This window comes from Schistocerca gregaria, chromosome X (assembly GCF_023897955.1).
Source record: "Schistocerca gregaria isolate iqSchGreg1 chromosome X, iqSchGreg1.2, whole genome shotgun sequence".
Classification (NCBI taxonomy): domain Eukaryota; kingdom Metazoa; phylum Arthropoda; class Insecta; order Orthoptera; family Acrididae; genus Schistocerca; species Schistocerca gregaria.
This window is the reverse complement of record NC_064931.1, coordinates 178,054,026-178,630,741: the sequence shown is the minus strand read 5'-3', so window position 1 is coordinate 178,630,741 and position 576,716 is coordinate 178,054,026. Positions and strand designations below refer to the sequence as shown.

General features: G+C 41.9%; 2 protein-coding genes, 1 long non-coding RNA gene and 1 other non-coding gene across 5 annotated transcripts; 2 read left to right on the top strand and 2 right to left on the bottom strand.

Moving 5' to 3' along the window:
- The first annotated feature begins 54,043 nt into the window (after positions 1-54,043).
- LOC126298362 (aquaporin AQPAe.a) lies at positions 54,044-78,266 on the top strand. 2 transcript variants are annotated; one of them, XM_049989662.1, is made up of 7 exons: positions 54,044-54,099; positions 72,821-73,046; positions 73,296-73,439; positions 74,600-74,809; positions 75,452-75,532; positions 76,252-76,374; positions 77,747-78,266. In XM_049989662.1, the coding sequence occupies exons 2-7, from the start codon at positions 72,834-72,836 to the stop codon at positions 77,789-77,791; spliced, it is 816 nt and encodes a 271-aa protein (XP_049845619.1). In that variant the 5' UTR covers positions 54,044-54,099; positions 72,821-72,833; the 3' UTR covers positions 77,792-78,266. The 2 variants fall into 2 exon arrangements, with proteins under 2 accessions (XP_049845619.1, XP_049845620.1); XM_049989663.1 differs by having other exon boundaries at positions 76,252-76,359; positions 77,747-78,220.
- A 27,804-nt stretch (positions 78,267-106,070) lies between these two features.
- Positions 106,071-262,172, bottom strand: LOC126298578 (glycine receptor subunit alpha-2). Its single transcript, XM_049989949.1, has 8 exons — positions 262,095-262,172; positions 207,513-207,714; positions 150,964-151,190; positions 139,230-139,312; positions 138,969-139,103; positions 132,962-133,138; positions 122,163-122,368; positions 106,071-106,824 (listed from the first exon to the last, which is right to left on the bottom strand). Exons 1-8 carry the CDS (start codon positions 262,127-262,129, stop codon positions 106,651-106,653), a joined length of 1,239 nt encoding a protein of 412 aa, XP_049845906.1. The 5' UTR covers positions 262,130-262,172; the 3' UTR covers positions 106,071-106,650.
- Positions 262,173-275,812: 13,640 nt separating this feature from the next.
- On the bottom strand, positions 275,813-498,572 carry LOC126298852 (uncharacterized). The gene is made up of 3 exons (XR_007552688.1): positions 498,223-498,572; positions 332,274-332,353; positions 275,813-275,866 (listed from the first exon to the last, which is right to left on the bottom strand). It is a non-coding gene; the product is annotated as an uncharacterized LOC126298852 (long non-coding RNA).
- A 12,036-nt stretch (positions 498,573-510,608) lies between these two features.
- Trnas-cga (transfer RNA serine (anticodon CGA)) lies at positions 510,609-510,683 on the top strand. The gene has a single exon. It is a non-coding gene; the product is annotated as a tRNA-Ser (tRNA).
- The last annotated feature ends 66,033 nt before the right edge of the window (positions 510,684-576,716 follow it).

The following is a 576,716-nucleotide window of genomic DNA, read 5'->3' as shown; positions in this document are numbered from 1 at the left end:
GGGAATAGGAGCCTGAGAAATGGTAACATACGACCTTATCTACAGAAAGCTTATAAACGATCGCTAAAATAAGTCACATTTTATCGCCTTCAGATCCAGGAAACCATATGTAGTTACAATGATCTTGCTCCAGTAGGTTTTATTTCTTGCTTTCTGACACACATCGTCCTGTATGATGATCCGCAGCAGATCTTTATCGAGAAGATTCCCTTGTCTGTTTCTTGGCTTATCTCGCGCTGTTTCCCACCGGAAACAAAATCTGGAATTTTCAAGGGGATCGGGAGACGTCCTTCCAAACCACCGTAACCTGCGCACAGAGGACGACTGCTTCCATTTTTTATTTGATTTTCGGTAGCTAATGGTCATTTTGCCAAAGAGAAGATAAATTATTGGTGTACAGTACAAAACATAAATTCATCACATAATATGAGAGCATACAGATACAAGTTTAACAAAGGGACTGAAAAGGCTGCAATTTACTCACATGCACGTGTAATATTGAACATTAGGTTTTGGAAATTAAAAACAAATGGAGGAACAATTTAACAGTATTAATGATTAACGATGCTGTTCTGGCAAAAATATAAATAATGATACAAGTGCGCCTTTAACAAAAGTGATTGGCGTACTGTGTAAAATTTTACAGTGTAGTTTAATAGAGTTACTTGTTCTGCCAATACAGATTTCAGAAAGAAAACGACAAGAACAGTAAAAGTAGAGATAAAAATGTTCTGTGCTTAAAGTAAAATAATTACATATATAAAATACGTGTTAACATGAAACGTCGGTTATTGCTACATTATTACTACAAAGATATCTTGGAAGCTTGAAAAAATTTGAAAAGTTCTGTACTGTATGCGCTATTATTCAAAATAAGTAGAATGTTGACACTCGTAGGAAACTCTGCTTTCAGACTACCTAACTGTTGCAAAAACGATTGTCTGTGCCTCTTACATTTTGCACGTGCAAAGAAAGTGTGATTGGCGTCACCTTCTGTAGTGTTAGTGCAGTCGCAGAACAAAGTTGGAGTAATTCTAGTGCTGAGAACATGCATCGGAAAACTTCCGTAGTTGATTTTCATGCAGCAGACAGTGGATATCAGCCATCTGGGGTACACTAAAATCACGAAATGTGGGTCTGTGTGGAATAACAGACTGAACACAAGATGAATACCTTCCCCTGAAGAACTGAGACATGTTCCAGTCCTGTCGTCATTGTTGAGAGGCGTTGTGTGCCCAGAGGGTACAGTTCTGAAGGTGTAAGTTTGAGGTTGTTTAAGGTTCCAGATTTTGTGACTTCTTTACTGAGAATGCCGATTTCTTCATTGTGAATGAACCCGCACTGAAAGTTAACCAAAAGAAATTCTACGGTCTGCCTATAAATTTCACACTTGATACACTGTCAAATGAGTGTCAAGATGAGATTGCTGGTTTTGTATTCCACTTCTTACGCCTTAGAGATTGTAGACGCGACAAAGAATAGGACAGAATGAGTATCTTGGAAACCTGGACGGAGCTGATATATTTTAAGGCTTCTAATACAGCTACAGTTTCGGCGGAAAAATTGAGGGTTCTTTCAGCATTTGTGAGACTTATGTTTGTAGCAGAGAAAGACACATCTCACATTTTCCCTGTCTTTCGAGCTATCACTATATACACGCTGAAGGTCCAACCATTTTTGGTATACTTCCCACATTCTATCAAGATAGAAGAGTGGGTTGTCCGTTAGATATATGCGCACTTGATTGATGAGGACTGAGTAAGTGTGTCTATACAGTGATTCCGTGATGATACTAACTTTCAGGGATAACTGAAAAGGCTGTGTGCATCAGTTTCAGAAAGGACCCTGGTCCGGAAACGACCGAGTCGAAGTTTATAAGCGAAAATTGTTCTGATACCTATGACAGAGGAATACATGTACCGATATTATTGTTGCTAAGATTGTATCGTAGGTAACTTTCAGAGGTGGTAGTATGTGGCAAGACAAGAAAAAATGTCCAGTAAACATTGCCTTTAAAATGCATACTTTAAGAGCTGTGAGCACTTGTTCATCAACGATACAGTGTAACACATCTCTTCTACTGCACACTCTTTGGTTTCCATTTGGTTAGAGGAAGTAGTACGGATCAAAACAAGAAGAAATGTCCAGTATATATGGGCTCTAAAACATATACTTTAAGAACAATGGGCAGTTGTTCAGTAATAGAGATGTGATCATTTTACACTGGGACTTGATGTAAGCTTTTCTTTCCGAAATCACACAACCCTCCGACAACTCTCAGTTTTTGGAGCTGAAGATCTCTGCTTACACTGACATATCCTCCTGTGACATCCAGGAATATAGTTGTGGTCATTTCGTTCTTCGAAAAAAGTGTCACGATATCTGTTGACGAAAGAGTAATATTGTCAGTTGTGCCTTTTCCCCTTCTAAAAGGCAAGTTGGAAAGAAGGTAAGAGACTGCGTTATTCCAATCACCACTCCAGTTGTTGTTTAACTAACCGTTCCAGTGTTTTCCATATAAAAAAGAAAGCGCAATGGGCAGTGCGTATTTGGCTGGCTACTATATTTGCCTCTTTTCACGACTGGGTCAGTTATGTGTGTTCTCCATCTTCAAGGAAGTCTATAGATACACGCAGAAGGGCAGTAGCGGATTGGACAGCTTGTTACGTATCATTATCGATTCCTGGAGAGCTGCCTGTGGCCGAGTGGACTGCCCTCGTCAATTCTGCTCATGTAAACGAAGAAACCAGGCAGTCATCAACGTGGAGGTGACCTGGTGGATCTGTGATTGGTCGAGGATGCAATGAAGGAGAAGAGATTCGATTAGCGAGTTTCTTCAAGCAAGTTGTTTCCATCGCAGGAGCGTGGTCCAAGGGCGCCCATACTACAACTTAAGGGTATGGAGAATTTTTAATATTTTGGAAGACAAATGACAACTTGTAAGTAGCCATAAGAAGTTCCTTTTCCTACCCTGTTAAAAATCTACGTAAGGGGGACTTTTAAACCATTTTCTTGAAAGAAAAACACCTGACTACACTACATTTTTTCCTATCCCTGAGATCTAGGGGTAGACACCTCCCTTTCCCCCGAGTAAAGGGGGCGTGGCCAAAGCGCTTCTTACTAAATTTATTGATTTTGTGCCATAATTTTTTGCTACTAGTTCGTTTAGCTAATGAAGGACCAAAATTTATCGCCCTTAAGGACTTTCTTAACTTGTGCTTTTATTCTCGTGTAGTACAGGAAATTATCGAGCGTTTGTTGCATGCGATGAACACTTAACGCAAGACGGCGCCGTTCCAATGCCTGAGAGCAGGTAGGGTTCTGCCAAACAGGCGGGGGATTCCTGACAACAAGAAAGTGTTTCTTCCGAGGAATAAAAGCACGTGCTGCATCGTCAGTGGGCTGTTTGCGGAGGTAATACGTAGATGGTGCAATGGATAGATTGTTCTAGTATGGTCGTGTAATGTGGCCAGGACGCCTGTTCAATTTTCCATGGATTAGAGGGGAAAAATATTCTAGTACTGTTCAGATGTTTTGTGATCGTTATCTCAGCCTAGAAGTGATCGGACCCTTGCGAGTCCGTTTTGATTCACCATTTGTCGAAGCAAATTAAATCATCAAAATAAAGCCTGTTAGCAGCTGATCTATTACGATTTGGTGCTGATACGACTGTAGGCCATCCAGCATTTAGGGAAATTGGAGTGCAACAAATCTGCGCAATTCAGATTTGCAGCGATACATAATCAAGCTTGGTGCTGAACGTTATCATCCCGTTCAGACAAGATACCTGGATGGAAGTTATCTAAATAAACTGTCTCAGCCACTTGTTTGGACTCTACAGCCGGGAGGCTTGTGCACCGAAGCGATGCAGAGTTCAGTTGTATGAATCTTTACCCTAACTGCTATTGCCTGAATGTGCGTCGAAGTTACATTTATAGGTATTCACTGGAAAGGACTCTCACAGTTTAATAAAAGAGCGACTCCGCTTTTGCATCTTGTCGATCCTTCCGTAGCAGCTCGTAACCTGGGCAGTGGATATTAATATTGGGTTTCAGTCACGTTCTACTCAAAGATGCTACAAAATCACTATTCCGGCATAGTTATCTCTAGAAAGGTTCCCGATAAGGTAGTAAAGAACTAGTCATTGTAGTTGTTTAGAAAATAACCTGTTACGTTTCATTATTTTCAGAAATGGTTCAAATGGCTCTCAGCACTATGGGACTCAACTGCTGTGGTCATCAGTCCCCTAGAACTTAGAACTACTTAAACCTAACTGACCTAAGGACATCACACACATGCATGCCCGAAGCAGGATTCGAACCTGCGACCGTAGCAGTCGCACGGTTCCGGACTGCGCGCCTAGAACCGCGAGACCACCGCGGCCGGCTTTCATTATTTTCAAATGGTTCAAAAGGCTCTGAGCACTATGGGACTTAACTTCTGAGGTCATCATTCCCCTAGAACTTAGAACTGCTTAAACCTAACTAACCTAAGGACATCACACACATCCATGCCCGAGGCAGGATTCGAACCTGCGACCGCAGCGGTTGCGCAGTTCCAGACTGTAGCGCCTAGAACCGCTCGGCCGCCCCGGCCGCCATTATTTTCAAACTTCCCTTCTGTGACTCATTGATTTAGCGGCCTGCGAATTAATCTAATAAAGAATGTGAATATTTATTATGTTTCCTAGTATATGCCGGAAATCTGACAGGTCGATTGGTGCTTCTACCGAAATTTGTTCGACGATTCCTATAATGATATTGAGAAATTTCTCAAAACTCGAACTGTCGTCGTGACGTGATGTATTGTTGTTACCGAGCGAGGTGGCTTAATGGTTAGCACACTGGACTAGCATTCAGGAGAACGACGGTTCAAACCCACATTTAGCCATCGAGACTCTTGTTTTCTGCTATTTCCTTAAATCGCTGAGGGCAAACACCGAGATGGTTCCCTTCAAAGCGAAAGGCTGACTTCCATCCCCATCCTTAACACAACCCGAGCTTGTGTTCCGTCTCTAATGACCTCTATGTCAACGGGACGTTATACAAACAATCATCCCTTCTTCCTTCCTCGAATTAGTGTTGAGAGAGACGTCAACGATGTCATCCATGAGAATGGGTTGTCCGTGTACTATTAGAAAAACTAGGAGCCTGGAAATAGACACAGGAGTTGAAGTGGTGTGGATTGGAAGAAATCGGTTGGCTTGGGCCATAGTGGCTTTGCGGATATTGCTGCAGGTTAGGAAGAATAGCTTTGACGTGTATATGTCCGATTGTAGTACACGTCTGGCCGTGGCATAGTAATTACTGGGAATTTAGTTGTGGCGCGCCTGTTCTGATCCTCACTTTGACCAATGTCAGCAAGAAGTGCTCGTCTCGAAGGCGGATTCTGCGGTGCCGTCGCGCTGGCTGGTGACGACATCGACAACACTCTAGCATAAGAGCGGTCTGACGTACGAGGCAGCTGGGGCACAAGGCCATGGTAAACACGCTCTCGTCTGAGTGCAGCGAGACAGTTATGCTCGGGGCACTGTCTGCCCACTGACAAATGTTTTCCTTGACGGATTGGGTAACACGGTTAGTTCTGTGACGTACACTTGTAAGGCAACCCATCTATTCAGACAACGTTTTGTTTCCCTATTTTCCAGTTTTATGATTTTGTAACGCGTCTACAGATATCATGTAGCATTCAGTGAGAAAAGCGGTACTGCAGAACGCACGGAGTCATTTCAGTTTCCACGCTGGCTCACGGAACCGGCGGGCAGTGTGGTGTCGTCAGTGGACTGTGGTGCGAGGCGCTGTGGCTGTAACGAAAAAGCCCTTTACGTCAGCAGCGAGATACGTACGGAAAGCAGTGTTATCATGGAGCGAAACAAGTAACCTGCTTAATAAATAATTCCTAATCAATTTCGCTTTTTTTCAGTATAGATGTTAGTATAACCCTACAGGTCATAAGTACTTTCTTGGAACAATATCACAACGCCAGAAATCAGTAATTGTAATAAATAAATGAACAAAGTTTAAGCTAGCGAAAATGTACGAACGGCTACCAAATATCACGAGTGTATGTAGGAGGTACAGACTGCGCGCCAAAGTCGTCAATCGCCTACATGGATGCGTTCCAATCTGTTTCTGTCGTAAGACCATGCTCTCATTAGATTGTTAATTTTCAGTTCATCATTATTAAATGTCTAGACATTATCAGTTTATTGTTTTAAGTTAATAAATACATCATAATGATATCCCCTTCGAACGTTATTCCGAGTAATATAGCTTCCTGCCTTATCACTTAGAAGCACAGGAAATAGAACTGCACTTCACAGAGAACCCGACGGTGCTGATACCGCTTCTGCCAGGGACATACGAGGTGCGACAATAAAGTAATGAGGATGTGAAAAAATGTTGCTTACCGTTTTAGTCAAGTTTAGTGTTGTCTCCTTCAAAGTAGTTCCCTTCTAAATGCACCCACTTTTTCCAGCGCTTCTGTCACTGATGGTAACATTTCTGGAACTCATCTTCTGTAATATCCTCCAAGACCCTCGTCATAGCTTTTTGAACATCTTGTGTTGTTTGAAAATGGTGTCCCTTGACCACCGTTTTGACTCTTGAAAATAGAAAAAAGTCGGACGGAGCGATATCTGGTGAATAAGGTGGCTGTGGTAGTACTGAAATTTGTTTTGAGTTTAAAAATTGCTGTACTGACAGAGCAGTATGGGATGGCGTATTATCTCATACCAAGATCTTCAGTTATTATTAGACGTACCGTTTCTCGATTGATGTTCAGTTCTTCTGCAATAATTTTCACGGATAATCTTCGATCAGATCGTACGAGTTCACGCACCATGGCCAAGTTCATATCCGTCCGTGAGGTTGATGGTCGTCCACTGCGATCTTCATCTTCAACATTTGTTCTGCCTTCACTAAAAATTTTATGCCAACGAAAAACTTGAGCTCTTGACATAATCTCCTTTCCAAAAGCCTTCTGAAGCTTACCGTAAGTTGTCGTCTCGTTTTCAACCAATTTAAACCAAAAGGAAATGGCATACCTTGCGCAATATTATGCGGTTCCATTTCCGTGACGAGAGACACAAATACGTGTTAGCTTAATCCAGCACAACTCACCACTGAGCAGTTGCATCGATGTGCCGCTTGGACTAGAAGCAGCTTATATACCAAGGCCAAATATATTGATCCTACACAAGCCTGCAGGGTTTCCAAATTTTGCAAAGAAAATCAGTCTCATTACTTTATTATCGCACCTCGTAAACTTCGATAGCTTCTCGCAAAAGAGGCAGAAGGAATCCTAGACGACTCACTAAGATAGTCCAGCGACAAATTGTCTTCGTCTCCGCAAAACTCAGATGGAAAAGTACGGCCAGTCATACTGTACGCCTCTCATACCATCGTTTATGGAATCACTGAGTAAACTGACACATTTCTGGAGGTTTGGTATAAGTGGGCAGGGGTCCTACCACGCTGGCTGTAGTGGTGGTGACAACGCGCAGACATTTGGTCTGGCGGCGACATTCTACATCTACATCTACATGACTACTCTGCAATTCACATTTAAGTGCTTGGCAGAGGGTTCATCGAACCACAATCATACTATCTCTCTACTATTCCACTCCTGAACAGCGAGCGGGAAAAACGAACACCTAAACCTTTCTGTTCGAGCTCTGATTTCTCTTATTTTATTTTGATGATCATTCCTACCTATGTAGGTTGGGCTCAACAAAATATTTTCGCATTCGGAAGAGAAAGTTGGTGACTGAAATTTCGTAAAAAGGTCTCGCCGCGACGAAAAACGTCTATGCTGTAATGACTTCCATCCCAACTCGTGTATCATATCTGCCACACTCTCTCCCCTATAACGTGATAATACAAAACGAGCTGCCCTTTTTTGCACCCTTTCGATGTCCTCCGTCAATCCCACCTGGTAAGGATCCCACACCGCGCAGCAATATTCTAACAGAGGACGAACGAGTGTAGTGTAAGCTGTCTCTTTAGTGGACTTGTTGCATCTTCTAAGTGTCCTGCCAATGAAACGCAACCTTTGGCTCGCCTTCCCCACAATATTATCTCTATGGTCCTCCCAACTGAAGTTGTTCGTAATTTTAACGCCCAGGTACTTAGTTGAATTGACAGCCTTGAGAATTGTACTATTTATCGAGTAATTGAATTCCAACGGATTTCTTTTGGAACTCATGTGTATCATCTCACACTTTTCGTTATTTAACGTAAACTGCCACCTGACACACCATACAGCAATCTTTTCTAAATCGCTTTGCAACTGATACTGGTCTTCGGATGACCTTACTAGACGGTAAATTACAGCATAATCTGCGAACAATCTAAGAGAACTGCTCAGATTGTCACCCAGGTCATTTATATAGATCAGGAACAGCAGAGGTCCCAGGACGCTTCCCTGGGGAACACCTGATATCACTTGAGTTTTACTCGATGATTTGCCGTCTATTACTACGAACTGCGACCTTCCTGACAGGAAATCACGAATCCAGTCGCACAACTGAGACGATACCCCATAGCTCCGCAGCTTGATTAGAAGTCGCTTGTGAGGAACGGTGTCAAAAGCTTTCCGGAAATCTAGAAATACGGAATCAACTTGAGATCCCCTGTCGATAGCGGCCATTACTTCGTGCGAATAAAGAGCTAGCTGCGTTGCACAAGAGTGATGTTTTCTGAAGCCATGCTGATTACGTGTCAATAGATCGTTCCCTTCGAGCTGATTCATAATGTTTGAATACAGTATATGCTCCAAAACCCTACTGCAAACCGACGTCAATGATATAGGTCTGTAGTTAAATGGATTACTCCTACTACCCTTCTTGAACACTGGTGCGACGTGCGCAATTTTCCAATCTGTAGGTACAGATCTATCGGTGAGCGAGCGGTTGTATATGAGTGCTAAGTAGGGAGCTATAGTATCAGCGTAATCTGAAAGGAACCTAATCGGTATACAATCTGGACCTGAAGACTTGCCCGTATCAAGCGATTTGAGTTGCTTCGCAACCCCTAAGGTATCTACTTCTAGGAAACTCATGCTAGCAGATGTTCGTGTTTCAAATTCTGGAATATTCCATTCGTCTTCCCTGGTGAAGGAATTTCGGAAAACTGCGTTCAAAAACTCCGCTTTAGCGGCACAGTCGTCGGTAACAGTACCATCGGCACTGCGAACTTCTATGACAATGTTAAGCAACTGAAACACTGAATCTGAAGGGGAATGCACAGTTCCACTTGGCATCGGATTCCTTATAAATAGACATATTCTGGAAGTGTGCGATCTGAAAGCCAGAATACCAGCTGGTTGTTGAGGAATCTGTTCTGACCCATTAATGTTAACTTTCCTTGAGTAGCACGTAACATGCAAGATCTCTTTTTCACAGATAGTTTCCTGCCTAATTTCTTCATTTATTAGTGAGACGTCAACATCGTTAATAACTCCTTGCTTTGCAGTCTAATCAGGGTTATAAGCCTCCATGTGATTTTCAGAAAAAAGCTGTAGATCCACTGAAATATTTGCAGCGGACTCCGAACGAATTTTCACCTTAATCCTATTTCTTCCTGCGTTACCTACACTGAATATACCTTTTTCCCGAGAACACTTTTAAGGTACAGCAGCACGTAAAGGGCCATAGGGTGAAGTCTACCAAAGATGTTGTAGAATTATAACTTTCGACAAACACGTAGTCGTGTCCTTCATCTGTCTCTGAATATTTATTCCACTTTCTCTGGTTGTCATTGCACTTTGGAACATTTATCCCCGAAGCTGGATGGAGACTGAGCTAACTTCAACGGCGACAATACTAGTTTGTTAAGGTGTTCCCTCTAAGTCCATGTTAGTGTAGTATCTGAGCTTGAGCTGAGCCACAGTTTATAGCCCCCCTATCAGCACTATTTACTGATTGACTTAGGCACTGAAACTCGAAAGATGCAGGTTACATGAAGTTGTTATTTAGATACTCGTAGACTATCGCGGCGCACACAATGAAGTAGGTCTGCAATCGACAACCGCCCGAGTGGACTGTAGATTGCTTACATTAAGTCTACGATTTTTGAGCTGTTGCGCATTTCATCCAACTGGAAATTGTACCGCATGTACTATAATGCAGTCCGAAGGTTTTTATTAATATTACTCACTCAAAACAGAAAAATTATAAAAACATTATTTCCAACAGATTCAGAAGGCTGTAGGCTGCAGTACGTATTGGGAGATGAAGAAGCTTGCACAGGATAGAGTAGCATGGAGAGCTGCATCAAACCAGTCTCAGAACTGAAGACCACAACAACAACAATTTCGAAATACTATAGATCTCACATCCATACTGTGCCATTGGCTGGATTAATGTCCCATACATCTGGAATTACAACTTTCTTTGCAGGTTGTAATTCCCGACTTCGATTCTAGTTGACCATCTGACATGGAGCACTCTCTGTAAAAACCGCCCCAAAGCACAAAAATTTTTGACACTTATATTACCGCCCTTCAGGTAGTAATCTACTGAGCTGGCCTCTTGTATCGTGTTGATTTCCTTTTATGAGCAGATATTCTGCCTTCGATGCATCCACATAGCCTACCTTGGTCACTGCTGTCACCATGATGCGGCACATAATTGCCCCTACCAGCTTTTCCGAGAATTTAAAACAATGGCTCTGAGCACTATAGGACTTAACTTCTAAGGTCATCAGTCCCCTAGAACTTAGAACTACTTAAACCTAACTAATCTAAGGATATCACACATATCCACGCCCGAGGCAGGATTCGAACCTGCGACCGTAGCGGTCGCGCGGTTCCAGACTGTAGCGCCTAGAACCGCTCGGCCACTCCGGCCGGCCCGAGAATTTAGGTACAAATCATAGCTCACATAATTATACACTGAAGCGCCAAAGAAGCTCACATAGGCATGCGTATTCAAATACAGAGATTCGCAAATAGTCAGAATACGGCGTTGCTATTGGAAACTCCTATATAAGACAAGTGTCTGGCGCAGTTGTTAGATCAGTTACTGCTGCTACAATGGCAGGTTATCAAGATTTAAGTAAGTTTGAATTTGGTGTTATAGTTGGCGCACGAGCAGTGGGACACAGCATCTCAGAGGTAGCGATGAAGTGGGGATTTTCCCGTACAACCATTTCACGAGCGTAGCGTGAATATCAGGAATCCGGTTAAACATCAAATCTCTGACATCACTGCGGTCGGAAGATGATCCTGCAAGAACGGGACTAACGAAAACTAAAGAGAATCGTTCAACGTGAGAGAAGCGCAACCCTTCCGAAAACTGCTGCACTTTTCAGTGCTGGACCATCAACAAGTGTCAGGGTTCGATCCATTCAACGAAGCATCATCCATATGGGCTTTCGGAGCCGAAGGCCCTCTCGTGTACCCTTAATGACTGCACGACACAAAGCTTTACGCCTCGCCTGGGCCCGCCAACACCGACATTGGGTTGTTGATGATTGGAAACGTATTGCCTGGTCGGACGATTCTCGTTTCAAATTGTATCAAGCGGATGGACGAGTACGGGTATGTAGACAACCTCGTGAATCCATGGATCCTGCATATCACCAGGGGACTGTTCAAGCTGGTGGAGGGTCTGTAATGGTGTGGTGCGTGTGCAGTTGGAGTAATATGGGACCGCTGATACGTTTAGATACGACTCTAACAGGTGACATGTATATGAGCATCCTGTCTGATCACCTGTATCCACTTATGTCCATTGTGCATTCCAACAGACTTGAGCAATTCCAGCAGGACAATGCGACACCCCACACGTCCAGAATTTCTATAGAGGGGCTCCAGAAACACTCTTCTGTGTTTAAACACTTCTGCTGGCCACCAAACTCATCAGATATAAACATTATTCAACATGAGATTTTCACTCTGCAGCCGAGTGTGCGCTGATATGAAACTTCCTGGCAGATTAAAACTGTGTGCCCGACCGAGACTCGAACTCGGGACCTTTGCCTTTCGCGGGCAAGTGCTCTACCATCTGAGCTATCGAAGCACGACTCACGCCCCGTACTCACAGCTTTACTTCTGCCAGTATCTGTAGAGATAGAGTAGAAGTAGAGCACTTGCCCGCGAAAGGCAAAGGTCCCGAGTTCGAGTCTCGGTCGGGCGCACAGTTTTAATCTGCCAGGAAGTTTTATTATTCAACATATCTGGCATACCTTACAACATGCTGTTCAGAAGAGATCTCAACCCCTCGTACTCTTACGGCCTTATGGACAGCCCTGCACGGTCCATGGTGTAATTTCCTCCAGCACTACTTCAGACGTTAGTCGAGTCCATGCCACGTCGTGTTGCGGCACTTCTGCGTGCTCGCGGGGGCCCTACACGATATTAGACAAGTGTACCAGTTTCTTTGGCTCTTCAGAGTATTTTCTATCAATAGGCGGTCTTGTAAAATTCCTCGTTGCAAACGCAGAATACAAAAAGATAAAAGGGCACCAAACTAATGAATCTGTGCTGGACGTCAACAACGTATGCCTGTTAGGGTTGTATACATATGATGAAATGAGACCTGTGATATTTCTGTTATTGTCTTTCACAGACAAAAATGCCAGGGACTGCTGGCATATCGTAAATATCAGTTCGTTCGCCAACGCAGCTCTTCTAGAGACTTATGCTATCTGAACTATCACCGACGCACAGTAATTCCTATATTGTACTAACGTGTTTTCGTGAACACCTCACAGACCAGAAGGTTCTGCCTGGACCCCAACGTCACTTGAGCGTTATCTTGTCAATGCTGCAGATCAGAGAATGCGGAGTTTGACTCCTGATTCAGTTAATCCCCAAGAACTTCTAGTAATTCAAGCCCGCAGCCTCTATAAATTCTTTAAATTTGTGTAACTTTCTGCTTTTTGCTATAATTGTTTTTACTGTGCTTCTGCAATTTAGCCTATGTGCCATGGTCAGGTATTCAATGATGTCACTTTAAGGCGTAGAAACACAATAAAAATAATAATGGCTTGTAGGGCTGTGTCTTGCTTGACTTTATTAGTATCAAGTAGGACTCACCACTACAAGGACGTTGTTATTTTTAACCCTGTTTCTACGTCGTAACATATCACCACTTACGCTTCTCAATGTCACATAGTCAGATATTGTATAGAACAATATAGAAGTTACAACAAAAAGCCGAAAATTAACACATTTAAATAATCCCCGGAGTTGTGGACGATAACCGAAGACTTTTGGTTCATCATCACCCCCTAGTGCTTTGCATACTTCATGAAATTCATTCTATGAGTCGCTGGCATCATTAGGGCCAAGGAGAGAAAAAAGCTTCATGTTTAACTTTAGGACAACATCAAGGGCATTAAAGACTTGAACAAGGTAAGGACGGGGCAAGCTATCAGTTTTGCCCTTTTCAGAGAAAATCATAAAGGGCAAATAGCGTGGTACGCATCGTTAGTATTTTCAGTCATTCACTGAAACTCAGGTGTGGTTCAGAGAAAAGCGACCTCCACAGTTTTAACCGTTCAGTGGCGCTCCGCCGGCTGTACGGGCATCAACAACTATATCTCACTTCCGTCATAAATTCGCCGGATGTGTTATCGGCCTTGGCGTTTCAATGGACGTTTCGCTTGTTGTTCTACGTAGGAGACCTCAGATCACGAGAATGCTCAGATTGTGAGTGTACTTCATTCGAAAGGGTACATAATTGCACACTAATCTTGGTTTTCAATATATGAGTCCACCTAGGTGCAGGAAATACAGTAAGAAACTAGAGCAGACAATGTTTAGAACACATTTCTTTCCAGAAGCCAATTAAATGGGTCCTTTTGCTCCAACGTCGGTAGGTACGCTGCGACTTGGCGCAGTGGCTACGTGTCTGGGCCCAAATTCCTGGGTGAGGAGGATTCAAATTCCAGCCACCCTGATGTAGATCTTCCATCGCTTCTCTAAATCAATTCAGGCAGATTCCAATATGATTCGAAGCCCAAAAGCGGTTTCCTTCCACTATGCAAGCTAATGCTTCGTTAATTCATAAACTACTTTCGTTCACAATCTACGTGTAACGAAGACATTCAGTTCATTACTATAAATACATTGTACAGGGCTAAAAAGTGGTTTCTGGGAACTATGAAAAGGAAAACCAGAATACCTGGATATATCTCGCTAATGATTTCTGGGACGGTGTAATTAAAGGAACCATTGAAATAAAAATCACTGACAACCCTCTTAATACAGATGGCGGCCTAAACACCGAACGTGTAGTGGCTGTGTACTGTTTGGTGACGCCGTGGTTACTAACGACGTCACAGCCAGAAGCTAAAGTATTTAAGGGCGTTTCATCAGTCGTGCCACTTGACAATGTCCAAGGACGGTCAAAAGGTGCATTTTAACCACTTGACGCTGCTGGAAGCCCAAGAACGTTTTATTCATCAGAATACGTGACTGAAATGCAAGATTTCTGTGTTCGCGTCGCACGTCGAAAGCATAAAATCGAGGTTTCGTCCTGTTACTAGACTTGACTTTAAATAACGGTACTTTGAGAACTAAACTATTAGAGATCTGAGTTTTTAATCTCTGCCTTTTGCAAAACGCAATGCGTTTGTTTATCCTTTTATCCAAACATGTTTAGATCTCTCTGTGCCATCTTCCGTGGGTTTCAGCCGGCTGGAGTGGCCGTGCAGTTCTAGGCGCTATAGTCTGGAGCCGAGCGACCGCTACGGTCGCAGGTTCGAATCCTGCCTCGGGCATGGATGTGTGTGATGTCCTTAGGTTAGTTAGGGTTACTTAGTTCGAAGTTCTAGGCGACTGATGACCTCAGGAGTTAAGTCGCATTGTGCTCAGAGCCATTTGAACCATTTTTTCTGTTGGTTTCGATTTATTTCTTTAGAAATATAAATCAGAGTTGATAGTTGTTTTTCTGCTTTACTTCTAAAAACTATAACATGTGCATTTTTTGCTTTGTATTTCTCATATGAGACTACATTAGTTATGAAAGTGCATTTGTAAAAGTCGGTTTGTTTTTATGCTTTTCTGTTGTTTAATAGCATGTCATCTGCAAAGTAGTCGAAAGAATTTCCTTAAAGAGTTATTAATTTTGAAACACTTTTCGGAGAGAAGTAGTTTTTTATGACCAATACTTAAGTTTTTAATCCTGTTGCGCGTCTATGGTGCGCTTTATGTTTTTCTTGTAAACAGCTACACGCTGTTTTCCACACCATTTTGTACTTCATTCTCATCTCTTTTGACACAATTTTGACACAACAACAACATCTGAGTAAAGAATTACGTCCCCATTCCCATCGAGTGACGCTATGTTATTGTCGCCGATCACCTAGTCATAGTTTTTCCTTTCTGTCGTGTGTGGCACTAATTTTGAATGTTTGTTTAAACGTCTCCTGGTTTGTCTCTTGGGTGAGAACTTATTTGATAGTGTGTGTGTGTATGTGTGTGTGTGTGTGTGTGTGTGTGTGTGTGTGTGTGCGTGATTTAGAGAGAGGGAGAGAGAGTAAGCTAGAGAGGGGGTTCTAGGAGTTGAAAACTAGGTGTTTTTGGATAATCGACAATGTTTGATATACAGTACTTTGTTTTCTTTCAGAAAGTGACTTTGTATAATTCACCAAGTGTTAGAAGTAATGTTTTGTTGCATAGTGTTGTGTATGCATTTAAACATTTCTTCACTTGTGTCACTGTTTTTTGTGTGTTGTAATTCTCCCATGTTGAAAGTTTGAAGTGGAGACATCATTTTCTCTTAAGGTTTTCAGATTGGTTTCAATATTATTTCGGTGGCGGTTTCCCTCTATGAAAAGATCTGCAAAAATGAAGTATGTACTGTCAGTTTTTAAGACTTTGAGGTTCTCAGAATGCCTAGTTTTAAAATTCCTGCTTGTTTAACCTATTTAGACAGACTGGCACAAACTACAAGTTCACTGCTAGATTCCAACTTCGGTAAATTTGTCTGTAGAGATGTTGTTAGTCTTGAATGATATTTGTGGTCCTTGACCCATCAGTAGGTCCATCCTCCCCCCCCCCCCCCCCCGTCCCACCGTGGACGTGTTTGTTTTATATATATATATATATATATATATATATATATATATATATATATATATAACTGCCATGCGGTGTTCATTGTAACGTGTTCCTATTACCCCTTGATCTCGGTGTTTGTCATCTATTGGTGCTCCTGACTCTCTGTTGTGTCTGGTAATTTATCCTTGATTGGTTCTTCCACAATTTTATTTTTTATTTTGTTGTTTATTAATTGTTTGGGTGTTGTATCCATTCTCTCTGGCTGTCTGGTGTTTTGTTTAATTCCTGTGTACAACTGAGTGTGTCCAGCGGAGCTGTGTTAAGTCTGTGTAGCATGTATCTGGAACTTGAATGTTTGTATGTCAGTGGATTATTAGACTGGTTGTGAATGGTTGTACCTGTGGTTGTGGATTTCCTTCATATTCCAGAAATCATATTTATTATTGATTCTATGTATGGTGACAACTAGGGAGATTAATTTCACATCTGCTTCTGTCCCAATGGTGAATTTTACTTTAAGGTGGACTATGTTTATGTCCCTGTGTAATTGTTTAATTCAAATGTCTGTTTCATCTACCAAAAAAATGATGTCTGTATAGCATCCCCATTATACAGGGTGGTCAGATACAGCCTGAAAAGCTTGTAAGGATGTTGCAGGGGAAGTTGTGGTTAAGAAGTAATTGTTAAGAAAACATTCGTTAAAATGCGCCGTATGCCAGTTATTTAGCATTGAAATTAGCTAGCCAGGTCACTGTGCGGGCAAATTCAATCACTTGCATGCGCTGAAATATGGTAATGCACAGACGTCTGCTGGTCCCCGTGTTACCAGTTGTCGAAATACTCACTACCAGTTAAAATATGCTTTTTTCTGAAGTGGTAAATTTAAGCTAGGTGAGCAAAGTCTGCGTTTCTTCGGTTTGAGGAAGAACACGCTTGGCGGCCTCTGCAGGTTGCGTGAATGTACTCAAGCGACGACCTGACTGGCTAACTGCAGTGCTAAATAACTCGGAAACGGCGCAACATATCGAATTGTTTTCTTAACACTCATTTCTCAGCACAACCTCCCCTGAAACATTCTTACAAGCTATTCAGTCTGTTTCTGACAACTCTGTATAACACTGAATTGTTTTGGATGTATAATTTCACCGAATATTTTGTTTTCAGTGTGGTTCCGAAATATATTGGCAAGTAGATGATGCCATTGATAGACTTTCTTTTTGTAAGTAGTATTCCTTGTTGAAAGCAATGTACAAAACAGAACTACTTCACTTTCAAGCTACTTCGTTAGGCTACTGTGAAACCGTCTGCAGCCGGCAGCGGTGGCCGAGCGGCTCTAGGCGCTGCAGTCCGGAACCGCGAGACTGCTACGGTCGCAGGTTCGAATCCTGTCTGGGGCATGGATGTGTGTGACATCCTTAGGTTAGTTAGGTTTAAGTAGTTCTAAGTTCTAGGGGCCTGATGACCTCAGATGTTAAGTCCCATAGTGCTCAGAGCCATTTGAACCATTTGAAACCGTCTTCTCATTTCATTATATACAATAATGCAGTGATTTCTTGCGATAATTCTGCGCAACATTCATTGGAGAAACTAACGTCTGTGTACCGTCTTCTCCACGTTGTTAAAAGTATCAGGTGCAACGGCATTTCTTCTTAAGCTATAAACAGTGACGTTTTTAAATTTGGTAAACCGTGAGATACCATCTGCGCATATTCTGACTTCTGAATAGAGTGACTAAAGAAGATTTAATACTTATCAGACATTGTTAAAGTAGTAATTTTATTATGCTTCTTCTTCGGTAGTCTAATATTAAATTTTTTTATTTAACAGAGATTGTGTACGTGTATGTGTGTGTTTGTGTTAAACTTCAGTTATTCCGAAAAATCTTTGATAAAACGGCCCTTTTATATTCATGCATCTCTTTTTACAGAAAGGAAATAGCTAATATTCCCCAGGTATATATTCAGCTTCCTCGTTTTCATCTTTAATTTCAGCTTTGCTGAATAGTCTGTCCTTTCTTATGATTCCTTGGTTTATTAACATCTTTTGGCCCTATAGATCTGAGTTATTGAATTATTCTCTGTCTATTTCTTTAATTAATTTTAAAACGATGGGTCCTAATTGATGAAGTACTTACACCCTAGCCGGCCGCTGTGACCGAGCGGTTTTAGGTGCTACAGTCCGGAACCTCGCTACTGCTACGATCTCAGATGTGAGTGATGTCCTTAGGTTATTTAGGTTTAAGTAATTCTAAGTCTAGGGGACTGATGACCTGAGATGTTAAGTCCCACAGTGCTTAGAGTCATTTGAATTTGCGCTTGCGCTCTTCCCAAATAATCTTGACTCGAATTTACAGCCACTGCACAGACACCTGTGCATGTAGCATCATAGGCAATAAATACTGATTTAAAAGTACCTCTTCGTATCGTTTGAAGACTTGTTGATAGTTATGTATTCTGCTGTGTAAATACTTTTTTCCGATCAGGGTAAGCCGGTCTTCTGTAATATTACTTGATTACATTTATAACAGCAGAAAGAAAGCTATGTCTCCAGGCTTCTTTTCAGTCTCTAGAGATCTGCTGAAGTATTACCGCGTCTCAGTAGACTTCAGGCAGATTTCATAACGTGATTCCTCATGTGTCGAGATTTTACGGAAAAGTGTTATCAAAATTTTCCTGTCCGTAAAATACTGTTTCAGTACTGCAGAAGTGATCTGTGGCCTGTGATTTCAAATACATCGTATAGATTCTTTCGTTTCCACTGTTGACGATAATTCTCAAAATAGCCTCAACACCTTTTCGCAACACATCTCATGCATTCCAGTTTTTCTGCCCACGGTTGTGTATAGGAAGGAGTCGATGTCAGTCAATTTTTAGAATGCCTTCCCATCACGGTCACTCAGATAAGAAGTGTGTTTTACACTGTAACGCTCCAATAAAGTGTAAAAGCAGAGAGGGACAGGGTGGAGAACTTAATGCAGATTTCAGGTAAGTGGCATTTAAAATGATCGACAAATAAACTTGTACAATGAAAAGTAAACATCACAGATTGCATGAACAGCAAATTTGAAAACAAAATTTGGCACCCTTCCAGGTGTTCAATGTCCTTCAGATACTCAGAATTGCGTTAAACATGAACAAAACCTATTTGTTTGCCATTCTTCCTGAAACAGGCAAAAATACGAGAACTGCGACCTTGAGATACGAAGAAAGTCGTAACCACGCCTTCAGCCGTATGATAACCATCAAATATTCCAACAAATCAACAGGAAAGAGTTATAAGCGTAGTTAGCATTCCCTGTCTTAATGTGTTAAGTACTACAAATTTCCATTTCTGTTTCCTCTTTACAGCAGATAAAGTATTCTCCCTTCTGGCTGGGCTCAATTATTCTCACAACAAACCTGTTTAATCAGATGAAACGCCGTACACCAGTGACTGCCTACACTGAGGAGAGAACAATTCCTCCGTTTCCAGCTGCAGCAGCTACAACAACAACAAGAAGGCGAATCAGCTGTCTGGTAGCATTCCGGGAACGTCGCATCGCTATCGTGTTCACACACGCATTCCCGTTCCGCCACAGAGCTCCAGGCATTTTCCCCCCATCTGGCGCTTCAGGCCGCAAGCTACGAATACCACACTTGCTGATTGTCTTCTGAACACTGTGTAAGGAACAGACAAGGACTTCACTGACTATTAGCGCTACAATCTCAATCAGTGCCTTTGCTAAATGCTGAAACTGAAAGAACGGACGTTTTCGACATACCGATTGGCGTAGTGATAGTTTGCAAACCCAGAGTGGAAATGAGCAACAATATTTTCCATTACTTCACACAAGGACAATCGAGCAACAAAAATTTTGCTAGACTGCAGCTAAAGGCACTACTTTTTCTTCACGTGTATACAAGGCCTCCATCTTTAGCAGTCTCCTCAATACACGTTCGCTTTTTCGAAAGAAAGTAGAAACTGACCATTATTAAAATCTTCTAACCGTCTAAATTTGCTAAGCAGTAAACACAAACATTTTGGCATTATTAGCTGGGAGACCTCAAGGATTTGTCCAGCAACCCAGTTAAGTGCTGCACCCTAAGGTGGGTTGGAACTTTTTTTTAATTTTTGGAACACAACTTACGACCAGCTTAGAGACAGAAGTGATGACACTTTCTGCAGGACCTGGCCATCATTTTCCAGGACAATGCTCAAGCACGTACAGTGCAAGCTGTTACTGATTTGTTTGACTGATGGGGCTGCTAAGTACTGTACCACCTACTGCACTCCCCTGACTTATGCCCTCGTGAGTTCAACTCGATTTCTAAACTGCAGGAAACACTTTACGGCATTCGCTTCAGAACTGCTACAAATTCATCGAGCAACAGACTGCGCCGCTCGAACTGTCAACACAACTAGCGCTGTTAAGAGTATCCTACGACTTCCACATCGCTGGCAACGAGTTATACACAATGCTGGTGACTACTCTGTAGGCCAGTAAAACTTTGAAAGACTTATATATTTTGTACGAGCTGTAAATAAATAGTTGCCACTATTAAAGTTCCAATCCTCGTATGTTAAAAAAAAAATGGTTCAAATGGCTCTGAGCACTATGCGACTTAACTTCTGAGGTCATCAGTCCCCTAGAACTTAGAACTAATTAAACCTAACTAACCTAAGGACACCACGCACATCCATGCCCGAAGCAGGATTCGAACCTGCGACCGTAGCGGTCGCTCGGCTCCAGACTGTAGCGCATAGAACCGCATGGCCACCCTGGCCGGCTCGTATGTTCAGCTTAGATAAAAGTGGTAAGTGTTAAATTGGTAAGTCTGATCAGAGAAAGGAGATGATATAACCTGGCACTTATATATAACATTAGAATTAAAGCCAGCACATTGCAGTGATGGGATATGTACGATATCGTCTCCCTTCCCCTTGCTAGTTGCCAGCTGCTGATCCCTTCCGCCAACGCGTTCCGAACGAACTACCGTAAGGTCGACAAGAATCTCAATAACGTGGATTACTTCCTTCACACGATTTTTTCTAAATAGCTTAGGGGCCGTTCTTATGAAATGTACGCAACGTATTTTCTTCCCTTTGCTCGTACAATCCTTTGTTCTTCGTCATCATTAACGTAATCGTCGACTGCATATTAAACACTAACTTAATTCTCTCTCTTTCCCTTTCTTTCTCTCTTTTTATTTTTGAAAGGAGTTGTAGCCGGCCGGGTTGGTCGGCGGTTCTAGGCGCTACAATCTGGAACCGCGCGACCGCTACGGTCGCAGGTTCGAATCCTGCCTCGGGCATGGATGTGTGTGATGTCCTTAGGTTAGTTAGGTTTAAGTAGTTCTAAGTTCTAGGGGACTGATGACCTCAGAAGTTAAGTCCCATAGTACTCAGAGCCATTTGAACCAAAGGATTTGTCAACTCTTTTCCTGTGCATTTCATGCATCGCTTCAGGTAAAGTTTGCATCTCTTTCTTCAAGAAAGCTGTGGCCAAATTCCTCTGTATTTCTTTGTTCAAGTACATTGGTGCACCGTTTTAAATATTAATAAACAGACGAAAGAATGCTACCTAGTAAGCAGACAATGGAGAATTAATGACATGTTACTGAAGTCCAACGAGGTGAAAGATTTGCTAGTGCCTTGCTGAATACACCGGTTCTAGTGAGGCCTCAGAAGTTAAGCAATGCTGGGCGTGGACAGTACTTGAATAGGTAGCCACCTAGGTGCGCCAAGTGTTTTTGATTGCTTTTCTTTTGCATTTACTGTTTTCTTTTCTTTGCATCTACGGCAAAAGGGAAAAGGAGTGGTGGCGCAGAGATCCTGACCAGCAGTCTTTGCCCCAATGTCCTGCATTAAATTCCAGACCTCTCCGGAGTGTCTCACGAGTGATGGCACGTGACACTTAATGGTGATCCGTCCGTCAGATGAGGACCTTAAGCTCGGCAGTCCCCTGGGTGCTGTTTGAGGGGGATAGACTAAGTGCCAGCACTGGACTTCACCCTCTCTCTTCTCCCATCATCATCCAACATAAAGTGAACATCATATTACATATACCCATCACAGTCGCCTATACTTATCAGATATACTTAAACTCACATCTCCCACGCTTCGTGGAGGCAAGGTGCCATTGTGCGCGAGGGACAGAGAACCTTCCCAAGTAGGCGGCTGAAGCTGCCCTTCGAGGTCTCCCAGTCAACAACGCCACACAGCTTAACTTTGACTCAACAGGTTTCTTCAGTCAAAGAAAATCTGATTTCCCAATTTAGATACTTCCAGGTATCTCAGTGTCTGATAACACTGACTTCTCCTGTCGTCAGCAGTAATTTTTAGCGTTCTTACCGAATTCTTGCACAATATTTGGAGAGGAATAGGCGGTGAATGCTCTATAAACCTTCCATACTGTCTGGACTCTCTTCTTAGTCTGCCCGATTAATCTCTGCATATGACTATCGTTAATGCAAAACAATTGCCATTACCTACAAGCTGTCTTGTTTTATGAATACTGGTACCCTTGTAAAATTGCTTCATTTTAATATTTTATCGTCTCTTACAGTTGTCAGCTATTCTCGACTCGTGTAATTCCTAACAGAACTTCTAATTATCTACCTAGTATCAGTGTCGTCAACAATATAAATCCAACAGCGAAGCACTCAAGTATTCATTACAGTACAGTCATTCACACAATATACACTCATACTCATAAATTAAGGATAATTGCAGAATATGGTGCCACACTACGTGGCACTACATAAAACTGGCGCTAATAGCATAGGCACATAGGGAACACACCCGACACAGATCTGTAAGTCCACGGTATTGGTGATAAGTTGAGAAAACCGTCCCGAAATACATATCCTACAAAACGCCACTGTTTCCAGCGCATGTACCCCAACATCAATTTGAGATATGATCAGCATGCACACGTACACAGGCCGCACAACATGTTGGCATACTCTGGATCAGGTGGTCGAGCAACTGCTGGGGTATAGCCTCCCTTTTCTTGCACCAGTGCGTGTCGGAGCTTCTGAAGTGTCGTAGGGGTTTGAAGACGTACAGCGATACGTCGACCGAGAGCATCCCAGACGTGCTCGATGGGGTTTAGGTCTGGAGAACAGACAGGCCACTCCATTCGCCTGATATCTTCTGATTCAAGGTACTCTTCCACGATGGCAGCTCGGTGGAGCCGTGCGTTATCATCCATCAGGAGGAAGGTGGTACCCACTGCACCGCTGAAAAAGCAGACATACTGGCGCAAAATGTCGTCCCGATACACCTGACCTGTTACAGTTCCTCTGTCAAAGACACGCAGGGGTGTACGTGCACCAATCATACTCTCACCCCACGCCATCAAACCACGACCTCCATACAGGTCCCCTTCAAGGACATTACGGGATTGGTATCTGGTTCCTGGTTCACGCCAGATGAAAACCCGGAGAGAATCACTGTTCAGACTATACCTGGACTCTTCCGTGAACAAAACCTGGGACCACTGTTCCAATGACCATGTACTGTGTTCTTGACACCGGGCTTTACGGGCTGTCCTGTGACCAGGGGTCAGTGGAATGCATCTTGCAGGTCTCCGGGTGAATAAACCATGTCTGTTCAGCCGTCTGTAGACTGTGTGTCTGGAGACAACTGTTCCAGTCGCTGCGGTAAGGTCCCGCGCAAGGCTACCTGCAGTACTCCGTGGCCGTCTGCGGACACTGATGGTGATATATCGTTCTTCTTGTGGTGTTGTACACTGTAGAGGTCCCGTACTGCAGCGTCTGGACACGTTTCCTGCCTGCTGGAATCGTTGCCATAATCTTAAGATCACACTTTGTGGCACACGGAGGGCCCGTGGTACGACCTGCTGTGTTTGACCAGCCTCCAGTCGGCCTGGTATTCTACCCCTCATAACGTCATCATAATATGTTCTTTGAGCCAGTTTCAACACACAGTCACCATTAGCACTTCTGAAAACGTCTGCACACTTACTCGCTGCACCGTACTCTAACATGCACCAACACACCTCTTTGTATGTGGACTGCTGCCAGCGCCACCGCGCGTTGACCGCAGCTCAAATGCACTGCATGCTCAAACTCCGAGGTGATTTAAACCCGCAAAACGCCCACCAGAGCGTTGTTTCACCATGTATCAGCATTATGCTTAATTTATGAACATGAGTGTAGTTGCAAGAGGAGGGCATACAGTTCTCGAGTCCCAGAAAAAGCGATATCAAGGGTATGTCGAGCAACAGGCATGGAGGATCGCTGTCCTCCTCCCAAACCCCCTCCCCGAGAAAAAAAATCTTGGTAAGCCGAATCCGGATGCTCCCCCTGACAGGTTTAACAGTCTGTAGAAAGCCGAAGCTTGTAATGTGTACTTATTGATAGCAAGTAACACAGAAACCATTCGTCGTGAAATCTCAAAACTGTTTTGTCATAAAGCAGAGTTTATTTCTAGAGTGTATATCCGATGCTTATCATTTCCGTTTCTAGCAACATCATTAGGGTAAAACGATTTTCCCACTTCTCTGCATGACATATCAGATTTATGCTACGTGATTCACAATATTCTATTTTAAGAGTAAACAGTAGATTTAGCTCTAATCATCTTTTTATCGTGGCTCGTTGGCTAAGTAACTGAATATCAGAGTACAAATCCAAAGGTTTGCATCTGCATTTACATGTATATGATTACTCTGCAACAAACACTTAAGTGTTTGGCAATCTTCAGACTGTTTGGAAACTGGAAATTTGTGGTAAGTTCCTATGGGACCAAACTGCTGAGGTCATCGGTCCCTAGGCTGGACTGGAAATTTGTGGTAAGTTCATATGGGACCAAACTGCTGAAGTCATCGGTCCCTAGGCTTACACACTACTTAATCTAACTTAAAGTAACTTACGCTAAGGACAACATACACATCTATGCCCGAGGAGATTGTTTATCGACCATTCCACTCTCGAATAGCACTTGGAAAAAATTCATACCTAAATTTTTGCAAGTGAGTTCTGATTCCTATTATTTCATCATCAGTATCATTTGCCCCTACGTAGGTGGGAATCAACAAAACGTTTTTGCATTCAGAGAAGAAAGTTGGTAATCGTAATTTCGTGAAAAGTCCTCGCTGAAACGAAAAACGCCTTTGTTTTAATTATTGCCACCCCAACTCATTTATAATACCTGCGACACTTTCTTCCCTATTTAGTTGTTTCCAGATGTTTAGCTGTCCTTCTTTGAGCTTTTTCCGTCAATCCTATCTAGTAAGGATCCCATACCGCAGTACTCGAGAAGAGGACGGACAAGCGGTGTGTAAACAGTCTATTTAGTAGGCTTGTTGCATTTTCTAAGGGAAACGGAGTCCTTACCTTCGTTTTCCCACAAAATTTTCAAAATGAGATGTTTCAAATTTAAGTTTTTCTTAGTTGCAATCGCCAGGTATACAGTTTGTGTAATTTACCGTGTATCCATAATTTATTGATATACTTTTGGTACTCATGTGAAGGACCTCACATGTCTCGATATTTAGAGTCAATATCTCGTCTAAATCACTTTGTAACTCGTTTTGATCTTCTGATGACCTAACTGCACGATAAATGGCAGAACCGTCTGCAACCATCCTAAGAGGTCCGGGGTTCAATCAACAGTAGGGTCTAGAAATTTTTCGGTCACTTTTCCTGTAATGATTTGCATATGCTAAACATACCACTTGCACCTTGATTCGGAATCCAAGTTTAACCATAGGTTCCCTTATAATTCTCTAGTTTGTTAGTTCAAAGATCTATGGAAGACGAGGGCACACCATCTCCTGCAGCACAACGACTAGTAAAGCGCTGCCGTGTTCAATCCATGAAGTTACGCGAAACTTTATCTTCACTTTTTTATGTGTTACACTATGCTTACTCCTCTACATATTGATAAAAGTTTCTACCTTGAAGAATCTGCCTAGACTGCAAGTTAATAAGATATGCAAGGTTCCTGAACAGGATTCGAACAAAGAAAGAATATTCAAGAGAGATTTCCGCACGTCGTTGGACGATGAAAGAGAAGCCGCTTACTCTGTTCGCAGCGGGCGACAATCCTCTTTCTGGCGGACCGTATTGATAATCCAGAACTAATGTCCAACGTATTAATCTATCCATGTTTCTGTTTCTTCCAAAATGATCTCACAATGAAATCTGCACTGTCCAAATTATAGTTAACTTCATTCTCGGTTTTTCAGTAAAAGATAATATAGTCTGTCTCAGCAACTGTCAGTTTCAACAGTGTTTTTTAAATACTCAGTGCAGGAAACGCAGAAATTAAGTAAACTATCCGAAAACAATTGCCAAATCTGATAGAGGTATTTGGCACATCCATACTGCACAAACTGAAATCGACATAAAATTGTAAATGTATGTAACTGGTAACCCGAAATGTAGATCCAGACACAAATCTGGACAAATAATAGTACTAAATATCTTAAAAGTGTGTAAAGTGGCGAAACCGAATACAAAGAAAACATTAAAATCGAACTTCTGAACCATATACGAGGAAACAAGAAAAGATGAAAAGAAAGGGTTTAAGGTCCTACCGACGACGAGGTCACTAGATACGAAACACAAATTCGGAATATGAAACTATGGGAAGGAAAATCGGTCGCGTCATTGTAAAGGGAACCATCCCGGTGTTCATTTTCAATGCATAAGTAGCCAGTATTTAAGACACTCGCCTTAGTTTTTATTCCAAAACTTCGGGCGTTATGGTATTTCCCATAGCACCCATAGGTAATACACCTTTTTCTATCAACTCCTTCAGTGCTGTTAAAAGCCAAATCATATTTAACCCCAGGCAAAGCATTGGGTCTTCCCCGACGTCACGAATTTTGCTGTAGTAGAAGCACGGCGTGGATACTAGAAACATAGCCAAAGAAACTGGTACACCTGCCTAATATCGTGTAGGGCCCCGATAGCACGCAGAAGTGCCGCAACATGACGTGGCATGGGCTCAACTAATGTCTGAAGCAGTGCTGGAGGGAATTGACACCATGAATCCTGCAGGACTGTCCATAAATCCGTAAAAGTACGAGGGGTGGAGATCTCTTCTGAACAGCACGTTGCAAGGCATTCCAGATATGATCAAGCGGAAGTGTTTAAACTCAGTTAAGAGAGTTCCTGGAGTCACTCTATAACAATTCTGGACATGTGGGGTGTCGCATTGTCCTGCTGGAATTGCCCAAGTCCGTCGGAATGCACAATGCACATGAATGGATGCAGGTGATCAGACAGAGTCATCTCTAGACCTATTAGGGGTCCCATACCACTCCAATTGACACTCCCCACACCATTGCAGGGCCTTCACCAGCTTGAAGAGTCCCCTGCTGACATGCAGGATCCATGGATTCATGAGGTTGTCTCCATACTCGCACACGTCCATCCGCTAGATTCAATTTGAAACGAGACTCGTCCGACCAGGCACCATGTTTCCAGACATCAACAGTCCAATTTCAGTGTTGACGGGCCCAGGCGAGGCGTAAAGCTTCGTGTCGTGCGGTCATCAAGGTTACACGAGTGGGCATTCGGCTCCGAAAGCCCATATGGATGATGTTTCGGTGAATGGTTCGCACGCTGATACTTGTTGATAGCCCAGTACTGAAATCTAAAAAAAATGGTTCAAATGGCTCTGAGCACTATGGGACTTAACATCTGAGGCCATCAGTCCCCTAGAACGTAGAACTACGTAAACCTAACTAACCTAGGAACATCACACACATCCATGCCCGAGGCAGGATTCGAACCTGCGACCGTTGCAGTCGCGCGGTTCCGGACTGACGTGGCTAGAACCGCTTGGCCACCGCGGCCGGCTACTGAAATCTGCAGCAGTTTGTAGAAGGGTCGCACTTCTGTCACGTTGAACGATTCTCTTCAGTCATCGTTGGTCTGGTTCTTGCATGATCTTTTTTCCGGCCGCAGCGATGTCGGAGATTTGATGTTTTACCGGATTTCTGATATCCACGGTACACTAATGAAATGGTGGCACGGGAAAATCCCCACTTCATCGCCACCGCGAAGATGCTGTGACCCATCTCTCGTACGCCGACTGTAACACCACGTTCAAACTCACTTCAATCTTGATAACCTGCTGTTGTAAACAACAGTACTCGATCTAATAAGTGCGCCAGACACTTGTTCTCTTGTGTAGGCGTTGTCGACCGCAGCGCCGTATTCTGCCTGTTTACATATCTCTGTGTTTGAATACTCATGCCTATACCAGTATCTTCGGCCCTTCAGTGTATATCTGCTTATGTATCGACAGAGGTCGCGTATACATGCGATGCATCTGACATAATGCCGTAGCTATAGTAACAACAGTACAAAAGGAGTTTCCAACTACACAAGCTCCAACGGCCCCGGTCTTCATATATGTACTGTCAAAGAAACTATAATAGTTCGGAATGCATTGTAGCCTGAACGGTCTGTATTCGTGTACTAGATTGGCAAGGCTGCTGCCAACAGTCAAACGAAATGGGCCACGACCGCAACCGTACAATACTTTCACCAGTTCAAACGTCGCTCGGAATTATTGTTATGGTCCGTATTAAAACATTTGCTTGACTCTAAACCGCCAGCAGTAAAGCTGTAAAACCAAGTATATTCAGATAGTCTCTACAAGGCAAGTGGGACACTCACAGCGGTCGTTATTCTCTCTCCGTTGCAGTTTTATGCATCTCGTATGAGTCGCCTTCGCAATACCCCATCGTTCGCAAAGCGTTGAAATCTTTAATAATACACCTGATATAATCGTTCATGTGTTTCTTTAATTTCTCCTACTAGCTTCACGAAAGCATGACATACTGTCCTTTACCTTCTTCTTTTTCGTACTAGCGTTGACCCACTTCTGCTACAGCGTTACCTAGTCGTGGATCTGTACTCAACGTGAATCTAACACTTCTTTCTTACGTCACAAGCTTCCATAATCGCTATATCATCATCAGAACACCAGTGAGAGTAACCAGCGAGGTGTATCACTGGTAAAAGATTCTTATTCCAGAGAGTTTATTCGTTTCAAATCCACCCTCTTACCATGCAGATTCGGTTTTTTTCCGTTATTTCCCTAAAGCGTTCAAGGAAAATGCACGTTTGAATTCCCTTCGCGTCCTTCCCTGATTCGAGCTTGTGCGACACCTCAAATGACCACGTCGTCGATGGAAAATTAGACCTAACCTTCCCTTTTTTTCGAAGTGAGTGTACGTTGAATACACGAATCACGGAAACTCTGTAATGCGTTTTCTTTCCTACGTCTCTGTTGTGACCGTATGATCTGAAAATCTGAATTCATTCTGGAAGCCACATCATTAGGAGTGGAAAATGACCCGAAAATCAGACCCCTGGATTGATTTGTGTATCAGATCAAGAGCCATTAATTTGGCATCATCATTCAAATTTGATCGTGACTTGCACTATGCACTTCTCATGAAGTGTATAGAAATTTTGTAACAGCACAATAAATAGTAAAACTTACTTGATGACTTTCTAAAGATGGGAACGCAAGTACTTATACCGAACTCACGTGACTGCCTATAAATAATCAGAGTATATACAAACATTGAAAAAAGTTTTGCATCACTCAGGTTCCCAGAACTCCTGAAGACAGACGTTGACTGTGGATATTGTATTACAGACACAGTCCCTTTGACTTATCAGAGATGTCAGTAAAACCGACCGAAGATTTAAAAAACCACGCATGAGCAGACCTTATTAGACAGAGGGGGTCCGACAGCCGCTCCGTTCCAATCAGTCCACTAGGAAGGAGGTACACGGCTCGTGTTGTCTGTAGTTCAACCATGCCTAGAGGGTCAGCATTGTTACTTTGTGCCAGAAAGGGCTCTCAATAAGGGAAGTGTCCAGGCGTCTCGGAGTGAACCAAAGCGATGTTATTCGAACATGGAGGAGACACAGAGACTGTCGATGAGATGCCTCGCTCAGGCCGCCCAAGGGCTACTACTGTAGTGGATGACCGCTACCTATGGATTATGGAAGGAGGAATCTTGACAGCAACGCCGCGTGTTGAATAATTCTTTTCGTGCAGCCATAGGACGTCGTGTTTCAGCTCAAACTGTGCGCAGATTCTATGATGCGCAACTTCACTCCCGACGTCATGGTGAGGTCCATCATTGCAAACATGACACAATGCAGCACTGTACAGATGGGCCGAACAACATGCCGAATATACCGCTCAGGATTGACATCACGATCTCTTCACCGATGGCCGGTCAGGCTGAACGACTTAGACACACTGTCCAGCAAGTGCAGCAAGTTGAAGGTTCTGTGCTGTTTTGGGGTCGACGTACGCCGCTGGTGGTCATGGAAGACGCCGTAACGCCTGTACGATACGGGAATGCCATCCTTCGACCGATAGAGCAACCATATCGGCCGCATATTGGCGAGGCATTCGTCTTCATGGACGACAATTCGCGCCCCCATCGTGCACATCCTGTGAATGACTTCTTTTAGGATAACGACACCACTCTACTAGAGTGGCCAGCATGTTCTCCAGACATGAACCCTATCGAACTTGCCTGGCATAGATTGAAAAGGGCTGTTTATGAACGATGTGACCCACCAACCACTCTGAGAGATCTACTCCGAATCACCGTTGAGGAGTGAGACAATCTGGACCAACAGTGTCTTGATGAACTTGTGGATAGTATGCCACGGCGAATACAAGCATGCACCTCTGAAGGTTTCACTGTATGGTGGTACAACATGCAATGTGTGGCTTTCATGATCAATAAAAAGGGCGGAAATGATGTTTATGTTGACTCTATTCCAATTTTCTGTACAGGTTCCGGAACTCTCGGATCTGAGGTGATGCAAAACTTTTTTGATGTGTGTGTTTAGTTTATTTAACTAGCTGCCATGGCTAAAAAATCACAAAGTTTCCAAGATGAGACTAGTAATTATATGCTAAATAGATTGTTTCCCTTTCTTGCAGATGCACTGAGGTGCGCAACTGCACTGAGATGGTTTCTTTGGCCACATCTAAAGGATATTCATCGTTAATGGAAACCCTTGAAGTTGTTAGCGCTCAGCAATGGTACTACAGATTCACATTTCATCTTTACCATCACTATGGGACTAAACATCGGAGGTCTTCAGTTCCCTAGACTTAGAAAAACTTGAAATCTAAAAACCTAAGGATATCACATACATCCATGACCGAGGCAGGATATGAACCTGCGACCGTAGCAGTCGCGTGGGTCCGGACTGAAGCGCCTGGAACCGTTCGGCCACCGCGGCCGGTAATGCTTGATCAGATACTGCTGTGTTATCAGCAGTTAATTTGTCCTGCACTTGTGCTTCCTAGTTTACATTCAAAAAATGATAGCACCACGATTCCACAGTAGGCGCACTGCTCCTTCGTTAATTCACCACAAGTAGTTTCGAGGCTCGCCCAAGCTCACTTGGCGCAGGCACAAATTATGTAGACGTCATAAGACTACTAATGACATGTATGTCGTTCATGTAAAAGAAACACTGTGAGACTGGTTTGAGAGCTGAATCTGTATGGAAAACCACCTAGTTCAAAAAAATGGTTCAAATGCCTCTGAGCACTATGGGACTTAACATCGGAGGTCCTGAGTCCCCTAGAACTTGGAACTACTTAAACCTAACTAACCTAAGGACATCACACACATCCATGCCCGAGGCAGGATTCGAATTTGCGACCGTAGCGGTAGCGCGGTTCCAGATGTAGCGCCTAGAACCGCTCGGCCACTCTGGCCGGCCGCAAATAGAGCAAGGGAAAAACGACTATCTATATGCTTCGATACGAGCCATAATTCCTCAAATCTTATTATAGTGGTCTTTATACGAAATGTGCATTAGTACCAGTAAAATCATTCTGCACTCGCCTCAAATGCCGGTTCTCCAAACTTTCTCAATAGTGCGCCTCGAACAGAACTTCGCCTCCCATTTGGGTTCTGGAAGCATCTCCGTAATACTTGCGTGTTGTTCGAACCCATCCGTAACAAACCTAGCAGCCCCCCTTTAAATTTCTTCGATGTCTTCCTTTAAACCGTCCTGGTGCGGATCCCAACCACTCAAGCAGTACTCAGCAATTGGTCTCACTAGTGTCCTACATGCGGTCTCCTTCACAGATGAACGACACTTTCCTAAGTCTCTCCCCATAAGCCGAAGTAGACTATTCGGCTTCCCTACTACAATCTGCTCGTTCTGCTGCATATTGCTTTGCAGCGTCACGCCTAGATATTTAATCGACGTGACTGTATCGAGCAGCACACTACTAACGCTCTATTTTAGGGTTCGAAACCAGTCACCTACATGTTGGATCACATCGGTTCCTTGACTTGAGTCGGCCGTTGTGGCCGAGCGGTTCTAGGCGCTTCAGTCTGGAACCACGCTACTGCTGCAGTCGCAGGTTCGAATCCTGCCTCGAGCATGGATGTGTGTGCTATTCTGAGGATAGTTAGGTTTAGGTAGTTCTATGTCTAGGGGCTGATAACCTCAGATGTTAAGTCCGATAGTGCTTAGAGCCCTTTGAACCATTTCAACCTTGACTTGTACAATAGTGCTCGCCTTAATTATAAGCGAAGTTGAATTTCTGCTACAGAATATAGTGGTAAATTATATGAAACCGATGCGAATAAAGGAATCTGGATCAGCAGCGCATGTCCGCTGGAGATATGACTACTTTAAAGTAAAAATTAATTTTGAATTGGACGAGTCGTTCGAATAATTACCTGGGCAACGAGGATAACGTTGTAAGTAAGGACAATAAAAAATTATTATTTAACCTCGTAAATTTTTAACAAATTAGCGATATAAGCGCAGTGATCAAACAACGAGTACTGAATTCTGCGTTCCGCTTTATGTAACACCGAACAAAGATTTGCAGTGGTTACTGCAATGGAGTCATATTCTGAAGAAAGCAGGCTCAAAATACCGTCTAAATCCGTGATTACGTTAATCAAAATTTTCCTAATTAATGACAGGACAGCATCAGAATGGTTTCGTTTGGAAAGCCACAGTGGATTTTGTAAACACCCCATAGTTCGTGAATTATCTGTCGACAGGAAGCTCAACATAAATAATATATTTTTAGAAGTTTTCGTAAATAAAATACACTCACTTGGATTATATGATTTTATTACGCCCAAATGTGACTTCTGCAAGAGAAAATATGCTCACACTGCAATGATTTTACTAAACAATTAAACAGTAAAAACGGAAAGTTACTGCTATAACATAATCTCTATGTTTCAAGTCCGTACCTTATGACTGATCATTACACGACGTTTGGAAAATGGTTCACAGTGGTAAGTATTTCTAACTGGAAAGGAATAGGTTACTCATGTTTGATGTAAATGTACATTGGTGTCCAAAACTTAAGGTCAAAATTAACTTTCGCATGATGAGTCTCTGCCAAGTAACATAGCATAGAGAGAAGTGCTACAGCACAGTAAAGAAATAAGCTGAAAGAAATACGTAATGAGACGAACATAAATGACAGTTTTATTCAAAAGGCAATAATTATACTGAAGTCACCGCGATTTATAGTGGTATCCAGTATGTATTCTCATACGGTGAGAGGTCGGAACACGATAAGCATCTAAAAACATTACCGAGCATAATCATTTCGATGGTCCAGGTGTAATGATGTGAGGAGGCATTATGCTGCGTGCACGTTCTGACCACAAAATCTTTGATCACTGTACATTCACCGGTCAACGTTATCATGATACTGTGCTCCTTCCCCACGTGCGTCATTTCAGGGGTGCATTTGGCCCTCACTTCATTTTTATGGATGACAATGGGCGACCGTGTAGAACTGCGCAGGTTGAGCACAGAGCAATCATTGCCATCCGTGTTGCGTACACAACTTGTTAAGAATTATGCTCCACATTTTGTAATGTCCGAGAGACCATCATGAACCGCGGTAACGTCAGTGTAATTATTATCTTTAAATAAAAGTGTCATTTCTGTTCGTCTCATTGTGAATTTCTTTCATTTATCTTCTGTATTATACTGTAGAAGTTATTTCTATGTATTGTACAAGTTTCATCGAACTCAGTTACTTGGCGGTCATGCATTCTGCGGAAAGTTACTTTCGTCCTTAAGTTTTGTACACCACTGTATTACACACACTCATCAGTTCACTCTTCACGTTGCGCGATTGTACTACGAAACTAGAATTTTATCAGTTTTTTCCTACACCATTGCAGCCCATCACCTTCAATCGGTAGGTGTGCACATATCAATTCAGTTATTGACGGTTTTGTGTATCTAGTGTTACGTATTCCTTTTTAGAAATAATTGAAAAACCAAGATCGCTTAAATACTGTTTACTGGATAACCGATTTCAACACACTAAAGGTGTCATCACACATTTAGCGAGCCGGCCGGTGTGGCCGTGTGGTTCTAGGCGCTTCGGTCTGGAACGGAGCGACCGCTACGGTCGCAGGTTCGAATCCTGCCTCGGGCATAGATGTGTGTGATGTCCTTAGGTTAGGTAGGTTTAAACAGTTCTAAGTTCTAGGGGACTGATGACCACAGATGTTAAGTCCCATAGTGCTCAGAGCCATTTGAACCATTTGTAAAAAAGTATGTATTCCCTTAGCTGTGAATTTTAGATGTTAATCAGAGCTTTGTGAGATTGAGAAGCGAGAAACGGCTGTAGGTGTAAACATTTCACATGTTGTGTGTATGTCGCCATTGTCGCTGTTTTGTGTTGTTACCTCCCGTCCCTGCAGCGACAGTGTCACGTTTTCTGTGTATATGTCTATCATTAACATCAGTGTAAAGAGCTTTGGATTTAATTCAAATGTCTGCTCTTGCAAGAAAAAGCTAATTTTATTGTTATAATTTGCGACTTAATTCCAATCAATTCCAATGTCTTGTTCACATGTCTCAGAGGTGAAATCGCTTTCACATTTTTAATACTGTTGTTGTAGCAACGTTCAATTCTTTATCGTTTGTAAAGATGTCATCCGGACGAAAGATTTTGGAAACAGTTGTTACATAAGAGTGGCAACGTAGGTTGTAATAAGGCCCTAAAGTAAAACCAATCGCAATAGAAAGTACTTTCCGCATTTTTTCATTCTTAATCTTTACTTATTTCTTAAAACTGGAGAGTTTCCGCAGGACGACTCGTTGTGTGATACGTATTTTTGATAACAAAAGTTAGTAAGTTTTGGTAGTACGTGTTTAAACCGGAACTTTTTAATGAAGAACAGTCGATATGTCAAATAACGTAAGAGCTATTTTGAGTACCAGGGTTATTTTCAACAACGGGATACTGATATGCAGCTGTGTGTAGCTCCAGGGCAGCACTACGTGGGGGTAAACAACGATCGGCGTAAATATTTTCGAAGCTAAATGCCCTGTGTACGCAAGATACGACCACATACAGTCACTTCACATATTCTTCAACACACTACAGTTATATACTGACGCTGGTTGCGAGCATTGATAATAATCACTTTCATGAATAAATTTAGAAATGTAAAGAGACTGGGTGAGAGACTTTGCTGTTCTGACAGTTCTCATCGAAAACTCATTAGGATCGAGCTCACGTCCGTCCTCATCTTCCTTAGCAGTGATTATCATCATTGTCCTTGAAATCTCATCAGCATCTCGCTCACCACCCCTTTGTTTATTGCCTTCCTATATCAAATGTCGCTTCTTTCGACATTATGGCCGTTGTGCTCCATCATGTGCCCTCACTCCTTTTTATACATTTTTCTTTGGGATCTGTGTGAGTGAGTATTTGTGTATGTGTCTGCATACTACACCAGAGTATTTGCTGAATACTATACGCTATAGTGTTCGTCTTTCGAAGAAATTCGTGTTCTTAGGTTTTCGATCCTCTTCTTACGCTAAGGTGAAGTCTTTTGGATTCTACGTTCGCCATTCAAAGTTACTGGCTTAAGGTTACTTTTGGTATCAGTCTCATTGCTTACGTTTGCATTTATTATATGCCTACAGGATGTCTGGCGATATTTTTCACTCGTGTCGTACTTCCCATTTCTTTCAGATGAAAAAGTCTTATAGGAGAATGTGGCATTTGAAATCATGTGTACTGGAATACAGGCTCTCTCCAAACAACTATTTCGACTTTACGGATATTTCACTTCATTTTTCGTGTTTTTATACCACGTTTTATCACTAAACACTATCTTTAAATTTGATGTTCCATTATCCAACTAACCAGTTGGAACTCATAGTGAAGGTTAATAATGTATCCGCCAACAAAGCACACCGGAAAAAATGTCCCAACGCTACCACTTATGAAGTGACATTACTACTTAACTCCTCGCAGGCAAACTTTGTATTTTGCTGACTATTTGTAAGAGAAGGTCCATTCCTTTATAGAAACTCCCAGATTATTTGGTGGTAGCAATCTTTCTTGACAGTGGGTCGACAACTTGCTATTAACAAACAAAATATTTGCGTCCAGAGAGGACACAGCCTAAAGATAACGTTCTTGTCACAAAGGAGTACACGGAGTTCAACAGTTATGAAAGATTCCACAGCCTCTTCTTCCCTGAATTATGAAATTGGTGATCTAATAAATATTCTTAGATATTTAAAACGAGCATGACGTATCTTTGGGCCTAAAATTTTGCATAAGTATTGCAATTGCAAGCGTATTTCTTATGTTTTTGCTTTCAGTGACCAGAGCAATGTACGTAAAACAAATGGTGGTCAGAAATTTTGCTTCACACCACTACAGGTATTCATTGAGAACCACACAAACTTGAAAACGTTTCATTGTCGATAATCTGAGAAAGAAACCTTTCACGTTTTCTCCCAAGAATGAAGAGTCAGACTTTACTACAAAGAAAATGAGAGATTCAAGCCAATCAGTCTATCCAGTGAAATGCAGTCCGTTCTTAATTGTTCATCGCGTCAAATCTACACTTTTCTACCAATAAAAATTAGTCGCAAATATTTGAACTCAATATGATGTTTCTTCCTTGATTTAATATTTTTATACTGTGCTTCTGACAAAGTATGTTTAAAATTCACCCGTGCAGTCTTGGAACTGGGGACAGGATTGTTTGAAACTGCAAACAAATCATGACAAATGGCAGAAACTCTTATTAATCAACTGCAAGAAAATATATTAAAATGAACTTCCTGAAAAATTGTGGTTTTCGAATTACAATACAGTATTGTGATTTTGACATGACCGCTTAAAAACAGAGTCGAAAACTGCAAAATTTATGATAGTGAAGATCGAATTCTGTAGACAGAGACAGACGAGTAATATATAGAAGGAATGGCATATAATAGCAGGGCTTCGACATAACAGCGATTTCAGGAAGAAGTGAAACCATGAAAATTTGAAAGCGGTTACTTTTAAATGCAGTGCATAATTACGACGCATCCTTAGATATACTATTCTTCAATCTTATTATCGGAAAGTTATGACGGAAGTTATGACGAATTAATTGTTACACAGAGCATTATTTAAGACACACAAACCATTTATGTTAAAACACTTCATTTCAATAAAGAACGTCTTGTTTCGTGCATCGGTAGTTTCATTCCCACTGAGCGTTGAAACTGAACAGACAAGACAATGAATGCACTATCTTTATTTACATGTGAGTATACTTTAAGAATGATGACAAATGTACTGACAGAGCATTAGACGCCTAAATCTGGGAATTCTTCGGAATGCGTTAATGTACTCTGTAATACGATGTATCTTCGTTAAATATGCGAGCACTACCTTTGAAGGGATAATGGATGTGAGCAATATTAAGACATTCACATATGTTGTAATTTTCTATTGTTTTTTTGCTTATGATTTAATTTCCTTGCAGTAGTGATGTAATTCAATTATCTCAGCCTAAGAACAGAAGAAATTTAACATACTCTATGCCTGACGTAAGAGATGTGCTTCATGTGTCATTTATAACAACTATCTGAACCACCGTACGGTTCAAATTTATTACGTTATTGAAGAACCTTGAGAAAAATGTTTTTGTAGACCAATAAATAACATAGTATATAGTAAATTTGAAAAGGCGAATGAAGAAAGAGAACAAAGAAAATTAATGCTCAACGAGCCCTTGACGATGAGATCATTGTAGATGGCGCACAAGCTCGGTTGGGGGAAGCATTGCGAAGGAAATCGTCCGTAGCCTTCATAAAGACGAAATTTTCAGATTTGCGTTAATCGATTTTGGGGAAACTTCAAGCTGGATAGTGGAATGGTAACTTGAAACGCCGTCCTCCCGAATGCGGATCCATTATTTTATCATGGCACCTTCTCGCTTGGTAAACGACAATTTTTTTAAAGAAAGGAAAGTGTCACTTGCGAATATTTTTTTTCAGCCCAGGAGTGGATGTTACAGTGACACAAACATGGAATCTCTGAAATTTTCTGACTTTCAGTCAGCATCATAATGTCAGCGTGTTTAACAGAGTTCATTACGTACACATTTCACTGTTATAGCGTATATGTACCATATGCTAGATCGCGTGTACAGATCGGAGGACACATGAAAACCATTTTCCACGCAAGCACTTATCTTAGGACCGGAAACACTTATTATGTTATAAGCATATACAGTTGTGTTGATAAGAAGACCACGTCTTGAGGGATAAATTCGCTTACATATTTTGGTCCCTCGCACTGCAGTTTCGACAAAAATAGCATACTTGTCTTGCAGTAAATCATAAAACGTTTCTACGATCTATTCTTCAGTACTATTAGAGATGCTCAAATTGGTTTTCCAAACTCTAGTAATCTGCCGCACCTCTGTCAGATTATGTGTGAAAGAAATTGGCTGGCACGTACCATCATTTTAATTGTGACATTTTCATAATTGATGTGTCGTTCGGAATATACTCGAAAATGCAGAGTGTCAGATAGTAGACGTTTATAACTGAGGCCTGCAATAGAACAAGTGAAGTTCAGCGAGGACGCATTATCATCAAACCTTATACACAAATTTGAGATAGACCGATAACTGTTTCCATCACTTAAACGAAATTTTTATCGGTGGATGCTTTCGTGTTACATTGGATGAATTTCACTCATCATTTTGCTTTCTGATGCGAGGTATCACAATGCGACATAAACGTTAACAACTAATACGCACAACGGAACTTCCACACCGACATTACTCCGATGCTTTAGGCACTGACTCACCCTCAGATCTCATGAGTCGAATATCACAAAGGAATTTCATCATTCAAAGACGATTCGAGAGGTATGCTAATGGAGCCATAGACATAGTTTTCCACTGTGAAAGATGATAGAGGTGTTCGTTGCCGAAGGAGTGGAACTGATTGTCAGAAGGATGGAAGTATATGTTAAATGTTGCGAGAGAATTGATCAAATGATAATTATAGGACGAAAAGCTACAATGAACTTGCAGCATGCGAATGAAACAAGAAGAGACGATAAGCTGTAATCAGCGTCGTATAGCTCATCAAATGGTGATTTTTCTATGCTACAGACTTGCATTACGCCACGCCACTCCTACAAATGTCCGCTCCTGCCGGGTGTCTATCTCTGGGATTAAGGATGTTGTGCAAGGAGAGTTCGCCATCACTTATTTCAGATATCACAAGAGGTGATACACAGGATGTTCAAAAATGGTTCAAAAGGCTCTGAGCACTATGGGACTTAACATCTGAGGTCATCAGTCCCCTAGAACTTAGAACTACTTAAACCTAACTAACCTAAGGACATCACACACATCTATGCACGAGGCAGGATTCGTACCTGCGACCGCAGCGGTCGCGCGATTCCAAACTGTAACGTCTAGAACCGCTAGGCCACTCCGCCCGGCACACAGGATGTCCAAAGCCTTAGAAGCCATATTGATATCTCTGGTTGAAGGTCCTAAACTAGTATGTTGAGATTAGGACCATGATTGATAAATGGAATATTCCATGCGAAGGGGGTTCTTGAATAAGGAATCTGTGTGAGGCACATGTTTATAAACTGCACTGGCGTTGGTTGTGTTGCCTTGATAAACAATAATCAATACTCTGATGAGCCCATGGTGGACTCTTTCCGATGACGTTAAATGCAGTTGTTGAGTAATTAAACCCCCGTAGAAACTGAAGAGAAACTGGTTAGCAGGATCGTAGCTGCGTAGTTTCAAGTACCAGCATTAAGAGTGGAATCTATGATTACACTACAGCCCCCTACGTACAGCTTCCGGAGGGAAGTTAGACTAATTACGTGAGCACAGGGGCCATTAAGTAATCATCCTTACGGCGCTCCACATGCAAATGGAAGGGGAAAAATCTCTAATAAGTGGTACAATAAGAAGTAATGTCTGCAATTCATTTCACAGTGGTTTTCAGAGTAAAAATGTTGATGCTGATGTAGATCTTATTGAAAACAAGAATTTATGAAAGAACGTGGAAGAAATTTTTGCGTCGTTGTAATGCTTTTAATGAGACACGGTCACCACTCAACAGTTTCTACGCTATTGGCCATTAAAATTGCTACACCAAGAAGAAATGCAGATGATAAACGGATATTCATTGGACAAATATATCATACTAGAACTGACATGTGATTACATTTTCACGGAATTTGGGTGCATAGATGCTGAGAAATCAGTACAACCACCTCTCGCCGTAATAACGACCTTGATACGCCTGGGCATTGAGTCAAACAGAGCTTGGATGGCGTGTACAGGTACAGCTGCCCATGCAGCTTCAACGCAATACCACAGTTCATCAGGAGTAGTGACTAGCGTATTGTGACGAGCCAGTAGGGCACTAATAACCAGACGTTTTCAGTTGGTGAGAAATGTGGAGACTGTGCTGGCCAGGGAAGCAGTCGAACATTTTCTGTATCCAGAAACGCCTGTACAGGACCAGCAACATGCGGTCGTGCATTGTCCTGTTGAAATGTAGGGTTTCGCAGTAATCGAATGAAGGGTAGAGCCACGTGTCGTAACACATCTGAAATGTAACGTCCACTGTTCAAAGTGCCGTCAATGCGAACAAGAGGTGACAGAGACGTGTAACCAATGGCACCCGATACCATCACGCCGGGTGATACGCCAGTATGGCGATGACGGATACACGCTTCCAATGTGCGTTCACCGCGATGACGCCAAACACGGATGCGACCATCATGATGTTGTAAACAGAACCTAGATTCGTCGTCGAACTGTTCGTGCAGATGGTTGTCTTGCAAACGTGCCCATCTGTTGACTCAGGAATCGAGACGTGGGTGCACGATTCGTTACAGCCAAGCGGATAAGATGCCTGTCATATCGACTGCTAGTGATACGAGGCCGTTAGGATCCAGCACGGCGTTCCGTATTACCCTCCTGAACCCACCGAATCCATACTCCTCTAACAGTCACTGGATCTCGACCAACGCGACCAGCAATGTCGCGATACGATAAACCGCAATCGCGATAGGCTACAATCCGACCGTTATCAAAGTCGGAAACGTGATGGTACGCATTTCTCCTCCTTACACGACGCATCACAACAACGTTTCACCAAGCAACGCCGGTCAACTGCTGTTTGCGTATGAGCAAACGGTTGGAAGCTTTCCTGGTGGCAGCAGGTTGTAGGTGTCGCCACCAGCGCCAACCTTGTGTGAATGCTTCGAAAAGCTAATAATTTGCATATCACAGCATCTTCTTCCTTTCGGTTAAATTTCACGTCTGTAGCACGTCATCTTCGTGGTGTAGCAATTTTAATGGCCAGTAGTGTATGTTGTTGCTGTAAGTTGCACCTTGTTTGTGTCAATAAGCGACTAGATATTTATTTAGTAGCATTAGTTCCTTATTATAGAGTACTCAGCTACGGATCTTCTGTATCTACATAAAGTTGTCCCTGTATGTTAGAGACAACGTGTATAGCGAATGAGGACATCATCTCTCTAGTCTGCGCTGCGGAAAAGAGTACGTGGCGTGACTTACATAATCCGGCACGTTTCAGTGGAACTAATTAGTCGTTACAGAGCCCTTATTCAATCTACTTCGACCAAAACAACTTATCTCCTCTGATATGTGCCTGACGACTGCGAGAAACAATTCGGAAGGACGCACATGAAGTTGGTCTGCTTTACTGTCTGGCCGAAATAAACTGATTGGTGTAGCTCCGTCATAAGCTGCACTGAGAAGTATCCTATGTTTAATTTTTTGATGGTGACTAGTTTTGTACACCTCTGTCCATTTTCAAACTATCCGTATCGCAAGTTTGACAATACAGGCGATAGCCTATGTACAAACACTGCCTCTGCAGTGATGATCAGAGCGGCATCATCAAGAAATTAAAAGAAAGATACTTCTGAATGCAACTTATAACAAAGCTACAATAATTTATTTCAATTATAAAAGAAGCTGCGAACCTATTTTTCACCTGCAGCATGTTGTAAGTCCGCAAATTACTGTCTGGTCCACTGAATCTGAGCAATAGATGCCTTCTATCAAGAACAGCAGCGACAGCAAATGTTCAAATGTGTGAATTCCTAAGGGACCAAACTGCTTAGGTCATCGGTCCCTAGACTTCCACATTACTTAAACTAACTTAAGCTAACCTATGGTAATAACAACACACACACCCATGCCCGAGGGAGGACTCGAACCTCCGACGGGAAGAAGCAGCAGCATCAAGACTACTAGCAACAACAACAACAACAACAACAACTTCTGCTACTACTACTGCTACTACGACAACAGAAATAGTGCAGTAGTAACAATGGAAAGAAACTGTTATCTTAAAAGTTACTCTTGATGCAGACTTTTTCACGACTGCCCTGACAAAGCTAACATTGTTGTAACGAACCGTTCACTTTTGGCAACATATCTGCGAAAAACTTATATATGGTGACCATACCATAAGTTAAAAAATAAAAAACACCCAGCGTCGACCAGATATCGTGTGCCTTAATTAACGTGTTAAACCGGTCTGGGGCAACATCTTTCACAAAACTACTGAAAACAAAATAACATAGAACAATTTAAGCCTAACGCCAACAAGATGTGACAAACAAAATCTGAAGCTGCTCGCATCGATTCTGGTATCATGGAGTCCTTTTATCGAAATCTGAGATGTAGCAAAGACAAGAGGTCGAACTGAAACTGACTACATTCTGCGAGTGGTGTTAGGAGTCCATCTGCACGATCTAATTTGTTCTCAAGTTATTAAAGTAATGGTAATACCTACGTTCAGGAATACAGTACAGTAGTGATATGAGAACACCTATCAGTTTTCCTCTGAAACTGTGGTTTGTTCCGGTAGTGAATTAATTTTTATCTCCGAGTTGTCTATTTGTCCTTGTAATTGTCCTCTCGATCGTTGATAATTTGAGGCGCATCAGCTTCTCAAGAGGAGGAGATTTTTGGAGAGCGGTTAGTTCGAGCAGGTGTGTACTGAAAACAATGTTATCCAGTGTGATGGCCACAAGGACGTCTCTTGGCAACACTTGATTAATTGAGGGTAGAAGAGGATGAAAATCAGTCTTCGGTTATATTTAAGAGGTTTCTGAGAAACTAGCGAACCGGTAAAGTGGTGCAAGTGGATTTAAAACTCAATACGAATCTTAAACAATCTTTTTCTGTGACTAAAAGTTCTTACAGAGCTACGTAGCTGAACATCCAAAGGCCGATGCTTTCCTGAAAACCTCTGACTACTACATAGAACGTGTGAGAACGTCGCAAATGCTATAGACGCCATGAAACATGGGCCAACGATCACTCTGTGAGAGTAATTCCATACGACGCTCTATACTTTACCTTTTTTTCAACATGAAATAGACTTTATATGTTTCGGACACCCCAAAAATTATATTTGCAGGATGCCTACTTCGCACTTTTAAATATGAAGCTTGCTCTCTGGTGGAATGGAGTGCAGTTTTGTGACAACCCGATCGTCTTACTATTGGTTTTGCACAAACGAATTGCGGCCAGCATAATATAAAAGTTCTGTAAAAAGAATGCTTTTCTCAGTATTGAAACGTCCCAATTCCCACTGTTAGCCCGGCTTGGACGTGACTTGAAAAACTATTGACTGAATTTCTTGACATTTCCTGGCCAGCCCTTGGCATCAACCTGAGATTCTGAGATTTGAAATAGAGGATCTGGTACAATCTCCTCCACCATTCCAGGTGGAATACGAATCCTCATTTCTTCAGAAGCAAATGATCTTACCTTTAACATGTTTTTCGAGAATATATCACCCACCCCATCATTCATAACAGAGATGCAATTACTAGTGAGATAGATTTCATCCGTCTGTGGAGGCGTGTTTTTCCGTGCTACCTAAACACCAAAATATTTCAATCTGACAGCCTAGCTTCACAACATTACCTACTTGTAACAGACTTCAAGATGAAAGCCCGAAAACAGTGTAGTAGTGCTACAAACGAAGATGAAATCAAACTGAGGAAAGTCAATGACCATGCAATATGTTACTATCTCAGTTTACTGTATTACCGATTGAATGCAATAAAAACTGAGTACTTGAAAACTGCTACCAGTCTTAAAACTTTTCGAATCAAAAAAACTAAATTTAAAGAAGGTAGACATATTGTGGAACCTTGGATGAAACCTACAAAGCTGTGGTAGCATCGATAGTGATGGACGAAATTGATGAAAAAATTTCGGATGCGATATTGAGGAACTCGCTTGCGTATTGTGCGAAGAAATGGATAGCGTTTCAATCGACAAAGCAATCTGTGACATAGTCTTGACGAATACTAGTTTGGCCATGTAACTAAGTATGGCCTTCTTCTATTTCAGCCTAGTGCAAGCATGGAAAAGATGGTGAGAAATGAATTCGTGTGAGGATGCGACGACTTGATGCAAAATTCAATGACATTAAAAAGTAGGAAGGACACAGTGCCGACACAGAAGGCAAGGATACACGCTTATGAAATGTTGAGCTATCTGATGGTTTGCAAATTACGGTAGGTGGGACCCGATGTCAAGAAGAATAGAATTTGGGTCTACATCTAAAAGGCGACTAAAGGAAGTGTTCGTAACAAATATTACATTTCCGTTATACATTAATACACTATTAGGCAGCAATTTCTGCGATACTCTCATCATATCTGGTAAGTATTCCTCTTTCCACAATCCGGGGAGGCGTTCAGTGGTAGACTGGCAACACCACATGCGTGTTTACTGTATCAGATAGTTTTTACGAGAATATGGACAATCGGAATTCAAACGCCCAACGTTTTATTCACAATAGACTTGCGTTCATGCAGACAATGCGCTTAAAGTATCGGTGAGCAAGGAGTATTGTTGAACAAAATGGTCTATCAAGGTTCTATTGTTATACCTGTCACTGTGACAGAGCTCCATTTTTCAACATATCAGAGTGAACTTTGTTGCTTGCTGTTTCTATCACTGTCATCGCTGAAGAGTATCCAGAAATGCCCTTTACGCACATCCGACTTCTCATTTAAAACGTCGACGCACTCCTCTTTCAAGGCACAATAATTATCTACCTCCTCTAAATTTGATAGCAACCACCCATTTTCTTTAATGAGAAACGCCCTCAAGCTTCCCGTTATATCCCCCAACGAATGTTGCTTGTTCTTCAGATGCTTAGCTCTAACTGACGAGCCGTTCTTGGTATTATTATGCTCTTAAATCTAACCTTAAAATTCCGTCCCGTCTACCACACATATCTCGCTTCACAATTCTGACATTTTACGTCATACATTTCCGATTTCCTCATTTAGTTCTCATCTGTGTCGACCTTATGCCTCAGCCTCTGTTCTAATTAGTTGTCCGTCTCGTAAGCAATACTAACCTCTTTGTCATAAATGAACCTCGCTCATTTATGTGATATTGTCCCCCCATACGGTATGACTCTGTATTTGTCTGGATTTTTATCATTTTGCTAGTTATTTTGCCTAACTGCTACATCCAACCAATCTATCAAAACCGCACCCAAATCATTTCCTAGCGCTACTTTAACTCAGGACGCCTGTAATCCTTATACATACATTAAAAAAAGTTTTGCATCACCTCGGTTCCGAGAGTTTCGGAATCTGTACAGAAAATTGGAAGAGATCAACATAAACATCATTCCCACTTTTTTATTACACATGAAAACCACTCATTGCATGTTGTACCATCATACAGCGAGAACTTCAGAGGTGATGGTCCAGATTGCTGTACACACTGGTACCTCTAATACCCAGTAGCACTGATGAATGCCTGTATTCGTCGTGGCATACTATCCACAAGTTCATCAAGGTACTGTTGGTCCAGATTGTCCCACTCCTTGACGGCGAATCAGCGTAGATCCCTCAGAGTGGTTGGTGGGTCACGTCGTCCATAAACAGCCCTTTTCAATCTATGCAAGGCATTTTCAATAGGGTTCATGTCTGGAGAACATGCTGGCCACTCTAGTTGAGCGATGTCGTTATTCTAAAGGAAGTCATTCAAAAGATGTGCACGATGGGGGCGCGAATTGTCGTCCATGAGGACGAAAACCTCACCAATATGCTGCCGATATGGTTGCACTATCGGTCGGAGGATGGCATTCACGCATCGTACAGCCGTTATGGCTACTTCCATGACCACCAGCGGCGTACGTCAGCTCCACATAATACCACCCCAAAGCAGCAGGGAACCTCCTCCTTGCTGCACTCTCTGGACAGTGTGTCTAAGGTGTTCAGCCTGACAGGGTTGCCTCCAAACACGTCTCCAACGATTGTCTAGTTGAAGGCATATGCGACACTCATCAATGAAGGGAACGTGATGCCAATCGTGAGCGTATATTCGGCATGTTTTTTCGCCCATCTGTACCGCGCTGCATGGTGTCGTGGTTGCAAAGATGGTCCTCGCCGTGGACGTCGGGAGTGCAGTTGCGCATCTCGTAGCCTATTGCGCACAGTTTGAGTCATAACACGACACTTGTGGTTGCACGGTAAGCATTATTCAACATGGTGGTGTTGCTGTCAGGGTTCCTCCGAGCCATAATACATAGGTAGCGGTCATCCACTGCAGTAGTAGTCCTTGGGCGGCCTGAGCGAGGCATGTCATCGACAGTTCCTGTCTCTCTGTGTCTCCTCCATGTTTGAACAACATCGCTTTGGTTCACTTCGAGACACCTGGACACTTCTCCTGTTGAGAGCCCTTCCTGGCGGAAAGTAACAATGCGGAAACCGCGGTATTGACCGTCTAGGAATGGTTGTACTGCAGACAACACGAGCCGTGTACCTCCTTCCTGGTGGAATGAGTGGAACTGATCGGCTGTCGGACCCCCTCCGTCTAATAGGCGTTGCTCATGCATGGTTGTTTACATCTTTGTGCGGATTTAGTGACATCTCTGAACAGTCAAAGGGCCTGTGTCTGCGATACAATATCCACAGTCAATGTCTATCTTCAGGAGTTCTGGGAACCGGGGTGATGCAAAACTTTTTTTGATGTGTGTATGTCTGTCGGTATAAGGAGGATTACTTTATTTTGTTTCCTTGCTTTTAGCGTTTGTAAATGGTATAATGTTGTCCCGAAACACGTTGTGGCAGTAATTACACGATTGACAATTGGACTGAATGTCCTCGATATTGCCTGAATAACAGTTCTATGGTTGCTTTACATAAGTTATATATATATGATGTTTCTGCCGTGGGAGAGAAAGGGTGGTTTTTGTGTCTGCAGATACAAAAATACATCCCGAGTTTTCGCAACATGGCCAGCTGAGTCCATGGCCTCTCCAACAGCACTCGCCGCCTGCCGGGCTGTAGCAGGCAGCGCGTTGCCGGAAGAGTCGCATTCGCATTGCATGAGGTACGGTCGCGGGGGAGGGGAAGCTTGTCAGACCTGTTTGGCCGATCCTGCCAGCAACGTGATACAGCGCGCTGCAGGGCTCCGCGTACACGTATCACACAACACGCTCCGCCACGTGCGCGCCCGCTAGTCACAACCTGGGATTCGTGAGCACTCCTAAGTCTTTTTGGGACAACTTAGTGGCTTATCTGTAAACCGAATTTCGCGGAAAAAGCCCATCCGTTAACCGCGTGACGTACCAAATGCAGCGAACTACAATGTCTTCCAGCTTCCGACTGAGAAACCTGTTCTACCGGGAGGCGATCTTTTTACGGGTCGGAAGAACAAGTTCACGGTGACTCATCGATCCATCTCCCACCCTTCCCCAGTGTTTCCAATCTCAGACTCTCGCATGTCAGCACCTGGTCGGAGACAAACAAAACACGATTAAAATATGTAGATGCCTCTCGCATCTCTTCGTAAGACGTATATCGCAGAGGATTAAAAAAATCTATTTATAAGCCATGTAGCAATGATAAGCAATTTTAAGCTATTTTTCCTTTAAAGATGGCAAAATAAGACCATGATGACCGGCAGAGCAGTTATTAGCACACGTACCTCACAGAATATAGTGATTTACTTGTTGTTTTGTCAACCAACAGACAAACAAAATGTCAGTAATCAGACATAAATACGTCTTTACATTTCACTCGTTCATGAAAAGACCCAATACCTTTCCATTTTCCTTTAACTCGTCGTTTAGCGGATTGAATGAATTTCAGCTGGTCTTATTCATCGAAATGAATACGGTATGCTTAGATGTACTTGTTATTTTTTTCTAACTACTGTTCAGTTTTCCTCCTTTTCACTAATCTACAACAAATTTTTGGTAAAGATTTTGATGTAACTCCGTTTAAAATGTGAATTACTCCGAATGGTTCAAATGGCTCTGAGCACTATGGGACTTAACATCTGTGGTCATCAGTCCCCTAGAACTTAGAACTACTTAAACCTAACTAACCTAAGGACATCACACATATCCATGCCCGAGGCAGGATTCCAACCCGCGACCGTAGCGGTCACGCGGTTCCAGACTGAAGCGCCTAGACCCGCACGGTCACATCGGCTAGCAGTTACTCCGAAAGCATATTTTTACAGGTTTGTACAACCTTATTGCTACAGGCAATGTTGATATGCCACTGTTGTTGTTGCTGTGGTCTTCAGTCTGAAGGCTAGTCTCGTGCAGTTGTCCACGCTACTCTGTCCTTTGCAAATCTGTTCATCTCCTAATAACTATTACAACTTACACCCATTTGAACGTGCTTACTGTATTCACCCCTTGATCTCCCCTCGCCCCCTCACCTCCTTTCTCTCTCTCTCTCTCTCTCTCTCTCTCTCTCTCTCTCTCTCTCATACACACACACACACACACACACACACACACACACACACACACACACACACTTTCCACCATTACCAAACTGACGATTCCTCCATGTTTCAGGATGTGTGCTGTCAATTGATACCTCCATTTCTTTTCGATGTTGGATTCAGTACTTCCCCATTAGCTACTGGATCTACCCATCTAATCTTCAGCACTCTTCTGTAGTTCAAACGTTTCTATTCTCGTCTTATCTGGACTGCTTATCGTCCGCGCTTCACTGCCGAACAAGGTTACACTCCTGACACATGTCTCAAGAAAATACTTAAATTTACATTATAATCGTATGTACTGTGTCAAATTCTATTCTTAAGAGTACCAAACTGTGTGGTAACACAGCTAGCTATAAATATACCAAGAAACGGCATACATGCTACGAATATCCAAAGAAACGTAATCCGTTTTTGAGACTTTTGTCCCAGAAGAAAGCCCTCCATAATTTCTTCAGTTTTTCCCCATGCACTGACATTGTACTCAAGTCAATAAATGTAAATTTATGCGTGACCCTGCATATCATCGATCGATATAAACTTTTTAATTACATTTATTGAAGTAATAAGTAATCACGACACTGGAAATCATATATTTATTCCACTGCAAGCTCCTCTCAATGCCCCTTTTGCTTCTCAAATCATCAGCGAACTGAAATCATACTGATAGTTAATATTCGGCAGTTTGATATTGTAGTAAACACAAAATTCTCCAGTGAGATTAACCGTTTAATGCTGAAATGAATCACGGACTATAATTTACGATGATGTCTCAGAAAGTATGGGCTCGTAAATCATGTGCGAACTTTCTAGGACGACAGACGTCAACATTTCACTTGCGAGTACTGGCTTATAAGTTCCTATGTAGGCTAGATACTGTAAAATTACAAGTGTTGACTTCTGTTCAAAAATGGTTCAAATGGCTCTAAGCACTATGGGACTTAACATCTCAGGTCATCAGTCCCCTAGAACGTAGAACTACTTAAACCTCAATAACCTAAGAACATCATACACATCCATGCCCGAGGCAGGATTCGAACCTGCGACCGTAGCAGCAGCGCGGTTCCGGACCGAAGCGCCTAGAATCGATCGGCCACAGCGGCCGGCTGACTTCTGTTATCAAACATTTCACCCGTCTAGATCATGCATCTTTGATTTAGTTACGCAGTGTAGTTGCATCTTAAAATGACAGGCCAAGATGAGCGTGTATTTTAACAGGAAAATTGTTATTAATTTTACAACACTTAATAACTTCCTTTCGTCACATATGCCCGTAGCCGCTAAATTACTGAAACATTGCGGGCTATAATACCCTTGAATAAACCAACCAGTGGAATTGATTCAAGGGGTTATGTAAAAGGTCATTTCCCGTAACCAGTGTGCAAAATTGTCAAAATGTACACTCAGTCAGGTCACCGCCAACGTAACTAGCTACAACGCAACATTGTACAAACTATTTGAAGCAATCCACTCCACGTCTATTAGGAGCCTAGTATTTAACATTCATTTGCCAAATTCTATACATAAAATGTTGCGTAAACGTCGAACACTCGCAACTAGAATACATAACTCGACAGTGAACTCTTTATTCCCTGAATTACATTTTCGATATATCTAGTAATGAACGTTAGGTGGCCTATACCAACGATTGTGCAGAAAATATTACGCGTAAATTTGATTGTCGAATAAAACAATTACTACAAGAATGAGTGCAATTTCTTTAGGATCTAGGTGAAAGAATCTAAGTAAGAAGGTCCAAAGAAGGAATGTACAGTTGTCATGGGCTTTATTTGAGCCAGCTGAGGCAATGGTTTGTCTCCGTTAGATACTCATTGAACAGTAATGGGAAACACTCCACGAAAGCCTGCCGTTCTTCGCGTAGAAAGTATACTCAACACTCAAGGAGTATATAAACGACAAGCAGTCTTAGAACTTGCAATGGCTCGCTAATTATGTACTACACATCTACCATATTTCGTTTTTATTTTCACTTCTTCGGATGCCATAGAAGTCTTTTAGACAGCAAAATCATTAGAAACAGAACACTAACGCAGTTGGAGGAGGAACTGAAACGAATCAGCAATGGCCTTGTTGAGTGAACAATAACAACAGTCATCTAGATGGTTGTTAAGAACACATGGTGGTGGGATCAGTATACGAATCTTGGTCTGATATGGAGTCTTAATAATGCTAGCAACTTCTTCAGTAAGTATCTTTAGTAAGTAAGTATCACCAAAGTAAACACCATACAAAACTTCTCCCCTGCCTATGACTGAAGTACGGAGGAAAACAAATTATATCGAAAAAAGATACTTTTAACCATGTGGCTCGTGAGAATAATTATAGAAGTAGTAGAAGCAAAGAGGGAACGTGTACTGTTACCTTTTCCAACTTCCAGGTGGAGCCATACGAACGTGAGAAAATAGGTTACTCTCATGATTATTATCTGGGTTTAAGTTTATTTGAGTACTCTGTGATTTGGTCACGTTCTTACTCGCTTAATGTTTGTATTAGCGACTGTATTTATGTCTGTGAATCTATGAACTGTACACTTAGATTTCTATCTGAAGATGAGCAATACTCGAAACTGTAACGGCAATAGAGAAAAAAATTAAACATTCTAACAGCAGTACCCGGAGACGACCATGCGTAATGATTACCATATTGTCGGCAGGGTGCGGCTGGTCCCGGAGGAGGTTCGAGTCCTCCCTCGGGCATGGGTGTGTAAGCTTAGGGACTTATAACCTTAGCTGTTCAGTCCCATAAGATTTCTACATCTACATCTACATCCATACTCCGCAAGCCACCTGACGGTGTGTGGCGGAGGGTACCCTGAGTACCTCTATCGGTTCTCCCTTCTATTCCAGTCTCGTATTGTACGTGGAAAGAAGAATTGTCGGTATGCTTCTGTGTGGGCTCCAATCTCTCTGATTTTATCCTCATGGTCTCTTCGCGAGATATACGTAGGAGGGAGCAATATACTGCTTGACTCTCCGGTGAAGGTATGTTCTCGAAACTTTAACAAAAGCCCGTACCGAGCTACTGAGCGTCTCTCGTGCAGAGTCTTCCACTGGAGTTTATCTATCATCTCCGTAACGCTTTCGCAATTACTAAATGATCCTGTAACGAAGCGCGCTGCTCTCCGTTGGATCTTCTCTATCTCTTCTATCAACCCTACCTGGTGCGGATCCCACACTGCTGAGCAGTATTCAAGCATTGGGCGAACAAGCGTACTGTAACCTACTTCCTTTGTTGTCGGATTGCATTTTCTTAGGATTCTTCCACACACACTTTATCCTTTTTTTTTCGACAGTGAGATTATTACAAGGAAGGAAAGAAGGACGGAAGATTACGGTATAGTGTGCAGTTGGCGGTGAGATTATTAGGGGCGGATTTCAAGCTCGGATTGGGGAAAGATAGGGAAGGAGAAGCGACCGTGTCCTTTTCAAAGTAACTTTGCCTTGGATGATTAAAACAACCGACGGGAAACCTAAAACTGGATAGGCGGACGGTAATTTGAACTACCGCTATTCCATTTTTACAGCAGTGAGACCGTAGGAGACGATGTGCTGAGACACTTTTAAAAGGATGCAGCAAGGAATCATTTAAGGTGTAAGGAACCCTTCAAAGGAAACATCCTAGAATGAAAACAAACACTCCAAACCGACGTTTCACGTAAGTCACATGCAACGAAAAAAATGGTTCAAATGGCTCTGAGCACTATGCGACTTAACTTCTGAGGTCATCAGTCGCCTAGAACTTAGAACTAATTAAACCTAACTAACCTAAGGACATCACACACATCCATGCAAGAGGCAGGATTCGAACCTGCCACCGTAGCGGTGGCTCGGCTCCAGACTGTAGCGCCTAGAACCGCACGGCCACAACGGCCGCCCATGCAACGAAAATCTGTAACGTAACCATCTGTGTGTGGCGTGTTTATAATTACGTTATTTATATTTTAGGACAATTAATCTGTACAAAACATACCACATGTCATAAAGAAAGCGTGCAAATCGTCTGAGGATGAATCACAACGATTCGAAACCGGTAACGGTACCCTTTGAATAAAGGAACTGAAAGTAAATTTGTAGCTCGTTGCTGTGCTAACACCATCAACATTTGTCTTCAAACAACAGCCACGGTCTCCATCATGTCATCATACGACAAAATTACATCCTAGACTTCTCCTTAAGTATCTCAGAGAATCGATATACGTAGAAAAGTAATATTTTTACTACTTAAGTAGAAAACGCATCAAAAATAACAAGAATGGAGGTAAAACTACCCCTATTAAAACATTCAAAGTAAAAATGCCGTAAGTTTTCAAGAGGAGTATGACGCGTGGTAAAATACTACGCTTATTTGGTGTAACTTTTTTTCTTTACTTTCCCAACAAAGTCGCTCTGACTTCAGTGCACTCAACACTTTGCAACAAATGACGTAGCTGCGCAAGAGAGGTCACATTCTGTTTCGTCAGGTTCGATCTGAAGCGAGTGGAAAAGAACCACTTTTCGGCGTAAGGGAACACAAAATCTGAGAACAGGTCACCGCCAACAATACACGAGCCACCAGGTCGGACCTCTCATTGGCCACTCTCGGAATGACAACCTGTAGCTTCGCTGACTCACGGCGAGTTTTCCTGGCATCGTGCGAGGCAATCCCGGCGTCGAGCCGGCGGCGTGTCCACCAGGAAATAAAGGGCGCTCTCCCTGGGTTTTCACAAAAATCTGTCGGCGGTTTTGCGTCAATTCCCGAAACACGTGGTGGAACAATGGACGCAGCGCGCGGCCGGCCGCGGTGCAGCCAATAGGACTGTGGCGGCGGTCACGTGGGCTGTGACGTCCCGGCGGCGTGCGTCGCTCAAATACTGCGGACGCCCAGCGCGCCGCACCAGTCGTTCGCCAGACGGACTTAGAAAGTTCTGCCAGCAGCCGCCGCTCCTGCAACCGGTAAATACGCCTCACGCACCTCTTCTCTTGCATTTTTGTACGCAGCCACAATGCTCAGACGACTGCCACAGTCTTCAATCGCGCTTTAATTTCGGACGCTTGAATTCAACACGGATTTAGACAAGCGCAAGAAGACAATATCTGTCGTAGGCCAACTACGTGATTTACTATCGTGAATGTGTGAACAAAGAATTCTTTAGCCTATATAAGTACTGACGAAATCTTAATCCACTTGTAAGATACTGTATCGTTCTGACAAAATAATCCCTCCTTGTCTCTGGGCGATGTCTGATAGTGGTATCTTACTGCATTCCTCTACTATGATTTCGGGTGATCACTTCTTGATAACAGTTCTGTTGTGTGTTCTCACAGACACTCGGAAAGATATTAGCTTAGCCTCAAAATTTGATACAAGTAATCGGTAGAGCATTTGGCGGATTATTCGCGTCGTATCCGGATGGGTAATTGAAATCTCTGTATTCTCAAAGCCTATTTACATGCGTAGTTTTGTTTCTCTTTGGGGATGAGAAGGAAGGAAGAAAGGTGAGGGCTTAACATCTCCTTCGCGTTCATCTCATTTACACGCGGATCAGTAGCTCAAGTAGAGGAGGATGAGGAAACGAATTTTAGGGAGCCAAGCCACCATTTGTCGTAAGGCAAATCGCGGAACACTTAAATTTGGACAGCTGGATGTGGATGTGAATCCCACTCTTTCCTGAATACCAGTCCTGTATGTAAATCATTGCACAAACTCGTTCTTTTTCTTCTTAGCAAAGCACAGGTTGTACCTTCAGATACAGATTCCCCTTACGATAGTACGTCTTTCACATAAAACTGGTGACAAATATTGTTGCATTAGAGCTCCGTTCAGAAAATACCGTATTGTGTATTATGTGACAGTTCACGCACACGCGAAAGGGTACTATTTCTGAAAATCGGAAAGATACTGAATCAGAGGCTATGATATAATTGTTTATGGAAATACAAGAAACTTATCATTGTGGCCGCAGATCTGTTAATGGGCGATGTCTGCTTAAGGCATTTATTGAAAATTGTTTGAACAATGTTTTAATAAACGGTGTTTTGGTGTCCAGGTACTAACAGGCACCTTTCCGCGCTACATATCAGTGTTTAACGCCTCATCCCCACACTCGATAGTTGTTATAACGCGGTGCGGCTCTCCTCAGACTTCATTACTCCAGTAATTTAGTTATTTCACTATATAAGTGCAAACACAAATGATATGTTTAGTTTTACGTGAGATGGTTAGGCATATAACAATACTGTCTAGTTTCTCACTACAGAAACATCACACAGTGTTTCTCGGTAACTTCGTGGACGTTATGAAAGCAGTGCTTCAGATGGTTGACAGTTTAATTTCAAAATGTCGATATTTTCTTGGCAGCAGAAAGCTGCTCAGCCATAGAGAAATCTTGCACGCTGTTTACTAATTGCGTCGTGTTTTCGTCTTCTAGATTATACAATAACAAATTAGTCCGTTAATGATTATTCCTTTGAGTGTACGTTTTCTGTATTCGTCATTTTATTTTGTAGTTCAGGAACGGCAATGTGCTTCCGAGTGAATTGTAGTTTATGAACAGGAACCGAGATCTGCTGAACGTTATGCAATTCTCGTCAGCGAGCAAGGTCATCTTTCAGGTTTGACATGTGTGTGCGAAGCAATGACGACTAACAGAATTACCGTAACCGCCAGTGTCGTAACCACTCTTCCTTTGGCCACCACGTGCGAAAGGGATCGCCAAACCTAACTGTTAACAGCTAAATATAGCACTGTCTCAGTAACAATAAGCTGGTGCTCGCGCCAACAAGATAAGTATTTCTCTTGGCCGACGACTTTATCATACCACCCTTTTCACTGTTCAAGACACGAATGATACTTAAGATTACAGTACACAAAATACGTATCTTTGTCGCCACAGTGTTGTATGAATGTTGTTTGCACATTTTCATACAGCTGCAATTCTAGATATTTACTGTTTATCCCAAGAAACATGGCGGGTGAATTACCCGTCTGTACTCTGCATCCGAAACGGGACATTTCAGGTATTTCTCGCTTGCGGAAGATGAACTACAAAATACATATTGTAGCAATTATGATCATATTGGGAAATAGGTGGTATAAATTTCAGTTTTCAGTTGGACTTTAACTATTTTACTTATCCCAGTTACTGTATGTTAAATGTCTGAGTTACATTGTATTCAATGAAGTAAATAAACCTATGTTTAAAGCTCTAGAATTGCAGCAATGTTTGCGTCAAATAGTATCTTGTAAAAACTCGCTGATCTTCCGAAAATCCGTAATATGCGTATACATCATCTCTTGTACAATATTCCAGGATGATGACCACAGGTAAGAAGATATTCGAACTTGGATGAAAAAATTGGGCAACTTTCTGTGAGGATTAGCTCTCTATAAATGAAAATAACTTGGCAGAATCGAGTTCAACGATGTTGGGCGTTATCTACAGCAGAAATGCTTAAATCTCAGTGGAAAAAGTAACACTGTTGCGGTCGGTAAGCCCAGGACCTAGAAATAGCCTAGAATTCATTCTGGTAAAATCCAAAAGCCGTCTACAATTTACGCTAGCACGGCCGGGCAAATTAATGTTTTCCGTATCCTTCAAGTGGCGTTTACGAACTGATAAAACTAAGTATCTAAATGAAACTGCACGACACGAATAAGAGAAACAATCAAACTGACGGGTGCTGCGTTCGTCGCGTTGGAAATCATCGGGGTCGCATTTTTTCTCATAAAACCATAAGTAGAGTTCTAGTACTTCATTACGTCACAGTCTGTTTTAGATTTTGTTGAAGAGGTACTAAAGTGCCATATTTCAAAAGCATGTCTGATATTACTTTAGGTGTGATATCATGCTATTCGATCATAAACCTCATCAATAATAAAGTTTTTAAATATATTTTGTACAACGTGTTACACTTACTCATATCGGTCTTGCGCAAACTTGTTTACAAAGAAAAGCAGAAAAAAGAAAAGTACTAGATTCTTCACATCAGAAAACGCTACGTTGTTTACCCAAAAGTCGTTCAAAAAGAGACAATATCATTGTAGCTTTTTACATGGTCGTTTTGCAGGATATGAGATAGTGGACCACATTTTGTAAGGACGTATATCCTCCGACTCCACCACTTCCTCTTCCCTTGGGTTTTTGGGGGAAGGGCAGTCTGCCAACACTATCCTCTAACCGCCGAATTATAGTAAAATATCGCTCAGTTTAATGAGCGTGTGAATAGATTTTGCAGGTGTAAGCTGTGCAACCGTCTGCTTCCTTAGAATAGAAATAATCGATGCCTTGAATTCAGGAACACAAGACTTCCCTGTTGTTGTGGGATTGTTTTGTTAATGCTGCCCTGCTGTTGCAGGTTTCTTATCGCAAGGCGATAAAAGGTGCGGCAAAGCAGTCAGCGATACGTATAACCTTGCATGTTTTGTCTTTTCCTAGGCAACTGCTAAACCAACTGAAAAAACTAGACCAGAAAAATACTAGAAATAGGATGAAATACTTCGAACGTGATCTGCTAAAATGTTGCTTATACAACAGTGTGGCGTACCTGGTAATGCAACTTGAATTTGACATCAGTGTAGACGTATATCATTTATAACGCTGATCTTGGCGGTTCGCTGCCGCACCCATTCTCTAGTTAAAGAAAACCAGATGTCTCGTTGTGGGCTGAGTGCTGTCCTTGGATCTGGTAACTTGGCATTCTAATGGCTGCGCCACAGTCGAGGCAAGGAAGCCAAGCTCAGCGAAGTATGAAGCGCTTCCAGGGATTTCCTACTCTGATACAACACTGACGCCGCACACCTGAGCGGTGAAACATTCAGCCTACTTAACAAAGAATAAGCTCACCCCGTCCCGATACAAGTATCTGTAAACAGGGCAGATTAGGTGAACCCTAAATGTGCAGCCCAGTCTATATGAAAGAATAGGCGTCTCAAAGCTAGTTGCTTAGTATGGTAACACAGCGTCATGGGGTACTCTTGTCTCCGGACAACGGCTACAAGTAGTGAATCTGAGTCAGGTAGTAAAAACCCGACTCGTATTTTGGAGGAGCGAGGTTCAAATCTGCAGCTGGCCATCCGTTTCTAGTTATCTGTGGTTTCCCTCAAAGTAAGTTGGGAAAATTCTGAGATCGTTCCTCAAACAAGGCTACTTACTACATCCCCATCACAGTCTAATCGTGCTTTGAACTCCTGCCTTTCCTCATTCAAGAGGAGGAACGCTGTAGTCATAGTACATAGTAGCGAGATGTTTCTTAAAGTTTGTTCCGGACCGCTTGATTTGGATTTCAGTAGTTCAGTTTGTTCATTAAAAGAGTATTTAAGTGTGTTTCTTAACCAATACTAAAGTTGACTTCTTTCCCCGCCCTTCAGTAATTTGAGCACTATTGTTGCTACAGCGACATTGCTCACTGTAAACCCTTAAAACCCTATCAGTAAAAAATTGTCTGCACAAGTAGGCTGGTATCAACCGGGCCACCGGACTCGTAATACAATCCTCTAAATCTAAAATGTTTAGTGTTTACTTTTTCTATAATTCTCTACTATAAGCGTAGGCATCATTTCCTGTCTTCACTGCTTAGCAACCACTATCGGTATCGCAGTTGCATACATGGCTGTCAGTGCTCTCTGCTACCTGTCGGGACACAGGACCATTGCACGTCCCGACTACAGGCGTGAAAAGCTGTAAACGTTAACACGTGGGAAACATCAGTAAGGCTGCGTAACTGTAGCAGATGTAGGCTAGTACTCTATAAACGACACGGATTGCTGATGATGAACACTTTACATACCGCTGGATTTCGCAATCGTTCTTTTCTTTTGCAACTGAAAATTTGCAGCGGCTACTTAGAAATTTTGAATATTTATGTCACCAACCCTTTACTAGCTGATCTGGGCATTTAGTTATCACATGAATATGAATAATAATATATAATGAATCACCGAATAAAAATATGGAAGCACTCTTATGTACATCATCGACGTAACGTTTTCGATTATCCTTATCTAATAAATATCTTGACAAACGGTCTACAGTCTACTGAAAGCAGTACTAAAGAAATTTATTTATACAACGAATTTTTTTATTTGTCTTCTAATTATGAAAAAGCTACTGCGAGATTAGTGAAATTTTTCTACAGTATGCAGAAAAGGTTTGGAGAGCAAAAGCAGCTACGCCAGTGGAAGGTAATGCCCAGGCGCTCACGCCTTGCTCGTGTCTCTGGGCCGCCACGCTGTAACACGGTGCCGGGAGAGACACGCACAGGAAGGAAGCACGACAGATAATTCGCACATTTTATCGCACGCGTTTGTAGCACATGGCCACACTTCAACTAGAAACGGTTATTCCGATCCTCGCTGAGGCCTTCACAATGGAACTACCGCTGCCATTTCTGAGACGATTGTTTTCCTAAGTTACAACTCAGGGTATTCTCGAGTGGTATTTTAAAGTCACTAGAGCTATCAGACCCAGTAACATTGCCTACTGTTAAATAAATACGGCTCAATTAATTCCATAATTTAACGAACAACTGACTGTTTCCCCCTTACAACACATCGGGAGAAGTAACAGTCGCTTTGCCCACAAAAAGCTAAAATATTAATGATGCCTATAAGTCAAATGATATTTTCACTGCTCCAACATTGAGACATTGAAGATTCCTGCCCTCACAGCGGCGAGTTCATGTCGAACGCTCTGCTTCATCATTTTTCGTGGCACACTGTTTACTTCTTGGATAAAAGCTGTTCGCTTAAACACTTTAGGTAATTCTCTCAGTCCCCTTCTGCTACGTTAGAAGTTAGCATATAGTTTCATTTACAATAATCGTAACTAACCATATATCTACGTTGTATTGGTTAGGGACCAAGAGGAAACCAGTTTTCTCTTAATACCGTTGGGCCGGGCGTTGTGACCGAACGGTTCTAGGCGCTTCAGTCTGGAACCGCTCGACGCTGCGGTCGCAAGTTCGAATCCTGCCTTGGGCATGGATGTGTGTGATATCCTTAGGTTAGTAGGGTTGAGTAGTTCTAAGTACTAGGGGACTGATGACCTCAGATGTTAGGTCCCATAGTGCTCAGAGCCATTTGAACCATTTGAATACCGTAGGCCTTCCTTCTTGCTGCATATAACGACAGAGCCTGCCACGAGAGCCCTCTCGACGCTGTTTACATGGCGGTAGCCGATTCCGCCGGTTCGACGTCAATACTAACAAAAAATGGCTCAAATGGCTCTCAGCACTATGGGACTTAACTGCTGAGGTCATCAGTCCCCTAGAACTTAGAACTACTTAAACCTAACTAACCTAAGGACATCACACACATCCACGCCCGAGGCAGGATTCGAACCTGCGACCGTAGCGGTCTCGCGGTTCCAGACTGCAGCGCCTAGAACCGCACGGCCACTTCGGCCGGCGAAGGATCATAACCACTTCTTCATCTCTGATAATGTGAATCAAAATCCCTTCTATTGCAATCTCTTTACTTAACGTATTTTGAGAGGCGGTAGTATGGACCGAAACAAGAAAAAAATTCCAGTAAACATGGCTCTGAAGACCAAACCTTACGAGCTATGAGCACTCGTTCATCTTCGCTACTGTGAAACACGTCTCTTCTACCGAACAAATGCTCATAGCTCTTAAGATATGCATTTTAGAGCCCATGTTTACTGCATAATTGTTATTTTTTTAGTCCACACTAGCCCTTCGCAAAATATGGAAAGCAAAGAGCTTGTAGTAGAAGAGATTTGTTTCACTGTAACAATTACGAAGAAGTGGTCACATCTCTTAAGATATGTATTTTAGAGCCCAAGTTTACTATATTTTTTTGCTTCGAATGATCGTTCCTGTCATATCCCTAAATACTGACCGTTCCGCCTGGGCCTTTCTGGATACGAGGGAGAGCAGAGATGATATGCGCCTTTCGTCATGTGATTGCTAAAGTCGCAAAGGGTACGTATAAGTTACACGGAATGTATTTAATCGCCTATGGTGACGACATTGTGAACATTTTATTACTGTCAATTGCTCCCAATGAGAATAAAAGCGGGCTCTAAATATTTTGAACCTCGGAGCGCCTCGTCTTCACCTTTCATGTCGAGGAGCGGAAAAGGAATAATCAATAACGGTTCGGCACGTCCTCGTCTGCGGAGCGTTAATGTGGGTGTAGATGTCAGCCCCGGGGCCGACCTTCCGTGTGAGTTAGACCTGTCGGCTGTCGCAAGCCGCGTGACCAGACTCCGGCAAGTGGAACGCGCTAACAGCCACGCCGCTCTCATTGATCAGCAGCTCGGACCTACAGCTGTTAAGCCGTCATCTGACACAGCCGTGGGGCGGCTACGCGGCTCAGTTCTGTGAGCGGCAGTCGCGGGTGCGTCTCGTACGCCTTTGCACCAGTGGACTTGGCAGGTTAGTGCTGAAAGCATCAAAACGTTCCAGATGTAAGACAATGCAATCAAATCATTCTTACGCCTAGGCTGAATTTGTGTTTTGAATATCAAGAGGTCCTATAGTTTTCCCATATTGGTTGGTGAAGGCAGCAGACTGCAGGAATGACGCTACGTTTTTGTGCGAAATGTAAGCTGTTCAAGACACAGAGCGAAAGTTAACACCGAATACAGATCTCCAGGGTACATAAAACAAGACGAAATGAATAAGTTTCTTTTTTGTTTCCAATACCGATAAACACTATTCTGCTACAGTTGTCTAAAGTGGACATCATTGAATTCAGAGAGTTATACAGTTATTTTCAAATACTCCTGATGTCTATGAGATTTTCGCTCCATTTCAAAACTGTCCATAGTCAGTTTCATTCCATGACCTATGCATGGGTTTCGGATAACTAGGAGTGAAGTATACATCACGTTTCAGATTGCCTGCAGCGACCTTATAAATCATGTTTCAGATCACTTGCAGTGAGCTTCAAGACCACGAAATGGAAATGGTTCAAATGGCTCTAAGCACTATGGCCGACCAGAGTGGCCGAGAGGTTCTAGGCGCTACATTCTGGCACCGCGCAACCGCTACTGACGCAGGGTCGCATCCTACCTCGGGCATGAATATGTGTGATGTCCTTAGGTCAGTTAGGTTTAAGTAGTTCTAAGTTATAGGGGACTGATGACCACTGCAGTTAAGTCCCATAGTGCTCAGAGCCATTTGAAGCATTTTAAGAATTATGGGATTTAACATCTGAGGCCATCAGTCCCCTAGACTTACAACTGCTTAAACCAAACTAACCTAAGGATATCACACACATCCATGCCCGAGGCAGGATTCGAACCTGCGACCGTAGCAGCAGGGCGGTTGAAATGGGAATGGTAGGGATGCTTTCAGAAGGAATGATGTATCACTGTTCGCACGAAGTCAAATTGTACGATTTAATGCTGCAATCGCTTTTGTTGGCAAACAATGTCACGTTCTATAACAACGGAAATGACACACGTTCCAAGAAATTGAGGCTGTTTGCTATAGCCCAAACATGGGACTGGAAATACCTGCCTAAATGTTGATCCTAATTGTCTGGATTCTGGAGAACTGTTCTTCCTGGTAGGCACAACAATCTAATTCTGTGGACAAAGAGTATCGGAAAAAGAGGGAAGGAAGGTTACAGCTTAACTAATGTTGATGTCGAGGTAATTACAGACCTACGACAAGCTTGCATGGGACGAGGATAGGGAAAGTATCGTTCGTAACTTTTCTGAATGAACATTTTAGTACTCATCCTAAGTGACTTTCAAAAGATACAGTAAATTCAAATCAGGTTGTTTGGACAGGAAACAAGACATACCTGGGGCACCTTCATCTTGTGAACTACAAAGACGTACCATTCAGCTCTGGAATGGAACGAACTTTTTACCATTCATGCATGATAAGTCTATAGTAGATACCTTAGAAATGAATTAGTTTTCAGTTTCTATTAATTCTTTAATAGACATACTGAATGATATGAAATAAAAGTTGAACTATGGAAATGAAAGTATGGCTCTGAGCACTATGGAACTTAACTTCTGAGGTCATCAGTCGCCTAGAACTTAGAACTACTTAAACCTAACTATGCTAAGGACATCACACACATCCATGCCCGAGGCAGGATTTCAACCTGCGACCGTAGCGGTGGTGCGGTACCAGACTGTAGCGCCTAGAACCGCTCGGCCACTCCGGCCGGCCAAACGTCTCATAGCGTAAAATACTTTACCGAAGGGAAATAAGAAAATGCGGGACATTTGAACGTCCCCAAAACAACTTTCGGGGCAACAGGTCTTTTTAGAAAAAAAAAAAAAAGAAACTGTCCCGGGAAAAACGGGACGAATGGACACCCTAATCTAGATGATTGGGGAGAAACGGCCAGACGTCATTCTTAGAATGGCCAACGGAATATCTTTCTGGAACAAGATATCGTGGCGAGCCACTTAATGCTTGCGATGAAAGCAGATGCTGTTTGTATAACGACCCCAGGCATGGGCACGTCAACAGGAGTACATTGGCACGGCTGCTGTAACGTGCAGCGCTCTGCGAAGCACGCCAGCTGGCGTCCACAGCTGCCCGCCGCGCTAGTGGCCTCTCAAATACGCAGCATTACAAGCGCCAGGGAAGACACACTCACAGGGGAACTTGTTGCCAAGCGCCAATCCCACTGCTTGGCTCCCGACATATCAACACACTGGCCACTGCGAAGCTGTGTGGCGTCTCCTACGAGAACTTCAGCTGTGTAATTATTCATTTGTCGCATGATGATACAGAGCTTGGATCAAATACATAATTTTCAGAGTATAAAGTGTAAGAAATGACAAGCAAAATACAGGTACAGAATCAAATGTCCAAAGAATTATGCTAAATTATGTACACACGACACAAGTTCTTAGATTTCTAAGTCCAATCTGTTGATCCAGTTGAGCCCTTCATGTGATGCGTGGTGGATGTCATTTATTCGGCCATTCACCAACAGTGTGATTTATTGTTTGCAGGGCAGCTCCATAGTCACAATTGACACTACGTAATGGCGTACTAACCTGCCTAATTTGGTATGGATTTTCAGCGATTTTCCATAGTCAGCTAAACGAATATTACTGTGTTCGACTTCATTGCTTCAATTATGAAGCTCAATAGCACGATGAGCGACCAATTCCATAACATATACATTTTCATACAGACCAGCACAATGCACAGTCAACCAAACAGCCCAGATTACTTTAACACTGCAAACAGCGAACAGAGTTCGTGTTGAAGTAAATCAGTGAAAGAGATGGAAACGGAAACAAATAATGGACCGTTATTGTTTCACACTGCCTTATATTTACACAGTGTGTGTATCATAAACACATTAAACATTTGCATGTTCTGTAAGGTACTTCAGAGCCGTAAATAATAGAAATGAGGTATGGCTCTAAATGAAACGACATGGTGTTGGCGATATAATTCTTGTGGATCATACATGATTTTATGGGACTATTTCTTACTAGGTAATGATACGCAAAGACAGATTAATTCCAAAGCCGAAAGCTCAGGATTTCACTGAATCAATCATTTGAAACGTCAAAGATTTTTGTAGTAGTCTTCACTACTATTGAGTCACATCAGATTGGGAATGATGTAATTCTGGTAAATACAAAATTTCCACACACACACCAATGATAAACTACGAATTAGAGTGTGGAAACTGCGCTTGAAACTATCTACAGAAGTTGAACTTTCTCTCCACCAACGAACGACTGCCAACCGAGTGTTAGTTGCATTTCTGTTCTGCTGAAGAAGCTAAACACAAGTGTCTGATGAAGTATTCTTGATTCGAGTACGATGGCACACCAATTCTTTCTTATATTCTGTTTACACTTAACTGCGATTTTACTCGATTCATAAAACGATGATTAGTTTATTTTCGTGTTGGTATTAAATACAAGTTATCAGCACGATAATATAAAAATGTGAACTTGATTCTTATCGACATGAAAGAAGATGTACGTCTTAGAATAGGTGGTTTAAAGATGGTTACTGAAACGTAGAAAGGAGTGGTTTTAAGCCGTCGGAGATATGTGAGTATGAATACCTGCGTGTATTTAATATAAGAGCATTCAGGATAGCTAATCTGAATAGCTTACCTAAACTGTCCGCATAGGTACTTCAAGAATGAATTCGTTTGTTACTTCATTTCATTGTATCACCTAACGTTGGTATCTCCTAACATATTGTCTGTGGCTCGATGGATAATGGGACGGTTTTCCCTGATAAAGCTTACATTTGGTTCGAAATAAATAAATAAATTTTAGACGTACTAAATTTGCCGTACGTCCCCGAAAAAAGTGATCAGTTTTCGTGGATACTGGTGGATCGTATTGAAGTAATAGCTTAGCGTTCCTCTCCGTGCTAAAATGGAGTTGTTAAGTGTGAAGGCGCGGTGGTTAAGGCACTGTCTAGCATTGGGAGGAACAGAGTTAAAATCCCCGTTCAGCCATCCATATTTACGTTTTCTGTGGTTTCCATAAATAGCTTCACGAGACTACCAGGTGCTCTGACACGAGACATCGCACTGCTTTTCCCGATATTGCGCTCCATTTATAATTACCTTGTTATCGAAGGGTTGTAAAATTTTAGTTTTCCTTCTCCAACATTGTGAGTCAAATATATATTTCGGCATCGTGTGGATGATGAGTGCTTGGGCAATGTAGCGTTTATTTATTTATTATGGGTAGGAAATTAAAGGAAAGGATGCCCCCAGTGCCGGAACAGTTTATTTTTCTCGAATAGCACCAAGGCGGCTGCCATACTTCAGAGTTTCTAACCGTTAGAAACGTTGCCAACAGCAATGTAGCACTACATGAAATATTGCGAAGTAAATTCGTTTTTCCATCAGTCGTTTGCTCACAGTCTGCTGCTCATGAGCTGCTTTCCATAGCAGACAAAACTCTGTTGATGTAGAATTATGCACCACCAACAAGCGAGAGGTGTCTACTTCATGATAGAATGCCGAAGCCTTAGTCTTTTAGGTATCACATATGTGCTGCGCATCTAACCTAGCAGGAAACACTTCAGACAGTGGGGCGTAGCTCCAAGCGCGCATTCGAAAAGTCCGATTTCTGGACAAAAATAAGGTTTCATAGATCTAATGCGTCTGTAGTACGTAGCAGAGGCCTTGACTCATTCCATATAGCGTACTGCATTTGAGAGGGATTTCGAACATCTTACATTACCTTGTTATATGTTTCATCAAATGTTCGGTATTTTCTACAAGTATCACCGCGGAATTTCCTGATGTGTGTATACAAAGGAAAGAAATGATTCTACCAGTCACCGACCAAACGTGATGTGTGATGATGTGCAGTATTCCAAAGGCGATATTTTTCCATATTCTTCTTATTCATTCCTCTAAAGTCTGAAGTATAGTAATACCGATGTTAAAAGGCTAAACAGAAAATCCAGTTCGTCTGCAGTGAGTAAACGAAGAGTTCCATTTTCCCCTCCTCCCAGCGCTGCCCTCACCACCAGACACTTAATTCTGTTGGCTGGCTGGAGGTGGAGAGGACGTTACATGTATTTGGTCACAATTTCGCTGATTGATATTTAAATATTTTTCGATATTACTTGGAACTCTGAAGCAGTCGCGATTTGGATGAATAACACTAGTTGGGTTGTGTGCAAAGCGAAACGTCTTCTCCCAGATGGCGCGCTGCAGAATGGATGCAACGTGAAAGCAACGCCCGCACGGCCATACTTATTCGTATAATGAGGTTAGCCGGTTGAGGTGAACGGCCGCTTTCTCATTTATAGCTTGGCGAGCGACCGCCAATAAAGATCAGTCAGGGAAACGGCCAAACGAGCTGCCTGAAGGGTCTGCCGCCCGTGCCACTGACCTCAAACAGTGGAATGGAGGTTGCTCATGACCGCGCCTGCTTCCGGAAACAAACACCCGCAGTAGCACCCAGTGTATGTAATTTCGGGGACAACGTTACCGCACAGCAGCTCGCTTTCCTCGAGTGCCTAGCTTCTCATTATTTGTATCCTAACTGACAACATTGGATTATTTCCGTGTCGAAAACGTAGGCGAAGTAAAGCTCTACTTTTTACGCTGTTACAGAGCACGTTGCAAATCCTTTTTATGGCTTCATTCACGAAATTACGGGAGCGATCGCCTGTTGCCCTGTAACGTTAGACTTTACGTCTAGAAAGAAGACTTTACGTCGAGAAAGAAACAGCAAATATTGCTCTTGAAGTACTCACAGAGATTACAGCTGAGTATCTTGCCAACCTAGACCTTCAACTTTCGCGGGCTCAGGTCGTAGCAACTGGAGCATTCAAGTCAGTGACAGGGGCAAACTCGAAGTTTCTGTCCGTCTTTATCTATAGCGTCCAGAGCATAGCTGTCCTCAGTCCGCAGGTTCCTTTAAACGCTGTAGTGCTTTGCTGGCCATGGTCAAATTGGAGGTGGTTTGCCTTCACCTTCCTTCGACCTTTCAACTTCTTAACCCGTCTGTCATAGGGAGACGTACAGATTCACCTAGACTCCAGACCACGGCGCAATCTGGCATTTTCCACGTACACAAATCATTGTCAGAGGCTAAGAGATGATGAGAAGTAGAAGAAGTCCCAAGACGGACTGAAAACAGAATCTCAACCTCCCCCGCCACACCTAGCCACCCCCACCCCACCCCCCACCCCTCCCCCGATCATCGGATTTGTAATTTGAGGCTCCCCTATTTTGACACATAGCCATATTATACATTTCTCTTACTCTTTCCAATCTCACAGAAGTTCTCTTGTTAGACCAGCAAGGCTTGCTGGAGAACTACTGTGTAGTACATACGGGCAATCATCAGCTTTGGAAGGAAGATTAGAGTTTATTGTCCCGTCGGCAACGTGGTTATTAGACACCGAGCATAAGCTCGTATTACGAAAGCATAGGGACGAAATCTGCCAAATGAACCATCCCAGCATTTGCGTGGAGTGCTCTAGGGAAATCATGTGAAATCTAAATGTGGACGGAGATTTGAACTGTCGTTCTCCCGACTGCGAGTTCTGTGTTAACCACACCAGCTTTGGATACGGCTGTAGTGTTCGCTTAGTTCGTAAGAGCGTCGCTTGCAAAAACCTAAGCCCCAGGCTCCAGTTCCGATTCGGCACGCCATTTCCATTTCTCTTTGTAGCGTACGCTCCACTTCCCTGTGCAATGTTCATTCTAAATTCTATTATGTTTTGTTACTGACGCGTTCAACCTGAACATCTATAAAAGAAACGAAGTATCTGGGACGAGTGATTTCTTTTCTTGTACCTATAACTTGCCGTACAAGGACGGGCAGCTCTGTGATGCATTTCGTATACACAGAAGCGATCTATTTGTTTCAAACTGCAGTTGCTTGCACAGTTTCTTGAGTCGTCACAGGTCTATACTGCGATGGTGCTTATGAGATTCCGCAGATGATTCTTGCTTCTAACTTGCTCCAAATAGTTCATTTAGAGGAGTAACGTCAGGTTTCTGTTGGCTAGAATATAGAAAGGCCTGTGAATAACAGATTTAAGACACTATCAGTGACAAAAAATCCTCCTTCATCAAATTATTGGTGCAATATGTTTTCTACCTCTTTGGACATTTAATTTTTACACCTGTCTACTGCTTTGCCGTTCACGTTTAAAGATACATTTACTATGAACGAGGCTACCATAGTGAATGAACATAATATACAAAAGGAACAAAAGCGAAGGAATACGTTACAGCTCCTGCTGGAAGTTATAAAGTGAAAACTGACTAGATATTTTGTTTAATTCAAGACACTAGTTAAAATAATAAAACAACCAAGAACCACGGTTATTTCTAAGCTGAATTGCAACTACATACACTTGTATCCCTAGTGAATAATAATTTTACAGCAACTGAAGTAAGGTGCTTTCGTTATGTCAAACTTTCCTCTCCATTTTTTTATGTGAGTTGCAAAGAATAGAGCTATCTGATCTGTAACAATTAGTACTATTTTCAGAATTCTTAATAATTATATTACTGTTCCACAGATTTTCTTCCTGCCACATTTTAGAAAACCATGTCTCCAGTGAGAGGATGAGCTGAAGATTAATTTCCGCAATTAACCTGCCTACAACCGACCCTTTGCTGGTAGTTAAGTACTTCTAAATACACTTGTCGGTCAATGAAGTTCATTACAGCCATAATGTCAGCTATAGACAGTTTCACAAGTCTATGGAATGACTCCAGTGAATGGCATATGTTTTACTTTCCACTACACTACGAACAACAACAACAACTATATCATCGGTCCAAAATATCAAGAGAATGGATTAACAAAAAACAGAGGACAGATAAGATGATGATTTTAATGCTAGCGGCGTTCTACATAGCCTCCCTCAGCTACAGTACAACGCACAGAAGGTTCAAACAACCAAGCGAAACTGTCAAAAAAAGTCCATTTCAACTTGAGCATCTCATTTGTATCTTCTTTGGTGTTGGCGAATCATCAAAAGCCCATTCTACAGTTCGTTATTTTGTTGTAGAGTCGTATTGATAACAGCTGGTCTCGTCAATCGCGACGATTTTTCCCAGAAAGGAATGTCCGAATTTTCCATTTAAATCAAGTTACATTGTTGCTTTTATTCGGGAGTCAAGGTGTGTGGGGCAAACGCTGCACACACTTTTATCTTCTTCAGAACATTCTGGAGAATATCTTGAACTCATGATTTAGAGATGTTCATTTCGTTGCTCCATTGCCATTTTTGACACAATAACGTATACGGCCGCACGTCCATTGGGTAACAACATTGCCTACCCACAACCGACTGGTCGAACGCACAGCTGTTATTTACAGTTCTCGAAACTTTTTGAACAGACAGTGTAAATTCATTATTAATGGTATTTGTAAACGACAGCTTAGCAGACTGATCTCACAGAGCGCATCAGACTTTTATCACATATGCCCTCAGGCAGTTTCGTAAGCAACACTCACTATGCATACAAAGAACCGATACGCCGCTAAGCGTTCCGGGATGATCACGGACACCGGCTTCAGGAAAACATGATTTGTGGGTCCACAAATAGTACAGCACCCACAAATATATTTCACCTCAAAGCTTTCAGCCTCATAATGACTCCACTCATCCTTTCGGGCCCTTTCCTCAGAAACACTTGTACCTTTCTAAGTGCGAAAAACGCGTCCAAAATAAAATTAAACCGTTAACTCATTTATAACAGAATCAGAATAACAAAGTGGTAAACAGTTGAGACGGAAATATGGGGATGTTGTTGGTTCGCCGTTATGCGAAAGTGCAATACGACTCTGGCAACTGCAGCTGTACAATTTGGTACTGATTACGTTCATACGTTCCCTATTAATGTGCAGTACTGAGTTCGCTTTGCAGGATCATGAAAGCCTTTTCACTTTCCTGAGAAATTTCTCAGTTAGTTTCACACATTCCATAAAAGGCGAAAATAATACAGAGAAATAAAGGAAGGAACAAATCACAGGCCGTGGTGGTCTAGCGGTTTTAGGCGCTCAGTCCGGAACCGCGCGACTGCTACGTTGCAGGTTCGAATCCTGCCTCGGGCATGGATGTGTGTGATGTCCTTAGGTTAGTTAGGTTTAAGTAGTTCTAAGTTCTAGGGGACTGATGACCACAGATGATAAGTCCCATAGTGCTGAGAGCCATTTGAACAAATCACAACAAGGTAGTATCGTCCAAGACAGCAGATATTTCGAAAGGTAAACCTCATCCTTCATGCACAAACAGTCAATCCGCCGGGAAAAATTCACAGTCCACATTATCAGTTTCCACTTGAGCTCGGGAAAAATTCACATTCGACATTATCAGTTTCCACTTGAGCTGTTAGAAGATGTTGGTTCCCTAAAAGAGAATTTTTTCCAATTTGTGAACTACCACTTTTATTTTTTTAATGATTTCTTGATACCTTCAGCTGCCATTCTCTTTATTTCTTGTAAGGTTGTAAAATTTCGGCCTTAGGCCATTTTCAAGTATTTATGGACGATTCTTTAGTGGTATTTTATGCCGTGTACGTCCTGCTCCTATGAGTACCAGCCAGATTAATTTTGATGTTGTAATTATGCCATTACCTGGCATATTACGGATATTTGTTGTGAAACGCGGTCACATATGAACTCAATGGTCGTATAAAAGTATGAAAAATTTACGGTTTTTCCAGAAGTTACGAAAGAATAATTAAATTCTTCACTGTGATGTGTCACGACCGCATTGAGAATCAAGAAGGAACATTTGGTCTCATTATTGCTTCATTGTGGCTTGCACGCTGAAGACGAACCTGAAAGCCCTCTCCTTTCCAGCAGAAAAATGTACTCTTTGTCCGGTGTTTTGCGTATGCGAGACCGGAACCGCCACGCAAGTGCAGCTGCGCTTGACAGCAGTTTCTGACTTGTTTATGCTCCGCTCAACTAGCTACCAGCGAGGCCCGTACCCCACACAATATCCGTTACAAAGATAGGGGCTAGTGGCATACGGGTGTTCAGCTGCGGTCACCCGTGAAAGTAACATTCAAAAAGAAACCACTTTTCAAACGACCTTTATATTGCATTATGTTTTGAAACGAATCATTTCTAAAAACAACACACACGATTATAGATGTGTAACTACACACAAGTGTGCAAGGGTAGATTGGCACTTCTCTGAAAAATGTTATGTTACGTATAGTATCGTAATATGGGTACCTGTACCGCAAAACAAATTTCATAGGGTCACTGTTCTCTAATATGACAAAGCTGCCTTGAGAGCGAGTAGCGGCATAATCAAAGTTGACTGGAGTGTCAATAAATCTATCAACCCAATATGAATAATTACATTGTTATCCGAAATGTAACTTAATCTTGTGATAGCAATAAACATTACATAATCGTTTAATAATGAAGCTTATAAAAATGATAAGAGTTTAAGCAGTTTCCTGGAGCAACTTCAAAGGGCTTCAATATTTTACACAGACTTTTTTTTTCTTTTTTAGCGAGACAAATAGCGATGTGGCCACTTCGAAACATAAACATTACCAATAGGCCTGTATAGACACTGCATGCGATTGTGCCACTGAAATAAACTTTTTTAGCTGTCGAAAAATATGAAGATCTTCCTAGTCTAAGCTTACCTTAGACTACCGGGCACATATTAACAGAGTGTTGCACTTCACTGGCAACATACTGTATGTAAAACAGAAAAGCTTTTAATGAAGGGAGTTAAATGTAGTGTTTATAGTTGGATTGTTGAAGGAGTCACATTGGGACCCTAACAAAGAAAAAACTGAATAAGGATGACTAAACTGGAATCTGACTATGGTCCTTCCCAAATGCTAGTTCAAATTTCTACTGATGTAATCCCGCATGATGTTGAATGAAGGTGAAAAATCATACTGAAAATAGAATTATACCTAAGATTTTTGGTATTGCACCCAATAACACTGATTAACACTTTCCATGTTACTCATACACTGCTACCCTTGCACTTAAAATTTCTTAATAATTGAAAGCCATGCTAATTTTCCATTATATCTTACATATTTACAAAGAACAGGCCTGTTTTTATAATAGTGTAAGTGTAATTGCAATGAATGATAGCCGAATTACAGTTGTCAGTTTTCATGAAATAACAGTTTTAAATTACAAATGTTTTGATACAAAGCCTGTATATGCAAGTTATAGATCCCAAGTGCTTTAAAGCTAATATTTAAGTTATGCTGTTTCAGATTACTGCTGAAAATGGCTGGAGGATTCAAGGAAAGGCTTGGAATTGCTGACATAACTGATAAAAATGGAATCTGGAAATGTCTGCTAGCAGAATTTATTGGTACCTTGCTGCTGAACTTCTTTGGTTGTGGAAGTTGTGTATATGCTGGTAATGCACCAGGTGCTAAATCCAGCCAGGTTCTCATTGCACTTACATTTGGTCTGGTCATCATGGCAATTGTGCAGGTAATATTATGGATGTGTTACAGATATTACACACGTCACTGTATGTTGTAATTATACTTTGTTGCAGCAAGATACAATACAGTATCAGTTATTCATACCTAGTTATTTGATAATTTTTGTGTGATCCTAGAGCACTGACAGAAACTTGCATCCATTTGTTTCATACTGTCCAAGAAACATTTTCTTAATGTGAAGGAAGGACGTACATTTTTGGAATTAATCTGAGTTTTGCAATACCTTATTTTACAGATTGTGGGGCATGTGAGTGGAGCACATGTAAACCCGGCAGTTACTGCTGGCATGCTTGTAACAGGAAATATCACAATACTTAAAGGGCTGTTGTATATAATAGCTCAGTGTGTAGGATCCATCACAGGAAGTGCAATCTTGAAGGTAAGTTTTGATAACACACATGTAAAATATCCAGTGTAATTTTTTTATGTTACTCCACAAATTAGAAATAATTCACTCCTGAATTTTATGGATATTATGGTTTATATATTATGAAACACTCTGCATCCTCTTAGTTCTGTTCATTCACCTGCCAGTTAAAAATTTTAAAATTATTCATAAGGATGCTTAATTTCAAAATATTTATTTATCTCTTATATTTAACACTTTAGTGCCCTTTCTCTCCATAATTCATGCCATTTAGGTAACATAGATTAATTATGGTTCCATCGATGTGGCACTCTGTAATGATTAATGAAAAGGTGCTCCGTTTAGTGTGTAGAACATTATTTAGTTCAATACTAGTTTCAGCCTTTGTATTAGGCAATTTTCAAGTGGTTATGAAAACTTTACTGTAAAGAAGCACTTGAAAATGACTTAATATAGAGGCAGAAACTAGTAGTGGACTAAAAAATGTTCTATACAGCAGCTGGAGTGGTTTTTAATTAATCAAACAAGCAATTGTGGCAGCACATAGGAAATGTGATACTCTGTATTGACCAAGTAGAGCAGAGTTCAACATGTGGTAGTAAACTTTCACCCCTCACATATTCAATCTGTTACAAATATCAGTGAACAGTAACAAACACTTTGTACTTCATCCTTCTTATAGTATTATTAATTTTAATTAAGTCCATATACTCTATATTTGCAGACTTTAGATAACAATTCAACTGATTTATAAATAAAAATCCCATTTTTCATCTTATTTATCACTTTCCATAAAGAGTTTCAATCCATGTGCACAGGGATTTAGTTCTATTTGCAGTTTACAAATAGTCCATTTTCATAATGATTTAACCTGGACTTATTTATTGAGTTTTTTAAGTTTTAACTAACGACTTCAATCGAGCTACAGTGAGACATAGGAAGTTTCTGTTAGTTAGCTATAATAACAGTCCTCATTTTGAATCTTAATTCCATGTGTAAGGAAAATGAGTGAAACATATGCATATTTGACTTTAAATATGTTTATAGGCTGTGTCTCAGTTTCATTCACGAATGAAAGATGGTTCATGTATTTTAATGTACTCTTTGATTGTTTCCGAACTGTATGTAAATCTTTCAATAAATCTAACCATCCTAATCAACTTTTGTTTAAGGCTCTTACTCCTCCAGAAAAGGCTGGTTCACTTGGTCTGACAAATGTGGCAGAAAGTGTGACACCTGTGCAAGGCTTTGGTGTTGAATTTTTCTTGGGCTTTGTCCTGGTCCTGGTTGTATTTGGTGTCTGTGATGTCAACAAACCAGAAAGTAAGGGTTTTGCTCCACTCGTTATTGGATTGACAATTGCAATGGGACATCTGGCTGCAGTAAGTATTCTTCTGCACTAATATGTCAATTTATGAATAACACTTGAATACACATTAACATTTTTCTTTAACAATTTAATTATGGTACCTTTGGCTACTGCATTGTGTAGTTTTTTGAAGTAGTACCAGTAATACAAAGACTGAACATATAACATGAAGGTTAGTGAAGTTTTCGTAAAAACTGCAGGTTCTCAATTAAAAGCAGAAACTGTTTTGGATGTTACTGCCTATACGCAACATTTTCTCGGGAGTATGTTTCACTGCTGTGGACATACATTTCTATGGTTTAGAAACTGATGTAATACAAAAAGACTTACAGGTGTTCAAAGCATGCTTTTTGTACTTAATTTGCTCATATTAAATCAAAAATTATCAATAAAACCTGAATAGCAGTAGATAAAATGTACACATTTATGGAAGCTGTTACTATAATTTCATCTGCTGAACTTTTGAAAGAATTTGTTGCAATTCTTAATAAAGGTTGCAAGCTAATAAAAATACCATTTATATTTTTATAAAGTATTCTTTTGAGATATGCGCAATACATAAATTGACATGTATGATACAAGTAAATTGTGTAGAAATAATTTCATTATTTTAAGACTATGTGTAGCATGTTCTGAACAATTTTCATTTTTCTAGGTTGATTATACTGGATCAAGTATGAACCCTGCAAGGACACTTGGATCGGCTGTCATTGCCAATGAATGGGAGAATCACTGGGTTAGTTATCTTCTAATATAGTATTTTCTGCAATTTATCTGTCAACCATCAGCATAACTAGTGAAATAAGCTAACAAATGGAGAATGTAGACCACTTCACTTCAAGTTTAAAATATGCAATAACATACAACAGCACTCAGTATGTTCTGCTTGTAATATTGACTGTTACATACTTGCACATATAACGTATGGACCATCATCTTATCTATTCTTTATTTCATTCATGAGAATCCTTAATATATTACTTGTTCCCAACTTTAGAGTCTCCCTGCAATTTTGAGAAAGTTTCTTGTTAGTTTACATCAGGTTGCTCTTCTTCATGATCTCCTATCTTCAAAATAGAATTACTAACTTTTTATGTTATTACCTTTTCCTTTCTTGTGAGATGATTCAATAAAGAGAGAAAGACAATAGAAGAAGCCTGTGACAAGAAGGAATTATAATTTATATATTCAGTTGATATTAAAAAGAAACATAAATAGATACTCTCTTAATTCTTCACTACATTATCATACTTCATCTGTTGACAGGCCAGTCTTTCTGACTTAACCAAGTTAACCTCTGTGTGATCTCTGTGAGTGTCTATACCCTAAATAGTCATTGAAATAATGTTTTACTGTGTGCAGTATCACTTCAGTTATAAGACCTGTTCCCACAGTTAGTATTCTGATATGTCCCACAATGTAACACATGCTAATGATGAATCACTAATTGCACAGGTATACTGGCTAGGACCAATCCTAGGTGGTATTGCTGCTGCTCTGTTATACAAGAATGCTTTTGCTGCACCATCAGCTGATGTCAACATGGAATACAGTCCAGTTCAGGTACAGGATAAAGAGGTATTATAATACCTGTCTTCATAGATACTTCTACCTGTTAGTAAAGTAAGATGTATTAATTAATGTTGTAGATTTCTTTGATGTTTTCATAATGACAAGTTACTCATCTTGTACTGAACAATTCAGTATGGATGAGTTTATGAAAATATATATTTAAGGTTCTTACACCTTGTTAAACACCTTTGAAGTTTTAAATGAATGTAGCCAAGAAATTATAAGCATCCCTAACGCTAAAAAAATACCATGCATCTCATTTACACACACACATATGTACTTACATGATAGTGGACATAAAACATAATGTGCCTAGTGGTGACACCAGACAGTATGAACAAGTATTGTGTGTTTCAGGTCACTGAATTGTTTCCAACACTGAATCCACTAGGAACATTGTACTCATCACAGATTTTCTAATGATACAGTTGTTGAATAATGTGGTGAGATGGGTGAGAGTGGTTAGAGGCTAAAGGTCACTGACATCAATGCAATTTTAGCTCAGTTGCTGTAATTATATGTGAAAAAATTAATCATACAATATTCAGAGGATCATCACAATGTTTAGAAGATGTAGAAAAAAGCAAAGAAATAGGTTTTCTTTGGATAGTGAATGGCTCCCTGAGCCCTATTACTCCCAAATACAACCTCAGTATCTTAACTACTTTGACGCTTCACTGAACACTGACAGTGTTATATAGTTTGACATCAGGCCATATATAAGCATAGCAATATACACATTAGGAGGAGAGAAAAAAAGAAAAAAAAATATTGCAGTGAAAGCTGCACACTGGCATCAAGGTAGTGTGATAACACTAGGTTCAGTAACCTACATTAAATTTGCAGATATTCACATTGTAAAGGCTGAAGTCATTCCATTTTATCAGCACATTTCTGATGCTGAACACTAACTAAGCAAATTAGAATCACCAAACACTGGAGGGACTGTATATGAAATATTCAATAACTGCTGACATCTAATGTGTCAGAACTTTCAGTAGTTCCTACAAAACTTCATAATGACTAAAAGATTGTGTTGGTACCAAACATAAATCAGTTACTTATGTTTATACAAATCAAGTGTCACATTAGTTTCCAAAGACCTGTATGCTATGACAATAACAGCAACAGTTTCTGCCTTTTAGCCTATACCCTAGATACTCATTGAAATAATGTTATAAGTAGAGATCATATCACAGATAGAGTTAAAGTGGAGGAGAAATGCACAGACAGAGATACATTTCAGTGGAATCATACCAAATTCAACACATTTCAATACATTTCAATTCTACATTCTACAATACATGCTTCAGCCTCTGATTTCAATATGTATATTTATAATGACACAGACTTATTTCTATTTTTCTCTTTTTTTCAGCTTAAACGGCTAGATAACCGGAAAGATGAAGATGGAATGGCTTGATCACCATAGTGGTGAACAGAAGAGAACTGTTTAGCTCATATAATGAGCTCATTGTGTGAGAACACATGTATTCAGATTTATATCTTCATTGCCATTGTGTGTGATAATCTCCTTGGAGGAAATGGATAGTGGTGAAAGTGATTAATTCCTGGAAAGTGTTACAGGAAATGTGGAAGAACAGTTTTCAAAGAAGTATCTTCCTTGTTAATATAAGATTGCTGTTTGTTGTAATGCATTTAGTATTTATGCTATGCCCAGAACTGTGAAGAATTTTGTACACGATAATAACAAATTACTAGTAGGAGAAAGAAGTCTGTCATTGCACAAAGAATTTGTGAAACTCATTTATTTATATTTATTGCCTTTGTAATTGTGAAGCAGCACTTTGCTGTGTGGCTATGCTGTAAATAAACTTTTGTGAGTTTTTTATTGTACTATTTTTATAGTTGTACAAAATAAAAACAACAATCACCCACTTTTGAAGCTAACTTCATAGAATATAATTCCAGCTACACGGCATTTTCAAAAAGAACAGAGACAGATTTTTCCAGTATAATGGGAAGGGTTGTGTGACAGTCTCTGTGGATGGGTTCGGTGATGAGGGTGTCATATGAGTTAACAGAAATGAGATTGCCATTACTACGCTGCTTTATCTTGGCAACATGCTCAATAACATATCACTAATTGTGAGAGCTTATGCTGACCCAATTAACCTACAGTCCAGATTTAGCTTCAACTATGTTCTTTCTGCACCCTTGGAACAAAGCAATCTGTAAGGACACAATTTCGGGTTATCTGTGACAATGTAAGTAGGTTTGACATGAAATGTAAACAGCTCTCTGGTTGCAAACTTCCCAGGGGTGCATAAAGAATGGAAAAAGCACTGAAAGTGATGTACTGAAGCAATAAAGTCTTTTTTGATAAATTTTAACACACTTTGCATGTTAGTAAATGTAATTTTATGGCTTCAGTCCTGATATTTATTGGAAAAAAATCTATAGCAGGTGCATATCACTTTAAAAAAAGTACTAATCTGTATTCTGTGTATGTAAAGCTCACTGAGACTAATGAATACACACATATTATATGGTAATTAAATGGCAAATTAACTCAACTTCTGCTAGTCACACATAAAAAACAGGCCTACAAGAAAATAATGTATATATCTGTGATGATGGTGTTACTGTCAGCAAGCTGTGAATGTCAATGAAATGTTTAAATATTAGGATACATCATTTGTTTTATGAGAAACCAAAGTCTATCATGAAATGCAATAAACCCTCTAGTAAACAAATTGCAGGAACTATTATAGCTCACTTAAATACCATAGTACTGATATATTACAATTTATAACACAAGATTTGCATTCAAATACTCTATATCAGTAGTACTAAATGAAGAAGTCAGCAAGGTTGCAGTCTGCCACCAATACTTTTCTCTTTTTATATTGATTATATGATCCAAGAATGAAAAATCTAAGAATCTTTTCTAATTCAGCTGAGTCAGGAGAACACAATAAATACTGTACCTTCCTATTTACTGACAGTAAGACAATATTATCAGTTCTGCAGGGTGCCTACAGAAATTTGTTGAAGTTTTTTTACCTTCCTGTTTACTGATAGTAAGGCAATATTAACAGTTCCAGAATGTGGCCTACAGAAATTTATTACCTTGATACATAAAGCTGTTTGAAGATATCATTTAGTAATATCTAAATTTGTAGAATTTCAAGGGAGGAACTGTATATTCTGACAGTTAGATGAGCTCAAACACTTGAAATATCTTCACTGTACACTTACCTGTAATTATGATCAAGACACTGAAGTTAAAGCAGCTACTTTCCCATGAAAGGGTGGAAACATATACAGGGTGTTGTAAAGTGATTGCTGAACAGAAATATGAAGTTAATTTTACAAAATTATGAATGTTCCAGCTTTATTTCTTAGTTGTAAAATGGAAGTACTTAAATACAGAGAAAAGTCTCTGACCCACACAGCAGAAATGAGGTTCCTGCATGCAATAAACGTCTGCTCCAAAAGAGGGCATGTAAGAAATGATGAGATCTTCATCTACATATAGATTCTGCAAGCATGAGAGAGCGTCCTTCACACTATTGTTTGCAGTTGTCTGTCCTACTTCATTAGCATAAATAGCAAGGCAGAAATGACTGTTTGTGTATCTTGGTAAACAGTCTATTGTCTCTTACCTTATTCTTGTGATCACTAAGCAGGATATTTAATGGGGCAGTTGAATTGTTTTAGTCTTTCTTAAACACTGGTTCTCCAACTTTACCCATCGGTGTTTTATGAGAACAATTTTACCATTTTTCCAGAGATTGCCATTTAAGTTCCATGAGAATCTTAGCTGTGTTTTATTTAAATAAAACAAGAATTATAGGAAATGGAAAAAAAGTGGAAACACCGTGAGAAATGTATGCTTGAACATGAATGTAGATGTTAGCCAAGCAGGAATGTTGCACCACCTGTTCAATGTCCTCAATATTTTCCAAGTGTCAATCACAGTCAGAACAGTGTTCTGTATAACTGTGAGTGCACTATGTCAGAGCGAAGTGAGTCCAAATGTGGACAGATCATGGTTGCTCATATGATGGGTGCTTCTGTAACCAAGGTAGCCAAACTGTACCATGTTTCAAGAGAAACTATTGAAGATTTATTCTGCATACAGGGAAAGTGGATAAGTGTCATCAGCTAAGTCCCAACATGCATCTAAGTGTGTGTTGAGTGACTGTGATGGATTGTCACTGAAGAGGACTGTGGCATATCCTGACAAATCTGTTAGCACCAAAACAACATAAAGGAATATCCAGAAACAGGGAGCTGTAGAGTAATATGGAACTCTAAAACCACTCATCAGTCATGCAACTGCATGTAACAACAGAATGTGGTGCCAAAGGCATAAAACCTCAATAATGGAGCAATGGAAGGAAGTAATTTGGTCAAATAAGTCTTGTTTCCCATTGTTTCCAACTTCTAGCTGGGAATATGTCCCAAGAGTGAAACATAGCATGGATTTCTTGAGGATTTGGGCAGGCACATTGTGGCATTCCATGGGACCCATTGTTACTCTGCAAGGCTGCATTACTGCCAAGGATTATGCGACCATTTTTGCTGATCAGTCTCATCCCATGACACAGTATTTGTTCCCCAATGGTGATACTGTGTTTCAAAATGACAAGACCCCTATTCACACAGCTTGCATAATCCAGGAGTGCTTTTCTAAGCACAACAATGAATTGTCACATCTCCGCTGACCACCTCAGTCACAATAACTCAATATTATTGATCCTTTGTGGCCTACTTGCATGAGTGCTATCCACTTTCATCATCATTACCCAAACTTGCCACTATTTTGTAGGAGTAACGCTGTAAGATTCTCTTAAAAGCTACACAGGACTTGTATTTATCCATTCTGAGATGACTGGAAGCTTTTTTTAAATATCAATGGTTTTCTTACATTAGTCTTGATAATGTATTGTGTTTTTGGTGTTTCCGTATTACTGTCCACCGACTGTTGCCACAGATTAATAAATAGGAATACCAAGACAAATAGATCAAACATAGAAGAAAATCCAAAAAAAGCTGTGTGCAAAACTTAGATACATAGCATGCAACACAATGCTGATATAAATGGATGTGGCAGCAGATCAGAGGACCTAATTCAGGATGCTGATGATGTTAGTGATGATAATAAGAAACTTTGAATAACACAGTTTTCTCATAGGACAGGAATAATTTCATAGTTAGTATTCTTAGCCAAGAAAAGGAATATAAATTACTAAAACAATGGCATAGGTCCATGAATTTATGTATTCAGTATATTTACAATATCTGCTCTTCTGTTTTTTATGACATTACCAGAATCAGAAAACACATGTGAAACAGTAGAGAACAAAAACAGTTCAGTTTTCAAAAGATTTCACACCATAGAAAGAGAAGGGAATCCAGCACTCATTATAAACATGAATAACGAAAGTTAAAGAGAATCATTTGGAAAATTTCCTTCTGGAGAATTTCCTGGCAGAAGGGGGCCCATCCAAACCTCTCAGAACATTCATCTTACATTTTTATCTTAGATATTTCTGAGCAAAAAATTCTAAATTTTTATTTAATCTAATAAGGTTTTGATATTTTCATATGATAAATGATACAGGTTTCCCCACAGGCATTCTGGCTCTATTGAATTCTATTATACAACTTGCCCTGACCAGCAAGATCAACAGTTCTTTCACTTATTGCACATTTATCAGGCATGATGAAGTGGAAACTTAATCATTCTCAAGGGCCTGTGAGAACCATTGCCAAATTGCAACAAAAGATGCAAGACTCTTGGGCAATACAGGGTGGTTGGAAATTCCTGTTACAAACTTCTAGGACATGTAGAGGGTAGTGAGTACAGAACATTTTGAATAGGAACCCATGTCTAGAAATGTATCATTTCCATTCTATGACAGTTTCAATACAGATGATTGTTTCATCGCCACCCATGTGAGGAATGCTCTTAGGTGTGCACAGTACAATTGTTGCAATCCATTTGAAAAGAACACTGACTCATTCTGTTATTACTTACGCGTTTGCATTACAACTTACACCTTATTGTTTTCATTAGTCGACAACAACAAGAACCCAGCCTCTATGGCAACAGCCACAACATACCGATGCATTACAACAGTGGCTCGATGTGGCAACCACCAGCATTGTTATACACATTGCTACTCCGAATCATGTTCTGGTACACTCTCTCCATCCCACCTGGTGTCTCTTCGAAGTCTTGTGCAGTGGCCAGAACTCGTGCCAGCAGATCTTCCTCTGTCTATACAGGTGCATCATAAATTAGGCTCTTCATATGACCCCACAAGAAATAGTCCATAGGGGTTAAATCCAGAGATCATGGTGGCCATGCAGTTGAACCACTATGGTCTATCAACCATTCACCATACTGTCTGTTGAGACGTCTCTGGACAGCCAGTGAAAAGTGAGGTGTGGTCCATCATGCTGAAACCACATTTCTTGATTGGCATGCAATGGCACAGCTTCCAAGAACAGGTCCATTACGTGTCGTAGGAAGACTAAGTATGCGGGAGCTGTGAGCTTGGATGGAAGGAGGTATGGTCCAATCACATGACTGTCAAAAATACCTGCCCACACTTTAATTCCAAACCTGTCTTGAAAACCCTGAAAATGTGTGGCATGGCTATTTTGAGCATTCAGAACACAGTCCCTTGTGAACCTACAATCATCTGTGAAGAGAACGCAATCGATGTGGAAACAGGAGCAATGGTGCAACGATGCAATGGTGCAGGAACCATGTGCAGAAGGCGACGCATTGTGGAAAGTCTGCTGGACCCTTAGTGTGTACCCTTTGTAAGTGGTGCAGATGTAATTGCTACTCATGCAGGATGTCCAAGACAGTACTGTGACTAACAGCCATTGCATGCGCAATTGTTCAGGAACTCGTTGACAGGCTATCTTCAATGCGACGCAGTACACCTTCTTCAAATTAGGGAGTGCGGCATCACCGTGGAGCACCACAGTCCCGTCTCCTCATGGTGAAGGTACCTGTTTCTCATAGGTGTTGTATAACTTGGAGAAACAGCTTGTGTGATGGAGTGTGACGGCGTGGAAAACGTTCGTGATATAGCTGACCAGCAGCTCTTCTGTTACCTCCAGCTTCACCTTACGCACGGAGCATGTCTGTGTATTCCACAAACATGTACTGCACCATGTTTCCTCTATCGGTGATGCACAGGTATTGACTCAGTCTCACAGCAAAGCAGACAATAAGTAACATCTGGGGACCATTTGACATAGTACGCATCATCGTGTCTACCCTGTTGCATACCAGGACAGGTTACGATGAGACATTTCTCTTGCCCTAAGCAGACATTGACAAGGTACACATCTGAATTAAAACTGTTGTAGAATGAAAACGGTAAAATTCAGGACATGGGTTCCTATTCAGAATGTTCTGTATTCACTACCCTCTACAGGTCCTAGAAGTTTGTAATGGAAATTTCCAACCACCCTGTATATTGCATCATGCCATTTGGCATCTTTATGATCGTTTGCATGTGAGAATACATGCCTGCATTGCTGCCACAGGGGGAATGAAGGGGAAAGGTATGGACACTATGTACTGAAGCAGCTGTCTGACTGTCTGGGCTCCCTTTACTCTGATGTGTGTTTAGAGTCTTAGAACACAAATTAGTATTGAGCACAACAATCATCATGTAGAAAAGAAAGAAATAATTAGGAAAAGAATAAGAACATTACCTCTTATTCTATATGTCTGGGAACAAAGCTTGCACAATTATATTATCAGTTTCTTAACCTTAGTTAGAGATAGTAGTTATTACTGATACTGTTGTAGGACATATTTTTGCACCTTCAATGAACTGAAATTCTCAATAAACTATATCATTTGAAACCTTTCTTTCAGTTGATAAAATGGCTACTCATTCTGGATTCATTGTAGAGGGAAGATAAATGTCTACAAGATTCAACAGTGCTACAGCCAGAGTGTCATGGGAAACTTCAAGCATAAATTTTATTTCAGAAAATTACAATTTAGAAAAACTTCTCTTGCATGTTTTGACTGAGACACAGTGGCCAATAAGTATTGGATTATAAATGATGTGCAGGGTAATGATTCTCTGAAGTCCCATTTAATTATAAATTACCATCTAGTAACTATGTCCACCCTAGTATTAGTTGGACACAGATGCCTACAATACCTTTTTATTTCTTGAAACATCTGTTCCTTATCAAACTCATCATAAATGTCTACAGGATTCAACAGTGCTACAGCCAGAGTGTCATGGGAAACTTCAAGCATAGATTTTGTTTCAGCAATTACAAGACTTTGGTGACTTCTTTCATGGCTATGTATTGTTGACACAATTATTGCATAAATAGGTGTAGGCATTCAAAAACTGATAGACAAATTTCTTCTTGAACTGATAATCCAGCATCATGAAGTAGTTCACCCTGTGTTGTGTTATTTACTTCACTCCTGTCTCATTTGTCAATGCAATCACTGCCAAAAGTAACAGCAATGTATATAATTGTAGTTTGATCCATTACTAAAATCTAATGCAGGGCCTTGAATTTGGCATGTTTTTTACATCCAAAATCATTTTTGGAGACTGTAGATATTGTTGAAATTACATTTACTTCCTCCAGTATTGTGTGCCAAGAACTGATGTAGTCCTAAAAGGTAAAATCACATGTAGCTGGAAGGAGAAAGTTTTTCTGTAGATCTAGCATTAAGGTTTGCCTCTTATAGATCTTCCATATCTTCCAAAGTGGTCACAATTGTTTCCACGTTTTATTTTATTACTTTAGCTAAATTATAATGACCATTCCAGTGAGTATCAGACATTTATGTCAAATTTTTTTCCTGCTAATAACCCCCATTTGTTTCAAGAAGACAAGAATGAATAAATATAACTTCTCTAGAGTTCCAAAACAGATGATGCTAGAGGGAAGGCATCAGACTGCATGAACTCCACAAAGTTTGAACCTTGGAACTACAATGCATTTTCCATTATGTGCATTACTAGCTGGGAGGGGGAGGGGACTACTTTATGCCCATCCCAAAAACTGTTAAAAAAAAAAAAAATTCATTATTATTATTATTGACTTACATTAACAACATACTTTTTAAAGAGGTGCTGATATGTAGGGCACTCCTAGCAACAGAAATGCATTTTCAGTAACGTGTACTATCATTCTTGGGATGCTTTAGGACCAGCACAAAAATAATTTAAAAATCTAAATTTCTTGAATTTTTGTTGACTTTTAGTCACAACATACTTTTTAAAGAGATATTCATGTATAAGTAAGGTCCTGAACCTAAAAATAATGGATAAGATATCTCCTAACTTACTAAGACTTAAATTTCTGGATTAAGTTGTACTAAAAACTTAAATCATTTGTAGAATCTGGTAGAATTCTTTAAAAACAAAAAACTTTTCTTTAAATTTTAAAATATGATGTGACTGACATGCCACACCCATGAAAATCATCTCATTTTTGGAATTAGGAAATGAAAACTGAATCTAATTTGATCTAATTTGTCTAGATATAAATATTTTCAAAAAGTGGCATTAAGTAACTCTCTTGGTATTGTGAGGTTTGAGCAATGATTAGCTCAGGGACTCAACAGAGTTTTTGGCTTGACTTCTCAAGCTTTTTTCATATGCCTCCAGCTACACCTGAAACTGATGCGGCAGTGTCATAGTCTTGAGCAGTGCACAACATAATATCCAGGCCATCTTTTTTCCAGATACTGGTAATATCTTTCGATGTATCCTCTGCAGTCTCTGTTGACATTTATTTTGCATACATATGGGACTTCCAATTACAAACTGCTTCTTATTTACTGAACGTATTTTGGACTTGTTTGGGATTTGATTAACAATTGTTTGGTCCTGAGGGGCCTCCAAACCTCAACCCCAGTTGTTGGGCCACCCCCTCTGCAACCCCTCTTAGTCAGCCACTGATCAGTGGTAAACTACCTATGTGCTTTCTACAAATTTTGACAGTAGCACCCTCTTCCAGACATTGATATCGCCAAATTTTATTGTATATCTATGTTCTTATACTTCTGCGACTTTTGAGAAGCTTGCAAGTGTTGTATATAACACATTGTGTAGTAAAATGATGCCTGTGAGCTGCTTTTATGTATTCTATAAATTTTGGCAGCAATAATGTAAATATTTACATGATTAATTAAATGTTTTCAACTTTTCAGCTCAGTGGCCAGTTTATTCAAAGGAAGTGTTCAAAAGTTTAGGATCACAGTGCAGTCATAGCTCTTACAAAGTCAATAGCAGCAGCTTAATATCAGTTTATCTACATATTAGAATTGTCAAATCATGTTCCAGTTAGTTTCCCCTTTAAACTGCAGTGATTATTTCCTATGCTTGTCATAAACTTAAGTATTTTTGCATTTGTTAAGCAAAACTCAGCAAACCAAAACTTTCAGACACAAATTTCTGAGTAGCTCCAGGGGCTCAGTAAATTTTATGTCAGGTTTTTCTCTTGTTATAACACAAACCACTTCCTTGTAGTTTCAGGTCATGAAGGGGAATCACAAACTTCATAACAGGTTCTCAAATTAAAGGAGACTCAATAAGATTAATTTAATATTAACTGTTCACAGAACCATTCCATCAGGCACAATCCACCACTATTATGAGTTTTGTTCTTGAGCCTGCGAGGAGTTAGTTGTTGTTCATAAGTAGCTGTAAATCCTCCTGATTGCCGATGAATGGATGGAAGCTGAGGCAAATAGATTTGTTTGGGAAACTACTGTGAGTCTTGTTACCAGAGATACCAAAGGCACCTCAAGTAGTATCCTCTGTCATAAATACTGTCTCCTCTCCAGAAAACACAGGACCTACCATTACTCTTGGACTTGACTTTGAGTCACAGGCCAGCTGTAGGTCTCAAAGCCTTGCACAGGGGAGACTGGAATGAGGGAGAAGTCAGGGTACTACACCTTCCCCCCCCCTCCCCCCCCCCCCCTCGCATACCCACCTCTTATCAGCTAGTCTGAAGTGTTCTCTTCCATTAAAATTGCAACTCAGCCAGTGTTACTCACTTCACCTAATAGGAAGCCTGTTCTGTCAGCAGAAAGTAAGTCTTCAAGAGTAAGGGTCTGTTAATCATCAGCAGTTCAAATACACAGTGAATACGGAAATTAGTAAAATAGTGGCAAGAAACTAGAAAGACCACCTTTCACTTCAGTTTGTATGCCTGTCAGCCTCATAATTTAAGTTTAAGTATGTATCAAAAACATAGGATAATGGAAAATGGAGATGATGTATCTGTCACAGTATACAATAACTCAAATTCACCAAGATATAGACTGAAGATGTATGTGATATCATTTCACAAAGACTTTTCTAGAGGGAATTTCAATGACACTCACTATCTACAGCATTGTTCAAGGAGCCCATCATGGGCCCCTGGTTCTGAGTTGAGTGGAATGCTGAACTGAAGACTTCAGTGGTTCCACAGGATTGAGAACTGTAGGGCCCCCTAAATGTCTCAAGAATCCACTACACATCAGAGGCTTCTGTACTGGTAGGTGCCTGTGTATGAGGTACATTAAGGCAAACACTATGTTGTTTTACAACATTTTTATTCACAACCAGTTTCAATCACTGAACGTCTTCACAGTGGGAAAATACTGTGGCAACTTCACATGTCATGAATGCTATTTAACCAGAAAAGATGCCATAGCTTACTTGAAAACTGTGAAGATGATCAATGATCGAAACTGTTTGTGTACAATTTTTTGTAAGACAGTGCAGTGTTTATATGTATTTCTCCAAGTATATCAATGCTGTTGACAGTAGCCTGAAAAAAAAATGCCTGAAATTAGATTTGGGGACTCTCCATCCAGTACAGGTAATGAATACCTGAAGTATTGTAGTGAGACCCAAAGTAATGTCGACTCTCCAGATGGGAGTATTAAAATCCTAATGATCAGGTGCTGAAGAGTCTGCAACAAAGCACCAGAGTTTGAAGCACTCATAAATATCAGATGAGCTCACATAATAGTAGAGACAGAAAGCAGGATAAAGCTCAAAATTAATAACAGTGAATTTTTTAGGGTGAGTTTACATGTGTACCCAAAAGATAGGCTATGGGAAATAGAGGTGATGTATTTGTCACAGGAGACAAATAATTCAAATCCTCCAAGAAATAAATTGAACCTACATAAGAAATCATTTGTCAAAGACTCAATGATATATGGACAGAACTGACAGGCGACAATTGATAATCTCTGACAAAGATTATTTCTTCTCATCGCATGTAATTTTGACCATGCCAATTTTACACAGTATTTATGCTGCTCTCTGACATCTAATGCATCAGTCAATAAGACTTAGCCTCAGAAGAAGCTCCTCTGAAGATATACAGCCAAAAAGTTTCAGTTCTGAAGCCCACTCATGATGGAAATGTATTAGATTTTAAGTCAAAAAAATAGACTTTACCACTTTGAGGAAATCCAAACTGAAACGGGTACCAGTGATTATGATGTAATAGTAATAGGAATGATTAATGAAACGCAAACAGCAGCTAAAACAAGTAGAGCTATATACATGTTCAGTAAGGAAGATAAAGAGGTTATAGTGTGTTATTTCAAGCAGTAATTCAAAACATTTAGTTCTTGGTAGAAATATATAGAGGAACTGAGGGTCAAGTTTAGAAGAACAGTTGACCAAGAACTGCATAGAAACATACCTAGTGGAACAGTTCATGATGGGAGGGATCCTCCATCCCATAAAGTATCTATAAAGAGACTTCTAAAGAAACAAACCACTGCAAAAAATGTGTGAAATAAAGCAGAGGGCTACAGATAAAGAAATACTGAATAACATATGTTTGGCTATCAAAGGAGCAATGTCTGATGCCTTCAACAACTAACTACCTGAGTGTCATCATATTTGAAACATCTCTCACAAAACTCAAAGACATTCTGGTCTTAATTTTAGGCTGTTCATGGCACTAATGTTAGTGCCCAGACACTCATGGATCACACAGGTCTGGAAATTGGAGGTAGTAAATCAAAAGCAGTACTGCTGAACTTTGTTTTCAAATGTTTCTATAGAAAGAAAAATTTAAGAGAACTGCTCAAATGTAATTCTCACACCACTACTAAGGTGAGTAATATAGATGTTAGGGTTACTGTTGATAAAGAACAAGACCCTAGGACTCAAATGACTTCCTGTCAGATTCTAAACAGAATTTGCAGAAAAGTTAGCCTCCATGTAAATCATAATATACCGTAGATTTCTCAAACAAAGATTTGTGTGCAGTGGATGGAAGAAAGCAGACATCACACACATCTACAAGAAGGATAGCACACATGCAACCTATCCTAGAATATTGCTCCTAGGTGTGGAACACATATCATATAGCACTGAAAGGGGTTATTGAAGGGATACATGGAAGGGAAGCATGAATGATCAAAGGTTTCTGTGACTTGTAGGAGGGCATCACTGAAATGTTGAAAACCTGAACTGACAAAGTCTTGGAGATCAATGGCAACTATCACACAAAAGCCTACCTACAAAGTTTCAAGAACTTGTAGTTAATGGGGAATCTAGGAATATGCATTATCCTCATAGTGGCCAAGAATGCGTTTAAATACTCATTCTACCTGCACTCCTTATGTAAAAGGGAAAAAAAAATAAACTCTTGTGCATGGGGCAATGCGAAATGCCCTCTGCCACAGACTTTACATGAGTTTTCAGAGTACATATCTAGATGCAGATCTCAACAGAATATATTGTACAGTCATTAGGTAAAACAATGGTATCTACAATGTTTATTGTCATTTCTAAACCATTCAACACCATGAAAAGAGAGTTTGAATTTTCAGTGAAAAAACTTAATTATAGGCCACTACAGATACTGCAGGTCATACTCCAGAGCTTTCCTCTCTAGACTTGATGCTGTGCTTGGTCCTTGAGAAAGACATGATGATCATTGTGGGTTCTTAATGCTACATTGTATGTTGTATAAACTAAACTAAACACTTTATTGCCTTGTTTGTTTGTGAAATGAAGACATAAATGTGTTTTACTTAGTCTACACAAGATTATGTTAATTTTGAATGGAGATTTCAATATAATTTTTCTGACTTTTTCTCCAGGGAAAACAATGTTAAGGGATGTATCTGAATCTTCCAATCTGGTACATACAGTGTACTTTCCAAGTAAAGCTCAAACAGACAGCTTCACAATCCCTTCTTGTTTGAGTCATCAGTCTTCTGACTGATTTGATGTGGTCAACCATACAGTCCCTTTCTTCTTCTATAGTTTTTACCCTCTACAGCTCTCTCTAGTACCATAGAAGTTGTTTCCTGATGTCTTAACACACACACCCTTCCTATCAGTGTTTTCCATGTGTTCCTGTTTTACCAGTTCTGCAGAGAACCTCCCCATTTCTTACCTTATTAGTCCACCTAATTTTCAGCATTCTTCAGCAGCACCACATCTCAAATGCTTCAATTGTCCTCTACTCCAGTTTTCCCACAGTCCTTGAAACGAAATGTCATGTGGCGAGGGCCTCCCATAGTGTATACTGGCTGTCTGGTGCAAGCCTTCTTAGATGATGACACTTTGGGGACTTGTCTGTCAATGGGGATGGGATGATGATGAAGACAACACAACACCCAGTCCCTGAGCAGAGGAAATCTCCATTCCAGCTGAGAATCAATCCGGGACCCCTTTGCATGGCATTCTGCCACACTGACCACTCAGCTATCGAAGCAGACCCCACAGTCCATGATTCACTATGATACATTGCTGTGGTGGTGGTGGTTAGTGTTTAACGTCCCGTCGACAACGAGGTCATTAGAGACAGAGCGCAAGCTCGGTTTAGGGAAGGATTGGGAAGGAAATCGGCCGTGCCCTTTCAAAGGAACCATCCCGGCATTTGCCTGAAGCGATTTAGGGAAATCACGGAAAACCTAAATCAGGATGGCCGGAGACGGAATTGAACCGTCGTCCTCCCAAAGGCGAGTCCAGTGTGCTAACCATTGAGGCCACCTCGCTCGGTACATTGCTGTGCTACAAACATATATTCCCAGAAATGTCTTCCTCAAATTAAGACCTATGTCTGATACAAATAGACTTGTTTTGGCCAGGAAAGTCCACTTTGCCCATGCTAGTCTGCTTTTTATGTCCTCCTTGCTTTGTTCGTCATGAGTTATTTTGCTTTCAAGGTAGCAGAATTCCTCAACTTCATCTACTTTGTGACCATCAATATTGACGTTAAGCTTCTCGTTATTATCATTTCTGTTACTTCTTATGACTTTTGTCTTTCTTTTTACTCTCAATCCATATTCTGTACTCAAATTTTTGGTCCAGTCAGTGTTGAGGGGTCTGGATGAGACAGCAACTTAATTATTTATATCAAAATTTAGAGCAATCTCAGACACTTTCAGGAGCAAAAGATTAACCTTTTATGGGCACATACTCAGAATGGACAACAAAAGACAGACCAAAAGGATTCTCTACCTTATACTCTCAATGAATGTTAAAAAGGAATGGATATTTGAAATTGAAAAAGATCCTCAGGAAATAGGAATTAAGAATAAAATTCTACAGAACAGAGCTACATTCAAAAGTTTAACTGACAACCATCAGTTTAAACCTATGCCAACTGTGTCATATAAGAGAACATGGCCAGAAGAACATAAGAAAACCACAGTAAGAAGATGAAGAGATTTTGGGAGAAGAAGAAGGCAAGCACATCAGTGAGGAAGTTCAATCATGCTCCAGGGTTTGGCATAATTCTGTAAAATAATAATAATAATAATAATAATAATAATAATAATAATAATAATAATAATAATAATAAAATAAATAAAATACAACATCAGAAGGTATAGATGAGGTTCCATTCTCTGTTCTGAAGCTGTGCACAGACAGCATGCTAGCCCTATTAACAAATGTAATAAATGAGTCCTTCAGGTCAGATATTTTTCTCGAGTACCTAACACAAGCACGAGTTGTGCCCTTACTAAAGGAACAGAATACTGTGAGTACTGAAAAGTACACTCCCATTTCACCAGTGGCAGCATTACAAAAAATAAATGAATCTATTTTGAAATACACACTAAAAGTTACATGAATAACTGAATAAACACAACAATATAAAGAAGAAAGAGAAGAAGAAGAAGAAGAAGAAGAAGAAGAAGAAGAAATCATAAGGAAGAAATATAATATCTGCCATTACAGAATTTGCAAAAGTGGTACTTGAAGCTCTTGACAACCATGACTTTTGCAAACATATTCTTAGACTTATGAAAGGTTATTATGAAAAGTTATTGATACTGTTGTTGATAACAAACAACTAAACAAGCTAGAAGCACTAGATGTAAGAAGAACAGCACAAAAAAGGGAATTATTTTTTAAAAGTTATATATTTTCAAATTGTTTACAAAACAATCTCATTCCCTTCAAAATACTCTCCATTACAACTAATACATTTGTCCAACTGGTGCTTCCACTGCTCAAAATATTTATTTTAGTCATGTTTAGAAATGTCTGACAGCTCCTCCCTCATTTTTTTTCTTGAATTCTACAGTGTTGTCAAATTGGTGTACTTTTGTGCCCCTTTTCATCAGTGGAAATGAGAAGAAGTAGTCAGAGCCAGATCACATGAGTAAGGTGCATAGTCAGAGAAACCATGCCACTTGTAGTCAAACCCTGTGTAAGAGAGTTGTCTGTGTGTGCAGGGGCATTGCTGTTGTGGAAGAACCATTCTCTGTTCTGCTACAAATTGGGTCTTTTTCAATTAACACTGTTGTGCAATCTTCTTAAAACTTCCAAATAAAGGTCTGATTGAAGGTCTGACGTGGGGGAAACAAACTCTGAATGAACTACACCATCGGCATCAAAAAAGAAAATCAGTATTGTTTTAGTATTTGATTTGACTTGATGATATTTTTTTGGCTGGGGTTACGATGACATCTTCCATTGGCTTTGACTGTTGCGTTGTTTCTGGATCATAACCATAGCACCATGACTCATCACCCGTAATGACCTTTGACAGAAAATCTGAATTAGTTTCATGTTGTTGTTTTAAAGCACAATTGGTTTCAACTTGATGTTCCTTGTGATTGTCAGTCAGAACCTGAGCAACACACTTGGTAGCAATCCTTTTCAGTCTCAAATCTTCCATTAAAATTTGCTGAACCGAGCTCCAAGATAACCCACTAATCTCTGACAGTTGAACAACTGTCTGTTGACAGTCTGTGAGCACAAGCTCCTGATTTTTTTCAATATTTTCATCAATTTGGGCAGTTTATGGATGTCAAGAATGAGGTTTGTCATCAATTGAGATAACCACTTGTACACCTGAGGTTTTCCCACAGCATCATCTTCGTATGTGGCTTTTAACATTAAAACAGTTTCAGCAACATTTTTACTGAATAGAAAACAAAATTTCACAGCTGCGCATTGTTCACTTAAACTTGCCATAATAAAAAATAAAACAAGGACAAAACAGCACTAGTGAAAACGCTCACAGCAGATGGACAGAACAAGCAAGGGCAACAACAGAGACAGTACTGAACTGGCAATGAGTTGCATTATACATGCCTAGTGGAAGAAATGCATACTGTACAAGCTCTTACAATGCCAATGCCTTTTTTTCCTTTTTTTCTTTTTTTTTCTTGGTACCCTTCATACTTAGAAAAGCTACTTCAGAAACTTGCTAATGATGGAAATATGTTAGAGCTAATCACATCAAATATATCTGACCTCTATGAGGACAGACACATCAAAAGTGGTATTAGAAACCATGTGGTGGTTGTGACAACAATGATTATCGAAGCACAAAGGACAACTAAACTAAGTAGAAAGATTTCTGTGTTCGGTAAATTAGATAAAAAAGCACTAGTGTCATATATTGAATTAGGCAAAAGAAACATTTAGCACAGGACAGGAACATGTAGAGGAACTACTGTTCAACTCTTAAACAATACTTGAGCATGCTCTGAATAGATATACACAGAGCAGAACAGTTCATGATGGGAGGTACCCTCCATGGTATACAGTCAGTATAAAGAAACTCCTAAATAAACAGAGACTCCAGTATAATATGTGTAAAACAAAGCATAGGATAGAGAGGTGCTGAATGAAGCACATTTGACTGTCAAAATGATTATGTGTGAAGCCTTCAATGGGTACTGTGGCAGAATATTGTGAAACGATCTTTCATAAAACCCAAGGGAATTATGATCACATGTAAAGGCTTTTAGTGGCAGCAAACTTAGTGTCCAGTCACTTGTTGATGAGAAATGAATTGAAGTTGAGTGTAGCAAAGCAAAAGAAGAAATGCTTAACTCCAATCTCCAATGTTCCTTTAAAAAAGAAAACTCAGGAGTATTGCTTTCAGTTTAATTCTCAGACCACTGAAAAGATGAGTGCAATAGGTATTAGTATCAATGGCATTGAGAAACAGCTGAAAGTGTTAAAACTGAACAAAGGTCCAAGGCTTGATGCAATCCTTATCAGATTCTACACTGAATTTGCAGCTGAGTAAGCCCCTCCTTCAACTACAATGCATCATAGATTTCCTAAAACAAACGACTGCATTTAGTAGCTGGAAGAATTCACAGGTCACATCTGTCTGATCCACAAAACTACCATTCAATATCTATGACATCTATTTGTTGAAAAATTTTAAAAATTGTTCTCAGCTCAAACATAAAGAGATATCTCAAACAAAATGACCTACTCCATGCCATCAAATACGGATTCTCAAAACATCAACCATGTGTAATCCAATACACACTATTCTCACATTCCTTGAATCAAGCCAGTAAGGTAAATGCAGTATTTCTCAATTTCTAAAAAGTGTTTGTATCACTATCACATTTATGCTTATTATCAAAAGTACAAGTGCATGGGGTATCAAGCAATAATTGTGACTGGATTGGGGATTTTTTGGTAGTAGGGAGGCAGAAAGTTATCTTGAATGGAGAGTAACTGACAGATGTAGAAGTTACTTTGAGTGGGTCTACATCTACATCCATACTCCTCAAGCCAATTGATGGTGTGTGGTGGAGGGTACCTTGAGTACCTCAATCGGTTCTCCCTTCTATTCCGGTTTCATGTTGTTCATGGAAAGAAAGACTGTCAGTATGCCTCTATGTGGGCTCTAATCTCTCTGATTTTATCCTTATGGTCTCTTCGCAAGATATACGTAGGAGCACAAGCTCCTGAATTTTTCCAATATTTTCTCTCTGATTTTATCCTTATGGTCTCTCCGCAAGATATATGTAGAAGGCAGCAATATACTGTTTGACTCCTCAGTGAAGGTATGTTCTTGAAACTTTAACAAAAGCCTGTACCGAGCTACTGAGCGTCTCTCTTGCAGAGTCTTCCACTGGAGTTTATCTATCATCTCCGTAATACTTTTGAGATTACTAAATGATCCTGTAATGAAGTTCACTGCTCTCCATTGGATCTTCTCTATCCCTTCTATCAACCCTATCTGGTGCAGATCCCACACCAGTGAGCAGTATTCAAGCAGTGGGTGAACAAGTGTACTGTAACCTACTTCCTTTGTTTTCAGACTGCATTTCCTTAGGATTCTCCCAATGATTCTCAGTCTGGCATCTGCTTTACATATGATTAATTTTATATGGTCATTCCATTTTAAATCATTCCTAATGCCTACTCCCAGATAATTTATGGAATTAACTGCTTCCAGCTGCTGCCCTGCTATATTGAAGCTAAATGATAAAGGATCTTTCTTTCTATGTATTCACAGCATATTACACTTGTCTACATTGAGATTCAATTGCCATTCCCTGCAGCATGCGTCACTTTGTTGCAGATCCTCCTGCATTTCAGTACAATTTTCCATAGTTACAACCTCTCGATATACTACAGCATCATCTGTAAAAAGCCTCAATGAACTTCCGATGTTATGCACAAGGTCATTTATATACAGGGTGTCCCAGCTATCTTGTCCACCCAAAATATCTCCGGAACAATAACAGCTATTGGAAAACGACTTTCACCAGTATCAATGTAGGGCTGGGGCCCATGAATGTACATATTTGGAAACATTCTAAGTGTGTTGTGCTTTTTAACACAAACTTGTGTTTCTTTTTTTTTTTAATGGACCTCCTATATTTTTTCTTCAGCAATCCATAGCATGACAACGCACATACACAATGGCGTTGATTGCATCGCAATATTCCCATTACATCCCAAGATATTGAGACGCGAAGTTGATGATTGAAACATCCAACATGCGCTGCTAGCCCATGTCCTGAGGCTCAGGTGTGAACCCCATGCTGCCCGTAATCGCGATGTGATTGACATGTGTAATCACACCTCCATACTTATCAAGAGGGACACTTACTTGTCAATCACATCGTGATTACAGGCAGCATGGGGTTCACGCCTGAGCCTCAGGACGTGGGCTAGCAGCGCATGTCGGGTGTTTCAAGCATCAACTTTGTATCTTAATATCTCGGGATTTAATGGGAATATTGCTATGCAATCAACGCCATTGTGTATGTGCGTTGTCATGCTATGGATTGCTGAAGAAAAAATATAGGAGGTCCATTTAAAAAACATAAGTTTGTGTTAAAAAACACATATGCTTTCGATTTAGAATGTTTCCAAATACGTACATTCATGGGCCCCAGCCCTACATTGATACTGGTGAAAGTCGTTTTCCAATAGCTGTTATTGTTCCAGAGATATTTTGGGTGGACAAGATAGCTGGGACACCCTGTATATTGTGAATAGCAACGGTCCTACGACACTCCCCTGCGGCACACCTGTAATCACTCTTACTTCATAAGACTTCTCTCCATTGAGAATGACATGCTGCATTCTGTTATCTAGGAACTCTTCAATCCATTCACACAATTGGTCTGATAGTCCATAGGCTCTTACTTTGTTCATTAAAAGACTGTGGGGAGCTGTATCAAATGCCTTGTGGAAGTCAAGAAACATGGTATCTACCTGGGAACCCGTGTCTATGGCCCTCTGAGTCTCGTGGACAAATAGCGTGAGCTGGCTTTCACATGATCATCTTTTTCGGAACCCATGCTGGTTCCTACAGAGTAGATTTCTAGTCTCCAGAAAAGTCAACTATACTCTAACATAATATGTTTTCCAAAATTCTACAACTCATCGACATTAGAGATATAGGTCTATAGTTCTGCACATCTGTTTGACGTCCCTTCTTGAAAACAGGGATGACCTGTGCCGTTATCCAATCTTTTGCAATGCTACTCTCTTCTAGAGACCTTCAGTACACCGATGCAAGAAGGGGAGCAAGTTCTTTCATGTACTCTGTGTAAAATTGGACTGGTATCCCATCAGGTCCGGCAGCCTTGCCTCTTTTAAGTGATTTTAATTGTTTTTCTATCCCTCTGTCTTATATTTTGAAATCTACCATTTCGTCATCTGTGCAACAATCTAGAGAAGGAATTACAGTGCAGTCTTCCTCTGTGAAACAGCTCTGGGAAAAGACATTTAGTTTTTTGGCCTTTAGTCTGTCATCCTCTGTTTCAGTACCATTTTGGTCACAGAGTGTCTGGACATTTTGTTTTCTATCACTTTGACATAAGACTAAATTTCTTAGGACTTTCTACCAAGTCAGTATATAGAACTTTACTTTTGAATTCATTGAACGCCTCTCGCATAGCCTTTCTCACACTATATTTCGCTTTTTTGTTTGTCTGCAAGGCTTTGGCTATGTTTATGTTTGCTGTGAAGTTCCTTTTGCTTCCATAGCAGTTTTCTAACTTGGTTGTTGTAACATGGTGGCTCTTGCCCATCTCTTACGATCTTGCTTGCCACATACTCATCTGATGCATATTGTACGATGGTTTTGAACTTTGTCCACTGACCTTCAACACTATTTGTACTTGAGATAAAACTTTTGTGTTGAGCCACCAAGTACTCTGACATCTGCTTTTTGTCACTTTTGCTAAACAGAAAAATCTTCCTACCTTTCTTAATATTTCTGTTTACGGCTGAAATCACCAATGCTGTAACCGCTTTATGATCACTGATTCTTTGTTCTGCATTAACTGTTTCAAATAGTTCAGGTCTGTTTGTCACCAGAAGGTCTAATATGTTATTGCCGTGAGTTGGATCTCTGTTTAACTGCTCAAGGTAGTTTTCAGATAATGCACTTCAATAAATTTCACTGGATTCTTTGTCCCTGCCACCTGTTATAAATGATTGAGTCTCCCAGTCTATATCTGGTAAATTAAAATCTCTACCCAAAACTATAACATGGTCGGGAAATCTACTCGAAATATTTTACAAATTTTCCTTCAGGTGTTCTGCCACAACAGCTGCTGAGCCAGGGGGCCTATAGAGACATCCAATTACCATGTTTGAGCCTGCTTTAACTGTGACTTCATCCAAATTATTTCATATTTCGGATCTCCATCAATTTCCTTCAATACTATTGCACTTTTTATGGCTATAAACATGCCTCCCCCTTCACTGTCCAGTCTGTCTCTGCGGTATACATTCCCATCTGAGTTTAGAATTTCTTTTTACATCTGGTTTCAGCCAACTTTCCGTCCCTAATACCGTGTGGGCATTGTAACTGTTTATTAATGAGAGCAGTTCTGGGAGCTATCTATAGACACTCCTGCAGTTTACTATTACAACATTAATATTGTCATTCCCTGTTGTGTTTTGCCTACTGCTACCTTTTCGCATCTCAGGAGGTGTTTTGTCAGGCTTAGGGAGGGAATTCTCTAACCTAAAAAATCCACATGTGCACTCCCCATCTACTCCACTACCCTTCTAGCCACTTCCTGCATGTAGTGCATGCGTGACCTATTCAGGGGGACCCTACATTCCTCCACCTGATAGTCGAGGTCGAGAAATTTGCACCCCGGATCTCCGCAGAATTGTCTGAGCCTATCGTTTAAGCCTTCCACTTGGCTCCAAACCAGAGGACTGAGATCAGTTCTGGGAACGACACTACAAATAGTTTGCTCAGCTCCCAAAAAAATGTGTTGGGACCCTTGCTGTTCATGTTGTATATTAATGACCTTGCATACAATGTTACTTTTTGTAGTTGATGCAGTTACATATACTGAAGTACTGTCTGAAAGAATCTGCAAAATTATTCAGTCAGACCCCGATAAGATTAATAAGTGGTGCAAGGACTGTTAAACATGCTTTAAATGTGTAGAAATGTAAAAGAAAAAAGAACAGTATTGTGTGAACATAAAATCAGTGAATCACAATTGTAATCAGCCAACTTACACAAATACCTGGATGTAACACTTTGTAGTGATTGAAATGGAATGATTACATTGGCTCAGTTGTGTGTAAAGCACGTGGCACACTTGGGTTTATTGGTGGAATTCTTGGGAAATGCAATCAGAGACTGCTTACAAATCACTCTTGTGACCATCCTAGAATGTTGCTCAAGTGTATGGGGCCCAGACCAGATAGGAATTCTAAGCAGGAGTTCTTGAGGTAGGGCATTCCATTCCTACACTAGTATGCCTGACAAATGTTGAATAGTGCTTGTTGCATGTGGACGTACTGCAACACATTTCCCCAACACATCCCACATGTGCTCAGTGGGATTTAAGTCAGGAATGGGCCGATTAGTCCATTCGCTGAATACTCTCTTGTTCCCAGAGCACTCTAAAGTGGTTGCACATTGTCATCAATAAAAATTAAATCAGGACTAAATGAACCCCTGAAAAGACACACATGGGGAATGAGTACAGTGTAAGAATAACACTGACTGGTGATTGTACCATGTTCAAAGATTCTGATTTCAGTACACCCATGCAACATTATGTTTCACCACACTGTACCAGCTGTACTGCCAAAACAATCATGTTTGACAATGTTCCTGGGCACTTTCTGTGTTTCCACCTCTTGCCATATTAGGATATATCCAGAATCACTACTCAGAATATATCTGTTCTCATCTGAGATAGGATCTAGATCTGCACTAGAAGAGGCAAGGCTTCTAATAGAAGAGGCCATACCTGTGCAGTTTGAAACAACTGTATTTCCACCAACCTCTCCCTCTGAAATCAGTAAAATAATAAACTCACTGAAAAGTAAAAGCTCTTGTGGAATTGATGGCATTTCCAGCAAGATACTTAAAGCTTGTTCCCCACAGATTAGTAGGATTCTCAGCCACGTAAGTAATAGCTCTTTGGAGCAGGGTGTTTTCCCCGATAGACTGAAATATGCCATTGTAAAACCATTGCATAAAAAGGGGGATATGACGGATGTCAACAACTATCACCCAATCTCTCTTCTGACAGCTCTATCAAAAATTTTTGAGAAAGTAATGTATTCAATAGTAGCCTCCCATACTTGTAAAAATAAAGTACTTACAAAATGTCAGTTTGGTTTTCAGAAAGACTTTTCAACAGAAAATGCTATATACGCTTTCAATGATCAAATATTAAATGCTCTGAATGACCGGCCTTCACCCATTGGTATTTTTTGTGATCTCTCAAAGGCCTTTGATTGTGTAAATCAAGGAATTCTTTTAGATAAGCTAAATCATTATGGTTTGAGGGGGCAGTGCACAAATGGTTTAATTCATACTTAACTGGAAGAATGCAGAAAGTTGAAATAAGTGGTTAATGTAATGTTAAAGCAACAGCTGATTCCTCAAACTGGGGGGCTATCAAGTACGGGGTCCCACAGGGTTCAGTCTTACTCCTTTACTGTTCTTGATATACATTAATGACTTACCACTACATATTGATGAAGATGCAAAGTTAGTTCTTTTTGCTGATGATACAAGTATAGTAATAACATCCAAAAACCAAGAACTAAGTGATGTAATTGTAAATGATGTTTTTCACAAAACTATTAAGTGGTTCTCAGCAAACGGACTCTCATTAAATTTTGATAAAACACAGTATATACAGTTCCGTACAGTAAATGGCACAACTCCAGTAAAAAATATAGACTTTGAGCAGAAGTCTGAAGCTAAGGTATAATTTTCAAAATTTTTAGGTGTGTCCATCAATGAGAGGTTAAACTGGAAGCAACACATTGATGGTCTGCTGAAACGTCTGAGTTCAGCTACGTATGCTATTAGGGTTATTGCAAATTTTGGTGATAAGAATCTCAGTAAATTAGTTTACTATGCCTACTTTCATTCACTGCTTTCGTATGGCATCATATTCTGGGGTAGTTCATCATTGAGTAGAAAAGTATTCATTGCTCAAAAACGTGTAATCAGAATAATTGCTGGAGCCCACCCACGGTCATCCTGCAGACATCTATTTAAGGATCTAGGGATCCTCACAGTAACCCCACAGTATATATATTCACTTATGAAATTTGTTTTTAATAATCCAACCCAGTTCAAAAGTAATAGCAGTGTGCATAGCTATAACACCAGGAGAAAGGATTATCTTCACTATGCAGGGTTAAATCTGACTTTGGCACAGAAAGGGGTAAATTATGCTGCCACAAAAGTCTTTGGTCACCTACCAAACAGCATCAAAAGCCTGACAGATAGTCAACCAACATTTAAAAATAAATTAAAAGAATTTATAGATGACAACTCCTTGGCGGCTGTGGTGGTCTCGCGGTTCTAGGTGCGTAGTCCGGAACCGTGCGACTCCTATGGTCGCAGGTTCGAATCCTGCCTTGGGCATGGATGTGTGTGATGTCCTTAAGTTAGGTAGGTTTAAGTAGTTCTAAGTTCTAGGGGACTGATGACCACAGCAGTTGAGTCCCATAGTGCTCAGAGCCATTTGAACCTTTTTTTTTTTTTTTTTTTTTGAAAACTCCTTCTACTCATTGGCTGAATTTTTAGATATAAATTAAGAGAGGGAAAAAAAACTAACTTAAACATTAGTGTCATGCAATATTTTGTGTAATTTAATAGCGTGTACAGACATCTTTCATTAACCTGACACGTTCCCCATCATTACGAAGTGTCGTATTCATGATCTATGGAACAAGTGTTAATCTAATCTAATCTGAGAAGAGCACATGATCTCACTCCTTGTTTTTCCAGTCTCTAGGCTCTTAGCACCATAGCAAATAGTGCCGCCAATGTGTTGGTGTCAATGGAGCACAACATACTGGTCATTGGGCAAAGAGACTACCCCCATACAGTGACCATGCCACTGGGGTGTATGAGATTGTGTGTCTTACAGTCCTCTTAAGTGTGGTTTCAATTGCATTCACTGTTTGATTTGGGTCCATTCTTGCCTGTTGCATAAAGTAGTAGCCATCTGCTCCTGTGGATGACCATGGTCAACCACCTGCTTTCCTTTGGGTAACAGTGTTTTGGATCATTCTCTACCCATGTGAAACAATGCCGTGAGCAATACCAAACTCCTGGGCTACAATCATTGCACATCACCATTTTCCTGCATTCTCAATGATTCTTACCTGTATGAAGTCACAAAATGTTGTCTCCAGGCCATGCTACAATGAAAAACATCATCACAGTGCACTGTAACTGCTCACTGATTGACACACATTGTCTCTTCCCTTTCGTTTAGCTGTCTCTTGTTGGAATTATAGCTCCATCTGGCACTGTAGTCATGTTGATCTCATGCCATGTGACATCCAACTTCCTGTGCATGACTGGGAGATCTCTAGCAACATGTTTGCACACTTCTATTCATTTCCACTAAGTAGATAATATGTTTTCTTACTTTATCCATCTCATCCTTAAGTTCTGCAGTATTCCATTATTTTATTATGATATATCCTATATCATGTCAGGTAATCCCTGGACGAGTACAAAAATCTAATTAAGTAATATGAGGTGACACTTGCTGCATTTGGTATCTTGACAGCAACAGCCAAGAGTAAGGGGACAATAGAATGGCTATAACTCAAGTTCACCTTTAACAATATTTTTCCATAACATACACTGTCTTCTGTCTGTTGTAAATGTTTTCCTGCACTTCTGATATACATTAATGTAAACACTAGTTACAAATGTTAAATGAACACTATGAAGCAATAGTTACACTGGAATTAATCCTTAGTCAGATATTACACAGATTTACACTGTATATGAACATACTCACAATGTCAAACAATGGAACTACAATGTGGAAAGAATAGACTGCTATTCACCATACAGATGAGGCATCAAGTCATGGACAGCTGCAATGAAAAAGATTGCTAATATATTAAAGTTTTCAGACAAAGTCCTTCTTCTGCAGTATAAAACATGCACCAACATTCATACAAGTACATCTTACACACACATAGCCACTGTCTCAGTGTGCTAGAGCCCAACTTTGCCTGAAAGTTTTAATATTTTTACAGTCTTTTCAATGTGCCTGTCTGTGACTCAACACCGCCTCATCAAAGTCACAGTGTCACATACTTATGGACATATGATCTTGGACATCAATTTCAGTTTCTTTTATTGCATCTTCTAGCTGAAATGCACATCTAAAGTAGCACTTGAAGACTATTAAAAAGATTTTGGATACCATCTTAACAGTGTTCCATAATACTTCTACTGTTATAACAAGTTGCCATGGGATGTTGCCAGTAACGCACACTAGACTAGTCACTGGCACATTGTGTTTCATATACAGTCATTGAGGAAGAGCTCTACAGATTTTGTTGGCCAGGGTAGTAGTCAGATATTTTGCAAAGCATACTGTTAACAGCAATTATCCTAATTTGTGCTAGTCACCATGTGATCAGGAATTGGTGCTCATCCGATATGAAGGTCTCAGTATGAATTTGTAGGCTGCTGCCATGCAGAACCCAGACAATGGATGCATGTACCTTACTTGGTCCACTGTCACCAATACTGATAGGCAGCCAACACATAAAACAGAATGTGCTGGGGAATTCTTTGGAAGGGCCATACAACCTTATGTAGGCCCACAATGTGGCCGCACTGAAATTTACAAATCATTCTTGTCAACACTATTGTGGAATGTCTGAATTTTTTACTAACCCAGTATGATGTTTAAAGTAACAGACCTCTCTTTCTTTTTTGTTGCAGGTTTTTATGTTCAGTACATGCTGTCTTTACTGACCACAGCACAGTTGTTTTAATAATCATCTTCACTGCCCTGAGAGATAAGCTGATGAAAATGTGTTGTTTATAGATCAAGTTTTTAGAGCTGTTCATTCTTCTTTATCCCTACTATGGAGAAACATGAAATGTTTCTGTGACAAGAGCTGCAGAATGTTTCCAGTCTGATTATTAATGTGCTTAGTAATGTTTACACATTTTGTAACCATAGCCTTATACAATTGTGAACTCCAGAAATAGAGTTGGATTGTTTTCATGTGACAGATAACCTATGAACTTATAGTCATGGAAAAAAGTAAACTTCAGAGTCACATGACAGATTATTTGTGAGCCATAATTAAACAACGAACATGTAGCGTAGCACAAAAACACAAAATATATACCTCCAGAGATTTGCAAAGGAGATCATGCCAAAGTAAATATTTGAGATCGTCTCTCTCTATCCTGACAATGTCAGGAATTAATCTGAAAATTTTTAACTTCACTGGCACAAGGTTTCCTTCGGTAATGAGAGCTACAACTGGTTATTTCTTATCCTTTTGATCTTAAGAAATATCATACTGTCTCTCTACTTCAACAAAAATATTTCAGTTTGGCGGTTCCTATTGGGTACTTTTATAAGTTGTGAAACACTAGTTTATTTTCTGGATTATTGTGATGCATGTCTGCATCTGTAATCTTCCATCATTGACTGTGATATTTATGGGGTAACGTATTTGTTGTTGGGTGAGCACTGCTATGTGACCTTTTTGTCTATTTATGGATAGAACTGGTAGAAAGTATTCTCTTGTCTTTTTTTGTATAGGATAATTAATCAAATCTGCTTTTATCACTTCCTATATGTGATCTTCTTAAACACTTTCACGTGACTTTTAGTGTTCAACATTTTTTGGAACATTGTTAGAGGAAGAACAGTAATCATTACAATATTATACTTATATCAATACACAGTTGTGATCACTTTTAAGTAGTTTATTTTTATCTTCAGATGACCAGCTTCAATCTTCTAAGATCTTACATTCCTTGAGGCCATAGGAACCACTGCCACGGTGCAGAGCCATATGTGCAAGCACGGAGAGCACTGGAGCAGTATTCTACACCAATTTTTCCTATGGTAATAGAGAAATGTAAGATCTAGCGAATGTAAGATCTAAATGCAAGATCTGCAAATGAAAATAAACTATTTAAATGATCCTGACTATGTGTACTGAAATTAATTACACTTTTATAGTTCCTTCCAAATAATATATGGCAATATTGTTAAAGGGTTTTTCAATCCTTCAAAATTTTACTAACAGTAAAAGTTTATGTAAAGTCCCAGAAAACTACAAAACTACTAATTTCTGTACCTATTCAACAGTTGGCATTAGATTTCCTCACAAACATCGTGCACACTAGAACAGGTAATTACTATAGGATAAGACATGTGAATCTTCCAGTGGCAGCCCCATTTGTGAATAAACTACAGATCTTCAGTATTCTCAGAATGACATGAAATTTTCTGCCCCCCATTAATTCTCATACAGTTTGTTAGACAATGGTCTTACAAAAGTCCATTGCCACCTTTCTTCTCCACTTAATCTGTTAGACCTTGCTCCACTTCTTCTCTATTAGACATTCCATTCCATACCATGATATTAGGTTTTCAAAAATATTTGCAACAATATACATTGGAACAAAACATTTTAACAAATACAAATAAAAGCATGGAGGAAAAAGAAATAATAACATTTATTAGTGCAGCAAATGCCTCAAATTGCATTGCATATGTGTTCTCATAACACATTTATAACGTTTATATCAGAAGTCATTAACCAATACTGACATGACATATAGCATAGTACAAAAATGGTAGTTTATCTTAACCTAACACAACACTTCGTTGAAGCCACTGTTTAATTTGAACTCAGAGACAGTATTTGAGGAAGTAATAGCATATTTATATATTTGTCACTCACATTCCACTCTCACATATAAAAAATGAACAAGTAAACAGTTCTCATACTATGTTACTTCACAAATTCATTTAAGAAATCTTCTTGTTGTACATAACAGTACAATTTGTCATACATTATGAGAAGTAAAACACTTTGCACTTTCTAGATAATGTGTTAACAGTTGTACCACTTCAGTGCATCATTTATCTCAAGTTTTGACAATAAGAGTCTATGCACAAGCAGCCCCCAGAATGTATTTGAGTGAAAGCACACAGCTTAATCCCATGACATTAGTTATGGAATTTGACTTTCATAAAAATATTAAGTTCTTGTAAAAAAAAGTAACTCCCTGAATTCACAAAAATGTTGACCAGTATACAACATTAAGAATAAAAAAGGAGAATGGGAAGAAAAATCGTGAAACTTTATCGATGTATAAAGCTGTTTCTCGACCATGGCAGAAAGTTGAATACTGTGGCATTTGAGCAGTAATTGGACGCATCGGACTTCGACCACAAGGTTCCAATTCCTGTAATTTAGAATTGAAATAAGTACAGAAATTAGAAATTTATTTTGCATAAAACATAGCATAGGAAAAATTCATTACATCTGATGCAGGACTCTATGTTACAATTTTCTACTTTCAGCCCTAATGACTACTTGGAAGAGTCTCCCTTAAAACAATATTGTCTGAAGTTTTCTTTTATGACAAAAACTAAAACTACTGTTAAATAACATTCTGGAATTTTAATATGTATCAGATGTGCACGAACAAGAATGGGATGCAGTATTTGCACACCCTTGGCAATCTTTCATGATCTTTAACATAATAAAGTTTCTTCTTGTTTCATAAAAGCTGTGTAGCATCAAATCTACTTTATGGTACTATGGCTGTCTCCTGTTCATTTCATCCACTATTCTACCCTCATATATAAATTGTGGGTGTAAAGTGTTCCACGGATTGTTTGTTTACTAGATCATAATGACATGGAAGAAATGAGTTTTCAGACTGTTTGCCATAATTCTAATTTAAATGTTTGGAAATGAGTATATGAAACATTAAAATTGGGCACATATTGGAAGAAAGTAAGCAGTTCTCTTTTTCTATGCAAGCTACAAGATTCCAAATAAAAATCTTGATGCAGAACTGGAGATTGCAAGAAAAGCATTTCATGGCAAAATTTTGATTTTATCTTTCCCCACTGCTGGCATTTTATATCATTAGGTAAGTGAAAAAATGTTTGACAGGAGTACTATTCATCCTATATTGAGCTAAACTTGCCGGCCGGAGTGGCCGTGTGGTTCTAGGCGCTACAGTCTGGAATCAAGCGACCGCTACGGTCGCAGGTTTGAATCCTGCCTCAGGCATGGATGTGTGTGATGTCCTTAGGTTAGTTAAGTTTAATTAGCTCTAAGTTCTGGGCGACTGATGACCTCAGAAGTCGCATAGTGCTCGGAGCCATTTGAGCTAAACTTGAATTTAATGAAGGGTGATTAAGTTCATTTTTTCTTCTAGTATTATAAGTGTGGGCACCGTTATTTCATCTGAAATATTGTGTGAAAATATGTTTATGGTGATGCAATAGTAGAAATGGCTATTATGAACAAGTTATACATTACAGAGAAAAGACAAAAGCAGAAAGATGAAAGGTAAGTAATCACTGTAAACCAGGAAATCACCAAAAAATTGGAATATGAGAAAATTGTATTTCTAGCAGAAAATACGGATAATGCAAGGGTAATAAAAATAGCACATTAGAACCATAATGTCTCATTTTTGTTTGTACTGTTTTATGGGGACATTGTAGTCTCTTGGTGAAGTTTAAAGCAAAATTCCACACAGATGGGCATTGGACCTTGTCATTTAGGGTAAAACACATTTTCTTGAAACAGGTTTTCTGAAATGACCCTATATATTTGAACTGATGTGAAGAGAAATTTAGGAATAATTTTTTTCTCAGCTGAAAATGTAGTGATAGGTAGTACACAAGGAAATTATTACAAAATCTTCATATCTGATATATTACACTAAGGACCTAATTACTGTATAAATGCAGTAAAAATGTTTTCAAAGTGGAGATAACACTAAACACAATGAAAAACTCTTCAGTTTCCAGTATGATGGCAGCAGTATCCTAATGCTGCCACCCAGCTAGAAATCCAAGAGCTTTTCATCAGTAATATACATCAAGAAAGTCTACATTAACACTGTATGGATTCATATGTTTTTAAACTTCCAATATATGTAAAATTAAATGCCTTGAATACAACAGAATGAGACTAGACATAGATCATGCTTACAGTACCATTGAAAGAGCTACAAAGAGATATAGCAAGGCTTTGGTGACTGCTCCACATCAAAGAAAATGTTTGTTGTAGAACACAGGATAACAACACCAATGTGCTGTCTTAAATGCATGACATAATCCACCATGTCGTCAGCAATCACTGCTGTCTCAGAAGTAAGGTTACCGGTATGTGATAAAGTGTATACAGTATCAGAAACTCAAAGCAGCTGGTCTGTATTTGAGATATCTGGCAGTGTGTTTCCTTCTCATATAAGTGCAGAAAAAGGTCCATTAATTGTGGAGGTAGCGAGGTCAAGACCTAGCTGTGAAGAATGGGAAACTTCAATTTAAATGGCTCACAGTTCAGTTATAACAATTAATTTTACTGTGGATTTAGTTTTATCTATTTCTTACAGGATGAGAGGTCACAGCTGTAGCAAGTTTTTGAAACTTATGTGTAGACTTCAGTCAAAATGTTCAGTAAGGGTTCTTGTAATCACATTATTATACACATGATGCATTTTGAGAAACAGTGCTCCCATCATCAGGAAAAACTGATACATGGATATTCCAACTTTATACAAGATAAATAAAAGGGAATAAAATTAGTCCTATCACACCATAATATGTCAGACTAATTCTTTTTCCCTTACTTGGTATCAGCAGTCCTGTACTTTCTGAACCAGTTCTGTTGTTCCTCCAACTCAGCATATTCATTGCTGGTAGAGTATGTTGTATCTGGCTAGATGTGGGCCCCAGCAACTTGTTTCTATGTGTTAGCCATGTTATGCATCTGTTACATTCTTCACTGTTCATTTGCTAGTTGGTAACTCAGCCATACACAATTTATACAATAAAAAAAAAGTAGCCTCATGATGGGGGGCATGCTCTCTCAAAATGTGTCACATGTGTAAAAATCTAATTAATATTACTGAACATTGTTATTGTTTGGATCTGAATCCTATAGATCATCTACATACATACTTTACAAGGCACTGTATGGTCCATGGGGGAGGGTACCCTGTACCACTACTATTTGTGTCCCTTCCTGTTCCACTTGCAGATAGAGCAAGTGAAAAACGACAATCTATATGCCTCCATATAAGCCATAATTTCTCATATTTTATCTTCATGGTCCTTACACAAAATGTATGTTGGTGGCAGAAGGATAATTCTGCAGTCAACTTCAAATGCTGGTTCTCTACATTTTCTCAATAGTGTTCCTCAAAGGAAACATCACCTTCCCTCGGGGGATTCCCATTTGAGTTTACAAAGCATCTCTGTAACACTTACATGTTGTTTGAACCTACCAGTAATAAATACAGCATCCCACCTCTGAATTGCTTTGATGTCTTCCTTTACTCTGGCCTGGTGTGCTCAAGTGTCCTACATGGAGTCTACTTTACAGATGAACCACACTTTCTTAAAATTATCCCAATAAACCAAAGTAGACCATTCACCTTTCCTAACATTATCTTCAAATGTTCATTCCATTTCATATCAATTTGTAATGTTATGCCCAGATATTCAAATGATGTGACTGTGTCAGCAGGACACTACTAGTGCCGTACCTCAACATTATGGGTTTGTATTTCCTATTCATCCACACTGACTTACATTTTTCTACAGTTAGAACCAGCTGCTATTCATCACACCAATTAGAAATTTTGTTTAAGTCATCTTGTATCATCCTACAGTCATCAAATTTGGGATGAGTTTTTGATATGAACAGCAGGCCATGAGCTGCCCTCAATGATTTCTCCTGATCTTACTGGTATTCCTCAGAAATGGCATCAACTGTCAGCATAGCTCTTTAACAATATAATAGATTATGTGCCAATTCCTGCCAAGTATGTGGAATGGTTATGGTAACCATGTTCTATATTGACCCTTTTTTACCATGCTTTGAAAAATTTTATCTTCAGTTTCAAAAAATTTTCTATTTAAAATTTTCTATTAATGTTATTTCCAAATATCTTCAGGTAAAGTTGTAGGCCCACATAGTTGTGGGGCTCTTACAATATGCTCTCATTTATTCACTGTACTCAACTTTTGATATTAGCATACCTAACTCCTTAAGCAGTATACATATTGTTGTAACCCTGCTGCACATACCAGAAGGTCAGTTTATATAATTATGCATACATCAGGTAAGTTCACTTGGTACAATCCAGAAGGATACATCCATCAGAGCCATGTCATATGGCAAAACACCTACACCCAATTGAAAGACTGCTATGGAATGCTGCGGTATCTCTTGTCACAGCCAGTGGATGTTCACAGCAATCTCTCTGGTGTATCTATTGACAATGACATTGCAATATGTGGTTTTCTCCTGGACTGTGATTTGGACTTCATTATTACCCACTGATAGCACTGGCTAGCACACATATTTGCCTGTCTGTCTAATGCAGTACTTTCTTCAGACACCATTCGACAAACAGCTGTGTTTTCAGTGAACAAACCAATGGCATATGGATGCAACAAGAGTGTGGATCATGTTTAGTTCATCCCAGTTGAACCTAAAAATACTGTTCCCCAGCACTGATTTGTGAATTTTTCAACAAACTTCCAGAGTACTATATTGGCCCTAAGGTCTCCATCTCCAGAAGTTTTCCATTTTACATATTTCTAAATGAGACATTTAATTTTCACATAATTTGCACTTAATAAAATCTGTAGTGTTGAAGAAGCAGACTTACAACAGTGGTAATGGGGACCTTTATGAATTCTGTGCCAGAATAACACTTGTCAGGCCATTTTACTGGGTGTTTCAACCAAGGTGAACAAGTAGTTTTTTGAACTATGGAAGCAACAGCTCAAGCAGCCCAAGCACATGCAGAAGCTGATGGATCTGACACACCTACAATCGCTTCCAGCAATCCCAGCTTTCCAGACATTCACTGTAAATCAAAAGGACTGGGAAGTGTAGTACACGCAGTTAACACTTCAATTCTTTAAGTGCTGTGTGTGACAGTGAACCTTTATAGTATTTACAAACCCACAGATCTATCACCCTGCACAAAAACTGGCCCCTTTTTGTGACCCATCACTGCTGCCCTCACCTAAATTTACTTGCTTTTAATTGAATATCATGCACAAAAAATGCACATGGTTGCCATTTTGTTTACAGTTCCTTCAACACTGTAAAGCCACATCAGACAGTTATGCATTTTGGATCACAGACCTATAAGACCTGGGCAGAAAATGCAAGTTTATGTTCTCTTGTGGACTATGACAGCAGAATCATTAATACACAGTGGTATTTATATTAACACTTGAAAGTGAATTGTGTGCTCAATTGTTATGGCAATCAGGTCCTTCTTTAGGTGAAGTTTTGTATATTGCTATGACTTTCAAGATTTCACATTCAGCTCACTCACCCTTCAATTTCCACTGAGTATGAAATACAAGAACTGTCATAAATGTTGTGCAGACCATATGGCAATGTAGAGGCTCCTGCTTAACTGAGCTCAAATCAAATAAAAAACCATAACAGTTATTTCACTTGCCCTTGATGAAATTTTTGTAACCTGTTAAGTTGCCCTGACTGTTTTCCTCTACATGCTGTCTGTCAACAGTGTTTATGCCAGAGTCATATTACAGATGTTTCTCAGAGCATGCTGTTCCAACAACAGTTTATTACACCCATGCAAATAAATTACATCCCAGAGTTAATGGTAGCACCATACCATCTTAGATTATGAGCAATGGTTCATAACATTCTCAACTTATTCCATTTTGATACAGAAGCCTCAGTCATGATTATTAATCAGCCTAATATTTTGGACTGAGGTCTCGAAAGTTGAAATGAGTAGAACATAAGATGTGAACTTACACTCATCATAAAGTTCTGATAAAATAGTTTAGTCAGTGTAAGTTGATCCCTGACAGTTACAGTGGCCCACATGATGTAAGCTTTGCATGCTTACCTTGACCAGTCATGTAATGGGATTTTGTAAATGACTCTATGGCAGCACCACAGGGTTGTCATAGCTCTATAGACAGCTATTGTTTTCACCTGCAACCCTTTGTGCTTCACAGCTCAAGTTGGCAACAGTGCTGCAAGCTGTCAGAGATTTTCTTATGCTGTCTCAATTATAGGCCAGTTAGTTATGGAATTAACATATAAGCAAGTAACCAGAACCTTTTCTTTCTCTCTAGTAGCAGAACCCTCAGTGGAACATATTTTTGACTTGGATGCATATACAGCCTTTGGGTTTTCTATTTAACACTTGCTCTAAAGAATTCAAGATACTGTTCCTTGTACAGAAATATAATCTTTGTGTCTCCAGTATGCTCCCTTGTTTTCTCCATCCATTTCAAAATCATATGAATAATAATTAGACCAATGTGTGCTGGATGCTATGTGTTTTGTGAAACAAGGTTTTTTTCCATCAAGAATATGAATTTGGCACCTCTGAATTTGCCAGCCAGGCCTGATACCCCAGTTTGCCACCCCTCCCTCACCCCTCCCACCAGATTCGGGCCGGTAAATGTATGCAGGAAAGTCAGGATTTGGTAGCCATTTCTCATATTTATATCCAAAGAATCTCCAGATTTGTGCAAGATTACATATTACATCCAATTTATCTCCCAAATTACAACAGTAACCCATCACTTAAACTGGTTATGGAGAAAATGCAGTCTACAAACTGTCACCAAACATATCTTAAGTTGAAGGAGTGTCCCCCAACCACTCATTACCTAACCTTGTGTTAGCCTCATCTATCTCTCATGCTGGTCACAGACATGGTGTTGAGGTCCTTGTGTCATACAAGTATGGTATCTTAATTGTTTGGAATGGCCTGTCATATTTGCCTCTTATGTGCTCACCATGACAAAATAAAATTATTAACAGATAGAAAAGGTGGTTTTGACAAGTTCCACATTTTCCTGTATGGTGACAAGTTTCATCTGATCACTGATCATAAGTCACTAGTGTTGATATTTGGTCCGAAGTTAAAGTTACTGTAACAGACATTTCAGAGGACAGACTCTTTCCTAATCAAAATAACCACTATAGCATATGTTATTATATCAGCCCAGCACCCCAATGCAACTGCACTGTCACAGTTACCAAAGAACAATTTCATAAACGGGATTCGTAAACAAGAGACTGTTTGCAGTTACACTGATTACACTGATTCACAACTGGAAGAGTTTGCCATCAATTCCAGAGATGTCACAGCAGCCACACACAAGTATCCAAATTTGAGACAGATTTGACAGTTCCTATAAACCAGATGGTAACAAGCCCTTTTTTCAGTGCCTCTTCAAACTACCATTGTTTCTTTTCATGAAACCATGCTCTTCATCTTTCAAAGATGTCCAGTTATTGAAAGATGCTGATGGTTAGTGTTTACTGGTGATTCCAGAGTTTTGGCATTCCTGTATATTGTGGCTCATGCATCAGTCCCACTGCAGCAATTCCAGAATGAATAATCTGGCCTGATGACATGTGTATTAGTCATTAGTTGATGAGGATGTCATGCACATGGCTCAACACTGCTAAACTTGTTAAATGCTGAAACCAGCACAGCCTCAAGCCTACCAACCACAGCTCATGCCTACCCAGCTGTGGGACATGTTGATTTTTCTGATCCATTTCAAGGTGCAGTATGGTTGATTTTAAGAGATATGCATTCTCACTTTCCATGCATTAAATGCTAGGCAACATGACACAAAGAAGCACTAAGGTCTGGTCTCTGCTTTTTCTGCTTAAGGAGTACCATGAACTCTTGTCAATGATAACAGACAGCAGTTTTCATTCACTGGATTTCAACAGATTAGCACCAGGAATGGAATCAACCATATTATCACACCTCCACCTCCCACAGCCTCTAATGGCATGGATGACCATTTTCTGTGAATTTTGAAAATGCAGATTGAGCAACGACTTACATCTATGCCCTTTGATTCATCATTGCATTATTTTTTATCCTCTTACTAAGCAACACCAGTCCATAATCAGAGCTTGGTCGAACTCTTGCACAGACACCACTATCACTCAATGATTCAGTGTTAGATCTGTTGCAGACTCCATCAGTACAACAAGAAGAACAGTTACAACTTTGAAGATTGGTGTCCCCATCTGGATGTACACATTTGAACATATGCCTGGTTGGGTACACGGCTCCATCATCACCAAGCAATACCACCAGCTGATCCTGGTAGTCACGCCATGAGACATCCTCCCCTGACACCGAAACTGGCACTGTTTGTTCCATCTGGGGCAAACTCTGCCTGCAGATCTGTCACACCAGCATGGTCAACCCATTTTGTTCACCCCGAGGACCAACAACAGCAGACATTCAGTCCAGTTCCAGGATATCACCCCAGGTGTTGAGTGCAACTGGTATTATTATTCTCTTGCCATCTCTCAGCCCACTCTGTATCAGCACCCAGACAATATGCAGGAGGGCTTTCAGTGCGTGCCAGGTCTCATACTGGGCCCACAGATTTCTCTGGAACCAGCAGCTAATCATGAGTCCAACCCAGCCTCTATGGCATCAGACAATGCAGTAACTCTTCTACCACCAGCCACATCCCAGTTTTCACAGCAGGCCACATAACACCCACCTCATCCTCCATTGCACCAACAACTCTGTTGTGGCCCTGTGGACCAATTCAAGGGGAGAGGCATCTAGTAATCCTATCACATATGACAATGGATCGTTTGATATACATACAACCAGTGAGATTGCAAGGCATGGCATGACAGGATACAGCCATCAGTGCCAGGTCACATGGCAAAACACCTGCAGCCATCCATTTCAAAGACTGCAGTAGTGCCATGGACCAGCATGGCCTCACTTGTCAACCTGCCAATGTTTACAACAAGCCCTGAGGACTACCTGTTGACAGTGACCCTGCACTACTTAATTTTTTCCTGGGCTGTAATTTGGATTTTGTTATTACTTACCACTGAAACTGGCTACCACACAGACTTGCCTGTTTGCTGAATATGGTATAGTGTTCACTCACCATTCAACCAACAGTTCTCATTCAATGAACAAACCAATGGCATATGGGTAGACTAAGAACGTTGATCACGTACAGGGTGTTACAAAAAGGTACGGCCAAGCTTTCAGGAAACATTCCTCACACACAAAGAAAGAAAATATGTTATGTGGACATGTGTCCAGAAACGCTTACTTTCCATGTTAGAGCTCATTTTATTACTTCTCTTCAAATCACATTAATCATGGAATGGAAACACACAGCAACAGAATGTACCAGCGTGACTTCAAACACTTTGTTACAGGAAATGTTCAACATGTCCTCCGTTATCGAGGATACATGCATCCACCATCTGTCGCATGGAATCCCTGCTGCTCTGATGCAGCCCTGGAGAATGGCATATTGTATCACAGCCATCCACAATACGAGCACAAAGAGTCTCTACATTTGGTACTGGGGTTGCGTAGACAAGAGCTTTCAAATGCCCCCATAAATGAAAGTTAAAGAGGGTTGAGGTCAGGAGAGCGTGGAAGCCATGGAATTGGTCCGCCTCTACCAATCTAGCAGTCACTGAATCTGTTGTTGAGAAGCTTACGAACACTTCGACTGAAATGTGCAGGAGCCCCATCCTGCTAGAACCACATGTTGTATCGTACTTGTAAAGGCACATGTTCTAGCAGCACAGGTAGAGTATCCTGTATGAAATCATGATAACGTGCTCCCTCGAGTGTAGGTGGAAGAACATGGGGCCCAATCAAGACATCACCAACAATGCCTGCACAAACGTTCACAGAAAATCTGTGTTGATGAAGTGATTGCACAATTGCATGCAGACTCTCGTCAGCCCACACATGTTGATTGTGAAAATTTACAATTTGATCAAGTTGGAATGAAGCCTCATCCGTAAAGAGAACATTTGCACTGAAATGAGGATTGACACGTTGTTGGATGAACCATTCACAGAAGTGTACCGATGGAGGCCAATCAGCTGCTGATAGTACCTGCACATGCTATACATGGTATGGAAACAACTGGTTCTCCCGTAGCACTCTCCATACAGTGATGTGGTCAGTGTTACCTTGCACAACAGCAACTTCTCTGATGCTGACATTAGGATTATCGTCAACTGCACAAAGGATTGCCTCATCCATTGCAGATGTCGCCGTCGTTCTAGGTCTTCCCCAGTTGCGAGTCATAGGCTGGAATGTTCCGTGCTCCCTAAGATCAATTGCTTCGAATGTCTTCCTGTCAGGACACCTTCATTCTTGAAATCAGTCTCGATACAAACGTACCGCGCCACGGCTATTGCCCCGTGCTAATCCACACATCAAATGGGCATCTGCTAACTCCACATTTGTAAACATTGCATTGACTGCAAAACCACGTTCGTGATGAACACCAACCTGTTGATGCTACATACTCATGTGCTTGATGCTAGTACTGTAGAGCAAAGAGTCGCATGTCAACACAAGCACCGAAGTCAGCATTACCTTCCTTCAATTGAGCCAACTGGCGGTGAATTGAGTAAGTACAGTACATACTGACGAAACTAAAATGAGCTCTAACATGGAAATTAAGTCTTTCCGGACACATGTCCACATAACATCTTTTCTTTATTTGTGTGTCAGGAATGTTTCCTGAAACATGGCTGTACCTTTTTGTAACACCCTGTATAGTGCTTCCCAGTCCCCCTGCATTAATATGTGACTGTTTCAGCAAAATTCTAGAGTTCTTTATTGTTCCAGTGGTATCCACTACCAGAAGTTTTCTGTTTGTGGTATTTCCAGAAGAGTCAGAAACTATTCTGTGATTTATTTGCACATAATTTGTTGTTAAAGAAGCAGACCTACATCAGTACCTTTGAAAATAAAGTAGTAGGCTCCTTATAAACCTTGATTAACTTTGAATGAATGATAGTTTGTGATAAACTATCCAAAAAGAGTGATGTGATGACAATTTATGTCAATTACCTATCTGAATGAAAGATATAAACTACTACAATGGTACTTGAAGAAGGCATATAAGAAAAACTATCCCCACAAATCATTTAATGGATGAATTATTTTATCAAACAGCATATGTCCACATAAGAAGAGCAAATATTTATTGATATGAATACTATCTCCCTGCCAAGTTCAGTATTTTTTGAAATAATATTATTTCTTTCACTGACAACACTGATACATATTTCATCCCTACAACAATTTAACTTAGAGTGCTTTGCTCATAGGGTAGAGAGTAAAGAGAAAATCCATAACAAATGGATAATCTGTCAACCAAGTAAATGAACTAAAAGTGTTGAAACTGTATCTAGCCAAAAAATGTATCAAATTATAACATAGATGAAAGAAGGGTAAAGTGGGCAGATTGGGAAAGGTGGCCACTGCTTATTTGATACCTTCAGCAGTGCTGCTACCTACTAAGAAGTGGCCAGACTAGGTGTAATTGACACCATTAGTGTTGTCACTGATGTTGACAAATGAAGCTTGCTCTGTTATCTTTATGGGAAAACATTTAGGTTTTTCAATCATTTAATGCAAGGTAAGTCATACATATTACTTTAGTTGCTTTACTTTTATGTATAGCAATAGATTTTTGTGATATCAAAGTTCACGCAATGCCTTTTGGCTTACAAATGTAAGTCAATGTTGTTTCCTTCCATTGTATTGTTTCACATGTGAACCACTCATACAGACATGGTGTCCGATTGGGAAAACTGGCCATGCCACATGTCGGGAAAATTGGCCAAGGCGATCACTTTTCCCAGTGGATGGCCACTATTCCTGACAGTTCATTTTCAATCTGTTTGTCCTAATGGGAATTAGCTAACCCCATACTACATGTATAATATAACAAGTGAAATTAAAACATTGTAAATTGTTTTATACACAAACGTAATATCCACTATGCTGCCCTTCTGTAAGGGTTTGTAAGTTCTGTCCTTCTGCAAGGGTTTGCAAGAGCTTCAAGGTGCTAAGAAAATACAGCCAAAAAACAGAGCAAAAAACATGAGACCCTGTTTTGATGCAAAAAGGGAACTAAAGCAGCAAAGAGTTATAACATGTCTTTTACAGCACCAGTAAAACAATTAAATATTCCAGGTACAACAAGAGCAAGAAATATTTAACTACATGTTGAAACAGAAAAGTGATTTTATGGAATTACAGTGAATGACCTGCAGCAATTAGCATTCCAGTTGACAGAGCATAACAAAACAGCACATCATTTCAACAAAGAGTCTGAAATGGCACGCAAAGACTTGGTGGTGTGCTTTAGAAAACAGAATCCTAATATTAGTCTTAGGAAGCCAGAATCCACCTCTATGGCTAAAGCACAAGCATTTAACAAGGTGAAAATAGACAAGTTTTTGATATCCTTAACACATTGCAAGATAAATGATTTCATCCCACTCATCATACTTTTAACATGGATGAAACTGGTCTTCTGACAGTTCAGTCCAAGAACAGCAAAGTATTTGCACTCAAAGGAAGACAGCAAGTCAGAACTGCTAATTCAGCTGATAGAGATTTGCTGTCGACTTTTATAGTGTGTATTTGCTGTTGATTTTTATAGTGTGTATTTGTTGTCGACTTTTGTAGTGTGTATGTCTGCAGGAGGAAATTTAATTCCCCATTTTTTAATCTTGTCTAGGTGAATAATGAAGGTTAAACTTAAAATTGGGGCTCTGCCAGGAACCAAGTTTGTGTGCCACGCTAGTGGGTGGATGCAGAGTGACAATTTTTTTGGATTGGTTCAAACATTTAAAAAAATGCAAAACAAACTGCTCAAGATCCAATTCCACTGCTCTTAGATGGTCACTCGACCCGTATTAAGAGCACAGATTTCATTGACAAGACCAGAGAAAATCATACAACTGTTGTGTGCTTGCCCCCACACTGTAGCCACGAGCTCCAACCTTCGGATGTGGCATTCACATTCCTTGTACACACAAGTTTGTGAAAAATTTCTTCACAATAATCCAGGAAGAACTATTACACAGTTTCAAATAAGTTTGCTCTTGGGTGAAGCATTTCTTCCTGCAGTCATTCAAATGACAGCAAGTAATGACTTTAGAAAGTATGGAATATTTCCTTTAATCCCTAACATGTTTATCGGTGAGGACTATACTGCAGCTGAGCTTACTGATATTCCTCTGAATAGGGACATTAATATTATGCCTTGTTCAAATATTGGTCCTCATCGTGAAAGTGCTGGTTCCTGTGGATGCCAAACTGCTGTGTCTTCTCCAAATAGGCCTACTGGTTCATTTCTGGAACTAACTTATGAGCTGTCTTCAAGTGCAGACTGCCTTCAGATTATAACTGATAAGCCTTGTCCAAGAGAAGTTTCCCCTCAGTGTCCGACCACTAAAAAACATCCCTCTGAGTATCGACCATGTGGGTTCTACATAATTCCCAAAGGATGTAAAATATTTGCCTAAGAAACAAAGTGTGACTCAAAGACAAACTAGGAGTAAAAAAAGGAAAGACTGCCACAATCACTTCAAGTCCTTATAAACATATTTGGCTGAAGCTAAAAGAAGGAAAGATGAAGAGTTTTTAATGAAAAAGAGGAAGTTCAAAGAAAAACAAACAGATAAGGCCAATATTCTACTATATAATGAAAGACAAAACAAAGGTAGGCCTTAGAAGCTGAAAGTGAGACAAATGCTAAGATAGTTTTTGCTGAAAAGGAACTTCTTCAAGATGAAATGGAAGAAGGAAATTTCACTGATGAGAACAGTGACACAGACTGCTTTTACTACAAGAAATTTTATAGATGTAAAAAAATAAAAAATAAAATAAAATAAAAATAAAAATAAAGGGCAGTTGAGACGTCAGAGTAAGTGCACTGGATGTGATGAGGATGATGACAACTTCACTTGCAAATTTTGTACATGATTTAATATTGTTTCTGAGTGGATAAATTGTGAATGAATTAGACTGGAATAGTAACCCATAGGTAGTTATTGATTTCTCTATTTACATCACTAGGAATAATTAATACTTCTCATTTGTTTACCTTTCTGTGCCAGCAATGTAATGCAACACATTTCTTTCTCATTTGCATTATTATTCTCCTAATAATAACCGATGGTGAAATAAAAAGTAAAAGCTTATACTTTTTTTTTTTTTAAGTACAGTCTATTTGTAAATGGCGGCAAAGGAATGGCCACTTTACCCCATCAGGTAGGGAAAAGTGGCTGCTATGTAAGCATTCAGAAAAACATTTATATATCCTATAAAATATACCTTTACCTTAGCTACAAATATTTTGTCTGATACCTTACAGTATGCAGATTTGAGATGTATATGCCACAAGCTTCTGTTAATAGCCATGGTTACATGAAAATTCAATTTCACTTACAGTGACCAACCTTCCCTATTACTCTTTCCTTCTTAGCCTTATCTTGCTCTGCCATGTGCACCATATTGCCAGAATGCATTTGAGCTCACTTGGTTGCCAGTACACATTTGTCAACAGTCTCAAAAGTATTGAAAATATTGCAGATGACTAAATTTTCTGTGACATTTGCTGTACTTGACTATAATCCATCCTCCCAATATAGTAATAACATTACAGCTGCATAATACATTGCACAGCTTTGCTAATATGTGATCCCCAACTGCCAAGTCAGCCTGATGTTTCAGGATTAGGTGTTCTTTAATCATTATTGTGCATCAATAGTACCAATCAATGCATCACTGAAAGTGAAAAACATCAGTTTTCAAACTGATCGTAGGACATTACCTTGTATGAAAAAGACACTGGAATACTATTCTAGTTGTTCCTAGTACAGTGATCAATTGTGTGTATCGTGAAGTTCATCACAAAGGCACATGTAAACTGACACCTCAACCATAACATAAGTAACAGTGAAACATTCATAAATGTCAGAGCAATACTAAACTGTCATGGAAATAATTTTGAATTCATACTCACTTTCATTCTGATTGACATGTACTATTAGAAATCAAAAATTTGCTCTTGATGAATACACACAATTCACATTGTCTATAGATGAATAAACCAAATTTAATATTTTGTAACACAATGCAAAGATTACAGGTAAATACAAATGAGAAAAACAAAATATAAAATTAAAATGAAATCATTATGAAGTTGAATATTCAAAATAATATTTTATTTGTTGTCAAATGTGTGCCATATATCAATTGTGTTTTACAGTTTACTACCCACACAAACAATAATGTGTTTTTTCATAATGTTTTCAGTAATTTGTATATTTATGGAATTTGGTGTATACAAAAAGTAACCACATTTGTGTGGTACTTGTATAAATGTCCATCAATGAATCTTTGAAATCTATGTCTGTAGAAACAAGAGGAAGATATGTATTGGGTAGAGCGACACACCTAGTTAAACAGCTGTATGCCAAGATACAGTTTAAATATTCATTTTGAATATGGCTATAATTTGTAACAAATCATAGTTAAATTCAATTCCAAGACAAATTTTGTTATTTGCTTTGTCTCAGGATTTCAAAATTTGCTGAATCTGTTCCCCTTCCCTTCCCAATTTCAAAAAATTAACTCACTTAGAGTTGTTTCAAATATGATAATACAAGCAGAACAGTAACAGACTGATGCTCTACCTTAAAATCATCTAGTGCATTTGGTATATCTTCATCAGAGTAGCCTTTCATTGCTTTTGTAGCTACTGGTCCCATGTAGTTATTTACCACTGCAAATTCCATAAGTGACAAGAACACAAATACAGAACACGAAGACATCCACACATCTATGGCTTTCACGTAAGACACTGGAGGCAAGGACTGTTGACTCTGTGTATTTTGTGTAGCTGAAAAATAAACATACTTAAATCAGAACAAGTGATATAACATTGAAAAAAATGTGATAATATTTATAAATATGAGAACTTTCATTCAAATGGAGGGTCTATGAGTTTCATTCCTCATATTTAATAGTATCTCTTCCTACATAGCACTATATTTTAATGAAAAGGAATCCCAGTTTAGTTAAATGTTGTATGGTATCACCAGTATGCAATGGTGCAGAAATATATATTCTGTGTGTGTGTTTGTGTGTTTTATTTATTGTGCCTATCTACTGGCGCTTTCCCGCTTGGTGGGTCTTGGAATCTTTGTTTTTAATATATTTTTCCCATGTGGAAGTTTCTTTCTATATATATATATATATATATATATATATATATATATATATATATATATATATATATATATATATATATATATATATATATATATATATTTCCCACCAAGCGGGAAAGCGCCGGCAGACAGGCACATGAACAAAACACACAAACACACACACAGAATTACGAGCTTTCCCAACTGGCAGTTGCTTCGTCAGGAAAGAGGGAAGGAGAGGGAAAAATGAAAGGATGTGGGTTTTAAGGGAGAGGGTAAGGAGTCATTCCAATCCCGGGAGCGGAAAGACTTCCCTTAGGGGAAAAAAAGGACAGGTGTACACTCGCACACACACACACACACATACACAGTATGTGCGGATGGATATGTGTGTTTGTGTGTGTGTGCGAGTGTACACCTGTCCTTTTTTTCCCCTAAGGGAAGTCTTTCCGCTCCCGGGATTGGAATGACTCCTTACCCTCTCCCTTAAAACCCACATCCTTTCATTTTTCCCTCTCCTTCCCTCTTTCCTGACGAAGCAACTGCCAGTTGCGAAAGCTCGTAATTCTGTGTGTGTGTTTGTGTGTTTTGTTCATGTGCCTGTCTGCCGGCGCTATATATATATATATATATATATATATATATATATGTGTGTGTGTGTGTGTGTGTGTGTGTGTCTTCCTCTTTCTCTCCATGCATTTTAATTCTCAGAACATGTCACATATGAAAATAGCCCACTAAGGAATCATTGCTACTAGTTATATAGCTGCTTTCAGATTTTAGTATCAGATTGTGATTACAAGATCTTAACAGTTTTAATAAAGCTGTTTTCTAATAATGGAACTGTAAATCTGGCAACAAAACAGTCATTTGCTATAAGCCATAAAGGTATTTGTATTTGTGTCTCTCTATTTGTCCTGTAAATTGAGATTTAGTACATAGTTTGTACAAATAATATAGGATAAGTCAGATTTGAAGTAGTACATACAAGTTAATACATAGTGAGATTTAGAAAAAAAATTCAATGCATGTTGAATATTGGTAACATAATTATAAAATTGATAAAATGGTTGCAAGAATAGTATGGTTAATAACATGTGACCACTTACACTACATTTTCTTGGTGCTCCAAACACTCAGGAACAGAACAGAAGCAGTGGTCAAGCGAGAACTCTTTCAGTTTCACTTTAAACTTACGAAAATTATGTATCAATTTCAGATAGGATGGCATGTGGTTAAATAACATAATGTCAGTATGATACACTTCGCCCTTACAAATATTCATACTTACTTTATTGACATGTAGGTAATCCTTCTGCCTAGTATCATGATAGTGGAAATCATAATTATGCTTGAAGACATTTTCTTCTTTTAATAATTTAGTTTTATGTAGATTAGTACTTCCGTAGCTATACAAAAATGGAAGGGGCAGTACATTGAGAGTTTTAAATATTGGTCTAGAGGAGTCTCTGTATTTAGCATGTGTTATTATTCTAACAATCCTTTTTTTGTAGTGTAAATTTTTTTCTAGTTCTTGTATCATTAGTGAAAGGATACTGTCATGGTACACTGTGACCAGTGATGTATGGTTTTTATTTTGTGATAGTGTTCTTACATCTTATGTAAATATATTTAACCTTTCATTTACATTCTTCAGGTGTCTTCCACTTCAGGTTGTCTTGGATGGGTGCACTTAAAAATTTTGGTCACATTCACAGATGAAACAGTTTTCATCAATGCTAAAAGTTGGCGTTGCTAGATGGAGGTTCTGTGAAGTATGGAAATTGACTGTTACTGTTTCTTCAGAATTTACTATTAGTTAGTTTGTTCTGATCCACTGTGTTAAATTTTGTATTATATGTGCAGCTATTTTTCATAGGCTGTCTTCATGGTATGACTTAATTAGGATATTTGTTCCATCTGCAAAATATACTGTTGTCCCTTTAGTTAATTTTTCTGAGATTCTTAACAAAAAGAATGAAAAGACTGGACCCAAGCTCACATCTATTTCTGGATCTTAGATGTTCACTTCATGGGGACAGAGGAAATCCTTATAAATGTTGAACATGTCAGAGAAATCTATGAGGATTAAACATTTTAAACAAGAATCAAATATGCCTAATTTCGTCTCCCTTTTTAACAGTCCCTGTTTCTCTGTTTTTTAATCAGAAATTCACTAAAAAATGATTACATTGTGATCAATAGGTGAAGTACATAAACAAATGGTTACAGAATATGTTCACTTTACCTGTTGTTGTTGTTGTGGTCTTGAGTCCTGAGACTGGTTTGATGCAGCTCTCCTTGCTACTTTATCCTGTGCAAGCTTCTTCATCTCCCAGTACCTACTGCAACCTACATCCTTCTGAATCTGCTTGGTGTATTCATCTCTTGGTCTCCCTCTATGATTTTTACCCTCTACATTGCCGTCCAATACTAAATTGGTGATCCCTTGATGCCTCAGAACATGTCCTACCAACCGATCCCTTCTTCTAGTCAAGTTGTGCCACAAACTTCTCTTCCCCCAATCCTATTCAACACCTCTTCATTAGTTATGTGATCTACCCATCCAATCTTCAGCATTCTTCTGTAGCACCACATTTTGAAAGATTCTATTCTCTTCTTGTCTAAACTATTTATTGTCCATGTTTCACTTCCATACATGGCTACACTCCATACAGATACTTTCAGATACGACTTCCTGACATTTAAATCTATACTCGATGTTAACAAATTTCTCTTCTTCAGAAACGCTTTCCTTGCCATTGCCAGTCTACATCTCTACTTCGACCATCATCAGTTATTTTTCTCCCCAAGTAGCAAAACTCCTTTACTACTTTAAGTGTCTCATTTCCTAAACTAATTCCCTCAGCATCACCCGACTTAATTCGGCTACATTCCATTATCCTCGTTTTGTTTTTGTTGATGTTCATCTTATATCCTCCTTTCAAGACACTGTCCATTCTGATCAACTGCTCTTCCAAGTCCTTTGCCATCTGACAGAATTACAATGTCATCGGCGAACCTCAAAGTTTTGATTTCTTCTCCATGGATTTTAATACCTACTCCAAATTTTTCTTTTGTTTCCTTCACTGCTTGCTCAATATACAGTTTGAATAACATCGGGGAGAGTCTACAAACCTGTCTCACTCCCTTCCCAACCACTGCTTCCCTTTCATGCCCCTCAACTCTTATGACTGCCATTTGGTTTCTATACAAATTGTAAATAGCCTTTTGCTCCCCATATTTTACCCCTGCCACCTTCAGAATTTGAAAGAGAGTATTCCAGTCAACATTGTCAAAAGCTTTCTCTAAGTCTACAAATGCTAGAAACGTAGGTTTGCCTTTCCTGAATCTAGCTTCTAAGATAAGTCGTAGGGTCAGTATTGCCTCACATGTTCCAATATTTCTACGGAATCCAAACTGATCTTCCCCTAGGTCGGCTTCTACTAGTTTTTTCATTCGTCTGTAAAGAATTCGCGTTAGTATTTTGCAGCCGTGACTTATTAAACTGATAGTTCAGTAATTTTCACATCTTTCAACACCTACTTTCTTTGGGATTGGAATTATTATATTCTTCTTGAAGTCTGAGGGTATTTCACCTGTCTCTTACATCTTGTTCACCAGATGGTAGAGTTTTGTCAGGACAGGCTCTCCCAAGGCCGTCAGTAGTTCCAATGGAATATTGTCTACTCCCGGGGCCTTGTTTTGACTTAAGTCTTTCACTACTCTGTCAAACTCTTCACGCAGTATCATATCTCTCATTTCATCTTCATCTCCATCCTCTTCCCTTTCCATAATATTTTCCTCAAGTACATCTCCCTTGTATAGACCCTCTATATACTCCTTCCACCTTTCTGCTTTCCCTTCTTTGCATAGAACTGGGTATCCATCTGAGCTCTTGATGTCATACAATTGGTTCTCTTTTCTCCAAAGGTCTCTTTAATTTTTCTGTAGGCAGTATCTATCTTACTCCTAGTGAGATAAGCCTCTACATCCTTACATTTATCCTCTAGCTGTACCTGCTTAGCCATTTTGCACTTCCTGTCAATCTCATTTTTGAGACGTTTGTATTCCTTTTTGCCTGCTTCATTTACTGCATTTTTATATTTTCTCCTATCATCAATTAAATTCAATATTTCTTCTGTTACCCAAGGATTTCTACTAGCCCTCATCTTTTTACCTACTTGAGCCTCTGCTGCCTTTACTACTTCATCCCTCAAAGCTACCCATTCTTCTTCTACTATATTTCTTTCCCCCATTCCTGCCATTTGTTCCCTTATGCTCTCCCTGAAACTCTGTACAACCTCTGGTTCTTTCAGCTTATCCAGATCCCATGTCCTTAAATTCCCACCTTTTTGCAGTTTCTTCAGTTTTAATCTACAGTTCATAACCAATAGATTGTGGTCAGAGTCCACATCTGCCCCTGGAAATGTCTTACAATTTAAAACCTGGTTCCTAAATCTCTGTCTTACCATTATATAATCTATCTGAAATCTGTCAGTATCTCCAGGCTTCTTCCATGTATACAACCTTCTTTTATGATTCTTGAACCAAGTGTTAGCTATGATTAATTTGTGCTCTGCACAAAATTCTACCAGGCGGCTTCCTCTTTCATTTTACCCCAAATCCATATTCACCTACTACGTTTCCTTCTCTCCCTTTTCCTACTACTGAACTCCAGTCACCCATGACTATTAAATTTTCAGCTCCCTTCACTATCTGAATAATTTCTTTTATTTCGTTATACATTTCTTCAATTTTTTTGTCATCTGCAGAGATAGTTGGCATATAAACTTTTACTACTGTAGTAGGCGTGGGCTTCATGTGTATCTTGGCCACAATAATGCATTCACTATCCTGTTGGATTATTAAACCTACTCCTGCATTACCCCTATTTGATTTTGTATTTATAACCTGACCAAAAGTCTTGTTCCTCCTGCCACTGAACTTCACCAATTCCCACTATATCTAACTTTAACCTATCCATTTCCCTTTTTAAATTTTCTAACCTACCTGCCCAATTAAGGGATCTGACATTCCACGCTCTGATCTGTAGAACGCCAGTTTTCTTTCTCCTGATAATGACATCCTCTTGAGTATTCCCCACCTGGAGATCCGAATGGGGGACTATTTTACCTCCGGAATATTTTACCCAAGAGGACAACATCATCTTTAACCATACAGTAAAGTTGCATGCCCTCGGGAAAAATAATGGCTGTAGTTTCCCCTTGCTCTCAACCGTTCGCAGTACCAGCACAGCGAGGCTGTTTTGGTTAGTGTTACAAGGCCAGATCAGTCAATCAGCCAGACTGTTGCCCCTGCAACTACTGAAAAGGCTGCTGCCCCTCTTCAGGAACCACGCGTTTATCTGGCCTCTCAACAGATACCCCTCCATTGTGGTTGCACCTACGGTATGGCTAATTGCATCACTGAGGCACGCAAGCCTCCCCACCAACGGCAAAGTCCTTGGTTCATGGGGGGGGGGGGGCTAGGTTTGCAATAAAAATATGGGGTGCAATGCTGAAGAAGGTACTGCTTTTATATTATTACATAAAATCCTATGTCTTAATCTCCACAACTTACTTTCCATTAATATTAAGACACTAATCACAACAAACAATCAACTTCTGTAAACCATTTTGATATAAATTCTGCTCTCTGGATTTCCATCATCATCAGTGTTCTGCATAAAGGCAGATTTGCACATGTAAATCTCCACGTTCTCCTGTCTTCTGAAATTCTCTTCAGGTCCACATAACATATGTTTCCCTTTATGTCATCTGTCTGTATCTTCTCCTTCTTATCTTACATCCTCTGTATCTTCTCCTTCTTATCTTAAATCTCTTACAATAAACTAGACCTTCCAAAGCATCTGTTAGTGAGCACTCATGTCTTGACGAATGTCCCATCCAGTTATTCTTACTTTCTCTTATAATCTGCAGCAGTCTTCTACTCTCACCAAATCTTTCCAGCTCTCTTTCATTACTCACTCTTTCCATCCAGCTTATCTTCTCCATTTTCCTCCTCATCAACATTTCAAATGCTTTTAGCTTTTTTATCCTCTTGTCCCAGTGTCCATGTTTCTGCCCCATACAGTGCCACACATCAGACAAAGCACTTGCCAGGTCTTTTCCTTAAACCATTATGTAGTTTTCCACTTAATAATCTCCTCTCTGTTGAATGCCTCTACATCTACATCTATACTCTGCAAACCACTGTTAAGCGTATGGCAGAGGGTATGTCCCATTGTACTAGTTATTGGATTTTCTTCCCAGTCCATTAACATATGGATTGCAAGAAGAATGACAGTTTGAATGTTTCTACATGTCCTGTAATTATTCTAATATTGTCCTCATGATTCCTAGTGATCAGTATATAGGGGGTTGTAGTATATTTCTAGAGTTATCATTTAGAGCCAGTTCTTGAAACGTTGTTAGTAAATTTTCTTGGGATAATTTACATCGCTCTTCAAGAGTCTGCAGTTCAGTTTCTTCTGCACTTCTGTGACTCTCTCCCATGGGGCAAATAAACCTGTGACCATTCCTCTGTTAGCTTGATCTGCTATGGATCTCACATACTTGAGTAAGATTCTACAATGGGTTGCACGAGTGATTTGTAAGCAATCTCATTTGTAGACTGATTGCACTTCCCCAATATTCTACCATTAAATGAAGTCTGCCACCTGCTTTACCCATAACTAAGCCTATACAATCATTCCATTTCATATCCTTACAAAGTGTTATACTCTTATCTGTATGAGTTGGCTGATTCCAACTGTTACATGTTGATATTATAGTCACAGGATATTAAGTTTTTTCATTTTCTGAAGTTCACAATTTTACATTCCTGCTCATTTAAAGAAAGTTGCCAGTCTTCACACCACTTAGAAGTCTTATCAAGATCTGACTGAATATTATGCAGTTCAATTCAAACTTCATTAAAGATGAAACTTCCTGGCAGATTAAAACTGTGTGCCGGACCGAGACTCGAACTCGGGACCTTTGCATTTCGCGGGCAAGTGCTCTACCAACTGAGCTACCCAAGCATGACTCATGCCCCGTCCTCACAGCTTTACTACCGCCAGTACCTTGTCTCCTACCTTCCAAACTTTACAGAAGCTCTCCTGCGAACCTTGCAGGCCTAGCCTCCTGAAAGAAAGGATATTGTGGAGACATGGCTTTAATTGTGAGAATCTACAAATGAAGACTGCATGGCTCTCACTGAATTTTCAGTTTTTCTTGGTTGTTCAGTATAAAACTATAATCAAAATGGCTATCCCAGTTCTGTTGTCATGTACCTTGTCTACATTGTTTATGTTCTACATATGGCCCTGACACTGCTTACTATCTGACTGTGGTATCAAATATAAAATTGATGGATATATTTCCTATGATTATTTCAGTACAAGCCTGCACCTTGTTTCAATACAAGCTTGCAGCTTGCCAAGATGTTGTGTAATTGGAAGTTATGCATATGTTGGCTAGCCCACAGTTTTGTTGGTTCTTTGTATTGTGCTTCTAAAATGTGAAAAAGTTGCTATCCACTTTGATAACTAAGCTATATGTAACCCACATTTTGTCTTTTGGTACTCTCTCCCAGCTTTTAGGTAGGATTCTAATCAAGGGAGAATTACTTTTAAAAAACATTGGCCACCTACCACCTTTGTACCAGCAGAAGTACCTCATCAACAATTTCTTTCAAATACTTGTGAATGTTTGCAACACATATATTGCACACAACTGATCACAAAGATGGGAACCACGAAAAGAGAAACTTATCAGTTTCTCAATCTATTGATTCTTGACTTAAACCATAAAAGTTATCTCTGTGATAAGAAGTTTACATGTTTATTTTTGCTTAATTCCCATCACTGGGATCAGTGGTGTACTAGGAAATGGACTTATAACCTGAAATCTAGGTTGTGCAGTAATAATAAACTCTGTGAAACAAGACTAGAAAAGTAAACTATGGAAACTTCAGGTTAGAATATTAACAATGTAAGGAAAAAATAGATTGCTACGTGCTGTAAAGATGGATTGCTGAGTTGCAGACAGGCACAACAAAAAGAGACTTACACATCGAGCTCCAGTCCAGGCTGCCAGAGATGGCAGTTACGTGACTGTGAGGTATGTTTGCTTGTGTGTGTGTGTGTGTGTGTGTGTGTGTGTGTGTGTGTGTGTGTGTGTGTGTGTGTGTGTGTGTGTGTGTTTCCTTTTCTGAAGAAGACTTTGCTTAAAAGTTAACGCATACATATGTTTTGGTTTTGCCTGTCTTCAACTCAATTTTTCAAAATGGTTCAGATGACTCTAAGCACTATGGGACTAAACATCTGAGGTCATCAGTCCCCTAGACTTAGAACTACTTAAACCTAACTAACCTAAAGACCACACACACATCCATGCCCGAGACAGGATTGGAACCTGTGACCGAAGCAGCAGTGCGGTTCTGGACTGAAGCGCCTAGAACCGCCCAGCCACAGTAGCCGACCTCAATTTTTCATTTCAAGGTAAATAACAATCTATCTTTCCCTTGTAGTGTTGAAGGCTAAAAAGGTGCTTCACTTAATTAACATGATATATAGTATTTCACCAAAAATCCACAGCTGAATCAGATAAAATGATACATTCCTATAATCACAAGAAGTTGTAGCTGCTTCATTTTCTTGATAAATCATTATTTTTATGAACATTGGCCATACAGTAAACTACTTGCTACTATGCAAGCCATGACTGTCCAGTAAAACCAACACTGGCAGTAATATCTGGAATTGTACAATGAAGTCACAAAGAGGAAAGGAGAGAAGGTGAGAGATGCATTCTAACCTGCTAAAAGGAGTTTTTTGAAGTACAAAAGAGTGTCACACATGTGAAATCAAATGTCAGAAAAATGCAATATAGAATTTAAAAAAATTACATGAGAATAACATGCTTACAGTTAAGTGGCTTGACAGATACCATTTCAGTCAAAACATCAGCATTCATTTTTATTTACCATGAATACAATATTTGTCAGAAACAGATATGTACACAAATACTTAAGAATGTAAAACAGTTCTTAGGCTACTGTAGTCAAGCAACAGGAAATTTAAAAATAATTACCTCACACTATTGAACTATTTGCCACTTCAGATTTGCACAAGTTAAATACTGCATGGCATTCACACTATGTAGTACACTTTCATAATGCAAACATACATTACTTCTGCTACAAAATCCATCAGTGAAGTGAAAGAAGATGTCATTAATCAGTCCTTCAGGCTCCTCTTAACAATACCTTATAAAGAGTTAAACATTTGGTAGTCGTTGGCAAGTAATTAAAAATATGTTTGTTTCAATAATGGAGGTATTTTTGGACCAAATTAAGCCCCCTTAAGTTTAATGTAGAGTATGCTTATTTGTGGTAGGCTCCATTGGTTTTTCAAACTGAGATATTGACTGAAGATAGGGATTTGTTATTTATGAAAAAAACTCATTGAAGAACTGAATATACTGAGAATCACATGATATCATGAAGATAAATGAATGAAACCACAGAAAGTCTCTTAAGAGCGTTCATGGTTGCAGAAAATGACAAGAAAATTTACAGTTATCGAATTATTATAATCATTTTGTGTGTTTACTAAAATATTTCCTGGATTATATTTTCATTTCATTCTATTATGTATAAATGGAGACAATTTGCTAAAAACATTGTCATTCACTGCTTGATAAACAGGGTACTTTGGATCATAACAGTAAGTTACCTAATACTCATAAAAATCTTAGTGTGAGTGCACTCATCAAATTTAAAGAAAACACAGTAAGGACAAGAAACATAAGAGATGATATCTGTATAATTACACCAACACATGTTTCTATAGTCATGTTACACATATATTTATTTTCAGATGAGCTAAGACTGAGGTTACTGTGCCATTCTCTGGTCAAATTATACAACTATATTTGCAATTTAAAACTTTTCTTTTCCTTTGCCTGAGATGGTAAAAGTAATTCCTGTATATATAACAGGACATGAGAATAAATGCCAAATGAGAGATAACTATTTAATATGAACTTTGACTATTTCAAGTCCAGTGAAACTGACTTGCTTTAGACAAATGATAGAATGCTTCACTGTCACCATGGTACAGATTTTATGTTTGAGATAGGCATAATTTTAAATTTCCTTTCTTTGTTTTTCATTCTATCAACTAGAACTAAAACCTGACTTTTTATTAAAATGGCTATTCTCTGAAACTTCATAAACAAATGAGTAATGGTATGATATCAGTTAAATATTCTTACCCAATGTTAGAAGTGATGTTACACCAAGAGTCACTCTTGCAGGTATGGCTTCAGGCTTAATCCAGAAAGATATCCATGACATAACAACAATGAGAGCAGAAGGAATATATGTATGAAACAGATGGTAACCAAGGCGTCTTCTTAAGTTGAACACAACTACCAGGCATGTAAAATTACCTGAAACATATTTTCACATCTAGTAAGTAATCAGCACATATATTAATTACAGAATTGTTTGAATGTCTCTATTATAGGCACATAAAAAGCTGGAAAGTGTGGATTAGAAACACAAATTTATTGAATTCAGTTAGTATGGTTTCAGGTCCAAAGAAAAAGAAAACAAAGAGACAATTCTTTGACTGGAAAGAATGGGTAATACACTCCAGACTATGAAACTGTTAGTCATTATGAAAAGATGACATTAGATAGGAAAATTGGTTAGGTGTGGACTGTTTCCAGTGAAGACAGTCATTGAGATATTTCACTGGTAAAAAATTAAAAAAAAGGTTATTATAAAATCTCTGAAATTTCTTCCTCATTTATGAGTTCTTTCTGAATGACAAATGTTTGCTGCCCTGCTGACATGATGATTTATCATACAAGAATGCCAAATCAGTGATTATGATGATAATTTTTACAGCAAGAAATTTGGACAATGCAATGAAAGTGGTTTTCGTTACTTTTCAGAAAACTTTGCGTTCCAAAGGATAATGTATCCTCTGTAAGTGATGTTTCCCTCCTACAAGACAGAATCCTGCAGACCTACAGCATACTTGCATTCCACAGGTGACCATGTTTCAGGCATAGTCTGCCACAACAAGTACAAGGGCATGGTATGTTCCTATGCCCTTTCATGTGCCTGCCAGCAGCTCATGCCATACCCATAGGCTGCAACAGTTTTTAGGATGGTGCTCTACCACAGACTGGCAGTTTGGCCTCAGCTATCAAATCAGACATTCTATCAAGTTCTCTGGGCCAGGCACCAGTTGCATCCACAGCCAATCAGTCAGAGATCTTACTAAGAAATCATTGTTGGACAGCCACCATGCAGCGTTTACCTTAAAATCACTATCAAGGCAGTGATTTAACTTCTTCACCCTTGAGCTTTATGCCATCAAGTACTAATCATGTTAGTGATAATCTATAACTAAATTTACACAGTTAATCATTAATGAATCTAGACTTGAAACATTCTGTTAGTCACTTGGCCTTCATTCACTTAATCATTATTTGCTTGCTTTGGTTGGACTCCAAGTATCAATTAGATTTTAATTTGTAAATAACTTATTCCAAGAAGGCATTTCTGTTTATGTACTAGTTAATAAGGTTGTTCTGCATTGTTCATCTGAGTAGTGTTCTCATTGTGCACCTACCACGGCAGGACATATGAGACTGGCAATGAGCACAAAAAATTTGTGAGTTTTCATTCCACCATTTTGCCGAGGACAGCCTCAACATTTTTGTCCAAGCACTGGCGATGATCTCAATATTATTTTCCCCCCCAGTTGGAAATGGCCTCAACATTTTCATCTGACCACTGGCAATGGCACATGTTTCATCCCACCACTGGTGATGGCTTACACATTTTCATCCAACCACTGCCAATGGCTTCAACATTTACACTCCACTATTGGAAACAGCTTCTATATTTTTATCTCACCACTTTGTGATGAGAGTAACCCTTTTCATCAGCTCCACTGCTGTCACCCTATATTTTGTCACATCATTTTGTAGGGTCAACATTTTCTTTGGCTCTAGTGGTAACAATCAAAGTTTCATCCCATCACCTAACAATGAGGCAGAAAAGTTTTTCATCAATTCCAACATCACAACTGGCTCCTGCAACACCTTTCAACATTTCATTCTGTCACCTGGTGTCAAGATTAAAGAACTTTTCATTGGCTGCAGTACTGCCATTAGTTCCTGTGCCACCTCCTAATGTTTCATCCCATCAGTCAAACTGAGGTAGAAGACTTTCTTTCATTGGCTCTGGCACTGCCGTTGGCTGTAGCACCTCCTCTCAATGGTTTGTCCTAACAAATATGTTCATCCTTGACACAAAAGTGACTCCTCAAGTCCTATGCATCTTGCATAACATGCAGCAAATGCACAGATGCATTTAGGAGAAGCTTGACAGCATCAACAGGATGCCAGAGGATCTCAGCTGTTATCCCTGATGCACCTCCAGGGGCAACCACCTTTGTACACAATCACTGCAACTCCCTCCTTCTGGCACAATTCCATAATCTTCTACTCACTTCTTTCTCTTACATGGACCTCACAGCAATTTCCACCAGTGAACTTCCATGGTCACAACTGTTCCCTTTCCCCTGGCCCAACCAGCACCTAATCCATTCAAGCAATGTCTGATTCTTTTTTTCTGTGCCCAATCCATGCATGCATTTATGAATATATTTTCCATACCCAATTCTCTGGTGCTCCTGCACCCAAGTATGCCCTCCAGCCTCATTCATTTTTCCTCCCAAATGTTCCCACATCCAACTTTACCCTCCATGCACCATAGTTTTATATACCAAGTGCTTCTTTACCCATATATGAACTTCAGGCACAATCATTTTATATCTGAAGCACTTCTGCAATCACCCATACCATTTGGGCACAATAATTTTACCTCTCATGTGCCCATACACTCATCCATGCCTTCTGAGCACAAAAATCTAACTTCTCAAGTGCTTCTGCAGTCACGTACATCCTCCAGGAACAGTTTTTCTATCTTTTGAGTGATCTCCTCTCACATCTGCCCTGTGGGTGCACAGTTCACATGTTCCTTCTACAGTGCTCTCACCCTATCAACCACCAGCATACAGTGTTTCTCTTATTACATTAGCGATCTTTCCAGATTTGCTCCATATGGTTTGCTCCTCAGTAGCTGCCAGTCTAGCCACTGCTCCAGGTCAACCCACACAAGACTCACAGTGGGTCCAGAATCCCAGTCTCTGGACATAGCTACTGGACATCTGTTGTCATTTTCGCAGTGAGTAAAAGATGACTCCTCACCCCCCATCCCCCCCCCCCCCCCCCCACAAGGAAGGGGCCCATATTGTTACTCTTCACTCAGATGACTTCACCATCTCTTCCCTGGGGGAGAGATGCTATGTTGCTCCTACAAGACAGCAACCTATGAACCTGAAACATGCACATGTTTTGCAGGGGCCTGCTTCAGGCATAATCTGCCACAATAGGCACAAGCACCTGCAAGCAAACACCAATCCACACTCGTCTCACATTGGTAAATGTTCTGAATAACAAACACCACCACCACAACTACATGCCAGTTTATTGTACACATAGTCTCTGGAAGCCACGACAAGAGGTGCCAAGCTTGTTCCCAGCAATGTGTGCTGCCATGACCACAGCATTGTGATTGTGGGCTTTATTTTCCTATGCCGTATCACATACCTCCAGCAGCTCATGCCATATCCATGCACCATGACAGTATTAAGGCTGGTGCTCAATCACGGATTGGCAGTTTGATCTCAGCTATTGAACCAGTCATTCCTTCAAGTTCTCTGGGCCAGGTGCTGGTTGCATCCTGAGCCCATCAATCAGAACTCTCACTAATTAATGACTGTCAGAAAGTCACTGTGCACTATTTATCTTCTAATCTCTACTGAGCTAAGGGTAGTGACTTAACTTCTCAACTTCTTCACATGTGGGCTTTATGCTAGCAAGTACTAATTATGTTAGTGGTAAACTGTAACTGAGTTTGCACAGTTAGTCATCAATGAATACAGACTTAAACCTTTTTGTTACTCACTTCAGCCTTCAGACACTTAACAATTATTTGCTTTCTTTGTTTGGACTACAAGTACGAAACAGATTTTCATTTGTAAATAACTTACTCCAAGAAGAAGCTTCTGTTTATGTGCTAATTAATAAACTGGTTCTACATTTTTCACCTGGACAATGTTCTCATTGCACTCTACCAGTGCAGGACATACCAGTAAGGCCCTGGCATGTCTTAGGAAAAAATTGTCTTATGAAGGGAAATTTAGAATGTCTGTGCCTCTGAGAAGTTCCAGGTATTTATGTTACTAATTTTTATATAAGGTGAATGGAATAAATCAACAAGTCGACAGTGAAACCGGTCAAACAAAGTTTAGATAGCTACATTTGAAGAAATGCTATGCTGCTGCCATATCTGGTTTATAACTAAATATATTATATCAGAGGTTGAAAATATCAGTACAGTTGTACAGTTCTTTTATTTAGCACTCAACCGGTTTCAGGATCTTATACGCCCATCAACAGGTGATATAACTCCGTGCTGTGACCCTGAGTGCTGCAGCGGGCACGTAGAGAATGTGGTGTATTACCAGCTGGTAATACACCACATCCTGCACTTGTCCATCACAGTGCTTGGGGTTACAACATGAAGTTATAACACCTGATGATGGGTGTATAAGAGCCCGAAACCAATTCTGTTCTAAATAAAAGAACCTTACAACTGTAGCCATACTTTCAACCATATACTGCTCAGTTGTGGATGTTCCTCCAACAAGACTGTTTGTAAATACACATACACAAAAGTTTTGCTTCACCCTGGTTCCCAGAACTTCTGAAGATAGACATTGTCTGTGGATACAGTATCACAGACACAGTCCCTTTGATTGTTCAGAGATGTCACTAAATCCACCAAAAGGTGTAAACAACCAGGCATGAGCAGTGCCTATTAGACAGCTGATCAGTTCCAGTCATTCCACCAGGAAGCAGGTACACAGGTCATGTTGCCTGTAATTCAATCATGCCTAGACAGTCAATACTGCGATTTGATCACGTCCGCATTGTTACTTTGTGCCACGAAGGGCTCTCAACAAGCGAAGTTTCCAGGTGTCTTGGGTGAACTAAAGCAATGTTGTTCAGACATGGAAGAGAGACAGAGAGACATGAATTGTCAATGACATGCCTCACTCAGGCCACGCAAGGACTGCTACTGCAGTGGATGACGGGTACCTACAAATTATGACTTGGAGGAACGCTGACGGCAATGCCACCGTGTTGAATAATGCTTTTCGTGCAGCCACAGGATGTTATGTTACAGCTCAAACTGTGTGCAATAGGCTGCATGATGTTCATGGCAAGGTTCATCTTTGCAACCATTACACCATGCAGCATGGTACAGATAGGCCCAACAACATGCCAAATGGACCTCTCAAGATTGGCATCACGTTCTCTTCACCAATAAGTGTTGCATATGCCTTCAACCAGACAACTGTCAGAGACGTGTCTAGAGGCCACCCAGTCAGGCTGAATGCCTTAGACACACTGTCCAGTGTGTGCAGCAAGGTGGAGGTTCCCTGCTGTTTTGGGGTAGCATTATGTCAGGCCGATATACACTGCTGGTGGTCATGGAAGGCACTGTAATATCTGTACGATATGCAAAAGCCATCATCCAACTGATAGTGCAACTATATCGGCAGCATATTGGCGAGCCATTCATCTTCATGGATGACAATTCGCACCCCCATCATGCACATCTTGTGAATGACTTCCTTCAGGATAATGACATTGCTTGACTAGAGTGTCCAGCATGTTCTCCAGACACGAACCCTTTCGATAATGCCTGGGATAGACTTAAAAGGGCTGTTTATGGATGATGTGACCCACCAAATACTCTGAGGGATCCACACCAAATTGCCATTGAGTGGGACAATCTGGACCAACAGTGCCTTGATGAACTTGTGGTTAGTATGCCACGATGAATACAGGCATGCATCAATGCAAGAGGACATGTTACTGTGTATTTAAGGTACCGGTTTGTACAGAAATCTGTACCACCACCTCTGAAGCTCCTACTGTATGGTGGTACAATGTTCAATGTGTGGTTTTCATGAGCAATAAAAAGGACAGAAATGATGTTTATGTTGATCTCTATTCCAATTTTCTGTACAGGTTCTGGTACTCTCTGAACCAAGGTGATGCAAAACTTTTTTTCGTGTGTGTATATTATAGTAACGTTTATATGGAAGTCAATGATTAATCATACCTGTGGAGTAAGGAATGGTGCAATCTCCAGTATAGTTGTTAGATATATCCAACTGTGGTAGTTCTATGTCAGGGTTCACAACTAGTGGATCTGTTGTATTCCATATGAATACTAAATCATGAACTGTATGAGATACTGAAAAAATAAAATATGAAGACATTTTTATAACATCAGATGAATTTGTAGCTGCTCCTTTTATCATCCAAGATATCTCATTTATCAAGTTAAGAGAACAGTGATATGTTTAGGTGAAAAACTTACAGCTCTCAATCATCATTGAACAAACTTGTGTATCATGAGGATAAGATTCAAATTTCATTGCACATGACAACACCAATGTTAATCTGAAACATAAAAGTTTGATGCTACAAACTACACAGTTTGAAATATTGTATGAATCATTAATTTTGCCTTTGCCACTCATAACCATGCTAAATAAAGTTAGTTTTCTTCACCTCAGTGTTTCTTCATTCAGTATTATCCACTTAATGCTTGAAAATTAATTGGGACCTTTATATAGGAAACACCAGCATGAATTTCGCCTCACAAATGAAGTTTTATTACAAATACAGCAGGATGACATCTGTACACTTTATTACATAGTACATTTTTTTATGTCTGATCCACAGAAGCAATGAAACAAAATGTGTGACACTCTCCCCAATTACAGATGCAAATAATTAAGGAACTACTATAAACAGTGTGGAATATCAGAATTAGAATAAGTTTAGTAAGTATGACTGGAGTTGTAAGATGATGATGAGAAACTTTAATGAAACAAGTAGGCAGTGAAAATGTCTAAAACTATAGTCAGTATTGTGAAAACTAGTGTCAATATTTATGTCAAATACTAATGTTAAGTAAGGATGCAAAAAAATTCTGCTCTTACTACTCTATCCCTCATGTAGGCCTATTGTATATTCTTTTGGATGTATTGTATTGTTATTAAATAAAATAGCATAGTTTTCTATTTTAAATCTTAAATTGTTTAATTTCACTTTATGTTCTGAACCAAGTATCAATAATTTTTATTGCATTCTACATTTTCGTTTTATCAAGTTGTGTGTCTGGCTGAGAACATCCACGTGATGTCATATTGTATTTGGACGAATGAATGGAACATAAATAATGGATATACAGAATTTTTTTAAAATATTTGAAGTACTAGATCTGTACCACTATATTTTATAAAAGGAAAGACCTAAATACCATCACAGAGCTATATGACTCTTCTGTTATTTCATTCCTCACTTTTTTTTGAAAAACCCAGATGATACTTTCTGTATCAGACTGCTCAATTAACATCCAGAAGTAACTTTTTAGTAGCCTCAAAATTCTTCTTTAATACAGAGTATAAATGGAGAAAGTACTATCACCTTTCATTAATGAAACTCTGGAGGTATAAAAGGTAACAAAAATTAAGGTCTTAACTGGCTCTGTGAATTTGCTAAGGACTCTAAAACATTTTTAAGAAAATTCATCTGTTGTAATATTAGTGGACACTCACATCCTCCTACACCTCCAGCTGCCACTCTTTCACAATTAGAGAGTTGTCTGAAAATGGAAAGGAGACAGTATCACAGGAAAAAGATGAACTGAAATTATTTTAAAATCCATGAAGCAATTAGAGAGGCATCACAGGAAAAAGATGAACTGAAATTATTTTAAAATTCATGAAGTAATTAGAGAGGCTTTTTTCTTTTTAAGAATTTGTACAAATAATTTACCCTACATCTTTTCTGCAGGTACATTAATATTTTTGTGTCAGATAAGACTGACAGAAAATACAGTGGAATAATGACTGACAGCCTGTGTTTGCACCCACCTGTAATCTGGGATTTATAACTAAAAACAATAATTGGTTGTTTGTGAGACAACTATGACTGAATGATGGCAGTAAAGCATTCTGATCTGTTAGACTGGGTAGAAAAGGAAAAGTAATGCATAAAACAACCATAAGTAACATACAAAAATTACATTTAGAAAAAAATGTTGATAAAACATCAGTGGCAAAAATGTTATGAAACAAATACTATAATGAAAAATATGGTAACTTCTTAAATATTGCCCTATATAAAAAATGAATCCAGTTTCTTCTTACACCAGATGAGTGTAAATCAGAACATAAATGAGGAGAAAAGTTAATTAACATTTGCAATCAAAAGAATGTATGCCAAGAAGACATAGAGCTCTATATAATCATATGACTTCCTCCCTTTAAGAACTAATGCCAAATTTTAAATTTAAGTGGTGTGCACTAATCTCAATAAATTAGGGCTGCAAGAAAGAAGCAAAAAATTTTTGGAGTTTTATTGAAACATAAACTATAAGGTGAATAAAATTTAATCTTTCAATAACAATATGTATGGGACAGAGGAAGACAGACTGAAAAAATTGATTACAGGTGAAAAGTATTTGCTAAAAATACCTGAAGTAATCATTAATCAGCCAACTGCAAGGAAACAGTATTTGAGCAATAGTGCAACTAGGGTATGTGGTTTGAAAGCTAATGTGTATGTGCAGATGCATTTGACATCCTCAGGCAGACAACAAAAGCATCAGCTAAGGGACAATAATTTGAAGGATACCATAACTAATGTGATCATAGAGATCTTTGGGTCACAGTGAAGTATACATTGTTATGACTTTTATTCCTAAAGTAAGATTTATTCCCACTGAATAGCCCTGATTCCAACATTCTCTACAACCAAAAGATTGCATTTTTGCACTTCACTCACTGAAACAAGATGTATTTTGACTGTGGCATTTAAAATTTTACATGCCATTTTCATCTTCCAAAATTCAATTTACTGCATAAGGTCTAATAACACATACCCCTCAACCTTTTCTGGTTCTTACAAAAATAATGCTTAGTTTATGATATAATGTATTACCATTCATAAGTAACTCATATATCAGTTTTTTATCATTACACTAAGTCATTGATTTTATTCAATATATCTTATCAGAAAGAACAGCCTTCAGGAATGTGAAATAAGTCAATGTATGCATAAGCAGAAATACATAGCTGAAAAAAACTACATACCATAATCTGCTACAAAATATGTGTACCTGTACAAAAAATGCAATGAGTCAACATTTTACAATCATCAGGAAATCTGTGGCTTTCCCAGATAATGCAAAATCAGTAAGGAGACATGACATAGGATCATTTATGGAATTTTGCTTCCTTAGACTTATGCATTATTGTATCTGCACTTGCTACTAACATTAGAATGTCATACTGTACACACTATGGAGATGTAAAGAAATGAAAACAATTGCTTACAGAAGCTTTATCTCTCTAAGGTTTAAAATTAAGTACTTCATTCATGCACAAAAATCTGTCAAAGAAGCCAGAAAATATAGAGAAAAAATTGGGAATGTACCTACGTGTAACTGCAAGCAACTGAATTAGAAACACCCACCTAGCATCATGTAGCATTCCCTTTTGCCATGATCATATTGGTGATGTAATATGTCATGTAGCACCAAAGGTACTGAAAAGCCATTGCATGTGAACACTTAACTACTACCCATAAATTCAGATAATGTTTGGAGCTGGGTCCGAGGAACTACTCATTCATCTGTACTTCAGAACTGTGGATTCCCATCATTCCTTTTCCACTGATAGAAAAATTTAAACTAGAAATTTATATTAATACTACATTGTATGGGTGAAGTTTGAGGTAAGGTAGATAATGGAAACAAAATAAATACTGGAAGGCAGAAAGCATGTTTATCTCTCTGAGGCTCTTCAGTGCTGGTATTATGTATAACAATCCAGCTCATTTGATTTGTGAAGCAGCTATCACACTATTGTGTGTTAGAAGCTGCATTCACAAACAGTATTTAGTGTTGCAGGTAAATGTATGTTGTATATATGTTTTCTCTGTGTTCATTCGATCTTCTTGACTGCCTTGTGGTCATTATTGCAATACAAATAGGTGACATTTTATGGGATACACATTCATGAGCAATTGTTAGTTAGGTACACTGAAAAGGCAAAGAAATTGGTAAATGGTGTGACATGGACTCGACTAATGTCTGAAGTAGTGCTGGAGGGAATTGACACCATGAATCCTGCAGGGCTCCCCATAAATCCATAAAAGTCTGAGGAGGTGGAGATTTCTTCTGAACAGCATGTTGCAAGGCATCCCAGATATGCTTAATAATGTTCATTTCTAGGGAGTCTGGTGGCCAGCAGAAGTGTTTAAACTCAGAAAAGCGTTCCTGGTGCCAATCTGTAGCAATTCTGGATATGTGGAGTGTCATGTTATCCTGTTGGAATTGCCCAAGTCCATCGCATTGCACAATGGACATGAATGGGTGCAGCTGATCATACAGGATGCTTATGTATGTGTCACCTGTCAAAGTCATATCTAAATGTATCAGGAGTCCCATATCACGCCTACTGCGCAAGTCCCACTCCATTACAGAGCCTCCACCAGCTTGAACAGTCTCCTGCTGACATGCAGGGCCCATGGATTCATGAAGTTCCATACTCATACACACCCATCCACTTGATACAATTTGAAATGAGACTCTTACAAACAGACAACATGTTTCCAGTCATCAACAGTCCAATGCCAGTGTTGACAGTCCCAGTTGAGAACTTTATGTTGTGCAGTCATGAAGCATACACAAATGGGCCTTTGGCTCCAAAAGCCCATATCAATGATGTTTCATTGAATGGTTCACACGTTGACACTTGTTGATGGCCCAGCATGTAAATCTGCAGAAATTTGCGAAAGGGTTGCATGTGTGCCACATTGAATGATTCTCTTCAGTTGTCATTGGTCCCATTCTTGCAGGATCTTTTTCCGGGCACAGTGATGTCAGATATTTGAGATTTTACCAGAATCCTGGTACACTTGTGAAATGGTTGAACGGTAAAATTCCCATTTCATAGCTACCTCGGAGGTGCTGTGTCCCATCACAAGTGTGCCAACTATAACACCACGTTAAAACTCTCTTAAATATTGATAACCTGCCATTGCAGCAACAGTAACTGATCTAACAACTGTGCCAGACACTTGTTGTTATTTTCTGCCTGTTTGCATCTCTCTGTATTTGAATACACATGCCTGTACCAGTTTCTTTGGCACTTCAGTATAGTTACTTACATGTTCCATATTTTTCTAAAAAAAAAATGTATTACTACCACATTACATTATACTTACAGATTTACTTATTCCTATTCAAGAATTCATCTATGGTATAGAAGGAGTTATCAAAGAGATATGATTTCAGTTTATGTTTGAAACTATTACTGCTGTCTGTGTCACGCAATTGGTTTCCTCTGGTAATTTACTGAAAAGTTTTAAAGCATCATATTTTACCCCTTTCTGTGCCAAAGATAGGTTAGGTAGAGCATAGTGTAAGTCTTTCTTTCTTCTGGTATTATAATCTTGAGTGTCACTGTTGTTTTTAAAGCACTACCACACCATCGGCCCACATTGATGATTTAAGTATCTTCTTGCTTCCCACTGTTGAAGAGCCATTCAGGGATGGTGACTGCATCTTTCAACATGATCGAGCACCTGTTCATAATGCATGGTCTGTGGCGGAGTGGTTACACTACAATAACATCCCTGTAATGGACTGGCCTGCACAGAGTCCTGACCTGAATCCTGTAGAACACCTTTGGGATGTTTTGGAATGCCGACTTTGTGCCAGGCCTCACCCCTCCTCAGTGCAACACTCCATGAATAATGGGCTACCATTCCCCAAGAAACCTTCCGGAACCCGATTAAATGTATGCCTGAAAGAGTGGAAGCTGTCATCAAGGCTAAGGGTGGACCAACAACATATTGAATTCCAGCATTACAGATGGAGGGCGCCATGAACTTTTAAGTAATTTTTGGCCATGTGTTCAGATACTTTTGATCACATAGTGTACAATACTTACATTAACAAGTCTTTAATAAAAAAAAAATCTTGACTTCAGTCTTTGTTGTTTCATGCAAAGAATGGCATGAAAATTTCCATCCAGACAGTTCAATTAAAATAAATGTTACATTCAGCACAACTGTCCAATTTTGACCTTAGATCTATGTAAAGTAACCAGATGGATGTGGACTCCTTCTGACAATTAGTTTTAGGTATTTTGCATGTCCTGTGGATCATACTAATGACAACTTGCTGTGATTTATAATGTGGAACATGTTGGTATGCTTACAAATAAGATAAGTTAACATAATTTTGCATGAAGACAAACATTAAAATAATATCACAAATGAAGCTAGTAGCAACCTCATAAACATCCTTCACAATTTTGGCATGTTCCTGTTTGTCAATACAGCAACAAGGGTAACCACAATGACTGCATTGGTAACTGACCTAAAAAACCTTGGACAATAACAGTAAAATCAGGCATGGAAAAATTCCCTAAACTTCAAACCTACAAAAGACATTGATGAGAAACTTAAGTTTTCAAGAGAACTAGCAAACCAGAGTTGGAATGAAGTGTACCAAACCCATGTCAATAAAGAGAAACCAACGTCAATACAAAATTCTTTAAGTTGTCAACATAATTTGAATTTAACTTTAAAAATAAAGTTCCAAAGGTATCCACATCAGTAAAAATGTCTCACAAACACATATGAGTAATAGCAGATATTAGAAGGTTCTCCCAAACTCTCAAGTACCTCAACTATGTAAAAAAAGAGTTATTATGAACCAGGGTTCTTAAATTTCTAGCATAGGTACAAAATGACCTACAAGGGTGCTGACTGTCACAATAAATAATATAATAACAAAATAATACACAATACAGAGAATAAAAGCAAAGGAATCAGGGATGTCATTAAAAAGGAAACAGGGGGAGAGAAACAAAAGCATAATAGCATACTGTTAATAAAGGTGGAAGTAAAAGATCCATATGACCAAGCAAACTATGTATATCATACTTGTTCAACTACTGCAGAGAGATACAAAAAAAATCCCAAAACAAATATGACACCTGTGAATAACTATCTACAATGTACAATGATGATGTTATCAACCACAGAGCATGAACTGATTAAATCGTGCAAAACCTAAAAATTAAAAAGTCATTACGCTTAGATGAAGTACCAAGATGTGTGCCAAAACAATACATGCTGAGTAGACAGGCTCTCTTAATTATCATAATAAAATAGTGATTCACATCAGGGAATTTTGCATAATATTTAAAATAGGAAAGAGTTGTTCTTCTGCAAAAGAAATGCAATGCAGAAAATATATAAAACCACTGACCAATTTCATCTTTCCCAAAGTAATAGAATAATTTATGAAAGGTTAATGAGTTCCTTGAGTAAATTCAACCTTCTAAGTGAATCACAGTTTGGGTCCTGAAGTGGAAGAAGTACAGTTATAGCAGAATTCATGAAAGTGGTATCTCATAATCTTGGCAAGGATGAGTGTATCATAGGATTTTCTTCATATTTTTACAGTGAACAAATGCACAAAATATGAACTAAAGAGAAACAGCCACAAAAATAATTACTAAAAGTAGTAATTAATATCATCGCAAAGATCTGTTCCAAAAAAATGGGGGTTGTAATTGCACCACATGAGTACATTTATTAATCAGTTAAGTACATCAAAAATAACATTACTAATTGCTGCACAAACAGCTCTATCTGTGACTATTGAACAAGATATAGACTGAACTTATATCTACCAAGAAAGAATAAACATAAAAGTCAAAGTAGTATTTTCTATCAGGGAATAATATTATGCAGTAAATTACCCACAGAGATAAAAGAGATTATTAAAATGAATTTATTTAAAAAGAAAGTTAAAAATTTCAGTTAAGCTCTTCATCCTACAGACTGAAGGACTACTTAGATCGTTATGTGTAATGGTACAGTAGGAGAAAATGTAACACAAATAATAATAATAATAATGTAATTATCATTTCACATAACACTTTCACACTGTGTACTTGTTCCTGGAAAACCATAACCCCAAAGTGCTACATATAATACCAACACCTTATCCTCTCTCTGAGATCAACATCTCAGCCATTATAGAGGAATGCTAAACTCAGTTTATCAGGCTATCAAATGGGGAGTTGCAGTACACAAATTAGAAACCAAACATTGTCACTGTAGCCCTAATATCATATGACAGTGTGTGAAGTGCTACATTATGAAACAATATGTGTATTGTGTGTGTAGTGTGTCCTGTGACTAGTAGTGAGAAACAAATGAACTGCAGAGCACTACCCTTTTACATTATTAATCAACTTCTTTGAAAAACTAGGGTTAAACCAAATGATATAACACTCTGTTAAACAGTCTGACCTTGCTTGTATTTGGAAGAATGGAGGCTACAACTTCCATCTGATTTAGGTTGCATTATTTCCATAAATTACTTCAGGTGAATGCTAGGAAGGTTCCTACTATAAGGTGGCAGCCAACTATCTGTTGCATCCTTGTCAAACTACAGTTTTAAGTATGAAAATGCCAACATATATAAAATATGTTAGTTTTATTTTCCTTGATTTTAGTACTATGATATGTCAGATATCTTTGAAAAAGTGACTGACAGATGAATGAAACTACTACTACTGCAACATTAGAATCTTGTTTGGATGCAAGCCTAGAGACTCTTGTAAACCCTTGTTTAAGAAATCTGGTATTCCCCCATTACCATGTGTATACATTATGGAAACCCTTTTGTTCTTTAAATTAAATGTAATAGGCAAGGACCTGAGACTACAAGAAAAACTGTGATATACATGACCACTTTACCAGACAAAACAGAAACTTACATATGATTCAAATCAGTACAGCACTGTGCCAAAAAGGTACTTTTCACATGGGAGTTAAGCTTTATAACAAACCTTCCTGAAAACATAAAAGCTATCATTGAGGTCAATACATTTGGAAAATCTCTAAAGTCATATTTACAGCATCACTGCTTTTACTCCATTGAAGAATATTTAAATTTATGAAATGTGTTATATAAATACTTACTTACGTGTAAAGTGTATTATTGTAAGCTTACATATGTATGCCTTGAAATTACTTTCAGCCTGTATATTTATAACTTGACTTGTCCAATGTCTTATGCATAAGCTGCTATGTAGACAACAGGACCAATAAAATACAATCTACAATCTACTACTACTACTACTGTTGTTGCTGCTGCTACCACTACTGTCACTACTATTTTCACCCTTGGTATTATTATTATTATTATTACACTAGCTCATCAAAAGTATCCAGACAGCTCTGGGTAATGTTGAATTGACAACTGGATGTCACAAGAGGTGGACTCATCAGAATAAAAGGGGGCAGAAAGTATTGCATCATCAGTGGGGAAGCAGTAACAGTGGAATGGGTCAGTCACAAGAGCTCAGTGACTTACAATGTTGACGATTCATTGAAAGTCACCTAAGTGAGAAATCCGTTAGGGATATATTGACCCTTCTAAAGTCAGTGATGTGATTGTGAAGTGGAAATGCAAAGGAACAACCACAGCTAAACCAAGACCAGACAGACTTCATGTGCTGATGAACAGGGACTGTTGAGCATTTCAAAGAGTGGATGTACAAAATCACATGAAACCTATGGAAGGAAACACTCATAAGTTCCCGAATGCTAACAGCAGCAAGCTAGGACAATGACTGTGCTTAGGGAGCTACACAGAATGTGGTACTGTGGTTGAGCAGCTCCTCATAAGCCAAACATTTCTACAGTCAAAGATAAGCAGAGCTTGAGGTATTGTGAAGACTGATGCCAATGGACAGTGAGTGAGTGGAATACTTGATTTGGAGTGAAGAACCACACTATACTCTGTGGCAATTTGATGCAAGGGTTTGAGTTTGAAAAATGCCTGGAGACCATTATGTGCCAATAGTGAAGTATTGAGGAGGATTTTTACAGCAACAGGGTGTTTCTTGTGTGTGCATGTGGTCCTTTCACTGTGCTTAAGAAAATGTTAAATGAAGAAGGATATGAACATATTTTACAGCATAGTTCACTGTGTACAGAAAAGGAACAGTCTGCACATAATGATTGTATCAGCATGAATGTTTACCCAGTAATAAAGCTGCATCTGTGAGGCAATGGATTTTGGACAATTATATACCTGAAATGGACTGGCCTGCCCATCGTCCTAGCCTGAAGCCAGTGAAAGAAATTTGGGATTAGAATGTTGACTTCACTCCAGCCACACCATCTAGCATCACTATCTTCCCCACCTTTGGTTCCTGGGGAAGAATGGGCTGCCATTTCCCCACAGACATTTAGATACCTCACTGAAAGTGTCCCCGCAAAAGCTCAAACCATTGCAAAGAAGGAGGTTGCACACAATCCTTATTAATGTCTGCTAATATGTGTCTGGATACTTTGGATCAGGTGGTGTATTATTGTTTGGTAACTGTAGTCCAACTGCATACATACTACCTACTCAGAAATTCATCTGTCAGTTAGGAGGAGTTTTAAGCAGAAATGATTTGAGTTTGTTTTTAAAATTTTCTTTTTCTGCCAGCACCTTTAATTCTCAAGAACAAATGTCAAATATTTTATGGCTGCAGACTTCTCTCATTTCTGTGCAAGAGTCACATTATACTGCAGATAGTGAAGCATATTTTTGTTCCCAATGTTATACTCGTATTTATGAATGTCACTCTTATTTTGAAACTATGCCTTTGTTTTAATAGGCAGATGTGTAAAAACATCTCATGTTATGTTTCTTTATCTTATACATAAGTGGACATAAACTTGAAAAAATATTGTTAAACCCCTATTTTATGTTTTCGTGTGGTCCAGACTTTAAAAATGCAAAACTGAGGAGAATGCAGAATTGAGCAAACTGTTAAAACCCCCTCAAAACACAAGCAAAAACACATATAATTGGCATATATAATCAAAAGTAGCAATCCACTCCAATACTTCAGATAAAATTTATCTAAGTGAAGGAAATTTAATGTACAATACAATGTTTATACAATAATTTGTGGTAACGAATTTCATCAATTTTTTAAGAAATCGCAGATGTGTGAGATATTTGTCATAGCATATCAATTGCATGAAAAGTATATTTTCAGTACTTCACAAAATGCTTTCACCCCTACCTACATTCCTGTCATTGAAGAGCCTCTCCCCTTTTCCACATATCCAGTAGGTGAATTCATTTTAAGTGTGTTGGTGTGGTGTGGTGTGGTGGCTGCACTGGCAAGTCACTAGCCAATAAGAGTGACATTTCCTTGATTATGACCAAGCATATTCTTCAAGACTCGGTGTATGAATGTAGAAGGTTGATAATTGATGTTGGTGAATACAGCACATCAAAAATACATTCAAAAACCTCAGTTACAAGTGGCACAAGAAAAGGTGGTGACTGGGCACCTTTGTCATGTATTTCCTTGGTCTGGAACACTTCACGTCAACTGTCTTCTTTTTCCGTTACCACTGCAACCTAGCTGTAGTTGTACATAATTGTTTGGTGAAGCTAAATTTTGCGAGTTTCAATGGCAAAATTGATTGTCGATTACTTCGGTATTTCCTCTCTCACAGCTCCCCTCTCTACAATTATCTAAAATAATCCCTTAACTCTGCCACTGTCCATGGTGCAAACCATTTGCCTTTTCTGCCACTTATAACTCGTTTACTCACATCAAATTTAAATAGGAAGAAAACAGTGTGAAGTCAAGTGAGACGTCGAGTAAAAAATTAGAATTGAGTTAAACCTTACCAGGAAGAAATGTAAAATTGGGTAATTTTTAACACTGTTCTTTCGGTTTTTTTTCACAGGGGCTATAAATTTATGGTGTGGAATTGCAAAAAATGTAAAATTAGAGGACATAAAATATAAGTTTCACTGCAGTATATAATTATGTATGCAGCCTTGGTCAGAGTCTAGTCATATGTGAGTCTCAGAAATATACCTGTAAAACTCTGTGGATTGGTCAGTGAGAGAAAGGTCAATTTGGGCAGAAGGTGTCAATGCTAACATACAGATATTTGTTTACAATAATTAAATATTGTGGATAACATACTTGGACATATACAGTAGAGTCTTGTCGTGATATAGCCATAAATAATGGTTTGGAATACTCATTTCATGGAATGTGACTTTTTTGGCATTCTTGAAGAAACAGTCTGGTCTCCAAATGTCATGAAGCCACTCAACATCCAGTATTCTATATTCTTCACTCATGTACTCAGGCAGGCGGAGCCGGGGGTCTCTCCAGCTTTGTGCTAAGAAAATGTCTGCCACGTATGTCTGAAACACAAAAAAAAGTATTTGGTAACATAATCAAGTTCAACTAAGTGTAAGCTAAAGACTATCAACAATTGCACATATTCTCAATTATCACCATTTTCCTATTATGTTCAGCCATCATTATCAATTAACAGAAGAGAAAGACCACAATTTTGAGTATAAATTATGGAAATATAGATTTATAAAGGAGAACAAAATAAATTTATGGTTATGGTGTGTCCAAATACATAAAAGTCCTACGCTATGTTATTGAGGCCACTGTTATGACTTCCTGGAATACCATATCATTGTCTTACAAATACTAGAGGAAGCTGAGCAAGCTATTTAGTCTCAGTAAATAAAAATTATAGTCTGTGGAGAGATGATTCATATTCCTGCAACATGGAGGACACAACAAATGGGGCAATGTCACAATCAGATGGGAATACAAGACCACCTCTAATGAGATGGCATCAAAAGATTGTTGATCACTAATCTTCCTTATGGGAGGAGGATGAAATTGATCATGGGCAATTAAGAGGCGTGTTAGTGTTTGACTGGAGGCACATAAAAGTTAAATCATAAGAGCATGGTGGTGGGCTGTTAATATGATCTATTGCTTTTGCCACTATATTACACCTTTTGAGAATTACGAATAAGGTCACATTACAAATGATAATGTATTATATGTTAAAAAACCTGTGGTAGCCATAGAGGTGCTTGATGGATGTATCTTTTATTTTTTTCTTCATTATAGTAAATTGTCATTTTTAGGACCCTGGTAGACCATCAAATGAAACTAGTGCTGTGGAATGGCTAAATATTCATAACATACAAGTGTATGAAAATGTTTATTCTCCCTGACACATGAGTATGAGGTAGTCTGCATGTAAGTGAAAACATTATAGACACAAATCAGTGTATCAGACTTTTGTGTATTCTATCAAAATTGCAACTGTGAACTTCAGTTAAGAGTTTTTAGAAAACAAAACATAGTGTGTCATTCTGAATGGAGAGAAGTCTTCAGACATAAAAGTAACTTCAAATGTGCCCCAGGCAGTATTATAGGACCATTAGTTTTCACATCAAAGTTTGCTATTGTGAGTGTAATTGATATGCATCAATTCTTGAAAAGATGTGACTATAGTAATCATGGGCTACATCCAAACTAAACAGGGAAGTTCAGACTGAGTAACAGCTCATTACAAAAATAGAAACATGTGGAAACAGGATGAAATAATAAAAATGCCTACAACTAGCTCTGCCAGGAAAGTCTCTCTTTGTGTTGCAAAAGCCACTCCATGTCAAGTTATCAAAGAAAGTAATATGAGTGCAAGTGATACATGTATATCAGTGTGTCAGGCTAACATTGCTAAATCTATAGAAAACTCCTTGCTTCTTCAAAAGCTGGGGACATCAATGTTATATTACATTTCAACGAAAGGATCTCAAGACCTCTCTGCTGCTGCATCGCAAGTAGAAAACTGCACCACTGTACTTCAAGTTTCAGTGAGAGCAAAATGAATTCCAAAGAGAAGGAATGGTCTTTTATGGCTGGCACTTTCACAATCATAACATCATCATCAAATAGACAAACCTCCAACTGTGGCGTAGGCCCCTATATAAACAACACATCTCTAAGTGAAACAGTGAAATATAGTGTGTGTATATATATATATTGTATGTCAGGACAGTGAAGAGTACTGCAATTTACACAGACATACAAAAAGAGAAGAAAAACAGACACCATGTAGGATGATACATCTGAATGTGCAGTATGTTACAGGTATTAGTAAATGAGCACTTGCCACATTTGTTAGTATTAAAGGAACATGGTCTGAAATGTAGCTTTAGTAAAGTAGATGGTTATTTATTGGTAGAAAGTTATCATATAACTCAGCATAAGTGTGATGGTGTGGCAGTCTTTGTCAATGAACATATTCAGCATAAGAAACTTGGCCTTATCGAGTGATAGATTGAAGAGGAACATTAAAAGTGAGTGATATTGTAATCCAATGGAAAAAGCATGGAGTCAATGTGGTAAAATATAAAGTAACAGAAATATTTACTCCACCTCATGCAGATGTAATCAATCTTATCTACAGTTTCAATAGCATAATTAGACAAACTGGGCCCAATGACCATACTGTTCTTGGAGACCTTAATATTGATGCAAACTCCAGCAACATGGCTAATACGAAACTTGCATACATATTGTTGAAGACACTGTTAAGTATAGTAAAATAGACTTTTGTTACTCAGGCCACACTGCACATTAGACAGAATAAGAAAATCAGGTCCTAAAAGAATAACGAAAACTTTTGAAAAGAAATGAGCTTTACATAATAATGATGTCAACGCTTTTAAAACTAAACTAGCTGAGAAGAGATGGGTTATAATCTTCCACGTGGAAGGATCAAACAACAAATGGGATGAGTTTTACTCCATTCTACTGAGACACTTTGGCTCATGCTGCCCTATTAAAGAAATGTAAATAGGGTCAACACATGTTCACATGTTCAGAGAGGAAAAATAACAAATTCGGACTTCCAGCCAAACTTCTTAAACCTACGCAGAATATTCATGACCTAGATGTCCTGTGCAAATCAACAAGACTGCGTATTTTCGAATAAAAATATGACATAGCTAAAACAAACTTTTGAAGGTGAACTTTCAAATCTTAGAAAGCAAGTCCATGGTAATGAAATACCACAGTCCACTAATGTAAACAAAGTTTCCTGGAAATTGATCAATAAGTATCAAAAAACCTCCACAGCTGGGGGTACCAAATAATTAAGCATTATACAAGATGGTAGTATTATAAATAACATAAGCAATATACACTCCTGGAAATTGAAATAAGAACACCGTGAATTCATTGTCCCAGGAAGGGGAAACTTTATTGACACATTCCTGGGGTCAGATACATCACATGATCACACTGACAGAACCACAGGCACATAGACACAGGCAACAGAGCATGCACAATGTCGGTACTAGTACAGTGTATATCCACCTTTCGCAGCAATATAGACTGCTATTCTCCCATGGAGACGATCGTAGAGATGCTGGATGTAGTCCTGTGGAACGGCTTGCCATGCCATTTCCACCTGGCACCTCAGTTGGACCAGCGTTCGTGCTGGACGTGCAGACCGCATGAGACGACGCTTCATCCAGTCCCAAACATGCTCAATGGGGGACAGATCTGGAGATCTTGCTGGCCAGGGTAGTTGACTTACACCTTCTAGAGCACGTTGGGTGGCACGGGATACATGCGGATGTGCATTGTCCTGTTGGAACAGCAAGTTCCCTTGCCGGTCTAGGAATGGTAGAACGATGGGTTCGATGACGGTTTGGATGTAACGTGCACTATTCAGTGTCCCCTCGACGATCACCAGAGGTGTACGGCCAGTGTAGGAGATCGCTCCCCACACCACGATGCCGGGTGTTGGCCCTGTGTGCCTCGGTCGTACGCAGTCCTGATTGTGGCGCTCACCTGCACGGCGCCAAACACGCATACGACCATCATTGGCACCAAGGCAGAGGTGACTCTCATCGCTGAAGATGACACGTCTCCATTCGTCCCTCCATTCACGCCTGTCGCGACACCACTGGAGGCGGGCTGCACGATGTTGGGGCGTGAGCGGAAGACGGCCTAACGGTGTGCGGGACCGTAGCCCAGCTTCATGGAGACGGTTGCGAATGGTCCTCGCCGATACCCCAGGAGCAACAGTGTCCCTAATTAGCTGGGAAGTGGCGGTGCTGTCCCCTACGCCACTGCGTAGGATCCTACGGTCTTGGCGTGCATCCGTGCGTCGCTGCGGTCCGGTCCCAGGTCGACGGGCACATGCACCTTCCGCCGACCACTGGCGACAACATCGATGTACTGTGGAGACCTCACGCCCCACGTGTTGAGCAATTCGGCGGTACGTCCACCCGGCCTCCCGCATGCCCACTATACGCCCTCGCTCAAAGTCCGTCAACTGCACATACGGTTCACGTTCACGCTGTCGCGGCATGCTACCAGTGTTAAAGACTGTGATGGAGCTCCGTATGCCACGGCAAACTGGTTGACACTGACGGCGGCGGTGTACAAATGCTGCGCAGCTAGCGCCATTCGACGGCCATCACCGCAGTTCATGGTGTGTCCGCTATGCCGTGCGTGTGATCATTGCTTGTACAGCCCTCTCGCAGTGTCCGGAGCAAGTATGGTGGGTCTGACACACCGGTGTCAATGTGTTCTTTTTTCCATTTCCAGGAGTGTATAACCTTTCCAATAAAAAATTCATATCATCAACAGAAAATCATTGTGGACTATAGACATGCACTGAGAGATACTGAATTTGTTGAGTTTCAATTTTATGATGTTAATGAAATGAAATAAGCAAGATAATCTTCATATTAAACAAAGAAAACTCAGCTGGATGAGGTGGTATGTAAAGTGCTGTAGCTAAAAATGCATTAAATAAATAGCTAAACCATGAACCTACCTTATAAACTGCAGCATTATGAAAATTTTTTTATCCTAACAGTCCAAAAATAAGCATTGTTAAACCATTGCATAAGAAGATTCCTAACTTTAGTAAGGTTTTGGAAATGGTTATCCTTTCTCAGCTCATTTTACAAAAAAGAAAAAAAAATAAATTCTTTACAGAAACACAACCTGGCTTTACAAAAGACCGCTGCACAACAACTGCAGTTACTCAATTTCTCCATAAAGTATACACAGTCCTAGACAAAGGAATGAAGACAATGGGCATATTTTTGGATCTTTCCAAAGCCTTTGACTCAGTCGATCATGGGCTCCTCATTAAGAAATTGAACTCAGACAATAACAAAGACTCATCTATGCATGTCCACATACTTAACAAATCATGAGCAACATACTAAATTTTCATTCAAAATAGCTAATAAAATCATAGATTCCCATTTTTCTAGAGATAAAGTAATCCAGGGAATGCCATACGGATCAATCCCTTCCTTTTCTTTATGTCAATGACATGACACAGCCCTTCAACTTACATCTAGTAAATTAGGCTGATGACACCTCCCTCTTATTTTATGAGAGCGTTGCAGTCAACTGCAACTGCCACGTATTTTCTACACCAAGGTCTAAACACAGTGCATCAGTAAATCCCAACTATTTACATTTAAGGGGGCAAACCACATTAGGAAGTTCAAAAATTCCGATTTTTATTGTATAAATCGTTAGCTTAACTATACAAGAATACGCTGTCAAAATTTCAAAGCGAAATTCGCATTCGTTTAGATTTTATGAGCATAGAACCGAGTGCACATCGGGTACCAGTACAGGTTCGAGTGCAGATAGGATGGGGCACTGCCTCAGGTGGGCTTGACCGCAACCTCACAGTCGCTTTGTATACTAACGTAGCCTTGAAACAGCTTTCTTTTTAAATTAAGGTATAGAAGGTACTGGAAGCATCAACATAAGGGATTGTTTCGGTTATATTACGTTAGAGCGCCGTTGTACCTTACTTGGAGTCAGTTCTGACTCAGCCTTCCACGAGTGTGTTTGTAAATGAGACTGAGAAATGTCTTCGCATCCGAAAGGCGACCATGAGTCTAACGAACGCCTCAGTAAGCCGTGTAAAAGAAAGGAAGGTTGGAAAGCTCGGAAAGCATTGCTGCAAGCGCGAAACGAAGCCTATGAGGAAGAAGAAGGATTATTATATGGTGTTGGAATCGCAGATTAATCGGTAAGAATTTTACGTTACTGTTAACTTCCTTGAATTTCTAGTTTCCGAGAATTTATTTTTCAAACGTATTTATCTCGAAATGACTTTTTTCGCATTTGCGTGGAGTCTAACTCAAAAAGCATAGAACCGATTATTAAGAAAATTGATAGTTTGATTCTTTATAAAATTACGAAATATGTGAATCAATTTGTGAGACGAAAACATGATTATAAGGCTATTTTTCTCGGTATAATTAAGAACAGTTAGTGCAAGAGTTTTCCACCAATCCAGAGACTCTTCAGCAGTCACATATAATGATCCACTCTTGAGACGGGTTTGCCAGTTCGTACAAACCGGCTAGCTGCAGTACTTCTGGCCGGCCAGTGTGGCCGAGCGGCTCTAGGCGCTACAGTCTGGAACCGCGCGACCGCTACGGTCTCAGGTTCGAATCCTGCCTCGGGCATGGATGTGTGTGATGTCCTTAGGTTAGTTAGGTTTAAGTAGTTCTAAGTTCTAGGGGACTGATGACCTCAGAAGTTAAGTCCCATAGTACTCAGAGCCATTTTTTTGCAGTATTTCTTTTGGCAGCCTCCTCGAAACTTCATTGTTTCTTTTCACGACGCCATACCCTTCATCTTTTCAAAGGTGTCTCATTATTGAATCAAGATGACGGTTAGTGTTTAGAGATGATTCCAAAAGTTGTGTGCTACCATATATTGCGATTCCTATATCAGATCTACTGGGGAATTTCCAGAATAAAGAATCTGGCCCAGTGACATGTGTACTGGCCATGAGTCGATGAAGATATTGCACACATGCGTCAGCAATGCCGAGCTCATCATGTGCAGGAACCTACAATACCCCAAGTCTACCGGCCATGGCCTACACATACTGCACTGTGGGATCGGGCACATGCGAACTTTGTGGGTCCATTCAATGGGGCCATGTGTCTTCTCATATACGATCAAAATTCAACAGATCACGAAGGATAGTACCACCAAAGATTTGGCCAGTGCTTTTCGTATTAAAAGGGCCCTACAATCTCTGGTCACCAATAATGGATGGCAGCTTGCTTCCACTGGTTTCCAATGTCTGAACATTTAGCGTGTACATTTAAATGCAGGTGGAAAAACAGTTGGTATCTACACCAATCGATTATGCGCTGTTTTCCTTTTCTATGCTCTTACCAGGCTGACACTGATCCAAGACTAAAACTCAGTAGAATCTTGCACATACAGCCTCATTGTTCCTTGTTAGAGCTTTTGCAGTAAAAGAAGAAGAAGCTGCATCTATCAAGGTGGGTTTCCCTGCCTGGGCATGCATTTCAGATATATTCCTAGTTGTATGTGTCGCTCTGTCACTGCGCAGCAAGGCTGCCAGCTTGACCAGTGTGCCACACTTCGAGGCATCCTTTATTGGCCAAGAACCAGCTCTGTTTGTGTCATCTAGGGCACACTGAGACTCTGGAACTGCCACACCAGTGTGGGCAGCTCACCTCAACCACCGCATGCACCAGCAACAGCGGATGTGGGACCTGGTTCCATGATGACATCCCAAGTGGCGGGCACCTGGCATTCCCAGTTCTGCGGCTGTTGTCCATGACCCCTACATATCTGGACTTCGACAATTTGGTGGAGGGCCCCTATTAAGCACCCAGTGTGATGCCGAACCCACGGTCTTTTCCAGAATCAGCAGCAAGCAGCAAGTCTGAATCACCGTCGCCTACTGCCTCTACATTTCTGGACCATGGAACGGCTCCTGCACCACTGGCAGCATTCAGAGCTGCACCCCAGCCTTTGCAGCAGGCTGCAGCTCACCCACCTCGTCCTTTCCCGCAATGGCCAGGTCGTTTTCGGCCTTAGGGGCCGATTCAAGGGAGGAAGGATCTTGTAATCCCACTGGACATATTGAGGGATATATATATTTCAGCAACAACTTCCGGAAGTCAAAGAAAACAGCATCTACATTGGCACCGGTATTTGCTGCTTTTGGGTATTGTGGACGAACAGAGGGAGCTGGGTTTCACACGACAATTGTTTTCGAAACCCATGTCGATTCCTACAGAGATTTCCGGCCATAATACGTGAACATAAAACATGTTCCAGAATTCTAAAACAGACCATCATCAAATATGCAGGCATACAGTTTTGTGAATTTGTTCGATGGCCCTTCTTGAAAACTGGAATGGCGTGTGCTTTTTTCCAATAATCAGGAACATTTCGCTCCACTAGAGGCCTATGTTACACTGCTGCTGCACAAGGGGCAAGTTATTTCGAATACTCTGTGTGGCGTCAAACTGGCATATCGCCTTTCCTCTGTTGAATGATTTCCGTTCCTTTTCTATACCATGGTCACTTATTTCAATATCAACCACTTTGTCGTTCGTGCGAAAATTCAGAGGAGGTATTACATTGTGATCTTCGTGTGTGAAATAGATTTGGAAAAATATGTTTAGTATTTCGACATTTTCTGTGCCATTCTTCGTTTTAGTACCAATATGATCACTGAACATCTGGACAGATGGCTTCGATCCGTTTACTGATTTAACGCAAGACCGTAATTACTTACGTTTTTCTGTCACGTTGGTAGACAGAGTGTTACTTTCGAATGCGTTGAACACTTCACGCGTGGTTCTACTTACGCTAATTTTTGCTTCGTTTGATTTTTGTTTATCTGTGAGGCTTTGGCTGCATTTAAATTTGCAGTGAAGCTCTCTCTACTTTCATAAACACTTCCTAACAAGCATGTCCAGCCACGGCGGGTTTTTTATATCCCTCTCAACTTTGCTCTGCTCATAACCTGTCTAAAGCGTGTTGTACAAACTCTTGATCTTTGTCCATTGATATTCAACATTGTTAGTGCTGGAGGTGAAAGTTTCATGCTGACCACTCAGGTAATCTGAAACCTGTTTCTTGTCACATTTGCTAAGCAGAAAGATCTTCCTATCTTTCTCTGTAATCATATTGGTAGCCGTATTCATTGATGCTGTAAGGGCCTTCTGATCACTGATTCACTGTACTACGCTGGGTCGAAAAGCTCGGGTCTTCTTGTCACCAGCGAACCTAGATGTTACCTTGACGAGACGGTTCTCTGATTAACCGCCCAAGGGAATTTTTGGATCAGGCATTTAGAATAATTTCACGCACTGTCCTGTCCCTACTACCCGCCATAATCGCTTGAGCCTCCCAGTCCGGTAAGCTGAAATCTCCACATAATACTTCAACATGACCAGGAAATTTACGCAAAATTTTCTCCAAGTTTCGCCTCGAATGTCCCGCCACTATTGCTCCTGAGGCAGAGGACCTGTAAAAGCATCCGGTGGCCATGTTTGAGACAATTTTAACTGATCTCCACGAAAAAATTTTCGCATTTGAAATATGAATTAATCTCACTAGATATTATTGTATTTTTTATGGTTATAAACACGCCATCACCACCAGCGTTCAGCCTGTTTTGTGATATGTATTCCAGTCGGAGTTAAGAATGTCATTGTTATTAACATCTGGTTTTAGCGTGTTTCTGTCCCTAGCACTGTGTAGGCATTGTTACTGTTTATAAGCGAGGCTGATTCAACGACTCTTCCATAGACGCTCCTGCAGTTAACTAAAACTATATTAACACTGTCTTTCTACGAACTGCTATGGCCCTGTCTGGAATCAGAACACATCTTATCGGATCTGCGAAGAGATTTCTGTCTCCTGAAAACTCACACATGCCCTGCTACTCGTACCCCATTACCCTAGGAGTCTCTTCCTGCGTGCATTGCACGCCTCACCTATTAAGGAGATTGGGGGGGGGGGGGGTCCTACAGTTTTCCACCCAATAGCGGAGATCGAGAAACCGCGTCGAAGGTCATCACAATATAGTCTGAGCCTCTGGTTTGAATCGTCCACTCGGCTCCAAAAAATCGGACCGCGATCGGTTCTGGGAATGATGCTGCTTAACGATAGCTGTGCATCCACTCAATGGGCGAGGCTAGCTGTCTTCACCAAAGCAGCCTGCTGCCTGCAGGAACCGCGGATTCCCCACGCGGCAGAAGTCATTCGTGCCTACATGAGCCACAATTTGTAGCCGAATGCACTCAGTGTGCTCAATCGCTGCCAGCAGATCCTCCTCCACATCTCGAACGAGACCCCCCTCCAGCAAGCAAACGAAGTGAACACTGGTCTTCTTTCTCGACCTGCCCACTATTTCCCAGAGGGCCTCCGTCACCTGCCTAACACTGGAGCTCTCAACGACAAGCAATCCCACCCTATGACTTGTCCGGACTTCTCTGGAAGATCAACCACAGTCCCAACAGGCTAGGTGTAATGTGCTGGCTCAGATGTACATTTAGCAGCAGGCAATCCCTCAAACCAATTTCTGAGATGTAAGGGGACAGCCGTGCACTTTCACCTCCCGGCCAGAGATTCGCGACTTCACCTCTCGATGGCCAGTCACCATCAGCGAAGTGTCGACCAGCTGGGATGTGCGAATTGGAAGGCGCAACTGCATCAGGGTTCCCAGGCGACACTATTGGCTCCGAAGCTGCCAAAGTATTCGTCTCAGGTGTCCCAACGCCACCGCAGTCCAGGGTAGCAGTCTGAAGCCTGTCGACAGTGACCAACACATCTTCCAATTGTGTATGGACAGTGGCCAGTTCCCTGACAGGTGCAGTCCCGATACATCTTTAATCAATTTTTGTATTTACTACACGTAATGTAACACTAACCCAAGAAGTCTCCAGGTGCAACTTTCACTTCCACAGAGCAGTGTACTCCGTACAAATGGTTTGCGAAGGATTTTATGACACCTGTGTTCATATGTTTGCTGGTTAAAATGTATTCCTTAGTAGCAACTACCTGTTTTGTCAGCGCAGTCCTCCACTTCATTTCCATTAAGCATCTATTATCCTCTGTGATTATACTGCCATCATCATCATCATCATTATCATCATTATCATCATTTAAGACTGATTATGCCTTTCAGCGTTCAGTCTGGAGCATAGCCCCCTTATAAAATTCCTCCATGATCCCCTATTCAGTGCTAACATTGGTGCCTCTTCTTATGCTAAACCTATCATTTAAAAATAATTCTTAACCGAATCCAAGTACCTTCTCCTCCTACCCTCTACTGCTGAACCCATGAGTCTCTTGGGTAACCTTGCTTCTCCCATGCGTGTAACATGACCCCACCATCTAAGCCTGTTCGCCGTGACTGCTACATCTATAGAGTTCATTCCCAGTTTTTCTTTGATTTCCTCATTGTGGACACCCTCCTGCCATTGTTCCCATCTACTAGTACCTGCAATCATCCTAGCTACTTTCATACCCGCAACCTCAACCTTGTTGATAAGGTAACCTGAATCCACCCATCTTTCGCTCCCATACAACAAAGTTGGTCGAAAGATTGAACGGTGCACAGATAGCTTAGTCTTGGTACTGACTTCCTTCTTGCAGAAGAGAGTAGATCGTAGCTGAGCGCTTACTGCATTAGCTTTGCTACACCTCGCTAGTTGTTACAATCTTTTCTGTTTCCATGTTTAAAGATTGGTGTGATTACTGCTTTTGTCCAGTCTGATGGAACCTGCCCCGACTCCCAGGCTATTTCAATTATCCTGTGTAGCCATTTAAGACCTGACATTCCATTGCATTTGATGAGTTCCGACTTAATTTCATCCACCCCAGCTGCTTTATTGCACTGCAATCTATTGACCATTTTCTCCACTTCCTCAAATGTGATCCTATTTCTATCATCATTCCTATCCCATTCTACCTCGAAATGTGAACCATTACTAATCGTATTTTCACCTACATTGAGCAACTCTTCAAAATATTCCCTCCATCTGCCCAAGGCATCCACAGGATTCACCAGCAATTTTCCTGACCTGTCCAAAATATTTGTCATTTCCTTCTTACCTCCCTTTCGAAGACTGCTAATTACACTCCAGAATGGTTTTCCAGCAGCTTGACCCATAGTCTCCAACCTGTTTCCAAAGTCTTCCCAAGATTTCTTCTTGGATGCTGCAATTATCTGTTTGGCTTTGTTTCTTTCTTCAACATATCTTTCTCTGTCTACCTGAGTTGTAGTATGTAGCCATTTTTGATACGCCTTCTTTTTCCTTCTACAGGCTGCCTTGACTGTGTCATTCCACCAAGCTGTTTGCTTCATCCTACTTTTACACACTACTGTTCCAAGGCATTCCTTAGCCACTTCTAGTACTGTGTCCCTGTACCTTGTCCATTCATTTTTCAATGACTGTAATTGACTACATTCAACTAACTGGTACCTTTCTGAGATCGCTGTTATGTACTTGTGCCTGATTTCCTTATCCTGAAGTTTCTCCACTCTTATCATCCTACATATGGACCTGACCTCCTGCACTTTCAGCTTCACAATCCCAATTTCACTGCAGATTAAATAATGATCAGTGTCATCAGAGAATCCCCTGAATACACGTGTGTCCCTCACAGCCTTCCTGAATTCCTGATCTGTTATTATATAGACAATGACAGATCTGGTTCCCCTGCCTTCCCAAGTATACCGGTGAATGTTCTATGTTTAAAAAAGGAGTTTGTGATTACTAAGCCCATACTGGCACAGAAATCCAAAGTTATTTACCGTTCCTGTTGGCCTCCATATCCTCTCCAAATTTACTCATAGCCTTTTCATATCCTTCTTTTCGATTTCCAATCCTGGCATTAAAATCACCCATGAGCAGAACACTGTCCTTGTCCTTTACTCTAACAACTACATCACTGAGTGCCTCATAAAAACTATCCATCTTATCTTGATCTGTCCCTTCACAATGCGAATATACTGACACAATCCTAATTTTCTTACTAGACACTGTCAAATCTATCCACATCAGTCGTTCGTTTACATACCTTACTGCAACTACGCTGGGTTCCACTTCTTTCCTGATGTAAAGCCCTACACCCCATTGTGCTATTCCTGCTTTGACTCCTGACAGGTAGACCTTGTATTCTCCCACTTCCTCTTCTTTCGCACCCCTTACCCGAATGTCACTAACAGCTAAAACGTCCAGCCCCATCTTACTTGCAGCCTCTGCCAGCTCTACCTCCTTCCCAGTGTAGCCCCCATTGATATTAATAGCTCCCCATCTCATTACCATTAGTTTGCCAAGTCTAATACGATGTCATCAGCAAATCTGATACAGTGTCTTCTCCTTCATGATCTAAATACCTTTCTCAATGAACGCATTAAATAAATACGGAGATGGGGTACATCCTCTACCATATTTATGCTTTAGTTCTGATACAATTGATTAAGCATACTTTTACCCTACAAGTACAGCCCTCTAGCTGTAAACAGTTGCTCCATGTTAGCGTTGTCAAAAGAGTTTTCTATTTTAATGATTGATCAATCGATATAATTATGCATACATCCACAGGTGCCAGGTCACATGCGTAACAACACTTCCACAAAATCTGGGTCCTTTCTTTGCTGTAATTCACTAAGCTCGTCCACATTTTCAAAACCGTCAGTCACGTTTATATCGTCTGGCGGAGTGAGTGTGGAGATTTAAGGGCTAACCCGGAACACCACAGTCTCACTTGCCAACCAGACGATGTCTGCAGCAAGCTCTCCAATTTAGCTATTAACGTGGTTTCCTCGTGTCTATCTAAAGCGGGTCCACCACTGTTCACCGTGTTTACAGTGAACGAACTGACTGCATATGAATGCACCGAGAGTGTGGTTAGCATCCGATAGCTTCCCAGCCGAGGCTACAAACAGTGTTGTGCTGCACTAACATGTTAATTTTTCAAAAAAACTTCCAGAGAACTTTGCTGGCCCAGGGTATCTACCTCCAGAAGTCTTCCGTTTTGTGTATTTCCACAAGAGTCAGCAACTATTACTCTGTGATTTTACTGTAAATATGTTTTGCTTAACAACCATATTTTTCAAAAATCTGACCAGAATGGCTTCAATTATGGTTTCCTGTCGTTCTGTGTAATTTATCTCGTCTCGGAATTGCAAAGGTGTCATTCTGACCGTTTTTCTTTGTTTTTCTTTTTACAGGGGCGGAGGGGGGGGGGGCGTGGAATTACGAAATTTTTATTTTACTGAATTGATCAGAAAGTTTAACAGGGGTAACGATAGAACGTAGTTAATGATATTTGAGTCACTAACAAATAAACATTAGTTCAGACTCAGCAACTATTAAAAACTGTATGTAAACAGGAAGCCTGACATATAGCTCAAAGGAGCAAAACGTGAGTGGTGATACAAATCACGTGACCGTAGGTTACTCTCGTATTTAAATAGGAAATATAACAATAGCACAGTTAATCTTTATATTCGCTGAAATCTTCAATAAGAAGACAGATGCAATAAAAGCAAACTTCGACGCCTTTAATTCTGGGATCTGTCGCACAAATGCACTGATGGAAAAGACTGATTCCCGAACCTTCGAGATGCATAAAGAACCTGCCCACAAATTTGGCCAAAATACTAACGTAACAGAAGATCTGGCAGACGATGTTCGTCATCATATTACGTAACGTTACGCAATAATAAATGTGATGGAAAGCCAGCTACAAGAAAGTGAGCGTTAGAAAAATGATGATGAGAGCGAGATGTGTGAAAGTATCGGATACAGTGTAGGTACGGCTGACGAGGTCTCTGCTCAAATTAATGTTGCACACAATGAGGAGACTGTTATGATACTGCAGGAAACGGTTGTGGGGCAATGCGAACCTGAGGAAGAAAATAAGCATCATTCCTACTAGCGTATGCAGAAACACAGGCTTGCTAGTAACTAGATTTATCGTTGTGTGACACAGAAACGTTGCCTGTTTCACCCACATTACAGCATGTATTATTGGCATAAGCTCGAGAAAGTACTGTATGATCCTATGCGGCTGGTCTCCGAGAGTGATTTCAGTGTGAAGAATGACGTTCTTAGTCGCTTAGACTTTCTGGGCCACGCTCCTCTGAATGTGTTTGAGTGTGTGTAAAGATGTCCAGTTAGGAACTCTCACAGCACAGCACTTGAGAGAAAAATCTTAAGCGGTGAGCCCAAATCCCGGCTGAGAAAGCTTTTATGGTGGTTTTCTTTTAGAAGTAATCGACAGCAAGCTGAACCCGGGTGTCGACACTCAGGGGGCCGAAAATGAGGGGAACTTAGTGTTGTGGTAGGCAGGAGAGCCAACCGTATGGTTAAAGGAGGCCGAAATGCATGCGTTTTAGCTCACGGAGGCTGGCGTGAGGTCTGGAACATGACAAGGGAATTAGAATTGAGAAAAACGGACGTAGCTGGTGGAATACTTAACTTTAATCCATTAACGGAGAACGTCGCTCTTTATGGTACATGATTCACAATATCAATAGTACGGATACTGGAGCCTTGCTAGGTCGTAGCAAATAACGTAGCTGAAGGCTATGGTAACTATCGTCTCGGCAAATGAGAGCGTAGAAGTCAGTGAACCATCGCTAGCAAAGTCGGCTGTACAACTGGGGCGAGTGCTAGGAAGTCTCTCTAGACCTGCCGTGTGGCGGCGCTCGGTCTGCAATCATTGATAGTGGCGACACGCGGGTCCGACGTATACTAACGGACCGCAGCCGATTTAAAGGCTACCACCTAGCAAGTGTGGTGTCTGGCGGTGACACCACACTTAGTGTTTAAACTCGGAAGAATGAGGAGCTCTACCTTCAGGAAGTGACATTATAAAGTTCGTGTTTAGCTTCCTTTTTAGGCGGCACGTAGCCATGCAGTGCAAGAGTTGGGATCATGTCGCAAGTCTAGTTCACATCGCGACTAAGAATTATTATGCGTGTGAGATCATAGAGGAACTTCAAAGTTTTTATAGGGACGTGTGTTGTTATACATTGTAGACTTAGCAGTCTGATTATTTATACACGAAACGCGATGGGAACTCTGAATTAGGCTGCCAATTGACATTGCTGAGAGAACTAGTGGTGCTACAACGGAGTTTTAGTGAATGGAACTACTGAATTCAAAATTAATTCCTTCCATCGCCTAGTTCATTTCATAAAATCAACTCCAGCTACATTCATTTAAACTCTAAGACAAAAAGAAGACACACCAAAGGAATTATCCGAATGGGACGGAAATCGGAAGATGTGATGTACATGTAGAGACACACAAATGATTACGGTTTTAAAAACTGAGCAAATCATTAATGTGTTGGTCCACCTCTGGCCCTTATAAAAGCAGTTATTCGATTTGGCATTGGTTGATGGAGGTGTTGGATGTCCTTCTGCGCAATAGCGTGCCAAATTCTGTCCAATTAGAACGTTAGGTCGTCAAGATCCCGAGCTGGCTGGAGGGTGCCGGCATTGTCTTGCTGAAATGTAAGCCCAGGATGACTTACCGTGAAGGGCAACAAAACGGGGCGTAAAATATGGTAGACATACCACTGCGCTGTAAGGGTGCCGCAGGTTACAACCCAATGGGTTCTGCTAAGAAATAAAATGGCACCTGAGACCATCACTCATGGTTGCCGGGATTTTATGGCGGGCGACAGTCAGGTTGGTACGTCACCGCTACCTGGGACATCTCCAGATACGTATTCGCTTGTTACTGGGGGCTTATTTCGAAGCGAGACTCGTCAATGAAGACAATTGTAATCCAGTCAATGAGATACCAGGCTAAGACGTGTCTGAAGACGCCCCAGACAGCGGTGTGATACCGATCTGTCTCTCGCCATACGACCGAAACTTTAGCGAGGTCATTATGCGGAACGTGTTGCAATGCACTGAGAAACTAGAAGCTTACCTTATCTGCAAAGATTTTTGTGTGAAAACTCGAAAATAGAGGAAACTGATAGTACCACTCGTATTTTTTAACGAATACCGAAGTCAATGACATAACAGGTTCCAGATCATCCTTACACTTTACGAAGTCAAGTAAGCTTTTAATACTCATAATCATAGGTGTTTCTCATGTCTAGAGAACCATCAGTGTTTCCTCCACCTATGTTTCACTATTTCGATGAAAAACAACACATCAAAATCTATGGTCTCTCAACCAAATAAAGATTGTAAATGAGTAGAATGGCAGTACAAGCAGTCGATCAGTCAGTTTACATGGGTGGGGAATAACTGTCCATCGCAAACACTCGCCGTATTGAATCTTCTCAAATTCCCACATAAAAACCGGAGAATACTTGCAACAGATGCGATCACAAAGGCTGCCCAACACTTTCTTAGCATTAGTTCGCTATTCACCTGCCCAGAGAGCGACACTGTTAGGTTAATTGCAACCGCATTCTTCCACTGACCGGTTCGGGAAGTTCAGTGGCAGCCTGTGCCTTAAGCCCGTTCGTTCCGGCCACCGGTTACCTTCGCCATGTGCTCCGTACGCCAGGCGGTGTCGTCCTAGGAAACCAGCCACATATTTTTCCATTTTAATTGCAATTAAATATTACGATTGCGGCACCTATCTGGTGACATTTGACAATGAGTAAAGTATTAGAAGTACCTCCTCCAAACTACTGTGGCTCTGGAAATATAACTTTCCATTTAAATCTATATCCTCCTCATGACTGGTCGTAATTTTCCACGTAAAATCATTCATACCCCTTACAGCTATCGACGTACTGACATCGAAATTTCCCACATCAAATCTATACATCCATTATGAACGGAAGTAGTCACTTTCTCTGTACATGCCGGTACATGAACCACAGTAACGTTACGTTCCAACAACTTGACAACTAATGTGATTATCATTTATAGGTGTATAGTGTCCGAAAAATTATGGTATGTCGACACTAACGACACCTGCGTGTCGTTTCGCACGACCTACCATAGCTTCTCAGTAGCAAACCCCTCTCGCCACATCGTCGTTATCACATTTTTGCCGAGGAATAAAGGATGTAATTACAATTAAAAAGCCATCGCGTTTTTTATTTATATTGCATACGTTCTTGTACGATAGGCGGCGTTTTTCAGAGCCGGTAGAACTGATACCCACAGCCTAGTCACAGACCCTGGCTAATTCTCTCGAAATCCCATCCCGTTCCAACGCCACTGTTACGAAGTTAGGAAGCCGTCTAGTCCTCAATCTGTCACTATCACAACAATTATAATAGCACCAAACCATAGCAAGGGATAAGTCCCTGCAGTCGCGCTACTGATTTATGTCCTCGTGGCTCAGGTGGACATAGCGTCTGCCACATAAGCAGGAGATCCCGGGTTCGAGTCCCGGTTGGGGCACACATTTTCAGCTGTTCCCATCAAGGTATGTCAACAACACCTGTCGGCAGTTGAGGGTTTCAATTAATTATCATTTATTCTAGAGAAGCTGCACGGTCATCAATGGTATCTGTTCTTTCGAGAACAGTTACTATCTTCATACATGTGTTATTCTTGTTTACCTCATGTGGACTGCCGTAAGGATACGACATAATAATGGTATGAAGACTTTTAGCATAGTACTTGACAATGTCATAAAAGCCGAAATCTATGTAGTACAGATGATAAACACAGGGTGATTTTTCCACTGCGTACGAACTCTATGGATTGGTCGATGAAGGGGCACGGAACGAAAAAGGTCTATGTCCGGAAATGCATGGTTTTCATGATAGGGACCATCTAAAAAAATGGTTCAAATGGCTCTGAGCTCTATGGGACTTAACATCTGAGGTCATCAGTCCCCTAGAACTTAGAACTACCTAAACCTAACTAACCTAAGGACATCACACACACTCATGCCCGAGGCAGGATTCGAACCTGCGACAGTAGCAGTCACGCGGTTTCGGACTGCAGCGCCTAGAACCGCTCGGCCACAACGCCGGCTAGGGACCATTTATTCAGTCATATTTTGTTACAGAGACTGTTGTCTATTACGCGCTGTATCATGCAGTTAGAGTATACATGGTTTCCCCCTAGAGGGTGGTATTGTGCCTCAAATGTCATGGCCTAGTGCCCTCTCCTGCCATAGTAATTGTAATGTTGTGTCCGATTCACTTCACTTGCTGACTCACCTTGTAGTGGATGTAACACAGTGTTGTACACAATGGTTCCGCATTCGAATCGAGAGCTTGCCGACATGCTGTGTACTTACGGAAAGGTTAACAGCAACGGGTGGCGGGCAGCGCGGTTGTATCAGGAGACGTATCCCCGCGACAACAAACACACCATTCAATAATGAGATTTTCACTCTGCAGCGGAGTGTGCGCTGATATGAAACTTCCTGGCAGATTAAAACTGTGTGCCCGACCGAAACTCGAACTCGGGACCTTTGCCTTTCGCGGGCAAGTGCTCTACCATCTGAGCTACCGAAGCACGACTCACGCCCGGTACTCACAGCTTTACTTCTGCCAGTATCTCGTCTCCTACGTTCCAATCTTTACAGAAGCTCTTCTGCGAACCTTGCAGAACTAGCACTCCTGAAAGAAAGGATATAGCGGAGACATGGCTTAGCCACAGCCTGGGGGATGTTTCCAGAATGAGATTTTCACTCTGCAGCGGAGTGTGCGCTGATATGAAACTTCCTGGCAGATTAAAACTGTGTGCCCGACCGAGACTCGAACTCGGGACCTTTGCCTTTCGCGGGCAAGTGCTCTACCATCTGACCTACCGAAGCACGACTCACGCCCGGTACTCACAGCTGTACTTCTGCCAGTATCTCGTCTCCTACGTTCCAATCTTTACATAAGCTCTTCTGCGAACCTTGCAGAACTAGCACTCCTGAAAGAAAGGATATAGCGGAGACATGGCTTAGCCACAGCCTGGGGGATGTTTCCAGAATGAGATTTTCACTCTGCAGCGGAGTGTGCGCTGATATGAAACTTCCTGGCAAATTAAAACAGTTGTTACTGCCCCTTATCACTTACAGCATGTGCAGGGCTTACTAGCGACAGACTTTCCACATCGGGAGCAGTTTCGTTACTGGTTTCCTCACCATGCAACCACGATTCCGGGATTTGTGTCATCCATCCTATTCACAGATGAGGTACACGGAGAGGTACCGTCAACTTTCATAACAGCCATCTTTGGAATAATATACAGGATCCCCATGGTATGATGACAGCGAATTATCAGCATCGGTGCGGCCGGGATAATTGGCGACAGTATTTTCGGACCAGCCTTCCTTCCATGTCGCCTAATAGGCTGGAACTATCGGCGTTCCTTACAGGTGACGTTGCTTCCCTGTTGGAAGAAATGCCATTGATGATTCGAATGGTTATGTGGCTGCTACATGACTGTGATCCAGCACACTTTGCCGTTAACGTCCGGACGCATCTCAATCGTGTCTTCACTGGTCGATGGACAGGACGAGGGGGTTCAGTTGCACGGCTTGCTCGTTCACCGGATCTCAATACGTGCGATTTCTGGTTATGGGCCACCTCAAAAGTACCGTGTATGCCGAGCTCATTTCGGATGTGGAGACACTGGAGCAGCATATTAATACTGCCTTGGACACTGTTCGGATACAGCCTGGCCGATGTGAACGTGTGAGACAGAACATGCTACAGCGCGTACATGCATGCGTTAAGGCACATGGAATCCATTTTCAACTCATACTGTAACTGTGGCTGCATGGCACAGAGGTCAGTCCCTGTAACAATATATGATGGAGTAAATGGTGTCTACCATGGAAATCATGCATTTCCGGACGAAGTTCATTACAACCTTTCTTGTTACGTAACCTCTCATCGATCGATCCCTAGAGTTCGTACACGGCGGAAAAAATCACCCTGTATATCGAGTGGTCATAAAATGCCTGAAAAGCCTGTAGGAACGAAGCAGGACAGTGTGTATTGACACATAAATGTTAAGAAAGAAATTCGATCCGTTGCGCCGTTTCCGAGTTATTTAGCATTGCAGTTAACCAATGAGGTCGTCGTGAGCGAAAATTCAAGTTTCAGCTAACCAAACAAAGCACTCGTTGGACAACACCACCCCTGGCAGGCTGCTTGAATGTGAGGGCGCGATGCCCCGATTGGCTAATTTCAATGCTAAATAGCTCGGCAACGGTGCAACGTGTCCAATTTTTTTCTGAAAGATTATGTCTCAGTACAGCCTGCCCTGCAGCATACCTACAAGCGTTTCATACAGAGTCTGTATATATATTGTATGTCTCTTCTAAGAGTCGTCAGGCACATTTCCTCTGATGTTTCGGCAGATGCTTGCAATTTCCTTTTTTCAGTGTGTAGCTGGAGTCATCCCAAATAAATACTGCTCATCGCGTCTTTCACATGACGCTCAACGTCGGCGGAAAACATCGGTTTGTTTCTAGTTACAAATAAAGTATTTATTAAAGCGGAATTTTATGTGTCCATTCGATAGAGACGTCTCAAAATAGTCTAGTGCGATAATCGTTTCATCAATATGCAATTAACAGGGACAGTAGAACAGAAAGAATAACGTGTAATCATTAATTTCAGAGGCTGTTCAGGAATACTTTTTGAGTATATTGGTATAATGGACTCACTGTCTTCAGCGGCTGATTACAGCGTAATAATGTAATTGTGATTTATTCGTTTTTTACCGAAGTCGCCCTTGTATCTGTGAAAATATCTTCACAATAGCGAAAAGCATGCAATATGCAATAATCAAAACGTACAACACGTAGCAAAGTGTAATTCAACAATCTCTGTACGCTAAAGTGCTGTGATGGGGTTGCCATTGGTACGGGAGCACCTCGGCTTAGTGTCATTGTGCTGTCCACTGCATTCAGTGAACTCATACATGAGGTGCATATCGGCCAACTCTTCATCAGTAAGCCTATGCATAGTACGGTTGGGTATCAATGTTAAAGCTGGGCAGAGTACAAGTGGGTCTGAACACACAGTGCACCGAACACTCCCAACGATGGGACTCTGCAGCCGACGACACATGCATAAGCCAATGTTAACACCGCAACATCCACCACTACGACTGGAATTGGCACGTGGCCATCTGCACTAGATGTTGGCTTAGTGGCAGTGCATTTCATGGTCTGATGAATCCCGATACCTTCTTCATCATTCCAATGGGAGGGCGCGAATCCGTCGTCTGCCAGGGGAACAGCTCCTTGACACCTGTGCTGCGGTATGGAGACAAGCTCGCGGAGGTTCCATTATGCTCTTGGAAACATTCACTTGGGAATCCATGGGTCCAGTACAGCTCGTGCAAGCCACCTTGATGGCCACGGAGTATCGTATACTGGTTGCAGACCACGTACATCACTTCGTGACAATCATGTTTCCTCATGGCAGTGGCATTTTTCAACAAGATAATGCGCCATGTCACAAGGTCAGGTGTGTGACGGAGTGGTTCAAGGAACACAGAGGAGTGTTCCAATTGATGTTCTGGCCCCTGAACTCGCCAAATCTGTACCCAATGGAACACATCTGGGATGCGATTGAACCTGGCGTGAGAATTCGTCGCCCCCTCCCCAGAATTTACGGTAATTACGTACCTTGTGTGTGCAGATACGGTGCCAACTTCTGCTACCTACCAAGGCCTCATTGCTTCCATACCACGACGCGTTGGCGCCGTTATCCGTGCCAAAGGTGGACATACAGGCTATGTTCTGGCTGATCAGTGTATATTGTATAGTATTTTAGGGAACCGAGTACCTAGAAATGACGGAGCGACTTCGTCCCCGCCGTAACCCTCAGTGGTTCACAACCCCACATCAGGCTACAGCAGTCAACTCACCCCACCGCTGCCCACACCAAACCCAGAGTTACTGTGTTGGGTTCGGCCCCCAGTAGACACTCCCCCCCACCCCCACCCCCCGTGCCCCAGTGAAGTCTCGCACCAGACGAGTGTAGCCCCATTGTTTGCATGGTAGCGTAATTATGGTGTACGCAAATGTGGAGAAAGTGTTTCGGACAGCAATCGCCAACACACTGTAACTGAGGTGGAATAAGGGGAACCAGCGAGCATTCACTGAGGCAGATGGAAAAACCGCCTTTAATACCATCCACAGACTGGTCGGCACAGCAGACCTCGACACTAATTCACCGGGTGGATTCGTGCCAGGGACCGGCATGCCTTCCTGCCCGGAAAGCTGAGGGTCAGACCAAACGGCTAACTGTGTCCCATTGCTCCTATGTAGTCCAGTCCGCCCCCAGTAGCTGAATGGTCGCCGGCACGGGAGCTCAGTGTGTTCGGTCAGATGGTTTAGCTACCCTCTGAAGGAAAAAAACTGAGTGAATGGATCAACGAACTACCTGAACTGGTGTCATTGGACGTCCGCCATGAACAAATTCAACGAACAATATAGAACGAAGTGAGATAAAAACAAGTGGTCAGTGCACCAGAATGTCAGTCCTAAGGGCTCGTGTTCGATTCCCAGTTGAATCTGAGATTTTCTGCAGTGTGTTGTGTTGTCCTAATCATCATCATTTCATCCCCATCGACGCGCAAGTCGCCGAAGTGGCATCAAATCGAAAGACTTGCACCCGGCAAACAGCCTACCTGACGGGAGGCCCTAGTCACACGACATTTATTTTTATGTAGCCCAAAGCATCCTTGCTAACATAGGTGGCGTTACTTATTCCACACCTGCAAAACTTCAGTTTTCCAACTGTTGGAGAGTACTGATTTTCACTTAATGCTCCTCGGACTTGATAAATCCCGAGATGAAGAAGTACACTGTGGTATAATTGCGCGATTGGGAAGCCCAAATTATTGGCGATGTACGGCCAGTCTGTCCCCCAGGAAAAATGGTATTCACGTAACGTATTTTACAGACTATAAGACACACTTTTTTCTTTGAAAAATTGCCTCCAAAATTCAGGCACGTCTTATGCTCGAAATTAATATAAAAAAGTCCAGTGTTTGATTTAAAATTCTCACCAGTCTTTAAAATTGCTGTATATTTGATGCCGTGGGAAACCTATCTCTATCTGGGCAACATTGGATGCAGCTGGCAGCAACAGTGCATCGATAATACGAACTTGAGCTGCAGGGATTCACAAGCTTGCTAACACTGACTCCCTCCTGCCCCGCCATCGCAAACACAGAACACTGTCTAGCCTATGATGTGTCATTGTAGTATACAGTGTCAGTGAATTTGACTGAAAGTGATTTGTATCATCGGTAGCAGTAAAATATTTTTGTCAGTAGCTATTTTCGTAATGGAAAAAAGTAAAAGGTATTTATATGATGCGGGCTGTAAATTGAAAGTAATGGCATATGCAGAAGAACATGGAAACAGAGTAGTTGGGCGCCATTTAAGTCCTCCACTCACAAAAAAATAATCAATAGCAGTTGAGGGGTAGTAAAGAAGAACTGAAAAAAAATGAGAAAAACTAAACGTGCAAGTAGAGGACTGAATGCAAAATGGCCAAAACTAAAAGATTACGCACTTAAATGGATTCAAGTAAACACCTTCAAAATGGCACTGGAATTAATACAAAAGTGGTTCAAATATACAATCATATGCTAGCGCTACAGTGGGAGTTAACAGATTTTCACGGTGGAGTTGGTTGGTGCAACAGGTTTATGAAGCGTCACAGACTTTGCATGCGAACCAAAACCAAAACATCTCAGAAAATCCCACAAGATTATGAAGAGAAAATATTGTCCTTCCATCGCTTTAGTATTCAACATCGAAAGAAAACCAATGTGGAACTAAGCCAAATAGCGAATATGGAGGAAACTCCTCAGATATTTTATGTCCGAGTAATGGAACTGTTGTCTTGAAATGTGCTAAAACCGTAACTATAAAAACAAGTGACCATGAAAATATGTGCTACACTGTTGGCCTTTCATGTTGTGCTGACAGCACTAGACTTAATCGAATGATCAGTTTCAAGCGCAAAACAGTGCCAAAACCTTCTGAAATACCGCCAGGTGTTGTTGCTCACGTAGATGACAAGGGTTGGGTGGACTAGGCTGGAATGAAATTATGGATTAACACAGTGTGGGAGAGAAGGAAAGGGGCTTTATTGAAGAAAAGTTCTCTTTCTGTACTGGATGAGTTAGGTAGTTAGTTGAAAAATTCTGTGAAAGAGAAATGCAGACAGGGAAATGCAGAGCTTGTTGTTATTCCGGGAGGACTTACTTCACAACTGTAACCTCTTGATGTCTCGATAAATAAACCATTTAAAGTGACCATGATAGAGGAATGGAACAAAGGGACGATGCATGAAACCCAGCGTGAATTCACGCAGAAGAGATCTTTAAAATGATCTGCTATCAAACAAGTGAGTCAGTGGATAAAACATTCGCAGTCTAGAGTGAGAAAAGATGTAAATCTTTCAAGAAGTGCAGCATAATTACCACTCTCGATGGCAGTAAAGACCATCATATATACAGGGTGTCCCAAAAAGAATGACCAGTTTCTAAATAGAATTATTTATTAGTAAGAAGGGCTTAACACCAACAAATTGCATACTAAATTACTCAGAAAAGACAGAAGTTTATAAAAATCGATCATAAATGTTCAATATGTCTTCCATTGGCTGCACAGACAACATCCAGCCAATAGCCGAATTCATCCCAAACTGAGCGTAAGGTGTCTTCTGTCACTGAAGGTACAGCAGCTGATATTCTGGTTTTTAGTTCATCAATGTTATGAGGTAAGGGTGGAACGTAAAAACATTTTTTTTTAAATATACCCACAGGCAGAAATCACATGGTGTTAAGTCAGAGGACCTAGGAGGCCAAGAGTGTAAAGTGTGGTCTCACAGTCCTGTACTCCCTATCCAACGTTGAGGCACGTCGGCATTGAGGAAACTGTGCACGTTGTTGTGCCTGTGTGGTTGTGCTCCATCTTGCTGATAGATGAAATTGTCAGAGTCAAGTTGTTGGAACAACCAGTTCCGTAGCATTGCAAGATATGATTTGTTCCACTGTTTGTTCTGGAACGCGTGGTCGGCCAGGACTTTTGCCTTTACCGAGGCACTCTGTTTCTTCAAACTGTTTATACCACCGTCGAATGTTCTTTGGTGATGGTGGTTTAGCACGAAATCGAATATGAATCGCCCGCTCAACTGCGACCACTTATTGAGTACGACTAAATTCAATAATACAATACGCCTTTTGTTGCGCGGACGCCATATTGCGCGAGACTGGCTGCACGCTCCAGGTCAGCGCTCGTAGCCACATCTAGTGGTTTTTTTTTTCTGAAACTCTAGCCCATGCCGATTACATCTAGCGCTGTTTCAGTTACCTAGTTACCTTTGTCTCAATATTATTGCAAGTTAAAATCGGGTCATTCTTTTTGGGACACCCTGTATGAAGAGAACAACGATGTCGACGATGATGATGAAGAAGAAGAAAGTTCAGATGACGACTGTTAAGGGATTTTAAAGGTCAGTTCGGTTTTATAAAATAAGATTTTTTTAAAAAAAACCTGGCTTCGCACTCTAATAATGTTTTTTTTAAAAAAAAATTGCTATAAAATTAAAGTGCGTCTTATACTCCGTAAAATTCGGTAAGTTCCGGACACAGCCCGTCAGTAAGAACAGCTGTTCTTCCTTCTGTTGTGCACATTCTTTTATATTACCTATAGAAATGGACGAATTTTTTACGCTAAGACATAAATTGTAAGGGAATTCATAAATTCCCTATATTTTTAAAAAAATAGTAATTCTACACAAGGATACAGATTTTGTATCACAGTTGAGGCTTGCCGACGGAAAATTCTCTTCAGTGGCATTAAATACGGTAAAATTTCAACACAAGAGATAATTGAATTAATTGAACTCCTACAGCTCATTACAAGTTTTAATTATTTTACTTTTAATAACAAATTTTATATTCAGGACGATGGGTTAGCCGTGGGGTCCAGTATTTCAGGAACTATGGCGGACATTTTCATCAATGACCATGAAGATAAAGTTCTAAATTCTGACGATAACATTATGGATAAAATTGTTTATTACAAACGTTATGTAGACGACACTCTGTTACTTGTCGATGGTTCCTGTGAGGACATTGAGGAAATAGTAAAAAAGTTCAACGAAGCACATAATAAAATAGAGTTTATCGTGGAGTATGAAACTGACAATTGTTTACAGTTCCTGGACCTGAATATAAAAATGCAGGGCAACAAACATGCGTTCTCCGTTTACAGAAAACAAACTACGACTGATGCCGTGATCCCGAATGATTCATGCCATCCGCAGGCTTATAAAGAAGCTGCTTTCCGTAGTCTCGTGCATAGGGCAGTCAATATACCTATGAGTGAAAAAGATAGGGAGACTGAAATTAATACCGTTAAGAGAATAGCGATGAATAACGGTTACAGAATAAATATGGTTAAAAAACTGTTACGGAAAAGTAATAAGCGCAAAAACAATAAACCTGATGGAGAGAAAGTGAAAATTATCACGATACCATACTACGGAACAGTCTCACAAAAGATAGCAAATATTTTTAAGCCATACGATGTCAAAATACACTCCTGGAAATTGAAATAAGAACACCGTGAATTCATTGTCCCAGGAAGCGGAAACTTTATTGACACATTCCTGGGGTCAGATACATCACATGATCACACTGACAGAACCACAGGCACATAGACACAGGCAACAGAGCATGCACAATGTCGGCACTAGTACAGTGTATATCCACCTTTCGCAGCAATGCAGGCTGCTATTCTCCCATGGAGACGATCGTAGATATGCTGGATGTAGTCCTGTGGAACGGCTTGCCATGCCATTTCCACCTGGCGCCTCAGTTGGACCAGCGTTCGTGCTGGACGTGCAGACAGCGTGAGACGACGCTTCATCCAGTCCCAAACATGCTCAATGGGGGACAGATCCGGAGATCTTGCTGGCCAGGGTAGTTGACTTACACCTTCTAGAGCACGTTGGGTGGCACGGGATACATGCGGCCGTGAATTGTCCTGTTGGAACAGCAAGTTCCCTTGCCGATCTAGGAATGGTAGAACGATGGGTTCGATGACGGTTTGGATGTACCGTGCACTATTCAGTGTCCCCTCGACGATCACCAGAGGTGTACGGCCAGTGTAGGAGATCGCTCCCCACACCATGATGCCGGGTGTTGGCCCTGTGTGCCTCGGTCGTATGCAGTCCTGATTGTGGCGCTCACCTGCACGGCGCCAAACACGCCTAACGGTGTGCGGGACCGTAGCCCAGCTTCATGGAGACGGTTGCGAATGGTCCTCGGCGATACCCCAGGAGCAACAGTGTCCCTAATTTTCTGGGAAGTGGCGGTGCGGTCCCCTACGGCACTGCGTAGGATCCTACGGTCTTGGCGTGCATCCGTGCGTCGCTGCGGTCCGGTCCCAGGTCGACGGGCACGTGCACCTTCCGCCGACCACTGGCGACAACATCGATGTACTGTGGAGACCTCAGGCCCCACGTGTTGAGCAATTCGGTGGTACGTCCACCCGGCCTCCCGCATGCCCACTATACGCCCTCGCTCAAAGTCCGTCAAATGCACATACGGTTCACGTCCACGCTGTCGGGGCATGCTACCAGTGTTAAAGACTGCGATGGAGCTTCGTATGCCACGGCAAACTGGCTGACACTGACGGCGGCGGTGCACGGTGTCCGGAGCAAGTATGGCGGGTCTGACACACCGGTGTCAATGTGTTCTTTTTTCCATTTCCAGGAGTGTAGCTTTTCAGACCAATAACCTAGTGAGGTATAGCCTTAAGCACGATATTGGCGAGAAGAGAAATACGTTTGAAAGATCGGGAGTTTATAAGATTCAGTGCAGAACTTGTGATGCAAAATATGTAGGGCAGACAGGAAGACCATTTGCGATCCGGTAAAAAGAACATAAAGATGCATTCAGGTTAGGAAATTATGACAAATCAGCTGTTGCGAACCATATACATGAAACAGGCCATCCCTTAGTAGCATAGAAGACAACGTAGAAATATTGCATGTAGAAAAGAAAGGAAACTTGATTTACTATAGGAATTCGAGATAGCTACCCATGAAAAGAAACAAAGCAACATTCTAAATAGCGTTACCGTTAAGCACACGGCTGTAACCACGCCACAACACCTAGGCACGTCAGTCCACAACAGCTCCCGAGCCGGCGCAGTGCGACAGCATATTTGGTAGCTATGGGACGGCCATCGACTTGTGTCAACAACTTCAATGTAAGACGAGGGCCCACAGTCCAATATACTTTTAATTCTGTTTTACTCTATGGACTTCCCAACTATATGTGATGGTATTTTGCCTTTTTAGTCCGTTTAATTGTATGACATAGACTTTACAACCTGATGATGACAGCATTGTCTCCTGAAACAAGTTGTTAAAATATATGTATAAGAATCGCGGTTGAATGCTAACAGTGATAACCAGTATAACGACAACTGCTACCTCGACTCCATAATGGATTATATTAAGTGCATCTTCTGTTCGACCACTCTTAAAGCTTCAATTAATTTAAGCATTCTACCAAATTATGGGCTCAGAGAAAGCCAGAAAAACTTTAAATAATATTTCTACATCTGGAGCAAGGTGGCGTCCTGGAGGGTGATGTGATAGCACCCCGCCAAGGGAGCACGCACACACGAGGCGCAATTACCGACCGAAGAAAAGCAACAAGAATAAATTAACCGGGAGAGGTACGTGAACAGTGTTGAAAAATCAGCTTTTTTAGAGCTTACTCTGGCTTATTTCTAATACTATTTATCTCGAAAATGAGTGATTTAGATGTGCTCTGGAAGTATGGTTTCTTTAACAACAATTTCGTTTCTTTTCTAGCTTTTCTTACTTGAGAGTAGAAAACCTTTAAAATCCATTTTCATTAAGGGAAAATTACTCCCTTCAACATTCCATACAATGCTTATTAGACTGAATTGGAAAGCACAACAAAGCAAAAAATGGTTCAAATGGCTCTGAGCACTATGGGACTCAACTGCTGTGGTCATTAGTCCCCTAGAACTTAGAACTCTTTAAACCTAACCAACCTAAGAACATCACACACATCCATGCCCGAGGCAGGATTCGAACCTGCGACCATAGCAGTCGCACGGTTCCGGACTGCGCGCCTAGAACCGCGAGACCACCGCGGCCGGTATACAACAAAGCAAACTAAAGCTTTGTTGTGTGTGTGTTCTGGGCTCGTCAGCATACGCATACCCAAGACCAAAAACGTAGCTACGCGAAATAAACGGGTGACAGCCTTTCTAGAAACGATTCTGCAACACAGCTAACATCAGCGATTTATCGCAGCTTTACAATATTGAAGGAAGATGTTCTAAGCAAAGCAGACCTTGATTTATGCACCATGAATCTGAAGTTATACATTTCACCGTTGTAATAAACTATGTGCCAGCGACTGAACTGGGGAGAGGAACAGCGAACTCTTATGCAGTGCAGTAGTCTGCTAAGTGTACGAAATAATGTAATATTACAGTACAGATATTCTGAAATTTGTCCTGTAAATAACTAGCAGAAACGTTATTTTTATCTTTATTGTGAGAAAAAGAAAGTTATGAGAAAGAATCTGACATGAAGACGTTAATTAAAATTTATTTTTGCGTCCAAATATCAAGGTTTTAAAAATGAGCTGATATTTTGTATGCATATCATAGAAATAAACTCTCAAATTGTTATACCTGCATTCGATGTACTAGTGAATCCAGAAATCAGTTCACTAATGAAATGCACATGACACGCCTGTGAATCTTTATTCCTTTGCGTTTTTCTCTACAGTCATTAAAGCCACTAAAATGAACGTCGTACACGCATTTAAGATATAATGATGGAACGGTTATTTCCTGCAGTTATTTAAACTGAATTACGTGCCTTATATGAGAAAATCCGAGTAAGATATTTTTCAAGAAGTTGAAAAAAAAAGAATCCATCGAAGTAATATTAGCGTTGATGACATCTTGGCTGGCCTGTGTATAAGATTTGATCAAATTGTTCTTGACACAGTTGGACTTATCTAACAATATCTACCTTTCTGGATTTTCGTATACGTCCTCCCCCACGTAAATACCTTACACCTCAGTATAATTATTGCAAAAATAAAACTGCACAATAATATACCTTATTTCATTTCAGATTTTTTCTAGCCGTTTTTTTGTAAATACACTTAGCTTATTTCGTTTTGGAGAGTTGATAACACTGTACGTGAGCTATCCTACACCTCGTGTTCCTATCTTCTGCCAAGAAGAGGAAGCCTTTACTTCGGTCCGCAACTGTAATCGCACACTGTTGTCGTATTGTCGTTCCTGCATTGTCATTTCATACAATTAGCATCATATAAAAACATCCTCCCCCCATGAACCATGGACCTTGCCGTTGGTGGGGAGGCTTGCGTGCCTCAGCGATACAGATGGCCGTACCGTAGGTGCAACCACAACGGAGGGGTATCTGTTGAGAGGCCAGACAAACGTGTGGTTCCTGAAGAGGGGCAGCAGCCTTTTCAGTAGTTGCAGGGGCAACAGTCTGGATGATTGACTGATCTGGCCTTGCAACATTAACCAAAACGGCTTTGCTGTGCTGGTACTGCGAACGGCTGAAAGCAAGGGGAAACTACAGCCGTAATTTTTCCCTAGGACATGCAGCTTTACTGTATGATTAAATGATGATGGCATCCTCTTGGGTAAAATATTCCGGAGGTAAAATAGTCCCCCATTCGGATCTCCGGGCGGGGAATACTCAGGAGGATGTCGTTATCAGGAGAAAGAAAACTGGCGTTCTACGGATCGGAGCGTGGAATGTCAGATCCCTTAATCGGGCAGGTAGGTTAGAAAATTTAAAAAGGGAAATGGGTAGGTTAAAGTTAGATATAGTGGGAATTAGTGAAGTTCGGTGGCAGGAGGAACAAGACTTCTGGTCAGGTGACTACAGGGTTATAAACACAAAATCAAATAGGGGTAATGCAGGAGTAGGTTTAATAATGAATAGGAAAATAGGAATGCGGGTAAGCTACTACAAACAGCATAGTGAACGCATTATTGTGGCCAAGATAGATACGAAGCCCACACCTACTACAGTAGTACAAGTTTATATGCCAACTAGCTCTGCAGATGATGAAGAATTGAAGAAATGTACGATGAAATAAAAGAAATTATTCAGATAGTGAAGGGAGACGAAAATTTAATAGTAATGGGTGACTGGAATTCGAGTGTAGGAAAAGGGAGAGAAGGAAACATAGTAGGTGAATTTGGATTGGGGCTAAGAAATGAAAGAGGAAGCCGCCTAGTAGAATTTTGCACAGAGCACAACTTAATCATAGCTAACACTTGGTTTAAGAATCACGAAAGAAGGTTGTATACGTGGAAGAACCCTGGAGATACTAAAAGGTATCAGATAGATTATATAATGGTAAGACAGAGATTTAGGAACCAGGTTTTAAGTTGTAAGACATTTCCAGGGGCAGATGTGGACTCTGACCACAATCTATTGGTTATGACCTGTAGATTAAAACTGAAGAAACTGCAAAAATGTGGGAAATTAAGGAGATGGGACCTGGATAAACTGAAAGAACCAGAGGTTGTACAGAGTTTCAGAGAGAGCATAAGGGAACAATTGACAGGAATAGGGGAAAGAAATACAGTAGAAGAAGAATGGGTAGCTCTGAGGGATGTAGTAGTGAAGGCAGCAGAGGATAAAGTAGGTACAAAGACGAGGGCTGCTAGAAATCCTTGGGTAACAGAAGAAATATTGAATTTAATTGATGAAAGGAGAAAATATAAAAATGCAGTAAATGAAGCAGGCAAAAAGGAATACAAACGTCTCAAAAATGAGATCGACAGGAAGTGCAAAATGGCTAAACAGGGATGGCTAGAGGACAAATGTAAGGATGTAGAAGCTTATCTCACTAGGGGTAAGATAGATACTGCCTACAGGAAAATTAAAGAGACCTTTGGAGAGAAGAGAACCACGTGTATGAATATCAAGAGCTCAGATGCCAGCCCAGTTCTAAGCAAAGAAGGGAAGGCAGAAAGGTGGAAGGAGTATATAGAAGGTTTATACAAGGGCGATGTACTTGAGGACAATATTATGGAAATAGAAGAGGATGTAGATGAAGACGAAATGGGAGATACGATACTGCGTGAAGAGTTTGACAGAGCACTGAAAGACCTGAGTCGAAACAAGGCCCCCGGAGTAGACAACATTCCATTAGAACTACTGACGGCCTTGGGAGAGCCAGTAATGACAAAACTCTACCAGCTGGTGAGCAAGATGTATGAGACAGGCGAAATACCCTCAGACTTCAAGAAGAATATAATAATTCCAATCCCAAAGAAAGCAGGTGCTGACAGATGTGAAAATTACCGAACTATCAGTTTAATAAGCCACGGCTGCAAAATACTAACGCGAATTCTTTACAGACGAATGGAAAAACTGGTAGATGCAGGCCTCGGGGAAGATCAGTTTGGATTCCGTAGAAATGTTGGAACACGTGAGGCAATACTGACCTTACGACTTATCTTAGAAGAGAGATTAAGAAAAGGCAAACCTACGTTTCTAGCATTTGTAGACTTAGAGAAAGCTTTTGACAATGTTGACTGGAATACTCTTTTTCAAATTCTAAAGGTGGCAGGGGTAAAATACAGGGAGCGAAAGGCTATTTATAATTTGTACAGAAACCAGATGGCAGTAATAAGAGTCGAGGGGCATGAAAGGGAAGCAGTGGTTGGGAAAGGAGTGAGACAGGGTTGTAGCCTCTCCCCGATGTTATTCAATCTGTATATTGAGCAAGCAGTAAAGGAAACAAAAGAAAAATTTGGAGTAGGTATTAAAATTCATGGAGACGAAGTAAAAACTTTGAGGTTCGCCGATGACATTGTAATTCTGTCAGAGACGGCAAAGGACTTGGAAGAGCAGTTGAACGGAATGGACAGTGTCTTGAAAGGAGGATATAAGATGAACATTAACAAAAGCAAAACGAGGATAATGGAATGTAGTCAAATTAAATCGGGTGATGCTGAGGGAATTAGATTAGGAAATGAGACACTTAAAGTAGTAAAGGAGTTTTGCTATTTAGGAAGTAAAATAACTGATGATGGTCGAAGTAGAGAGGATATAAAATGTAGACTGGCAATGGCAAGGAAAGCGTTTCTGAAGAAGAGAAATTTGTTAACATCGAATATAGATTTATGTATCAGGAAGTCGTTTCTGAAAGTATTTGTTTGGAGTGTAGCCATGTATGGAAGTGAAACATGGACGATAACTAGTTTGGACAAGAAGAGAATAGAAGCTTTCGAAATGTGGTGCTACAGAAGAATACTGAAGATAAGGTGGATAGATCACGTAACTAATGAGGAGGTATTGAATAGGATTGGGGAGAAGAGAAGTTTGTGGCACAACTTGACTAGAAGAAGGGATCGGTTGGTAGGACATGTTTTGAGGCATCAAGGGATCACAAATTTAGCATTGGAGGGCAGCGTGGAGGGTAAAAATCGTAGAGGGAGACCGAGAGATGAGTACACTAAGCAGATTCAGAAGGATGTAGGTTGCAGTAGGTACTGGGAGATGAAGCAGCTTGCACAGGATAGAGTAGCATGGAGAGCTGCATCAAACCAGTCTCAGGACTGAAGACAACAACAACAACAACATAAAAACATCTACTACAGAACAGGCGTTTGCCGCTTATGCGTTTTTTGTGGCAACGTTTCGCTTGCTTCAGACAGCTGCCGACTGCACAGGTCGTCGGTGTTCAACAATGGAGTTCTTCCTTACTTCTTTACGGTATTGTAGGATCTCAAAGGTCTGGGAGCGAGTGCTGAAGCAATTTGATTGAAGACTTCCACTTGTTACTGATTTTTGCGTATGTAACTTACTTGCCCCACCATCCAATACTTTTTCTGCTCTAAAGTTTCCGCCGATAATGACTGCAATATCTAGACTGGTCCTGTCTAGGTGCCAGTAATGGCCGTATGTTGGTTAGAAAGAGGCCAGTTGTGGGCGTGCAACCAACCTGCCTGAGTGCTGGACACACTGGGAGTAGGCATTAGGAGTGATTTAAAATGGAATGATCATATAAAGTTGATCGTCGGTAAAGCAGATGCCAGACTGAGATTCATTGGAAGAATCCTAAGGAAATGCAATCCGACAACAAAGGAAGTAGGTTACAGTACGCTTGTTTGCCCACTGCTTGAATACTGCTCAGCAGTGTGGGATCCGCACCAGATAGGGTTATAGAAGAGATAGAGAAGATCCAACGGAGAGCAGCGCACTTCGTTACAGGATCATTTAGTAATCGCGAAAGCGTTACGGCGATGATAGATAAACTCCAGTGGAAGACTCTGCAGGAGAGACGCTCAGTAGCTCGGTACGGGCTTTTGTTAAAGCTCCGAGAACATACCTTCACCGAAGAGTACAGCAGTATATTGCTCCCTCCTACGTTTATCTCGCGAAGAGACCATGAGGATAAAATTAGAGATATTAGAGCCCACACAGAAGCATACCGACAATCCTTCTTTCCACGTACAATACGAGACTGGAATAGAAGGGAGAACCGATAGAGGTACTCAGGGTACCCTCCGCCACACACCGTCAGGTGGCTTGCGGAGTATGGATGTAGATGTAGATGTAGATGTAGACTCAGTTTCATCAAATTAAAGGAGATTAAAAACTACTTGAGGACAAATGTGGATGGAAGCAGACTGTTAAATTTAGCTATATTGTCGACAACAAAGCTGTAAACAAAGAGTGACATAATCGAGTCTGCTTCGGTCAAAGCAAATACACTGACGAAAAAAAAAATGCATCGCCAAAAATGAGTTGTGCGACATAAAGGAAACTTGGTACGCTTATTTCTGCAGCCGAAAGATGATATCTATACAAATTTCGTGCCGGTCGCGTAAGAATGGGGCTAGTAGTGCTACAATGAGGATGCAAATCAGGTTTGGTTTAAATACACCCTGTAACGTTCTTGAGGGTTAGTTACTTTTGAGATTAGACGTGGTGAGCTAATATTAGTCAAGAATGTCTTAACGGCGACAAAGACGCCATTATCAACACCTCACTGAGTTAGAACGAAGTCGTGTTATAGGGCTACTCGAAGGAGAATCTGCCTTCTGCGATACCGCAGAAAGACCTGACAGGAATGTAGCCACTGTACATGATTGCTGGCTGCTGTGGTCACGGTAATGTACGGTCGCCAGAAGACCGGGCTCAGGACGGACGTGTAGCACTACCGAGAGGGAAGACCATCGTGTTCGGTGCATGGCTCTGTCCCACCGAACTGCATCTTAAGCAGCAATTTGAGCAGCACCTGGCAACACAATGACACAACGGACTTTTAAAAATCTGTTACTTCAAGGACAGCTCCGAGACAGATGCCCTGTAGTGTACATTCCACGCTATGGTTTGGGGCGCGGTTTCGTATGACAGCAGGAGCTCTCTCGTGGTTAGCCCACAGTTGTAGACTTTTGGAACACGTATTATGTTCGAGTATAATGACTTTTATGGAGACTAGAAATCTACTCTGTGGGAATCAGCATGGGTCTCAAAAAGACGATCGTGTGAAACCCAGCTCGCGCTATTCGTCCACGAGACTCAGAGGGCCATAGACACGGGTTCCCAGGTAGATGCCATGTTTCTTGAGTTCTGCAAGGCGTTCGATACAGTTCCCCACAGTCGTTTAATGAACAAAGTAAGAGCATATGGACTATCGGACCAATTGTGTGATTGGATTGAAGAGTTTCTAGATAACAGAGCGCAGCATGACATTGTCAATGGAGAGAAATCTCACGAAGTAAGAGTGATTTCAGGTGTGCCGCAGGGGAGCGCCGTAGGACCGTTGCTATTCACAATGTACATAAATGACCTTGTGGATAACATCGGAAGTTCACTGAGGCTTTTTGAGGATGATTTAGTATATCGAGAGGTTGTAACAATGGAAAATTGTACTGAAATGCAGGAGGATCTGCAACGAATTTACGCATGGTGCAGGGAATGGCAATTGAATCTCAATGTAGACAAGTGTAATGTGCTGCGAATACATAGAAAGAAAAATCCTTTATCATTTAGCTACAATATAGCAGGTCAGCAACTAGAAGCAGTTAATTCCATAAATTATCTGGGAGTACGCATTAGGAGTGATTTAAAATGGAATGATCATATAAAGGTGATCGTCGGTAAAGCAGATGCCAGGCTGAGATTCATTGGAAGAATCCTAAGGAAATGCAATCCGAAAACAAATGAAGTAGGTTACAGTACACTTGTTCGCTCACTGCTTGAATATTGCTCACCAGTGTGGGATCCGTAGGAGATAGGGTTGATAGAAAAGATAGAGAAGATCCAACGGAGAGTAGCGCGCTTCGTTACAAGATTATTTAGTAATCGCGAAAGCGTTACGGAGGTGACAGATAAATTACAGTGGAAGACTCTGCAGGAGAGACGCTCAGTAGCTCGGTACGGGTTTTTATTGTAGTTTCGAGAACATACCTTCACCGAGGAGTCAAGCAGTACATTGCTCCCTCCTACGTATACCTCGCGAAGAGACAATGAGGATAAAATCAGAGAGATTAGATCCCACGCAGAGGCATACCGGCATTCTTTCTTTCCACGAACAGTACGAGACTGGAATAGAAGGGAGAACCGATAGAGGCACTCAAAGTACTCTCCGCCACACACCGTCAGGTGGCTTGCGGAGTATGGATGTAGATGTGGATGGCTGCAAAATTGCACGTCTGTCTGATGATTCGACCTGTTGTGCTGCAATTCAACGAACAGCTTTCTAGGAGATTTTTTCCAACAGGACAACGCTCTCCCACATAACCGCTGTTGTAATCCAACATGCTGTACAGAATGTCAGGATGTTGCCTTGGCCAGCTTGACCACCAGATGTCTCCAATCGAGCACATACTCGACCTCATCGGACGACAAAACCAGTGCCATCCACAAACAGCATTGACCATCCCAGCGTTGACTGACCAAGTGCAACAAGCATGGAATTCCATCCCATAAACTGACATGCGGCAGCTGTACGACACAATGCATGTACGTTTGCATGCTTGCATTCAACATTCTGGCGGGTTACATAGATTTTTAGTGGCTTACCTCGCGCTTACATTAACCTCTAATCTTGCATTGTTATTCACTTAAATATGTTACCTAGGCAGATTTATTCCCGAAATTTTATCACTCTATATTAATTATTTTGGTGGCCGCGGTGGTCTAGCGGTTCTAGACGCTCAGTCCGTAGCCGCGCGACTGCTACGGTCGCAGGCTCGAATCCTGCCTCGGGCATGGATGTGTGTGATGTCCTTAGGTTAGTTAGGTTTAAGTAGTTCTAAGTTCTAGGGAACTGATGACCATAGATGTTAAGTCCCATAGTGCTCAGAGCCATTTGAACCATCTTAGTAATTATTTTTTTGGTGTTACGATCGTTTTTTCCGTCAGTGTACACGCAAAGTAAAACTCTGGAAATAAATATTTTCTCAATTCTTAATTAAAGTCCTTCTTCGTGTACTTTTAATAAACAATTTTTGCGCTGTTAAATATTTGTGAGATGTAAGTAAAATATCTTCCTTACTATTCACCATACTGAAACCAATGTACAGTAGGTGCCATAAACAATAAGATATAGATATTTTTATTTTCTGCTTTCTCTAGAAAGTTTATGCAATTTGTAATTTAATTTCTTGTATGTAATGTTTTTCTTCTCCATAGTTCATTTAAGTAAAATTTTTCGATAATGTTCCACTACTATTAAAAGAACCTACAGAATTATAAAATTTGATAAATATGCGTAGAAGAAATTGTTGAAAATAATTTAAAGGGAGGACGCGGCGAGCTAGATTTGTTACCGATAGATCCGATCAGCATGCGAGTATTGCGAAGTTGCTTATTTAAGTCAAGTGGGAACACTTGGAGGGAGGACGACGTTCTTTTCGCAGAATGTTATTGAGAAAATTTAAAGAACCGGTATTTGAAGATTATTCCAGAACGATTCTGTCGCCTTTAGCATTCATTTCGCGTTAGGATCACGATAATAATATAAAAGAAATTAGGGTTTGTACGGAGGCATACAGACAGTTGTTTCTCCCTCGCTGGGTTTGCAAGTGGAATATGAAAGGTAGTGACTAGCAGTGGTACAAGTTACCCTCCGCCACTCACCATAAGGTGGCTTGCGGAGTGTGTATGTAGATGTCGATGTAGAGAACACAGTTTTAACAATTCTGCCAGGACCGCAGTATTACTTCGGTACGGATGTGATCTGAAGAACTGAATGAAGACATTACTTCCTCAAACTAAACATCGATTGTTTTACAAAATACGTACATTATTACACAATACTATGCACAGGTTAATACATAATAAATTACTTGAAATTTTAAGAGTAGTTCCTCACATACAGTCTTTATTCATGCCACCACACATTGACAGCATAAAAACTATAAATTATTTCCCGAAAACAAATTAAAGTGTAAAAGATTGTTCCGTAATATTTGAGATAGCGTGAGTTTCACTTTTCTTGTTGAGCTATCTTATAACTAATATTTTTTGGCATAACTGCGGAACTACAGCGGCTGTTGTTACAGTTGTAATAAAAAACAGTCCAAACCGCAGTAACTTATTTTTGATTCCTGTAACCGGTTTCTTTGTATAAGAGGCTCCAGATGACATGAGGAGCTGGTTCATGGAACTGCTGGGTAGTACCTACTGGTACCTGTCGCAACTGCTATACGTTTCTGCTGTCTGTTAAAGACAGATGACCAAGTACTTAGTTGAGATTGAGAATAAAAAATTACTAAGTATGGACTGTTTAAATTACTGCACAATTTACCGTCATAAACTGGTACAGAGAATCACTTCATGTACCTAATACGGTATCTATACCCTTCATAGAAGAGTGATGGTTAGAGATGGAAGTAGCAAACCATCGTCACAAGCAATCAGTTGAGCCTGAGAGAACTCCTTTTGGAAATTTGTGATATTTCACCTACGGATGGAAACAACATTTTAGATGTACAAACCTCTTGCTTGTGGGGTGAAACAAAAAAGGCAGCCAGCCGGGGTGGCCGAGCGGTTCTAGGCGCTACAGTCTGGATCTGCACAACCCCTACGGTCGCAGGTTCGAATCCTGCCTCGGGCGTGGATGTGTGTGATGTCCTTAAGTTAGTTAGGTTTTATTAGTTCTAAGTTGTAGGGGACTGATGACCTCAGAAGTTAAGTCCCATAGTGCTCAGAGCCACTTGAACCATTTTTGAACCAAAAAAGGCAGGAAAATTACACTCAAGTGTCTTGCCGACGTCGAGATCATTAGACACTGAGGGCATGATGGGACTGGACAAGGCCGTAATTACGAAACAACGCATTCCGTTCAGGTGATTTACAGAAACCACAGAAAACTAAATCAGAACTGTTGGACAGGAAATTGAGCCCTAATTCCCGCGCATACGAATGCAGTGTCTTAACCACTGAACCTGCGCGAACAGTTTAAGGCATACAACAAACATCGAATGACTTTTGCCTTTGGAACGGAAAAATTAGATGCTGAGGTAGTTAGAAAAGGACGAGCTGCTTGTTGCAATGACGTCCTATGCAGAGGCGGCTACTGTGTAAGAGCACAAGATCACATGAACACCCTATCTTCCGACATCTTGCGGATTTATTGGCTATTTTTTTCAGTGCTGTTAATCGTAACATAGATGCTGCAGTCTGAAAGACACGGCAATTAAATCTACCGCGCTACTATTCTCTAGATTCCGTGAGACCTGGCATTTAGGGTCTCGAGCACACCTTCAGCTGTGCACGTTGTAAGGAGCGTCGCATGGCGTAATTGCCTCACAGGCCAAATACATACTGATTTGATAAACAACGTGCACTGTTCACAATGTGCTCATCTAGCCCTTGTTACTCAACTACAAGTTAACATCAGTGCCACCAGGTGTTAGCACACTGCGGCAGACTTATCCCCGATCGCTTTGCACAAATCCTGCCATATAATAGCACACACCTCAAATACCCTAATTCACTCACTGTTAGTAAAATTAGATCGGACGGCAGTTTATGTTAAAGTTGTACTGACAGTAAACCTCTGTTTTGGGCTTCTAAATGAGTTATGGAATATGAAGTTATGAATTTTATCATACACTAATCCATTTGAGGCGGTGATAATCATAAGGGCCTAAAGCACATCGCCGTAGATTGTGAGACTGTAGCATTTCTTCATGCTCTTGAAATATGTTCATCTTATTGTGAGTCACGTTTATCTGTGCTGCAGGGCGACACAACTAATATGAAAATTCGCGGAAGGCCGTATCTCTAATTTCTCTGATATTCACTTAAGTGTGCGGTGTGCTTTAGGCTCTTTGGATGTCAGCGCCTCATTTGCATTCTAGTCATATAACCATGTTGCTAGACTACTTGAGTTCAATCATTTCCACAAACGGCAATTTGTGTTTGAAGTTTGTTGTTTGCTAGGCGGTAATAGGCTTTCGTGTGCATACTAACAGAACAGTAAAACTCTGAGGACACCCAGCTAAGTTGGTAGAGCACTTACCCGTGAAATACAAAGGTCACGAGTTCGAGTCTCGGTTCGGCCCACAGTTTTAATCTGCTAGAAAGTTTCGTATCAGCGCACACTCCGCTGCAGAGTCGAAATCTCATTGGGGGGACATAAAAGTAAATTGTCAGGAAACGGTAACCCCAAAGGAACTAGGGCCTCCGAGAACAGATCCATTGACTGAGAGAATGACGAAGTCAAATAAGCGTGACGACAAGGGAACATTTAACAAGGAAAGTGTACAGTTAGCACAGGCTTTTGTGTGCGTGCAACGTAAGAATACCTGACTTTCAGCCTGGAAATAAATTCGTGAACTGAAACATCTGTTAGGGATCTTGTACATTCTTCCGAAAAATTGGAAAAGCAAGAAAACTCCCAGTTACACATAAATGGGAAACAAAGAGTTGCGAAAGCTTACACATTTTTTGTTATTTGCTAAATTGTATTTAATTATGAACAAAACAACGAAATTCCACAAAAACAATTCTTTCTTTGCCGGCTGCTGTGGCCGAGCGGTTCTAGACGCTTCAGTTCGGAACCGCGCTGTTGCTACGGTTGCAGGTTCGAATCCTGCCTTGGGCATGGATCTGTGAGATGTCCTTAGGTTAGTTGTGTTTAAGTAGTTCTAAGTCTAAGGGACTGATGACCTCAGATGTTAAGTCCCATAGTGCTTAGAGCCATTTGAATTCTTTCTTTTCTCAGATAAATTATGCATCTTATTTTTTCTGTTCTTATTATTATTGGCAGTGGCTGTAGTTGTATAAACTTGTTTATAAGTAAATTGTTGTACAGCAGATGCTATTAATTTCACACTCCCAAATTCGTCTGAATCTAAAAATTTGTGAACACCCAGAATGTATACTCACGAGCTACCACTGGTGCTATGATAGACAACTACTTTTATTTAGAAATACGTCGGAGGATAAATGCTTTCATTTAGTCACCTCCTTTCCGCTGAATAATATTCTAGTGTGCCGAAGGCGTTCGCTTTAAAAATTGCCGTAAATGGAAGGTTAAAAGCTGCGTTGGGTTAGGCGGCAAATATTGAGGTCAAGTCAGTATCGACTGCTGTGCGGGTTGCCGCACGCAGTCTTGTGGCTTCATTCGGCACTGTGCATCATATCGGTTGGAGAGGCCCGCCGTGTGTTCCGCGAATGTGAAAAACATTTCACCTCCAGTATACTGAGTGCGGGAGAAACACGAAGAAATAGTTACTTCTCAAGATAACGTGCGTGAGTTACTAAAACAGCAAAGTTTTCACCAAGCTGAAGCACAGCGAAATTTCTGGCGTATATCACCACGCCCATGAAAATTAAAGATTCATATTTTAGGAGACGAAAGAGGAGGAGAGGCGGATTTTCAAATGAGTTCTGGTGAAATTCCTGAGGACTGTACCTTAGTCGAAGCAGAAAAGACATGCTCGCGCGAAGGATATATCTGTATAATAAATAGTACGTGACGTATGCACTGAAAAAGTAACTCTGTCTTGGGTTTTTTGGTATGTTTTATGTGGCAATCAAACAATTTTCGAGTACTACTATTAATTACATGTGGGTTTGATAGCAAACTGTTCAAGCACTCATCTTACTCCACTGGACTGACAATTTCAGATTATGGTGACTATGTAGTAGAAGCTGTGTGCTGGGTACAAAAACGAGACAAGACACTTGTGCAAGAAATTCTTTTTCTAGGGCCATATAATCATTAGTGAACCTGGAACGTATCCGGAACTATATGTTTCAAACCCTCATTGATGTCACGAGGACGTTCATTTTGAGAGTGCTTCTTTATCACCCGTACTGATTTAATCTCATGCCTGTTATTACCTATACTTGGACGTCAGAAAGAGGTATAGGGAGGAAGAAGTTCCTTCTTGATGAAGACGTGTATTGGTCAATACCTGCGTGTTTACACATACAACAATTATTTTTGTATAGGGGAAACTACGCAAAAAAATATGCAGCTGATTCGACTTAGTAACAATAAACGATATTTCCGGGAAAATCACCCAGACTTTGATTTGACTCATAACAGTAAAGTCAACGGAAAAATGTCTCGTTACCAATGTTTCTTTTCTGTTCAGTGGTTGTCTGTGTAAGTAGTGTAGGTTCGACGTGTGTGTGGCTAAAGTGCATGATCGCTAAACTTATTCAGGCCACTCTAGCCGGCCGGCGGTAACGGTATTGTACTCGTATTCGAGCTGAAAGGGGGCTCAATGACATCCAATTTATATTCTTTCTTGGCTTGTTAGTATTGCTTAAAGCAAATGTCAGTATGATTCTTTCAACAAGCCCACAGCTGGAAGCTCTTCAGTTCCAAATGACCTAGCGTTCACGCAGCCTGTGATACCAGTGACGACAGAGCGTTAAATCATATCCTTACTTCCATAGTTTCATTAACATTTTTTCATTATGCAAGAAATAAGATGGATTCATCTTGTTTTTGAATCTCTCTTTTATTCACTTTTCAAACCGAGCTTCCCTTCCCCATGTTGTTCCAACAACAGAAGTGTGGTAGCCTTACCGATAGTGTCTCTGATAATTACATTAGAAAGTTCTATTAGCCACGAGTCAGAATGAAGAATCTTCAGATATTTGCTAATGCCTCGTCTGCTTGCCATACTGTTTTTCTTGGTAACATTTGGTAATGTTATCGAAATGATGGAGTGAACTAATCCGATGATCAAGCCAGGAGTCCAATTTTCATTATTCGGCCATGATGGGACTGCTCGTGAGATAGAAGCGTCAGACTTTTCCTTATTGTTGCCAGATATGTAAATAAACTGTACACGGCACTATCGTAGAAAAGTATTAACGTCCTTGCAGATCGTTTTCAATTTTTATTGATTGCTATCCCAATTTACATCGGTAAATTACGAACCGAAAAAGTGAACTTTTCGTTTCTAAAATACATTTCATTTTGTTTGACATTCGATGTACAGTAAACTCTATCGACAGTACTTGGAAGTTGCTAAACTTGACAACATGTTTCTTAAAAAGTTTGAGGTAGGTAGTTCACACTTATAAGACTATACAAGATCACAACGTCACTAGTCTTCTTCAAGAAACAACATTTCAGTGTTCTAAAAATTAGGTAAAAACCCTTTAAAATTTTAGTTAACCTTTTTGCCTCTTAGCCAATGGCTTTACTGAAGTGGTAACACCGGTTCACGTCAGACCACCGAAGTTAAGCGCTGTCGGGTTTGGCTAGCACTTAGATGAATGGGCATGCTGGGTACACTCAGCCCTTGAGGCCAATTAAAAGCTACTTGATCGAGAAGTAGCTGTTCCGGTCACGAAAGCTGACAACGGCCGGGAGAGCGGTGTGCTGACCAAATGCCCCTCCATATCAGTATCCAGTAACGCCTATCGTCTGAGGACGACACTGTGGTCGGTCGGTGTTGTTGGGCATTCAAAGCGCTGTTAGAACGAAGTTTTTTCTCTTGGCGTAGGCTTTTTTGTATGTAAACACCATTGAAGCTTTGAGTGGCCGTGCGGTTCTAGGCACTTCAGTTTGGAACCGCGTGACCGCTACGGTCGCAGGTTCGAATCCTGCCTCGGGCATGGATGTGTGTGATGTCCTTAGGTTAGTTAGGTTTAAGTAGTTCTAATTTCTAGGGGCTCATGACCTCAGATGTTAAGTTCCATAGTACTCAGATCCATTTTGGATGGCTACTCAGATTTCCATTGGTTTAAAGAATGTCGCTATTGCGGTTTGAATAGAAAAAAATTCTCGAAGTTGAATTATAAAAAAAAGTTCCGTTTACTGTTAGTAAGGTACTGATACATTCAGAAGGAAAATACTTTAAGACTTTTAATTGAGTACCGAAGTCCACAAGCGCGTATTTAGACCACGACATTCGAATTAATATCTTTATTCCTACACGCATCAATCACAATAGCTGGAGAGGTTTTTTGTTTTTAATTCTGGTTTTTCAATAAACGAAGCCGTTAGTAATTTAAGTCAAATTGCACAGTGCCCCAGCGATACAAGCCACGACGCTTTTTTAACTGCGGTGATGGAAGTCGAAAGTGTTACAACATGAACATAGAGAGAAAACACTACAAAACTGATCCTCCAGTATTTACATGACTGTGGGATGTACTGATTAAAATTTCATTCTATTGCGAACTTATCTTCTGTAGTTTCAGAACAGAAATAAGTCATCTCTATAAAAGAAGAATGGTGTGAGAACATGATTGCTATTGGGTATATCTAACGCTACAAGAACTTTTTGGGTGGAGAACACAACACGGCATGCACACCGGACGTGTATATGCAACATGTCGCCAATTTCAGACTTTGAGAACGCTCTAATTATTCACACGGGAGACATAGGAGCGTCAACAGATCACAGACATATATGTCGTGTCTGTTCATTTGGACATGTCTGAAAGAACAGACACCACATATATAATCAAGACGAGGACGGCCAATGATCCTTTCAGTGCAGGTGCACAACAAGCTCGAACTCTTACGGAATCGGAGAAATGCCGTGAATAATGTGGATAATGGGCGAGGGGCATTAGATCAGTAGTGTGTGATAAGCTGAGAATTTGGGTCTGATGGAAGGAGTGTTAGGGTAGTTTGTACAGCTGTGTTGACCACTGTGTCCAGATAGTGGAGCGGTCAGCGCATCTGCCTTGTAAGCAGGAGACCCGGGTTGGAATCCTAGTCGGGCATAAATTTTCAACGTTCACAGTTGATTTAAATCAATGCCCACTGGCATCTAATGTCATTAATTCCTTTGTGTCTTGAGATCACACTCAGTTGGCTGCAGTGCGATGAGTGCAGAACAAGTTACGACGAGATGGACTCAGGACAACAATATAGTAATAAGAGTAGGCATGGGTCTTCTCCATTCCCCAAAGGATAACAACACGAGAAGTTCGTAGGATTGCTTCACTGGCTGTGATGAACAGAAAGAAAACAACAGCAGAAACCAGGTTAGAGGTTACGAGCAGAGAGTCACTATGGATCATCCGGAACAGTTTACTGGAATTGGTTTGAGATCTGGACTTCGCATGCGTCTATAACTGCTGACACCATACTACTAACCACAGAGATTTAGTTGGTGTAGGTTCAGAGCCAACAGGGACACTGAATGGTGTTCTACGATATTCAGCGATGAGTCACTTGTGGCGGTCAGCTAACGCCAACGTGTCTGTAGAAGACATAGTGAAAGATCACAGGAAATAGAGATTCTTGATATCGCTCCAACTACTGGAGTGACAGTGTGGTGAGCTGTTACATATGACAACAAATCTTATTTGCTAATTATTGAAGTAGCGTGTGGCATTAACGGTAAACCATCTTGCCATTTCCTTCGTGACCAGTATACCAAGTAGCATATTTCAGCAGGATAATGCAAGACCCTACATAGCTGTTCACATCACAAACGCATTGAAGAATATACGGGTCCTTGACTGGCCTCTCCGGTACCTGGGTAAACATGATATTCTACAAAACATTAGACATTAAGATATTTTTCATACAGCTCACAAAGTACAGGTGTGCCGCAGGGGAATGTCGTAGGACCGTTTCTATTCACAATGTACATAAATGACCTTGTGGATAACATCGGAAGTTCACTGAGGCTTTTTGCGGATGATGTTGTGGTATATCGAGAGGTTGTAACAATGTAAAATCGTACTGAAATGCAGGATGATCTGCAGCGAATTGACGCATGGTGCAGGGAATGGCAATTGAATCTCAATCTAGACAAGCGTAATGTGCTTCGAATACATACAAAGAAAGATCCCTTATCACTTAGCTACAATATAGCAGTTCAGCAACTGGAAGCAGTTAATTCCATAAATTATATGGGAGTACGCATTAGGAGTGATTTAAAATGGAATGATCACATAAAGTTGATCGTCGGTAAAGCAGATGCCAGATCGAAAACAAAGGAAGTAGGTTACAGTACACTGGTTCGCCCACTACTTGAATACTGCTGAGCAGTGTGGGCTCCGTACCAGATACGGTTGACAGAAGAGATTGAGAAGATCCAACGGAGAGCAGCGCGCTTCGTTACAGGATCATTTAGTAATCGCGAAAGCGTTACGGAATGATAGATAAACTCCAGTGTAAGACTCTACAGGAGAGACGCTCAGTAGCTCGGTACGGGCTTTTGTTAAAGTTTCGAGAACATACCTTCACCGAAGAGTCAAGCAGTATATTGCTCCCTCCTACGTATATTGCGAAGAGACCATGAGGATAAAATCAGAGAGATTAGAGCCCACACAGAAGCATACCGACAATCCTTCTTTCCACGTACAATACGAGACTGGAATAGAAGGGAGAACCGATAGAGGTACTCAAGGTACCCTGCGCCACACACCGTCAGGTGGCTTGCGGAGTATGGATGTAGATGTAGATCCCTTTATTCAGTTCGTCGGAGGGACAGGTAGCCTATGAGCAACAAGGATGTGTTGCCAGGTAGTTGGAGCACACATGCTGGGAAAAATGATATGAAGATCCACCTAATACGGAGTACAGTCGCTTTTAGTGTCCGAAGCGACCTGAATCCTCTTGAAAAACGAGGAATAAAACATCATTAAGAGGTATTCTACTAGTTCCGAGGTTAACGAGGACTGAATTATTTTTACAATACAATGTAGTATCCACGGGAAATGACCATGTTTTGTGAGTTAGAAACATGACAAAGGAAAAGTTACGAGAAAAGAGATACTGGTCACCTAGGCTCGACAATAGCCAGAGCTTGGAGGGAGGTTTCGTAAAATCTCAGAAGATCCTAAACGCATAAAGAAAAATAATGACCAGAGGCACTAGGGCAGCGACTGTAAGATATAGCGACAACACTATAAACACTAAAAACAAAAGCGATATAATTTTAGACAAGGAGCAAGGGTATGTGGGGAATAAAGGGAGAGAGTCTTTGGAAGGGGCACCTACACGTCATGAAGAGCCTATTGCTGGCCGAAGACATGATTTAACGTCTTCCTCCAATGAGCTTCCGAAGAATAGTGCACTATTAGAGCCAATGAGATGGCGGCGGCACTTCGACAACAAGTCATGTCATGGACTGGCGGAGGCGAAGGGGAAAACTGAATAAAAGTCGGAAGAAGGGTGCCCCGGGAGGTCTACTGCAGTTAGGGTAGGAAGTTGGTAGTAGTAGCAGCAGGGCAATCGAAGAGAGTAGGCAGCCAGAGCTTAGCAAAGGTATCTGCAGTAGCTGCAGCGTAACTGATGGAATCCTAGTCGCTTGCCTACGAACTTCTGCGTGTCGTGTTATGGGTGGGAGCTCAATTAGTATTGACAGTTTCATTTTAAGTAGACCGAACGGTACTAGTTAGTCACGGTCTCTGTGTGAAGAACTGGTATTTTCGTGCGTGCAAGTCTAGTATATAAGGAGTTGATACTGTTTTCTAAATAAAGTCAGGAGTTGTAAGGCACTCATAGTGTTCGTCATTTTCGTACTTATTCCAAGCCTTACCTTTTGCGATAAGGGAATTTTAAAAACATAGTTAGGTCAAGACTACCTCTCACTTAGGCTAGCCGACTATTTCCCTTCTTCCCGAACCATGTCGCCCAATCCCAAGCAACATTCACTTTTGGGACGTGAAAACAACAATGTGCAGCATTGAATGTAGGGGAAGACGAGTTATTTATTTATCATATCCATCAAACAAGTCTTGAACATTTACTCATCGAATATGGATACCTAAAAGGATTTCGTAGACCTTACCAAATACTTTCTCGTTACAATATGTCAATAGGACCCTTTGAAAATCATAAATGACCGCCAAAACCGTCACAGAACCTCCAGCATCCCGCGTAGTTAGAGAAGGCAATCTGAATTTAAAGACTGCCCTCACATTCAAATATAAACGCGTTCTGCTGCAAAATAGTGTAGAACTAGATTCGTTGGACCACATTGCAAGTTCCCATTGATCTAAGGTGAAAATTTAATGATCGTTGCACAACTAATGTCATTTCTCCGAAGGGGAGAGGTATGGAAATAGCAACCCTACCATGACTGTGTTGTTCACGTAATTACCGTTGCACCGTTTTCTCTGACACTCTTTTCTCTGAATGCATATTAGTCACAGCAGTAGCTTTCGTGTCAGTTGCCTTATTATTAGAAGTAAAAACACTGTTCAAGGCTCTGCTTTAACTATCTTTTCACATGCTCATGATCTTTAAATGAGAGCCTTCGAATATTATGTTTATCCGGCGAAGTTTGCCATCAACTCTTTATTGTGTCATGACACAGGATATCACTAGCAGATTTGCAAGTTTTGTCGAGGATGCTACAACTGAGAGGACGCCGACAGTGGATCCTTAAGAAAAGTCTATAAGGTATACCATGACAGCTCATCTGCACGGAATCACAACATTAACAGGCATATTGGCGGCTAGGAACACATCCATACTTGCAATAGGACAAGAGAAAACAGAAGACCATGTCAGTGTATTACAAATAAGACAGAAACGCAACCTAAATGAAATGTTTAGACCGGAGCATTCATACAACCTTGCTTAACCCCTGCATATATCTGAAGTTGCCAAACCATTCAAGGTTGATGGGACGCATATGCCCCACTAAAGTAATACGAAGTTTTGAGCGTTGGGACATCTATATTTAATCACATCAGTCTAGTGCTGCTATGTAGCGAGATGCTTTTGGCACTTGGAGGAAAATACTACGAACCATGGGGGTGGATATATAGAAGGCAGCGTGCGAAGGTTCGGCTTGTATTTATAGCTGACACAGTGCGTATGTTTTGCGAACATCAGATGGAATCATCGTCTTCTCCGTTCCAAGAATGTTCGAAGTAAGTAATTGTGTTTTCTTATACACTAGAGACATTGTTTTGAAACATTAGTACACTGCTCAGTAATTCGCCTGTTTGTACATAATTTGTATTTAGTGGGCGTATATGCCCCAGAACGAAACACGCGCAAAGGTGAGGATGAGAAATTGCGTAACTGAGGAGTCTGAAAGTGTGACAGGACTCAGACAAGGAGATGGGTTGTTCCCCATCCTATTCAACTTTGCCCTCAAGAAGATCGTACGCGAGACCTTCCATGAGAACGAAGAGGTTGAAATCGAAGGAAAGAGACTGGCATACTTAGCCTATGCAGACGACATCTGTTTACTCTCTAGGTCGGAAGAGGAGTTGGAGCAAATGACGAAAGCACTAAAGGAGGCTGCCAGCAAATTTGGACTAAACATAAACGAAGCCAAGACAGAGTAATTAGTTTTGACGCGTGGTCATTGTCAGACTGCTGATCATCTACAATCACTGCAGGTTGGGGACCAGTCCAACAAGAGAGTGCAAGAATTCAAATACCTAGGGGCACTTTTCACTGAGAACTCGTCATGTGAAGCAGAAATCAATGCCAGAATACAAGCAGGAAACCGATCTTACCACAGCCTAGCACAACTGCTTCGGCCCAGATATCTCACAGTCCAAGGTTCGACTGTACAAAACCTTGATCCAGCCTGTTGTTCTATATGGCTGTGAGACATGGAGTATCCGGAGACAGGACTTCCATAAGCTTCTTGTTTTTGAGAGAAAAGCGCTTCGGAAGATCTTCGGTCCGGTTCTGGACGGAGATACAGGGGAATGGAGGATCAGATACAACCAAGAGCTTGAGGAACTATACCAGCAGCCCAACATAGCAGGAACTGTAAAAGCCAAACGAATGCAGTGGGCCGGCCATGTGGCCCGGATGGAGGATCACAGGTGGCCTCGGAAGCTCCTGGGAGACCCAAGAAGCGTTGGAGGGATGGAATCCATGAAGATCTAAGCCAAGTGTCAATAGATGTGAACGGATGGTGGATAGCAGCAATGGACAGAACACAGTGGAAGAGGAAACTTGTAGATGCGTGCGGTCCACTGGGCCTGATCACGTAGTAGTAGTAGTAGTAGTAGTAGTAGTAGTAGTATATGCCCCAGAAATCTTCACAGAATGTAGAAAACGTTTGTATATGGTATGTTTTGCAACTTTTTCTTGAAAATTTTTGTGCAATATTTCATGTTTTTCATTATCATGACAACAGATATGTTTTGGTACTGATTTTTTACTCTATTTTTCCCATTAGACATACTGATAAAATAATCTGCAAACAAAAATTTAACACTGAAATCCTAGGCTCAGAAGAAAACATTGACTTAGTTACGTTCGTGGGACACATATCCCACACCCCTTCGATTTTCAAAATCATCCAACTTAAAACTTTTTGATAGTGGAAGTTCATTACTGATCATAACGGAAGACAGTTTTTGATATTTCTTTTTTAGAATATACTCCTGTGTGAAATATATTTTAATCACGAAAGGGTTAACTTTGTTTAAATACATATAAATAAAATTTGTAGTGCTAAATAACACATTTTTGCTAATCCTCGTGATTTTATTAAGTCATAGCACACAAAACATAAAACGCATTAGGCCATTACTTGACACAACAATCAAATTACGAATTAGGACAAGGAGAATATTTCTCAGCCTGACACAGAGATGATTTTTATATCTATAAAATTTTGTGTTGTTATTCTGATATATGTTGAATAAAAACATAATTCAAGTGTCAGCTAGATACGCAGTACATAATTACAATCACAGATTAACGCAGAGAAAGTGTGGAGTGTGGTATTAGATGGTAGCCGATTTTAGCTGAAAAAGCTGACTGCATAGGTCTGTCACACGTTCGAACATTGTACATCTTAAATGAAGAATAATTATGTAAAATTTTCGCAAGATGTATGCCGCTTTTATTGAATACCTACATCTACATCCATACTCTGGAAACCACTGCGAATTTCGTGGCACAGGGTACTTCTCATCACCTTAATTATTAGAGCTTATTCGGGTTCCATTCACGTATGTAGCGTACGAAGAATGACGGCTTAAACTCCTCTGTGCGTTCTATAATTAATCTAGTCTTGAACTCACGATCCCTATGGGAGCAATACGTAGAGGCTTGCTCTATATTCCTACCTGTAGATTTCTGATTTAAAGCTGATCCTTGAAACTTTGTAAGTAGGCTTCCTCAGGATAGTTTGTGCCTATCTTCAAGAGTTTGCCAGTTCAATTTCTACAGCATCTCTGTGACACTCTTCCACAAGTCAAACAAATATGTCACCATTCTAACTGCCTTTCTCTGCATACGTTCAATATCGTCTGCTATTCCTCTTTGGTACAAGTTCTACATACTTGAGGATGGTTCGCATGAGTGATTTGTTGACAATCTCCTCTGTAGACTGACTACATTACCCTGGCATTCTACCAGTGAACCGAAGTCTGCTACCTGCCTTACCCACGACTGATCCAATGTGGTAGTTCCCTTTCATGTCCCTACTAAGTGTTACATTAAGGTATTTGTACGAGTTTCCCAATGCAAAAAAATGTTCAAATGTGTGTGAAATCTTATGGGACTTAACTACTAAGGTCATCAGTCCCTAAGCTTACACACTACTTACCCTAAATTAGCCTAAGGACAAACACACACACCCATGCCCGAGGGAGGACTCGAACCTCCGCCGGGACCAGCCGCACAGTCCACGACTGCAGTGCCCAAGACCGCTCGGCTAATCCCGCGTGGCTTCCCGGTTCCAGCTGTATCTCACTGATATTATATTCACAGGATACTACGTTTTTTAGTTTTGTGTACTGCACAGTTTTAGATTTCTGGGCATTTACCATAAAGCAAGTTGCCGCTGTCTGCACCACTCTGAAATCTTGTCAGAAAACGGACCGATTATTTTTGCAGTTGTTTAGGTGATGAAGAACAACGCAGACTGAATTTATAAACATTGTTGGAGTGTATTAAAGGGAATTAGTCTGATTCTGTTGACAGATGGGTTACTGTGCCTAACACACAGGAAAAACAGTGGATGGAGACTGGTGATCTTTCTCCAGAAAGTCGAAGAAGATTTCATCTACTAGACAAATAACGACCATGACTCTCTGGGATACAAAGAAGTGACTTTGACTGAATACTTTACAGAGGAAGCAGCTACTCGGGTAGCAGAGTACTTGTGGAGCGCACATGAGGATCTTTTTGGAGAGGCAGTAGTCTGAGGTGCTCTGATGAACAGTCGCCAATCGATATGCAGCGAGGGAAGTCAAACCGTGTTCAAAACAATGTCACTTCCACTGTCACAATTTTATCAGTAAACTGTCAAACTATTCGTAATTAAGTTCCCGAATTTACTGTCCTCCAGGAAAGTTCTCTCGCTCAAATTATTCTTGGGGTCGAGAGCTGACTGAAACCCAAAGAACCCAAAGAGGAAAGCTCTGAGATATTTAGCGAGTCGTGCAACGTATATCGGAAAGACAGATTATAGGCCATAGGAGGGGGAATGTTCATTACCGTTGAGAAAAATGTCTCCATTCAGGACGAAGTCGAGTGTGACAGTGAAGTCATCTGGTCACGTATAACCGGTGTAGGTGAAACCAAGTTAATTGTTGGATGTTTTTACCGGCCACCCGATTCTGCTGCGACAGTTCTAGAGTCAGTCAAAGAAAGTCTATGGTCAATAGCGTAAATACTCAGATGGTGCATTACTAACTGGGGACTAGTTTAACGTCTGGAGTGTAGAGTGGGAGTCTACGAATTCATTGCGGGGAGTACAGACAGGCAGTCATGCGAAATACTTTTGAACACGTTTTCTGAAAATTGTTTTGAGCAGCTAGATCGGCAGCATACCTTAGATCTTGTAGCTACAAATAAGTCGGGCTTATCGACAATGTCAGTATAGAAACGGGGAAGAAGGCTGGGAAAGTGTTTCTGCTAGACAGAGCAGATAAGCAGTTATTAGCATCTCATTAAGACAGTCGACTGGCATCACTTAGTTCCAGTAAGATGGATGTAGAGGAATCATGGGCAACGTTTAAGTGTATTGCAAAGCATGGTCTCAAGAGTTACGTGCCTAGTAACAGGATAAAGAATGGAAAAGCCGCACCATGGTTTAGTAATGAAATGCTGAGGAAGTAAAAGGCTGTTGCACTCTCAGTTCGAAAGGCAACACACAAATGACGACAAGCGAAGGTTAGTAGAGATTCGTGCGTCTGTGAAAAGATCTATGCGTAATCATACAACAATTAACATCGTCACACCTTAGCAAAAGATCTGGCACAGAACCTGAGAAAATTTTGGTCTTACGTAAAATCGCTAAGCGGGTCTAAGGATTCCAATCAGTCCCTTGTTGACCAGTCTGGTGTGGAAGTTGAAGATAGCAAAACGAAAGCCGAAGTTTTAAAATTCACGTTCAAGAAATCGTTCACACAGGAGGATCGTAGAAACATACCGTCATTTGATGATCGGAGAGACTCCCATACGGATAACACAATAATAAGTACTCCTGTCGTAGAGAAGCAACTGAAAGATTTCAAAGCAAATAAATCACCAAGTCCGGATGTAATCCCAATCCGATTTTACAAAGAGTACTCTACCGCATTCGCCCCCTACCGAGCTTGCATTTATAGTGAATGTCTAGCCCAGCAAAAAGCTCCAAGCGACTGGAAAAAAGCGCAGGAGACTCCAGTATATAAGAAGAGTAAAAGAACTGACTCCTACAATTACAGATCAATATCCCTAACTTCTGTTTGCTGTAGAATCCTTGAACATATTCTCAGTTCGAATGTAATAAACTTTTTTGTGACTGAGAAGCTTATGTCCACGAATCAGCATGGTTTTAGAAACCATAGCTCATGAGAAGTCCAGCTTGCCCTTTTTTCACGTAATATACTGCGAACTATGGATGAAGGGCAACAGGCAGATTCCATATTTCTAGATCTCCGGAAAGCGTTTGACACGGTGTCCCATTGCGAACTGTTAACGAAGGTACGAACATATGGAATAAGTTAATAGATACGTGAGTGGCTCGAAGACTTCTTAAATAAAAGAAGCCAGTATGTTGACCTCGACGGTGAGTGCTCATCAGATACAAGAGTATCGCCAGGAGTACCCCAGGAAATTGTGATAGGACCGCTATTGTTCTCTCTATATATAAACAATTTGACGAACAGGGTGGGGAGCAATCTTCGGTTGTTTGCTACGGTGTGAAGACGCCATAGGACAATGCCAGGTTGTGTTCACTGGACTTGGGCATGCATCTGCGTCCCCTCCAGCTTGGTGTGACAATAAAGAGTGATGCCATGGTGTACGGTAAGGTGTCGAAGTTGAATGACTATAGGAAGATACAAGACGGCTTAGACAAAATTGCCAGTTAGTGTGATGAGTGGCAGCTAACCCTAAATGCAGAAAAAATGTAAGTAATGCGGAAGGTTAAACCTGTAATATTCGGCTACAGTATTACTGGTATACTGCTTGACACAGTCAAGTCGTTTAAATATCTGGGCTTAGCGTTGCAAAGCGATATAAGGTGGAACGAGCATGTGGGAACTGTGGCAGGGAAGGCGAATGGTTGACTTCCGTTTATTGGGAGAATTTTAGAAAAGAGTGGTTCACCTGTAAAGGAGATCGCATATAGGACGCTGGTGCGACCTATTCTTCAGTATTGCTCGAGAGTTTGGGATCCTCACCGGGTCGGATTGAAGGAAGACATCGAAGCAATTCAGAGGCGGGCTGCTAGATTTATTACTGGTAGGTTCTAACAACACGTCAGTGTTACAGAAATGCTTCGGGAACTCAAATGGGAATCTCTGTAGGGAAACACTATTGCGTTTTAAGTTGACTGTTGAACGATTCTACTGCCGGTAACAACATTGCGCGAAAGAATCGCGAACATAAGCTACGAGAAATGAGGGCTCATACAGAGGCAGATAGATAGTCGTTTTTCCTCACTCTATTTGCGAGTGGAACGGAAATGGGAATGACGAACCGTACGATGGCTTGCGGAGTATCTATGTAGATGTAGGTGTAGATGTAACATAATAACTTGCGAACACTACGGAACGTTTCTGAATGAAATGGTTAAAGAAATATTTGGAAAGATACTCCGACTGATAAGAAAAAAATATCATCTTTCATTAGGACAAGGCACCAGCCAACCAACGTGTCTTGTCAATCAGAAATCTATGGGACACGAATCGTTAGAACATACATTCTGTTTGTCAGATTTTGCACCCTGTGATTTAGTTCCATCAGTTACAAAATATAAAACAGTATTACTCGTAGACTGAAAACACGCTGTGCTCGGTCAAGATTTTATGAAAGCAGGAATGGGCACTGCAAAGAAAAATAACCCTTTTTTCCTTGATACCCAAGAACACAGACTGCCATACCTGGAAATTATCTCCCTGTCGTCATAATGTTATGAAGTACATACTACGTGCTCAACAGCGGTTTTTATGTGGTTTTTTTCCCAGGAACTGAAGTTTGTACGAACCATTGACTCCTCGTTGATGGAATCTAGCGACAGGACGGTGACGTGGAAGTAGACGATTGTGGGCTGTCCCTGCACCTTGGGCGCACGGTTCTTGTCGTAGTGCTTGGGGTTGATAGGCAGGATGTCGCGCAGCGAGAGGCTCGTTTCCGGTGGCATCGTAGGCGACGGGTTCGCCTCCGGCACCTCGACGACGCGGCTTGCGCTGCAACACAGTACACGGTTACATCGTACCAGTCAGTTTCAGGCATAAACTTGCTTACACGTACAAAGTGTGAAAAATAAAAGTGATCCGAAAAAAAATTGTAAGACTGACGCGGACTTAACCTATATTAATGAACTGGAAAACAGCCCATCACTTTGTACGTCATTCGTCTCGTCAAAATGTCATACACACATCAAAAAAGTTTTTCATCTCCTCGGTTCCGAGAGTTCCGGAACCTGTACAGAAAGTTGGAATGCAGATCAACATAAACATCGTTTCTGTCCTTTTTATTGCTCATGAAAACCACACATCGCATGTTGTACTACCATACAGCGAGACCTTCAGAGGTGGTGGTCCAGATTCCTGTATACACCGTTACCTCTAATACCAAGTAGAACGTCCTCTTGCAGTGATGCATGCCTGTATTCGTCGTGGCATACTATAAACAAGTTCATCAAGCCATTGTTGGTCCAGATTGTCCAATTCCTCAACGGTGATTCGGCGTAGATCCCTCAGAGTGGTTGGTGAGTCACGTCGTCCATAAATAGCCCTTTTCCATCTAACCCAGGCATGTTTCGACAGGGTTCATATCTGGAGAACATTCTAGCCACTCTAGTCGTTATCCTGAAGGAAGTCATTCACCAGATTTGCACGATGGGGGCGCGAATTGTCGTCCATGAAGACGAATGCCTAGCCAATATGCTGCCGATATGGTTGCACAATCGGTCAGAGGTTGGCGTTCACGTATCGTACAACCGTTACGGCACCTTCTATGACCACCAGCGGCATACTTTGGCCCAGCATAATGGCACCCCAAAACAGCAGGGAACCTCCACCTTGCTGCACTCTCTGGACAGTGTGTCTAAGGCATTCAGCCTAACCGTGTTACCCCCAAACACGTCTCCGACGATTGTCTGGCTGAAGGCATATGCAACACTCATCGGTAAAGAGAACATGATGCCAATCCTGAGCGGTCCATTCGGCATATTGTTGGGCCCATCTGTACCGTGCTGCATGGTGTGGTTGCAAAGATGCACCTCGCCATGGACTTTGGGAGTCAAGTTGCGCATCATGCAGCCTATTGCGCAGTTTGAGTAGTAACACGATGTCCTGTGGCTGCAAGAAAAGCATTATTCAACATGGTGGCGTTGCTGTCAGTGTTATTCCGACCCATAGTCCGATACGGAGCGGTCATCCACTGCAGTAATAGCCCTTGGACGTCCTGAGCGAGGCACGCCATCGACGGTTCCTGTCTCTCTGTATCTCCTCCATGTCCGAACAACATCACTTTGGTTCACTCCGAGACGCCTCTACACTTCCCTTGTTGAGAGTCCTTCCTGGAACAAAGTAACAATGCGGTCGCGATCGAACCACGGTATTCTCCGTCTAGGCATGGTTGAACTACAGGCAATATGAACCGTGTACTCCCTTCCTGGTGGAATGACTGGAACTGTAAGGCTGTGGACCCCCTCCGTCTAATAGGCGCTGCTGGATTGGATTGTTTGGTGGAGGAGACCAGACAGCGAGGTCAGTGGTCTCATCGGATTAGGGAAGGACGGGGAAGGAATTCGGCCGTGCCCTTTCAAAGGAACCATCTTGGCATTTGCCTACAGCGGAAAACCTGAATCAGGATGGTCGGACGCGGGATTGAACCGTCGTCCTCCCGAATAGGTGCTGCTCATGCATGGTTGTTTACATCTTTGAACAGTCAAAGGGACTGTGTCTGTGATACAATATCTACAGAAACGTCTGTCTTGAGGAGTTCTGGGAGCCGGGGTGATGCAAAACTTTTTTAAGTGTAGGTATATTGGCGATGTAATGAGTTGTACATCGTTAAGCTTAAGGATATTTGAAGCCAACAAGGGCACTCCAAGATAGAAGATCAGAGGCACAATGCACAGAGCAAGCAAATGTGTTAGAGTTTAAGCTACTGGAGGTCAACAGTAACGCTAGAGCCCTGCGAAATGCTGACGCTCTGGGCAGCTATCTCATGGGAGAAGTTTCATTTCAGAGAAATAACTAACTGCGTCTACCGCCTAGACGCTGTTGTAAGGTATTACAGGAGAAAATGGTGACAAAAAAGCACATCTTAGCAGACGCAGCAAGCTGCCCCTGAGAATCGCAACGTCAGTGGGTTTATGCAGGTTAGAGTGCCACAACAGAGGTCCCCACTCACGAAAGATCTCTGGGAGGGGCCAAGTGACGAACATAACTTTTGTTGCTGGCTATAAGAGGAAGTACAGTGACGTTTAGGTTTCAGCTGAACGCAGTTGCTACCAAACTTGTAGTTTGTTAATGCAAAGTCCAGAAACATCCCTTTCTACCGAGTAAGAAAAGGGCTGGAATCCGAATATGGTTGGGCAAAAGGCTTTTTGGAGATGCAGTACCACTCGTCAGATTGGCCGAAGCCTGTAAAATACCAGTGGATTGGGGGGGGGGGGGGGGGTCGACAATAGGAAGGGAAAGACAGTGCGCCGCCACAATCCTTTAAAAACTCATATTTTTGTATTCAGATAGAGTTCTCAGATCTTTGAGACGCCAAGCCCGTGTTGCTTGTTGCCAGCCTCGGTATGCTCCGACAAGCCTGTTTTTCTTACTCGGAGCTATGCTGTCAAACTTTTTATTTAAAATGTTGTTAGCGTTCGCTACTTGTGTTAGCGCTCACCCACGGATTCAAATCCTGACTTCTGTTGTACAGTGTGATCAAAAAGTCAGTATAAATTTGAAAACTGAATAAATCACGGAATAATGTAGATAGAGAGGTACAAATTGACAAACATGCTTGGAATGACATGGGGTTTTATTAGAACCAAAAAAACACAAAAGGTCAAAAAATGTCCGACAGATGGCGCTTCATCTGACCAGAATAACAATAATTAGCATAACAAAGTAAGACAAAGCAAAGATGATGTTCTTTACAGGAAATTCTCAATATGTCCACCATCATTTCTCAACAATAGCTATAGTCGAGGAATAATATTGTGAACAGCACTATAGAGCATGTCCGGAGTTATGGTGAGGCATTGGCGTCGGATTTTGTCTTTCAGCATCCCTAGAGATGTCGGTCGATCACGATACACTTGCGACTTCAGGTAACCCTAAAGCCAATAATCACACGGACTGAGGTCTGGGGACCTGGGAGGCCAAGCATGACGAAAGTGGTGGCTGAACACACGATCATCACCAAACGACGCCCGCAAGAGATCTTTCACTCGTGTAGCAATATGGGGTGGTTCTAATAAAACCCCATGTCATTCCAAGCATGTTTGTCAATTTTTACCACTCTATCTACATTATTCCGTGGTTTATTAAGTTTTCAAATTTATACTGACTTTTTGATCACCCGGCAAAACCAGTTGCCTCCTTTTTTCCAGTTTTTAGAATTAGCCTTCAGTGTAGTAGTTAGAATGCTGGCTAATAAATAGTGTTAATAAGATCTCTGAGATCCGTGAGTCCTCTGCAGCAACCAACCTATCCAGTCTCAAAATCCGTGCCTCTCTTAGGTGCCCTGTGACAGTGTTGGCGCTGATCCATCCAATCCGCCTGATTTTGCTGAAAGTGTGTCTTTCTGCGTTTTCTCCTAACCGCTTGGAAATAGCAGACTGCTCTGTAACCCCTTGTCTTCCCCCTATCCTGTTTTAGGACACAGCAGAACTATCGCATATTGAGTTCTGCCGGTGGTCTCTGAGTGAAGGGGATCAGAGCTTTTGGATCGCCAGTTTTTCATTTCTTCAGATGAGACTGTCAGGGTACGTGAAGTCACAGAAGATGCGCCATTATGCATCCCGATCAACACTTTGAGAAGCCGGTGAGTAATCTCAGCGTTTCTGTTTGATATGCAATGGCCGGCCGCGGTGGCCGTGCGGTTCTGGCGCTGCAGTCCGGAACCGCGGGACTGTTACGGTCGCAGGTTCGAATCCTGCCTCGGGCATTGGTGTGTGTGATGTCCTTAGGTTAGTTAGGTTTAAGTAGTTCTAAGTTCTAGGAAACTTATGACCTAAGATGTTGAGTCCCATAGTGCTCAGAACCATTTGAACCATTTTTTTTATATGCAATGTCTGGTATCCGCAGCTTAAAACGATTCTTTCACCAAACTGTTAATGCTAACCAGTACGTCAAAAACTGCTTAATCCGTATGTGGATCAACACACAAAAGATGAACGACTGTATGGATATTTTCAGGAAGACGGAACAACAGCACAAACCTCCTTGACAAACTTGTCACGAGTGCGAGAAGTGTTCGGTGAGGAGATGACAATCAGTAGAGGCAATGAAATCTTCGAGCTACCTCGGATCATCTGATCTCTCTTCCTGTGATTTTTTCCTGTGTAGAAAACTGAAGAATCAGGTGGACCCAAATAATCGTCACATACTGAATGAGCTACAGCAGAACACTAAAAACACTATTGTTACTACCGTCAGAGATAGCTGCTACGTGTGTTTCTCAGTTTGATAAATCGATCACAGCGCTATATCGACGTCAACTGTGACTATTTTCAACAGCTACTGTTATGTTCATTAACAACAGTCAACCCTCATCAGCATTATTATAAATACGCTCGTGTGGAAAACTTGACGACGAAAGTAACTTTCGCGTCAAGTGTCACTGCCATGTAACATTGCTCGATGCTACTTGTATCATACATAGGTGTGCAATACTTAAGGACGAAAGTAACATTCGCAAGATGTGCCATTGAAAAGTAGCATAGCTCGGTGAAACATAGGCCCCTAGTTGAAGGAACTGCTACAGCGTAGTACGAAAAATAACTGTTAGAAATACACATTGAGACGAACAGCACTGACACTTTTATTTGAAGACAATAGTTACACTGAAGTCAACGCGATTTATAATGCTCCCATACAAATTACGAAATGTGGGGCATGGTTCTCAATAGGGTGTGTGATCACCACGGCCAGCAGTAAATGCTCTGCAAAGTGCTGCCGTGCGGCCCACAAATTTGTTAAGGAGCTCTTGTGGTAGAGTGTTCCATTCCTCCACCAGAGCGATTCACAACTGCTGGGTGGTCTTCCGGTCCAGATGGTACACCAATCAGGTTCCTTTCAGAGTATGCAGACACAATAGCGCCTTTCTTAGCAATCATATACAACCGCTCACTTGACGAAAGGCCTGTTCCCAAAGACTGGAAAGTAGCACAGGTCACACCAATATTCAAGAAGGAAACAGGAGTAACCCATTGAATTACAGACCCATATCACTGACCTCAATTTGCAGTAGGATTTTGGAGCATTTACTGTGCTCGAACAGTATGAATCATCTTGAAGAAAATGGCTTATTGATACACATCCAACACGGATTCAGAAAATATCGTTCTTGTGCAACACAGCTAGCTCTTTATTTCCATGAAGTAATGAGTGCAGTCGACAAGGGGCCTCAGATCGATTCCATATTCCTGGATTTAAAGAAGGCTTTTGATACATTTCCTCACAATCGACTCTTAATCAAATTGCATGCATATTGAGTATCGTCTTAGTTGTGTGACTTGATTCGTAATATCCTCTCAGAGAGGTCACAGTTCGAAGTGATAGACGGTAAATCATCGAATAGAACAGCCGTGTACCGCAAGTCTCTAGAGGAACGGAAGGTTCCAAATGATTGGAAAAGAGCACAGGTAGTCCCAGTCTTCAAGAAGGGTCGTCCAGCAGATGCGCAAAACTATAGACCTATATCTCTGACGTCGATCTGTTGTAGAATTTTAGAACATGTTTTTTGCTCGAGTATCAGGTCGTTTTTGGAAACCCAGAATCTACTCTGTAGGAATCAACATGGATTCCAGAAACAGCGATCGTGTGAGACCCAACTCGCTTTATTTGTTCATGAGACCCAGAAAATATTAGATACAGGCTCCCAGGTAGATGCTATTTTCCTTGACATCCGGAAGGCGTTTGATACAGTTCCGCACTGTCGCCTGATAAACAAAGTAAGAGCCTACGGAATATCAGACCAGCTGTGTGGCTGGATTGAAGAGTTTTTAGCAAACAGAACACAGCATGTTGTTATCAATGGAGAGACGTCTACAGACGTTAAAGTAACCTCTGGCGTGCCACAGGGGAGTGTTATGGGACCATTCCTTTTCACAATATATATAAATGACCTAGTAGATAGTGTCGGAAGTTCCACGAGGCTTTTCGCGGATGATGCTGTAGTATACAGAGAAGTTGCAGCAACAGAAAATTGTAGCGAAATGCAGGAAGATCTGTAGCGGATAGGCACTTGGTGCAGGCAGTGGCAACTGACCCTTAACATAGACAAATGTAATGTATTGCGAATACATAGAAAGAAGGATCCTTTATTGTATGATTATATGATAGCGAAACAAACACTGGTAGCAGTTACTTCTATAAAATATTTGGGAGTATACGTGCGGAACGATTTGAAGTGGAATGATCATTTAGAATTAATTGTTGGTAAGGCGGGTACCAGGTTGAGATTCATTGGGAGAGTCCTTAGAAAATGTAGTCCATCAACAAAGGAGGTGTGGTTACAAAACACTCGTTCGACCTATACTTGAATATTGCTCATCAGTGTGGGATCCGTACCAGATCGGGTTGACAGAGGAGATAGAGAAGATCCAAAGAAGAGCGGCGCGTTTCGTCACAGGGTTATGTGGTAACCGTGATAGCGTTACGGAGATGTTTAGCAAACTCAAGTGGCAGACTCTGCAAGAGAGGCGCTCTGCATCGCGTTGTAGCTTGCTCGACAGGTTTCGAGAGGGTGCGTTTCTGGATGAGGTATGGAATATATTGCTTTCCCCTACTTATACCTCCCGAGAAGATCACGAATGTAAAATGAGAGAGATTCGAGCGCGCACGGTGGCTTTCAGACAGCCGTTCTTCCCGCGAACCATACGCGACTGGAACAGGAAAGGGAGGTAATGACAGTGGCACGTAAAGTGTCCTCCGCCACACACCGTTGAGTGGCTTGCGGAGTATAAATGTAAATGTAGATGTAGATGTAGAAGTGATATCTGGCGTTCCGCAAGGTAGTGTCATAGGCCCTCTGCTGTTCCTGGTTTATATAAATGATCTGGGTGATTATCTGAGCAGCCCCCTTAGATTGTTTGCAGGTAGTGCTGTAATTTACCATCTAGTAAAATCATCAGACGATCTATTCCAATTACAAAATGATCTAGAGAGAATTTCTGTATGGTGGGAAATGTGGCAATTGACACTAAACGAAGAAAAGTGCGAGGTCATCCACATGGGTACTAAAAGAAATCCGATAAATTTTGGTTATACGATAAATAGCACAAATCTAAGGGCTTTCAATTCGACTAAATACCTAGGAATTACAATTACGAGCAACTTAAATTGGGATGACCCCATAGATAATATTGTGGGGAATGCGAAGCAAAGACTGCCCGTTGTTGGCAGAACACTTAGAAGATGCGACAAACCCTCCAAGGAGACAGCCTACTTGTCCGTCCTCTGCTGGAATACTGCTGCACTGTATGGGATCCTTACCAGGTGAGATTGACGAAGGACATCGAGAAAGTGCAAAGAAGGGCAGCTCGTTTTATGTTATCGCGCAACAGGGGTGAGAGTGTCACTGATATGATACGCGAATTGGGGTGGCAGTCACTGAAACAAAGGCGGTTTCCTTTGCGGCAAGATCTATTTACGAAGTTTCAGTCACCAACTGTCTCTTCCGAATGGGAAAATATTTTGTTGACACCCACCTACGTAGGGAGAAATGATCATCATAATAAAATAAGAGAAATCAGAGCTCGAACGGAAAGATTTAGGTGTTTCCTTTTCCCACGCGCCAATCGAGAGTGGAATGGTAGGGAAGTAGTATGAAAATGGTTCGATGAACCCTCTGCCAGGCACTTCAGTGTGAATTGCAGAGTAACCATGTAGATGTAGATGGAGATGTAGAGGTGCATGTGGACGTGCTGCAACACGTCTCCCCAACGCATCCCCCACGTGCTTGATGGCATTTAACTCGGGCGAATGGGCAGGCCAGACCGGTAAACGAATATCTTATCGTTCCAAGAGCTCATCCTCTTCCTACTCCTATTTCTGCGCTGTTCGATGCGGTCGGGCGTTGTAATCCATAAGAATGAAGTCAGGGCCAAGGGCACCTCTGAAAAGTCTCACATGGTAACATGGCAGCATATTTCCTCTCAACGATTAACAGGTTAGTTAAGTGTCCTTTAAACGAGACGAGTATTAATGCTGAATTACATGCACTGGCTATGAGCCATGAAATTAAACAGCCCTTTTGTTTTACATTCGTGTTTTGAAAGTACCGTATTTCCAATGGTATCTAATAAGTGATTTCGCGCAATATAATAAATCTCATAAAGTTTATTATTCCATTTATTTACTAGTAGGTCATGCTTGTACAATATATGTTAGCAATATTTTGCATTTAAAAATGAAGCCATAATTAAGAAAATTTAGGTTAGCGTTGTTATCTTTCAGTATTTTATATAATATGATGTATATCCTACGTAAAAGTCTTTTTTATTGTGTACGCCAGTTTCAGCATAAAATAAGCAAGGTTTTGTGGATAGTTACTCATAAAAATGTTAAACTTTTAATTTTTAATTTAATAAATTTACGCTGTAGTTTTGTTGACTTGATTGTTGAAAAACGTATGAATAGGAGGAGCACAAGGCTCAAGAATAGCCAGTTGGAGATAGTTTTGAGACGCAACCACTGTGTCACCACCGTGTCGCACGTCTGTAATTGTTGTAATACAGTATTGTGACTATGTAGCCTGTTATGTGGAGTGGACTCTCACTAAGAAGAAATGGTGCAGCTTGTCATAAATAAAACGACTTGGTGCCTCGATTATTTCATGGAATTCATGTAACTTGATCCAGTTAGCTGATGAAATGGACTGAGGCGACGACTACTTCAGAAGCAGCAGCAGGAAGAAGATTTCTCCGAGTTACACCGAACTAAGATACGTATAAGAAATCAACTGAACTATATAAGTGTCACTACAGAAGTGATTACTAAAGTGTAATGTTTTGGAAACTACTCTAGCAGTAAACAATTGGCATTGTGTCAAAGTAATTCTTTGAGTGGTGGAGGCCGATGTGATCAGTAAGAAACACCCCCACGATCACACGTTTCTTGATGTCTATGGAACACAAGAACAACAACAAATTTTTGAGGTTATTTGTTTAAATCAAATAACCTCTCTTCGATGTTGAAAATTTTAGCCCCAGCAAAATTTCACTGTCTCCCCACGTAACAACAGTTTCGTTACACACAGAACTAGTTACGAAATTATATAAAAAACATAAAGACCATAGTAAGAGTAGAAATCAGATTACTTTAGAAAAGAGCAAGCAAGCAGAAAAAGGTAAGTTTATGACCTTACCACACTGGGTTCATATCTCCGACAAACAAGTTATTTGTTTCGAAAAACTAGACTGCAAATCGGCCTCAGCACAGAGAACAATGTACCATCACGTCTTATACACAGTATCGATAAGAGCCAAATATATAAAATCTCAGGGGTGTACAAAGTAACACGTAGTGACTGCGATGAATTTTATGCTGGGCAAACAGTGAGAAACCTGGAAACGAGATTTAGAGAACATAATAGTGTTAGTAAAGTTAATCCCTCACCATTCAATGCTCATTTAAGATAGCACAGTAACAGAAAGATTAACATTCGTCACAAAGTAGAAAAAGGCAAATTATTAAATATTCTAGAAGAAACTGAAATAGACACCCATGTGACAAAACAACCAGACAACATACTTAATGAACAAACAAAGTTACGGGATAAGATGTATACACAAAATTTCAACAGTGTCTTAACCGAATAATTTTGGTTTGCAGTATATGAGTGCTATTGACAAGGGATTTCAGATCGATTCCCTATTTCTGGATTTCCGGAAAGCTTTTGACACAGTACCACACAAGCGGCTCGTAGTGAAATTGGGTGCTTGTGAAATATCGTCTCAGTTATGTGACTGGATCTGTGATTTCCTGTCAGAGAGGTCGCATTTCGTAGTAACTGACGGAAAGTCATCGAGTAAAATATATGTGATTTCTGGCGTTCCCCAAGGTAGTGTAGTGTTGTAGGTCCTTTGCTGTTCCTTATCTATATAAAAGATTATGGAGACAACCTGAGCAGCCGTCTTAGGTTGTTTGTAGATGACGCTGTCGTTTATAGACTAATAAAGTCATAAGAAGATCAAAACAAACTGCAAAACGATTTGGAAACGATATCTGAATGGTGCGGAAACTGGCAGTTGACCCTAAATAACGAAAAGTGTTAGGTCGTCCACATGAGTGCTAAAAGAATCTCGTTGAAGTTCGTTTACAGGATAAATCAGTCTAATGTAAAAGCCGTAAATTCAACTAAATACCTAGGTATTACAATTACGAACAACTTAAATTGGAAGGTACCCACAGAAAATGTTGTGGGGGAAGGCTAACCAAAGACCGCGTTTTATTGGCAGGACACTTAGAAAATGTAACAGACCCACTAAGGAGACTGCCTACACTACGCTTCTTGGTCCTCTTTTAGAATACTGCTGCGCGGTGTGGGATCCTTACTAGATAGGACTGACGGAGTACATTGAAAAAGTTCAAAGAAAGGCAGCACGTTTTGCATTATCGTGAAATATGGGAGAAAGTGTCACAGAAATGATAGAGGATTTGGGATGGACATCATTAAAAGAAAGGCGTTTTTCGTTCTCACGAAACTCCAATCACCAGCTTTCTCCTCCGAATGCGAAAATATTTTGTTGACACCGACCTACATAGGGAGGAACGATCACCACAATAAAATAAAGGAAATCAGAGCACGTATGGAAAGATATAGATGTTCATTATTTCCACGCGCTATACGAGATTGGATTAATAGAGAATTGTGAAGGCGGTTCGATGAACCCTCTGCCAGGCACTTTAATGTGATTTGCAGAGTATCCATGCAGATGCAGATGTAGATGTATATCTTGCATGTAAAATTGTCTAATTTGACGTGATATGTTGGATTACTTCGTAATCTCATACCTTTTGTATTTTCTGCCTTCACATGCCAGTTGTCAAAAATTGTTATTTCCATAATTATATGAATGCATGTCACCGACATTTACAGACTGATCATTAATAAAACTGACAAACTGCAGGGACGGATTCCTGACCGGAAATGTCGGAAAAACGTGCTATGACCATTTGGCCAAAATGCATCTTTGTCATGGTAGAGGGCGCTGGCGAGTGGTTGTCATGCAGGATACACATGATCGTACTTTGGCTTACGCCGTGTTGGCTGGTCAACTGCCCAGCGCTCGTACTGTGGTTCGTCTCAGTATCCTGTAGAACCCGTTCCCCCAAATGTAATGAACGCACAGTCCACCGCCTCCCTGCAAGTTCGTCTGTCTGAAAGGACCCGTAATCACACAAACGCCCAAAATGTGCTTGAAATGTTGTGTGATGTGATTGGTGTCTGTGCGGGTACTTGTTTTGGCATAGATGTCTCTCGGTCGTCTCCATCTGCTTGGCCGCACATAAACACCATCTCGGCTTGTTCCAAGGAACACACGGCACGTGGTCAGAGGAACTTCCATCCTTCAGCCCCATCTACCGTGGCAACGAAGCATTTCCGGACACATGTTCATAGGACCTCTTTTTTCTCCATTTCTAGTCAGGAATCCGTATTTGCAGTTTTTCGGTTTTATTAATGTTCATCTTGTTTAAATATGGCCTCGGAAATAACAAAAGATAGACGTGTCAGTTCCATGTTTACTCTGTATGACTGTTACGTCAAACATTATCAAGAATAGTCACTGTCTAAAATTTGACAGCAGTAACATACATGACAAATCGTGTACTATATTATATGACACAGTTCAGCTCCTGTCGTAATAACTGACAAGCATGTCATCGCTACAGAAGTGCGTAATGTAAGTAGGCATATATTAAATGGTTCACATGGCTCTGAGCACTATGGGACTTAACTGCTGCGGTCAGTAGTCCCCTAGAACTTAGAACTACTTAAACCTAACTAACCTAAGAACATCACACACATTGATGTCCGAGGCAGGATTCGAATCTGCGACCGTAGCAGCAGCGCGGTACCGGACTGAAGCGCCTAGAACCGCTCGGCCACATCGGCCGACTACTGACGATGGGTTATAAACGGGTGTTGGCAAGTAAAACATTTCTAGTAAAGCTTCGGAGCCCCAACCGATCAAGAGCTTTAACAACAAATACTGCACTGATCGTAAGTTCACAGCTAGACCCGACAACCACAGGAAGCTGAGCAAGGGAAGTCGGAAAGGGAAAAACCATCGACTACGAAACCAGGTAACAGAAAGACTGACTTCTCGAACGCAGCTGGAAACGGCTGAAGAAGCAACATTCCCCGCATTTACACTCTCGCACAGTCACCGTCTACATTCGAAATATTGATGAAGTGAGTCTACATTTCGATTTTATATAGTGTAACTGCATTTCAAACTGTATACTTCTCTGAACCACACTTTCTTGGTTTTTATGCTCAAGCAGTGCACTAAGTACTGAGATGAACAAATTATTATTATTATTATTATTATTATTACATTAAAATCTTGATCTATTTATTGTTCTTAGTATTAAAATCGTAGGCATCTGTACCGTGTTAAAAATGTCTAGGACCACAAGTAACACTTTTGGGTAAACAGTAACAAATGATTATCCACCAAGACGGAATCCTGGATCTGCAAATAGGTACGAGGTGAAACATTTGCCAGTTAGTCACTTACTGCGACATGCTGACTACCAAGTTTTTGCCACTCAGTAAAGTGATGATCATGCTGCTGCACGTCACATATGAACACTGAAACAGGAATTACCCTACAGCAGCGGTTCTCAGTCTGCGGAGTGAGCCACCCCAAGGGGGCGTAATGACAATAAATTGCGGCCGGAAGCTTATCGAAAGGAAAAGAACTATGAATTAGAAAATTGAGCATTTCAAAATTCACAGTCACACTAATATAATGCGCTTATAAATAGGACTGTATCAGAAATGCAAAATCAATTTAATAATTAATTTTTCAATACTAAATTAAAAAGAAGGCTTGTAATTATTGGTTACTCGCTTGTGCTTGGCTTGCAGAGCAAAGTTTTTCGATGGAGTGTTTAATATTACAAATAGACGTTCTGAGTTGTTTTCCGATGTTTACCTCAAATTTTTATTGTATCTTCAAAGGAGCGAACGCGGAAAATCTGATTTCGCAAAGGTAGGGTTTTGAAAATGCTAATATTATACGAAATGCTCATGTTTCCGGTTCATAAAATTCGTCAATCCACCCTGCCCAAATTCCAATGAGCGATTAATTATTAAACTATCTTTTGATTTCGCCACTTGCCGTGAAAACTATCAAGACTTCTCCTTCGCATTTAGATCTTCGGGAGTACTTTCGAGCGTTGCCTGTAACACAGAGAGCAATAGAGGGCCGTCGATTCTGGTTTCGTCAATTTAACGGAAAAAAGTTGCGAAATAGCAATAAATTTTCTTACTCTAGGTAATTTGTTAGGTTTGAAACTTTGGAACATTAATAAAATAATAAATTGGAATTGAGGATCCCCGTTCCCAGCACAGTGATATCAACAAACCTAAAAAAAATTATGAGGCATACACGTCCTAAGAACAGCAAAATATTGTTGGAAATACAAACGAATAGAGGAAAATGACGTAATTTGCCAGTTGCTCGTAAGTGTACAAAATGTAGTTGCAGAGATACAACGCATCAAATATGGTAAATCTAAGGAAAGATTTTGAAGAACTACAATCAACATTCAGATCCTTTTCTTTTTTCTAGAAATGCTGTGGCAGAACTATTAACAATATACAGGGTGAGTCGCGTAAGACGTAACACCCCAATTTTTCCGGGGGCGATTGCACGTATCGACAAGCTGTGTTCGGCGAATCATAGCCGACTATGGGGTACATACTTTGGTACATGCACAATAATCACAATGTTTATATTGACCGAGATAATGAGGCAAGTACATGTTTTTTAAATGGGACGCTCTACTTTTTTTTACCATCATTCGAACGCTCTGGAAAGACACGTATAGTGATGTAACGCATGTTGCTATTGTGATTCGAACTTCGCTTAAAAGACGCTGGGAAATATTGTAAGATTGAAGGTCGAGGCGGTCGGAAGCGGCTGCAAATTGTAAACACGCCTCGCGCAATCCGCAGGCCGAGTTGCTGTGCCCTATGCACCATGCACGGCTTACGCTACGAAGGTAAATCCTCATCCGCCCTCTTTTAAGCAAAGTTTGAATCACAACATGCGTTACATCACTATACGCGTCTTTTCAGAGCGTTCGAATGAAGATAGTGGTCATATTGTAGTGGAGTCATGAAAGTGTCGGCAAAATCTTTTTCTCTTTCATTTCTGGATGTGTGTTGCATCGCACCACTGCTCTCATGATGGAGAAGCGTGCACGTCTGCGTTCAAACATAATCGTATTTTTAAGAACACCGGCGGAAGTGGGATAAGATGGTGTCGCCTACGCGCAGGCATGAGCTGATTCTATTCTGCCTAAAAACCACATTGTTGGTGATAAGCATACATGGTTCCTATTGACTGAAATAAGCAAAGAAATAGAATTTTTGGATATGAATACGAGGAATTGTGGTACGAAGAGTCATTCCAATGGAGACCTGCTAGCAGAAGCATCTGTAGTTCGGATAGCATCAGCAGAGATGAAACAGAATTATGGAAATGATTATGACGAATGTTCATCAGGGGCTAATAAGTGCCCTCGAATTGACGCTACTGATCCTAGAGGTGCACATTTAAGATGAATTATTTCCATGGTTGTGTCCCTTCATTATAGCCGCATTTTGATGATTTTCTTCTTTGTCTCATTCAGTTACAGATGTGATCGATGTGTGAAGATTTGGTCTTGCATTTGCAACAACAACTTCGTAATCTGACGTCATGATGAGGATGATGACACATTCATCATCCCAGCCGAGTCTGTAGGCTGTGTGTTTTCTGTGCTTCCAAACACCACCACCGCCCGGTCTGTCATCATCATCAGCGTGGTAGGACCTGATGACACCAGCTCATTTGCCAATGCAGTCACACTCTCCGCTCCCTAGACCATCTGAGAATCGTCATGTATTTTTGTTTTTAGGTGCACTCGATGATAATATTATGCCTGATCTACATGTTAAGATATTACAAGACATCATGGCAAATAATGATGCGATGAGGAGCTCGTGGACTTATTCACATGCTGCTAATTGAGGGTAACTAAAAAAATTCCAATTATTTTTATAGACACGTGCATGTATTTCATTTGTTGTACATGATAATCATCATGTTTTTTTCTTTACAGATGTGATGGGCTTGTGTGGCCTCAGACTTGTGTCTTCAGCAAAACCGCCACAACCTGACATCGTGATACATTCATCACCAAAGCCTGGCTCATTAATGAGATGTTAGCCATTCCTGCAAACATCACCACAGTCCATTCCGTCATCGTCAGCATGGTATGGGCAAATGGCATGAACTTGTTTGCCGTTGCAGCCACACTCTAAGCACCCTGGGTCATCTTGCAATCGTCAAGAGGATGCAGCACCAAGTCAGTCCTGCAGCGACGTTGGGATACTGTGTGGTTGCTGGTGCTTTTGGAGACAGGATCTCACAAGCTCACATTCTCATCACTAATGTGGGGTACCTAGATCCTGAGACTTCTATAATGCTTGGGAGGCCGTTTGGAAAGGGCACTTGTGAAGGGAACCCCAGTGGCTCGCATACTGCCTTCACAGAATGGCACATACTGTATACGGCGGCATATGAAGTTGTATGCTCGTATGACAGTAGTCATAACAAATTCGGGTCATTTGTTGGGGTTAATACTACTGGATGGTTGCTCTCTCAGCTCAAAAAGCATGTGAGAGAAGTTGATCATATTTATTGCAATGATGTTTCTATGAGCGGCTCACAGGAGAATCACGTCTTGTACAGGAAGACATTTGATCATCGTATTTGTAGTTTTAGACGCCCTTGTCGTCTAAAGGAAAAGTTCTGCAGTAAGGCCCACAGTGCACGCAATTTGAAGTACCAACTACCACAGCACAAACCCGTCTTCTTCCATAATTTGAGTGGGTATGGTGCTCACTTCCTTGTTGAACGCTTGGGTGATTTCAGTCTGAAAGTTGTTCCTGACACTGCTGAAAATTGCATTTCATCTTCCAAGTGAATCACGCCAATCACAGCACTTCATTTCCTGGAACTGCTACACTTCATGCAAGCATCTCTTCGGAAACTTGTAGAGACAATGCATCAGGAGGATACGTATATCACCAGAGCTGCATATCCTGATGATACGAAGTTTCCGCAAGTGATGAAGGAGGGGTCTTTCCACATGAATACCTGGATTTGGTGGATGGACTCTACGAAACCACAGTACCCAGAGTAACCACAATCTCCAGTAAAGGAACAGATACTGCCATAATGGATGTGATGTATGAGCACATGTTGAATGTTTTGCAGGGGAATTTGTATATTGTACACGAACACCGATGTACGAGTGCTCGCAGATATTTTTTACAAATTTCTGAGTGAATACCTGGTCGCACACACCACAGATGCTGCTCTCTACTACACTGTGCCAGCGCTTTCTGGCTACACAATGTTAAAAAGAACATGTCTCAGCATTGAATTGATGACCAATGTTTACATGCTGCTCTTCTTTGAATGCGGGATTGCCTAGGGACTTTGCCAGTGCGTACACTGGTATGCCATGGCGAATAACCCATGAGCGAGCGAGAAGGAATGTAGGCCACCCGATGATGTAGGTTACACCCTTCACTATGGCGTAAATAACATCTACAGGTACGCCATGCGACAAACTCTGCCATTTGGAGGGTTCCATCGATTTCCAGAGCGGAAATCGCCAGACTGAAGGAAAAGATTCAAAATGTAGCTGCTCATTCTGGTCAAGGAAAAGTTCTGGAGGCAGAACTGACATAGCCTACCGATCTGCTGGATTCACACATCGCCTTGCGACTGTGTTCTGTAGCACCTAGTCCCGCAAAATGGGCCCATCCCAAAGCTGTTGACAATACTGGGGAATAAATAACGAAATATTCTGCACTGTGTAAACCTCCAGCAATGTCTCAGTTTAGGGATGGAGCTTCTTAGAATCACCCACAGCATCTCCTTCAAGCAGCGTTGCTGGTTGAAGGAGTACATGGATGTAAACACTAAACAGAGGGCTGTCATGCTATGTGATATTGAAAAAGATTTTTTAAAATTAATGAACAGCTCAGTTTTCGGAAAACTATCGAAAATGTTATAGAATACCTCAAAATTCGTAAAGTTTACTGAGGGGGTTATTTGCCACAAGAGATTACATCGCAAGGGGAAACTTCAAGTGGGTTATGTGCTTCTATGAACGATTAGTCACTGTATAGGTGGTCAAGGTTTTGGCGCAGTTTACGATATGTCTGTTGTTGACCTCTCCAGACTCTATATTCATCGATTCCACTATGAGTTTTCAAAGCGAAACTTCGCTGATCCCAAGTTACTTTTTATGGATACGGATGGTTTCATGTACTGTGTGAAAGTCTGCTATCCATATGAAATAATTAGGTGCAACCACGAGGAAGTCGGCATGTGTGGATGTGCAGTCGATAATCCTTGTGGGATAACATGAGAAAACAATAAAGTTATGGACTTAATGGAAAATTACGCAAATGGTTTGCAGACTGCGCAGTTTGTGGGTTTCAGGTCAGAAATGTATGCATACCACATACATGCAGTTGCCACACAGAGGCCGAGTAAGAGTTGGATCATGGATCCTCAAAGGCTCTCACAATCTACGGTTATAACAGATGCCTGCTTGAGGTCAGTGGTACCACTGCGCAGGCCAGTTTGTCTTTCAGTAGTGAGGACATGAGGTACATACTGTGCTGCAGTTTAAAGTCAAGAACTCACATCATGACAACAAACAGTTCATATGTGGGGATGAGATCATGACCCTCTCTTACCCCCACTGTTCATTCAGTGACTGAGAGTATGTCTGGTTAATTTAGACTGGATGTGTGTGCAAAATAGTTGAATGAATTGTTTATCATAGGTGTGAGTGTGAGTGACTGCACCATATATGTGTAAATATTGCATACATATGGGTTGATATGTGTGTTATATCTCCTGCTGCTGTTAGTCCCATTTCCATTAAACTGTAAATGGAGAAAAAGATCAGAAAGGATTGATAAAAATATATAAGTATTGCGTATGCGGGCAGAAAAACTGTAAAAATAGTTTTGTAAGGAAATGGTAAGAATTATTAACAAACTGTACAGGAAAAAATGTTAATGAACCACAAGTTAATTTGCTATAACTTTGTTATTATTTCCTAACCCTTTCGCTACAGAGAGATAATTACCATTTATATCAAACCACATCCTCTCCCTATGGTGTCCAGCACTGGAATGAAAGCATACATTCAAGTGCTCTAGTTATAAAAGCAGGATACAAGGACTAAGCGGACCTTCATTTTCTCATCTCGAGACCATGTGAACAGTTCCCAGGTGCCCTTATCAATGGACTGAACCGGTTTGAGACAGTATATCAGATACGTGGAGATAATTTGAATATACTTAGCACAACTGACGCCTGTGTAACGTGATATTCCCTCTCAAAGTCAAGTGTAACCTGAGACTGATGTTCTTTACCAAATGTGTGAGGGATGCATTGAATCGGTGCTAGTATGCCAAAGGTCAAGTGTAACCTAACACTCTAAACGCCTCAGCTGTATGAGAGGCCCTGGGGGGATGGGGTGAGTTGTGTGGGTAGGGCGTGTAACTTAATACTCATGGTCAAAGCAATCTAGTATGCCCAATTACCTCATGTGTAACCTGACACCTCCTCTCAAGGCCAAATGTAAAACCATATCCGAAATTATGTCATCAAACCAGTAATAACCAGTTCTTGGGTCAAACTCCCAATGTCATAGGTGTGGGCAGGTTTTGGTGGATGATCTTGAATGTGCACTCATCTGTCCAAACTTAACAGGGGTTTCCCTCAGTGAACTGAAATACAAATAGTCCAACTGCATAATACCAGAAGTGATGTCATCAATGTCCTTCAGACTGGTCCAGAACACTTCTGATCAGTTACAATGTTGTCTTGTCACTGGAAGTGATGCAGTGGCACATGCTACCTGCCTTCAAATCCACAGTATGTTGCTTGGTGGGATGATTTGAAGGAAGCGACCAAACAGAGAGGTCATAGGTCCCATTGGATTGGGGAAGGAAGTTGGCCGTGCCTTTTCAAAGGAACCATCCCATCATTTGCCTGAAGCTATATATGAAAATCACAGAAAACCTAAATCAGGATGGCCGGACGCTGGTTTGAACCGTCGTCCTCCTGAATGCGAGTCCAGTGTGCTAACCACAGTGCCACCTTGCTCTGTCCCGCAGTATGTAATTACCCATAAGCTGTTCTGAATGTAAGTATTTCTGCGTTAGTTAGGTAAGAATCTTCCTTAAGAAATATCAAAGAGGTTAAAGTATGGTAGTGTTGTTTTTTATTGCACTGGAATTCTTATATTTCAGTATGTTTATTAAATTTTTATATGAATTAAGAATAATGAGACAACATTCAACAGTCCCGCGAACTTTACAGCATGAATAAAGGTTAGTATTATACTGCTAAACTAAAATCAAATAATGCATATTTCTCATCCTTGTATCAGTTTACTAAGTTGATCTATCGCATATAATACATGACCTGCAACAGTAAATAAAGATCCAAGAGAATTTAGTCATGATTATGTTATTATTAGTGGTGTCAACTAATTCACAAAAGTTTGTTTGCTTCAATTTATGTTATAGATTTACTTTCAGGTTTCTATAGGATAGTGTGTGAGATTTGTGCCTTTAGTGTTTCCATTGAGTGTAGGTGACTGTGTTGGCCACATGTGTAGTGTGATGTCACGTTTGCATTGTGTGGTGGTCAGAGAAGGAAGAAGATAAAACATGATGCTGGTACATAACCTACTCCTCTTAAACAGCTCACTGTTCCCATCTGATGGATAGATCACCATCAACAGTTCCTCATGCTCTTACTTCACTAGACTCTGTGGAGTTCGTAATTTAATCCAGGTCATTGGCACTATGTTTGCTTGTCAGAAACCTTACACCACCACCTCTCCACTCCTTACCAGCCAAATACAGTTGGTGAAAATTTCTTCCACCAGCAGGACTCGAGGAAGGAACTTATGGGCGATCAACGCCGTGGTTATCAACGAAAAGGACTCGAACTGGCTTCCTCCAAATGGAATGCCACTGTACAGGCGACTGAAATTGACCACGTTGGCCTGGAGCTATAGGACGAGTAAACTGCTGCAGACAGCCAATGATGGTCCTTCCAGCTACTTTTCGAAATGAATATCTCCCAGGCAATCGTATAACATTAATATTTTGATGGGTTTGTATGCAAAAGACCCTTGCTTACTACTGCGTTCAGAGACGCCCGATTTCAGTGGTCGAAGAGATACTAAGGCTGATACATTAGGATGAATATGAGTTATATAGTGTGGTGACTCGTATATTTCCAGTACAGGAATGATATTTAGAGCCGTGTCCCCCATAAAAATCTGGAAATTTTCTCAGGGAACTACTAAGAACAAGTGGTTAAGGTGGATGAAAATGTTTGAAGTTCTATGTATGTTTTAATTGAATAAAGTTGCATCCTTTGTGTTGAAATATATATTGAGTGACAACGACCACAAAGACATTCCGAAACGAAGGAAGGAAGATGGGGTTTAACGTCCTATCGACAATGAGGTCCTTAGAGACAGAGCGAAGGCTGAGATTGTGTCAAGGAAGGGGAAGGAAATCGGTTGTGCCATTTCAAATGAACTATCTCAACATGTGCCTGGGGCACTTTGGGAAAACCATGGTAAAACTAAATCTGGATGGCTGGACACAAATTTGAACCAGCGTCCTTCCAATGTGAGTCCAGTGTGCTAACCACTGCACCACCTCACCCGGTACAAAGATATGGAAGGTTCTGACACTTGCCCATCATGTTCAAGATCACCGTAACGTTACACACTTACGAGATGATAATGTTTGCACACTGATCTGAAACATCCACTGAATGGCATAATACACGTTCAAGAATCATAACACGTCTTGAAAATCTGCTCATTTGAACCCAAGCAAAAACTCTGGTTCTCCCTACAACAAAACGCCCACTGTCAGAAACAGTGTCACACTAAGACAGTGAAGATATATTTTACACTCTTTTCGTTGTGCAGTATATTATGTTAAATGTCAGTCAGACTATGGAGGTAACTTTTCGATCAAACCCCCAGAAATACTCTCTATGGGATAGTGCTAGGGCCTCAATAGTAGCAAAGCGCATAATGGACTCAACAGCACCAGGTTACTTGGAGCCACCCCCTGTTAAAATCTTCACATAAAGGAGCAGAACTTGAAACACTGATCTCATTTGAGTGCATGTGAGTATTAAGAAACCTGCTGTATACTTGACTTCTTACAAAATGACAACGTTGCTGATTTGAAGATGCTATTTTCAATTTAAATGAACCATTACCTCTTTATGATACCTATATTGATATTAGTTTAGTTTAATTAACCAGGTATCATCCAATAAATATAAATATAACTCACTATTTCAACTGTAACAACTTTTGTCACTCTGGATCACTCTGTTCCATTTACCAAAAACTGCAACACATAAGAACCACCGGTACCTTACCACCAATATATCATCATCGAAACTACTCATATGGTGCTAGAGCAATATTTTTATAAGTTTATTAGCAGACCAGTTTTGGAATTCAGTAACACCAAAAAATCCTGAAAGTTATTCTGCACCAAGAGACTAGAAATTCAAGAATCTCTGAAATATCTGAAATAAAGAAGTTAACGATGAAATATTAGTTTAACTAATGAAAACCTTAGAAGCAAATATTATCAAGGACCCATGGCTACCCTTTGAGAAGATTTGTACAATATAATAAAATCCAGTAGAATAGAAAATTACGAAAACACGCCAAATTTAAAAGAAAGAAGATGATAAAATGCAGAAAGCTACCGATTTGTATCATTTTCAAAAGTTGAATATAAATAACTGTAAAGAATCTTTGTAAATGATGTTCACACAACTTGCACAAACATTATGAAGTATATCATGGTGGTTTTGAAAAGGAAATAGAATGCATATAGTAGATGTTTCATTTTCAATAAATAATTCGCAGCAAAATACTAATTGACGAAACAGTTGCACATTCATCAGTTGATGTTAAGAATATACAAAAAATATACAAAAATCAAAACATAAAATGTATATTAATGCAAAAGAAATCAACCTTTTTTAATGAAACTCCAAGAAAAAATCTTGCAAGAGAAATATTCAACTGTCTGAAATAAAAACTGACAAAGGCTAATCATCTTTACTGTTTAATTTTGCATAGGAAAATGTAGTAAGAATTAGGAGACAAGAAGTTGAAAATCACATAGAGAATCCAATAATGCCTCAAAAAATAAAAATAAAATAAAATAAAGTGAAACTAAGGCAGACTGTGTCTCTGTATCTTATTTTGAGATGTCTTTATGTTATATAGCAGATATGATCATCGGACCAAAAATTATAGACAAAAATAACTTTCAAAACAGAACTCAACTGAAAGAGGGAATGTAAATAATACATACAAGTATGTAGAAACAAAAATAACCAAAGGAAAACATCAGGGACACTGTGTGCCTTGGAGGAGTAATAGGACAACATAGACTATAAAGCATGGCAATACATGAACAATTCTGGAAAAATGATTAGATTGCATATCTTAACTAAAACAGTTAATAAGAAAGGTAGCTCTAGAAAGCGGTTAAAAGAGAATGAATGATGAATTACAGAATAGAGATATTGGACATACTAGAAGAATATTTGTATGAAAGGTAATTGGTACAGTACCAACGAATGAGAGGAAGAAAATTAAAAACGAGGAATAGACAGCATAATATTCACAAATTATCAGAAGTAACCTAAAGGTAAAGGCTGATCTTCTTTGGACATCTTTCCAGGTTGTGTGATAACAAACTAGCCACACATACTTCCACATACATGCTCTGAGGGGAAAAAATCAACAATAGCCGGGATGTAGCAGCTTACTACAGCTATGGAAAGGAATAACTCTCCAGAATCAGAAATAAAATGAAGAAATCTTTGCCCAGACTCTTTCAAATTTAGAAGCATGCAAGACAAGGAAACGAAGAAAACAGAGTCAAAGAGCCTGTCAAGTTTTCGCTAGTAAATACTCGAAGGCTCTATAGAACCTCCTCCTAACAAAGGAAGGTTACAAGCTTCATCCAAGCATCTATCTGAGACTTCTCAGAACAGATACCAACAGTGGACCTGTGTGAGTTTGGCGTACAGCAGCACTTTTGGGGAACAATGCCCCCCCCCCCCCCCCCCATTTCCACTCGACGAGAATACCAAATAATTTGGGTTACAATATGTGGTTATGGAGTAGCAGAGAATATAATTATCATTTAGAACATTTGAACAACGATTGTCTGATGTCCTCTCAGTTCAACTAGAATAAAGAAGGAGATCTGGAAAATGTTTTAAAATAGAGCAGTGAAAAACATTACAATTGGATTCTATGAAGAGAACAAAATCTTAAACTAATTAGAGTAAATTTCTAATTCTTACTAGTGGTAAGCAAACTAGTTGATACCAGGAAAATGATAATGAAAATCCCTCAAGTAAATCCAGATCGGTTCATGTTAGTTGTTGTATCGACAGCGAGTGCATCCCGAGGAATAGTTTACCATAAATATTACAGGAAAATAAAAAAGAACTAAAATTTTAATAACATTAAAATATTTCTAGCCTTCAGGCGCTGTATTCAAAGCTCTTCAGGTTTCACAAGCTCACGGTACACCATAGAGAAAGCATTGACTCTGACAGCAAGTTGTAAGTGGTCTTGATCCAGTTTGTACTAAAATTATTTACACAAAATTGACTCAGCGCCTGGATTCATAATTGGTTTAAGTGTATTTATTGTATCCAGCTTGTTTCAGGCTTCTTCTGAGTATGAAGGAAATACAGCACTGTTTCAGTGGGCAATACCTTCCATCAAGGAAGATCGTATTTAAAATAAAGACACTGAGATTGTCACCTTTCCCAGTCATCTTAGTAGGATTTATATCTAACAAAGGGGATAATCGTGATTGCTTTTGAAGCAAGAGTGACGACTTCTCCTAATAGGAAGCTTTCAAAAACTCTGTCAGTTGACATGGATTACTGAAAGACATGATCAAAAATGTAATGGTGTAGAGTTTTGGATACTTGAGATCAGAGTTACATACATGCTGGTCTCCACTCACAACGATGCAGAAATTTTATAGAATGGCGCTACAGGCGTGTAATTTCGTCAGACTATGGATGGCCCAGAGTCCTCTTTCGATGATTGACCATTTCATCCTTCGTAAACAGAGCTTGAATTTACACTGACCATTCATGCGAGTACTTATAAATCATATTTATACACCGATCATACTTAATTGACGATTACATGTTTTGACTGAAACCTCAAATGCGCTCTTCTCTCTCTCTCTCTCTCTCTCTCTCTCTCTCTCTCTCTCTCTCTCTCACACACACACACACACACACACACACACACACACAAATATTATCTATTCCAAGGCTGTTTTATGTAGTAGAAACGTACCAATCAAAACTAATTACGCATTGTCATTAGAATTCTTATGATCTATTAATTCGCTAGAAGGGTTGTCAGACACGTTCATAGCTCTTTCTTGTCCAAAATCATGTTAGCGACAAACAACAGGTGCTATTTTTATAGTGTTATATTTATGACCATTATTGTTATTTTGAGATTAATGACGACACAAGAAGGAAATAAATATATTTTGAAAACGTTGTTGGAATGTATACCATAGTTGCTTAAATAGTTATTTGCAGGATGCTTATCAAAATAGGGTATAAGCAATACAGATGCGGGTGTTTAGATTTGCTACCGGCAGTTTCCAACAAAATATAATAACATGTAATCTTAATTATTAGATGCACACAAAATAAAGAAATTTCTGCTATTCAGATAATCAGCTTCATCAAACACACACAAAGCAGAAGCGCAACAAGATATTTAATATGTGATATCAAATTCAAGATGTTGTAAATAAACACACCCATAACACTATATATTCTACCTTACATACTGTATATCCTTTCTGTTTTATAGTCACTGAAGTATTTGTATACTGCCTTGAAATAGAACTGCGTTTTTTCTACGCCAAATGATGTTCCATTCAAGGATAATAATCACTTTTATGACATTTTAATTCTTCTCCTATGCAAACAACTCCAGTGGATTCAGTTATGGTACATGCACCAACAGGGAGGGATAGGATGTCTACTTACTTGATATAAAATTAAAGGTAACTTACATGCAATAAATACAGTAATTGATGTATAATGAATTGTGTGGAATGCCGTAGACTTTGGGAGATTTGATATCTGAGTTACATACATGTTGTTCTAACTTGCAATGACGTGGAGATTTTACAGTATGGCTGTGCATGTGCGTGATTTCTTCAGACTATGAATGGCCTAGTGTCCTTTGAATGACTGACCATTTCATCCTTGGGAAACAGAGCTGTAATTTACGATAACCATTCATATGAGTATTTATAAATCATTTTTATATACCGACCCCCTGATTCCATTAGTTAATAAAAAGCAACTGGATTATTGTTTGTGCCTTAAAGTTTTAGTAATTAATATTGCGATTTGTCTTCTACTTAGTGATATTTTACGATTTAACCATTTTATCTTGTTCTATGTGAAGTGTTAGATGAAATTTCAATGGAAAGGGCATTCTGGAATCAAAACTATGCCTTGTCATGTTTTTACACAAATCCTCAACCATCCTTATTGCCTTAAAGCTTCGAAAATCTGAGAGCAAGGATGAAACCAGCTAACAGTTATTAATATCTATCATAATTGTCTTCTTCTTTAGGGATTTAAAAATAGAATGTGTAATATTTTCAGAAAAATGCCAAATGAAAAGGGTTGTGTGCATAAATAAAAAAGTGGCAGTCACTTGCATTTCAAAATTTTGCTCCATGAGCGTTTTTGTTGTAAAAAATAACTGTTTTGTCAGTTTTAGATGAAGTAGTGAGACTAGTGGAAAAGTGATGGGATGCAACTGGTAGTTCTTGTCACATGGTTGGAATGTTATTTTTTCTTTTTGGCTAACTGCCTCAATTTTTCAATTGTACTAAACGAGTGATTGTTAAGAACATTTTCTATTTGTATGATGTCACGTATCTTCTACTGATTTCCTTTAATAACCAAGTCATCCAGGTCATTGAAAGAATTTCGAGATTCTTTTCTGACTATTCCAATTTACATTCAGTTTTACTATCAAAAAATCAATTTGTACATAATACGATGATACGCTATTGTGGTGTTTGTGTTAGTCTGAATTACGAGGTAAAAGCACTGTGTTGATTACAACCATTATGAGTTTCTTATACATTAAATGTATTCGTAGTTGCGAATATGGAAAACCAATGACGACAATGACGACAATGAACAGTTGTGCTGGGCTGTGGACATGACAAATGGAAGTTTGGGTGTGGCTGTGATTCATGCATGCGTGGATAACCAAATGGTAAGATGATCGCACACGATAAACAGGAAATCCGGGTTTTTGTCCCAGTCCGCCACAAACTTTCATTGTCGTCATTTCATTCTACAGATAATGATTGTCCGTATTCCCAACTGCGAATACATTTAATGTATTTTAAATAACATTTCTTCAAAAAGAAGACTCCTGCATGTAACGTGAAAACAGTTGCACATCTAAGATTCCCCTTATTATCCATGGCGACTCTATTCTGTATTAGTGATATATCTAGCTGTTTCAAATGACAAACAGCTATTGAAAATGGAGAAAAATTTATGTGGAGCATATTAAATATAAAATTGCACTCAAGGCATTGTATGCATTACTCTTTTATTCTGCAAGCTTGCCATCACCACTACTGTTAATGTGTCACAGATGTGAACGATTTTAATAATAATAGTAATAATAATAATAATAATAACAAAATATACAATATATTTTAATATAATAAAAGTAAATTGTTAATTACAAATAAATGAAAATTTCAGTTTAATAACATTTGTTTGTTGATTTCAGTGAAGAGTACATCGATTTAGCAACATTTTTGAGAAACTGCAGTTCAGAAAAATACTGTCTTCGAACAGCATACGCCAGAAAATTTGGGGTGTACCTACATCAGCAATCGTGCACCCAAATGCAGTGAACTCGAATCCATAAAACCAAGAAATCAATTGGAGAATATCACATATGTCACATTAAACCACATGTTGAGTAAAGTGATATGATTCACGTTGAGCTATGCTAGGATTGTCAGGTTACGGTTTATTTGTTTGGTATAGCAAACAAATTGAGTTGGAAAATGGTCTTAATGTGTGGTTACCATTTATTTAATAAGGAGCACCATCAGAATGTTGTTATTTTTAATTAGATGCGGTGTCAGTCAGTCTGTAAGAACCTAAAGATGACGTATAGTCTCTGGACGTGCCTATTTATCCTATTGTGTTGTTAGAAAAGAGTAATGGGTGTGCTGGACACTAAGCGGAATAATTTCAGTAATAAAAAATTTTGTGAGATTAATACATAGAAAAACACCCCCTGTTTCTTTTGATCGGATTGACTGTTGTTTGGGAGAAGTTATCAAGTTCCTGAATGTTATGGGTGTCTGGTGTGTTTTACATTTCCAACGCTTCATTTTCTTTCCAATCATCATTGGTGATTTGTTCTGTTATTGTGTTTGGCTACACCTAATGTGCATTGTGTCGATGCCAGAGATGCATGTCTGGAGCAATATGAGCCACTGAGCTAGGTCCACGTTCGATTAGCGTTTGGACTATATTTGTGGATGCTGTGAGTCATTTTCCAGAGAATTTGCAAGAGAATTGTTTCCTATTTCCTGCAGAGAACTGTGTTATGTTACGCAAACAGTGCGAGGCATTGTGAGTAACAAGTCCACCTGTTGTGTCATAGGAAATGTTAGGCGAAGAGTAGAGCACACAGACCCTGTGGATGACAGTTATCTTATCAGTTTACTAATAGTCATTAATGATATTGGGCAAGTGAAGTCAAATTATGTATTCGTTGGTAATCTGTACAGTATAATACATGCACACACATGAGTTAAAGATACAGAAGATTTGAGGGAGAAACATTATTGGAAATAAATCTATTCCCTGTGACATCACTACATTCTGTTGGGAAATATTTCAATCACACAAAGTGTTAAGAGATGAAGAAAATCAGTAAGCTAGTAGTAGCGCGTATTCATCTACAAAGGGTATACCACAGGCTTTTGTGCCCATATAGGAACAGTGGTGTGAACAAGATCGAAAACATGCTACTTATGCTAGTATAAACTAAAACGTCGCTTTTTGTTGTGATTGTTATTTTGGTTAAAGAGATGTTAGTAGGTTGTCCAGTCAATGCATTACAGCACATCGTTTGTTATATATGATGTATGACTTGAGGAAGAGAATCGGTAATCACACAAATAATCTTTGCTATATTGCACTGTATTTAGTGGTAATTGTATATTCTAGTTTCTATAAATGTCTTTTCGGTATGTTAGGATGAGTCATGTTTACTTTAGTGGTGATGGTAAATAGTTGAGCTATGCTGTCTTTAGAGGTGATGCTAACAATTATATCTAACATACTTTAGATGCATGTATAAACGCTGGTACAGAGACTATAGTTGGGCCTGGTAGCATCATCTGTGTGCTCTAACCCACTAATTACATGCACAAAACAGACCTGTACCACCACAGTTAATACTTATCCTTCTAGCACATAAGGACAAATGTACATCGATCAGCCAGAACATTATGACCATTCATCTACTATTGATATAAATCCGTCAGGTGATAGCACCTCACGTAGTGAGGATTGGCAGCTAGTCAAACAGATGGATAATGTATTTAGTATCAGTGAGCATACTATCTGTGTGTAGAATGGAGAAGGCATGCAATCTATCTGAGTTTGACTGTGGGCAGATTGTGATCGCCTGGAGGCTCACCACGAGCATTTTGGAAACTGCATGAGTTGTTGAGTGTTCGAGGAGTGCTGTGATGAGTGTCTTCAATGAATGGTGAAATGTGAAACCATGTCCAGACAAGTGTGTCTGAAGATACAGTTCACTGTAAATGCCTAACCCTGGGCCTCTGCAGCCAATGACCCACGCATGTACCAATGTTAACACCACAACATTGGCAACTATGACTGGAATGGGCATGTGACCTTTGGCACTGGATTTTAGCACAGAGGCAGAGCTTTGTATGGTCTGATGAATCCTGAAACCTGGGAATTCGTCGTCTTCCAAGGAAACAGCTCACTGACGCATGTACTGCGAGAGAGAGACAAGCTGGTAATGGCTCCATTATTCTCTGGGTAACGTTCACGTGGGCATCCATGGGTCCAGTGTCCAAGGAGTATCATACACCGGTTGCAGACCACGTGCACCCTTTCATGACGATCATGTTTCACTATAGCAGTGGCATTTTTCAAAAAGGTGATGTGCCATGTCACAAGACCAGCAGTGTGATGGAGTGATTTGAGAAACACACTGACGAGTTTCCAGTTGATGTGCTGGTCTCCCAACTAGGCCAGATCTGAACCTGATCAGACACATTAGGAATATGATTGAAAGTGGCGTCAGAACTCATTGCCCTTTTTCCCAGAATTTGCAGGAATTAGGTGACTTGTGTGTGCAGATGTGATGTTAGCTCCCTCCAGCGACCTACCAAGGCCTCACGGGTCCCATGGCATGATGCATTGCTGCCGTTATCGATGTCGATGGTGGACATACCATATATTATATATATTGCTGTATTTTGCAATCTATACAAATACATTGCACTTCCGCAATGGCAGCTCTGTGTTGCATAACCACAATGGAGCTGCGTGGAACTACTGAGAAAAAGCGTGTCTTATGCTCGAGTCAATATTTCGCGAATGAAGTGAATGTTTTTGGAAACATAAGCATTCGGGAGACTGATCTTAAGACTACGCAGAGACACATGGTAACCACGTTAGGTAAATTCATTCGCTTTTCATGCATGTGTTTCATCTTCAGCGAATCTCATATTCGATTAAATATTTCGGCAGTGAAGTTAATGTTTTCTCTCCTTTTTCCCTCTCGACTCCTTATCAACAGACTTGAATGCTGAAACAAATGTTCATCCAGATATAATAGTAAACTGTGGTAATCATTTTCCTTTTGTAGTCGACACTGTGATATGCTGTAAGAAACTAATGTTGGAAATCCCTTCTTTTAATGACATTCAACTCCAACAAAACGATAGATGAAACGCATGATATTGCAAAAAACCTTTCATGGCCTCTTTAAGAGGAACACATAAATTCAAAAAATAGCATTTAGTTTTTGTACGGTCGTGACAGATCTCGCGTTGTCGTTGTGCTACTGTTTTCCTAAATTAAGCCAAGCGGTCAGGCCGTTATATTTCAAAATCCGTTAAGAACATTGCACGTACGGAAGACTAGCGAAACATAATCGCTTCTAGTTAAGGAAGTATCGTGTCTCATTCTAGACACAAGACACAAGACACAAGACGTTGTGCTACTGTTTTCCTAAATTAAGCCAAGCGGTCAGGCCGTTATATTTCAAGATCCGTTAAGAACATTGCACGTACGGAAGACTAGCGAAACATAGTCCCTTCTAGTTAAGGAAGTATCGTGTCTTATTCTAGACACAAAATAAAATTCCTCTTGATGGGGTGCAAGAGGATGCTTGCTTTTGGAAGGTTATAGCTAAGCATTTATTCAATGAGATCATTCTATTAAGGCACCGCTCCTTGAATATCAAGGTTTTTGGTGAAAAGTTTTGTTCAAGGAATCACAACCTTTTCCTCTTGCTTTGTTGAATTACGAATCCTAGCAAAATCTTGCTTCACACTCCTAGGCGCCTCTTTTAACTGAATACTTTTGTTCTGGGAATGAAGAGAGAGAGTGATAAACTGGTAGGTGACATGTATGGTTGAGCGAAGCCTTGTGGAACATATTCATGCAGCAACTGTATTTTTTTTAAATTTTGAGAAAATGTGGAAAAGTGTACAAGCAAGGTCACTGCAATATCACTTAACTTTTGACGATATTCAGATGCTATCTACCGAACATTGGTGATGGAAATTAAACTTCTACCACAGAGTTAATTTGAAGGTCCGTTTCTTCGCGTAAATAAAAATATACAGCTCATAGTTCATTTCTTTCATTCTTTCTGATTGTTTTGTGCCTCATTTTATTTCCATATGTATTACAAAAGTGTATTTATGGAATGTTCTATATGTCTTCGTAAACCACTAGAGAGATCTCAACAAAACGTGGTGCGCATATCGCTTACTGTCTGAAAGAACCAATGAAGGCTAAGAACCACCTACCTCTCAAATGGAAGCATAACCCAAGCAGCGCAAATAAAAACCTATATTCGTCCAGTTTGTTTGAATAGGAGCACTTAAAGACGTGCAACCAACTTTAAACGTAATTTCGTGCATTTACAAGCCTTTCTCTCGCTGAAACTGCACACAAAACGATGAAAGTTTATCTCTTACTATATTTTCACATAGTATTCACATACACTATTGAAAGTACTTGCAAAAATATATTATTGGACGACACATATTTTAGGAGATAAACATTGAGCCGCGTGAAAACGAAACTGCAGGGCGAAATTCGTTAGATATACATGTGAAATATGTGTAAAAATACGTGTGAAATATATGAGACATGTGCATATGAGGGCAGAGGCAGATAAAAAACACCTCCTAAATCCCAGGAGCCCAGGACAACCAGCCACAGAACAAGACAACGTCAGATAGAAAATGCATTTAATAATCATTTCTTAAATATAGTAGAAAGCATAGGGACAAACTGTTCAAAAGCAAAATCACAGCAGGATGTTCAAACTGTAACTTTAATAAAACGCAATTATATGAATGTATCATCAACTTCTCCTTCTGAAATAAAGAAAACTGTACTTTCTCACAAAAATAAAAGGTCATCTGGCTTTAGACTACTAAAAATTTGTTCCCATGTTATAAGCCCAGTCATATCTGAAATATGTAATGCATCACCAACTCAAGGCATTATTCCAGGGAGACTGAAATATGCCATTGTCAGACTCCTACTTAAGAAAGGTGATAACACACATGTCGGTAACTACAGACCTGTTTTACTGCTTACATTACTCCCCAAAATTTTTGAAAAGATGATGTTTTCAAGAACAGTATCCCACCTTAGAAACAATAGTAGTATCCTTAGCAAATCACAATTTGAGTTGCAGAAGGGTTGCTCCACTGAGAATGTCATTTACACGTTCACTCACCAGATTTTACATGTATTAAATAATATAATAGCACGGTTGGGTACTTTCTGCGACCTCTTTAAAGTATTTCACTGTGTGAATCACAGTATACTCCCAGACAAATTGACGTTTTATGGGACTGATGGTATAGCCAACTAGTAGATAATGTTATACCTAACCAAACGAACGGAGAAAGTTGTACCTAGTAATTCAAACAATGTAGTCCAGGGACATCATTATGACTGGGGAGAAATCACGTATGGGGTTCCCCAAGGTCTTCGGGGCAGCGCTGTTCCTCACACATATAACGATCTTCCGTATAGTATATACACTCCTGGAAATGGAAAAAAGAACACATTGACACCGGTGTGTCAGACCCACCATACTTGCTCCGGACACTGCGAGAGGGCTGTACAAGAAATGATCACACGCACGGCACAGCGGACACACCAGGAACCGCGGTGTTGGCCGTCGAATGGCGATAGCTGCGCAGCATTTGTGCACCGCCGCCGTCAGTGTCAGTCAGTTTGCCGTGGCATACGGAGCTCCATCGCAATCTTTAACACGGGTAGCATGCCGCGACAGCGTGGACATGAACCATATGTGCAGTTGACGGACTTTGAGCGAGGGCGTATAGTGGGCATGCGGGAGGCCGGATGGACGTACCGCCGAATTGCTCAACACGTGGGGCGTGAGGTCTCCACAGTACATCGATGTTGTCGCCAGTGGTCGGCGGAAGGTGCCCGTGCCCGTCGACCTGGGACCGGACCGCAGCGACGCACGGATGCACGCCAAGACCGTAGGATCCTACGCAGTGCCGTAGGGGACCGCACCGCCACTTCCCAGCAAATTAGGGACACTGTTGCTCCTGGGGTATCGGCGAGGACCATTCGCAACCGTCTCCATGAAGCTGGGCTACGGTCCCGCACACCGTTAGGCCGTCTTCCGCTCACGCCCCAACATCGTGCAGCCCGCCTCCAGTGGTGTCGCGACAGGCGTGAATGGAGGGACGAATGGAGACGTGTCGTCTTCAGCGATGAGAGTCGCTTCTGCCTTGGTGCCAATGATGGTCGTATGCGTGTTTGGCGCCGTGCAGGTGAGCGCCACAATCAGGACTGCATACGACCGAGGCACACAGGGCCAACACCCGGCATCATGGTGTGGGGAGCGATCTCCTACACTGGCCGTACACCTCTGGTGATTGCCGAGGGGACACTGAATAGTGCACGGTACATCCAAACCGTCATCGAACCCATCGTTCTACCATTACTAGGCCGGCAAGGGAACTTGCTGTTCCAACAGGACAATGCACGTCCGCATGTATCCTGTGCCACCCAACGTGCTCTAGAAGGTGTAAGTCAACTACCCTGGCCAGCAAGATCTCCGGATCTGTCCCCCATTGAGCATGTTTGGGACTGGATGAAGCGTCATCTCACGCGGTCTGCACGTCCAGCACGAACGCTGGTCCAACTGAGGCGCCAGGTGGAAATGGCATGGCAAGCCGTTCCACAGGACTACATCCAGCATCTCTACGATCGTCTCCATGGGAGAATAGCAGCCTGCATTGCTGCGAAAGGTGGATATACACTGTACTAGTGCCGACATTGTGCATGCTCTGTTGCCTGTGTCTATGTGCCTGTGGTTCTGTCAGTGTGATCATGTGATGTATCTGACCCCAGGAATGTGTCAATAAAGTTTCCGCTTCCTGGGACAATGAATTCACGGTGTTCATATTTCAATTTCCAGGAGTGTAAAAAGCAGAATTCGTTCATTTTTTCATATGACACTAGTACTATAATCAATCCAAGCAGATGTACAGAACTAGAAGAAATGATAAACAAAGTCCTTAAAAGTATCATTGACTGGTTTTCTGTGAATGGTCTCACCCTCAATTTTAAAGAGACACAACATATTCAGTTCCACACATCTAGAGGTACTATACCAGTGATAAGTGTAACACACGGTGAGGGAGTAGTAAACAGGGTGGAAACTTCTAAATTCTTAGGGATCCCTATTGATGAGAATTTAGATTGAAAAAAAAACACGTTTTGGAGCTCCTAAAACAACTTAATTCAGCCACATTTGCTCTTAGTATCACTGTAAATCTTGGGGAGAGACGTATTTTACATATTTTCATTTAATAGTATCATATGGATTAATATTACCCAGTAATATAAAATGTCTGATAGAGACCAAAGTAAAACTTCATAACAAACTGAGAAAATTGCTCCTTGACAACACCTTCTATTCCTTAGAAGATTTTCTGTCAGTATAATCTGTACAAGGTGGTGGGGAGGAGTTACCCATATGCACAAATTAATTTGCGATATGAATGTAAAATGACTCGTTCCACATCATTACGATCTATTGTACAAAATGATCCATAGTACATGTAACTATCTAACTAGTTTCAACCACACTTGGTACACATATTACTTACTGTCTGGAAAGAAATACTGTGGGGGTAAGAATCAGCAGTCTTCTATTGGGGTAGTGGGACAATATGGCCAAAGAAGAGAGGAGGGAGAGATCGATGAGTAGGGAGGAAAAGGAGATGGAAAGAGAGCTGGGGAAGAAGAAATGGACAGAGAGAGGTGGGAAGAACAGATGGTCAGAGGGAGGGAGCGGAGATAGACAGATGAAGGGGTGAGGAGGATAAAGGACAGAGAGGGGGAAATGGAGATGATCAGAGGGAGGAGGAGGAGATGGTCAGAGAAGGGGGAGCATAAGATGGACACAGAGGAAATGAGCAGAAGGGGAAGGAGCAGACAGACAGAGAGTGAGAAGCAAATGGACAGAGAGAGGGGGGAGGAGTACAGAGAGAGTGGGGGATGGAGGATATGGTCTGAGAGGTGGGGTAGGAGTGAATGGACTAACAGAAGACTGGAATAAATACATACCCAAGCAACACCAGGTACACAGCTAGTAAGAGGACAAATGTAATCATTGCAAGAGTATTAGAGTCATCATTCCGGATGAACGTCATATTAGATCGTCAAGAAATTTCATTTTCACTTTAAAGAAACTAAGACCGTCCCGTTACTGGTTGTATGGCTGCCACCTTGCCTGTTGGCGGATTCGGAAGAGCGGCGCCTCAGATCCCCATACGGCCATTCAGACTTAGGTTTTCTATGGTTTCTCTTAATCTTTTAGGGAAAATTCCTGGACGATTCCTTCCCCTATCCGAGCATTTCTCTTTCTCTTATATCTTCGTCGTCGTAACTAAACTTTTTTTTTCTTTTCTGTGGTCGCAGCGCATTGGATTACTTCATTCATTTTCAGACACAAATGTGTTGTTAATACTGGTAAGAACTGTAACTGGACTGAAATACAATGGCCTTATATACAAGAGGAAACGGCATGGAACAATAAACTAATTGGAAAAAGTTCAATGTGAATGTTACCTCTAGAACAACTAACTGAATTTGGCTCTGATAACACTCGTATTGAATAGAATTGGGGAGAAGAGGAGTTTGTGGCACAACTTGACAAGAATAAGGGACCGGTTGGTAGGACATGTTGCGAGGCATCAAGGGATCACAAATTTAGCATTGGAGGGCAGCGTGGAGGGTAAAAATCGTAGAGGGAGACCAAGAGATGAATACACTAAGCAGATTCAGAAGGATGTAGGTTGCAGTAAGTACTGAGAGATGAAGAAGCTTGCACAGGATAGAGTAGCATGGAGAGCTGCATAAACCTGTCTCAGGACTGAAGACAACAACAAAACACCTGTTTGTAAAACTTATACTGGGAGAGACTATTTGTTTCATGAATTTATTAAGGGAGTTTTATTTTCACTATCAATATTGCTATGGTGGTTGGGAAATAGTACTATGACTTAGTAATAGCTGTATCATAACGTGAAATGTGCATGTTTTCTTTTTTTTAAATTTCTTTTAGCCTTTGCTTGTTTACGTATGTCTCTTCTATTAAACTTACATCTTATTATTCTCAAGCCTCGTAGTGCTTTCAGGACGTTTCGATTACAGATAATTATTTGTTTCCTGCGAACATGAGGGCTGGAAGACACGAACAAATATTGAGTATTCACGCGAAATATATTTTCTTCTTAGTTTTGATATTTATAATGATGTTGAAATTACATTGCGATCGATTTTACAAATGTAATATTTTATTATCAGGTACCTGTAATGAATGCTTTGAATGAGGATCTAGAAGTTAGAACCATCTCGTGGGTGTAGAAAACATACCAACATCGACGATTTCTGGAAATAAATAAACTGTCAGATGACTTCTCAATTTTTTTCCTTCATTGCTGGAATAAAAAAAATTATGACTTCTTATTTTTGTAAGCAGTATTGTAGTAGAGCGATGATACGTCAGAGACTTTGGAAGGCTGGACATCATCTGTGTAAAATAACAGGCGTTTCCTCAAGAAGAGAGTGCTTTTCAAATGTGGTTCTTTGTAGTTTATCTAGCTCAAGAACGAAAGGACAATTTTTGCACTGGCTGAAAGGCTCAGGAAAAAACGATTCCGCCATAACCATTCCTGATTAAAAACGACGAACGCATAACATTGGTTTAGAGTAATTATATATGATGGTTAAAATTAAGCTTTCTCTATCTGAGACAGTGTAGACGGAAAACTATTTACAGTGTGGGAACCCAACTTCATAGGAATGTTGTTCAGACTACGCGCTGTATGTTTGGCGTTGTCAGTAGTGTTTGTGTTATGAGTTGCCTTTAGGCGCCAGTACTAGTACGGTGACGTAGAGTTGAAACGCAAGCATCAATGTGCATTACCGTTGCAGACAGTCAACATGAGTCTGGTCAAGGTGATCAGGGCTCTACTCGTAAAGCTGTTTTATTAAAACATCAGCAAAAGTGTTTCCGCTCTTCTCGGGTGTCGACTGATTAACGAAATACGGCGATGTCTTCATTCCACACCTGACTTGAAGAACGTGATTCAGAAGTTCGAATTAACTGGCGATTTGAGAACTGTTCCCAGTAGAGGCTGGTGGCCAATTTCTCGATAAATTGTTGAAGAAGTTAATGTTACCATGGCTGAGAAAACAGGACGCAGTGTGCGATCTTCAAGCAGTGCACGAGTTGTTTCACTACAGCTGAACATTCCATGATCTACCTTTCGAAAAATGCTGCGAACAGTCGTGAAATGACATCTATAGTGCCGTTCCAGTCTAAGCAACGTTTGTAACCTGTAACATAAAAATGGAATCCAATTAAGAAATGTTACTCTATCGTGTGGAAATCACAATGTGTTTCTTTCACTCGTTTATTCATTATTTCTCTTCTTCACGTCATTAAAAATGTTTCTACTAAATTTCATTGTTCTATGATGATACAGTTTTCATGGGTGCCCTCTCAAGTAGCGAAATTGTAATTGTAAGTAGTGTGTAGGTTAATTCATGAGGGACGTTTGTCGACTTTCCAAGAACAACTATCCCTAACTCTGGATCACTCAGGGGAGGGAATGGGAGGGACGCGTAGAGCCCTAATAGCAGTGAAGCATCCTACAGAGTCTCAGACATTTAAGAGACGCCAGCCATTGTACTGCGTTTGAATACTATCCAAAAACTGTAAATCAACTGAATGCTACGTGAAGCAACGTCCTCTATAAGAAGCAAATACTTACTGATCACGAGCGAATAAGACAGATTAAAGTACGGAAGGTAATGCCCCTATACCTTCGACCCGTCAAAGAACAACAATCCATGGATGATATGGAGGCCGATGGAGGTCCATACGTCCACTGATACGAGACAAGCTGTATGTATTTTCTCTGGCAGCAAAATATGTTATTTTACAGGTCTAAAATACATTTAATATTCGACTTAGTGGAAATTTTGGTGAATGCTCTTTGCCCAGATTTTATCCGTTAAAAAAATTCGATTCCTGAACAGCCAACTGATTTAAGCATTTAAAGCCAGAATAAGAAAATCGATAGGGGTCGCCAGAAGCCGTGGACTCCAACATAGTGTTTAGACATCTGCCGCCTTCTTGGACGTGCTCCAGAAATATACTACGTCCAGGTTCGGCGTGCGGGCTTCACGGCTGCACTGTGTACTACAATCTCCGTTTTCATTAGGAGAGGGATGGTTTTTTTTTCATATGCACCTTTCTACACCTACAATACGTTTCGTTGTTCAGGTTATGACGGATGAGTCTTGTTACTAATTATGCATTCGTCAAAACAGTTACCGTGTCAGATGAAAATCTTGGTATACGTACCGCGCACAACTGCGCACATGGTATGGCTTTGAGCACGTAAAAGTAGAAGCGCTGAAGGCAAAGAGGAAAGATTGGTTCCACTCATTTAGATAGGTGACTGATAATTTGGGTAGTGTTCAAGGATTGGAGCTTCTGAGGCCGACGGTGTTCGGCAACAGCTTTCATTACATTAAGCGAAATGGTGGTGCGCTATATCGGAAACGTGGGCTACCGGGTTCTGTTTTATGCCAAGTCGTTGGTATGAGAATCATAACATAAGATAACGAAAGCCATTGAATGTCTCTCAGTGTAACTTCAGCCCTGTGACTCACTTTCACACAACGGACTGTATTCTAAGAAGATCAGCGCATTGTCATCTACCAATAACGGAAGTGACAGAAGGCCGTCACCTTTCCTCACAGTTCATCAGAATATGTGTCAGAATGCTACTCAGCTGCAACGAGCCTGTCAGGCCGTGACAAGACACAAAACAGCAACACAAACCACCAACAGCTGTGTCCGGATACTTTATAGCTATACACGAAGGCTTATGAGGTGGACTGTTAACCATACACCGTCGGATGTTGGATGAACATATGGAATAGGCCTTGTTGAGCGTCTTATACCCCGATGGATGGAGATCACATCGAATGGAGCTGTACCCTAACAAGACATGAGCCTCTCATCTGAAGCATTTGCACATGCACCTAACGTGGAGCGCGAAATAACCCCACACTTACGCGAGAAAAATTCCAGTACCGTGGTGGGTAGCTAATAGTGCCGGCACGAATCAATACTGGCAATCCCTTGATCCTCCAAGTCAGCCGAAACAATCTTTGATGACTCAAAGTTGTGGAGATTCAAAAATGGTTCAAACGGCTCGGAGCACTATAGGACTCAACTTCAGAGGTTATCAGTCTCATAGAACTTAGAACTACTTAAACCTAACTAATCTAAGGACATCACACACATCCATGCCCGAGACAGGATTCGAACCTGCGACCGTAGCGGTCTCGCGGTTCCAGACTGTAGCGCCTAGAACCGCACGGCCACTCCGGCAGGCAAAATTGTGGAGACGAAAGCTTTAATTCTGTTGTGTGTTAGTGGGGTTAGCGATTGTTTCCTTTATTTGGATGACAATTTTCGTCCTTACAGAGTACAGTTTGTCAAGTGCATGTCATACAGACAGCGTATTACTAGAATGCCTTCATCTGTATGCTGAGAACATGATACAGAAATAGAAAAAAGAACACGCTGTATAATACAATCCAAATGATTATTCTTACCATTTTATCTCTTGCCGTTCCTACTGAAGGTTTACTTGCTTTTTTATCCCGCCTGGGAGGCGGCGCGAGGGGAGGAACGGAAAAAGATAATAAAAGTCGGTACTGCAAGAAAATAGTTTACTGGTGCAAAAACAAGGTGATAAACGATTACATAACTTTCTACGTAGGTGTGATGCTGAAGCGAAGTGTCCTGGCTGGCTGCACCTGATGAAAAGGGCTGAAGCAGTCGCGGAGCGCGTAGACCTCGACAGCACCGGCTAGAGTGCGCTGTCGTCTGTGTCTCTCGTAGTGCCAACTTGAGAAACTATTCCATGGCATCGTTGCTATCGATACCACACTTGCATCTGTGTAACACTCTTGAATTGTTAAAGTATTAGGGCACAGGTATAGTAGCTCACGTTTGATCTTCTTTCCAAACTCGACGTGGAAGGGATAATAATGCCCCAAAATTAGAAGAAAGCCAAATCATAATCATCACCACCTGCCGTTTGCTAGATAAAGATCTCTTGTGGACTTACGCATTACTGACACGAAATATACGCAATCATGTTGATACTGCATATATAAGAAAATCATCTACCCACCTCCAGTTTGATCATTGTCTCGATCATTTTGTCTTTTTTGATCCACTTAACATTTTGTTTTCCTACCTGTTCTACTAACTCCGAAGATTCATCACGACATTGCCTGCTAAACAACTCTAGTTTTCTAAAATTTTCTTTCATTGGGAGTCCATGCATCGCTGCTATAAATCAGACCCTATTGCAACTTCCCTTTTTAAAGACATCGGAAACTTGGTTTTGACGATCCTATTTAGACCTTATTTAAGTTAACAAATGTACTCGATGCAAATTTTATCTCGGGTACTTTTTTTTAATTCAACAGTCTTCTTCAACCCCTCTAAATACAAAAATTTATCGGTCTGTTTTGTGATTTTTTGTTCATTTTTACCATTTTATTTTCCATACGTTAATTATAGACTATTTTTTCTTCTTGGATAGGCCAACTAAGGACTTCTAGCCAATTTCAACTTCTTATTCGTTTTTCTTTTTTTCTCCAGTGTTCTTTCATTTGTCTACTATGTTTTTTGTTTTTGTCTTCAGACCAGCTTTTTTAACTCCCATACCTAGGAATCCTTCCGTATTCAGTACCTTTTCCCCAAGCACTTCTCTGTCAGTTGTTTATTCAGATTGTATGTTTTTTTCTATATACTTCTTTACTTCATGCCTCCAGCTTGCTACTGGCTTATTTCCCAGCAAATATTTGAAGATCTTCTTCGTTAATCTACAGTATTCCATTTGACATAACGAAAGAAGAATGTCAGTCCTTTTTCTCATTTCTTCCGATACATTTTGTATATATTGATAAATTTCATCATTAATACGCAAGCGGCCTAGTATTTTCCTACGAATTCGAGTTTCTGATTTTTCCAATTTATATAGATTGTGGTGTAATGCTAGACATTTGCTACCATACAGACATTCTGGCTCCACTACCGTGACCGAGCGAGGTGGCGCAGTGGTTAGCACACTGGACTCGCATTCGGGAGGACGACGGTTCAATCCCGTCTCCGGCCATCCTGATTTAGGTTTTCCGTGATTTCCCTAAATCGCCTCCGGGCAAATGCTGGGATGGTTCCTCTGAAAGGGCCCGGCCGATTTCCTTCCCCATCCTTCCATCACCCGAGCTTGCGCTCCGTCTCTAATGACCTCGTTGTCGACGAGACGTTAAACACTAATCTCCTCCTCCTCCACTACCGTGTTGCAATGCCTTATTTTTGCGTCTTTTTTTTTTTTTTTTTTGAAGCCATTTTTGTTGTGAAGGTCTTTAGTTATTCCAACAGACCCACCCAGCTTATTCCAAACTATTTTCTTGGACCTCTTCCCCAAGATAATTAATTTTTTTAACTATTTCAATCTGACCAATTACTGTTTTCAGAAACTTCGGTAAAAAAAATTGTAAAAAATTTGTTTCTGCAGAAATTCTTAATCGGCCCTACTATCTACTTCTAAAAGATTAATCTTTGTCACATTTTCAGACAGTAAAGCGAAGTCATCTGCAAATGTGAGACGGGTTATTCCAATATCTTTTTCCTCTTTCCAATCTTGTTCATGAAATCTTATATTCATCCAGTTTTTCGCTCCAAATTCTCGTCATTTTTCTAGAACACGATAGGTAGTCACCTTGTCATACACCTGTGTTCATTTCGATTGGCTGAGATATTTCTCTCGCAAATTTCACTTTAGATACTGTGTCTGTGTTTCACGAATTAGATATGCTACTTTAGACTTTGCACCAAATTCTCCGATTATTTCAGCTATAGTTTGGGCATCGACGGAATCAAAGGCCTTCTTGAAATCAACAAACAATAATGCAATTCTTTGTATTAATTAATCTGTGGTGAGTAATTATCTTAAGATTAAATATTTGCTCTGAACGTGATCTGCCCTTCCTAAAACCACCTTGATATTCACATAAATGACTATGCAGTGTTCTTCTACTATGTTTAGTAAATTATTGGGAACTATTTTATATATAACTGGTAGCAAAGACATTCGTCAGTTGTCGTTAACATCTGGTTTATGGTCTTTCTGATGTAGTGAGTTTATCAAGGTTAGACAACTTTCTTCTTAATACAATCGAATGTAAGGCCGTTTATCAAATTTGCTGTATTAATTATTTCCATTATTTGTTGCTTATCTACATTGCAAGCAAAGAGAACAGTTTCATCAGCAAAATGAAAATGGTTTAAATAAGTGTCATATATCTGTATTACTTCCTTGTTTTCCTACTATAGGAATCTGAAAACTCTCTCTTGGCTATTTATAACAGTATGATTTCTGCAGTATACTAATATCGGCTGAAACAATGCCTTTTTCTCCACACTTCGCTTCAACTGAATATACGAAACGGAGGCCATGTGGTAATTCATATTCATTGTTCTCGTCTATAATTTCGGTTACGGCATGCTAATAGCTCATTGTACTGTAACCGCTTCTAGAGGAAACCTGTTACATTTTCACCGCATACTTAGTGGTAATTTTGATGGATATTTTGTACATTACAGAGAGAACATTGATAGGTCTATAGTTTTATATGTCTTAACTGTCTCTTTTCTTGTGACGCGGGACAATTACAGCACAGTTCTATTTTGGGACGTATCTTTGCAAGTACCTTCTGTACTACGTTTGTTTCAGTTTAAGCCATACATATTACAAATACGGCATCTATAGTCGCATTTCTTTCCTTCATACTTAGAATGGCTACGAACAAGTCACATTACATTAGTTTTAGAAAGCCGTTAAATTCATTATTGTCTACTTAAGTTCCTTTTTCATTTCTTGAACTGAACAACATTTTTTGAAATCACTGTAATTTTTTCTGTGTGTTGTCTTCCATTTTATCTAATGAAATTTGATGTCTACTCAATATGCATTCCTCGTTTGGTTTCTTCATGTTCTTATTTCTTTCGCCTACTTCTCTAACCACAATTTCATTGCATCTTCGCACATTCACTCCCTCTTTGAACAGATTTGTTAGCCTCAGCAATTATGTTTCTCTTATGGTTTTCTTGAAACTCTCGCCTTATCTTTAATAGTTGCCTAGTGCTATTTCAGATGATCTTTTACTGTACTTTCTTCGTATCTGCAACGCACTACACTGTTTATGTAAGTACCTATGTTAAATAATTGCCCTATTCGTCTAAGGTTGTACAACCTTCATTTCGTAATAAATTGAAGTTGTTGCTTAATTTAATTAGGATTCTTCATATCTTAAACAAACTCGTGTAATCCACAGTTCTGACTTCCTGCACAGTGAATGTGTTTTTTTTCCTAGCTTCGTAGTTGTTTTTACTGTGCATCGTGCGTATGTATGACCACTCAAAGTTCTGAAGTAATTGAGGTCGGTCATACCCTTAATAATTTCTTTGGTGTTCCATAAAGCATAGCATGTTCGTTAGATCTTTACCAAATCCATTTTCAGTTTGTTTTATACCGTTACGAACGAACATGTTGTTCTTATTGGCAAATATGACATCTCATTATCAGACGTCAAATAACTCAGCGAAGATTCGAACTTTAGTTTTTGTTCTGCTTTCGTAAAACAGTCTCTCATTCTCATCATTTCTTCAACTCTTTCCGAAGGTCTTCTTCCTGCACATCAGACTGTGAGGACGTTAGTGGACTGACTTGAATAAGACATATGTAGGATCTTTTCTTTGTTTTTAAGCTATTTTTGCAACCACGTCTGGAATACGTACAACATTTTTAGAACTGTTTGTAATTTTCTCTTTACAACTAAACCTGGAACCCATACCTGTTTTTCCTTCCTAGTCCGGCTGTTTGTAGTTAAACGTATGTACTGATTTTAAATCTACTCAGGTTTAATTTTTTTGCAGCGTTAAATTTTATTTAACTCCTCTTCTAACTCTATTATACTGCCTTTTACATTTAGAGTTCTGCAGTTTTTTGGCCCTAAATAAAAATTAGTAGAGGTGGTAGTAATAGTAGTAGTAGTATTGGTAGTAGTAGTAGTAGTAGTAGTAGTGGTAGTAGTTTCATTCGTCTGTGGCTTACTTTTATAAGGATACTGGCCGTGTCTTGTATTATAATTTAAGAATAAAAAAAAAACGTAATTCAAGTATACAGGCATTTACATACAGACAGGCCAAATTTGGCCGGCTGTGGTCTTATTGTAGGAACCTTTCTGGCATTTTACAGAAATAATTTAGGAAACGACGGAAATTCTAGATCAGGATGGTCGGATGAGGATTAGAGTTGTAGTGTACAATACTGTTTTGTCCACACATCCAGAGTAGGTTATTTCATTATGTAAAAACTGTGGCTACACTGTTCATTCATTTCTCAGCACTAATCATTGTACACGCTACCCACATTGTACAAACACTGTCAATTGTCATCAGAATGACGATGACATTTGTTTTCCATTTTGTGTTACGCTACTACCCATACGCTTGCTTAAAAAACTGAGTCACTGTCCCTCCATAATGAGTGAGATTTTGAGCTCAGAAAGAGAGTAAAATGAGAAAATTGTGCAATGGAGAAAATGGGTATTGGACTTTTTGGAAGAAAAATCATCAATGTGTATTACTATTTTCCTGTTCTACATATTTCTTGCCAACTCCTACTCGGAGTTATCTAAATAATCCATAACTTATAGAATCTATTATTTAACAGGAAGAGATTAACAGTCTTTTCAAATAAGTTTATTTTAGTGATCCTTTCACTTTCTTATACACTTTATTCTACAGTTTTATTACTTTGCAGAGAATGCCATTTTGATAGTTTTATTTGTTATTTCTTGGTATAAGTTCAGTCAAGCTCTAGTTCCATGGTCATGGACAGAATTGTTTGTGCAGTAATTATCAAACTTTTTTACATGTTTAACTGATTGGTAAAGGGAATCACATGGTGTAGTTAAAATCCGCAGTACTTTCAACAGAAAATGAGCCCATTTACTATTTTTAGTGATTGTTCTTGCAGCCCTTTTTAGTAACTTAAATATTGCGTTCATATGTTGTGCACTCTCCCCCAGAAAAGAATTCTGTTGTTAAGAGTAAGTGTTTTTAAGGCACTTACTATTGTCTAATTTAAATTCATTCACTCGGGCCGGAATATGAAAGTCCCTTGAAAACGCATAATCCAGCAGGGCATTGGGTAGGGCCCGAAGACTTTGGTGAGACAACGTGAACAGCGCTAAATCTCGGCAGAGGTATGACTTCAGTCTCAGTCCAGGACTGAGTACTTCTAATTTTCAGAACATGGGACCAACATTAATTTAACCCACTGTGACGCTTTTCCCCAGGAAGACTACATATCTCCACTGGTTTAAGTGCCTCAAACACAGTTTCCGGCATGCCGTAGGTAGTAAAGCAAGCTTAAGGAGATAACGCGAAACATGTGTGGAGAAAACAACTCTTCGTCACTGTGTTTGGACAGCACACGAGATATACTACTGGCCATTAAAATTGGTACGCCAAGAAGAAATGCAGATGATAAACGGGTATTCATTGCACAAATATATTATACTAGAACTGACATGTGATTACATTTTCACGTAATTTGGGTGCATAGGTCCCGAGAAATCAGTACCCAGAACAACCACCTCTGGCCGTAGTAACGGCCTTGATACGCCTGGCCCCTGAGTCAAACAGAGCTTGGATGTCGTGTACAGGTACAGTTGTCCATGCAGCTTCAACACGATACCACAGTTCATCAAGAGTAGTGACTGGCGTAATGTGACGAGCCAGTTGCTCGGCCACCATTGACCAGACCTTTTCAGTTGGTGAGAGATATGGAGAATGTGCCGGCCAGGGCAGCAGGCGAACATTTTCTGTATCCAGAAAGGCCCGTAGAGGATCTGCAGCATGCAGTCGTGCATTATCCTCCTGAAATGTAGGGTTTCGTAGGGATCGAATGAAGGGTAGAGGCACGGGTCGTAACACATCTGAAATGAAACGTCCAACGTTCAAAGTGCCGTCAATGTGAACAAGAGGTGACCTAGACGTGTAACCAATGGCATCCCACACCATCACGCCGGGTCATACGCCAGTATGGCGATGACGAATACACGCTTCCAATGTGCGTTCATCAGAACCTGGATTCATCCGAAAAAATGACGTTTTGCCGTTCGTGCACCCAGGTTCGTCGTTGAGTACACCATCGCAGTCGCTCCTGTCTGTGATGCAGCGTCAAGAGTAACCGCAGCCATAGTCTCCTAGCTGATAGTCCATGCTGCTGCAGACGTCGTCGAACTATTCGTGCAGATGGTTGTCGTCTTGCAAACGTCCCCATCTGTTGACTCAGGGATCGAGACGTCGCTACGCGATCCGTTACAGCCATGCGGATAAGATGCCTGTTACCTCGACTGCTAGTGATACGAGACCGTTGGGATCCAGCAAGGCGTTCCGTATTACCCTCCTGAACCCACCGATTCCATATTCTGCTAACAGTCATTGGATCTCGACCAACGCAAGCAGCAATGTCGCGATACGATAAACCGCAATCGCGATAGGATACAATCCGACCTTTATCAAAGTCGGAAACATGATGGTACGCATTTCTTCCTTTTCATGAGGCAACGCCGGTCAACTGCTGTTTGGTTGGAAACTTTCCGCATGTCAGCACGTTGTAGTGTCGTCCCCGGCGCCAACCTTGCGTGAATGCTCTGAAAAGCTAATCATTTGTATATCACAGCATCTTCTTCCTGTCGGTTAAATTTCGCGTCTGTAGCACGTCATCTTGTTGGTGTAGCAATTTTAATGGCCGCTCTTACACGCGCAGTGTAGTTCCGTATTCACTAGTTACATGAGGTATCACCCTGTCATTAACGTTCCAGTAATATCTTTCCGACGTAATAAACATGGAGTTAGTTTGAATATTACATGTAGGCAGCAAGCCACAGGCAGGGGCAGTCGGGCCCGACCGAGCGCCTTGTCATCCATCAGCTAATGGCGTCATCTGTATGCAGTGCGGAGGGGTGGTGATCATCCCTTTCCAGACCTCCCACGAAGGAAAATTCCCTGGCAGTACTGTTTCCTTTGCATGGTGGAAAGCCATACTGACCGCTGAGTTAAGAAGACCAACGAGAACGACACACCTAAATAAAATTTTCTGCATATATTTGATGGCGCGCTGTAACATTTGTGAGATAATTAATCTCAATAGTAAATTCATTGCCTGTAGTAAGTCTTCCCGAATTGACTGGCCCTCGAATGTTACGATTCATTTGAAGTGGTTTTGTGATTATTGTAGAATAGCCATGTTTGTCAAAACATACTGTTGTCTCCAGATCATTGTGGCTCAAGTCGAAGCGGGACTCATCACTGGAGAAATTCTACCCCAGTCAGTCAGATTCCAGGCGGACAAGGCGTCTGGAAACGCCCGGGCAATGGTGGGATACGAACGTGAATGTAACGAGCCATACGGCCCGAGATTGATGGTCTTGATTGCCATTTTCATAGCAGGTTTCCTTTGGTTGTTATCCGCGGCAGCCTTGCACCACAATGGTACGTCCACGATATTCTGCGCCTCGTTTTGTTACCCTTCATGGCAAGTCATCCTGGACTTATATTTCAGCACATGGTGCTTGTCTTAGTGCTCCAACCACCTCCGAATTCGATGATTTAATGTGCTTATTGGAGAGAATTCGGCGCGATAACCCTCAGGAGGTCAGCCAAGGACTCTATCAATCAATGGCAATGGCAAGCCGAATAACTGCTTGCGTAAGGACCAGAGGTGGACCAACGTGTTACTGGCTTGCTCAATTTGTGAAAATCTTTCTTTTGAATAAATTATCCAATTTTGTCTGAAATTGTAATCTTTATTTGTGTTTACATGTACATCACTTCTACCGATTTCCGTCCCATACGGGCAATTCCTTCGTGCTGCGTTCTTTTTTCCGTTTTTCTTCCTTACAATGTATTATTAATTCTCTTCTTGTCTGGAGTACAAATCGGGATCCCTTTTGACCCCCTTCCATTTTCCCTCAATGATTAAGGGTGCAATCACGAGGAACCCAAATAAAATGAAGTAGCATGTGGTCTAGTATTAGAATATGGACAAATAGCGATCATATTTCCTGTTTATAGCCGAAATCTAGATTTGCAAGAATAATAAAAATTAATGGAACTGCGAATGACTACAATTTGCCTCTGCTTCGAGTCTACGGTTGCTGTGCACAACGGGTCCTGATAGAATCAAAGTTAATTCGAAATAAATTAAGTGCCAATTCCATCTTTCTTGAAAACGAGATGTAGGATTTGCCTTTACTGCAATTTTGTAGTACCCCTTCGTAACGTAGCATAGCCCTTTGGGCATGTAATGCTGCTTGATGTATTACATTTTTCTAACGAAATATACCAGTTTCATAAGCATGACAGCTGTCACTATCGTATAGTTAATCATCCAAAACACGAGCCTCAGACAGAAGTATATATCCCGCTCCCCAGTACTGCATCTTAAGAACTGGCCAATCTCCGCAGGAAGAAAAGCAGGTTATAGTTTCAAGTCTCGTAGGCGTGGAGGACAGTAGAGAACGAGCACTAACTTGAATAGGCATGAGAATCCGATTGGTCCGTCACAGGCACTATGTCGTGATCTGCGCCGACTGCCAGTGATAACGTGCAGAGAAAAAGGAGGCGAAACCGGAAGAGCGAACTGATACATATGAACATACAGTGCAAACGCTTTCCGTGAGTCCCTCGAAGTACAATTTCACTTCCGGAACTGCTCGCCTGGGTCGCCCGGCCGGAGTCCCTGAAGACGACTGTTTCCTTAAAACGACTGGTATCCGTTGGTCATGACGAGGTTTTCAGTGACACAGCTGTACAAGGCCTGCTGTGAGCACGTGACTGATAGCTTCCACTCGCGTGAACGCTTAAACCAGTTGTCTTCTAGGCTTGGGAAGGCTGAGCAAAGGCGTTCAAGCAAGGTGCCCCCACTACGGCAAAGGAAAAGTAACAACATTCAGCTCCAACCCAACCAAACGCCGTATGGGTGACAATTTTTAGTATAATTTATACGAAAAAAAGGCAAAGGAATTCTCACTCGTAGCTACACCCGAAGGGAGACGAGCGCACTTCGGATAGTTCGGTGATTCTCTAGGAAATCCATCGCGTGGGACTATCAGCCTGTCCCCACTCATGGGAAGGACGAGAAATGAGACGTTAGCTTATTAAAAATAATATTTTTTCTTCTATTCACATACAGTTCTCGTGGCGTCAATCATGCACTACGTGATCAAAAGTATCCGGACACCCCAAAAACATACGTTTTTATATTAGATGCATTGGGCTGTCACCTACTGCCAGGTACTCCATATCGGCGACCTCACTGGTCATTATAAATTGTGAGAGAGCACAAAGGGGCGCTCCGCGGAACTCACGGAATTCGAATGTGGTCAGGTAATTGGGCGTCACTTGTGTCATATGTCTGTACCGTACAGGCCGACCTCGTCTGTTGATTGACAGAGACCGTCGACAGTTGAAGAGGGCATAATGTGTAATAGGCAGACATATATCCAGACCATCACACAGGAATCCCAAACTGGATCAGGATCCACTGCAAGTACTATGACAGTTAGGAGGGAGGTGAGAAAACTTGAATTTCATGTTCGAGCGGCTGCTCACAAACCACACATCAAGCCGGTAAATGCCAAACTATGCCTTGCTTAGTGTAAGGAGCGGAAACATTGGACGATTTGACAGTGGAAAAACGTTGTGTGGAGTGACAAATCACGGTACAGAACGTGGCGATCCGATGCCAGGGTGTGGATATGGCGAATGCCCGGTAAACGTCATCTACCAGCGTCTGTAGTGCCAATAGTGAAATTCGGAAGCGGTGGTGTTGTGGTGTGGTCGTGTTTTTCGTGAAGGGGGCCAGCACCCCTTGTTGTTTTGCATAGTACTATCACAGGACAGGCATACATTGATGTTTTAAGCACCTTCCTGCTTCCCATTGTTGACGAGCAATTCGGGAATGGCGATTGCATCTTTCAACACAATCGATCACCTGTTAATAATGCATAGCCTGTGGCGAAGTGGTTACACGACAATAACATCCCTGTAATGGACTGGCCTGCACAGAGTCTTGGTCTGAATCCTATAGAACATCTTTGGGAGGTTTTGGAACGCCGACTTCGTGCCAGGCCTCATCGACCGACATCGATATCTCTCCTCAGTGCAGCACTCCGCGAAGAATGGGCTGCTATTACCCAAGAAACCTTCCAGCACATGATTGAACGTATGCCTGCAAGAGTGGAAGCTGTCATCAAGACTAAGGGTGGGCCAACACCATACTGAATTCAAGTGTTACCGATGGAGGGCCCCACGCCCTTGTAAGTCATTTTGAGCCAGGTGTCCGGATACTTTTTATCACGTAGTGTAGCTGCACCGAATCTGTGACCGTCGATTTGCGACCAGTTATATACAGTGTGTTTCCGTAAGAGTGTGCAAAAATGCAACAGAACATAGAGAATGCTCCACTGAACAATTTGACTTGGAGAATATGTGGTTGGAGAAGGCAGCTTGAGGAGATGTGGAAGTAAACGTGTCTACCGCTTTGTCTAGCATTACCGTTTTCCAACTTATTTACAACTAACATGCGCACAAGTTTACATGTACTGCACTGTTTATTTACATCCTTTATTTCCTGCAAGGAAACAAGGAGGACGAGCTTGATTACTAGGAAGTGATGGTGCTGAAGGCCATCTGAATAGCCACTTGAGGTTCGTGCAAAGAGTTCTTCCTGAGTGGAGAACATACCCTTCGCTGTTCGTGAGAGGATGTAGATACAACATGATGGTTCACCGTCTCACTTCAGTGTGGATGTCCGCAACCATCTGAATGCTGTATTTCCTGGTCGATGGAGTGGAAGGGGAGGACCTATCTCATGGCCTTCGAGGTCACCTGTCCTGAATACCCTTCATTATTTCAAACGGGAGTAGCTGTAGTCACTTGTGTATGAGACCCCAGTGCATACGGAGATGGAATTAATTGCCAAAATTGTAGCTGCCTGTGATGTGATTCGAAACACACCAGGGATCTTTGTCAGGGTACGTCAGAATCTTGCTCACCGATGACATGCTTGCATTGTGGTTGCTGGCCGTCAGTTTCAGAACATTTTGTAAGATACACTACAAGTGGTACGTTCATTGTGTCCCTGAGGGTATTTGCAGTTGACTGTAACTAATGTAAATAAAAAAGGACACAGTAATGTGTTTTTATTCTGCTTATGTCCTTAAGCTGGCTTCTCCGACCCAGGTTCCCTATCTCAAATTGTTCAGGGGAGCGTCCTCTATGTTCTGTTAAATCTTTGCACGCTCGCACGGAGATATACTGTACAGTGTCGTTGTAATAAAACTTTCGCTACTTGAGAGGGTCCCCAGGAAAAACGAGTGAACGTAGGTCAGTGAAACAATGAAAAAAAATTTGTAAGGACATGCGCAAGAGAAATAATGAACAAACCATTGAAAGAAACACATTTTAATTTCCACATGAAAGGGGTAAATGTGTACCGTGCTTACGTTCCAGGTTACAACCGTTGCTCAAATCGACGACCATCTGCATCCACGAGTGACAGCCTGTAAACGCACTAGAGGTACCATTTCACAATTGTTTGCAGCACTTTTCAAACGGTGGACCATGGGATGTTCAACTTTCTTGACACAGCTCGTGGACTGCTTCCGGATAGCAATTGCGCTCAGCATTTTCAGCTATGGAAACAATAACTTCTTGAAAGCTTTTTGGAGCAATTAGCCATCGGGTTCCCCCAGGAGCAATTCCGAAATCGTCAGTTAATTCGAAATTCTGAATCATGCTCCTCAATCTCGGTGCTGAAGGAGCAGCAGCACTATCGCTGCTGTTTTGATAAAACAGCTTTACAAGTAATGCGCTGTTCATCTTATCTAGACCCATGCTGACTGTCTGCAACCGTAATGCACACTGATGCATGTGTTTCAACCCTACGTTGCCATACCAGTACCGGCGCCTAACGGTGAGTCATGAAACTATTAACAAAGCAACTGCAGTCTGAATATTATTCCTATAAAAGTTGGTACCAATACGGTAAGTAGTATCCGGCCTACACCGGTTCAAGTAGTGAGAGGCTGATTATAACCATCTAGTAGGTGCTTGGACAACATGGTTGTGGAGTAACAGCGCTTGATATATAATTAACTTAGTATTAGGAAAATAGTCTTAATCGCGTTTATTTATATATTTAGTGCAGACCGGTTTCAGCCCGTCGCAGGAGCCTTCTTCAGGGCGAACATACAGCTGGTCGACTGCTGGTGGCGTCATATCTACTAAAGTATGGCAGGAAACTGTTCGCCCTGAGGATGGGCACTGCGATGGGCTGAATCCGGTCGGCACTAAATAAGTAAATAAACGCGATTAAGACTGTTTTCCTAATACATCGTGTAGATGTTTGCATTTTCGCGTCTCGCGTCTCCGCAGTTACCACTGGTAGCATTATACCCTTCGTAGGACTTCAATGTTTTGAACAATCCTAGCTCTTGCATAGTTACTTATGCTCAAAGAAGAAAAAAACGTAGCTATTGAACATCAGTGTTTGGTTTCTGGTATTTGACCTTTTCTGGACTTCTCGTCAATTAGCCGAGTCCAGTACAGGTATAGCTACCATGAAACAGAAAGCCATATCAATTTTAGGAATAACCTTACAGCAGATAAGTGTTACCTCTCGCGATGCAGAGAGCTTCCCGTCACAACAATTGCAGCCATATTAGGGAGAAGCTACCCTTCGGCTATCGTAACTTAGATTTACCTCCCTTTCCTTCAGTTGCTTCAGGTGAATGGACAGGTAGTTTCTCAAAAAAAGGGGTTAAGTCCATTCCCTTCTCCTTTCCTTTAGAACTGAACATGGTCTCCATCTCTAATGAAAGGATTGTCTACAACATATTTGCTCGAAGCATGTGGTCGGTTTATGGGAAGTAAGCTGGCATCCTCTGAAGTGATTTACGAAAGTCATCGATCTGTATGTGTGAACGGTCATTGAATAAGTACCGGGTGATCAAAAAGTCAGTATAAATTTGAAAACTGAATCAATCACGGAATAATGTAGATAGAGAGGTACAATTGACACACATACTTGGAATGACATTGGGTTTTATTAGAACCAAAAAAATACAAACGTTCAAAAAATGTCCGACAGATGGCGCTTCGTCTGATCAGAATAGCAATAATTAGCATAAAAAAGTAAGACAAAGCAAAGATCATGGTCTTTACAGGAAGTGCTCAATATGTCCACCATCATTCGTCAACAATAGCTATAGTCGAGGAATAATGTTGTGAACAACAATGTAAAGCTTGTCCGGAGATATGGTGAGGCATTGGCGTCGGATGTTGTCTTTTAGCATCCCTAGAGATATCGGTCGATCACGATACACTTGCGACTTCAGGTAACCCCAAAGCCAACAATCGCACGGACTGAGGTCTGGGGACCTGTGAGGCTAAGCTTGACGAAAGTGGCGGCTGAGCACACGATCATCACTAAACGACGCGCGCAAGCGATCATCCACGCGTCTAGCAATATGGGGTGGAGCGCCATCCTGCATAAACATCGTACGTTCCAGCAGGTGTTTAGCAGCCAGGCGGGGGATGATGCGATTCTGTAAGATATCGGCGTACCATTCACCTGTCACGGTAGCAGTTTTCTGTCCAGCACCTTCTGTCGGACATTTTGTGAACTTTGTTTTTTTTTTTTTTTGTTCTAATGAAACCCCATGTCATTCCAACCATGTGTGTCAATTTTTACCTCTCTATCTACATTATTCCGTGGTTTATTAAGTTTTCAAATTTATACTGACTTTTTGATCACCCGGTACTTACTGCCCTCGTACAAGGTCCCAACTACCGCTATCCCTACCTCGGATATGTCGAGAGTTCCAGAACAAGGCAAGTTGCAATGGTGGTGGACTCACCTGGTGTGCTGTTGCGGCGGTGGCGGTGGCGGCATGTGGGTGTGCGGTCTGCGGAAGGCGAAGTCGCGGTAAGTGGGGGCGCGGCCCTGGCGAGGGTAGCCGCGCGGACGGCCCGCCGCCACGAGCCTCTGGCTGCGCCACTGCTGGAACCTGCAACACCACGCACTATACTCTCCACACAGTGTATACGCACTCCTCCAACTATTTTGCAACAAGTCGTTTTGAACGAATGAACGGTTTCACGGTGGTATATACACAACTGGCCACTAAAATTGCTACACCACGAAGATGACGTGCTACAGGCGGGAAATTTAACCGTCAGGAAGAAGATGCTGTGATACGCAAATGATTAGCTTTTCAGAGCATTCACACGAGGTTGGCGCCGGTGGCGACACCTACAACGTGCTGACATCAGGAAAGTTTCCAACCGGCTTCTCATACACGGGCGTTGCCTGGTGACACGTTGTTGTGATGCCTCGTGTAAGGAGGAGAAATGCGTACCATCACGTTTCCGATTTTGATAAAGGTCGGATTGTAGCCTAACACGATTCCGGTTTATCGTATCGCGACATTGCTGCTCGCGTTAGTCGAGATCCAGTGACTTTAGCATAGCATGGAATCGGTGGGTTCAGGAGGGTAATACGGAACGCCGTGCTGGATCCCAACGGTCTCGTATCACTAGCAGTCGAGATGACAGGCATCTTATCCGCATGGCTGTAACGGATCGTGCAGTGACGTCTCGATCCCTGAGTCAACAGATGGGGACGTTTGGAAGACAACAACCATCTGCATTAACAGTTCGACGACGTTTGCAGCAGCATGGAGTAACAGCTCGGAGACCATGGCTGCGGCTACCCTTGGCTCTGCATCACAGACAGGAGCGCTTGCGATGGTGTACTCAACGACGAACCTGGGTGCACCAATGGCAAGACGTCATTTTTCGGGTGAATCCAGGTTCTGTTTACAGCATCATGATGGTTGCATTCGTGTTTGGCGACATCGCGGTAAACGCACATTGGAAGCGTCTATCGTCATCGCCATACTGGCTTATCACCCGGCGTCATGGTATGGGGTGCCATTGGTTACACGTCTCGGTCACCTCTTGTTCGCATTGACGGCACTTTGAACAGTGGATGTTACATTTCAGATGTGTTACGACCCGTGCCTCTACCCTTCATTCGATCCCTGCGAAACTCTACATTTCAGCAGGATAATGCACGACCTCATGTTGCAGGTCCTGTACGGGCCTTCTGGATACAGAAAATGTTCGCCTGCTGCCCTGGCCAGCACATTCTTCAGATCTCTCACCAACTGAAAACGTCTGGTCAATGGTGGCCGAGCATCTGGCTCATCACAATACGGCAGTCACTACACTTGATAAACTGTAGTATCGTGGTGAAGCTGCGTGGGCAGCTGTACCTCTACACGCCATCCAGGCTCTGTTTGACTGAATGCCCAGGCGTTATTACGGCCAGAGGTGGTTGTTCTGGGTACTGATTTCTCAGGATCTATGTACCCAAATTGTGTGAAAATGTAATGACATGTCAGTTCTAGTATAATATATTTGTCCAATGAATACCCGTTTATCATCTACATTTCTTCTTGGTGTAGCAATTTTAATGGCCAGTAGTGCACTAATAAAATTTGCTCGACCTTGCAGCCAGTTCAAGTGGTGAAACGTCCACGAGCTTTCGACCGTGAGCTTCTCGACCTTTGTCAACTGACAACTGTCGTGAGATAAGCTGCCGTACTCATATAGCCGGGTTGCCGTCTGAGACGTCACAAGCAGACAGGCCACAGGGCGTACGTCACAGCACGTGACACTTCAGGTCTTACTAGTGCCAATAGCCGTCTCTGGCGTGGAACGAGTAATTATTTCAGACGAGTTTAATAATTCTTACTTGCGCGTTTAAATGCTTGATGGCTTTCATTAGCACATGACAAAGCTGAGACCTTTAGTGGCTACCTATTGACTAACAATATCGTCAGTAAAGACGGCGCCCTGCAGCTTAGCTCAGGTTGGGATCCAGCCGACAGAAGGTTGAAGTGAGCGCGGCTGGCGCACAATTAACACATTATCACACAGGGTGTCTCAAACGTTTTGGGTCAGATTGAAACAGCTGATAGCCGCGCGGGATTAGCCAAGCGGTCTGAGGCGCTGCAGTCATGGACTGTGCGGCTGGTCCCGGCGGAGGTTCGAGTCCTCCCTCGGGCATTGGTGTGTGTATTTGTCCTTAGGATAATTTAGGTTAAGTAGTGTGTAAGCTTAGGGACTGATGACCTTGGTAGTTAAGTCCCATAAGATTGCACACAACAAGCATCAGGCAAACAGGTGATAATGTAATGAGATTTTCACTCTGCAGCGGAGTGTGCGCTGATATGAAATTTCCTGGCAGGTTAAAACAGTGTGCCGGACCGAGACTCGAAGTCGGAACCTTTGCCTTTCGCGGGCAAGTGGTCTACCAACTGAGCTACCCAAGCACGACTCACTCAGTTCTGCAGGTTCGCACCCTACGGTCGCACGTTCGAATCCTGCCTTGGGCATGGATGTGTGTGATGTCCTTAGGTTCTAGGGGGCTGATGACCTCAGATGTTAAGTCCCATAGTGTTCAGAGCCATTTGAACCATTTTACAGGTTCGCAGGAGCGCTTCTGTAAAGTTTGCAAGGTAGGAGACGAGGTACTGGCAGAAGTAAAGCTGTGGGACGGGGCGTGAGTCGTGCTTGGGTAGCTCAGTTGGTAGAGCACTAGCCCGCGAAAGGCAAAGGTTCCGAGTTCGAGACTCGGTCCGGCACACAGTTTTAATCTGCCAGGAAGTTTCAGGTAATAATGGGTTCACGACCGATTATATTGAGATAGGGAACCAATGGTCGGAATGCATACTTATTGTGTAATGGATATACGTAGCATACAACACATAACAACAATGTAGCTCATAGTAGGCGTACAAAGTGACGACGGCCAGTCTCAGTAGATGCATGGAAACGGCTCATGAAGTTCTGCCGCACTCAAGCAAAGTTCCCTGGTGTCTGTTGTACCAGGAGACAGGCAGCTTGGACCCAAGCAAGCAGGTCTTTATCCATTTCTATAGCGGTTTCGTACAGCAGATGAAAAATTCGAGAAATTTTAGATTCGCCGTTCCCGCTGGCCTTGGGACAGTACCTCCCCTTCCATTCCAACGATGAAGGTACGTGCTCTTCTCGTGGACATTTAGATCGAAGTGGGTGGTACACCTCCTGTTGAAACCACATCCTTTCACGGACGGCAAGGGTATAGTCACAACGAACTGTGGCAATACGTCTCACAAGAATACCAGGTAACGTGGACCAGTCAAACAGGGAGGCAGCAAATAATGTGGTCAGGGCTGTGTGCTGTTTATCAGCTGCTGCCCGTTCCAGTGTACAACAGACACCCGCGATCTTTGCGAGAGTGCGGCAGAACTGCATGTTACATTGCAGTACATATATTGAGAGTGGCGGTCGTGGCTTTGAACAATTACTATGAGCTACGTTGTTGTCATGTAGTTTATTCTGTGTATATCCATAATACAATAAATATGCATTTCTGACCATTGGTTCCCTGCCTCACTATAATCGGTTCTGGGTGCATTGTAATCTGTTTGAATTCGACACAAAAGTTTTGAGACACCCTGTATATGACGCAGGAGCGGGCCCCCGCAACATCACAGGCAGTGGGGCGGCTATATAAGGACAGTAGCAGCAATCCCATGACAGGCACCACATGACAGTGCTTGGGAGCTCCTTGCCGACAGCTCATGCACCTTTAATCACCAAACACAGCTGGAAGTGCGAGAAAACTTTATCAGTCTATTTGAGCGTTTACTACTTAACATCATTTATGGAGGGTGTTAGGAATGCAAGAGCATATATTTCCATTGATGTCTGAGGACAGTATACTGGATAACGTTATATCAGTATTTAATTCAGTTACAGCTTAGAAATTATAGCTGTTACAAATGGTATGTTTTTAGGTTGCTTAGTACCTCCAAATACATATGGCGCAAACAAGCCATTATTATTTTCCCCTGGGCAGGAGGTCAGATATTGAAGTGAGGACGTGTGGATGCAAAACGGATGCTCTCTGCTAACAGGTGTAAACCACTTCGTGGTGCAATTCCAACTGTGCAGAAAACATCAGGTAGTTAATTACGTAATGTGTTTGTGTTAGACTATTAATCGCACAGAAGAAGTAACGCACAGAAGTTTTACATATTAAGGTGTCAATTATCACAATGTGTACCTGTACCTCTGCCACCCTGTACAGCGAGAGGGAAGACTGCTGGACGCCCAGAAAAAGTAACACACTCAAGTTTTACATATTAAGGTAGCAGTTATCACAGTATGTGTACCTATGCTCGTGACACCCTGTATAGCCAGGGGCGGGGCTATTATTGCGTAGCCTGAGGCTTCACCTTTGGCTGCTCGATATATGCAGCCACGTTATAAGCCATCTGAAGGTTTAGGGACACGTAGCTACATGTAGACGCCTGAGGTATTAATGTTGTCCTTGACAGGCAAGATTCTGTGATGTCGTGAGGTGGCACTATTTCTGACAGTCGAAAGGATCTTGTCTCTGTCTGTGATGACATTACCGTTGTGGAGTACATCGAGAAGACACTGTAAAACAGTCTGGTGATTACTACATTTGATATTGGTCCTGAACGTCCTTCACTGCACGAGGATTCCCCAATGCATCTATTGGGCATCACCAGCGACGTAGTGTTAATACTGATTCGTGGTCGTCCTGTTGCATCACGTAATTCCAAAAAACTCAGTCTCATACTGAAGAATGGGAACAGGTACCACAAAGTGACTTCCTAAGCCTCTGTGGGGCACAATACATTGAAGTCAGGCTGTGATGTTTGCTCACGGGGAGGGCATATTCGATACTGAAGCTTCGAACCATGAAGAAAACGCCCCTCTAGAGTGACGGTTTTCATTTTGTTTTCAATACTGTTCGGACATTTCGATTTCTGTTGAGAAAGTGAACAAAGTTTCAATGATACTTTGGTGTGAAATTTATCAGTAGAAAATAAAGGCATATTTAGTTACACATGAAATTGTCAGTCATTGCTTTATGTAGCATTACATGCTGTCAAAAACATATTTGGCAAATTATTTTCAACAATGTAGCATCTAAATAACTATCTATTACGATGGGAGGTCGTGCTCGAAGACAACTGGCGAAAAAAGGATGGGAGGGGAAAAGAACGAAAAAAATGGGCTAGCTGCTACAATTCTGCTGGATAGCTTACTTGTCTACTGATAATGCCTACTTTTATGGGTAGTTTCTGTTGTATACTGGATTAAGATAGTTCTGAGCTGCGATATCGGCACCAGTTCAGGCGAACTTTACATCTTGTTTCCAGAAAATAGAATTTCCAGTCCTGCATTTTGAAGTTATGTCCCTGTTGCATGCTGTACACAGGAGTTGACGAACTGGAAGTGATCCATGGGATCAGGAACCATTCTGTCCGTAGTGTTGCCCACAGCTGACAAAGGGCGTATAGCCGTAAAGTCATCAAAGACTTAGTAAAGCCATCAATCGAGATGGTATCATAGAAATTCAATGAGTTTGATATTTGAGGAACTTGGGCGCCAGGAAGTACTTTGGAGAATGAATCCTTCATTATTACCAGTGAACGAGATGCCTTATCTAGCTTAAAGGTTTCATCCTCCTCGGGATGAACTGTTATACCATACGAGTGTACGAGGTATCACAGTGTAGATTCGTAACCCAATCGCTGAAGAGAAACCATAAAGCTGGCCCCATGACATAGTGTTCTCCCAGAAGTAGTTACTTAATGCAGAATGTTTCTCCTGCATTTTTCACCGGACAGGCTAACATCAACTGACCAAAAGTCTGAATGACACTTTTTCTACAGCCTGTTGGCCTTCGTGCACCGTGGAAGTAAATCGCGTCAGCGGCACGCGCAGATTTATATTTTTCATGTTGTTTATTCTGAATGGTGTCATTAGTTCTCACAAGATACATTTTTTACACCACGAAGGGTCGTAAATAATGTGTAGCCTTTTCCATTTCAGAAACCGTCTAATTCCCTCCCCCCCTCCCCCTATCCACATTCGGCATAAAAGCTTTTAGCCCTCCTATTCACAGCTCATATAAATCGTGTCCTCTTCTCATCATGGTAGATCAGTCTTTCTGTCCTTTATACACGAACTACTCGAATACACTTCAGTAACGCAATGTGAATTTAACATTTAAGGAGTGATTCTAAAAATGTGATTAAACTCTTTTGACTAAGGTGACAGAAGTCATTGGATACCTCCTAACATCGTGTCGGACCGCCTTTTGTCCAGCATAATGCAGCGATTCGATGTGGCATGGACTCAACAAGCCGTTGGAAGTCCCCTGCAGAAATACTGAGTCATGCTGACTCTGTAGCCGTCCATAACTGCGAAAGTGTAACCGGTGAACAAACTGAGCTCTCGATTATATCCAATAATGATGGCGATCTGGTTGGCCAAATCATTCACTCGTATTGTCCAGAATATTCTTCAAATCAATCGCGAACAACTGCGCCACGGTGACAAGATATCGTTGTTTGTGAACATGAAGTCAATGAATGGCTGCAAATGGTCTCAAAGTAGCTGAACATAACTATTTCCAGTCAATGATGTGTCCAGTTGGACCCGAGGAGCCAGTCCATTCTATGTAACCAGAGCACACACCATTATGAAGCCTCCACAGTGCCTTGTTGACAACTTGGGTCCATGGCTTCGTGGGGCCTGTGCCTCATGCGAACCCTACCATCAGCCCTTACCAACTGAAATCAGCACTCATCTGACCAGGGGAGGCCGTGCAGGCGATGTCGTGCTGTTATCAAAGGCACTCGCGTCGTTCGTCTGTTGCCTAGCCCATTAACGACCTACACTCCTGGAAACTGAAATAAGAACACCGTGAATTCATTGTCCCAGGAAGGGGAAACTTTATTGACACATTCCTGGGGTCAGATACATCACATGATCACACTGACAGAACCACAGGCACATAGACACAGGCAACAGAGCATGCACAATGTCGGCACTAGTACAGTGTATATCCACCTTTCGCACCAATGCAGGCTGCTATTCTCCCATGGAGACGATCGTAGAGATGCTGGATGTAGTCCTGTGGAACAGCTTGCCATGCCATTTCCACCTGGCGCCTCAGTTGGACCAGCGTTCGTGCTGGACGTGCAGACCGCGTGAGATGGCGCTTCATCCAGTCCCAAACATGCTCAATGGGGGACAGATCCGGAGATCTTGCTGGCCAGGGTAGTTGATTTACACCTTCTAGAGAACGTTGGGTGGCACGGGATACATGCGGACGTGCATTGTCCTGCTGGAACAGCAAGTTCCCTTGCCGGTCTAGGAATGGTAGAACGATGGGTGCGATGACGGTTTGGATGTACCGTACACTATTCAGTGTCCCCTCGATGATCACCAGAGGTGTACGGCCAGTGTAGGAGATCGCTCCCCACACCATGATGCCGGGTGTTGGCCCTGTATGCCTTGGTCGTATGCAGTCCTGATTGTGGCGCTCACCTGCACGGCGCCAAACACGCATACGACCATCATTGGCAACAAGGCAGAAGCGACTCTCATCGCTGAAGACGACACGTCTCCATTCGTCCCTCCATTCACGCCTGTCGCGACACCACTGGAGGCGGGCTGCACGATGTTGGGGCGTGAGCGGAAGACGGCCTAACGGTGTGTGGGACCGTAGCCCAGCTTCATGGAGACGGTTGTGAATGGTCCTCGCCGATACCCCAGGAGCAACAGTGTCCCTAATTTGCTGGGAAGTGGCGGTGCGGTCCCCTACGGCACTGCGTAGGATCCTACGGTCTTGGCGTGCATCAGTGCGTCGCTGGGGTCCGGTCCCAGGTCGACGGGCACGTGCACCTTCCGCCGACCACTGGCGACAACATCGATGTACTGTGGAGACCTCACGCCCCACGTGTTGAGCAATTCGGCGGTACGTCCACCCGGCCTCCCGCATGCCCACTATACGCCCTCGCTCAAAGTCCGTCAACTGCACATACGGTTCAAGTCCACGCTGTCGCGGCATGCTACCAGTGTTAAAGACTGCGATGGAGCTCCGTATGCCAAGGCAAACTGGCTGACACTGACGGCGGCGGTGCATAAATGCTGCGCAGCTATCGCCATTCGACGGCCAACACCGCGGTTCCTGGTGTGTCCGCTGTGCCGTGCGTGTGATCATTGCTTGTACAGCCCTCTCGCAGTGTCCGGAGCAAGTATGGTGGGATTGACACACCGGTGTCAATGTGTTCTTTTTTCCATTTCCAGGAGTGTATTTCGCCTCAGTGTCTAATGGATACGTTCATCGTACGTTCTACATTGATTTCTGCGGTTATTTCACGCAGTGCTGCTTGTCTGTTAGCACTGATTACTCTACGCAAACGCGACTGCTCTCAGTAGTTAAATAAAGGCCATTGGCCACAATTTTGTCTGTGGTGAGAGGTAATGGCCTGAAATTTGGTATTCTTGTCAAACTCTTGACACTGTGGAGCTAGGAATATTGAATTCCCTAACGAGTTCTGAAGTGGAATGTACATGCCTCTAGCTCCAACTAATATTCTGCGTTCAAAGTCTGTTGATTCCCACCGTGTAGCCATAATCATGTCGTAAAGCTTTTCACATGAATCACCTGAGTGCAAATTACAGCGTCGCCAATTCACTGCCTTTTTATACCTTGTGCATGCGATATTACCACCAACTGTATGTGTATAAAAGGCTATCTCACGATTTTGTCACCTTAGTGTTTGGTTATAATGTTGAATCAAGTCTGACGTCACATTTTTAATTTTTTTTTTTTTTTAGGCAACTGTTATAGATGCATGGGAAGCCAGTGTTCGAATGTCGTTAGGAGTAACCATTCCTCACTATAAGCATGAATATGTATGTTGAGCTTAAGATATCTGTCCTTAAGAAGTATCACCACCAACAGCGGCCCATGTCCTCATTTCATTTGATTCTGTGGCAAGGGTTTGAAATTACAGTAATGAAAACTGTTTCATGTTACTGTCTACCACCAGGCTTAGCGGAACGGTGTTATCGCAATTTACTTATCTCCATTACGAAAGCAATGCATTATTGATGGGTTGTGCATTATAAATGTAAGGTAATGAATGTGTGGTACTATGGAGTTTCGAAAGGTCACTCGATCACATCGTGCACTGGGGATATACTCAGTGCTGATTGGCATCCAGTATCTGTGACGGGAATAGTAGAGTGACAAATTTAAAGTGTATAACCTAGCTTAACGGAGCTAAATATAATAGTAAACGTCGGTTATTTGTGAAGAGAGCCATCGTCTATTACATCAGAATTTCATTTGCACTTGGTACTTTATTTATTTATTTTAGTGTGTTAGTGTCACTCCGTCAAAGAATACCTTGTTGTATGCTGAAATTAACGTGCCAATTTGTCACTTCTCATACTTTTATGTCGAAATAAAAATAAATTCTTTGTGGAATGTTACGATCAGGTTTTATACTTAAATTGAAGATATCTTACACTTTATAATTCTCATTATTGGTCCATGTATGTAAAATGTAGAATGATGACGAGGGTGTAGGGTTAAGGAGCCACATCCAGAGCGTCTGCATGCCGCGGGAGATGACCATAAAGGCTTTTATATCAGCAAGCCTCAGAACCACTTTTAGGAGAATCCAAAACTCAGTCCTCATTTACATCTGTGATAAACAACCAGGAATACTTCCAGCTAAAATACATAAACGTGAGCAAGATAGTTTTCACAATTTGCTGTGATACAGGAACAGCATGCTGGCATAGAAACAAGTGCCAAATACATAATGTGTGAACGTTCATGAATTATGGACTCTGCTTTGAAGACGACTCGCCACCGAGATCAATAATAATGTTTTAGTGGATTTCTATTAGGCTAAAACACATATAGCTTAGTAATACATGGGCTATAGACTTCGTTACAGTTTTTAAAACTGTCACAAGGTGACACAAGGTAACATCAAAAGCACGACAGCTGTGATACTTTCATAAAAATGTTCTTAGTAGTAAAGGAAGGGACATACCTTGATTGGAGGAAGAGTGAAGTCCTTGTAGTTACTCTCTATCGTCTCGTATTTATCATATTCTCTGTACGAGAGAATAGTGTATCGTATTTTGTGGACAACCTTTGGCGTTTATTTCTGTTGACTATAGGTAAAAATATACACTCCTGGAAATGGAAAAAAGAACACATTGACACCGATGTGTCAGACCCACCATACTTGCTCCGTACACTGCGAGAGGGCTGTACAAGCAATGATCACACGCACGGCACAGCGGACACACCAGGAACCGCGGTTTTGGCCGTCGAATGGCGCTAGCTGCGCAGCATTTGTGCACCGCCGCCGTCAGTGTCAGCCAGTTTGCCGTGGCATACGGAGCTCCATCAGTCTTTAACACTGGTAGCATGCCGCGACAGCGTGGACGTGAACCGTATGTGCAGCTGACGGACTTTGAGCGAGGGCGTATAGTGGGCATGCGGGAGGCCGGGTAGACGTACCGCCGAATTGCTCAACACGTGGGGCGTGAGGTCTCCACAGTACATCGATGTTGTCGCCAGTGGTCGGCGGAAGGTGCACGTGCCCGTCGACCTGGGACCGGACCCCAACGACGCACTGATGCACGCCAAGACTGTAGGATCCTACGCAGTGCCGTAGGGGACCGCACCGCCACTTCCCAGCAAATTAGGGACACTGTTGCTCCTGGGGTATCGGCGAGGACCATTCACAACCGTCTCCATGAAGCTGGGCTACGGTCCCGCACACCATTAGGCCGTCTTCCGCTCACGCCCCAACATCGTGCAGCCCGCCTCCAGTGGTGTCGCGACAGGCGTGAATGGAGGGACGAATGGAGACGTGTCGTCTTCAGCGATGAGAGTCGCTTCTGCCTTGTTGCCAATGATGGTCGTATGCGTGTTTGGCGCCGTGCAGGTGAGCGCCACAATCAGGACTGCATACGACCAAGGCACACAGGGCCAACACCCGGCATCATGGTGTGGGGAGCGATCTCCTACACTGGCCGTACACCTCTGGTGATCGTCCAAGGGACACTGAATAGTGCATGGTACATCCAAACCGTCATCGAACCCATCGTTCTACCATTCCTAGACCGGCAAGGGAACTTGCTGTTCCAACAGGACAATGCACGTCCGCATGTATCCTGTGCCACCCAACGTGCTCTAGAAGGTGTAAGTCAACTACCCTGGCCAGCAAGATCTCCGGATCTGTCCCCCATTGAACATGTTTGGGACTGGATGAAGCGTCGTCTCACGCGGTCTGCACGTCCAGCACGAACGCTGGTCCAACTGAGGCGCTAGGTGGAAATGGCATGGCAAGCCGCTCCACAGGACTACATCCAGCATCTCTACGATCGTCTCCATGGGAGAATAGAAGCCTGCATTGGTGCGAAAGGTGGATATACACTGTACTAGTGCCGACATTGTGCATGCTCTGTTGCCTGTGTCTATGTGGCTGTGGTTCTGTCAGTGTGATCATGTGATGTATCTGACCCCAGGAATGTGTCAATAAAGTTTCCCCTTCCTTGGACAATGAATTCACGGTGTTCTTATTTCAATTTCCAGGAGTGTATTTGTCTCTTGATTTTGTGCGTTCGCTATTTTCGTGTGTACTGTGCACAGAAAATTGTATGTACTGTTTAATATTCGTGAATTTCTGCACAAGTGGACCACAAGAAAACCGTTAGTAGAAGACCTTTCTAAATTCACCATTAACACCAAACGCAGATCGGTCATTAATAAAAACTGCGCTTGTTTTTTTCTGTTCAGAGTGATTTTTTCACCGTGTTCAAACACTAAGGATTAATCGAGGAGAGGATACGGAATAAAAAGGGAATAATGACCATATATCCGGGAATGCATGGTTTCCATGCTAGAGGCCATTTATTCAATTATACTTCGTTACAGAGACTGCGGTCCAGTACGCTCTGTACCATGCAGCCTCAGTTACAGTATGCACTGTTTCCTCCTAGAGGGTGGTTCTATTCCTCATAGTCATGCCCTAGCGCCCATTTCTTCCTTAGTAGTTGGTAATGTCGTGTTCAATTCACTTTTGCTGATTCACCTAGTAAAGGGATTTGATACGGCGTTGAACACAATGGCTCCATATTCGAATCGAGAGCTTGCTGACACGGTGTTTACTTGCGGAAAGACAAATGGCAACGGGCGGTGGGTAGCAAGACTGTATCACAAGACCTATCCCAGCCGACAGCAACCGCAGCGTTCAAGGTTTGCAACAGTGTCAGGATCAGGCAGTTGGCCCGCCAGTACATGGTAAGCCAGACAACGTGAGGAACATTCTCCATGTCAATTGTTACTACCCTAATCACTTACAGCGTGTGCAGGGCTTACTAGTAACAAACTTTCCACATCGAGAGTAGTTTTGTCACTGGCTTCTTCAGCAGGCAACCACGATTCCGCGATTTGTGTCAGGCATCCTATTCACAGATGAGGCTACTTTTACTCGGAGTCATATCTTCAACTTTCATAACAATTATCTGTGATAGTATACAGATATGGTGGCAGCGAATCATCAGCATCGTTGCAAGCGGAATATGTGGGCCAGGATAATTGGCAACCGTAGTTTGGGACCAATCTTCCTTCCACGTCGCTTAACAGGCCGGAACTATAGGTTGTTTTTTTTGTTTGCATGTGGCATTGCCTCCCCTACTGGAAGAAATGCCACTGATGATTCGAACGGTTATATGAGTGCTACATGATGGTACTCCAGCCCTGGACGCATCTGTATCGGTCTTCCCTGGTCGATGGATCGGATAAGGGGTCGATCACTTTAACCGCTTCAGCTATCCGTGCACGAATCACAACCCGAGTCGAATTTCATATGTCGTCGTCGTTGTGTTACAGTCTGCACTCGTACGTTACGTATATTCCCGGCAGGGAAGGACAAATTTATTGAGAGTGAAGGGCCTGGTATTGGCTAATAAATACGAAATCGCAGTGCCTTAGTTGGTTAAGAAGTACGATGCAATGTCTCTTCGGACATATAGGCATACATTCGTAGTTATTCGGCACTACCAGCCCCTCGCGTCTCAATAAATATGTCATTCCTGGACGGGAATATACATAGCGTACGAGTGCAGGTAGTGACACAAGAACGACGACATATGTAAGTTTTGATAGGGCCGTGATTCGTGAGTGGATAGCCGAAGCGGTTAAGGGACAGCTCGCATAAAGCAGGAAATTCGGATTGGAGTCCAGTCGCGATCCGGAATAAATTTTCAGTGACGTATATACGGCTCAAGGCGGTTCATGTTAGCAACTGCGAATTCATCTCCTGTGTAAACAGAAATCCGTTCGTCTCGACAAACTCTATTGCACGAACGAACTTTTGGATGAAACATTTCGTACGTATGGAGCAGATAAAGCTGTGTCAATTTTGTTGTTAAAGTTAGATTTACCATACAGTTCTACAAGCAGTTAAATTTGTATGCGCATTAATTGTGTACAAATATCTACAGCAAACTGCAAACACCGATATCTCTTGGACATGGTGAATTTCTAATTAGTAGATTGGTTAGCAGTTACCAAAAGCTGACAGGTGCGTTGGTGCTGTAGTAGTTTCGTTGGTGTCGTTACCTGCGTCCACAGGGCTTGAAGCAGGGCTCCTTGGCGGAGCAGGCGGTGAAGGCCGTCGGCTCCCTCGGCGCCGGGCGCTCTGTCTCTGTCCTGCGGCAACGTCCAACAATGTAACATCTGTCTCCGTGCAGGCGTCACACCTGAAACCAATCTCCTGTGCTACTACAAGTGAAGTCACTGCTCACCCAGTACTCACAATGACTACTGTTTACTTTATCTCTTGACCGACAGTGCATCCTATGGTCAGTGGAAAACTGAACGCTAAAATTAAGCTTTTGTGCTACAACGATCTGAATCGTTATCTTTCATTTTAGACCGTACCAAACCAGACAATGAGTTATCCGAGGGCATTTCACATCAGAGTGCACAGTTGCGGGTTCCTGTTACTCAGTAAGAGGAGACTCAATTGGATACCATGGTTCATCCGATTGAGAATTTCGTGTCACGCTAGTGTGCTCGGTGTACGTAATGAATTCTGAGAAAAGAAAATGAGTGTGCGGGAGTGCAGAGATCAACCTTCTATGGGATGTCTTACACTTCACAAAATAAACATCGTCGACATTCAAAATGTGTTCAAAACAAACCATTAACTTGCAACGCGAACATCGAATGAAAAATGACACGCCACAGTGATCACAAAGGTTCGCACCATCAAAATCGAAGGAGAGCTCCTTGCGAGTTGCAAACCGTGCACGAGGTTCCGCTAGGTATCCATTCTTAGACAATACATGCAAAATCGTATTGGTGATGAGAACTGGTGGACTGAGATGTCATGCAACCGAATGAGAAATAGACTGTCATGAAGCTTATCATGAAACTGGATATCCTTTAAGGCATATCTTCAGATAGTGAGATAGTATGTTTTATAGGCACTGAAAGAAGAAACATCCAGAGGCAGAATTTGTTCAGTGGTTCCAGGTGGTATGAATTGCAATGTCAAACACATCCCAGGAGAGACATTATGCTCAAAAGGAGGTCGATTTTTAAACGCAGACCAGGAATTAAGCAAAAGCAAGTTATTTTAACCAGATATTGGCCAAAAGCAATGCTCATACCATATCTGTAGTTCTCTTACGACGATTTTCCCACTCTTGCTTGCTGTGACGTAAATATTCCCGACTGCCCTTGCAGGATCACACACACGAAACAGAATCATAGGCTCAGTGTACCTTCAACTTCTCGCAGCACAATACGGAGCTTCCCGAGCAATTTACCATCCAGATTAACTAAAAACTAAACTAAACTCCTCCCGAACAAGCCATGAAGGCCCAAAGGTACTGACCAGTCGCCGTGTCATCCTCAGCCCACAGCCGTCACTGGATGCGGATATGGAGGGGCACGTGGTCAGCACACCGCTCTCCCGGCCGTATGTCAGTTTCCGAGACCGCAGCCGCTACTTCTCAATCAAGTAGCTCCTCAGTTTGCCTCACAAGGGATGAGTGCACCCCGCTTGCTGCCAGTGCTCGGTAGACTGGATGGTCACCCATCCAAGTGCTAGCCCAGCCTGACAGCGCTTAACTTCGGTGATCTAACGGGAACCGGTGTTACCACTGCGGAAAGCAGTGGCATCTAGATTAACAGTCACCATAATTGTATATGAATGCGTTAAGAACTGATGTTAGTTAATCTTGATACAACTCTCTTAGTACGTCTTAGTTTCTATTTTCACTTGCATTTTCTCTTCAAATACCGACTGGTCGGAGTTGGAAACAAATTCCTCACTGGACGCTGGGATAAATTAGTTTCAGTATCTCTTCTACAAAATTTTAGGCCGATTCCGCTGTTTTCGGTGCATCGTCAAGTTGACGCATTGTTTAAAATTTCGTTATACACTCCTGGAAATTGAAATAAGAACACCGTGCATTCATTGTCCCAGGAAGGGGAAACTTTATTGACACATTCCTGGGGTCAGATACATCACATGATCACACTGACAGAACCACAGGCACATAGACACAGGCAACAGAGCATGCACAATGTCGGCACTAGTACAGTGTATATCCACCTTTCGCACCAATGCAGGCTGCTATTCTCCCATGGAGACGATCGTAGAGATGCTGGATGTAGTCCTGTGGAACGGCTTGCCATGCCATTTCAACCTGGCGCCTCAGTTGGACCAGCGTTCGTGCTGGACGTGCAGACCGCGTGAGACGACGCTTCATCCAGTCCCAAACATGCTCAATGGGGGACAGATCCGGAGATCTTGCTGGCCAGGGTAGTTGACTTACACCTTCTAGAGCACGTTGGGTGGCACGGGATACATGCGGACGTGCGTTGTCCTGTTGGAACAGCAAGTTCCCTTGCCGGTCTAGAAATGGTAGAACGATGGGTTCGATGACGGATTGGATGTACCGTGCACTATTCAGTGTCCCCTCGACGATCACCAGAGGTGTACAGCCAGTGTGGGAGATCGCTCCCCACACCATGATGCCGGGTGTTGGCCCTGTGTGCCTCGGTCGTATGCAGTCCTGATTGTAGCGCTCACCTGCCGGCGCCAAACACGCATACGACCATCATTGGCACCAAGGCAGAAGCGACTCTCATCGCTGAAGACGACACGTCTCCATTCGTCCCTCCATTCACGCCTGTCGCGACACCGCTGGAAGCGGGCTGCACGATGTTGGGGCGTGAGCGGAAGACGGCCTAACGGTGTGCGGGACCGTAGCCCAGCTTCATGGAGACGGTTGTGAATGGTCCTCGCCGATACCCCAGGAGCAACAGTGTCCCTAATTTGCTGGGAACTGGCGGTGCGGTCCCCTACGGCACTGCGTAGGATCCTACGGTCTTGGCGTGCATCCGTGCGTCGCTGCGGTCCGGTCCCAGGTCGACGGGCACGTGCACCTTCCGCCGACCACTGGCGACAACATCGATGTACTGTGGAGACCTCACGCCCCACGTGTTGAGCAATTCGGCGGTATGTCCACCCGGTCTCCCGCATGCCCACTATACGCCCTGGCTCAAAGTCCGTCAACCGCACATACGGTTCACGTCCTCGCTGTCGCGGCATGCTACCAGTGTTTAACACTGCGATGGAGCTCCGTATGCCACGGCAAACTGGCTGACACTGACGGCGGCGGTGCACAAATGCTGCGCAGCTATCGCCATTCGACGGCCAACACCGCGGTTCCTGGTGTGGCCGCTGTGCCTTGCGTGTGATCATTGCTTGTACAGCCCTCTCGCAGTGTCCGGAGCAAGTATGGTTGGTCTGACACACCGGTGTCAATGTGTTCTTTTTTCCATTTCCAGGAGTGTATTACCCCTTCCAATTCTGTAACATTGTTTGAATTTATTCAACCATCCACTGATTCCCTTGAAAGCACTGTAATCTATGTCGCGCGTAATTTGATGTGCGTAACGTAGTAGGTCACTATAATGCACATTCCGCAAATCGTATTGAGCAGCCTTGAAACGCGCAAACACCAGTTCTTATGGACTGCACGGTAATATTGCTGTGGACTTATTCGAAATCTGTTCATAAATGTTTTTTGCTATGCTGCGGATGATCTCCCATGTACGTAACTAAGTTTAATACCAGCTCCTTGGACAACTTTTGTCCTTTACTAAGTTTCACTGATGACTGGACTTGTGGCTACCTGTCAGACAAGTACGATGAACCACATCGCTCGTCATTTGTTTCAGTATCACTTTCACTTGTTAAATAAGTATCGTCATCATTGTACTCCTCGAGTACACTATCCGCAAAATCGAGTGTAACCAAACATTACACTGACTCATCTTGCAGAAACATTAATATTTCATGTGCCACTTCTTTCTCACTTTGCGAAATTCCTTGGGCTACTTTTTGACGAAATGTCAACTCCGACAACTCTTGTTGTAGGGATAATGCAGTGCTTGACTTGTTTATTGCCGCCATTACTCTGATTTGTATCAACACCACCTGCACTGTATCACTCGCCGACTACGCAGTTCAGCTACGCTCCGTAGGCTCACGCTGTGTTCACCATTGGGTACTTCCAATCTCGCCCCCTGTTTCCGTTAGAAGCCACTATTGTGGTCGCGTGGTAGAAAATATACCTGGTGTCGAATTCCGTGAACATCATTGGCCTTTTGCGACCTCGCACTCAATAGGTTCCTTGTCAGTCGTCACAATGGAAATGTTCCGACTCTCCACGTCCGAAAAAATTCTGCCGCCAACAATCAAAGGTGAAACTGATGATGATATTTGCCTATGGCATGAATTAAATCGTAGCTACAAACAGAGTGCCCCAAGGGACGTTAGTAATCGGTGCATAATACAAGCTGTTTCTACAAAATGTTTTGCTCCGGACAACTCGTCAAAGAAGGCCTCACATGCTCGCAACCGGTGTCCTCACTTTGCACGATAATTCAAGACCGCTTATTGCCCTACCGTCGACAAATATGGATTGGAAGCACTTCCACACACACCATATAGTCCTGTTATGAGCCCACGAGATTAATTGGTTTCCCAAATTGAACGAACAACTCCGTCTTGATACAACTGATGACGCTTCCAGTGAGGTGACGCGAGTAACCAGACAGCTCAACAATGAAGGTCCTCAATCCGGAACACAGAAATTGCCAAAACGTTGGAAAGCTGTCATAAGCAAGAATGGGGGCTTTTTTGAGGGCCTGTAAAGGTATTTGGTAAAATAAATTATTTTCTTCAATTTTATCTCACAATGTGCGGAACTTCTGAAATAACCATTGTAATATGGACGAAATGGTGTCACGTTCTATGTTAACGTTCCACTAGTCGTGTTTATTTTCTGTGACTCATAATGAACCTCACAGACGAGTTAGCCATCACGATACACTATGTGAGCAAAAGTATCGGGACACCCCCCCAAAACATACGTTTTTCATATTAGATGCATTGTGCTGCCACCTACTGCCAGGTACTCCGTATCAGCGACCTCAGTAGTCGTTAGACATCGCGAGAGAGCAGGATGGGGCGCTACGCGGAACTCACGGACTTCGAACGTTGTCAGGTGATTGGGTGTCACTTGTGTCATACGTCTGTACGCGAGATTTCCACATTCCTGAATATCCCGAGGTCCACTCTTTCCGATGTGATAGTGAAGTGGAAACGTGAAGGGACACTTACAGCACAAAAGTTTACTAGCCAACCTCGCCTGTTGACTGACAGAGACCGCCGACAGTTGAAGAGGGTTGTAATGTGTAATAGGCCGACATCTATCCAAACCACCACGTAGGAATTCGAAACTGCCAAGTACTATGACAGTGAGGTGGGAGGTGAGAAAACTTGGATTTTCTGGTCGAGCGGCTGCTCATACACCACACATCACGCCGGTAAATGCCAAACGACGCTGCGCTTGGTGTAAGGAGCGTAAACATTTGACTATTAAACAGTGGAGAAACGTTGTGTGGAGTAACGAATCACGGTACACAGTATGGCGATCCGATGGTAGCGTATGGGTATGGCGAAACCCCGGTGAACGTCATCTGCCATCGTCTGTAATGCCAACAGTTTAATTCGGAGGCGATGGTGTTATGGTGTAGTCGTGTTATTTATGGAGGGGGCTTGCACCCCTTGTTGTTTTGCGTGGCACTATCACAGTACAGACCTACATTGATTTTTTAAGCACCTTCTTGCTTCCCACTGTAGAAGAGCTATTCGGGGATGGCGATTGCATCTTTCAACACGATCGAGCACCTGTTCATAATGCACGGCCTGTGGCGGAGTGGTTACACGACAATAACATCCCTGTAATGGACTGGGCAGCACAGAGTCCTGCCTTGAATCCTATAGAACACCTGTGGGATGTTTTAGAAAGCCAGCTTCGTGCCAGACATTATCGAGCGATATCGATACCTCTCCTCAGTGCAGCACTCCATGAAGAATGGGCTGCCATTCCCCCAAGAAACCTGCCAGCATCTGATTAAAAGTATGCGTGCAAGAGTGGCAGCTGTCATCAAGGTTAAGGCTGGGCCAACACCATATTGAATTCCAGCATTACCGATGGAGGTCGCCACGAACATGTAAGTCATTTTCATCCAGGTGTTCGAATACTTTTGATCACATAGTAAATGTACTGTAATATTAAAATCGCTGCTAAATGTTCTGAGCGCGCCCTAACGTGCACGCAACACACACAGCCGTCACAATAACCTTGTTGATTGGCTTGTCGTGTATGCTGTCTCGTACATGACCACCCACGCCCCTTCCTAATTGTGTACCACGAGTTCAGCAAAGTGCGCTGATGATGTGGAGATGTATTCTGTACAGAACATGACACGCTGAAGTGGAACTCGAAAAAAAAAAAAATAAAGAACCGAGAAACAATAATATTTATCAATATAAAACTAATTACTTCATTTGTTAAAACAAATATATCTCACTAGACTGCCACACCAAAACCCTTGGAGGAATGCTTGAAATAAGCGGCCAGTTAAAACCCACTATATTGTTTTATCTGATTTGGTGTACTTCATACAGACACCGTTTTCACCCAGGTGTATTAACCTTCTCAGATCCTCTGACTCCAACTGTGTACATTAACTTCTACTGTGTCTTAGCTGAAACAGAAGTACTTTTTCCCAATGGAAACCTGAGGTACATATTTGTGAAAGTTCAGCCTTTTCATCATGCACAAGAGCTGCCAACTGTTGGGCATCACAATGAAAATATGAGCAAGTCAATGTGGCAGTGCTCAGCAACTGTATAATTCAGTATTGTTATTGTTTCTTGTGTGGTAATTTTTGAATGATCATTTTACTATTTATTACAATAGAGAATGTTACGTAATTAGTTATTTTAGGCCATAAAATGAAACCAAGTGTATAATGTATGTTTTGAAAACGAGTACATATTTTTGTATATATCTTGCATCTAAAATCATTAAAAACCACCTAAAAGCATTACCATATAATGAAAAATTTTTCTTCCTTCAGAAAAATTCGAGTCTGAAAGGATTAATATACGAAATACTGTCTGAAAGTTGGTCACATTGGAAATTAAGATGGCAGCACACAGGTGGGAAATTTCGTGATAATGATCATTACAATACATTATTAGGTGAGATAATTACAAGAAACAATCAGCATTTTTTTAAAATATGATAAACTGCATAGCTCATACTCCATAAATGTACATTATCGGAAGAGCTATATCCGTTGCAGCACACTTGATGACGTTGACTACGGCTATCGGTGAGAAGGAGAATGTTGGTGAGACAGAGGGAGGGAAGTGGGCCTTCAGCTGTCTGTAACACACAGGGTCACTTCCATGCAGCATACGAGCGCGACTGTTTGAACATGATGTCACATTACATCAAGTTCATACATACAATAACTGTGCTTGAGACAGCATCATAAAAATGTTACGATTTCCGGATAGAGATTACACTGTGTAAGGAGCAAAGAGGTTCAAAATACTGCATTGTCTGTTACTGAATCTTAAACACTTTTTGTATAATTTTTGTCAACGAGTTATGTAGAACACACACAAACACTGCATCTTAGATACTTCAACTGATCTATGCAGGACTTTATGATTTTGAGGTTATACAGTGGAAATTTTTGATCATTTCAGGCAGCAAATACGTTTCAAATATTGTAATCGGCATTTCTGAACCCTACTCACTTTATTACTTTTAACTTTTTTTATTAGGTGAGCTTATAGAAACATTATCAATGATGTTTAGCAATCAAAAAAAAATGCCCCCATTGTTTAATAGAAAGTGTTTGTTAATCACACACATAGCCCCTCTCCACCCCCATCCCCACATACACACTCATTATACAGTGGAAATTTTTGCTCATTACAGGCAGCAAATACGTGTCAAACATTGTAATCGGCATTTCTGAACCCTACTCAATTTATTACTTTTAACTGTTTCTATGAGGTGAGCTTTTATGAACATTATTAATGATGTTTAGCAATCAAAAAATTATATGCCCACATTGCTGAATAGGAAATGTTTGTTAATCACACACAATAGCCCTCACCACCCCCATCCCCACATATGCACTCATTTTTTGCACATAGGTTTCCACAAGATGTATTATTTATGTACTCTGAAAACAGTTGCACTAAGTTACACTGAGGTAACTTAAGTCATGGGATAGGGATATCCACATATACAGATGGAGGTAGTATCACGTACACAAGGTATAATAGGAGTTTGCATTGGTGGAGCTGTCATTTGTACTCGGTTGCTCTCGGATGATTCATGTGTAAAGGTTTTCGACATGATTATGGCCGACAACGGGAAATAACAGACTTTGCACGTGGAATGGTAGTGGGAGCTAGACTCGTGGGACATTCCATATCGTAAATCGTTACAAAATTTAACATTTCGAGATTGAGAGCGTCAATAGTGCACCGAGAACATCAAATTTCCGGCATTACCTGAGGCGAAATTTGGCGTTAATGGGCTATGGCAGCAGCCGACCGACGTGAGTGCCTTTGCTAACATCGAAGTTGGGCCAGAAAGCCAGTCCGTTCCATATAAAAACAGGCCACACCATTACGGAGCTACCACCAACTTGCACAGTGCTTTTTTAACAACTTGGGTCCATGACTCCGTGGTGTCTGCGCCACATTGGAAACCTGCTAACTGAACTGGGACTCATCTGACCATGCGACGTTTATCCTATTGTCTAGGGTCGAAGTGATAGGGTCATGAGCCCAGGAGAGGCTCGCCGTCCTAACGGATACGTTAATCGTACGTCCCACATTGATTTCTAGGGTTGTTGCAAGCAGTGTTGCTTGTCTGTTAGCACTGACAGCTCTACGCAAACGTCGCTGCTCTCGATCGTTAAACCAAGACCATTAGCCACTGCATTGCCCGTGGTCAGAGGTAATACCTGAAATTAGGTATTCTCGGCACAGCCTTGACACTGTGGATCTCAGTATAATTGAATTCCCTAACGATTTCCGAAATGGAATGTCCCATGCGTCTAGCTCCAATTACCATTCCGCGTTCAAAGCCTGTTAATTCCCTTCCAGAATTTTCACATGAATCATGTGTATACAAATGACAGCTCTGTCAAAGCATTGCCCTTTTATGTATTGTGTATGCGACACTACTGCCATCTGTATATGTGTACATTGCTATCTCATGATGTTTGGCAACTCAGTGTATGGAATACTTAAAATTTAGGATTGTCTTTTGATCTGAATTTTCTGTCGCTGATAAAAATTTTGTCGAAATTATAATTATCTGTTTTATTACTGTGTGCTGTTCTTTCATTTTGTTATGTGTGATACTTTGATTGGTTTATGAAATACGTCAGATTTGTGGATGCCGTTATAATTATAATAATATATTTTACACTTAAGAAGTTTATGCTCTCGTCTGTTTCATATTCGATGATTAATTTAATGCTATTATGCGTTTTATTCAATTGTTGGTGAAATCCATTAATTTCATCATCAGGAGAAGTGGAGCATAATCAGCATATTGGCAGCAATAATAACTTTATTTGTCCACTAGATTTGTTCTCTAAGAAGCTTCTTTTCTACGTAATCTAAGAAAATATTTGCAAGAGTTCCTGCAAGGCAGCTTCCCATAGCTGACCCCTCATGATTCTTGTACATTTCTCCTTTGGAGGTGAAATAATTTTGTGGTATCACTATGTCTAGAAGACAGATGAGTTCAACTATTTCTCATTGGTTAGCCTTGCCAAATTTTAGTATATTAATCCTTATCATGTTTATGGGATTAGTAATTGGCACATTTGCATACAGATTAGTAACATCTAATCAGACGAATTTTCTATTTACTGATATTGTTGTGTCTTTTATCTGACTCATATTTTTATTTGTGTATTTCTTGATATATGTATAGTACTAGTTAAGTAATTTATTTTGTTTTTTCGTAAGTATGTTGGACTAATTATGTCATTTACAACAGGTGTATTAGGAATCCCATGTTTATGTATTTTAGGTTGTGCTCTGATTTCAGGTGGTTGTGAATTCACTGCTGTACAGCTATTAACCTAACATTGCTTGGCAGGGCATGATTATAATACTGAACGAGGAACACTTTCAGATGTTCTGTAAAATTAAATTGATTTGGTCATGAAACACCTCTTGGCTTCTTAAGTCATGTTTCGTTGACAACTAAATGTTGCAAACACAGATACAATGATGTGTGACTCACATATATGTTTACATAGAAGATAAAAACATGGTGTCATGAGTGTTAATACAGGAAAGAGTTATATTTATTGTCAGACAGAAATAATTACAGTAACTAAAGAAGGAAACTAATTTTTTTGTGGAGGTAAATTTAAGAGCAGATGAAAAACAATTCTTGTTTTACAATTTCAATCTATCATTTCGAAAGAAAACTTAACATAAAAGAGCGAAAAGGAAATTAAGTTAGCTCATTTAATATTATGCTGGCATTCTTTGTCATATGTTTGTCGACTTCCAGTATTTCCAGTAGGATCATTTATCAAACTTACTTTAAAAAATCTAAAACTTCATATTCTATGTCTTATGAGTAGTTTCTGTAAAATGATGATTGATAAAGCTTAAACCTTTCTCTGTCAGTCCCTAAATTCTCTCATGTTAAGATAATCTAAGTGCCACAGCTCTGCATAACTGATGAACATATACTAGCCTACAACGCCTGAATATGATTTCATACACACCACTCTGTGCCAAGAGCTGCGTTTCATCTTACTACTGAATAAACCCCCCCCCCATGAACCATGGACCTTGCTGTTGGTGGGGAGGCTTGCGTGCCTCAGAGATACAGATGGCCGTACCGTAGGTGCAACCACAACGGAGGGGTATCTGTTGAGAGGCCAGACAAACGTGTGGTTCCTGAAGAGGGGCAGCAGCCTTTTCAGTAGTTGCGGGGGCAACAGTCTGGATGATTGACTGATCTGGCCTTGCAACATTAACCAAAACGGCCTTGCTGTGCTGGTACTGCGAACGGCTGAAAGCAAGGGGAAACTACAGCCGTAATTTTTCCCGAGGACATGCAGCTTTACTGTATGATTAAATGATGATGGCATCCTCTTGGGTAAAATATTCCGGAGGTAAAATAGTCCCCCATTCGGATCTCCGGGCGGGGACTACTCAGGAGGATGTCGTTATTAGGAGAAAGAAAACTGGCGTTCTACGGATCGGAGCGTGGAATGTCAGATCCCTTAATCGGACAGGTAGGTTAGAAAATTTAAAAAGGGAAATGGATAGGTTAAAGTTAGATATAGTGGGAATTAGTGAAGTTCGGTGGCAGGAGGAACAAGACTTCTGGTCAGGTGACTACAGGGTTATAAACACAAAATCAAATAGGGGTAATGCAGGAGTAGGTTTAATAATGAATAGGAAAATAGGAATGCGGGTAAGCTACTACAAACAGCATAGTGAACGCATTATTGTGGCCAAGATAGATACGAAGCCCACACCTACTACAGTAGTACAAGTTTATATGCCAACTAGCTCTGCAGATGATGAAGAAACTGAAGAAATGTACGATGAAATAAAAGAAAATATTCAGATAGTGAAGGGAGACGAAAATTTAATAGTAATGGGTGACTGGAATTCGAGTGTAGGAAAAGGGAGAGAACGAAACATAGTAGGTGAATATGGATTGGGGCTAAGAAATGAAAGAGGAAGCCGCCTAGTAGAATTTTGCACAGAGCACAACTTAATCATAGCTAACACTTGGTTTAAGAATCATGAAAGAAGGTTGTATACGTGGAAGAACCCTGGAGATACTAAAAGGTATCAGATAGATTATATAATGGTAAGACAAAGATTTAGGAACCAGGTTTTAAGTTGTAAGACATTTCCAGGGGCAGATGTGGACTCTGACCACAATCTATTGGTTATGACCTGTAGATTAAAACTGAAGAAACTGCAAAAATGTGGGAAATTAAGGAGATGGGACCTGGATAAACTGAAAGAACCAGAGGTTGTACAGAGTTTCAGAGAGAGCATAAGGGAACAATTGACACGAATAGGGGAAAGAAATACAGTAGAAGAAGAATGGGTAGCTCTGAGGGATGTAGTAGTGAAGGCAGCAGAGGATAAAGTAGGTACAAAGACGAGGGCTGCTAGAAATCCTTGGGTAACAGAAGAAATATTGAATTTAATTGATGAAAGGAGAAAATATAAAAATGCAGTAAATGAAGCAGGTAAAAAGGAATACAAACGTCTCAAAAATGAGATTGACAGGAAGTGCAAAATGGCTAAACAGGGATGGCTAGAGGACAAATGTAAGGATGTAGAAGCTTATCTCACTAGGGGTAAGATAGATACTGCCTACAGGAAAATTAAAGAGACCTTTGGAGAGAAGAGAACCACGTGTATGAATATCAAGAGCTCAGATGGCAGCCCAGTTCTAAGCAAAGAAGGAAAGGCAGAAAGGTGGAAGGAGTATATAGAAGGTTTATACAAGGGCGATGTACTTGAGGACAATATTATGGAAATAGAAGAGGATGTAGATGAAGACGAAATGGGAGATACGATACTGCGTGAAGAGTTTGACAGAGCACTGAAAGACCTGAGTCGAAACAAGGCCCCCGGAGTAGACAACATTCCATTAGAACTACTGACGGCCTTGGGAGAGCCAGTCATGACAAAACTCTACCAGCTGGTGAGCAAGATGTATGAGACAGGCGAAATACCCTCAGACTTCAAGAAGAATACACTCCTGGAAATTGAAATAAGAACACCGTGAATTCATTGTCCCAGGAAGGGGAAACTTTATTGACACATTCCTGGGGTCAGATACATCACATTATCACACTGACAGAACCACAGGCACATAGACACAGGCAACAGAGCATGCACAATGTCGGCACTAGTACAGTTTATATCCACCTTTCGCAGCAATGCAGGCTGCTATTCTCCCATGGAGACGATCGTAGAGATGCTGGATGTAGTCCTGTGGAACGGCTTGCCATGCCATTTCCACCTGGCACCTCAGTTGGACCAGCGTTCGTGCTGGACGTGCAGACCGCGTGGGACGACGCTTCATCCAGTCCCAAACATGCTCAATGGGGGACAGATCCGGAGATCTTGCTGGCCAGGGTAGTTGACTTACACCTTCTAGAGCACGTTGGGTGGCACAGAATACATGCGGACGTGCATTATCCTGTTGGAACAGCAAGTTCCCTTGCCGGTTTAGGAATGGTAGAACGATGGGTTCGATGACGGTTTGGATGTACCATGCACTATTCAGTGTCCCCTCGACGATCACCAGAGGTGTACGGCCAGTGTAGGAGATCGCTCCACACACCATGATGCCGGGTGTTGGCCCTGTGTGCCTCGGTCGTATGCAGTCCTGATTGTGGCGCTCACCTGCATGGCGCCAAACACGCATACGACCATCATTGGCACCAAGGCAGAAGCGACTCTCATCGCTGAAGACGACACGTCTCCATTCGTCCCTCCATTCACGCCTGTCGCGACACCACTGGAGGCGGGCTGCACGATGTTGGGGCGTGAGCGGAAGACGGCCTAACGGTGTGCGGCACCGTATCCCAGCTTCATGGAGACGGTTGCGAATGGTCCTCGCCGATACCCCAGGAGCAACAGTGTCCCTAATTTGCTGGGAAGTGGCGGTGCGGTCCCCTACGGCACTGCGTAGGATCCTACGATCTTGCCGTGCATCCGTGCGTCGCTGCGGTCCGGTCCCAGGTCGACGGGCACGTGCACCTTCCGCCGACCACTGGCGACAACATCGATGTACTGTGGAGACCTCACGCCCCACGTGTTGAGCAATTCGGCGGTACGTCCACCCGGCATCCCGCATGCCCACTATACGCCCTCGCTCAAAGTCCGTCAACTGCACATACGGTTCACGTCCACGCTGTCGCGGCATGCTACCAGTGTTAAAGACTGCGATGGAGCTCCGAATGCCACGGCAAACTGGCTGACACTGACGGCGGCGGTGCACAAATGCTGCGCAGCTAGCTCCATTCGACGGCCAACACCGCGGTTCCTGATGTGTCCGCTGTGCCGTGCGTGTGATCATTGCTTGTGCAGCCCTCTCGCAGTGTCCGGAGCAAGTATGATGGATCTGACACACCGGTGTCAATGTGTTCTTTTTTCCATTTCCAGGAGTGTATAATAATTCCAATCCCAAAGAAAGCAGGTGCTGACAGATGTGAAAATTACCGAACTATCAGTTTAATAAGCCACGGCTGCAAAATACTAACGCGAATTCTTTACAGACGAATGGAAAAACTGGTAGATGCAGACCTCGGGGAGGATCAGTTTGGATTCCGTCGAAATGTTGGAACACGTGAGGCAATACTGACCTTACGACTTATCTTAGAAGAAAGATTAAGAAAAGGCAAACCTACGTTTCTAGCATTTGTAGACTTAGAGAAAGCTTTTGACAATGTTGACTGGAATACTCTTTTTCAAATTCTAAAGATGGCAGGGGTAAAATACAGGGAGCGAAAGGCTATTTATAATTTGTACAGAAACCAGATGGCAGTAATAAGAGTCGAGGGGCATGAAAGGGAAGCAGTGGTTGGGAAAGGAGTGAGACAGGGTTGTAGCCTCTCCCCGATGTTATTCAATCTGTATATTGAGCAAGCAGTAAAGGAAACAAAAGAAAAATTTGGAGTATGTATTAAAATTCATGGAGACGAAGTAAAAACTTTGAGGTTCGCCGATGACATTGTAATTCTGTCAGAGACGGCAAAGTACTTGGAAGAGCAGTTGAACGGAATGGACAGTGTCTTGAAAGGAGGATATAAGATGAACATTAACAAAAGCAAAACGAGGATAATGGAATGTAGTCAAATTAAATCGGGTGATGCTGAGGGAATTAGATTAGGAAATGAGACACTTAAAGTAGTAAAGGAGTTTTGCTATTTAGGAAGTAAAATAACTGATGATGGTCGAAGTAGAGAGGATATAAAATGTAGACTAGCAATGGCAAGGAAAGCGTTTCTGAAGAAGAGAAATTTGTTAACATCGAATATAGATTTATGTATCAGGAAGTCGTTTCTGAAAGTATTTGTTTGGAGTGTAGCCATGTATGGAAGTGAAACATGGACGATAACTAGTTTGGACAAGAAGAGAATAGAAGCTTTCGAAATGTGGTGCTACAGAAGAATACTGAAGATAAGGTGGATAGATCACATAACTAATGAGGAGGTATTGAATAGGATTGGGGAGAAGAGAAGTTTGTGGCACAACTTGACTAGAAGAAGGGATCGGTTGGTAGGACATGTTTTGAGGCATCAAGGGATCACAAATTTAGAATTGGAGGGCAGCGTGGAGGGTAAAAATCGTAGAGGGAGACCGAGAGATGAGTACACTAAGCAGATTCAGAAGGATGTAGGTTGCAGTAGGTACTGGGAGATGAAGCAGCTTGCACAGGATAGAGTAGCATGGAGAGCTGCATCAAACCAGTCTCAGGACTGAAGACAACAACAACAACTGAATAAAAATATTGATATACTGTTGGTTTTATAAAATGCAGGTCCATAGTTGCGAGACTTCAATTTTTACCAAGGTTATCTCAAATTATGCTAGTAACTAATGTCTTATTTCCATTGACAAGCGTATGATAGTGGTACAATTTTATGCATTTTTTCTTGTTGTGTATTACCAATCAGGGCAGAGACGTTGACATTACTTGAAGCAATATGTCTGATAGTTTGTAGTTCTGTTTGAAAGACAGAGTCACATAATGGAGCAGATATGAGTAAATGCAGCACTGAATGGAAAGCTGCATGTTTGGGTGCTTAGAAGTTGCTGGGATTACTGTATTTATAGGTATGATTTTTCTCCAAATGCTATGTAAGTGTCAGTTTATGCTGAATATATATATATATATATATATATATATATATATATATATATATATATATATATATGACCAATAATTTTGTGGAAGTGTCTATCAGTTTCATTATGAAATGAATTTTCTTGTGCTGGGAGTATAATATTGCAGTTATGTATCTACCTGTTTAGAGGTAACAGTCTACAGGCACAAAGAGACACTTATTTAGCATTTAGAAAGTAACTATAGCTACAAATACAGGAATCCTTGTAAACTCCCAGCATCCACACAGCCACAAACATGCTGTTTTACATCCAATGGTACACTGTCTCATATATTTTCCATTATCTGAATCCGCGTTTCAAACAGAACTGCAAACTATGAAACATGTCACTTCGAGTGATGGCTATAGCTCTGCAGTGACTGATAATATATCACCAAAAGGAAAAATGCACATAATTACACCACTTGTGTATATTGGCCAATAGGCATCCTACTTGCTGCTATTATTGCATTTGAACTTGAAAAAAGTTGTGGTCCCACAAGTACAGATCTGCATTTTATTATATGAAGAGCAAATAAAAAATGTTATTCGATAATAAAGACAAACTGTAATGCTTGGCACAGTGTGAAGTAGACAAAATCACACACAAGCCATACAGGAAAGTGTATATTGGAAGAGTTGTGGCAATTAGGTTGTCCTAATATAAGAGAAGCTGGAGGTTGAGAAAGAAAAGTTCAATCTTTGCTAATCATCTTTTAACAGAAAATGACTCATAAGTTTTACATTCTGTAAAGAAAAGTAGAAGATAAACCTACAGGAAATTTTCAAATGTATAAAATGGAATATCAGTTTAGCATTAAATGATGAAAGTAAGTTTAATTTTTCCCCTCTTTTAAATTAAGTTTCAGTGACAAATGATAATCTGAAATTTTAAATCCAAAATTATTGTACATCATATGTTAAATGAACCTCCACAAAAAACTTTGTTTCGTTTTTTAGACACTGCAGTTATTTCTGTCTAACAGAAAATGTAATACTTTCCTATGTAAACACTTCACATGTAATCATTTCTGTATCTTCTATGTAACTCATATATATGTAAGTCACACATCATTGTATCTGTGTTTGTAACTTACAATTGTCACCTGAAGGTAGTCTAAGAAGCTGAAAGCCACTTCATGACCAAATAAATGTAATTTTGCGGAATATTTGAAAGTGATTCCATTTAACATTAGCTATATATTTTTTCTACAGAGTAGAAAATCTCAATTCTTAACTGCTTTTTCATTAGTGCCTTAAATGTGTTTGTTGAGTCTTTCTGTAGACTAACATCGTTAATAACTCTGAAAACTGCATATGTTTTTTTGTGCATAACTACAAATTTAACGTTTGTGCCTACTTTTGATTACAATTAATTTCTTGTTGATTTTTAAGTTTCTAATTTAATTACTATAATATCTTAAAGTTTTATTGTCCTGTAGTTCATTAGGAATGAAACCTGCTAATTTCCACTTATCTTGCCATGCTCCATTGTTATTAACTTCACTACATCTAGTACTACTTTTACATAAGCAACTATGAGTGTAACATTAGTATCATTACATCTTGGAGCTATGTTGTAGCTTCTTTCTTTATGTAATAATTACACTTCTTGGGTGGCAAAATTTATGTCATTAAGAATGGCCAGTCCTTCATAAAACTTAAAATTTGACTAGCTCACTTAGAAAATAGGTTTTTAGAGGAGAAATCTAGTGGGCTGATAAAGTAACTTATTACTGACATTGTGTTGATGATACCTGCATTCTCTTTAATGAAAATTGTGATGATATTAATGAATTTCAACACCAAACAAATATAATATGTAACAGTATTTAATTTACAATGAAATATGAAATAGACACAAGTATAAATTCCTTACGTATTAAAATAGGTAATGGTAATGGTATTAATAAATTTGCACTATTTTGTAAATCAAGAGCAAGGGACCATATAATATGAAACAACATATTTAAATCCTTTGATAGATCATGTGATTAGAGTTTCCCATACTACAGAAAATATGAAGACAGAATAAGATGAAATTAAAACTGTAGCTGCAAATAATAGCCAAAATCCTAATAAAGTTGATAAAATATTAAAAAAGAAACTTAGGGCCAAATGTGCAGACAAAAATGAAGAAAAAACATTAGAGACAGTAGAAAGACGAAAAAATTCGTGACAGTACCATATGTGGAAAATATTTCTGAATAACTCAGTAACACACTTCGTGATACTAAAGAAAAAATTAGATTCTGCATAGAGAAAAACCTAAAAATGAAGATAATGTATACAACAAACAAACCTCAGAAATATGACCTAGCAGGAATATACAGACTTAAATGAACTGACTGTGACATGTTCTACATTTGACAAACAGGACGAAAATTTTCTACCACACACAAGAAACATATAAACAAAAGTGCAATTAACGTCTCCGCATTTAGTATGCATCATCGACAAAATTAAAACTCTATAGTAGATACAAGCAATTATCTTCGTGTTCCTCATATAGCCAAAAAAGAAAGCCACATGGACATCTTGGAGGAAATAGATATCCACACATACTTCGCATAAAACCCAATAACATGCTAAATGGACAGACAAAACTCAAAAATAAAAACATATATTGAGAACATCTGTAAAATTTTTATCAGTGAGAGATAACTGAAACTGCCCTAAGTCTTATGTATTATATGAACCGACTGTGATCAGAGATAAAAATTATTACCAAACCATATCTCTGACACAGATCTATAATATAACAATCATGCACAAATATAACACAATACAAGTTCATAATATTTGAGAAGTAGGGTGTCAGTAAAAAAATTATACATATTTATGTCTGTGTGTGTGTGTGTGTGTGTGTGTGTGTGTGTGTGTGTGTGTGTGTGTGTGTGCGCGCGCGCATGCGCTTTCGCGCGCAGATAATAGCTTGAAGTTGATCAGTACTTGAAACCAGTAGCAATAATTAAAAAAAATCTTTAAAAGAGACACTCTGGTGGACCATAAGCACACTGAATTTCATCTAGTTTGTAGCTGCAGATCAGCATACAAAAACAAAACAAAAATCAGGATATTATAAGCTTTTACTGAGTCTTTCATCTAGTTTTTCAAACATGTGAACCTGCTTCAATTGGTTAGGAAATGCAGTATTAGCAAAGTTTAATTAGTTTAATAAGAGAAATATATAGAAAATTGTTGCAGATTTTTATGTACTGGCTAAAAATAACCAAAAATTAACCACTTGGGGTAATTATAGGCATTGATCGACGCAACAGTTATTATAGCAATTCATTATCTAAGAATTTCTGCAATGTTCTGCAAATTCTTATGTAAGCCAATCACTTATGTTAATTTCAGTTCAAAGTTTTATTTTGTGACGCCTTCCTTAACATTTTCAAACATTCTGTACAAAGTCTTCTCTTAAATTTTTTATTCTTACTCTTCAAACTTAATTTTAATTATTTGCAACCCTCCAATGACCTGTTTCCAAGAATCTAAATGTGTTGAGGACTCAGAAGAAGCAAAGTTATATCACTCTTCACAAAAAACGAGCATATGGCAGCCTTGGCCGGGAGGCCCCATAGGGGGAATTTCGCCGTCCATGTGCAAGTCGTATTTCAGTCGACGCCACACCAAGCAGAATTGGGACAAACTTCCACTGTTTGTATTTCTTTGCGTTTCTTTTACCTTACTCAACTTAGGAAGGAGAAACTGACTGTTAAGTAAAAAAAGTAATATTGTCTCTGGTTGGCCGGCATTCAAACCCTTTGTTCGGGGATGTGTGATAAAATGGGTTCAAGAATGGTGTAAGATCTTTAAAGGGGTCACAATCATTTTCCAGAAATTTCATCCACAAAAATGACAATGAAGCGAAATTCTTTTCGCAATTTCAGAATGTTTTTTTCTGACTTGCACACGGTTGCAGCTATCCCTTCTGTTGCGCCATGGAAAGGGCCTTCTTTCTGACATTCATACTCCATGTATACCACATACACAGTGTTGCATGCATACTCTAACCCAGTAAAGATTCTGCTGTTTTATGCCAGTAAGGGGTCAAATACGATGAAATTTACATCGTGAGCATCTTTATGAAGTGAACCATTTTATTTTGAGGAAGACATTATATTGCAGATGGATTAATTGGAAGGTAATCAAAATAGTTGGCGAATAAACAGGTAAACTGACAAACAAAAACGCTTTTAATTTCTTAAAATATTTTAATATAAAGAAAGACTGGCAACAGCAAGAAAGGCTTTTCTTACAAAGAGAAATTTGTTAGCATCTAATAAAAATTTAAGTGCACTGACTGACCGGCCTGTTGGTTCTTGGTAGAACATTTTACACACAGTGAATTAAAATTGACCCTTTTTTAATATTTTGCAATATTTACTATCTAGAAGCTGGTTTTCGGGTGTTAAGCAACTATCAGGTACAAAGATAAAGATGAGTGGCTGTCAATTTTGCGAAAACAAAGATTTTATTTAAACTAGGTACATCCAAGGAATCTTTCAGTTGGCTGTCAAACATTACAATTAATAGTGTATGAGATAAGATTAAAGTGTGAAGAATTATGTCTGTAAAATGCGAATTAAACGATTTACCTCAGAGAAAACACATGATACACTGAGCTGATGAACTATATGACGAATACAAGTGTTCAAAGAAGAAAAATAAAATGAACAAAATACAATAAACTTTAGGAACTTTTTCAAGTGCATGACTGAATAAGACAATTTTGTTTTAAAGAGTATTATATTATAGGTCATTATGTTTGAGCTCAGAATATGTTCTAAGATGCTACAAGAAATCGATGTCAAGAATATTGTACGGTAGTTTTATGGATCACTTCCACTACCCTTCTTGTAGACGGGTGTGACCTGTGCCTGTTTGGAAGAACTGGGTGCAGTTCTTTGTTCGAAGGATCTACCATAGATCATAGTGACAAGAGGGTCTAACTCAGCCGCAAATTCAGTATAGAATCTGATAGGGATTTCAGCTGTTGCTCAACGCAACTAATACTTATTTCATTTATCTTTTCAGTGGTACGAGGATTTAATTGGGGCAGTTCTCCTGGATTTTCCTTTGTAAAGGGACATTTGAAAACGAGGGTAGGCATTTCGGCTTTTGCTTTGCTACCCTCAATTTCAGTTCCTGTTTCATTTTCCAGGGACTGGACACTAACTTGGTGCCACTAAAAGCCTTTACATACGACCAGAATGTCTTTGGATTTTGTGAAATGTAATTTGGCAATATTTTGCTGCGAAGGTCATTGAAGGCATCACGGATTTCTCTATTTACAGTTTTCTCAAATCATTATCATTATATCTCTGTTTCTCTATCATTGTCTCTTGTGTCACAGTCACAGTTCTCTTCGTTCTATCTTACTACTACAGTCTCCTCTCATTTTCCTTGTCTCCCTCTTCCTCTCTCTCTTACTGCTAGAATGTCATTCCTTCCTTCTTCCTAATGCTACTGTCCCTTCTGAACCATCACTACCTCTCTCTTCCTCATTTCCATTGTCATACACTTGCCTCTCATCCACTTCCACTTTCTCTTTCTCATAACCCCCCCCCCCCCCCAACTTCCAACAGTGGGGTCTACTTCACTCTTCCCTAGCGCTGTTCTGTCACTGTCAACCGTGTTCCACTGCCATTGAATCCCTCTCTCTCTCCCACACTATCATTGTCTCCTTCGATCTTCCTATACCACAGCCTCTCTCTACTGTCTTCCAGTATTAATTACTTTCCCGTCTCATTCCCATTGCCACTGTCTCTTTCCTTCTCAGCATAAAAGAAAGCTCGAATATGTTTGCATGCCAAAACTTTTGAGAAAATTTGTAAAGTGCTGAGGAAGGTAGAGTGAGGTGGGGTGGTATCCCACTTTTCAGTCACAGTCTTTTAATATAAAGGGGCATATTCGCCTCTTTTGTGCTCCAGTAGGAACATTTTTCTGCTGCTTCCTTTATTTTCCATGCTACAGCACGGAATGTCACTTATATTAAATTAACTTCATCACTCAGTAAAATTTAGTTAGTTAACTTATGTGAAGTTTAAATAACGCAAAACTATATAATTTTACACCACAGACCGAATTTTGTGTGTACAAACATTTCGTATGTGCTTCCATATTACAACGTGGGTTTCACAGAACCCTTCTGATGATAACGGAGACACTTTACAGCGTATATCTCGGTGCCACGTCGCCTTAACTACATTTTCACGTAAAACCTGATTTTCTGTGTGTTTTCACGTGTACAGGTAGGGTAAATTTGAACTTCTCTATCTCGGAAATGGATAAACATATCAAGAAAACATTCAAGGTTGTTTGAGACGGAGATCTTAGGAATATATTGTAAAAATTACAACCATTTGCTGTGAATAGCCGGCTTGAAATCCGTGGACCAGTTGTAGTACCCAAAAACTGTGCTTTTTAGGTGTTTCTCGATAACTGCTAAAGATTTTTGAAAACTAGAGGTTGTTACTTCTAGATAAATATCTAGAAAATATACGGTTACAATTTGAGCAATTTTCTGCGTTTATATATTATTTAGATTTCGCGTCGCATCTAATTTTACATATACAAGTAAGGTAATTACTAACTTGTGTATCTCCTAAATGGATAAAAATATCAAGAAAATTTTCAAGGCTGTTTGAGATGGGTTCTTAGGAGTATATTATAGAAGTTACAGCCATTTGCTGTGAATAATCGTCTTGGAATCCGAGGGCTCGAATTTTGTGCCCAAAAACAATTTGTTTCTGGTTTTCTCATGAATTACCCACGAACTAAATGGTCCTCTAAATGCCCCTTAAGACGCACCGTAGACCACATCTAACGCAAAAAGAACCAGCCCACTGGTACAGTTTGCCTAGGCTTGAGAAAGAGTGTATTGTACTGTAGTATAATTACAATACGACGATCCTTCTGTTAGGTATAAAAATGGTCCGTAGCCCAAAGGCTATCCAGAACACTTGACCCTACCTTTCTATTACCAATACAACTCGAGGTATACGCCCAGGAAAAATCCCGTTGTTATGTGCGGTGTTTTGTGAGAAATTAGGTAGCGCATTCTGTCGCCTGCATACCAGTAAGGAGCATATAAGTAAAAGGGGTAATTTACAAAGTAGTCTGGATGGGTTTATTTGCAGCAGCTGCAGTTAGATGTAGTGAGGAAAGGAACTGCATACGATCCCCTAGTATCAGGTTTGAGCAAATAACTGTTTGTTTTTTAGTTTCTATTATTAGAATCACTTTCATAAGTCTCCAATACCTGTGGTGTTTGTTCCTTCGGATTGGTGGATATTGCCCTGGCAGACTGGCCTATATAAAATTTGCCACAATGTCAAGTGATTTTGTATATTCCATTCTTTTCCAAGGCTTACATACTGTCACCACTGGGGAAAATGTGACCAGCAGTATTGTACGTTCAAACTGGCGCGTGGGAAGGCAGGGTTTCTCGGATAATTTCATTGACGGAATCTTGAGTTATTAGCCGAGTCGTGGCGTCGTTTTGTCGGAACGTTACGACGAGTTGCCTACTCAACATGATAGTGAATACCTTTCTTTTTTTCTTCTTGAGGCAAGTTATGGCGAAGTTTGTTGAATTTACGACTTTTACTTCCAACAGTCGGTGAGGAATGGTTGTAGGTCCTTTCCTTTGATGACATTCCTGGCGGTTATGAGTGTTATGATAGATGGCCGTTGCTTAGTTGAAGACTTTATTGTTTTTATGCGAAAATCTCTGCAATTCTATTTTCCAGGGCGTTAATTAGATCATTTGGTAAGTGGCTAGCTCGGAGGCAAAAGGTTATGGCAAGGTATTTGAACCCGAAATTATACTTTTCCACTTTGACGGCAGTGTGTAGATCCGCCCTCGGTAATCGGTTGTCGCTATGTAGCGCCCGTTTTAAAGAGCTATTTTTTATTGACTGCAACTTCTTCAGGCGTGTTTTGCAGCATAGCCCCACGATGGGCAGTGGTATTCCAAAATGAAGCGTATCAGTCTACAAATACACCCTCGTCCCCACGCTGACTTCTAGGTCGCCGTATCGATTTAGAATTGGTTAGAGGCCATGGACTACGCGATTTGTCATCACACTCAGGCCTTCTACGAGTATGTTCATAACCTATGTAAGGCGTTGGTCCGCAGCCAGTGCGAAATATTTCACAGCAGGCCACCATTCTACACCACTGGCAATTAAAATTGCTACACCATGAAGAAGATGCTGTGATATGCAAATGATTAGCTTTTCAGAACATTCACACAAGGTTGGCGCCGGTGGCGACACATACAACGTGCTGACGTGAGGAAAGTTTCCAACCGATTTCTCATTCACAAACAGCAGTTGACCGGCGTTGCCTCGTGAAACGTTGTGTTGCCTCGTGTAAGGAGAAGAAATGCGTACCATCATGTTTCCGACTTTGATAAAGGTCGGATTGTAGCCTGTCGCGATTGTGGTTTATCTTATCGAGACATTGCTGCTCGCGTTGGTCGAGATCCAATTACTGTTAGCAGAATATGGAATCGGTGGGTTCAGAAGAGTAACACGGAACTCCATGCTGGATGCCAACAGCCTCGTATCACTAGCAGTCGAGATGACAAGCATCTTATCCGCATGGCTGTAACGGATCGTGCAGCCACGTCTCGACCCTGATCAACAGATGGGGACGTTTGCAAGACAACAACCATCTGCACTAACAGTTCAACGACGTTTGCAGCAGCGTGGACTATCAGCTCGGCGACAATGGCTGCCGTTACCGTTGACGCTGCATCACACACAGGAGCGCGACCGATGATGTACTCAACGACGAACCTGGGTGCACGAATGGCAAAACGCCATTTTTTTCTGATGAATCCAAGGTTCTGTTTACAGCATCATGATGGTCGCATCCGTGTTTAGCGACATCCCTGTGAACGCACATTGGAAACGTGTATTCGTCATCACCATACTGGCGTATCACCCGGGGTGATGGTATGGGGTGCCATTGGTTACACGTCTCGGTCACTTCTTGTTCGCATTGACGGCACTTTGAACAGTGGACGTTACAGATGTGTTACAACCCGTGGACCTACCCATCATTTGATCCCTGCGACACCCTATATTTCAGCAGGATAATGCACGACAGCATGTTGCAGGACCTGTACGGGCCTTTCTGGATACGGAAAATGTTCGACTGCTACCCTAGCCAGCACATTCTCCAGATCTCTCACCAACTGAAAACGTCTGGTCAAATGTGGCCGAGCAACTCGGTCGTCACAATACGCCAGCCACTACTCTTGATGAACTGTGGTATCGTGTTGAACTTGCATGGGCAGCTGTACCTGTACACGCCATCCAAGCTCTATTTGACTCAATTCTCAGCCGTTATTACGGCCAGAGGTGGTTGTTTTGGGTACTGATTTCTCAGGATCTATACACCCAAATTGCGTTAAAATGTAATCACATGTCAGTTCCAGTATAATATATTTGTCCAATGAATACCCGTTTATCATCTACATTTCTTCTAGGTGTAGCAAATGTAATGGCCTGTAGTGTATATTGAGCCTACGTAGACGCAGTGTGGTTTGTGGGCGTCAGTGTCGTCCCTTAACTTTCCTGTTAGTGAACATGATAGCCTGCATTTTGCCACTGTTTAGGGTTATGTAACATTTTGTGGCTCTTGCTTCTGTCTTTGTTAATACATTTTGATACTGCCCTGTTACTAGGTTTCTGTTGATACTGCTGGCGAAGAACGCCGTCCCATCAGCGTATTATACCGTGTGCACACTTGGCTGGATAGCGTATCCACCGTGTACAGGTTGTATATTATGGACCCCATGACGGATCCTTGCGGTACTCTGGCTGTGATGTGTCTTTTCGTGGGGTGCGCGGTTTCCACTCATACAGTGAAGCTCCTGCCAGATTGATAGTTTTTAAGATCATGATTGGCCCTGCGAAACCCTGAATGTATATTTTATACTAGGGTTGGAACTGCAGTAGTGGCAACTATCTATTTACAGCTCGTACAAAATAAATACGTGTTTCAAAGTTTTAGTGACCTTCTAAGTCGTCACCAGCATTGTGTAAAACCCATTACCAGCGATGTGGAAGTCGTAGGATACTCTTAGCAGTGCCAGTTGTGTTGACAGTTCGAGAGGCGCGGCCTATTGCCCGACGAATCTGTGGCAGTTCTGAAGCGAATGTCGTGAAGTGTTTCCTTCAGTTTAGAAATCGATCTGAACTCGCGAGGGCTTAAGTCAGGGGAGTGCAGTAGGTGGTATAGCACTTAACAGCCCCATCAGTCAAACAAATCAGCAACAACTTGCACTGTACATGCTTGAGCATTGTCCTACAAAATGATGGTCAGATCCTGCATCACTTCTGTCTCTATGCTGTTCATTTTTGGAATACAACCTACGACCAACTTAGAGACAGAAGTGATGACACTTTCTACTGGACCTGACCATCACTTTCCAGGACAATGGTCAAGCATGTACAGTGCAAGCTGTTACTGATTTGTGTGACTGATGGGGCTGCTAAGTTCTATACCACCTACTGCACTACCCTGACTTAAGCCCTCGTCAGTTCAACTCGATTTCTAAACTGAAGGAAACACTTCACGGCATTCGCTTCAGAACTGCTACAAATTCGTCGGGCAATAGACCGCGCCGCTCGAACTGTCAACAAAACTGCCAATGCTAAGAGTAGTCTATGACCTTTTCACATCGCTGGCAACGGGTTGTACACAATGCTAGTGACTTCGTTGAAGGTCATTAAAACTTTGAACCCGTATCTATTTTGTACGAGCTGTACATAAATAGTTGCCACTATGAAAGTTCCAACCCTCGTATAGCCCATGTCAGACATTACCCAAATCTCTGGAATCTCTACTAATAATATTCCACAGTAACCACTACAGTTGAGTGCTTGGGTGACAGCCTCAGTCACCCTCATTAATTGTTGGGAAGCAGCATGGTCATTCTGAAAGCCAAACTGTGTCTTAGGAAGTATCTGATTTCCTGCCATGTGCTACTGTATGGAGAGGAGCTTTAAGCGCTGTAAAGTTTGCTTGTTGAAGCTAGAAAACTTATCGGCCTGAAGTGGTGTGGAAAAATTGGGCCTTTGCCTTGTTTCGCGTTCGCCATCACTTTGGTGTGTTTCCATTCTTGGGTAACTCCCGAGATCGCCTAATATCACTGAAAATTTTCGCAATGTGCGTCTTCGCTAACAGTGGGAATTGTTTTAATAGTTAGCTGCTGATTTTGTCATGACCAAGCGCCTTGCTAACGGGTAGCTATTTAAGGACTGTTTCTTCTCCTCCTGGTGTGAAGAAGGAGAAGAAGGCGGTTAGTTGCTTCCTAATGATGCTATCGTAGGCCCAATCTTGTGGCTTGTCCGGTTGTAATCGTTTTTCAAAGACGTCCTCGAGCGAGTTAGCCTTGTCAGTAACACCAAACGTGAGGCCTCGCTCACCACGTGAAGAAGAGGCATGCTTGCCTATGTTTTGGTGACTGTTTGGTTGGTTGCTAGAGGCTGATGTCTTCCACCTTAAGAGAGGAAAGAAGTGCGGACCATTCTTGATTTCTGTGGTCAGTGATAGCATGTTTCTGCTCTCTCTTTAGCCTGGTCAGGATTATTCTGGTGCCCGGAGCTATGGTTAATTTTCATTCCTTCGCGATCCTATTTTTGTACCTAATTTGTACCAGCAGATGTGATGGGAGCTGTCTGGAAGGGGAGGACACCGTCTGGCGGACTGGGTGTGGATTCCAGAGTTGCTTCCAGGATCGATGTGGGACGTGGTTGAACGCCTGCTCTACATTTTCCGCTATGGGAGGTGGGTGTCGACAATGTTCACTATTAGGTCATTGTCGAATTGTTTCCAATTGGTAGCCACTCGCCTACATCGAGTTCAAAGGTAAGAGGATTGTGGTCGGATAATATTTTGTTCAGTGAACTCGAGGCTGCAGAGCCCGACACCCCGTTAGTTATTGCCATGTTTAGGACGTCCGCCGTAGAACTTGCGGCCAGCTCTGTTAGTTGTTGTTGAGTGTCAGTCTGTGTGTCTAGTACTGAGGTTTCCCCAAATAAGAAGTTTGCCTCTTAGCTATCCCAGCGCAGCGATGTCTTCATCTTGTAGAGGTTGGGGGGGGGGGGGGGGGGGGCTTGTGGAAGATTGCCACAGTTGTTAGCGCCCCTGTGGCCGTGGATATCTCTATGGCACCTGATATTAGCTGTATGGCTTGGGGCTCACCCGGTTCTGGGGGGATTCTTCGTTTTATGAAGATGGCGAGTCCGCCCGCTCTTATTCGCCGATCCTTTCGATAGCTAAAGTAGTTTAGCATGGAGTCTTTGATTCTAGGCTTCAAGTGAGTTTCTGATATCAAAGAGTTGGCAGTGTCTCCATGTTTCAGGAGTTGTCTGAACTCCTGTACCTGATTGTGAAGACCGTTTACATTGAAAATGCAGAAGATAAGGCCTTTGACTTGTGGTGTTCTTTTAATTGAGGGAGTAACTGGGAATCACAGAAGATGGCGTAGCAAAGTGTGAAGATGTAACTGCCAGAGATGCTCAGATTTGGGTGAGACTCTCCCATAGCTCTTACAACATGTTGAGAGTCTTGTTGGCTGACGACATGATTGTCTTCGATGAACTAAACAGCAGAATAGCCTAGTTGTCCTGAAGGAATGGGGCTAGGCTACTGCATGCCATATGTCTGACTGCAGCTGGTTCTTGCAGGTGGCAGATTTTGCAGTTCTCGATCGGTCTTGTCTGTGTGCCGTTTGAATTCTTAGACTTGCATGTTCATTCGGATGTAGGTAACGTGGAGTGGTACCTGTTGTTGGGGCTATTATCCTGTCCTGACGGGTCGGTGAGGGCTCGAGGAGAGATTATATCGAATCCCAACTGCGCTATCCGTCTCGTTTTGGCGACATTGTTCCGTCGAGTGCCCATCTACTAGTGTTATTCCTGGTTCTGGCGTGAGAGGGCGTTATGTGAGTGTTCTATTTGGAGGCCTTTTGTTGCTGTCTGCCCCTCGCGCGGTCCATCGCGCAACGCGCAGCCGCTGCAGCTAGCGGGATGCAATGTCTCCTTACAGTTCACACACTTGACTTCCTCTCCATTGTTTTTGGTGGGACTCTCACGTGAACGATGGTTTTCTACGTGTGTTACGAATCCTGGGGGGCATGGTGCAGTCTCTTGCGATGTGCGACAGTTCTTAGCAACTAAAACATTGCCTAATACCTGTTTTTTGTCTCAGTTGCTCTACAGTCACTGTTGGGGATATTTGCCTCGTTCTTTTGAAAGTTTTCCTATTCTGTAGGGTCTCACTGAGCACTGCAAAGAACAGTAGCATTGTTATCTTCCCATGTTTCTTGAGTAACGCTACAGAGAGTACATCAAAGCCATGGGTGATCATTTCCATTTGCATATCCTCAGTGGGGGTCGTTATTGGGATCCCTCCCAATACTGGCTTTAAAGGTTTTCCGACTATCGTAGTGAACGTGTAGTATGCGATTTTATTGTTTGTCAACGCGTTTTATTCTCCATTAGATGCTCTTTCTGATCCTAAGTGTGATTCGTTTTCCTATAGCTGCTGAATTCCAGAAGAGATTTCACACTGATAGTGATGACGGGGCTCACAATGGGGTAGAGAGGTCGTCGGGTCCTGATACTGCCCGTCTTTCCTAGCCGCAGCCCGCTCCGATTTGACATCAGATCGTTGCTGCAGCAAGTTTGCTAACGCTCCGCAAGGGATTTGATGTCATCAAAAATACTTAGGACTATTCTGATGTGAAAGCCGCGGACTCAGCGAGCAGAATAGAAAGGCAGCACCAGGACTCGACACTCAGACCCCTCTAGCCTGGCAGACTGCCACCCCCCCTCCCCCCCCCCCGCTCCCCTTCTCCTTCTCTCTCTCTCTCTCTCTCTCTCTCTCTCTCTCTCTCTCTCTCTCTCTCTCTCCCGCCGGCTACGACATCTCTTCCGGAGACACGTGTCTGCCCCCCCCCCCCCCCCAATTGGGTCCCCGACAGAGGAGTCTACACTCCAGGGGCTATAAATGATCGAATCGGACATGAGCACGGTACTTCGTCAGACGTTGTCGAGTAAGAAATTCGTCGAAACGTTGCGACCAAATGACTCCACAATTGGCCTGATAACCCGAGGAGATTTTATCAACATAAACTTCTGTTTTAAAGTCTCCTGAGAGACTTTTCCTAAATATGGAGCTGTGGACCATGTCTCGAGATCTTGAGGCGGAGGATCGAACTCAATATAAAGAAGAGTGGAAAACTGTTGTTTTGGCTTTTTATGCAGTATGGATTCCATAAAGGTGGAAGTGTAACATTTGCGTTATGCTGTTTGTTTAACCGTGTGTAACTGAATTTGGAAGTTGACGTCACTCATGGTGATGGATATTAGGCGATGTATCATTGACCGGAAGGCAGCATATTTAAGGCCCACCTGCTTTTGAGAATTAGCTAAAATTAAAATGTCAGTTTTGGTGGGCTTCTCGTAAATCTTCAGAGGCTGAATGCGATCACTGATATCTATGGTTTTATCTACATGAGTTGTAGAGTTATCCGCCAACTTTGTTTTGAATTTGATAGGTTTTGCTTCAAATTCAAATGTTTTACAACCGTTTCTCGTTTCTGATAGTTCTTGTGCACAAGCAAAATATATTATCAACGCATGTAAACTAGTAATTTGACCTTGGAAGATTGTGGGTTTTCATTAAAAAATATTTTTCAGAATTGTCTATGAAGAGAGCTTAACGTCAGGAAACTGGTTGGCTTAAATAATAAATACTGTAGAACATCAGGCAAGTATCATGCGTTTTCAGTTCAAGTTTTACGCAAACGAAGGGGAAACGTTAAAAACCATGGAAGTTACACATTAAAAATGTTAAATATTTGCCTTCTTTAGTCATCGTTTGTCTCCGAGGTGCCCTTTCACGAAATATACTGTTTGATAAAAAGTAAAAAATATACCTGTCCTTCCCACGACAGTTTTCGATGGTAATGTTGAAAATATTTATATCTAACCCATCCTGTGAAATTTCTATAAAACTGACACACAAATATAAAGCGAATTAAGCGTTGCTCAACCACCGACAGTGTGCATGCAGTTATAAAGTAGCAATAAACAAAAATTAAATCCAGTTTTGTAAATTCGACCACCATTGTAGTCTTTCACAGTTTACTGTCCACCAAATTCATCTTCACAATATGTAACATTATCTATTTCACTTTCCTTGCTAGAACTTGTATCATTTTATTCGAAGTAACATTTCGTAATTACCTTAAGAATCTTTTTTTATGTACTTCCCTTTACTATGTTCATTTAATTCCTTTAATTCTACAAATACATCTTTTCCTTTATCATAAACGATAATTTTTGCTGAACCATTTTTAGGTAAAGTTAGATCTAAGCACTCTACTTGGTACTATTCATCTAGTAAACTATTTAATCACTCTCTTCTATCCTGTTAATGCATCTCATTCCTATAAAACAGCTCCAAAATCGTGGTGTTAAGGCCTTGTTTCATTTATAACTACAAATTTTATAAAATGATTAAAATAATTACAGTTGCAAGAATAGGCTCAAGAAAAATTAAACAACAAACACAAGCCTTTCTTTGTATTTATTTGATGTTGTTTTAATTGTACCAATTTGGACTTCATCTTGTAATTTAGACTCATTTTTTTGTTTGAATCTCTTCCTTGGGCAAACAATTCGAAAAAAAACCATGTATGTTTTCGAATTTAAAATTACATCTGTCCCTTCAGCGATAATTTTCGATGTTAATGTCGGAAATAATTAGATCCAGTTTCTAAAAATTGTTTTTAATTGGGGCAGTAAAAAATTTCTACTTCCTGTCTAAAACTACTGTATGGAGTACAAATAAATCATTAATTTTAATAGCATGTTTATTTTTTTCTTATTTCTATAATTTTTTATTGGAGCCATGAACGATATATACAGATATTTTACCAGTATTTTCACCCAAAACGCCGATGTATGTAAACTTGCTTTCATTGTTTACAACAAAAGGATAACTTTATTAAATTCCACTTGTTGTGACATCCATCCGTCGCTGTTTAAACTATTTTTTAGTTCTTTTTCCATTTCTCTTCTTTTCTGTTCCTTCACCAATATATTTATGTGTTTTTCTTTTAAGGATATAGCATTATCCAAATACTCTAGTTTTCTTTCTTGTATACTTTACTTATCTAATTCTTGTTCTTGTTTTTTAGAGCATTGTAAGTATGCTATATTTATTGGTTTAACTTGTTTAATGGATTATGGATAAAGTTTATTGTAAATATTTGTTGTTTTTCTAGAAACAAATGGAATAATAATATTTGTTTTTATTAATCTTAATCCTTCGATATTCATATCTTTTGCTATCGTAGAGCACAAACTATTGGCTTAAAAAAATGTGTCTCTCCTCATTTTATAAAACACATTTGTTGTACAGAATTTATTTTATTTGTGTCTTCGATAATTTCTCTACAATTAATGGGTAAATAGTTAAGACTTAATGCAGTTAAAACATTTTTTTTAAAAATTTTCTCTTTTTTCTTTATTATTTGTTACAATTTTTATTTATATTTCTGTCAGTTACTTTACTTAGTTTTTGTTACCTCAATTTAAGTATTGCAATATATTGTTGTAAATATGACAATAACTATTTTGTAACAAATCTGTTAATTTTTGTTGCATTTTAGCTAGTGGAACAGAATAAAAATAAACTGTATCAAAAAATTTGCTATTTGTTATTAATTATAAACAATGTTAATGGTGTTAACCCTGAGTGACGGTGTGTCTGAAATTGTTTCCTGGGCCACACATAAGAAAATCACATGATTTCAACGCCTGGCGTCGCGGATCTGACTTCCATCGCAGAAGTGTCAAAAGAAGAGGTGAAATGTGGGTGAGAAGAGATGTGACAACCTTTCCAGTGTTCGGCATGTCCACAGAGGGAGACAACTACGCCATACGAAAAAAAGTTTCGGAAAAGTAAGGCAATTTGTGGGTGATGTATATTGGACAGTCTCAGTGCCTGATAATTGCAGTGAAATGAAAGGTAATCTACCGAAGAGAGGAGCTTGGCACACGGCTTGGCAGTACTGACGTTCGACATAAGTAAATGTCATGTGCTGTGTAAAAGGCTGAAAGGTCCTTAATTGTTCAAATACACAGTTATCGATAAATCACTGGAAACGATAAAACCTATAAAAACCTTGGCGTATGCGTCCAGAACGATTCAAAGAAAATGACGATATAAAACTAGTTTCGCAAAAAAACAAATTCCATAGAGAGATTCGTTGGACGATTCCGAAGCAAATGTAATTAAATCACGAAGGAGATGGGTTACGAAACTTTCATTCGACAGATTCTTGATTTGTACTCATCATTCTGAGACCTCTAAAAGGTATAATTGACAGAAGAGGAGAGAGAGAAGATCCAGAGAAGAGCAGCTCGCTTCCTCACTGCCTGGTTTCTGAAAGCGAAAGCAACACAGAAACGCTCATCAGTTTCAGTGAAATCCTCGAAAAATGGCATTGGTCATTATGGATGATGGTGATGTTTCGCTTGTGGGGTGCTCAATTGCGCGCTCATCAGCACCCATACAAATCTCCAATCTGTACACAGGCCAATCTACCCACTTTCACGAATGATGAGGGCAACACAAACACCCAGTCCTCAGGCAGAGAATATCCACAACATGGCCGGTAATCGAACCCGAGACCTCATGATCCAGCAGCAACGCTAGTCACTGTGGAGACTGTACTGTCAAATTGCAAAAGCATACATTTTAGGAACAGTCAGACAACATACACTGACGGGAAAAATATTTCAACACCAAGACGGAGTTGTGTGACATAAACGGAAGTTGGTAGGCGTGTTTCTACATCTGAAAGGTTATGTCTATTTAGTTTTCGCGCCAGTCGTGTAAGAGTGCTGCTAGTAGCACCACTATGAGGATGCAAATCAGGTTTGCTTTAAATACATGCCGTAACCGTCGTGAGCGTTACTTACCTTTGAGATTGGACTTACTTTGTTGTAAGTCAAGAATGCCTTTAAGGCAACATGACGCCATTATCAACACCTCACTGAGTTTGAACGAGGTAGTGTAATACAGCTACGAGAAGCTGGATGTTCTTTCTCTGATACTGAAGAAATACTTGGTAGGAATGTAGCCATTGTACGTGATTGTTGGCTGTGGTGGCCACGGGAATGTACGGTCGCAAGAAGATCGGACTGAGGACGGCCATGTAGCACTACCGAGAGTGAAGACCATCGTGTTCGACTTATGGCATTGATCCATCGTACTGCATCTGCAGCAGCAATTTGAGAAGCAGTTGGCACCACAGTGACACAACGAACTGTTACAAATCGGTTACTTCAAGAACAGCTCCGAGCCATACATTGTGTAACGTGCATTCCACAGACCCCAAATCACCGCCGCTATTTGTGAATTCAGTGGTGTCAAGCGAGAGCTCATTGGAGGGCAGAGTGAAGGTGTGTTGTGCTTTCAGATGAAAGCTGTTTCTGTCTTGGTGACAGTGATGGTCGAGTGTTGGTTAGAAAGAGGCCATTTGAGGACCTGCAACCAACCTGTCTGCATACTAGGCACACTGTACCTACAGCTAAAGCTGTGTACTGGGGTACTAATTCGTACGACAGCAGACGCACTCTCATGGTTATCCCACGCATCCTGACTGCAAATCTGTACGTCAATCTGGTGATTCGACCTGTTGTGGCGCCATTCGTGACGGCACGTGGTGTTTTCCAACAGGATCACGCTCGACCACATACTAATGTCGTAACCCAGCATGTTTTACAGAGTGTAGACATGTTGCCTAGGTCTGCTCGATCACCAGATCTGTCTTGAATCGAGCACATATGCGATATCATCGGACAAAGACTCCAGCATCGCCCACAACCAGCAATGTTGCTTTAACCTGCTCGATAACCAGATCTGTCTCCAATGGAGCACATATTGGACATCATATGACGACAAGTCCAGCATCATCCACAAGCGTCACTATACTGATTGAGCAAGTGCAACAGGCATGGAACTCCATTCCACGAACTGACATCCGGCACCTGTACAACACAATGCATGCACATTTTCATGCTTGCGTTAAATATTCTGGCGGTGATACCAGTTATTAATGTACCAGACATTTCAAATTTGCAATGGCTTATCTCACGCTTGCAATGATAATCACTTAAATATGTTACCGAGACAAATTTATTCCCCAAAATTTCATTACCCTACATTAATTATTTTTTTATGTTGTGATTTTTTTCGTCAGTGTATTACTCCCCCCGCATACGCCTCTCAATGATTGTGATGCAATGCAACTACCACCTCTGGCCATCTCCACCACCCTTTCTCTCTGCCCACCACCTCACTGTCTATCTGCCCCTGCTCCCCCATCTATCTCCTTCTTTTCCCTCTGTCTATCTCCCCCTCCCTCTCTCTTTGTACATTACATTGTGATGTACGGGGGCATAGAGCTAGTGATCCGGTGCACCATTCGCGAATGATGTGATAGGGAACGAAAACCGAAGTACCTTCCTGCTACATATGATAAGGTGGTTTGTATAGTGTAGATGCATATCACAAACTCTCTGTACAATCTGTTGCATCAGTCGCTAATTGCTGAAGATTAAAATGACCTATGACTTGGGAGACTTCAGCATACCACTGTTACTTCTTTGTGGCCGTCGTAACGTTATTTTTATATCTAAGAACGGGCAAATATTCTTTATCAAAATTTTTGTTGAATTAGCATTTTTTTCTCCGAGATTCTAGATTTGACCTCTCTCAGTCCACCGTAGTTTACTAGGTGCGAAGCTTCATCCATGGATGGCAACCCATGTCATGTATTGGTTGTGGATCAAAGCCACGATTACCCTAAAGATACGCTCTGCTGATGGGAATGAAATGATGAGATTCCATGTGGCAACGACGTGAAACTCCTGGAAATTTTAGCAACCACAATATTTCCGCTTCTGAAATCTTGCACAGAGACTGATGTTGAGATATTATTAAGTAACTAACTGAGTTCCTGGGCTTGCCCAGGTATGCATTTATTCAAGTTATCTAACAATCCATCACCTCATTCCCCCTCTTCTTGTTCAGGTCCTCCACCCCCCTTCTTTTGGCCATTTGCTCCTTATCTCCCCCCCCCCCCACTACCACCTCTGGCCATCTCCACCACCCTTTCTCTCTGCCCACCACCTCACTGTCTATCTGCCCCTGCTCCCCCATCTATCTCCTTCTTTTCCCTCTGTCTGTCTCCCCCTCCCTCTCTCTTTGTACATTACCTGCTCCCCCCCCCCCCCCCCTCTGTCCATCTCCACCTCTTTCTGTCCATCTCTTCCACCCTTATGTCTGTCCAACTCCTCCTCTTTCCTTTCTCCGTCCATGTGCTCCTCTCCTCTGTCTCTGCCTATTTCCCTCTGCCCTTCTCTCTGTCAATATTCTCCTCCTCCTGTCTATGTCCATCTCGTCCTTCCCCCTCTTCCTCTGCCCACATCATCCTTCCCACTTCCTCTCCACGTCGTACTTCGTGTGGCAATTATAATGCATGAACAGCAAAAGAGGAGTAAGTGATAAACTCTTTGTTTCATCATTTTGTACGAGAAGTCACATGTGTAAACATTATTACAAGTCAGTAAGTACTCTCACTCTCAAATACTAGATGAATAAAGTATGGATATCCGCACTTAGTGAGCTACAGTGCTTCTTCGCCCCCACCCCTGTGATAAGTAGCTTGTTCTTAACTACAGAGCGGTTCTTTCCCGACAGTAAGTGATATGTGTACCAAGTGTGGTTAAAATCGGTTCATTGATTTACGGCGAGATTTGGAACATACATACATACAAACATTTTTATAAAGTTTATGGATTTCGTGGCAAAAATGTGTAAACAAAACGATTTTCTCACTAGTGAGAAAACATGAGGTTGTTCTGCTACTCTTTTACAGAGTGTGCTTGTATTCAGGAGGACGACTATCAAGGTTTTACGTTTTCCATGTTTTCCCTAACTTACGATAAATGCTGGGATGATTCCTACTATAAGGCCGCGGTCGAGTTACTATTCTGTACTTGTCAAACTAGACCTCTAAATAAGTATATGCCTCTATACATGAATCTCGTTTTTTTTAAAAACAACTGTCATAACGTATGCCTAGTATCCTAGTAACAGTGACAGACGGAGTAATAAAATTACAACTATTATCACTAAGGATACATTTACTATTTTACAGTCTGCCTTCTTTAATAGCAGAGATGAACATCGAAGTGTGATCGTCTTCCCACATAAAATATCTGCTACATGTACTTTTATCTCTGTCGAACGAAAAATATATGCACAAATATACACGCATTCTTGTTGTTGGCTAAGTGCCAACGCAGAGTTGACCAATAGGTATGTCGAGAGGCGGACCCGCTGTATAAAAAAAGACAGGTAGTTCTGTGCTGTCAGTAAAGAACAAGTGGGTCGATCAGCAGAGCTCGGTGATTGCGAATGTGGGCTAGTGGCTGGGTTTCAGCTGAGTAACGAGTCCAGCACGGACATTTCAACCTTCTAAAGCTGTCCAAGTTGACGGTTGGTGACGTGACTGTGAAGTGAAAATACGAAGGAACAACCACAGCTAAATCAAGTCCGTCCAGGTCTCATATACTCATGGACAGGGACTGTCGAGCATTGCGGAGGGTGGACGTAAAAAATTGCAAGAAATCTGCAATTGGTCCAGTAGCATCTCAAAACTTCCTGACTGATTAACACTGTGTGCCGCACCGAGACTCGAACTCGGGATCTTTGCCTTTCGCGGGCAAGTGGTTCGCAGAAGAGCTTCTGTGAATTTTGGAAGGTAGGAGATGAGATAGTGGCAGAATTGAAGCTGTGAGGACGGGTCGTGAGTCGTACTTGGGTAGCTCAGTTGGTAGAGCACTTGCCCGCAAAAGGCAAAGTTCCCGAGTTCGAGCCTCGATCCGGCACACAGTTTTAATCTGTCAGGAAGTTTCATATCAGCGCACACTCCGCTGCAGAGTGAAAATCTCATTTTGGAAGCATCTCAAAAGCCACACATTTCTCTACTCAGTGCTAAGCGACGCCTGAAGTGGCGCTAAGGGCGACGCTGCTGGACAGTGGGTGACTGGAAACGAAAGATTGGTGGAGATGGATCATGCTATGCGCTGTGGGAATCCGATGGAAGGGGTTTAGTTTGGCGAATGCCCAGAGACCGTTACCTGTCATCATGTGTTGTGTTAGCAGTGAGATGCAGGAGAGGTGGTGTTACGGTATAGATGTATTTTTCGTGATGATTGTGTGGAACCCTTCATTCGGCTTAAGAAAATGTCGAAGTCGGAATGATATGGGCAGTACAGGAAGAGTTCAGAGGCGATTAGCATGACAGTGCACCCTGTCATAAAGCAGCATCTGTGAGGTAATGGTTTGTGGACAATAACATTCCTGAAACGGCCGTGCCTGACGAAAGTCTCGACCTGAATCCAATGGAACATCTTTGGTATGAGTTGGAATGCCTTCGCTCAATACCCCAAAGTCCGAAATCAGTACTTTCTCTAATTTCGGCTCTTAAGGAACAGTGAGGTGCCACTCCTCCACAGACATTCCGACAGCTCACTGAATGTTTCCTCAGCAGGGGTCAAGTTGTCATAAAGGCGAAGAGTCGACGCAGTCGGTTTAATGTTCACTAATGCGTGTCCGTGTACTGATGGCAAGACTCCTGTAACTTGGTGCTGATGCAGGTTTCGCAATTCGCGCACACATGCCTTCGTCACCAGACAGTAGAACAACTCGGCGAGGTGACAATTTAAATAGGCAAGCATTATAGCCTACCAACAGCGAGGGGTTAGGCAACAGCGATCAGCATATCTGTGTATAGAGTCAGCCTTCACCAGGTAGTCACTGGCCACGCTTAGCGTCTAAAGCTCGACACAGCTGGGTTATCCACAGAATCCTGTGAACATGGAGGGCCTTCGCAAAATTGGCAACTATTCCACTGGACACGGCTAGGTCCGCCTGCAAGGACGTTGCGTCGGTATTAGCTGACCACCATAGCAACCAGTCGTCAGCACGCAACCTCATAGCAGTGTATATACTCTTCAGGCATGGGCGCTTATGATGCACTGTGTGTGTAGAGGCCATGGGTCGATACTAGGCTGTGCCCACTGGACTTGGGCATGCATATGCGTCTGCTACAGCTTGACGTAACAATAAGGAGTTTTACTGCAATACGTTTATCTTGCCGTAGCCATCTCCACCTTCGACACACTCCTGAGTCCCTCATCCGCAGATCGAAACCCACGACTGGATGGGAAAGCGACAATACCATCCTGCCTGATCAAAAAAAACTCCTCTACAGCTTCACGACGGACCATGGAAGTGGTCCGTTACATTATGTACCCTTATGGAGAGCTGAATTCCAGTGGACCGTGGTGAACTTGAATGAGCGCTACTGTGCTTATTATTTCAGAATGAATAATGCGAAAGTTTAGAAATAATTATACAGAAATATCTAGGGATGGAAGACTAACTAACGAAATTAATAGGAGGTTACAGAAGGGAAGAAATTTCTACCAAACAATAAAACACCTGAAGTTTTAGAAAGAGAAAAGCTCCTTATGTATAAGAATTATTACATCCCTGTTGTCACATATGGTGGAGAAACATGGTCAATGACAGAAAGGGACTGGAGCAGACTACAAGCAGGGGAAATGAAATTTCTCAGAGCAGTTAAGGGAAAAACAAGAATGGACAGAGTCAGGAATGTAGAGATTAGAAAGGACCTTAAACAAGAAAGTATGAGTGAAGAAATTGAAAGAAAGAGATTAAGATGGTATGGGCATGCTAAGATGTTGCATGGGTAGAGACTCCCCAAAATTATGGAAGAACTAACGATGGATGGGAAACGACATAGAGGGCGCCCAAGAACACTGTGGAAAATGGGAGTGAGAATATCTGTAGAAAGGAGAGGTGTGACCTGGCAGCAAGTGGAGGAAGAAAAGTGGTGGGAGGACCGAGCCAAATGGAGAGGACTCATCAGCACATTGACCCAGCAGTATCTGGAACGGGATTCGGATATAGATAGATCGATAGATAGATACAGACCAATTTTCACAATATAGTTAACATTGGCCCTCAGTGAGTAAAGTAATGATTTACCAGTTTGCGACAACGTGCATAATGTCTCAGAAATACTTGTATTTGTAGACGTTTCCAGAGCCGCTCTCATATTGTGTATGTTGTAATGAAGAAACAATGAGTTTTTACAGACATCGTGAAAGAAGCATATAAAGTATTCCACAACTTTACATGTCTAGAAGACTAGCAGTGTTCAGTGGCTCAGCGTCCAATATAGCAAAGGCGCCAGAAAAAGGCAGCGCCCGCAATAAACCGTTTCACGTCTGTTCTTAGCGGTGACATTCATTACAATGGCTTCCTTCTACCCCGATAAATCAATGTACAGTAATACCCTGATGTAATAAACCTCTGACATGGGTGGAAGATGACCAAAGATAGATATCTTAGTCTAGTGGATAAAAGACTCATAGATGCATTTGGTGATGACGAAATGTGATTCTGGATCCTATATGCACAGAAAATTAAAATTAGTGAAGGTGTTTGTTGGTACTTAGAGTAATTAACTGTCAGGAACTTCAAATACCACTGTCTGTTGTTCTTCACATACAGTTTATTAAAAGACTCAGCCTACGCTGCATTCATCAGGATGTCACTTTTTCTCCAAATACCCACTATGTCGATCTGTACAAATACTCTTCTGACTTTAGTCTAATTGATTGGCTTCCAAGCACGTGGGAAACCAACTCTATTCCTCATGGATGAGCATATCACAGAAATAATCTCACAAATTAGACATGACACCCAATTGTGAGGAGTGTTATAAAAAGTGAGTGTTAAAGCAATTCCAAGTGTTTTAGCAGTTCAGTAACCTCAAGGATACCAGTACCTAGTTCTATTAGATAGTACTTAAAGTACCATGTTTTAAACATAATTCAGACTAAGTATGTAGACACCATCACCGCCACAATCACCATCAGCACCACCACCACCACCACCATCACTGCCGCCACTTTCATCATGATCATCATCATCATTTTTTATTATTATTATTATTATTATTATTATTATTATTATTATTATTACCATCAGCATCAGCCATTCAACATCAACAGCTATATAATGGCATCCTTTAAACGTCATCATGCATTATGGGCCTTAGCAACATGCATCCATGTTAATCTTGATATTTAGTAGTACCATGTACCCACCTACATTGATGTCATTGTCTCGGTCTTTTGTTACGTATTCGAATCCAGTCAAGAACTTACTTGGTTACACTACCACCCATTAACATCGTTATGAGCACTGCCCCTCTCCATTTTCTTTCCATTGCCGTCATAATTACGTCTTTCATTCCACTTTCCTCTCTCTACTAGTAATCGTCCACCAGCATCTCTCCGTTACTCATTGAAAAACCCTCTATTTATGAATGTTCTTGACATTCGAAGTCAAAACGTCTCCATTTATGTCTACATGACTACTCCGTAATTCTCACTTAAGTGCATGGCAGACGGATCATCGTACCATCTTCAGACTATTTCTCTACCGTTTCAATCTTCAACAACGCGTGGTAAAAACGAAGACTTAAATCTTTCCATGCGAGCATTGATTTCTCTTGTTTTATTGTTATGATGATTATTTCTCCCTATGTAGGTTGGCGTCAAAAAAATATTTGCGTTTTCGGAGGAGAAAGTTGGTAATTTAAATTTCGTAGAAAGATCTCGCCGTAACGAGAAACGACTTTATTTTAATTTATCACCCAAACTTGGGTATCATATGCGTAGCACTCGCTCCTCTACTTCTCGATAACACAAAACGAGCTGCCCTACCTTGAACTCTTTCAATGTCGTCTGTCAATTGTGACTCGTAACGATCCCATACCACTATACACTACTTAAGAAGAGGATGGACAAGTAAAGTGTTGGCAGCCTCTTTAGTAGACTTGTTGCATCTTCTATGTGATCTGCCAATAATACGCAGTCTTTGGTGTGCCTTCCCCACAACATTATCTAGGTGATCGTTCCAATTTAATTTATTCGTAATTATAATTCCCAGGTATTTAAATGAATTGACAGAATTAAATTTCGTACAAACGAAATTTAACAGAATTCTTTTAGTAATCTTATGGAAGACCTCACATTTTTCACTATTTAGAGTCAACTGACACATTTCACACCATAAAGATATCTTGTCTAAATCATTTTGCGATTCGTTTTGATCTTCTGATGACCTTCTCAGACTGTAGATGACAGCAATGTCAGCAAACAGTTTAAGAGACCAGCTCGGATTGTGTCTTAAATCATTTACAGAGACTGGGAATAGCTTAGCGTCCGTAACACCACCTTGTACAGCGCAAGATATTACTTCTGTTTTACTCAGTGACTTCCATCAGTTACTACGAACTGTGACGTTTATGACAGTAAATAACGAACCAGTAGCACAATTGAGGCAATACTTCACAGGCACGCAATTTGATGAGAAGTCGCTTGTGGGGAACTGTGTGAAAAGAGTTATGTAAATCTACAAATACGAAATCCATTTCAGATCTCTCGACGGTATCATTTCGTGTGAATAAAGAGATAGCTGTGTTTCACGAGAGCGATATTTTCTGAAACCGAAATGAATGTGTCAGTAGATAGTTTTCCTCGAGATAATTCATAACGTACGAACGCACTATAGGATAGAATAATCTTTTAGGCCCTTGTAAATTCTTATATCTCCAGAATTGCAGTCTAGTTACAAACTCCTACCGCAAATTGACGTCAGTGAAATGGGTCTGTAACGTACTGGATTACTCTTATTCCCGTTATTGAGAAGTAAAATGGTTCAAATGGCTCTGAGCACTACGGGACTTAACATCTGTGGTCATCAGTCCCTTAGAACTTAGAATTACTTAAGCCTAACTAACCTAACGACATCACACACATCCATACCCGAGGCAGGATTCGAACCTGCGACCGTAGCCGTCGAGCGGTTCCAGACGGAAGCGCCTAGAACCGCTCGGCCACACCGTCCGACGTTATTGACAACTGCTGTGACCTGTAATACTACATGACTGTCAACTGTCCGCTTAGTACCGAAAACTATTTAGTTTAACAAAAGTCACCCAGGGAAGTTGCACTCTTCAGGGTTTTTTTCTGCTCATTCAGCCGTTGTTACCTACTGTGTTAAATGCGAAAACCAAACAACTGGTTCTATGACTTCATTGGAATTCATCCTGTTTCTTTTCGATGTGTTGATTATAAACTATTTTAGAATTATGATACTGATATGAATACCTAGCTCTTTGAATCTGAATTTCTTCCATTCCTTGTTGAGGTTACTTGCAATGGAGCGAAGAAAAACACAGCACCAAAGTGATGGTGCTTCATGTGTATTCAATGAACAGATTAAAAAATCTGAAAACTTCCTCTAGAGCTGCGTGAGTATATTTTTAGTGATATGAAGTCATACTGCCTTTCCCCAACTAGAATTCTTAGTTCCGCACTATTACAGTGAAGTATTAGAGAAGCTGTAGCATTGGAATATATCTTCTTCAGTATAGAATAATCGGTGAATCATTTAATCATTTCTCACTGGCTGTTAGTATAGATCTTACTGAAACCGAGTCAAAAGCTTTTTCAAATTCTATGAATATCATGCAAATCGTCACGTCATACCTACTGTGCGTTTCCATTCGTGGCTTTCAAGTGGTCCATTGTCCCATTTCCACTTCTAAAGCCAGCTTGTTTCCTTTTTTATTCCTTTATAATGTTTCTTTATGTTTGAGTGTTAACAATTTTAGTGAATGTCTTTTAAATTAAGAGGAGGAGGCTAATCATTCTATAGCTTAATATGCATAATTTGTCTCCCTTCTGTGCAGTAAAACATTTACTATATCGTTGCTGTTTGGAGATTCATCTTACTCGGTACATATGCTGTGAAGAACTTTACACGTTCCTTTTCCTGTGGCTACAATCATAGAACCCGGGGTCTGGGTTGGCGGCAGGTACGTACCGCCGGCTAGTACACCAGACACGTGCTCTGATACAGGACAACAAATTGCGTCGAATGGATATCTTTATACGAACACATTATGTCAACACATATCTTGTCTTCAAACTGAACTATTTTGCGCATGCCCTTCCCTTGACAGTTACGATGACCAAAAGATTTCAAGCAGCATATGGACTTTTTTTTTTTTTAAGTCCGTTACGCCACCCTGACACTGCCCCAACGGACGAGCGGTATCGGTTTAATTCATGTTTATAACCGTGCGCGATCGCTTTATCTCAACACTATGCGTCGCACGTCGACCTCTGCCCACACCAATCTGACGGGTAGCCTGATAGCTGAAGTGACACCACACTCTCCACATCCCCCGGTTTCTGTAGGACACATTTCACCAGCGATATCCCACATCAGAGAATTCTTGATTGGCCTCAGCTACTTATGATCAGTCACGAAAGACTATTGTCGCCTTAATCAACAGCAGTAGCCTGTCAATACGGTCGCACACAGACATCCCGAAGTTGGCTGGAACGCTGTGTGGCGAGCAGTACACACCTCTTTTCTACCTACGACGGAGCGTTCATTGTAGTACGTGGTTGTGAACGGGAAGTTCGCTACTCGTCGGAGGCTACATTCCATTCATCTGACCCTTGTGTCTGACATGCTCAGCCGTTGATTTGAATGCGCACCACCTGACTTGTGCCGCGACCAGCAAGTGCTGGCTACTCACGTTGCGCATGCTGGCATTACTCTTGAGGCGATTGCCGGAGTCTATCTCCCCTGATGATATATTGCGCCCCGACGGTGTATTTTCTCCACCGGCCAGGACAAACGCCGTTAACTGGCTAACAGCCATGGCCCATTACTACATATTTAGTGATGCTCACAAAGTCACACTCGACTTTTGGTCCTTACTGACGTCGACACATGCAGTCTTCAGTCGCCACTCGAAGAACAGGACCCACTTCCCTAATTATTTAGGTTCATTATTTGCGGATCCTCCTGCTCACTGGGGCGTTCCGGGTATGAGAAGCTGAACCTGAAGAAGAATCCTGGAGCATATTGATCCACTACGGACGGATTAGGGTGGAACCCCAGCCAACAGAGGAGAAGACGATTCGGACGCTCAGCTACGGCAGTTGTAGGATCTTTTTTCTAATAAAACAAAATTAATTCCATACATACAACAAAATAAAATAAAAATTCAATAAATAAATAAATAAATGATATAACATAGAAGAACCCGCTAAACCCTCTCCCTGACCCTTCGATCCTAGAACACGTTGCGTGGGATGGCCTGGCCTCCCGTGTCGACCCCTGCCCTACCCGTCGTCCTGCTCCTGCAGCGGTTATTGAAAAAAAAGGGGAAGTAGAGTCTTTGATTCATAATCAAAACGTCTTCGGTGCAGGGTTCGAATCCCGCCGCTGCTTCAATTTTGATTAAAAATCAGAATTGGCGGCCGGCATCAGAAGTCACCCTCATTCTGCCAACGGCCTTGTCAAAGAGGGCGGAGAAGCGAACAGAGGTTCAGGGCATTCTCGTGTCCTAGGAGTGGGAAACTGCCCCCTAAAGGCGGAAGAATCAGCAATGGTCAACGGCATGAGGATGCAGAAGGCAATGGAAACCACTGCATTAAAGACACGTAACGTGTATCCACAGGCATGTGGCCTGTAATTCAAGAAGTGTCATGATGATCTCTCCATTGACATAAGATTCCTCCATTCGGATCTCCGGGAGGGGACTGCCGAGGGGGAGATTACCATGAGAATAATCAACGAAAAGGCGTGGAATGTCAGAAGCTTCAACGTGGTAGGGAAACTAGAAAATCTGAAAATGAACATGCAGAGGCTCAATCTAGATATAGTAGGGGTCAGTGAAGTGAAGTGGAAAGAAGACAAGGATTTATGGTCAGGCCGGCCGCGGTGGTCTCGCAGTTCTAGGCGCGCAGTCCGAAACCGTGCGACTGCTACGGTCGCAGGTTCGAATCCTGCCTCGGGCATGGATGTGTGTGACGTCCTTAGTTTAGTTAGGTTTAAGTAGTTCTACGTTCTAGGGGACTAATGACCAGAGCAGTTGAGTCCCATAGTGCTCAGTGCTATTTGAGCCATTTTGAGCCATTTCTGGTCAGATGAGTATAGGGTAATATCAACAGCAGCAGAAAATGGTATAACAGAAGTAGGATTCGTTATCACTAGGAAGGTAGGGCAGTGAGTGTGTCACTGTGAACAGTTCAGTGACAGGGTTGTTCTTATTAGAATCGACAGCAAACCCACACAGATAGCGATATTTCAAGTACACATGCCGACGTCGCAAGCTGAAGAGGAAGAGATAGAGCAAGTTATGAGAATGTTGAAAGGGCAATACAGTATGTAAAAGAGGATGAAAATCTAATAGTTATGGGGGACTGGAACGCAGTTGTAGGGGAACGAGTAGGTTACAGGAAAATATGGGCTTGGGACAACGAATGTGAGAGGAGAAAGACTAATTGAGTTCTGTAACAAGTTTCAGCTAGTAATAGCGAATACTCTGTTCAAGAATGTTCAAGAATGAGCGTCTGCCATGTAAGCAGGAGATCCCGGTATCGAGTCCCGGTCGGGGCACACATTTTCAACTGTCCCCGTTGAAATTTATCAATGCCTGTAAGCAGCTAAGGGTCTGGAATTCATTGTACCTTCATTTCTCTGTTACTTACTACAGCATTTGCCGTTGGCAGACCATACCTGCAAATCTAAAGATCCAGGTTTCAGTCCTGGTTGGTCAGAATGTTTATTCTGTTACCAATCGCTTTCTTAATCTCAGTCAGTGAGCTGTTTCAGCTAAAAATGTCAAGTGTGTCGTGGTTCGAAGTCCATGCTTAATTTTAGGTTCCCTTGTACATGGCGAGTTATATCAAAGGCCGTACAACCTCTAACAGGACCATACATAACAAAGCACTCTGGTGATCATAGCAACTTTGTACATTCCTCGTCACATATGGTAGTTAGATAGAGGAATTCATTGATAAAATTTCGTGACCAACTGTACCAAATAAGGGGCTTATGTTGCCACCTAGGCAAGCGTATTAGCCACTGAGGCACCTAGGCACAGCGGTTGAGACAACTGCACGGATTACCATGGCACACCTTTGTCCTCGATCCAAATTCTCACTGGCTCCCCAGGCTACTTTAAATTGCCCCTTACACATGAAAAGAATTGCCGCGTCTCTCCATGTTCTGGAATAGCTCCTCAGCATCGAACGTAAATGGGTAATCCAGCCAGAATCCCAGGAGCAGGTACTTACACAGATGAAATGGTACAGTTTCAGAGACTTCACTGATCTCATATAGATACGATTTTATGTATACAGATTTAAGCGGCGAGTGGAAATCTGTACCAAGGCCGGGAATTGAACCCAGGTCTCTTGCTGACTAGGCAGGTGCGGCAGTCGCTAACCCAACTTGGCACAACTGTACGGATTACCCTGGCACACCTCTCTCCTCGAATCCAAATTCTCATTGTCACCCCATCCTCGGCGATTCTGTTCGTGTGTAAGTGGGAATTTAAAGTAGACTGGGGCGTCAGTGAGAGTTTGGATCGAGGAGGGAACGCACCTGCCTAGTAAGCACGAGACCTGGGTCCAATTCCAGTCCTTGGTACAAATTTTCACTCGCCACTTCAATCTGTATACTTAAAATTATACATACATCAAAAAAATTTTAGCATCACCCCGGTTCCCAGAACTCCTGAAGATAGATGTTGACTGTGGATATTGTATCACAGATACAGTCCCTTTGACTGTTCAGAGATGGCACTAAACCCTCCTAAAGATGTAAGCAAACCATGCATGAGCAGCGCCTATTACACGGAGGGGGTCCGACAGCCGGTAAGTCCCAGTCATTCCAACAGGAAGGAGGTACACGGCTCGTGTTATCTGTAGTTCAACCATGCCTAGACGCTCAATACCGCGGTTCGATCGCGCCCGCATTGTTACTCTGTGCCAGGAAGGGCTCTCAGCGATGTTGTTCCGACGTGGAGGAGATACAGAGAGACAGGACCTGTCGATGAACTGCTTCGCTCAGGCCTCCCAAGGGTTACTACTACTGCAGTGTATGACCTACCTACGGATCGGAGGAACCGTGAGAACAACGGGCACCATGTTGAATAATGCTTGTCGTGCAGCCACAGGGCTATCTTGTTACGACTCAAACTGTGCCCAATAGGCTGCATCATGCGCAACTTCACTCCAGACTTTCACGGCGAGATCAATCTTTGCAACCACGACACCATGCAGCGCGGTACAGAATGGGCCTAATAACATGCCGAATGGACCGCTCAGGATTGGCATCACGTTCTCGTCACCGATGAGTGTCGCGTATGACTTTAACCAGACAGTCGTCGGAGACGTGTTTGGAGGTAACCCGGTCAGGCTGTACGCCTTAGACACACTTTCCAGCGAGTGCAGCAAGGTGGTGGTTCCTTGCTTTTTTCCGGTGGCATTTGTGAGCCGACGTACACCGCCGTAACGTCTGTACGATACGTGAATGCAATCCTTCAGCCGATAGTGCAACCATATAAGCAGCACATTGACGAGGCATTCACCTTTATGGACGACAATTCGCACCCCCATCCTGCACATCTTGTGAATGACTTCCTTCAGGATAACGACATCGCTCGACTAGAGTGGCCAGCATGTTCTCCAGACATGACCCCTATCGAACATACCTGGGATAGATTGAACAGGGCAATTTATGGACGATGTGACCCACCAACCACTCTGAGGGATTTACGCCGAGTCGCCATTGAGGACTGGGACAATCTGCACCAACAATGCCTGGATGAACTTGTGAATAGTATGCCACGACGAATACAGGCACGCGTCAATACAAGAGGACGTGCTACTGGGTATTAGAGGTGCCGATGTGTACAGCAATCTGGACCACAACACCGAAGGTCTCGCTGTACGAAGGTACAACATGCAATGTGTGGTTTTTATGAGCAATAAAAAGGGCGGAAATGATGTTTATGTTGATCTCTGTTCCAATTTTCTGTACAGGTTCCGGAACTCTCGGAATCGAGGTGATGCAAAAACATTTTTTGATGTGTGTATCTGTACATGAGCAGTAAAGTCTCCAACACTGTGTCATTTCATGTTGTTCATTTGAGGAGCTGAGAAAATCAATCAAGAAAGAGATGATTAACCCACTGGAATAGATTTATTTCATTATCTCATGATAAAAAATTTTACATAAGAAGCTATCTAAATGTACGGTCTGCAAAGAAAAGTTTCACCTAAAGTTAAGTTACCCGAATATGCAGTAATATTTGCCTAGATATGCCAGTCACCTCTATCCATGCTGACCAGCTCAAACTCTCCACAACTATAGAAAATGTATAAAGACTTTCAATTTTGTGTGAGTAGAATGACAATGGTCAATCTGGCATACATTTTTCAAATTTGTAACGTCACTTGCATACCCATGACATCACAAGCCACACCACCTATCTATGATGTCAACATCACGATGTGGCAAGCCACACTCACTTTACATGACGTCCCATTGGCGGGAAATTTAAAAACACCCACAAAATCCAGTAAATCAGTATGTTGCCAGACTGTTGAAAACTATCTGAAAGATTTGAATTTTGTCGCATCGTATTTAAAAATCTCCAAACGACTTGTCTTATTTATGAAAGTAGGTAAGCTTCACTTAACGTGTAGAAATTGGCACCATGTCCAAAAAGTCTGAATGTCATGAATTTTTTGCACCATATTCAAATGTATCCGACAACCTATATAATTTTTTTTTTAAAAAAAAGTAAGCATGTGCATATCCTCCCAACCACCCAACCAGACGCGCGTACACACACACACACACACACACACACACACACATGCGCGCGCGCGCGCATACATACACATACACCTGATTTTTTGCGATATGTTCGAAAGTTTCCAAACGACTTGTATTATTTATCAGAATATGTGAGCTTCAACTAAATTGCATAAGCTAACATCATCTTCAGAAGTGCCCCAATGAACAGAATTATCCGCCATGTTAAAAAAAAATCGATTCTCTGTCAAAAATATATTGACAGCAATGGTGTGGATTGGCACTAATAGTGGAACTTACTACTTAAACAGCGCTTGTCAATCAGCTTAGTTCTATCTCTGTACCATAGTGGGTGCAAGGGACACTGGGGCACAAATGAATACACCCATATCCAAATTGTCTGTATTATTTATCAAAAAAGTGCAAAAAGAACACACACACACACACACACACACACACACACACACACACACACACACACACACACACACACAATGTTCAAGTCATGACACAATGTTATTTCCATGTGTAAAGTATGTAAAGGGTGCAACTTACAATAAATCCAATTCTAAAAAGTATTTGAAAAATACGTCAGCATCACAATGTCTACGTCAAGTGTCACAATGTTGATTTCACGTTTAAAATATCCGTTAAAACACCTGAATGGTGTAACTTAAAGTATTTCCACACATAAATGGTTCTACAGTGATCTTCAAAATTAAAGCAACAAACGGAAATTTTGCAAGGTTGCGGTTATTTTGCCACAGAATAGCATAAACTGGTGATAGTAAAGTGGAAACAATGTGAAGAATACAGAAGGTAAACAAATGTAATAACAAGATGCATAACGAGAGACAAAAATGTTCATCGTTTTTTTCAACTTAACGGATTTGTGCACACATTCCGGCAACCAGTTAATGTGATCAGTATAGGGTGTGATCACCTCTGGCAAGATGTGACCATGTGTGGCAGCAATATAGGCCTGACAGCGACAGAGCATACTGTGAATGATGTCATCAATCGCATGTTGAGGCAATAACGCCCATTCTTCCTGCAGAGTTGCTCGCATGTCTTGGATAGTGGCTGGTGGGTGCTGACGTGATATAACCCGTCTCCCTAGTCCATCCGAGACATGCCCTATGAGATTTAAATTGGGAGACTGAGCAGGCCACGCCATATGTGTAATGTCTTCGTGCTCTCCGAGGTTGAGCATCACCGTCCATCAAAACGAAGTCTGGGCCTACAGCACTTCGCAACAACCACGCATGAGGTCCTAAGGTCTTGTCACGATACCTGACAACCATTAAACCTTGCCGATTCACCAGTACAATTTCATGAAGAGGTGTCCGAGTGGTCAACATAATCACTGTCCACAACATTAAGGATTCTCCTCTATATCGGTCTCTTCCCACAATGTTTGGGTCCCGAAACCATGTTCCACGTTTCCTCCAGCTGCGAATCCGTCGAGAATCACTCCCGAGGTCAAATCCGGACCCAGAATGGCTCTGAGCACTACGGGACTTAACATCTGAGGTCATCAGTCCCCTAGAACTTAGAACTACTTAAACCTAACTAACCTAAGGACATCACATACCTCCATGCCAGAGGCAGGAATCGAACCTGTGACCGTAGCGGTCACGCGGTTCCAGACTGAAGCGCCTGAAACCGCTCGGCCACAGCCGCTGGAAATCCGGACCCATCTGTGATAATTACACTGGTCCTCTGTTCGACAATCCAGATGGCATGTTGACGAATCCACTCTAGACGTCGTCTTCTGTGCACACGCGTCAGAGGTACACATGCAGCAGGTCTCCGATAATAAAGGTCACTCTGCCGAAGCCTTGTGTACACCGTTTGCCTCGATACAACACGTCCAGTGGATGCTGCGAGATCAGATGCCAGGTGCCGTGTAGTAATAAGGCAGTACCTTCTTGCCATTACAGCCTAATCACAATCCTTTCTTTTTGATATCACACTTGGTCGGCACTGCCCTGGTCTTCAGGATATACACTCCTGGAAATGAAAAAAAGAACACATTGACACCGGTGTGTCAGACCCACCATACTTGCTCCGGACACTGCGAGAGGGCAGCTGTACAAGCAATGATCACACGCAGGGCACAGCGGACACACCAGGAACCGCGGTGGTGGCCGTCGAATGGCGCTAGCTGCGCAGCATTTGTGCACCGCCGCCGTCAGTGTCAGCCAGTTTGCCGTGGCATACGGAGCTCCATCGCAGTCTTTAACACTGGTAGCATGCCGCGACAGCGTGGACGTGAACCGTATGTGCAGTTGACGGACTTTGAGCGAGGGCGTATAGTGGGCATGCGGGAGGCCGGATGGACGTACCGCCGAATTCCTCAACACGTGGGGCGTGAGGTCTCCACAGTACATCGATGTTGTCGCCAGTGGTCGGCGGAAGGTGCACGTGCCCGTCGACCTGGGACCGGACCGCAGCGACGCACGGATGCACGCCAAGACCGTAGGATCCTACGCAGTGCCGTAGGGGACCGCACTGCCACTTCCCAGCAAATTAGTGACACTGTTGCTCCTGGGGTATCGGCGAGGACCATTCGCAACCGTCTCCATGAAGCTGGGCTACGGTCCCACACACCGTTAGGCCGTCTTCCGCTCACGCCCCAACATCGTGCAGCCCGCCTCCAGTGTTGTCGCGACAGGCGTGAATGGAGGGACGAATGGAGACGTGTCGTCTTCAGCGATGAGAGTCGCTTCTGCCTTGGTGCCAATGATGGTCGTATGCGTGTTTGGCGCCGTGCAGGTGAGCGCCACAATCAGGACTGTACACAGGGCCAACACCCGGCATCATGGTATGGGGAGCGATCTCCTACACTGGCCGTACACCTCTGGTGATCGTCGAGGGGACACCGAATAGTGCACGGTACATCCAAACCGTCATCGAACCCTTCGTTCTACCATTCCTAGACCGGCAAGGGAACTTGCTGTTCCAACAGGACAATGCACGTCCGCATGTATCCCGTGCCACCCAACATGCTCTAGAAGGTGTAAGTCAACAACCCTGGACAGCAAGATCTCCGGATCTGTCCCCCATTGAGCATGTTTGGGACTGGATGAAGCGTCGTCTCACGCTGTCAGCACGTCCAGCACGAACGCTGGTCCAACTGAGGCGCCAGGTGGAAATGGCATGGCAAGCCGTTCCACAGGACTACATCCAGCTTCTCTACGATCGTCTCCATGGGAGAATAGCAGCGTGCATTGCTGCGAAAGGTGGATATACACTGTACTAGTGCCGACATTGTGCATGCTCTGTTGCCTGTGTCTATGTGCCTGTGGTTCTGTCAGTGTGATCATGTGATGTATCTGACCCCAGGAATGTGTCAATAAAGTTTCCCCTTCCTGGGACAATGAATTCACGGTGTTCTTATATCAATTTCCAGGAGTGTAGTTTCGGTCTCTATAAACTGTTGCCACATCCGATAAACAAGAGAACGATTCACATTAAGCCATCGGGCAATCGGGCCATTCTTCCTACGGCCATCCATCGCAGAGTCCGGTAGGCATCTTCTCTGTGCCATTCTGCACCGTTTCTGACCGTGTACACAGTGATTGTGGATGTGGGACTACCCGCAAACACTACGCCGTTTGATTGGTGCCCTGAAATCATTGTTGGCGTGGTTGTCCTTTGACCAGAATGCCACTTCCGTGCAGAACACGATCGTACGGACATCTGCTGACAATTTGTGTGATTATATCGTCAATTAGGCACAGGACGCGGAAATAGCGGTTTGTTGCTTTAATTTTGGACACCATTGAATAAGTGTACAAAACATCCCCTCTGTTGAAATAACATGCCAAGCAGGCAGCTGATATTTAGTCTTTGGCCTAGATGAGGCTGTACACAAAAGCGAACCTGACAAAGCACCGTTTTAGGGTGGAACACTAAAACAACATTCACAATGTTTATGTCAGGTGCTAAAACATTACCTTCATGTTTAACATGCCCATCATAATGTGTAAATGGTTTAAGTTACAGTATTTCTATGGTTAAAATATCTGCAAAAAATATAGCACAAGAAACACACTATGTTAATGTCAAGCGTTGCAAAGCTATGGGTTGTTGTAATTTCGATCTTAGGCTTAGTTGAAGCTATGTTACTTGTGTTAAATAGATGGAACTTTCATCATTGGGCCTTTTTTAGAAGTTTCTTTGTAATAGCATCTCACCAAGCACCGCTTTTAGGGGAAGAAGATACTGCGACATGTATTACACTAGGTTTTTTAATAACTGAGTGATATTGGACGTACCTGTAGTTATGTTCCATTGGAATTCTATAAAAAAAGTCACAGTTTCTGGCACTGTAGCACAACAAACGGTACTAAAAATTTTACATTTTGACGATATGTTTAATACACTGCATCAGCTAAACCTAAGGAGAGAATGTAAGTAATTATAGAAGCAGTTTATAAGAAAGGAATCACAGAAGATCCTAACAATAACAATAAATTACTGCTTTGTGATCTCACACACGATTATTTGCAAAGAACTTACAAGTAAGAACTAACAGTGATCACAGTGTAAGGAAACAGTGGATTTGGGACTAGACGCTGATACAGGTCTGAGATCTTTATACTGCACAAGGAATGAGATGAGAGTGGATGCCTAATAATCCACAAAATTTCGTAGGTTATTCATTATGCCAAAGAAACGTGAACTTCTCTTTAGGGGGTGACCAGCTGATGTAATACTTGCCTTAATGTACTGAACGAATGTAGAGAACTGCTACATGTCAACGTTGTGTAAGCGTGAGTGATTTGTATCTTTGGTGCAACTGCTTCATGAAACTAGACCGTGATATCTTGGAAGAGTGCCACATTGGTAATGAGTTGTTCTATGGTTAGTCCATTTTTATTTGTACTGAAAATGTGTTGAAACAGAGGAATTCTACGTGTCGTAAACACAAATCAGAAATATCACTTTCAGCTTTCTCACTTTAGTACGAGGGAAAATTAATTATTCCAATTATATTTTCCAGAAACTGGAAAAAGGGAAGAAAACGGCCAATACAAACAATACAATAAATACAGAAATAAAACTCAAAACCATATTATTGTTGCTATGTCAGCTATACATGTTCATTCTCAGAAAAGGGAAGGAAGATTAGGTTTCAACATCCCGTTGGCGACGGGGTCATTAGTGACAGTGAAAATGGTCTGATCGGGAAGGGACGAAAAAGTAAAGCGGCCGTGTCTTTCTCAAAGGAACCATCCTGAATTTGCCCTATGAGATTTAAGGAATCCATGGCAAATCTATGGACAACGATTTGAACTATTGTCCTCTGGAGTTAAGGTCCAGTGATCTACCCACTGCACCACCTTGTTAACAAAATTCATGTGTTTCAAAACCACAAGAATGAGTGTGATAATTTAAACAAATCTGAGATTATAAGAAAATGTATCTGTCGAGTAATTTCACTTCTTAGGAACTACAGAAACCTAAATAAAAAAGGAAGCTTACATTGATTTTGCTATAAATGTAAGACACGGAATTTAATTGGGAGAAAACAGTGTTAAGCAGCTACCCTCGAAACAAATTTTGCGAGGAAAATTAGCAAAATACAATGATCAGGCCATAGTAAGAATTACATTATCAAGCAAATATTATAGCTAGTAACGGCTGTGATGGATATCATTGGCAACAAGGAACTACATGATATGTTCCGCAACTCTCAACGGAAGAAAGTGGAATACCAAAGAAAACATTAATTTGTACTCAGTTTTTCCCCAAAGAACAAAAGGGAATTCGGTGGAGCATCAGACAGATATTACAGGGACCAGGAACTTCCAAGTAGATGGGACTAATGGACTGTATGGTCAGTGATGAGTGGGATGCAACGAAATGCTGAATATGCCGACGGTGGTTTACAGTATAGAAAATCTGCTAACTGGTCTATCGTTGATAAGTCAGGTCTATAAGAATATGTAGATGAATAAAAAACATGAAAATAAAAAAATGCACATACAATTGGACACAGAGTGCAGAAGTTAAAAGAGAAAGTATATGTCCTAGGGGGAAGAACATTGCTTAGAAACTTCCTGGCAGATTAAAACTGTCTACAGGACCGAGACTCGAACTCGGGACCTTTGCCTCTCGCGGGCAAGTGCTCTACCGACTGAGCTACCCAAGCACGACTGACGCCCCGTCCTCACAGCTTTTTAATTCCGCCAGTACCTCGTTTCCTACCTTCCAAACTTCACAGAAGCTCTCCTGCGAACCGGTAGAGCACTTGCCCGCGAAAGGCAAAGGTCCCGAGTTCGAGTCTCGGTCCGGCACACAGTTTTAATCTGCCAGGAAGTTTCATATCAGCGCACACTGCGCTGTAGAGTGAAAATTTCATTCTATAAACATTGTTTAGCTTAGAAATGTGTCAGATCCATTTACCGTCAACTGCACGGAAAATTCATTTCTCAGTATTAAACCCTAATAAACGAGGAAACCTATTTGCGTACTTCTGGAAGAAATTGTGATTATCAATAATACCTATGTAAAGAAGTTATGGGTTTGCTAAACTGCCTATTATTTTAAAAAATAAAGTAAAAAGTAAAATTTGAATACCATTTCATTCAAATAACAAGTAATTTCATCTGGAAATTATCTCTTTTAATCAATATTTGATGGCTGTGAAACAAACCACAGAGACAACAACTGTTGACTAGGTAGAGACATTATGGTATGTGTGCAACCAATGTGATATTTATTCTCATTTACGAATCGCCAGTCTTCCAGACAGAGTCCGTCGCGAGCAATAAGCAGAACAGATTACAGAGAAAGAAGGCGAGCAGCAGAAACTCACTGTGCGTGTACGGCTGTCATGCAGATAACGGCCGCCAGAGAGACTCCCACGAGGAAGGCCCTCTCCCTCATGTCAGGCACCTGCAACAAGCACTGCTTGTAACCAGACAGCTTCAAAAATACCTTCACCAGTTACAATCCAACTCCTTAAATAATTTTTATTTCTTGTTTGTTTTCTGTGATACACGTTAATGTGTATACTACGAGCACATGCAATAAATTGATAAATTACAATCCGTTCTGTTTTTCACTAAATTTGATTAAACAATGTATAGTTTACAGACCACCTATCGTAATAATATAATTATTCCTTGAGGAAATATTTTATGTGATTAAAAATTGTAAATTTACGATACAGTAAAATCGAGTGTTCTTCTAAATTTGGCCCAAAAAATTACTGTTTATTTTAAAACTGATATGCCTTGATTGAAAGCCCTCATTCTCGGCTTATCAGTGAACATACTACAGGTTTCCGGTTTCCAGAAAACGTGCCTTAAAAAAATTACACTTAATCGGAATTAGTGTATTCCAGAATGTCCGAATTTTAAAGTGAGAACCTGCCGAAATTCCGCAGTTACAGATCTGTGGACTTGATTTTTTGTTTCCAGAAATGTATAAATTTCCTAGAACAACATGATTGTTGTAAATATTCCAACAGAAATTTTAATGTTCCAAAACATTCTTAGCGGGTCTTGGAAATCCCATTGTACAATAAACCTTTTACATTACAAAACAGTACTTCTCATTATGCGATTTTTCTATCAAACAACTTACAATTAATACTGATAGGATCACTGCCTATTGCGGTTTTGCATGTTTTTACTTTTCCTGTCGTTTATGTTAATATCTAAACTTCAATAATCTTGTATTTTCCCTCTTTCTTATTTCTGTACTAAACGCGTATTTATATAGACGTCGTACACGAAGCCGATGGCAGCTGAAGGCGAGTATCCAACCAGTGAAAACGCTATGTAACTGTTTTCTACCTGTGTTGCCGCTTACGAAATCTTCCTAAACCACTCACACACCGCATGGAAAAAAAGGAGCATTCAGAAGTCGTGGTCGGACGTCAATTTAATGTCGTACACGGACACACCATCAGCGGAAGTGGACATAATTACAGTTGCAGTTTTCTGTGACCGATACTCTGAAGCGCTAAAGAAACTGGTGTAAGCATGCGTATTCGAATACAGAGATATGTAAATAGGCAGAATACTGCGTTGCGATCGTCAATGTCTATATACACTCCTGGAAATGGAAAAAAGAACACATTGACACCGGTGTGTCAGACCCTCCATACTTGCTCCGTACACTGCGAGAGGGCTGTACAAGCAATGATCACACGCACGGCACAGCGGACACACCAGGAACCGCGGTGTTGGCCGTCGAATGGCGCTAGCTGCGCAGCATTTGTGCACCGCCGCCGTCAGTGTCAGCCAGTTTGCCGTGGCATACGGAGCTCCATCGCAGTCTTTAACACTGGTAGCATGCCGCGACAGCGTGGACGTGAACCGTATGTGCAGTTGACGGACTTTGAGCGAGGGCGTATAGTGGGCATGCGGGAGGCCGGGTGGACGTACCGCCGAATTGCTCAACACGTGGGGCGTGAGGTCTCCACAGTATATCGATGTTGTCGCCAGTGGTCGGCGGAAGGTGCATGTGCCCGTCGACCTGGGACCGGACCGCAGCGACACACGGATGCACGCCAAGACCGTAGGATCCTACGCAGTGCCGTAGGGGACCGCACCGCCACTTTCCAGCAAATTAGGGACACTGTTGCTCCTGGGGTATCGGCGAGGACCATTCGCAACCGTCTCCATGAAGCTGGGCTACGGTCCCACACACCGTTAGGCCGTCTTCCGCTCACGCCCCAACATCGTGCAGCCCGCCTCCAGTGGTGTCGCGACAGGCGTGAATGGAGGGACGAATGGAGACGTGTCGTCTTCAGCGATGAGAGTCGCTTCTGCCTTGGTGCCAATGATGGTCGTATGCGTGTTTGGCGCCGTGCAGGTGAGCGCCACAATCAGGACTGCACACAGGGCCAACACCCAGCATCATGGTGTGGGGAGCGATCTCCTACACTGGCCGTACACCTCTGGTGATCGTCGAGGGGACACTGAATAGTGTACGGTACATCCAAACCGTCATCGAACCCATCGTTCTACCATTCCTAGACCGTCAAGGGAACTTGCTGTTCCAACAGGACAATGCACGTCCGCATGTATCCCGTACCACCCAACGTGCTCTAGAAGGTGTAAGTCAACTACCCTGGCCAGCAAGATCTCCGGATCTGTCCCCCATTGAGCATGTTTGGGACTGGATGAAGCGTCGTCTCACGGGGTGTGCATGTATAGCACGAACGCTGGTCCAACTGAGGCGCCAGGTGGAAATGGCATGGCAAGCCGTTCCACAGGACTACATCCAGCATCTCTACGATCGTCTCCATGGGAGAATAGGAGCCTGCATTGCTGCGAAAGGTGGATATACACTGTACTAGTACCGACATTGTGCATGCTCTGTTGCCTGTGTCTATGTGCCTGTGGTTCTGTCAGTGTAATCATGTGATGTATCTGACCCCAGGAATGTGTCAATAAAGTTTCCCCTTCCTGGGACAATGAATTCACGGTGTTCTTATTTCAATTTCCAGGAGTGTAAGTCAACCAGCGAATGGCGCAGTTGTAGGGGGCCAATGCCGTAGAGTACTCTTTGTAAAATCGAACTATGATTCCATCCGGATCATTCTGTGTCATTCCATACCATTCGACGAAGACAAACAGCAGCTGGGCTAGGGAATTGCTTTCTCAAATGTAGGATGCCTTTAACACCACAACACAAACGGCTGAGGTTTGAGTGGTGCCACGACCGGAATCATTAACTGCTGAGGAATGGAGTCGGATTAGGCTCAGCGATGAATCGTGTTTCTGATTTATCCCATATGACCATGGCGGAAACCTGACGAGAAGTCTCATTCTTCCTATGTCTTCCAATGTTTTGTAGATGAACAGTGGTATTACTCCTGACGTCATGGTGTGTAGAGCCATCAGATATTACTTCAAGTCATCGCTGGTAATGATCGAGGGAACTCTGATGGCACAACAGTTCGTTACGGATATCCTGCGTCCTAGTGTGTTAGCTCTCATGCGACATCTTCGTCGTGCCATTTTTCAACAAGATAATGCTCTTCTACACGTGACCCATGTCTCCATTAACTGTCTACTTGATGATGAGGTACTACTGTGGCTAGCCAGATCCTCGGATCTGTCCCCGACAGAGATGGGTAGGACCAACTCCATTCCATTGCCAGTGTTCATGGAATCAAGGACCAGTTACAACAGTTCTGGACCATCTAGCCCCAGAAGAGGACACAATAGTTTTATGACATCCTTGCCGGACTAATAAGTGCATGCTTCCAAGCCAGAAAGAATGCAACGTCATATTGATGAGTTCCTAATTCTTTATAAATTTGACCTAATTTTGTAATTACTGAAATAACATTACACACTCTCTGAAATCGTTGAGTATTATGTCGTTTCTTCTTCTCTTTCTGTGTGCTGCACTTTTTGTCAGGAAGTGTAGATTATGTGAACTTTTGACCAGTGTTGTTTTAACTGACAAAATGGGTAACTGTAAACTAATAATCGTAGGTTTCCAGCAATAAATGGAAGTGAACGATAAGAATAAACTTGGTTGTGTTATGATGTTATGTCATTATTTACTTTGAAACAATCTGTTCATTAGTTGAAGGAGATTCGTGAACATGAACAACCATGAGACTTAATTTGCACAAAAACAGCTCGTAAACGTTAGAACATCTGTCTCTGTCTGCTGTGATACTTTCCCAATTCATAAACATTCAGGACAATGAGCGTGATCGACAGAAAGATTGAGAACCTTTGAAAGGATTACATTGCGTTATCGACGAGTAAAAAGAAGATAGTGCCAAACCTGGAGTTTCTATCGAAGAACTGGAAAGAACACCACGCTCGTATAGGCAACGAGCATGGAAATGGCATTCTCGGCTCGCACCTGACGTGGAACTGTAAACAAACGTGATCGGTAATACGTCAGGAATGAAGTTGGGTAAGTTTGGGAAGTATAAACGAATGTAAATAGTAGATACGCAAATTATAAATTTAGGAGTTCTCCAGGGAACTGCTCTAGTAGTACGTGGGGTGACGTCCACAGAGTGTCTGAACCGTGCGCGGAGCTTCTTTCTACTTTTCTGTCCCTGCACTGCACTCCTTTTGTGTCCATCTGTGATTCTTTTCTTTAGCTAGGTAGGTGAATGAAAGCCATGACACAACACTAACGGTATAAAAACAGACCTTTGTCTCAACAGGTACTTCGCCGCTACAGCAGTGTCTTATGGTAAGAAATTTTGTGTTTTTATCTTAGAGATTCTGCATGAATGCGAGATGGGTCAGAACGACATATCAAAGTTTTGTTTGCCATGAACTTGTTCGTTTCATCACATACCTGGTACGATATTTCATAAAGGCTATTTTCTGTTCGTTTTTATGTACCAGGTGACAGAGGTGAACAGCATCAGAATACGCTGAAAATCTAAAAACACTGTATCAGATCCTGCTCCACTATTAGGATTCGTAGCAACTGGAACGACTATTCCCAGAATACTGCCCTATTGTTTGTAAAAATTGAAACATTCAGAAGCAATGATCTGCAATATGCCACGATAAGATTACATGTAGAACAGCGAAACCATAATAAGAGATTTAAATGGCAGAGAGGTGGAGTGCTCATAGGGCCAGCAGTGCCCTTTTTTGTGTGAACGGGCGGATCAGTGTCACACAATGCTCACTCCGTGCGGAGCCGTCATACGAAATGGAAACGTGTAACCAAGTGCCACTATGCATCACCGACATCACAGGGTGGAGTATTGGCATGTAAGTACGGTCTAATGGAGCAAACGATTGGCCTTGTTAGGCAGGTCTGTCGTTCCGTGATGATGCGGCTCGTACAGGACACACTGCTTCAAGAGTGAGGTATATGTGGAACCAGTGGAGAGAAGAGAGCCAACGCAGCGCTGTACGACTCAACGTGACCACAGCGCTTGATGACCGCCATCTTGCCCGCCTGGCCGTAATGGACGGAACAGCTTTTTCCACAGTGTTGACGCGATGTTGGAGCATTCCAACGGGTGTGGACATGTCCTTGTCGACAGTACGATTATGTCTTTTGCGGGCTGGACTGTGGCACGCATGCCATTGTGTCGGCTTCCATTGAGCAAAAGCCACCAATGCTGCAGACGCCAATGAACATGTGAACGCCAACACCTACGTGTTGAGTGACAAAATTTAGTGTTTTCAGTCGGGACAGGGATGGTTTAATTGGTCAGTTTACTTAATAAGCACTTCAGTTCGATGTCAAAACTGTGCCAGCTCTTCCTGTACCCAAACTCAGAGTGACCGCTTCCACAGTAGGCGCTTCCACGAGTCAACCACAGGAATGTCACGAGGGGCCCACCGCAAGATCGGCCGACATTCGAGGGGAACCCAAAAAAACCGGAATTTCTTCCTAGAAAGCATATACTTTATTGTTTTTAAAAAAATGGTTCAAATGGCTCTGAGCACTATGAGACTTAACATGTGTGGTCATCAGTCTCATAGAACTACTTAAACCTAACTAACCTAAGCACTTCACACAACACCCAGTCATCACGAGGGAGAGAAAATCCCTGACCCCGCCAGGAATCGAACCCGGAAACCTGGGCATAGGAAGCGAGAATGCTACCTCACGACCACGAGCTGCAGACTATTGTTTTCAAATACAACTTTAATCTCCTTCGAAGTACTCTCCATTAGCAATAATACACTTGTCCAAAAGTTCATTCCAGTGTTCGAATAACCTTTTAAATTCGTCCTCTTTGATACCTGCTAGCACTTTCACGACATTGCGTTTTACGTCTTCCACATCCGCAAAACGCTTCCCTCTCAAGTCTCTTTTCATCCTCGGGAATAGGAAGAAGTCCGAGGGTGCTAAATCCGGCGAATAGTGCGCGTGGGTCAAGATAGTCGTCTTCGTTGAGGCCAAAAACTGGCAAACGCTGAGAGCTGTGTGCGCGGGAGCGTTGTCGTGATGCAGGAACCACACGCCAGAATCCCACTAAGCTGGACGTTCCCGCGACAAACTTCTGCAAAGCCGTTTCATAACCTCCAAATAGAATTGTTGGTTTACTGTCTGGTTTTCAGGGCAAATTCAGAATGTATGATCCCTTCGGTGTCAAAAAAAGAAAACAGATCAACATCGTTTTCACATTCGTTTTCACTTGTCGAGCTTTTTTTGGTAGAGGTGAGCCAGGTGACTTCCATTGTAATGACTGTTGTTTACTTTCTGGATCGTACCCATAGCTCCATGACTCATCACCTGTAATGATTTTGTTGAAAAAATGTGGATCATCTTTGAACGCATCCTTCATTTCGAGACAGGATTGATCGTGATGATCCCTTTGATCTCCAGTAAGAAGCTTCGGCACGAATTTTGCTGCCACTCTTCGCATCCGCAAATCGATGGTCAAGATGCGCTGAACTGAGCTCCAGGACAACCCGGACAAGTTCTCGAGTTGGTCGATTGTCCTGCGTCGATCTTCACTGATGAGATCACGGATTTTGTAGATGTTGTCTTCGCTTCGAGCAGTTGAAGGTCGACCAGAACAGGGCTGACCTTCAACCACCATTTCTCCCTTTATAAACAGAGAAAACCATTTGTACACTTGTGTTTTACTAAGAGCATGGTCTTTGTAGGCTGTCTGAATCATCCCAACAGTTTCTGCTGCGTTCTTGCCGAGCAAGAAACAAAACTTCACTGCCGCACGTTGTTCGTAAGAACTATCCATTTCCTCGTGTCACGTCTGCACTGTACGCACACTCAAAGAACTGCCAGAGAAACCACACTTCTCACTGTTGGGTGACGCCGCGTGGCAGAATGACTCAGCAGAGCTTCTAATACAGCCCTCTGGCGGCAGAAACTGCTACTACAAGTACACGATGTGCAGCATTATGATTCCGGTTACTTTTGGGTCCCCGCTCGTACTTGCTACTGCACGCCTGGCCATCCACTCCACTAAGATCATTTCATCGCGGACTCGATACTTGGGCCTTCCGCAACTATCAGTACGTGGACTCGGAGATCTAATCCAACAGGACTATCCCGTCATGGCACCGTCACAGCTGGGCCGTCCGATGGCGCACAGCCTGTGTCAGCCGTCGCCGCATCTATGAAACATCTCCTTTGGACTACAAACCAACGACCACAGCCCGTGTGTCAAACCTGGGCACACGGACGTCACCTCGCTGCTGTGCCGCTATCCAGCAGTCATCCGCCAACATCCGTCATCATCTCTGATAGTCGGACCGCCGTTTCCATCGAGGACGAATGCCTGTGTCTGAGAATCAATTCCCGTCGTCTGCAGTCTGCCTGTTTCGGATGCGCTGAACCATGTCTGTTTGTGTCAGTCAATATAGAGTTCTAACAATTGATGGGCTACAGTTTTCGGCCGCTTCTCTGCTGTCTTCTACCAGAGGTCCGCTTACCCACAGTACACCTGTTACAATACGTTACTCAACTGTACATGATGTATTTTATGGTCTGCCATCAATCCTTCATCATGCTTCCCACATCCAAATTTATGAGTCAATTAAAATGAGGAGTAGACTGTTTTAGGCAAAAGTTCATAAAAGGGTATATTTAATTAATTTACCAACGTAATGGTAATGTTAATACTATCAGGAGAAAGAAAACTGGCGTTCTACAGATCAGAGCGTGGGACGTCAGATCCCTTAATTGGACAGGTAGGTTAGAAAATTTAAAAAGGGAAATGGATAGGTTACAGTTACATATAGTGGGAATTAGTGAAGTTCGATAGCAGGAGGAACAAGACTTCTGGTCAGGTGAATTCAGGATTATAAATACAAAATCAACTAGGGGCAATGCAGGAGTAGGTTTAATAATGAATAGTAAAACAGGAATGCGGGTAAGCTATTACAAACAGCATAGTGAACGCATTATTGTGGCCAAGATAGATACGAAGCCCACACCTACCACAGTAGTACAAGTTTATACGCCAACTAGCACCGCAGATGACGAAGAGATTGATGAAATGTATGATGAGATAAAAGAAATTATTGAGATAGTGAATGGAGACGAAAATTTAATAGTCATGGGTGACTGGAACTCGATAGTAGGAAAAGGAAGAGAAGGAAACGAAGTAGGTGAATATGGAATTGGAGTAAGGAATGAAAGAGGAATCCGCCTGGTAGAATTTTGCACAGGGCATAACTTATTCACAGCTAAAACTTGGTTCTAGAATCACAAAAGAAGGCTGTACACATGGAAGAAACCTAGAGATACTAGAAGGTCTCAGATAGATTATATAATGGTAATACAGAGATTCAGGAATCAGGTTTTAAATTGTAAGACGTTTCCTGGGCCATATGTGGACTCTGACCACAATCTACTGGTTATGAACTGTATATTAAAACTGAAGAAAATGCAAAAAGGTGGTAATTTGAGGAGATGGGACCTCGATAAACTGAAAGAACCAGTGGTTGTAGAGCTTCAGAGAGAGCATTAGAGAACGACTGAAAAGAATGAGGGAAAGAAATACTGTAGAAGAAGAATGGATAGATTTGAGAGATCAAATAGTGAAGGTAGCAGAGGATCAAGTAAGTAAAAAGACGAGGGCTAATAGAGATCCTTGGGTAACAGAAGATATATTGAATTTAATGGATGAAAGGAGAAAATATAAAAATGCAGTAAATGAAGCAGGCAAAAAGGAATACAAACATCTCAAAAATGAAATCGACAGGAAGAGCAAAATGGCTAAGCAGGGATGGCTAGAGGACCAATGTAAGGAAGCAGAGGCGCATATCACTAGGGGTAAGATAGATACTGCCTACAGGAAAATTAAGGAGACCTTTGGAGAAAAGAGAAACCCTTGCATGAATATCAAGAGCTCAGATGGAAACCCAGTTCTAAGCAACGAAGTGAAAGCAGGGATGTGGAAGGAGTATATAGAGGGTCTATACAAGGGTGATGTTCTTGAGGACAATACTATGGAAATGGAAGAAAATTTAGATGCAGATGAAATAGGAAATATGATATTGCAAGAAGGGTTTGAAAGAGCATTGAAAGACCTAAGTCGAAACAAGGCTCCGGGAGTAGACAACATTCCATTAGAACTACTGACAGCCTTGGAAGAGCCAGGCCTAACAAAACTCTACCATCTAATGAGAAAGGTGTATTTTACAGGCGAAATACCCTCATACTTCAAGAAGAATATAATAATTCCAACCCCAAAGAAAGTAGTTGTTGACAGCTGTGAAAATTATTAAACTATCAGTTTAATAAGCCATGGCTGCAAAATACTAACACGAATTGTTTACAGACGAATGGAAAAACTGGTTGAAGTTGACCTCGGGGAAGATCAGTTTGGATTCCGTAGAAATGTTGGAACACATGAGGCAATACTGACCCTACGACTTATCTTAGAAAATAGATTAAGGAAAGGCAAACCTACGTTTCTAGCATTTGTAGACTTAGAGAAAGCTTTTGACATTGTTGACTGGAAACTCTCTTTCAAATACTGAGAGTGGCAGGGGTAAAATACAGGGAGCGAAAGGATATATGCAATATGTACAGAAACCAGATGGCAGTTATAAGAGTGGAGGGGCATGAATGGGAAGCAGTTGTTGGGAAGGGAGTGAGACAGGGTTGTAGACTATCCCTGATTTTATTCAATCTGTATATTGAGCAAGCAGTAAAGGAAACAAAAGAAAAATCCGGAATAGGAATTAAAATCCATGGAGAAGAAATAAAAACTTTGAGGTTCGCCGATGACATTGTAATTCTGTCAGAGACAGCAAAGGACGTGGAAGAGCAGCTGAACAGAATGGACAGTGTCTTGAAAGGACGATATAAGATGAACATCAACAAAAGCAAAACGAGGATAATGGAATGAAGTCGAATTAAATTGGGTGATGCTGAGGGAATTAGATTAGTAAATGAGATACTTAAAATAGTAAAGGAGTTTTGCTACTTGGTGAGCAAAATAACTGATAATGGTCGAAGTAGGGAGGATATAAAATGTAGACTAGCAATGGCAAGGAAAGCGTTTCTGAAGAAGAGAAATTTGTTAACATCGAGAATAGATTTAAGTGTCAGGAAGTGGTTTCTCAAAGTATTTGTATGGAGTGTAGCCATGTATGGAAGTGAAACATGGACGATAAATAGTTAAGACAAGAAGAGAATAGGAGCTTTCGAAATGTGGTGCTCCAGAAGAATGCTGAGGATTAGATGGGTAGATCACATAACTAGTGAGGAGATATTGAATAGAACTGGAGAGAAGAGAAATTTGTGACACAACTTGACTAGAAGAAGGGATCGGTTGGTAGGGGATAATCTGAGGCATCAAGGGATCACCAATTCAGTATTGGAGGTCAGCGTGGAAGGTAAAAATCGTAGGAGACCCAGAGATGAATATACTAAACAGATTCAAAAGGATGCAGGTTGCAGTAGGTACTGGGAGATGAAGAAGCTTACACAGGATAGAGTAGCAGGGAGAGCTGCATCAAACCAGTCTCTGGACTGAAGACCACAACGACAAACAGTGTGAACAGTTTGTTTTCTTTCTTCTTAAGCAGCCTAACGTCATAAGTGAAGTCAGTAATTAAATTGTGAATATCAATAGTATTATCATAAAGCAGGAAATTGATTTTGGTGACAGCTTTTAACGATATCGGGTGCCAATACAACACACCTGTAGATGCGTCCATGTAACTGCCTCAACCAAATGGCTCAAACCCTTACGAATATCTGCAGCAGACTATTTCCACCATTGGCTATTGTTTTTCTTTTTAGTTATTAATTAAAGAAATAGCTAGCAATGCAGAGCAAACACAAAGGTACTAGAATGTTATTCGTTGTATGGCAGCATGGCATAGTAAGGTCTACTTGTAAAGGAAGTAACTCTGTCGAATAGGGTGCTCAGCGGCTCTCATTCGAAACACCACACTAAATCATAGCAGAGAAATCATTTACTCGTACGTTTAGTTGAGACCGTCAATGCTGCTATCTAACTGACTACTCGGTATAGTCAATCTATAACCAATATTTTTGCAGGAATCGCTGTAGACAGGGTATTAAATTATTGTACAATTACATTCCTATCGACATACACCATACTGTTCAAAGTCGGTGAATCAGCATTCTTTGAAGGCGCCTCTGTGATACTTGGGAACTGCTGTTACTGAGCAGGCGTGGTGCCGTCCTCTGTAACACTGCTGTGACAGTGCTCAGTAGTATCAGTAGTTCATTTTAGATTAATGTATCAGGAAAGTAGGCATTCCTGATTAAGTACTCTGATAAATGACTGAGCAAAGTGAGAACAGTGATCGAGATGTAGATATCATATTCAAGGAGAATGAGCTTAAAATAACATTTTGTCATTCTGGTTTAGGTTTACATGCCTTTTCTAATAAGCATCACTCAAATTCTTGGAGGGTTTCTCCAACAAGACTACGTTCGATTACTTTATTCACCCTCTTCCAGAGTCAGATAGCGCTCCATCTCTAACGAACTTTGTAAATCATTTCTTCCTTCGTTCATTTCATCAAATGAGATGGGGTTATGTACATAATTATTATATCAGTTTAAGTGCAGTATTTTCATGGCTCTGACCAAGCTTCCATCGCAGGAAGCTGGTGAAGGCTTGGTTGTTTGCTAGATAAAATTCTAGTATTCAATAATAGTGAAGATATTACTGATTACTACGTTTTTCATATCTCAAAAATTGATTCCTATGATTTTATATCTATTTCCTCCAACGTCTCCTGTCTTCATGGGTGTCAGGACTCAGTACGCATGAGCTGTTGCTGACTGCCTCACGCATATGTGGCCCATGGGCTTTTATTGATCATTCAATGGGTGCTGCTCTTCTAGGGTAATAGCCTGCAGTACTTTCTTGGAAGTGGTCATTAGTTATATGAGACATAAACGCAATTCCCGTGGCCTACTTTCAATTTCGAAGCCTGGTCCCCACAATTTTTATAAGTTTACAAAGGGTTTTGAGATTTACAAAATTTTATTTTTCTTAAATTTCAACAAGTTGCACAATTGATGTTCTTCATGTGGCAACATAATCAGCAGAGCAGTATTATTTATACAGCTTTTAAAATAATAATGTTGTGTGTGTTTCATACAAATGGATAAACTAGAATATTGCGATAAAAATTACCACAATATATCTGCTCTTTTGGGCAATTATCATCAGAGAAAATCACAAGAGTTGCTATGAAGTAAGACTCCAAAGAGGCAGAGGGAAAGTTAGCTAACAAGGTTACAGTTTTCAGTGAAAAAATAAGGAAAAACTGGAAGTTGTCCAATTGAATGTCGATACCAAATGAGATGGGATAAACCATGTTAGTACCTCTGTGTTTACTCTGCATTGGAATGTGAAAAGAAAATCTTACTTTTACCATATTGTGAGTAGATCAAATGTTTGATTCCCTCAGGGGCGCACATCAAGTTACCTTTGTGGAAGATAAGAGATGGAGGTCTGAATACTACTCTGAATTGGAGAAGCTAATATTGGTAGAACTATGCTTAACGAGAGTGTCCAAGGATGATGTATGAAAACAGTACAAGTCTGTGACTCATGTGATCGTGATGACTCAGTCAAATGCTTCTGGACCGAGTACAGGTCCTAAACGAAATAAAAAGAGAATAGTATGGAGTTCAAATCTCATTGATGAAGGGTCGGGAGGTACTGACGTAAGTTCAACAGTAGAAGACCTTGACAAATCAATAGGGGAGAAGAGTGTGATGACAGTTGGCACAGAAAACTCTTTAGAGAAGTGAAACAGCGCATCAACACCAACAGATGTACGTTTGGACGTTGGAAAGTCTCATGAAGGCCGTTGACATCTCGCATGGGAAGAAATATTGTGGCTTCCTTAGGGGAGGCAGAAATAATGAAATAATCAGAATGCAGTGTGGACGTCCCAAAAAAAAAATATCATAGTCAAGGATTTAGAAGTAGGAAGCAGGGAAACAATATAATGTGAGTCAACACTTCTCACATCAATAAAGAGATAAGATATCGTTTACCGACTTATAAAGCCATCACAAGGTCAAAAAATTGCAAAACGATTTAGAAAGGATATCTGTCTGGTGCGAAAATTGGCAGTTCACCCTAAATAACGAAAAGTGTGACGTCATCCACGTGAGTGGAGTCGTCGATGAGTAACTATAGAAGGCTACAAGATGACTCACACAAAAATTTTAATTGATGTAATGAATGACAGCTATCTCTAATGTAGAAAAGTATAAGTTAATTCAAATCAGTAGGAAATCAATCCCGTTATCTTCTGATACAGCAATATCAGTGTGCTCCTCGACATAGTAGCGTCGATTAAATGTCTAAGCGTAGCGTTGCAAATCGATATGATATGGAACGAGCATGTGAGGATTGTAGTATGGAAGGTAAATGGTCGACTTCGATTTATTGGGTGAATTTAAGGAAATTGTGGTTCATCTGTAAAGGAGACGACATATATGACACAAATGCTATCCATTCATGGGTACTGCTCCAGTCTTTTGATACCCACCAGTTCGGATCAAAGGAAGACATCGCAGCAATTCAGATGCGGGCTGCTATGTTTGTTACCGTAAATCTGAGCAACCCGCAAGTATTATGGAGCTGCACCGGGAACTTAAATGAGAATGCCTGGAAAAATGTTTTTATAAACAAACCAATAGTAAAGGATCACTGCTGCTTCTGGCAAGAATTTGCCGGCCGGCGTGGCCGAGCGGTTCTAGGCGCTACAGTCTGGAACCGCGCGATCGCTACGGTCGCAGGTTCGAATCCTGCCTCGGGCATGGATGTGTGTGATGTCCTTAGGTTAGTTAGGTTTAACTATTTCTAAGTTCTAGGGGACTGATGACCACAGCAGTTAAGTACCATGGTGCTCAGAGCCATTTGAACCTTTTTTATTTTTTTATTTATTTTGCAAGCAGCACTAGCATTCCAGAAACTAGTGACCATCATTATGTCACTGCCCTATGAAGGCATCTGTAATCCCAAGACCCTCATGCCCTCTGCTCTCCCATGCCACCATGACATATAGCCCCATGCCCCCTACCCCTGCGCCGTCCCCTCACTCCCCCAGTGCTTCCCCCTCCCCTCTTCCTCATGCACCCATGCATTGTTTAAGTGCTGAAATTAATTTACATGTCGTGCTGTTCTCATAGCATAGATGATAGCGTACGAAATTGCTCAGCCGTTGACTTGGGTACAACCCTTACTACTGTATCATGTCCATTTTTGTATTTATTTCGAGTTACGTTTTAGGAAACCAAACGAAGGACACCTCTGGTGATACCGCCTCTGGCGGGCCACTTGAATTTATGAGCATAATGACCTAATTGGCTAACTGTAATGCTAATTAAGTTGGTAATGGTGCAATGTATCGATTTTTTCTTAATAATTACTTCTCAGCACAACCTACGCTGCAACTCACTTACAAGCTTTCCTGACAAAGATATTTTGCATATTGTCAATAGAGATATAACGTTCATCAGTGCCTACAGACTGATAGAGCAACTCGCACACATAATGTCACAATACACGAAAAACGCAAGAATTACTCTCCCCCCAACCCCCCACCGCTGTGACCAATGGGGCTACGTTATTACATGCACTTCATGATACTCTTACTCAATCGCTGAGGGCCCCAGGCTACGAATGGCGTGCAAACTCGACCCTTCACCCATCAAATAATTTGAATTTTTATAATTCAATGTGTGACCGGTATCATCTGCTGTCTGCACTTTGTGGTGAGTCGACTAATGCCGGCCGCTGTGGCCGAGCGGTTCTAGGCGTTTCAGTTCGGAACTGCGCTGCTGCTTCGGTCACAGGTTCTAAACCTGCCTCGGGCATGGATGTGTGTGATGTCCATAGAATAGTTAGGTTTAAGTAGTTCAAAGTCTAGGGGACTGATACCCTCAGGTGTTAAGTCCCATAGTGCTTAGAGCCATTTAAATTTGAGTCGACTAATATGAAATGCCGCCAGCAGCAGCGATCACATGAGAAGAAAAAGTCTCACAGTGAGTAATTGTCAGTTCTTTTTGTTATAAAAATAGACAATTTTCAAAAGGACAGCAGCTAAAATTGTACTGCTTCCATCTAAAACTTAGAGAACTACTGGATATGTATTTTACCATTGCGCTGACCTATTGTTATTAATTAATAGCGTTTTGGTTTTCTCTGTAGACGCTATATATATATTGAATGTGTTTATGCTAGCTTCTATTGTTATTATTACAACCCCTGATCTGGTGCAGGCCGAACTGCCGGACTAAGATATGGATGCGTTCTGGAATACACTGTTGCCTCATCAACAGCAGCCACTGTTTACAGGACGTCTTCCCGACGCATCGGACATGTTGTCGTTAGACTATGCAATGGCACGTCTGCTACAGCACTCATACGCAGCCCAAAGAGTGACCAATCCAATGCTGGCAGAACTGCAGTACCAGGACATGGAGGTGTTCCACGATGTATTATAGCCCGAGCTGCAGCAGCAGCCTTCTACATCAAGACACTGGTGGAAGTAACTTTAAAACTGGCAATTTTCTTATGGTGCCAAACCTGGAAATTGGTAAAGTGGTTGTATAATTGGTAAATTGATAGAATAGCAGATCTGAAAATTCGTAAAACTGGCTGTAAGATTGTCAACTTGGTAGGACACCAAACCAGAAACTTGTGTAACTGGCTATAAAATTCGAAATTTGGTAGGGCGCAATACCGAAAATTGGTAGAATAGTCCAATAGATGAGCAAATATATCCATTCTTGTGGGTGAGGATTTACATTAAAATATTCGAGTGCTGTGCATTAATGATTGCTGAACCGATGCAATTCGTATGTGCTGGAGCGAGGGGCAGAGTTAAAAAAAGAATGGCAAGGTGAGATACTTTGACACTGGCATGTGTGTGATATCATAATATATTCCTCAAAATCATTGTAAGTATTAATGTATATTGCTTTGACATTACAGAGTGTGTATGTGTGAGTGTGTGTGTGTGTGTGTGTGTGTATGTGTGTGTTCGTTCGTTTGTTTGTTTGTTTGTTTTATACAAACGAAAGTTAGTCCTCTAGGCGAAATGTGTGTGACAGAACTAAAAAATGGTAGCCAATTTAACTACTAATAATAGCTTTCATATCTAGCAGAAAAGAACTGGACACCTTCTGTAAGCACTCCAAAAATATTTACTCTCTGTAAGTGGTATAGACCATAATGTAAGGGGAAAAGATAACACATTTTCTTTTGAGTAGTTGCATGGCTGCCTTTAACACAGTTAGGGGCACTGTCTCCACTAGAAAGAAAGACAAACTTCTACTATCCACCAAAGAACTGATTCATTGTCTGTAAACACTACAAAGCATGACCGCCAACTGTCTTTTAAGTCCTCACACTTTAAAATGATACCTACAGCAAAAAAAATGTTTCTTGTATCTACAATGCATTGTGCAGAAGTGGGCCTGGGCATAGCCATCGCCATTCATTCTAAACATATACCACTCGTTTGGGGCTGCTAGGTAGAGCATGGAAGATAGGAAAACAATACACTTTCCAGTTGAGATGTATCCATCAACTGATATATCAAATGATTCGCATTTTGCAGCATACAACAGCCCTGCATTGGAACCTGGCCCCAGACTGCCATGGACTGCTATTGCTTCCAACGTCATATAGATGTGTAGAACTTTACGTTAACAGTCTTTGCAAACGAATTTCCGTTAAAAGCAATAATTCCGTCGGTTTTACACTCTGCTAACGGTTGTTATGTTGCTAGGTGTACAATATCTAGTCCACCACATTTAGATGCAATGTAAAAATCCTTTTTAAGCAGACCGAGACGTGAATGGAACTTTGTAAACAGTGTTTTTACGTGTCCTTTAATGCATCAATCAGTCTCGATTCCAATATTTTTTAACAGTACTCCAAAGACTTCTCCATACTCAGTGTTTAAATAAATATGTAAACCTTGCTTGGACATTTACAACATCTTCTTCTTTTTCCAGTTGCAGTTTATATTCTTCCTTTATGGCACTTGTATTTGCCACATACTCCAGTTTTCCGTTTCTTGACATCAGTGTCCTTCATTTACCATTATCTTTTTCGTGTACTTACCACAGTAGTCATTCTTACGGAGTTATTACTCCAATAACAAACTGCAAACACTGTTAGACACCACACAGAGCTGTTCCCTAAGTTATTCGATAACTGATACTACCGGGAAGTGATTAGCACAGAGTAAATTGGAGCCTTCTGTAGATATTGTTCGCTGGTCTTTGTACAGGGTCAAACACATGAGCTGTTCCGTACCCAACTATATGTTCTATAATGCGTAAACTAGTATGCAACCATTCGTTTGCTAAACTTTTGCTTTTATGCATGGGAATATATAGGTCAATTAAATCCGACTTGTTTCAGTGAAGTGTGATTTGTGAGATACTCTTTATTTGGGTTCTGAATGCTGTGGTATTCTCTCCCAATACATAACAGCTGCAATTAATTCGTATTTGGAATCGTGAAATATATGGACGTCATCTAAAGTGGAATGATTCCTTAAAATAAAAAGTGGCTCTGGGGCTATCTACAGGGTGATTCAAAGAGAATACCACAACTTTAGGAATTTAAGACTCTGCAACGACAAAAGGCAGAGCTAAGCACTATCTGTCGGCGAATTAAGGGAGCTATAAAGTTTCATTTAGTTGTACATTTGTTCGCTTGAGGCGCTGTTGACTAGGCGTCAGCGTCAGTTGATGCTAAGATGGCGACCGCTCAACAGAAAGCTTTTTGTGTTATTGAGTACGGCAGAAGTGAATCGACGACAGTTGTTCACCGTGCATTTCGAACGAAGTATGGTGTTAAACCTCCTGATAGGTGGTGTATTAAACGTTGGTATAAACAGTTTACAGAGAACGTCAACTACCCGAGGCGATGGATCGGCCGCCAGGCAGCCCGTGACAGTTCACTTCATCACTGGCCTCCAAGAAGCCCTGATCTTACCCCCAGCGAATTTTTCTTATGGGGGTATGTTAAGGATATTGTGTTTCGGCCACCTCTCCCAGCCACCATTGATAATTTGAAACGACAAATAACAGCAGCTATCCAAACTGTTACGCCTGATATGCTACAGAGAGTGTGGAACGAGTTGGAGTATCGGGTTGATATTGCTCGAGTGTCTGGAGGGGGCCATATTGAACATCTCTGAACATGTTTTTGAGTGAAAAAAAACCTGTTTAAATACTCTTTGTAATGATGTATAACAGAAGGTTATATTATGTTTCTTTCATTAAAGACACATTTTTAAAGTTGTGGTATTCTTTTTGAATCACCATGTATTTTACAGCAAACACACACACACACACACACACACACACACACACACACACACACACACACACAGAATAATGTAATCAGACTCCAAGTACAACCATGTTTGGAGACATGGTCAGAAGAACATGTGGCCAGAAGTGTTACTGTCTCGGTCTGCACCTACAGGGTTTTGCTACCGGTTTGAATAATCGTCATCAGCAAAATAGCATTAGCCATTATGATTACATTATTCCACTAAAACGTCTTTCTACAGTTCAGAGAAAGTTTGAGTCTCGTAACAAATAAATACACCACTCATACGGTTATAGTTGGTGGGGACTTCAACCTACCCTCGGTATGTTGGCAAAAATACTTGTTCAAAACCGTTGGTAGGCAGAAAACGTCTTCCGAGATTGTCCTAAATGCTTTCTCCGAAAATTATTTCGAGCAGTTAGTCCACGAACCGACGCGAATTGTAAATGGTTGCGAAAACACACTTGACCTCTTAGCCACAAACAATCCAGAGCTGATAGAGAGCATCATGACTGATACAGGAATTAGTGATCACAAGGTCGTTGTAGCTAGGCTCAATACCATTTCTTCCAAATCCATCAGAAACAAACGCAAAATAATTTTATTTAAAAAAGCGGATAAAGTGTCACTAGAAGCCTTCCTAAAAGACAATTTCCATTCCTTCCGAACTGACTATGCAAATGTAGACGAGATGTGGCTCAAATTCAAAGATATAGTAGCAACAGCAATTGAGATATTCATACCTCATAAATTGGTAAGAGATGGAACGGATCCCCCGTGGTACACAAAAAAGGTCCGAACGCTGTTGCAGAGGCAACGAAAAAGCATGCGAAGTTCAGAAGAACGCGAAATCCCGAAGATGGGCTAAAACTTACAGACGCGCGAAATTTGGCACGTACTTCGATGCGAGATGCCTTTAATAGGTTCCACAACGAAACATTGTCTCGAAATTTGGTAGAAAATCCGAAGAAATTCTGGTCGTATGTAAAGTACACAAGCGACAAGACGCAGTCAATACCTTCGCTGCGCAGTGCCGATGGTACTGTTATCGACGATTGTGCCGCTAAAGCGGAGTTATTGAACGCAGTTTTCCGAAATTCCTTCACCAGGGAAGACGAATGGAATATTCCAGAATTTGAAACACGAACATCTGCTAGCATGAGTTTCTTAGAAGTATATACCTTAGGGGTTGCGAAGCAACTCAAATCGCTTGATACGGGCAAGTCTTCAGGTCCAGATCGTATACCGATTAGGTTCCTTTCAGATTACGCTGATACTATAGCTCCCTACTTAGCACTCATATACAACCGCTCGCTCACCGATAGATCTGTACCTACAGATTGGAAAATTGCGCAGCTCGCACCATTGTTCAAGAAGGGTAGTAGGAGTAATCCATTTAACTACAGACCTATATCATTGACGTCGGTCTGCAGTAGGGTTTTGGAGCATATACTGTATTCAAACATTATGAATCACCTCGAAGGGAACGATCTATTGACACGTAATTAGCATGGCTTCAGAAAACATCGCTCTTGTGCAACGCAGCTAGCTCTTTATTCGCACGAAGTAATGGCCGCTATCGACAGGGGATCTCAAGTTGATTCCGTATTTCTAGATTTCCGGAAAGCTTTTGACACTGTTCCTCACAAGCGACTTCTAATCAAGCTGCGGGCCTATGGGGTACCGTCTCAGTTGCGCGACTGGATTCGTGATTTCCTGTCAGGAAGGTCGCAGTTCGTAGTAATAGACGGTAAATCATCGAGTAAAACTGAAGTGATATCAGGTGTTCCCCAGGGAAGCGTCCTGGGACCTCTGCTGTTCCTGATCTATATAAATGACCTGGGTGACAATCTGAGCAGTTCTCTTAGATTGTTCGCAGATGGTGCTGTAATTTACCGTCTAGTAATGTCATCCAAAGACCAGTATCAGTTGCAAAGCGATTTAGAAAAGATTGCTGTATGGTGTGTCAGGTGGCAGTTGACGCTAAATAACGAAAAGTGTGAGATGATCCACATGAGTTCCAAAGGAAATCCGTTATAATTCGATTACTCGATAAATAGTACAATTCTCAAGGCTGTCAATTCAACTAAGTACCTGGGTGTTAAAATGACGAACAACTTCAGTTGGAAGGACCACATAGATAATATTGTCGGGAAGGCGAGCCAAAGGTTGCCTTTCATTGGCAGGACACTTAGAAGATGCAACAAGTCCACTAAAGAGACAGCTAACACTACACTCGTTCGTCCTCTGTTAGAATATTGCTGCGCGGTGTGGGATCTTTACCAGGTGGGATTGACGGAGGACATCGAAAGGGTGCAAAAAAGGGCAGCTCGTTTTGTATTATCACGTTATAGGGGAGAGATTGTGGCAGATATGATACACGAGTTGGGATGGAAGTCATTACAGCATAGACGTTTTTCGTCGCGGCGAGACCTTTTTACGAAATTTCAGTCACCAACTTTCTCTTCCGAATGCGAAAATATTTTGTTGAGCCCAACCTACATAGGTAGGAATGATCATCAAAATAAAATAAGAGAAATCAGAGCTCGAACAGAAAGGTTTAGGTGTTCGTTTTTCCCGCTCGCTGTTCGGGAGTGGAATAGTAGAGAGATAGTATGATTGTGGTTCGATGAACCCTCTGCCAAGCACTTAAATGTGAATTGCAGAGTAGTCATGTAGATGTAGATGTAGATACACAAAAACTGTCAGACGGACGTGTGATCTTTAATAACATCCTCCTGAGAGAAAATACATATGAATTGAGGATTGACTCGTGTAGCAGTACATAGGTTCCAGGTAATCAGGACCAAGAATTGGTTACTAAATTATGCTCTGCATGTTTATAGTTTTAAATATTGAATGCAGATATGGTTACACAAAATAACACATCATTGACACAGTCATTTGTTTGTACACATCGTCTTGAAAGAATTCTACGTTGTTATGCTGAAAGACATGGGCTGCACATATTGCACAAAATTGTCGGTTTTATAACGGATCATTTGTTAATCTCTGGACTGAACTGATGACTGGCTATTCATTGCGGAATTTCCGAGTGGAAACTGAAGTTGAATATTTGCTATAGAGTCTACAGAGGGTAACATGATGATACTGTGAACATGTTTATACTTTGCGGTTACTATGGCCTTTCCAGCGGTTTTTTTCTGCTGGTGTTACGAATAAGGATAAAATCCAGTAAAAGGAATGCAAAAATAGCTATGCATTTCTAGAGATCTGATCGTCTTGCTGGCAAAGATACCTAAAGGAGTTAGTGTGTACAACAGACTTAACGCACTATCTTTTAAGCGTGTATAAGCTGTTCACATGATCATGACGCCACTTTTGGATGTATTAGCTTAGTGGTCCAACGCTACAACAGATAACATTATCTGTCTAAATGTGCTACAGGTCCACCATGCTAACTAATATACAGGGTGATTATAATTAAAGTTAAACTTCCAAAAAAACTGTAGAAATAACACTACTGGTCAAAATGACGTCAAATTGCAATGGAATATTATCGGAGAAGGGGAAAACATATGGCAGAAGAAAAATAAACAGTTACAAAATGTAGCAATAGATGGCTCTGTAAGCATCATAATCTAATAGTGGTCGACTATAAATGACAAATGAATCATACAACAATGCCTAAGGTGTATGTTTGACGTTAAACAAACTGTACTAGTCAGTGGGCATGGGTGTACAAGTTTGTTACTGTTAGTTACGTAAGCCCATCCACCACGGAAAGGTCATATCACGTCCGATGGGAAAAATCGATTTTTAATTGTCCTGAGGCCAAAAACCGCATAAAAAGTACTACTCACATCGGTTTTTAATTGTCCTGAGACCAAAAACCGCACAAAAAGCATCAATCAAAATCATATCGGATTATTAAACATGTTCAACCGTTTTCTGAAACAAGTTGAAATCAAGAAACAGCATGTTCCGCAACTGATCGAAGTGTTTCCGGGGTCACCTTCAGAATGTGTTGCGCAATGCAAGCCTTCAATGCAGCTAAGTTTGCAATTGGAACACCGAACACTTTTTTCAGATAGCCCCACAGCCAGAAGTCGCACGGATTAAGATCAGGTGATCAGGACGGCCAGGCTGTCGGGAATTAGCGGTTGATAATTCTAGCATTTCCGAAATGGCACTCCATCAGCTGCTTAACAGGATTTGCAATGTGCGGAGGTGTGCCATTTTGCATAAAAATGACCCCATTCACACGTCCACGCTGTTGGACAGCTGGAATGACGTGGTTGCGCAAAAGACACTCATAGCGCTTACCAGTGATGGTACAGATAACAGGACCGGACGCAACTGTCTCTTCGAAAAAATATGGCCCTATGGTAAATGATGCCGTAAACCCGCACCACACAGTGGCTTTTCAGGATGAAGTGGTACTGGCTGATTTGCGTGTCGATTTTCCGTTGCCCATATTCGACAATTCTCTGTGTTCGCATATTCTGTCAGGTGGATGTGGGCTTTGTCTGTCCACAAAATCTTCCACTGCCAATCATTGTCCATTTCCATGCAAGCAAGAAATCCGAAGGCAAAGGTCTCCGTTGCTGCCAGGTCAACAGAAAGCAACTCGTGCCCATGGGTAATTTTGAATGGATAGCAAAGAAGGATGTTTCGTAGGATTTTACGTACCGTGCTCACGGGTATGTCCAATGTTCGGGCAGTTCTCCGTGCACTACACGTTTGCACACCACCACTCGTCTCCACCTGCACTGCTGTGGCCACTGCTTCCACTGTCGTCGAATCAATTCGTTTCCTCCCTTTACCAGGTTACACACCAAAAGAACCCGTTTTTTCGAATTTCCGGATAATTTTTTCCAGACCCACGGCAGTCATCGGACCAATGCCTTTTTCCAAATCCTTCAGTGCCCGGAACTTCCACAGAGCGACATGTGCACAGACATCATTCTTGTAATTCAGCTTTACAAGCAAAGGGCGATCCTGCATTGAGACAGTCGTGGCGAACGTCGCAGACGCGAAAGAAGGAAAAGCGATGTACCCGGTGTGTTTATACCAACTTGAATGAGTCATGCGCATGACAGGTGTTTTCATTTACGTGTTCTGACACATACAGTGCCATCTATTGATCAATTTTCACACTATTTTTTCTTCTGCTATACGTTTTCCCCCTTCTCCGATAATGTTCCGTTGTAATTTGACGTCATTCTGACCAGTGGTGTTATTTCTATTTCATAGTTTAACTTCAATTAAATCACCCTGTAAATAGGCAGTCGTAAAATACTTGCAATTACTAGTTATGTTTGGTACGATCTATGGTTATTGATCACCTGCATAACATGTTTCAGACATTCGTGATGTCTTATGCACAAAATACAGGATTTGTTCAGCAGTCTGGGACACTTACCGGGATGGATGAATAGATGTGGGGCTAACTATCACGAGAAAATATCATGGTAATATTGTGGAGATGATAAACCAGTCCAGTGTTGATACATACGTAAATTTGAACAACTATCAGACTGAAACGCTAGCTAATTCTGACACATGTCGCAGAGTTTTTGTGTTATATGGGTTTTTATGTAAGATGGGCGCAGTGCTATCACAACAACATACTACAAACTATAATTCTGCACTTTGCGTTAGGTACTTATATAGATAGTATGTATGCGACATCTTTGTGCATGGAGCTGTGATGCCTCAGACTCTGATTTGAAGGAGCGACTGCTCTCAGTATGTTGTTTACACATACCCACAGTTAAAAGATATATGTTGTTTATTGACTTCTAATCATGTGAAGAGTACCACAGCAAACGGAAGCAACCGAAGGTGGAAAGTTGTGTAAGCATGAATGGCATCTGTGCAATGTTCTCAAGTGTTCTGTGAGTGCATTATGTATAAGGAGGCAGTGTACTGAAGGCTTTTTGATTTTAGCAATAAATTTAGTTATCATATAAATGTCCCAATACTTACAGTTTACATAATTAGACATATAACTGAACTCGAGCAAGAGAGCATGGCATCAAGACATGTGCTGGCCACACATTTGACAGACATCATCAAGACTAATGACGTGTGTGGTATAGCTGGCGAGTTGAGACAGGTTAGGGGAATCAGTGTCTCGAGAAATGCACTCAATATAGAGCTGACTGGCTGTGTGACATCCCGGTGCTGTACATTCTCCCTATGGTAATTTATAAGTATGCATTAAGATGTGTGCTAGCACATACATGGACGTAAGATGTGCATTATTCCAGTATCCTAAAACCATAGGCCACTATTAATTTACCATGTAACATTCGTAGCCAGCACAGTGCTCATATATATATATATATATATATATATATATATATATATATATATATATATATATATGGAAATGGAAAAAGGAACACATTGACACCGGTGTGTCAGACCCACCATACTTGCTCCGGACAGTGCGAGAGGGCTGTACAAGCAATGATCACACGCACGGCACAGCGGACACACCAGGAACCGCGGTGTTGGCCGTCGAATGGCGCTAGCTGCGCAGCATTTGTGCACCGCCGCCGCCAGTCTCAGCCAGTTTGCCGTGGCATACGGAGCTCCATCGCAGTCTTTAACACTGGTAGCATGCCGCGACAGCGTGGACGTGAACCGTATGTGCAGTTGACGGACTTTGAGCGAGGGCGTATAGTGGGCATGCGGGATGCCGGGTGGACGTACCGCCGAATTGCTCAACACGTGGGGCGTGAGGTCTCCACAGTACATCGATGTTGTCGCCAGTGGTCGGCGGAAGGTGCACGTGCCCGTCGACCTGGGACCGGACCGCAGCGACGCACGGATGCACGCCAAGACCGTAGGATCCTACGCAGTGCCGTAGGGGACCGCACCGCCACTTCCCAGCAAATTAGGGACACTGTTGTTCCTGGGGTATCGGCGAGGACCATTCGCAACCGTCTCCATGAAGCTGGGCTATCGTCCCTTACACTGTTAGGCCGTCTTCCGCTCGCGCCCCAACATCGTGCAGCCCGCCTCCAGTGGTGTCGCGACAGGCGTGAATGGAGGGACGAATGGAGACGTGTCGTCTTCAGCGATGAGAGTCGCTTCTGCCTTGGTGCCAATGATGGTCGTATGCGTGTTTGGCGCCGTGCAGGTGAGCGCCACAATCAGGACTGCATAACACCGAGGCACACAGGGCCGACACCCGGCATCATGGTGTGGGGAGCGATCTCCTACACTGGCCGTACACCTCTGGTGATCGTCGAGGGAACACTGAATAGTGCACGGTACATCCAAACCGTCATCGAACCCATCGTTCTACCATTCCTAGACCGGCAAGGGAACTTGCTGTTCCAACATGACAATGCACGTCCGCATGTATCCCGTGCCACCCAACGTGCTCTAGAAGGTGTAAGTCAACAACCCTGGACAGCAAGATCTGCAGATCTGTCCCCCATTGAGCATGTTTGGGACTGGATGAAGCGTCGTCTCAAGCGGTCTGCACGTCCAGCACGAACGCTGGTCCAACTAAGGAGCCAGATGGAAATGGCATGGAAAGCCGTTCCACAGGACTACATCCAGCATCTCTACGATCGTCTCCATGGGAGAATAGCAGCCTGCATTGCTACGAAAGGTGGATACACACTGTACTAGTGCCGACATTGTGCATGCTCTGTTGCCTGTGTCTATGTGCCTGTGGTTCTGTCAGTGTGATCATGTGATGTATCTGACACCAGGAATGTGTCAATAAAGTTTCCCCTTCCTGGGACAATGAATTCACGGTGTTCTTATTTCAATTTCCAGGAGTATATATATATATATATATATATATATATATATATATATATATATATATATATTGTTTGGTAGATTGCACTACTAGTAACTACGATCACATATGCACATTAAAGTGATTCCACACTTGTATAGCACATCGGATAAAATGAATTATAAAACGATGTTTTCCTTACCCATCTGGAAGGCTATCTACAGTGAATAGTTCAGCTGGCAGTTTTTACAGGAGAGATGATCTTGATGTCGACAATGTGTGTCCTATACATTTGGTGGGTGTGACAAATGAAAGGCCGAATTATGTTGCAGATACAGGGAACTTTTTTTGCTATAGGTATCCTTTTACTGTGTAAGGATGCAAAAGACAGGCAATGGTCATACTGTGTCAGAATATCCCACCTTGCCATTTTCTAAGTTTCCTTCTTGTTATGTCACACATGTATGGCAGTTTTTGAGACATCATTAACGCACAACGCTCGAATATTTTTTTTTGTAAATGCATATCCACAAGGATAGATATGTTTACACATCTGCAAATGCTTTTTTGGCTGGTACAAATCCATCTGCGTTTTTGTCTACGGGAAGTTCAGAAATTCCTGTTACAGATTTCTAGAACTTGTAGAGGGGAGTGAGTACATCGTATTTTGAATAGGAATACATGTCTGGAAACATACCGTTTCCGTGCTACAGGCGTTTGCTAGGTAGGTATGCAACAGGGTAGTCAATGTGGAAGTGGTTCGTCGGATCATCTGATGACATTTTACGTCTATCCTACATCTCTCACCTTGTTTGAGCCTCATTCACATATCTGTGAGTGTTAGAGTACTTGGTTGAGAATACGTTTACAGAATACACCGACATAATCATTCTGAATGGTGAACCTCACGGTAAAGGAAGAGCTGCTCGTCGCCTTGATGAAGATAGTTCTCCACAATTTCTGACTCAATCGCATACCCTTCTCGCCACAATTATGCAATGACTTCGAGAAATGCTACGTTTACCAGCCGGCCGCTGTGACCGAGCGATTCTAGGCGCTTCAGCCCGAAACCGCGCTACTGCTACGGTCGCAGGTTGATACTTGAGGAAACTCATCACATAACATTAAAATCGTAAAACTCTGTTCTCTCCCATTTTTTCATCATTTTTCTCCACCAAATCATCAGTAATGTCTGAAGGTCGCCCACATCGTTCCTCACTATGCCATCTTCAAAAGCACTCACCAACTTCCGTACCATCCCATTACTCATAATGTTTTCTCCAGACACGTCACTGATCTGACGATTAATATCAGCAGCTTTAATGCCTTTAGCACTAAAAAAACAAAACAAAAACAAATCACAGCGCGTATTTCATAGTCTGCGGGAATCACTATCGGAGAAGGCATTTAAAATTCTCAAGAACAAACGTAAACATGCCGATTGTTGGTGAAAATTAGGCAGATAAGCAGATTAAAGAATAGGTTTTCGCGTAAAAATAAAACTGCTAAAAGACGTCAACTTTTTTATTTTTATCTCAAAACTAACTTACTTAAAAAAGGCGTCTCGTAAATCCATATTTGTGTGTGCCGACCTTTATCTGTTTTAATCTATCTATGACAGGTTGTATTTGAAGTTAGCGTCAATCCACAACAGGACCATAATACCGTATCCTATTAGCGTCAACCCACAACAGGACCATAATATCGTATCCTACTCAATTTGCTGAACTGTGTGAATACTCACCAGCCAGAGAAGATGTTGATAGGTTGAGATTTATTGTAATTATTATGCCTATAGTCAGTATCGTAGACTTAGTCTCTTGTTTCCTTTGAGGTCCTTCTGTCATGATAGTGGATGTTGTCTCTTGTTTCCTTTGAGGTCTTTCTGTCATGATAGTGGATGTTGATATGCAAATACTGCGCAATCTTGTCTAAAAGTATTTTCTATTCTGACTTGTACGAGTGTTACGCGATGTGATGATCACAGTTTATTGTGTTCCTAAGGGTATCCATATCCTATCTTCTTTGAACAGACATACCTTTCCGATATATCGAAGATGAAGCATTTTTAAGGCTATCCACCCCTCTCCCCTTTGTGGAAACATGTTAATAACATTATTCTTGGAATGTAACGTATGGGTCGAGAGGGAAGGTCTATCTACCTAACAAATGTTTATTTCATGAAATACGATTCACTTTTCATTCTCTTCCATGTGCATTCCACCTTTTTCCAACATCCCCTGTGAAAAACGCATGAAAGGAACCGTGCTTGAGAAATGAAATTTGGTATTTAATGAAACCCATTCCTTGGATTGTCGTGCTATAATCTCAATATTAATTTCCGCTGTGTTTTTCAGATAATTCATTTGGTTAGATACAAGTAAACTTCCAGAGAGCTGTCAATTGATACTGCGTATGGTGGAACTGGGATATACTAAGACTTCCCCTATAATTGACGAGTTTCATTTTAGTAGATCCAGAAAATAAGAAATTAAATATGAATAAGAATAAGGATTAGCGCCAGAAGTGTTCTAAACTAAGTACAATAACCTTTTATATTCATTAAAGTATAGACAGTGATGTCATACCTCTGCTATATTGTAGCGTAATCTTATCTAACATGTGGTGTTTACGTCATTTATTCGACCCTTGCAGTATGTAATTTGATGCATAAGTTACAATGTTTCGTCTATTAAAGTACACATACGTGGCGTCACTCTCCCTCCTGTATCCAGGTGTACATTAAAGCCTCATAAATTCTGTTGCGAATTCCATTTACTTCCTCTGTATACTTTTTTTGTATGTGTATCTATAAATCAGTAGGAACTGTAAAGGACTCTGAAATATGAGTGTAAACAACGAATTATACTTCATATGTCATGGAGTGATTGTGCGACAATGAAATTGGATATTTTTCATGGTATAATCCCACTGCAGCCTGAAGTCATTTCGATGTTACCAGAGTGTAGAAGTTGCCTCCAGCGTGTTATTCGTGTATTCCAAAGCAAATATTACCAGATGATAGTAAGCTTTATAGTACAGATCTAAACGGCTTAACAAAAATACGCTTCAGGGCATAGAATTATATTTTTACCCTTATGGAAGACTTACCTATATCGATGAGCGGTCGTACTGTGCAAACTAATGTTCAACAATTCTACGTTTTGACACTAAAATGATTCTTAAAACTGGTCGGTCTTTTAAGGAAATGTTAAACTGATTGTGTAATCATAGCCATCATGGCCGGCCGCGGTGGTCTCGCGGTTCTAGGCGCGCAGTCCGGAACCGTGCGACTGCTACGGTCGCAGGTTCGAATCCTGCCTCGGGCATGGATGTGTGTGATGTCCTTAGGTTAGTTAGGTTTAAGTAGTTCTAAGTTCTAGGGGACTAATGACCACAGCAGTTGAGTCCCATAGTTCTAAAAAAAAAAAAAAAAAAAAAAAAAAAAAAAAAAAAAAAAAAGCCATCATGTTTATAATTGACATTACCTGTCTCAATACAGAATGCTGATATGGGGCATATCATTTAAAAAAAAAGTTATATCCTTTAAGTGTATGTAATTATACAGCATTTTGCTAACTCTATCGAAGGATTTGTGACAACGTAGTCTAACATAACGTAGACCATGGAAAGTATCCAAAACATCTACTTAGCTTCCCTGTATCGAATGTCCAAACTATCACGTAAACTAATTTATATTACTCCATGACACAGTAGTTTATTAACAGAACACTTAGAAGATGTAACAAATATATTAAAGAGACTGCATACACTGTACTTGTCAGTAACAAAGAGCATTTGGAAATGTTCATTTTCCTTTTCGTTCCCTGCATCTTTTAAGCAGATCCAACAGGGTATGGATGGTTATAAAAAGCTCTTTCGTATGTTCCCTAATATAGAAACCCCCTTGAATTTTTTTGCGGCAAGTACGCTGACATGTGACCAATTTCCTTAGTAGTTATAGCAAATACAAATACACTTCCTCTTTTTTCAGATGACTACTCAGAAAAAAACTTCCATATTTTAGTGGAGGTGGAGTGCATTACACTGTTAGTCAGCACAGTGTACATGAGTGTGTTAACTATAGATATTTTAAATATACTTTTATACAAATAAATATACAAAATCTCATCCCACAAGCACCCAAAAATGGTGATACCAATTTTTACGTTATTGTACGTTGATAACACTGAATACTGATCGACTCCAGCTACCAAAGCTTCTTATGTACTCTAAGGATCTCATACTTATGCAGCAGATCGAAAAAATGCTCGAGGAAGTGACTTACACAATTGTAAGTTCCTAGCCCAGTTGTACTATTTTATGTATGTGTGGGCCTCACAAGTATCCCTAACCTTATCCCGCATCTAACACAGGCAGATCCACCTCTGAACACTATTCCAGATACAACATTAGTGGATCCATCTCTGAACACTACCCCGGATGTAACATGAGTGTATCCATCTTCGAACACTACCCCACATGTAATACAGGTGCATCCACTCTGAACACTATCCCAGATGCAACAGGGGTGGATGAACCTCCAGACACTACCCTGGATGTAACATGGGTGGATCAATCTCTGAAACCTACCACATACCTGCTCTGGACTCTGGGAGTAACTATGATAGACGTACACAAACAAAATAGTGCAACTGGATTAGGGATTTAAATCTGGATAAGTCAATTCCTAAAACATTATGTCCATCTGTTAAACACTTCTTGGATCTTGAGCGTATAAGAAGCTTGGATAGCTGCATTGGATCAGTATTCTACTTTGTCAACATAGGAGAAAATAGAAAATGGGTGTCACTTTTGATGGTGGCCATAGAGCTGGATATTGTAAGAATTAGTAAGCATAAAGTTGTATTTAAAATCGCTAAAGTTAGTATACATATCTATGATTCACTAATTAAATTTGTAATACACTACACCTCAGCCACAATCCTTGTGTTAGTACACGTACGGGGTTGCTTCACAGCTAGCTTTGCACTCACGCTTTTTGGTGGGTAGACATTAGGAAGAAGTATAATGCTTCTGCAAATGCTTTGTAGATACTCTGCCTGGTTAGGTGAATCTGAATAACCATTGGATTCTAAAGAAGCACGATCACATCGTTTACTGTAACGAACAACTAAAATAAATATTCTAATACAAAGTCTTTATTAGTTACTGCATATACATTTACTCACAGAATATGGAGAGAATCTGCGTACTAATGGGGAATGCAGAATATTGCATTTGCTATAAATACTAATGGAAATTGGTCACAGGTATTTGAGAGCGTCTGCCACATTAGGGGATAAATAAAAGATTTTTTTAATAAATCTCAGTTCTTATTTGTATGTTTTAAAAAAGAATGATTATATTTTATCAGAATGTGGTACACTGTACATTATGCATCTTTTTGTACCACAGAACGTAAAAAAAACTACCATAAACTGTTACTATTCCCACAAATAATGTTATTCGACAGGACTTAAGAAAAATAAGAAATGTATCTAATACACTTAGGCTAGCAGCATTAAAGATATTATTCCTTTAAGCGTAGTTCACGTGAAAAACTGGAAATGGAAGAAATTGTGGTCAAATATGAAAACTGAGGTATTTTACGAAAACAGTTGCGAAGAAGGAAAACCATAAACTGTTAGTAGAAAAAGAGAAGCGCATCGAAAAAGTGGAAGCAAAATTTACAAATAATTTATCTGTTACTACTGTAACATTTAACAATACACAATAGTTTACACGGTATGTCGGACATGAGAGACGGGGATGATAAATATACGATTTGGATATTCTGCATTGTTTACTTTACATTAGAGATAGATAGCTACAAATCTTCTGATAGTTAGCAAAATGCAGTATAATTATATGTGCCCAAATGACATGTCGTATATCAATATTATACGTCGAGACAGATATACCTAAAACTTTCTGGCAGATTAAAACTGTGTGCTCCTCACAAAAGGCATAGGTCTTGAGTTCCAGTCTCGGTTCAGCACCTAGTTTTAATCTGCCAGAAGTTTCATATCAGTGCACACTCCACTGCAGAGTGAAACTTTCGCTCTGGAGGTAATACCTAGAAGGTCAGTTCGTAATGTAACAGCTCTGATTACAGCATGATCTTAACACTTCATTCGAAAAAGCTGACTAGTGTTAAAGAATGATGACTTTAGTGTCAAAACGTAGAATTGTCGGGCACAAGTCGACACCAAACCACCATTTGGCGAGGTGGAGAGTCTTCCACAGGGTTAAAAACAGTTCTATTCCCTGTAGATTACTGTTGTTAGGATATTTACACCTGTACTACACCGTTCCCTGTCATCTGGTACCAATTACTTTGTGATGTGGAATAACATGCCTGAGGCAACATGTATACTCCAGTAACTTAGCAATGACTCAAGGTTCCAGGAATGTGTGTATCGTGGAAAAAATCGGTCCCAGCATCATGAAAGCACTCGAAAACATAACAGTTAAATAATTCGTTGACTACACCAACGTTTCGGAACCTTTCACAATACCCACTTTGTTAACACTGATTCATAGATACACTTATAAAAAGCAGTTACTCAGGAAGTAATGGTAATTTGCAACAGAAAATGTGAGGCTTTAAAAGAAAGTCATATGGCACGAAAGACTGGGAGGCCACGAAGGGCAGGAGGTAAATGTTTTTTCTAACCATCCTAGTTTCAGGCACCTTTCTCTTGCGAAGTATGAAAGCTGTGAGGGTAAGTGTATCTGTTAAGTGTGTCTGTAATGTGTGCGTGTGGAGGTGTGCAGTGTAGTATCAAGTTCGTGTTGGAGATGAAGAGAGAATGGAGAGGGTGACATCTGGTGCCTGCACATAGCCTACTCTTCTCGAATAGCTTCATGGGGGCCGCCCACCTTGACATTCGATCCGACGGCTGTATCACCATCAACAGAATTCCCTTACTTCATAAAACACTATGGAGAGATTTGGAAATTAATCCGGAACATTGACAGGAAGACTGGTGATCAGGGACTTTACGCCACCACTCTTCCAGTCCCATTTGCCGTGAAGCCAAAGGGAAAGTTGTCAACAGCATGTGGCATACTCACACGGTCACCCATTCAAATGCTGGCCATGTCTGATGGTGTTTCATTTAAGTGATCTGTCGGGAGATGGTGTATCAAATGGTTAAAAAAAAATAAGGTTCAAATGGCTCTGAGCACTATGGGACTCAACTGCTGTGGTCATGAGTCCCGAGGCAGGATTCGAACCTGCGACCGTAGCAGTCGCACGGTTCCGGACTGCGCGCCTAGAACCGAGAGACCACCGCGGTCGGCAATGGTGTATCCACCTCGTCACAGCAGTTGGAAAAACGGAAAAGGAACAACAAAATTTTTCATTGTGAGCTCTGATTTCTCTTATTCTATTTCAATGATCATTTCTCCCTATACAGAAGAGGGTCACCAAAAATTTTTTTATGTTGTTCTACTAATTGTCATGTCATATGACTCTTCCCCCTCTCTGTATAGCTGTTATTTGTGCACGAGCATTTTGCCTACATAGGAATGATTACAGATCTTTGATTGTGAATGACAAATTAATTATCTCTTTGTGCCAAAGGAAACAGTTTTATTTCCATATCTAAATTGTCTGTATTACCTTGTCAAGAAAGTCGTCTTGGATCAACTAAAACCAATACCACAGTCATCCACACATTATGGTGACCACCACGCAAGGGTATCTTCTAACGTTAAGAGTTAGTTGGTACTACCTCGTTCTTGTACTTTGGTTCTTCTAAACACTCCCCAGAGTGGAACGTAATGTTCACTTGGGAGTGACATCTCACATTAAAAGAACACTGAGGCTGATACTTTAATAAACATGCAATTCTAAATTTCGTCCCTAAGTAGGTGCACAGAGTAACGCTATGTGTACAAAAAACACTGGCATGTTGCTTGTCTTACCAGTATTGTAAAATACACTGATATGCTCATGTATCTCCCTGAATAAAGAAGGTGGTTTCAAGTATACACTCGTAGATTTAGGTGGTGCTAGGTACTTTTCATACTAACAAACAGTATTTTTTTACAACGTACCCAATGCAGATTTTTCTATTTTGGTGTAAACCGCCGAACAGTGTCCCACAATGTACAGTACTGGCCATTAAAATTGCTACACCAAGAAGAACTGCAGATGATAAACGGGTATTCATTGGACAAATATATTATACTGGAACTGACATGTGTTTACATTTTCACGCAGTTTCGGTGCATAGATCCTGAGAAAGCAGTACGCAGAACAACCACCTCTGGCCGTAATAACGGCCTTGATACGCCTGGGCATTGAGTCAAATAGAGCTTGGATGGTGTGTACAGATACAGCTACCCATGCAGCTTCAACACACCACAGTTCATCAAGAGTAGTGACTGGTGTATTGTGACGAGCAAGTTGCTCGGCCACCATTGACCAGACGTTTTCAATTGGCGAGAGATCTGGAGAATGTGCTGGCCAGGGCAGCGGTGAACATTTTCTGTATCCAGAAAGGCCCGTACAGGACCTGCAACATGCGGTCGTGCTTTCTCCTGCTGAAATGTAGGGTTAAGCAGGGATCGAATGAAGGGTAGAGCCACGGGTCGTAACACATCTGAAATGTAACGTCCACTGTCCAAAGTGCCGTCAATGCGAACAAGAGGTGACCGAGACGTGTAACCGATGGCACCCCATACCATCACGCCGGGTTGATACGCTAGTATGGCGATGACGAATACACGCTTCCAATGTGCATTCACCGTGATGTCGCTAAACACGGATGCGACCATCATGATGCTGTAAACATAACCTGGATTCATCCAAAAAAAATAACGTTTTGCCATTCGTGCACCCACGTTCGTCGTTGAGTACACCATCCCAGGCGCTTCTGTCTGCGATGCAGCGTCAAGGGTAACCGCAGCCATGGTCTCCGCGCTGATATTCCATGCTGCTGCGGTTTATCGTATTTCGACATTGCTGCTCATGTTGGTCGAGATGCAATGACTGATAGCAGAATATGGAATCTGTGGGTTTAGGAGGGTAATACAGAACAACGTGCTGGATCCCAATGGCCTCGTATCATTAGCAGTCGAGATGACAGGCACCTTATCCGCATGGCTGTAACGGATCGTGCAACCACGTCTCGATCCCTGAGTCAACATCTGGGGACGTTTGCAAGACAACAACCATCTGCACGAACAGTTCGACGACGTTTGCAGCAGCATGGACTATCAGCTCGGAGACCATGGCTGCGGTTATCCTTGACGCTGCATCGCAGACAGAAGCGCCTGGGATGGTGTACTCAACGACGAACTTGGGTGCACGAATGGCAAAGCGTTATTTTTTTGGATGAATCCAGGTATGTTCACAGCATCATGATGGTCGCATCCTGGTCGCATCCGTGTTTGGCGACATCACGGTGAATGCACATTGGAAGCGTGTATTCGTCATCGCCATACTAGCGTATCAACCCGGCGTGATGGTATCGGGTGCCATTGGGTCACCTCTTGTTCGCATTGACGGCACTTTGAACAGTGAACCTTACATTTCAGATATGTTACGATCCGTGGCTCTACCCTTCATTCGATCCCTGCGAAACCCTACATTTCAGCAGGGTAAAGCACGACCGCAAGTTGCAGGTCCTGTACGGGCCTTTCTGGATACAGAAAATTTTCGACTGCTGCCCTGGTCAGCATATTCCCCAGATCTGTCACCAATTGAAAACGTGTGGTCAACGGTGGCCGAGTAACTGGCTCGTCACAATACGCCAGTCAGTACTGTCGATGAACTGTGGTATCGTGTTGAAGCTGCATGGGCAGCTGTACCCGTACAAGATATCCAAGCTCTGTTTGACTCAATGCCCAGGCGTATCAAGGCCGTTATTACGGCCAGAGGTGGTTGTTCTGGGTACTGATTTCTCAGGATCTATGCACCCAAATTGCGTGAAAATGTAATCACATGTCAGTTGCAGTATAATATGTTTGTCCAATGAATACCCTTTATCATCTGCATTTCTTCTTGGTGTATTAATTGTAATGGCCAGTAGTGTAGTTCCATAGACGATCGAACACAGCTAGGCGTGCAGAGAGTCGATCTCCATAGCCTTCCCTCTCAATAGATAGAAACAACTGACACAAAGGCTGAGACTACACACTGGTCAGTCGGAAATCAGAACTCAGCAATGAGACATTTGTTAGGGAGAGTTGCATATTTATATTGGCTCTTCCAGTGTGCTCTGCTGTGGTGGGGATGGCTATGAAATCATATGTCCTGGTTTTCCCTCGCTGTCAGCTCCCCTAGTGACTTCAGACTTTCGCAGCTTGACCTTTCAGAGGCTCTTTTCTGCTGGTTCAGCACCTGAATAATTACTGTTGCATTGTGCTTAGCCTTCCCTACGATACTCTGCTTTGTCGGTATGACGGTATCTCTCGGCTTTAATGATGCCATTATGTTTCGCTTGCAGACTTGAGTGCTTGGTCATTCCCTTGTGCTGCAACAGCTTCCGTGTTTGCCACAAGTTCCTCAGCATTTCCTCCTACCTGGCTACTGGTCGCTGACACAGACAGATCAGCTTCTGGGAGCTGCCAAGGGAAGTCGAATTTTTAGTGTCCACTGTGGACACTATGCTGGAACATAGCAATATGCTATTTGGAACCACAGCTAGTTGATTTCAGTTACCCTTTATTAATTAAATATTAATATCTTACACTATAAAAAAATTAAGCGGTAGTATTCCTACTGTATTAACAATTCTTTCAGGGCTGTTCTTCTTAACTTTTACTTATTGTCTCGAAAAAACGGAACAATGGCAGAGGGTAATTTTCTTGGTTGCATTAATACTTCTCATTGTGAGGTGATAATTGGTCATTATGTGGCGTCGGTTAATGAACGTAATATATGTGTTGCACCTCTGGGGAGGAGCAAGTGGTGCCGAGTGTGTATGTCACAGCCATGTCAAGCTGGATCTCCAGCGTTAGTGGCAATCAGCTTCAGCACTACCCACCTCCATAGCCGAGGTCAAGGGCAAACTTGTGGCACCTGATGGCCTCTTGCGGGTGTAAATCAAATGATATAAGGCAGCGAATAGCATAGACAAAAAGGTCGCTAATGCACACCTGTTCGGTGGCGATTGGCTCAGAGGTAAGCCAGTTCGAATCCTGGTGGTGGATGAAATTTTCACTGCCAGTATTTGAGCAGCAAGGGGAGAAGAGTTGCTGGTGTAAAGTTTCTGATCACCAGTCACTGCGCCAATGAAAAATAAGCTCCAACCTCTCCACTGTGTCTCATGAATTGAGGACGTGTAACACTGTTGATCGTGATCTGTCAGTCGGATGGGGATGTAAATTCGGAGACCCCCTTGGTGTTTATCGAGAGGAGTAGGCTATGTTATGGCACTGAGTTTCACCAGCTCCGTTCTTACATCATCTCCAACAAGAATACGGCACTACACGATACACACACACCATTACATTCATTTACACTTCACAGATAAACGTACACAAACAGCTCTCATTCTTCTCGAAGAAAAGGCGCGATGTTTCCCTCCGATTTTACCTTCGATGATCGTCTTTTCCATGTTATCGTACTTGGTAAAGACGATGATCCAAGGTAATATCTTTTCTCTTCTCTCTCTCTTCTTTCGTTTCACCCTCTTTGGGGTACGCTGGATCAATCATTTCTTTGTGCGTTGTTCTTTTCTTAGGGCCCAGTATTTCTTCATTCTTTCTGATCTTCTTCTCCTCTCTTCTTCCGAGATGAAGGGTTTGGACTTGTGTGTGGATATGTCTTGGAACCTTATGTTTTCATCTTTAGTAATTAATTTACCAGTTCGATCAGTAAGTAAATTTTCTGAAATCTTTAATTCCACTAGGTCTTTCTCAGTTTCTTTAAACCAGTTGGGTTTCGTTTTTCGGTTACGGAAGAAGTCAAAGATTTGTTTAGTTAATCTGTTGGAATTCATTCTGAGAAGATGACCATAAAAATTTATTCTCCTTTTTCGCATAGAATCTGAAAGTTTTTCAATTTTCTTGTAGAGAGTTTCATTTTTTATGTATATAATCTTATTGTCTTGAAATTTTGGCCTAATGATTTTTCTTAAAATTTTTCTTTCCTTTACCTCAAGTTTCTCCAGTTGGCCTTTGAAATTCATGTTAAGTGTTTCTGCTGCACACAGTGCTTCTGGCTTAATCACTATCTAGTAATGTGTAATTTTGGACCCCCATGAAAGGAATTTTTTGTTGTATGTATTTTTTGTTAGTTGGAAGGCCAATTCAAGTTTATTTTTTTCTGGATTCCATTGCTTTGCTTTCCCCAGCATTCCAACTAATCCATTCTCTGAGATATTTGAATTCTTTTACTATTTCAATCTTCTGTTCTTGAATGTTGAGGTATTTACATGAGTGTTTGATGTTTGTCAATATCTTAGTTTTTTCAGAGGAGATGTGAAGACCAATTATAGCTGCTTGTTTCTTTAGTTCAAGGATTTGCTCCCATGCTTCTTCCATTGTTTCAGCAAACAGGGCCATATCATCTGCAAAAGCAATGCAATTTACTTTAAGGTTCTTCTTTTTGCAACCCAGTCTTATACCACTCGGTAACATATTTATTACACGTCGTACTAAAAAAATGTGCACTAGCTTCTGTAAACAGTACAGTACCGTTTTGCTTTCATTTTTGAGAAAGTTTATAAAAGCTACAATTACACTTTTCATTTGTATGCAACACTTTATATAAATACACTGAGGTGACAAAAGTCGTGGGATAAATGACTGAAGTAACGCGTACACGAAGTATGAAAGTGCATTGGCGGAGCTGTCGTTTGTACTGAGGTGATTCATGTGTAAAGGTTTACGACGTGATTATTGCCGCACGACGAAAATAAACCGACTTTGAACGCAGAATGGTGGCTGGAGCTAGACACATGAGACATTTCATTTCGGAAATCGCTAGGGAATTCAACATTTCGAGATCCACAGCGTCAAGAAGTGTCGAGAATACCAAATTTCAGACATAACCTCTCACCATGGGCAACGCAGTGGCCGTCGGCCTTCACTTGACGACCGAGAGTAGTGCGATTTGCGTAGACTTGTCAGTGCTAACAGACAAGCGACACTGCCTGAAATAACCGCAGGAATCAACTTGGCACTTACAATGAACCTATCCGTTAGGATAGTGCGGCGAAAATTATTTGCTGTTAATGGGCTATGGCAGCAGACGACCGACGCAAGCCTTTGTTAACAGAACGATTTCACCTGCAGGGCCTCTCCTGGGCTCGGGACCATCTCAGTTGAATCCTCGATGACTGGGATCGTGGCCTGGGCAGACGAGGCCAGATTTCAGTTGGCAGGACCTGATGGTAGGGTTCGAGTTTGGCGCAGACCCCACGAATCCATGGACTCAAGTTGTCAACAAGGTACCATGTAAGCTGGAGGTGGCTCCATAATGGTGTGGGCTGTGTTTACATGTCATGGACTGGGTCCTCTGGTCCATCTGAAGCGATCATTGACTGGAAATGGTTATTTTCGACTACTTGGAGATGATTTGGAGCCATTTTTATGAATGACAATGCGTCATCTCATCAGGCCACCATTGTTCGCGATTGTTTTGAACAACATTCTGGGCAATTAGAGTGAATGATTTGGCCACCCAGATCTTCCGACATGAATCCTACATTTACAGGACATAATCGAGAGGCCAGTTCGTGCAGAAAATCCTACACCGGGAATACTTTCACAATTGTATACGGCTATAGAGTGTGTATGGCTAGATGTTTCTGCAGGGGACTTGCCACATCGAGGTGCTGCACCACGCCGGGAAAAAAGAGGTCCGATACGATATTAGGAGGTATCACATGACTTTTTTCACTTCAGTGTGTGGATCGTTTAGGTAACACTTTCAATATTGCTTCATTTTTATTGGACCTACTCACAAAATTGCAAGTTGTGAATTGAAAACTAGTATAAAAGTATATTTACACAGGTGAAATGGGGGCCGGGGGACGGGGGGCGTCAGATCCAGGTGTTCTGACAAGGATGCAGGGTCACCTCAGTACGTGTCTGTAACTGCCACTTCCCATCACCCACCATAGCTCCTGTCTTAACTTTTCCTCAACTATCAGCTCCTACATATACAGGTAGGTCATCAGCTCAACAGCTACACCAACATTACAAAAATCGTCAAAGTTTTCAGTTCGTACTCAACGGGGCGTGCCGAAAAGTAATGCCTCCTGATTTTTATATGAAAATACTTAAAGCTTTTTAAATAAAACAATCTGTATTAACAACATAGACTTTTATTCTTCATGTCTATGTATTTATTTCTCAAGATTGTCATCCTGGCGACGAATACATTTCTCTTCAGTGAGAGGCCAATTTGTTGATGCCGTCAGTGTAGAAAGTTTGACTTTATTCACGGAGCTACAACCTCACCTCTGTTTGCACCGCTTGTTCGCTATCAAAGTGAAGTTTTGGAAACAAATGAAAATAGGATGGAGCCAAGTCGGGACTGTATGGAGAACGATCGATGAAAATGACACCAAGTTATCGGGTTGTTGGACGCCGAGACATCAACGTGAGTTCACTATAATGCTCCTCAAAACACTTTAGCACGGTTCTAGTTCCGAGACACCGCCATGGGGGAAGACATCATGCATGAAGTGATGCGGGTGATTTACTGCTGTCACCGTGTCTTCGATTACTACCACAGGTCCTCTCAAGCGCAGGAGCATGTCTCCCATAGCATAGTACTGAGTACTGCTCCCACAAGCCTGCTTCCGTGGCGCGCTGCAGGCTTCGAGCCGCCGTTCACCTCGATGACGGCGTTTGTGGAGGCGACTATCGGCCTAGTGTAGTTCCACCGTTCATCTCGAAGACGGCGTTTTTGGAGACGACGATCAATCTAGTGTAGGAAAAATGCTGCTACGGTCGCAGGTTCGAATCCTGCCTCGGGCATGGATGTGTGTGACGTCCTTAGGTTAGTTATGTTTACGTAGTTCTAAGTTCTAGGGGACTGATGACCTTAGAAGTTAAGTCCCATAGTGCTCAGAGCCATTTGAAGAATTCGTTGTGGAAAGTTACGTGACAACAAAGTTGTGGAAGCGGTGTGGTTAGTCATTCGCTAAGAATTTAATGATGCAGAGTTCCAGTGAAGAGTGCCATGCAACGCTTAGTTAGAAAATTGTGTCAGGCAGGGTCTAGTGTGAACAAGTCAAAAACATTCCGAAACGTGCCCGCACACCAGAAAATATGGCTTCAGTTCACCAGAAAAAGCTGCAGAGTCCTGCAAAATCAAATTGACGCCTGCCGCATGAGACCGGCATATCACGTCGATCATGCGGACGAATACTCCACCTAGACCAGCACATGCACCCTTACTGACTGCCTGTTGTTCACGTATAAAAACCGGCAGATGCTCCTCAGTGCCTTTAGTTTGGGAGTGACTCTTCACTGAGATACACTATGTGATCAAAAGTATACGGACACCCCCAAAAACGTACGTTCCTCGTATTAGGTGCATTGTACTGCTATCTACTGCCAGGTACTCTTCTCAGCCAACTCAGTAGTCATTAGACATCGTGAGAGAGCAGAATCGGGCGCTCTGCAGAACTCACGGACTTCGAACATGGTCAGGTGATGGGATGTCACTTGTGTCATACAACTGTATGCGAGATTTCCACACTCTTGAACATCCGTAGGCCCAATGTTTCCGATGTGATAGTGAAATGGAAACGTGAAGGGTCACGTACAATACAAAAGCGTACAGGCCGACCTCGCCTGTTGACTCACAGAGACCGCCTACAGACGAAGTGCGCCGTAATGTGTAATAAACAGACATCTATCCAGACCACCACACAGGAATTCCAAAGTGCATCAGAATGCATTGCAAGTACTATGACAGTTAGGCGGGACATGAGAGAACTTGGATTTCATGGTCGAGCGGCTTCTCATAAGCAACACATCACGCCGGTAGATGCCAAAAGACACCTCACTTGGTGTAAGGAGCATATGCAATGGATGACTGAACAGTGGAAAAACGTTGTGTAGAGTGGCGAATTACGGTACACAATGGGGCGGTCCGATGGCTGTGTGTGGATATGGCTAATGCCAGGTGAACGTCATCTGTCAGCGTGTTTAATGCCAACAGTAAATTTCGGAGGCGGTGGTGTTATGTTGTGGTCGTGTTTTTCATGGAAGGGGCTTGCACCCCTTGTTGTTTTGCATAGCACTATCACAGCAAAGCCCTACACTGATATTTTAATTACCTTCTTATTTCCCACTGCTGAAGATCAATTCGGGGACGCGACTGCATCTATGAACACGATCGAACAACTGTTCATAATGTACGGCCTGTGGCGGAGTGGCTACACGACAATAGCGTCCCTTTAATAACTGGTCTGCACAGAGTGCTGACCTGAATCCTATAGAACATCTTCCAGCACCTGATTGAACGTATGCCCGCGAGACTGGCAGCTGTAATCAAGGCTAAGGGTGGGCCAACACCATATTGAATTCCAGCATTACCGATGGAGGGCGCCACGAACTTGTAAGTCATTTTCAGCCTTGTGTCCGGATACATTTGGTCACATAGTGTAAAAATGAACGTCTTGGAACTGGATCTGTTCTTTATGTCTGCTGAAGCCTGCTTTCACCTGAGTGGTTATGCCAACTCACAGAATCACAGGTTCTGGGCAACGGAGAACCTGCGTGATCAGAAGGTTGAGGGTTAGTGTCCTGTGTGGGCACGCCGCATTATTGGTCCCATCTCCTTTCATTGGACGCTGACTTCGGCACGTTAAATAGCTAACATTTTGCAACCACTTTTGGGAGCATTAACGGAGGAGGGAAAGACATACAGTTACTTATAAAAGGATGGAGCAACTGCCCATACAGCCAGCCGAACCTTGGAGTACATTTAAACAATCTTCACTTCTAACAGAGCTGTTAGCAAAGGTCAGTCTGGTCGCGGCCCTAGCTGTCCGTCAAGGTCCCTTGATCTTTCAGTGTGCGAATACTTTGTGCGGGGAGCACTCAGGTCAAAGGTGTATCGCAACCAGCCTCATAGCCTTCAAGAACTGCAATAGAAAATTTCGCATGAGATTGCAGCAGTTCCAGCAGTAGCTTCGATCCGTCTTCTGCAACTTTCTGTCAATGCCCAAAAGTGCCAAGAGATAAATGGTGGCACCTTCAACATTTGCTATAGTCAGGTTAGTACTGTATGCCCTTTCCTCTGCTGTGTTTCTTTGTTCTTGGGCCACATTTATTTGCTCCACCCTGTAGTTATGCACCCTCATATTGACAGAGCGTTTTCGATGGCACAGTTATGTTTCTGCCTTCCTACAAACACTGAAAGTACTCATTTTACTTAGTCATGCATAAACACGGCCTGCCGTGAAGTGTTTAATATCCTCACTACTACACACGATCGATAGCGCATCAGAGGCACTACACCTTGAGTCTGTTGAGCGCCACCAGAGGAGTGCTTATAGCGTTACCCGAGTGAGGCCAATAGTAGCTCGAACATAAGCGAGCAGCCACGAGTCAGTCTTCTTTATAACACTGCAGGAGTTAAAATAAATGTAACCCAGTTGCTATGCAGATATCGACCATCCTTCCAGCACTGATTTTCTGGCCTACGTTCTTGGTTTATACAGTGCTCCACTCTCGAGAAACACGGCTTTGTTCACATATATTGCGTTCGTATCAGGTGTGGTCGCTTTAGCGCCGACTAGTTCTCCCTGTCATGTTTATTTCGACGTCTTCCCCTCCGATTCCCGTGTTATGGACCTTAGATATATGGAACTTCGGCAGCGAAAAATGTCACTGGAGCAGCAGCAGCAGCTACAACAGCAACAGTTTGGGACTCAAAAGCAACGGCAAAAAAAAGTAGCAGGCCGCTCTTCTTCAGATTGTGTGTGTCAACAGCAACACATCTGTCGGTGGCCATCCCTTTCCCAATTCGCCCCCCCCCCCCCCCCCCCGCCCCGCGCTACACTTTCTTCCCTGCCTTAGACGAGTCATCTTTGGAGAGCTGGGAAGTCTATCTGCGGCGTGTCAGACTCCGCTGTTTTGCTTGTAACATTTCCAGTAAGGAGCAAAGTGTTTTGGTTCTCTCTTCTGGTAGCCGTTTATACGAAATGGTGCAGAAATTGAAACCACTCTGAATTGTCTTTAGTGATGTCTGTGCTCTGTTAAGTGAATACTTCGATCATTAGACGCACATCGCTGCACGTAGGCTCCACTTTAATCAGTGTCATAAGCAACATGGACAGTCGTAGGCAGCTTGGGCTCCTGACCCGCAGAGTCTCGTTCATAAGTGCAGTTTCCCATGTCAGAGCTGTACAGTGTCGAATGCGCAATCATTGATTCAAGACGTGATGTGAGCCTTTACCCGGACAGAGAGTTCGCCACTAAATTGCTAAATCTGAACCTAGTCAAATTACTAAATCTTCTGAGATTGCTTTGGAAGATCAACAATTTTTTACAAACGACACTCAGTTTTCCCAAGTTCTTAATCACGATCAAAAGCACCGGTCGACTGTCCCCCCTAAGTCTCACCCAATTACACAGCCGTCCGGATCGTCACCATCTCGTAAGAGAATTAAGTACGTTGATTTTTTGCTCTCTCCTCAGCGTCGCACGACCTTTTTTCCCATCAGGTAATGAGTGCTGTCAACAAGGAATCTCAGATCGATTCCATATTCCTAGATTTCCGGAAGGCTTTTGATACCGTTCCTCACAAGCGACTACACTCCTGGAAATGGAGAAAAGAACACATTGACACTGGTGTGTCAGACCCACCATACTTGCTCCGGACAGTGCGAGAGGGCTGTACAAGCAATGATCACACGCACGGCACAGCGGACACACCAGGAACCGCGGTGTTGGCCGTCGAATGGCGCTAGCTGCGCAGCATTTGTGCACCGCCGCCGTCAGTGTCAGCCAGTTTGCCGTGGCATACGGAGCTCCATCGCAGTCTTTAACACTGGTAGCATGCCGCGACAGCGTGGACGTGAACCGTATGTGCAGTTGACGGACTTTGAGGGAGGGCGTATAGTGGGCATGCGGGAGGCCGGGTGGACGTACCGCCGAATTGCTCAACACGTGGGGCGTGAGGTCTCCACAGTACATCGATGTTGTCGCCAGTGGTCGGCGGAAGGTGCACGTGCCCGTCGACCTGGGACCGGACCGCAGCGACGCACGGATGCACGCCAAGACCGTAGGATCCTACGCAGTGCCGTAGGGGACCGCACCGCCACTTCCCAGCAAATTAGGTACACTGTTGCTCCTGGGGTATCGGCGAGGACCATTCGCAACCGTCTCCATGAAGCTGGGCTACGGTCCCGCACACCGTTAGGCCGTCTTCCGCTCACGCCCCAACATCGTGCAGCCCGCCTCCAGTGGTGTCGCGACAGGCGTGAATGGAGGGACGAATGGAGACGTGTCGTCTTCAGCGATGAGAGTCGCTTCTGCCTTGGTGCCAATGATGGTCGTATGCGTGTTTGGCGCCGTGCAGGTAAGCGCCACAATCAGGACTGCATACGACCGAGGCACACAGGGCCAACACCTGGCATCATGGTGTGGGGAGTGATCTCCTACACTGGCCGTACACCTCTGGTGATCGTCGAGGGGACACTGAATAGTGCACGGTACATCCAAACCGTCATCGAACCCATCGTTCTACCATTCCTAGACCGGCAAGGGAACTTGCTGTTCCAACAGGACAATGCACGTCCGCATGTATCCCGTACCACCCAACGTGCTCTAGAAGGTGTAAGTCAACTACCCTGACCAGCAAGGTCTCCGGATCTGTCCCCCATTGAGCATGTTTGGGACTGGATGAAGCGTCGTCTCACGCGGTCTGCACGTCCATCACGAACGCTGGTCCAACTGAGGCGCCAGGTGGAAATGGCATGGCAAGCCGTTCCACAGGACTACATCCAGCATCTCTACGATCGTCTCCATGGGAGAATAGCAGCCTGCATTGCTGCGAAAGGTGGATATACACTGTACTAGTGCCGACATTGTGCATGCTCTGTTGCCTGTGTCTATGTGCCTGTGGTTCTGTCAGTGTGATCATGTGATGTATCTGACCCCAGGAATGTGTCAATAAAGTTTCCCCTTCCTGGGACAATGAATTCACGGTGTTCTTATTTCAATTTCCAGGAGTGTACATAAATGATCTAGGTGATAATCTGAGCAGCCTCCTTAGACTGTTTGCAGATGATGTTGTAATTTACTGTCTAGTAAAATCATCAGACGATCAATTACAATTACAAAATGAGCTAGAGAGAATTTCGGTATGGTGCGAAAAGTGGCAATTGGCACTAAACAAAGAAAAGTGAGAGGTCATCCACATGAGTACTAAAAGAAATCCGATAAATTTAGGGTTTACGATAAATCGCGCAAATCTAAGGGCTGTTAATTTGACTGAATGCCTAGGAATTACAATTACGAGCAACTTAAATTGGAAACACCAAATAGATAATATTGTGGGGAAGGTGAAGCAAAGACTGCGTTTTGTTGGCAGAACACTTAGAAGACAAACCCACTAAAGAGACAACCTACATTACACTTGTCCGTCCTCTGCTGGAATACTGCTGCAGGGTATGGGATCCTTACCAGGTAGGATTGACGGAGGACATCGAAAAAGTGTAAAGAAGGGCAGCTCGTTTCGTGTTATCGCGTAATAGGGGGTGAGAGTGTGACTGATATGATACGCGAGTTGGAGTGGCAGTCACTGAAACAAAGGCGGTTTTCTTTGCAGCGAGATCTATTTACGAAATTTCAATCACAAACTTTCTCTTCCGAATTCGAAAATATTTTGTTGATACCAAGCTACATAGGGAGGAATGATCATAATCAGAGTTCGAACGGAAAGACTTAGGTGTTCCTTTTTCTCATACGCCATTCGAGACTGGAATGGTAGAGCAGAAGTATGAAAATGGTCGGATGAACCCTCTGCCAGGCACTTAAGTGTGAATTGCAGAGTAACGATGTAGATGTAGATATGTCGGTGGCTCAGAAAAACCCTCCCTCCTGAGCGTTGTGACGCATGTCATACATGTCGACGACCCTTCAGTTGTGCCCGGAATGCGACAGCGAGCATAACAGGAGCCCTATCGTCCAGTAAAGTGCAGGGCTTATAGGAAGCACGGCCACCCGGCCGTCGTTTGTCATCAAGCCACCCAGCGCCCAAGTGCTCAGTGGCAGCACGACAACAACAGTCGCCTTAGGGTATACGGTCTCCTTACCGACATGGAAGCTCATTGTGGTTTTGACATTGTTAGTCAGTTCCAACTGGGCACTGGCCTGGCCATGTCAAAAAATCAACGAGAATACATATCGCTGGCCCGGTTCGCCTCCTTCGTGATGGGCCCAGCACTGTGTCCTGTCTTACTTCCGCAGGTCCATTCCTCTCCTTGGAGAACTGTCGCTGGCAGCTAACCATCTTAGTCCTGCAATCCAGTACTGCTACCACCATTTTCAGCTTAGACGCCTTTACCTGTTTTGGATTCACAATAGCGTGCCAAGGTAATGTAGTGTCAGCCACAGTGCCTTTCTCTAATCTTGTCGCTCTGTGCGTATTGTATAAGGAGATTTTTGAACCGATGCTGGGGTGTGCGAGGAACTTTATAGCTCACGCTTCTATGATGCTTTCGGCTGTGCCTAAATTTTCCGAGGTTGCCCGCTTTCGTCTGCGGTTCAGGTGGAACACACACTGCTTCAGGACCAGCCAGTGAACAATGCCGATTATTTGAAAATACTTATGTCAGTGTATATCGCAAGGTATATTTATTTAAAGATGACCGGTTTCCATCATTATATGATCATCTTCAGACCTAGCCATTTTGATGTACAAAACTGCGTACAGAGCAGGAACCGCTGGACGACGGTCGTATAGAGCAGTTGACTTCCATCATTCAGCAGTTCCTGCTCCGTACACAGTCATTGTCCATCAATATAGCCAAGTCTGAAGATGATCCCGCAATGATCGAGAACAGTCACCTTTAAATAAATGTGCCTTGCGATTTAGACCGATACAATTATTTTCAATGATTATAAGTAGATCTTTGATACCTCCTATAATGTTTCCAAAACTGCCAGTTTTGTTCATTAAAAACCAAATGGATCGTTACGTATTTGTGGTGATTTCAAATTCAGTGTTAACTCACAATCTAATACTAATCTCCCGCAGAAGAGCTAGTGTCTAAACTAGTAGCGGGTCATTATTTTTCGAAAGTTGATTTAAACGATGCAGTCGATTCAAGGGTATTCCACACTGTCAACTATTTGGATGGGGTGACACTCGTGAAACATCACAAGAATCTGGAATGCTTTTTTGTATTGTTCCATAAAAATGGCTTTAGTTACTGGTTGGAAAAGTGCAGTTTCTTTGCCCCCAGAGTCAACTACCTGGGGCATATTCTTAGTCATAAAGTTGTCACGCCCGCACGCGGCCAGGTCGACGCGATCACGAAGATGCCAGTTCCAACCAGTCTTAAATATATGCATTCCTTTCCGGCAAATATAATGTATTGCACCAAGTTTATTCCCCAAGTGGCCCCACAAAACCCACCAATCACTTGTGCAAGAACGGCGTCAAATTCGTGTGGTCATTCACCCATCAACAGATCCTTCCGCACCTTAAGCATGGTTTCAAGGTTTGATGTCTTGCGTGCCTAGTCTGCCATTGACACTTGTGACAGAGGCGTCCCAGTGTAACATAGGAGCAATTCTGTCACAGGAGCTGTTGGATGGTTCAAAGAACCCAAGTGCCTTCACCTCCAAAACGTTAAACGCTGCGCAGCTGACCTATTCCCAAATTGAGAAGGAAGCTTGACTGATCACTTATGGAGTCAAGAAGTTTCACCTATATTTGCATGGTAGCAAATTTCATGCGCTGAAGGACCACAAACCCTTGATTTCCTTGTCTGGGCGTTGGTCTAAGCTACCCGTTAAGATAGTGCAGCCCATGCAGAGCTGGATATTGTTTTTAAGGGGGTACCGTTACGAAATCCAGTTTCACCCCACGGCCCAACGCATCAATGCAGATGCCCTGCCCTGCCTACCTCTTGGCCCCGATGTGGAACCCAATCTCCAGGAAACTGTTTGTTTTTCCCTTGACCAACAGCTATAAATAACATTGGACAAATTCCCGCTTTCAGCGTTCGAGGTCGGCTCGGCGTCGTCTTGTGACCCAGACGTATGCAAAGTTTAGTCGGCAGTTCAGAAGCGATGGCCAGAGTATGTTTTCCGCCAGGCCAACCCGGTCTTTCGCAATTATTTCTCTGGCTCTACAGGCTCGACACCACGTAGGCGGGACCAGCCAGAGCAACCAGCCCTTGTCCCTACCTCCACCCTCCAGACTGAAAACCCTCTTCCCACAACTCCAGCACTGAAGTACGACCTTCAATCATGCGACTACATTCGTTCGCTGGTGGATGACGGGATTCCGATTTGAGAACCTATGCACATGTAACCACTCCCTCCATCCCACCCATCCATCCGCCCAGCGGCACCAGCGCGGTCTCATGCCGTAGATGCACTGTCATCTCCATTACCCCTGCAGTCCTTGCCTGGGACGCCTGCCAGGGTCAGGCCTGACCAAATGGTTTTCGATCCACTGGTGTGGACTGCTACTGCTACCTTACCGCCGTCCGTCTCACACTGGCAACAGAAACAGCTGGAATATTTTCGGCCCCGCATTCCCATTTTAGGGAAGAGTGATTTAAAATGGCTGTCAGCACATATGATCGGCAGCTGGCCAAAGGTACTACAGGTGGTTTCTATCAGGCGCCTCCAGTGGTGCAATCGCAGGGTCACTTGGGCGAGTTCGAAACCAGCTCGAACCCAAGTGAGAACCCTCAAGATAGTCTTGTTTAGCACACTGTTGGACATTGACTTCCTCGCTTACGTTCTTGGTTAAGACGGTGCTCCACTTACGACAAGCTTGGCTTTGCTGACAGATTACCCGTTCGTAACAGGTGTAGGTAATTTAAAGTGATATATACTGCCTGACAAAAGAAGTAAGCATACTGAAGACACACTCGGATATATAAATATATATATATATATATATATATATATATATATATATATATATATATATATATGGAGATGCGATGTTTGCAATCAAGTCTGTCCTATCAGTTCTCTACAGTTTCCTTAATGAATGAACGAAATTAAAAACAGTTTGTACTAATAATTTCACACTGACAGTAAACTCGCTCTCTCTAGAAGACAATTTATGGTTTCCCCTCAGACCTGATACTAAAAGAATCGCACTTTTCATCAGGAACTAAATTGTTTGTAAAAACACATGGTGTTTCATAGTTATGAATGCTCCCATCACTGTTGAACGGTGAAAGTTATCGTTCATGACTGTGCAGCACATCATGCAAAATTTATGCCCTATGGAAGAACGTTTCGTTACTCACTAAGGAATGGGATATTTTCGTAGATGTCCGCTATGAATTATCACAAACTTTTATTGATATCCAAATTCTTCGAAAAATTACGATTACTCATTTCAGTGGAAATTTATAGACTCCAGCCAGGCTACTCTAACTCTAGTAACAAGACGTGACCACGGACTCTTCCCAACTCACGCGCTAAATTCCTCTCCCGCTACCAAGGGGTGCGGAAGATCTCTTCTCTGACTGCCTAAATACTGAAGCAGCCAATCAGCTTCATGTTTCAGTTCACATAACTCAGAAATCTCGCTCCTTGGACCAACTCACGTTCCGAAGTAAATTTAGAGGAAATTACACAGTAAAACGTTCCCAAAAAGAAAAGAAAACAATTTAACCCCATCTTTAATCGTTTATGTTTCTACACTATCAGAAACTGCCTGCTTTACAATTAGGAAGGAAGGAAGATCAGGGTTTATCGACCAGTCAACAAGGAGGTCATTAGAGACGCAGCACATTGTTGTGCTAAGGATGCAGAAGGAAATTGGCCGCAAATTTTCAAAGAAATCATCCCGGAAATTATCTCGGGTAATTTAGGGAAATCACAAAAACCTAAATCTGGATGACTTGAGGTGGATTTGGACCGCCGTCCTCCCCGATGACAGTCCAGGGTGCTAAGTACTGCACCACCTTGCCCACTGCTTTGTCATTAGCACTTTTCCCCACATAGTATATTCACATCAAGGCTGCACAGATTCTCACGTTAATGCATGCTTAGTTCGTAACTTCAATAACCTACTTCACATACATGCCGCGTTCATTCCTTCATTCATTCAGACAGTATAATAGACCAAAATAATAATATTAAACATACTGAGAAACATTAGTTATTGTAAGATGAGAACATTATGTAATTTATGCTGTTGAACAAAACATTGTTTAAATAACTCTTTTGGTGACTAAGTATTAGGTTTAACAGATCATCTGACTTATTTTCAGTTTTTAGGTGATTTTAAATGTTTCCGAATGTTTTAAAAACGTTGTTGGAAATTAACAGCGACCTGGTAGATAATTAACAAGGACTTGTTAAAACTAAAAATCATACGTCAGATGGTCAACGATTTCGATTTTATCAAAACTCATCTCCACATGTCTCTGTCATGTGTTTCGCCACTCATACTATTTTACTACCGAGTTTCAGCTTTAATACCTCTTAAAATTCGTTTACGATCGGCATTCATCGATCCTTGTCTCCATGTTGATCGACGGCGTCATTCTACGGTTTCATCTCTGGCGCGCCATATACCTCGCCATGGACACTATGCATCTAGATTCTAGAGGTAGTTACCGTTTCCATGGCAACGACTGACGGCGGTACGTTTATCTTTGCTTCAATACTTGAATTAGAACATCCACGAAACGCCCGTAGATAGCTGTTTAGCGTTCAATCCTCATTTCAGTGCAAATGTTCTCTTTGCGGATGAGGCTTCATTCTAACGTGATCAAACTGTAAATTTTCACAATCAACATGTGTGGGCTGACGAGAATCCCCGCGCAATTGTGCAATCACGTCATCAACACAGATTTTCTGTGAAAGTTTGGGCAGGCATTGTTGGTGATGTTTTGATTGGGCCCACTGTTCTTCCACCTACGCTCAATGGAGCACGTTATCATGATTTCATACGGTATACTCTACCTGTGATGGTAGAACATGTGCCTTTACAAGTACAACACAACATGTGGTGATGCACGATGGAGCTCCTGCACATTTCAGTCGAAGTGTTCGTACGCTTCTCAACAACAGATTCGGTGACCGATGGATTGGTAGAGGCGGACCAATTCCATGGCCTCCACGCTCTCCTCACCTCAACCCTCTTGACTTACATTTATGGGGGCATTTCAAAGCTCTTGTCTACGTAACCCCGGTACCAAATGTAGAGACTCTTCGTGCTCGTATTGTGGACGGCTGTGATGCAATACGCCATTCTCCAGGGCTGCATCAGCGCATCATGGATTCCATTCGACGGAGGGTGGATGCATGTATCCTCGCTAACGAAGGACATTTTGAACATTTCCTGTAACAAAGTCACGCTGCTAAGTTCTGTTGCTGTGTGTTTCCATTCCATGATTAATATGATTTGAAGAGAAGTAATAAAATGAGCTCTAACATGGAAAGTAAGCGCTTCCAGACACATGTCCACATAACATATTTTCTTTCTTTGTGTGTGAGGAATGTTTCCTGAAAGTTTGGCCGTACCTTTTTGTAACACCCTGTATACTTATATGGATATGGTATCTTCTTTCGGTCATGTCCGAAAGAACAGACACCATATCCATATAGGTGTATACTTCTCTGTTGTTCTTGCAATAGGAAGGTGATACGTTGCTCCAAAGTGATAATGTTCACCTACACTCGACCCCTGAAACTCAATGAGCTCTGGATGCCGTGAAGTTACTTTTCTGGCCAGATAGATTTCCAGACTTATCTCCAATGTGTGGGGTATGTGTTCGTCAAAGAACAACTCTTACAGAACTACTTGAAGAGATCGAGTGGGCATGGCATAACTTATTCCACGACAGTGTTCGCCGTCTGTGCGAAAGACTGGAATCAGCACCAGCATTGCCGCCCGTGGAGGCTACACCACGTACTAATTGTGCTACCTATCTGTAAATGTAATCATTTCATGTACTCCATATGCACTGTTGCTACAATAAATCTTGAGTGAATTGGAAAACTCTAAAAGGGCGCACTAATTTTGTTCTGGCAATGTACACACCACTGAATGTACTAGTAAAATTATATAATTGCACGACACATAGTTCAGGAGATATGACGTCATAAATACTGAGATGAGTGACAAACTGCCGTATCATGCATGACGTTTAAATTTATTACTTATTTGCTACTAATTCGATTCGTAAAACATTTTGCAATCAGTATACATACACGTCGCTGAATGTAACTAGAAAAAGATATCATTGTACGACACATAGTTCGGGAGATACAAAGTCATAAAAATTAAGCTGTGTAAAAATGAAATTGCAGGGCGAAATTCGCTACAAGTGAAATATGTGCACAAATACATGTGAAATATGTTAAATATATGTGAAATATATTTGACATCAGCGTACATGGGCAAAGCCACGGGTTACAGGTTCATCCTGAATTCCAGGAACGATTTCCACCAAATTTGGTACACATGTGTGTTAAGATCTGAAAAGAAATACTATGGGAGTATGACTCAACAGCCACTTATTGGGTTGGGGGCGGTAACGTGGAAGTAAGAGGAGGTGGAGGAGACAAGGATGAGAGGGACAGGCATAGAGGTAGAGAGAGGAGATGGGCAGAGAGAGAAGGATGAGGAAATGGGCAGAGAGATGGGAAAGAAGGTAGACAGAGAAAGGAAAGAGGAGTAGATGAATAGAGAAAGGAAAGAGGAGGAGATGAATAGAGAAAGGAAAGAGGAGGAGATGAATAGAGAAAGGAAAGAGGAGGAGATGAATAGAGAAAGGAGGTAGGAGGAAATGAACAATGAGAGGGGAAGCAGGGAGTGAACAGGGAGTTGTGGGAGAAGGAGATGGACAGACAGATATAGGGGAGGAGATGGACAGAGAGATATGGGGGAAGAAATGGACAGAGAGATATGGGTAAGGAGATGGACGAAGAGAGGAGGGAAGAGGAGATGGAATTGGAGAGTAGTAGTTGGATAGAGGGAGGGAGAGGAACAGATGAACAGGGAGAGGGGTAGCAGCAGATGGACGGAGAGAGGGGTTGGACGAGGTGGGAATGGAGAGGGGTGGAGGAGATTAACACAGAGGGGGGGAAGGGGAGATGGATATTGAGAGGGGGAAGGACGAGAAGGACTAATAGAAGAGTGGAATAAATAGATGCCCAGAAAACGCTGAGTGCTCAGCTAGTTTTTAGTGATAAAAAGGGATTTCAGAAAAAAAAGGTAAAGATGAAGCAGGCACAGATGTATAAAAATAAGTGGATATAGGTATGGTTTGTGTTCAGGAATAACATACCAGTCCATAGAGATAAACAAAGTATGTATGATTTTATATGTATTTACAGTAAGTAATACTAACGAATAACGAACTAGTCAATGTATGTGCGTAGAATTACGTTCTCTATGGCACAGACAAAGATACAGTTAAACATAAATATAATAGCAAGACTAAGCTACGAAACGAGGATGTTAAGAATCGGTGTATGTATGTTCTTATAGCAAATATAGAGCACATCTTGTGGAGCAAACCGACTGCACTTACAAAAAAAATATTTGAAGAGTGCCGGAAGACAGGATTATTTAGTTATTATTTGTTTATTGCTGTATTTATTAAACTGCTGTGTATATAGTGTGTTTAAATGCTGGCATCATACTAGTTGTTTCACTATTCCAATCAGTTTGCAGCTAACAGTACTTCGAAACTTAAAGGTCAGTAAATCACAAAAATAAAGTCAGATGCAAATTTAACTATCCTATGGAGAAAAAATAACCTACAAATTTCCACCGCCACCCGACTGGTTATGTGAGCATCCTGGAATGATATCAGATCTTCTCACACCCAAGTTGAAGCTTACTACTAGTGATAGTAGCAGTGACCACATCTATTATTCGTATCCACAAAGTCTCCTACTTCCTGCATATCCTAAGAAAACAAATGTGTCATCGCGTGGTTCCCACTGCAAAAACAATGGCTCTAAAGTCTAAACAGTGCACACTCTACACAACTTGTATTTTCGAAGTAAACTAAGACGTGCAGGTTATTAGAAATACTATGTTAGCATTTAGCTGCTATCAGCTGGCTGACGACAGCTACCGTAGAGCCATGTCACCACGACAAGGGTTTCACAGGCCTAGGAGACACATGGCTGCTATTCTTTGAGTCTTCTGGCGTTGTTACAAGTAAGGCTTCACTGCTTACTCCATCAGTCGCATGAATCACACTTTCACCATCACTGTCACTTATACTGTGTGTATTTGCGTGCTCGGAACCTGTTTTACGGATTTCTCTGATGCATATAGAAATATTCACTGTAAGGTTGACAGTAAATGGCATCTGCCATAATCTACACAGTTTCGGAAAACGATTGTTCTTTAACTGTCATCCTTCTTGAATGACAGTCCTGTTCTGGACCGTTATTATTAATGAGGAATGGTAAACACGAAAAAAATTTACATTTGATTATTATTGTTCATCATGTAATCAAGACGTTGGTTCATATCTGACACATTTCATAAGGAAGATGGGAACCTGAGCATGAACGTGAAGTATGTTTTTTACTAAATTATGTAAAATATAGTTAACAAACGTGATCACATTTCATCAGTGTTATAACAATGTATAATTCGAACTCAGTCAGTTTTTTCTGTAATAAGAGAAAAGTAAACATGTCCTGCCTATAAACCATGTATAGAGAATAATGAAAGAATAGTCCTCCTTTCTCTTCCTCCAATTCATTGGTGCACTATGCCACTTTCGTCTATAGAAAATAAATTACTGAAATTTGCACAAAACAGAGCGTGCCTTGCCGCACAATCTTAGGCCGCTGGGCGTCGCTCTAGTTAGTCCAAAACGCAATTATTACACTTGCAACAGACACGTAAGGCCACGGTTATTCAATAAACGATTGGCGTCATATTAAAATCTGAAAACATGACGAAATATTGTATCATATGACGTTATAAATACAAAATCAAATAGGGGTAATGCAGGAGTAGGTTTAATAATGAATTTAAAAAAAAAAAAGAGTACGGGTATGCTACTACAAACAGCATAGTGAACGCATTATTGTGGCCAAGATAGACACGAAGCCCACGTTCACTACAGTAGCACAAGCTTATATGCCAACTAGCTCTGCAGATGATGAAGAAATTCATGAAATGTATGATGAAATGAAAGAAACTATTCAGGTAGTGAATGGAGACGAAAATTTAATTAGTCATGGGTAACTGGAATTCAAGAGTAGGAAAAGGGAGAGAAGAAAACATAGTAGGTGAATATGAATTGGGGCTAAGAAATGAAAGAGGAAGCCGCCTAGTATAATTTTGCATAGAGCATAACTTAATCATAGCTAACACTTGGTTTAAGGCTCATGAAAGAAGGTTGTATACATAGAACCCTCGAGATACTAAAAGGTATCAGATAGATTATGTAATGGTAAGACAGAGATTTAGGAATCAGGTTTCAAATTGTAAGGCATTTCCAGAGGCAGATGTGGAATCTGACCACAATCTATTGGTTATGAACAGTAGATTAAAACTGAAGAAACTGCAAAAAGGTGGGAATTTAAGGAGATGGGATAAACTGAAAGAACCAGAGGTTGTACAGAGTTTCAGGGAGACCATAAGGGAACAATTGATAGGAATGGGGGAAAGAAATACAGTAGAAGAAGAATGGGTAGCTCTGAGGGATGATATAGTGAAGGCAGCAGAGGATCAAATAAAAGACGAGGACTAGCAGAAACCCTTGGGTAACGGAAGAAATATTGAATTTAATTGATGAAAGGAGAAAATATAAAAATGCAGTAAATGAAGCAGGCAAAAAGGAATACAAACGTCTCAAAAATGATATCGACAGGAAGTGCAAAATGGCTAAGCACGGATGGCTAGACGACAAATGTAAGGATGTAGAGTCTTATCTCACTAGGGGTAAGATATCTACTGCCAACAGGAAAATTAAAGAGACCTTTGGGGAAAAGCGAGCCACTTGTATGAATATCAAGAGCTCAGATGGAAACCCAGTTCTAAACAAAGAAGGGAAAGCAGAAAGGTGGAACGAGTATACAGAGGGTCTATACAAGGGCGATGTACTTGAGGACAATGTTATGGAAATGGAAGAGGATATAGATGAAGATGAAATAGGAGATATGAAGCTGTGTGAAGAGTTTGACAAAGCACTGAAAGACCTGAGACGAAACAAGGCCCCCGGAGTAAACAACATTCCATTAGAACTACTGACAGCCTTGGGAGAGCCAGTCCTGACAAAACTCTACCATCTGGTGAGCAAGATATATGAGACAGGCGAAATACCCTCAGACGTCAAGAATAATATAAAAATTCCAATCCAAAAGAAAGCAGTTGTTGACAGATGTGAAAATTACCGAACTATCAGTTTAATAAGCCACAGCTGCAAAATACTAACGCGAATTCTTTACAGACGAATGGAAAAACTGATAGAAGTTGACCTCGGGGAAGATCAGTTTTGATTCCGTAGAAATGTTGGAACACGTGAGGCAATACTGACCCTACGGCTTATCTTAGAAAATAGATTAAGGAAAGGAAAACCTACTTTTCTAGTATTTGTAGACTTAGAGAAAGCTTTTGATAATGTTGATGTCAAATTCTGAAGGTAGCAGGGGTCAAATACAGGGAGTAAAAGGCTATTTACAATTTGTACAGAAACCAGATGGCAGTTATAAGAGTCGAGGGGTATGAAAGGAAAGCAGTGGTTGGGAAGGGAGTGAGACAGGGTTTTAGGCTATCCCCGATGTTATTCAATCTGTATATTGAGCAAGCAATAAAGAAAACAAAAGAAAAGTTCGGAGTAGGTATTAAAATCCATGGAGAAGAAATAAAAACTTTGAGGTTCGCCGATGACATTGTAATTCTGTCAGAGACAGCAAAGGACGTGGAAGAGCAGTTGAACGGAATGGGCAGTGTCTTGAAAGGAGGATATAAGATGAACATCAACAAAAGCAAAACGAGGATAATGTAATGTAGTCGAATTAACTCGGGTGATGCCGAGGGAATTAGATTAGGAAATGAGACACTTAACGTAGTAAAGGAGTTTTGCTATTTGGGGAGAAAAATAACTGATGATGGTCGAAGTAGAGAGGATATAAAATGTAGACTGACAATGGCAAGGAAAGCGTTTCTGAAGAAGAGAAATTTGTTAACATCAAGTATAGATTTAGGTGTCAGGAAGTCGTTTCTGAAAGCATTTGTATGGAATGTAGCCATGTATGGAAGTGAAATGTGGACGATAAATAGTTTAGACAAGAAGAGAACAGAAGCTTTCGAAATCTGGTGCTACAGAAGAGTGCTGAAGATTAGATGGGTAGATCATATAACTAATGAAGAGATGTTGAATAGGATTGGGGAGAAGAGGAGCTTGTGGTACAACTTGACTAGAAGAAGGGATCAGGTAGGACGTGTTCTGAGACATCGAGGGATCACCAATTTAGTATTGGAGGGCAAAGTTGAGGGTAAAAATCGTAGAGGGAGACCAAGAGATGAATACACTAAGCAGATTCAGAAGGATGTAGGCAGCAGTAGGTACTGGGAGATGAAGAAGCTTGCACATGATAGAGTAGCATGGAGAGCTGCATCATACCAGTCTCAGGACTGAATACCACAACAACATCAACAACAACATGATGTTATCCAGATTCTAATTCTATAGGTATTTTATTGCATACCACGCAACCCTTACCTATGCAGAATTTCGTGCACGAAATGACTTTCGGTTATGTCCGATAAGTGTTTGACGGGATTCATATTGGGCGATCTGGGTGGCCAAATTGTTTACTCGAATTATCCAAAATGTATTTCAAACCAATCGCGAACAACCGTAGCTCGGTGACATGGCGCACCGTAATCCATAAAAATTCTATCGTGGTTTGGGAACATGAAGTCCTTTAATGGCTGTAAATAGACACCAAGTAGTTGAACGTTCCATGTAAACACAGCCCACACCATTGTGGAGACCCTTGCACAATGCCTTCGCAACTTGGGCCCATAGATTCATGGGGTCTGTGCCAGACTCGAACCCTACCATCAGCTATTACCAGCTGAAATAGTGACTCATCTGACCAGGCCACGGTTTTTCATTCGTCTAGGGTCTAACTGATATGGTCATGAGCCCAGGAGAAGCCCTGCATGCGATGTCATGCTGCCAGCAATGACACTTGCTTCGTTCGTCTTCTGCCGTAGCCCATTAACGCCAAATTTCACCGCACTGTCCTAACGTACTTCGATTTCTGCGATTATTTCGCGCAGTGTTGCTTGTCTGTTAGCACTGACAACTCTACGGAAATGCCGCTGCTGTCGGTCGTTAAGTGAAGGCCGTCGGCCATTATGTTGTCTGTGGTGAGAGGTAATGCCTGAAATTTGGTATTCTTGGAACACTATTGACACTGTGGATGTCTGAGTATTGAATTCCCTAACTATTTCCAAAATCTAGTGACCCATGCGTCTAGCTCCCATTACCATTCCATGTTCACTGTTTGTTAATTCCAGTCGTGCAAACATAATCACGTCAGAGCCTCTTAACATGAAGCCCTTGAGTACAAATGACAGCTCCTCCAACGCACTGACCTTTTTTACCTTGTGCACGCGATACTACAGCTATCTGTATATGTGCATATCACTATGCTGTCACTTCAGGGTATAACTAACTTACGTTTGACTGTAACCCAAAACAGTCTGTTTGACACGTTATATAAACCTTGTAGGTTTTGTTTTATTTTATTTTATTTTGTTTAAAAGAGAAATCAATAGAGTGAAGTTAGATATAGTGAGAATTAGCGAAGTTGAGTGGCAGGAAGAACACGACTTCTGATAAGATGAGTAAAAATTTATTAATAAAAAATCGAATACGGGTAACGGAGGAGTTAGTCTAATAATCTATAAGAAAATAGGAATGTGGTTATTCTCCTACGGCACAGTGAACGCATTATCTTATCCAAGATAAAATCGAGCCAACACACACTCCGGTAATGCAAGTTTATATACTAACACGCGCCGCAAATGATGAAAAGAATAAAGAAACGTATGATGAAATAAAATAAATTGGTCAGATATTTGAGAGAGTCCAAAGTTTAATTGCGAGGGGAGAATGGAATTCAACTGTAGAAGAAGGAAGAGAAGGAAAAATAGTAGAAATATGGACTGCTAGAAAGGAATGAAACAGGAACCCATATACTATACTACTGGCCATTAAAATTGCTACACCACGAAGATGACTTGCTACAGACACGAAATTTAACCGACAGGGAGACGATGCTGTGATATGCAAGTGAGTAGCTTTTCAGAGCATTCACACAAGGTTGGCGCCGGTGGCGACACCTACAACATGCTGACATGAGGAAAGTTTCCAACCGATTTCTCATACACAAACAGCAGTTGACCGGCGTTGCCTGGTGAAACGTTGTTGTGATGCCTCGTGTAAGGAAGAGAAATGCGTACCATCACGTTTCGGACTTTGATAAAGATCGGATTGTAGCCTATCGCGATTGCGGTTTATCGTATCGCGACATTGCTGCTCGCGTTGGTCGAGATCCAATGACTGTTAGCAGAATATGGAATCGGTGGGTTCAGTAGGGTAATACGGAACGCCGTGCTGGATCCCAACGGCCTCGTATCACTAGCAGTCGAGATGACAGGCACCTTATCCGCATAGCCGCGCGGGATTAGCCGAGCGGTCTCAAAAAAAAAAAAAAAAAAAATGGTTCAAGTGGCTCTGAGCACTATGGGACTTAACATCTATGGTCATCAGTCCCCTAGAACTTAGAACTACTTAAAACTAACTAACCTAAGGACATCACACAACACCCAGCCATCACGAGGCAGGGAAAATCCCTGAAACCGCCGGGAATCGAACCCGGGAACACGGGCGTGGGAAGCGAGAACGCTACCGCACGACCACGAGATGCGGGCGACCGGTTTCAGGCGCTGCAGTCATGGACTGTGCGGCTGGTCCCGGCGGAGGTTTGAGTCCTCCCTCAGCATGGGTGTGTGTGTTTGTCCTTAGGATAATTTAGGCAAAGTAGTGTGTAAGCTTAGGGACTGCTGATCTTAGCAGTTAAGTCCCATAAGATTTCACACACATTTCCACATTTTTTTATCCGCACTGCTGTAACGGATCGTGCAGCCACGTCTGAGTCAACAGATGGGGACGTTTGCAAGACAACAACCATCTGCACGAACAGTTTGACGACGTTTGTAGCAGCATGGACTATCAGCTCGGAGACCATGGCTGCGGTTACCCTTGACGCTGCATCACAGACAGGAGCGCCGGCGATGGTGTACTCAACGACGAACCTGGGTGCACGAATGGCAAAACGTCATTTTTTCGGATGAATCCAGGTTCTATTTACAGCATCATGATGGTCGCATCCGTGTTTGGCGACATCGCCGTGAACGCACATTGGAATCGTCTATTCGTCATCGCCATACTGGCGTATCACCCGGCATGATGGTATGGGGTGCCATCGGTTACACGTCTCGGTCACCTCTTGTTCGCATTGGTGGCACTTTGAACAGTGGACGTTACATTTCAGATGTGTTGCGACCGGTGGCTCCACTCTTCATTCGATCCCTGCGAAACCCTACATTTCAGCAGGATTATGCACGACCGCATGTTGCAGGTCCTGTACGGGCCTTTCTGGATACAGAAAATGTTCGACTGCTGCCCTGACCAGCACATTCTCTAGATATCTCACCAATTGAAAACGTCTGGTCAATGGTGGCCGAGGAACTGGTTCGTCACAATACGCCAGTCACTACTGTTGATGAACTGTGGTACCGTGTTGAAGATGCATGGGCACGCCATCCAAGCTCTGTGTGACTCAATGCCCAGTCGTATCAAGGCCGTTATTACGGCCAGAGGTGGTTGGTTCAAGTGGTTCAAATGGCTCTGAGCACTATGGGACTTAACTTCTATGGTTATCAGTCCCCTAGAACTTAGAACTACTTAAACCTAACTAACCTAAGGGCAGCACACAACACCCAGCCATCACGAGGCAGAGGAAATCCCTGATCCCGCCGGGAATCGAACCCGGGAACCCGCAGAGGTGGTTGTTCTGGGTACTGATTTCTCAGGATCTATGCACCCAAATTGCGTGAAAATGTTATCACATGTCAGTTCTAGTATAATATATTTGTCCATTGCATTTCTTCTTGGTGAAGCAATTTTAATGGCCAGTAGTGTACAATTTTCCACAGAGCATAATTTAATCTTCGCTGATACTTGGTTTAAGAATCATGGAAGAAGGTTGTAAAGATGAAAGAGACCTGGAAACGGAGCAGGGTTTCAGAGTGATTATAAGACTGTACTTTAAATTTTAAGACATTTCCTGTAGCGGATGTCGACTCTGACCCCAAGTTATTGGTTATGAACTGGAGATTAAAACTGTAGGAGATGGAACCTGGATAAGTTAAAAGAAGCTGAAGGAGCATTAAGCAACGACTGACTGAAACAGGGGAAAGGAATATAGTGGATGACGAATAGGTACATTTGAGAGATGAAATAGTGAAAGCAGCCGAGGTAAAAAGGAAAAGCCTAGTAGATATCCTTGGATACCACAGGAGATATTGAATTTAAATTCTGAAAATAGAAAACATGAAAATGTAGCAAATCAAGCAGGCGAAAGGGAATACAAACGTCTAAAAAATGAGATTGTGAGGAAGTGAACACAGCTAAGCAAGAAGGCTGGAAGACAAATTTAAGGATATAAAAGCATAAATCAGTACGGGAATGATAAATACCGCATACAGGAACATCAAAGAGACCAATGGAGAAAAGCGAAGCAATTGCCTGAATATCAAGAGCTCAGATGGGAAATCAGTCTTAAACAATGAAGGGAAAGCTGAAAGGTGGAATGAGTATATACCGGGGCTGTTCAACGGAAATGAACTTGTAGGCAATATCCTATAAAGAGAGGTGGACGTAGGTGAAGATGAGATGGGAGATATGATGCTGCGAGGAGAATTGCACAGAGCTCTGAAAGACTTAAGTCGAAACAAGGCCTCTGCAGTAGACATTTCATTAGAACTACTGATATCTTTGGGAGAAACAGCCATGACAAATTAATTACATGTGATGTGCAAGACATTTGAGACAGGCGAAATACAGTCACACTTCAAGAAGAATGTGGTAATTCCAGTTACAAAGAAAGCAGGTGCTGACTGGTGTGAATACTGCTGAACTATAAGTTTAATGAGTCAGTGCTGTAAAATACTAACACGAATTCTTTAGAGAAGAATGGAAAAACTGGTAAAAGCAGACCTCGAGGAAGATCAGTTTCGATTCCAGGGAAATGGAGGAACACGACAGGTAATACTGACTCTTCGACTTTCCTTAGAAAATAGCCTAAGGAAAGGGTAGACCTATGTTTCTATCATTTGCACAGTTAGAGAAATCTTTTGACAATGTTGACTGGAATACATTCTTTGAAATCCTGAAGATGGCAGGAGTAATATAACAGAGAGCGAAAGGCTATTTACAGTTGCACAGAAAGCAGACAGTAGTTATAAGAAGCAAAGGACATGAAAGGCACGCAGTGTTTGAGAAGGGAGTGAGACAGGATTGTAGCCTATCCCAGATGTTATTGAATCTGTACAGTGAGCAAGCAGTAAAGGAAACCAAAGAAAAATTTGGTGAAGGAATTAAAGTTCAGGGAGAAGAAATAAAAACATTGTGGTTTTCCGATGATATTACAATTCCGTCAGAGGCAGCAAAGGACTTGGAAGAGCAGTTGCGTGGAATGGACGGTGTCTTGAAAGGAGGATATAGGTCGAACACCAAGAGAGAATTAGATCAGGAAATGAGACACTAAAAGTAATAGATGAGTTTGCAATTTGGGTTATAAAACAAGTTTTGATGATTGAAGAAGAGAAGGTATAAAATGTACAGTGACAAGGATAACGAAAGCGTTTCTGATGAAGAGAAATTAGTTGAGATCGAATATAAATTCAAATATTATGGAGTCTGTTCTGAAGGTCTGTCTGGCGTGTAGCCTTGAGTGGAAGTGAAACGTGAACGATAAACAGTTTAGACAGCAAGGGAATAGAGGATTTTGACATGTAGAGCCTCAAAAGAATGCTGAAGATTAGGTGGGTAGATCATGTAACTAATGAGGAGGTACTGCATAAAGCTGAGAACAAAAGAAATTTATCTCACAACTTGACTAAAATAATGGATCGGTTGATAGGACACGTTCTGGAACGTCGAGGCATCGCCAATTTAGTATTGCAGAACAGTGTGGGAGGTGAAAATAGTAGAGGGAGACCAAGAGATTAATCCAGTGTGGAGGTTCAAAAGGACGTAGGTTGTAATACTTACTCGGAGATGAAGAGGCTTGCATAGATAAAATATCATGAAGACCTGCATCAAACCTGCCTTCAGACTGAAGACCACAACAACAATCCAAGGTCGTATGACAATTGCGATATTGACCTAAGTCAAAATAGCATTAGAACCGGAAGGAAGTGGATTCAAGTCGTGCCACGTTTAATTTTCATCTAATTTCTACGAATTTCGAGTTATGTCAGTGTCATAGCACAATTGGACTATTTATGACTCATTGTACAGGGGCCTGAAGATGGCATCAATGCAATGTTGAAACTGATAGCACATGCACATAAGAAGTTCATAAAATAAATTTCAACAATACATACGGCTGTTGGTAAATGATTGAATCAAGAAATACATGCCAGCCGTTGTCCCACAGTCCATAATGGATCAACAAAGATTTATATAATGCTAACACCTCTACGTTAGGGCCACTAAGAGTCCAGTCTTCTAACAGTGAGTTCAGCGTTCAAGTCCCATCATGTTCACCTTTTTTAAAAATCATCATTTTTCAATGAACTTCGAGAAACTTAACGCTTACAAAATTTTGACACCTCCTTGACGAGCCCCTCTTCACCAAAAACCACCCCAAGGCACTCCGGTGCACATGTAGGATGATTGCCCTTGCATGGTCTCACACCATTTTAGATGGTGTACCTTCGCCTTCTCCGACTAAGTTAGAGTGAATCCTATAATTCTATAGTTTAACGTAGGATCAAAGCTACGATGCACCTTGATTTTCATAACAGGCACGAATAACTGTCTGAGGTGAATAACTCACTAAAAACTGAAAAGAGTGCCAAGACTACCCAGAGATGCATCTCCGGATTTTTGTAATTGTTGGCTGACCCTTAGCTTTTCGGACACCTATTTACACAGAAAATTCACTAAAATATGATTAATTTCATTTTTAACATTTTATTCCCTAGTTTATTTTCATCTGCATGCATCTAGTGTTTCCCTGTTAGGATTTTTTTAAATGTTTCAGGTTTAATAGCGACTTTTTTATACAGGGTGCGTCAGGTATGACATACACGGCACTTATTTCGTGAACAGTTCCAGATATCGAAACACGATTTCCCGCAAATGATAGTATGCTTAGGAGCACGTAAGGTTTTGTATGGATGACACTCTGAACGCTGGTATCAATCGAGCTTTTGAAACAAGTATGGTTTGAGATGTTATGAGATCGACATAAAGTGCAAAATACCTAAGCAGGAATGGCTGGAGGACAAATGCAAGGGCATAGAAGCACATCTCGCTAGTGGTAAGAGAGATGTTGCATACAGGAAAATTAAAGAGAAACACCTGTATGAATATCAAGAGCTCAGATGGAAAACCAGTCCTAAGCAAAGAAGGAAAAGCAGAAAGGTGGAAGGAGTGTATAGAGGGTGTCCATACAAGGGAGATGTACTTGAGGGCAGTATTATGGAAATAGAAGAGGACGTAGATGAAGATAAGAAGGGAGGTATGATACTGTATGGAGAATTTGGCAAAACTCTTAAAGACTTAATTCGAAACAAGGCCCTGGGAGTAAACAACATGCCGTTAGAGTCATAGATAGCCTTGGGAGAGCCAGCCATGACCAAACTCTTCCATCTGATGAACAAGATGTATGAGACAGATGAAATACACGCAGACTTCGAGAAGAATATAGTAATTCCAATTCCAAAGAAAGCAGGTTATGATAGGTGTGAAAATTAGCGAATTATCAGTTTAATAAGTCATGGTTGCAAAATACTAACACGAATCCTTTACAGAAGAATGGAAAAATTGCTAGAAGGCGACCATGAGGAAGATCAGTTTACATTCCAGAGAAATGTAAGAACACGCGAGGCAATACTGACCCTACGGCCTCTCATAGAAGATAAATTAAGGAGAGATAAACTTACGTTTATAGCATTTGTAGACTTAGAGAAAGCTTTTGACAATGTTGACTGGAATACTCTTTGTAATTATAAGGGTGGCAGGGGTAAAATGCAGAAAGCAGATGGCACCCTCCCTCCCCCCTGGCAGGGCCGCCCGAATTGCCCGCCAGTCAGCCAGCACGCTATTCATTCGTTTCTTTCGTCAGTCGACTCGACTGATTCTAGTTATCGAGTAGTTGTACTTTGCTATGTAGCTCGCGCGTCCGCGTCATCATATTTGACGTGAAATTAACCAATTTGCCAGGAAGAATAGGCGAGTAGAATTTATCATTTAAGGATAAGAACCACAATTGTAACTTTTTTATATCATAAGATGGCATTGTCTTGTATATGTGTATAACCAGTTTAAATAAAACTTTCTTAAACTTTGAATGTGACTTGATTATTTTTAATTACGGTAAAAGTAAAGGAAGATCAAGATACCTAAAGCGCCCCCTCCTTGAGGATTTTCTGTATCCGCCACTGTGCTAAGGGAATTAGATTAGGAAACGAGACACTTAAAGTAGTAGACGAGTTTTGCTATTTGGGGAGCAAAATAACCGATGATGGACGAAATATGGAGGATATAAACTGTAGACTGGCAGTGCTAAGAAAAGTGTTTCTGAAGAAGAGAAATTTGTTAACATCGAGTTTATATTTAAGTGTCAGGAAGCCCTTTTTGGAAGTGTTAGTGTGGAGTATAACCATGTATGGAAGTGAAATATGGACGATAAAGAGTTTAGACAAGAAGAGAGTAAAAGCTTTTGAGATGCGGTGCTACAGAATAATGCTGAAGATTAGCTGGGTAGACCACGTAACTGATAAGGTTCAAAATGGCTCTGGCACTGTGGGACTTAACATCTGAGGTCATCAGTCCCCTAGAACTTAGAACAACTTAAAGCTAACTAACCTAAGGACATCACATGCCCGAGGCAGGATTCGAACCTGCGACCGTAGCGGTCGCGCGGTTCCAGACTGAAGCACCTAGAACCGCTCGGCCACACCGGCCGGCAACTGATGAAGAGGTACTGAATAGAATTGAGGAGAAATTTGTGGCTCAACCTAACTAGAAGAAGAGATCGGTTGGTTGCCCGCACTCTTAGGCATGAAGGGATTACCAATTTAGCACTGGAGGGAAGCGTGAGGGGGTAAAAATCGTAGAGGGAGACTTTGAGATGAATACAGTAAGCAGATTCCAGATTCAGAGGGATGTAGGTTGCAGTAGTTACTCCGAGATGAAGATGCCTGCACAGGTTAGAGTAGCACAGAGAACTGCATTAAACCAGTCTTTGGATTGAAGACCACAGAGAGATGGGTTTGTTAACGGAACCGTGTACTTTACATACCAGCATTCAATAGCTCTTGGAAAGGCAATTACAGTGATATAGAGCTTGTTAATATTGGCTTGAACCGCTCGCAAAACAAACCGAGAAATGTATAAGAGTTGGAACGCAATGCGACAAACTCGCCTATTGCAATGTAAACACCGCCAAGCAGACACGTCAGGCTCCGTCGTTAAATGCAGTTATTCAGGCCTAAGCTTCTAAATTAAACTTTATTTGTCAAACAACATAGGTGCAGGGTCAGCTATGATTTTATATACGGAACTAAAGAAAATTGTAGCTTCTGCTGCATCAGATGGGGTTAGGAGAACTATCTGAAATGTGTGTAGAATTCCAGGTTTTTGTGGAAACAATTACAGTTTTGTCAGGCAGTTTTCTATTTAAAACCCCCCATTTTCTGCTAACTTGTAAACGAGGAAACAGAAACGTCGGTTGTCCAGACTTCATAATGACGAACAGCCCTATTCAGTAAAAAAAAGTAACTACTGTACTAACTTTCTGAGCTCTGAAACAAATAATGTCTAATCTGTCATTGGATGCTTCTTAAAGGTAAAACACCCGCGGTCGGAGAAATGTGTTTACAGATACGTCACGAAACTCAAATTAGATGGAATACAGTTCAAATATAATAGACGAATAGATGAAAGTACGTTGGATGATATGCCGTTGCATGCTGTGGCGATTCGACGAAGCGTATTGTCTGGTGTAGTTGGTGCTTCATGATAGACTGCATCTTTCAGTGCGCCCCACAAAAAGAAATCAAGACGAGTCAAATAAGGGGACGTGGCCGGCCGTTATACTGCACCATTCCGTACCAACGGACGGGCAGCAAACTTTTCATTCAGTATTTGTGTTTCAACACCGAAAGAGTGAGCCAGGCAGCCGTCGTGTTGAAACCACATTCACTGTCGCTTATCTTTCTAGAAAAACAGATTGAATATCCCTAAGGAAGTGTGCCTGCTTATTTCCATCCAACTCCGCTGGGATTAAGTAATATCCCACAATGGAATTTCCTACTGTGCCACACCATATTTATTCGCTCTACGGCCCTTGGCATTGTACCTGATGAGACCAGTGTAAATTTTAAGCTGCCCAGTAGTGAACGTTACGTAAATTTACATTACCGTGGTTAGTAAACGTTGTTTTATCGATAAAGAGCACACGTTGGAAAACGGAGTATCGTCTCCCAGGCGCTGCATACCGAACGGACAAAAGTCTGTACGACGTTCGAAATCATGTCCTACGAGTGTCTGATGTAGTGACAGATGATGCAAGATGCGAATGGCACTCGTCTGTTTGATCTTACATTTCCTGGAAATGCTTCACGTACCACCATCCGGACTGATAACGGTAATAGCCAGAACACCTTCTTCGTGTGCTTCGTCAGCTGCAGTCTGGCATCGTCCCCTGTTAGACATTAAAGCTTCTATTTGCTCTAGTTACCTAATATTTCGTGCACGTAGTAGGTGGGTACGCTGAGCGCAGTAGTAATTTTATTCTGAATCATTTTTGTAAGCAAGCTGCCAATATATTGTCATTGCTTGACATGTTGTGTTGATATTTTCAACATTTTCACTCGGAAGACGTGGAAGGCAATGAAATATCATAGAGTGTGCTTACTCTTAGTGTTGGATGTGTAATTCTCCTTGCTTACTGACTGATAATGGTCCTCCACTGAATTTGATTTCGTATATATCTTTAAATACACTTTCGGTGAGTTCACATTTTATATCTTAGTGCGCTCAATGTACACACATGCTACTGCTATTGAAATAATGCAACATTTTCATGAAAAAAATTAGGAAGCCACTTACTACTTCGTGAAAAATTCGCTTGTACAATTAAGACACAAAAGTGTAGAACATCTACTCTCTAACGCCTTCCACTCAGTGATCACCAGCTCCCTCACTGAGCTTCAGGCCTCTGTCCTGAACGTAAACGCATCACGGAGACATGCCTATGAGTTAACAGGGTTCTCCTTTAATTTGGGTTGAAACACGCTATTTAGTCTTTAGGATAGGCCTTAAAACCCACCTAGGAGATGGCGATGAGTCGTTCAGAAGCGAGGACGGAAGTGTCTTACCAAATGGCTGTATCTCTCCACACAAAACCACATTCACTGTCGCTTATTCTTCTAGAAAAACAGATTGAATATACGTAAGGAAGTGTGCCTGCTTATTTCCATCCAACTCGTTGAGGTAATGGTCACATCCTTCAATCAATGTATTTCTGCAGCGTTAACAAAATACAGTTTCCAGTACTTTGTATACATAGTTTGTATTCGAGAAACTAAGTTGATTCAAATTAAGTCATTTTCAACAGTTTATTCGGGATGTAAATACATTATTTCCTTCCCATTATTTCGTTTGTTTGAAGAGACGAAGTGTAAACAACAAGTAAATGTCAATGTGAACACTCAGATTAAGATTAAAAAAGAATATTTTACTTGAAAAGCGAATTATGTTCCTGTAATGTTGTTAATGGAGACAACCTCAGCGCCATCTCTGAAGGAACTTAACAACTGTTTCCTCCTGGTGTGCGAACGGTACAAACAGACTGTGAAGCGAGATGGAGCAAAAACAGGAAGTTGCGGTCTTGATAGTTAGAGACAATGCACCGAGGAGCTATATCAGTGCACGCTTCCTTCTTCAGTCAGTGAAGATAGAGCTCTTGTACAAGCAAGAGCTACACATTTTTGTTCAGCCGAGCACCACACAGGACACAGAAACGTAATCTTAGAAACACAGGCTTTTCACTCACTTCATTTTTATTACTTTTCTGCCTCCTAAAGCACTACAGAAAGAAATGTAAAAATGTTGTTAGTGCATGAATAACTTTTTCTAATTTTTCATTACTTATTTACCGATAAACCTTGAGTAAAATATTATACATTAAATGATGCGGCTTCAAAAAGCGAAGGTTATTGATCTATCTGAATCTAATCAACTGGACTTTTGTCAAAATTGTATGCAGTGGTGTAGTGATGGTAATAAATGTTACAATCGTTATCCTAATAAACCACATCACCATTATAACCAAATATATAGATCCAAATATTTTCACAATCATATACTGACTCACCGACTCTGTATAAAACTACTAGTGAAGGAGTATATACATTTTATTTAAGCCTGATGAAATGGAGTGTATTTAAGAGTTTTCTGTGATATTTAACAAATGTTAGAACATAAAGCTTTACCATGCAAGTAATTTATTCCAAAAAAGATAGCAAAGTTGTTAAATACTGATCGTCTATTGAACGTGTGTAATATGATGAGTAATATTAATTTCTACCAACAATTTTTAGGCATGACTTCGATATAATTAAAAAACAAAAGGAATTTGCTGCGTACATGGAAGATCAGTTTAGAGCTTATGCAAATACTCTAAAATCTAACGAAAATAATGTTAGAAATCCTAGATGGATCACTGTTAAAAGTTTTCAGTTAGTATTCTATGTCGGGCATCATGAAAGAGATTTTTCTTACCATACGTAATTATGTAGGCAATTATCACCGAATATTTTCTCATTAAAAGTAGCACATAATTTCATTGTTGTTTTTGAGTATCTACTATATTTCTTTCTACATGTCATATTAATCGCATAGATACAATATTTGCCTTAAAATTATATGGATTTATGTCAAAGTCTGCTTTCAATTGCGTAACTCATTTAAATTCGCAAAAGGCATTATGAGTTTTCAAATAATCATATAGTGGCTCTAAATTCCACTTCTTGAGGAAATACATAATTTCACCCATTTTTCAATATAATGTACACAGCATTACATGATCATACAGTGATGCATCAATAAACTGATTATTTTTTCGATTAGCTTGAAACACAACAAATATAAAATAAGGATTATCAGACTCCATTGAATTGTAATAGTTCATGATATTTAGCCCAATATTTTCCTTGCCGTTTAATCCAGCCATCTCTGCAGTTAATAAAAGAATACCGGAATTTTAGGATTTTACAGTTATTTTCTCATTGCTCTAGTTCATGATTAGGTTCATATTTAACAATTGGAACACGAATTTCAATATTTTCTACAACAATATTACTTTTATTCAGTAATGTATCTTATACTTCAATTCTGGCACTATTTTAATCAGTCCATCTTAGTATAATGTCTCCACCACTGGAACTCCATGTAATAATTACAGTAATATCACCTTCCCAAATTACCTCCTTATAATCTTTGAAAAATCCACCTAACATTTCCAGTGGATATAGAATTTTTTGTATCCAGATACAACTTAAATCGCTCTCAATTATTATTCCATTTAATCAATCATCTACTTTAATGTGAATGCATGAATAAATTTTTCTAACTCTTTCAAGTAAGAATTATTATTGCTTCATTACCACATTACAGTCGGTTATTTTTTGATGTGACGTCTGGAGTTAAAATTTGGTATAACAACGGACCAATGCTATACTTTTAAGGGCGGATGTAATGGATTTTGGTCCAAAAAAATCGATTTTTCAAAAATATTATTTTCTTGATCTGCACAGTTAAATCTGTGACGTGTGTGAATTTTATTGAGATAGCAGTTTTATAAATGCTTTTAAATTGTTAAACTGATTAACCCTGCACTGGTGCCCACTCCCACCTTTTCCGACATTTGGGAAACTGCTTCAAAAAATGGCTCTGAGCACTATGGGACTTAACTTCTGAGGTCACCAGTCCCCTAGAACTTAGACCTACTTAAACCTAACTAACCTAAGGACATCACACACAATCATACCCAAGGCAGGATTCGAACCCGTGACAGTAGCGGTCGCGCGATTCCAGACTGTAGCGCCTATAACCGCTCGGCCACTCCGACGGGCAAAATTGCTTCCTTCACCAGAATCTTTGTCAGTGTGAAGGCTATTTTCTTTCGATATCTTTGGCTGACATCTACATCTATGGCTGACATCTATATCTTCGCCTGAAACCTTTCTTGTATGTGGTTTATTTATGTTTTGACGATAGTAACACATTTTAGCAGGTGGAACGTTGAATTTGCAAACCCTTACGTGTAAATCAAGCTTTATGCATAATGGGTGGTGGAAAAACTGTGTTTAGGAAACAGAGGTTTCATGCAAATCAGTTTATCAACAAAAAAGAGGAAGCAGCTTGAAATGAAGAACATAAGCTCCCAACTTCAGCACCAAAACTTGGGACAGCTAAATGTTACAGGTGCATGAATGAACTTAATATGGATTCCACTGGATTCAAACTTATTAATTTAGAACTTCTCTGCCAGGCTATAACGTTTTCATGTTCATTTGTTAGAAGTTAAAATATGGAATGCGTGACTGTCTTAATGGAAAGACACAAAATGGAAATTAAAGCCGCATTCGGTGAACTTGAAGTACTCAAAATAGGTGCCTGTTGTTGTTGTGGTCTTCAGTCCAGACATTGATTTGATGCAGCTCTCCATGCTAGTCTACCTTGTGCAAGCTTCTTCATCTTCCAGTACCTACTGCAAGCTACATACTTCTGAATCTGCTTAGCGTATTTATCTCTAGGTCTCCTTCTACAATTCTTACCCTCCACGCTGCCCTCCAATACCAAATTGGTGATCCCTTAATGCCTCAGAACATGCCCTACCAACCGATCCCTTCTTCTAGTCAGTTTGTGCGACAAGTTTCTCTTCTCCACAATTCTACTCAGTACTACCTCATTAGTTACGTGATATAGCCAGCTAATCTTCAGCATTCTTCTGTAACCCCACATTTAGAAAGCTTGTATCCTCTTCTTGTCTAAACTATTTATCGTCCATGTTTCACTTTCATACATAGCTACACTCACACAAACTTCTTCCTGACACTTAAATCTATACTCGATGTTAACAAATTTCTCTTCTTCCGAACACTTACCTTGCCATTGTCAATCTACATTTTATATCCTCTCTACTTCGACCATTATCAGTCATTTTGCTCCCCAAATAGCAAAACTCCTTTACTACTTTAAGTGTCTCATTTCCTAATCTAATTCCCGCAGCATCACCCAATTTAATTCGACTACATTCCATTATCCTCGTTTTGCTTTTGTTGATGTTCATTTTGTATCGTCCTTTCAAGACACTGTCCATTCCGTTCAGCTGCTCTTCCAGGTCCTTTGCTGTCTCTGACAGAATTACAATGTCATCGGCGAACCTCAAAGTTTTTATTTCTTCTTCATGGATTTTAATTCCTACTCCGAATTTTCTTTTGTTTCCTTGACTGCTTGCTCAATATACACATTGAATAATACTGGGATAGGCTACAACCCTGTCTCACTCCCTTCCCAACTGCTACTTCTCTTTCATGCCCCTCTATTCTTATAATTGTCATCTGGTTCAATAGTAAATAGCCTTTCACTCAATGCATTTGACCAGTGCTACCTTCAGAATTTGAATGAGAGTATTCCAATCAACATTGTCAAAAGCTTTCTCTAAGTCTACAAATGCTAGAAACGTAGGTTCGCCTTTCCTTGTCCTATCTTGTAAGATAAGTCGTAGGGTCATTACTGCCTCACATTTTCCAACATTTCTATGGAATCCAAACTGATCTTTCCTGAGATCGGCTTCTACCAGTTTTTCCATTCGTCTGTAAAGAATTCGTGTTAGTATTTTGCAGCCGTAACTTGTTAAACTGACAGTCCAGTAATTTTTACATTTGTCAACACCTGCTTTCTATGGGACTGGAATCATTATATTCTTCTTGAAGTCTGCGAGTATTTCGCCTGTCTCATACATCTTGTTCACGAGATGGTAGTGTTTTGTCAGGGTTGGCTCTCCCTAGGCTCTCAGTAATTCTGATGGAATGTTGTCTACTTCCAGGGGCTTGTTTCGACTTAGATCTTTCAGTGGTCTGTCAAACTCTTCACGCAGTTTCATATCTCCCATTTCATTTTCATCTTCATGCTCTTCCATTTCCATAATATTGTCCTCAAGTACATCGTCCTTGTATAGAACCTCTATATACTCCTCCTACCTTTTTGCTTTCCCTTCTTTACTTACAACTGGGGTTCCATCTGAGCTCTTGATATTCATACAAGTGGTTCTATTTTCTGCAAAGGTTTCTTTAATTTTCCTCTACGCAGTATATATTACCCCTAGTGATATATGCCTCTACATCGTTACATTTGTCCCCTGTTTAGCCATTTTGCACTTCCTGTCGAACTCATTTTTGAGACGTTTGTATTCCTTTTTGCCTACTTGATTTACTGTATTTTTATATGTTCTCCTTTTCATCAACTAAATTCAATATTTCTTCTGTTTCTCAAGGATGTCTAAGAGCCCTCGTCTTTTTACCTACTTGATCCTCTGCTTCTCTCAAAGCTTCCCATTTTTCATCTACTGTATTTCTTACCCCCATTCTTGTCATTCGTTCCCTAATACTCTCCCTGAAACTCTCTACAATCTCTGGTTCTGCCAGTTCATCCAGGTCCCATTTCCTTAAATTCCCACCTATTTACAATTTCTTCAGTTTTAATCTACAGTTCATAACCAACAGATTGTAGTCAGAGCCCACATCTGTCCCTGGAAATGTCTTACAATTTAAAACCTAGTTCCTAAATCTCTGTCTAACCATTATATAAACAATCTGAAAAGTGCTTCAGGCGTCTTCCATGTATACAACCTTCTTTCATGATTCTTGAACCAAGTTTTAAGTTATGCTCTGTGCAAAATTCTGCAAGGCGGCTTCCTCTTTCATTCCTTACCCCCATTCCATATTCACCTACTACGTTTCTTCCTCTTCCTTTTCCTACTATCGAATCCAGTCACCCATGACTATTAAATTGTCGTCTCCCTTCACTATCTGAATAATTTCTTTTATCTCATCATACATTTCATCTGAAGTGCTAGTTGGCATATAAACTGTAGAAGTACTACTGTGGTAAGCGTGTGCTTCATGTGTATTTTGGCCCCAATAATGCAGTCACTATGCTGTTTGTAGTAGCTTACCTGCACTCCTATTTTTTATTCTTTATTAAACCTACTCCTGCCCATTTTTGTATATTTAAATAAAGAAGTTTGCACATCAGTTTTTTTTATTCGTTTGTTATCCTGATGGTGATGTATCTATAGTCATAAATCAGTTAACTGATAAGTCACTGAATTATTTATATGATCTGAATGGTGATGAAGTAGCATTGTCTATGAATATTTTAAGAAATAGGTTCAGTCAAAAGTTCATCATAAATATATTTCCTCTTCTCATTTATTTGATGAACAATTACGTTGCATTCGTCATATAATTTCTCCACAAAATAAGATAGACTGTCAAAGTGTACATTGTACATTTCTTTACTTTTATCTACTCTGTGTACACCAAAATAGACAAAAATTGTATGTTCTATTAATTCATATCTGTAAATTCATATATTCTCACATAAAATATTTTATCTTCTTTGGGTCTTCCACTGTTGATAATCTTCCTGAAAGATGATTATCACACAATGCACCACCAACTTTATAACAATTTTTCTTTGCACACTGCTCAGATGTGGTAATGTAGATCATCTGTTCTCTCTTTCTTTCCACTATGTCACACATCATAGCTTTAGACTTAAAGCACTTCTTGTCTTGTTGCTGTAGTTGTTGTTGTAATTGTTGTTTTTACTCCTCTTTTATTTCAAATCGATATTCAAATTCTATAGCTTGTTGTTGAGCTAGAATTGCTTCATGTTCTGATTAATATTTCAAATAATCATGAAATATATCCTCAGTTATATAATATTCTGTAATTTCATCAGCAACTTTAGTTCTTAAACTCATCACTAGTTTTTGAAATTTCTAATTAAAAGTGGACTCCAATGTTTTTACTTAAATTATTTGGTGTTGTTCATTTGATTTCATTCTGTATATATTTATACTCAAAGACAAGTGGATTATCATAATTTATTTCAATATAGTCAATACTATAATTATTTAATGATTGTATTAAATTTCTTTTAATTCTCGAATAGCTTTCACCAATAACTTCACAGCATGTGAAATTCCACAATGAATAACATTTACAATTTCGTTAGTAACTAATAATTCTTTTCTTCAAATAAAGGAACAACTGTCTAAATTTAAGTGATAGTTGTTGCTTCTACTGAATTCAGATATATTAATCATAGGCTCTACAGAATTTGATGTATTTGGAACTGGCTCCATTTACATACATAAAAATTATTACAGTTGTTAATAAATAAGGTTGGTCACTGTCATATCTAAATTTGAAGAGTTTAACATACACTTTTAACTACATAATAATCTTAGAGTTAGTACTTAAAGCATGAGAAAATATTGCACACAAGTTACAAAATCATTACTTATAACTATGATTAAAAGACATTTCTAACTCTAAAAGAATCAGTTACCTCATCTGATGATTATGATAATGAGCATTTTCTTTTTGATTTGTATTTCACTGATGATAATGAATATTTGAAGGTTGAATTTTTAAGTGCATTTAAATGAAGTTACTTGTACAATTGTTGTTTGTGAAAATAGTAGCTGCAGATGATAAGAGTAAAGCTATAAAATATTTAAATGATTTTTGTTATTTGGATATACCAGATAATGAATATAATCACGTGAGATATCATGCTTTTAGAAAGGTCTTAATGCTATTCAAGTTAACGCAGAAGTTTGAAATAAATGGCGAATTAAGTGAAGATACTTTAAATTTTATGAATAAACCTAAATGTGGTGTAAAAGGTTGATATGGTAGTTATAATATCACTATGTATGACTAATTAGAAAAATATAAATTTGGCATTATAATGCTGCAAATAAAAAGGTACTACAAGTAGCTGGTGAAGTATTTCGTTTATGGCAAGAATACATTTCACCATGACAGTAATTATCTATGAATTTTAATTACAAATAAAAGATGTCACATAAATATCAAATATAGGGTACTCAATGCCCAAGACAACTAAATGCAAGAGGTAATGTGTTAGCACATGCATTTTTCCAAGTATGAATAATAATCCAGTAGAAATGCATATGGCTGATGATGAGCCATGGTACTTGAAAATTGATGGTAGTACATCAAATGAGGAAATAAATCTATTTGTAGTATTAGTGCATGAAATTGTCCATATATTAGCTTTACAACATATGGATGCTTATGCAGCAACAATGTATCAATTCTGTAATGGTTCGCATTAGCAGTTGCCTCAAGATGATATTAATGCTATTCAAAGTTTATATGGTATAATTACCAATTGAGCTAACTGAACCATTATGTAAAATTAAGTAGATCGATCACTTACTATTTGTGGATGGCTATTTACATAATTTTTTTATAAGAAGTAGGTGTGGATTGATAACAAATCACAATTAATAACTGATGGTTAACATTTTTATCACCAAAGTGAAAAACTATAAACAGTGTATATCAGCGACCTAGAGGTGAAATTGTAATATTTGCTGACAACATGATCTATATGATGCATTTACACACATTACAATTAATACCAGCATATCCATCGCCAATATTTAGTACAGAATTATGACAAAATTTTGTATTAAATTGTATGGTCAATACATTTTCAGGTAGAACATTTTATTCTTTACTGATGTTATTCTGTGCTGAATTGGATGAATGCGATTTTAAGTATATATTACATGGAATTATAAGCAGCGAATTTTCAGGATAACCAACTGGTGTGACTTCTCACCATCACCGATCAAGAAGTGGACCGCGTGGCCACATTCCATGTCACGGAATTGGTCTTTTCTCCCAGAAAATACATCTCATTCTTAAAAGGAGAGATTGTGCAGTTCTCTGGTCAGGACTCATGTATGTGAGGAAAGCCAACATCTGGTGCACAAATGCCAAACATACTTCCCCATCCGCAGACAAGGCGATGGTCATCCATATCCATTACTCTGCAGGTTACATATAATTGACAGTCTGTGAGGTGAACTTGATGTAGGTGAGACTGGCATACCTGCTTCCATTAATCATTATCTACCAAGCGTACTGAACGTCCGGAACAAGAATGGTGGCGCTAGCTGCCTGACACACGACACGCCACTCTATATGGGTTATTTGCATTCGGTCACATTCGGCGCTCTACTCAGCTGCCGATTCGTGCATATCGGCCTCGTCGAAATCAAGCATGTGGGCAATAGTGTGGTGTAGATGTAACTTAGCTCAAGAAAGAATTTGTCAATGTACACTCCTGGAAATGGAAAAAAGAACACATTGACACCGGTGTGTCAATCCCACCATACTTGCTCCGGACACTGCGAGAGGGCTGTACAAGCAATGATCACACGCACGGCACAGCGGACACACCAGGAACTGCGGTGTTGGCCGTCGAATGGCGCTAGCTGCGCAGCATTTGTGCACCGCCGCCGTCAGTGTCAGCCAGTTTGCCGTGGCATACGGAGCTCCATCGCAGTCTTTAACACTGGTAGCATGCCGCGACAGCGTGGACGTGAACCGTATGTGCAGTTGACGGACTTTGAGCGAGGGCGTATAGTGGGCATGTGGGAAGCCGGGTGGACGTACCGCCGAATTGCTCAACACGTGGGGCGTGAGGTCTCCACAGTACATCGATGTTGTCGCCAGTGGTCGGCGGAAGGTGCACGTGCCCGTCGACCTGGGACCGGACCGCACGGATGCACGCCAAGACCGTAGGATCCTACGCGGTGCCGTAGGGGACCGCACCGCCACTTCCCAGCAAATTAGGGACACTGTTGCTCCTGGGGTATCGGCGAGGACCATTCGCAACCGTCTCCATGAAGCTGGGCTACAGTCCCGAAAACCATTAGGCCGTCTTCCGCTCACGCCCCAACATCGTGCAGCCCGCCTCCAGTGGTGTCGCGACAGGCGTGAATGGTGGGACGAATGGAGACGTGTCGTCTTCAGCAATGAGAGTCGCTTCTGCCTTGGTGCCAATAATGGTCGTATGCGTGTTTGGCGCCGTGCAGGTGAGCGGCACAATCAGGACTACATACGACCGAGGCACACAGGGCCAACACCCGGCATCATGGTGTGGGGAGCGATCTCCTACACTGGCCGTACACCTCTGGTGTCCGTTGAGGGGACACTAAATAGTGCACGGTACATCCAAACCGTCATCGAACCCATCGTTCTACCATTCGTAGACCGGCAAGGGAACTTGCTGTTCCAACAGGACAATGCACGTCCGCATGTATCCCGTACCACCCAACGTGCTCTAGAAGGTGTAAGTCAACTACCCTGACCAGCAAGATCTCCGGATCTGTCCACCATTGAGCATGTTTGGGACTGGATGAAGCGTCGTCTCACGCGGTCTGCCTGTCCAGCACGAACGCTGGTCCAACTGAGGTGCCAGGTGGAAATGGCATGGCAAGCCGTTCCACAGGACTACATCCAGCATCTCTACGATCGTCTCCATGGGAGAATAGCAGCCTGCATTGCTGCGAAAGGTAGATATACACTGTACTAGTGCCGACATTGTGCATGCTCTGTTGCCTGTGTCTATGTGCCTGTTGTTCTGTCAATGTGATCATGTGATGTATCTGACCCCAGGAATGTGTCAATAAAGTTTCCCCTTCCTGGGACAATGAATTCACGGTGTTCTTATTTCAATTTCCAGGAGTGTAGAATAAAGGCACTAGGATGTCTGATAAGAGCACTGGGGCGAAAAAGAGAGAGAGATCGGCACTAAGGCCTCCAACAGCAGTCTTGTAAAGCATGTTGGACAACATCGCCACATCTTCCTATGAGCGCTTACAAATAGAACCTTCACTCTGTCTTGAACATGAAAAAGGCCTAAAACACCTTTGTCCCTCGTAGCGTAGCGGATCACAAACAGCATGCCTGCTCGATCGTTGCATGACGTCTAGAGTCCTAAAATGATGATCAGTTAGCTCTGCTCTCGTCTGATTTAATAGACAACTGCAGCTGGGGGCTATCGAGCGCTGCAGGTCCGTTGTCAAATCAGTGCCAACATATTGTGTCACTTGCTCGTAGAGGGGCTCTTTACCTTCAGACAGAACGTGCCCAATTCCGAACCATAGCTCGCCACCCGCACCAATGCTCTGCAGACATCACCACCACCACGTCCGAAGCTCGTGGTCTAGTGGCTAGCATTGCTGCCTCCGTATCACAGGGTCCCGTGTTCGATTCCCGGCTGGGTTGGGGATTTTCTCCACTCGGGAACTGAGTGTTTGTGTTGTCCTCATCATTTCAACATCATCATCATCATTCGTGCCAGTAGCTAGATTGTACTTTGAAAGAAACTGGAATGTGTAAAAATTGGGACTATCTGGGCGCTGATGACTGCACAGTTGAGCGCCCCACAAATCAAACATCATTATTATCATCATCATCATCATCATAATCACCACCAGAAGTCGGAGTACCAGGTCGTCATCATAGGCAGTCCAGCAAAAAGTGTCTCTGCTGAGTGTCATCCCTGCCACATAGTGTCAGCTCCAAAGTGAAGGAGAACAGTATCGCTGAGAGAGTACAGTCCTGTCTCACAGAGCGCTCGATTACGATGTGCGGCATTGGACAGCCGTTGTACGACATCCTGGATTTCATGACACAAAGAAGGCTCATCACTATATTTACAATGGCGTCTGGATATCCCAGTTGTCATAATACCGCTGTCAAAAGCACGTGATCAGCCCTATCAAAGACCTGGCTGAAGTTGAGGGAGGTAAAGACCCTAGGCATTTTGGCTAGCTTGGGCAAATGCAATCATGTCGCGATACCAGCAGAGTGCAGGGTGGTGTGGATGTGTAGAACATCCCTATAGAATGCTATAATAGAAGTCCATGGGCATGTCTCTAGCATAGCCAGTCAAGGTCTTCTGGAGAGCAGGCTTGACGCAGAGTATGCACCACGACAGGGCAAACTGGTAGGCGCTGCACTGGCAAGTACAGAACTCTGACGTATCCTCTATGAGCTGCTGTCATTGAAGGGAAGCGAGGTGGGTCACATTCATCTTCCATGGACACAGCTGTGCCATATCATTTGATGGCCAAATGTGATGGCGCAGATATAGGCTCCTTGGCTAGAAAATGCTACAGGTCACACTTCAGCAGCTCTTGTCCCCCTGACAATGGATGTAAACCTGACCAGTGGACCTAGAGGAATGGCTAGTACAGCGTGTAAAGCCAGACTGATTACCTTGAATATCTTTCTATGAATCCACAAGCTGGAGATTAATGTCAAGCGTGGCATACTCAACATATGGTGCGTGATGTGGTAGCTGATGCTCAGGCGCTTAGGTGCAATTGAAATCCCCTGCTAGTACCAAGGTAGCCTGCCATACCATACACAGATGTATGCTCATCTGTGAAGAAGGTAGATCGTTCATGACACTTAGCCGATCTACGTAGTGCAAAGTTTACAAGTCTGAGTCCTGGGGTACTAAGAGCCATACCTCTGGCGTCAGGGAGATACTCGATTGCTTGACAAGTATACCTTTGCAGAGGAAAACTGGCACTCCCATGGATGTGTGTGTTGTTCTTAGCATAAGTTAGTTTAAGTAGTGTGTAAGTCTAGGGACCGATGGCCTCAGCAATTTGGTCCCTTAGGAACTGGCACTCCGTTACCAGTGGCACAGACGTGAACACAAGCTGTGTAGCTGAAGGGTTCTGTGGACTCTTTGGCATGCACCTCCTGAAGGAGGAGAATGTCAGTGTACACTGCATTGAGTGTGCCCAGGGATATGAGCAGTTTATGGCGTGTGTGTATGTTATTGACATTAATTGTTGCAAAGTAAGTTTAATTGCCCACTTCTACCAGTAAGTTCTTCAGTACAGTGTTTGTGACTGGCACAGTCAAGGGCTCGCCCTGCCCTCGGTATCCATGGCGTGCTTTGATTCATCCTCGATGTCGTCCACCCAAGAACCAGGAGTGGCACTTGGAAACCACTGAAGATTACTGTCAGTGGAGTGCTCGTGCGCATGCTGAGCAGCAGAAAGTCGACCTTCGATGGAATGTACAGGTACTGTAGTTGCTGTGAATTCCTGATGGGACAGGTGGGATGCGGCAGTGGGGAGGGGGTAACTCTACTCCACGCCTGGGTGGTAGAGTCCTTTGCATACCCAGACAGCAGGTCCTCGTTCTGCTCATGCATCCAAGGAAGGTAATCATCAGATAGCATATGGTGCCACTTCTTGCATATCCGCAGTGATTGTTATTTACGGAAATGTTGTTCCATGTCAGAGTGTAGGTGGCAGTCATCTGACACTGTCATCAGGAGGAAGGCAGAAGTTGGTACAACACCTGGTTGGAGATCCATCTTCTCAAGCAGACCAGCCTGAGGGTACAAGTGGTCGTATACCTTAGGTAGTTTGGCCAAAAACAACGTGGAATGAGGTGTGTGCCCCACCACGCTGTCATCGACCATCGACAGCAGCTGGGCAAGAACATCTGTCACTTTAGAAGGCCACTGCATACACGAGGGGGAGTACAGTGGTTGTCGCGAGAAGTGCTACGTCTCCAACAGGTGTCTGAAGCAGTATGCATTGGATACATGCCAATTGGATGTGGCCTTAATAGACACAATTAGCATAATTTCGTGGCTGTCCATTGTACATGACAATGGCCCTGCAACCCTCAGTAACTAAGTAGGATGTCACATGCTTTGTCAATTCAGTCTTAATTTGTCACAGACCGCTTAACACGTGATACATCTCCGACATCTGCCACTTTTCAGCCAGGTGGCTTATCACATTACCATAGCGTCTTCAACCTCATCACAACATCCGGTGGTACTTCAAAAGGGAGCCGGCCGCTGTTTCCGAGTGGTTCTAGGCCCTTCAGTCCGGAACCGCGTGACTGCTACGGTCGCAGGTTCGAATCTTGCCTCGGGCATTGATGTGTGTGATATCCTTCAGTTAGTTATGTTTAAGTAGTTCTAAGCTCTAGGGGACTGATGACCCCAGATATTAAATCCCATAGAGCTCAGAGCCATTTGAACCATTTTCAAAAGGGAGATCGAAGACCCTCCATGTGTGGAGGCCAAATCAAGCACGGTTTATCGTGACAGCCTCCACATGGGCCTGAGCGTGCCTAAATTTGATATCACGAGCATGTTTGTGCATAACATCTGGGCACATATCTTCATTTATCAGTTTGATATGGACGACACAGCTAATAATTGATAAATGGATCCCAATGATATCTTGAGGTGAAATATGAAGATCATCCTGGATAAAACACTCAATCGCCGGCCGGTATGGCCGAGCGGTTGTAGGCGCTTCAGTCTGGAACAGCGCGAGCGCTACGGTCGCAGGTTCGAATCCTGCCTCGGGCATGGATGTGTGTGCTCTCCTTAGGTTCGTTAGGTTTAAGTAGTTCTACGTTCTATGGGACTGCTGACTTCAGATGTTAAGTCCCATAGTGCTCAGAGCCATTTGAACACTCCATTTTGGAAGTTGTTAGGGAATTCAGTATTCCGAAATCCACAGTGTCCAGAGTGTGCCGAGAATAACAAATGTAAGGCATTACCGCTCACCACTGACAACGCAGTGGCCGACGGCCTTCTCTTAGCGATCGAGAACAACGGCGTTTGCGTGGAGTTGTCAGTGCTGACAGACAAGGAACACTGCGTGAAAATATCGCAGAAAACAATGTGCTACGAACGACAAACGGATCCATTAGGACAGTGCGGAGAAATTTGGTGTTAATGAGCTATAGCAGCAGAGGATCAATGTGAGTGCCTTTGATTACAGCACATTGGCTGCAGCGCCTCACCTGGACTTATGACCATATCGGTTGGACCCTGGATGACTGGACACCATGGAGTGGTCAGGTAAGCACCGATTTCAATTGGTAAAATCGAATGTGGCGCAGATCCCACGAATCCATGGTCCCAAGTTGCCAGCAAGGCGCTGTGCAAGCTGGTGGTGGCTGCATAATGACGTTGGTTGTGTTTACATGGAATGGACTGGGTACTGCCGGCCGGAGTGGCCGTGCGGGTCTAGGCGCTACAGTCTGGACCCGAGTGAGCGCTACGGTCGCAGGTTCGAATCCTGCCTCGGGCAGGGGATTTCCAACGACTTGTTGAAGCCATGTCACGTCGAGATGCTGCACTACACAGAGAGAAATGGCGGCCGACAAGGTATTGGGAGGCATCCCACTAGTTTTGTCATCTCAGTGTATGCTTTGCAAAATACAGAAGGTAATCCCTAGATACATCCAAAAAAATTTAATTAACAATTCTAGACTACAGTGTACTGCACTACACGCACTATTGTAAAAGTCATAAGTAAACACCAAAACATAACACATTACCATACCTAATACGGTGTAGGAAAACCGCTGGAGTTCTAAACAGTTTACAGTCGTTTCGTAACAGATAAATACAGGTCCCGTATGGTTTCGAGGGAATCTTAATACAGTTCTTCCAGTAAAATAGGGGAAGTTCAGGTAACGGTAGTGGAAGTGGATAGAGATCATGGACCCTTCCTTGCAAAGTAGACCACAAAGGCTCAATAACACTGAGGTTTGTTGCCTGTGTTGGCCAAGGAAGATGCGACAGTTCATCCTTGTGCTCACAAAAGCAGTGCTGAACTATGCGAACAGTGTGGACAAGGGCTCTATCGATTTGGAACACGGCAACACCACTGGAGAACAAGCATTGGACCTAGTCACCCAAAATGGTCACAAAAAATGTGTGTGAAATCTTATGGGACTTAAAAGCTAAGTTCATCAGTCCCTAAGCTTACACACTACTTGTTGTTGTTGTCTTCAGTCCTGAGACTGGTTTGATGCAGCTCTCCATGCTACTCTATCCTGTGCAAGCTGCTTCATCTCCCAGTACCTACTGCAACCTACATCCTTCTGAATCTGCTTAGTGTACTCATCTCTCGGTCTCCCTATACGATTTTTACCCTCCACGCTGCCCTCCAATGCTAAATTTGTGATCCCTTGATGCCTCAAAACATGTCCTACCAACCGATCCCTTCTTCTAGTCAAGTTGTGCACAAACTTCTCTTCTCCCCAATCCTATTCAATACCTCCTCATTAGTTACGTGATCTATCCACCTTATCTTCAGTATTCTTCTGTAGCACCACATTTCGAAAGCTTCTATTCTCTTCTTGTCCAAACTAGTTATCGTCCATGTTTCACTTCCATACATGGCTACACTCCAAACAAATACTTTCAGAAACGACTTCCTGATACATAAATCTATATTCGATGTTAACAAATTTCTCTTCTTCAGAAACGCTTTCCTTGCCATTGCCAGTCTACATTTTATATCCTCTCTACTTCGACCATCATCAGTTATTTTACTTCCTAAATAGCAAAACTCCTTTACTACTTTAAGTGTCTCATTTCCTAATCTAATTCCCTCAGCATCACCCGATTTAATTTGACTACATTCCATTATCCTCGTTTTGCTTTTGTTGATGTTCATCTTATATCCTCCTTTCAAGACACTGTCCACTCCGTTCAACTGCTCTTCCAAGTCCATACAGTAAAGCTGCATGTCCTCGGGAAAAATTACGGCTGTAGTTTCCCCTTGCTTTCAGCCGTTCGCAGTACCAGCACAGCAAGGCCGTTTTGGTTAATGTTACAAGGCCAGATCAGTCAATCATCCAGACTGTTGCCCCTGCAACTACTGAAAAGGCTGCTGCCCCTCTTCAGGAACCACACGTTTGTCTGGCCTCTCAACAGATACCCCTCCGTTGTGGTTGCACCTACGGTACGGCCATCTGTATCGCTGAGGCACGCAAGCCTCCCCACCAACGGCAAGGTCCATGGTTACACACTACTTAACCTAAATTATCCTAAGGAGAAACCCATGGCCGAGGGAGGACTCGAACCTCCGCCGGGACCAGCCGAATGGTCACATAATCCTTGGACGTAATGTGACATTGCCGAGTAACAATGGGGTCAATGGAGTACCACAATATGGCTTCCCAAATCATCACTGAGTTCCCGCCATGTCTCATTCTTCGGACTTAAACTCGACCTGACGTTGGAAACTATTTGAAACAAGACTCATTCGACCAAATGACTTTCTTCCATTCTTCCATAATCTAAGTTTTACGGGTTCGGCACCACGTTTTCTTGCCGCGTGGGGTAGCCGAGTGGTCTAGAGCGCCTTGTCACGGGCCGCGCGGCTCCCCCTGTCGGAGGTTCGAGTCTTCCCTCGGGCAAGGGTGTGTGTGTTGTCCTTAGTGTAAGTTAGATTAAGTAGTGCGTAAGCTTATGGACCGATGACCTCACCAGTTTGGTCCCATAAGACCTTACGACAAATTTCCAAATTTTTTTCCACGTTTTCTTAATGAGGGGTTTTGGGATTCCAGATGACCCTGCAGTTTCCTGCTTATGGATGTCCCTTCGCGTTGTTTTGATGCTGCAAAGCGGTATGAAATGGAACGAGGATGTGAGGAAAGTGGTAGGGAAGTGAAGAATTCTAGGAAAGCGTATTTCATCTGAAAAGGAGATTGCATATAGGAGACTAGTGCGAACTGGTCTTGAGTTCTGCTTAAGTGTTTGGGGTCCGCACCACGTCGGATTAAAGGAAGACACGGAAGCAACTCAGAGGCGGGCTGCTAGATATGTTACTGGTAGGTGGCACGTGAAAACAGATGACTAATAGTGGTACGGGTTACCCTCCGCTACCCGTCGTAAGGTGGATTGTGGAGTATCGATGTAGATGTAGATGTAAATGTAGACAGGGTTCGTGAGTGCGATATTCAAATGTGCAGATGTCGTACTCTCATTTTTCGTAAAAATCGTATTTAGTGAGCGTCAGTCACGACTGCTCAACACACTCTTTCATCCGCGGATGGTGTTTCTTCGCTTTCACTGTATACGGTATATTTCGTAGATACGGTGCCTCCTGAAACACCAAGCACTTCTACTACCTTGATCACGGAAGGACACACCACACGAGCACCAACAATTTGCCGACGTTCGAACGCACTGAGCTCCGACATAATACACTCACACCTACACAGAGCAGTGTTCTGACTGCTACTGATACCTTCAACCTGCAACATAAATGACCTGGTGGATGACATCGGAAGTTCACTGAGGCTTTTTGCGGATGAAGCTGTGGTGTATCGAGAGGTTGTAACAATAGAAAATTGTACTGAAATGCAGGAGGATCTGCAACGAATTGACGCATGGTGCAGGGAATGGCAATTGAATCTCAATGTAGACAAGTGCAATGTGCTGCGAATACATAGAAAGATAGATCTCTTATCATTTAGCTACAAAATAGCAGGTCAGCAACTGGAAGCAGTTAATTCCATAAATTATCTGGGAGTAGGCATTAGGAGTGATTTAAAATGGAATGATCATATAAAGTTGATCGTCGGTAAAGCAGATGCCAGAATGAGATTCATTGGAAGAATCCTAAGGAAATGCAATCCGAAAACAAAGGAAGTAGGTTACAGTACGCTTGTTCGTCCACTGCTTGAATACTGCTCAGGAGTGTGGGATCCGTACCAGATAGGTTTGATAGAAGAGATAGAAAAGATCCAACGGAGAGCAGCGGGCTTCGTTACAGGATCATTTAGTAATCGCGAAAGCGTTACGGAGATGATAGATAAACTCCAGTGGAAGACTCTGCAGGAGAGACGCTCAGTAACTCGGTACGGGCTTTTGTTAAAGTTTCGAGAACATACCTTCACCGAAGAGTCAAGCAGTATATTGCTCCCTCCTACGTATATCTCGCGAAGAGACCATGAGGATAAAATCAGAGAGATTAGAGCCCACACAGAATCATACCGACAATCCTTCTTTCCCCGAACAATACGAGACTGGAATAGAAGGGAGAACCGATAGAGGTACTCAGGGTACCCTCCGCCACACACCGTCAGGTGGCTTGCGGAGTATGGATGTAGATGTAGATGTATTGAGGACATTAGACAGGTGCCGTTCGTGGTCAAATACGACAGTGCAACCAGCATGCTTGTCTAGCATCAGCATTAATGTTCAAGCATGCATTTCTTGCGGTGTTTCCATCAGCTGTAACTTAGGAATCAGTGGGTTTGGGCGGCATCTTTATTCTTATACTCCTACGAGGCTGTAGAGATCAGGAGGAAACTAGCTGCGAACATCTCATGAAATTCTATATGGTCGTTCTCGACACTCGTCTCCCCGCTACTTCCGGAAGGCCGTTGTGGGTGTTTTCCGTCTTGGCGAACCTCTTTGCCATAGATGTGTGGAATTTTACAGTCTCTTTCCGCTGAGATAGGTGTGTAACTAGTTGCCCGATGTATTCTGCTCGTCAGAACGTTAAGCTTTTTCCACAGATTCTCATTCGTAATTACACAGTGAACTGTTTTATTTCCAAAGCAACACGGGACTCCAACTGGAGATAAATCACCCATGTACTGGAAGGAGAATAGGGTACCCCATAATTTATAGTGAATAATGGAAGAGTTTATTAACCAGAAATAGAATAATAGCGTAATAGAGAGAAGTACTAGCCTCTCGGGAGCACTGATCGTTATCACACCCAAGAAATCATTGGGCAGTACAAAGAAATAGACATTCTGTTGTGATTATTGCTACTTGAATAGTAAAATGATGACAGATGCGTATCTGATACTGAATATTACGGATACCCTGTACAGCTTAGCACAATGTAACTACTATTCCACGATAGACCTAAAAATTGGCTACCACCAGTTGGAAGTATATCAGAGGACAGACTGAAGACTACACGTACAGTCTCTTTGGGCCATTACCAGTACTGGTGAATGCCATTTGGCTTAAAAACTGCACCAGCCACATTTCAGTGGTTGTTGAATGGAGTGTGAAGAAGTTTAAGGCTGTGCCAACGCATGGTGTAGATTGATGATATTATTGTTTTTTTTTCAAAGAATGTCGATTAACACGTCCAGTGATCGAAAGAAGTTTTTAAGAGGTTGCATTCTGCATACTTGGCCATAAGCATTGAAACGTGCCACTTTTTACTAAGGGAAGTAAACTGCTTAGGAGATTTGATTTTCCAAGATTATGTGAAAACCCCATATTGCTGAATGCAGTGCACAGTTTCCTGGCACCAGAAGCAAATAAAGAGTTAGACACTTTTAGGATTAGCTAATTACTATAGAAAGTTTGTAAGTAATAGGATTTGTATATATTTCACGACCACTTACTCATCTCTTGAAGAAGAGTGTGAATTTCTAATGGACAGCAGAATATCAAGCCATATCTGAATAACAACTAGGCCTGTGTCGACCCTCCTGAATGATGAAAAGAAATTTATTTTATCATGTGACGCTAGCAACCAGATGACACGTTGTGTCTGAGTCAAAAAGTATAGGGTAAGGAACATCCAGCAGCTTACACTTGATGAGCATTGAACAAGGTTGAGAATAATTCCTCTACCACAGGGAGGGAGATGTTTAGTTTGATATATTATGTCATGTATTTCAGATGTTATCTGTATAGCAAGAAATTTAAATAGTTCACAGATCAAAAATCATCAAAATGGTTGTTACGTTTAAAGGACGACTGAGGAGACTTACACGATAGGCAATAAAGCTAAGTGAGTTTGATTTTGAAGTGGTTCACATACCAGGTAAATAACTTGGTAACTCAGATGGGTTTAGCAAAAAGATCGGTGTAATACAGACACCGTCGTAGAACAGCCACGTTCTCACAATTATAGACCATTTCTTGTGGTATGTTGCAACGTTCACCATTCTATTGGCGAACACAGAAGTGCATGTGAAGGTAAACGACTGGTTGCTGCAGTCTGGCATCTCTGAGACAATGATCATGGACCAATGTACACTCCTGGACATGAACACTGGTCGGCAGCTGGCCGCCATACAGTCCAACAAAGCACAGCACATGGGACAAATAACATGGCGAAACCCCTAACACTCCTAAGTCAGGCTGTCTGCACAATATGGCAACACTGTAGACTGCGGCGTTTCCTGGAGTAAGACTTGTCACCTGCCATTGTCTAGCAGGAAACAGCGCATCATCGGAGTGCAATGTATTGCAGTCGAAACCACCCATTTCCTAAATTTTCATGGCGACTTGCGTCTGACTGCTGAAGTCCTGGGTCTAATGTTAACACTGCTACAATGCATTTACCTATTTGGCACACCAGTAATAACAGTTCAATCCAGTAATATTTTTGTGACATAGATCTTCGCATATTGTCTGCCTCTGAATGCCACATGCAAGAAGCTCTACTGTTGTTGAGTGACGCTCCACAATAATGTCAGTGATTTGCACTTCATACTTGATAGCAATGGAGGCAGAGGGCCCATTTTTGTGATGAGTACTGTAACACACAAACATGCAAGATATGACTATGGCTCAGAATTAATTTTATAGTTTGCGACCCTATCAGAAAGCCCCACTGAGTTAATTTATGTCATCATTAATCCTTTATATCTCGTTTCTTTTCTTATTAGAAGCGATTAAACATGTAATTTTTAGTCTAGAACCCTTATGATTTTGTCAAGCATCAGTGATTACCCGTGGTGTAATGAGTTTTACTGTCAGTGGTTGATTTCTTATGCTAAATGTATGCGATAAACTGTATCTTGCACTGCTTACTCTATAGCAACGCAGACACACTACAAATTTTGAGATCCACCTACGGATTCACGGAGAAATTAATGCTAAACGAAAGTGATATTTAAGGTACTGAATTAGATGAAGTGTCCTGCTAAGTGGTGGACTAAGGCAATGATAAATTGGTATACTTGGAGTAACGCTATTAACTGAACATGAACTCAGTTTAGTACAGTTTTGAGGATGACATCCATGAATGCAATGAACTGACAATATCCATCTGCGGCGACTGAAGAATAAAACCTAGATGATCTTCTATAGTGATTATATAGCCAGTGCCCGTGAGGATAAAGTACTGAGGGTCGGGAGAGACGAAGAGCCGTGGGAGTTGAGTCTTCCGGAGTGGTAGTTGCACAGAAGTGCCTGGGAGCCTGGTGATTTCTTTTTAATGTCGTGTGACGAGGGCCTCCCGTCGGGGAGACCGTTCGCCTGGTGCAATTCTTTCGATTTGACGCCACTTCGTCGACTTGCGCGTCGATGGGGATGAAATGATGATGATTAGGACAACACAACACCCAGTCCCTGAGCGGAGAAAATCTCCGACCCAGCCGGGAATCGGACCCGGGCCCTTAGGATTGACAGCCTGTCGCGCTCACCACTCAGCTACCGGAGGCGGACAGCCTGGTGATGGCCCGAGGCAGCAATGTTGGAGGCGCTGCAGCAGCTGCAGGTGTCTGGGTCTTTGGCATAATCCTATAAACAGCTGCTGTTCCGACTGGGACTTGGAGTTGACTAGCCTACGAGAGGTCTGCCGGCGATCTACGTACTTGTGCAGAGGAACACAGATGCCTGGTCACATGAGCATGTGACCATGTGGCCACGAGTAGGTCGCCTGCAACTGTAGCGCGGTTTACCGCAATATGTATGCTGAGTTCGCAGATACTGTAGCTGCTGCAGGAAACTTGACGGTAAACAGCGCAGTAATCTGTTGATAAACAGCTGTGGTGCAACAGCAGAGCAGACAGGGAATGAGGAGCAATCACCAGAGCGAAGTGGAAAAAGATAAGAAGGCAACAAGACAACGGAAAATGTTTCTTAAGAAAGAAGCATGAAGAGTCTGCAAAAGGAATGGCAGCAGTCGGCCCTAAGTGGCGATGGAAAAGACACAAGCAGTGGCTGAGCCAATAGTGAAGATTCCATGGGGATGCAGTTCAGGCCTAGACGAACATGGGTCCAGTGGCAACAGCAGGAACTGTTGGCGGGAAGTTAGGTGAGAAGCATAGAGGTAGCAATGGCAATTTCGGCGGCCTGGATAATAGCGAACGAGACTGCTGGGACAGGGCCGGTGACGATCGTGGAAGGAGCCACAGTGTCGGCTGTGGCTGTGGCAGTCATCGCATTGCGTCAACAGCAGGAGCAGCCACAGGAATGACCATGGCAGTCCCGGTGGAGACGGCAGTGCAGAAAGGAAAAGCTGTGAGAAGGACAACTGTGACAGTGCGAGCGGAGGCAGCAGCGGCGGCATGGAGAGGGCTGACCATGATAGCAACAACTGTGCTATTCTAATTTAGGTTTTCCCTAAATCTCTTCAGGCAAATGCCAGATGGTTCCTTTGAAGGGGAACGGCCGATTTCGCTCCTCATCCTTTCCTAATGCAAGCTTGTGTTCCATCTCTAATAACCACGTTGTCGAGACTAATCTCTTCCTCCTCCTCTTCCTCCTCCTCCTCCTCCTCCAGGAACGGCTGTGGCAGCGGTTTTCGACGTCGTCGAGACGACTGGATGCGAGAGGGCGGCCACGATAGTGCTTATGGCGAGAGGCCCATTGAGGGAGAAGATACAGAAAACGAACCAATAACTGAAGGCACAGAGAAACACGAGAAAGACGCTGAATGATGACAGTATCGAAGTAAAGGCACGTAAAAGGACACTGGAACAGATACATGAGAGAGAGAGAGAAGAAAGGCAGGAACGTGAGGGTGCTGACACGGCAATGAAAAATGTAAAGCAGTTGAAAAATACGTAAACAGTGAAAAGGCGAAGCTAGGCTTCAACATAACGATGGGGAACACATCTGGAGACAGTGCAGTACACGTGAAGCGCGAACTCGTCGACATCGTCGTCTTAGTACCGTCTGGGTACCGCCATCCACGGCAAGAGTGCCTTATCTCTGTCTACCAGGCGACACTTGCCGTGGCATGGCAGCATTGGGTTCGGTATGTCAGAGGGGAGGTAGCCAGGTGATAGACGAGATAAGGAGCTGACACAGCAGCCAGCGAAACGTAAGCAGGAGTAGATGCACATGGAGCTGGAGCAGGTGTCATGGGAGCAGCTGGCGCCAGACGAGCTGCTGACGCCAAACCGCTGATGCTGGATGAGTCGGCGGAGCCAGATTCACCGGCTCAGTAATTGAACAGACCTGCAATGCAGGACCTGGGAGGGCTCAAGACAAAGGAATCATTGATAGTGGTTGAGGAGAAGGCAGAGAAGACCACTTGCGGGCGTATTTGACAGCACAGTGATGCATGACGAAGCGTCGAGGGGTGCTGAGATGTGTGGAGGCGATGATGCCAGTGGACCAGCAATGCACGGGCCAGGAGCGGGTGGACCAGTGAGGTGTCAGCTGGTGACGGGCAGGGCAGCGATGTGTGTCTTGATGAACAGCAAGCTGGTGGAATGCATGGCAGCAGGGGGCGTCCCAGCAGAGTGCAGGCATGTAGCAGTAATCAGCAGGACAGCGATGTGTAGAGTAGCAAACGCATTGGTCCAATGGGCAGCACCATGCTGAGCGGTGTGTACAGGATGTTTCAAAAATGACCGGTATATTTGAAACGGCAATAAAAACTAAACGATCAGCGATAGACATACACCGTTTGTTGCAACATGCTTGGGACAACAGTACATTTTCAGACGGACAAATTTTCGAAATTACAGTAGTTACAATTTTCAACAATAGATGGCGCTGCAAGTGATGTGAAAGATATAGAAGACAACGCAGTCTGTGGGTGCGCCATTCTGTACGTCGTCTTTCTGCTGTAAGCGTGTGCTGTTCACAACGTGCAAGTGTGCTGTGGACAACATGGTTTATTCCTTAGAACAGAGGATTTTTCTGGTGTTGGATTCCACCGCCTAGAACACAGTATTGTTGCAACAAGACGAAGTTTTCAACGGAGGTTTAATGTAACCAAAGGACCGAAAAGCGATACAATAAAGGATCTGTTTGAAAAATTTCAACGGACTGGGAACGTGACGGATGAACGTGCTGGAAAGGTAGGGCGACCGCGTACAGCAACAAGAGAGGGCAACGCGCAGCTAGTGCAGCAGGTGATCCAACAGCGGCCTCGATTTTCCGTTCGCCATGTTGCAGCTGCGGTCCAAATGACGCCAACGTCCACGTATCGTCTCATGCGCCAGAGTTTACACATCTATCCATACAAAATTCAAATGCGGCAACCCCTCAGCGCCTCTACCATTGCTGCATGAGAGACATTCGCTAACGATATAGTGCGCAGGATTGATGACGGCGATATGCATGTGGGCAGCATTTGGTTTACTGACGAAGCTTATTTTTACCTGGACGGCTTCGTCAATAAACAGAACTGGCGCATATGGAGAACCGAAAAACCCCATGTTGCAGTCCCATCGTCCCTGCATCCTCAAAATGTACTGGTCTGGGCCGCCATTTCTTCCAAAGGAATCATTGACCCATTTTTCAGATCCGAAACGATTACTGCATCACCCTATCTGGACATTCTTCGTGAATTTGTGGCGGCACGAACTGCCTTAGACGACACTGCGAACACCTCGTGGTTTATGCAAGATGGTGCCCGGCCACATCGCACGGCCGACGTCTTTAATTTCCTGAATAAATATTTCGATGATCGTGTGATTGCTTTGGGCTATCCGAAACATACAGGAGGCGGCGTGGATTGGCCTCCCTATTCGCTTGACATGAACCCCTGTGACTTCTTTCTGTGGGGACACTTGAAACACCAGGTGTGCCGCCAGAATCCAGAAACAATTGAACAGCTGAAGCAGTACATCTCATCTGCATGTGAAGCCATTCCGCCAGACACGTTGTCAAAGGTTTCGGGTAATTTCATTCAGAGACTACGCCATATTATTGCTACGCATGGTGGATATGTGGAAAATATCGTACTATAGAGTTTCCCAGACCGCAGCGCCATCTGTTGTTGACAATTGTAACTACTGTAATTTCGAAAGTTTGTCTGCCTGAAAATGTACTGTTGTCCCAAGCATATTGCAACAAACGGTGTATTTCTATCGCTGCTCGTTTAGTTTGTATTGCCGTTTCAAATATACCGGTCATTTTTTAAACACCCTGTTGGTGGGTCAGTGGAGTGCCAGTCGTTGGCAAGGGCACCAGCGGCACGTAAGGCGCTGTGTGGGAGATGGAATGGAGCCATGGCTGGTGGCGGAGGTAGTCAGTGGAGGAGGAGGCATCTCCACAAATATCTGATCCAACACCAGAGCAGCATGGATGTCTGTAGTCTGCCTGCACTTCTGCAGTATCTCCTCTTGCAAGGTTTATAGTTGTTCCCAGTAGTGGAGTAAAATGGAGTCCATGGAGGTCACAGAGAAGAGCATGACACAGAGATTCCACATAAATGACGAGTTCTACATTTATTACAAAATCAGAACCCATGATGCCAGCTAAAGCACATGTCCTACAAAAGAACAGAACAGAGAAGAAAAACACACAATATCAATATCCTCACCACTAACTGAAGAGACCTGGTGAATTGTGGACTAAGGCAGTGATAGTTTGGCACACTTCAAGTAATACTGTTTATTGAACATAATCTCACTTTAGTACAGTTTGAGGACAAAGTTCACGCATGTGGCAATGTCTGTGGTGTTGCAGCGGCTGCAGGTGTCAGGGTCTGACTGCATGGCTGACGATCCGTGTACAAGCTGAACTGACCAACGAGGGAATGAGCAGCAAATTAAGTACTCGTGTTGAAGAACATAGGTGTGCAGTTATATGGACAGAGCAGCAGTCTGTTGATAAACAGCTGCTTTGAGATGATGTAGGGACCATCCCTAGCTTGCAGAGCATATCCAAGAAAGACAATGGCCAAATATGCAGCAGCCCAGCCCTGCATATGCTACATCTGATTTAAACAACAAAATTGTCTATTTTTGAGACAACTCAGAGTGGAAGGAAGTTGCTAGCGGTGGTGCCAGCAGTCGTCTACAGGTGTGTCTAACTGCTATTACACAGAGGAACAATATTCACTTCATAACTATTCTTCTAACATATAGGTAATATGCGTTGAACAAAACTCAAATTCGTGTCATCGACAGTCGAGTCGAGGATCTTCAGAGACGTCTGTATAGTGAAAAACTTGGTGTACACGAAGGAGATATCTGTGACCATTAGAACAGATTACTGAGTCAAGTTTGTGAGAAGACCGAACGTGTAAAGGTTTTCTTCAGTTTTTGTTAAAGAATTTCTTCAAAAATTTGCAACTCCTTTAATGAAACAGGAAGTACAAATCTAGACTGCACTGGTCTGCACTGTGATTAGAATTGAGAACTCAGGCCGCCCTTGAGTCACAAGGTGTGTGTGAAACCAATGAGATGACGATACGCTGCTAAGCCTCATAACTCAACGTTAAAAGTCAACAGTTGTTACTTATGTGAAATATGGCATTCTTGGAGTCCAAAAATTAAATTTTCTATCTCAGTGTCTCATCTTACGTGAAGATTATGTGATGTATTCATTAAAGTGGAAAGGGAACACCAAGTGATTTTACAGGAGCAACTCAGCTCCACGTGCAGAAGTAAATGCATTGTCACAGGGTTGTCAAATATTTGCAACGGTGATGCCAAATCTTCGCTGTGCCAGGGCAGCTACATAGTGAAATGCTTATCGTACTCGTATTAAATGGGCGCTCAGAGTTGAAGCGCGAGCGCGTTTGGTTTTAAGCGGCGTTATATGGGTTAGATTTGAACTACAATTCCTCATTTCTTAATCTTTATGGTGTGGAAGGGGTTGCTAATGCAGATTTATATAATTTCAGTCCACTTATATTAGAGCTAGTGATATTGGTTTCAGCTCATACAGCATGTGAAATATTAAGGTATGCAATTTTCCACCACATTACAACTTTCTCAAAATACAAATGAATAAAATAATTGCTTTTATAATTCGCTGGGAGGATCAGTTTGGATTCCGTAGAAATGTTGGAACACGTGAGGCAATACTGATCTTACGACTTATTTTAGAAGAAATATTAAGAAAAGGCAAACCTACGTTTCTAGCATTTGTAGACTTGGAGAAAGCTTTTGACAATGTTGACTGGAATACTCTCTTTCAAATTCTGAAGGTGGCAGGGGTAAAATACAGGGAGCGAAAGGCTATTTACAATTTGTACAGAAACCAGATGGCAGTCATAAGAGTCGAGGGGTATCAAAGGGAAGCAGTGGTTGGGAAAGGAGTGAGACAGGATTGTAGCCTCTCCCCGATGTTATTCAATATGTATATTGAGCAAGCAGTAAAGGAAACAAAAGAAAAATTCGGAGTAGGTATTAAAACTCATGCAGAAGAAGTAAAAACTTTGAGGTTCGCCGATGACATTGTAATTCTGTCAGAGACGGCAAAGGACTTGGAAGAGCAGTTGAACGGAATGGACAGTGTCTTGAAAGGAGGATATAAGATGAGCATCAACAAAAGCAAAACGAGGATAATGGAATGTAGTCAAATTAAATCGGGTGATTCTGAGGGAATTAGATTAGGAAATAAGACACTTAAAGTAGTAATGGCAGTCATAAGAGTCGAGGGGCATGAAAGGGAAGCAGTGGTTGGGAAAGGAGTGAGACAGGGTTGTAGCCTCTCCCCGATGTTATTCAATCTGTATATTGAGCAAGCAGTAAAGGAAACAAAAGAAAAATTTGGAGTAGGTATTAAAATTCATGGAGACGAAGTAAAAGCTTTGAGGTTCGCCGATGACATTGTAATTCTGGCAGAGACGGCAAAGGACTTGGAAGAGCAGTTGAACGGAATGGACAGTGTCTTGAAAGGAGGATATAAGATGAACATTAACAAAAGCAAAACGAGGATAATGGAATGTAGTCAAATTAAATCGGGTGATGCTGAGGGAATTAGATTAGAAAATGAGACACTTAAAGTAGTAAAGGATTTTTGCTATTTGGGGAGCAAAATAACTGATGATGGCCGAAGTAGAGAGGATATAAAATGTAGACTGGAAATGGCAAGGAAAGCGTTTCTGAAGAAGAGAAATTTGTTAACATCGAATATAGATTTAAGTGTCAGGAAGTCATTTCTGAAAATATTTGTTTGGAGTGTAGCCATGTATGGAAGTGAAACATGGACGATAACTAGTTTGGACAAGAAGAGAATAGAAGCTTTCGAAATGTGGTGCTACAGAAGAATACTGAAGATAAGGTGGATAGATCACGTAACTAATGAGGAGGTATTGAATAGGATTGGGGAGAAGAGAAGTTTGTGGCACAACTTGACTAGAAGAAGGGATCGGTTGGTAGGACATGTTTTGAGGCATCAAGGGATCACAAATTTAGCATTGGAGGGCAGTGTGGAGGGTAAAAATCGTAGAGGGAGACCGAGAGATGAGTACACTAAGCAGATTCAGAAGGATGTAGGTTGCAGTAGGTACTGGGAGATGAAGAAGCTTGCACAGGATAGAGTAGCATGGAGAGCTGCATCAAACCAGTCTCAGGACTGAAGACCACAACAACAACAACAACAGTTTAATAAGTCACAGCTGGAAAATAATAATGCGAATTCTTTACAGACAAATGGAAAAACTGGTAGAAGCCGACCTCGCTGAAGATCAGTTTGGATTCCGTAGAAATATTGGAGCATGTGAGGCAATACTGACCTTACGACTTATCTTAGAACAAAGATTAAGGAAAGGCAAACCTACGTTTCTAGCATTTGTAGACTTAGAGAAAGCTTTTGACAATGTTGACTGGAACACTCTCTTTCAAATTCTAAGGGTGGCAGGGGTAAAATACAGGGAGCGAAAGGCTATTTACAATGTGTACAGAAACCAGATAGCAGTTACAAGAGTCGAGGGGCATGAGAGGCAAGCAGCGGTTGGGAAGGGAGTGAGACAGGGTTGTAGCCTCTCCCCGATGTTATTCAATCTGTATATTGAGCAAGCAGTAAAGGAAACAAAAGAAAAATTCGGAGTAGGTATTAAAATCCATGGAGAAGAAATAAAAACTTTGAGGTTCGCCGATGACATTGTAATTCTGTGAGAGACAGCAAAGGACTTGGAAAAGCAGTTGAACGGAATGGACAGTGTCTTGAAAGGAGGAGATAAGATGAGCATCAACAAAAGGAAAGTGTGGATAATGGAATGTGGTCGAATTAAGTCACGTGATGCTGATGGAATTAGATTAGGAAATGAGACACTTAAAGTAGTAAAGAAGTTTTGCTATTTGGGGAGAAAAGTAACTGATGATGGTTGAAGTATAGAGGATATAAAATGTAGACTGGCAATGGGAAGGAAAGCGTTTCTGAAGAAGAGAAATTTGTTAACATCGAGTATAGATTTCAGTGTCAGGAAGTCATTTCTGAAAGTATTTGTATGGAGTATAGCCATGTATGGAAGTGAAACATGGACGATAAATAGTTTGGACAGAAAGAGAATAGAAGCTTTCGAAATGTGGTGCTACAGAAGAATGCTGAAGATTAGGTGGGTAGATCACATAACTAATGATGAAGTATTGAATAGAATTGGGGAGGAGAGGAGTATGTGGCACAACCTGACAGAAAGGTGGGACCGGTTAGTAGGACATGTTTTGAGGCATCAAGGGATCACAAATTTAGCATTGGAGGGCAGTGTGCAGGGTAAAAATCGTAGAGGGAGACCAAGAGATGAATACACTAAGCAGACTCATAAGGCTGTGGGTTGCAGTAAGTACTGGGAGATGTAGAAGCTTGCACAGGATAGGGTAGCATGGAGAGCTGCATCAAACCAGTCTCAGGACTGAAGACCACAACAACAACAACAAAGTAGTAAAGGAGTTTTGGTATTTAGGAAGTAAAATAACTGATGATGGTCGAAGTAGAGAGGATATAAAATGTAGACTGGCAATGGCAAGGAAAGCGTTTCTGAAGAAGGGAAATTTGTTAACATCGAATATAGATTTATGTATCAGGAAGTGGTTTCTCAAAGTATTTGTTTGGAGTGTAGCAATGTATGGAAGTGAAACATGGACGATAAATAGTTTGGAGAAGAAGAGAATAAAAGCTTTCGAAATGTGGTGCTACAGAAGAATGCTGGAGATTAGATGGGTAGATCACGTAACTAATGAGGAAGTACTGAATAGGATTGGGGAGAAGAGAAGTTTGTGGCACAACTTGACCAGAAGAAGGGATCGGTTGGTAGGACATGTTCTGAGGCATCAAGGGATCACCAATTTAGTATTGGAGGGCAGCGTGGAGGGTAAAAATCGTAGAGGGACACCAAGAGATGAATACAGTAAGCAGATTCAGAAGGACGTAGGTTGCAGTAGGTACTGGGAGATGAAGATGCTTGCACAGGAAAGAGTAGCATGGAGAGCTGCATCAAACCAGTCTCAGGACTGAAGACAACAACAACAACTAACAATGGAATAAAAAGTAACTGGAAATCAACCTTCGCCTACGTGTCTCGAAGCGGTAAGACATTAAACACTTTGCTCATCGAAATCGACTGTGTCTACGCACTGTCTTGTGCCACATACAAATAAAATTTCACGAGTACCAAGAGAATACAGAAACATGTTGGTTGGAATGGAAGCAAGAAGAAACGCAATTGACTAATTAGTCCTTGCCACGCAGCAATCAATTCATCTGAGTATTCCAGCAGCGATTAAGCAGTGCTGCTGCAAGGCGGTAACAGTCAGCATGGGCCAGGGCTGTGCAGTCGCCGTTGGTGCACTGGTTATTTTCGCGTTTAGCTGTACCTGTTAAAATATACCGATAAAACTAATATCGCAATAGATTAATATGGGCCCGGTCTACCAAATTGGCACTTAAATTTCGATTTAAAAATCGTTTTGTTTCTAGTCGGAAACAAACTGACGCTTTCAAACGACGCTTGGCGTCAGGTGAAAGATGTAATGAGCAGCATTTCTATGGACTGGCTCCTGTTTCACAGTGAAAAAACTAAATTGCGAATACCTGCCAGAGAGACACGCTGTATAATCCGTACCAACTAGCCTGTTAATTTCGTTCGTGATGTTCTCTTGTTGTTTGGTCGCTAAATGATGTGAAAAATCCAAATTCATGTCAATGATGCTTTCTTCAAATCTTTCCAGTGACTTTCTTTGTGTGTTGTTGCTTGGTACTCATAAAGCAGACCATAATGGTTGCTACCACGAGGTATTGGATCGAGGTTGCCAGAAGGCTTATAAATCGTATACGAAATTAAATGTCACAAGTGCAACAGCACTTGATTACCCGGAATATTCTGTGACATGCATTTTATTTGTTCTCAAGGTGTTAAATCAACAGGAATTGCTTCAGAGTTCTGCCTGTGACACTGGCCTCCCATTGTCGTCTTTTATTATTGGGTTTTTCTGATTCTCGTAGGGACGGAATGGCGACGTAAATGTGCTATTCTGCAAGGCGAAACATCAACATTCCATTGTTCCAGATTCACTCTGGTCATGTGCATAGACACGAAATAGGGATAGGAAAGATCTTGCTTGTGGACGAATAAGAGTAATGTTATTAACAATAACAGATTAATAGTGAATGAAGTTTATTGCATTACCGAAGAAGGTTGACGATTAAAAATAAATTAAAATAGGCTGATCGTTCAGTTGTCATAAAGAAAGGTTTTCTTAGTATTTTGTTAGTGAACTCCGTTCTGGCTATTTTCAGAGGAAAAGGAAGAAACTGCACCATTATACACTGGTAGTCTAGTGGATCTGAACCAGTAACTACCCTTGCTTAGATCACAAGATGACTATGGCGTCACGGAGCAACTTGATACTAGTTGAGTTAGCTCTCTGCCATTGCTCTGGTGGTAGTTGATGCAGACAGTTCACAACATGAAGTACAAAAGCAGTTAATTATTTAAGCGCAGAATTACTTTCCTAGTGTTGCAAAACTAAATTTACGATCCCAATGTCACTTAAATGCGATGACTATTCAGATTACTTCATCAGTATGAAAAGGGAATATTAAAACAATTTAGCAGGATTACCCAGAAGATGAAACAGTAAATACTACACACACTTGCGACCTCAAACGGACTGTATCTACGTCCGGTCTTGTGTCGCACACAGCTACAAAATCAGGAATGCAAGCAAAATGTGGAGATATTATGGATAACAGACTAATACATCGATAACACAGAGTAATAAATTAGACTGCAGATTCACAAGAAAAACTGAATCTATGACTATCGAAGCAGAAACAAAATAAAACAAATAGGCAAATGTGCAGTTGAGCACTTTCATACGCTTTTACCTTCAGATCTATCATAAGTAATGCATACTCCAACTTGTTCACCGTTTCAGTGATTCATCCCGTCTGGTTTGATACCGAGATGATGAATAAAATACGGATTCTGTTAGTGACAGTTGCTTCGAATCTTTCCAGAGATTTCCTCTTATTTTGTTGCTGATGTAGGCTAGCATTCACGAAGCAGACGACTATGGCTATTTGTGAGAGGAGGTCGCCAGGAGACAAATGGCATGGAGAGCAAAGTTTAGTCACTTACTTTGACAGTTGCAGTTAGCACCTCAGTCAAAACAGTATCGAAAAGACGTTCTAAGATACAGTTTTTGCGGCAAAATTGGAACTGATTTCGAAATCAGCTACCGTTTTAGAAAGTGAGTTTTTCTATCCCCATTTGGTACCCAAGTACATGACCAGTGATTCTGAAAGAGTGGAATTTTAGATGCTTCGCCACGCAGAATACGCACACTTACCTCTCCATCTCATTCTCAGGAAAATAGCAAAAGTCAAATACCAAATGCGACAACAGGAGGCCGATGACACAGGCAGAGCTCTGCAAACAATTTCTGTTGATTTAGCACCGTGACGACAGATAAATTTATGCCACTGTATATTACTCAACAATCGAATAGCTTGTATGACTCTGCCACTAATACAAATAGCTACGAATTTGCGATTACGACCACGGTTTATCATTGACACAGCTAGTGGTTTTAGAGTTGCATATGGAAATGGAAGACTATATTTGATAATTTTGTTCTGCTGCTCATACACAGTTCAGTAAACCAATATGGAAATTCTGGGTAATCAAGTTCGTGCTTCACTTTTGATGTTAGATTACGATTACAATTCATAAGCCCTCAGGAAACCTCGATCCAATCCAATACCTCGTGCAAACAGGCATAGCGGTCAGCTTTACGAGCATCAGGCAACAACACACAAAAGAGGTAGCTGGAAAGATTCGAAGGAACCATTAGCGACATGGATATGGATGCCATTCATCACTTAGGTACCAAACAAGAACGGAACGTTATGAAAGCAATGAACTGTTCAGTTCTAACGAAACTATCCGTCTGGGCTATGGGCATTTCTGCTTATATATTTCTGCTTTATATATATATATGCTACAGAGGGTTAGGAGCATTTTAGTGTATTCACATTGACGTCTCGGTGACAAAATTCGCCTGATGTAAATCCTATGGAACCCGTCTAGGTCGCTGTCGGGTGTCACCACCACTTACGCAAATCAGCGGTCCGTTATTTACTCGAATTACATGACCTGTGCGCAGGCATCTAATACCACATACCTCCACAAACCTACCAACAAACTGTTGTAGCCCTGATACGCAGAATCAGTGACGCATTTTGTTCCAGACACGGCCAAACTAGCTATTAAGCGGGTGGTCATAATATTTTGGCTCATCAATGTAATTATTCCATTTCACATAGTAATCAATTCATTAGAAGATTTAAAGAAAAGCACTGAAAAGTATGTTCAAACTAAACTAAACTTTTCTTTAAATCTTCTAATGAATTGATTACTGTGTGAAATGGAATAATTACACTGATGAGCCAAAATATTATGACCACCCGCTTAATAGCTAGTTTGGCCATGTCTGGAACGAAATGCATCACTGATTCTGCGTATCAGGGATACAACAGTTTGTTGGTAGGTTTGTGGAGGTATGTTGTATTAGATGCCTGCGCACAGGTCATGTAATTCGAGTAAATAATGGGCCGCTGATTTGCGTAAGTGGTGGTGACACCCGATAGCGACCTAGACGGGTTCCGTAGGATTTACATCAGGCGAATTTGGTCACCGAGACGTCAATGTGAGTACACTAAAATGCTCCTCAAACCACTGTAGCATGGTTCTAGCTCCGAGACACGGACAGTTTAACTGAGGAGAGATGACAACGCCGTAAGGGAATGCACCAAGCATGAAGGTATGCACGTGGTTCACAGCTGTCAGCGTGTCTTCGATTACTACCACAGGTCCCATAAAAGCGTAGTAGACTCTCATAGCATGACACTGCTCCTGCCAGCCTGCGCCTGTGGCGCGCTACACGTTCCGAGCGGCTGTTCACTTCGATGACGGCGATTGTGGAGACGAACATCGACCTAGTGGATAAAAAATGTAATTCACCTAAAGAGCCGACAAGTTTCTATTGATCGACAATCGAACCCTGATGGTCCCATGCACACTGCAATCGCAATTGACAATGTTGCTCGGTCAAAATGTGAACACGTAGAGGTTGTCTGCTGCGGAGCTCCATGTCAACAGTGTACGATGAACAGTGGCGTATGAAACACTTGTGCGTGCACCACCACTGTTCTCCCTTCGGCAGAGATGCCACAGATCACCATCTATTCTACTTTATAGAGCAGACAGGCCTCAGAACCCCACGTTCTGTGAAGAGATGTAGACGTCCAACCATTTAGCGCCTGGTAGTAGATTCACTGTCCTAACTACTTCCGTAGATGCTCACGACAGTAGCACGTGAACATTCGGCAAGCTTCGCCGTTTTTGAATTACTCGTTCACAGGCTCTGCATAATAATAATGTGTCGTTTGTCAAAGTCGCTTACCACAATAGATTTCCCCATTTGCAGCCCAAATCTTCGCGAGGGTGATCCTCCGTCCGTGTCTCCTTCGCTTACATAGTTTTGTTACCGCATCACAGAGCTCGTAACGCCAACAGGTGGCATCAAATCTCGTGGTAGGCAGGGGTCATAATATTCTGGCTGATCTATGTTGTTAACTGCGTTTTTCTTGCTTCCATCCCCGTCAAAATACTTCTGCATTCTTGTGATAGTCGTGAAATTCAATTTGTATGCGGGACAAGATTGCACGTAGACACAGTCGATTTCGAAGATCAGAGTGTTTGATATCTTACTGTTTCGTGATGTGTGGGTGAAGATTGATTTCCAGTTACTGTTTGTTACATTGAAATAAGCTATAGTTGCGATTTATAACAGTAAGTTTTTTATTCATTTGTGTTTTGGGGAAATTGTAACTGTGATGAAAAATTATATACCTCAATATTCCACATGCCATTTACTGCGTGAGCAGAAAGTATTTTCTCTGCTTTTGATATAGCTACACTGATATTGTATAACACCAGCGTCAAAAGACCCCTTCCACGCCGGAAAGCCTCAAAAATGAGAAAGTCTAGATTAAATCTAACTGAATGCTTTAAATATATATAGCCTGAAAGGAGACGTTAGAAAGTATCTGCAGGTAACGTCGCTTAAAAACCAAACGCGCTCGCGCTTCAACTCTGGGAGCTCACATAAGATGAGCACGACAAGCATTTCACAACATAGCTGCCCCTGGCACAGCTAAGACTTGGCAACATCGTTACAAATATTTGGCAGTCCTGGAGCAGAGCGTTTACTTCTGCATGTGGCCCGAACTGTTCCAGTAAATTCACGTGGCATTACCTTTCCACTTCGATTAATATGCTACGTAATCCTCATGCAAGATGAGATACTGAGATAGAAAATTTAATTTTTGGACTCCAAGGTGCCGTACTTCACATAAGTAACAACTGTTCTTAATTTTTAACGTTGCCTTGTGAGACTTAGCAGCTAATCGTCAGCTCAGTGGTTCCACACTCGTCTTGTGATGCAAGGGCGGCATAAGTTCTCAGTTCTAATTATAGTGCAGACCAGTGCACTCTAGGCTCCTACTTTCCTTTTCATTTAGTGGAGCTGCAAATTTTGTAAGAAATTCTTTAACAAAATCTGAAGAAAACCTTTACATATTAAGTCTTCTTACAAGCTCGACTCAGTAACCTGGGTTAATGGTCATAGACATCTGCTTCAAGAATACCACGCTCCTTCACTATGTAAATGTCTCTGAAGATCCTCCATTCGACTGCCGACGACACGAATTTGAGTTTTGTTTGCCACATCTTACCCATATGTCAGATGAATAGTTATGAAGTGAACACAGTTCCTCTGTGTAATAGCAATTAGACACACCTGTGGACGTTGACTGACATCTTCATTAGCAACTTCCTTTCATTCTGGGTGTCTTCATAGATGGGCTGCTTTGTTGGTTAGAATCTAATTCAGTATCTTAAGTTTTACTTTGGGTTAGCATTAATTTCTTCATGAATCCATACGTGGATCTTAAAATGTGTAATGGGCCTGCGTTGCTACAGAGCTTGTGCCCCAACGTATTAACACTGTTTATTGCACACATTTACCGCTAGGAATCAACCAACGACAGTTCAAATGGTTCAAATGGCTCTGAGCACTATGGGACTTAACATCGATGGTCATCAGTCCCCTAGAACTTAGAACTACTTAAACCTAACTAACCTAAGGACATCACACAACACCCAGCCATCATGAGGCAGAGAAAATCCCTGACCCCGCCGGGAATCGAACCCGGGAACCCGGGCGTGGGAAGCGAGAACTCTACCGCACGACCACGAGATGCGGGCAACCAACGACAGTAAAACTGATTACACCATTGTTAATCACCGTAACTTGACGAAAACGTACGAATTGCTGACGATAAATTGCTTGGAGTATTGTTTCTAGAGAAAAAGTAACGATGCATAAAACATTAAGTATATAATTAAACAACGTAGTAAGGTAGTCACACTGCATTACGAACTATAAAATTAATTTTGAGCAATATTCATGTCTTGCATACTAGTGTAATGCAATACTCATCATATGAAAACAGGTGCCGGCCGCGGTGGTCTCGCGGTTCTAGGCGCGCACTCCGGAACCGTGCGACTGCTACGGTCGCAGGTTCGAATTCTGCCTCGGGCATGGATGTATGTGATGTCCTTAGGTTAGTTAGGTTTAAGTAGTTCTAAGTTCTAGGGGACTGATGACCACAGTAGTTGAGTCCCATAGTGCTCAGAGCCATTTCAACCATTTTTTTTTTTTTTTTTTTTTTTTTTTTTTTTTTTTTTTTTTTTTTTTTTTTTTTTTGAAAACAGGTTGTCTGCCTCCATTGCTATCGAGCCCGAAATACAAATAGTAGACATATGATAATTAACCGAAACCGTCAGCCGCCAACAGGTGTTGTTGATATGCCTCAATGGGGGACAGCTGAAAATGTGTGCCTCGACTGGGACTCGAACCCGGGATCTCCTGCTTACATGACAGACATTCTATGCATCTGAGCCACCGAGGGCAGAGAGGATAGCGCGACTGCAAGGACTTACGCCTAGCACGCTTCCCCTGAAACCTACATTCCCAACTGTCCACAACCTACATTCGTAATGTTCCTAAAAGATATTTGCCCATACACTCATTACTTGCGTCAACTAAAGTGACGATTCCCGTAAGAGTTCGAGCAAAGTGTGTGCATTCGTACGAAGAAGGTCAATGGCCGAATAGCTTTTAGCTATATGAAGATAGTAACTGTTCCGAAAGAGAACAGATACCAATGGGGACCAGCAGCTTCTCTAGAAAGAAATGATAATTAATTGATCTTCTTCTGTGTGAATGCGCATTCTTTGCCCGAACTCTTGCGGGAATCGTCACCTTAGTTGGCGCGAGTAATGAGTGAATGGGTAAATATGCTTTAGGAACATTACGAATGTAGGTTTTGGACAGTTGGGAATGTGGGTCTCACGGGAAGCGTGCAAGGGATAAGTCCCTGCAGTCGCGCTATCCTCTGTGTCCTCGGTGGCTCGCTCTATCCGTCTGCCATGTAAGCAGGAGATCCTGGGTCGAGTCCCGATCGGGTCACACATTTTCAGCTGTTCCCTTGAGGTATATCAACAACACCTGTTGGCAGCTGAGGGTTTCGGTAAATTACCATTTCTTTCTAGAGAAGCTGCATGGTCATCAATGGTATCTGTTCTTTCGGAACAGTTACTATCTTCATGTAGTAGACATATCTTGCGGAGCATCACTCAGCAAAAGTAAAGCATATTATACTCTACAAAACGATGATCAGTAGCTGACGCTTTCGACACAGGGCGAGGGAGCACAGCACCGCCGCTTCAGCCGCTGCCGTGTGCCAGCAAGGGTGTCCTGAAGAGATCTGATGCATATGGCGTTCAGTGGCAGACAGTCTGCCAAGAAATCTGTCGCAAAAATGTTATTGGGCGGAACTGTTATTACCAGTGTGTGAGAAAGTGTAAGACATTGTAGCTGGGCTATCATTACCCTCAGGACTTCAGTATTCAGACGAAAGGGGCTATAAAAACGTAGGCAACGAGTGGTTTCGACTGCGAAGCATTGCATTCGGATGACATACTGTTTACCGCTAGACCACAGGCATAGACGTAGCGTAACACCTACAGTGTTACCAGATTGTGGAGATAGCTGGACGATATTTTCAGGGTGGCCATGTCGCCATCGGCGCAGACTTTGATTCTGTGGCGGCCGACTGCATGCCAGTTTTTCTGTCAATGAGTGTACCAACTACATGTCACAGCTGATGAAGCAGTTGTGTCAGTTGTTACATATTCGTAGACTAAGAACTAGTCCATTACATTCCTTAAGTTAACAGGAGTCCGCCACCGGTAGCCGAGTGGTCAACGTGACAGAATGTCAATCCTAAGGGCCCTGGTTCGATTCGGTGGTTTCCTCCGCTCAGGGACTGGGTGTTGTGTTGTCCTAATCATCATCATTTCATCCTCATCGACGCGCAAGTCGCCGAAATGGCGTCAAATCGAAAGACTTGCCCTGGCGAACTGTCCACCCGACGGGAGGCCCTAGTCGCACGACATTTACATTTTTTAGTTAACAGGAGGACAGAGCGCATTGTCGAACAGACGGTGAGATGCTGATCTATTGCATCAATAGCCACCATAATAACTAGGATGTTTACTTGTCGTATGTTGTAGCAGTGTATCTAATTTGAAAAAGTACGATAACTTTGGAGAAAGCATAGGTAAGAGGAAGGGTATGACGCATGGGACCCTTGGAGAAGCCTCGTGCGAAATGCCCTATGTATTAAGATCGCGAAACAAAATTATTTTGTTGGAGTTATACATGAAGTGGAGTTTCCAGAGGCAATCTACTGAATAATGCGATAGTCTAATGACGTAGCGATAGCTCATGCAGTTGATAGTGTATCTATGGGTATGGATCATGAACATCGCACCTTTCGAAAAGGAGGAGGTAGAGTTATTGTAGCTTCCCTTTCCCAGATAGCATCACCAGGATCATAGACGGTAGAGTTATTTCATTTTCTTAAGAGATTCACTGTGAAGGATTTCGTTGCCTTGCATTTATATTTTCATGTGTGTGAATTTTTGATGACGATGATAATTACAGGTCCGTTATAGTACTATGCTTGACATTTGTTGTTATTAAGGTGACAGTATGTTTTTTCCATAATTTAGATGTGAAATGATTGCGTTGTAGATTATTTGGGTATACTTAGTGATTTACTCTTGTGCCATAGTGCGCTGGTAGGAGATTAATGATGTATTGCTTTTAAGCAATTTTTGTATGATGATTAGTTAGGGATTTATACTACTTACGGAACGTAGAGGATATGCTTCATTTGTTTTGAGGGGTGTGTACCTAAAACTATGTTTGTTTTGTCATAAGTAATCGCGGGGACAGGCATATTGTGACATGGAGGTAAAAGAGAACGCGTTTTGTGCAATGCCCGACCCTGTTGGGCCAGACTGACACAGAGGCATGCAATGTTCGATTGCTTTCATGCAAAGTGTCTCATGCAGAATGTCTCTGCAACGACCGTTCAGCGAACGTTGCTTTATATTGGCCTTTGTAGCTGGTGCCTCGTTCATGTTCAAATGCGTGTGAAATCTTATGGGACTTAACTGCTCAGATCATCAGTCCCTAAGCTTACACACTACTTAACCTAAATTATCCTAAGAACAAGCACACACACCCACGCCCGAGGGAGGACTCAAACCTCCGCCGGGACCAGCCGTACAGTCCATGAATGCAGCGCTTCAGACCGCTCGGCTAATCCCGCGCGGCCCTGGTTCATGCACCCCTGCTGACTGGTGTTCATCGGCGACGAAGGCTGTGCCACAACTGTACTTCTACTGAATAGTGACAGGTAACCTTTTGAGATGAATCACGTTTTATGCTCCATTGGACAGATGGCTGTTATTGTATATGGCCTGGCGACAATCGTCGGAAGGATCAAGGCCAGAGAAATTTCGTTATGGTCTAGGGAATTCTTTCGCGCCATTCCTTAGATTATCTCGTCATTATGGAAGGCACAAGCGATAAACACAGGCATCCATCTATCCCTGAGGACCATGTCCACCCCTATATGCAGTCTGTTTTGCCCTCGGCTTGGTGGCATCTACCAGCATGACAATGCAACGTGTCATGCAGCTCACAGTGTATGTTCAAAGAGCTGCAGAATGAGTTTCCCGTACCCCCCCCCACCCCCCCACCCCCATCCACCAAACTCAGCAGATTTAAACCCAATCGAGAATTTGTAGGACCACCTCGATCGTATTGTACGCACTATGGACCCTCAACCAAGAAACCTAGCGCATCTGACCACCGCACTGGTGTCGGCATGGCTCCACATCCCTGTTGGTACCTTTCAGAACCTCACTGGCTCCCTTCCTCCAAGCGCGGTTATTCAGGATTTACCAGGTGGTCACATAAATGTGACTGGACCAGTTAGTACTGCCTTGGCTGTTTCAGTTTGTTATGGACTGAAAGAAATACCTAACACACGGTGACCACTTACCACACCACTGCAACCACGCCTAGAGGGGTAAACTACAAATCCACCCGACCATCACCAGCCCTGTTCCACCGCCCATCAGATTTTTACAATGCGGAACAACTGGAAGTTTGCCTTAGGTATTTAATTCGTGACTGAAAGCATATGATAAGAAATTATTTCCGAGTTTGCACTGGCCCAGCAGATAAGGAGAATGTGGTTTCAGTGGTCTCCGCTAGCACTAAGCGATATTCCAGAAGAGTATGATAGGATTGATTGCTGGTAAGTCTGGCAGCTGGAATATCAATGGCAATTTATCGTAATGCTGTTCGGAAACTGTACCACTATTTTCATTTTGTAGTACCCACAAGCGTCGTTGAAACTGCCCTCTTTTATGGGGAACGTAACAGTCATGAAGTGATGCAAGTAGCACTGCTATCTATGACCCGAATAAGTTCTGCAGTGCAGTACAGTGCAGTGCAGTGCAGTGCAGTGCATGGGACTTTCTTCAAGTACATGATCTATCGATAGAATGTAACAAGAATTATGATTTATTTGACTACACAAGTGATTTCTTCTGGTACATAGCCAAGTTCCTATGTCCCCTTGCTCAAATGTGGATGTAATCCGCCATGGATGAGGCATGATTGTCTTCCCCAGTAGGCAGGTCATCGCAATATGTCCTGTACTAAACTCACTTTATTCCGTCAGTTCTTTTAATTATTTCTACATGCATTGGACCTAACGACTTTTATTAATTCTTAAAATCTATTTCACGCCTTTCCTATTCCATAATATGTGTTTTAAATGGCCTTGGTGTATTTATGCTCAAACTGGACTTACCAGGTTCCCAAATGTATACGTTACTTTTGCATGACACAGGGTAAAAGTTAATAAAACTGCAGGGGTAGATTCCCTACTGGAAATGGAGGCTAAAGATCCTATGAACATGTATCCAGAAATGCATCGTTCCCACGGTAGATGGCACTGACGAATGGAAATTCCTCTGACCACGTGCTGTGTGTTCCTTGTGTGTAGCAGTCTGTGTTGATTGACGCAGTGTACAGTAAGCAGCAGAACGATCCGGTATTCACGTCGGGAACAAGCCGAGATGGTGTTTGTGTACGGCCAACAAGATGGAAACGGTCGAGAGGCAGCACGGCGTTGCCAAAACAAACATCCTCATAGACATGAACAACGTCACACAACATTTCAAGCCCTTTACGGACGTTTGTGTGATCATACGTCCTTTCAGACAGACGAAAGTGCAGGGAGGCGGCGGACTGTACGTACAACAGATCTGAAGGACCAGGTTCTACAGGATATTGAGACGAACCCTAGTACAAGCACCAGGCAACTGGTCCGCCAACACAGAGTAAGCCAAAGTCCGATTATGTGTATCCTGCATGACAAACGCTAATATCCATAACGAGTGTAAGGATTATCAGTAGCGTATTTCCCTCTACGGAAAGGATTTTGTCGATGGTTTTTGCACCAGACCATTACAATTATAGGATTTCCGTCACCAGTCCTCTTTACCGACGAAGCAACCTTTACCAGAACTGGTATCATCAGTCTGCATAATCGCCGTCTGTGGTCATCGGACAATCTTCAGGGAGTGGTTGAGGTGTCTCGTCAGCATCGGTTCAGCATCAATGTGTCGGCAGATATTCTTAGCGACCACATACTTGGGATGGTTATTATTCAACGACACATCTACGGAGGAACGTACCTGGACTTCATGTGGAATACTGTGCCTGGGCTGCTTGAGAAGTGCCTTTGGCAATACAAGTTATGTGATTTATGCATGAGGGAGCATCACCCCTCTTCTGCCTTACAGATCGCCGACGCCTCAACATCTCCCCCGGGCGTTGGGTAGGACGCGGAGGCCCTGCAGGATGGCTTGCTAGATCACAGGACTTAAGTTGCCTGGATTTTTACTTATGGGGACATCTGAAAAGCGTTGTCTAAGCTGAACCAGTTCCTGATGTGTAGACCTTTCAACAGCGTGTTTACGACGCTTGTGAAGCTATTCGAAGAGGGGTCGGAACGTGCGAAAGAGAGTGGCAGTCCATGATGCGACGTGTGAAAGCATGCATTACATCTCATGGAGGCCACTTTGAACATCTGTTGTGCCATGGATATGATGCAGCTCTGTACTGTGTTCCGCAACGATTTTTAGTCGTTGCAAGTATACCGTCCATTTCCGGACACATGTTCATAGGACCTTTTCCCCTCCATTTCCAGTTAGTAACTCGTCCCTGCAGTTTGTCGGTTGTATTAACGTTCACTCTGTGTAATAAGCACGAAGTAAGTAATATAAATGTTGTCGAAGTCAGCTTCAGAAACATACAGTGAGATTTTTGTAAGTATCTTCACCACCATAGCTTGTACATTATATTCTAGAGGAAAGTCCCCTCTGAAATGAACTTCACAATAGTTTTCAGAATTTATATTTAGATGAGAATATAGTTACGTGTATGTCAAGGTCATTACAGACGGAGCTCTACCTTAGTTATAGAGGGATAGCAGGGAAATTGAACCGGATCTTAACAAAGGACTCACGTTTGTACCAACCTCAAGTGACTTAGGTCATCCATGAGAATATGACCACAGTCTACCATAACAGTCGCGACACTTCACCTCGATTTTGTTGCCTACCCGTGATGACTGGGTGTTGTGTGATGTCCTTAGGTTAGTTAGGTTTAAGTACTTCTAAGTTCTAGGGGACTGATGACCATAGATATTAAGTCCCATAGTGCTCAGAGCCATTTGAACCATTTGTTGCCTACCGCAGCACCAGCGCCCCAAGCGGCCAGTAACTTAAACTGTTGTTGTTTATTTTGATTTCTACAATGGTTTTTACAAGCGGGAGCGTTTGTCGCGCAATAAATTGCAGCAACAACAGGAAGAAGACACCACATCTGTCGTTTTTTAGGTTTACTAAGGATCATTAGAGGTATATGACATCCTGTCTATCGTCACGATTCACTTGCAAACTACATGTGTATTAGTGATTAATGTTTTGTTTTAGGAGCAGAAAATAGCTAGTTATTAGCAGAAGAGAAGACCTTATTAAAATAGAGCCAGTTTACCTGTATAATAATATTAGGTTTTTTTCGCTACATTTCGAACAAATCCAGTTCATGAACGCAGACAATAATAATCTCGTGTGGAATGCAGTACCCACACTGTTTGACATCCCAAATAAACCACCTCAGCTGACGATCAAGAGGAAACTGCCACAAAGATTCGACAATCCATTTAAAGCTGTAAAACAGTCCTATGACACAGAAGCAGCCAGTTCAACTGTCCAGATTCGTGTGAATCGTCAACACAGACCTGCTTTGACGATGAAGTGGTTAGATTAAGCGCAGTTATTCGTGTCTTACAAAAGCGTAATGTTTGGTATGTATTTCATTCACTGCTGTTGTTAGTCACTTAATTTTTCTTGCTTTCTTCGAATACTAAGTGACATTATTTTGTTAGCACCTTGTTCACTGACATTGTTTGAAAATTATTGAAATATTTGGTTTTGCTTGAAATGTAATGTAATCAGCTCATTTTAATGTTTTCAACATAGTTCTCCCACTATTTAGCAGTTACTTGTCCCACTTAGAATAATATAAATATGAATGTAGTACTTGTGGCAACAGGCGACAAACACAGTACGATAAATAATCGGTCGATCGCTTTTGCATGTGAAGGTACATGTCTGTGCTTCTGACGTGTGAATCTGTGTGTTTATATTCTTTTGATATCAACGTGGTAAGCTGCAATTCTATCCAACGTCGCAAGTGTTTCTTCACGAATGTGTAGTAGCTTGCGACTCGATGCATGGGCTTTTGTACATACTTGCGCTGATTTTAGAATCAGTTTTAGAAACATATATGCCTTCTGATACTACACTAACCCTTGGAGGCAAGAAACTAACTCAAATATTTCGTAAATTATGTAGGAAATGGATTCAAAACAAACATTATGCTTACAACGCGTCTGGCATTTACCTTATTCGCCGCTTGGAGCGCTAGTGTCGTTCCATCTGGCAAACGGTAACAACTTTTGCAGCAGTGAGTGTCGCGACTGTTGTGTTAGCCTGTGATATAACCTTGAGTGGAGGGATTAAAAGTTACGCCACCAATCAAGTGTTTTTACCACTGCCTCTGTTCGTTATGTCAGGTTCTTACATACAGCGGCCTTATTAAATCGTTCACACGTTCGCAACACTTTAATGATACTGTGTTTGACTTGTTTCAAGTCCTTCAACCGTCTCTTGTTAGCCAGCAAGCAATGCCAGCATTTTCAATACGGGGTCCTTTTCTACTGCTGATTAGGGATTCGAATCGAGACAGTGGCCGGCGGGAATACATAGGTGGCGGTTTTTCATGTCCAAACTACTGTGGTTAATTGCAAAAAGCGTTCGTCGTAAAGAAGGAATGCAAATTCCGTTTATTGCAAGGATCTCTTATTTTCGACTGAAACTGTTTACGTCTTTTAGTTATTTCCATGATCACACATTCATCTTAATTTCTAGCTCTATAATTTGTATGCCTGGAAATTTCACCACGTTACTGACGCCAATCTCTACAACCTGTCACGAACGAATTATTCATCTGGAATGTTCTACTACGTCCTCTATGTTATATGATCCAAGTGTTAACTGGTATTCGGGATGTGCCCACAATTTTTTCCATATAAAGCACACACGTTTTCTCTAGCTCTCGGACCGGTATTGCACTCTTCCAGTCTCTGCCAACGCTCACGATCGAACAATAGTGTATAACCGAACGAGGTGGCGCACTATTACGAAACTGGACTTCGATTCGGAATGATGGAAGCTCAAATACCCGTCCAACCATTTATATTTAAGTTCCCCGTGGTTTCCCTAAAGTACTCAAGTCGAGCACCACAGTGACTCCCTTGGCGAGGAGAGGCAAGCTGTTCTACGAAAGTGGACGGTGGACGTCATTATCTCAAACTGTTTTCCTACACTACTTCCCTATAAATACAAATACTCATCAAAGCGCAAAAATCTTCCTACACTTGATAAATAGTCTTATCTGTCACGAATACTAAGTGAAGAATCGTGTTTCCGACTTTTTGTAGATAACCATACAGACAACAGATTAAGATAAAGATTATGTTTATGTCTAAAGACATGCCAAAGTAGCAATTAAAGTACTTGTCGCAGCGCCAAATTAGTTTCTTCGTTTCTTTAGAATACGAAAGAGCGTGTTGCTCACCGAGTCACACGTATAAGAAAACCAGTTCAACTATTTCAAATTACTTCTTTTACGTACATTAATGTTTTTCGATAAATCACCTCGTATAGATTAACAACTCAGCAAATAGAATTTTACTACGAGCAGTAAACCTACCAACAATTGAGCGAGAACTGTGCGACCTAATAAGGAAGCCATGTACGCGTCACTCTGAGGGACTAAACCTCGACAAAATATATAAAGACTTTGTACGCTGTTCGATCACACCAAGACAATTCATGTAAGTCAACATTGCGGCAAGCACATAGTAATAACAGAACTCACATGGCGACATATCAACTTAGTAATAGCCTATCTCTACTCACAACATTCCAACGACATAAAATGATACGTATATTACATTAGGAACACTGCACAAAATGCACGACACAAAAGCCTTTTCATATGAGCAGAAATTAACATAAAATCGGGGTTGTAGTTCTCCGACACTACTGAAGATAGAGGAAGAATACTAAGCGATACACAACTTGAACAGAGTCTGCACATTACGAATAGGGAGGGACAGACACCAACCTTTCGGGGAAATATAGGACGACAAAGTAAAATAGATAGTCCTATCGTATATGATAAAGCCCTACACAAATCGCAGTGGTTAGCACACTGGACTCGCATTCGGGAGGACGACGGTTCAATCCCGTCTCCAGCCATCCTGATTTAGGTTTTCCGTGATTTCCCTAAATCGTTTCTGGCAAATGCCGGGATGGTTCCTCTGAAAGGGCACGGCCGATTTCCTTCCCAATCCTTCCCTAACCCGAGCTTGCGCTCCGTCTCTAATGACCTCGTTGTCGACGGGACGTTAAACACTAACCACCACCACCCTACACAAATAGTAGGCTGCACCTTTCACGAAAGCTGTCCGCAAAGTGGCCATAATTCAATCAAACATAGACCCGCAACGTAGCAGATGGAAATGCAAATGAGCGTTTGGCGTCATTGGCCGGAATCCCCCCTAGAACAGAAGGCATCAATTTCGAGAAGACGTGACTCAACATATTACCAGCGGGGCTCAGAAGGCCTCTGATCAATTACACAACAAAACTAAACAAAAAACATAACAATAAAAATAAAAATAAAATTCAGAAAAAGGGAAAAAAGTGGTCGGCGAGACAGAATGTCAGTCCTAAGGGCCCAGGTTCGATTCCCGGCTGGGTCGGATATTTTCTCCGCTCAGGGACTGGGTTTCGTGTTGTCCTAACCATCATCGTTTCATCCCCATCGATGAGCAAGTCGCCAAAGTGGCGTCAAATCGAAAGACTAGCACCTGGCAAACGGTCTACCCGACGGGAGGCCCTAATCACGCGACGACCAGCAGGCATGGCTTTCATCTTCTGTTACGTTCAAGCACGTATTTCCCGCAGTGTTTCCATATTTTTGACCATGCTCCGTACCTAAGTAGAGTCTCTCACTCCATATAACATATTGGATGAGACTGAAAAAAATCATATCATATTACCCTCTGAAAAACGTAGCAGGAAGCGTAAATTACGAAAGTCATACACTAACTGAACTTGTACAGATGGCTCGGAAGACGACAATACCACACACAAACAATAAACCAAAGCAGCACTTTAAAAAATCCCAAGTTCACACGAACTAACAAATCTCAGAAGACAGGCCATACAAATTAGAACATACTATTAACGAGCAAAAACAACGCCAGAGAAAGATAAGCGAGACTACAAATACACAGAGAGAAAAACCATAGACAAAACTGCCATTTTTCAGATAAGAAGCGACATTGGGACACACCTTTGCACAAAAACGGTTACAAGAAAACGTACGGGGATTGCCTACCAAAATATCAACAGAAAAAAAAAAATCAGAACCCCACTAGTCTTGTCAGTGCTGAGTCAAGATAGCTGCACGCGAACGCACGGGTGGAGATGCAATGCAGAACACTTACTACTAACACTCCTACGTGGTGACGATCAAATCGCAGGTCTACAAATAACACTAACCCACGAACAGAACTAGAACATCATTGCAGAACAGAAATAGTCACAGGAGATTTTGCCAGCGATAACAAAACTAGACAGATGGTTAAAATGGCACTAAGTACTATGGGACTTAACATCTAAGGTCATCAGTCCCCTAGACTTAGAACTACTTAAACGTAACTAACCTAAGGATATCACACGCATCCATACCCGAGGCAGGATTCGAACCTGTGACCGCAGCAGCTGCGTGGTTCCGGACTGAAACGCCTTCAAACGCTCGGCCAAAGCGGCCGCCGACTAAACAGAAATAAGGTCCCTGTATCCGGTGGTATCCACGCGGAAATCCTACAGCAGATCGCGCTGTTCATTACTTCTTTTCTGACCAAGTCGCTAAATGAGGCACTGCGGCTCACGAGGATACGCACAGTGTGGAAAACAGCAAACATGTAATCACCAAGAAAGCCACGAATGAAGACGTAACCGATCTAACATGATACCTATCAATTTTCTTACTGAACACATTTGCTAACTTCCATGAATGCTTTCTGTATTACAGAGAGCTAATGGTGCTGTGCCCGCATCAATATAGTTCACTGAAAAACAAGTCAATTGACGACGCGATAAGCCAATCCCACCGCATAATACACATATCAAAATTAGTTTTGCATCACCCCGATTCCCAGAATTCCTGAGGATAGACGTTCACTGTGGATATTGTATCACAGACACAGTCCCATCGACTATTCAGAGCCGGCCGGAGTGGCCGTGCGGTTCTAGGCGCTACAGTCTGGAGCCGAGCGACCACTACGGTCGCAGGTTCGAATCCTGCCTCGGGCATGGATGTGCGTGGTGTCTTTAGGTTAGTTAGGTTTAATTACTTCTAAGTTCTAGGCGACTGATGACCTCAGAAGTTAAGTCACATAGTGCTCAGAGACATTTGACTATTCAGAGATGTCACTAAATGATCTATCAGTTCCAGTCATTCCACCAGGAAGGAGGTAAATGGCTCGTGTTGTCCGTAGTTCAACCATGCCTAGACTGTCAATACCGCCGTTCGATCGCGTCCGCATTGTTACTTTGTGCCAGGAAGGGCTCTCAACCAGGAATGTGTGCAGGCGTCTCGGAATGAACCAATGCGATGTTGTTCGGACATGGAGGAGATACAGAGAGACAGGAACTGTCGATGACATGCCTCGCTCAGGCCGCCCAAGGGCTACGACTGCAGTAGATGACCGCTACCTATGGATTATGGTTCGGAAGAACTCTGACAGCAACGCCACCATGTTGAATTATGCTCTCCGTGCAGCCACAGGACGGCGTGTTACGACGCAAACTGTGCGCAAATTTGCTCCCGACGTCCATGACGTAGTCCAACTTTGCAAACCACGACACCATGCAGCGCGGTACAGATGGGCCCAACAACATGCCAAATGGACCGCTCACGTTCTCTTTGCCGATGAGTGTTGCATATGCGTTCAACCAGGCAATCGTCGGAGACGTGTTTGGAGGCAACCCGGTCAGGCTGAACGCCTTAGACACACTGTCCAGCGACTGCAGCAAGGTGGAGGTTCCCTTCTGTTTTGGGGTGGCATTATGTGGGGCCGACGTACGCCGCTGGTGGTCGTAGAAGGCACCGTAACGGCTGTACCATACGTGAATGCCGTCCTCCGACCGATAGTGCAACCAATCAGCAGCATAATGCCGAAGCGTTCGTCTTCATGGACGACAATTCGCGCCCCCACCGTGCACATCTTGTGAATGACTTCCTTCAGGATAACGACATCGCTAGACTAGAGTGGCCAGCATCTTCTGCAGACATGAACCCTGTCGAACATGCCTGGGATAGATTGAAAACGGCTGTTTATGGACGACTTGACCCACCAACCACTCTGAAGGATCTACGCCGAATCGCCGTTGAGGAGTGGAACAATCTGAACAACAGTGCCTTGATGAACTTGTGGGTAGTATTCCACGACGAATACAGGCATGTATCACTGCAAGAGGACGTGCTACTGGGTATTAGAGGTACTGGTGTGCACAGCAATCTGCACCACCACCTCTGAAGGTCTCGCTGTATGCTGGTTTTCATGAGCAATAAAAAGGGTGGAAACGATGTTTATGTTGATCTATATTCCAATTTTCTGTATATCTTCCGGAACTCTCTGAACCGAGGTGATGCAAAACTTTTTTTGATGTGTGTATAATAATTGAAGCTGCTGATGACACATGAGGTTAGAGACGTTGTGGTTACCAAGTTAATGACATGAAAGGAATCATTCCGCAATGTGACGTGCCGTGACTTACGTACAGTGTGAAAGATGAGTAATCAACACCTCTAAAACCGTGACATAATACAGTCATATTTCTAGCAAGGACCTATAGAGGACAGGTGTAACGGATACCACTCAGGTCAGGATTTTTAGGGGATGTGGAGATTTAATAGGAGAGGTGGTGACACTACTGATGTAGGAGGCCGATCTCAGAATCTGGTGTGGATGCCTGTCATCCGCTCTACAGCGTCAGTAAAACAGCAATATCTGCAACAACATTTGTTTACTGCGTTAAGTGTCCAGACTGTAAGTTTCTTCAGAGATGCAGTTGGCGACCAATCGCGGAAGGGCATACGCCGCGAACTGCTGATGCCTTGTCAGCTAGTCGTAACATCAGTGACGTGGGTCAGCGAGACGGTAGCGTATTCTGTTGATGATGGCAGAAGCGAGAAAAGTGCTGCCAGACCAGACGTTCCGTTTCCGCCTCAGCGATGTCGAAGAGGGACATGCACTAAGCGAATGTCGACAGCATATCACGGACGACGGGTGTCAGGACCCAGATGAGTGACATAATGTGCAGCCGGGAGGTGTACTCGGTTGTCACGGCCAGGGCGGGAGTTGGCAGTCACTTGGTATGATAATTCGCCAGGGATGACCCAGGTCCACCCATATCATATTCAATCATGGCAGTGACAAAACAGAAGTGGCAGCTTATACTGAAGTGACAAAAGTCATGGAATACCTCCTAACATCGTGTCGGACCTCCTTTTGCCCTGTGCAGAGCAGCAGCTCGACGTGGCACTGACTCAACAAGTCGTTGGAAGCCCCTGCAGAAATACTGAGCCATGCTGCCTCTATAGCTGTCCACAACTACGAAAGTGTTGCCGGTGCAGGATGTTGTGCACGAAATGACCTCTAGATTATTTCTCGCATAAATATTCGATGGAATTCATGTAGAGCGATCTGGATAGCCAAATCATTCGCTCGAATTGTCCAGGATATTCTTCAAACCAATCGCGAACGACTGTGGCCTGGTGGCTTGGCGCAGTGTCATCCGTAAAAATCCCATCATTGTTTGGGAACATGAAGTCCATAAATGGCTGCAAATGGTCTCCAAATAGTCGAACATAATCATTTCCAGTCAATGATCGTTTCATTTGGACCGGAGGACCCAGTCCATTCCATGTAAACACAGCCCACACCATTATGGAACCACCAACACCTTGCACATTGCCTTGTTGTCAGCTTGGGCTCATGATTTTCTGGTGTCTGCGCCACACTCGAATCCTTCCATCAGCTTTTACCAAGTGAAGTGGGAACTCGTCTTACCAGGCTACGGTTTTCCATTACTCAATGGTCCAACCGATATGGTCACAAGCCCAGGAGAGCTGCTGCAGAAGGTGTCGTTCTGTTAGGTCGGTCGTCTGCTGCCATAGCCCACTGACGCCACATTTCGCCGCACTCTCCTAACGGATACGTTCGTCGCACGTCCCACATTCATTTCTGCCCTTGTTTCACTCAGTGTTGCTTGTCTGTTAACAGTAACAACCCTACGGAAACGCCGATGCTCTAGGGGCGTTAAGTGATGGCCTTCGGCTACTGCGTTGTCCGTGATGAGAGGTAATACCTAAAAGTTGGTATTCTCAGAACGCTCTTGACACTGTGAATCTCGAATATTGAATTCCCAAACGATTTCCGAAATGGAATGGTCCATGCATCCAGCTCCAACTACTATTCCGCGTTCAAAATCTGTTAATTCAGTCATGCGGCCACAATCAGGTCAGAAACCTTTCCACATGAATCACCTAACTACAAATGACAGGACCACCAATGCACCACCCTTTTATATCTTGTGTACATGGTACTACCACCATCTGTGTATGTACGTATCACTATCCCATGACTTTTGTGACCTCACTGTAGTGTGGTTTCCACTTCTGTATTCTGGAAGAGGGACATGTGCTTAAGCGAGTGTCGACCGCATATCACAGAAAAGGGGTTTCATGAAAATGGAAACAAAGGACCCAGATCAACGATACAGCGTTTAGCGAGGGAGATGTACTCAGGTATAACGCAAAGAGCGGAAGTTGGCACTCGCTTGGTACGACCGCACTTGGCTCGCCCACATCATCTTCAGTCATGGCGGTGACCAAACAGCAGTGGCAGCTTATAGTGGTTAAGTCCCATCAAATCTATCTGGCTGTGGTATCGGAGGCGATGTCTTCGCTCGGCGACACGCAGCACATCACGATTCGCCAGTCAAGTTATTCTATAGCTGGAGACACTTTCATTCCGTCGGAATAAGAGGTACAGACAGGATGGCCCAGACATTGAGACTGAGGCTTAAGAAACGGTCGTTGTAAAGCTGTGCATAACGTCATCGTGGCCAGCGATGCGGTCATTTACTTGGAGATGTCAGCGGACTTTTCCCACCGTGATGTCTCCATTATATCCCGTTCCATTTGCCTTCGCACTTTCCATCCGCACTAGGACGCCGTGGATCGGCTGAGCACGGAGGTTATATGTTGTGTCTCCGTAGTGCAAGGGTCGCAAACTGACGTGTTGGGTGCTGTCATACTGAAACGTCCCCTTAGAAAAATTGTACAAGACTGTGCTTAAACTGACACACAATATCTTTAGCGCAACGCAATCTGACTTCCAAAAATCCCTACGAAAGAATGGCCCTGACTAGCATTAACCTATACGTTTCACAAATCAGTTACCTCACAAAAATCTTCGTTATTCAAGCTACTGCAATACAGCGAGCACCACTACTGCCAGCTAAATAAAAGATTCAAACTACGGAAGGCACTAACTACTGATAGGTATAGTTAGCAAATAAAAGATTTTAATAGAGAACAAACAATGTATTTACCTTAATAGTCATAATATATGTATCAGTTCATAACACCAATTCTTACAAATTTCAAAACTCCGCCATCTCTCTCCCCACATCCACCACTGCTGGCGGCTCACCTCCAACTCCGCAACGCTACGCGCTGTTAGCATCCAGCTGCCGCTGCCCAACACTACAATGGCAGACAACAATGCAAACCAGCCACAGACTGCACACGGCACAGCCAGTGATTTTTATACAGAGCGATACGTGGCGGCGGCGTTACCAATAAAAAAACCTAAACAGCCTACTTACAATACTGCGCCATTTACCCTTCTCGATTAGGGCTCGGCTCGATGTAGGAATGTGTTGCAAATGGCACTCCTTGTGTGTCCCTGATGCCAGTTGTGACAAACGGTATGAGCTGATTACCTGTAGTCTGTGCCGCATAATAACTCTAAAAATTTTAATGGGCACCCGGGAAATGAATTTACTGTGCAACACAGTGACGGCATTGATCCGGTGTGGCATACGGAAAAGTAGTAGAAAGTGTTACTGAACACGAAACCACTTAGTCCATATTAATTGTATCGTACAAACATAGCATCGCGAAAACTCCTGTATGAAGTACATAGTAACAGGCATGTTTGTCTTAGAGAAGCAATTGAAAGAGTAGAAAACAAATGATTCTCCAGGTCAGGATGGAATCCCAGTTCGGTTTTACAAACAATATTCTATGGCATTGGTCCCATACTTAGCTTGCATTTATCGCAAATCTCTCACCCAGGGGAAGTCCCAAGCAACTATAAAAGCGCAAGTGACTCCTTTAGATGAGAAAGGTAAAAGAACTGACCCTCAAAATTACAGACCAATACCCTTAACATCGGTTTACTGTAGAATTCTTGAATATATTTTCAGTTCGAATACAATCATTTTCCTTGAGACGGGAAAGCTCCTGTCCACATACCAGCATGGATTTAGAAAGCATAGCTCGTGCGAATCACAGCTTGACGTTTCCTCGCATGATATCTTGCGAACCCTGGATGAAGGGCAACAGGCAGATTCCATATTTCTTGATTTCCCGAGATCTTTTGACATGGTCCCCCACTGAGGAATGTTAATGAGGTGCGAGCATACGAAACAGATACCTAGATACATGCGTAGCTGGAAGACTTCTACAGTAACAGAAGTAATAGAACCCAATATGTTGTCCTCCACGGCGAGCGTTCATCAGAGCAACGGTGTTGGCTGAAGTGTCCTTGGGAAGTGTGATAGGACCGCCTATACACGTAAATGATGTCGCAGACAGACTAAGCAGCAATCTGTGGGTGTTTGCTGAGGACGCTTTGGTGCACGGGAAGCTGTCGTCGTTGAGTAGCTGTAGGAGTATACAAGGTGGCTTAGACGAAATTTCCACTTGGTTTGATTAATGGCAGATTTCTCTAAATGTAGAAAAATATAAGTTAATGGATATAAGTAGAAAAAATATACCCATAATGTTCGATTATAGCTTTATCGTCTGTAAAGGAGACCGCGTATGCTCGTACAACACTAATGGGACCCATTCTTCAGTACTGCTAGAGTATTTGGGACACCCACCAGGTCGTATTAAAGAAAGACATCGAAGCAATTCAGAGGCAGGCTGCTACATTTGTTACTGGTTGTATCGAATGACACGCGAGTATTACGAGGATGCTTCTGGAAGTCAAATGGGAATCGACGACGTTATTTTCGTGAAACGCTATTGAGAAAATTTAGAGAATCGGCAACTGAAACTGATTGTGGAACGATTCCTCTGCCACCATCGTACATTTCGCTTTAAAGACTACGAAAATGAGATAAGAGAAGTTAGGGCTCCTCTGGAGGCACATGAACACCCATTCTTCCCTCGCTCATGGTGGATTGCGGAGTATATATGTGGATGCAGATGAAGGACAGGGGTTACAATGAAATTGTTTCCAAATGGCATACCGGACTTTTACGTTGTATATCGGCAACTCTTAAGTTACCACCTGAAGAGCCACATTACATATAAGCTACCAGCGGTTGTGGTCTCCAGTTACAGCAACAGCATAACGACATTGAGTCGTAGATTGATTATGCACTGCGGGAACATGTCCCTCAGTGTACACAAAGAACGACCTCCCGCAACGCAACACGTAAACCGTAGCTAGTAAGCAGACTACAAATGTACAAGCAAACCAAAAAAATCCAATTGGATGTAAACGTAAAAATTTTGGTGGCCATGATATTTAGCAACGACACCTTTCCTCCAGAAATCTGCTGTCAGAATTGTGTGTACTGATTGCATCAATGTATATTGTGTATGTTGCCGAGAAGTTTTTGCACGTTTTCAAAGAAATCACAGCATAGTCCTCCAGAAATTTAAATTATGTTATTACTCTGAGATGTCTCGATTATTTTTGACTCACATGGACCATGTGTTTCTTTGAATTCTAATTGTAGCAAAAAAAATGCATTCAAACTAGCTGTGCAAAGTCCAGGCATGACGCAAAAAAAGTAATTATATACTGCTATTTGTGACATAATACACGAGACGCTTATTCGTTGATACATTATTCTCACCATAGACAACTTCGGCTATATATTAACTTGTGTCATCTGTAACCCAAAAGCCGTGAACCTACGGATGCTAGGTCGGCCGCAGTGACCGAGCGGTTCTAGGCGCTTCAGTCTGGAACCGCGCGACCACTACGATAGCAGGTTCGAACCCTGCCTCGGGCATGGATGTGTGTGATGTCCTTAGGTTAGTTAGGTTTAAGTAGTTCTAAGTTCTAGGGGACTGATGACCTCAAACGTTGTCCCATAATGCTCAGAGCCATTTGAACCTACGGATGCTAGTAAATACTGAGTAACTTGCTAACACACTTCTTCTGTCGGCAGCTCTCTCAACATACGGCTCAGACTGTTTATTACACTAAACACAGCTGCAATTCGCTTCGTTCTAACTCGATGGTACAGGATTCTAGTCTTGTGTAACTCACAGGTGCTGGGTGTGGGTATTCTTTGTGCCGTTACTAAGTGTCTGGTCTCACTATTCACTTAAATTACGACAGAAATTGTAATATATATGCTTATGGTCACACTGGTGTGCGATGAGACCAAAAACAGAGTGGCTCAGTGCAGCAGCTGCGCTCACTTCCACCTAGGAACCCTATTTGTTCTTCGTGTTTTGCCGTCACTGTCAAGATAAATCCTTTATCTGCATAGCGCATCAGAGTAGTTTGAGGTCGCTATGTCGATTGGATGAATGAAGCAACAACAAAAAAGGCATTTCGTTTATAATGAACATCAAAAATACCGTTTCTGTTGGATACAGTAAATGTATTCGCAGTTGCGAATACGGGAAATCTCCAACTGTAGAACTATACGGCAACATTGAAAATCTGTACTATCTCGGAACTCGAACCCGGATTTCCCACGTGTCACGAGCGGTCGCCTTAACAATTTCTTTTATCTGTGCGCGCTTCAGAGCCAGATCCCAGTCTCTATATGTCGTCATCCATATGAAATTAACTTGCACTCTACACGTAATGTAATTACCGCACAGAAGAGACATTAAATCGAAAGTCGCTAGCCTGCTATTGGCGGATAAATACGATATTACAGTGCCTATGTTTGTAGAAGTACGATGCAAAATTCCATTGGATATGCATGCATTTTTGTGTGCATTGTGTGTTATAAGAACTAAGAGGGATGTTGAACAGTTGCGATCATTGGCGTTGGATGTTTTAACAACATCACATTATCTGTTGTGATCAACAACTGTGGAAACTTGTAATACTTATATGATGGATGTAGGTTAATGTTATGAATGCATATGTCTGATGCTTAATGAAATAATCTAAAAAATGCTTGACATTTCTACAAACAGTTTGCAAAATAATGTAAATTTGTTATAACACGGATAACGAGGCAAACGCTTTTGCCTTTGAATTTTCTCACTGAAATATGATGAGTTTTTGGCAGACATCAGCAAGACTCAGCCTGCTGACTAAGCATTTTCCTTGCTGGAACTGGTCTTGATTAGCTGGCATAGACAAATATCAACTTGTTCTGACTTGATGACCAATTGCTTCTGCTTTCTGAAACAAGTCTCAACTTGCTGACACAGCACGCAACCAGTAGGAGGCAAGGCAACCAGTGGGAGTAGCAAGTTGCTAATTTTCTGCCATCATAGCCATTGTTCAGTGCTTTCTTCAGATTTTCGCATACGTGCACACACACACACAAACACACACACACACACACACACACACACACACACACACACACACACACAATTCTCCAAAATGTATGTCTGACGTCTATTATTGTCAAAAATTTTAGATGTTTCCTCTGCTGATTACTTGCTGTAACTAGATGCTGCCTATTGATTGTTGCAATATCTGAATCGGCTTGGAGAGTGAGAGAGCATGAAACGTATGGAGCGAATGTCATCCGGAAAAAAATGTAAAACATATCTGGTTTTCTGCCCTCTCTGAAGACTAACTTGAGTTTCTGAACTCTGGACAAATCCTCCTAACATATCACAGTAGGCTGAACAACGGGGGCATCATTGGCTTTGAAACTTTTTCATTAAATCTAACAAAGCAATATAGTGAGGCAGCTAAGACAGGCCACCCCAAATATATCCAGAATAAATAAATATATCGAGGTGCGATTTCCACAAAGTTACAGCGGACGATATTGCGAATTTCCTGACGTTCGCAAGTGATTCTTATCTTATATAGTAGTCGAATAACGACATCGCCTTTGTTTTATCCTAACGAAACTATATACTTTTATCTGTAGCATTTGAAAGAAGGTTCTGTGAGAACTTAAACGACATAACATGGGACTTGATCAAATAGTACTAAGATAACAGCGCCGTAAACCACTGTCCCGCTATCAGGACAAGAGATTCCACAAACTTCTGCCTTTTTACCAAATGTAAGCAAACACTTAACTCAGGTATGGTGGCTGTTCTTATCTGTGCACTTGAAGCCCATCAGTCGATGTTCTGTTGTTATTGCAATGAGATAAGTTGCTCGTAAAGCTATTGCGACATTCAGAATGCATACGACCGTCGAAAAAGTGAATATGGTTTACGGCGAATGTCGCCAGACTATTGGAGCGGCGATGAGTTTGTATGCTGACGAGTATCCAGATTGCACCAAGCACTCACGATCTGTCTTTGCAAACATTACAAAAGGAAGTTCTAGAAACCAGAAGTACGGAGAATAAAATACACCAACGAAAATTAAGAGCTAATGAGGAAAGAAATAAATATAACATTTTAAAGCAGTAATACGCAATGCGAATGTCACTGAGAGGCATTTTGGAAGTACGAAAGCGATCGAACCAAACGAGTTTTCTGCGAACACTGCATTCCATCGCATTTCATTCTCTTCATATTTCGCTGCATCTACAGTTTCATGACAATGACTTCCAAAATTGGTTACAGCTGTCCGTATGTTATCTGCGAAAAGTGCAAAGTGATGCAGCATATCTGTGCAAAATTTTGTTTAAGGAAGAAGTATGGGCAATTCAATCTTCGCAATATGCAAGAACCGTCACTTAAAAATCCACGCTGATTCAAAGAAGTGAATAATAACAACACCCTTAATCTATCAATTTTTGGTGCGTGCGTTTCAAGACGAGCATCATTCGCCCACGTTATGTTGATGGGGATCTAAATACACTCAAGTACCTCGACTTCCTAAGACATGCAGCTGACGCAGTTATTGGAAGACATCCCACTGAAAATAGGGCAGTTAGTGTGGTACCAACTTGACGGACGTCCCCCTATTACGTATATGTAATGACAGGCCCTCTTAAGAGAGTATTTGAATAGCGTCGGAACGGCCGTTCTTGAAACGCATATGTTTGTTGGGTGTGCAGATCATCTGCACACCCAACAAACATAACAGTTCTATACTTTTATCTGTGGCGAAAATTGAAAAAAGGAGTCTATTAGGAAAGACCGTCGACTTCCGAAAGCAGGAAATGCTTTATCAGACTGGCCTGTGCTGGCATTAACTCCAGATGAAATGCAACGTGCAGCATTGTTTCTCCAGAATCACTTTACAGCGTGCAGCAACATTTTGAGCAGCTGGTATGACAGCCGAGATGATAAATACACGAACCGTACCCGAGTTAAGTGTTTCTCACATTTGGTGTAACAGAGCACACGTTTGGACGTTTGTGCAACCTCTTCTCCTGACGGCGGGACAGTGGTTTGTGGCGCTATTATCTTAAAACTAACTAATTCCCACACATGAAATACTGGGTTTTACAAAAAGGTACGGCCAAACTTTCAGGAAACATTCCTCACACACAAATAAAGAAAAGATGTTATGTGGACATGTGTCCGGAAACGCTTAATTTCCATGTTGGAGCTCATTTTAGTTTCGTCAGTATGTGCTGTACTTCCTCGATTCACCGCCAGTTCGCCCAATTGAAGGAAGGTAATGTTGACTTCGGTGCTTGTGTTGACATGCGACTCATTGCTCTACAGTACTAGCATCAAGCACATCAGTATGTAACATCAACAGGTTAGTGTTCATCACGAACGTGGTTTTGCAGCCAGTGCAATGTTTACAAATGCGGAGTTGGCAGATGCCCATTTGATGTATGGATTAGCACGGGACAATAGCCGTGGCGCGGTACGTTTGTATCGAGACAGATTTCCAGAACGAAGGTGTCCCGACAGGAAGACGTTCGAAGCAATTGATCGGTGTCTTAGGGAGCACGAAACATTCCACCCTATGACTCGCGACTGGGGAAGACCTAGAACGACGAGGACACCTGCAATGGACGAGGCAATTCTTCGTGCAGTTGACGATAACCCTAATGTCAGCGTCAGAGAAGTTGCTGCTTACAAGGTAACGTTGACGTCACTGTATGGAGAGTGCTACGGGAGAACCAGTTGTTTCCGTACCATGTACAGCGTGTGCAGGCACTATCAGCAGCTGATTGGCCTCCTCGGGTACACTTCTGCGAATGGTTCATCCAACAGTGGGTCAATCATCATTTCAGTGCAAATGTTCTCTTTACGGATGAGGCTTCATTCCAACGTGATCAAATTCTAAATTTTCACAATCAACATGTGTGGGATGACGAGAATCCGCTCGCAATTGTGCAATCACGTCATCAACAGAGATTTTCTGTGAACGTTTGTGCAGGCATTGTTGGTGATGTCTTGATTGGGCCCCATGTTCTTCCACCTACGCTCAGTGGAGCAATGGAGATGATCATGATTTCATACGGGATACTCTACCTGTGCTGCTAGAACATGTGCCTTTACAAGTACGACACAACATGTGGTTCATGCACGATGGAGATGTTGCACATTTCAGTAGAAGTGTTCGTACGCTTCTCAACAACAGATTCGGTGACCGATGGATCGGTAGAGGCGGACCAATTCCATGGCCTCCACGCTCTCCTGATCTCAACCCTCTTGACTTTCATTTATGGGAGCATTAAAAAGCTCTTGTCTACGCAACCCATGTACCAAATGTAGAGACTCTTCCTGCTCGATTGTGGACGGCTGTGATACAATACGCCATTCTCCAGGGCTGCATAAGCGCATCAGGGATTCCATGCGATGGAGGGTGGATGCATGTATCCTCGCTAACGGAGGACATTTTGAACATTTCCTGTAAAAAAGTGTTTGAAGTCACGCTGGTAAGTTCTGTTGCTGTGCGTTTCCATTCCATGTTTAATATGATTTGAAGAGAAGTAATAAAATGAGCTCTAACGTGGAAAGTAAGCGTTTTCGGACACATGTCCACATAACATATTTTCTTTCTTTGTGTGTGAGGAATGTTTCCTGAAAGTTTGGCCGTACCTTTTTGTAACACCCTGTATAAGTGAAGTTTTCTTAGAAGCTTCTTTCCGCCGGCCTCTGTGGCCGAGCGGTTCTAGGCGCTTTATCCGAAACCGCGCGACTGCTACAGTCGCAGGTTCGAATCCTGCCTTGGGCATGGATGCGTGTGATGTCCTTAGTTCAGTTAGGTTTAAGTAGTTCTAGGTTCTAGGGTACTGATGACCTCAGATGTTAAGTCCCATAGCGCTCAGAGCCATGTGAACCATTTTGAGCTTCTTTCAAATGGCTCAGGAAAAAGAATATAGGTCCAAAAAAACAAAGCCGGTTTCGTTATTCGACGATCAGAAACAGTAAAAATTACTTGCAAACTTCAGGAAATTTACCATATTGTCCGCTACAACCCTGTGAAAACCGCACCTCAATATACATAGGTTGGAACTTAAATAGTGGCAACACTGCTGTGGAGACACTATGCAATGGAATCTACTACTGTCGCTGACAGCACACGTTGTTGACATACCTACCTCACCTCCGAGCAATTGCACTCGCCCATCCTACGTCACCGGCGTGCGCACAATCGAGGGAAAAACAGTCACTATTGAACCGGTCTAACGTATCGGTGTCACTATGTTTCCAAACAGGATCAAGATTGAATGTGCCGGTGCCATCAAGGTCTTCAAGGAGCGTGCGGGGAATCGGCATTGCCGTACAGAACAGTGGCACGTTGGGTAAAAGCCTCCAACGAATGTCGGCAAACTGTGTCAGACATGCATCGGGAAGATCCTCCTAGCGTCTCTGAAGAAGAAGTGCATCCTATTGCCGCGTTAGTGGACAGTGATAGACGACAGACGCTTCGTGAGCTCGCCTACGAAACCGGATTAGCGCATACGACTGTGCGTCGCATCCTGAAGGAAAGCCTGGGCATGCGACAAATTGCTTCACGATGGGTCCCGCACGACTTGACGGAAATGCAGAAATGGATGCGTTACGACGCTGCTCAGACGCACTTGGAGCGCTAAGAGCGGGAAGGAGAGGCTTTCTTAAGCCGTATCGTAACACTGGGTGAGACATGGGCACAACGTACGAGCCAAAACTGAAACGCCACTCCAACGAATGACGTCATTACGGTTCGCCGCCAAAGTCGAAAGTGCGTCAGAGCCCCGGTGAAAGTTTTCATGATTCTCGTGTACGACTGTGATGTGTTATCCTAACGCATTACGTTCCTCCATCAATGCACAATATTACTGTTCATTTTAGGAGCATCACCTGCGATCAGCTTTGCGAAAGAAGCGGCGACACTTTCTGCGCAACCCACCATTTTGCACGACAATGCGCCGGCGCATACAGCGCAAGCTGTGACTGCTCTGTTCGGTCGATGGAACTGAGAAGTTCTGTACCATCCACCATATTCCCCAGACTTAAGTCCTTGTGACTTTGATTTGATTCCGAAGATGAAGGAACCACTTCGTGGCATTCGCTTAAGGACAGTTCCAGAGATTCGACAGGCAGTGGACCACTCCATTCGCACCATCAACACAACAGGCTCTGCTAACGGTATAGTACGCCTTCCACATAGCTGGCAACGGGTTCTACGCAACGCTGGTGACTACTTTAAAGGATAGTAACACATGCAAACATGTAACTCTTTTGTATCAGTTGTGAATAAATATTTGCCACTATTTATGTTCCAACCCTCATATTTACTCATTCTTGATATATATGGGGTGGCCTAAATTGGCTGCTTCATCTTGTATATAGACAGTATATACAAGTGTTAAACTTGTAACAACTAAATATCGCGAAATATTCGCATCGTCTGAAAAAAGTGTTCCAGATAAATATTCAGTGTTGTTAAAACTACCCACCGCTAACCACCCCCCCCCCCCAACCCGATGGGGGTCTTCTTTTAATTTTCAGCCGGACAGAGTGGCCGAGCGGTTGTAGGCGCTACAGTCCGGAACCGCGCGATCGCTATGGTTGCAGGTTCGAATCCTGCCTCGGGCGTGGATGTGTGTGATGTCCTTAGGTTAGTTAGTTTTAAGTAGTTCTAAGTTCTAGGGGACTGAAGACCTCAGAAGTTAAGTCACATAGTGCTCAGATCCATTTGAACCATTTTAATTTTCAAATGGGAACCCCCCCCCCCATTTTTATTGCAGATTCGGATTCTACGCAAAACTTAACTAGGGTTTATCTCAAATAATTTATCTCAAAAAAATTTTGTGTTCTATTCGTGGTAGATGGCTCTGTAATCGGCGCGATAGTTTAGGCAGTTGGACGGATGACCACATCGAAATCAGTCACCCTAACGGAGAGATTTGCACGGATCCATCGAAGTCAAGCATTCTGTTGATGTAAGTAATCATCAAGATCAATCCCAAAGAGATTTTCCAAATTATTTTCTACAGTAAAACTTTTATATTTAGTCATTTAAAAGTCTAACACATAACCTATATTTAACGTAATTTAATTTTGACGTTTTCTTCCGTCCGACCTCCTTAACGCTCGTGCCAAGCAGAGCGCCATCTACCACGAATGGAAAAAAATGTTTCAGATACACCCCAGGCAGTTTTTGGCGAAGAATCCGATTCTTCAGTCAAAAAGGAGTGGAGGTTCCCGCCATTTGAATATAAAAAGTTGACACCTCCATGGGGGGGGGGGGGGTGGAGGTTATGGGTTGGCCAGTTTTATTACAGACTGAGGTCCCCTTTGAAAATATTAAATCTCTACCTGGAATATTCTTTTCATATGAATCGTATTTTTCGAGATACTTACTTGTTCCGTGCTAAAACAAACACCCTGTATACAGGGTGTTTCAGCACAGTGGTTACAAACTTATGAGAGAGATGGAAAATCACACAGCAATGCACGGTCGGAAACGCTTACCTGGAGCGACAGTGACGGCACAGAACACAACAAAGGAAGAGCATGAATAGTGAGAAAACATGTTTATATGTTTATTATGCTTAGCAAATCAGAAAACCGATGTTAATAATTACGGAGAAATCTCTCTTCTCCCGGTCACATACAAAATTCTATCGCAGTGTTTACCTGATGAGCCCAAGAACAGTTAGAACCTAAAATTTGACTAATACCAAGCAAACTTTAGATCAAACAGATCCTGTCCGTAACAAATTCTTAGTTTAAAACTAATCATTAGGCACCAAAGCATTACTAGTAACAATATTGTATGTACATTTGTGGATTTTAAAAAGGTCTAAGACTCAGTTGATCGTGAGTCTCTTCTCCAAATTTTAAAGGAACAAGGTCTGGATAGTAAAACTCAAAAACTGATTAAGGAAAGGTCAACCGACACTACCTCTAAACTTAGATTCATGGAGGAAATTTATGAACCATTTGATATAAAGACTGGTGTTGGACAGGGACATGCACTCTCCTCAATACTGTGTAACTGTGTTTTTGAAAGGGTAATTACAGAATGGAGAGCACAAAAGTCGAGTCAAAAACATAGAACAATCAATCAAGTTAGGCAGAAGTAATATCAGAGTAGATTGCCTAGTCTTTCCAGAAGACCTGGCAATTTCAACTAGGGATATTAACACAGCTCAAAACAATTGAAATTCTTAAAGAAGTTACAGAAAAGGTAGGACTACAAATATCATTTGAAAAACGAAACATATGACATGTAACAAACAAGCACCAAAGTTTTTGAACACGAAATGCCGATAAATAAAAAAGGTTCCTCAATTAAAATAATTGGGGGAAATCATACAAGAAAACGGTTTGGAACAAGCTGCAAACGAAGTTCGCTCTCAAAAAATGGCAACTGAATTCAGAATAACACAAATTATGGAGCAGAAATTTTAAATGAGAAGAGGGATACTGAAGAAATTCAAAAGAAAGAAAGATTGTTACGAAAATATTAGGTCCTAAAATTATTGATGGAGGGGAATTAATAAGGTAAAAACGAAGACTTAAATTTTATGAATACATTAAAAGAATGGCATCCATTAGGTTGACAAAACAAGCAGTAGAATCCTACGAAAACAGTAGTAAAGCCAAAATTGAGCCAATTAAATGGATAGCTGCGATTAAGAAGGATATGAAAGTAGCCGGTATAACTTAGGCAGACGTTACAGATAGAAAAACATCCAGACAAAAGATATTTGACTGGAGCGTTTGTCAGGGGGAAATTAGAAAATGGACTGGAACACTGTGGTCTGAGGAGGGAAAGAGACTTCATTCTGAAAGGATGAAACGAATTTAGACACAAAAGAAGCCCAACCATCAAAAACGACATTGATTGATTGTACCTCGAGTGGTCCTATAAAGCAGAAAACAAGAAATAAGAACAAAAACAGACAACGATAGTCATAAAAGAAGATGTTCAAAATCACGACCCCAGGCAGCGATGCAGGTCTCAAATACCCAGAGAATGGAAGAGTAGATGTTCTCCTGTTGCTCAGTGCTCAGTCAATTCTCCACTTGCCCAGTCAGTTGTCTGGCTAACACAAACACTTGAAGTAAATATCTTATCTTTTCGCTGTATGTTAGTGTGGATGTCCCTTAACTAACTGAGTGGCCAACGTGAAGGCATATTCATTTTTGCTTTCTTTTCTCTTATTTTACGTATGTGAATTTCTTACTTTATAATTGTCTTGAACATGCTTAATATTAATAATGGGGTCTGAGTGTAGGCTCGCTCATTGTTGATTATCAATACCATTGCTGTTGATGTAATTATTAGATTAATTTGTTTGATGATATCTTGTAATTGTCACTTTGGGTATTCAGATAATCGTTCTTCAAACATGTATTAGGAGTGAAAAGGGGATTTATTAATCTTTGTATAATAATTTGTATTTATGATTCTGTGCTATCTGATCTAGCTTCCAGGTTGAGAATAGTATATTGCGCCAGTTCTTTTCCCAGAATTCACTCATTTACCTGATTGGTCGTTGTGGAGCTAAAACTGATTATTAGTAATACAATTTCCCAATCACTAAAAACTTAATACTTCGTCTCAATTTCTCTACAGTATTTCAACACAATCTGAAAACACATGTCTTTTTCTATTGTTTTATATTTAGATGTTGTACCTTCCTGTGGGAGTTAACTGTAGAGCAACAAAATTATTATTACTTCCAATATAAATTACATTTGATATATAAAACATCGTTTTTTGATAAAATCGTTGCTTTATATTGTAGCACTTTCATCCATGAGATAGTTACATTTAAGACCAATGTCATTGTTATTTGATTGGTTTTGATCAATTTTCACTGTTAATGTTCTTATTGTTATTACAAACTGCCTATTTACAATCTGAGTGCTCATTGTGGTGTGGTACCTTTATATTCATTATTCACAGGCATCTGACATTTAACTCTTTGCTTTGTTTTAAATTATTATTATGTAAATTATTTTGTTACTTCTCTTTTAAGTCGTGCTTGACACTCACGGTTCAATATTATGTCAGATTAGGCATGCAGCCTCAGCCACGAGAACCTACGAGCACATAAGCAGTTTTTTAAATATTATCTGTTTGTCTTAGATTTTGATTAACATACAAATTTCTCTGTTATAAGATGTATCACGATCAGTTTGTAATTTTCTCTGCTAGTTTAAAGCAAATAATACTGCATATCTGTTTTCTTTCAGAAAAGGAGGGCTATTAAAGTTGCTTGTTAAATAGCATTTTGAAATATAGATCTTTTTTCGTAAACCAGTTATTGGCTAAGTAATGCAAAGCTACTATTCTGTACCAAGAATCGACTATAGACAGTTTGGTTAGTATGCGTAATCTTTTAAACTTATGGAAAGTCATGTATTTAGTTTGCGATTCAGCAAACTGGTACCCGTCAAGTGAGAGACTATGAGTTGAGGTCTGAATGAGTTCTACCGTGTGTCAGTGGGCTTGAAGGTGATACAAGCTGGGGTGAATACAGTCGGTCGTCGTTTTTCGCTGTTTGAGGAGGTAACTTGCCTATCTGCAAAGTTATTTCGCTAAGCATTCGTGAGGTATTTGCATTTCATGGCTAAATTTTTACTGGTTTAGCGAAGTTGCTGTTAATGCCGCGAATGAAACGATGTGCTGTGTGACGTTACTAATTCTTTGTCTTATATGACCAGTATTCATGAGGCTTGATACAGAATCCCAGTTTGGTGATTTAATTCGAAGAGTAGTACTGTCAGCTCATTTAATCGTTCATTCAGCTTATCTGATTAAATGCTTTATGTCGCGTATAGAAGGTGATTAATATGATGCCTGAATATCTGGCTTACCTAATACGTATCTTCGTGCTGCTGCAGGGTGTCCAGCGAAGGAGTCCTTGATTTCAAAATTAAATGTCTCGAAAACTAAGACCGATAGACGAGTATAACGAAATGTATACTTACTGTGAAAAGTGTAAGCATTTTATACGGTAGTTGTGCAGAAGTTTCGAAATAAATCGAAAAGCTGCTCACACATGGCACTGTAATCTGTGCAACTCGTACAGTATCATCGTGTATAGTAATTAAACTAACCCAGCTTTGTAGTCACATCACAATCTTTTCGAAATGTCCACCAGTCGCAGTAAGGAGGTGGCGTAAACGATGAGAGAAATTTGCCATCACATCCTGCAGTGTCTCAAGGGAAATGGATTAAGATGCCACACAGATCGTCGATTCAAGCGTGGCGGTATGATTCCGGTAGACAGTGTCTTTCAATGTGCCCCACAAAAAGTAGTTACAGATCGGGCAAACGCGCAAACATGGAGGCAAATCGATCGCTGCATCAGTAAATTTGCAATAGTCCAGCGCAATGACCCTATTCCCGCAGTACTAACCAAGAAAGCGAAACACTTGTTCACTGCAATGTTGTCTGACCCCATCTTGCACAAACCATTCGGTGCCTGGTCGATACTTCAACGCTAGGTGTGTGGCGATATTCCAAATCTGCGATGTAACGTTCGCTAGACAATGTCTCTGCTGTATACCGCAGCCCAGACAGTAACGTGAGGAGCTTACAGTAGTTTCGTTTCACACAAATGGGGATTTTCGGGGACTCAGAATGGCCAGTTCTATTTATTCGCGACTCCATTCAGGTGGTAATGGGCGTTATGTGTGAACCATATGCAGCAAACATTAAACCTTTCATTATCAATCGTTGGGAGAATCTCCTTCGTAAAGGCAGCCCTCTGTGTACAACTCTTACAGTTATGGCCTGGTGGCTTTGGATTTTGAACGGAAACACGTGTAGGCTCTGTCTCAGCATTTTCTGCGTCCTGGAACGCCTCAACCAGTCTCTGCTGCAAGTCTTCGGATGGATTTTCTTGGATTTTTCGGAACAATTTGTCAGGAGTAACTGCAGTGAGCCTGGAGCCAACATTTCCCGCTAGATCATCAGTCACACTGCTTTTCCGTTGGAATTTGGCAAAGAGATTGCGAATGGTTTTTACAGAGCGTCCTTTTAGAACATAAAATCTTGTTTGAACACTGCACCCTGTTGCTCCAGGACTGTATTCTAACCTGTGGTATTCCAGTACCAGAAAAACACATTGTTCGATGAAATACGTAATTTCAACCTCTTCCTTCGATAGGCTAACTTCCTTACGCGTTTCAACAGTGAAAATGATCGCTCTAAGCTGCGGCGCAGTATTTATAGGAAGTACGTATTGCGATTACAGCGCCAACTGTTAGCAGCTTTCGTACTACACTCCTGGAAATGGAAAAAAGAACGCATTGACACCGGTGTGTCAGACCCACCATACTTGCTCCGGACACTGCGAGAGGGCTGTACAAGCAATGATCACACGCACGGCACAGCGGACACACCAGGAACCGCGGTGTTGGCCGTCGAATGGCGCTAGCTGCGCAGCATTTGTGCACCGCCGCCGTCAGTGTCAGCCAGTTTGCCGTGGCATACGGAGCTCCATCGCAGTCTTTTAACACTGGTAGCATGCCGCGACAGCGTGGACGTGAACCGTATGTGCAGTTGACGGACTTTGAGCGAGGGCGTATAGTGGGCATGCGGGAGGCCGGGTGGACGTACCGCCCAATTGCTCAACACGTGGGGCGTCAGGTCTCCACAGTACATCGATGTTGTCGCCAGTGGTCGGCAGAAGGTGCATGTGCCCGTCGACCTGGGACCGGACCGCAGCGACGCACGGATGCACGCCAAGACCGTAGGGTCCTATGCAGTGCCGTAGGGGACTGCACCGCCACTTCCCACCAAATTAGGAACACTGTTGCTCCTGGGGTATCGGCGAGGACCATTCGCAACCGTCTCCATGAAGCTGGGCTACGGTCCCGAACACCGTTAGGCCGTCTTCCGCTCACCCCCCAACATCGTGCAGCCCGCCTCCAGTGGTGTCGCGACAGGCGTGAATGGAGGGACGAATGGAGACGTGTCGTCTTCAGCGATGAGAGTCGCTTCTGCCTTGGTGCCAATGATGGTCGTATGCGTGTTTGGTGCCGTGCAGGTGAGCGCCACAATCAGGACTGCATACGACCGAGGCACACAGGGCCAACACCTGGAATCATGGTGTGGGGAGCGATCTCCTACACTGGCCATACACCTCTGGTGATCGTCGAGGGGACACTGAATAGTGCACGGTACATCCAAACCGTCATCGAACCCATCGTTCTACCATTCCTAGACCGGCAAGGGAACTTGCTGTTCCAACAGGACAATGCACGTCCACATGTATCCCGTGTCACCCAACGTGCTCTAGAAGGTGTAATTCAACTACCCTGTCCAGCAAGATCTCCGGATCTGTCCCCCATTGAGCATGTTTGGGACTGGATGAAGCGTCGTCTCATGCGGTCTGCACGTCCAGCACGAACGCTGGTCCAACTGAGGCGCCAGGTGGAAATGGCATGGCAAGCCGTTCCACAGGACTACATCCAGCATCTCTACGATCGTCTCCATGGGAGAATAGCAGCCTGCATTGCTGCGAAAGGTGGATATACACTGTACTAGTGCTGACATTGTGCATGCTCTGTTGCCTGAGTCTATGTGCCTGTGGTTCTGTCAGTGTGATCATATGATGTATCTGACCCCAGGAATGTGTCAATAAAGTTTCCCCTTTCTGGGACAATGAATTCACGGTGTTCTTATTTCAATTTCCAGGAGTGTATTTCGAAACTTCTGTAAAAAATTCTTAAAACTTTCACAATAAATATACTGTTTGTCGCACTCGTCTATCGATCTTAGTTTTCTGTATATTTCATTTTGGAATGAGGGACTCCTTCGCTGGACGCGCTAATGAGGTCATGTATTACTCTGTTCATTCGATTTATGAGTTAATCACATGACTTGCAACTTCATTTTTCTCTCTCATTTCAACTTCCGTGATCATTTACTTGATACTTAAGTGCACTGCCATAACTTTCGGACATCTCGAGGGTTAGATCCCCTCACTTCGAAGTCGACAGATTACAGAACGTGGGCTACCCTCAGGGTGCAACCTACGATTTCGTAGCGCCTCTTGCTGTTGCTGTTGCTGCCTGTCTGTCGGTCTGTCTGCCTGTTTCGTTTGCCTGCCGGCCACTGTCGTCCGCCCGCCATCGCCGCCGCCTGCTGCTCGACTCCGCCCGTCTGTCGGTCGCCGCCGCCCGGAGCGCGCCTCCGCCTGCTGTCCGTCTGCCGTCCGTCCGTCATGAGCCTTTCCACGCCACTGTCATCTACGCCTCCCCCTCCCCAACTTCCACTGTCACTTCCTGGAGTGCCGCCCCTGGCCTCCCTCCCTATACCTCACCTCTCCTCCTCCCCCACCCAGCCATTCCCCCATCTCCTGCCCTGCTGGTAACCCCCATATCTACACCCTTCCCCCAGCCTCCACACCCGCAACTGCTCCCTATCCTGTCCGCCCGCACGTATGCCTCCACTGCCGCCTCTGCTGCCACCCTCAGCTGGTCGGCTTCCCTTCTATTCACAACTCCCTCCCCCCCCCCTCGTTGCTTCATTATCTCCATCACCCGCCCACATCACGTCACACTGGCCACTATCGCCACCACTGAAACAGTTGCACCTCCCAGCACCTCCACTGCCACCTCCTTCTCCTCCCGGTCCCTCTCCCCTCCTCCCAGCCTCCACTATCCGAAAATCCCCATCATTGCCAACTCTGCTCCCATCACTTCCCATAAAAAATCACTGCCTCCTCCTCGTCCCACCATTGTCTCCATGGACTCCCTTTACACCTTTGTCCTGTCCACCACAGACCCCAAGTTCCTTGATGCCCCTACCTTCACCGTGGAGATATGTAAGTATCTACCTGGTGCTCCCATCTCCCAATTGATTCCTCACCATTACCTGTGCCACCATCTATGTCAGCTCCACTGCTCCTCTTTCCTGTGACTTCGTCTCCCACACTGACCACACCTTCTCCCCCTGTGATTGTTGCTGACATCAACACCCATAGTCGCTCCCCTGCAGCACTTCAGCGGTTGTATCAGTTCCTCTCCATGATCCAAGGTGACCTTGTTCCCCATCCCCAGCAGACCTGTCCCAAATGCGAAACCATCCCCGATGTTGTCATTGTGCCAACCTCCTTGGGTGTCGACATCCTTCACCCCATAGGTAGCGATCACCTCCCCATCCTTCTCACCATAATGTCTGCTCACCACCCCCCTCTGGCTCCCAACCTTGCACCCCCTCTAAAGGTAATCCATGACTTCTGTCGCACCAACTGGGATGCCTACCGGGAATCCATCGCCACCCATGTCGAAAGCCACCCTCTTACCTATCACCATCCTGATGACATCATCCACACCTTGTCCTTCCTTCAGAAGACCATTACTGACGCCATGGAGGCACATTCTCCTACTAAAACCATCCACCCCTAACATTGCACTCTCTCTCCATGGCCTGTCCTCCTCCTTCGTGAAGCCCACCGCCTCTATTGGTCCTTCCTGCACACTCGTGGCAGAGATAGACTTCAACACCACCAGCAAATACAGCGACACATACGAAACCTTATTACAGCAAAGAAACGCTGGGACTAGCGCCAGACCTGTACACAACTCAACACCACCCTCCCTATCAACTCCTCCAAGTAATGGTCCGCCTTCCATATCATTACTGGTTCCCATTCCACACTCCATTACCCCCTTCTCTATAACGACAGCCCCCTTTCCAACAATCTCAGTAAGGCCAACGACTTCGCTTCCAACCTTTATGAGGTCTTCTCTGTCCCTGATGATCCCCACTTTGATTACTCTCTTTTCCCCACCGTCATGGAATGCGCCAATACCTCGGTAGCTCCACTTGCTCCTTGTCTCCAGTACTTGGGGTAGTTGCCCCCTCTGACATCAATACTACAACCACAGCACAGGACATTAAACTTATCCTCCAGTCAAAATGCAACGTGGCCTCTGGTCACGACTGTGCCACATACCGCCACCTTAGAGAAAGTCCCTTCTCATCCTGACTGTCCTTGCCAATCTCTACAATGTCATCCTCTCTACCAGCTTCTGCCCCAACCTATGGATGACTTCTCACATATTCTTATTCCTCAAGCCCAACAAACCCCCTTCCATTACCTCTTCCTATTGTCCCATCTTGCTCACCTCTGTCTTCAGTAAGGTCTTCAAATCCATCCTCTCATGTGGTACCCATCAGCACCTTAGTCAACACCACCTCCTCCCCCTTACCCAATGTGGCTTCTGACCCTCCTTCTCTGCTGAAGATCAACTCCTTAACCTCGTCCACCTTCTCTCACTCCAGCTTAACTCCCGTCACTCTGCCATTTTTGTTTCCCTCGACCTCCAAAATGCCTACAAGCCCATATGGCATCCCGGCCTCCTCTTTAAACTCCAAACCTTTGCGCTGCCTATCCATCTTGTCCATCTGGTCGCTTCCTTCCTCTCACACCATCCTTCCTATGTCACCCTCCACAACACCAACTCCCGTATCTTTTATCCCAATGCTGGCATCCCCCAGGGGTCCATCCTCTCCCCTCTCCTCTATCTCCTGTACACCGCCTATATGTCCAAGCCTCCACGTCCTCCAATATGCTGATGACACCGCCTTCCTGGCTCTATATCCTATACTCCAACGGTCCCAACACACCCTCCAATCCCACCTTAAGCAGTTCACCACTTGGTGTAGCCAGTGGTTCCTTCGTATCAACCCCTCCAAAACCCAGGCGATAATCGTAGGCCACACCACCCACTCCTTCCATCTTCACAATTTCTACCTCACCATTTATGGTCATCCCATCCAGCTCACCCCCATATCTTGGCCTCACCCTCAATCGTCACCTCCCCTGGACCTATCATCTCCTGACCATCCAGTAGAAAGCCCATTCCCACCTCCATCTCCTGTAACTCCTGTTTGCCTGGACATGGGGATTGTATCCTTCCACCATCATCCACACCTACAAATCCCTCATCTGTCCTATCCTCTGTTATTACAGCATTGCCTCGACCTCCGACCCCCCCCCCCCCCCCCACGTTTTTACAAGGCCCTCCAGATCATCGAATGCCGGGAGTTCCACCTTACCTCCCATATCCGCCTTCCTTCCCCCACACGACACCTGTATGACCTCATCCTCTTCCCCCACCTCCTCCTTTTCCTCCAACATCTCCACATCCTCCCTCTCTCCACTTCTACACCCTCCATCTCCTTCATCAGGGAAATTTCCAGCACCTTCCCCTCCTTAATGTTGAACTTCACCTTGACATCTACCCTTCCTTCCAACTGTAACTTAGCCTTGTTCCCCCCTCTCCCCAGGGCCCCCTTTTTCCTCTCCCCTCCTTCTACCAGAGCGGATTTTCCTCCTTCCCTCCCCAGCCCTCCTTTGGCGCGCCTCCCACCTCATCCCCCTTTATCTCCGCCTCTTCTTGCCTCCTTTTCACTTCTCCCTTGGTCCCCCCAGCAGATCCTCACAAGTTTTTTTAATTCTCAAGTGTGCTGCATTAGTGTTGTGTTTCGTGCTGTTCTCCCGTGCATCAAGGGCTGTGATTTTAATTGTGTGCTGGACATGTACATGTGTTACTGTCAGTATTGTTATGTGCTACGATGTCCGTCAATACTTTTATGCTCTGGTCATACTTCGCCTTGTGTTCTTTAATTGCCGAGTGTGTGGTTTTCTTGTGTGCACTATTTTTTACAGTTTTTACCTCCATTTTACAGTCGCTCCTCTTTTTGTCTATTGTCTTTCGTCATGTTCCCCCTTTTTATTTTTATGTATTCCATATTTTCCCTTTTCTGTTTTTTTAGATGTCTTATTTGTACAGTTGCTGTCTTTCGGCTGAAGAGCAGTGCACATGCTGCTGCCAGCCCGCCCCAGATGGGGCATAGAAACACAATAAAGGGGGAAAAAGCATTGCTTTTATTATTGCGCCATTACATAATCACGTATTGTCATACACAGCATTTGTCTCTGATAACTGATGGATTTGACAATTCTCGACTAATATTTCTCATGATTGACAGCTGTGCATGCAATCAGTGCCGTTGATTTGCTTATTATCATTACAATACGGGCGCTACGTCCCCATGGCACTGTGGTGACTGTAAATCAGGTAGCTACAATGCATCCACTACTGCGGGCATCATCTAAATGATTTTCGTGCTTACTTTTGCTCAATCTCATATTGTTATGCCTGCATTGCGCTATTTATGTAAGTATGTACTGCTCAAGCAATTTTACATTTTCTATTGTAGTGAGACTGCATACACTACTTAATCACAAAGGTCATACCTTTCTCTATAACATGGCATAATTTGTTGAAATCAGGGCATATTATTTGCAATAGTAATCCAAACTTTAAATCAGAGCCGCTCACTTACAAAATTATGTTCGAACTTCAACATGGAATGAGTACTGAATCGCCTGTAGAGCACAGTTTCTTCGTAGGCTGCCTGATTCAACAGGTAGTACTAAACCATGGTACATTTTCATATGTACCACAGTTATTTATAAATCTAACGAGATGCTATGCATCCATGTCCTTTAAGTGTTGTATGTTTATTTGTATTTTTTATGTACCTGTATTATTGTATACTCTGTATAAAAAGACTTTTCGTTTGTTTCTTTCTCGTTTCAGAGATTTCTGATGACGTCTTAAACTGAAACGCGTTAAGTTAAAAGGTCTATGAAAGTAAAGTAGCAGTCAAGACGAAACATTATATTAAGTAATTGTGACTATATGGTCCCAGAGACTTTTTCAATTCTCAAGCACCCATGCCTGGATTTCAGGCAGGATTTGCCATTGTCCCCCCCCCCCCCCCCCCAAATGCTGAGGTGATGTTCCAATACAGTTGCAGAGCCTCTGCAATCCTGTCCGAGTTTAGGGGGAACACGAAGTGGGCCGTGGCGTGAATTGGAATTCGGACTGAGGAGAGAGGTGTGCTGGGGTAGTCCGTGCAGTTGTGCAAACCCACTCTGCCAGAATGACGGAGTGGTTTGAGCTTCTGCCTATTGAAGGGCATCTGCCTAGTGACCAGGAGAGAGGGATTCGAATCCGGGCCTTAGTACAAATTTTCATTCGTCTCCTTCAGTCTGCACAGATACATTAAGTAATTGTATAATGATCATTAACTCGTAATATTATAGACAAAACTTACATCGGAATTGCTGTATGTGCCTGAACATAAGCCTGATCACTATTTCTGTTGTGTACACAGCTTAAGAAGTAAACCACAAGAAACTGCCACCACACAGGCACACTACTCGCCAGGTGCCTAAAGTTCCGAACAGTCAGTTTCAGATGGTGTCCACACAACTAATTCCTGCTTCCGCAACACATCCAAGAGCGCGTCAAATCCATCTCCCGATCGTGTTATGAACTGCGATGAAGATCGCTGTGCCGCACGATGTGGCCGACCGGTTCTAGGCGCTACAGTCTGGAACCACGCGACCACCACGGTCGCAGGTTCGAATCCTGCCTCGGGCATGGATGTATGTGATGTCCTTAGGTTAGTTCGGTTTAAGTAGTTCTAGGGGACTGATGACCTCAGATGTTAAGTCCCATAGTGCTCAGAGCCATTTGAACCATTTTTTTGAAGATCGATGTCAGTCGTGGACTTCCTCACTTCCCCAAAGTACGGGAGCACATAGAGTCCCTTCTCCCAGGAGGAAAAAATGAAAAAGGCCCGCTGTCGACACTTTCTCCATTTCCTGCATTTAAGCTACAGAGCGCAGATCCGGCTGTTCCTTCCGGAAGCTACTACAGTTCTCCTTTCCACAGGCAGTTCCGGAGTTCTAAAATGACTGCAGCTCCGACATAGCAGTAGCTATTTACACATGGATACTCTGCACATTACATTTAACTGCATGGAATAGGGTTCATCGATCCACCATCACAATTCTCTATTATTCCAATCTCGTATAGCACGCGGAAAAAACGAACACCTATATCTTTCCGTACGAGTTCTGATTTCCCTTATTTTATCGTGGTGACCGTTTTTCTCTACGTAGGTCGGTGTCAACAAAATATTTTCGCATTCGGAGGAGAAAGTTGGTGATTGGAATTTCATGAGAAGATTCCGTAGCAACGAAAAACGCCTTTCTTTTAATGATGTCCATCCCAAATCCTGTATCATTTCAGTGACACTCTCTTCCCTCTTTCGGGCTAATACAAAACGCGCTGCCCTTCTTTGAACTTTTTCGATGTCCTCCGTCAATCCTATCTGGTAAAGATCCTACACCACGCAGCAGTATTCTAAAAGAGGGCGGATAAGCGTAGAGTAGGCAGTCTCCTTAGTAGATCTGTTACATTTTCCAAGTGTCCTGCCAATAAAACGCAGTCTTTGGTTAGCCTTCCCCACAACATTTTCTATGTGCTCCTTCGAAATTAAGATGTAATTCCTAGGTATTTAATTGAATTCATGGACTTTACATTTGACTGATTTATCGTGTAACTGAAGTTTAACGGATTCATTTTAGCTCTCATGTGGATGACCTCACACTTTTCGTTATTTAGGGTCAATTGCCAATTTTTGCAACATACAGATATTTTTTGTAAATCGTTTTACGATTTGTTTTCATCTTCTGATGACTTTACTAGTCGATAAACGACAGCGTCGTCTGCAAACAACGTAAGGCCGCAGCTCAGATTGGTTCCTAAATCGTTTATGTAGATGATGAACAGCAAAGGGCCTAAAACACTACTTTGTGGAACGCTAGAAATCACTTCTGTTTTACTCGATCACTTTCCGTCAATTACTACGAACTGTGACCTCTCTGACAGGAAATCACGAATCCAGTCACATAGCTCAGACGATATTTCATAAGTGCGCAATTTCACTACAAGCCTCTTGTGGGGTACTGTGTCAAAAGTCTTCCGGAAGTCCAGAAATACGCAATCAATTTGAAATCCCTTGTCAATGGCACTCAAAACTTCGTGCGAATAAAGAGATAGGTGTGCGTCACAAGAACGACGTTTTCTAAATCAGTGTTGACCGTGTGTCAACAGACCGTTTTCTTCGAACACAATATATGTTCCAAAATCCTGCTGCATATAGACGTTAATGATATCGGCCTGTAATTTAGTAGATTACTTCTACCACCTTTCTTGAATATTGGTGTGACCAGTGCAATTTTCCAGTCGTTGGGTACGGATCATTCGTCGAGCGAACGGTAGAATATGATTGTTATGTATGGAGTTATTGCATCAGCATACTCTGAAGGGTACCTAATTGGTATACAGCCGGGACCAGAAGACGCTTTTATCGAGTAATATGAGTTGCTTCACTACTCCGAGTATATCTACTTCTACGTTACTCATGTTGGCATCTGTTCTTGATTCGAATTTTGGAATATTTACTTAGTCTTCTTTGCTGAAGGAATTTCGGAAGGCTGTGTTTAGTAACTGTGCTTTGGCAGCACTGTCTTCGATAGTATCTTCATTGCAACTGCGCAGAGAAGGCATTGATTGCGTCTTGCCGCTACCATACTTCACATATGACCAGTACCTCTTCGGTTTTTCTGCCAGGTTTCGAGACGAAGTTTTGTTGTGGAAACTATTATGAGCATCTCGTATTGATGTCCGCCTTAAATTCCGAGCTTCTGTAAAAGATCGCCAATCTTGGAGATTTTGCGTCTGTTTAAATTTGGCATGTTTTTTCGTTGTTTCTGCAGCAGTGTTCTAGCCCGTCGTTAGTTTATTTATTTGGTATAAATCTCTCAATTGCTGCCGATACTATTTCTTTGAATTTAAGCCACATCTGATATACATTTACGTTGTTAGTTTGCAAGGAGTGGAGATCGTCTCTCAGGAAAGCGTTAAGTGAACTTTTATCTGCTTTTTTGAATAGGTGCGTATTTCGTTCATTTTTGGAAGATTTGGGGGTTACAATATTCAATCTCGCTGCGACAACTCGGTGTTCACTAATCCCTGTATCCTCTTTGATGCTCGTTATTAAATCAGGATTATTTGTTGCTAAGAGCCGGCCGCGGTGGTCTCGCGGTTCTACGCGCTCAGTCCGGAACCGCGCGACTGCTACGGTCGCAGGTTCGAATCCTGCCTCGGGCATGGATGTGTGTGATGTCCTTAGGTTAGTTAGGTTTAATTAGTGCTAAGATCTAGGCGACTGATGACCACAGATGTTAAGTCGCATAGTGCTCAGAGCCATTTGAACCATTTTTTGTTGCTAAGAGGTCAAGTGTGTTTTCACAAGCGTTTATATTCGCATGGGCTCATGAACTAATTGCTTGAAATAATTTTCAGAGAATGCGAATAGGAACAGATAACTACGAGTGCCTCCAAGTTAATAATCAGTCCATGCGACTAACTCATAGACTGCCAGAGACAGTAAATTTATTTGGATTCAGTTGCGTACGCAACTTCAAGCGTCACGTATCAAGCTAGCAATAAAGTTAAGTACATTTATTGTAGCCTTTCAGTGTAATAAAGTATATTTATCCATCTTCAAAGTGTTTCCATATATATGTCCTAGTGCCACATTGTCAAGAAAGTGTATGTTTAGATATTTGCAAGCGTGCGTATACTGCCACCCTGTAGTGAAATATAGCAGGAAATGCGTTTTTTGCTACCGTGGCTGTTGGACTAGATTATCGGTGACATTCAGATACAGCACCCCAAGGAATTTACTCATTGATTCCACACCACTGTCATATTTTTGAATTATTTGACCGACGGCAATAAACTGAAACCAGACGTCTATTCCAGCGTTTTCCATACAATCCTAAAAAAAAGTTGATGTCAGTGATAAAAACCAAATCTATTACTTCGACAAGCTTTTTGACTCAACACTCTCACTGAGTCCCTGTAGAATTCGGACGTACTGCCTGGTTCGTCGTGGCTAAAGTTCACGTCGCATAGTGCCGTATAACACTTCCTCGTGATAAATAACATCCGTTAGCGGAAAGCATGGCTAAACCTGCTGACACAGGTCAGGTTACGTAGGCAGCTGCAGAAGCCTGTTACAAGGCTCCCGTACAGCGCATAAACTGCAGCAAGCGGTGGTAATACGACAGCGACAACGACTGCTACACCAACAGCAACATGGGCGACAATACCAGCAGCCGCAGCTACAACCAAAAGAGCAACAACTTCACCTGCGGCTACAACACCAAGTGCGCTAAGTACTGCAACAACTCGAACATCAGATTAGTCAATAAAAACTCTACCAGCTTTGTAGCTGCGGACACATAATGTTAAAAGAAGGCCTAAATACCATTAGCCAAGACAATACCCGAAGCACAACCTAAACGTCTTCGTGCTGAATCTAACACATATGCACTCGTTGACATTTAAATAAAAATAATTTTACTTGAAAATAGCATTGTTGCAATATCAAATCAAGATATCATTCATCAGGTGCAAGTATACTGGTGTAATACCAACAGTACGAATCCGGCCCCCTTTACTGTTTTTGATGAAAGAGTGCACAACTGTAGTGGCTAGTTCCCTCCCACGTCCATTGATAAATAAAGGCATGTTTCAAAATGGATAACATTAAAATTTAGTTCTGCAGACAATAAGACTGTCGCAATCAAATTTTTCCAGCTACAAAATAATGGTTCAAATGGCTCTGAGCACTATGGGACTTAACTTCCGAAGTCATCAGTCCCATAGAACTTAGAACTACTTAAACCTAACTAACCTAAGGAAATCACACACATCCATGCCCGAGGCAGGATTCGAACCTGCGACCGTAGCGGCCGCGCGGCACCGGACTGTAGCGCCTACAACCGCTCGGCCACACCGGCCAGCTGGATGTGTATATCAAAACTCTAACTACATAAATACACCATCATACGTGATGCTGATCCAACGCATATAAGACATGCAGCAGTACTGAGTTGTCATGCATTTGCTAGGGCAAATTAATCAAGTGGAAAGTTCTTACAAACACGTAAAAGATCATTCTGCTGCCAGACTGTAAGATCACATTTAAGTCACAAATGCTGCCGCACGAAGTTGCCATTTTGATTACAAGGTGGCTATTAGAGCAGTAGATTGTACCACTCATACGAAGATGGAAATGTCTGGGAGATGTCTGCCTTGAAGTGCCTAAGCCAAGGAAGATGCAGTAAATGCAGCAGAGTGCACGTATCAAATACTTGCACTGAAATATAACTGTCTTGCTTACATTGCTGCGGTCCTTACTTCACTACAGGTAAGGCATGTGAAATATATAGACATCAACAAGAACAAAACCGTGACATGACGTACGGTGTGACCGTAGAAATGTTGATAAATCCATTCCAGTAAATTACGCTGATCCTGCAAGCACTCTCCTGCATATACCAGTTACATGGACTTTCCACCCAGACAACTATGACCCGACGAACGCTCGTGCAGTCGTACTTCAAGCTCGACCGCTTGACGTATGATAGTCAATTTCACAACTAGTACAACTACAGTAAGTATTAGGCACAACTATGACAAGAAATACGAATGCCACAATGTCTCAATCTCATGATCACACTTTCTCACCAAATGGGAGCGAATTAGTAACAGAAAAATTGTTAAGTTTGTAACAAACTTAACTGGAAAATCTTAGATCGTGCGGTCATTCACATACAGCCAGACTGACAATTACCTGTTAGCTTCTTATCCACGAACAGCGAACTTATTAACTATGAAATACGAAGCTAAGCAATGAAATGTTCATTAAGCGTGTGCACATAAAGAACTCTCTCATCGGGAATCAATCGAAACAGGCATTTCCTAAGCATATATTTGGGAAACGTGATTCAAATCAAGCATCCCTATTTACTTCGGAGGCTTTCACATATTTAAACATGGTCGGAAAGACGCGAGATAAATAATCCTATAATAATACCTTCACATTTACCGTATAATGAAATATATATCGATTATTTTAATATTAGTAGTTTGTATGTCGTAACAGTTAGGACCAGAATAGTCACGTATTGTCCGTCTGATATATTCATGTCAAGAAAAGAGGGTCAAAATTTAATGTGAGAGGTTGAACCGAGGTCAAACATTTGTAGAGATTTTGAATCCCTCGGCCTCGTCTGGGGATGTTACTATCACTTATCAAACAGATTTTCACTAGATCGTAGCGAGCTTTAATCTTCATGTTTTAAATGTGGGCCGCCCACTGTAATCACGGACCCAGAAAGATGTACTTCAACCAATGCCGTAACTCTGAGCTCTCTAAAATTTCTAGTTATTTCCAGCGAAATATGCTCGACTCTCCCACTGGATCACGCCACTATGCCATAGAGATACTTTTTAATTAAATGGCACAAGCTGCAATATAAACCAAAAATAAGTGCTTCACGGCAGACAGAAATAACATACCTAAATACGACCATTATATGAGATAGGAGATAAATATAGTAAAGAAAGAATTATGCAAGGCACATTCCAAGGAATGAGACTTCCATGTAATGATTTAATTTCAGTAACACGTAAATAAGCTTAGGAACATTTAACAGAGAGGAAGCAAATCCCAGAAATCAAACTGACATGCAACGCTCGGAAAAAATTCGACCTCTCTGAGATAGAGTAAATGGCATAGAGTTCCACAGTACGCATGCGTTTGGGACTTAGATGTTACCCTATTTATCTCTACATATTTTGTGCTCGGTCATATCTGATCTAACACTGAAGAGAAAGTCGATTTAAATCAACTAAAGATAGCATGCACAAAACAAGTACCAATTTTAAACGTCTAAATAAGAATTAACATGGATGTTTAAAAAGTATGTTATATGTAGATACATAGATGAAATGTAGTTGCTAAAAATATGCGGATATCGTACTGAATTTTAAAAAATATTAGATTGTGTCCTAACGCACTGCCGATGACCAGATCGTTAGGAATGGAGCACAAACTCGAATTCGGGAAACGTACGGAAGGAAATCGTCACTTTCCCGTCGAGGCATCTATCTCAACATTTGCCTTAAGCGATTTTGGCAAACAACGGAAAACTGAAAAGTGAATGGATGGATGGGAATTGAACACTAGCTGTTGCGTATAGCACTACTGACTGGCAATACCCTTTTTTAATTCTCACACACTGGGCCTCTTCCCTTTTCGAAACGTGAGTGTTGTATCCTTAGTGCGAGTCTTTAGCATGTGTAACCGTGGTGAGCACCTGCAGACTACAGCGTCTCTCTTGTGCTGTTGTTGTTGTTGATAAAGGCGATGATGATGATGATGATTATGATGATAAAAGAGAAGTGACTGACTGAAATCCAGTACCGCCCCATAGCTTACACATCTCGAAGAACACCCAGGGGCCGGCCGCGGTGGTCTAGCGGTTCTAGGCGCGCAGTCCGAGCCGCGCGACTGCTACGGTCGCAGGTTCGAATCCTGCCTCGGGCATGGATGTGTGTGATGTCCTTAGGTTGGTTAGGTTTAAGTAGTTCTACGTTCTAGGAGACTGATGACCACAGATGTTAAGTCCCATAGTGCTCAGAGCCATTTGAACCATTTGAACACCCAGGCCAACGCCGGGCTCAATGTTCCGATCCGACGGAAAGGTAACATCAACACGCTCTCATTCCATAGACGTAATCCATAACACTGGCGCCGGCCGAAGTGGCCAAACGGTTCTAGGCGCTACAGTCTGGAACCGCGCGATCGCTACGGTCGCAGGTTCTAATCCTGCCTCGGGCATGGATGTGTGTGATGTCCTCAGGTTAGTTAGGTTTAAGTAGTTCTAAGTTCTAGGGGACTGATGACCTCAGAAGTTAAGTCCCATAGTGCTCAGAGCCAGAACACTGGCGCAAAGTCTAGTGACCACAAACTTTATGCCATCACCTCTTCTGCCATTTCCAGACAAATAAGGATAGTGACAATTTCTTCCACAACCAGGATTCGAGGCAGACACCCTCGAGTGAGGTATCAGCACAGTCCGTGCATCGGCAGCCTCGGCTACGAAGGCGGGCACATAGTCAATGAAAAGGTGATTAAAACGAAAAACACACTTTAAAAATGTATCTGGCCCTACTGGACACTCAAGCAAATAATACGATTAATTTCTCCATGATGAATTTTAAGACATTTAGCGCTTTTAACATAACAAGTATCCTGCACTAAATTACTTGAATGGAATCCCTCTACAACGCCAAGAGCAGCTTTAAACCTTGTCTTGCAAAATTCTGTATAATTTTCTGATGGAACAATAAATATTCGTTACTAAAAACGTAGAGTGCAGATGGTTTCATATATTTCTTGATGTGGGTTACGGCTTGATGCAAGCATTTGTAACTAAAATCATTTCTGCAGCGGCTGTTGTCAAATATTTTAAGTGTAACTGTTTAGTGATAGTAATAATTACGACCGTCTATGCCGTATTGTTCCGAGATAGTGTTGTATTGATAACGATCATGAGGAAGAAAGGAGAAGGTGAAACTTGGGGCCGGCACCTGTGCAATCTGTAAATGCCTATAGCCTACTCCTATCGAATAGCAACAGAAGAGCCGCAGAGCCCAATGGTCCCATCTGACAGACGGATGACATCGACACCTTTCCATGACAGCATCCCATTAGACATTGTGGGTAAGTTTAGACTTCATCCCAAGTTGCTGTAGCAGTGTCTGGTGACCACGAACTTCAACTCATCATTTTTCCCCCTTACTGGGGTAATACTGGCGAAGAAAGTGTCACCACCAAGATTAGAACCCACTACCTCGGAGACGAGCAGCGCCACACAAGAGTGGGTCAACGCCCTTCATTACGGAGACAGGTTTTTGTGCAAATACCCAATATTTCTGCAGGGGCTTTGAACGACTTGTTGAGTCCACGCCATGTCGAGTTGCTGTACTACGCCGGGCAAAAGTAGGTTCCACACGATATCAGGGTGTATCTCATAACTTTCCTCACCTTACTGTAAATTAAGAACGTATATATTTCCATCTGCAAATAGACTGCTACGTTCTATATTCATGTTTCTTTATTTGTTAAAGTTACAGTTGCTGAACAACCTGCAGAGATCTTTGTAATACAAATGAGAATACGTCCACGTACTGTCCGTCCCAGATAAGAAACTTACGCTAAAGACGTAAATATTTTGATTTTTATAGGAAACCTGGCCTGGAGTCGCTCCACAACGAAGATTAAATTACAGGGTGTCCGCCGGCCGGTGTGGCCGTGCGGTTCTAGGCGCTTCAGTCTGGAACCGCGTGACCGCTACGGACGCAGGTTCGAATCCTGCCTCGGGCATGAATGTGTGTGATGTCCTTAGGTTAGTTAGGTTTAAGTAGTTCTACGTTCTAGGGGACTGATGGCCACAGATGTTAAGTCCCATAGTGCTCAGAGCCATTTGAACAGGGGGTCCATGAAGTCTCTTTACAATTCTAAAAAATTGTTACTAAAGCAATTGATAAGATTTCTGCGTCGTAATCCGTGGCACTCACTCAGCGTTCTTCATAGTTTTTAATGACATTGCATCTGTGTCTTTCACGTATACTGTTAGTGTAAGACATACCGTGATACGAACTCCAAACAACGTAGTTACTTCTCAAGAGAAGGAAAGGTGTGTACCATGGGTCTATGGAATGATAATTAATCTAATCTAATCATGGTTTACTCATCTACATCTACATGATTGCTCTGCAATTCACAATTAAATGTCTGGCAGAGATTTCATCCAACCACCTTTAAGCTATTTCACTACCGCTCCACTCTCTAACAGGGCGCAGGAAAAACGAACACCTAAATCTTTCCGTGCTAGGTCTGATTTCTCTTATTTCATTATAATGATCATTTCTCCCTATGTAGGTGGGCACCAACAAAAAATTTTCACATTCTGAGGAGAAGTTCATTTCATGAGGTGTTGCTGTAGCGAAAAACTTCCTTTTTTTTAAATAACTGCCACCCCAATTCGTGTAATCCGTGGCACTCTCTCCCCTATTTCGTGATAATGCAAAACGAGTTGCCCTTCTTTGAATTTTCTCAATGTCCTCCGTCAACACTATCTGGCTCGGATCCCACACCGCACAGCAATACTCTAGATGAGGGCTGACAAGCGTAGTGTAAGCAGTCCTCTTAGTAAACCTCTTACATTTTCGAAGTGTTCTTACAATAAATCGCAATCTTTGGTTTGCTTTCTCTACATCATTATCTTTGTGATCCTTCCAGTTTAAGTTATTTGCAATTGTAATTCCTAAGTATTTCGTTGAGTTTACAGCCTTTAGATTTGTGTGGTTTATCGTGTAACTGAAATTTTGCGGATTCTTTTTAATGCTCATGTGGATGAGTTCAAACTTTTCATGAGTTAGAGTCGATTGCCACTTTTAGCACTATAAGAATATCTTGTCTAAATCACTTCACAAGTCCTTTACACATCTGAGGACATTAAATGGCAGTAAATGGCAGCAGCATCTGCAAACAGTCTAAGAGGACTACTCAGATTATCTTCCAAATCATTTATATAGATCAGAAACAGTGTAAGAGCTATCACACTGGGAAACACGAGGTAACACTTCTATTTTACTCGGTGACTTTCTGTCAGTTAGTACGAACTGTGACCTCTGAGACAGGAAATCACGAATCTCTGACAGGAAATCACTAATCCAGTCATACAACTGAGACGATACTCCATATGTGCGCAATTTAATTAGAATTCGCTTCGGCCGGTTCTTCGAGGTGACTCATAATGTTCGAGCACAGTATATGTTCCAAAATCCTACTGAAAATCGATGTTTGTGGGATAGGTCTATTATTTCAGCGAATCACTCCTACTTCCTTTCGTGGGTATTGGCGTGACTTGTTCTACGAGGGGCGTTTGAAAAGTCCGTACTAAAATAAAAACTACTTACGTGTTTGGGGTAAACATTATTTATTTTTCGACATAGTCTCCTTTTAGACTTATACACTTCGTCCAACGCTGTTCTAATTTGTTGATCCCTTCCGAATAATAGGAATTGTCCAAGTCTGCAACATAGCTAATAGTTGCTGTAATCACCTACTCATTTGAATAAAATCTTTGTCCCGCCAGACATTTCTTCAAATTGGGGAACAAATAGTAGTCCAAGGCAGCCAAGTCAGGAGAATAGGGGAGGGGAGATATGAAACGAGTTGGAATCCTATTTCCATTAATTTTGCAACCACAACTGCCGAAGTGTGTGCTGGTCCATTGTCGTGATGGAAAAGGACTGTCCAATAACAATGAATAATATTCACCTGTAATATTGTTACCCTTTTCCAGATAGTCGATGAGGATTATCCCTTGCGAATTCCAAAAGACAGTCGACATAACCTTTCTGGCCGAAGGAATGGTCTTCGCCTTTTTTGGTGCAGATTCTTCCTTGGTAACCCATTGTTTAGATTGTCGTTTGGTCTCTGGAGTATAGTAATGTATCCATGTTTCATCCACAGTGACGAAACGAAACTTAAACTCCTGCGGATTCTTCCTGAACAGCTGCTAACCATCCTTGCAACACTTCACACGATTCCGTTTTTGGTCAAGCAATCGCGTAACCTATCTTGCGGATAGCTTTCTCATGTCCAAATGTTTATGCAAAATATTATGTACCCGTTTATTCTAGATGCCCACAGCACTAGCAATGTCATGCAGCTTAACTCTTCTGTCATCCATCACCATATTATGGATTTTATCAATGATTTCTGGAGTTGTAACCTCCACAGGGCGTCCAGAACGTTCAGCATCACTTGTGCCCATATGGCCACTCCGAAAATTTTGAAACCACAAATAAACTGTTCCAATGGAAGGTGCAGTGTCACTGTAATGTTTATCAAGCTTCTTTTTAGTCTCCTGCGGCGTTTTGCCTTTCATAAAGTAATGTTTAATCACCACACTAAATTATTTTTCGTCCATTTTTTGACAATCACTCGACTTCCTTGATTCACACGAATGCCAGACACAAAGAAATAGACCAATATGGGTGAATCTTCGTGAGCGTTCATTCCAAAGATGCTACTAACTAAACATGACCTCGCTACGCGCCGGTGGTGCCATCTCTCGGACTTTACACGGACTTTTCAAACGCCCCTCGTACTATCCAGTCTTTGGGTACGGATCTTCCTACGTGCGAGCGGTTTCATATGAGTCCTAAGAATGGAACTATTGTATCAGCACACTCTGAAAGGAATCTAAGTGGTATATAACCTGGAAAACTAAAAAAAGTCGGACCAAAATACTCAAACTTCAGAGCTGAGTGTGTTAGAAATCCACCGTCAAGTCCATCATTTTCTAGACTGCAGAAGAAATTTGTGGAGACAGCGACAGTGCTCTATAAAAGAAAGAATGGGCGCCCAAGAACACATCACAAAGACATCGGTCGTGTAAGATAAGCCTTCGATCGTTCTCCCGGAAAGTCTATCCGTAAATCTGCCAGATTGTTGCAGCTACCACATTCAACACCGCACGAAGTCATACAGCAAAATTTGCTGTTTTACGCTTGTGATGTTGTAGTATATAACTTTTAAATATGGCTTTTCTGGACTGAGAGTCATCATTTTGTATTGCAACTTGTGTGGTAACCTACTGTTCGAGGAAATTTTTCCGACGTCACATAACAGAGTTTAAAAAGTATTGAATCAAGGAATCTCGAAGACACGTTATTTTTAAAATAGAGACTGTCTCAAAAGTGTAAATTCGATATCCTCTACATGAATGAAAGTAAATACTCAGGGTGCATTTGCGTCGAAACTAAAAGTTTACCTTGATTCCAGTCATATATTACCAGCGCAGGTTGTTGGTACAGCTAGGTCGCTAGCTCGTTCGTCTGGCTTCTTCTACAAATGTGAGAAAAAGCCGAAATTTGCACCGGGTTTTTCACAAATCCTATAATAAGTTTCTAGGGGCTATAGAGTGGACTTAGTAGATAATATTTTGTTAAGAAATCCATGTCCGGGAATGTACTGCTTGGATATAAAATAAATTTTGAAATTCGGATCATTTGCCACTCTCCTGCTTCACGGTAATCACACAAACTAAGAGGGCGCCGTCACCAGTTCCTGTTGTAATCACATCACAGACGATTCTCGGCCGACTACATCGGCTGCGAGAAACTGAAAGATTTGCAATTAGGAGGGCTGACGCGCTACACTCTCGACTTCGAGGAGGACGTCCTTCATCACGTAGAAGCGAACCCGACGACGAATACGCGAAACATTGCCCATTCCATAGGTTCCTCAAGGAAATATAGGTTGGGGCCCATTGTCTCTGCAGTGTGTGTACTGTGAAGATGAATTTCTTTAAGTGATACGATACTCAAACTCATTTTGTATCCAGATTGTACATCTGTGGACATAGATTCCTTATCAAGATTTTATCTATTAAATCCACTCTACAAACCATAGAAGCCTGTAACAGGAATTGTAAAGCACACTGTATTTTCCAACGGAACGAAGCACCACCGAACGGTACCTGCACGTGAGAGCATTTCTCAACAGAGAGCTGCCTCAGCGATGGATCGACCGTAAGGGGCGTGTGGATCTCGCATTGCACCGGTGGCCTCAAAGGACGCATGATATCACGGTACGTGATTTTTCTGTGATTTTTTTTTTTTTTGGGGGGGGGGGGGTTGAGAGCGGGTGGGAGTGAGTTGCAAAAGACTCAGTTGTGACTCCCATTCCAGCTAGGATGTGTGGCCTAGGGTGTTGTATAGCAACAGCTGTGAATGTAGTAACTCGAGCCATGCACAAGTATGGAACGAGTTTGACTATCGTATGGATGTTTGTGGCGCTTTCGGTGGAGGGTATATCAAACATTTGTGGATAGTATATGAATACTCTCATCCTAAATATAATTGTAGAAAGTGCTCGAAGATAATATGTTAATTAATGTAAAATGTATACTCTCTCAAAATCAAATGGCTCTTTTGAAAATAAGGGCTTTGTTTTTCTTTATGTAAGTTAAAACTGACCGAAGGTTTCTATCTTCAGTCATGTAGAAGATGCAGTCTAGTGAAATCGGATGAATATCTCTGAAACACCAGATGTTATGAAGAACAAAAGACATTCGCAGTCAAAAGTCACTTTCAGGGCCAATAAATGTTGCTATATTCACGTATAAGCGTACTTGAAGAATATGATAACATCGAGTAGCAGGTTCGATGACATCCTAATCTAAGACGATTTACGTTTATCACCAATCTTTGTGCGTAGAGCTCCTTGTGCGTGACTGAATTGTAATCATAGTTCACGTCTTCTTTTCTCAGTTCACAAGGCTTCGCAGAGAGGTCCTAAATTCAGACTAAAATCTGGTAGGGAAATGTGTTTGTTATAAGCTGTAAACTGAACATGCTCTGTTATTTCTGAACAGATCGCCATGACGAAAGTTCTTCCCTCAATCAGTATAACAGAGCCATCCTTGGACCTACCACTACCATGTCACTGCGATTTAAAGATAATTGCAGACTAGAGCATAATATGACGATTGTTCATCCGCTGAACACAGACCGGCTTTAAATGAAAAAAAAAAAATTGTCTGTGGACTATGTCCATGATATGTCAACATGCCCTCAAGGAACATTTTGATTAAAGGCAAAATCATCCCTCGGACATTCTTTTCTTAATCTCCCGTTCGCTGAAATGATCAGTTTTGAATACCTTGCATGGTTTTACGACTTTTTCGTCATGATTTCTACAATGTTATTGAAATACACAATCACAGTCATGTTTTCACAACTTCCCTGTTTCGACCATGAATAACCATCACTGACCTTTCCAGAACCGTTTACATCAGTCAGCATTCTGTAATATATTCTGTGTGAATAACGTGTACGTTGTCACAATCTATTAAATTGTATAGGGACCCAAAAGATAACCTGTGATGGTCGAAACATGTCTGATCTGAAAATATGAAAGTGATTGTATTTAGCATTTCAACATTTAAAACATGGTGCCAATCTGTTAATTTTTAAAGTTAAAATGAATAACGAATACAGCCTCATTTGTCCAAAATAACTATGTAAAACCGCTCTCGTGCATTTTTTGTTTACTATTATTTGGCTATCGTAAACATGTTTACCATTTCTACTATGATTAAAGCATAAATTTACCACAGATAACTATAAAATCGAAAGATAAAGATGAAAGGGTTTATATTAAGTTTAAACAGACGCAAAATCCCCAAGATGGGCGATGTTTTACAGAAGCTCGAAATTTAGCGCGGACTTCAATGCGAGATGCTTATAATAGTTTCCACAACGAAACTTTGTCCCGAAACCTGGCAGAAAATCCAAAGCGATTCTGGTCGTGTGTGAAGTACGTTAGCGGCAAGAAACAATCAATGCCTTCTCTACACGATAGCAATGGAGATACCATTGAAGACAGTGCTGCCAAAGCAGAGTTACTAAACACAGCCTTCCGAAATGCCTTCACAAAAGGAGACGAATTAAATATTCCAGAATTCGAATCGAGAACAGCTGCCAACATGAGTAACGTAGAAGTAGATATCCTCGGAGTAGTGAACCAACTTCAATCACTTAAAGAAAGCAAGTCTTCTGGTCCAGACTGTATACCAATTAGGCTCCTTTCGGAGTATGCTAATGCATTAGCTCCATACTTAACAATCATATACAACCGTTCGCTCGACGAAAGATCCGTATCCAAAGACTGGAAAGTTGCATAGGTCACACCAACATTCAAGAAAGGTAGTAGGAGTAATCCACACTTAGAAAATGTAACAGACCTAAAGAGACTGCCTACTTGTCCGTCCTCTTTTAGAACACTGTGGCGCGGTGTGGGATCCTTACCAGACAGGACTGACTGAGTACATCTAAAAAGTTCAAAGAAAAGCAGCACGTTTTGTATTAGCGCGAAAGAGGGGAGAGAGTTTCACTGAAATGATACAGGATTTGAGATGGACATCATTAAAAGAAAGGCGTTTTGCGTTGCGACGGAATCTTCTCACGAAATTCCAATCACCAACTTTCTCCTCCGAATGCGAAAATATTTTGTTGACACAGACTTACATAGGGAGGAACGATCACCAAGATAAAATAAGGGAAATTAAAGCTCGTACGGGAAGATATACGTGTTCATTCTTCCCGCGCCCTTTTCAAGATTGGAATAACAGAGAATTGTGAAGGTGATTCGATGAACCCTCTGCCAGGCACTTAAATGTGATTTGCAGTGTATCCATGTAAATGTAGAAAAAAGTTTTATGATAGATAGAAAATAGAAACTCATTTCAGGTATGTGCCTAGTCTTTAACTGTAATCTGAATGTTGTCACCCATTTGCCTAGATGTTTGAGATACACTGTGATATACAAAGGTGGATCCACAGATTAATGCGTCAACTATGTACTTATCTTATGCTGTGTAGTGTTGTGGACAAGTTATTGCGGATAATTAAAAAATGAAAGGAAAGGAGTGAGTGAAACCTGGTGTCGATCTATAGCCACCCACTCTCGAACAGTGCTAACATACCTGCCAACGAAACACATGAACTATCATCAATCGTGCCACAAATCTTCTTCATGAGCTGCTGTAGAGATGATTACGAGTTTCATCCAGCACACTGGTACTTAGTATGACGTTGAGTAACTTCACACTACCATCTCAAGCTTCCTTGCCTACAAAATACTGGTGATAATCATTATTTCTACCGCTAGGTTTCCAAATAGAAACCTCAATGTCGAGTGCTATCGCAATACCGTGCTTCATCGACCTCTACCTTGTGAGTCATTATGGATTAAAACAAGAATAATAATTACCAAAACGAAATAGATATTTATGAAAGGGATCTGTGGCAAATAATTCTCAGGATCCGTTGATGGGGGTTTTAAGTGATCACAAAGTAAGACTTCTCTGAAGCTACGATTTAATACTGAAAAGTAAAGCCAAACGACTGATTACCCCCTTAAATTAAACCTGAGAGGAAAACGTGGGACGTTGTAATGTAACGGCCCCAGCGAGGCTTTCTCTATCTTTCTCAGTACATAAACGTTAAGTAACATTTCCTGAAATGTTTCTACTGTTCCCTCGATCTAAAATTTAAGTAACACAAATGTTATGTACCATTTTTAGATACCATAAGGAAGGTGATGCAGCAGGAGAGCAAGTAGTAGTACAAGATTGTAAAGTGAGGGTAAAGTAACTGAATGCTATGAGGGGCTTAGGACAAAAAGAGGAAGATAATAAGATGGGTCCAAATGACTATAGAGATAGAGGCGGCAGAGGTCGTGGTTCTTTAGTGAAGGCTACCAGACGTGGTTCAAGACAAGGAAATGAGTCACCGTTTCAATGAGCGTGTGTGGTGAAACAGTTCAAAGTGGAAATCCTTAATCTATTGTGAATCAGTGCCTTAATATTAATAAAAGGAGCATTCACTTCTAGTAGAAAAAGAGTACATCTGGTCAGGAAAGAAAGGAACGTATCTGAATATCCATAGGAGAAAAGTTGTGAAAGGTATAGCAAAATGGAAGGAAAAAAGGCCATGAAATGGTTCAAATGGCTCTGAGCACTATGGGACTCAACTGTTGTGGTCATTAGTCCCCTAGAACTTAGAACTACTTAAACCTAACTAACCTAAGGACATCACACACATCCATGCCCCAGGCAGGATTCGAACCTGCGACCGTAGCAGTCGCACGGTTCCGGACTGCGCGTCTAGAACCGCGAGACCACCGCGGCCGAAAGGCCATGAAGGAATGTAACATGGAGTTAGCCCAAATGTGCGAAGCGCTAATGGAATACAAGAAGATATTTTCAGACAAGTCAGAGTGTTGCATTTTCAGTGCAAATTAGAGATAAAACCTCATGAACCATTTTCAGTCAAGTCCTGCCCAATACCAAATGCAAGCAGAGAAGCAACAGCAAACGAACTTGACGGAAAGGGTGTTATAAAAAGGAGCATTAGCCAATACAACAATCATTGGACTGTCGTAAAGAAGAAAGATGGAGGAATTACAGTAGTCATATATGACAGAACCTAGATTTCTATAATAAAAGGGCCGATAGATTGGCATGAGAATATAGGTGTAATTATACAACGATTCGATAATATTAAATATGTGAACATCCTTGATTTAACTGCCAGCTCTCCACAAGTTCCACCGGCTACGGAATATAGAAAACAAACATGGCGGTTGTGCTGATATAGGACAGAGCTTCAGGTACTATGGTCGCCCCTATTACTGTTATTATTCTGCGCATGATTACATGTTGGTTTGGAGATTATTTACCGTTTGTAAACTGTCAATAAGATACCGTTGAAAACTCAGAAAAATAGTGTATAAACATGCATAACTTAAGTTTTAAAATTGAGGCAGTAGCAGCGAAAGTGAAATTTCGGGAAATATTTCTTGACAAAGAAGCGTTGTGGGTGATAGAAAAAGACACTTCGGATCCGTTCCGCATCAACATGACTTAACGAAAGGTCACTGTTTTAAGAAAATTAAATTCTTTATTCATTTGGGGGATCCGTAGATCCATAGAACTATTTAATCTAGAAGCCGGACAATGAATATTTTTAGATCTGATGTTCTTCTACACGCTTCTGTCCACTGAAGTTTTTCAGATAATATGACTTCTCAATGACTGAATCATTTTTCTTATGTTTTATTTCAAGTAAAACTGTAATGGAAACTCATCCATAATATTACTGAGGTCAACTAAGATATTTCCTTTTACTTATTTTCTAAATAAAATACCGTCATTTTATTAAACAATTTGCCAATGCAATAAGCGTTACTCTTATCAGAACATTTCCTAATAATTACTTAAAAGACTGAGGGTGCTCACCTCTCTGTCAGATTGAAGTTAGCACCCGTATTCCAAGTTTAATACCTTCCATTTTTCTAATATCCGTCTTAGCCTCATGATTACCTACTTTGGAGAAACGTTTAGTAAAATAAGTCATTTTGCACCGGAGTGAGAATTCTGAGCTTACACACAGATGGCGCGTATGTGTGTGCGTACAGTAGTTCCACATGCATGTGATGAAGCCGACGAGATTAAAATCCTTCAGTGGACTCACCCCATAAATATGGAAAATTAAGCAAACCTACTTTCAGATGAGGCTGTACGTCGTTATACTGCCTTCTCAAGCGCCGAATATGAATACACTCTACACGTTCCTCCACACGTCCAGAAAATTCGAGAAACTAATACGCGACTCTAGGACTTCCAACTTAAATATATACTTCCATTAAAGAAAAAGTATTCCTCTAGAATGGAGTAACTACCAGCTCAAAGAACTGATATTTAGGTATAATTTTTTTTATTTATTGCATTCAGTATATGTTTTGCCTTTGTGACTGGTCTTCATCAACGACTTAATTGGATCGTGTGTTATGTTGTGAAACAGAAAATGTACAAGGGCTTAATAGTTTCTTTTCTACTATCTCATAGACGCCATTTTTCTCTAGATCACTATAATTTGATACTTCTGTTCCTTCCATCTCCTCTACCTTTCTGTGGAATATTTACGTCTTTGTTTTGATTCTATATCAAATACAATACGTTCTTTTCGAACATATTTCTCAGTTCGCCGTTGAAGTGGCGAAATGTTGAGCAGGTAATGACTCCCTGGTTACGAATTAATATGCGACGACGGACACGAAGTATGAAGAGAAGGTGGAAATAATTGATTAACTAAAGACTAGTGTAATTTAGGTACTCCACCAACTTTGCTTTTTAATATATTTTTATACTTGTGATACTATCCCATAAGACATCTCAGAAGCATAAACTAGCGCTGTCCAGAAAATAGTCAGAGGAGCGTAAATATCAATCGGTTAACGAAGCCCGTAAACTGTCCATTAATTCCGCTGTCTTATATACTTCGAGTAAACGTAAAACATGACAGTGATACGATTAGCTTCATTGAACGTGTTCCTGTTAACTTTTAACGACATAGCTAGAATTTTCATATTCTGAGGGCTTAAGGCATGATTGATGTGATATCACATTAGCCCTTGCTTGTCAACTGTTTCGCACATGCAGTGCAAACCCGATTCGCCTGACTATTGCAGGGGTTGTTTCGAATCTACGGAAATCTATACATTTACATAATAAACAAAACCATTTTACCTCAGTTGTGCAGTCCCAAAGGTATTTCAGCAAAACGGTGCACGACTGTGACCGCTTCTGTCCGAACCACCAGCAAGACAGTACTCGTATTGTTCAGGAATCACTAACAACACTGTTACAGTCTCCCTCGATACCGTCACTCGAGATCACATGAGAGTAAGTTCAGCATTCTCGAACGGCGTTCACAGACTGTTTCTCACGTAGGCGCACATTTTCCAGATGCTGCGCGCAGAGAAGAGGCGACTCGCACCCGGGGCATTTTCGGCGTCTCTGAGGACTGTAGGAGCAGACAGCGCGATGGAGGTCCGCGAGGCGCCGTCCATGGCGCACAACTGACCTTTTAGGTTTTCCCAGCGCCAGTCACATGTTTCCGTCTCGGAGCCGCGGCCGCCACTGACTTGGCAAGCCATTGCCTAATAGAATCACGCGCTAATCGGATCACCGCTGGTGTTTGTAATCTCTTTACGTCGCCCAGTTAGCCTGCATTTTTCTATAAAAACATGGCTAAATTACAGACTGACTGGCCTACGACGCGTACTTCAGGAAACACTGTATTTTCCCAGTCTCTCTGTGCGATTCTGACGGTAATAAGCAGGAATAAAACGGTATTTACAATGTATGGTATTAATAAGTTCATATAACTCTGCAGGGCAACGAAACCACAAACGCAGTTCTGATTCATTAACGACAAGGCATATTGTTACCATCCTTTCCATCTTGAGCGAAGTTAGTGCTCGTGTACGATGGACGTTGCGGGCATAAAAAGTCTCCTCTGTACGATTCAACAAGGATTCCGCAAACAGCGATCTTGTGAAATCCAGCTTTGCTTCGTTCGTCTACCAGACCCTGAAGACAGTAGATAGCGAGGTCCAGATTGATGTCACGTTCCTTGACTTCTGGTAGGCATACGATACAGTTCCTGAATGCCACCTAATGTTTAAAATTACACTACTGACCATTAAAATTGCTACACCAAGAAAAAATGCAGATGATAAACGGGTATTCACTGGACAAATACATTATACTAAAACTGACATGTGATTACATTTTCACGCAATTTGGGTGCATAGATCCTGACAAATCAGTACCCAGAACAACCACCTCTAGCCGTAATAACGGCCTTGATACACCCGGGAATTGAGCCAAACAGAGCTTGGATAGAGTGTACAGATACAGCTGCCCATGCGGCTTCAACATGACACCACAGTTCATCAAGAGTAGTGACAGGTGTATTGTGACGAGCCAGTTGCTCGGCCACCATTGACCAGAAGATTTCAATTGCTTAGAGACCTGGAGAATGTGCTGGCCAGGGCAGCAGTCGAACATTTTCTGTATACAGAAAGGCCTGTACAGGACCTGCAACATGCGGTCGTGCATTATCCTGCTGAAATGTAGGGTTTCGCAAGGATTGAATGAAGGGTAGAGCCACGGGTCGTAACACATCTGAAATGTAACGTCCATTGTTCAAAATTTCGTCAATGGTAACAAGAGGTGACCGAGACCTGTAACCAATGGAACCCCATACCATCACGCAGGGTGATACGCCAATACAGCGATGACGAATACACACTTCCAATGTACGTTCACCGCGATGTCGCCAAACACGGATTCGACCATCATGATGCTGTAAACAGAACGTGGATTCATCCGAAAAAATGACGTTTTGCCATTAGTGCATCAAGGTTCGTCGTTGGGTACACCATCGCAGGCGCTCCTGTCTGTGATGCAGCGTCAAGGATAACCGCAGGCATGGTCTCCGAGCTGATAGTCCATGCTGCTGCAAACGTCGTCGAACTGTTCATTCAGATCTCTTGTTGTCTTGCAAACGTCCCCATCGGTTGACTCAGGGATAGAGACGTGGCTGCACGATCCGTTACAGCCATGCGGATAAGATGCCTGTCATCTCGACTGCTAGTGATACGAGGCCGCTGGGATCCAGCACGGCGTTCCGTATTACCCCCCTGAACCCATAGATTCCATATTCTGCTAACAGTCATTGTATCTCGACCAACGCGAGCAGCAATGTCGCGATACGATTAATTGCAATCGCGATAGGCTACAATCCGACCTTTATCAAAGTCTGAAACGTGATGGTACGCATTTCTCCCCCTTACACGAGGCATCAGAACAAGGTTTCGCCAGGCAACGCCCGTCAACTGCTGTTTGTGTATGAGAAATCGGTTGGAAACTTTCCTGATGTCAGCACGTTGCAGGTGTCGCCACCGGCGCCAACCTTGAGTGAATGCTCTGAAAAGCTAATCATTTGTATATCACAGCATCTTCTTCCTGTCGGTTAATTTTCGCTTCTGTAGCACGTCATCTTCGTGGTGCAGCAATTTTAATGGCCAGTACTGTAGAATGTATGGAGTAACAGACAACCTTTGTTATTGGATTGAAGAGAAACTGTTGAATAAAAGACATTTTGCTCTTGACAGAGACAAATTATCAGACTTAAAAGGTAGACTCGGGTAAACGGCAGTGAAGTCTTACAGGACCATTACTGTTCGCTTCTCTATATAGAACAACATTACCTGTAAACTCTCATGAATCTTCCCACATAACCCCTCTAGGTTTTATATATTGTTCATAGTGCGTAACATAGAAACGAATTTATTAAAAGAAGGTGTTATTTTCTAATTTTACTGTAATGTTTTATGAGCTTAGTACTACACACATCAAAAAAAGTTTTGCATCACTCCGGTTCCCATAAATCCTGAAGATAGACGTTGACTGTGGAAATTGTATCAGAGACACAGTCCCTTTTACTGTTCAGAGATGTCACTAAACCCGCCCAAAGGTGTACACAACCATGCATGAGCAGCGCCTATTAGACGAAGGGGGTCCGACAGTCGATCAGTTCCAGTCATTCCACCAGGAAAGAGGTACACGTCTCGTGTTATCTGTAGTACAACCGTGCCTAGACTGTCAATACCGCGATTCGATAACGTCCGGATTGTTACTTTGCTCCAGAAAGGGCTCTCGAAAAGGGAAGTGTCCAAGCGTCTCGGAGTGAAATAAAGCGATGTTGTTCGGACATGGGGGAGATACAGAGAGACAGGAACTTTCCATGACATGCTTCGCTCAGGCGGCCCAATAACTTCTTCAGCAGTGGATGACCGCTACCTACGGATTATGGCTCGGAGGAACCCTGACAGCAACGCCACCATGTTGAATAATGCATTTCGTGCAGCCACAGGACGTCGTGTTACGACTCCAACTGTGCACAATAGACTGCATGATGTGCAACTTCACTCCCGACGTCCATGGCGATGGCCATCTTTGCAACCACAACAGCATGCAGCGCGGTTCAGATGGGCCCAACAACATGCCAAATGGACCGCTCACGTTCTCTTCGCCGATTAGTGTTGCATTTGCGTTCAACCAGGCAATCGTCGGAGACGTGTTTGGAGGCAACCCGATCAGGCTGAACGCCTTAGACACAGTGTCCAGCGACTGCCGCAAGGTGGAGGTTCCCTTCTGTTTTGGGGTGGCATTATCTGGGGCCGACGTACGCCGCTGGTGGTCGTAGAAGGCACCGTAATGGCTGTACCATACGTGAATGCCGTCCTCCGACCGATAGTGCAACCAATCGGCAGCATAATGCCGAAGCGTTCGTCTTCATGGGCGACAATTCGCGCCCCCACCATGCACATCTTGTGAATGACTTCCTTCAGGATAACGACATCGCTAGACTAGAGTGGCCAGCATGTTCTCCAGACATGAACCCTATCGAACATGGCTGGGATAGATTGAAAAGGGCTGTTTATGGATGACGTGACCTACCAACCACTCTGAGGGATCTACGCAGAATAGCCGTTGAGGAGAGGGACAATCTGGACCAGCAGTCCCTTCATGAACTTGTGGATATTATGCCCCGACGAATACAGCCATGCATCAATGCAAGAGTACATGCTACTGGGTATTAGAGGCACCGGTGTGTACAGCAATCTGGACCACCACCTCTGAAGGACTCGCTGTATGGTGGCACTACATGCAATGTGTGGCTTTCATGAGAAGTAAAAAGGCCGGGAATGATGTTTATGTTGATCTCTATTCCAATTTTCTGTGCAGGTTCCAGAACTCTCGGAACCGAGGTGATGCAAACCTTTTTTTTTTTTTTTTTGGTGTGTGTAGTTTTAGTCTTCTTGATCATTCTCAACTGATTACTGATTCTGTAAAACACAGAATATATTGTACTAACTCAACGATTTTAAATATGATTCCTTTTATTCCACACTTATCTTTACTCTTTGACTGATGTAATAACATTTTAATTGTCATGCTGTCTAGCTGTACAACCAGAAAGATAGCATGTGTAAACCAACAAGAGCAGAAGACACAAATTTAGAAACTCAGCCATTTCAGTATGGTTTTCTACTGTAGGTAAACCCAGGGTGACATTTATTGACCGATATGAAAAAAATGTAAATTAGTTACAGACTACGGCGTGCACACACTTTATTTGTCATATAAACGTCACTACAAATATTTGGATTTAAGTTATGAAATGTTAGATATGCCTGCCATCATTGGCGATGATGTGACGCAGACGAGTAGCGAAATTCTGCAGGACCCGCTGAAGTGTCGGGACATCGATGCTGTTTTCGGCTTAGCAATGGTTTTGGGGTTGTACACCTTGTATTTAATATAGCCCCATAAAAAGGAGTCGCATGTGTTCAGATCCTGAAAATATGGTTGCCAATCGAGGCCCATGCCAGTGGCCTCTGGGTACCCCAAAACCAGAATGCGGTCCTCGAAACGCTCCACCAGGACATCAAACACTCTCCTGGTGCGATGGGGTCGAGCTCCATCTTGCGTGAACCACATCTTTTCGGATTCAGGGTCACTTTCGATAATGGGGATGAAGTCATCTTTCGAAACCTTCATGCACCGTCCGATAGGCATCGTGTCATCAAGGAATATTGAACCGATTATTCCGTGACTGGACATTACCCATCACAGTCACCTGCTGAGGGTGAAGAGATGTCTCTATCACTAAATGCGGATTCACAGTCCCCCAAATGTGACAATTTTGCTTATTGATGAACCCATCCAAATGAAAGTGGGCCTCGTCGCTAAACGAAACCATACAGCGCATACTAATTCTCATGATGCCCCGTGGCCAGCTGTGCAGTTGGAACTTCGCAACGCAAACCGTTCAAAAGTTCTGAAGGTTTTATTTCATATAGTTCAATAATTGTCACCCTGTATGTTTCTTATAAATTTACATCCATGTAAGTACATTCCTATTCGTGGAGATAATATAATATATTCAATTTTGTACGGAATCACAAAATGGCCTAGAATCACAAAATCACAGAATGGCCTAGAGCGCGGAAACTAGCTGTGAACTAATGAAATTATTACAGCAAAAGTGGAAAATGCTACCACCATTTCATATATACGAGTATATATGCGTCAAGAACACGTTCATCCAGCTCCCAAGGCAGAAGCTATTAGAGAGGCGTTGTGCATAGCGGTGTGTTTTACTGTTCCAGCAGCACCAGGGGCGTCGTCCGTTTGTTTGTGCATTACAAACAGGTGTGCAAAACTTGAGCACAAAATTAAATAACGTTGACCAGTGAGTGTACTGTTTTTCAAAGATTTGCAGCTCTGTACGCACACGCAAGATAATGTTTCTCTGCACCATAACACCTGGACCACCAAAAACGATCATATTCGCCTGTGTTCCTTTGTGCATTACGTGTTCCCACCTCACGCCATCTGACGGTACGTCCACCAATGTCGAACATGATCGTTATGATGGCACGGGTGTTATGGTGCGCAGAGGAATCGTGTTGCTCTGGCGTACTGACCTCCAAACCCTTGAACACGGCACACCAGCCGGGCATCGTATTGTAACGCTGCGCTCCTTCCCCGAGCGCATCTTTTCAGGGGTGCATTCGGCCGCTACTTCATTTCTGTGGATAACAATGCGCGACCGCATCGAGCAGCTGAAGTAGAGTAGCACTTACAACGAGACGACGATATTCGGCAAATTGATTGACCTGCCGGTTCCCGCGACTTAAATCCCATAGAGCACTTGTGAGATGCGCTAGTAGACGTATTGCAGCGTGTCCAAATGCACTAACGATCATCACCTGCGCTGGTGGAGTAATGGAAAGAACTACACAAGAACTCTTTTGCCAACCGTGCGGTCAGTATAGGAGCACGCTACAGAGCAGGTCTCTGGTGAACACACGCCCTTTTAAGAACCGTGTCGCACCTTTGTAATGTTCAGGGAACAATCGTTAATTGCGGTAACTAACTATACTCTCCGATAAAACTGTCATTTCTGTGCATCTCATTGCGTATGTCTTTCAGTTACTTCCTGTATTGTACTGTAGCAGTTCTTTCTATGTATCGTCCATACTTAATCGACCTATTTTACTTACCAGTGACATATCATGTGAAAGTTACATTCGTCCCTTTTCTACACAATTGCATTACGAGCTTCTAAGTAGAAACGAGTTAATTATTTAGCTTTTTTCCGTATGCCGCTGTAGTTTTATCTTAAATTTCTTGCGTGTCCGTGCAGTGCAGATCTCCATCGTCTTTAATGTGGATAGGGACTGTGGATGCCGTGTTCGTATGAGAGCTGAGTTGGAGTCCCTTTGTTCACAGTTCCAGTCTATGGCTTTATTCACGCGGACTGAAGCTGTTGCCAATGACCATCACCTGTGAGGGCCGGACGTGTGGATCCAAGGGACATCCTGCACATCCCACCTGTCCCCCAATCGGTGCGCTGCTGTGATCGCGCTACGGTCGCAGGTTCGAATCCTGCCTCAGGCATGGATGTGTGTGACGTCCTTAGGTTAGTTAGGTTTAAGTAGTTCTAAGTTCTAGGGGACTGATGACCACAGCAGTTAACTCCCATAGCGCTTAGAGCCATTTGAACCACAGTTTTGCTGTGACCGACCCGGTTACTACCCGCATAAAGGCTGACCCCTCACCTGCGGTCGAATGGGAGGTCGTTTCAATGTGTGTCAGGCAGCAAAAGATTTCCCAGGAGAGCGATCGAAAGCCTCCTCGGTTTGAACCCCAAACAATTCCAGTGCTATCTGTGGCTGATAAAGATCCTGAGCCAGCTGCAGTCGTTTGCGCTGTTTCAGAGGGCGCCTCTCTGCACGAAAAGTACTTGAATTGAAAGAGGGTACTATTACTGGCATTTACTAGCTCCAGTTGTAGGTGCGAGATGGAGCACATTGATATAACGGTTCGGGAGGGGACTCAATCCGGTGTACACTCTGTAAGGGATCCGTGATCCCACAAACATAGATATTAGTATCCGACACCCAGGTCGGTAGCAGACAGGAGTCGATTGTCGAGCGCTGCAGGAGGCAGTGTGATTAGTGTCGAGTGAAAGCAGTACTGGAAAGACTGGAAAAATTTAAAAAATGACGGTCGAGCTGAGTACGGTGTCAATGGCAGATGTTCCGAGTGGGGAGTAAATTGTAAATTCACCGACGGCAGGGGTGGCCGAGCGGATCTAGGCGCTACAACCTGGAACCGTGGGACCGCTACGGTCGCAGGTTCGAATCCTGCCTCGGGCATGGATGTGTGTGATGTCCTTAGGTTAGTTAGGTTTAAGTAGTTCTAAGTTCTAGGGGACTAATGACCTCAGAAGTTAAGTCCCATAGTGCTCAGAGCCATTTGAACCATTTTTTGTAAATTCACCGGCGTGTGACAATCAGCCCGTCCCCTTATAGTCTTGGGGATGAGCCTCATCAATACCGATTCGCAAATGGTATAAAACCAAAAGTGACAAGTGCTGAATTACGTGTTTCACGTCAACCGCGTCGGTCAGCAACAACCATGGATTGCAGTGAGGATTGTTGTGAATGTTAACCATCATCATTGCGTGTGACAAAGTACTCAAAATCTGCAACCAATAAGAGATATAACCGTAATCAAAGGTGTAAGGCGAAGGTAGCAACTGCCTCAGAATTTGTGTGTTTATATAAAATACGTATCAGTCTGTATATCGCAACGTTTGTGGTCTTTAGTAATAGAAAAACTTTCAATCATTAACTATTCCGTCTCAGGACAGCCGCACTCTGTTGAAACACCCCCGAAACCACAGCAGAAAAAATGATGGCCTTTCATCCATTAAGAACACGGTCATATATTCATAATAATTAACTCTTTGGCAGATATGACGGGGGTGTTTCAACTCTCTGTGCGTACCGGGAGGAGCCATTTCAGATGTGAAACGGGTAGTTCGAAATACGGCGGAGAGCACAGGCTGCAGCCAACTGTAGCTGGTGGATTATGTCGGTACAATGCGTGTCACATTGGTTCTGTAAATATTCTTTTCGGTATCCGGTGGCTGCCTGAAGTCGTAAAAATAGCTAGTCTTGCTTGCAAGATGAAGGAGATCACCCTCTGTAGAGTCATTGACTGGCTCGCTTGCAAACCTTTGGTATAGAGCCAAATGGAGGGTCTGAATGAGAGGTGCATACAGTTCCGCGACCGTGTGGGCTGCAGATTCCGATACGTGGTCACAAAGTGTAGAGGTGTCGGAATCCGCTTAATAGATTAGGGATTTACTTCACAAAGGATGAGGCTATATGTGCAGAGAGTGCTGCTTGGAGTAAAAAATGGTTCAAATGGTTCTGAGCACTATGGGACTTAACTCCTTAGGTCATCAGTCCCTTAGAACTTCTTAAACCTAACTAAACTAACGACATCACACACATCCATGCCCGAGGCAGGATTCAAACCTGTGACCGTAGCGGTAGTGCGGTTCCAGACTATAGCGCCTAGAACCGCACGGCCACTGCATGGAGTAGACTGGGCTTTTTTTTCTAGATTAGATGGTTTCGGAAAGGTACAAATGAGGTAACTGTCTCAAAGCGTGCAGGTCAAACACAGGGCGAGGGCAGACCTAGAAAATATTGGTCTTATAGTTCTGTATTTTTCTAGCTGTGATGGGAAGGAACAAGAGCTCTAAGCACTCATAGAAGGAAGAAAGATTAGGGTTTAGCGTGCCGTCGAGAACAAGGTCATTAGAGATGTCCCACAAGTTTGGATTGTTTCAATGATTGGGAAGTCAATCGGCCGTGCCTTTTCAAAGGAACCATCCCGGCATTTGGCTGGAGCGATTTAGGGTAATAGCGGTAAACTTAAATCTGGATGCCCGGACGCGGATTTTAATCGTCGTCCTCCCTAATGCGATTCCAGTGAGCTGCACCACGTCGCTCGGTAGGCACTCACAGAAAGCACTGAAGCAGAACTCGTTAGTACGTCCTAAAAAGTGGGTAAAGACTAAAATAAGTTTGTCCGAAATTTTTACAATGGACTTAACGGTGCTCAGGAGTGATATGTTATATTCATTTGGTGGTGGCTTGTTTATTGCTGTTAGAAGTAGTTTATTTTGTCATGAAAATCAAGTTGTTAGACCGTCTAAGTTAGAAATGGTAGAGGTTATATTCGACAACTGGAATAAATTAATAGTTGTTTCTTTTTACCGATCCCCTGACTCAGATGATACAAACTGCTGAAAGGTTCAAGAAAAATTTGGGTCTTATTTTGAATGGATTACCGACTCATACAGTTATCAAAAGCCAAATTCAGCCCTACGAGAAAGTAAGTAAACGGTCGCAAAATCGGAGTAAGCGAAAACCGCGTAATTCGGTAACCAAACGAATCTGATAACCATGAAAATTTCCTACACGCTCACAAGAAAAACTAAACGCACCCCCATCTAAGATATTCATCTCAAGTGCGGACGGAGGCTGCACGTCGTACTCACCAGACTTCTAGACTGCATCTGTCGAACACTGCAAAAAACTGTTCTCCAATCACATGGAACTGAAATAACGCCTGTTCCCACTGCACAAAATTTTCCCCTGTTTCACGCCGAAAATTTGAACGTGCGCTCGCCTTACCGTTAGTCTGAGGGACCAACAACAGGGCGAGGCTTCAGAAATGAGTGGGACAGACAGATGCCACCACCTCACTGGCACCGAAAGCCAGCTTCGAAAACTTAAATTTAACTGCAGTTCCGACGCCTTACTATAAGGGGAAACCAAGAGGGCTACTATATTCAGTCTAGTAATGTACATGCGTTTCCAATCACACACACACTCATACATCACAGAGTAATCGTAAGAGCAAAAAAAGGTGTATCAACTGACACCTTTCAAGCTGACACTCTGATCTCATTAAAGTGAAGAGCATGTACACTGAGGTGACAAAAGTCATGGGATAGAGATATGCAGACTGCGGTAGTATCGCACACACAAGGTAAAAGGGCCGTGCAATGTCGCAGCTGTCATTTGTACTGAGATGATTCATGTGTTCCGATGAGAAATGGCCGCACGTTGGGAATTAAGACTTTGAATGTGGAATGGTAGTTGGAGCTAGACGCATGGGACACTCCATTTCGGAAATCGTTAGGGAATTCAATATTCCGAGATCTGCAGTGTAAAGAGTGTGCCGAGAATACCAGGTTCGAATCCTGCCTCGGGCATGGATGTGTGTGATGTCCTTAGGTTAGTTAGATTTAAGTAGTTCTGAGTTCTAGGGGACTGATGACCTCAGAAGTTAAGTCCCATAGTGCTCAGAGCCATTTGAACTAATACCAAATCTCAGGCATTACCTCTCACCACGGACAACGCAGCTGCCCGCGGTCTTCACTTAAGGGGGGTAGGACGCCAAACGGGCCGTCTTGGAGCAGGAGAGACACCACTGGACATTTTAATTTCCACTGTCTATACTTTTACGAATAAATTCATAAAACTTTGTGAGCATGACCAGGAAGGATTCAGGATTCACAATCATAGCAGTGGAAGTTCAAAAAAATAACAGAATAAATCTTTTTACATGTGGAAGTTCATCATTGTTTCGCTTCTATTGGCTGCGTTTGTTGCTATAGGTACACGTTTCATAAGTAAGAGAGATTCTTCGATGAATTTTGCACAACATTCAAACCATACTTACAGGTGTATGAAACTCTGGAGATTATTTAATTTATGAAAAAGTGACTGTGCTGTTACATTTTAAACTTCATGTTTAGAAAAAACTCAAACTTTATAGTTATTTATCTCAATTTTTACCACAGTTTTTAATAGATTTGGAAAATTCTAGAGTTTCATACACCTGTAAGTATGGTTTGTATGCTGTGCAAAATTCATCGAAGTATCTACCTTACTTATTAAGAAAAGTGTACCTATAGCAAGAAATGCAGCCAATGGTAAGTGAACAAAAGGTGAAATACACATGTAAAAAAATAAATTATTTTCTTATATTTTTGAACTTCCGCCACTATAAGTGTAAATCCTGAATCCTTTCTGGTCATTCTGACAAAGTTTTATGAATTTATTTTTAAAAGTATAGACAGTGGAAATTAAAAATTCCTGTGGTGTCTCTCCTGCTCCAAGTCGTCCCGTTTGACAGCCTGCCCCCCTTAACGACTGAGAGCAGGGCGCTTGTGTAGAGCTGTCGGTGCTAACAGACAAGCAATACCGCGTCAAATAACCATAAAAATCAATGTAGGACGCACGACTAACGTTTTCGTTAGGACAGTGTGAGAAAATTTGGCGTTACTTGGCTATGGCAGCAGGCGAAAGACGTGAGTGCCGCTGCTAACAGCACATCTCCTGCAGCGCCTCTCCTGGGTTCGTGACCACATCGCCTGGACCCTAGACGACTGGAAAACTATGACCTAGCTAGATGAGACCAGATCTCAGTTGGTAATGAGCTGAGTTAGAGTTCGAGTGTGGCACGGACTCTGCGAAGCCATGGATCCAAGTTGTCAACAAGGAACTACGCAAGCTGGTAGTGGCTCCATAATGGTGTGGGCTGCGTTCTGCAGCCATTCACGGACTTCATGTTCCCAAACAAAGATGTCATATCACCGGACCACAATGGTTTGCAATCGGTTTGAAGAACATTCTGCACAATTCGAGCGAATGATTTGGCAGCCAAGATCGCCAAAATGAGTCCAAGCGAACATTTATGGAACATAATAGTCGTGCCAGTTAGAGTACATCTTGCACGGGCGACACTTTCGAAGTTATGGACCGCTATAGAGGCAGCACGGCGCAATATTTATGCTGTGTACTTCCAGCGACTTGTTGCCTCCATTCCACGCCGAATTGCTGCACTATGCCGGGAAAAAGAAGGTCCGACCCGATATTAGGAGGTATCCCATGGTTTTTGTCACCTCATGTTATGAAACTTCCTGGCAGATGAAAACTGTGTGCCCGACCGAGACTCGAACTCGGGACCTTTGCCTTTCGCGGGCAAGTGCTCTACCAACTGAGCTACCTAAGCACGACTCACGCCCGGTACTCACAGCTTTACTTCTGCCAGTATCCGTCTCCTACCTTCCAAACTTTACAGAAGCTCTTCTGCGAAACATGAGTACCGGGCGTGAGTCGTGCTTCGGTAGCTCAGTTGGTAGAGCACTTGCCCGCGAAAGGCAAAGGACCCGAGTTCGAGTCTCGGTCGGGCACACAGTTTTAATCTGCCATGAAGTTTCATATCAGCGCACACTGCGCTGCAGCGTGAAAATCTCATTCTGGGAACATCCCCCAGGCTGTGGCTAAGCCATGTCTCCACAGTATCCTTTCTTTCGGGAGTGCTAGTTCTGCATGTTTCGCAGAAGAGCTTCTGTAAAGTTTGGAAGGTAGGAGACGGATACTGGCAGAAGTAAAGCTGTGATTACCGCGTGTGAGTTGTGCTTCGGTAGCTCAGTTGGTAGAGCACTTTCCCGCGAAAGGCAAAGGTCCCGAGTTCGAGTCTCGGTCGGGCACACAGTTTTAATCTGCCAGGAAGTTTCATATCAGCTCACACTCCGCTGCAGAGTGAAAATCTCATTCTGGACCTCATATTATGTTAGCACAAAATGACAACCATAACATATTGAAATCACTCGTCAGCATCCCAACCAATCTCAGAGAAAATTATCGACAGAGACCGGCCCTTGTAAACAAACAAGGTTACTCACATCAATTAATCATTAGAATTATGGATCCTAGCTTTAGTATCCCAGTAGACATAAGCCAACTATTGCATTCTTATCATTCACCTCCATATCACTATCACCAACGTTAGAGAGCCTGATCGTCACAGTTCAACCAATTTATACAAATAAGGACTCTAATCCCTATAAACATAGGTATAAATTATCGGGTGGCCGAGCGGTTCTGGGCGCTACAGTCTGGAACCGCGCGACCGCTGCGGTCGCAGGTTCGAATCCTGCCTCGGGCATGGATGTGTATAATGTTCTTAGGTTAGTTAGGTTTAAGTAGTTCTAAGTTCTAGGGGACTGATGACCTTAGACGTTAAGTCCCATATTGCTCAGAGCCATTTGAACCATTTTTATAAATATTCCACTCAGTGCCCTGTATGCTGCCAAAATTGGAATAAAAAAATTACAAAACCATCAGAAACAAAACAAAAAACTAAAAAGCAAAAAAAAAATATTAGAGAACACAAAAATGACAAAAATACTCTTTTGTGCATCATATTAATTTTACATTCTTTTTATTTATGCGGTTTGAACAGAAAAAAATTCCAGGGACAAATTCCTGACTAGAAATGGAGGAAAAAAGATCCTATGAACACGCATCCAGATATTGACAGTTTGTGTGCAACGACAACAAATCGTCCCGGAACACGGTACAGAGCTGCATCGCATCCACGTCACAACAGATTTTCAAGGTGGCCTCCACGGGATCCAATGCACGTGTTCACACAAACCTGTCATGCTGTATACACATGACACAAGGTCGGAGGAATGTACGAGCATATTTCCTGTAAGAGGACCACGCCAGTAGAGGAGTTTCTCCAGTTCAGCCACAGTTTTTAGACACTCTACGACTGAGTCAAGACTTGCACTCCTCTCTCAGACGTCACAACCCAAGATGGCGGAACCAACGCACTCAGATAAGTTTAAAATTGCAAGAAATTCATAAAATCCAAGAAGGTGGAACAAGTGCAACTATACTGTCTAAACTGTAGGGACATAAAATTCCAAGACAGCCTTCCAGACAGCAGTTCCAGCTTCCACCACTAGTATGTTTGTGTGTGTGTGTGTGTGTGTGTGTGTGTGTGTGTGTGTGTGTCTGTGTGGCACTGTTTAGTCCTCCCCTCACCTACTTGCACCAAGTTTTCCTCTCCAACTTGCATCACAACCTACTTGTCGCAAGTTAAAATAGTGGGAATTCGAGACTGCTTGCTTGTGCTAGTTAAAAACGCGCTAAATTAAAAAAATTGCAAGAGCGCTCTTTTGATAAGTTGAAATGGTGGAAGTTTCTGACACCTTTTTTAAAATCCCTACCGAAAGATATATCAACACCTATAATGTGTTCTGCAAATTACTGCTACCCCTAACCACTCCTTCCCCTCCCCCCCCCCCCCCCCCCCCCCGAAGGAGTCCCGCACCGCTCCCACTGCCACTGCAGCTATGGTGTTGTACATGTGTATACGAGAGCAAATAGGTAAGAAACAGAGCGAAAACTGTGCTGACAGTGGACAGGTCACCTGCAGATAGCAGGGGACCCACCCAACTTCAGGGCGGCTTGAGTATGGGCCGCAACTCCAACAGCAGTGGTGGGCTGGCGTGGGCTACCGGTAATAGCAGCTTAGCATGGGCTACCGATATTTGGGATTCTACCCGACAGCAGCGCCATGTAGGTGCGATCTACACCTCTGACAGCAGTGCCAGGGCAGCACGGCGAGTCTGGCGTGAACCACGCCTCCTGGAATCTGGTACGAGCCATATCTTCCAGGATTCCAACACGGCCTACACCTGTCAGGAGTGTGGCGCTATCTACTGGGAGACTGGTGTGTGATGCTCTAGACGAGATCATCCGGAAGTAGCGTTGATAGCCAAGTTCTGCATAACATTTTGAGAAAAAACCTATGCCGATAATGGCAGGGCGTCAGAAGACAGATTCATGAATATTTAATACATTAAGAAAAAATTCCCATTTGAATTTGTTTTAAAAATAATGCATACATTGTATCTAAGTTTGGTGGACTGGACGGAAAAGCTACAGTTAACAGCCATTTGTTTCCTAAAGTGGTAAAACTTTAAGATCTATATGCAAATTCAGCTAGAGTATGGGGTAGAATTGTCACACAGAAGACGATGTGGAATGACTTAACAACATTACAGGCACAGGGAATAAACATAAAAATGAAACTCTTCAAAGTCTCTCGCTAGCTGAATTAGAAATCCTTAAAGAATATTTCATGTTCAGAGATTTTTGTGCGTGTTTGAGATGTTGACGTCGAAAAGTAGCGATACTATGTAAATGAAGGAATGCGTCATGCAAACCTGTCTAAGAGGTTTATCCTAGAAATTCATTTCTGTGAGCCGCAATGTCAATGTGAAACTATCATTTCTCCTACAGGGGTATGCTGGTGCGACAGCAAGAGGAATATTGGCAAAAACCCACAAGGAAGCGCTGGAAACTACTTTGAGAAATACAAGATTTCTGTGACTATACCACATAAGGTGCAATTGGCTATCGGTAAAATGGTTGTGGTAATGGATGAGCTAACTGGGATGTTGCAGCAGCTCCCTTTAGACGACTAGGACCTTTGGACTTGGATGTAACACAATATTTTGTTAGTATTTTTAACAAAATGGAGATGTGTGATTACCAAATATGTAACCGCGCCTTCTGTATGCAATAAGATTACCGAGGTACCTCTAAAATTTTCCTTACAAATTTCAAGTACTTTAGAGGGGAAATGAGTAATGAATGTTATGAAATGGAGCCCATGTCCGGAAATGTACCGTTTCCGTGCTACGGCTGTATGAAAACATGTTTACTAGGTAGGTGTGCGACAGAGTAGTCATGGTGCTGGGCGCTTATGTCGGTTAGGCTGATGTTCAAAAATGGTTCAAATGGCTCTGAGCACTATGGGACTCAACATCTGAGATCATCAGCCGCCTAGAACTTAGAACTACTTAAACCTAACTAACCTAAGGACATCACACACATCCATGCTCGCGGCAGGATTCGAACCTGCGACCGCAGACTGAAGCGCCTAGAACCGCTCGGCCACACCGACGTTTGTTCTACCTCTCTGACCTGATACGAGGCTCATTCATGTGTCTGTGAATGTTAAAGCAACATGGTAGAGTACACGTTAACAGAAAACACCCACATGGCGACTTAAGTTGAACTGAAAACGGAAGTGTTTATGAAAACTGATGAAGTTTACTTTTTGTTTCTTTGGTTATTTATGAGTGGAAGTGTAAAACAAGTGACCTACTGGGTCACGTCTAATAAATTGCTAGTAAAAGTGGTCGCGTTACCAACATGTTTTCAATTGTTTGTAGCACGGAAATGGAACGTTTCTCGGCATGGGTTCCAGTTCAAAATATTTTCTATTCAGTCTCCTCTGCAATTTCTAGAAGTTAGTAAAAGGAATTTTAGATTACCGTGTGTAACAAATTTGTATATAAGATCACAAGGCCAGGAATTGACAAAGATATTGGTAAACATCATGAATTTTAAATATGCCCTGATATGTATCGATGAGAAATGTTCATGTTTCCCTTGTCTAAAGAACTTTTACATCTCCCTCGGCAGAAGACTTTTAACGCTGTGATTTATAACCACAGAATGTTTGGTGTTTGTGACTGTGTCGAAGATTGTGTAAAATATAAAAATGTGCTTTTGCTTCGGAAATGAAGTGGTAGTGCGACCTCCAGACCAGATGAGAGGAAACGCGGATGCCAATAAACTATCCCACTGAAGATGACTTAGAGTAAAAAAGAAGTCGAAATGCGTCTAGAAGAAACAAATTACAGTGGAGCAAGAAAAGGTGGTTTTTATTTCAAAGCATATATTTCTGTGCTTGCTGCAGAGGTTGGCCATGCAAACAAACTTGTTAAATTTCGTCTGTTCCAGCGGTTGCAGGAAATTTAGGGACAAACCCAAAAGTTGAATCCGCACGTGTCCCTAAACTAATAGCAATGCAGTATGTTTTACATGGTTTTATTACAGATCTTAATTACAAGTTTGCAGTTAAATTTCACTGTTGTAGCTCTAATAATGGAATGTCTTACCGTTTTGTAAACAGAGCTAAAAATCCTGTTTTTCTGACTAAAATATTTCTCTTCTCGAAAACTGCTACTCCAAAAGCAATGAAGTTTTTACTGCTGTTTCATTGCAACATAGAAATCATACAAATACTAACTAATCACTTCGTCGCCTCTCAAAACTAAATTTTCCCGATAAATTCGGTGGCAAAATCAGTCAGTTTTGTTTCATGACAACTCCCGATTGACAACAGCCAGATCCATTTTGAATGCTGACCCAATGCAAACAAGACACGGAGAAACCAAATGCGTTGTTGGTATTCGTCTAGGTGCAGCCAATCGATGGTTATCGTGGAACGAAACTGACCAATTTTGCCACCAAACTCACCGAGGAAAAATAATCTTATTGTCTTATTCATTTTGCTTGGAAAACATCGCAGCTGTTTTCGTGACTTACAATGTAGGAAACACTGCAACCAGTCACAAGTTTTCTTGAAATAATTTTATTATACCACTATCAGTTTCGGGTCGGAGACCATCGTCATATGATAGCGTTGGTTTCTTTTACGTTTGTATCATCCTGAAAAGTCCTCCTTTACATTTATAAAAGGGCTTTTCAGGATCACACAAATGTAAAAGAATTCAACGTTACCATCTGACGATGGGCTCTGTCCTGAAACTGGTAGTGGTTTAATAAAATCTTTTCAAGAAAACTCGTGGCTGGTTGCAGTATTTCGTACAGTGTAGTTTAAAAATAGTATTGTTGACAGGTAACTAAATCAGTAGGAATTTTTATTCCATGTTGTATTATTATTCTTGTCATTGCTATGGTGTAATGAAGCTGGATTTAAAATTTAATAGCAGTAGAACTAGCAGTTACAACATTTTGATAGGAAAAACAGGATTTCCTTAGCGCTGTTTACAAAAAGGAAAACAGTTAAATCTCCGAAAGTATTAGAACTAGAGTAGTGAAATTTTAACTATAAATTCGTAATTCAGAGCTCTAATAACATCATGTAAGACATTGACTGAAATATTGTTACTTAGGTGAAACATGTGGATTCCATGAAATTTCGATATGCCCCTAAGCTTTGTGCAAGCACTGTATTGATACGCTTGACAAACTAAAACAGGAAAAATTTTGTTGCAGATCTGTGTCCTATATTTAACTCATTCAGTCTGAAGAAAAGACCGGCAGTATTTTTCATTCATTCTTACTGATTCCAGAGACAGTACAGAAGCTGTATCCATATCACTTAACCTGGGAAGGCCTGAAATGAGAGAGAGGTACAAGCTCCATTTATAGTTTCAGATGGACATACAGCTTCCATGGGGATAAACAAAGGCCTCGAATGCAGTGGCACAAGTTTACGCAAGAGGAAGAAAACGAATGTTGAGAACAAGATATAACTCCTGCTCGAAGACAGAGAAAGAAAAACTGAAAGGGAGAAAGCATAAGCAGAATTAAAAATAAAATACCTAGAGCCGCCTACAAAGGAATATATAAATTTATTTCTACTCAGCATGGGTGTGACTATGAGAACACCACACTATTTTAACTGAGTCAAAAAAGTGTATGGAATTAGGAATTAAGTGATGAATATAAACATCAAAAATGAGAAGTTTAATAGCGACAGAAACGAGTGATATTATTTGAGAATGATGATCTTAGGGGCATGATGTATTTCGTTTTAAAATAAAACTAAACTGTTGTTTAATTTTTTACTACATTTTTTAAGTTTCTTAAAAGCAGCTAGCCATTTTAATGGATACAGTGTATATTAAGTTCTCTGTCTCTTCGTTGCTGTAATCTGACGACGGTTGGAGAGTAAATAAGGGTTTTCATCACAGTTTTTCAGTACCATGGAGAATCATTACCTAAATGATATGCAAGAGTGTTAATAATAAGCCATTTTTCAGACGTTTCACTGTTTTCACCTTAAAGGAGAAATGTGACAGCACGCGGCAGGAAGGGGATCAATCACCATTTGAAAACATTCGGTCTTAGTAATAAACGAGGAATTACTTAATGTTCCATGATGTGTTAAAACGTTACGAAATGTTAAGCTATGAGAACTGTGAAAATAAGCAAAATTATTTTGAGAATTTTAGCCAAAAATTTGTGTGTTATGGAAGAAAATAAGCGTCACTGGAGGTTTTTCAGTTGAACTGGTGGGTTTCTTGAAGATGTTGCACTTTTCTCTGTAAGGTGCAAAATACGCGTAAACTAACCTCAAATACGGCCTGAATTTGGTGTCGTCATTTACAAGGTGCCTATTAATCAAAACGGGCATGGATGTGTTTGATGTCCTTAGGTTAGTTAGGTTTAAGTAGTTCTAAGTTCTAGGGGACTGATGACCGCAGACGTTAAGTCCCATAATGCTCAGAGCCCATTTGACAACCTTCAGTGTCATGTGTCGCAGAAATACTATTAATATTCTTCTTCATCATCAAGATGAGGAGCCAGGATAATATTACCACGTCATTTTCTTCTTGTATTAAAATATCTCAGTAATTCAAAATCAGATTCAATTCAGCGGCACTTCTCTCCATCCCGTTGCCGCTGGTATCGCAGCTGCGCCTGGGCCGCGATTTGGCAAACGGCGACAGCTGGTAGATGATACAGTACTACTAAGTGAATCAAACCATGGGTTGAAAGAAATGTACCAGAAAATGGACAACTATTCACAGAATGTTGGCGAATCGCGAATCAAGACAAGGAGGAGTTAATGCAATTAGGAATAAGACAAGAGCACGAAGAGTTACTGGAGATAGATGACATGAGGTTCAAGGGAGTTCACCACTTCAAGTAAATGGGATTTTGTTTACCAGTGACAACAGCATAGAAATGTTCATCAACGAAAGTATAGCAGTGAGACTTAAATGTCTGTATTCCTCAGAGAGACGATCAGATCAGAATCAATATCAGCAAACACAAAGATGATAATCTATAACACAGTGATCTGCCCCACAGTCATGCATGGTTCAGGAGGCTGGAGAACGACTAAACGAGTGAAGGAAAAAAAATATTGATATTTGAAAGAAGAGTAATGAGGAAGATATGTGGACCGCTCTCAGAGAAAGGTTCAAATGGTTCAAATGGCTCTGAGCACTATGGGACTCAACTGCTGTGGTCATTAGTCCCCTAGAACTTAGAACTACTTAAACCTAACTAACCTAAGGACATCACACACATCCATGCCCGAGGCAGGATTCGAACCTGCGATCGTAGCAGTAGCACGGTTCCGGACTGCGCGCCTAGAACCGCGAGACCACCGCGGCCGGCCCGAGAAAGGAGAATGGAGGAAGAGAAAGAGTAAATCTATGTCTTGATACAACACCCAACAGTCCTACAGAAGCTGAAGAGTAAAAGAATCCAGTGGATCGACCAATAGCCCGTATACCAGAAGAAAGACAGGTAAGGAAGGCACATAAGGGAAAACCAAACACCACCCTCCCACAGGACGAGCAAGGGAGCGCTGGATGGTTGACCTGACACAGGATGTGGCAGCCCTTGGGATTAAAGACGCCTGAAGGAGGGCACAAAACACAAAGGAATGGAGGAAGTTTGTGGAAGCAGTGGCCGGCTGGTGTGGCCGAGCGGTTCTAGGCGCTTCAGTCTGGAACCGCGCGACCGCTACGGTCGCTGGTTCGAATCCTCCCTCGGGCATGGATGTGTGTGATGTCCTTAGGTTAGTTAGTTTTAAGTAGTTCTAAGTTCTAGGGGACTGATGACCTCAGACGTTAAGTCCCATAGTGCTCAGAGCCATTTTTTTTGTGGAAGCAGCACGTGGTCTGTAGGGTCTGTTTTCGGTGGGTATGTACAAGGTGATTATAATTAAAGTTAAACTTTCAAACTGCTGTAGAAATAACACTACTGGTCAGAATGACGTCAGATTGCAATGGAATATTATCGGAGAAGGGGGAAAATGTATAGCAGAAGAAAAAAAATAGTTACAAAATGTAGCAGTAGATGGTACTGTAAGCATCATAATTTAATAGTCTTCGACTACAAATGACAAATGTCTAATGTGTACATTTGACATTAAATAAACTGTACTACCCAGTATGCATGGGTGAACAGGTGTGATACTGTTAGTTACGTTAGACCATCGACTACGGCAAGGTCATATCACATCAGATGTGGAAAACCGGTTATTAATTGTTCTGAGGCCAAAATCCGAAAAAAAGCATCACTTACATCGGTTTTTAATTGTCCTGGGGCCAAAAACCGCATGAAAAGCACCAATAACATATGTTGTTAATTGTCCTAAGGCCTAAAACCGCATAAAAAGCGTCAATCAAAATCAAATCCGATTATTAACTTCCGTGTGACTGGCGCAAAACATGTTCAATATGCTGTCCACCGTTTTCTGCAACAAGTTGAAATCGGGAAACAGCATGTTGCACAGCTGTCAGAAGCGTATATAAACCACTAGCACACTAGTAACTGCAAGCAAGCAATTTCCCAAACCTGTTCTAAGAGACGCAGCTCTGAGGGAAGAAGAATTTTACGACGGCTTGGCAGAAGCCTCACAGCGAGACACCTAGCAGACACAATGAGACGACAGAGCCACCCCTTGTCCCTGCTTTTAACGGGGACCCCATGGCGGGAGATGGCAGATAAACGTATGGAGAAACCCTACTCTAAACATTGGTGACTCATTGTAGCCACCTGTGTTGAAACTCACGTGAAAGAAACAGCTGTTTATCTCAGTATTACATAGCAGAAGTTAAGCTCCGCCCTAGGAAAGAAACGACGCCTGTGATAGGCTACAAAAATTTTAGTGGGTGGAATTATAACAAGTATGAACGCTCTGACTGGCCAAAAAGAAAAACACGTGGCTCCCACCTTTGACATAGGCAGATGTAGAAAGAAGAATTAGCTTTTTCTCCTGCAGCAAATCGTCGAGTGTTTGAGCAAAGCGACTCGCGCCGCGCTCAGACGATTATGAGAGACATTATGTGAACACTTGTTCACAGTTTCGTCTTAACTCGCAAAGACTCGCTTTACTGAACACATAGGAAATGTACCAGATTGGGGTTTAACAGTCGAGAGAGATTTAGAATAGATTCTCAGGTTCACAGCTCGCGACGACAGCCACCACTGCCGTTGCCGTCCAAGGGTAAACACGCGCGCTCGCGCCACGCCAGCAAGTAATATTCAATTGACACTCAGAACTGTGGTCATCTCCACCTCTCCTAACTTTTTTCGTACACTCAACCATGACCTGTAATTAAACATATCCACGATTATCGGCCTTAATTGCAGCAGAAACACAAGATATCCGATCTAACAAAAAGTACTGATCAGCCACTGTAGAGCGCTTTATACTCCTAGGTTCTGGAACTGTTTTAATTGTGTACTTCTTTTCGATTGCCCATTACCAACCCCCATTCAATTTTGGGTATTTCTATTGTCCATTTTTAGCGTAACTGATATCTCTGTTCCCAGTTGTGTTTAATTTGTTTATATTTTATCGAACCCAGACATGGTCATCAACCATCTTCGTATTAAAGAACCTTAGAATAGTTAGTAATTTCGCTTCACAGTTTTCAGCACCCCATATCAATATTTTACCATCCTGTACATATTAAAATATCTCATGAAGTCATACTTAGAGTAAAAGAAAGCCTTAATAACGAAAATCTAAGATTTTCATTTTTTGCTTACATATAGTTACGCCTGAACCCGTACACTAATTTCTGTTAGCGATAAAGTTTCCTTTACAAGGAGTCTAGTGGAAGTGACATTGAGATCATTGGTTGATTACATCACTGTCCATACTGCTGCACTCTTCTGAACTTTGCGTGCATGATCTGGTATCTTCCTATCTCACAGGCCGTCCTTGTGCAAATGTGGTAGGAAGATAGATCAGAACCAGTCTCACACATGTTAGAACAATTCAGACAAGAAGAGAATAAAACCTATTGAAATGTGGTGATACAGAAAGGTGCTGAATTTTGTATGGGAAGATCGCATAACCGAAAGGGAGATACTGACTAGGACTGGGTAGAAATTAAAATTTGTGGCACAATTTGACTAAAACAAGGGATCAGTTGATAATATACAGGTTGATGGGACATCAAGGATTCATCAGTTAAGTATTGAAGGGAAGTGTGTGTGTGGCGGGGGGGGGGGGGGGGGGAGAGAGAGAAGGGGGTGAGGAGGGGGATAAAGATTACAGAGGGAGGCCAAATGATGGATGCAGGAAGCAGGTTGAAATGGATACAGGTTACAGCTGTGGTGTACACAGGGTTTCCACCTGCATAGTTTTACCACCACACTTCCATCTTTGTTTAACGGTTCAGGTATGGCCCCCCCTCAGCTACAAAGCTATTAGTAAATAGATAAGGCAAGGCATTGTATACAAGCTAGCCGCCAGCAGCTGTCACAGCGTCTGGGGCCGCCAGATTCGCCATTATGTGGTCCTGCGACCAGCGGGCATTATTTTCTGTCCGTGCGGTCACGTGCTCAAGTCGTACAGCGTCATATCCTGCCCCAGTTGGCTACATTGGTTCACACTCCGCCAAGAGGAAGCCGAGCAGACAACCAAATACTTCCTACGCCGAATGCAACATGTCCCACCTCTCCAAGATGGAAACCAGACTGTTTGCGAGCCTAATGCAAAAGCTGACGTCCTCGCTGATGGTTCTGAAGAAAATTTTAAGATCCAGTGGAGGCTGCCCACGATGCAATCGTCGCAGATAGACTTTCACACTACCTTGGGAGGGAGGATGAAGATGACTATTGATGACACATCAACTGGTGAATTTTCGCTGATCCTGTGTGGCCTCAGCCCTAGGAAAGTGGAAGCCCTGCCGACGTATCCGATGCCATCTTGAGGCAGATGCCCCTGGCAGCCAGTACCCACTTGGCAGCGATCTTCAATAAAATCTATCGCACCATTTAGTTCCCTCTGACGTGGAAACACGGCAAGATAGTGGCCATCCCCAAGATGGGGAAGGATCTTCCTCTTGCACAGAGCTGCTGCTTCCATTAGTCTACTTCCGGCGACTCTACCTCAAGCTATTACAACGCTATGTTGCCACAGAAGATGTTGTACCCAGTGAGCGGAGTTCTACCAAGGCCACTCTACAGACCATCAACTTCTATTGCTGGTTGAAGAGGCCTTCAGTGCAATGGAATGCCATGAGTACTTCAGTGCGGTGTCCCTAGATGTCTCACGAGCATTTGACACCGTCTAACACACCAGCCTCCTGTTCAAACTGCTCGAGCAGAGGGTGCCGGCGTACTATATTCGCCTCATATGCTCATACCTAGATGGCTTGATTTGACTGGACTGTATACAATTCATCACATCTGAGCATGCGTATCACAGAGATTGGTTCGGCAGCACTCCTGTACACACGTTATATGGTAGACACGACCAAGATTGAACACGTCCAGCTAGCACCCTGTCCTCACGATACGTCGCTGTACAGCAGGAGCAAGAACGCCAACACCCTATGCCGCCGACTGCAGCTCACCACCAACACCTTCGCCGAGTGGGCTGTCAAGTGACGCCTTAGTTTCAATGGCAGGAAGACACAATTCCTCATGATCACACATTGTGCAATTCCTGAAGATCTGTCGCCCATCATCATAGAGGCCGATGGCACGCTGTCTCGGCGTAACTCTGGATCGTCGATTCACCTAGAGCCAGTACATTCAGAAGTGAAATCTAAGCTCTAAAATCGCTTACGCAAGCTATAATCCCTGCTGAACCCGAGTTCCACGCTTCCTCCGTGGCTTGGTGTCACACTGTACAACGCGTTGCTCCATCCTGTCACTAAATAAGCCGCCGCCGTCTCAGCCGAAGAACAAGTGAAAAAGCTTCAATTTCTACAGAATCATGCTCTGTGTCTGGCTCTGCACTTACCAACAGACTTTCGATACAGACCACTCCACGATTTCGCTGAAGCCCCACCCCTGCAGGATGCTTTCCAAACGATTGCTAGTGTACCTTTTATTCTAAGACACAGCAGTCCAGGAACATGAAGACGACGGCTAGGAGAAAGATTCAGCGCAACATGACAAAAAGGTGGCCACATTGAAAGTTTATTGTCTTACCTCCTTGCCTAGGGACGCCAGATGAAAGTTGATGTCGTTAAGCCCTGAATCAAAATTGCGCAATGGATAACTGGGGAGAGGAGCTTGAGAGCGCTACCTAGAGAGCGTGTCCTTTCTGTACGATACTAGGCAAGGGACTGGAGGACTCACACGGTGATGTGTGGGTCCCTGCATTCTATAGCTTTTATTTAAAAAAAATACTTTAACCTGACTTCTTTGTGGTTTTTAAGGTATGTTAAAGATTGGTGACAGTTGATTACCTATTTATTTTAAACATCATCACTCGACTTTACAGCGATAGCAGCAATTGTTTCAGTTTACAGGTATTGCAATTTTACAACTTATAGCTCGGGTATATTATATACTAATCTGCACGTACATTTTTACGTGTAAGACGGAATTGCGTTGGCGAAATGTATACCACCAAAGTCTCCCAATATTTTACATACGACATTCACTATGTGTGGAAGATAATGGGCAAACTGGGGACCAGGTACTTTAACACAGGGGGTCAAATTCCCGTAGTTAAACGAGCACATTCAATACCTTACACAATCCGAAGCTCGAAGTAAAACAATTAGTACAAATATTCAAATACCTCTCTCCCATACGTGAACATTGAGGCACACGCACTGAGGGCACGTCTGCTCACTTACCCGTCTTCTGAAACCCTCTAGAATATGGCGGGCACCCGGTGGTCTTCCTGGGCCCCGGTGGAGGGGGTGGTCGAACCACTTGGCCGTGACCAACCTCTCCACCACAAATCTTGTGACACTGGAAGGTCTTTGACTTTTACCTGCCTGTGCTGTCTCTTTGATTCCCTAGCCAGGAGTAAGGTTGGCACTACTATACTACAGAACTACTTCTCAACAAAGATTTGGCCACACTTTACGGAAAGGTGTGAGGAGGATTAGGAAAGTTCATGTGCACATTCACATCCACGTACAACAAATGCATAACACACGATACATATAAATACGTATTATGAAGCCTGACATTTCTTTCCACCCTTCCACATGGGTTCTGTTGCACCCGCGGCCGGCCGCGTCGTGTAATAAAATTGGCTGCGGAGCCGCCTCTGTTTCTACACTCCTGGAAATTGAAATAAGAACACCGTGAATTCATTGTCCCAGGAAGGGGAAACTTTATTGACACATTCCTGGGGTCAGATACATCACATGATCACACTGACAGAACCACAGGCACATAGACACAGGCAACAGAGCATGCACAATGTCGGCACTAGTACAGTGTATATCCACCTTTCGCAGCAATGCAGGCTGCTATTCTCCCATGGAGACGATCGTAGAGATGCTGGATGTAGTCCTGTGGAACGGCTTGCCATGCCATTTCCACCTGGCGCCTCAGTTGGACCAGCGTTCGTGCTGGACGTGCAGACCGCGTGAGACGACGCTTCATCCAGTCCCAAACATGATCAATGGGGGACAGATCCGGAGATCTTGCTGGACAGGGTAGTTGACTTACACCTTCTAGAGCACGTTGGGTGGCACGGGATACATGCGGACGTGCATTGTCCTGTTGGAACAGCAAGTTCCCTTGCCGGTCTAGGAATGGTAGAACGATGGGTTCGATGGCGGTTTGGATATACCGTGCACTATTCAGTGTCCCCTCGACGATCACCAGAGGTGTATGGCCAGTGTAGGAGATCGCTCCCCACACCATGATGCCGGGTGTTGGCCCTGTGTGCCTCGGTCGTATGCAGTCCTGATTGTGGCGCTCACCTGCACGGCGCCAAACACGCATACGACCATCATTGGCACCAAGGCAGAAGCGACTCTCATCGCTGAAGACGACACGTCTCCATTCGTCCCTCCATTCACGCCTGTCGCGACACCACTGGAGGCAGGCTGCACGATGTTGGGGCGTGAGCAGAAGACGGCCTAACGGTGTGCGGGACCGTAGCCCAGCTTCATGGAGACGGTTGCGAATGGTCCTCGCCGATACCCCAGGAGCAACAGTGTCCCTAATTTGCTGGGAAGTGGCGGTGCGGTCCCCTACGGCACTGCGTAGGATCCTACGGTCTTGGCGTGCATCCGTGCGTCGCTGCGGTCCGGTCCCAGGTCGACGGGCACGTGCACCTTCCGCCGACCACTGGCGACAACATCGATGTACTGTGGAGACCTCACGCCCCACATGTTAAGCAATTCGGCGGTACGTCCACCCGGCCTCCCGCATGCCCACTATACGCCCTCGCTCAAAGTCCGTCAACTACACATACGGTTCACGTCCACGCTGTCGCGGCATGCTACCAGTGTTAAAGACTGCGATGGAGCTCCGTATGCCACGGCAAACTGGCTGACACTGACGGCGGCGGTGCACAAATGCTGCGCAGCTAGCGCCATTCGACGGCCAACACCGCGGTTTCTGGTGTGTCCGCTGTGCCGTGCGTGTGATCATTGCTTGTACAGCCCTCTCGCAGTGTCCGGAGCAAGTATGGGTCTGACACACCGGTGTCAATGTGTTATTTTTTCCATTTCCAGGAGTGTATTTCCCGGTGCGAGCAGCGAAACCTGCTCCTTATAGAGCGGAATCTACTGTACCGTTTCAACATCTCCTCTCTGCATAAGCAGCATCTATGATGATGATGAGGTCCCATACTCCGAGGAGCGTAGGGGACGATGCGGGAGACCCGCACCGCTGACTGGGCAAGGTCTTAGCGGAGTTGGTTTGCCATTACCTTCCTCCGACCGTAATGAGGATGTATGATGATGATGAAGGCGACACAACACCTAGTCATCTCGAGGCAGGAAAAATGCCTGACCCCGCCGGGAATCGAACACGGGACCCCGTGCGCTGGATGCGAGAACGGTACCGCAAGATCACGAGCTGCAGGCGCTTCATTTATAGACGAAACCAAACATCTGGAAAACCATAAGAAAATTCAGATCGAAAATCCACATTTCACACTTGCATGGGAGGTAAAACAATTCGTTTAGTGAACACCACCTTCGGAAGGCCAATACACTCTGTATTCCAACACGGCTTTGCCGTTTTTACCTGTGGCTGCCTACGAGCTCCTCGCCTCATAGGACCGTGCCGAACTCTCTTCCCTGCTCCCCTAGATAGTGTCCAAGATAATCATTTTTCTGTTAACAAGTCGTGAAGATATTCTTGATGAAATCTGCACTTTTAGTTACTGAATATACAGCTGTTGTTTCAAAGAGTCTTTCATCAATCCTCAGTACGAGGATAGTAAAGCAGTAGTTATTCAGAGAAGAGAGACTTGTGCAGGGCCGGACGCGGTGGTCTCGCGGTTCTAGGTGCGCAGTCCGGAACCGTGTGACTGCTACGGTCGCAGGTTCGAATCCTGCCTCGGGCATGGATGTGTGTGATGTCCTTAGGTTAGTTAGGTTTAAGTAGTTCTAAGTTCTAGGGGCCTAATGACCACAGCAGTTGAGTCCCATAGTGCTCAGAGCCATTTGAACCATTTGAACTTGTGCAGGATAAATTAATGTGGAGAGCTGCATCAAACCAGTCTTCAGACTAAAGATCACAACAGCTCTCGAAAAAAGTTAACAACAGAAAAAACGTTTGAAATGTTAGGCGCAGCACAGCACTATTTTGAGGAAACAGCGTATCTTCTGTAAAACCGCTTAAATTATCGGACGCAGCATAGAAAGCTTTTAATGAAAGCGTTTTCATCCACGCCACAGTAAGGGTGATCGGAAATCAGCAAATTTACCTTCGTCACCCGACTCGGGATTCAAATTCCGACGTCTATTTAGGGACAAAGCCCAAATAACAAATCAGCACTTGATCGTATTTGATTCACAGTCTTCGCGTGGTCCCTCTACCGCCCAACCTCATTGTAATAACAGCAGGAAGCTGTGTCCAGGGTGCCCAGATTGTTTTGCTAAACATACCAGCACTTAGCGCCCGTATAGGGAAACGCATTGTGCGTAATGCCATAAACAATAACATGCGGCGGAAGTTTACAACAGCAGCTCTTCACTGCACCGACAACGCCGCAGCAGCTAAAACAGGTTACAGCCACAGCTGAAGCGTTTCACGAATCAACAGCAAAAGTTTTCTCTACCACTTGATCTTGTTGATACTGGTTCACCAGTTCCGTTTATAAATGAGGAAACTTCTTCTCACATAGGCCCTGCGTCTCTTCAATTGACATCACAAAGGTTAGAATCCAACAGCAAGCTCGACATGCTTCTGCGTGGTAAACCCACAGTAAACGGCATTGTTCAAAGCACTCAACCGTCCAATTACTTTCTCAGTTTTGACAGCATGTAAGGCACAGAACATTTTTGGGATGGGCGCTTTTTCATCATTTGGTTTTCAGGTAGTAGGTAACATCAACACTGTATCATTAGCAAGTGTACCATTCGATGATCTTGGTTCACTATGGATCGAATTTCAGACCTATTTTCACCAGGCTTATGGTGAGCAAATAATTAATGTAACTCACATTCAGTTAAAGTCTACTGACTTTCCTCGATGCTTTAGAGCTAGACCAACAGCACTGTGAGATAACCTCAGGTCCTAGTTAGATCATCTGGAGCAACAAGACATACTCTCACCTGTCACATCCACTCAATAGGCAACACCACTGGTAGTGACAAGAAACCCAAAGGGCTCTATATGTGTTTGACTTTAAATCAACAATGAATGCACAATCAGAGATTGACGTCTATTCAATTCCAGTGCCAGAAGATCTCAGCAATTTTCCGATATCAGTGACACCTGCGAATGCTACTTTTCGGCAACTGCAACTCTTAACTTTTTCCATTTTTGGTACTTCTGCGATTTACGTGATTTCTGCGACTTACTCGATTTTTGCGCTTCACGCGGTTTATCACTATAGATCCTACACTGTCATTAGTTGCACGTTAGAACTGAACTGTGTCAGTATAATCAAGAATTATGTTCTTGCCTTTTTAAGCGATTACTTGTCAAGACCTAAGGTTAAGGCTTCCGTAATCTAACTGACGAAAAGTTACGTGAATTGGTATTATTAATATTTTAACGATTCTTCCTCAGTTGTTATATGATATACGAAAGATACGCTTCCTCACACAAAAAAATTTATCTTAGCAGAACAGATCAATGGTATGTTTTACCTGCGTTCTTCCTTTGGCTTTAATTTTGTATTAATGGAACAAGTGTAAAAACATTGAAATATTGCTAACGTGATGTTGAGAATCGTAACGCAAATTACCACACAGTACCGTAAAAGACCAAGTTTAGAATACGCATTCTAACCGCGGGTATCCGAGTAACATTTTCAGTCACTCGATATAGCGATAATTCAGAATATCATTGATAGCAGAACTGGAGAAGTTGCCACAGCGTCTTTAATACCGTCTTCTTCAGAAGTAGGTTAGTTTCTAAGTTTCTGAATGAACTTAGTGACATCGTTTATGCAAAGCGTGAAAGCTCCCTCTATTCAAATGCTTCCATAACCAGAAATATTAGAAGTTGTATAACGTGAAGTACATTTCCAGTAATTAGTAGCACTATAAAAGTTTAGCAGTCCTAGTGATTTTCTGGACACAGTTCCCACTTCTATTACTGGCTGCTCTATGTACGTATCCACAGTTGAGAATGGATAATTGTGAATATTTAGGGTTGCCAACTTTTTTTTGTCGAAATAAGGGAGACTTCGACCCGACGAAATTAATAGGCCTAACACAATTTATTTAAATCTTGAAACAGGTTTATTGCATCGACCAACGAAAAAACTCCTTCATAACTATTATAAGCTGATGGTGTACAGCATTTTTTACTTAAAACTATATTTGTTTACACTTTTGGCAGCAGTCTGAAGTCTGCGATCATTCTTTAAGAATTGGACAAATTCATCACATGGTTAACAAACATTAACACTTATTTGTTGTTCAGCTTTCATGAAATCTAGAATGTAACGGTTCCTATCATCAGACCATTTGCTGTTGATCAAAGAAAAAATTATTTCAGTTCGAGCATTAGATGCCGGTATACTGAGAACAAAGCCAAGAATCTTACTTATGTCTTCGGCTTTCATTCCTTTGGCCTCTGCTTCAATCATAAGAAATACCCACTTTTCAACTGTGCTACCGTCGGTGGCCATTTTTATATTTATTATACTTTTCAAAGAACAAAATTCATTGTACAGGTTATTCTCATTTATGTCTACTTAAACATGAGTAAGCATGTCCTGAAAATCATTAAAATTAACTGAATTCTTTAGGGACTGAACTGTAGCAACGTCAGAAAGGTGTACACTTTTAGTATGAAAGGTATCATAAAATTCAACAAGATTGTTTTGAATTCTCTTCTGATTGACAGGATCTAATCTATTTAAAATGTGTGTACTGCTTCCAGAAAACGAGTCATCTTTTCATTGCAAAATTTTCTTCGCGGAAGTTTCAATGGCACTACAGGACTCCATTATAGTTAAATCTGAAATCTCTAGATATTTTAAGGTTTCCAAAATAATATTTCCAATGCAAGAAAAAAATTGAAAACATGCTTCGAGAATTAACATTTTGCTTGAATTCTCATCACTAAAACACAATTTCAAAGCCTTAGGTGTTTCATTTCTGCTTTGAAAATAACTTATTATTGGCTCCCAGTTCTTTATTAGCCTGTCAACAGCTGGTGTGAGCGACAGCCACGTAGTAGGCACATGCCTTAAAATTTCACACTAATCTTTTTATGCCAAGTTTTGGGTTCTTCCACTTCGCGTAACTCGGATTAGGCGGAACGACCAATAAACAAGATAATCGCAACGTTACTCGCGACACCGTGTTATGTTTTGTGTTCCCTACTTATCGATGTAGTAACTGTATCGATAATACTATGCCGTATAGATTAATCGACGTTGGAACGATCGTCCAGAAACTAGATTTGAAATATATGCGACAGGTTTAAATCTTAATTGATGTCAATTTTTCAAGTACGGTAGATTGTATCTCCCGTATAAAATAAAAACAGGAGACGGGAGTAGGCTTAAAATTCAGAAGAATACGGGAGTTCCCGTATAATATAGGAGGGTTTGCAACCCTAGGAAGATTCAAAACTACTCTTGAAAAACTGGCAGCGTAAAAGAGCCATAATTGATAACATAAGTGTGCAAAATGAGTACTGGGGCAGTATGTCGTTGAAGTCATTATGTGATACGAAAGGAATTATAAATAAATGTGAACTATATGTGCGTGAATAATGAAAATTCCGTTCTCATTTTGTTTAAGCTATCCCATACCCCAAAATTTTCTGCCGTGTAGTTAGTGGTAAACACTCGCTAGAGTGTGATAATGCTCCGTCCTGACCCTCCCCCCCCCCCTCCCCCTCCCCTCCCCCCGCCTTGAAATGCTGATTGTTATGACAGACTGACCTGTAGCGTAGCCCAAGGTCTAGGTTAGATTTAAAAGGTTGCGTATTTTAAGTTTGATGGTGTGCAAGTGAAAACAGTGAAAGAATTGATCTTATTTTTAAAAGTTGCCATCGCGAATAGTATTAATCCAATATTTGAAAATACTGACAAAAGTTTAACTACATATTGCACTTTCGTAAAAAAAATCTGCATTGTGAGTACAGTTGTTAAACGTTTGGTAAAAGTTACATAGATTGAACTTTTAGTAGCCCATGTACAGTATATTTGTATGATACGCATCAAAATACTTGTTGGAACCTAGTCCATTATCTAATATGTTTTCTAAAATTACCCTTCTGTTTTAGCGTTTATGATGAAAAGTATGCTTAAATATGTCATGAAAATTTCTTACTACCCCATAGGTCTATCTATTAGCACAACCTTTATTCGGCATTCACATTCCTTGGCTGCATCAGTTCTCAACAGAGTATAAAATTTTTCTTAGAGAAAATTAGCTTCTTGGTTCATTTCTTCGACCACAAGCATGTAATAAGTCCACGTCGTGAGACACAAGATTCTTCGAACGAAGCATAGACCGGATGTAAGTCAACAGATGGTACACGGCATCTGATGTTAATCGCACATAATAGTTACTTCTTGCGACTCCTAGTTGTGACTTGTCACAGAAATCGCAGCTACATTCGGTAGCATGACACAAGGTTCACAGAAAGAAGTACGAAATTCGGTCAACAGATGGCACACGAGTTTGAATGTTAAATGTTACATGCGACTCCAAGTTGTGACTGAAACCGCAGCCAGATTCTGTAAAGTTGTTCTTGTGATATCTGTGACTTCTCAGTCTCTGTAATTTGTTACAGATGCACGATTTCTTGCTCGTCCCTACTGTCTATTCATTCTGCTGCATTCGTCGCCATTACATCAGAGAGCTCTTGGCATTTTCTTGCAAGTGGCACATCCGATGTGGAGATCAGCTGGAAACCGTTATCCAGATTGACAAGATTATCAAGGACCTCCATCTCCACTGCCTCTTTGATGATACAGAATCCCAGAACACGTTCGCCCGGCACACCACCTTGATCTGTGCAAAGATAAACATATGACCTTTGTCAACTCTGTGCTCTGCGACTGCAGATGTGTCTGTTTATTTGAAGTGAACGCTTCTCACATGTCCCAGATACGGGTCCACGATTATCTTGTCAAATGGGATACCGTTTCCACCTGAGCTCGTCTGAGACATTCTGTCTATAGAGAAAAAACGCACGTGGACCTGTAACTGAACGCCAGTACCTGACACCACCCAGCACAATGAAAACCTGTGCTCACACCCAGGCGCTCAGAGCTTGAGAGACATACGGCAAGGAGAGACTACCCAACGAGTTGCGGCGACTTCGGGAAACCTTTCGCAGAAACGGCTACTCGGAGACAGATACGTCGCGCCCTCCAGCCGGGCACGAAGAAGAATGAAGGCGTCCCGGTAGAAGACACAAAGTGCAAATGAGTTGCACTCTTATCCTGTTCAGCTTTGGGCGAGAACTTATTTTAAGAAAAGCAAAAATGTGTATAAAACGACCTTAACCAGAATGTCAACAATAATTAAGATACTATATTCTGCTGAGCTCAAATGGGCTGTATCTGCGTCCATTCTAGTGTCGTACACAACTAGAATATCAGGAATACCACCAAAATGTCGAGATGTTATGGGTAACACACTAACACGTCGATGCCACATAGTAATAAATCAAATTGTGGATTTACAGGGAAAATTGAATGTATGACTACTGCAGTAGAAACAAAACAGGCAAATGTGCAGTTGTGCACTTTCATACGTTTTTCGACTCTACATCTACCATCGGTAATGCATGCTAACGAGCTGATTCATTGCTTCCATGATTTATGCCTTCTTGTTTCAAATCGAGTTGATGAACAAAATACAGATTCGTGTCACTGGCAATTGCTTCGAATCTACTCGAGACTTTCTCTTGTTTTGTTGGTGATGTACCGTTGTATTCGCGATACAGACGACCACAGCTGCTGCTGCCAGGTTTCCAGGAGGCATGTGACAAGGACTGTAAAGATCCGCTACCTAATTTACATCACTTTGCAGCTTAGTTAAAGTAGTATTGATAAGATAGAACTTTTGGAGGAGAACTGGAAATGAATTCGAAAGCAGTTACCGTTTTAGACATTCTTTTTTCGAATCGCTGTACGGAGCAAGTAGTAACTTAAACCATTTGATGATATACAACAATGAAGGACTTTCTGCATTAAGTTCTGACTGTCAGACGAAATAACGCTTTGAAAAATCAACAATGATACAAATTGGGAATACACTCAGTACGTCATCAAGAGACGGGGTCTCTAAAGATTAGTTAGTCATTGAATGGCACCTAACGTAGCAAGGTATTTTATCGATTGCACCTTGATAGTAATTCCCATATGAATATGCCGATATTTTTTTTACTAAGAACACTCTTACGACCAATCAGCGGTAAACTGGGTGGAGCCTGTACCATCTTCTGGGCAGTGCGTCAATACTGCCCACACTCAAGATGGTAAACACGCTGCTCTTATTAATATTCTATTTCTTTCCATTTGAAGTGTAGTGCAACCTGAAAAGCTCTTTCACCAGACGATATTTATTGGCAAAGCTTCCTGAGTGACCATGTAGTAGACATTGCGTGTAGATGACACTTATCGTTCCTGTGATGAACAGACGTAAACAAAGGGGCAATAAATTGTAGTCTAATTAAGTCAGGCGATGTAGAGTAGGTTTTGCTACGTAGGCAGCAAAATACATGATGATGGCAGAAGGATAACGGATATAAAATGTAGATGGGAAAAACAAGAACATCTTTTCTCAAAAGATAAACATGCTAACGTCAAAGATAAATTTGAATGTTAGGAAGTCCTAACTGAAAGTATTTGTCAGCCTTCCTGTTGTTATGTAATGGTGTAGTTTGTTGTCAGAACTCATAAACATTATCTTTAGATAAGCATTATGCATGATCAGAGTCACAGAAATGTGAAAAACACTCGAATGGGGGGATATTCAGTTTTCTACTCTTTCTAGGCAGCTGGCCACATCATGTGTTTAAAATCTAGACAGCTCCGTATCTCACGCTAGACTGGACAGCTTTACTGTCTGTTAGCACAGCGTAACATGTAAGGAGTTGAAGTGCCACCAACATATAGACTATAGACGTTAAGTCGAAAAACTATCCGAACCCTGTTAGATTGTTTTAGATAATGTGGGAGACTATATTGCTACTGATGTATGTATCTCTTGTTTATCTGCTGTATTCAATAAACTAACGATACAAAAATGGTCCAAATGGCTCTGAGCACTATGGGACTTAACATCTGTAGTCATCAGTCCCCTAGAACTTAGAACTACTTAAACCTAACTAACCTAAGAACATCACACACATCCATGCCCGACGCAGGATTCGAACCTGCGACCATAGCAGTCGCGCAGTTCCGGACTGAGCGCCTAGAACCGCTAGACCACCGCGGCTGGCACTAACGATACAACGCGATTTACTATATACTGAACTAATAAAAATGAATAACAATTTATCAAGATACCGTTACCAAAAAAGTCTTGTAATAATGCAAGGTATCCAAAATTGTCACAGATTAGCAGAATAACACACACTCTCGACATGTAAATGGTCCACCTCTACGTTCAATCAACAGATATACTAAATTAGCGTTACAGTACCACCACGAAAGTATACAAATGTAGCAGTAGGGCTAGATGATGATGATGATGATGATGATGATGATGATGATGATGATGATGAGGTTCCATACTCCAAGGAGCGTAGGGAACGACGCGGGAGATCCGCACCGCCGACTAGACAAGGTCCTAGCGGAGGTGGTTTGCTATTGCCTTCCTCCGACCTTAATGGGGATGAATGATGATGATGAAGACGACACAACAACACCCAGTCATCTCGAGGCAGGAAAAAATCCCTGACCCCGCCGGGAATCGAAACCGGGACCCCGTGCGCGGAAAGCGAGAACGCTACTGCAGGACCGTGAGATACATAACAAAATCCATTTGGCAAGTCGCTCAGTGCCACAATTATGCCAATACAATAGCTAGAAGCAGAGGAAGTAGGCTCTATCAAGTGTGTAATTCTGCAAGATTTTCACCTTTAGATCTAAGGTTACGGATTTAAGGTAGTGACAAAACTTATCTTGGAGAAGTTGTCGGTCTGCCTGCTAGCAGCTCTTTCACAGAAGTGGTAAAAATCTTGTCTCCAGCGTAATTAGAACCGAAAACAACGCACTCTTCCGTTGGAAGGGTGAACAATTTACCGTAAGCTAGCATACAATTATATCAAACAGCAGCTTCCTTGTTGCCTCAATGACAGCCAGTACAGAGAATGGGAAATGTAAATAGGAAAGTAAGCTGCAGTTTCTGTTGGAACGAGTTACCTGGATTCAAAACCATACATTTGCTACATCTATGTCGTCCCTTTAAGTGAGAATAATTCAGAATATTTCATCTAAATGACAAGAAAACATCGAGTGAATTTACCAGGATAACTCTGAACCAAAGCGGGAAGTAAATCGATGGCCACGTAGTTACCAAACGCATTCAACAATGCTGCCAATTCCCTATTAGACTGGTATCAGGCAGAATACGTGAATCTTCAGCTAGCTCGCCTTCGATGTCGCAGCGTTGCACCGAATGCAACTCGAAGATTACGAATAAAGGGTACAAAAAATTATTTAGGCGGTTCTCATTTTCTGTAGCTGTCGGTATTTTTGTTTGCCTGCATTAAGCAAATTGCGGACTAAAAATCTCTTTAGCTGGAAGTGATTCGCTTTTGTTGCATAACCAGTCACTATTTACATCATGAGTAAGTAACATCCATTTTAATGTTATATACTTGAAAACCGTTTTCCTTAAGCAAAACTGGCATTCATTCCTTAAAAACTAAAGAGACGAAAAGTATCGTCTAATCATAACGATTTCAGTATAACTGTTGACGATGCTTTGTCAATAACAGCGAAAAATGCTTGATGAATGAGCTTTTCAGTTGTCAGATAGCTTAAGGCACAAAGGAACAAAAGTAAAAAGAAGATGTTACCCTAGGTGAACGTGGGTGGGAATTTCCATGTAGCTACTTGCATTTGGCCCATTTTGCACATATTTTTGTGTCTCGGCTTTTTCACTCCAACGACCTGTGTTATCTGCACTTATAACTAAATCAAGGTTGAATTCAGTAATTATAATAGAGGACTGAAGTTGAAAGAATGTTGCTGTTTCGAATTATTCATCAAACGTAAGCTTGACATTGGTGCTCATTAATTTGGTGACTGACGCTGGCGAATTCTGTTTTTCCCCTGGAATAGATCGCTCCAGGAGTCTGAAGCTTTGAATTGAAAACTTTCTGACAGCAAAGAGGTGCCGCAGCCATTGCCCTTTGGTATAATGCGCATGTAGTAACCGTATGTCCATAACTTCTATTCTTTATAAAACGATCGAACGCACACAAATTGATCATTTTACATTTATCTCGAGACGAATTTCCCCTTGTCACTTTGGCCTCACATCGCGATAGCTGTTTTGTACTTTCAAGCTTGCGCACTCGAATCCAGCCCAGTACGGTTTAACAAAATGGTTCAAATGGCTTGAGCACAATGCGATGTAACTTCTGAGGTCATCAGTCGCCTAGAACTTAGAACTACTTAAACCTAACTAACCTAACGACATCACACACATCCATGCCCGAGGCAGGATTCGAACCTGCGACCGTAGCGGTCGTTCGGCTCCAGACTGTAGCGCCGGCAGGGTTTAACACTTTCCGACAAACTGTTACTGACAATTTTTATTTCTCTTCAACAATGCCGTGACAAATTTGGATCTCCATTACAACTAGGCCTAAATCAGCCAATGGATCGGCATTATAAAGTGTGCCTATTTGTCCTTCTCGTTTTACGCTACTTGTGTTACCCACAACTTTTTAGTTAAGCAAAAGCCAATGAGCACTTGTCTCAGAAGACAAAAATGTGTGCAGTGAGGATCTTGAAAGCGTTATTAAGCCTTTCCAGTAGTCCAAGATGAACAGAAATTAAAATTGGCGTTATTCATTGATTCAGATCCGGCCCCAAGTGCCGAATATTTAAAGCAACAGCTAGTTTTAACAATTACACGTCGAAATTTCACATTGTGGTGGCCCAGAAACAACTGAGACATAAAAAAACCTACCAAATGTGCCAAATGCGAGTAGCTGCATAAAAATTCCCTCCCCCTCCCACGCTTACCTAGGGTAACATCTTCTTGTTACCATGGCTCCTCACTGTCTTAAGCTGTCCGACAACTGAAAAGCTCATTCACCAAGCGGTTTTAGTTGTTATTGGCAAAGCATCAACAACAGTTATATTGAAACTTTAATGATTAGACGATACTTTTGGTCTCTTTGGTTAATAATGAATGAATGACAGTTCTGGAAACTGCTTTCAAGTATAGCAAGTGTGTGGTTTTGAGTCCAGGAAGCTCGTTCCAACAGAAACTGCAGCTTACTTTCATCTATATCTACATCTACATCTACATCCATACTCCGCAAGCCACCTGCCGGTGTGTGGCGGAGGGTACCTTGAGTACCTCTATCGGTTCTCCCTTCTATTCCAGTCTAGTATTGTTCGTGTAAAGAAGGATTGTCGGTATGCCTCTGTGTGGGCTCTAATCTCTCTGATTTTATCCTCATGGTCTCTTCGCGAGATATACGTAGGAGGGAGCAATATACTGCTTGACTCTTCGGTGAAGGTATGTTCTCGAAACTTTAACAAAAGCCCGTACCGAGCTACTGAGCGTCTCTCCTGCAGAGTCTTCCACTGGAGTTTATCTATCATCTCCGTAACGCTTTCGCAATTACTAAATGATCCTGTAACGAAGCGCGCTGCTCTCCGTTGGATCTTCTCTATCTCTTCTATCAACCCTATCTGGTACGGATCCCACACTGCTGAGCAGTATTCAAGCAGTGGGCGAGCAAACGTACTGTAACCTACTTCCTTTGTTTTCGGATTGCATTTCCTTGGGATTCTTCCAATGAATCTCAGTCTGGCATCTGCTTTACCGACGATCAACTTTATATGATCATTCCATTTTAAATCACTCCTAATGCGTACTCTCAGACCTGCTATTTTGTAGCTAAATGATAAGGGATCTTTCTTTCTATGTATTCGTAGCACATTACACTTGTCTACATTGAGATTCAATTGCCATTCCCTGCACCATGCGTCAATTCGCTGCATATCCTCCTGCATTTCAGTACAATTTTCCATTGTTACAACCTCTCGATACACCACAGCATCATCTGCAAAAAGCCTCAGTGAACTTCCGATGTCATCCACAAGGTCATTTATGTATATTGTGAATAGCAACGGTCCTATGACACTCCCTTACGGCACACCTGAAATCACTCTTACTTCGGAAGACTTCTCTCCATTGAGAATGACATGCTGCGTTCTGTTATCTAGGAACTCTTCAATCCAATCACACAATTGGTCTGATAGTCCAAATGCTCTTACTTTGCTCATTAAACCACTGTGGGGAACTGTATCGAACGCCTTGCGGAAATCAAGAAACACGGCATCTACCTGTAAAACCGTGTCTATGGTCCTCTGAGTCTCGTGGACGAATAGCGCGAGCTGGGTTTCACACGACCGTCTTTTTCGAAACCCATGCTGATTCCTACAGAGTAGATTTCTAATCTCCAGAAAAGTCATTATACTCGAACATAATACGTGTTCCAAAATTCTACAACCGATCGACGTTAGAGATATAGGTCTACAGTTCTGCACATCTGTTCGACGTCCCTTCTTGAAAACGGGGATGACCTGTGCCCTTTTCCAATCCTTTGGAACGCTACCCTCTTCTAGAGACTTATGGTACACCGCTGCAAAAAGGGGGGGGGGGGGGGGGCAAGTTCCTCCGCGTACTCTGTGTAAAATCGAACTGGTATCCCATCAGGTCCAGCGGCCTTTCCTCTTTTGAGCGATTTTAATTGTTTCTCTATCCCTCTGTCGTCTATTTCGATATCTACCATTCTGTCATCTGTGCGACAATCTAGAGAAGGAACTATAGTGCAGTCTTCCTCTGTGAAACGCCTTTAGAAAAAGACATTTAGTATTTCGGCCTTTATTCTGTCATCCTCTGATTCAGTACCATTTTGGTCACAGAGTGTCTGGACATTTTGTTTTCATCCACCTACCACTTTGACATAAGACCAAAATTTCTTAGGATTTTCTGCCAAGTCAGTACATAGAACTTTACTTTGGTCTTATGTCGTCGTAACTGCAGTCTGCTTCACGTCTGCTGTGCAGCGAACTACGATAATTTAAGTATTAACTGTATTTTTCTTACTTGTCACTCCTTCTTCCGTGTGTTTTTGCTTTTAGGAAGCTTTAATTGTCGAGTGCTAGTAATAGTGTACCATAGATGTCGTGTTTGTTTTGAATACAGTCAGAGAGAGTCCCTTTAGTCAACCATAGTGCCAGCAGTGCTAGTGTTTGTTTTCAACACAGTCCAGAGACAGGTAGTGCTATTTTCATTGTTTTCTACAAGAAGTGTCTAGCAACCACAGTTTAGTCAACAATCAGCAGCCTTTAGTGAATTAGCAGTCTAGTTAAAAGTTGATTAACTCTCTACAGTAAATTGATTTCTTAGGATGGATAGGATGTGTGACTGCTGTGTACGGACGCAGGAGGAGCTGGCCACTGTTCGTTCGCGAACAGCTGAACGTGTTGATGGCCGCGGTCAACCGTCTTCAGGCTGCTGCCTCGGAGTGTAGTGGCAGTGGGGAGTCTGGTGCGTCGCATGGTACACCCCAGGTGTTACATGCTTCACCCACTGTCCCTGCTGTCGAGGCATCTTCGCGGGTACCGGGCGCGGTTGGGCCACCCTCTCCCCAAGGGGAGTGGCGGGTTCAGCGGCGTTCGCGGCGCACGGGGCGGAGGGTCAATGTGGAGGCCGGCCGTGTGGCATCGCCCGCTCTGCCTGTGAGTGGACATGTGGCTGCTCCTTCAGCAAGGTCCGAACAGGCACATGGGGGGAGGGGTTTATTAATTATTGGGAGCTCCAACGTTACGCGGGTGATGGAGCCTTTTAGGGAAATAGCGGAAAGGTCGGGGAAGAAGGCCAGTGTTCACTCTGTCTGCTTGCCGGGGGGTCTCATCCGAGATGTGGAGGAGGCCCTGCCGGTGGCGACAGACAGCACTGGGTGCACCCGACTGCAAATTCTTGCTCATGTCGGCACCAATGACTCCTGCCGTCTGGGTTCAGAGGTCATCCTCAGTTCGTACAGGCGGTTGGCAGAATTGGTGAAGGCAGAAAGCCTCGCTCGCGGGGTGGAATCTGAGCTAACTATTTGTAGTATCGTTCCCAGAACCGATCGCGGTCCTCTGGTTTGGAGCCGAGTAGAAGGCTTAAACCAGAGGCTCAGACGGTTCTGCGGAGATCTGAGGTGCAAATTTCTCGACCTCCACTATCGGGTGGAGAAATGTAGGGTCCCCCTGAATAGGTCAGGCGTGCACTACACGCCGGAAGCGGCTACAAGGGTAGCGGAGTACGTGTGGAGTGCACATGTGAGTTTTTTAGGTTAGAGAATTCCCTCCCTAGGCCCGACAAGACGCCTCCTGAGACGCGGCAAGGTAGGAGTAGGCAAAATGCAACAGGGAATAACAATATTAATGTGCTAATAGTAAACTGCAGGAGCGTCTATAGAAAGGTCCCAGAACCGCTCTCATTAATAAACGGTCACAATGCCCATATAGTACTAGGGACAGAAAGTTGGCTGAAACAAGACGTAAACAGTAATGAAATCCTAAACTCAGATTGGAATGTATACCGCAGAGACAGGCTGGACAGTGAAGGGGGAGGCGTGTGTATAGCGATAAGAAGTGCAATAGTATCGAAGGAAATTGACGGAGATCCGAAATGTGAAATAATTTAGGTGAAGGTCACGGTTAAAGCCGGCTCAGACATGGTAATTGGATGTCTCTATAGGCCACCTGGCTCAGCAGCTGTTGAGGCTGAGCACCTGAAGGATAATTTGGAAAATATTTCGAGTAGATTTACCCACCATGTTATAGTTCTGGGTGGAGATTTTAATTTGCCGGATATAGACTGGGAGACTCAAACGTTCATAATGGGTGGCAGGGACAAAGAATCCAGTGACATTTTTTTAAGTGCTTTATCTGAAAACTACCTTGAGCAGTTAAACACAGAACCGACTCGTGGCGATAACATATTAGACCTTCTGGTTACAAACAGACCCGAACTATTTGAAACAACTGACGCAGAACACTGAATCAGCGACCATAAAGCGGTTACTGCATCGATGATTTCAGCCGTAAATAGAAATATTAAAAAAGGTAGGAAGATTTTTCTGTTTAGAAAAAGTGACAAAAAGCAGAATTCAGAGTACTTGACGGCTCAACACAAAAGTTTTGTCTCAAGTACAGATAGCGTTGAGGATCAGTGGACAAAGTTCGTACAATATCCGTTAGATGTGTATGTGCCAAGCAAGATCGTAAGAGATGGAAAAGAGCCACCGTGGTACAACAACCGAGTTAGAAAACTGTTGCGGAAGCAAAGGGAACTTCATAGCAAACATAAACATAGCCAAAGCCTTGCAGACAAACAAAAATTACTCGAAGCGAAATGTAGTGTGAAGAGGGCTATGCGAGAGGCGTTCAATGAATTCGGAAGTAAAGTTCTATGTACTGACTTGGGAGAAAATCCCAAGACATTTTGGTCTCTGCTATTTACTTTCCATATTCTCTCTATGGGGCCATCACTCGGACAACAAGGGAGCCGCTGTTTGACGTAGTTGTATGCTAGCTTAGCGGTAAATTGGTCACCCTTCAAGAAGAAGAGTGGGTTAGGTTTTGGTTCTAATTATGCTGAAGACAAGATTTTTACCTCTTTCGTGAAAGAGCCACTAGTAGACAGATCGACAACTTCTCCATGCTAAGTTTTGTACTACCTAAGATCTAAAGGTAAAAATCATGCTGAATTACACACCTGGTAGTGTCCACTTTTTCTGCTTCTATTAATTGTATTGGCATAATTGTGGCACTGGGGGGGGGACAATGACTGTTCGCGTCCGTGACGTACTGTAAGTCACACGTGTCCTCTGGGTGGTGCTAAAGAACAGTCACTTCACGGCAAATATCTAAAGCTAAGCAGCAGAGGCAGCCACATAATCTCAAAGATCTCCTGGCTAAAATGAATCTGTCACAAGACATGGACTCACACGATTCTTCTCAAGACCCTCCAGCTATAAACTTTATACCGGTCATCAGGATATGTGAAATCAACATTGAAGGAGTAAGTAAATCCAAATTCCAAGTCTTACAGAAGATTTTATCAAAATATAACATTGATGTTGCTGTTGTTCAGGAATTTCATACTGTACATGAAGAGTAAATGACTCAGAGAGGAAAAATTCCTGGATTTGAATTACTAGGAGCTATGTACCACTGTGCTTACGGAGTGACAACATACGTACGATCTTCAGTCGAGAAGGCACACCTATGCTCTATATCTAGTCACAATGACATCCAAGAAGTTACCGTAAAAATAGGAGAACTAAGAGTAATTAATGTATACAAACCCCAGCTATCTCTTGGCCTCCACAGTTCATCCCGGTATCACAACACCCCGCATCGGCCGAAGTGTCCGAGCGGTTCCTGGCGTTTCAGTCTGGAACCGCGTGACCACTACGGTCGCAGGTTCGAATCCTGCCTCGGGCATGGATGTGTGTGGTGTTCTTAGGTTAGTTAGGTTTAAGTAGTTCTAAGTTCCAGGGGACTGATGACCTCAAATGTTAAGTTCCATAGTGCTCAGAGCCATTTGAACCACAGCACCCCGCCATATACCTCGGAGATTTTTACAGCCATCATACCCAATGGAAGTATAAATAAAGTGATGGACATGGCGAAGCCATTGTAAATTGGGCAGAAGACAATAGCTTATATTTGGTGTTTCATGCAAAGGATAAAGGAACGTTCGTTTCAACAGCTTGGAGACAGGAGTATAATACCGATTTATGCTTTGTAATAACTACTGAAAATAAATTACCTCTCCAATGTTCACGGTTTGTATTAAAAGACTTCCCACACGGCCAACACCGTCCAATTGAAATAGGGACAAATATCCCACTCGTTTCACCCTTTCCACGACCTCGATGGAACTTCAGGAAAGCAAAGTGGAATGTATTTGCTAAAAATCTGAACAAATGTCTTGGTTGGATTCCCCAAAAAGCAAAGAAACTATGAGAGGCTTGTTGGAGCTATGATAAGTGCAGCAAAGAAGACAATCCCTAGGGGCTACCGGAAGTCATGTATTCCTGGTTGTAACTAGTGAGAAACAATATGATGAATTTCTAAAAAGCCGGGGTTTGTGTCAGTGCATTCCACGTATAGCTAGTGTATACCTAGCAACCACCCAGATCATACAAATTTCCCCCGACTAAGAAATCATTGTGAGTGCAATATATACTAGAGTACGTCAATTCGGAGTTAATTTCCAGGGGCCAAGCAGATGGGTGGAGAAACCGCAGAACTGTTCCAGTCTAAGCACATTTTTAAGTTCCTGTTGCTAAGCACCGTACCTGTTTAACACTTTGAAGCAGGAAGAGAATTACCGGGAGACTGATCTGTAGTTGCAGCTGACAAAATTGAGTTTGTTACGATAAAACAAAAGATTCTGTTACAGTGTCATACAACGATTTGTTTCTTACATGTGCTAGTAACGGCGACTTAATGATACAGACCTATTTAGTTCTTATAACATGTGTGAAAGAGGGCTGTATTTTCAAAATGGAATACCATGGTATTTAGAAACTTCCTATAGGTTGAATGCAAGGAATGCTTTATTTCAAGCGCACAATAGACATTCAATGCCTTTCAGTGCACCAACTGTATGTAACTGAATAATCACTATTAATCCATCAACATTCAGTTATTCAATTTCAAGTGTGTGCAGGATGTCTGTGAATAAGGTAATGCAGTAATTCTGAAAATGACTTTGAGGAGTGTTAGTGAGTGTATTGTACAAAATTGGTCATGTTTTAGTCATCGCTATTAAAGAGGGATAGTGATCGCACAACTCTGCTAATTTAAGAACAGAGCCTTACCCACACATTAGCAAAGATATTCCAGAGCACTTACTTCCTGAAATGTTACGAAGAAATGGCTGTGACCACTATGGGACGTAACATCTGAGGTCATCAGAACCATAGAGCTTAGAACTACTTAAACCTAACCAACCTAAAAACATCACACACATCCATGCCCGAGGCAGGATTCGAACTTGCGACCGTAGAATATGTTACGACAGTTAGCCTTGAGGACTACGGATTTGATGGGAAAAGAGACTGTTACTGCTTACGACGTGTTTGAGAGGGTGAAATCAATAAATATGTGTAATGTGCAATGGGATATTTATATGAAACTGATAAATGTCGTCGCCACGTGAACGCTTGTGATTACTACATGTTCCCTACACAACGTGTACCATTACTATGTGATATATATGGCACGGACTTTATTTGCTACCTGACGTGTTTCAAAAGGGTGAACTCGTTTCGAAGTATAAGGTCTGCTTTTAGCACTATGGAAAGTGGAAATTTGTGGTAAAATCTTATGGGACCAAACTGCTGAGGTCATCGGTCCCTAAGCATATACACTATTTAGTCTAACTTACACTAACTTATGCTAAGGACAACACACATACACCCATGCCCGATTAGCACTATGACTCGAATGATGGACCTCCATCAACGTCACTTATGTCACTTCAGTTTAAGCTTTGCAGGAACGTGATTTTCCGTTTCTCTGAGTAGTATAGCAGTTAATTTATTATTAATGTGTTAGATTGTTTGAAGTGAAATCAAAATGCCGAAATGTAAGTGTTCATTCCAAGAAAGATATTCAGATGAATGGTTCTTCATAAAACGAAGGAGGCGTGACTCTGAAACAGAATGTGTAATTTGCAAGTGTTATGATATTATGGCGGATGGGGGAAGAGCAGATATTAATGATGATTTGGCTGACGTAAAACACATATGATACGTGCACTCTGGAAGCTCTTAAAGAAATGGACAGTTACTTTGTTTCAAATTCATTCAAACAAGGTCAGTTGGTAACAACAGCGAAATTACCATTGTGCTCTCATACCGTTAAACAGTATCACGTCTTGGAAATCAGTGAACTATACTTGCACACTAAGCTCCAAACTTTTTAATGTGTCTGAAACCACAAAAAAATGTGACGTTGGGCATAACCAAATCAACAGCAATTGTAAAATGGTTGTTAGCGCTCGACACTGACAAACAAATACACCGTGATCTTTCAAAGTTATGTTATTTTTGGTATAGCTACAACTGTTCACAACTAAAATCGGCATTTGCTCCAATATTTCACTTTTTTAAGCTTAAGAGAAGTAGCCCGCTTTGCTGCGATTTCTGCTTCCCAAATTACGTCCATTTTTACTCTGTTTGAAAGGAGTGTTCCGGTTTGTTAGACAAAAATTATGGCAACCCCAGATACAAAGAAAGCTGAAAGAAGAGTTACCGCGAAATGGCGTCGAGCATTACCTACGTTTAATCTTACGTTCGGTTTTGCCGAATAGCAAAAACCTCACAACCAGCAGGATACAGGCTGTGCTCGCAGACCGGCATAGACTTGTCCAGCGTTGTCAGACTGGCACCAACCTATCCTGCATTCATCTGCAGGTGGGGTACAATGCTGTGTTCCTGTTGGCACCCTGGGGGAAGAGGTGGTTGGAGGGAGCAGAGAGTATATAAAGGCCACTCCATCCCCAGTCGCCCTCATACCGTCGTCAACGATCGTAGTCTGAGGTCGATTGTCTTGCTCGTGTGCTTTAACCGTCAGTGTGCTCCTTTTTTGCGTGTGTGTTACCAGTTTAGGTGAAAAATGAAGCAGTCAGTTGCATCAAGCACCATCGGTAGTGCCAGTGGTGGCAAACGTTAGAACAGAATGGGCAATTACCTGGCAAGTACAGATTCAAATATATAACTGTAACTTTTCTCTTCCACTAAGAATTTCGTAGTATTGAATGCATTTCTTCTGACTGTTTCAACTCATACCCACCAGCACCAAATCGTGGGTGAAATGAATGCTGTGGTGCAAGAGCAGAGACAGTGGAAGCAACTGCCGCAGCAGCAGCAGTATCGGCAGCATTGTAAGTATATATTCCATTTTTGTCGTACTAGAGTGACCAGCGAGTCAGGAAATGACTTCTAGGGATCAAAATCGATAACTGTAACTTTTTTTCACTAAGAATTCCGTATTGAATACATGTCTTATTTTTTCAGAACATATCCAGCGAGTAATTGAAAAGGCCGACAGGAAACAACTGCAGCAACGCAACAACGGTGGCTGCAGCTGCACCAGCAGCAACAGCAGCAGCAATGGCTGCAGCTGCAACAGCAATAGCAGTCTCAGGAAATGCAGCAGCGGAAATATCATCATAAGCAGTATATATATTTTTCATCGTATACATAATATGTTTTGAGCAACAAGTCTGAGGGTCTGGAGGGACCAAAGTCTATAAAATTTACTTCTTCATTAAGTATTTCTTATTGTTGCAACATATGTCGTGTAGTTTCTTTCTCAAAATTTCATTGTTTACGTAATACTTTGCTGTTGTTTGTTGTAGATAATTTCGAGGTTCAAAATCGATAAACGTTACTTCTTTTCTTTTCACTAAGAATTTCGCTTTGCTTCAGTATGTATAGCCCTTAATTTTTTTCATCTGCATAGTACTGTGTATACATAATTAAATTTCATCGTATATCTAATATGGTACATAGTCTTTGTTGTTTTAGATGATTTCCTAGCAGATGAAGGAGGGAGACAGGGAGATGTATGCGCTGGAGATATGCAGGAGCCATTGCAAATGTTCAAATGTGTGTGAAATCTTATGGGACTTAACTGCTAAGGTCATCAGTCCCTAAGCTTACACACTACTTAACCTAAATTATCCTATGAACGAACACACACTGCCATGCCCGAGGGAGGACTCGAACCTCCTCCGGGACCACCCGCACAGTCCATGACTGCAGCGCCCCAGAACGCTCGGCTAATCCCGCGCGGCGAGCCATTGCAGATCTCACTTTTTCCCCATACTTTTTGTGTGTATTTGTTTTATTTTTGGACGATTATGTTGCAGTTGATACCAATGAGATGAAACGATGGGTCCTACCTGTGGTGTCACCGCCAGACACCACACTTGCTAGGTGGTAGCCTTTAAATCGGCCGCGGTCCGGTAGTATACGTCGGACCCGCGTGTCGCCACTATCAATGATTGCAGACCGAGCGCTGCCACACTGCAGGTCTAGAGAGACTCCCAGCACTCGCCCAGTTGTACAGCCGACTTTGCTAGCCATGGTTCACTGCCTACTTACGTTCTCATTTGCCGAGAATATAGTTTAGCATAGCCTTCAGCTACGTCGTTTGCTACGACCTAGCAAGGCGCCATTATCAGTTACTATTGATATTGTGAACTATGAACCGTCATCATTAATGGATTAAAGTTAAGTATTCCACCAGCTACGTACGTTGTTTCTAAATTCTAATTTCCTTGTCCTGTTCCAGACCTCACGCCAGCCTGCGTGAGCTAAATCCCGTGCCTTTCGGCCTCCTCTAGTAACACGGCGTTGGCTCTCCTGCCAACCACAAAACTACCCAGTTCAGGAAGGGAGAAATGCCAAAGTGGGTGGAGGAGATGCAGAGAGACCTTCATCACCATGAGGAAATGAGGGAGATGCCAAGGAGCCAGAGCGAAATAGGTAATACCTACTCACTCCACTAACAAATAATGTGTTGTTTCTTTCCTTGCAGCAAGCAGCGTCTAGAACGTTGTACTTAATTGTGTTCGTTATTCTCTCTCTCTTCTACAGCGGCTGTGTCAGGGGAACAATTCACGCAATACAGTGTGGCTCGGCTAACGGGGACGGCGAGATGGTGTGCGACATGCTTCGCCAACAAGGGCGCCGCAATTCGCCGCGCGTGAAGCCAGCGCCTCCGCTTTCGTCGTCGCTGTCGCCGCCCCCGTCGCCGCCCACGCCGCCACCCCGACACCAGCTCCACACGTCCGTGGCCGACACTCCCTCTGGGAAGCAGGTCAGGGCTACAGCAGCAGGACTGCTCGCACTGGCCCGATTCCGCAGCGACTCCTTCTCCTCCACCATTTCGTCCTCGCTGATATTGTGAGGTACGGCACATACCCCTCCCAACACATCTCTGCAAGCAGCTTCGTCATCTAGTCGTAGTTATAGTATTAGTCAGTGGCGTAGCGTGAGGGGAGACTTTGAGACTTAGTCTCCCCTGTGTTCGTGCTTACAAAAATATAAACAACTTTCTGCTAAGAGCTCTAAATGTGCGAAGACGTCAGTTTTGTAGTCCTCGCCGCACGCTGGGTATTCGTGTATTTGCCTGCTTGAGACTCGACTGCTCTGTCCCTTCCCTTACCTGGGTGTGCTAGTGGCATTCTCGGCCCCCCTCCACTTCCGCCCTCCACGAAGGCCGGTGCGCTGCACTTGTTGTCAGGTCTCGAGACTAGTTAGTCTCTGCCGCTTCTATGCTGGCTTTTAACACGGAAGTGAACAGTCGCACGGTTTGTGTTCACAGTCATTCTTGTGTGATTTTAGTGCATATTTTCGTCGTGTCGCAAACATGAATGAGCCAGCAACTGAACACCTTATAGAATTTTTATTAAAGACGAATTTTTCTACATTAACGTACGCAAAAAAAGTGCGAATTGAAGGACAAACAGCCTAGTCCTATACTCAGTGTAGTTTTAAGTGAAGCGAAACAGAAAAGCACTTTTCAGATAGCCTGCTACGAAAAGTATACTTGGCTGACAGAGAATGCAGTTAATAACAGATTATATCGTTATATATGTCTTCTGTTTGGTGGGAAAAAGAAATGGTGCAATGAGGGCATTTGTACAATAAAGAACTTTGACAGGAAAGCACAAAAGCATCAGATATCAAAACGTCACCTGCAAAACAAAGAATCATTTCAGTTATTGGGCAAAAGTAGAATGGAGCACGCCTTTTCTGAAGCCGCTCGTCAGACAGCAATAAAATACAAAAATGGCTCTGAGCACTATGGGACTTAACTTCTGAGGTCATCAGTCCCCTAGAACTTAGAACTACTTAAACCTAACTAACCTAAGGACATCACACACAACCATGCCCGAGGCAGGATTCGAACCTGCGACCGTAGCGGTAGTGTGGTTCCAGACTGTAGCGCCCAGAACGGCTCGGCCACTCCAGCTGGCAATAAAATACAACGAACAAGTTGCATCCAACAGGAGAATGTTGGCTCGTCTTATTCAGGCAATTGTGTTTCTTTGTAAACAAGAACTAGCCTTTCGCGGCCATCGAGGAGACGAATCCTCCAGCAACAAATGGTTCAAATGGCTCTGAGCACTATGGGACTTAACATCTGAGGTCATCAGTCCCCTATAACTTAGAACTACGTAAACCTAACTAACCTAAGGACATCACACACATCCACGCCTGAGGTAGGATTCGAACCTGCGACTGTAGCAGTCGCGCGGTTCCGGACTACAGTGCCTAGAACCGCATGGCCACCACGGCCGGCCTCCAGCAACAAAAGTAACTATCTGGAATTTGGATTTACTTGCTCAAGGAGAGCAGTTAATCCGAGACCATCTATCAACATCTTTAACCTTTATATGAACTTCTCCAGATATACAGAATGACGTAATAGAAATGATCACTCTGGTAGTTAATGAGAAAATAAAATCTGAAATTCAGAACTGCAATTTCATTTGTATTCAGGCTGATGAAACATTAGACGTGTCATGCAAGAGTCAAATGAGTATAATATTCACGTAATGCATTGCAGACGAAATTGAGGAAAGATTCGTTGGATTTTACAATGTTTCTGGAGATAAAACTGCTGAAAGTTTGTCAAACATTATTCATGCAGTATTGAAGGAATGGAATGTGGAAGGAAAAGTGGTTACTGAAACATATGATAGCGCTTCAGTAATGGGGGGCAGAGAAAGAGGACTACAACAATTGGTGAAGCAGTTCTGTCCCTATGCGCTGTTTATTCATTGTTACGCACACCAGCTGAATTTGGTACTGTTACATCCCTCCAAAATCATACGACAAGTACTCATGTTTGTAAGTGACCTTACTGCATTCCATCCGTTTTTCAGCAAATCATCAAAACGAGGTGTATTTCTAACTGAGAAAGGATTTAAACTGTCACATGCACGCAACACTCGCTGGAACTTTCGTTCCAAGGCAGTTTCAACAATATCTAGTCATTTCTCAGAGCTATATAGTGTTTTTAATTATATAATTGATGATATAGACTCTCAGTGGCACCCAGAATCTTTGAGCTGTGCTCTGGCAATGAAACGACGGATGGATGATCCTACGTTTGTCTACTTGCTTTGCTTCCACCGAGGGTTCTTCGTTTATGTTGATCATGTCTTTAATGTTCTTCAGTCAAAATCTGTTAGTATAACTGCTTGCCACGACGAAATAAGAACTGTTTTGAGAAACTTACGACAATTACGAACGGAAACATTCGTTGATGAATGCTTTAAATGCAGCTTGTGTTTGAATGGCAACTTATCATTCTGTGATAGTCAAAAGATATCTCTCAGGGCACTAAGTTACGAGGTACTTGATTTGCAAATTGTTCAGATGGAAAGAAGATTTCAAGACTTTCCCCAAATTCGGTTTGTTGAACTTTAGAACGAAAAGTGTTTCCCGAACTATCAAAAAGAATTCCCAATATTGAAACTGCTTCAGTTATTAGAACAGTACCCTTTTTCAAACAAGAACAACTTGAAAATGAACTGTGTAACATATACGCTGATGAGAAAAAACACTTATCTCCAAGAATCCTCTTAAAATACATTGTCAACAATGTTTTAGACTCTGTTTATGAAGCAACAACGAAGTTCCTGCGTTTGGTTTTGACCCTACCCGCAACGACAGCAAGCAGTGAACGAAGCATGAGTACTCTTAAACGAGTGAAGAATTATTTAAGGAATTCAATGTCCAACACCCGGCTGTCGTGTTTGAGCACGTTAGCAATAGAAAAGACACAACTTGGAGAGCTATACAGTGATCAGATCTATGTATTCCGAGTTATAGACTTATTTGCAGAAAGAAATGACAGGCGCATTGCACTTGTGTACAAGAAAATATAAATGCTTCTTCTCTTGTTGCGGGACTTCTACAAATTTGTCATCGTTTCTTGAACAAGTTAGTTATTATTATTATTTGTGGTGGTAGTGGTAGTGGTGGTAGTAGTAGTAGTTGTCGTTGTTGTCTTATTTGACGCATTTTGTTTCATTTCTTTAAATTATTGTTTATTGTACTATTTTGTCTCCCTATAACTGTAGACTCTCCACAACCTTTACAGCCACGCTACGCCACTAGTATTAGTAATAGCAAAGATCCTATGGCTAGCGGCAGCTCCCTCTCCCTTCCTTTTAGTGAATGACATCAGATCAGAGACAGCATACCGCAGTTAGAATACTCGGTGATTGCAGACGCCTTTGAGGAGCGAATCTCGTTCACAAGGATCGAAAATCCGGCAGGAGGGTACCGCACCCTGTCGCGTTTCTAAGGGTGTGCCTTCCTGCTGTGGAAACGGAACTCCTCAAGGTAGTCACTGATCCGCGGTACCCCGCCATTAAATGCAGTGCGGTGCTCTGACCCTCCCCCCCCCCCCCCCTCCCCAATCACAAAGTTGCCTCTGTCACTGAAGAGTCCATCCTGAGTGCTATAATGGACCGGTTTACCGAGATGGAAGTGAGAGGGTCAGTTAAAGCACTCAGCTGAATACTACACCTGGACATCCATACACATATCTATGATCCGGTAAATGGAAGGTCCAGCTATCTCAAGGTACCTAAGGATAAAACCAATAAGCATGCATGCAGTAATGTCGAAAATAGAAAGGATAACACTTGTTCTGAATGGTCAATCCTGGCTTGCGAAAGAAATTACAATTACAGAGATCACCCTTAGCCTTCCCATACGTACCACGTAGGTGATAATATTCGTGGATGTTAAAACATTATGGTATCGAGTTCCCCGTCAAGGTTGAGGTCATACCTAAATTTAAGGTGCAGAATACCGGAATATCGCTTCATGTTTATGACCTGGAGAAGAAAGGCAGATCAGATGAGCAGGACAAGTGTATTTCGTCGGCCCCTGCCATTTCTCAAAATTTGCCGGCGAGTGTAAGAAGCATGTAAATAAGCTCTTATTCTCCAATGAGAAAAATAAGGAGAAGGGCAATAATCATTATGTTTGGATCAAAGACGTGTCCCGACTCATTTCCTCCCAACTATCTAACCAATCATTGTTTAAAGCATATTTGCTTAATGTGCCTCAATTATTTTTCGTCAGACAAGTTACTAGCAGAGCATCTAGTAGACTGCGCTTCCAAGGACCCGGTACTTGTTATTATACCAACTGAGGAAAACCAATTCATAAAGTTTAAAAATGCTCACCACAAGGTACGATGCCTGTTAGTAATGTACATGGACGATGAATCCTCCTCGCTCCTTTGACCGGCTGTGAAGGTGACCCCAAGTCCTCACATATCATGTTTACAAAAAAAAAAAAAACTGCTCACTGCTCACTAAGCTCGAAAGCTTTCATGGGAGGTTGATAAGCTTTACTCTAGAAACTCGTTGAAACTCTACCTCAGGAGGATATGCCTATCACTAGAGCTGCATTTCCCAAAGAGGAAAAGTTCCAACTTGTGACTAGGAAGGGGGTTTTCCCATATGAATATGTTCTTAGTATGGCAAAACTCAACGAAACCAGGCTACACGGCACAACCGCATTCTCCAGCAACTTCACAGGTGATGCCATAACAGATCCAGAGTATGAGCATGCCGTGAATGTCTGGATGGAATTCAACATCTCCACTTTAGGACGGTGCGCACTGCTTTACAAGGACATGCATGTGTGCTTGCTTGCGAACGTTTTCGAGAAATTGCGGGGAATATGCATGGCCACATATTCTCTGGATCCCACTTTTTATTACACGGCCCCTGAATTGTCTTGGGATGCAATGCTCAAGAAAACGAAATGCAAGATTGGAATTATTAACCAATGGTGAATTGCTTCTTTTCTTTTAACAAGGGATCCATTGGGCACTTTGCCATGTGTCCATAGGCATGCGGGGGCAAATAACCCATGGATGGGTGACAGGCACAACGCATCCCTTGATTCGAGTTACACAATGTACTTCGATGTAAATAACTTAAAGAGGCACGCCATACAGCAATCATTGCCAATTGGTGAGTTTCAGTTGGTGCCTGAAGACTAATACAAGGAATTAGGTGCAAAAACTGGGGGGAGGGATATGGCGGCAGGTTATGATGTAGGGTATGTGGCGGAGGCATAACTCACATACCATATTAGTTTGCATCGTGTACACGCCGATTTGCCGCTGTGTCCAGAGCAACTAGTTCTGCGAGGAGGAGCCACTTCAAAACAGGTGACAACAAAATGTTCAAATGTATGTGAATTCCTGAGGGACCAAACTGCTGAGGTCATCAGTCCCTAGACTTACACACTACTTAAACTAACTTAAACGAACGTATACTAAGAACAACACACACACCTATGCCCGAGGGAGGACTCAAACCTCCGGTAGGAAGCAGATGACAACGCTGGGGAATAAGCGGAGGTACATAATTCATTATTGTACTCTCCAGCAGTGTCTCAGTTTGTGGATGGAGCTGGTTAGAATCACCCAGGCTATATCCTTCAAGCAGTCCACCTGGCTGATGGAATATATTGATTTGAATACGAGACAGAGAGGTTCGGCGACGTGTGAGTTTGAGAAAGATTTTTATAAATTAATGAATAATTCAATTTTCGGCAAAACAATGGGGATCTTGAAGAAACGACATGGAAAAAATGCCTCTAAGCTCCTTGGGACTTAACATCCGAGGCCATCAGCCCCCTAGACTTAGAACTGCGTAAACCTAACTAAACTAAAGCCATCACACACATCCATGCCGCAGGCAGGATTCGAACCTGCGACTGTAGCAGCCGCGTGGTTCCGGACTGAAGCGCCTAGAACCGCTCGACCACGGCGGCCGCCCGAACGACGTGAAATTTTGATTAGAACCGAATGGGATGGGCTTTATGGCGTAAGAAAATGCCTTGCCAGACCAAATTTTAAGCAGCTGACCATATGCAATAAGAACTTTGTTGCTGTGGAGATGGCGAAGATTGCAGTAGAGTTTACGATTATCCAAACTCCACATGTATCGCTTTCATAATGAGTTGCGAAAACTCTTTTTGCAGATCCTAAATAACTTTATATGGATACAGATAGCATCATCTATTCTTCGCACAATAGATGAAGCTATCTGTATCCATATAAAGTAATTTAGGATCTGCGAAATGAGTGAAGAACTGCGATCCATACGAAATAATGAGGTACCAGGTAATGATTTCGACACTCTGTCATACATTCTTTCACGGAACAAGTGTGTTAGCGGCGCTATGAAAGACGTGGCGAATGGATTGTCGATTGTGGAGTTAGCAAGTCTGCAACCAAAAACGTACGCATATCGCACATTGTAAGATGTCACGCAGAGGCGGGCTAAGGATGTGCGTCTTATGGCATCGAGAGCACTTTTATTGAAGACTATTTGCGGTACCTTCTAAATATTCATGGTGGTTTCTGATTGTTCTATATCGTGTCTCCCTACCACTTTCGCGCAACGACGCTCTGAGCGTGGTTTTAGGGAACTGACTAGTTTGAACCTGGGACCTGTTGCTGGTAAGGACACGCCAGACCACACATGACATGTAGAATTCAGAAGAGTTCAGTGAGACTAGCGATGATATAACCAAATACAAAATGATCTCAGCGTCAGCTCCACTGCACTCCCTGTAAAAGAATCTTAATAATAACTAAATTTAGTGGAAAGGGTTCAAGGCTTTCCTATTTTTAGTTAGCTGGTAAAATAACGTCGAAAAAGCAGTTACGTTTACCATTGAAAATTTTATTCTACTCACAAAACATCGTTTATAAATTGCACTATTGATAAAAGGAAATGTTTTAATACAGGATGGTAAAAACCAACTGCGTTCAACAAAAATGTGAACGAATATTCCCTGAATGGGTTTCCAAGTTCTACAATCGATCGAAGGATGACCTCTGCCATATCACATCTATAATCTAGGTTTAAATTAAGTTTCACAAAAGAGAAAACTATCAAAATGGTCTACAGTGACCCTCAATTATCTTTAATTACTTATCTAACTTGTCGTAAATTACAGTGGCTAATGTGGCTTCTCAATAACTATATAACATAAAAATCATCGCGTTTCAGATCTTTACTTCAAGTGGCAAATGTGAACACCATGAGTTTTAATTAACGATCGACACTAGTATTTCGCAAAAAGGGGGTGTAAAAGATGAGACTTCTTCAGTTCTGAGTGAAGCCTTATGCGCTCAAAAATGCGGTATCACGTGCGTTCATTACCTTGTTGGTGTTTAGGCAGCGTCAGGGCAGCGGCGGGCAGCACAGCTCCACTCACCTCGCCATCTCGGAACTAACTCTCTCCTAACTTCTCCTTACTACAATTTACCGAAGTTGGTTTAAAAAAAAACTATCTGGCTTTGTTTTTATCTAACCAATCAGAGTCTCAATGTTAACCTTAAGCTCCGCCTACAAAGATTCTGTCTATCCAAAGAGAAACGTTATACTTTTCGTGGTGGGGCAATGTTTTTAAAGTTTGCAACGTAACAGAAACACTAAAAAGTCTCACGCTAAAACCTGCAGCTGGTGTGGTCCTTTTAGCGTTATCGTAAGATCTATACTGTTCTTCTGGAGGGCTCTGTCTTTTAACATGGGCTGGGGGGTGGTCTTTGACATACCTGAGACGCGAAAAAGTCTCACGCTAAAACGTGCGGGTTGTGTGGCTCTAGTGGTTAGCTGGCGACGTGGGTGTCCAGTCCGTCCCTTATCGTAGGGCCTTCTAGCTTAACACGGTTCTGCTCTCGGCTTCTGTCCTCGTTTCTCCCCTCGGAACTGCGTCGGTCTCTCGGTGAAAAGGTACGACATGCATTTAGGTATTCTTGTGTTACTCTGTGGTATTCCATTTGCTCACTCGTTACTCGTATTACTTTGGTTAATTTAATGTCACGATTTATTTGGAGCTATATGACATACTACTGGATTTGCTTATCATGTCATGGTTTTCATGGAAGGTGTTGGATTTGCCTGACACCTTACAACCTGTACAGTGGTTTTCGCGGTGCTGCACCGCAGCCGCAACATATGGTGCGGCATACTAGTATTCGATCGAGAGGAGACGAGGTATTCACTGTGCTGCATTTTAAGATCGGCCTGTGGCCTCTTGACGATAAAAGGGTCATTTGCGACGATGGGAATGAAACCCTCCCGTAATCACACTACTCACTTATAGTAAGAGAAGCGGTGGGGGACTCTGTTTGAGTGAGAGGGATGGAATGAGTGAGAGACAGAAAGAGTATGTCTTCAGAGTAGTAGTATGACCCTTTCATTATAGTGTAAACAATTTAGTGTGTGTGTGTGTGTGTGTGTGTGTGTGTCTGTCTGTCTAATGTAAATATTTATTTATGTGTGCTATGTACAGGTGTATATACACAAGCAATGTGTGAAAGAAGGATACAGAATGTCTGAAAAAGCTTACAAAAAGTTAAAAAGCATAAGAAGAAAAAGATACACTACTGGTCATTAAAATTGCTACACCAAGAAGAAATGCAGGTGATGAACGGGTATTTATTGGACAAATATATTATACTAGAACTGACATGTGATTACATTTTCACGCAGTTTGGGTGCATAGATCCTAAGAAATCAGTACCCAGAACAACCACCTCTGGCCGTAATAACGGCCTTGATACCCCTGGGCATTGAGTCAAACAGAACTTGAATGGCGTGTACAGGTACAGCTGCCCATGCAGCTTCAACACGATAACACAGTTCATCAAGAGTAGTGACTGGCGTATTGCGACGAGCCAGTTGCTCGGCCACCATTGACCGGACGTTTTCAATTGGTGAGAGATCTGGAGAATGTGCTGGCCAGAGCAGCAGACGAACATTTTCTGTATCCAGAAACGCCCATTCAGGATCTGCAACATGCGGTCGTGCATTATCCTGCTGAAGTGTAGGGTTCGCAGGGATCGAATGAAGGGTAGAGCCACGGGTCGTAACACATCTGAAATGTAACGTCCACTGTTCAAAGTGCCGTCAATGCGAAGAAGAGGTCACAGAGACGTGTAACCAACGGCACCCCCATACCATGACGCCAGGTGATACGCCAGTATGACGATGACGAATACACGCTTCCAATCTGCGCTCACCGCGATGTCGCTAAACACGGATGCGACCATTATGATGCTGTAAACATAACTTGGATTAATCCGAAAAAAGGCCGTTTTGCCATTCGTGCACCCAGGTTCGTCGTTGAGTACACCATCGCAGGCTCTCCTTTCTGTGATGCAGCGTCAAGGGTAACCGCAGCCATGGTCTCCGAACTGATAGTCCATGCTGCTGTCAACGTCGTCGAACTGTTCGTGCAGCTGTTGTCTTGCAAACGTCTCCATCTGTTGACTAAGGGATCGAGTCGTGGCTGCACGATCCGTTACGCCATGTGGATAAGATGCCTGTCACCTCGACTGCTAGTGATACGAGGCCGTTGGGATCCAGCACGGCGTTCCGTATTACCCTCCTGAACCCATCGATTCCATATTCTGCTAACAGTCATTGGATCTCGACCAACGCGAGCAGTAATGTCGGGATACGATAAACTGCAATCGCGATAGGCTAGAATCCGATATGTATCAAAGTCGGAAACGTGATGGTACACATTTCTCCTCCTTACACGAGGCATCACAATAACGTTTCACCAGGCAACGCCGGTCAACTGCTGTTTGTGTATGACAAATCGGTTGGAAACTTTCCTCATGTCAGCACGTTGTAGGTGTCGCCACCGGCGCCAACCTTGTGTGAATGCTCTGAAAAGCTAATCATTTGCATATCACAGGATCTTCTTCCTGTCGATTACATTTCGTGTCTGTAGTACGTCATCTTCATGGTGTAGCAATTTTAATGGTTCAAATGGCTTTGAGCACTATGGGACTTAACATCTGAGGTCACCAGTCCCCTAGAACTTAGAACTACTTAAACCTAACTAACCTAAGTACATCACACACATCCATGCCCGAGGCTAGATTCGAACCTGCCACCGTAGCGGTCGCGCGGTTTCAGTCTAAAGCGCCTAGAACCGCTCGGCCACAACGGCCGACAATTTTAATGGCCAGTAGTGTATATTTAGTTATTAATATGCAACATACGTGTTCCGCACCATGTGCATCTTGTAAATAGAATAGTTTTTAGGTATTCACCTGCTGCTGCCATCCAAGTCAGATTATTTTAAGTGTATTTCTCTCTATAGCTCACAGTCCATCAGAATTATTGAAAAAAACGTATGCTCTTAGGCCCAGGGAAATTGGTTTCTAAGTACACACAGTCCATCAGAATTATTGCAAAAGCTACTGGGACTATGAAATTTAGTTGTAGTAGCAAAAAAATATTTCCATTTTAGTTTTTAGCATAGATTTATATATCTGGAAAAATTGGAAACATTCTCATCCAGTGCTACTGACAAAAAATTTAAAAAAATATTCTTAACCAATGTTAATGTTGTTAAAAGTATCTCTGCATTGAAATAGCAGAGTTAAACTGTATCTCAATAACTATATTGTACCTCAAGAACTGAACTGTATCTCAAGAACTGAATTGTGATCTCAAGAACAAAGTTGTAATATCAAGAACTATATTGTGTCTGTGTGAACTGACTAAACGATAAAAAATTGTTACCGTACGTGTTTGTTGTTGTTGATGTTGTTCTTTACAAATACACAATCCCCTATTGCATTATGTATGTATATAAATAAAGGCCGTGCAGAACACTAATGACATTAGATTTTTGAAGATGAATGCTAATAAAGAGGTGAAGTTTAAGACGAAGAATAACAAAATACATAGAATGGTTGCATGGAATTACGCCTATGGTGGATCACGTATTGTGTTATGGGAGCGGAAGGCACGTGACTGAGTCTGCTTTCAATGACATATAGCAAATATGTCTAAAATTATATATCCTGTGCTTGAAGGAAACCACGAACATAGTATCTCGACGAAACTGTATACCATCAAGGTGAGAAAAAAAACACACAGATTGTGAGGTAAAAATTCATTTATTTCTCAAAGTAATTTTACATTGTCATAAGCAGGTACAACAGCAACACTATTTTTGAACATTTTCTTCTTGAGTTGATGGAGAGCAGGACACATGTAGAATTCCAGGTCTTGAATAGCGGCAAACTTGAATATTCCATGTATTCATGAGATGTCCTCCGTCCCCTTGACATAGATGACGGTATCAGTGTGGTCGATTAATCGAAGTGACGTCTCAGCGTTTTTATAGGGCATACCGGGATCATCTTAGTGACACTAAACAATAAAATGAACAGCAGTTACATTCCAGAATGAGATTTTCACTCTGCAGCAGAGTGTGCGCTGATATGAAACTTCCTGGCAGATTAAAACTGTGTGCCGGAGCTAGACTCGAACTCGGGACACAGTTTTAATCTGCCAGGAAGTTTCATATCAGCACACACTCCGCTGCAGAGTGAAAATCTCATTCTGGAAACATCCCGCAGGCTGTGGCTAAGGCATGTCTTCGCAATATCCTTTCTTTCAGGAGTGCTAGTTCTGCATGGTTCGCAGGAGAGCTTCTGTAAAGTTTGGAAGGTAGGAGGCGAGGTACTGGCAGAAGTACAGCTGTGAGGACGGTGCGTGAGTCGTGCTTGGGTAGATCAGTTGGTAGAGCACTTGCCCGCGAAAGGCAAAGGTACCGAGTTCGAGTCTCGGTCCGGCACGCAGTTTTAATCTTCCAGGAAGTTTCAGCAGCTACATTATTCCTACAGTCGACTGAAAAGACAGTAATGAGGTTATTTCGTCACATTATTTTTTTCAGATAGAATGTCAAAATCCATATCTGAAAAAAGGAGCAGGAAAAAAAAGGTAGCAAACGCTTATCAAGCCTAAATTTTGAAACAGTTGTTAGTCAGTGGGTAGCTGAAGATTTTCTTTCATATAAGAGATGAAAACCATGAAGTTGTTCCTCAGGCAGCGGCATGCATCAATTTGTGTGAAGAACAAAGTAGTGGTGTTGGTGGTGATGGTGATGATAGTTATAATGACGACGATGATGATGATGATGATGACAATGACGTAGGTAATATTGCCTCTGGACAAACAAGCAGTGAAAATGCTAAAATATATATTTCTCCAATTCCAGGACCAACAAGGTGCATAATCATTTTCATCCCCAAAGATTCTTGGGATTTATTTATTCTTCTAGCCATTGTGAATGAAACTGTGAGATGCACAAACCTGGAAGCAAGAAGTATTTGTGTACCAAGAAAAATACACTGGTATGATTTAGCTAAAGACGAAATGTTCGCCTTCTGAGGAATTTCATTTCATTCTGGAGTGGATAACGGTTCGGATATTCCAATCAGGGACCTTTTTCTGGGAAAGTTTTCCAATCCGTTATATAGAGCTAAAATGCCTGTGAGTCGGTTTGAGACACTAAGAAGATTCGTTGGATTTCATGACAAAAGAACAAGAGAGGTTAGGTTACAAACTGATGAGCTTGTTGTATATTCTATCTATGGAAAATATTTACAGGACAGTGCAAGAAAATAATGATATCTAAAAGTGATGTTACTGTGGATGAACAACTAGTTCCATTTAGAGGCCGTTGTGGGTTTGTGCAATACATGCCAAACAATCCTGGAATGTATGATATGAAAATATTCTGGATGTGCAAAGCTGAAACTGGTTATGCCATTGACGGGATTGTGTACATGGGAAGAGAACCAGGTGAGCCACCCCATAAAAATTTGGTCCTTAGCACAGTGAAGACCCTTGCAGGCAATGTTGTTGGTACAACCAGAAATATTACTGTAGATCATTATTTTACAAGTGTACCATTGGCAAACATCTGTTGAATAAAAACCTAACTGTTGTGGAAACAATGAGGATGAATAAAAGAGAAATTCCAAAAAAGATGAATCCAATTAGAAGCAGAGCAGTAAGCTCAAGTCTATTTGCATTTACAAAGGAAATGACGATGGTTAGTTTTCGCCAAAGAAAAACAAGTGTATAATCATCCTAAGTAACATTCACCATGATAAATCTATAGATGAACAACATCCAAAACGGAAGCCTGAGACTGTGAAATTTTATAGCCAAACGAAGGGTGGTGGAGATGTTATGGATCAACCTGGGGCTAATTATACATGCATAAGACAAACTAACCGGTGGCCAATGGCTCCCTGGAACAACATAATGGATGTATGCACTCTAAATGCCTTTATTATTTACAGAACATAACATCCCACATATCACGAATGGCTTTTGCACAAGAGGAGAGTTTTCGTCAAGGACCTTTCAGTGGAGATGATCCAACTGTTTATGATCAGAAGATCGTCTAATCCTTTGTTAAAGAAATCCATGTACCTGGATATGGAAAAGTTCATTACTATTCCTAAAACACAAAACAGCGGTAGTAACAACAACAGCACAGTGAGTCGTCAAAAGATAAGGTGTTCATTGTGTCCTGCTTCAAAGGATAGAAAAACAAAGACATTGCGCTGTAAGTGCACAAAACATGTGTGCCAGGAACATAGCAGTGTGGTGTGTAACAATTGTAAAAAATAACATCCTTGTTTGCTTAATGATTTGTTCTTTGTGAATATTACAACTACCAATCTGAGAACACATTGAGATTATACTGGCTTATGTTTCAGTTTTCATTATGTAATTTACTTAATGAAAATTATTCACGATTAAAAATGAACTCCTTTTAATTTGATAAAAGTGTTAAAAATGTTCACAGCTGCCTCACATTATGCTGATGAACCTTAAAACAAAATATTTGTACATGTTAATATCTACAAAACAGTTTTTTTCATTTCAGTTCTGAAATTAGACATAATGGGCCACATAGATAGAGGACACATAAATGTACAAAACATATAGGACATGCACACAAGGGTTAATAGCGATAACAAAAACATGACCATCTTTGTACAATACACTCACTAACACTCCTCAAATTCACTATTAGAATTACAGCATTACCTTATTCACAGACATCCTGCACACACTTGAAGTTGAATACCTGAATGTTGATGGCTTAACAGTGATTATTCAGTTTTATACAGCTGGTGCTCTGGAAGAGACAAACACAAGTCTGTTGTACGCTTGGAATAAAGCATTCTTTGCATTCAGCCTATAGGAGGTTCCTACATACCATGGTATTCCTATCTGAAGTTTCAGCTCTCGCACACACATGTTATAAGATCTAAATAGGTCTGTATCATTAAGTCGCCGTTACTCGCACATGTAACAAACAAATCTTTGTATGACTCTGTAACAGACTCTTTTGTTTTTTCGCAACAAACTCAATTTTGCCAGCGGCAACTACAGATCCGTCTCGCGGTGATTCTCTTCCTGCTTCAAAGTGCTAAAGTGCTTAGCAACAGGAACTTAAAAATGTGCTTAGACTAGAACAGTTCTACGGTTTCTCCACCCATCTGCTTGACCTCTGACAATTAGACATTCTCTGGTATATATTGCACTCGCAATGATTTCTTAGTCAGGGGAAATTTGTATGATCTGGATGGTTGGTAGGTCTACAGTAACTATGCGTGGAATGCACTGACACAAACCCTGACTCGGTTGTCTCAATATATATAAGACGCCACTGTGTGTTGCCTGGGTTTACAAGTACCAAATTATGTAAAGGCTTCGTGGAAGTGGTGAAAAGGATAAAATAAAAAAAAGACTAGGGATATTTTAAAATTGTAATTGCATCCTTTATTCATCGACAAATACGTGATGGCGGGAGGCTTTTTTGCTATTGGGCACTACGAAAACGCTGCCAGCTCGTGCGAGTGCAAACGTATCATATTTTTTGTTTTTTGTACACCTATAAATGATAGTCATAAATGTTGTGCTGCTGCTTGAACGTAAATTACTGTGGCTTATGTTCCAACATACCACGATACATCTGTGGGAAGTATACAGACTAGTATTCACGTAAAAAAAATTATATATGTTTAGTTTTAAGGGGAGGATACATTTGATGTGAATTGTGATTTCAATCCATTGAGGAGTATGATACATTCATGTCGTCAACATCTGCACAATATAGCAACTCGAGGGTTCAACTGGATCTACTATAATGTACAAACAGGATGGGCAATACAGCTGTAACAAAATGAATATACAGAGCATCCCCTCATTGGCTTCCCTAAGCAGATCCTCACGTTTTCCTTGTTGCGCTATCGGCTGTGACGTTGTTTACAGTACACCAATTTTCCTTGCTCACTGTGAATGACAGCCTCTCAGAGATTGCCTAAAAAAAGAGGAGTCTTTGTCCTATGACATTTACTCCAAATTAATGGTTTAGAAGTTGTAACTGGGACAAGGGAGAAATTGGACTTGCCCTAGCAAGGCAGGATAAAATAACTTGTATGTGGTAGTAGATCTAGCGATGATTCTTCTTGTTCCTGGCTCTTGGCACCACATCTATGACTCATTACCAATCACGGAGCGTGAAGATCGGATGGGAATTAATCAGCGCCAGGTCTTTTTTAGAGATGACGTTGTGCAGGTTGGCAGCTGCCTAACCAAAGTCATATGGTAGGTGGGGAAGAAGCGCTTTGGGAACATCGGGAGTGGTAAAAGGGTATGGATGGTATAGGTACGGATATGTACCATCTCGCAGCGACTCCGCTAGCATGTCCACCACCGGCTTAGCCGCTCGTGCGTTGTCCGGCAGCGGCAGGTAGTCATGTTTGCCATGTTTGGCACCATGCTCTCGGACCATAGCAGTGACAGGAGTGACTTGTGCTGCCTCTTCTTCCGGCTGCTGTACCACCTCCGCCATTTCCTTGACAACCTCTCCAGCAACCTGCGTTTCCGCGTCGGTCAGAGAGGCGGTCGTCTGAGTTTTCTGCATCTACCCCCTTGCTAGTGGGGGTCGACGCCTCTTCTTTGCGGGTCCAAGGGTCAAGGCCTCCGTCAGTTGCCACACATGACGGCGCGCCTCTTCCAATTCTGCCCTCAGGGACGCCCTCCCTTCCGCCATGGTGGATTTACACGCGACAACGGCTTCATCCGTGGCTTTCTGTAGCGACTCGCGGAAACTATCGTAGTCTTCTTCGCGGCGGCGCGGCCCGCTTCCCCTTCTTGGATAGAGGGGGCGGGGAAGCCGCCTTGTCTTGTTGGGCCACTTCTCCAGGTTTAGCGGCCTCAGTCTTCTTATTCCGGTTCTGCTTGCTCCAATTCTTTATGTAGCTGCAACGAAGATGGTTTGCAGCGTGTGCGCCGCCGCAGTTGACGCACTTCGGAGCAGAATCTCGCGGCTTATTACAGTCGCGTGTATCATGTGCCTTCGCATACTATTTGCACGCGACCGTATTGCTGCAGGACTTTGCTACATGGCCAAGCTGTTGGCATTTGTAGCTCTGCTGCGTCTTCATCTTCTTCTCGCTCATTGTTCATTCCTTGTTTGTTGTGTTTGTCCCTATATTTAGACTCTGACTGTGATGCTGTTGCCATGCATAGCACTTACAATTGTCTGCGAAATAAACCATTCCATACATTAGGTGCTGATTCAGGGTTCAGATCTGGAGGTGGTTACAATTTGTTTCCGTATCCCTACTCCCTCCCTCAATGTGCAGATACAGGGTTGAGTTCTGGGAAAGACAGGGGGAAGCACAGTGTGTTACTTTCCCCTTCAAATTAATTTGCTGTCACTCCCATTTTTCATATGCCAAAGATGCTTAGGATTTTAATAATGATGATAAACTATATAAACTATTTTGCCACTTTGATAAAAATAATAATTTGTTTACATTAGTTCTTGGTACAGTATATTAAAATGAATTTTAATAACTGCAATTCAAGAAACCCATCATTTTAAAAGCATTTGTGAAGTTCATATGTCATGCAACTGACTCAAGAAATATAACAGGAGTATTCCTCATGTCATAAATTACACAATATAAAATCGAAGTGTGCACTCACCATTACCAGCAGTTATGAAAACATGTTGGAGACTATGGCTATGTGAGTGTGTTAATGCGAGGATGCTGTTTCTTTCAGTCAATCCGCTTCCTTTTGGGACAATAAGTCTTTCCATTATTTTTTCCTTAGTTGTGGACCCCTTTTTGTCTTGTCTTACTCAAATTCCTATAGTTTGTCAGTTATACATGTGGCCTTACGAACCATTTCAGGTTAGTTGTTGCTGCTGGTACGTCATTGTAACTGATTTTCAGAAAGCTGTTCTAGTGATCTGCTGAAACGTCCCCTTAGAAAAATTGTACAAGACTGTGCTTAAACTGACACATAATATTTTTAGCGCAACGCAATCTGACTTTCAATAATCCCTACAAAAGAATGGCCCTGACTAACATTAACCTATACGTTTCACAAATCGCTTACCTCACAAAAATCTTGGTTACTCGAACTACTACAATACAGCGAGCGCCACTACTGCCAGCTAAATAAAAGATTCAAACTACGGAAGGCACTAACTACTGATAGGGATAGTTAGCAAATGAAAGATTTTAATAGAGAACAAACAATGTATTTACCTTAATATCATCAAAAGTCGTAATATATATAGCAGTTCATGACATCCAGTCTCACAAATTTCAAAACTCCGCCATCTCTCTCCCCACATCCACCACTGCTGGCGGCTCACCTCCAACTGCGCAACGCTACGCGCCGCTAACAGCCAACTGCCCAACACTACAATGGCAGACAACAATCCAAACTACCCACAGACTGCGCACAGCACAGCCAGTGACTTTTCATACAGAGCGCTACGTGGCGTTACCAATAAGAAAACCTAAACAGTCTATTTACATAGCCCCCATGCTCCCCACAAAAAAATTTACAAATTGTTTTGGGCAGTGGCCAATACAGATTTGAAATGAAAATTTTGATGAAAATTTTTTTCATAATTACAATAACAAAGAAATGAAATGCACACCACTTATCGATACAATGTTGGTCAAAAGCTAAAATTTTCTCACAGTCCATAAACACAGTCCTGATCATTCATCAAAGTAACATTGCAGTGTTTTTCTCAAAGTCTGAGTAGTAAAAGAAAATGCACACGGAAGTAGTGGATTTCCATGCAGTCTAGAAGAAGTAGTGTTGTCCTTCCAACGGAAAGACAGTGCTGACTCTTGACATGCTGACAGGTAATGGGCCACAACAGAGCAAACCCACAGCAGAGTCAGTCGAAGTTTTGAAGAATATTGGTAGGTAGGTCATCACAGAGCAGACAAACTTTAGTCCTGGTAGAGACCACGGTATTGGTGGGCCACCAGAGGTGCAGACCCAGTGCAGTCCTTGTAGAAATAATGGTATTGGTGGGCCATCAAAGATGCAGACCCACTGTAGTCCACGTAGAGACGGCCAGCAGCCATCTGTTGCGACTGTGCAGGTGCACAATCACCATCGAAGATTCTTGCGGACAATATAGCAAGTGCATGAACCACCACTTGTGCACTCACAAAATTTTTTTTAAAAAATTTCCTTAGAACCAGCAATGCTGTTATTCAGTCCCTTGCAGAATTATTAACACACATGCAAACACTATCAGTCCCTACTTCTCACATATTGTCCATATACTATGACCAACAGAAATGTGTGCAGTGAAATGTAACTTACAAGTAACTTAATTTGATGAACTGGTGTCAATACAATTATAAATTTAAAACGTAAAAATACAATTACAAAGGCACAAAATACATCATTAAAGAACATAACAATACAGATAACATTTGTAGTAAAACGAGCTTTACAAAAGAATAGAAATAAACATATAGATCAGTGTTACAGGAATTATGACATAAGTAAATACATAAAAGATCAGAATAATAATTAAAACATCAACTTCACACATGAGCATTAGAACAAAACAGAATAAATAATGTGTAAACAACTTTATGAAGTAAATAACATGTTATTAATGTAAATTATATTTGAGGATAACAGTATTCCTCATCATAGTGAATGTAGCTTAGTATTAGAAGAGAAAAAATTCTATGAAACAGTACAGAGACACAGGAAGAAAATAAATACGCAAGGGTACACAAACACATAGTGGGATAACACAAAAGGAAAGGACAGGGTTTGTTTTCAGGGTAACATTTGGTACTGCTGTCCAACCCAAAACTTCATTCCATAGATCGTCCCTCTTATTTCAACATTTGCTCCAGCCAAAAAAAAAAAAAAAAATCCTATCCAAGCTTGCTTTCTGTATTCTGTTCACATCCTCTTTCAAAAATAGTTTTTCTCCACTGTACACTACTTTTTTTTGGCCAAACCATTTTCTTATAGCTTCTCAATGCTTTTCTTCCAATTCATCATAGTTAGTTTCTTATATAGTCTACCCCCTCTTAAGCTAACTTAAACCTACTGAGCTCAGATGCTAAACTAAGGGACGACGCAATGCAGCAGCACAAAACAATTAACACAAACAGCAATGACAAAAAAATGCAAATTGCAAAAAAACAGCAATATATGACTTAGAAAAGCAAATGCAACATTACAACTAATATGAAGCAATGAACAGCGCACCGAGCGAGATGGCGCAGTGGTAAGGCACTGGACTCGCATTCGGGAGGACGACGGTTCAATCCCGCGTCCGGCCACCCTGATTTAGGTTTTCCGTGATTTCCCTAAATCACTGCAGGCAAATGCCGGGATGGTTCCTCTGAAAGGGCACGGCCGACTTCCTTCCCCATCCTTCCGTACACTGACGAGACCGATGACCAAGCTGTCTGGTCTCCTTCCCCAAAAACAACCAACGACCAACCAATGAACAGCAACAAGAAAAATAAATCAGTAGTAAAACTGGCTTCACAGAGTAATACAAAGTCAAATTCAGTAACATTGTGCCTGGCAAACAGCAGCAGCAAATGCAATAACTTATATCTAAACATGACAAAGCTGAAGCAGAAAAAATATTACAGTAAAAATGTTTAATACCTATGTCACATCTTAACACTAGAGAGATGCATCACGAGAACATACGCTAGCAGATAAGTTACCAAATCGTAAAAAAAATTATTTATGCAGTTCCTGTGAAGGTAAATGTCTATTTATGTTCCCTTGTTTTCTTGGAAGTAGGTCATAATTTTTTTTACTGGATCTGTAAGCATAAAATAACTATATTAGTAAACCTATTAAATTTTATTTTAACCAATGCTGCAGTCCAGCTAGAAACTAGATATTAAACAAAATAGGCAAAGCAAGGCGTGAAACGTCATTCACTAGCCATAAGGCATTTCATAATGCAGTAAACAATCTTCCAACTAGCAAGACAATAGACATGAAACGTTGCTCATCATTTCATTTCAGTAAATATCATAAATTAAGAACTCTACAGTGTAATCATGTTTTCAAGTTCGAGGGTGTCGTATTTACGATGCTTTCTACAAAGGAATGTCAATAGCGAAGATAATGGCCTCCTTTTTTTTTCTCTCCACCTGTGCCTCTGACAGGCACACACTAACGGCTTTTTTTTAAGGCGTCTGTCGCACAGTTGGGTGCCCACGACGCATTACGTGCAGGTGGTCACTTAACTTTCTTACTGAAATATTTACGACAGCAGTTTCCGCTACAGTGACAGTCTCATATAAAAAATTTCACAGGTCAAGAATTTGCGTTACAAATCTGTAGAAACAAAATCCTATTGTTATAACAGTGTCCAAAAAATTTTGTCGGCATTGTAATACATTCAAGCATTTACACACATTTCATAATTCTTAAAGTACGTTTCTTGGTTTCCAACATCCTTTTCCACAAATCAGAGTCCCTAACCACTACTCATTATTCCTTACCTTATTACACATATACATATTCGTCGACACTTCTTCAATATTTCATCATAACAGATACTTAGCATAACCAAATAACTCATATAGCATCAGCTTAAACATACCTCAGCAGCATAATTCACATCGTCTTCGTAATAATAACATCATAACACCTCAGTCAAATCTCAAAATCGTCGTAGCTTCCTCCAATAATTTCAAAACCTAAAAAAATTCTCCGCTCATGTCAAAAGTGTCATCTGCCTCAAACGTACTTTAAAAATCATGATCCCATACCAAATATGTCATTCAAAGCTCTCATAGTATCACAATGGTTCCGAAGAAATATGAACAGTTCACAAAGTACAGACAAAATACAATTTCATAAGTGTGAAGTTATCCACCTGCGTATTTGCGTAAACATGCGTCACTGACGTAGTAAAAATATGTTTGTTTCTCTGTCAAATAATCAGATAGATGTGTAATTCTGTGTTAGAGAAATATGGTACCGATGTGTAAAATTTTATAAGCAAGTACCATATTAGCTAGGGCTCCTTGTGCTTGCCAAACACATGGTACACAAAGTAGGCGTGTACCCCCCTGAGGATTAATGTAATTATATCCTCAGGTGTTACAGATTACAGCAATGGAATGAAATGTATCACGGCAAACCTTTGTATCATTGTACTTCAAATATCTTTAAAAATAAATGTTTTAAGTACAAAATTAGTCACTCAAATACGCGTACTGTAGCGCTAAACTGTGCGTCGTATTGTAAGATAATCTCTGTGGAAGTGTCGTAGTTATCGTCCTCCGAAAGCTAAGTTCTGCAGAAGTCAATGTACTTACCTCATGATAAACAAAAGTGAAATGCTTTGCGTATAGATATCGTAGTTACTACGCTTATTGCCGTCATGAAGTGAGTACTGTACTGTAACGTATTGTTGAGCTACAGAAAAGGCTGTCTCATTGTAGCTATACCACAAAGTTACTACTAAAACATGTTTTCCTTTCCAGAAGAATTCAGAAAAACTGTGCAGATATAAAACAGATACACCGCAAAAGCACAATGTAAATTGTGTCACACATTAGTAGCGTCGTGATATAATCGTGTAGCTATCAAAGAAACCAAATGCTAAGTCATCTTTGATCTCACGGAAGGTACTTCAAATAAAGAATGTCTTTTCAACTAAACCAAAATGTTGCATTAAAATCTCATTAAGAGTATATGTTCTAAGTATGTAAGCCCTATAGTCGTTACGTAATCGTGCAACTAACAAGCAATAATGTACAAATAACAACACTGTGTCGTCTGTTCACTATAACAATGCATTCGTAATTTCTGTTTAAAAATGTTCCCTAGGTTCTAGACTGGATAGTTAACTTCAAAACATTGTTGCGTGTTAACAGTTTCTCAGTCTGACAAAGCATACTAGTAACGTAAAGTGAAAAGTTATATGGCAAAGACAAAGTTAAAAAGCAGATTGTCTTTCAATAAATAGTTTTACATGTGAAATGTGGTGTAAACCTTTACTCTTCCTAGTACGCAGAGTTTCAACTTCAACGCAATTATCATGTGGTATACGTCGGATTCTGTAAGGTCCATTGTAAACTAGAAAGAATTTGTGACTCAAGTGTTTCTTCTTATGTGACAATGAATGAGCTTTAATGAGAACTTTCTGACCAATATATGATTTCTTTGCATTTGCTTTACCGTGTATTTTCTCCTTTTGTCTGCAGCAGAATTTATATTTTTTATAGCCAAATCAATTATGTCTTTGTGTCGAAGTTTACGTGTATTCGGAAAAGGTACAAGCTCTCTGATTCTGTTCGGTGGTTCTTTATTCTTCAGTACAAGAACAGGTGGTAAAGCAGTGGAGTCATGAGGCATTTCATTCAGCACGTTTTGAAATAAGTGTGAATATCTGTCCCAATGCTGATGCTTTCTGTGACAATAAAGTCTGCAAAGCTTATTGATTTCTTTCATAATCCGTTCAGATGTGGTGAGTCCAATGAAATAAAAACAGACTTGATTTTATGGTTACGAAGCATGCGTGACCAAACAGCAGATCTGAATTGCGGTCCGTTATCTGAAATGACTTTACCAACGTGTCCAACTTCACGTAAGAAATTTTTAACAAAGGCGTTGGATACAGACCGTCCAGTGGCTTTACGTAACGGAGTGAAAGAAACAAATTTTGAAGTAAGTTCAACAGCGACTAGAACATACGAAAATCCATTAGATGTTCTGACAAGCGGACCCAAGAGATCAACAGCAGCAAATTCTTTTAATTTAGAAGGAATGATAGGAAACAATGGAGCACGATGCGAGACAGTAGACGGTTTCGTCTTTTGACAAAGTTTACAAATAGACAAGACTCTTCCAATTCTCTTTTCCATATTGTTAAAATAACAAGTCGTTCGAAAGATATGATAACATTTTCGTGGACCAAAATGTGCATAGCTGAAATGAATGTACCAAATGAGCTTATTAACGAAATCGTCTGGAATGCAAAGTACCCATAGCTTGTCATCAACAGTGCATCGTTTGAACAGTATGTTGTTTCTAACCAGATAATAATGCCAAATCTGTGTGTGTGTCTTTTCATGCCATTTACTTTTGATGTCTTTCCAAATCGGATCTTTATCTTGTTCATGAGCAATGTCCTTTAAAGATGTGGTGATGAAGTTTTCAAAGGCGACTTTCTGAATGTAAAGAATACTGAAATTTTTGTCGAGGTTGCTTTCTGTGTTACTTTTCTCAAGCCCAGCCGGTGCTCGTGACAGTGCGTCTGCAACAATGTTCTCCTTGCCGGGAATGTAGACTATTGTGAAGTGGAATTCTTGCAGAAATAATGCCCAACGTTTTAACCTATCATGATTTAATTTTGAAGACATAAGAAATTGTAATGCACGATGATCACTGTATACTTTTACGTGCTTACCATAAAGAAAGAAACGGAATTTGTTAAATGCCCAAACGATAGCTAAAGCTTCTAATTCAGTAACGGAATAATTTTTTTCAGATTTTGTTAGCACTCGGCTAACAAAAGCAATGGTTTTCTAAACAGTAATGTCATTTTCTGTGGCTTCTTGAAATGAATGGGCACCAAGACCGACTTTAGAAGAATCCGTGCTAAGGCAGAAATCTTGTGACAAATCTGGATGAGCTAGTATTGGCGCATTAAGTAGCGATTCTTTCAAAGAATTGAATTCCAACTGTGCTTGTTCGTCCCAGTTCCAAATAGTATTTTTTCCAGTGAGAGAACAAAGTTTTGGTGTAACTAGAATTTGCATATTCAGAAAACGACGGTAAAAATTTACGAGACCTAGAAAACTGTGGACTTGTTTTTTTGTGGATGGAACTGGAATGGCTCTGATTGCTTCTAACTTTTCAGGGTCCGGCTGAATGCCTTCAGAAGAAATAATATGTCCCAAAAACTTCACCTTTGTTCTACCGAAGTTTCCGAAACTGATAACAAACGCCGAAACAAAGGAAAGCTGTGTATTTTCTACATTCTGGATGAAGTTCGATCTGATAAAAGCTGGATCTGAAATCAATGGAAGACAACACTTTCACACCATTAAAATTTTGAAGTTCTTCCAACGTTTGCGGCCTGTCTGTTTCAGGAATAATGATAGTATTGATTTGTCTCGAATGTAAGACAAGCCTGATCGATCCATTTTACTTCTCAACAACATGTAATGGATTGTTGAATGAGCTTACTGCAGGCTCAATAATGCCCTCGGCAAGCATATATTGTATTTCTGTTCTAACACGGTCCCTATAATGTGCTGGAATTACGTATGGTCTAACACAAAATTTAGTATGCTCACGAACACGAAATTGGTACTGAAATCCTTTGATTGTTCCTGTTTTGTGAGTAAAAACTGTGGAATGTGCTTGTAAAATCTCAAAAAGGTCCTGCCTATCAGTGTCATTACAATTCTCAATTGTTTGAATTTTATTCTGAATTAACTCATTAGTTTCAAATATGCCGTCGATATCATCCCTGTCAGTACTTGCAGAGTGATTGTTAGTGTCTAGTTCCGTAGAAACTTCCGAACTGTTGTCTAACAGAAGGTAAAGCCGATTAATTTCCTCGTCATGGTTTGAGAGCCAATCTTCAAATTTCAAAGCTATTGACTTACCTCCTTTCTCTAAACTTATTTCAGCATCGTGAAAGTTTAAGATTGCTTTGTATTCATTCAAAAAGTCTACTCCCAGTATAATTTCCGTCGACAATAATGGAACAATAAGAAAGTTCATAGAGAAGCTGTGGCTTTGACAAAATAATTCTAAGTTGGTTTGTTGGCGTACATCTACATTTTTTTCCAATGACTGCACCTAGTAATTTAATCTTGCGTAACGGAAGTGTGGGGAAATCGTTCGATTTGTTGCATTTGCTAAAAGCTGTTTCACTAATTACTGAAATGGGACTGCCTGAGTCAAGTACTGCCGTAAATTTTACGTCATTTACAGTAATGTGAATCACAGGATATGCAATGCTGTTATGTTTTACGTCGTGTTCCTGGAGTAAGATGTCTCTAATGTCTTCCATTTTTACGTAATTACTAGCTACGGCAGCTGCGTCGTCAGTTTCATAGGTACGTTTTGTGGCTGCAAGCGGTATGAGTCATTGCCTATTGTCTCTTTGTTGGCGCGCGTCGTTATTGGGATTTGGAGACCTAACTTCTACAAATTCACATTGTCTAGAGGGCTCCGCCCTGTTTGAATCCCCCCAGTTCTGATGCAATTCAGGTCTTGTCGTTACGACCATATCGTCTGTCGTCATGTCGGTAGATTCCATAGTTTCTTTCTTGTCGGTCACGTGGTGGTGAATTTCTCCCTGAATCGTAACTGCGCGCTGGACCGTTGCGTCTAAAGTTATTCTGTCTCCTTTGATAATAATTATTTTGGTTCCCATATTGTCTGTTTCTCTGATTGTCACTGTGATAGTCACTACCGCGGAGAGGTGATCTTTCCCTGTAATTATTACTACTCTGCCAACGGTTGTCATACGGGTGGTGTCTGTTTTGGTCACGATTTACGTTGTACGAATAGCCATGTCGTGTATTATTTCTGTCATCGCGGAATTGTGACAGGTGTGACCTGTAATTGTTGTGCTCCTGTTTTCGCGTTCCGCGATTGTCAGTGTCGATTTCCAATTCTTGTAACAGTCCCTGAAAAGCTTCAATGTCCTCTTTGCAACGTCCTGCCAAAATAATACGTCGTAAATGTTCAGGCAATTTGATTAAGCAAATACGGATGAGTTCTGAGGGGCTGTATGGGTTTGAAAGATACTGATTCTTATGTAACATGTCTTCAAAATATTTCACAAGACTGGAAAATTCAGATTGTTCGAAATGTTTCATCATAATGATGCTATGTTTTACTCGGTCTTGTGTAGCTTGAAACCAGTATGCTGAGAGGAAGGCATGATAAAATTCTCCGTCACTGTGACAATCGTGAATGACCGATCGCATTCTTACAGCTGGTTCATTCTCCAAGTAGCCACACATAAATTCTAATCTGTGCTCTAATGACCACTTGGGAGGAAAACAATGAGAGAATTGATGAAGCCACGCTTGTGGATGAATGTAGTTGCCAGAATTCTTAAATGTTTTGAATTTACGTGTAGTAATGAACAGCTTATAGTCAAAATCATCATGTAGGCGAGTCGCATGTCGGTCATTGTTACATCGTTTCGGCGGTTCCATCTCAAAATTCAGTGTACCTTGCCAATTTCTTTCATGATTTCCGAAATGTCCTGTGTTATTATTTTGTGGTTGTTCTGTATTTCTATGTCCCTCTTACCGTACTGGGGCGCGAGTGTCCTCTGAAATATGTAATTATTGTATTACTTCCCGCATTTCTCTTTTGTACTACGTGTTGATTTGATTTTGATTAAGTTTGAATTTTCTAATTTGTTCATACTCTTCAGTGTCAGTGAAGGCTATAGGTTTTGTGTCATTCACATCATCATCTACCTTTGTAGATAAGTTAGTGAACTGATCTGAAAGTTCGGCTACTTTATCCGATAGTGAAATTATTTCCTCTGTGTGTTTTTCTGAATCAAGTTTCAGAGTGTCCATTTGTGTTGAAATCGTATCTACTGTGTCCTTTAAGTTTTCCTGAGTTTTTGCAAGTTGCGTAACCGAATCAGTAGATGCAACTGAGTCAATTTTAGCTTGCAAGGTCTCATGATTTTCATGGACAATAGTTTGCAGTTCTTTTATGGCTGCTTCGTGATTCTGTAATGCATTTTCATAACGAGAAAAAATAGGCTGAAAATGCTCACAAATTTGTACACTCCTGGAAATGGAAAAAAGAACACATTGACACCGGTGTGTCAGACCCACCATACTTGCTCCGGACACTGTGAGAGGGCTGTACAAGCAATGATCACACGCACGGCACAGCGGACACACCAGGAACCGCGGTGTTGGCCGTCGAATGGCGCTAGCTGCGCAGCATTTGTGCACCGCCGCCGTCAGTGTCAGCCAGTTTACCGTGGCATACGGAGCTCCATCGCAGTCTTTAACACTGGTAGCATGCCGCGACAGCGTGGACGTGAACCGTATGTGCAGTTGACGGGCTTTGAGCGAGGGCGTATAGTGGGCATGCGGGAGGCCTGGTGGACGTACCGCCGAATTGCGCAACACGTGGGGCGTGAGGTCTCCACAGTACATTTATGTTGTCGCCAGTGGTCGGCGGAAGGTGCACGTGCCCGTCGACCTGGGACCGGACCACAGCGATGCACGGATGCACGCCAAGACCGTAGGATCCTACGCAGTGCCGTAGAGGACCGCACCGCCTCTTCCCAGCAAATTAGGGACACTGTTGCTCCTGGGGTATCGGCGAGGACCATTCGCAACCGTCTCCATGAAGCTGGGCTACGGTCCCACACACCGTTAGGCCGTCTTCCGCTCACGCCCCAACATCGTGCAGCCCGCCTCCAGTGGTGTCGCGACAGGCGTGAATGGAGGGACGAATGGAGACGTGTCGTCTTCAGCGATGAGAGTCGCTTCTGCCTTGGTGCCAATGATGGTCGTATGCGTGTTTGGCGCCATGCAGGTGAGCGCCACAATCAGGACTGCATACGACCGAGGCACACAGGGCCAACACCCGGCATCATGGTGTGGGGAGCGATGTCTTACACTGGCCGTACACCTCTGGTGATAGTCGAGGGGACACTGAATAGTGCACGGTACATCCAAACCGTCATCGAACCCATCGTTCTACCATTCCTAGACCGGCAAGGGAACTTGCTGTTCCAACAGGACAATGCATCCGCATGTATCCCGTGCCACCCAACATGCTCTAGAAGGTGTAAGTCAACTACCCTGGCCAGCAAGATCTCCGGATCTGTCCCCCATTGAGCATGTTTGGGACTGGATGAAGCGTCGTCTCACGCGGTCTGCACGTCCAGCACGAACGCTGGTCCAACTGAGGCGCCAGGTGGAAATGGCATTGCAAGCCGTTCCACAGGACTACATCCAGCATCTCTACGATCATCTCCATGGGAGAATAGCAGCCTGCATTGCTGCGAAAGGTAGATATACACTGTACTAGTGCCGACATTGTGCATGCTCTGTTGCCTGTGTCTATGTGCCTGTGGTTCTGTCAGTGTGATCATGTGATGTATCTGACCCCAGGAATGTGTCAATAAAGTTTCCCCTTCCTGGGACAATGAATTCACGGTGTTCTTGTTTCAATTTCCAGGAGTGTATTTTTACGTCGTTACAGACTTTTTGACATTTCGATTCATTGTTATGTAACTCATTAGTTAAATCTTCACATGTTTGTTCAAGCGTGGTGTCTGATTTCCGAAGATTTTGTTCCATTGTGTCTAACTTTTGAAGATTTTGTCCCATTTGTTTCTGATTTTGTTCAAGCGTTGTGTCTAACTTTTGAAGCTTTTGCTGTGTTTGTCTCTGATTTTGTTCCATTGTGTCTAACTTTTGAAGATTTTGTCCCATTTGTTTCTGATTTTGTTCAAGCGTTG

Excerpts from the sequence above, each read along its gene's own strand:
- LOC126298362 (XM_049989662.1), top strand. The coding sequence starts at position 72,834 with ATGGCTGGAGGATTCAAGGAAAGGCTTGGAATTGCTGACATAACTGAT. Across the intron at positions 73,440-74,599 it reads CAGGAAGTGCAATCTTGAAG|GCTCTTACTCCTCCAGAAAA; the intron begins GTAAGTTTTGAT and ends CTTTTGTTTAAG. Across the intron at positions 76,375-77,746 it reads TTCAGGTACAGGATAAAGAG|CTTAAACGGCTAGATAACCG; the intron begins GTATTATAATAC and ends TCTTTTTTTCAG.
- LOC126298578 (XM_049989949.1), bottom strand. The coding sequence starts at position 262,129 with ATGCCGCCACCGCCACCGCCGCAACAGCACACCAG. Across the intron at positions 139,104-139,229 it reads TTCAATGATGATTGAGAGCT|TATCTCATACAGTTCATGAT; the intron begins GTAAGTTTTTCA and ends TTATTTTTTCAG. Across the intron at positions 106,825-122,162 it reads ATGCACTAGATGATTTTAAG|GAATTGGAACCTTGTGGTCG; the intron begins GTAGAGCATCAG and ends TCTAAATTACAG.